This window comes from Scyliorhinus torazame, chromosome 7, assembly GCF_047496885.1.
Source record: "Scyliorhinus torazame isolate Kashiwa2021f chromosome 7, sScyTor2.1, whole genome shotgun sequence".
Classification (NCBI taxonomy): domain Eukaryota; kingdom Metazoa; phylum Chordata; class Chondrichthyes; order Carcharhiniformes; family Scyliorhinidae; genus Scyliorhinus; species Scyliorhinus torazame.
The window spans coordinates 231,807,619-232,384,334 of record NC_092713.1 but is presented as its reverse complement, the minus strand read 5'-3'; the positions used below and the strand labels follow the sequence as shown (position 1 = coordinate 232,384,334).

The 576,716-nt window shown below is 49.6% G+C and overlaps 1 protein-coding gene across 2 annotated transcripts; it reads left to right on the top strand.

The window, feature by feature from the left end:
* Nucleotides 1-117,699: 117,699 nt before the first annotated feature.
* htr4 (5-hydroxytryptamine receptor 4) lies at nt 117,700-477,270 on the top strand. Of its 2 annotated transcripts, XM_072512138.1 has the most exons (9): nt 117,700-118,685; nt 193,519-193,636; nt 195,605-195,686; nt 231,468-231,614; nt 240,245-240,445; nt 245,928-246,081; nt 255,323-255,876; nt 344,072-344,146; nt 476,266-477,270. In XM_072512138.1, exons 3-8 carry the CDS (start codon nt 195,661-195,663, stop codon nt 344,130-344,132), a joined length of 1,143 nt encoding a protein of 380 aa, XP_072368239.1. In that variant the 5' UTR covers nt 117,700-118,685; nt 193,519-193,636; nt 195,605-195,660; the 3' UTR covers nt 344,133-344,146; nt 476,266-477,270. The 2 variants fall into 2 exon arrangements, with proteins under 2 accessions (XP_072368239.1, XP_072368240.1); XM_072512139.1 differs by lacking the exon at nt 344,072-344,146.
* Nucleotides 477,271-576,716: the final 99,446 nt, after the last annotated feature.

Below are 576,716 nucleotides of genomic sequence, written 5' to 3'. Positions count from 1 at the left end.
GTGTGTGTGTGGATAGGGGATAAACCATCTTAACACCATGCACCTAAATACCCATAATTCCATGCGCTTTAACTTTACATAGTAATCTGCTATGTGAGATCTTGTCGAAAGCTTTCTGAAAGTCTAAATAAACCACATCCACCGATTCTCCTTGGTCAACTCTGCTAGCATCGCCGTTGCGAAACACGGAACCATGCCACAGGACATGTGAAAAATCCTGCAGTGTTTTGAATTTAGCAAGCATGGGCTGGTGGGGTAAGGTCTGTACTTTGCGTATTCTGAACAGCCAAAGGGGACGAGCTGTTTGACGCTTTCCGACAGTCGTTGGGACATACAGCCTACGTACCTGAGATCACAGTAACACTGACATTTATATGCCACATTATTCATTTGTATGATAGGCAGAAGGCCTTTATGACTTAATGGAATAATCTTATTAATGGAGAATACTACTCGTGTTGCTACTGCATCGTCACAATATGAAACTCGTGTTCACATTTTTGAGATGCCTCGCCCTTCCAGGATAATCTAAGGTAGACTGGGCACTTTTCAGAAGCAAAAGTGGTGGCTTAGGACCATTAGTGAGTTTGCTTGATACATAATCGGCAATGATTAGAACAGGGTAGCATCATGTCTCTTTGTTCAGCAATAACTAGAGGAGGTTAGATTGTGTATATACAATCCTCTTAGGAAAAGAGGCTTGTTAATTTCAATATGTTAAGAGCACATTAAGAGCAAGGTTAACATGGGTTTTGCAGGATGTATAGGGTGTTCCGAGGCTTCCTGGAACCCACTGATAAAAATAAAGTGAAAACACAGTGATAATTGAGGGAGTTGAAGAAATGATTGGGAAACATTCCCATAAGGAAATCACCACTGTTTTAGAGCCACAGCGAGGGATTTTCTGACCATTCACATTGGTGGGATCTTATGACCCTGACGATGGCGCACCCACACTGAGGGGATCGCTATGGCGAGCGGTGCGTTGACAATGGCGGCACCAGGAGACTGGTGAGCCGCCTCCACTACTACAGAACACGCCGCAAAAGGGTGGGGAAATCCCACCCAGAGAGTCATAGAGTTTTACAGCTCAGTGCCTGGTCTAACTCTCTGTTCTGAGAGTTTTTGTTTCACTACTTTATTTTCACTATGTTGGAAGTTACATTCAATACTTTGGAGATTCACGTGTCTGATATTTATTCTGCAGCTGTGATATAATAGATCAGCATGAGTGCAGCTTGTGCTACATTAGTCTGGATCTCAGATGAGGATCAAGAAAACTAACAGCACGATGAACAGCAGAAGCAACAAGAAAGCCACCAGCAGAATCCGCAAAGCCTTCTGCTGACAAACCTGCCACTTCAGTTGGCAGAGGATTTGAGCAGAGGGGAGCAGATCACAAGAGACAATGCCCACAACATGCAGGGGGTACAAGGCAGAGGATCAGCTTCCCGAACATGTCAGAACATCAGGGTCTCAGGACCAGGCTCCTCCACTCAGGTGGTGGGAAACATTTGCAGCCTTGCTGGAAGGAAACATTGTTCCCAAGTGCGCCTGGTGATCACACTTTATCAGTAGCTGTCAGTTCCTCCACTGCCCTCAACTTCCTTGACTCTGACTCCTTTCGGGGATCTGTGACAGATGCATTTACAGGATCTTTCCATCAACTGCCCACAAATACATTATACAAGTGATTGATGCCATCTTTGCCAGGGCAGGCAATTGTGTAAACTTTGCCACTGATGATTCCAGTCAGAATGAGCAGATGCTCAGGCTTGCGGCTCTGGCTGGCATCCCAGAGGTACAGCATCACTGACTATAGACACATGGCAATGAATGGCAAACAAAACAGAAGTGACATGAGGAAAACCTTTTTTTATGTAGTGAATGGTTAGGATCTGGGATGCACTGCCCGGCAGTGTGGTGGAGGCAGATTTAATAGTGGCTTTTGAAGGGGAATCGGATAATTATCCAACGAGAAAAGATTTTCAGGGCTATGGAGAAAAAGCAGAAAAATGGGACCAGCTGAGTTGCTCTTGCAGAGAGTCAGCACAGACACGATGGGCTGAATGGCTTCCTTTTGAAACAAATCCATTTGATGGTTTGATGATTAAGAGAGCCTGAGATCACCCAAAAACATTCATTACCGCAAGGCTGTTAAGAACTGGGGAAAATTAAGATTAAAAAATGAAATTGTGGTGAAATGAAATAAAACACTGAATTGATAAGAGCAGCTGATGGGGGGATATTGATATTGTCATGTGAGAGTACCTTTAAGGAATGGGTGTTTATAAATGGATGGGTATATAAATATCTGTAGTGAGAGTACCTTTAAAAAATGGGTGTTTACTACAGCAGTGATGGCAGAGAGTGGGTGGAGCTGGGCTGTCAGTCAGCTTTTTACTTTTGTTTTAGGCTGTTTGCTGCAGGGTGTGTTTTAGTTTTGTTTTCAGTGTTGGAGCTGAAGCCAGACAGAGCGGGTGTACTGTTGATCTCTCTGCCATGAAAAGACTATCTCTTGATCATTTGGTGAATTCAGAATTATAAATGTTCTCAGTAGCGAATGTAAACATAATGTGCTCCTGTTAAAAGGGATTTCTTAAGTCTTCTGGATGTTAAAAGGACAGCTTATGGATTACTTAGTGTTGTATTCTATGGGGGTTGTATTTGAATTAATGGTTGCTAAGTTGTTCACTGTATGTTTTAAAAAAGGTTAACTTGAGTTAATAGAATAAATGTTGCTTTGCTTTAAAAAATACTTTTCCATTTCTGCTGTACCACGCCTGTAGAAAGGGCCTTGTGCTCCCCATACCACAATCTATGAAACGTTGTGGGTCAGGTGAACTCCATGATACACTTTGGGGTTCTCTAAACCCTGGCCCATAACAAATTGGGGGCTCGAGGGGGATAAAAGTCTATCCATTGGATTGGCTTAGTGAACTTAAAGACAGTGAGGGGTGAGCATATTGTAGTTGCTTTTCAGGTGTGGTATTTCAGTTTAAGTAGGGAGTGTGTTGTGGACAATGACTCTTTCAGAGGCTCAGAAGATTTTCCGGGTGGAGACGGTCACACGCAGTACCTTACGGACAGAGACTAAAAGCAGACTGGTAGATTTGACAAAAACATTGCAGTTAACATTACCTGACAAAATGCGAAAAGGTGAGGAAATTATGGCGGCGGCTAAGCATTTAAAGTTGCCTGATACAGTTTGACTCATTGGAAATGGCAAAAATTCAGTTACAAATTAAACAAATGTAGCATGAGAAAGAATTAAAGCAGCTTGAATACAAGAAAGAGGAAAGAGAAAGGGAGAGAGAAAGAGATAGAGAGGAAAAAGAAAGAGAGAGAGGGGAAAAAGAAAGAGAGAGAGAGGAAAAGGAAAAGGAGAGAGAAGAAAGGAGAAAAGAAAGAATAGCCCTGCAGAACAAAAAGAAAGAGAAAGGGAGATACAGATCAGGAAAAAAGATAAAGAGAGAGAGTTTGAACTTCAGAAAATGGCCATGAAACATGGCAGTCTGTTAAAATTGGCAGGCGTAAAGGGAAACCTACAGTTGGATGATAGTGATGAGGATAGTGAGAAAGAGCATCATAGTCGAAGGCTTGGTGGGGATCTATTTAAATATGTCCAAGCATTGCCAAGGTTTGACGAGAAGGAAGTGGAAGCCTTTTTCATTTCATTTGAGAAGGTGGCTAAACAAATGAAATGGCCACAGGACATGTGGGTATTACTGATTCGAACAAACTGATAGGTCGGGCGAGTGAAGTGTTTGCATCACTACCGGAGGAGGTAGCTGGGACGTATGAGGAGGTGAAAAAATCCATCTTAGCTGCATGTTAACTAGTGCCTGAAGCCTACAGATAAAGGTTTAGAAATTTAAGGAAAGAACCTGGTCAAACATACATAGAGTTTGAAAGGATCAAACAGAGTAATTTTGATAGGTGGATAAGGGCTTTGAAAATAGACCAAACGTATGAAGCTCTCAGAGAAATAATACTTTTGGAGGAGTTTAATAATTCAATTCCTGATGCCGTGAGAACACATGTGGAAGAGCAGAGGGTCAAAACTGCGAGATGAGCAGCAGAAATGGCAGATGATTATGAATTAGTTCATAAATCAAAGCTTGGTTTCCGACATCAGTTTCAGCCTGTGAGGGATAGAAACTGGGGACATGAGAAATACTCAAGTGGTAGAGGCAAAAGTGATCTGATGGGAGATAATATGGAGGGTGTACCTCAGATTCAACAAAAAATCCAGGAGGGTGGAAAAGAAATGAAAAGTTTCAAATGTTTTCACTGTAATAAACTAGGCCATGTAAAGTCACACAGTGTTGGTGGTTGAAGAAAAGCACTGGGAAGGCTGATGTGGTAAAACAGAATAAGACAGTGGGGTTTGTTAAAGTGGTAAAGGAAAGCCCAAGTGAAGTGAAGGAGGTGCAAAAGATTGTACAGCCTGATCAAGAGGTGATTGATAAAAGGTGCCAGATCTCTTTAAAGAATTTACTTGTGTGGGGAAAGTTTACTCATGTGTATCAGGAGGAGCAGGTAAAGAAGTCACAATTTTAAAAGATACAGGAGCTAGTCAATCTTTAATGGTAAGAAATGAGGAGTTATGTAGTTTGGGGGGAATGTTGCCAGAAAAGGTGATAATGTGTGGAATTCAGGGTCAGAGGAGTAGTGTTCAATTGTACAAGGTAATGTTGGAAAGTCCAGTGAAGAGTGGTGAAGTGGTAGTAGGAGTAGTAGAGAAACAATCTTGTCCAGGAATATAGTTTATCTTGGGTAATGATATAGCTGGATCGCAGGTGGGAGTGATGCCTATGGTGGTTGATAAGCCAGTGGCGAATCAGACAACTGAAGTGTTGAAGGATGAATATCCTGGGATTTGTCTGGATTGTGTGGTAACAAGGTCGCAAAGTCACAGGTTAAGACAAGAGGAGAAATCAAAGAGTGAAGATGAAGTTGAAGTGCAATTATCAGAAACGATTTTTGATCAGATGGTTGAAAAAGAAGAATAGGTGGAGGATGAGGCGGATATTTTTAGTTCAGGAAAATTGGCGGAGTTACAACAGAAAGATGTAGAAATAAAACGGATGTATCAGAAAGAGGATCTGAGTGTGTACCAGTGTGTTATTACCGTAAAAGTGATGTCTTGATGAGAAAATGGAGACCTTTTCATATGCAGACGGATGAAAAGTGGGCAGAAGTTCATCAAGTAGTATTGCCGGTAGGGTATAGAAAGGAGGTGTTGCGAGTTGCACATGTGGTACCAGTGGGAGGTCATTTGGGAATAAGGAAAACTCAAGCTAAAATCCAGAAACATTTTTATTGGCCTGGACTACATAAAGATGTAGTTAAATATTGTCAATCATGTCACACATGTCAAGTGATAGGGAAACCTCAAGCAGTGTTAAAACCAGCACCCTTAATACCCATTCCAGCATTTGAGGAACCTTTTACAAAGGCCCTAATTGATTGTGTAGGACCGCTTCCTCAAACGAAAAGTGGGAATCAATGTCTTTTGACTTTAATGGATGTGTTTATTAGGTTTCCAGAGGCCATTTCAGTACTTAATATTACAGCTACAAAGATTGTGGAGGAGTTACTTAAATTCTTTACGAGATATGGACTACCTACAGAAATACAATCGGATCAAGGATCAAATTTTACCTCAACGTTATTCAAAGAAGTTATGGATAGCTTAGGAATAAAACAATTTAAATCAACAGCATACCATCCAGAATCGCAGGGAGCGTTAGAAAGGTGGCATCAGACATTAAAGACAATGTTGAGGGCTTATTGTCACGATTATCCAGAGGATTGGGATAAAGGAATTCCATTCGTACTGTTTGCAATTAGGGATGCACCTAATGAGTCAACCAAATCGAGTCCTTTTGAACTAATTTTTGGTCATGAGGTAAGAGGACCACTTAAATTGATAAAGGAAAAATTGGTGAGTGTGAAATGGGAAATTACATTATTGGATTATGTGTCAAATTTTAGGGAATGATTAAATAGAGCAGGTGAATTGGTTAGACAACATTTGAAAGTTACACAAATGTGATGAAACGGGTCGCGGACAAGAAATCCAAAGTTCGTAGTTTTGCCAGTGGAGATAAAGTTTTAGTGTTGTTACCAGTGGAAGGTGAGACTTTAAAAGCTAGGTTTTGTGGGCCTTATCAGATTGAAAGGAAATTAAGTGAGGTGAATTATGTGGTAAAAACACCAGATAGAAGGAAGACTCACCGAGTGTGTCATGTGACTATGCTTGAAAGGGAAGGAGAGAAAAAGGAGGAGGTTTTAATGATTCTAACTCAAAGTGACGAACCAAATCCAGATGATGGTGAATTTGACATACCTCAAATTCAATTGGAAAACGAGAATGTTCTTAAAAATTGGGACAAATTGTTGAGTTACCTTCCAGAGGAAAAACGGACTGACCTGAAAGAGTTATTGATATCACATGGGCATATTTGTGGAGATAAATTGGGAAGTACTAAAATGGCTATACATGATGTAGATGTGGGAAATGCTATTACAATCAAACAACATCCATACAGACTTAACCCTTTAAAATTGGCACAGGTTAACAAAGAGATTGAGAGTATGCTTAAAAATGGCATAATTGAAGTGGGTTGCAGCCAAAAGAGCTCACCCATAGTGATGGTACCTAAACCAGACGGTACCCAACAGTTGTGTGTGGACTATAGAAATGTTAATGCAGTTACAAGAACGGACTCTTGTCCTATCCCACGTTTGGAGAATTGCATTGAGAAAGTGGGAAAATCAGCTTTTATTTCTAAACTGGATTTACTTAAAGGCTACTGGCAGGTACATTTATCCGAAAGGGGGAAGGAGATTTCAGCTTTTGTGACTCCAGATCGTGTATTCCAATTCAAAGTTATGCCATTTGGCATGAAAAACGCTCCAGCCACATTTCAACGGTGAATTAACAAAGTTGTTTCAGGATTACCTACTTGTGCGATATACATCGACGATCTGGTAATTTTCCACCAGACATGGAAAGAACATTTAAAACATCTGATGGAGTTATTCGATCGACTTCAGGAGGTAGGTTTGGTGATAAACCTAGCCAAAAGTGAATTTGGAAAAGCCCAAGTCACTTTCTTTGGCCATACAATCGGACAGGGTCAAATGGTCACACGGGACGTGAAACCAACAGTTATTGAGGAGTTTCCGATACTCTCAAGACGAAGGGCAATAATACGATTTCTTGGCATGAGTGGATTTAATCGAACATTTGTGCAAACGTTTTGTAGCGTGATTGTTCCACTGATGGACTTGCTGAAGAAACGTCAAAATTTTCAGTGGACAGCGGACTTTCAACGGGTATTTGATGGCCTGAAAGCTGTGATAACCAATGCTCCTGTGTTGGAGAATTACAAGGGACTCTGTGATCAGATTGATCTAAAGTATCTGACTTTAAAGAGAAATGTCGAGGCTTAGAGAAATGGACGGATCATGCAGAGACCTTCTTGTTCAAAGAGACTGTTAAACAGGAAGGATTTCAGTTAGAATCATAGAATCATAGAATTTAGAGTGCAGAAGGAGGCCATTCGGCCCATCGAGTCTGCACTGGATCCGGGAAAGAGCACCCGACTTAAGGCCACACCTCCACCCTATACCCGTAAACCAGTAACCCCACCTAACCTAAGGGCAATTTAGCATGGACAATCCACCTAACCTGCACATCTTTGGGCTGTGGGAGGAAACCGGACGACCTGGAGGAAACCCACGCAGACACAGGGAGCAGGTGCAGACTTCGCACAGTTGGATGATGAAGAACAAAAATGGACAATATTATTGTACCTGTTTGCGTGTGTTGGTTTTTTTAAAACAAAAAAGTATATTTACTGTGTGCATTTCTTAAAGGATAGTGAAAAGGTGAAAAGTGAAACCATCTTGAAGTTGATGGTTTATTTTTTTTCTTGGGGGGAGGTACCTTGTGAGAGTACCTTTAAGAAATGGGTGTTTATAAATGGGTGTGTATAGAAATATCTGTAGTGAGAGTACATTTAAGAAATGGGTGTTTACTACTGCAGTGATGTCAGAGAGTGGGTGTAGCTGGGCTGTCTGTCAGCTTTTTACTTTCGTTTTAGGCTGTTTGCTGCAGGGTGTGTTTTAGTTTCGTTTTTAGAGTTGGAGCTGAAGCCAGACCAAGCAGCTGTACTGCTGTTCTCCCTGCCATCAAAAGACTATCTCTTGATCATTTGGTGAATTCAGAATTATAAATGTTCTCAGTCGTGAATGTAAACCTAATGTGCTTCTGTTAAAAGGTGTTTCTTTTGTCTGGATGTTGTTTGGGAAGTTATTATGGATGACTTAGTGTTGTATTCTTTGGGGGTTGTATTTGAATTGATGGTTGCTAAGATGTTCACTGTATGTTTTAAAATGGTGAACTTGAGTTCACAGAATAAACATTGTTTTGCTTTAAAAATTACTTTTCCATTTCTGCTCTACCACACCTGTAGAGTGGGCCGTGTGCACCCCCCTTGCCACAATCTATTAAAAGTTGTGGGTCAGGTGACCTCCATGATACACTTTGTGGTTCTCTAAACCCTGTCCCATAATACCTACCCTGCACATATTTTTGGGTTTGGGGGTGAGACCCAAGCAAACACGAGGAGAATGTGAAAACTCCACAAGGACAGTGACCCGGGGCCAGGATCAAACTTGGGTCCTCAGCACCGTGAGGCAGCAGTGCTAACCACTGCACCACCATACTGCCTTCGGCGTGCCATGCCTGAAAGGGGGTCGGACATGTCAGGAAGAACTGACCCGCCATTGAAGACATCTGGATGGCCGCAGTGGGCACTGCCACACCTCCCCCACCACCACACCATATCCTCCCCTGCAAGGGAGAGTGAAGCCGACAGCAAATGAGCACCCAGAGGAAACCCACGCAGACCCAGGTGTTGTGATAAAAGATCAGCCAAGGTCTCATTGAATGGTGCAGCAGACATGAAAGGCCAATTGGCCTAGTCCTGCTTCTGTGTCTTATTTTCTTGATTATAACTTGAGGACTTTTGTAAGTTCTAAGTATTATTTGAACAGCAGGGATGGCTCCTTGCGAGAAAGGGTACCCACTCAGGAGGTGGCTGATGATGCCAATGCGGAGGCCACAAACAATCGCTGAGACTCGCTACAATGAGGCTCATGCGTCAATGCGTGTACTGAACTGCTCAAGGTGCAGTTCCATTGCTTGGCCAGGCCTGGGGAAGCCCACCAATACAGCCCCCAGAGGGTGTCAAGCGTCATAGTGATCTACTGCGCTCTGCATAACCTGGTACTACAGTGAGGTGAGCAGCTGGATCAGGAGGAGATGAAGGAGCAACACATCTTCTTGGATCAGGAGAACCTTGAGGATGGCAGTGAGTGGCAAACCGTGGAGGAGGTAGAGGAAAGACCCCGGGCAATGGCCAGGGCCCGCCTGGGGCGCAGCCCTCATAGCCTTTCGGTTTTGGGACGATCAGGCCTAGTGTGTGAAGATCCCTGCAACCATGGGACCTGATGTCCGCTGTAGTGCCCGCGGGAGGTCATTGTGATGGTAGCTACATTTACGGATGGATACTAAAGCAATTGGCTATATGCTGCAGGAGAATGATGATGACTTACAGTGAGGACAGATCAATGCTCTTCTCATCCTCTGCAAAATCTTTGACTCCTGCCTGACAGGGAGCTGAACTAGACTTGCTACTGAAGGTGGTGATCTAGGAGCCCAGAGAGGTTGAATGGCACGTCCCAGCTGCTACCACCTCCTCCGAGGTCAGGGGACCCGGTGCTTTTCTGCACCGGCTGATAAGCTGGACAGACTCTCACACATTTACAGCCCTTGACATCCTCATCACTTCCTCATAACTAAAGGATACTGTGAGACATGACACACCTGAGCATTGGTGTGGCTGGAGGTTAGGGGGGGGCGGTGGGCGGGGAAGAACCTTCCAAGGATGGGGGAGTTGGGAGGGATGGGAATGGGGGCCCATGCCAGGAGTGGCATGGTTTTATTGTGTCATCAGTGAGGGAGGGATATCACTGCCATTCTCTCATAGAATCATAGAATCTATGGCACAGAGACAAGCCCTTTGGCCCAATCTGGTCCAGGCCAACCAAAAAGCCCATCTAAGCTTACACTATTTACCTACATTTGGCTCATATCCCTCTAAACGTTTCCGATCCATGTATCTGTCCAAGTGCCTTTTAAATGCTGTCAATGTAGGGCGGCACGGTAGCACATTGGTTAGCACTGTTGCTTCACAGCGCCAGGGTCCCAGGTTTGATTCCCGGCACTGTCTGTGCAAAGTCAGCACCTACTTCATTTGTCTGCGTGGGTTTCCTGCGGGTGCTCCGGTTTCCTCCCACAAGTCCCAAAAGGCCTCCTCCTGCTCATATCTTCTATGTATCTGTGTTTCTATGTCTTGAAAGACGTGCTGTTAGGCAATTTGGACATTCTGAAATCTTCCTCTGTGTACCCGAACAGGCGCCGGGATGGGGCGACTAGGGGCTTTTCACAGTAACTTTATAGCAGTGTTAATGCACGCCTACTTGTGACAATAAAGATTATTAATATTATATCCCTGCCTCAATCAATTCCCCCGGCAGCTCATTTAACATACGTACCACCTTCTGTGTAAAAAAGTTGCTCCGCAGGTTTCCATGAATTCTTTCCCCTCTTAACTTAAACCTATGCCTTCTAGTTCTCGATTCCCCAACCCTGGGAAAAAGATTGAGTGCATTCACCCTATTCATGCCTCTCATGATCTTATACACCTCTATAAGATCATCCCTCAGTCTCCCACGCTCTAAAAGAAAAATGTCCTAGCCCATCCAATCTGTCTCTATAACTCAGTCCCTTGAGTCCTGGCAACATCCTTGTAAATGTCTTCTGCACCGTCTCCAGTTTAATAACATCTTTCTTACAGTAAGGTGACCAAAACTGAACACAAAACTCCAGGTGCAGCCTCACCAATGTCCTGTACAACTGCAACGTAACTTCTCAACTTCTATACTCCCATGATCTTCCATGCACAAAGCCGAGCTGACTACTCCTAATCAAACCCTGTCTTTCCAAATGCCTGTATACCTTATCCCTCAGGATCCTCTCCAGTAATTTATCCACCACCGATGTTAGGCTTGCCAGTCTATAATTCCCAGGTTTTTCTTTGCAGCCCTTCTTAAGTAAGGGCACAGCATTTGCGACCCTCCAGTCTTCTGGTAACTTACCCGTGGCTAGCCATGATGCAAATATCTCAGCCAGGGCTCCCGCAATTTCTTCTCTCGCTTCACTCAGTATTCTTGGATATACCTGGCCAGCGCCAGGAGATTTATGTGGCTTCATACATTTTAATACGTCCATCACCTTCTCTACTGTAACGTGAACTGTCCCCAATATATCGCCACTAATCTTCCCAGGTTCCCAAGTCTTCATGTCTTTCTCCACGGTAAACACAGAGGACAAATATTCATTGAGAACCTCGCCCATCTCCCGCGGTTCCACACACATGTGTCCACTTTGGTCCTTGAGGGGCCTTATTCTCTCTCCGGTTACTCTTTTTCCTAAAAAAATCGCTTTGGATTCACCTTAATCTTCTCAGCCAAAGCTACCTCATGCCCCCTTTTTGCCCTCCTGATTTCCTTCTTGAGTATACTCCTGTATCACCTGTACGCCTCCAGGGAATCCCTTGATTCCAGCTACCTGCACCTAAGCTATGCCTCCTTCTTTTCCTGGCCAAAACCTCAATATGTTTTGTCATCCAAGGTTCCCTACTCCTGCCAGCCTTACCCTTCACCCTAACAGGAACATTTAGACCCTGAACTCTAGCTATTTCACTTTTAAAGGCCTCGCACTTGCCGGAGGTCCCTTAGTCCTCAAACAAGATACTCCAATCAACTTTGCAAGCTCCTGTCTAATCCCATCAAAGTTCGCCTTGCCCCAAATTAGAATTTGCACATGTGGACCAGTTTTTTCCCTTTCGCATAACTATTTTAAAATTAATAGAACTATGGTCACTGGTCCCAAAGTGGTTCCCCACCATCACCTCAGTCACCATGCCCTATTTCCCAAGAGTGGGTAAACGTTTTGCCCTTTCCTGAGTCGGACCCTCCACATACTGCATGAGGTCTATGTTAGGAAAATTGAAATCCCCTACTGTGACAACCCGATTACTCCTGCAAGTCGCTCCAATCTCTCTGCATATTTGATCTTCTAATTCCCGTTAACTATTTGGGGCCTATCGTACACGCCCAATAAAGTCACCACCCCCTTCTTATTTCTTAGTTCCACCCACAAAGCCTCGCTGGATGATCCCTCAATTATTTCATCTCTGGCTACTGCCGTCATGCTCTCCTTACTCAAAATGGCAACTCCCCCTCCTCTTTTTCCTCCACCTCTGTCCCACCTAAAGCATCTATACCCTGGAGCATTAAGCTGCCAGTCCTGTCCCTCCCTTAGCCATATTTCAGTTATGGCTCTAATATCTCAGTCCCAAGTAGCCATCCATGCCCTGAGTTCATCAGCCTTACCTGTCAGCCCTCATGGATTGAAATGGATGCAATTTAATCCAACAGGGATAGAACATCAAGTTTTCTTGGTGGTTTGTGGAGCATGGTGCCATGACATGACATTGTGAAGGATTCATATTAGTGAAGAGAGTGATTTTTATTACAAATGTGCTTTTGCAATGGTGACTTCTTTCCAATAGTGGCCAGATTCATCTGTGTCCACTAGGCACCTATTGTGTCTTACTCTTCCTCATCGTCCCGTTATATCTAAATGTCTCCCCAGCGGTGGTTGAGGTTCCTGCTGACTTCTACACCCTGAAATGACCGTGGTGGGTGTCCCCTGGGGGGGCTGGAACTTGAGGATCCGTGCCTCCTTTCGGGCTGCACCGTGTTGCAGTGCTGTGTGCGAGACTGTACATGTGTCGCTCACAGGGAGGGGGGGGTGTCAGATGAATTGGACACCTCCAGAGTCTCCAGTGTGGAGGCTCCCTGGCATGCTCCTGCTGATCCACTTCCCTTTGGTGGCTGGGGCCCCTGGGCTCCTCCATGGGATAGATTATCATAGATTATCATAGAATTTACAGTGCAGAAGGAGGCCATTCGGCCCATCGAGTCTGCACTGGCTCGTGGAAAGAGCACCCTACCCAAGGTCAACACCTCCACCCTATCCCCATAACCCAGTAACCCCACCTAATCCCCATAACCCAGTAACCCCACCCAACACTAAGGGCAATTTTTGGACACTATGAGCAATTTTGCATGGCCAATCCACCTAACCCACACATCTTTGGACTGTGGGAGGAAACCGGAGCACCCGGAGGAAACCCACGCACTCACGGGGAGAATGTGCAGACTCCGCACAGACAGTGACTCAAGCCGGGAATCGAACCTGGGACCCTGGAGCTGTGAAGCAATTGTGCTATCCACAATGCTACCGTGCTGCCCTAGAGGGGCAGCTCTAGTGAGATCCAGAAGACCCACCATCTTCTGGCATTGACACTCGTAGATTTCCACTAGTGTCTGCATTATGAGCTTGAAGCCCTGCACCATGGAACTCATGCCCTCAGCCATGGCGTTTATAAGCTGAACCATGACGCGGACATCCTCCCCTTCTCCCACCCCCCGCACCACAGATTGTACGTCTTGCTTCAAGGTCTCCACTGTGGACACCACCTTCACAGTATTGGCATCATTACATAAGAGTGATGGCACCATCCTCCAGTTGGCCTTGCACCCAAGGAGGCATGCTGTCATCCCTTCCTGATGCTCGTGACTCTGCCTTTGTAGATCCAGCAGCCCTGCGATGACCATACCCAGGGGCAAGTCATCGGACTGGGGCTCAGCAGAACCCTGGGTTCTGGCATCCCTCCGAGTGGCAGATCCCTGGGACATTCTTGCCTCTGCCTGCCGTGGATCTTCAGATGTGAGGTGCTCACTGTTAAGTGACCCAGAAGCCTGCCCGCTTGTTATTCCCATCGAGGTGTTAGTATCTGCGCTTGTGGAGGGTGCGGGTGACAGCTCTGATGCCTCCTCGATGCTAGTCTCCTTGGTTTTGGGGTCTGTGGTTTGCAAAGGGCATGAACATGGCCCGGGCTGGTCAACTGATTGACCTGTAAACATTTTATTGAGGTATTTTTGGTGTAGAAACAACAACAAAATAGACAAGATACATGAAACCATAAACATAGTACAAAAACCTTTTACCTTTCGTACAGGTCCCACCCTTATTATCTCCCTACTCTAACCTAAACTACTCCCCCCCGCCCCGCCATCCCCCCCGCGTCTGCTGACAATTAATTTTCCGCAAACGGTTGCCACCTCCGGGTGAACCCTAACAGTGAACCTCTCAAGGCAAACTTAATTTTCTCCATACAGAGAAAGCTAGCCATGTCCGATAGCCAGGTCTCCGACTTCGGAGGCTTTGGATCCCTCCATGCCAATAGTATCTGTCTCCGGGCTACCAGGAAAGAAAAGGCCAGAGCATCTGCCACTTTCTCCTCCTGGATTCCCGGATCTTCCGACACCCCGGAAATCGCCACCTCTGGACTCAGCGCCACCCTTGTTTTTAAAACCTTGGACATGACATCCGCAAACCCCTGCCAAAATCCCCGAAGCTTTGGACATGTCCAAAACATGTGGACATGGTTCGCTGGTCCTCCTGCGCATTTTATGCACCTGTCCTCCACCCCAAAGAACCTGCTCATCCGGGCCACTGTCATGTGAGCCCGGTGCACAACCTTAAATTGTATCAGGCTGAGGCTGGCACATGTTGCAGACGTGTTGACTCTACTCAATGCATCTGCCCATAAACCATCCTCTATCTCACCTCCCAGCTCCTCCTCCCACTTACGCTTCAGCTCCTCGGTCTGCATCTCCTCCGACCCCATAAGCTCCTTATAGATGTCCGAAACACTCCCCTCCCCTACCCACCCTCTGGAAATTACCCTGTCCTGAATCCCCCTTCGCGGTAGGAGCGGGAAGGTTGCCACCTGTTTACGAAGGAAGTCGCGCACCTGCAAGTATCTGAATTTGTTTCCCCTCGCCAGCCCAAACTTTTCCTCCAGCACCCTCATACTCGGAAAGCTCCCCTCTATGAACACATCCCCCATCCTCGCAATCCCCGCTCTCCGCCATACCCGGAACCCCCCATCCATACACCCCGGGGCAAACCGGTGGTTCTCACAAATTGGGGCCCAGACCGATGCTCCCACATGCCGCCTCCACTGGCCCCAAACTCTCAGGGCCGCCACCACCTGGTGGCTGGTGGAGTACCGCGCCGGCGGGAGCGGCAGAGGCGCAATTACCAACGCCCCCAGACTGGTGCCCTTACAAGACTGGTGTCCTCCACACGCACCTATGCCGAACCCCCCCCCCCCCCCCCCCCCCCCCCCCCCCGCCACCCACTTCCTGATCATGGCTATATTCGCCGCCCAGTAATAATGACTAAAATTTGGCAGCACCAACCCGCCCTCTCCCCGGCTCCGCTCAAGCATTACCTTCCTTACCGTAAGGTCTTGCCCACCCAGAAGAAAGCCCATGATTACCCTGTTGACCCGCTTAAAAAAGGACAGCGGAATAAAAATGGGGCGACATTGAAATACAAATAGGAACCTCGGGAGGACCGTCATTTTCACCGTTTGTACCCTCCTGGCCAGCGACAACGGGAGCGTGTCCCATCTCCGGAAACCATCCTTCATTTGGTCCACGAGCCGGGCCAGATTCAATTTATGCAGCCGGTCCCATTCCAGCGCCTTTGGATGCCCAGGTACCGAAAACTACCCCTTACTGGCCTAAACGGCAGCTCCCCCAGTAGCCCCAGTTGTTTCACAGCTCCAGGGTCCCGGGTTCGATTCCGGCTTGGGTCACTGTCTGTGCGGAGTCTGCACATCCTCCCCGTGTGTGCGTGGGTTTCCTCCGGGTGCTCCGGTTTCCTCCCACAGTCCAAAGATGTGCAGGTTAGGTGGATTGGCCATGATAAATTGCCCTTAGTGTCCAAAATTTCCCTGAGTGTTGGGTGGGGTTACTGGTTATGGGGATCGGGTGGAGGTGTTGACCTTGGGTAGGGTGCTCTTTCCAAGAGCCGGTGCAGACTCGATGGGCCGAATGGCCTCCTTCTGCACTGTAAATTCTATGAATTCTATGATAGCCCTGTCCCCTCGCCTGAACCACAAATATCTCACTCTTATCCATCTTTAGCTGATACCCCGAAAACCAGCCGAATTCCCCTAAAATCTTCATGATTTCCCCCATCCCTTCTACTGGGTCCGAAATGTACAGAAACAGATCTTCCGCATAGAGCAAAACCCTGTGCTCCATTCCCCCCCGGACCAGTCCCCTTCAGCCCCTTGAAGATCTCAGAGCGATTGCCAACGGCTCTATAGCCAGCGCAAACATCAGTTGGGAGAGGGGGCATCCCTGTCTCGTCCCCCGGTGCAGTCTAAAGTAGTCCGAAGTTGTCCTGTTCGTCCACACACTTGCCACCGGAGCCTGATACAGTAATCTGACCCAGTCAATAAAGCCCCGCGCAAATCCGAACTGTCCCAGTACCTCCCACAGATAGTCCCATTCTACCCGATCAAAAGCCTTTTCAGCATCCATTGCGATCACTACCTCAACCTGCCTACCTTCCGGGGGCATCATGATCACATTTAACAGCCTTCTTACATTGGCCACTTTTGTAAGGGCCACGAAGAATCCAGCACGAGTTTTAAGGATACAAAGTAATAACATTTATTTACAATAACATATATATATATAACAGCAGCACCAACTTCCCTTGCTGCACACTCCTTCCTGCTGCTTCCAAACTGGCCAGCTTTATTTATACATGGAGTTTACTAATGGTTTCTCCGCCCCCCTCATTGGGGAAGCTCATACTCCCACAGGATTGTGGGATTGTCATTAGTCCCCAGCCAATGGTAAGCAGGCAGGTTATAACATCCCTCCCCCCCCCAAAGTCCAAGGAATCCACCGAAGACCCTGGCGAAGGAGGGCGTCGGACTCGTTTTGCAGCAGGCCGGACACCATTTGCACGCGGCGCTGGGTCAGGCGGCGTGTAATGAGACGGAGACCGGCGCTTCCGTGATTAACGGCGCAACGGTTGTACATCCACGGCCCGTGGACCCGAGGATTCCCCCTCTGATGCGTCCTGTGTCTCCATCTCAGAGTCAGAGTCTGCTGCCTCCATCATGTCAGCGTCTCTATCTCCATTTGGTTCTGTAACGACCTGCGTAGACTTCGAGTGAGGCACCAGTGGAAGATTATGAGGACTACCTTCCCTTGTCTCTGGTCTCTGCGGCTGTAGAAATGAGCTCCGGGGGCGGGGAATCTTTTGAGGGGATAGTCTTCTGGACCGAACGTGGTCTACATGTTTGCGCTGGAGACGACCCTGGGCTTGCACCTGGTAAGATATAGGGCCCGTTTGGCGAAAGATTACACCAGGAACCCACTGGGCACCACCAGCAAAATTCCGAACGAACACTGGGTCACCGGGCGCAAACTGCCGAATCGGCCGATGCCGAGAAAATCCCTGTCCCTGCCGTTCTAGTGTGCGGCGTACCTTTGCGCCAATGTCCGGGAAAACCATACTAAGGCCGGTGCGAAGCCTCCGACCCAGTAGGAGTTCTGCGGGAGCTACCCCAGTCACCGCATGGGGGGTGGTCCTATACGTAAACAAAAAGCGAGCCAGTCTCGTGTCCATTGATCCGGAAGACTGCTTCTTTAGGCCTCTTTTGAATGTCTGCACTGCGCGCTCTGCCAACCCATTTGAAGCCGGGTGGTAAGGGGCAGTGCGGATATGGCGTATGCCGTTCACCTTCGTGAACCTCGCAAACTCCTCACTCGTGAATGGAGTGCCGTTATCCGTGACCAGCACCTCGGGGAGGCCATGCGTACTAAAGGACAAACGCACCTTTTCAATTGTTGCGCAGGACGTTGTCCCCTGCATCTTATGCACCTCTAGCCATTTAGACTGGGCGTCAATTAATAGAAGGAACATGGATCCTTGAAAAGGGCCTGCGAAATCTGCATGCATGCGTGCCCAAGGCCATCCTGGCCATTCCCAGTGATGTAGAGGCGCGGCCGGTGGAAGCTTCTGATGCTCCCGGCAAATGGAGCAGTTTTGGGCCACCTTCTCAATGTCGGTGTCGAGGCCTGGCCACCAGACATAACTCCGGGCCAACATTTTCATTTTGGTCACAGCTGGATACCCATTGTGCAAGTCTGTTAGTATCAGCTCCTGGCCTTTTTCCGGGACAATCACACGCATCCCTCACAAGAGGATGCTGTCTTCCACGCTGAATTCTGACAGCTTGGAGGAAAATGCCCGCAACTCGCCTGGGAGCTGTCTATGCTGCCCATCATACAGGACTATGTGCCGAACCTTTGACAGGATTGGCTCCGTCTGGGTCCACTCACGGATCTGTGATGCCGTGACAGGAAAGGTGTCCATAAAATTTAGGGTTGCAACCACCTCACCGGTCGTGGGGGTCGACATGGGGCTGGTCGATAAAGGCAATCGGCTCAGTGCGTCGGCATTTGCAATCTGCGTTCCTGGTTTGTGCTCCAGAAAATACTCGCATGCAGCAAGCAACAAAGCCCAGCGCTGGATCCATGCGGAAGCAATGGGCGGCATTGGCTTATCCTCTCTGAAAAGTCCCAGCAGAGGCGGCCATAAATGTACTGGTGGAAGCATTTCACCGCAAAAACCACTGCCAGGCCCTCCTTCTCGATCTGCGCGTACTTTTTCTCCGCTGCAGTCAATGTGCGGGAGGCGAAAGCTATCGGTCGCTCGGCCCCGTTCTCCATCTTGTGGGACAGGACGGCCCCAATACCATACGGGGATGCATCACATGTGACGAGCAAAGGCTTTCCAGGATCATAGTGAGTTAGTAACCCAGACGACGACAATTGTTGCTTTACCCGCCGGAAAGCGGTTTCTTGCGGCTGACCCCAAACCCAGATGTGATTTTTCTTTAGCAGAAGTTGCAACGGGGCCAGCGTAGTTGCCAGATTGGGGAGGAACTTCCCATAATAGTTTACGAGACCGAGAAAAGAACAAAGATGCGAAGTGTCAGTCGGGGCGGGGGCCTGTTGAATCGCACGCACCTTCTCTGCGACGAGGTGCAAACCTTCGCGGTCCACCCGATAACCTAGGTAGACTATTTCCTTAGCCTGAAATACGCACTTTGTGCGACGTAAACGGACTCCAGCCTCCGAAAAGCGCCTAAGGACAGCCTCCAGATTTTCCAAATGGTCCTGCTCCGACGTCCCTGTAATCAAAACGTCATCTAAGTAGACAGCGACACGCGGTAAACCTCTCAAAATGCCCTCCATAACACGTTGAAAAATTGCGCAGGCAGAGGATACTCCAAAGGGCAACCGTGTATATTCATACAGGCCCCAGTGTGTATTAATCATTACATATGGTCGGGAGGTAGGGTCCAGCTCCAACTGCAGGTAGGCGTGACTCATATCTAATTTTGTGAACGAGAGTCAACCTGCAAGCTTCGCGTAGAGATCCTTTTGTGAGGCATTGGATATTGGTCGAGTCGGGAAGCCGTATTCACTGTAAGTTTATAGTCGCCACACAAGCGAACTGTGGCATCTGGCTTCATTACAGGTACAATTGGTGCTGCCCAGTCAGCAAAACGGACGGGCCTGATAATACCCAAACTCTCCAAACGAGTGAGCTCCCCTTCTACCTTCTCGAGCAAGGCGTAAGGCACCGGGCGCGCCCGGAAATAGCACGGCGTGGCTCCTGGTTCAACTTGGATACGGGCTACGGCCCCTTTTATTTTCCCCAAACCAGGCTGGAATATATCTGGGTATCGTCCTAGCACCTCAGTCAACCCTCCAGAAACTGTTTGGAGGATGTGCTGCCATTGCAACCGCAAATGGCGCAACCAGTCCCGACCCAACAGGCTGGGCCCATGGCAGCGCACCACGATAAGTGGGAAACACCCCTCCTGGCGTCCATAAACAACAGGGGTCATTGTAGTTCCTGCAATGTCCAGTGGTTCCCCCGTGTAGGTGGCCAACCTGGCCTGTGAGTCTGTTAATGTAAGGGTCTGTATACCCTGCTTGATGCGGTCGAATGTCCTCTGGGCGATCACGGAGACCGCTGCGCCGGTGTCCAACTCCATCGCAAGCGGGTGACCATTGACCCGTACTGTCACCTTAATCGGGGCCACACAGGGAGCTGCTACACAATGCAGCTGCAGGCAGTCGTCCTCCGTCTCCACGTCCTCAGGAGTAGTCGCCGCAGGTTCATCCACATGGAAGGTACGACCCCTGGGCTGGTCCCAGTTACGGCCCCTGGGCTGGTCCCAGTTTCTGTCGGAGCGACGGCGCCTCTGGCGCCCCCAGGACCGGCGTCCGCGACGGGGTCGGCGCCTACAAGTCTGACACGGACATGGCTCCTCATCCATTGGTTCTGGAGAAGGCTCCCTTCGGGGAGGAATGTCCGACCGCCACTGGCGTCAGTCCGGACATCGCCTCGCCCAAGGTACCGCAGGAGTGCGGGCGGACATTTTCGGATGGAAGGGGTTGCGCCCCAAGGCATGCGCTTCCATTCCCTGTAGCTCCTGCACTCCTCGTTCTGCACTCTCTTAGGACAATACTATTTGAATGGCCTGTTGAAAGTCAATGTTGGCTCAGCTAACAACTTTCTCTGGGTGGCCGCATTGTTAATACCGCAAACCAAACGGTCGCGTAACATTTCTGACAAGGTCTCACCATAGTCACAGTACTCCGCAATCCTGTGTAGCCTGGATAGAAAATCGGCAAGGGATTCTCCAGAGGTCCTCTCAGCGGTATTAAACCGGTAACGCTGGACTATTGTGGACGGGGTTGGGTTAAAATGTTGCCCCACTATATTCACAAGTTCATCAAACGTTTTGGTGTCCGGCGCAGCTGGGTACGTAAGACTCCTAATCACCCCAAACGTATGCGGGCCGCAGGCAGTGAGCAATATGACCACCTGGCGCTCGTTTTCGGTGATATTGTTTGCCCGGAAATAGTAACGCATCCGTTGTGCGTACTGGTTCCAGCTTTCCAGCGCAGCATCAAAAACATCCAAACGTCTGTACAGAGGCATGGTATAATTGAAAACAACTTCCAACCTGTATCCAACAAAAATCCAGGGAGGTGGCTTCAGCAGTGTAGACAGCTAGTCACTTTAACCCTCGTCGCCAGTTTTGTAAGGGCCACGAAGAATCCAGCACGAGTTTTAAGGTTACAAAGTAATAACATTTATTTACAATAACATATATATATAACAGCAGCAACAACTTCCCTTGCTGCACACTCCTTCCTGCTGCTTCCAAACTGGCCAGCTTTATTTATACATGGAGTTTACTAATGGTTGCTCCGCCCCCCTCATTGGGGAAGCTCATTGTGGGGTTGTGGGATTGTCATTAGTCCCCAGCCAATGGTAAGCAGGCAGGTTATAACAGCCACCAACTGCCTACCCTTAACAAACCCCGTCTGATCCTCCCCAATAACGTCCGGAACACAGTCCTCAATCCTGGAGGACAAGATTTTGGCCAGCAACTTGGCATCCACATTCAGCAGGGAGATCGGCCTGTAGGAGCCACACAGCTCCGGGTTCTTGTCCCACTTCAGAATCGGCGAAATCATTGCCTGTGACATCGTCGGGGGCAGCACCCCTCTTTCCCTTGCCTCATTGAACATCCTCATCAACACCGGCCCCAGTAACCCTGAGAACTCTTTATAGAACTCCACTGGGTACCCGTCCGGACGCGGGGCCTTACCCGCCTGCATGGCCTTCAAGCCCTCCACTATCTCTTCCAGCCCAATTGGGGCCCCCATCCCTTCTACCCACTCTCCATCCACCGTTGGGAAATTCAGCCCTCCAAGAAGCGCCTCATCCCCTCCAGCCCCATAGGGGGTTCCGACTGTACAGCCTGCTGTAAAAATTCTCTAAACGCCTTATTCACCCCTACCGAATCACCAGCCAGGTTCCCCTCACCGTCCTTTACTTTCCCTATCTCCCTAGCTGCCTCCCTCTTCCTGAGCTGCTGTGCAAGCATTCTGCTGGCCTTCTCCCCATTTTCACATATCGCCCCCCTCGCCTTTCTCAGCTGCTCCACCGCCCACCCTGTGGTCAGCAAGCTAAACTCCGCCTGCAGCCTCCGCCTGCAGTATCCGCCATTCCCTCAGGAGCCCTGTCTCTGGGGTCTCCACATACCTCCTATCGACCTGCAATATCTCTTTATCAGTCTGTCCATCTCTACCCTGTCAACCTTCTCCCTATGAGCCCGGATCGAGATCAGCTCCCCCCTTACCACTGCCTTCAGTGCTTCCCAAACCACCGCTGCCGAAGTGTCCCCCGTGTCATTAACACGCAGTTAGTTCTGAATGCATTTCCTCAGCCGCTCACACACCCCTTCATCCCGCCAAAAGTCCCACATCTAACGTCCAGTGCGGGCACTGATTATTGTCTTTACTAACCTGCAGGTCAACATTTCTGCATGTGTTGAGGGTTCTCTCTTTTGTCTCTTGTCTCTAGCCCCCCCCACACACACACACAACTTTCACTCTGCAGAAGAGTGGTCCTGTTCCTCGCTGGGTAGCTCAAGGGCTCTTTCTTCAAAGAGTGTTGTGGTTCTCAGCTCGGGTATGACTCCAGCAGGCTGTGCCCGCTCACGCCGGTTGTGCCTGCATTTGTCCTACAATAAAACAGATAGGGAGAGTATAGGGAGGAGAGTTCAGCCGTGTCAGATGGTGATGAAAAGACTTGCATGGGAGGTGAGCGGGACCAGGGATGTGAGAAGCAGAATAGCTTCTGGGGAGATCATGGGGAGGTGGGGGGAGGGTGGTATGACAATTGTCGAGACCCTGTGAGGTGGCGGGGAGTGAGATCACCATGGAGGTATGATGGGTGTGTTAAGGGGCGCAGCAGGAGACATGAGCAGGCAGACTTACCCTGGCTGCATGAAGAAGGTCATTCATCTTCTCTCAGCACTGTAGCCCCATCCTCTTATGGACTGAGCTGCCACTCACAATCGTGGCCACAGCCTCCCAGGTGGGGTTGATGATCTTGATTGCTGGCCAATCACAGGATGTCACGCCTCTGCTTTACACCATCTAGACGTTTGGTGAGGGCTCCCTTCATGAATCATGGTGCTGTCTTCGTGGCAGCTATTCCCCCAGCTGGACAGCGGGTGACATGGTGGCACAGTGGTTAGCACTGCTGCCTAAAGCACCAGGGACCCAGGCTCAATTCCGGCCTTGGATGACTGCCTGTGTGGAGTTTGCACATCTCCCCCGTGTCTGCATGAATAGGACATGATAAATTACCGCTTAGTGTTCAAAGATGTGCAGGTCAGGTGGGGTTACAGGGATAGGGCGGGGAAGTGGCCATAGGTAGAGTGCACTTTCAGTGGGTCGGTGCAGACTGGATGGCAGAATAGCCTCCTTCTGCACTGTAGGGATTCTATGACTTGGAACAAGTGCTAGGGAGGTGCTTAAAAGGAGCACCCCACTGATTCCAGTGTTTTTCCCCGGGTGAGCATATCAGAGACAAGTCGCCATGAGCGTGGCGTGAGTCTCGTGGAAAAAAATTAATTCTGCCCGCCGTTTTGGTTTTGTATGCTTGGGTTGGGGATTAGGAGTTTTATCCTGAAGCCGGCGTTGTGCAGATGCTGGAGTGTGCCAGGATGAAGGGGCATTGAGATATCAAAATATGCCAGTTGGCAGAGGATTCAAGCCTGCATCCTGGCTTTAACTGACTGCAGATTGGTTTTGCAAGCTCACTGATATTCACCAGGGTCAACACTGATGGGCTTGTCAGGCTTGTCAGCCTGAAAAGTCTCGAAATGCTTGAAGCAGGACAGCTGTTTCTTTTTCTAGCGAAAGGTGTTTGCTGGGTTCTCCTGGGAGTATACTTTCATTGCAACATCAACAGCAGGAGAAGTATTTGCCTTCTCAGTGACCTCCAGGACAGAGGCGATGGACACAGAGCTCCAGCACAAAGGAGGGAATATTCTCGATGTTGAATATACAAGCCGAAGGTCAGCTTCCTTGACATGCCTCAGGTTATTGACATTTAGAAAGGCACTTGAAATGCCATAGAATACAAAGTGACGGGGCTACGGACCAAGAGCTGGAAAATAGGATTAGAATAGGTAAGTGCCTGATTGTCGTCACAGACACGACGGGCAGAAGGAGCTCTTTCTGTGCTGTAAAACTCTGACTCTATGACATTCGCAGCCTTTGAAATTCAGAGGATGTTTGTGGAGGGTGACTGCGAGGTATGGATGCGAGATGGCAAGATGGTGATGGTGGGTGACAGTTGTGGCAATTCACATGGGGATGAGAGGAAGTACCTGGTGAGGGTGGAATGACTGGGACGTCAGTGGTCTGAGGAATGCTGTGCAGATGAATCCTGGGGAAGTCAGAGTGTAGGGTTGCCACTTGAATGTGGGATGCCACTCACCTTTTACACACAGATGAGGTTATTGAACTTCTTGGTACATGAATGAGGTACCACATTTCTGCTGCTGTCGTCCTCAGCCACTTCCACTCACACCGACTTACCCTCAGAGGCTGCCCTCTTCCTCTCCGGGAACCAGAGGCCACCTTTGCATGTTGAGACCCCATCAGTAAAGATCTGGGGCACGATTCTCCGACCACCCACCGGGTCGGAGAATCGCCGGGGGCTGGCGTGAATCCCGCCCCCGCTGTGTCCCGAATTCACCGCCACCGGAGATTCGGCAGGGGCGGGAATCGCGCCGCGCAGGTTGGCGGGCCCACCACCGATGATTCTCCGGCCCGCGATGGGCCGAAGTCCCGCCGCTGTCTACCCACGCCAGCCGCCGTGGATTGAACCACCTACCGTACTAGCAGGAGCAGACGGCGCGGGCGGGCTTCGGGGTCCTGGGGGGGGTGGGCGCGGAGGTGCCCCCACGGTGGCCTGGCCCGCGATTGGGGCCCACCGATCCGCGGACGGGCCTGTGCCATGGGGGCACTCTTTTTCTTCCGCCTTCGCCATGGTCTCCACTATGGCGGAGGCGGAAGAGACCCCATCCACTGCGCATGCGCGGGGATGCCGTGAGCGGCCGCTGTCACTCCTGCGCATTCGTCACCCGGCGACGTCCTTTCGGCACCGGCTGGGGCGGCCCGATGCGGGATTCTCCGCAAACGGCGCGATGTCCGCTACCCGGCGCCAAAAACGGCACGGATCAGTCCGCCGTCGGGCTACCCCAAAAGGTGCGGAAATTCCGCACCTTTAGGCGCCAAGCCCTTACCTTAAGGGGCTAGGCCCGCGCCGGAGTGATTTCCGCCCCACCGGCTGGCGGGAAAGGCCTTTGGCGCCACGCCAGCCGGCGCCGAAAGGACTTCGCCGTACGACGCATGCGCGGGAGTGTCAGTGGACGCTCACGGCATCCCCGCGCATGTGCAGTGGAGGGGGGGTCTCTTCCGCCTCCGCCATAGTGGAGACCATGGCGAAGGTGGAAGAAAAAGAGTGCCCCCACGGCACAGGCCCGCCCGCGGATTGGTGGGCCCTGATCGCGGGCCAGGCCACCGTGGGGGCACCCCCCGGGGCCAGATCGCCCCACGCCCCCCCCCAGGACCCTGGAGCCTGCCCGCGCCACCTGCTCCCGCCGGTACGGTAGGTGGTTCAATCCACGCCGAATGGCGAGGGTTGACAGCGGCAGGACTTCGGCCCATCGCGGGCCGGAGAATTGCCAGGGGGAACCCGCCGACCGGCGCGGCGCGATTCCCGCCCCCACCGATTCTCTGGTGGCGGAGAATTCGGGACACGGCGGGGGCGGGATTCACCGACCCGGCGGGGGTGGTCAGAGAATCACGCCCCTGATTCTTCTCATGGCAATTTCAGAATGCCTTCATTTTGACCCCTGTTGCAATCTTTCTAAATATTGATGCTTTAACAGTTAGGTATGGTTGTGGCCACTCTGATTGATCAGGAAACCCTGAAGTGCGATGTAAACACAACAACCTGAAGTGAAAAGGCACAGCAATGCCACTGCACTGAATTTCGGATTCTCAACCCACTGATGCCTCCCCCACTGTGAGGTATTTAAAGGTTAAAATTCTGCTGATCATTCCAGAGACCAATTTATTATGCTGCAGTGGCCATGCTAATGTGCACCTGAAACCATTTCACATTAATGGGAACGTGACACCATAACTGGACTAATTGTCCTACATTTATACGGTTAGTAACCAAGCAACAAGCCCGACCACGCATTCTGTAGTACTGTAATCCAGCTTATTAGATGCTGCAGGCATTCATTTACCTTTTAGCCTCATTGTGCCTTTACTTAATTATTATTTTTAGACACTCAGTCAATTGTATTTTATAAGTCATCATGAACGGTGGCAAAGATTTCATTGTGGGGTTTAGAAATTCTGAATGTGAAATATTGGTCTTTAGTGCTGCTGGAGAAGGCATCACAGAAGCTGGTGGGCCCCTGAATAATGTTCACTGCACCTCCAGTCACTATTGCTCTATGTGGCTCCCATCCTTGGATGTTCAGTTGCATGGGTGACCCCTGCATGCATCAGCTGACGCTGTCATGATGTTGCTCGACACTCAATTTGCAATCTTGGATCAGACAGGTCCGCTCAATGTATTCACTTGTCACTCACCGGGAACTAGTGCCACTTAAAGGACCAAGACAGCAACTTGCAGCTGACACGCTTCTCGACTTACATCTGCTTAGGCTGAATTTGTGGATGTGGCTTTTGACAGCTGCTGCTTTAAATCAGGAAGGACATTGGAAATTGCTCCTCCTCTTCCTTTGTGCTCGGTATGTCTCCAACCAGTGGAGAGTTTTCCCCCTAATTCATATTGACATCAATTTGGCTGGGGGTCCTGGATGCCACATTCAGTCAAATGCTGCCTCAATGTCACGGATAATCACTCTCACCACCCCTCTTGAGTTCAGTTCTTTTGTCCAGTTCTTCAGTTCTTTGGACCACAGCTGTAATGAGGCCGGGATCTGAGTGGTCCCAGCAGAACCCAAACCGAATATCGGTGAGCCAGTTATCGGTTATCGGCTCAGGCATGATGGGAATGGTAGGGTCTGGAATATGCCGGGCCATGAGGTTGGGGCTTGTTGTGATATATAATTCTGTGGCTGTTGATGACATATGCTGTCTCAAGCTGCCCAACCTTGAGCCTCTAGATCTGTTCAGAATCTATCACATTTAGCACAGTGGCGGTAACAAGCAACACAAAGGAGGAAACACCCCTACCCAATGCTCCCCCTGTGACTGCATGGCTGGTGGAAGACTCTTGATTTTCTTTTATTCACTGTTTGGAGTTGGGGGAAGGTTGGTGTGGATTGCAGTTGGCCTTGTAAGATGCCCTCAGGGAAACACTGGGCAATGTGGACCTGATATTGGACTGAACCATCTTGGCAAACGTGTCAGCTGTCTGGGCTTGCTGGTGACAGGCAAAGTAAGGGCACTGGTTGACTGGGGCTGTCATCCTGAGAAATGACAGCAGGTTCATGCAATACTGCCACTCCTACTTGCCTAGGGTGGCATCTCTGCAATCCAAGTCATAAGTTGGAGGACATATTTCTGGACTACTGTCAGAGCCTGCAAGCCCTTTGAATATTGCAATCTGCAGCTGAAACAGCAGCCACGAGATTCTCCATCACAGTTGTGTCTTGCTGGTGCTGTCATAGGGTTGGCCAGCAGTTCCATGGCTCCAAGGTCTGCACCATGCCCTCTGCCAATCTGGCATTGGACTCCTCTGTGCTACGTGACAGAGACAGATGGCTGTCTGCCAATGCACCAAGCAACTCAGTGTCCACGTTCCCTTGGCCCACACAGGACCTCATCTGATTCCCCTGTGGCAGAACCAACTGTGACCTCTCCCTTTGGTGAGCTAACACATGAACTATCCTTGCTCCTGGCCTAGCTACAGCCCAGTCATGTCCAGTGACTCACCGTGTGCTAATGCCAGCTCTATCGTATGCTCTAAAAAAAGTTGCAGTGCCAGTATCTGAGCTTGTGGCTGCATTGTCAGGTTAAGTGACAGTGCTACATCAGCACTAGTGTGGGGGATCTCTCCCACTTCCTCTTGGGTATGTTGTGGCTGGGCAGGCAGCAGTTCTTGGGAGCCGGGAAGCTTAAAAATATAAGGAGAGGGTTGGGAATGAGGGGGGCAGTTGGGGAGGAAAGAAGGAGGTCCATGGCCACACTACCTTCATCTTTCAAGTCACATCAAATCAGGATGACTAGGGAGTCAAGATTATGGGGGGCAGATAGGAAAGCCGAGTTCAGGCCAGATGAGATCAAGCTTGGTCTTATTGAATGGCAGAGCAGGAAGGCAGTGAGAAGGGAGTTGAGAAGAGGCAAAGGAGAATAATTTAGCATCATCCTCAATGGTATTGGAAATACTGGATGTCACTGATTCCACTATAGTCAAGCCTTATGATACGATTATAAGATCATAAGAAATAAGAAGAGTAAGCCACTCAATCCCAGGAATCAACCTCATGAATCTTCTCTGAGCTGCTTCGAATGCAAGTACTTCCCTCCTTAAATAGGGTGAGCGGAACTGTACGCAATACTCTAGTTGTCATCTCACCAGTGCTGTATACAGTTGTAACAGGACTTCCTTCATTTGTAATAAAGGCCAACATTCCAGTTGCCTTCCTAATTACTTGCTGCACCCGTATGCTAACATTTTGTGATTCATGTACAAGAACACCAAAATCTCTCTGTACCACAGCATTCTGCAGTCTTTCACCATTTAAATAACATTCTGTTTTTCTATTCTTCCTACCAAAGTGAACAATCTCACATATTCCTGCATATACTCCATCTACTAAATGTTTGTCCATTCACATAACCTATCAGTATCCCTTTGCAGACTCTTTGATTCTCCGTTTCGTTTTGCCAGCTGGTCAGTGGGGTTTCCTATTGTGAGGCAACCCCATGCCGTCAGGAAACCCCGGGCTGCTGGCAAAACGGAGAATCCCAGGGGCGGCATGTGGCGCAGTGGTTAGCACTGGGACTGCGGCGCTGAGGACCCGGGTTCAAATCCCGGCCCTGGGTCACTATCCGTGTGCAGTTTGCACATTCTCCCTATGTCTGCGTGGGTTTCACCCTCACAACCCAAAGATGTGCAGGTTAGGTGGATTGGCCAAGCTAAATTACCCCATAAATTGGAAAAAAAAAAAAATAATTGGGTACTTTAAATTTATTTTTAAAAACGGACAATCCTGACGGCAGAGAATTCAGCCCTTTGTGTCTTCCTCACTGTATAAATAGCACGTCTGGCTAAAATCCAGTTAGTTCTTCATCCAAGTCATTAACCTAGATTGTATTGAGTCAAGGCCCCAGAATTGATCCCTGAGGCACTCCACTAGTTATAGTTTTCCAATCTGAAAGTGATCCATTTATCCGGATTCTTTGTCCCATGTTTGTAAACTAATCATCTATCCATGCTAATGTATCACCCCAAACACCATGGTCTCTTATCATATGTAGTAACCTTCTATATGGCACCAAACTGAATGCCTTTTGGAAATCAAAATATACTGCATCTACTACTACCACTTTATCCATCCTGCTTGTTACACCTCAAAGAACTCTAATAAATTTGAATATTGCTACAAAGAGAGACAAGTTGCCAAAGGTTTTCCTCTTGTGCTCTTCATGACAAATGTAAGAATGTCAAATTTCAAACAACCACAAAAATTCATACTGCATGAGAAATGGGTGCGGATTGGTTGGCAAGTCTACTCTGATTGGCCAACGCTTTGCCATACAGAATACAAAGGAGAATAATAGATTCTCCAATCTCAATGATAATTTAGAAAAAGCACAAGGTTTGAGCAATGTTGTGCATGCATTTCAGTCCCAGTATGATGCCATATGTCTCGGCAATACAGACCAGCAATTGGCTGATTGAATCAAAAAGCATGTTCCTTAGGTGTTAATAATAGGCAAAAAACAGACTGTACTCAATGAGCCTGTGCTTGTGAGACCCATAACAAATGTTTACTGGGAGATGAGATTTCACAATTGGGCGGCATTTTCTGGACATGAATGCACGACTAGCTACACTAACAACCAATTTAAGATAATCAGTCAAGTTTGTAATGTGGCTCATTTACTCTTGCTGGAAGTGACATATACTCATACACAGGGACACATTCTCTGCAAACAAAAGGAATATATACAGGCCTTGTGCCTTTTTTCAATTACCAATATTCTATAAACATTTGGGAAACACAATTTCCCCTGTTGAGTTTGCCTAATTGTAATGTGGGGCGGTATTCTCCGACCCCCCGCCGGGTCGGAGAATCGCCGGGGGCTGGCGTGAATCCCGCCCCCGCGGCTGCCGAATTCTCCGGCACCGGATATTCGGCGGGGGTGGGAATCGCGACGTGCCGGTTGGTGATTCGTCGGCCCACGATGGGCTGAAGTCCCGCTGCTGGAATGCCTGTCCCGCCGGCGAGAATCAAGCCACCTCTCTTACTGGTGGGACATGGCGGCGCCGGCGGGCTCCGGGGTCCTGGGGGGGGCGCGGGGCGATCTGGCCCCGGGGTTGCCCCCACGGTGGCCTGGCCCGTGATTGGGGCCCATCGATCCGCAGGCGGGCCTGTGCACTGGGGGCACTCTTTTCCTTCCGCCTCCACCATGGTCTCCACTATGGCGGAGGCGGAAGAGACCCCCACCACTGCGCATGCGCGGGAATGCCGTGAGCGGCCGCTGACGCTCCCGCGCATGCGCCGCACGGCAAAGTCATTTCCCCGCCAGCTGGCGGGGCACCAAAGGCCTTTCCCGCCAGCTGGCGGGGTGGAAATCTGTCCGGCGCGAGCCTAGCCCCTCAAGGTGAGGGCTCGGCCCCTCAAGATGCGGAGAATTCCGCACCTTTGGGGCGGCGCGATGCCGGACTGATTAGCGCCGGTCGGCGGACATTGCGCCGATTGCGGATAATCCCGCCCAAGGTGAGGGCTCGGCCCCTCAAGATGTGGAGACTTCCGCACCTTTGGGGCGGCGCCATGCCGGACTGATTCGCGCCGTTTTTGGTGCCGGTCGGTGGACATCGTGCCGATATCGGAGAATCCCGCTGATGATTTTCGAAATATCTTGCTGCTGGCACCTTTGGATTTTAGCATTTAGAAGTTAGACTAACTGTTTCCTGATTGGTGATGTTATATTTGCAGTGCTCCTATCCACTATGGTCTTTCCAAAATCTGGGAAATTTGGAATATTATTACCAAAGTGTCCACTGTCTCTGCAGCCACTTAATTTAATTCTTCGGTATCGGCGCAATGTCCGCCGACTGGCGCCCAAAACGGCGCAAATCAGTCGGGCATCGTGCCGCCCCAAAGGTGCGGAATGCTCCGCATCTTGGGGGTCCGAACCCCAACCTTAAGGGGCTAGGCCTGCGCCGGATGAATTTCCGCCCCGCCAGCTGGCAGATAAGGCCTTTGGTGCCCTGCCAGCTGGCGCGGAAATGACATCTCTGGGTGGCGCATGCGCGGGAGCGTTAGCGGCTGCTGACGGCATTCCCGCACATGTGCAGTGGAGAGAGTCTCTTCTGCCTCCGCCATGGATCGGTGGGCCCCGATCGTGGGCCAGGCCACTGTGGGGGCACCCCCTGGGGCCAGATCGCCCCGCGCCCCCCCCAGGACCCCGGAGCCCGCCCGCGCCACCTTGTCCCGCCGGTAAGGTAGGTGGTTTAATCTACGCCGGCGAGACAGGTATTTTAGCAGCGGGACTTCTGCCCATCCGGGCCGCAGAATCGCGGGGGGGGGCCCCGCCAACCGGCGTGGCGCGATTCCCGCCCCCACCGAATATCCGGTGCCGGAGAATTCGGCAACCGGCGGGGGCGGGATTCACGCCAGCCCACGGCGATTCTCCGACCCGGCGGGGGGTCGGAGAATGTCGCCCCAGGTCTGTGGGACTTCTTAAACTTTAGTTCCATTTGTTTTAGTTGTACTTATTCTCCAGTGATCATGATCATTACAAGTTCCTCCCTCCCCTTTGTCCCCTTCTTTTCTACTACTGTTGGGATGCCGCAAGGGGAATCGGTGATGTACTGGTATTGTCACAGAACTAGTAATCCAGAGAACCAGGGAAATAATCTGGGGACCTGGGTTCAGATCCCATCATGGCAGATGGTGGAATTTGAAATCAATTTTTCAAAACCTAGAATTACAAATCTAATGATGATCTGAAACCATTGTCAATTGTCATTAAAAACCCATCTGGTTCACTAATGCCCTTCAGGGAAGGAGATCTGCAGTCCTTCCCGAATCTGGCCTACACGTGACTCCAGACCTACAGCAATGTGGTTGACTCTTAAATGCCCTCTGAAATAGTCAAGCAAGTCACTCCGTTGTGTCAAACTGTTGCGAAGTCTAAAAAAGGGAATGGAATCGGGCAGACCACCTGGCATCAACCTCGGCACCAGAAATGACAATGGCAAACCCAGCCTTGTTGACCCTGCAAAGTCCTCCTTACTAATATCTGGGGGCTTGTGCCAAAATTGGGAGAGCTGTCTCACAGACTAGTCAAGCAACGTTACAGATAATGTCCCAGATTCCACCATTAACATCCTTGGGTTTGCCCTGTCCCATCCGGACTTGGAAATATATCACCATTTCTTCACTGTCGCTGAGTCAAGATTCTGGAACTCCACCTGTTTGTTTTTTTAAATTGAATGTACCCAATTAATTTATTCCAATTAAGGGGCAATTTAGCGTGGCCAATCCACCTACCCTGCGATCTTTGTGTTGTGGGGGCGAAATCCACACAAACACGGGGAGAATGTGCAAACTCCACACGGACAGTGACCCAGAGCCGGGATCGAACCTGGGTCCTTGACGGCGTGAGGCAGCAGTGCTAACCACTGCACCATCGTGCTGCCTGGAACTCCATCTCTAACAGCACTGTGGTGTACCTACAGCACAGGGGCTGCAGCGGTTCAAGAACAAAGCCCACCACTGCCTTCTCAAGAGCAATTAGAGATGGACAATGAATGCTGGACTAGCCAGCGAAGCCTGCATCCCTTGAACTAATAAAAATATATTTTTCTTTATTCCAGGATCACTCATCTCCTCATCTTATTATAGCCTTGATTTAAACATGGACAAAATAGATGATTTCCAGAGGTGAGGCGAGAATGACTGCCCTTGACACTAAGGCAGCATTTAACCAAATATGGCATCAAGGAGCCCTAGCAAAACTGGAGTCAATGAGAATCGGGGAAATCTCTTCGCTGGTTGGAGCGATGACTGGCACAGAGGTAGATGGTTGTGGTGGTAGGGGGTCGAAACTCTCAGTTCCAGGGCAATACTGCAGGAGTTCCTCAGGGTAGTGTCCTGGGACCAACCATCTTCAGCTGCTTCATCAATGATCTTCCTTCCATCAAACGTACAGATGTGGAGATGTTCACTGATGATCGCACCATGTTCAGCACCATTCGTGACTCCTCAGATACTGAAGTAGCCCATGTCAAAATGCAGCAAGATCTGGACAATATCCAGGCTTGGGCTGACAATTGATATGTAATATTCATGCTGCCAAGTGCTGGGCACTGACCAATGCCAAGAAGAAAGAATCTAACCTTCGCTCCTTAACATGCAATGGCATTACCAACGCTGAATTCCACACAATCAACATCCTGGGGGTTACCATTGACCAGAATCTGAACTGGACTAGCCATATAAATAATGTGGCTACAAAAGCAGGTCAGAGGCTAGGAATTCTGCAGTGTGCAATGCACCTCCTGACTCCCCAAAGCCTGTCCACCATCTTCAAGGCACAAGTCAGAAGTGTGATGGAATATTCTCCACTTGCTTGGGTGAGTACAGCTCTATCAACACACAAATGGCTTGACACCAGCCCACTTGATTGGCACATGTTCCACAAACACCCACTCCTTCTACCACCAATGCACAGTGGCAGCAGTTGGTACCATCTACAAGATGCACTGCAGGAACTCACCAATGTTCTTTACGCAGCACCTTCCAAACCCATGACCACTAGCATCTAGAAGGGTAAGGGCAGCAGAGACCTGGGAATCCCATCGCATGGACGTTCCGCCCCAAGTCACTCACCACCCTGACTTGGAAATATATTGCCATTCATTCACTGGCGCTCAGTCAAAAGCCTGGAACTCCCTCCCTAAACAGCACTTTGGGTTTACCTACACCTCAGACTGCAGTGGTTCAAGAAAGCAGCTCACCAACACGTTCTCAAGAATAATGGTGCTGTGGTCAGTCTGCTCATCCTTCCTTCAATCCCTGCTCTCACCACACCAGCTGCAAGAGCATTGAACCTAGTGGACAATTGCAAGGCCTGAGCTTCCTTTATTGCTGCCTTCTGTATCCCATACCTCACACACTTGTAGTCAGACCCTTCTGCCCCTGACAATGGACCAAATGTGAAGTACTTAGCTAAGGAGTGTGACTGCCTCGCGAGCAAAATGTCCCAGAAAATTTCCCTCACCCTGATGTACCTCAGTATTCGAAACTTGGACTTCAGCTCATCAAATCTGGACCAAAGTTCATTGAGCTGCAGACATTTATTGTAGGTGTGGTTGCCGTGCATCACGCTGATATCCACCATCTCCCACATGCTCCAGGTGGAACACAACACTTATCCCATCAACTTTTACTTGTATTTTGTTTAATTAACAAGGTTTGAAGTTTAGAAATATCATTCAACAGTTATCCTTAGTTATATTATGGAGTTAAACCTGATTCACTGTACGTTTTCCTCTGTTGGGCTCAGTGGATGGGGTTTTGCCAACTCACCGCTGTTGCTCGTCCTCTTATGGGTAACCTTTTTCTGCTGGAAAGAATGCAGATTGTCAGTGTTGCCTTGTGTTTGCATGATGTGCCTGCTATTGCTAAAAGTTAAAGATGTGCAGAGGTAGCAAGAGATCGGTATGAGACTGCCATCATTGGAAAGTATGTGTGTGTGTGGATGGGATTATCTATATATAGTGAGTCCTGCTGGAAGAGCAATGGTGTGGTGCACTGAGCAGCCTGATGGGTTTGGTGAATATGAAATGTGATGTAATGATGCATTCACTGACCTTGACCATACACGTGAAGTAATTAAACTTTTTTGGCAACGCTGCAAGGCCTTTGTAGTCCAGACTCCAGGCAGCCCTTACAACCTGTTCCAATTTCCTTCAGAATGTCTGCCTTGAGGATCTCCTGGCTCCCTTCAGAAAATGGCATCTATTCTTCCCTCCTCCTGGGTAATTAATGCACTCAGCACCTGGGAGCCGTCTCCCTGGCCTTGTTCCCCATTGATTAGAACCTAGTTCAATCTGCAACAGCCTTCCGTTATCCAATGCAGGTTCCCTTTAAGAAGGATAGATTGCCTTTAAGAGCTGACATCCAGCTTGAATATATTGTAGCTTTGCACGCCCTTGGGTGTCCTGATAAGCTTGCAGTTGGGCATCAGTCAAGGTTGAGCCAGGATGGACACTCCGATCACGTGAGCGAAATTTGTGTGCTGCCAAACTAACTGCATCAGGTGTGGACAGATCAAGATTTGTGACCCTGACTCCCAATAAATAGTGTGGAACAATTTCTATTCCCAGGTGTGACCTCCATGAGCATTTGCTGTTGGAACTTTCTGACTCATTCTGTGCTCCTACAGAATATTACACACTGTAAAGTTCCAGTCTATTAATATCCAATGTTAGCCTCAGCATAATTGCTGCAAGTTTGATTTTCTGCATTAAATTAAACCCTGTCAATGTGGATCAGCTTATGATGAATAATAAAAGACCAAATGATGCAATTACCAAATGCAGGGGGGGAGGTGGGAGCTTTTTAATATTAAATCAGCTGAAATTGACCACAATTTTTATGTGTTAAGCATGAACACTTACAACTTATATTTGAAATGGGGTTTAATATGTCCCATTATAAAAACATGCAAAATATAACAAAATTGAAATCACATTTATTGATGCTGGCCATCTTTATATTTTCTTGAGTTATAATTTTGTAAACAGATCATTCTGTTACAGTGGTTCACGTTGCACATTTTATGACTATCTCAGCTGCAATGCAAGTCTCGATATCAAGCAATTATCGTTTACTTGATCAATAGAATATTTCAGCACCTGAAATTACTTTCAGATTATGTTGTAATTTTAAATTACCTTTATTAGAAGGTAATTGTTTTGTTACCTGTGTGGTAGGTAACATGTGCTACTCAAACCTTGGTTAGTGATGAGGTCTTCTGAATCTCGATGAAGACTCAAACTCGTCCAGTAGTAACAAAAGGTTTATTGAGTAACTATAACAATAATTGCATGAGTTCTTTACTTTAACTTTGATACTAGTGATAAGGTTAACAAGATCTAACTACGGTAACTATACGTAACTCCACTAGCCATCTGAACTAGTCTGCCATTGCCCTGGTCACAGTGCACCCAAGAGAGCGCGAGAGACCCAATGTGGTTGCCTTTTATACCCCTGTTGGTCTGGCCCTCTAGTGATCATGTGGTGCTACTGGTTACACATGCACATATAGAGATCCCTACAGTAATGATTGAGAAATTCAGTTGAGGTGCAGCTATCTTACAGACCTGTTTTGCAAGGATCGAAAGGTGCCTGTGCATGCACATTACAAAACTTTTGTATGCCCTGCCTGTTATACCGGATCAGACTTCTCTTTAGGCAGCTAGGACAAAAAAAATCTTGTTTTATTTAAATAAGGGTCTGATGCTCGTTGTAGGAACCTGGGACCCATTTGTGAAATTGAGCCTCCAAGTGTCTAACTCACCACATCATAAATATACTCAACCAAAGAGTCAATAGCAGGCAGAAAGGATCCTATACCTCTAGAGGCCCCTAGGTTGCAGTGAGGGGAGGGCCATGCCACACAGAGAGGGTGTAAGGTGTGGTCTGACAGACCTGCTGGCAGGGTGAAGGGGCACGGGGGGGGTGGAGGGGGAAATGGGGTGGTGGTGTGGGGAGAACCTCCTGTTTGGACACCATGTGCCCAATAGAGGACCTTACCAGTGGCACATGGAGTAGCCATCGCTGGGACCAGCCTGACTGGCCCCAAAGGGCTGCCCCACTTACCTGGGTTCCAGGCTCCCCATGATCACTTCTTGTCCTCAGCTTCCTGCAGTCCCGGTGCTCTTGGTTCAGTTGCTGGTATTGAAGGGCTGTCAGCAACTCTGGTACTGAAAAGCTGCTGGTTTTCTGATTGAAAGGCAGCTCTTGGAGGTGGGCTCCTCATCCTAACAGCCCTGGGAACCCCAGCAGCAGGCAGTAAGTGTCTAAGTGAACACATTGCAGCTCCCAGAAATGACTGCAGCGAAGTTTGTCAATAGCCTTTTACCTGGTGGACAGGGCCATCTCAGTGATCATAAAATTTAGCCTGCTGTGTGTGCCCTTACATTTTCTAACCCAAAAAGAAAGATGTTTGATTTTCCTGGAGGTCCTCTTCATTGTTCCAACTAGCTGACAATCTGCTTCAATGGAAAAGCAGCTTCAGGCAGGCACCTCACCTGCCTGCAGTACCCTGCAGATTAACGTCAGAGATGGATGTAAAGGGTCAGATCCTGAATGAGTAAATAACTGAGTGGGAGGCGTTAAAAACAACCCCAGGAATCTAGTATTGATAATAATAACAGTATTGATCTAATTACTAGTGTGTGATCATCTCTTGCAGATAAATAGTGAAGTTATGGCTGGATAAAAGATTTCCTCCTTTAATTATTGAAACCCAGGATTCCAACTTTATAAATGCTGTCCTGATATATCATACTGAGCACCACAGTGGTTTCACAGACAGACAACTAAATCATCACATTTTGTTTGTGACCATATTAGATATTTTAGAATTAAAAATGCATCAAATGTGAGCAGTAGAAGCCTTCATTTTGTAAATTATCTTTACATTTCCAGTGCTAGATTTAGATTTTAATTGCTGTTGCCTGAATTTTGTTTTCTTTTCCAGCCAATATAAAATCCAGAACTTAATTATAAAACAGTTGCTTGGCATTTATTTACTTTCACGCAGGAACAAAGTAATCAATAGCCAGGATGTTGCAATAAAAAAGGAGAAAGTATTCATGACATAGTAATTGATATTTCATTCTCATCTATTCACATGTTATAGAGGATCCAATAATATAAAATTTACCAACAGTGTTGCCGGACGTACAGCACCTCAGATCCCAAGGCTACCATTCCATTGTGAATAATGAAATCTGGTAATTCAGGGTTGAGAACTGGGAAACTGCAAGTGATCAGGGAGTGCAACTTTTGCACAGAGTATGAAGTTAAGAGTTTGGTGAGTGATCTCTTTCCAAAATTTGCTCTTTTTTGCACTGAACTAAAATGTATTGTTCCAGTCTTAAGCAGGGGTAAACAAGTTCTCGACTAGAGAGCAGCTGTAATTAGATACCTTGCTTAATCTAACTTCTGTAGCTGTAGTGGAGCTGATTTATGTTTGAGCTTCAGATTGGCTAAATGCAGGAGCCTGGAGCACAGCTTGGTGCGGGGTGTGGCTTGGGCACAGAGAGTGAATTTTCGACTTTGGTGAGTGAGGGCCTTCAATAAAGAGGAGAAAGATGAGCTCTGTACCATTTTAAAATTTTCAGCCTCCAGTAGGTGGTGATTTTTCTTCCTTTGTCTCGAAGCTAGGAAAGTGCAACTCAACTCGTAAGTCAATTTATCAATGAGCATCCACTGTAAGGGATTGTGGGTAAATAGCTGCATTATAGAAAAAAATAAATTGTTTAAGTAACCAGGAAGTACAGGAAGTATCACCAGCAGCAGAAATTTGAGCTCTGGGTTTTGGAACTCAAGAGGTGGCTGGAGTCACTGTGCTGCACTCACAAGGCTGAGGACCATGTGGATACCCTGGGCACGATTCCCGCTCCCGCGCCGGTTGGGAGAATCGGCTGGCACGCCATTTTTCCCCACGACACCGATCCGACGCCCTCCCGCGATTCACCCAACCGGCGAGAACGGCCCTGTCGAGTTCTGCGCGGCGCAGGCCGGAGAATCGCCCGGGACACCCAAAATGGCGATTCTCCGCTACACCCACTATTCTCCAGCCCGGATGTGCCGAGTGGCCTGCCCAAAACAACGGTTTCCCACCGGCGCCATCCACACCTGGTCACTGCCGGCGGGAACAGTGTGGGAATGCTGGGGGGGCGGCCTGTGGGGGGGGCGAGGGGGGTTCTTTCACTGGGGTAGGACACAAAAAGGGGTCTGGCCCGCGATCGGCGCCCACCAATCGGCGGGCCGGCTTCTCTGAAAGGAGGACCTCCTTTCCTCTGCGCTCCGCAAGATCCATCCGACATCTTCTTGCGGGGCGGCCTCAGGGAGGACGGCAACCACGCATGCGCGGGTGACGCCAGTTACGCGGCGGAGGACGCGGCGCCATTTTTATGCGGCTCCAATGCCTGGCGTGCGCTGATGATGCTACTTTCACGACACGCCCCCCAAGTTTCTCGCGGCCCTGATCCTCGCCCATTTTTGGGCCCTGAATCGGTCGAGAACGGGGCCGTTTCACGCCGTCGTGAACCTCGACGCCGTTCACGACGGCGTGGGCACTTAGTCGCGGGAGCGGAGAATTGCGCCCCATGTTTAGGGAGTTGGTCACACTGCAGGATAGGAATATGCAGACAGAGAGGGAATGGGTGACAACTAGAAAGTGTAGGGAGGACCACGCAGGCAGTGCAGGAGTGGCATGGTGGCACAATGGTTAGTGCTGCTCCTCATAGCTCCGGGGACCCGGGTTCAATTCCAGCCTCGGGGACTGAGTTTGCACTTTCTCTCCGTGTCTGCATGGGTTTCCTTCGGGTGCTCTGGTTTCCTCCCACAGTCCAAAGATGTGCAGGTTAGGTGGATTGGCCATGCTAAATTGCCGCTTAGTGTCCAAAGGGTTAGGTGGGATTACTTGGTTACGGGGATAGAGTGGAGACATGGAGGGTGCTCTTTCCAAGGGCTGGCGCAGACATAGAATCATAGAAGTTTACAGCATGGAAACAGGCCCTTCGGCCCAACCAGTCCATGCCGCCCAGTTTTTACCATTAAGCTAGTCCCAGTTGCCCGCACTTGGCCCATAACCCTCTATACCCATCTTACCCATGTAACTATCTAAATGTTTTTTAAAAGACACAATTGTACCCGCCTCTACTACTACCTCTGGCAGCCCATTCCAGACACTCACTACCCTCTGAGTGAAGAAATTGCCCCTCTGGGCCCTTCTGAATCTCTCCCCTCTCACCTTAAACCTATGCCCTCTAGTTTTAGACTCCCCTACCTTTGGGAAAAGATGTTGACTATCTACCTTATCTATGCCCCTCATTATTTTATAGACCTCTATAAGATCACCCCTAAGCCTCCTACGCTCCAAGGAAAAAAGTCCCAGTCTATCCAGCCTCTCCTTATAACTCAAACCATCAAGTCCCGGCAACATCCTAGTAAATCTTTTCTGCACTCTTTCCAGTTTAATAATATCCTTCCTATAATAGGGTGACCAGAACTGCACACAGTATTCCAAGTGTGGCCGTACCAGTGTCTTGTACAACTTCAACAAGACGTCCCAACTCCTGTATTCAATGTTCTGACCAATGAAACCAAGCATGCCGAATGCCTTCTTCACCACCCTGTCCACCTGCGACTCCACCTTCAAGGAGCTATGAACCTGTACTCCTAGATCTTTGTTCTATAACTCTCCCCAACACCATACCATTAACTGAGTAGGTCCTGGCCTGATTCGATCTGCCAAAATGCATCACCTCACATTTATCTAAATTAAACTCCATCTGCCATTCGTCGGCCCACTGGCCTAATTGATCAAGATTCCGTTGCAATCCTAGATAACCTTCTTCACTATCCACTGTGCCACCAATCTTGGTGTCATCTGCAAACTTACTAACCATGCCTCCTAAATTCTCATCCAAATCATTAATATAAATCACAAATAACAGTGGACCCAGCACCGATCCCTGAGGCACACCACTGGTCACAGGCCTCCAGTTTGAAAAACAACCCTCTACAACCACCCTCTGCCTTCTGTCGTCCAGCCAATTTTGAATCCAATTGGCAACCTCACCCTGGATCCCGTGAGCTTTAACCTTCTGCAACAACCTACCATGCGGTACCTTGTCAAAGGCTTTGCTAAAGTCCATGTAGACAACGTCTACTGCACTGCCCTCATCTACCTTCTTGGTCACCCCCTCGAAAAACTCAATCAAATTTGAGAGACATGATTTTCCACGCACAAAGCCATGCTGACTGCCCCGAATCAGTCCTTGCCTCTCTAAATGCTTGTAGATCCTGTCTCTCAGAATACCTTCTAGCAACTTACCTACTACAGACGTTAGGCTCACCGGTCTGTAGTTCCCAGGCTTTTCCCTGCTGCCCTTCTTAAACAAGGGCACAACATTCGCCACTCTCCAATCTTCAGGCACCTCACCTGTGGCTGCCGATGATTCAAATATCTCTGTTAGGGGACCCGCAATTTCCTCCCTAGCCTCCCACAACACCCTGGGATACATTTCATCAGGTCCCGGGGATTTATCTACCTTGATGCGCTTTAAGACTTCCAGCACCTCCTCCTCTGTAATATGCACACTTCAAGACATCACTATTTATTTCCCCTAGTTTCCTAACATCCATGCCTTTCTCCACCGTGAATACCGATAAGAAATATTCATTCAGGATCTCACCCAACTCTTGTGGCTCTGCACATAGATGCCCTTGTTGATCCTTAAGAGGCCCTACTCTGTCCCTAGTTACTCTTTTCCCCTTTATGTATTTGTAGAATCTCTTTGGATTCTCCCTTGCATTATTTGCCAAAGCAATTTCATGTCCCCTTTTTGCCCTCCTGATTTCCCTCTTAACTCTATTTCGACAATCTCTATACTCTTCAAGGGATCCACTTGATCCCAGTTGCTTATGTACGTCATATGCCTCCTTCTTCTTTTTGACCAGAGTCTCAATATCTCGAGTCATCCAGGGTTCCCTACTTCTACCCGCCTTACCCTTCACTCTAAAGGGAATGTGCTTACCCTGCACCCTGGTTAACACATTTTTAAAAGCTTCCCATTTACCAGCCGTCCCTTTGCCTGCCAACAGTCTCCCCCAATCTACCTCTGCAAGTTCCTGTCTGATATCATCAAAATTGGCCTTGCCCCAATTAAGAATTTTAACTCTTGGGCCAGACCTATCATTCTCCATAGCTATCTTAAAACTAATGGAGTTATGGTCACTTGTCCCAAAGTGATCTCTCACTAGCACTTCTGTCACTTGCCCTTCCTTATTTCCCAAGACGAGGTCAAGTTTTGCCCCCTCTCTAGTCGGTCCATCCACATACTGAATGAGAAATTCCTCCTGAATACACTCAACAAATTTCCCTCCATCGAAGCCCCTAATGCTCTGGCTGTCCCAGTCAATGTTGGGAAAGTTAAAGTCCCCTACTACTACCACCATATTATTCTTGCAGCTATCTGTAATCTCCTTACATATTTGCTCCTCAATTTCCCGCTGACTATTTGGGGGCCTGTAGTAGTCCTACCAAGGTGATCTCTCCCTTCTTATTTTTCAGTTCCACCCATATAGACTCAGTGGGCGAACCCTCGGATATATCCCCTCTAAGTACTGCCGTGATGTTCTCCCTAATCAAAAACGCCACTCCCCCTCCTCTCTTACCTCCTGTTCTATCCTTTCTATAGCATCTGTACCCCGGAACATTGAGCTGCCAGTCCTGCCCCTCCCTTAGCCATGTTTCAGTCATAGCTATAATATCCCAGTCCCATGTGCCCGTCCATGCCCTGAGTTCATCCGCTTTGCCCGTCAGGCCCCTTGCATTGAAATAAATGCAGTTTAATGTAGACCTTCCTTGCTCTCTGCCCTGCTTTCTCAGGTCATGCTTTACACACTCTCCCTTCCTGCCTTTTGTTTCTGTCCCCACTGACTTCCTACATTGGTTCCCATCCCCCTGCCACATTAGTTTAAACCCTCCCCAACTGCACTAGCAAACACACCCCCGAGAACATTGGTTCCGGTCCCACCCAGATGCAGACCGTCCGATTTGTACAGGTCCCACCTCCCCCAGAACCGGTCCCAATGTCCCAGGAATTTGAAACCCTCCCTCTTGCACCATCTCTCAAGCCACGTATTCATCCTAGCTATCCTGTCATTCCTACTCTGACTATCACGTGGCACTGGTAGCAATCCTGAGATTACTACCTTTGAGGTCCTACTTTTTAGTTTAACTCCTAACTCCCTAAATTCAGCTTGTAGGACCTCATCCCGTTTTTTACCTATATCGTTGGTGCCTATATGCACCACGACAGCTGGCTGTTCACCCTCCCCCTCCAGAATGCCCTGCAGCCGCTCCGAGACATCCTTGACCCTTGCACCAGGGAGGCAACATACCAACCTGGATTCTCGTTTGCGTCCACAGAAACGCCTGTCTATTCCCCTTACAATTGAATCCCCTATCACTATAGCTCTACCACTCTTTTTCCCGCCCTTCTGTGCAGCAGAGCCAGCCACGGTGCCATGAACCTGGTTGCTGCCACCTTCCCCTCGTGAGCCATCTCCCCCAACAGTTTCCAAAACGGTAAATCTGTTTTGGAGGGAGATGACCGCAGGGGATCCCTGCACTGCCTTCCTACTCTTCCTCTGTCTGTTGGTCACCCATTCCCTATCTGCCTCAGTAATTTTAATCTGCGGTGTGACCAACTCACTGAATGTGCTATCCACAACTTCCTTAGCATCGCGGATGCTCCAAAGTGAGTCCATCCGCAGCTCCAAAGCCGTCAAGCGGTCTAACAGGAGCTGCAGTTGGACACACTTCTTGCAGATGAAGGAGTCAGGGACACCAGAAGGGTCCCTGACTTGCCACATCTCACGAGAGGAGCATGACACGGGTCTGAGCTCTCCTACCATGACTTAAACCTGAAGTTAAATTTGAACTACACTACACAGCTAAGAGAAAGTCAAAGAGAGAGAAATCACTTACCAGTTACAAGCCAATCACTCACCTGCTGGCTGTGATGTAATTGCTCCCGAGGCTCCCTCACAGGTCTGCTTCTCTGCACCTCCTTAAGATGAGCACCAAATTCACTTAACTAGTTAATTAATTTACTTAATTAATTGGATTTTTTGGGGGGGCGGGGGGGGGGGGGGGGGGGGGGGGAACTCAACCCCAAACACCAAACTCCAAAAAGACAAACACAGCCCTCACTCACCTCTTACCCGAACTCAGCCTTACCCAAACTTAGATACACTCTGTTTGCCTCCAGCACTCCTTTTCTATTGGCACTTCAGCCACACCTTTTGTATTCTTCCTGATTTACAGTCAGCCAATAGGCCTGCTCCCAAAACTGATCTCCCGAAACTAACAGCTGACCTGCAAGGTAAGGAAGTTGTTAATCAGTACTTACCTCACCCAGGCAGCGACCTTTTATTCTGTCCCCTCTGCCTCGCAGCTCCCGCGCTTTTTCAAACTCCCGCGCTGTTTCCAAGGTCCCGGCTCCCTCTCTCTCCCGAACAGCTGACCTGCAAGGTAAGGAAGTGGTTAACTCTGCTTTCCTCTCCATATGGGCCGAATGATGGGCCGAATGGTCTCCTTCTGCACTGTAAATTGTATGATTCACCTTGCTCATTAACCGGTTTTCCAGTTTAGATTCTGGTGTCAGCAATGGTTCCTCAGAGGTGTGTAGCAAGAGCTAAGTTCAGGGTATCACAAATACTCCTGCGCACAGGCAGGAACAAAGACGAGTGGAAGAGAAATAGAGGTGGGGGTTTGATAGGTAGGGGATGGAATAGGTGTTTCTGAGGCTGTTTTTAAAAAATTAGTTCATGAGACGTGGGAATCGCGGGTAGTGTCAGCGTTTATTGCCCATCTCTAATTGTCCTTGAGGGGCCAGTTAAGAGTCAACCACATTGTAAGTCTGGAGTCACATATAGGCCAGACCAGGTAAGAACTGCAGATTTCCTTCCCGAAAGGACATTAGTGAACCAGATGGGTTTTTATGACAATCGACAATGGTTTCATTTTAATTCCAGATATTTTATTGAGTTAAATTCCATCACCTGCCATGGTGGGATTCGAACCCAGGTCCCCAGATCATTATCCTGGGTATCTGAATTACTACTCCAGTGACAATATCATTGTGCCACCGCCTCCCCATGGTGGAATGTTGCCTCCCGAGTTCCAGGGTCACAGAACAGCTTCAGGACATTCTTAAGGGAGAGAGTGATCAGCTAGAGCTCGTGGTTCACATTAATACCAATGACATAAATAGAAGAAGGGATGAAATCCTAGAAGTAGTGTTTAGGGAACTGGAATAAAGGCAAAACATTGCAGATGCTGGATACAGCACGCCTGACAGCATCTATGGAGAGGAAAGCAGAGTTAACGCTTTGAGTCCATATGACTCTTTTTCAGAGCTGAAGATGGGTAGACATGTGATGGATTATATAGTTGGAGGGGGGTGGAAAAAGTGGAGCAGAATAGAAGCTCAGGAAAAATTGCACCTCAATAGGCCAGGACCAATGTCCTTGTCAGGAGGTCTGCTAGTGCTGTTGGGAAGGATTTAAACTGGTTTCACAGAAGAATGGGAACCTGAGAGTGGACTCAGATGGGGCAAAATCTGAACTGGAAATGGAAGGCAGAACATTAGTGATTGAGTCTGGGAGGCAGAGGAAACAAAGGATAGAAAATAATAAAAGAATTGGCAGTGCTCAAGAGTATCTATTTCAATGCAAGGAGTAGAGCAAATAAAGCAGACACGCTGTAAACATGGCACTATGATATCATAGTCATTACAGAAACATGGCTTTAAAAGGGGCAGGAATGACAGCTCAACATTCCTGGTTACAGTGTTTTCAGATGAGGTAGAGAGAGGGCTAAAAAGGGAGAGGGGTGGCAATTTTGGTTAGGGAAGCAATTACAACTGTGATGAGGTATGATATGTTGGATGAATCATAAATTGAGCTTTGGAAGAAAAACAAGGTGCAGTCACGCTATTGAGAGTGTACTGTGGACCCCCAAACAGGAAGAGGGAGATTGAAGAACAAATACGTAGGACCTATTTTATCTTAGCAGAAAGGTCAGTGATGAGGGGGCATAGATTTAAAGTGATGTGTAGAAGAATTAGAGGGAAGATGAGGAAAAGATTTTCAGCCAAAGGATGTTAAGGGTCCAGAATTCACTGCCTGAAAGGATGGTGGAGGCAGAAAACTTTATGCCATTTAAAAGTTACTTGGATGCATACCTGAAGTCCCATAACCTCCAGGCCTACAGACCAAATGCTGGAAAGTGGGATGAGGTTGGGTGATTTATTTTGTTTCCAGCCAAACACAGACACGATGGATCAAATGGCCTGCCCTGTGCTGTACACCTTCTATAATTCTACAATCACTGTCAACCTACAAGTGTCTGTTCTTTTCAGTTTCAATTTGATTTGGAGGTCCCATCGATATTATAGCGAGTGAGAAGATAATTATAATAACAAAATAAAAAGTATGTTTTGGGAAATAAAAAGTTTTAAGTAACTCAGTATTTTAATGGTGCTCTCTGTTGTTGCCACAAATTAAAGATTCCAATGCTAACCATCATGATCTTTTTCAAAAATTATATTTTACTACTCAGAAGCACTGACAGAGCCATAGGCAGACAGTGTTACTAATGATGTCTCATTACATTTGGAAATTGGTTTAATGATTAGTTTTTTACTTCAATATTATAATTAATAGCAGCAACAGCCTAATTTGGCTCCTTCCACAGTCAACTGCTACATATATTTCTGTTTATAATTCACAGTTCAGTAATAAACAATCCCTTTCAAGCATCTCCTTTTCTAATTAAGATTATATATGACACCTTCTGTCATCTCATAAAAAGTGGAAGTTTGCAATTCTTTGTGACTGAATGTGTTATGATCCTTATGGGGAACCATAAACCGAAATAACTAAATTTACTGAATGACCCCCAATTGAAGAAATTACCAACAAGATTCCACTTTTTATAGCTTTTACTTTAACGCAACTCGGAACCAATACAAATTAAACATAATTTTTTAGGGAAATTATATTTCAAATAAAAAGGTAAACTTCACTTTGAACAGTCGATACAACAAAGATACATTTTCCACAACCACACGCATTCCCCTTCAGCATTTATGACATTACATAGCTAGACAATATGCTGTTATTTATTCATGCAGGGAAGGTCAGGCGTCCTGTTTGTCATCTGCTTTAACTTTTTGAGTTTTATAGGTATGGGGCGAAATTCTCCGGTATCGGCGCGATGCCCGCCAACTGGCGCCCAAAACGGCGCAAATCAGTCGGGCATCGCGCCACCCCAAAGGTGCTGAATGCTCCGCATCTTTGGGGGCCGAGCCCCAACCTTAAGGGGCTAGGTCGGCGCTGGATGAATTTCCGCCCCGCCAGCTGGCGGAAAAGGCCTTTGGTGCCCCGCCAGCTGGCGCGGAAATGACATCTCCCGGCGGCGCATGCGCGGGAGCGTCAACGGCCGCTGACGGCATTCCCGCGCATGCGCAGTGGAGGGAGTCTCTTCCGCCTCCACCATGGTGGAGACCGTGGCGAAGGCGGAAGTGAAAGAGTGCCCCCCGTGGGGGCACCCCCCGGGGCCAGATCGCCCCGCGCCCCCCCCAGGACCCCGGAGCCCGCCCGCGCCGCCTTGTCCCGCCGGTAAGAGAGGTGGTTTAATTTACGCCGGCGGGACAGGCATTTTAGCAGCGGGACTTCGGCCCATCCGGGCTGGAGAATCGCGGGGAGGGGCCCGCCAACCGGCACGGCGCTATTCCCGCCCCAGCCGAATATCCGGTGGTGGAGAATTCGGCAACCGGCGGTGGCGGGATTCACGCCAGCCCCCGGCGATTCTCCAACCAGGCGGGGGGTCGGAGAATCTCGCCCATGATTCCCATCAGCAAGGCACACTTCTATGAACTCTCTCTTTGGGTCATAACAGTCCTGATGCTGTAGCTTTTCAGCATTCCTTTTTGATTACTAACCAATAACATTCCGGTTCACAATTTGGTTACCTCTGCAAATTTTAAGTGTCTCTGGGTTATTCACACAGCTTTCCACGGTTTAGGTGTCCCCCCTCTCTGTAACGGTCTGCTTGTGTCTGGGTCTTCACTCTGGCCATAGAGCATCCATATCTTAACGTCATTCTTATTGGCACTGCTTCCAGGTCGAAGATCGCGAGGTCACGTGTGCCAGTATTACTTAATATCTGAAAAAAGTACAACTGATCCCATTACAATTGATGCAAACACTTCTTTGTTTTAAATATCTTTTTATTCTCCTCATTTTCAACGTTTTCATCAAATAAACAACCAAAGAGAAAATGTACAAAAACAAATACAATAACAAACCCCCACACACAAACCGCCCTGGCTATATGTACAGACCAAAACATACACCTGTACATTCCAGGTAAAAAACAAAGATGAACAGTCAATGAGTAAACAGTGTAATCAAAGACCAACAATAACTCCGACCCCCCCTTTCCCCCCCTAATGTTCAATGGCAACCAATTCTCGAAAGTGCTTAATAAACAGTCCCCATGAATTGTAAAACCCTTCCTTCATCCCCCTCAGTGGAAACGTCACCTTTTCGAGAGTCAAAAAAATCAGGTAGTTCCCCCCGCCAAGCCGAGGCGAAGGATTAAATCTCCACCCTCGCTTCTGCCGGCAGCCCGAGCCGGGCCTAGACCCTGAATATGATTTGTAGGGACCCTGGTTCCAAGTTCACGTGCACTACCCCCGAACTGACACTGAAAACCTCCCTCCAACAAACCCCTCACATTCCATGTAACTATCCTGACCGGGGGACTCTCATCCGCCCCTCCTATCTGCCATCATCACAACTCCTGGCCCTACCCACTGAGCCTGGCCTGCCCTCTCCCATTGTTACCATCAAACTCCTCCCCCTTCCCAGATAACCCCCACCCAGTTCCTCTCGAAAACACCTCACCCAGGATCAGTCCCATCCCCCACATTTCACACCTCCTAAGACCATCAAAACCTCTTCTACCAGGCCTCAATGACCACAGCCCCACCTGCCACCACACTCCTGGTCACTAGCCAGCTTGAGCTATCAGTGTGGAGGCCACTGCCCAGGCCCCACTTTCCCCCACCCGGTCTCAGGAAAACAAAGAAATCACCTTCAAACACACAAACCTCAAAAAACCATCATTGCACAAAATCCCAACTCCTACCTTGTCCAAATAGGCAACTTCACCTCATTTAACGTATATCATAACATGAAATAAAAAATAGAACTATACACAATCTTCCACCTCCCCTACCCTCAGTCCAAGACCAATTCTCAGCCCCGTTTCTCACTTCTGCCCCAGTCCTTCTGCCTTCACAACGCCTATGCCGCTTCTACCATTTCGAAATAAAAAGCTTTGGAGTTGTAACCCTCTACTTAACTGGGTACACTACAGCACACCACTGTTATACAATGCCGTCTTCACTCAGCTGAAGGCCGTCAGCCTCGTCGCTAACACCACAGTTAAGTCCTGGTATATACGTAAACAAGGTCCAGCCCACTGCACTTCCCGCTTCTGCTTCACCCAACTCAAGACCTTCTCCTTCACACGGTATTTATGTAAACAAATAATTACCGCCCCTGGCGGCTCATTCGCCTTTAGTTTGGGCCTTCACGTCATATGAGCCCTATCCAGTTTATATTGGGAGGGATCTTCCCCCTCGCCCAACAGCTCCGCCAGCATCTTGGCAAAGTACTCCATCGGCCTCGGGCCCTATAGCCCTTCGGGCAGGCCCACGATCCTCAGATTTTGCCACCTCGATCTGTTTTCCAAGTCCTCCACTTTGGCTCACAGACCCATGTTGGCCTCCACCACCCTCTGTAGCTCCTCAACCATTGAGGTGAGCTGATCGCTGTGTTGCGACAAGGCCTCTTCCACTCCCTTCAGCTTCTCACCCTGCTCCCACAACTCGACCGATGTCTTCGACACCGTCGCCTTCACCAGGGCAATTGCCTCCTACACTAGCACCTTTAATACCGCCATCATCTCCTTCTTCAATACCTGCATGTGCTTTGCAAACTGATTTTCAAATTCCAAAGCCATCACCTCAGTCATCTTTTCTGCCGTGAACAGTGCGGCCCCACCCAGTTGCCGAGCAGACCCTTCCACACAATGGTGAACCTTCACTCGCCCCCTTCTTTACGGCGGCTTTCTTTTGTTTTTTGGACATCCTCCTTCCTTATGACTTCCTGCACTTATTTAATGAAAAACTGCCCCTGGGATCGGGCATTAAATTCTAAAAAAGTCAAGCCTCGAGCAGGAGCCACCCAACTTGCGACTTCCTCCTACATGCCGCCACCGGAAGACGCCAATGTTAACTCTTTTCAAACATTCTGAAACACAATTACAGATTCCACAGGCATTCTTTAAAAATTACATTTTATTTCATACAGTATTTCTTTTGCATCAAACGTCATCACAAATGTTAATGTATAAACCTAAACTAAAGTAATTGACACATCTGCTAAAAAGAAAACAAATCAATATAGTCACAAAACCCAGAATAAGGGTTTTAAAACTTACATTTTTAAAAATATATAAATCACTGGACATGAAATCTAGCTAGTTTAAATAATTGCTGACTGATCTACATTGTCAGCTTTATGCCTGGATGGACAGTTGACAATCTGTGCATCTGTTTTTGAAGCAGCATGTGTCACATTTATTGTTGCAGGGGGCATGGAGACACAACGGAAGAAAATTATTTTCTGGATTAATAGGTCCAATGCTTTCCTTATTGTCAGAATATCAGTAAAAACAGAGACATGTAGATAAGCTGCAAATTGTATTAAATTCATCATCCAGCTTCTTTAATGTGGATAAGCAAAAGATAATACATATAAGTATGATTATTTTTGATTAAATGACAAAGGATTTACCTTGATGAATGGTTTCTAAATGCTTTGGTCTTTGTAGCATTCTTTGCACGGCTAGCCATACTGGCTTCTGTATTGTGAATTTTTCCCTTGGTTATGTCATCCAAGAATCTCTGACTAAATGGATGAGTATAACATTTTGAAGTTGTACAGCACCAAAGAAAAAGCACAAATGAGTGGCATAATAATGAATTGACTTCACTGTGGAACATAATTGTGAAGACTCATCAGGTGAAAATTAACACCGTCCCCAGTTGAGAGTTTGATGGCATGGGGAATTTAACCAGGCAGAAGTGTGGCGGTTGGGGTTCCCACTGCCTTCAGCCTGAACCCTAATTAAATCTATTGCGGGAAGGTTCATAGATGTCATTCTTGCCCAGACAATTCTCCGGTATCGGCGCGATGTCCGCCGACTGGCGCCCCAAACGGCGCAATTCAGTCGGGCATCGCGCCGCCCCAAAGGTGCGGAATGTTCTGCATCTTGGGGGGCCGAGCCCCAACCTTAAGGGGCTAGGCCCGTGCCGGACGAATTTCTGCCCCGCCAGCTGGCGGAAAAGACCTTTGGTGCCCCGCCAACTGGCGCGGAAATGACATCTCCGGGCGGCGCATGCGCGGGAGCGTTAGCGGCCGCTGACGGCATTCCCGCGCATGCGCAGTGGAGGGAATCTCTTCCGCCTCTGCCATGGTGGAAACCGTGGCGAAGGCGGAAGGGAAAGAGTGCCCCCATGGCACAGGCCCGCCCGCAGATCAGTGGGCCCCGATCGCGGGCCAGGCCACCGTGGGGGCACCCCCCGGGGCCAGATCACCCCGCACCCGCCCGCGCCGCCTTGTCCCGCCGGTAAGGTAGGTGGTTTAATCTACACCGGCGGGACAGGCATTTTAGCGGCGGGACTTCGGCCCAGCCGGGCCGGAGAATCGCGAGGGGGGGGCCCGCCAACCGGCGCGGCGCGATTCCCGCCCCCGCCGAATATCCGGTGCCGGAGAATTCGGCAACCGGCGGGGGCAGGATTCACGCCAGCCCCCGCCGATTCTCCGACCCGGCGGGGGGTTGGAGAATCCCGCCCCAATTGAGGCCCTTGAGTGGACAACTAGCAAGGAAAGCACGACAAGCAAACCTTGTTCGAAGCTAGTCAGTGTCTGATTGAAGGACTCAGCATTGGGAAGGGGTCTGACTGAGGACCACATGTCTGTCCTTGCTCTTGACCTCACTCCCTCCTCTTCCACTGTGAACCCCATCCTGTGACTGCCCCCCCAACCCCCATCCCAGCTCCTAACATCACGCACCTGTATCTTGGCATCCAACGATAATTTTAGGCTTCAGTGGATGTAGTGTTGGCAGCAGCCACTGCATCCCCACTGGGGCCGCCATTCAATAGAACTGCCCCGAGGGTCATTGATCCTGGAGAATGCCAGTCACTGTCCAGTTAAGTGTCTCAGTGCCACTTCTTTTTGTGGGCCTGCTCTGAAACAGGTGTCACAGGGTTCGCACCAGCAGGCAAGACCCCCCCCCCCCTCCCACCCACCCCCATCCCCTTCATGAAACCCAGCCCATTATTTTACAATTTCCTGAAAAAATATCCTAAAAAGAATCCCATGGGGTCACAGATAAATGGAATGACAAATTACTTAGAACTTTTGTATGTAATGAAAGAGAAAACATAGAAACAAGAGGCAACAGACTGAGGATGGAAACCATGCTTTATGATTGTCAATTATAATCAGTTGCAATGAGCTAGTAAGTGGGAGAAGTGGCATACAGAAACATGAGCTCGCATGCAGGGGTGGAAGAAAATGAAAGGAAGCCCAGGGAAAATTGTTATGGATTTTGCCTTTATATTAATATTTAATATTCCAGTAGAGCAACACATTTAGTTTATGTATTTAATGAAGACTGCCACGGGAAAAAAAAAACCATAAACCAGCATTTAAATAGTTTAAAATTAAATCAATGGTAGATTTAATTGTTTGATCCATGCTATTGTGATTCATCTTAGGCAGAATTTAATTGATGTGAAAACAAAGAGGAAAGAGAAGCAGTAAAAATATTTGTAAGACTGACAGAGTGGTCATTACTAGGAGAATGCTTGCGAACACAGTAATTCTGCAAGTATGCTGAGTTCACCGGCTTAAAAAAAAATTACCCCCTTGCATTGCCTGACTTCTGCCCATTGAGACTTAATAACGGTTAACTTTGGAAGCTGAGTTGTTTTTGTGAGAGTGAAAACAGGCTCATCTTCTGTCTGATTATATCTCTGCATGAAAACGTTGGCGGAAAGTAGTGGAAAAATGAATGCTGAGTCAGTAGTATAGCTGACTCACTCTTAACCTTATCTATCCTTCTTGCCTTTCACTGCAACATGAAAAATTACGTTACTGCTGGTGATACTCTTGTTTGCCAGAGCCCAAGAGAAAGATCGGAAAGGGTAGAGCTGCAAGCTGTGTTGACCTGAGGAGTGATGTGCGGGTGAATGTTGGGGAAACCAGAATGTGAGGTGTGTACTTGAACGTGGGATGCTACACACTTTTCCTGCCCTGATGAAGTCCTTGAGCCTCTTTTTGCGCAGAATCCATGAGCGAGGCCCGACAATTCTGACCTCCTCAGCCTGCTTTGTTTCAATATTTTTACTCCTGTCACCTGGGGACACTTTCTCTCCCACTCCTCACAGCAGGCAGCGTACCCTCCACAATGCCTCAGCGAACCAAAAGGGCAACCTTCCCAACTTCACCCTCCATCTCTATGTTCTTCTCTGTTTCCTCACAGTTTTGACATGGATCCATTCCAATTCCTGCCAGGGTCCCTTTAAATGTAGAGTCTTCAGTTTTCTTGCCCAGCCATTCCGATGTCCATCCACTCCAATGTCCAGCCACTCCGACGTCCAGCCACTTTGATGCCCATCCACTCCAATGTCCAGCCACGCCGATGCCCAGCCAATCCGAAGTCCAGCCACTCCAATATCCAGCCACTCCAATATCCAGCCACTCCGATGTCCAGCCACTCCAATGTCCAGCCACTCTGATGCCCATCTTCTCCAATGTCCAGCCACTCTGATGCCGATCCACTCCAATGCCCAGCCACTCCCATGCCCTGCCACTCCGAAGTCCAGCCACTCCAATGCCCAGCCACTCCGATGCCCAGCCACTCCAATATCCAGCCACTCCGATGCCCAGCCACTCCAATATCCAGCCACTCCGATGTCCAGCCACTCTGATGCCCATCCACTCCAATGTCCAGCCACTCATTTGCCCATCCACTCCAATGTCCAGCCACTCCGATGCCCAGCCACTCCGATGCCCATCCACTCCAATGTCCAGCCACTCTGATGCCCATCCACTCCAATGTCCAGCCACTCCAATGCCCAGCCACTCCAATGCCCAGCCACTCCGATGTCCAGCCACTCCGATGCCCAGCCACTCTGATGCCCATCCACTCCAATGTCCAGCCACTCCGATGCCCAGCCACTCCAATGCCCAGCCACTCCGATGCTCAGCCACTCCGATGCCCAGCCACTCCGATGTCCAGCCACTCTGATGTCCAGCCAATCCGATGTCCAGCCACTCTGATGTCCAGCCAATCCAATGTCCAGCCACTCTGATGTCCAGCCAATCCAATGTCCAGCCACACCGATGTCCAGCCAATCCGATGTACAGCCACACTGATGTCCAGGCATTCTGATGTCCAGCCACTCTGATGACAAGCCACTCCGATGTCCAGCCAATCCGATGTCCAGCCACTCTGATGTCCAGTCACTCCGATGTCCAACCACTCCGATGTCCAGCCACTCCGATGCCGAGCCACACTTTGTCCAGCCACTCTGATGTCCAGTCACTCTGATGTCCAGCCACTCTGATGTCCAGTCACTCCGATGTCCAACCACTCCGATGTCCAGCCACTCCGATGCTGAGCCACACTTTGTCCAGCCACTCCAATGTCCAGCCACTCTGATGTCCAGTCACTCCGATGTCCAGCCACCCCACTGTCCAGCCAATCCGATGTCCAGCCACTCCGATGTCCAGCCACTCCAATATCCAGCCACTCTGATGCCGAGCCACACTTTGTCCAGCCACTCCAATGTCCAGCCACTCTGATGTCCAGTCACTCCGATGTCCAGCCACTCCACTGTCCAGCCAATCCGATGTCCAGCCACTCCGATGTCCAGCCACTCCAATATCCAGCCACTCTGATGCCGAGCGACACTTTGTCCAGCCACTCCAATGCCCAGCCATTCTGATGTCCAGCCAATGCAATGTCCAGCCACTCTGATGTCCAGCCACTAAGATGTCCAGCCACTCCGATGCTCAGCCACTCCAATGCCCAGCCACTCCGATGCCCAGCCACTCCGATGCCCAGCCACTCCGATGCTCAGCCACTCCAATGCCCAGCCACTCCGATTTGCTGGGAAACTCAGAGTATCGAATTAAAATATCCTGGTATAATCTGCTCCAGCAACATTTGGTTTCCTGACAAAGAATTATAGAATCATAGAATTTACAAAGCAGAAGGAGGCCATTCGGCCCATCGAGTCTGTATCGGCCCTTGGAAAGAGCATCCTACTTAAGCCCACATCTCCACCCGATCCCTGTAACCCAGTTACCCCATCTAACCATTTTGGACACTAAGGGCAATTTAGCATGGCCAATCCACCTAACCTGCACATCTTTGGACTGTGGCAGGAAACCGGAACACCCGGAGGAAACCCACACAGACACGGGGAGAACATGCAGACTCCGCACAGACAGTGACCCAAGCTGGAATCGAACCTGGGACCCTGGAGCTGTGAAGCTACCGTGCTACCCACTGTGCTACCGTGCTGCCCCCTGTGTGCTGCCCCCTGTGCTACCGTGCTGCCCTGTGCTACCGTGCTGCCCTATGCTACCATGCTGCCCCCTGTGGTACTGTGCTGCCCCTGCTGCTGGCCTCCTCCACTGTGTGTGGGTTTTAATGTGAAAGTTCTGCCCTTTATGTTTATACTAATCTTCGAAGGAGCAGCAATCACCGTTGGATTGCCAATCGCTCTGGCTTTTCTGTGCCACGCTGGAACTCCACATTGCTGGCCAGGTCTTCCATTCCCAGCTTCTCCAAGAATGCAGAGCATACCTAAAATTAAACTGCTTCTTCATATTGCTAGATGGTCAGAAGAAGACACAGCCCTTTTTTACAGCACAAGCTGCTGGATTATCGTAAGTGTGCACGAATGCAATGAAAAACTGGGACCTTTAAACAGCTTTTCAGTGTGTTAGTATATGAGCGAACGGGTGAATCTGTGAGGGATGCCCAGACACTCGGATGCCCAGCCACTCAGATGCCCAGCCCATTGTGGATAGGGGACAGGGTGGATAAGGTGTGTAAGGGGGTTAGTTTGGGTGATGTAAGGGGTAAGGGGTTAGGGTGATAGGTGGGTAGAGTGGCAGGTGGGTAAGGTGATGAGATCAGGTCGAGTCAAGTTAGGAATGAGGTTGGGTCAGGGAGAACCAGGGGGTTGAGGGGTGAGTCAGGTGATGAGGTTGGGTTGTGGGCTAGTGATGGTTAAGGGTAGAGTGGTGGGAGCAGGGTTATGGGTGGTGTGGTGGTGGGGGGGGTGGGGGGGGGGGGGTAGCTGTATAGGTATCCAGGAATTAGCGTAGGAATGTTTTTGTCTAACATTTCCTCGGTAACTATCCAGGTAAGTAATTGAGAACCATGCAAAATCTCTGACTCTAACTCAGCAGTGGAGACTTTGTGAAGGGTCCCAGGGAGCAGGGGAATTTCCCATTGAACGTTCAAACTTCCCAGACAATTCCGATGGGGTCAATGTGTCGGGGCTACGGAGGGTTACATTGCACATCTTGGGGAGTATGTCTGGTCTCTGATAATGGGGAGACAGGAAGATCGGCGCCAAGATATTTTTGAGTTAACTTTAATATTGTTTATTAACCCTTTCTGGTAACCTCTCTTTACCTCCTGTATTACCTTACTCACTACCCTCTTGCACTGCCCATAATCTTTCTGGTTATCCATTCCTTCCATTTGGCATAAGCCTCAACTTTATTTTGACTTTTACCTTTGTCAGCGTGTATTAGCTTTGGAAATGCTACCTTTCCCTTTAAAAGAATATGCCTAGTTAATCAATCTTTATTGATAGTGTCACAAGTAAGCTTACATTAACACTGCAATGAAGTCACTGTGAAAATTCCCTAGTCGCCATAGTACTGCGCCTGCTCGGGTACACTGAGGGAGAATTCACAATGTCTGTAGTACCCTCAATAACGACATGAGAGTGTGGAATGGTAAATGAAGGCTTTAATAAGCAGAGAACTAGCCTGCTGCCGAGACGTGTGCTTACTGGATGCCGCCTACAGGATGTCACCTTAGATACGGCTCCCTGGTGGGTGGAGCCGGAGGCGGAGTCCCCCAAGGTTCCAAATCGGGTCTTAAAGGGGCATCACCTACATGATGTTAAGGGTACAGTAACCATTCATCACAATGTCCAAATCACCTAACAGCACATCTTTCGGGACTTGTGGGAGGAAACCTGAGCACCCGGAGGAAACCCACGCAGAGAGTGTGCAGACCCTGCACAGACAGTAACACAAGCCAGGAATTGAACCTGGGAACCTGGTGCTGTAAAACAACAGTGCTAACCACTTGAGCTACCTGATGCACAATCAATACTCTTGAGACCACGAGGAGTCATATCGATTCAGCTTTAATCAGATAGAACTGTACCCAGCAGCGAAGTTACAGAAGTGAAGGCTGCTGGGACGGCACCGGCTCTTATACCCCGCCTCTCAGGGCGGGGTTATGTACATTACCCAATGGTAGACCCCGCGGTCTAGCCAATGGTCATTCCTCTCTTAGGTACTGCAATACCTGGTATTACCACACTACCGTGCCACCCTCCTGTGATGTCTCCTGCATGAATTCCCTGTATTGTTCCATTACTGCTTTATCCTGTAAATTCCTTTGCTGATCTGTATATGTTCAGTCCTTTCTTAAATTATTTAAATTAGCCATTTGCCAGTTGAACAATTTTTATCCGCAATATTTTCTGCTCAATTGTCCTAATTACTTTCAGCCAAATTATTTCCGGGTCATTGTTAGCTCGATCATTATTGAAATTCATTTCTACGTGATGTGGGCTTTGCTGATCAGGCCAGCATTTGTTGCCCATCCCTAATTGTCCAACTCTCCATAACAACCTCCTCCTGCCCTACTTCATTTCCCACAATAAGATCCAACACTGTTTCTTTCCTTAATCATAACTGAAAATATTGAAATTACTCATTAGCTGGCACAGCATCTGTGGGGAGAGAAATCGAGTTAATGATTAAGGTTGGTGGCCATTCAACATATTTGTTTCCTATCTTGAAGGTTAAGTTCTCCTGTTCACACATTTGTAATTCTTCTCCTTCCTTACCCTTAGCTCTTCCCAGTTTATATAGGGCATTAATGTCTCCTGATATCGCTACTCTATTTTTGCTACCAGAATTGCTGATCTATTTGCTTCCCACTGTTGGCAGCTCTACAAAAGAGCTCCCAACAGCAGCTCCCCCTCTGTTCCTCAACTTTAAAGTCAAATAGATTCAGTCCTAGAATCAGTGCGTATAACCTTTCTATTTCAAACAGCAATATCATCGTCAATCACTTTTTAGACCCTTTCTTTTCCCTTTTCTATCATTCCTTAATACTTGGCAACCAGGAATATTAATAACATATGCCTGGCCTTGTTTGAGTCATGTCTCTATTAATGGAATCAAATCCAGCCTGCAGCCGACCAAACATTTAGTTACACTGCGACTTTGACAAACATACAAATTTAATGGTTCCTTCTCACTTATTTTCCTCAATCTGTTCCCTGTAATTTTTGGGATATTTTGAATTTTCCTGCTGTTTATATCACCCAGTTCTCAGCTTTTGTTGTTATTTTTGGTCCCACTCCCTAACAGTACTATTTAACCTCTCAGAACAAAATGCATGAGTTGCTATCAAGCAATAGGTATGTAATTTCATAGAACATAGAACATTACAGCGCAGTACAGGTCCTTCGGCCCTCGATGTTGCGCCGACCTGTGAAACCACTCTAAAGCCCATCTACACTATTCCCTTATCTTCCATATGTCTATCCAATGACCATTTGAATGCCCTTAGTGTTGGCGAGTCCACTACTGTTGCAGGCAGGGCATTCCATGCCCTTACTACTCTCTGAGTAAAGAACCTACCTCTGACATCTGTCTTATATCTATCTCCCCTCAATTTAAAGGTATGTCCCCTCGTGCTAGACATCACCATCCGAGGAAAAAGGGCTCTCACTGTCCACCCTATCCAATCCTCTGATCATCTTGTATGCCTCAGTTAAGTCACCTCTTAACCTTCTTCTCTCTAGCGAAAGCAGCCTCAAGTCCCTCAGCCTTTCCTCATAAGATCTTCCCTCCATACCAGGCAACATTCTGGTAAATCTCCTCTGCACCCTTTCCAATGCTTCCACATCCTTCCTATAATGCAGCGACCAGAATTGCATGCAATACTCCAAATGCGGCCGCACCAGAGTTTTGTACAGCTGCAACATGTCCTCATGGCTCCGAAACTCAATCCCTCTACCAATGAAAGCTAACACACCGTATGCCTTCTTAACAACCCTCTCAACCTGGGTGGCAACTTTCAGGGATCTATGTACATGGACACCGAGATCTCTCTGCTCATCCACACTGCCAAGAATCTTACCATTAGCCCAGTACTCTGTCTTCCTGTTAATCCTTCCAAAATGAATCACCTCACATTTTTCTGCATGAAACTCCATTTGCCACCTCTCAGCCCAGCGCTGCAGCTTATCTATGTCCCTCTGTAACTTGTAACATCCTTCCGCACTGTCCACAACTCCACCGACTTTAGTGTCATCTGCAAATGTACTCACCCATCTTTCCAAGCCCTCCTCCAGGTCATTTATAAAAATGACAAACAGCAGTGGCCCCAAAACAGTGGTACACCACTAGTAACTGGATTCCAGTCTGAACATTTCCCATCAACCACCACCCTTTGTCTTCTTCCAGCTAGCCAATTTCTGATCCAAACTGCTAAATCACCCTGAATCCCATGCCTCCATATTTTCTGCAGTAGCCTACCGTGGGGAACCTTATCAAACGCTTTACTGAAATCCATATACACCACATCAACTGCTTTACCCTCATCCACCTGTTTGGTCACCTTCTCAAAGAACTCAATAAGGTTTGTGAGGCACGACCTACCCTTCACAAAACCGTGCTGACTATGTCGAATTAAATTATTCCTTTCCAGATGATTATACATCCTATCTCTTATAAACCTTTCCAACAGAAGTAAGGCTCACTGGTCTATAGTTACCGGGGTTGTCTCTACTCCCCTTCTTGAACAAGGGGACAGCATTTGCTATCCTCTAGTCTTCTGGCACTATTGCTGTAGACAATGATGACTTAAAGATCAAAGCCAAAGGCTCAGCAATCTCCTCCCTAGCTTCCCAGAGAATCCTAGGATAAATCCCATCCGTCCCAGGGGACTTATCTATTTTCACACTTTCCGGAATTGTTAACACCTCCTCCTTATGAACCTCAAGCCCTTCTAGTCTAGTAGCCTGAATCTCAGTATTCTCCTCGACATCATTGTCTTTTTCCTGTGTGAAAACTGATGAAAAATATTCATTTAGTACCTCTCCTATCTCCTCGGACTCCAAGCACAACTTCCCGCTACTGTCCTTGACTGGCCCTACTCTTACCCTAGTCATTTGTTTATTCCTGACATATCTATAGAAAGCTTTCGGGTTATCCTTGATCGTACCTGCCAAAGACTTCTCATGTCCCCTCCTGGCTCTTCTTAGCTCTCTCTTTAGGTCCTTCCTAGCTAACTTGTAACTCTCGAGCACCCTAACTGAACCTTCATGTCACATCTTTACATAAGCTTCCTTCTTCCTCTTGACAAGTGTTTCGACTGCTTTAGTAAACCACGGTTCCCTTGCTCGACCACTTCCTCCCTGCCAGACAGGCACATATTTATTAAGGACACGCAGTAGCTGTTCCTTGAACAAGCTCCACATTTCCATTGTGCCCATCCCCTGCAGTTTTCCTCTCCATTGGATGCATCCTAAGTCTTGCCTCATCGCATCATAATTGCCTTTCCCCCAGACATAACTCTTGCCCTGCGGTATATACCTATCCCTTTCCATCACTAAAGTAAACGCAATGGAATTGTGGTCACTATCACCAAAGTGCTCACCTACCTACAAATCTAACACCTGTCCTGGTTCATTACCCAGTACCAAATCCAATATGGCCACGCCTCTTGTTTGCCTATCTACATACTGTGTCAGGAAACCCTCCTGCACACATTGGACAAAAACAGACCCATCTTAAGTACTCGAACTATAGCGTTTCCAGTCAATATTTGGAAAGTTAAAGTCCCCCATAACAACTACCCTGTTGCTTTCGCTCCTATCCAGAATCATCTTTGCAATCCTTTCCTCTACACCTCTGGAACTTTTTGGAGGCCTACAGAAAACCCCTAACAGGGTGACCTCTCCTTTCCTGTTTCTAACCTCAGCCCATACTACCTCAGTAGACGAGTCCTCATCAAACGTCCTTTCTGCCACCGTAATACTGTCCTTGACTAACAATGCCACCCCTCCCCTTCTTTTACCACCTTCCCTGAGCTTACTGAAATATCTAAACCCCGGCACCTGCAACAACCATTCCTGCCCCTGCTCTATCCATGTCTCCGAAATGGCCACAACATCGAAGTCCCAGGTACCAACGCATGCCGCAAGTTCACCCACCTTATTCCGGATGCTCCTGGCATTGAAGAAGACACACTTTAAACCACCTTCCTGCCTGCCGGTACACTCCTGTAACTTTGAAACCTTACTCATGACCTCACTTACTCTCAATCTCCTGTATACTGGAGCTGCAATTCAGGTTCCCAAGCCCCTGCTGAACTAGTTTAAACCCTCCCGAAGAGCATTAGCAAATTTCCCCCCCCCCAGGATATTGGTACCCGCTGGTCCAGGTGTAGACCATCCCATTTGTAGAGGTCCCACCGACCCCAGAATGAGCCCCAATTATCCAGAAACCCTCCCTCCTGCACCACCCCTGTAGCCACAAGTTCAACTCCTCTCTCTCCCTATTCCTCGTCTCGCTATCACGTGACACGGGTAACAACCCAGAGATAATAACTCTGTTTGTCCTAGTAGTTTCCACCCTAACTCCCTGAATTCCTGCCTTACATTCCTATCCCTTTTCCTACCTATGTCATTGGTATCTATGTGGACCACGGCTTGGGGCTGCTCCCCCTCCCCCTTATGGATCCCGAAAACACGATCCGAGACATCACGCACCCTGGCACCTGGAAGGGAACACACCAACCGCGAGTCTCTCTCGTTCCCACAGAACCTCCTATCTATCCCCCTAACTATGGAGTCTCCAATGACTAATGCTCTACTCCTCTCCCCCCTTCCCTTCTGAGCAACAGGAACAGACTCCGTGCCAGAGACCTTTACCCCATGGCTTACCCCTGGTAAGTTTCCCCCCCCCCCCACCAAACAGTATCAAAAGCGGTATACTTGTTACTAAGGGGAACGACCTGTACTGACTGCTTCCTCCCAGCCCCTCTCATCGTCACCCATCTATCTTTATTATTCGGAGTAACTACATCCCTGAAGCTTCTATCTATGACCATCTCTGCCTCCTGAATGATCCGAAGTTCATCCAGCTCCAGCTCCAGTTCCCTAACGCGGTTTCTGAGGAGCTGGAGACGGGTGCACTTCCCACAGATTAAATCAGCAGGGACACTGACGGCGTCCCTCACCTCAAACATTCTGCAGGAGGAACATTGCACTACCTTCCCTACCATCCCCTTTAGATAAAAAAAGAAAGAAAGAGCTTACCTGTTATTCACTCCCCTTCTCAGCAAGCACTCACTCAGCAACCTCTGCGCCCCGCACGATAATACCAACCAATGAACTTATTGTTTTGCTGTGATGTCACTCCTGAAGTGTTTTTAAATTTCAGCCTGCTGTCCAGAGGTGTCCCTCCCAGCTCCCGCTCTTTTTAAATCTCCGCAACTCTCAGCTCCCGCTCTTTTCAAATCTCCGCTCCGACTCGCAGCTCCTGCGCTTTTTAAATCTGTGCTTCGACTCGCAGCTCCCACGCTTTTTAAATCTCTGCTCCGACTCGCAGCTCCTGCTCTTTTTAAATCTCTGCTCCGACTCGCAGCTCCTGCGCTTTTTAAATCTCCGCTCCGACTCTCAGCTCCCGCTCTTTTCAAATCTCCGCTCCGACTCGCAGCTCCCGCGCTTTTTAAATCTCCGCTCCGACTCGCAGCTCCCGCTCTGTTCAAATCTCCGCTTCGACTCGAAGCTCCTGCTCTTTTTAAATCCCCACTCCGACTCGCAGCTCCCGCTCTTTTCAAAGTGTAGGTTCTGACTTTATTGTTGATGCGCAATCAATTACACTCAAGACGAAGTGATTCATAACTGAAGGCTTTAATCTGCTAGAACTCTTCCCCAGCAGCTTCGATACAGAAAGTGAAGGCTGCTTGGATGGCACCGGTTCTTATACTCCGCCTCTCAGGGCGGAGCTATGTACAACAGCTAATGGTAGACTCCTGGGTCTAACCAATGGTCATCCACCTCTTAGGTACCGCAATACCTGGTACTACTACATTCACCCCCTGTTAAAAAAAGAGCCCGGCGGGGTTGGTGGCCAGCGTTAATAGTCGCCTTTCGCATGGTATGACCAGGTATGGAGGTACCATGATGTCGAGGGTATTTACAAAGTGTTCATAGTGCAGCAATCAGTCGATCGGGTGGCCTGGTCGTCCTTCTGGAGTGTCTGGGCCTCGCCGGTGATTCTAATGGGGGTCCCGGCGGTTGCGACTCCGGGAGCGTGATGTCGTCCTCCCTGGCAGCTTCGTCATCCCTAGGCGGCGCTGTTGGGGCAAAAGGTGGACAGGGGGGGAAAGCACCTGCAGGGGGCGTCGGTGTGTGGTCGGGCCTAGGCAGGAGCGGCGGGAGTACTGACCCTCCAGTTAGGTGCTGTGGGGAGAGTGGGGGTGGGGGCAATGGTTCGGGTGCGCGTGGGGCTCCAGCGGGCGCCAGGTCCTGAAGGGAGACTGTGTCCTGCCGGCCGTCAGGGAACACTACGTAGGCGTACTGGGGGTTGGCATGCAGCAGGTGGACCCTCTCAACCAACGGGTCTGACTTGTGCGCCCTCACATCTTTCCGAAGCAGGATGGGTCCGGGTGTCGCTAGCCAGGTTGGGAGCGAGGTCCCGGAGGAGGACTTCCTGGGGAAAACAAGGAGGCGTTCGTGAGGTGTCTGATTTGTGGTTGTACAGAGCAGTGACCGGATGGCGTGGACGGCCACCAGGAGGACTTCCTGCCAGCGGGAGACTGGAGATTCCTGGACCATAGGGCCAGCAGGACGGTCTTCCAGACCATTCCGTTCTCCCTCTCCACCTGTCCGTTTCCCCGGGTGTTGTAACTTGTCGTCCTGCTCGAGGCGATGCCCTTGCTGAGCAGGAGTTGACGCAGTTCGTCGCTCATAAAGGAGGACCCCCTATCGCTGTGTATATATGCGGGGAAACCGAACAGTGTAAAGATACCCTGGAGGGCCTTGATGACGGTGGTGGTGGTCATGTCTGGGTAGGGGATGGCGAATGGGAACCGGGAGTATTCGTCAATCACGTTAAGGAAGTACGTGTTGCGGTCGGTGGAGGGGAGGGGGCCTTTGAAGTCCATGCTGAGGCGTTCAAAGGGACGGGAAGCCTTTATCAGGTGCGCCCTCGCTGGCCGGTAGAAGTGCGGTTGGCACTCCGCGCTAATTTGGCAGTCCCTGGTGACTGTCCTGACCTCCTCGATGGAGTAGGGCAGGTTGCGGGCCTTGTTAAAATGGAAAAAGCGAGTGACCCCCAGGTGGCAGAGGTCCTCGTGGAGGGACCGGAGGTGGTCCACTTGTGCGGTGGCACATGTGCCGCGAGACAGGGCATCAGGAGGCTCGTTTAGCTTCCCCGGACAGTACAAGATCTCGTAATTGAAGGTGGAGAGTTCTATCCTCCACCGCAAGATCTTGTCGTTCTTAATCTTGCCCCGCTGTGCATTATCGAACATGAAAGCAACCGACCGTTGGTCCGTGAGGAGAGTGAATCTCCTGACGGCCTAATGCCTCCAGTGTCGCACAGCTTCTACTATGGCCTGGGCCTCCTTTTCGACCAAGTAATGGCGAATTTCGGACGCATGTCGGGTACGGGAGAAGAAAGCCACAGGCCTGCCCGCTTGACTTAGGGTGGCCGCCAGAGCTACGTCGGACGCATCGCTCCCGACCTGGAAGGGGAGGGACTCGTCGATGGCGCGCATCGTGGCCTTAGCAATGTCTGCCTTGATGCGGCTGAAGGCCTGGCGGGCCTCCGTCGACGGGGGGAAGGTTGTGGACTGGATCGGGGTCGGGCTTTGTCTGCGTAATTGGGGACCCACTGTGCATAATAGCTGAAGAACCCTAGGCAGCGCTCAGGGCCTTGGGGCAGTGAGGGAAGGGGAACCTATGACTTCACTTCACACTACGTTGCCTAGAATGGCTAGACAGTCAGTGCTAAACACGCATTTATCCTTATTGTAGGTCAGATTAAGGATTTCCGCGGTCTGGAGGAATTTGCGGCTTGCTTTTCTTCGGTGTTTTTAGCTGTGGGTTTACTCTGAACAGATTGCTCCCAAATGCGGGACAATCTTTTAACTACCCACTTCTCGTTATGGGCCTCTTCTGAGGGATCATAACTAGTACAGGCATTCTGTCCTGCATCTGTGGCATGGGAGATAAGGGTGCGGGTCCATTTGGCCATGTTGGCTGGGGACAAATGGGCACGGTTTACATCTCCAAAAACGGCTGCGAAGTGAATCCACAGGCATCCAGGGAACGCTGTGGGGTGCTCAGATCTCTTCTGCCTACATTTATTTAGGCCATCTACGGGGTCACCCCGGTTATACCCGATCGCATCCAGGATCGCGGTATGCATTTCTGCAAGGGTGCCTCCTCCTACGTTCTGTGGGTCCGGAAGGGCGGCTGCTACCGATGGATCTAAACTTAGAACCATGAGCTTTACATGCTCTCTCTCATCCAGGCCGTACATGTTCGCCTGATGTTTAACTGTGGCAAAGAAATGGTGGGAGTCTGCGGCGGGGAGGATCAGTGTGATCTTTGCACACGTGTCCCATAATTGGGTCACTGTTAAGGGGGTGGAATATAGGTATTCCGCATCGTCCAATGTGGCTGTGCAGTGGGTGGTTACAGGGTTCATTGGAGCCTGAACTACCTGCTGTGTGGGGCGTTGGGGTGCTTTTCTCCTTTGGGGCTTTCCCTGCGCACATGTTCCCTGAACATATCTCTGCGCTGTTTCTTGTAACACTTCCCAATCAGGGCCGTCTTCCTGGTCTAACTTTTCCCCAAAGGTTTCCTGAAATCCTTTTTGAACAGAAAGCAGTGATTGCAGCTCTGCAATCTGCTTCCGGCACTTTGCATGATCAATGGTGCTCTGTCTTTGTTCTGTGGTGGCAGTGTGGAGTGCTCTCAAGGCTGCCTTGAGATCACTGCATTGTTTCTGTAGTGTCTCACCTGCTTTTCTGTCTCTTTCCTTACCAGGACTGCACGTTGCGTGTCCTGATAGGCCTTTTCATACTGTGATTGGAAACTGCTTAAATGCGCCAGACAAGACTGGTGACCCCATTTGGCGTCAGCCACCTCTTCATCCTTTGCTGCCAATTTCCTCCTTAACTCTAAATTCTCTTTCTGAACCTCGCTTACATCGACTTTACTGTAGGCCCTCAACTTCTTTGCGGAGCGTCTTGACGACCTCCTCTGTGCCTCGCAATTGTGCCAAACAGGACACGATTGCCATCGGCTTGCGAGCTTTCGCTCAGCTCTTTTTATGTATCTCACTCATGTTCTCCCACCAAGTATGCCCTATACTTCCGGGACCTGATTCGTCATTATCGCAGAAATCATTCCACAGGGGCCATCCTTTGCCATTGAGATATTTCCGGATTTCCTCTTCCCAAACGGGACACTGTCCCACTCTACTGCTGCTGGTCGCTGCGACCGCAAATTCCTCAGGGTTCATGAGGCGCTGCATTGCCTGCATGGCCATCTTTCCTATCCGCTTGCTTTGTTTAAATTTGGATCGGGGGCTAAGGCGGTGTCGTAGATGCGGGTACGGCTTGCGCTAATTTCCGAAAATACAGACTTCCGACAGTTTTGACGCAACAAAAATCTATCAGTTTTACCTTATAGCTCTGTTAGTTGCGCATGCATACACACACTTCTGAATTATGACTATTAATCAGAACCGCTTGAACACTTGTGGTTTTCTGTTTCCAATTGGATTCGAATTCAAAATTTCTTGGGTTCTCCCGGAGTGGTTTTCCACTTCTAGATCAGGTCCCGTCAGGATGTCGCCAAAATGTTGCTCGTTTTAGCCTTAGTTTATTTGCTCTAATTCTGTCACCTTTGCTCTTGAGTCGCCAGGTATCTTCCTGATACCGCCACGTGGTCCAAGTCCGAGTAATGATTAATAATCCAACACACCGCTTAGTAAGAGTTAAATCAACGCTCATTTATTATATACAGCAATTAATATTTATACAATAATTCTACTTCTAAACTACTACCTACCACTAACAGGCCAATACTTAACTTTGGAAATGGCCCATCAGGTCAGGGAAATGAATGGCCTTTTGAATGGGTTCTGAGCCTGCGGGATTCAAAAGCTGGTACAGGTCGATAGTCAGGAGTGTCTATCTGGTAGCGATCGTTGGAGTAAAACTTACGGTCTCTTTCAGAAAGGGTCTCGAAGGGTGCGGAGCGGAGAAGAAGGGTCGAGTTGAACTTGGCCCCTATTCTTATAGTCCCCAGGGGCTTCCCACCTCTCGGGGCGGACCTTGTACCTGGTTCCAAGTGATTGGACTCGGTCCCAATCACTTGGTTCGATATTCTCCAATACTGGAGCAATTCCTTGATCGAGGGGTGGTCGTTTACCTTTCTTTGTGTCAGCTCCTGCTGGCGCCGAAAGGTCTGGGTCGGCTTTGTGTTACTAATTTGTAGCATATTATTCCTGGGATTGCTACTTAATATGCAGATGGCTGGGGTGTTGTCATGTTGATGGCTGCAGGTATCGGTTTGGTCTGGCTTCTCCAGTGGCGAATACACTGTTTTACCTGCAGCTGTCTGTTTGAGTCCTGTTGGCTGATTTTCCCATCAGCCTCTTCCGTTCGCCATTTTAAATCAGGGTTTGGCCATTCTAATCGGGAGTCAGCCATTTTACATGCCTACAATATGTCTGCACATACCTTCATAAAGATGATTATTGAAGATCTCTGTTGCATTGCATGTACCAACGTCACTTCAACAACAACCAGTATGAGCAACAGACACACCCAAATATGTCCTAAATTGCTGATGTCCAAAGAACATAATTGATTAACATGTAACCGATTGTGCAACTATTTTCAAATCTATGATGCACCTAGAATAGAATAGAATCTCTACAGTGCAAAAGGAGGTCTTTCGGCCCATCAAGTCCGAATCAGCCTACTGAAAGAGCACCCTGACGTAGGCCCAATCCCCCACCTGTAAGCCCCTTTGAGGGACAATTTAGCAGATTGAATCTGCCTAACTTGGACATCTTTGGACAGCGGGAGGAAATTCACGCAGGCACAGGAAGAATGTGCAAGCTCCATACAGACAGTAACCCGAGGTCGGAATCGAACCCGGGTCCCTGGCACTGTGAGGCAAATAGCCCCAAATAGGAAAAGTTAAATACAAAACGTTTATGATCCCATCAATATGGAAATTCAATGTATGGTATATTTCCTGAACGAGTAAATGGCACTTTCATTCAATAACATAGCTCTTCTTAAAAAATATTTTTATTCTCTTCCTTTTTCACATTTTGCCCCAAATTTACACCCAACAATAAACAATAATCAGTATTGAATGTAATGTCAATCCCCATATCAATGACAACAATCCCATCCTCCCACCAAACCCCCAAACATTAACCTGCATGTTAACATAAACAAATAACAAAAAGGAATCATGAATCACCCATAGTCACCATTAAAACATACAGTACCCCTCCCCCCAATTCTCCCAACACCCCCCTCCCTCCCAATGTTCTGTAGCCATCTGGGATGGCCACTTACAACAAGAAACATGGACGTTCACAAAGCCTAAAGGGAAATGTAGACAATAGTCTGAATGTATATTTGTGAGCACAGAATCCAGACAGCATCGAAACCCCCAACTGATTAGCATTTTAATGGCCCATCTCCGTAAGACAAAGGATTGATACTCAGGTAACCGATACAAGCCCAGACATTTTGGCGCCACTCACTGTACTCAGGAAGCATCAACAACAGGGTCAATGACCGCTTAGGACATGCCCAGCCATCAAGGCACCTGCCCTTTTATTGGCTCAGATCGAAGGCAGTGATCGAGAACTGCCCAAATAGTGGGGTCCAAACCTAAGGACCGCCCAAAAGAGCGCGAAACTGCCCAAGGATAAAGAGAGACACTGCCATGTGTTCGATCTCTTTTGGACCTGGTGCTCCGGCAACGTCCACCTCCAATTGCAGCAGCACCAGAAGCAAGTTCAAGTTCAACGCTCACTACCAGACGGATGAGCCCAGCTGAGCAGCAGTTACTTCTCCAGACCCAGTAGATCCAGATTCGAACAAAGGCCACTGTTCCTCTGACCTAAGCCGGGTGCCTGAAGTTAAGTACAGGTTGTCATAGTTGTTAAGTGTAGTTTAACTAGTAGTGTTTATGTTGCATGTGTCAGTTAATCTTGTGTGTAAATAAAGTACCATTGATCTTGAACTAACTAACTGGTTGTTTGGCTCTTTGATCGATACCCAGTTGAAGCTTGTAGCGGTATCATTTGATACCTGACGACTCTGAGAGCAAATCATATTCATATTCATATAAAAAAAGGGCAACCTTATTGACGGCCATATTTATAGCAAGCAAAAAAGGCAACAGTTATTGGCGACTCCGCTGGGACTCGACCCAGAAGTGACTGTGTCACTCCGAGAGAACCCAAAAAACGTTTGAATTGGAAATCCAAATTGGAAAAGTAAAAGAAACCACAAGCGTAAGACCAGTGTCGAACAAACCTCCACGATTCGGAAGTGTGTAATTTGCATGCGTACTAACAAGGGATATAAGGTAAACTTGATAGGTTTTGTAGTGTGAAACTTTCGGGAGTTGTGTAAACCGGAAAATAGCTTAAGCCATACCCGCTGTTTGCACCAACTCTTTATTCCCCCTGTCCCAAATTGACGGTAGAGATACAGAAATTACGGTGGTAGAGATGGCAATGAAGGCAATGGAATGCCTTATGCACCCACAAGAACCCGAGGTCGCAGCGACCAACAGAGCAGAACAGTGTCCCATATGGGAAGAGGAAATTAGGAAGTACCTAAAGGGGAAAGGATGGCCCCTATGGTCTGAGTTTTGTGCGAATGAGGAAGCAGGTTCTGGTAGTATAGGACAAACTTGGTGGGATAACCTGACCGCGATCCATAAGAAGAATTTAAGTAGAGTTCGTAAGCCGATGGCAATCGTGTCCTGCTTGGCACAATTGCGAGGCACAGAGGAGGTCGTGAGGACGCTCCGCAGACAGCTTGAAGAGAAAGAGAGGAGTAGTGAGGGAAATGTTAGCAAGTGTGAGAAAGTAAATGAGCAACTCCGAGAGCAGCTAGCAGTGAAGGACAAGGCGATGGCTGATGTCAAACGGGCACACCAATCTTGTCTCGCTCAGCTAAGTAGCTTTCAGATCCAATATAAGGCCGACCAAGACACGCAATGTGCGGTTTTGGTAAGAGAGGAAACAGAACACCAAGTATAACAATTGAAAAAGCAATGTGAGGACTTAAAGGCAGCCCTACGAGCACTCCACAGTTCCACCACGGAACAGAGGCAGAGTTCGGTAGACCATGCCAAGTGCCGGCAGCAAATTGCAAGATTGCAATCACTGCTCTCAGTTCAGAATGGGTTCAGAGATACCTTTGGACCAAATTTAGATCAGGAAGATGGCCCCGATTGGCAAGAACTTAATGAAACGGCCCACCGATATGTGAACGAAACGGAAGTTCAGAATAGAGCCTCCCAGGCCCCGAAAAGGAAAGCACCTGCACCACCGACTGCACAGGCAGCATCCAACCCTATGAATCCAGTCACCATGCAGCGTAGAGTCACAACAGAAGACCAACCCGATTTTGTGTACACCACCCCACTAACCATCACCCAGTTAAGGGATGCCCGCGATAAAATAGAAACCTTTCACCCCACATCAGACCCACACCATTTCTTTAAGCGAGTTAGACAACAGACCGTCATGTACGGTCTGGACGAGCAGGAAGAAGTAAAACTCATAGTAATGAGCCTTGACCCGTCTGTTAGTTCAGCCCTTCCTGACCCACAAAATGTAGGAGGAGGTAGCCTCCAGGATATGAAAACAGCCATTCTAGATGCCATTGTCTACAATAGAGGAGATCCAGTAGAAGGACTCAACCGATGTAGGCAGAAAAAAGGAGCGCAACCAACAGCATTTTCTGGACGCCTCTGGATACACTTCACCGCAGTATTCGGTGATGTAACACGCGCCCATTTATCTGCAGACAATATGGCCAAATGGACCCGTACTTTAGTCTCCCACGCCACGGAGGCAGGACACAAGGCATCTGCGAATTACGACCCCTCAGACCTGGCACACAATGAAGTGTGGGTACTAAAGAGACTATCTAGAGCTTGGGAACAATCCCTACATGAAAAGACAGAGCAGGAGAAAGTAGACGCCAACATGAATCCAGTAAGGACACAACAAGACCCCGCATGGGTAAATGAAGGTAGAAATAACACGCAACACCCTAAAGCGCAGGAATGCTACAATTGTGGACAGAAGGGACATTACAGCCAAGAATGCCAAGCCCCCAAAAAACAGTGGAACAAAGCAATGGAATCAGCCCACAAATGCCCCACCTAGGAACAATGCCAGACCTATCCACAGCATTAGCGCCCGTACAGACAACTTGGCCATAAATGGCACCGATTGACGGTGTTCGGACTCCCCAACTTGGGTCTGCGACACACTTTGGGACGAGTCCGGAAGACCGGTAGTTGCAGGCACAGTCCGGGGACACCCCGTTGAGTTCCTTTTGGACACAGGAGGGTCCCGAATCACGTTAAACTCCTCCACGATGTACCAGCGAGATATATGGCCCACTACAGACACTATGACTCTTAGTGGCTTTACAAGACAGCTCCAGCAGGGACACATTACAGCCCCTGTGGATATCCAGATCAGTAACATTAAAACCAAGCACTCAGTCGTTTTGGTAGATTTACCCCAGACAACAGAGCACATCTTGGGGATAGATTTTATGAGCTCACACAATCTTTCTTTCGACCGCGTAAATAAATGTGTGTGGAAAATGGCTAGAGCAGTACGAGCCCCCGCCACGCTCACAGTAGGAGACTACGCACACAGGATTTGCTCAGTGGGAGAATAATGGTTTGATCCACAAGCCGTTACCATGGACAAAACAGTTAGAGAAGTCTTGAAGAGACACAAAGCATCTTTTGCCCAGCACCAACACGACTGCGGTAAAATTCCAGGAATGGTCACCATTACAGGTCCCGATCTAAGCCCCAGAAACAATACGGTTTTCCACAGCAAGCCGAGGGAGAAATAGCTAAAGTAATTCAGAGTTTATTGGATCAAGGTTTAATTCGGCCTGTAGCCTCGACGAACAATGCCCCGATTTGGCCCGTAAGAAAACCAGATGGTTCATGGCGACTGACCATCGATTATAGTGAACTAAACAAAGTAACTCCGTTAGCAGCCCCCACCGTTGCCACGAGTCCCGAGACCATGTTAAAGCAGGGACTTCAGTCAAAATGGTTCATGGTTCTGGACATTAGCAATGGCTTTTGGTCCATTCCATTGGATAAAAAGTGCCAGTACAAATTTGCGTTCACCTTCCAGGGACAGCAGTACACATGGACATGCCTTCCACAAGGCTTCCACAACTCCCCCTCCATTTTTCACAGACAATTGACGAACGGATTAGCAAAATTATCCCGACCCGAATATGTGGACGACTTGCTCCTACAGACTGACACAAGGAAGAGCACATTTCCCTTATTTCTGAACTATTAGGTCTCCTGAAAGAAATTGGATGTAAAATCAACCCCAAAAAAGCCCAAATTCTCCAAGAAAAGGTCACTTATTTAGGTACATTCAGAGTGCATGTTAAGCGTGAGATAGAACAGAAAAGGATCGATTCAATTGTAAAATTGCCCTTGCCTCAAAATGTTTCAGCACTCTGGTCATTTTTAGGACTGGTTGGTTACTGCAGGAACCATATAGATGGTTTTGCCACAAAAGCATCCCCCCTTTCCGAGCTCCTTAAGAAACAGGCCCCGTGGAAATGGCTTCCACAGCACATGGATGCCGTAGATGCATTGGAACGCGCCCTAAGTACAGCCCCTGCTTTGCAGGCACCAGACCCATACTGCCCATACGCGATAGAGGTAGCGACCACCGACCAAACCCTTTCGGCCATACTTCTCCAGGAAAGGCACGATCGTTTAGGACCGTAGCCTATTCCTCACGATTTTTAGATCCAGTAGAGCAAGGATTCTCTGCCTGCAAAAAGCACTTGCTCGCAGTTTTTTGGGCTGTTCAATACTTCTCGTACATAACAGGACTCAACCCCGTAACCATTTTGACCGAGCACACCCCGACACAGCTACTGTTAGACGGTGGGCTAAAAGACGGCACAGTATGCTAAATTCGAGCAACGCGCTGGACCCTACTTCTACAAGGATGTGACATTACAGTAAAGAGGACAAAGACGCACACATTTCTGGCCGATACTCTGACCCAGCAGATTTTAACTAGATGGGGACTCCCCCGGAGTATTGAGTCAGACCAAGGTTCGCACTTCACAGGAAGAGTAATGAAAAACGTCCTGACAATTTTCGGAATTAAACAGAAGTTTCACATTGCCTATCACCTACAGTCCAGCGGCATTGTGGAACCCATGAATCGAACCCTAAAGGCAACACTTAAGAAAATGGTGCAGCAGCATAATACGACATGGGACACAGTTCTCCCATTCGCACTGATGTTTATTAGAAACATGGTGTCGAGTTCGACAGGATACACCCCCCACACCCTCATGACCGGACGACCCATGAAGGGTACCGAGTATTTATTTGGACTTGATTAGGCCAGCCCTACATTCACCGCCCTTACCCACGAAAATGCGGTTCAAAACAATGAAGAATATTAAAGCAGCACAGCTCGCTGCAGCTGTTTGACTAGGCGCTAGGAAAAAGCAGAGTAAGGCCTGCTTTGATAAAACAATACATCCTGTAGAATATACAGTCGGACAGTAAGTCATGATCTCCCTGTACAATCCTAGTTCATTCCTATCCCCCAAATTTGCAGGACCCTACTCAATTTCCGATAAAGTAAGCCCTTCAGTTTGCAAGATTACATATCCTAATGGAAAGTCAGGATGGTTCCACATAAACCAGCTTAAGGTTTATGGAACGCAGTGCAGCCACTCACACCACATTTCATTGGCAATGGCAGACAACGAAGACCCGCCCACTGGCAACCCATCCAGCCCTCCTCCAGCCAGGACAGCACGTCCACAGACATGACTTTGACTGTGCCCCCAGAGACGAATTTCACCCTCACACTTGATTTGACCGCTAGTGATAGTGATAGCGACAGTGAAAGCACCACGGACGTACTTGATATTCCCGATCAATGGAAAAACAGACCAGGCCCCAGTCACTACAGCCCCAGTGACACCGACCACGATATGTTCGACCCCTCAGGGACCATTTATTTTCCACTACCAGAACTTGACCCACCGCCCGACGATAGCGATCCCCCCCTTGCCCCTACTGTCCTACAGGATAAGAAACAATGGCACCGCGACAATTCTTATCGACTGATAAGAAACGACAAGATGGATCCCACATCAGCCCACGCCGCCTTGTCACAGAAACTCCTGTCACGAGTTTGGCAACAGGGAGATGGTGATTACTCAGAGTCTGAATCCCACCATGCTAACCCCTTTGAGACCCTTTTTGGAATGGAACCCTGAGGTGTCCAGATGATGAGGGAAAGGAACCGATTAAGATTTACGGTGTCCTATTCCCTGATGGCGCCTGCCCGGCTTTCTTTCTTTAGTATGTTTTTTAATGTTGAATGTTTCTCTCTTGTACGACTTTGTGTGTCGATCTCATGCAAAATTTCTTGATACAGTTATGACTACTCTTTTGACGTGACATGGTAGTTAAAGGCACAAGTTTGTCGGAAGTCCTTAGCAATTCAAATTCTTATCGTTCTTGTAAGGTCACTCAGGTAGTGGAGTAACGGCACTGATCCCCGCCCTGCCTGAGGACCCCCTATGTATTTGGTCAGCCAAGCCCGGGTAATGGTGCAACGGCACTGATCACCGCCCTACCCGGGGATTCCACCCATTCTTGCCCTGCCGCGGCACATACGCACCCCATTCGGAAAATTCTTTTCGAAACTCTGTTACTGTTCTTTTAAATATGTGGTTTAAAGAATGCACTTTGCCAAAATTTTTGTTTGCTTTCCGGCGACCCTTCGGTTGCTAACCCCCGTCTGCTATTTAAATGTTAAAACACTTGGTTGAAACAAATTTGGTGCCAGAAAACAAAGCTACCTCACCACTGGACGGAAAAATTGTCCGCCCATTTAGCCCATCGAACACAGGCTGCGAGAGTGCTCGCACTGTGACAGAATTTATTTTTCGGATGTCTTGTCTCCCAAATGGTTGGTTTAAAAAAAAAAATGAGGGAGTCACATATGGTGACGATTCTAAACGGGAAATTGATGTTAAGGAGAAACAGACAGACAAACGAGATATTAAACGACAAGATATTAACATATATTATGCTTGTAGCCCCAGGAAGATATGAATATACCAGGAGACAAAGGAAGACAAAGACAAAATGAAGACGGACCTGGTGATCTGCATCATGATCGTCGTTGGATCACTACAGTTGCGCGCGTTATCAGCCCCTATACCTCTCACCACACAGGCCCTAAACATGACCACCCAACACGATACCCCTAGTCCGGACACTACACCACACATAGACACAGCCACTGATACCCCCACATGGTGCGATAATATCATAAAGTGGTATTCCCTTTCGGACATGGTCGAACCACTATTGATTATAGCAATACTTTGCAGTGTCATCCAGACACTCAGACTTAGGAAATGGTGAAGGAGAGCCTCCCACCCTCCAGTATACACACTCAGAGCCACTTTTCTCAGACTTCAACAGACCCCACACTCTTTTTGAACCTTTCCTCCCTAATAAATTCCGCGGTTTTTAATAAAATTACTTCTCTGTAAATTGACATAAGTGTTAGGTAGAAATGTGATGCTGCTATTGTTTATTTTGTACTGTTTTATAAGTTCCTTTCGTGATTAGAAAGTAGCATAGGTGTAGTTTAGGTAAGGACAATTAGAGATTCCCCTTTTGTGTAAAGAAACTGAAGTGTATGATTGAATGTTACAGTGCCCCCTTAGAATTTTTATAGATGTGTGTTGTATTAAGAAAAACTTAGGTAAATGTTCTGACCCATTGGACAGAGTAGGATAGAACCTGTCCTTGATTGAGGGTGCTCGGCATACCAGAGAACAGGAGAAGATTCAGTAGTGTGATCCATCATGCTTCGAGTTTAGGATCAAGAGGACGGACTGTAGCCATCTGGGATGGCCACTTACAACAAGAAACATGGACGTTCGCAAAGCCCAATGGGAAATATGAACAATGTAAGATTCAGGCAGGCACAGAGCCTGAATGTATATTTGTGAGCAAAGAATCCAGACAGCATCGAAACTCCCAACCGATTAGCATTTTAATGACCCATCTCCGTAAGGCAAAGGATTGATACTCAGGTAACCGATACAAGCCCAGACATTTTGGCGCCACTCCCTGTACTCAGGAAGCATCAACAACAGGGTCAATGACCGCTTAAGACACGCCCAGCTATCAAGGCACCCGCCCCTTTATTGGCTCAGATCGAAGGCAGTGATAGAGAACTGCCCAATTAGTGGGGTCCAAACCTAAGGACCGCCCAAAAGAGCTCGAAACTCCCCAAGGATAAAGAGAGACACTGCCATGTGTTCGATTTCTTTTGGACCTGGTGCTCCGGCAACGTCCACCTCCAATTGCAGCACCACGACCAGAAGCAAGTTCAAGTTCAACGCTCGCTACCAGGCGGATGAGCCCAGCTGATCAGCAGTTACTTCTACAGATCCAGTAGATCCAAATTCGAACAAAGGCCACGGTTCCTCTGACCTAAGCCGGGTGCCTGAAGTTAAGTAGAGGTTGTCATAGTTGTTAGGTGTAGTAAAACTAGTAGTGTTTATGTTGCATGTGTAAGTTAATCTTGTGTATAAATAAAGTACCATTGATCTTGAACTAACTAACTGGTTGTTTGGCTCTTTGATCGATACCCAGTTGAACCTTATGGTGGTATCATTTGATACCTGACGACTCTGAGAGCAAATCGTATTCATATTCAAATAAAAGATGGGCACCCTTATTGATGGCCATATTTATAGCAAGCAAAAAAGGCAGCAGTTCGATGTAATCCAATTCTCGAAAGTGCATAATGAATAATGCCCACGAATTGTAAAACCCTTCCATCCTTCCCCTCAGTTCAAATTTGACATTCTCAAGAGTTAAGAATTCCAGCAGGTCCCCCGCCACACCAGGGCACAGGGTGTAGAGGTTGATCTCCACCCCAACAGGATCCGCCTTCGGGCGATCAACGAGGTGAAGGCTACAATATCAGCCTCCGCATCCGTTTCCAAACCCAGCTGGTCCGACACCCCGCATATGGCCTCCCGAGGGCTCGGGTCCAGTTTCACGTGCACCACTTTAGAAATTACCCTAAAATCCTCCTTCCAGTAATCCTCCAGCTTTGGACAGGACCAAAACATATGAACGTGGTTTGCGGGCCCCCCTCCGCAATGTTCACACACATCTTCTACCCCCTCAAGGAGCCGGCTTATCCTCGCCCTTGTGAGGTGTGCTCTATATACCACCTTCAGCTGTTTTAACCCCAACCTCGCGCATGAGGTGGAGGCGTTCACCCTCCAGTGCACCTCACACCAGAACCCCTCCTCCATACCCTCTTCCTCCCACTTGGTCTTGATCCCTTTCAGCAGTGCCTTCTCCTCTTCCAAAATAGCCCCGTAAACCGCCGACTCTACCCCCTTCTCCAATCCCCCTGTCGTCAGCACCTCCTCCAGCAATGTGGAAGCCGGCTCTATCGGGAAGCTCTGTATCTCCTTCCTGGCAAAGTCTCGAACCTGCATGTATCTAAATATTTCTCCCTGCTCCAGCCCATATTTCGCGCCCAGCTCCTTCAATCCTGCAAACTGACCCCCAGGAAACAAATCTATTAGTGTCCTAATTTCTTTCTTCTCCTATCTCTGGACTCGCTGAGTATTTCCCCGGGGCCGCCGGGAGCGGCGCTGTTGTTAGCACCTTCAATCCCAACACCCTACACAAACTCTCCTCCATTCTGACCCACTGGGAGTCAACCCCTCTGACCCAGCTCCGTACCTTCTCCATATTTGCCGCTCAGTAATAATACATCAGGTTCAGAAGACCCAAACCCCCTGCCTGCCTTCCTCTCTGTAGTAGCACCATTCTAATTATAGCCACCTACCCTTCCCATATGAAGGAGGTAATCATCCCTTCAATCTCTCAAAAAAATGTCTTTGGCAGGAAAATCGGCAGGCATTGGAAAATAAACAGAAATCACGGCAAAATATTAATTTTAACCGCCTGTACCCAAGCCGCCAGTGATAGAGGGAGACCATCCACCTTGCCAGATCAGCTTTCACTCTCCCCACCAAACTAGAAATGTTGTACCTACGGAGCCCCCCCCCTCAATTCTGAGAAACCTGCACCCCAGGTATCAAAAGTGAGTCTCTGCCCTACGGAATGGCAGCCCCCCCCCAGCCCTGCCCCCGGCCGAGACACCACAAAATATTAATTCTTGTCTAGATTTAATTTGTACCCCGAGAAAGACCCAAATACCTGAAGCAGCTCCAGTATTCCCCCTTTTGACACACTCGGTTCCAACACGTATAATAAGTCATCGGCATAAAAAGACACCCTATGCTCTATCCCCCCCCCCTGCCCCCCCCTCCCCCCCCCTCCCCCCCCCCCCCCCCCCGCACAATCCCTTCCGTACCCCCGAATGTCTTAACAATGGCTCAATCGCAAGTGCAACCAGCGGGGGGGGGGGGGGGCTGTACGACCCATACTCCGACGGATCCTTATCTCTTTCAAGCAACAGGGAAATCAATGCCTACCCCAAAGTTTGTGGTAACACCCCCTTCCCTATCGCCTCCTCAAACATCCTCACCATCAGCGGTCTCAGCTTATCTTTGAATTTCTTATAATATTCCACCGGAAACCCATCAGACCCTGCCACCTTCCCCGACTGCATCCTCCCAATCGCATCTTTTATCTCCTGCTCCACTATCGCCCCTTCTAATGTAGCCCTGTCCCTTTCCCCTAACCTTGGGTACTCCAGCCCATCCAGATATTCTTGCATCCCCCGGCCTCCCCCAGGTGGCTTTGACCTGTACAACCTCTCATAGAATTCCTTAAAGACTTTGTTAATCAGATCTGGAGCTACCACCAACATCCCTGTCCTGTCCCGCACCTGGACAATTTCCCTTGCCGCAGCCTCCCTCCTGAGCTGACCCGCCAACATGGAGCCTTCTCTTCATGCTCGTAAACTATATTCCTTGCTCGCCTCAATTGGTGTACCTCCTAAAGCTCACCTGGAGTTCCTTCCTCTTTTCCAACTTCGCTGGGTCTCCATCTTCTGCATACCTCCTATCTATCCAGAATGTCATCTATTACCCTCTGATTCTCTAACCTCTCCTCTTTGTCTATCCTAGCCTTGAACGAGATCACCTCACCCCTCATCACCCTCTTTAGAGCCTCCCAGACAATTGCCTTTGACACCTCACCTGTGCAGTTAAAACCTACATATTCCTTGATTACTTTTTCAATTTTGTCACAGAACACTCAGTCCTCCAACAGTCCCACATCTAACTTCCACCCTGGTCTCTTTACAACCCCCTTCTACAGTACCATATCCACCCAATGCGGAGCATAATCTGATATTGCAATTGCCGAGTACTCCAACCCCTTAACGCCAGCCAGCAGCGCCTTCCCCACCATGAAAAAGCCAATCTGCGAGTACACCTTATGGATCACTGAGAAAAACGAGTACTCGGGTGCAGTAACCTCCAAGGGTCCACCCCTCCCATTTCCACCATTAGCCTAGCCAACGCCTCCCCCCCCCACCCCCGACGGGGCCAGCGAGCACGGCTATGACCTGTCCAACCTTGGCTCCTGCACCATTCCTGTCCCCCCACTATCAGTTTGTGTGTGTCCAAGTCAGGGATGGCCCCACACACCTTCTTCGCGAATCCCACATCGTCCCAATTGGGACCATATACCTTTACCAGCCCCACTATAACATAGCTGTTTGGGGCAGCACGGTGGCGCTATGGTAGCACTGCAATCTCACGGCGCCGAGGTCCCATGTTCGATCCCGGCTCTGAGTCACTGTCCGTGTGGAGTTTGCACATTTGTCCCGTGTTTGCGTGGGTTTCGCCCCCACAACCCAAAGATGTGCAAAGTAGGTGGATTGAACATGCTAAATTGCCCCTTAATTGGAAAAAATGAATTGGGTACTCTAAATTTATTTTTAAAAAATAAAAAAGTAACATAGCTCTTTAAAGGAAAGACAGGCTGGGCTACTGACTCCCTCAAGATATGAGCTACAACCTATAGCCATAACTGACGAATATATCCTCACATGAAAGCTCTTCCCCAGCAGGAGGAGTAATGATGATAGGTGAATAAAGTTTCCCATTGTGCATACCTTGGGAGTGCTAAACAAATGGTTTGGATGCTTGAACTACTCCAATGCTTCCCAAAGATACCATTAAAATGATTGTAGTGTCCTGCAAGCTGCACATTGTTGCCCTGAGCAATCTCCTCACTGTAAACTTAACTGAAGAACAGCTGCAAAAGCCTGGAAGATCCTAGAATAGAGTTAAATGTGGGAGCTAACAGCAGTGACAGCATCAGGAGTGTGAAGATTCCATGACATTGTTTTCCAGGGAGCTCAGTAATTAGTTGCCAGAGTAGATTTTCAATTATGGAGCTGCTTTACTTTTTTTTAATAGAGAATTGCTTCATCAGACTGAATTGTCTGATTGTTACTCGGAGTTTAAGCTCCGAGTAACTGTCCTCAACCTATTTCTTAGGACCAGGAAGAAATGGGTTGAGGACAGTTTCTGGGAGCTTAAACAATGTAGAAAATTCAGTCTGTGAAGCTGTTGAGCATTTCAATAATATTTTGAAGGAATGCAGAAAGCTCAACACAAAGGCTAAAAACAGAAAGGGCAGTAAGTACTATGAAGTAACTGAACACCACAGACAAGAACACAGTTAACTATAGAAACTCAAGGAATACAGAAACTGAAGCAATTGATAATACTGTCTTCTCCGTTAAATTGGATTTTTTAAATGATGAAATCCATATTGAAAGCAAAGAAAGAGATGGTTCCTATAAATGCTGGTTGTTTTCTCTACAAACCTATAAGTGTGGCAGTTCATGGAGGCCTGTCTCCTCACCTTACCCCATGTTTGTGGAGTGGTGGCCCTCATCTGTATATAACCGATTGTCTATCTCTAATGGAGAAAGGTTCCCCTGGTCCTTTGTGACCATTGCCTTACTGAGAGGACTGCATGTTCTTTGTTATGGTTGCTTTTGCATAACTGACACTTCCAATGGCACATTGATGGTTATAATGAGACTGAAAGGATACTGCAGCACATAGTGGTTAGACACAGACTAATGATCCTGAGACATGAGTTCAAATCCCACCGCATTAGTAGAGTGTTTGAATTCAGTTAATTAAATAAACATGCAATTTTAAAAATGGTATTGGTAATAGTGACAATGAAGGTACTGGATTGTTGTAAAACCCCAGCCGATTCACATGTCAATTAAGGAAGGAATTCTTCCATCCTTGCCCAAGCTATGTTTTTGTGGTTGACTCTTGGCTGTACTCTGAAATAGCTGCTGTGAAGACATCTAATATGAATACAATTGGACTGGCCTCCCAGCATTGACCTCGGCAACGGACATCACAGTGGCACATCCAACCCAGCCGTCTCTGCAAACGCCTACTCACTAACATACTGGGGACTTGTGTCAAGATTGGAAGAATTGTCTCACAGACTAGTTAAGCATCAGCCTGACATGGTCACACTCACGGAATCCAATCTTTCAACCAACATCCTAAATTCATCCATCCCACTGCTGGGATATCCTGTCCCACAGGCACGATAGACCGACCAGATGTTGTGGCACAGTCGGGAGGGAGAGGCCTTGGGATTACCCAACATTGACTTCAAATTTCATGAAGTCTTGTTGCATCATGTAAAATATGGAAACCTTCTGCTGATTACCCCCTACCACCATGAACGCTCAATGTTGAACACCACTTTGAAGAAGCAATGAGGGGAGTGAGGACACAGAATCCACTCTGGTTGGAGGACTTCAATGTCTATCTACAAGGCTAGCTCGGTAGCACTACTATTAACCAAGCGAACTGCAAAACTGGGTCTCTGGCAAGTGATAAGAAAACATGAGGGGAAAGCCTACTTGACATCATCCTCACCAACCTATCTGTTGTATGTGCATCTATCTATGATCGCATAGGTAGGGTTGACACAGCAACATCCTTTTTGAGACAATGTTTCATTTTCACACTGAGGATACCCTCCATCTTGTCGTATGGCACTACCATCATGTTAAATGCGATAGATTCAGAACAGATCTATCAGTCCAAAAATGGGCATCCATCCATTAGGCACTGTGGACGATCAATAACAAGAAAATTGTACTCTGCTCCAGTCTAGTACCCCATGGCCTGTCATATCCCTCTCTCTACCATTATCATCAAGCCATTGAACCCTGGTTCAATTGGGAGTGTAAAAGATTTTCCAGACGCAACATCAAGCCAAGGTGTGACACAGGATTATGACCATGCTAACTGTCAGAAGCTGCACGTCATTGTCAGAGCAAAGTAATCCTGCAACCAATGGATCAGATCAACGTTCTCCTATTTCCAATCATGAATAGTGGTGGACAATTTAAATAACCAACTCGAGGAGGAGACTCAATGAACAACCCCATGGTGCATCCCAGCACATGGTTGCTAAAGACAAGGCTAAAGGCTTTGCCAGCATCTTCTGTCAGAAGAGCGGAGTGGATCATCCATGTGATATCCATAATAATAGATGCCAGATTTCAGTTAGTTTGATTAATTCCACGTGATATCAAGAAACAGATGAGTGCAATGGATACAACAAAGGCTATAGGCCCCAGCAGCATCCTGGTTGTAGTGCTGAAAACAACGCTCAAACCAAGATGCTTCAGAACAGCGATAGCAATCTAACAAAGTGAAAAATTGTCTGGGTATGTCCTGTCCACAAAATGCAGGACAAATCCAATCCATATTGTAGCATTGATTTCTCAATTATGTGCAAGGTAATGGAAACAGTCAACAACAGGGCTATCAAGAGTCATATGTTTACCAATAACTTAGAACTTCATAGAATCCTTACTGTGCAGAAGGAAGCCATTCGGCCCATCGAGTTTGCACCGACCCTTCAAAGGAGCCCTCTACCCATTTACACTCCCCTGTCCACCCTGCCCTATTCCCGAAACCCAGACCTTAACCTGCACATCCCTTGACATTAAGGGGCAATTTAGCATGGTCAATCCACAAGTGTAAGAAAGAGAAGCCCTTTTGACACGATTTTCAACCATCACATTTCAGGAGGCTGGAAATAGTGCTGATAGGAATGGTGCTCACTTTACAATTAAAACCTGCAGGTTTACAGGCCGTTCTTTCAAGAAGAAACAAAGAAATTGGCCTGTAATTTCTGTGGACTGGCAATCAGAGTTGGATTTTCAATCCACTCTGACTTACTTACCTGAAGGTGAAGCCATTCGTTCTTCACCCGACATTCTGGATCAGGCTGAATGAGAACAGTGCAGTGTAACAGGTTCCTGAGGCCTTGTTTCGGAGGCAGCTGAGTTTGAAGTAAGGAACCAATGCCCTGTAACAGCCATAAAGCAGATATCCAGTTACTTTAAGAAGGTAGGTGTGTAAGGTAAGTGTGTAGGATTAGGGATGGGGGGGGGGGTGCAGGTGAAGGTGGGGTGTGGGTGGGTGCCACATGGTCATTGGGAGGGATCAGGTGCTGGGGACCAAGATGGTCAGTTGAGGCAGAGGGAAAGGGCTAGGTATAGTCAGTCAGCTGGTGAAGATGGTGGTCAGTGGGGGAGCAGTGGACAGTGGAGGAGTTGGGTGAGCACTAGGGTGCTCAGTTGGGGGTGACATGGTCAGTGAAGGGTGGTCAGTGTGAGTGGTCAGGTGGCAGGGAGGTAGTCAATTGGGGGTGGTTAGTAGAAGGGGTGGGTGGACAGTGCACCAGCTAGTCAGGTGTTAGTTGGGGGACATGTGGTCAGTGGGGTCATCAGGTGGTCAGGATGGTCAGTGGGGGCAATGGTCACTGTGGTAAACAGGTGGTCAGGTGAGGTGGTCCTTGGAGGTTGGTCAGTGGGAGGATCAATTGGTCACTGAGGGTTAGTCAACAGGTGGTCAGGTGTTTGGAGGGTCAGACAGTCAGTGGAAGGGTGTGGGTGGGGGGGGGGGGGTGACAGGGAGTGAAGGAGGTTTCCCCAGCACACCTTTGAGGTATCTCTCATTACGATGCGCCAGAACTTAGAGCTTCTGGGCCAATGTCAAACTAAAGCAGATGTCTGTGTAAACAAACTGGAATTATGCATTGAGGAGATTACACAGAACACAAGGAGCCTCTTCAATAAAAACGCAATATCAGAAATTTTGCCAGCTAGATGGTTGAGATTGGCATGAGCTGGACACTGTATTGTTTTTTTTTTGTAAATTTAGAGTACCCAATTTTTTTTTTCCAATTCAGGGCAATTTGGCATGGCCAATCCACCTAATCTTTGGGTTCTGGGGGTGAAACCCACGCAGATATGGGGAGAATGTGCAAACACCACACGGACAGTGACCCAGGGCCAGGATTCGACAATAGAGTGTCCTTCTTCATCTACGTGAAAATACAGTGTCCATCTTAAACGACCTGACAACATAAAGTATTTCTTAATACACCTGACAATACGGTGTCCTTCAAAACGTACCTGACAATACAGTGTCCTTCTTAATCTACCTGACAATACAGTGTCCTTCAAAATGTACCTGACAATACAGTGTCCTTAATCTATCTGACAATGCAGTGTCCTTCTTAAACTATATGACAATACAGTGTCCTTCTTAATCTACCTGACAATACACTGCCCTTCTTAATATAGTAAGAAGTCTTACAACACCAGAATGATTCACCTGAGGAAGGAGCAGCGCTCCGAAAGTTAGTGTTTGAAACAAACCTGTTGCACTTTAACCTGGTGTTGTAAGACTTCTTACAATGCTCACCCCAGTCCAACGCCGGCATCTCCACATCATGGCTTCTTAATATACCTCACATACAGCGTCCTTATTAATCTACCTGGTGCTACAGTGTCCTTCTTAATCTATCTGGCAATACAGTGCCCTCCTTATTCAACCTGACAATACAGTATCCTTCTTAAACTACTTGACAATATTGTCCTTCTTAATCTACCTCACAATCTATCGAACAAAACAATGCCCTTCTTAAACTACCTTACGATAAAATGTTCTCCTTAATCTACTTGGCAATACAATGTCCTTCTTAATTTACTTTACAATAAAGTGTTCTTCTTAATGTACCTGACAACACAGTGCCCTTCATAATCTACATTGTAATAGTGACCTTCTTATTCTAATTTACAATACAGTGCCCTTCTTAATCTACCTGACAATAGAGTGTCCTCCTTATTCTACATGCCAATGCAGTGTCCTTGTTAATCTACCTGACAATACATTGTTCTTCTTCATCTCCCTGATAATACAGTGTCCTGCATAATCTCCGAGATAACAATGTCCTCCTTAATGGACCTGACAATACAGTATCCTTCTGACTTCCGGTGATGACGATGTGCTTAGCAATCGTATGGCAAATTGCTCTCCTCCCGAGGACCTGCAAATTAGCCACATTTCATTGAAAACACGCCACTAAAACCAACAACTCATTTCCCCAACCTCAGTAAAACAGGGAAAAGAGAGAAGAGGAAAATTGCCCGGATAAGTCAGTGCAGGGACAGAGCAGAGACCAGGAGTGGAAGGAGCCTGGAGCAGAAACAATCGGACGAGCCGATCCGCGGCGGTGGAGCGAGAAGGGCAGACCAGCCACACACAAAGCTCTCCCTCACCAGGGGGAACTGGATGACGTTCTTCTCGGAGGCACTGAAGGAACACAGGCAGGAGATGAAAATACGGATATCCAGGCAGCGGTGAAGGGCGCAGTGGCTGAAGCTGTGGCACACATGCAGCTCGTCCTGGACAAAATGGAAAAGGGACTGGAGGCCCAAGCCACGATGATCATAGACCTGAAAAAGGCCGCAACAGACCAGAGTGACCGGATCGTTTCCCTGGAGAAAGAGGTGGCGAGGTTGGTCAAGACACAGGACAGTTTAAAAGGAAACGTTGAGGACAAAGAAAACCGATTGTGGTGGCAAAACCTGCGGGCCTTGGGCCTACCGGAGGGGATCAAAAACTATGTGGTCCAGATGCTGGGCAATTTGATGGGCAGGGAGACCTTGCCCAACTCACCAGAAATAGACAGAGCACACTGGTGGCTGCGACCAAAGCCCAAAGCCAGGGACCAACCAAGGGCAGTAATAGCCAAACTGCATCAGTACCAGGACCGGGAGAGAATCTTGTGCTGGGCTTGGCAGTCCAAGAACTGCAGCAGGGAAGGACACAAAATTAGAATCTACCAGGACATTGGAGCTGACCTGGCCAAAAATGTAACAGAGCAAAGGCCGCGCTATACAAAAGTGGCAAACGTTTTGGTATGCTGTACCCAGCGAAGCTCTGGGTCCATACCAGAACAAGGAACATTTCTTTACAGCCCTGGCCAAGGCGGCAAGTTCGTCACGGAGTTTGGGCTGGAACAGCAGCAACAAGGAAGGCGATGAGGGGCCCGCGAGAAGAAACAGCAACGCGGCAATGGGCTGACATGGGGGGGAGAGAAAAACCTCTCTCCCCCCCGCTACCACAACATGCATGGCCAAAAGCACACCACCATGCAAGAGACCACATTACACAGGAGAACGTGGCCTTGCTCGAGACAACAAGGGTAGCAACAGAGGGAAGGCGGAGTGGCAATCAGGAAGAGTACAGGGTAAGATGGGTGATATAGCAGGCCGGAACTCCAGACAGCGGGCGAGGAAAAGTGGGACAGTAACTCCCAGGAGTGGGGTCACTACACCAACGGGATAGCTAGCACCGGCAACAGACAGAGGCTGTGGCATGCCGCTAGCAGGGGGGGGACAGTGCCTGGCAGCGGGGGGAACAAACAGCAAGGATGGGGGGTACGTGGGGAGAGGACCAGGGGGGAAGGGGGATGGGGGTGGGCTACGGGAAGGGGGGAAGGGGACAGGAGGGAGGCACGCGGAAATAGAAACAGATAATGGCAGAAGGAGAACAGCGATATGGCTACAAAGAGCCACAACCGGGGGCCCGGAACAAAATAGCACTGTAAGCAACCACTTAGAACGGTCCCTGGGGGAAGGGAGGCACCAGAGCACAGGGGCATATCCAGGTGGCGGACGCACAGTTGGCGGCCATGTTGGATATCCCCTGGACAAAGGAAAACCCCAGAGTGCAGGGGCCCGACCACATGGGGAGAACAGTGACTGCGGTCATCTTGGACGGCCCCCGAACAAAGGGAAACTCCGGAGTGCAGGGATGCAACCACCAGGTAAGTATGGTTAATCCTACAGGAGCGGGGGACAAAATCCCCCCACCAGGATAGTCACCTGGAATGCCAGGGGACTTCATGGCCTAGTGAAAAGATCCAGACTCTTCACTCACCTGAGCAACATGAAAGCCAACATAGTCTTCCTCCAAGAGACATACCTGAGAGAGCAGGGTCGACTGTGGGTAAGAAAGGACTGGGTCGGACAAACCTACCATTCCTGTTACGGGACGAAGGCCAGAGGGGTAGCCATACTAATTAAAAGAGGATGATGTTTACAGCATCAAGGACAGTTACGGACCCAGAGGGACAGTACGTCATGGTCAGCGGGGCCCTAGGCGGTAGTATTCATTAACGTGCACACTCCCAACTGGGACGACACGGAATTCATTTAAAAGATCACGGCGGAAGTCCCTGACATAGATATGCACCGACTGATCATGGAGGAGGGGCTTTAACTTTGTACAGGACCCGCGGGCCAGCAGGTCGAACCCCAAAACAGGAAAGACCTCCAACATGGCAAAAGAACCCGGTCTCTTTATGGAGCAGATGGGACGGTTGATCCATGGTGATTCACCCACCTAGGGGAAAAGAAGTTCTCCTTCTTCTCCCCAGTACACAATGTATATTCATAATCTACCTGACAGTGCAGTGACCTTCTTTCTCCACTTGACAATACAATGTCCATCATAATCTACCTGGCAATACAGTGTCCTTCCTAATGTCCCAGGCAATATAGTCTCCTCCTTAGTCTACCTGGCAATACAGTGACCTTCTTAATGTACCTGGCATTAGTATCCTCCTTAGTCTACCTGAAAATACACTGTCATTCTTAAACTACCTGACAATACAGTATCCTTCCTAAACTACCTGACAACTGTGGCCTTCTTAATATACCTGACAATAGTGTGTTTCTTTTTCTACTGAAAATACAGAGGCCTTATTAATCCACTTGACAATACAATGTCCTTCTTAATCTACCTGACAACACAGTGTCCTTCATAAGATACCTGGCAATGCAGTGGCCTTCTTAATCTACCTGATTATATCGTGGCTTTATCAATCTACCTGACAATACAGTGTTCTCCTTAGTCTACCTGACAACTCAGTGTCATTCTTAATCTACCTGACAACACAGTGTCCTTCTTAATTTACCTGGTAGTGCAATGTCCTTCTTAATCTACCTGACAACACAGTGTACTTCTTAATTTACCTGGCAGTACAATGTCCTTCTTAATCTACCTGATTATACAGCGTCCTTCTTAATCTACCTGACAACACAGTGTCCTTCTTAATTTACCTGGCAGTACGATGTCCTTCTTAATTTACCTGGCAATACAATGTCCTTCTTAATCTACTTGACAACACAGTGTCCTTCTTAATTTACCTAGCAAGACAACATCCTTCTTAATCTACCTGGAAATGCAGTGTTCTCCTTAGTCTACCTGACCAGAAGACCTTAAGACCAAAAAAAATAGGAGCGGAAGTAAGGCCATTAGGCCCATCGAGTCCACTCCACCATTCAATCATGGCTGATTTCAACTCCATTTACCCGCTCTCTCTCCATAGCCCTTAATTCCTCGAGAAATCAAGAATTTATCAACTTCTGCCTTAAAGACACTCAACGTCCTGGCCTCCACCGCCCTCTGTGGCAATGAATTCCACAGACCCACCACTCTCTGGCTGAAGAAATTTCTCCTCATCTCTGTTCTAAAGTGACTCCCTTTTATTCTAAGGCTGTGCCCCCGGGTCCTAGTCTCCCCTGCTAATGGAAACAACTTCCCTACGTCCACCCTATCTAAGCCATTCATTATCTTGTAAGTTTCTATTAGATCTCCCCTCAACCTCCTAAACTCCAATGAAACTAATCCCAGGATCCTCAGACGTTCATCGTATGTTAGGCCTACCATTCCTGGGATCATCCGTGTGAATCTCCGCTGGACCCGCTCCAGTGCCAGTATGTCCTTCCTGAGGTGTGGGGCCCAAAATTGCTCACAGTATTCTAAATGGGGCCTAACTAATGCTTTATAAAGCTTCAGAAGTACATCCCTGCTTTTATATTCCAAGCCTCTTGCGATAAATGACAACATTGCATTTGCTTTCTTAATTACGGTCTCAACCTGCAAGTTTACCTTTAGAGAATCCTGGACTAGGACTCCCAAGTCCCTTTGCACTTCAGCATTATGAATTTTGTCACCGTTTAGAAAATGGTCCATGCCTCTATTCTTTTTTCCAAAGTGCAAGAACTCGCACTTGTCCACGTTGAATTTCATCAGCTATTTCTTGGACCACTCTCCTCAACTGCCTAAATCTTTCCGAAAAAGAACCTTTTATCCCAACTCTCTGCCTTCTGCCTGACAGCCAATCGTCAATCCATGTTAGTACCTTGCCTCGAATACCATGGGCCCTTATTTTACTCAGCAGTCTCCCGTGAGGCACCTTATCAAAGGCCTTTTGGAAGTCCAGATAGATAACATCCATTGGCTCGCCTTGGTCTAACCTATTTGTTATCTCTTCAAAGAACTCTAACAGGTTTGTCAGGCACGACCTCCCCTTACGAAATCCATGCTGACTTGTCCTAATCCGACCCTGCACTTCCAAGAATTTAGAAATCTCATCCTTAACAATGGATTCTAGAATCTTGCCAACAACCGAGGTTAGGCTAATTGGCCTATAATTTTCCATCTTTTTCCTTGTTCCCTTCTTGAACAGGGGGGTTACAACAGCGATTTTCCAATCCTCTGGGACTTTCCCTGACTCCAGTGACTTTTGAAAGATCATAACTAACGCCTCCACTATTTCTTCAGCTACCTCCTTTAGAACTCTAGGATGTAGCCCATCTGGGCCCGGAGATTTATCAATTTTTAGACCTCTTAGTTTCTCTAGCACTTTCTCCTTTGTGATGGCTACCATATTCAACTCTGCCCCCTGACTCACCTGAATTGTTGGGATATTACTCATGTCTTCTACTGTGAAGACTGACGCAAAGTACTTATTTAGTTCCTCAGCTATTTCCTTGTCTCCCATCACTAGATTACCAGCGTCATTTTGGAGCGGCCCAATGTCTACTTTTGCCTCCCGTTTGTTTTTAATGTATTTAAAGAAACTTTTACTATCATTCCTAATGTTATTGGCTAGCCTACCTTCATAATTGATCCTCTCTTTCCTTATTTCTCTCTTTGTTATCCTCTGTTTGTTTTTGTAGCCTTCCCAATCTTCAGACTTCTCACTACTCTTTGCCACATTATAGGCTTTCTCTTTTGCTTTCATGCATTCCCTAACTTCCTTTGTCAGCCATGGCTGCCTAATCCCCCCTCTGATAACCTTTCTTTTCTTTGGGATGAACCTCTGTACTGTGTCCTCAATTCCTCCCAGAAACTCCTGCCATTGCTGTTCTACTGTCTTTCCCACTCGGCTCTGCTCCCAGTCGATTTTCGTCAGTTCCTCCCTCGTGGCCCTGTAGTTACCTTTATTTAACTGTAACACCTTTACATCTGATTCTACCTTCTTTCTTTCAAATTGAAGATTGAATTCTACCATATTATGATCACTGCCTCCTAAGTGTTCCCTTACTTTAAGATCTTTAATCAAGTCTGGCTCATTACATAACACTAAGTCCAGAATGGCCTGTCCCCTCGTGGGCTCCATCACAAGCTGTTCCAAAAAGCCCTCCTGTAAACATTCAATGAATTCCCTTTCCTTGGGTCCACTGGCAGCATTATTTGCCCAGTCCACCTGCATATTGAAGTCCCCCATGATCACTGTGACCTTGCCTTTCTGACATGCACTTTCTATTTCGTGGTACATTTTGTGCCCCTGGTCCTGACCACTGTTAGGAGGCCTGTACATAACTCCCATTATGTTTTTTTTGCCTTTGTGGTTCCTCAACTCTACCCACACAGACTCCACATCATCTGACCCTATGTCGTTTAGTGCTATTGATTTAATTTCATTCCTAATTAACAAGGCAACCCCGCCCCCTCTACCCACCTTTCTGTCTTTTCGATAGGTTGTGAATCCCTGGATGTTTAAATGCCAGTCCTGAACCCCCTGCAACCACGTCTCTGTGATGCCTACCACATCATACCTGCCAGTCATAATCTGGGCCACAAGCTCATCTACCTTGTTCCGTACCTGCGCGCATTTAAATATAGCACCTTTAATTCTCTATTAACCGTCCCTTTTTGTTTTCTTAGTGTGGTGGACCTTGGTTTACTGAGCCTTTCCATACACTGTATCATATTTTGTGGGATGGGGACTATCGTAACCTCTCCTGAGTTCTGTCTTTTCGTGCTTTTTTGTATTCCTAAGCAGCTACGCTTCCCACTAATTACTTCACCTCTTGGTTCCCTGACTTTCCCTTCCCCCCCAATCTCTAGTTTAAAGTCCTATTGACCACCCTATTTACTCTTTTCACCAGAACACTGGTCCCAGCTCGGTTCAGGTGGAGACCATCCCAACGGTATAGGTCCCCCCGTCCCAAAACTGATGCCAGTGTCCCATGAAAAGGAACCTCTCTTTCCCACACCACTCTTTCAGCCACGTGTTAACTTCCCTTATTCTTGCCTCCCTATGCCAATGTGCACGTGGCTCGGGCAGTAATCCGGAGATTATGACCCTTCGGGACCTGTTTTTTAATTTGAACCGTAGCTCTTTATAATCTCTAAACAGGTCCTCTTTTCTGACAACTCAGTGTTATTCTTGATCGACTTGACAACACAGTGTCCTTCTTAATTTACCTGGCAGTACAATGTCCTTCTTAATCGACCTGGAAATGCAGTGTTCTCCTTAGTCTACCTGTCAGTACAATGCCCTTCTTAATCTACCTGGCAATACAGTGTCCTTCTTAATCTACCTGGCAATACATTGTCCTTCTTAATCTCCCTGGCAATACAGTGTCCTTCTTAATCTCCCTGGCAATACAATGTCCTTCTTAATCTACTTTACATTACAGTGTCCTTCTTATTCTGCCTGCCAACACAGTGTGTTTCTTAATCTGCCTGACCTTCTAATCCACTTGACAATACAATCTCTATCATTTAAAAAAATATATTTTTTATTCTCCTCCTTTTTCACATTTTCTCCCAAATTTACACCCACCAAAAAAACCAATCATCAGTAACAAATATGTCAATCCCATATCAATAACAACGATACCATCCTCCCACCAAACCCCAAACATTAGCCCGCATGTTCACAGTGTAGCCACCTGGGATGGCCACTTCCAACTAGGTGCAGAGCAACTCGCAAAGACTGATGGGTAAAATGGACAAGCCAAGAATCAGGCAGGCTCAGAGCCTGAAATACAGATTTGTCAGCAAAGTCCAGACAGCATCGAAACTCCGTCCCATTAGCATGTTAATCGAAGGACCGCCCAAAAGAGCGCGAAAACCCCCGAGTATAAAAGAAGAGTTCGCCATATGTTCACTCTCTTGTGGCCTTGGTACCCGGTCACTGCCATCACCAACTGCAGCAACACCAGAAGCAAGTTTGAGTTCAACGGTCACTACCAGACGGATGAGCCCAGCTGAGCAGCAGTTACCACTTTGAACCCAAAGATCCAGAATTGAACAGCGGCCACTGTTTCCTGACCTAAGCCGGGTGTCCGAAGTTAAGTACAGGTTGCCTTAGTAATAGGTGTTGTTGACTAGTAGTGTTTATGTTGCATGACTGATTGTATCTAAATAAAGTACCCTTGACCTTGAACTAACTAACTGGTGTTTGGCTCTTTGGTCGATAGCCGGTTGAAACTTGTGGTGGTATCATTCAATCCCTGGCGACTCTAAGCATTTGGACATAGACAATATAGAAAGAAGGCAAATTCACTGATTGCCCTAATTGGAACAGAGCCACAGAAAAGACCAAGTAGTAGACATAAATCGACAACAGTTATTGGCGACATCTGACGGGTCTCGACCCAGAAGTGACTGTGTCACTCCGAGAGAACCCACAAAAGCATTTGAATTAGAATCCAAATTGGCAAAGTAAAAGAAACCACAAGCGAAACCAGTATCGATCAAACACCCAGAATTCGGAAGTGTGTAATTTGCATGCGTACTAACAAAGGGATATAAGGGAAACTCGATAGATTTTGGGGGTTGCGTAAACCTGAAAATAGCTTAAGCCGTACCCGTGTTTGCACCACCGCTTTATTCCCCCTTGTCCCAAATTTCCGATAAGAGACAGAAGTACTTGTAGGGATGGCCATGTAGGCAATGGAACGCCTTATTTATCCACAAGAGCCCGAGGTCGCAGCGACCAATAGATCAGAACAGTGTCCCGTATGGGAAGAAGAGATCAGGAAGTACCTAAAGGGGAAAGGATGGCCCCTATGGTCTGTGTTTTGCGCGAATGAAGAGACAGGTCCTGGCACCATAGGATAGACTTGGTGGGACAGCCTGACCAAGAGCCATAAAAAAAGTTTGACTAAAGTTCGTAAGCCGATGGCAATCGTATCCTGTCTGGCACAATTGCGAGGCACAGAGGAGGTCGTGAAGATGCTCCGCAAGCAGCTAGAGGAGAAGGAGAAAAGTAGAGAGGAAGATTTAAGTGAATGCGAGAGATTAAATGTACAGCTCCGGGAGCAGTTAGTAGTGAAGGACAAGGAAATGGATGATGTCAAGAGGGCACATCAATCCTTTCTCGCCCACCTTAGCAGCTTCCAAATCCAATACGATAAGGCCTACCAGGACACACAGAATGCTGTAATGGTGAGAGAAGAGACAGAGAATCAGGTACAGCAGCTAAAGAAACAATGTGAGGACCTAAAAGCAGCCCTCTGAGCACTCCACAGTTCCACCACGGAACAGAGGCAGAGTTCAGTGGACCATGCCAAATGCAGGCAGCAAATTGCAGGGTTGCAATCCCTGCTATTAGTTCAAAATGGGTTTAGAGACACCTTTGGCCCACAGCTAGACCAGGAAGACGGCCCCGATAGGCAGGAACTCAGTGAAACGGCCCAACGGTACGTAAGCGAGACCGAGAATCAAAATAGAGCCCCCCCAGGCCCCAAAGAGAAAAGCACCCGCACCACTGACTGTACAAGCAGCACCCAACCCAATGAACCCCATCAGCACACAGCGCAGGGTTACCACGGAAGACCAACCCAATTTTGTGTACACCACCCCATTAACTATCACCCAGTTACGAGATGCCCGAGAAAAGATAGATACTTTCCACCCCAAATCAGACCCACATCACTTTAGTAAAACAACAAACCTTGATGTATGGTTTAGACGAGCCGGAGCAGGTTAAGCTCATAGTTATGTGTTTAGACCCTTCAGTTAGTTCAGCCCTTCCCGACCCATGGCCATTTTAGACACCATAGGGTATAACAGAGGAGATCTGGTAGACGGACTCAACCGGTGCGGGCAGAAAAAGGGAGAACATTCAACAGCGTTTGCTGGACGCCTTTGGATCCATTTTACTGCGGTATTTGGTGAGTTAGCCCACGCCCATTTATCAGCAGACCATATGGCCAAATGGACCCATACGTTAGTGTCCCATGCCACAGAGGCAGGACAGAAGACTTGCGCCAGTTATGACCCCTCAGACCCAGCACGCAATGAAGTGTGGGTTCTGAAACGATTGTCCAGAGCTTGGGAACAGTCGATACAAAAAAGACAGAACATGAGAGAGTAGATGCCACCATGAACCCAGTAAAGGCTCACCAAAACCCCGCATGGGTAAATGAAGGCAGAGGTACAGCGCAGCACCCCAAGACACAGGAATTGCGGGCACGAAGGACATTATGCTCGAGAATACAATGCCCCCTGAAGCAGCAAAGGAATCAGCACCCAAACGCCCCCCCAGAAACAATACCCGACCCATTCACAGCGTTAGCTCCCGACCAGATAATTAGGCCATGAGTGGCACTGATTGACGGTGTTCGGGCTCCCCAATTTGGGTCTGCGATACCCTTTGGGATAAGTCCGGAAGAACGGTAGTCGCAGGCACAGTCCGTGGACACCCCGTCGAGTTCCTTTGGGACACAAGAGGGTTCCGAATCACGTTAAACTCCTCCATCATGTTCCAGGAAGAGATTTGGCCCACTACGGATACCATTACCCTTAGTGGCTTTACAGGTCACCTCCAGCAGGGACACATCACAGCCCCTGTGGACGTACAGCTCAGTAATATTAGGACAAAACATTTGGTTATTTTAGTAGACTTGCCCCAGGCAGCAGAACATATTCTAGGTATCGATTTCATGAGTAAACACAACCTCTCATTCGACCCAGTTAACTGATGCATCTGGAAAATGGCTAGAGCAGCACGAGTGACCGCCACGCTCACAGTAGGAGAATATGCCCATAGAATCAGCTCAGTAGGAGAGTACTTGTTTGATCAACAAACCATTACCACAGACAAAGCAGTTAGGAAGGTCTTGAAAAGACATAAGACAGCATTTGCCCAGCACAAGCACAACTGCGGCAAAATCCCAGGTTAGTAAACATTACAGGTCCTGATCCCAAGCCCCAGAAATAGTATGGCTTCCCCCATCAAGCCGAGGGAGAGATAGCCAAGGTAATTCAAAGCGTATTGAAGCAAGGCGTGATTCGACCCATTGCATCGACAAATAATGCCCCGATGTGGCCAGTAAGAACACCCGATGGATCATGGCGACTGACCATTGACTACAGACAAATGAACAAAGTGACTCCCCTAGCAGCCCCCACCATTGCCACAAGTCCCGAGACCATGTTGAGACAGGGACTCCAGCGAAAAAAATTTCGGTATTAGGCATCAGTAATGGCTTTTGGTCCATTCCACTGGACAAAGCATGCCAGTATAAATTTGCATTCACCTTCCAGGGACAGCAGTAAACGTGGACGTGCCTTCCACAAGGCTTCCACAACTCCCCCTCCATTTTCCACAGACAATTGGCAAACGGATTATCTAAATTTTCCCGCCCTGAATGCCTTGTTCAATATGTGAATGACTTGCTCCTACAGATTGACACCAAGGAAGAGCACATCTCACTTCTTTCTGAATTATTGGAATTCCTTACAACGATTGGATGCAAAATTAACCCCAAGAAAGCCCAAATTCTTCAGGAAAAGGTCACTTATTTAGGTACAGTCATCATGCATGGGAAGCGTGAAATAGAACTCAAACGGATTGATTCCATTGTATATTTGCCCTTGCCCCAAAACATTACAGCCCTCCGGTCATTTTGAGGACTGGTTGGTTATTGTCGGAACCATATCGACGGATTAGCCACAAAGGCAGCCCCACTCTCTGATTTACTAAAGAAACAAGCACCATGGAAATGGCGTCCACAGCACACGGATGCCGTGGATGCATTGAAACGTGCTCCGAGCACAGCCCCCGCTTTGCAAGCCCCCGATCCCCACTCCCCGTACGCAATAGAGGTAGCGACCACAGATCGCACCCTTTCGGCCGTACTCCTGCAGGAAAGGCACAATCAGCTGGGACCCGTAGCCTATGCCTCACAAGTCTTAGATCCGATTGAACAAGGATGTTCAGCCTGCGAGGGGCACCTATTAGGTACAGTACTTCTCGTACATAACCGGACTCAGCCCAGTAACCATTTTGACCGAGCACACCCCGACACAGCTTTTATTGGATGGCAGACTAAAAGATGGCACAGTAAGCCAAATTCGAGCAGCGCGATGGACCCTACTCCTACAGGGACGCAACATCACTGTAAAACGGATCAAAACGCACACGTTTCTGGCCGATAACTTGCATTATTCAGGGACCCCACATGAGTGCGAGATCATAGCCCCAAAACACACCACAGGACCCTTTGTTCCAAAGTCGGTACCAAGAAAGACAGGTATTGGACCCCAGCCCACCGACAAAGCCCTGAGAATTTATGTAGATGGATCCTCCACAGTCCTTGAGGGAAAAAGGATAACAGGCTGTGGCATTTATGTAGAGGACGCGCAAGGACGCGCTTTAGAAGAGATAGCTTTAAAGTTGCCTGGACACTTAGGTTCGCAGGCAGCCGAGTTAGCGGCCATTGCTTACATTGTCCAGCATCCCGATTCATTCCCAACCCCTGCAGACATATATTCGGACAGTTTGTACGTCTGCAACAGCCTTACGGAATTCCTACCCCTGTGGGAATCGAGAGGATTTATTTCCGCGGACGGAAAACCTCTACCCTCAGCCCCACTGCTCAAACATATCCTTCAGACAGCTAAAGGCAGAGAATACGGCATCGTCAAAGTAAGAAGTCACCATCACTCCTCCCCACCCGGTAATGTGAAAGCTGACGCCCTAGCAAAGGCAGAATCACGACATGGCCACGTTTGGCAACCCCCCGAGAGTGCCCCAGTACACGCAGTTCAGGTCTCACAGACCAACATCCAAGACCTAGCCCAGGCACAAAAAGAAGACAAAGCATTAAAGGAGATTTTGAAAGGAACCTTCCCAGCCCCCTCTGAAAAATTTGGAAATTGTTTGACGGTCCATGAGGGAATCGTTCTCAAAGATGGAGTTTATGTAGTCCCCACCCAGGACAGAAACGAGATAATTTGCAAGTTCCATGACGGACATGGACATCAAGGGATTGAATCCACCCATGCCCACCTCCGACCCCTCTGCTGGTGGCCCGAGATGAAAACCGACATGTCGCACTACGTTGAAAACTGTTTAATTTGTGCTCAAAGCAACCCCGATAGGTATGCGAGAAAAGCCCAGCTCCGACACACCCGCCCTGTAAATGGCCCGTGGACAAACCTTCAATTAGATTACATTGGCCCCCTCACCCCTGCAGAAATGGTTACAAGTATGTGTTAGTGGTGATAGACACGTTTATGAAATGGGTCGAAGCATTCCCATTGAGAACAAACACAGCCAAGGCCACCGCAAAGATCTTAACAGAACAGATTTTTACAAGATGGGGACTCCCCCGTAGTATTGAATCGGACCAAGGTTCCCCCTTTACGGGAAGGGTCATGAAAAATGTAATGACGATATTTGGAATTAAACAAAAGTCCCACATTGCCTATTACCCGCAGTCCAGCGGCATTGTGGAACGCATGAATCGGACGCTAAAGGCCACCCTTAGGAAAATGGTACAGCAGCACAATAGGACATGGGACACAGTGCTCCCATTCGCACTGATTATATTAGAAACACGGCGTCGAGCTCTGCAGGATATACCCCCCATACCCTCATGATCGGACGATCCATGAAGGGTACCGAATACTTATTCAGACTTGATTTGGCCAGCCCCGCAGTCACCGCCCTGACCCATGAGAAAGCAGTCCAGCACATGGTAGAGAATATTAAAGCAGCACAGCTCGCTGCAGCTGTTCGACTAGGCACTAAACAAAAGCAGAGTAAGGCCTGCTTTGACAAAACAGTACACCCGACAGAGTATACAGTTGGACAGCAAGTAATGATCACCTTATACAACCCTAGTTCGTTCCTCTCCCCTAAATTTGCAAGACGCTATTCAATTTCAGCTAAAGTAAGCCCCTCAGTTTATAAAATCACGTTTCCAAACGGAAAATCAGGATGGTTCCATGTAAATCAGCTTAAAGTTTATGGAACACAGTGCAGCCACTCGCACCACCTCTCATTGGCGATGGCAGACAATGAGGACCCACTGACAACCTGAGTTCCCCCTCCCCCAGCAGCATCAGCACGTCCACAGACAAGACCTTGACCACGCCCCCAGAATCAAATTTCACTCTGACACTTGATTCGGCTGCCAGCGACAGCGACAGCACAACTGAAGCCCCTGAGAGACCCGAACAAAGATCCCTCGAACCAGGCCCCAGTCACTACAGGCCCAAAGATGACGATACTCTCAGCCGCTATGAAAAGATTTATCTGCCCGATCCGGAACCTGACCCGCCACCCGACGATAGCGACACCACCTGACAACCTCCCTAAGGACCATGAAGCACTGGCACCGTGACAATTCCTGTCACTTGACGAGAAATGACAAAATGGACACCACATTGGCACACACCGCGTTAGCACGCAAACTCCATGAAGGAGTTTGGCACCCGGGAGATGGCGACAGCAACGAGTCTGATTCCCACCATGGTAATCTTTTTGAAATGGAATCTTGAGGTGTCCAGATGATGAGAGTCAGGAACCAATGGAGATTTATGGTGTCCTGTACCCTGATGGAGCCTGTCTGCTTTTCTTTCTTTAATTTGTTATTTTTTAAAATGTTGAATGTTTCTTCTTTGTGCAACTATTTGTGTCGACCTCACAGAATTTCTTGATACAGTTTATTCTTTTGGCCTTACACCAAAGTTCTTGATGCAGCCATACTTGTCTGACGCCACATGGCAGTTAGTGAAGTAAGTTTGTCTGGAATCCATATCGTTACAAATTTGTACCGCTCTTGGAAGGTCACTCAGGCAGTGCAGGAACGGCACTGATCCCCACCCTGCCTGAGGACCACCTATACATTTGGTCAGCCAAGCTCGGGTAGTGGAGCAACGGCACTGATCACCGCCCTACCCGGGGATCCCACCCATTTTTGCCCTGCCGTGGATCATACGCACCACCTCATTCGGATGCTTGTTTTTGAAACTCTTTTTCTGTTTCTTTCGAGTCCTGTGGTTTAAAGAATGCTCTTTGCCACTACTTTTGCCCTTCCCGGCAAACCTTCGGTTGCTATCCCCCCACATACTATTTACATGTAAGAAACAATTGGTTGGAAAAACAAGTTTGCAGAGGACGGAGAAATTGTCCGCCCACTCAGCTCATCGACCACAGGCTGCAAGGCTGCTCGTGCTGTGACACAGAATTTTGGGGGGGAAGTCTTGTTTCCGCAAATGGTTGTTTAAAAAAAAGAAAAAATGAGGGAGTCACATATGGTGACGATTATAATAGGAAAATTGACGTTAAGGAGACACAGACGGACATACGAGATGTTAAACACAATGATAACAGACACTATGCTTGTTCCCTTTGAGAGATACGAAGACACTCGATGGTGAAGGAAAACCAAAACAAGATGAAGATGACCCTGATGATCGGCATCATGATCGTCGCTGGAACTGCCCAGCTACGCGGGTTACCCACTTCTACCCCCCTCACCACATAGGCCCCGAACATGACCACCCAATACAACACCCCCAGCCCGGGACACTACACCGCACGCACACCCGCCACCGATACCCTCACATGGTGTGAGAACTCATCAAGTGGTATTCACTGTCCTACACAGTGGAAGCCTTACTAGTAATAACCATATTGTACAGTGTCATTCAGACAATTAGATTGCGGAAATGGAGACAGAGAGCCTCCCGCCCCCCAGTATACACATTTAGAGCCCCTTTCCTCGGACTCCTGCAAACCCCACACTCCTTCTGGACTTTTTTCTTTAATAAATTCCGCGTTTGTTGTTTTGTTAATAAAGTTTATTTTCTGTGTACGAATGTCAGTGATAGGCAGAAATGTGTTGCTGCTATCGGATATTTTTTGTACTGTAAGATAAGTTCTTTGATTGTTAAATAGCAGCATGAGTGTAGTCTAGTTTTACTGAATGTTAAATGGCCCCTTAGAGATTCATAGACATCTGTTGTTTAGGGAAATTAGGTCAATGGTTTTGGACCCATAGGACAGAGTAGAGTAGAACCTGTCCTTCGTTAAGGGTACCCGGCATCCCAAGAGAACAAAGAAGACCCAGTATTGTGATCCTTCATGCTTCGCGTTGTGGATCAAGAGGACAGAGTGTAGCCATCTGGGATGGCCACTTACAACTAGGTGCAGAGGAGCTCGCAAAGACTGGCGGGTAAAATGGACAATCCAAGAATAAGGCAGGCTCAGAGCCTGAAATACATATTTGTCAGCAAAGTCCAGACGGCATCGAAACTCCGTCCCATTAGCATGTTAATCAGGTCGATTAGCAGGTGATGGCCCATCTTCCCCAAAACAAAGGACTGGTACTCAAGCAACCGGGACAGTCCCAGACATTTCGACGCCACTCCCTGTCCAAGGGAAACGCAAACAACGGGGTCAATGACCGCTTGGGACGCGCCCAGCCATCCAGATCCCCGCCCACTTATTGGCTAAGGAATCGAACAGAGTGATCAGGGATTACCCAATTAGTAAGGCCCAAATCGAAGGACTGCCCAAAAGAGCGCGAAAACCCCCGAGTATAAAGGAAGAGTTTGCCATATGTTCACTCTCTTTTAGCCTTGGTACCCCGGTCACGGCCATTGCCAACTGCAGCAATACCAGAAGTATGTTCGAGTTCAATGCCCACTACCAGACGGATGAGCCCAGCTGAGCAGCAGTTACCACTTCGAACCCAAGAGATCCAGAATTGAACAGCGGCCACTGTTTCCTGACCTCAGCCGGGTGTCCGAAGTTAAGTACAGGTTGCCTTAGTAATAGGTGTAGTTGACTAGTAGTGTTTATGTTGCATGACTGATTGTATCTAAATAAAGTACCCTTGACCTTGAACTAACTAACTGGTGTTTGTCTCTTTGATCGATAGTCGGTTGAAACTTGTGGTGGTATCATTCAATACCTGGCGACTCTAAGCATTTGGACATAGACAATATAGAAAGAAGGCAAATTCACTGATTGCCCTAATTGGAACAGAGCCACAGAAAAGATCAAGTAGTAGAGAAAACGCACAACAACATAAACAAATGACATAAAGGAATCAGGAATCACCCATAGTCACCATCAACACACACCACACTCCTCCCCCCCAACCCTCCCACCCCCCCTCCCCAAATAATGTTCGATGTTATCCAGTTCTTGAAAGTGCATGATGAATAATGCCCATGAATTTTAGAACCCCTCCATCCTTCCCCTCTGTTCAAACTTAACCTTCACAAGAGTCAAGAATTCCAACATGTCCCCCCACCGTGCCAGGGCACAGGGTGTAGAGGCTACTCTCCATCCCATCAGGATCCGCCTTCGGGCGATCAACGAGGCAAAGGCTACAACATCGGCCTCCGCACTCGTTTCCAACCCTGGCTGGTCCGACACCCCGAATCTGGCCACTCAGGGGCCCGGCTCCAGTTTCATGTGCACCACTTTAGAAATTACCCTAAAAACCTCCTTCCAGTAATCCTCTAGCTTTGGACAGGACCAAAACATACCAACGTTATTAGCGGGACCCCCCCCCCCCCGCAACGTTCACACACATCCTCTACTCCTTCAAAGAATCGTCTCATCCTCGCCCTCGTGAGGTGTGTTCTGTATACCACCTTCAGCTGTATCAGCCCCAACCTCGCGCACGAGGTGGAGGCATTCACTCTCCGGAACACCTCATACCAGAACCCCTCCTCCGTATCCTCACCCAATTCTTCCTCCCACTTTGCAGCAGTGGATCCCTTCCAGTGGTGCCTTCTCTTCTTCCAAAATAGCTCCGTAAACCGCTGACACTACCCCCTTCTCCAGTCCCCCTGTCGTCAGCACCTCCTCCAGCAATGTGGAGGCCGGCTCCACCGGGAAGCTCTGTATCTCCTTTCAGGCAAAATCTCGAACCTGCATGTATCTAAACATTTCCCCCGGCTCCAGCCCATACTTCGCTTTCAGCTCCTTCAGCCCTGCAAACCGACCACTAAGAAACAAATCTTTTCATGTCTTAATCCCCTTCTCTTCCCATTTCCAAAAATTTCCATCCCACCTCCCTGGCTCAAATCTGTGATTCCCCCGAATCGGCATTTCCCTTGACCCTGCCCCCAACCCAAAGTGTTGGCGAAACTGCCTCCAAATTCTCAATGAAGCTATTATTACCGGACTCCCTGAGTACTTCCCGGGCGCTATCGGGAACGGCGCTGTTGCTAGCGCTTTCAATCCCAACCTCCCAGCACAAACTCTCCTCCAGTTTGAACCACTGGGAATCAACCCCTCTGACCCAGCTCTGCACCTTCTCCACATTCGCCGCCCAGTAGTAATGTTTGAAAAGAGCTGCCTCCCTCTCACTAACCCCGTCTGATCTTCATCTATCACCTTCGGGAGGCACTCCTCCAGCCTACCCGCCAATACCTTCGCCAATACTTTTGCGTCCACATACAGAAGCGATATGGGCCTATACGACCCACACTCCGTCGGATCCTTATCTTTTTTTAGCAACAGGGAAATTGATGCCTGCCCCAAAGTTTGCGGCAACACCCCCTTCCCTATCGCCTCTTCAAACATCCCCACCATCAGTGGCGTCAGCTTATCCTTGAATTTTTTATAATGTTCCACCGGAAACCCATCCCGTCCCGCCACCTTCCCCGACTGCATCCTCTCAATCGCATCCTTTATCTCCTGCTCCACTATCGCTCCTTCTAATGTAGCCCTGTCCCTCTCCCCTAACCTCGGGTACTCCAACCCGTCTAGAAATTCCTGCATCTCACGGTCTCCCCCAGGTGGCTCTGACTTGTTCAATCTCTCATAAATTTCCTCAAAAACCTTATTAATCAGATCCGGAGCCACCACCAACTTCCCTGCCCTATCCTTCACCTGAACAATTTCCCTTGCCGCTGCCTCCCTCCGGAGCTGACCTGCTAACATACCTTAATGACCTGCCTTATCTCCATGTTCGTAAACTGCACCCCTTGCTCGCCTCAGTTGGGGCACCGCCTTCCTGGTAGATAGCCGGTCAAAGCTCGCCTGTAGTTGCTTCCTCTTTTCCAGCTTCGCTGGATCCCCATCTTCTGCATAACTCCTATCTACCTCCAACATCTCATCTATTACCCTCTGCCACTCCAACCTCTCCTCTTTGTCCACCCTGGCCTTAAACAAAATCACCTCAACCCTCACCACCGAATCCCACATTGTCCCAATTGGGACCGTATACGCTGAACAGCGCCACTAATCTCCCCTCCAGCATCCCTGTCACAATCACATATCTACCCCCCTGATCTGCCACCACCTTCTCCATCTGGAAGCGTACTCTTTTGCTGACCATTATCGCTACCCCTTCCGTCAAATCCAGAGTGAAACACCTGACTAACCCAGCCCTTTTTAAGTCTCACCTGGTCCTTCACCCTCAAGTGAGTCTCCTGCAGCATTGCTACATCGGCTTTCAAACTTTTAAGCTGCGCAAGCACCCTTGCCCTCTTGACCGGACCTCCTAACCCCCTCACGTTCCAAGTGACTATCCTAACTGGGGGTCTCTCACCCCCCCCCACCCTTCTTATCCACCATCATCATATCACCGGGCCCTGCCCCATGAGCCTGACCCGCCCCTATCCATTATTCACATCGAACCCCTTCCCCCTCCCAACCCCGCAACCCTCCCCCCTCCCCTCGCCTCTTAGGCCCATCAAAACCTGCTAAACAGGCTCCAATGTCCGCAGCCCTCCTCTCACCTCACCTTCGTTCACTGGCCGACTTTAGTTAGCTAGCGCGGGTGGCTCCCCCCGCCAAGTTATACCGTCTCCTCCCACCCAGTCCCAGAGAAAGAAAAAACAAAAACAACTATCCAACCCATACAATTCACTAAAATAAGATATAACCGTCGCAACACAGAATGCCAATCAACCCAACCAATAACTTGAACTCTGTAACAATGTGAAGAGAAGTAAATTACAATACACGTCAGTAAAAAGAAAGTTATAGCATTTATACATTTTCCAGCTCCCCAATCACAGTCCACAGTCTCTCTTCCAGCTCCGCTCCTCACATCTGTTCCAAGCCTTCTGCCCTCACGAACGCCTCAGTCGCCTCCGCTGTCTCAAAGTAAAAGACTTTGGCATCATACGTCACCATCAGCTTCACCGGGTAAACCATACCTAATCGCACCCACTTTTTGTACAGTGCCACCTTCACTCACCCGAACGTCGCTCGTCTTTTCGGCAACTCCACCGTCAGGTCCCGGTAGATCTGAACTCCAGCACCATCCCACTGCACCTCGCGCTTCTGCTTCAGCCAGCTTAACACCTTCTCCTTCATGCAGTACTTAAGGAAGCAGATAATTACTGCTCTTGGCGGCTCATTCACTTTGGGCTTCGGCCTTAATGACTGATGAGCACGGTCCAGTTCGTACCGGAAGGGGTTCTGACCCTCCCCCATCAGCTCCGCCAACTTCTTAGCGAAGTACTCTGTTGGCCTTGGACCCTCTGCCCCTTCGGGCAAGTCCACAATTCTCAAAGTGTGCCGCCTCGAGCTGTTCTCCAAGTCCTCCATCTTTGCTCGGAGCACTCTGTTGACCTACACCACCCTCCGCAGCTCGTCCCCCATCGGGGTGAACTGGTCGCTGTGCTGCGACACGGCCTCCTCCACTTCCTTCATCTTCTCGCCCAGCTCTCTCAATTCGGCCGATGGCTTTGCCACAGCTACCCTCACTGGGGCGTATGCCTCCTCCACCAATGATTTCAATGCGACCGCCGTCTCCTTCCTCAAAGCCTCCATGTGCCTCACGAACGGCTTTTCCAGCTCCACTGCAATCACCTTCTCCACCGTAAGCAGTGCAGCCCCACCATGCGGTCTGGCATCCGCCATCTTGTCAGCACTTTTGCTCGTTCTCTCATTCAACGGCGAACCCGCGTTTCCTCCCTTCTTCAACGCTGCTTTTCGCATCCTTTAACGGCTTATTATTTTTCCTCTTTTTTTCCACCCCTCTTTACTTCTTCAATCTTTTAATTTTTTTAATTTTTTATTTAATAGAAAAAACAAAAAAAATGTTTTTCCCTTCCTTCAAAAAAAAGGGGGGAAAAAAAACTTTCACCAAATTTCTTCAAAACTTCTTTCTCTTCTTTTTTGTATTCCTCCAGAATTTCCCTGCGACCGGACTTCAATCTTCTCACCACATTCTAGGCGGGAGCCATCTGATGTGGGACATCTCACCTACATCACGCCCTGGCTTCGGGCCTGCCGCCTCGGCCTCTGTTTAGCACCGCCCCTGCTGCTCTGACCTCCGCGTGCGCTGGCCCAACGCCTCAGCACCAGCCGCCCGACACCCGTGCAGGGTTCCTCGCCGGTTTTCAAACCGGACCCGCTTGCTACCCAAGACAGCCCCAAAGGCCGCCAATAATCAGGGGGGAAAGCGAAGAATCAGGGAGACCCCCAAATGCGCCGCAAATAGTGGCCACCAGCGGGAGCTCTTCTTGCAAACGCCACCGGAAGTCACAATCTCTATCATAATCATTGTCAGAGACCCCTCACAACCAGTCTTTGCCCTCTTCCAGACCTTTCCATCAGGCAGAAGATACAAAGGTCTGAAGACCCGCCCATCCAGACGTCGGAACAGCTTCTTCCCCACAGCCATTAGACTCCACATCGACACCTCCTCGGACTGATCTGTTCCCTGTAGAAACACTATTCACGATGCCCTGTGCTGCTCTTGTTTACGTATTGCTTTGTTTGGTTCTTTGTTGATGTACCACTTGTCAATGTACTCTGTCGATTATTCTTTTGTCTACTATGTACGTACTGTGTACGGTTCCTTGGCCGCAGAAAAATACTTTTCACTGTACTTTGGTACAAATGACAATAAATATAAAACAATCAATCAATAATCTACCTGACACAACAGTGTCCTTCTTAATCTACCTGACAATATAGTGGCCATATCAATCTACTTGACAATACAGAATTCTCCTTAGTCAACCTGACAACACAGTGTCCTTCCTAATCTACCTGACAATACAGTGTCCTTTTTATTCTACCTCACAATACAGTGTCCTTCTTATTCTACCTAACTATACAGTGACCTTCTTCATTGACTTGACAGTACAATGTCCATCATAACCTACCTGACAATGCAGTGTCCTTCTTCATCTTTGTGATAATATAGTGACCCTCATAATCCACCTGGAACGACAGTGTTCTTCTTAATCTACCTGTGTCCTTCCTAATCTCCCAGGCAATACTGTGAACTCCTTAATAGACCTGACAATACAGTGTACTCCTTAGTCTACCTTACAATTGTTATGGGCCAGGGTTTAGAGAACCCCAAAATGTATCATGGAGTTCACCTGACCCACAACTTTTAATAGATTGTGTTATGGGGAGCACACGGCCCACTCTACAGGTGTGGTAGAGCAGAAATGGAAAAGTAATTTTGAAAGCAAAACAATGTTTATTCTATGAACTCAAGTTAAACTTTTTGAAATATACAGTGAACATCTTAGCAACCATCAATTCAAATACCCCCAAAGAATACAACACTAAGTAATCCTTAATAACTTCCCAAACAACATCCACAAGACAGAAGAAACACCTTTTAACAGACGCACATCAGGTTTACATTCACTACTGAAAACATTTATATTTCTGAATTCACCAAATGATCAAGAGATAGTATTTTCATGGCAGAGAGATCAACAGTACACCTGCCCTGCCTGGCTTCAGCTCCAACACTGAAAATGAAACGAAAACACACCCTGCAGCAAACATCCTAAAACGAAAGTAAAAAGCTGACAGACAGCCCAGCTCTACCCACACTCTGACATCACTGATAAACATCCATTTCTTAAAGGTACATTGCTTAAACACTCATTTCTTAAAGATACTCTCACATGACACCTCCCCCAAGGAAAAAAAAACCCCATTAATTTCAAGATGGTTTAATTTTTCACTTTTTCACCATTCTTGAAGAAATGCACACAGTAAATATACTTTTTCATCTCAAAAAACAACACACGCAAATAGATAGAAAAATAGACTCCATTTTTGTTCCTCTTCCTCCAACTGAAATCCTTCTCGATTGACAGTCTCTTTGAACAAGAAGGTCTCTGCACGATCCATCCATTTCTCTACGCCTCCGCATGTCTCTTTAAAGTCAGATACTTTAGTTCAATCTGATCACAGAATCCCTTGTAATTCTCCAACACAGGAGCATTGGTTATCACAGCTTTCAGGCCGTCAAATGCCCGTTGAAACTCCGCTGTCCACTGAAATTTTTGACGTTTCTTCAGCAAGTCCATCAGTGGAACAATCACGCTACGAACCTTTTGCACAAATGTTCGATCAAGTTCACTCAAGCCAAGAAATCGCATTACTTCCCTTTGTCTTGAGGGTATTGGAACTCCTCAACAACTGTTGGTTTCACATCCCGAGTGACCATTCGACCCTGTCCGATGGTATGGCCAAGGAAAGTGACTTGGGCTTTTCCAAATACACTGTTGGCTAGCTTTATCACCAAACACGCCTCCTGAAGTTGATCGAGTAACTCCATCAGATGTTTTAAATGTTCTTTCCATGTCTGGCTGAAAATTACCAGATCGTCGATGTATACCGCACAATTGGGTAATCCTGAAACGACTTTGTTAATTCACCGTTGAAATGTGGCTGGAGCGTTTTTCATGCCAAATGGCATAACTTTGAATTGGTATATACCATCTGGAGTCACAAAAGCTGAAATCTCCTTCACCCTTTCGGATAAAGGTATCTGCCAGTAACCTTTAAGTAAATCCAGTTTGGAAATAAAAGCTGATTGTCCCACTTTCTCAATGCAATCCTCCAAACGTGGGATAGGATAAGAGCCCATTCTTGTAACTGCATTAACCTTTCTATAGTCCACACACATCTGTTGGGTACCGTCTGGTTTTGGTACCATCACTATGGGTGAGCTCCATTGGCTGCAACCCACTTCAATTATGCCATTTTTAAGCATACTCTCAATCTCTTTGTTAACCTGTGCCAATTTTAAAGGGTTAAGTCTGTATAGATGTTGTTATATTGGAACAGCATTTCCCACATCTACATCACGTATAGCCATTTTAGTACTTCCCAATTTATCTCCACAAATATGCTCATGTGATATCAATAATTCTTTCAAGTCAGTCCGTTTTTCCTCTGGAAGGTAACTCAACACTTTATCCCAATTTTTAAGAATATCCTCGTTTTCCAATTTAATTTGAGGTATGCCAAATTCACAGTCATCTGGATTCTTTTCGTCACTTTGAGTTAGAATCATTAAGACCTCCTTTTTCTCTCCTTCCCAAAGTACCTTTTAAGCATATTCACATGCCACACTCGGTGAGTTTTCCTTCTATCCGTCGATTTTACCACATAATTCACCTCACTTAATTTCCTTTCAATCTGATAAGGTCCACAAAACCTAGCTTTTAAAGGTTCACCTACCACTGGTAACAATACTAAAACTTTATCTCCACTGGCAAAACTACGAACTTTGGATTTCTTGTCCGTGACCCGTTTCATCACATTTTGTGCAACTTTCAAACGTTGCCTAGCCAATTCACCTGCTCTATTTAATCATTCCCTAAGATTTGACACGTAGTTATGTAATTTCTGATTTCTCACTCACCAATTTTTCCTTAATCAATTTAAGTGGTCCTCTTACCTCATGACCAAAAATTAGTTCAAAAGGACTAAATTTGGTTGACTCATTAGGTGCATCCCTAATTGTAAACAGTATGAATGGAATCCAATTATCCCAATCCTTTGGATAATCGTGACAATAAGTCCTCAACATTGTCATTAATGTCTGATGCCACCTTTCTAATGCTCCCTGCGATTCTGGATGGTACGCAGTTGACTTAAATTGTTTTATTCCTAAGCTATCCATAACTTCTTTGAATAACCTTGAGGTAAAATTTGATCCTTGATCCGATTGTATTTCTGTGGGTAGTCCATATCTGGTAAAGAATTTAAGTAACTCCTCCACAATCTTTTTAGCTGTATTATTACATACTGGAATGGCCTCTGGAAATCCAATAAACACATCCATTATCGTCAAAAGATATTGATTCCCACTTTTTTTTTAGGAAGCGGTCCTACGCAATCAATTAGGACCCTTGTTAAAGGTTCCTCAAATGCTGGAATGGGTATTAAGGGTGCTGGTTTTACCACTGCTTGAGATTTCCCTATCACTTGACATGTGTGACATGATTGACAAAATTTAACTACATCTTTATGTAGTCCAGGCCAATAAAAATGTTTTTGTATTTTAGCTTGAGTTTTCTTTATTCCCAAATGACCTCCCACTGGTACCTCATGTGCAACTCGCAACACCTCCTTTCTATACCCTACTGGCAATACTACTTGATGAACTTCTGCCCACTTTTCATCCGCCTGCATATGTAAAGGTCTCCATTTTCTCATCAAGACGTTACCTACTCTCGTATCTACTCAGATTCCTCTTCCGTTTATGCTTTCTGATACATCCGTTTTATTTCTACATCTTTCTGTTGTAGCTCTGCCAATTTTCCTGAACTAAAAATATCTGCCTCATCCTCCACCTATTCTTTTCCAACCATCTGATCAAAAATCAAAAATTGAATGATCAATTCTGATAATTGCACTTCACCTTTATCTTCACTCTCTGATTTCTGCTCTTGTCTTAACCTATGACTTTGCGACCTTGTAACTACACAATCCGGAAAAATCCCAGGATATTCGACCTTACCTTATATAATGGAAGAATACTACTCTCACCTTGAATTCCACATATTACCACCTTTTCTGGCAACATTTTCCCCAGACTACATAACTCCTCATCTCTGACCATTAAAGATTGACTATCTCCCGTATCTCTTAAAATTGTGACATCTTTACCTGCTCCTCCTGATACACATGAGTAAACTTTACCCACACAAGTAAATTATTTAAAGAGGTCTGGCACCTTCTTATCAATCACCTCTTGATCAGGTTGTACAATATTTTGCACCTCCTTCGCTTCACTTGGGCTTTCCTTTACCACTTTAACAAACCTACTGTCTTTTCCTGTTTTACCACATCAGCCTTCCCAGTGCTTTTCTTCAACCACCACACTGTGACTTTACATGGCCTAGTTTATCACAGTGAAAACATTAGAAATTTTTCATTTCTCTTCCACCCTCCTGGATTTCTCTTTTAATCTGAGGTACACTCTCCTTATTATCTCCCATCAGATCACCTTTACTTTTACCACTTGAGTATTTGTCGTGTCCTCAGTTTCTATCCCTCACAGGCTGAAACTGATGTCGGAAACCAAGCTTTGATTTATGAACTAATTCATAATCATCTGCCATTTCCACTGCTAACCTCGCAGTTTTAACCCTCTGCTCTTCCACATGAGTTCTCACTACATCAGGAATTGAACTTTTAAACTCCTCCAAAAGTATAATTTCTCTGAGAGCTTCATACGTTTGGTCTATTTTCAAAGCCCTTATCCACCTATCAAAATTACTCTGTTTGATCCTTTCAAACTACATGTATGTTTGACCAAATTATTTCCTTAAATTTCTAAACCTTTGTCTGTAGGCTTCAGGCACTAGTTCATATGCACCTAAGATGGATTTTTTCACATTCTCATACGTCCCAGATACCTCCTCCGTTAGTGATGCAAACACTTCACTAGCCCTACCTATCAGCTTTTGTTTGAATCAGTAATACCCACATGTCCTGTGGCCATTTCATTTGTTTGGCTACCTTCTCAAATGAAATTAAAAAGGTTTCTACCTCCTTCTCATCAAACCTTGGCAATGCTTGGACATATTTAAATAGATTCCCACAAAGCCTTCGACTATGACACTCTTTCTCACTATCCTCATCACTATCATCCAACTGTACATTTCCCTTTCCGTCTGCTAATTTTAACTGACTGTCATGTTTCATGGCCATTTTCTGAAGTTCAAACTCTCTCTCTTTATCTTTTTCCCTGATCTGTATCTCCCTTTCTCTTTATTTTTCCTCTCTATTCAAGCTGCTTTAATTCTTTCTCATGTTCCATTTGTTTAAGTTGTCACTGAATTTTTGCCATTTCTAATGAGTCAAACTGTATCAGGCAACTTTAAACGCTTAGCCACCGCCGTAATTACCTCATCTTTTTGCATTTTGTCCGGTAATGTTAACTGCAACGTTTTTGCCAAATCTAACAGTTTGCTTTTAGTCTCTGTCCGTAAGGTACTGCGTGTGACCGTCTCCTCCCCCCAAAACTTCAGAGGCTCTGAAAGAGCCATTGTCCACAACACACTCCCCACTTAAACTAGAATACCACACCTGAAAAGCAACCACAATATGCTCACCCGTCACTGTCTTTAAGTTCACTAAGCCAATCTAATAGATAGACTGTTATCCCGGACGAGCCCCCAATTTGTTATGGGCCAGGGTTTAGAGAACCCCAAAGTGTATCATGGAGTTCACCTGACCCACAACTTTTAATAGATTGTGGGATGGGGAGCACACAGCCCACTCTACAGGTGTGGTAAAGCAGAAATGGAAAAGTAATTTTTAAAGATGTTTATTCTATGAACTCAAGTTAACCTTTTTGAAACAAACAGTGGACATCTTAGCAACCATCAGTTCAAATACAATCCCCAAAGAATACAACACTAAGTAATCCTTCATCACGTCCCAAACAACATCCAGAAGACAAAAGAAACACCTTTTAACAGAAGCACATTCACTACTAAAAACATTTATAATTCTGAATTCACCAAATGATGAAGAGATAGTCTTTTCATGGCAGAGAGATCAACAGTACACCTGCTCTGTCTGGCTTCAGCTCCGATACTGAAAATGAAATTAAAACACACCCTGCAGCAAACAGCCTAAAACGAAAGTTAAAAGCTGACAGACAGCCCAGCTCCACCCACACTCTGACATCACTGATAAACACTCATTTCTTAAAGGTACATTTCTTAAACACCCATTTCTTAAAGGTACTCTCACATGACACAATACAGTGACCTTCTTATTCAACCTGACAATACAGTGTCCTTCTTACATTATACCTGACAATACCGTGTCCTTCTTAACCTACCTGACATTACTGCCCTTCTTATTCTACCTGACAATATGGTGACCTTATTAATCTATCTGACAGTGCAGTGACCTTCTTAAGTCACTTGACAATACAATGTCCATCATAATCTACCTGACAATACAGTGTAATTCCTAATGTCCCAGACAATATAGTGTTCTGCTTAATTTACCTCCGAATACTGTGTCCTTAGTATTCCTGACAATACAGTGACCTTCTTAATGTACCTGGCATTCGTGTCCTCCTTAATCTACCTGACAATACAGTGGCATCCTTAAACTCCTGACAATACAGTGTCCTTATTAAACTACCTGACAATTGTGGCCTTCTTAATATACCTGACAATACAGTATGTTTCTTATTCTACCTGACAATGCACTGGCCTTATTAATCCACTTGACATTACAATGCCCTTCTAAATCTACCTGAGACTATAGTATCCTTCTTATTCTACCTGACAAAATATTGTCCTACCTAATCTCCCAGACAATACAGTGTCCTTCTTAATCTACCTGACAATACAGTGTCCCCCTTAGTCTACAGACAATACAGTATCCTCCTTAATGTACCTGACAATACAGTGTCCTCTTTAGTCTACCTGACAATACAGTGTCCTCCTTAATGTACCTGACAATATAGTGTCCTCCTTAGTCTACCTGACAATACAGTGACCTTTGTGTCCTTTTTAGTCTACCTGACAATACAGTGTCCTTCTTAGTCTATCTGATAATACAGTGTCCTTCTTAATTTGCCTGACAATGCAGTGTCCTCCTTAATCTACCCAACAATACAGTGTCCTCCTTAATCTACCCGACAATTTGGTGTTCTCCTTTATCTACCTGACAACACAGTGTGCTCCTTAATCTACCTGACAACAGTGTTCTCCTTAATCTACCTGAGAACACAGTGTGCTCCTTAACCTACCTGACAACACAGTGCACTCCTTAATCTACCTGAGAACACAGTGTGCTCCTTAATCTACCTGACAATAAAGTGTCCTTCATAATCTACCTGACAATACAAGTGCCCTTCCGAGTCTACTCTTTTTTAAAATATAAATTTAGAGTACCCAATTCATTTTTTCCAATTAAGGGGTAATTTAGCTTGGCCAATCTGCCTAGCCTGCCCATCTTTGGGTTGTGGGGATGAAACTCACGCAAACACGGGGAGAATGTGTAAACTCCACATGGACAGTGACCCAGAGCCAGGATCGAACCTGGGTCCTCGGCGCCGTGAGACAGCAGGGCTAACCCACTGCACCACCGTGCTGCCCGATTCCGAGCCTACTCTTGACAATCAAAATGTTCTAGCAATATAACGCACAAATATGTTCAGAACATGATAACCTTATAATCAGTACCTATTGTTGCAGCCGTCTCCTTCCACTGATTGGTCAGTTTTCCATCTTGTTGCCTGCAGCCCTTCTTCCACCGCCTTGACTGAAGCAACAAGGTTACCTTCAAAGTTTCTTTTATATATTTTCCTTTCAATGGTGGGCAGGATGTTACATCGCCAAGGGCTCCATGACCTATTAATGATAGACTTAGATCATAGAATCATAGAATCATAGAATTATAAAATCATAGAATCATAGAATCCCTACAGTGCAAAATGAGGCCATTCGGTCCATCGAGTCTACACCGACACTACGAAAAAGCCCTCTATCTAGGCCAAAAGCTTGCACTATCCCCATAACTCCTCCTAGGCCAAATACGCATAGCCAATCCACCTAACCTGCACATCATTGGATTGTGGGTGGAAAGCAGAGCACCTGGAGGAAACACACTCAGGTATGAGGAGAAAGTGCAAACTCCACACAGACTGTCACCTGAGGTCAGAATCTAACCCTGATCACTGGCGCTGTGAAGCAATAGTGCTAACCACCGCACCATCGTGCCACCCATCATGATAATGCAAAATATATCACACTTATGTTTAAAATGTAAATGGTGCATGACACTGCCTATCTTACTTAGACTCCCTTTCAGTAAATGTTATCATTTGTAGAACACAGTACATTGATTGGCTTGATAGCTCATGCCAATCTCAACCATCTCACTGGTAAACTGATAATGATCATTTATTGAAGAGGCCCATTGTGTTCAGTGTAATTTCATCAAGGCATACTTCCTCATTGTTTACACAGATGTCTCCTTTAGCTACATCTTGTTTGTTCGTGATAGCACCATCTGCTTTTGTTTAGCAGGCATTAATTGTAAAATAAGCACTATTCCCAGCTTTACAAAGCATGCTGGTTGAATATCCAGCTGGAAAATTGTGCCAAAACGGGATTTCCTCCCAGTACCAGGCAATAACTATTTCCAACAAGAGAGAGTCCAACCACTTCCATTTGACATTGCTGAATGCCTTGCCATCAACAGCCTGGCAGCTGTCATTGACCAGCATTGGACCAGCCATATAAATACATTAGCTACAAAACCAGGTCAGAGACCAGGAATTCTGGGGCAAGTAACACACTTCCTGACTCCCCAAAACGGGTTCGACGTCTAAAAGGCACAAGTCAGGTGTGTAATGGTACACTCTCCACTTTCTAGGATGAGTCAACTCCAATAACGCAGAAGAACCTCAACAGCATACTTGATTATCACTTAAACTACCACCTTACATATTCACCATCCCCACCACTGGCACACACTGGCTTCAGTGTTTACCATCGACAAGTTAGACTGTAGCAACTCACCAAGCTTCCTTTAAAAGCACCCAGCAAACCCGTGGCTTCCGCCACCTAGAAGAACAAGTGCAAATAGACACGGGAACAACATCACCTGCAAGTGCCCTTCCAAGTCACTCACCATCACAGTGTGGACATATATTTATGTTTCTTCATTGCTGTTGGTTCCAATCCTGGAGCTCCCTTTCTAACTGCACTGTGGGTGTACCTGCACCAAAATCTATCCGGTGTTACGAAGGAAGAAAAGCTTTTGTTAAAAGGAGAGATGAAATGAACAGGGACTCCTATTTAAAACGGGGACGGTTACAATTAGATCCAACAGAGGGGTTCAGAATGGTGAGGAGTTTTTAAAATATAGTACATTAGGAAAGAAAGCTATTTCTATTGGTCGCTCATTCAGGAAATAAATTTCAGTTCACCATCAAAAGAAGAAAGATAAAAGCAAATTGCTGCAGATGCTGGAATCTGAAACAAAGACAGAAAATACTGGGCAATCTCAGCAGGTCTGTCAGCATCTGTGGAGAGAAGAGAGCTAATATTTCGAGTCTGGATGACTCTTTGTCAAAGGAAAATTATCCTTTTTCATGCAGTGGTTTATCAGAATACCAAATGCACTCCCGGTATTGGTGTGGGAAGTTGAATCTACAATATTTTTCAAGAGGGAAGTGTCTGTTGAGGCAAGTTTTTTACACAGAGAGTAGTGGGTGCCTGGAACTCGCTATCGGAGGAGGTGGTGGAAGCAGGGACGATAATGACATTTAAGGGGCATCTTGACAAATACATGAATAGGATGGGAATAGAGGGATATGGATCCAGGAAGTGTAGAAGATTGTAGTTTAGTCGGGCAGCATGGTCGGCACGGGCTTGGAGGGCCGAAGGGCCTGTTCCTGTGCTGTACATTTCTTTGTTCTTTGTTCTAAATATTTGAAGAAACTTCCAGAAGGTAGAGGGAATGTGACTCAATGGATTGCAGGTGGTCAAAATGACCTTCTTCTGGACTGAAATCTGTGGAGTTTTATTTTAGCATATTTTAAGTGGAGGTCAAAAGTGAATAATGATTTAACTCCAATTAGTTTCAGACGAAAAGCTATCATATATCAGATACCCCAATCCATATCTAAGGTTCAGTATCATCTCTATTCCATTATGTTCAGCACGACGTTGCTCATTTCGTCAGTTATGGGTTAGGTTAAATACACAACCTAATGCAAGTAATTGATACCGAGTGAACTCCAACACTTGTGAACGTTGAAAAATATCTGGCTTCATAAAGCGGGCGGAACCTTCTCAATAATGGAGAGCTGCGTCCAACTGCACAAAGGGAATATTCTTCATTGAACTGGGGAGCAAGTGGCGAGGGTGGAGGGCACTGGTTAGAGAGAGAGAGAGAAAAATCTTCACAGCTCAAATAGCCTGTTTGTCTTGTAACATTCCATGCGAGAGAGTAATGATTTTATGATAAGTCCTGATTATGTAATGTTAGGGTTTGTGTTTAATGTTTGCTGTTTTTTGTTTATTGTGGGAAGCTGGGTGTAAATCGTGACTTGTGCTGTCTTAGCCCCTCCAAAGTCGACATTCAACACAAACACATCTCTGCTTCCTGTCACTGCAAAGATTGCACCCCTCCCTCCTCTCACTGTCAGCATTGACCCCAATGGCATCATTGGCAGGAACTAAAGGAGCGGGAATGGTCAAATGGTTTTCTTTATCGCATTTCTGAAGGAGGACGGTAGCAACGAGAGTGTCACCGCGGAAGCTGCTGGTGTTGGGAGTTTGCTCAGTGAATGATTCTCCGACTTGAGCCGGCTGTCAGGAGGTGTCTTCCGGGATAAGTGAGTGGACGGCTGCAGCGCTGGAGCTGAGGATTTCTCCTCAGGAATCACACTCTGGCGCAAAGAAGACGTTTCTGCTTCCCGCAGCCAAGCTGAGGGACAAACACTCGCTTCATTGGCACTGGCATGTTGTGGCAGATGTTGCCATTCCGGCAACAAGCACCGGCTCCGCGTCGGCGGTGATCACCTTTCAACAACAAACATGCACACTTGTTAATTCAAAAGGCTTGATGGATAGAAAGTGCCCTTGGTGTGGCCAGCAGAGCGAGATGTGACCCACACGACCCACAACGTGCACGTCACCGCACTCCTCTTTTCAAATCCGATGCTTCGCAAAGCTGAAGACTCCATAAGTGAGGGGTTTGCGATTGTAAACAACAACAAAAAAAAGCTTCACTCTCATCCCGCCAATTCTCCCGGCCACAGCTGCCGAGATGCAGACAGCGAGCGCTCTCCAAGCAGACGTAACATGTCACTTGGAGGGACTTTCCTGGGATTGAGCTGGTAAGGGAGCTGCTTCTCCGCGATTGTATATGTGTGTGTGTGTGTGTGTGTGTGTGGCTAAGTTGTACCTACTCTGCCAGGGGAATGTTGTGCCCTTTGCATTGGGAGTGGATCAAGAGAACGGGGGAAGAATATTCATTCTGTCGATTCTCACTTTGAACTAATGGAGCTGTTATGTTGCAGAGAGAATTGCAGAGACACCAAAGGAATGGCATTTGAAGTAGCTGCCGACTAATCTTTTACCTTTTTGCCAGTAGAGTAAAGCCGATGCTTATAATCAAAACTGAGTGGTTCTATTTGGGACTTTCCAAGTAGTTTGCTTGAGGATGTGTGTTGGGGTGGTGGTGGTGGGGGGAATCAATGGTTGGACATTGTTGCAGCACTACAGGCCACTTGCTCACAGCTACCGATAAACAGATTCGGTCTGTTTTGTGTCATCTTTAGGACGCCACTAGATTCAATATCATTGCATCGGTGGGGGAACAGAAACGAGAGCGGCCACTTAACACTGAAACGTTGGTAAACATCAGCTGTAGTGTATGTATGGATAAAGCGGACACGCGTTCCAGCCAGCACACGCTGTGACATTATCAAACCTGGTGGAAATCGAGAGGCGGAATGTGTGCGCACAATCTGCTTCGTGAACCCTCCAATGTCGTACACTTCACTGTCAAACAAACAGCCAGAAAACGGTCTTTTAAATGGGGAAAAAAGGTGAAAAGATCTATTTATGTGAATCTGAGGACGAATACTAGGCGTTGAGACGTGTGTTTATATATATATTTTTTAAAGCATGCACAGGAAAGGGATGTGCCCTTGATGGGCGCTGTCCTCCCGTATAACTTTCCAATTCTTCATTCAATGATTTCAGACTGTCAAAATCAATCAGTGAGTATTCAGCATAGGTTAAAGTTGATCTCCAACCAGACCATTCGTCAGGTAAGATTACAGAATGGTTTAACCTGAAGAGGAAGCTTGATCTCATCTTCCACAATGTATAAGTACTGTTACCCCGTCACAGCAATCTTAAAGTCGTGTCCTCAACCACTTCCTGGTAGCTTGCTCCCAGCTATAGACTGTCCTCTGTGTTTTCCCGACCCTTCAGTGTCTTGATTTAGATCAAAGCGCTTACCTTACTTCACTGTATATTGCCTACAGAAAGTGGTTGCAAAGCTGAAACATAAAAACCCGACCGATTACTTTTTACAGCTTAAATAGCTTTATAGAAAATCCATGATGTGGAGATGCCGGCGTTGGACTGGGGTGAGCACAGTAAGAAGTCTTACAACACCAGGTGAAAGTCCAATAGGTTTGTTTCGAATCACTAGCTTTCGGAGCACTGCTCCTTCCTCAGGTGAATGAAGAGGTAGGTTCCAGAAACATATATAGCACAAAGTCAAAGATGCAGGACGATACTTTGTGAATCCAGTAACACAGATATTCCAAATGAAGTGCAACGTGGACATAAATCATTAACTCCTTAGGTGTTGATGATGCGGGGCTGCGGGCCTTGGACAGGTTAAAGTCCAACAGTTCATTTGAAATCACAAGCTTTCCGAGTGCTGCTCCTTCATCAGGTGAAGTGTAGGCAGGTTGACAATCACAGCATCGCGTTGGCATTCGAGAGATCCTCAAAATGCATCAGAACACACAAAGGAACACAACCGCTATGCAAACCTGGGCCATTACACTAAAAAAAAAACGGACATAAATTGTGCACGGTTCCAATCTCCATGCAGGGTAGTTCGAGCAGGTCTCAAAGCTCATTACAACCCTGACTAAACTTCCAAAATAATTCATTCTTCCGCACTTTCCCTCTCCCTTTCTGAATAACCCGCCAGATCTCTGATAAATGCATGTTCACTGAGAGATGCTAATGAATTGGACTTGCGCTAGCGGAATCAAAGCAGCCTTGAACGTGTCACCAACTATCACATCATTGATCCTTGAGCGCAGGAGGAAGCCAATGCGGCATTTTCAAGAGCGGGGGAGCTGATAATGCCGGGAGTACAAGGGGAACCACCTGCCTGCACCCGGTTATTAAGGCTTGACGTCCACGTGTACAGCACAACTTTCAAATAATCATTGTCCAATTAAGCACATAATGAGTAAGAACGAGTGGTTTTAGGAGTTCTTCAGTTGCCTGGAACATTGTAACTCTGAGGTTTGCATTGGTTGAGTACGATATTTGAGATGAGTGAAGGGGTCGGTGACTGTTGCAATCTGCAACATTAAAGGCGCCCAGGAGATGGCACTCCGATATGTATAAGATTCCAATGGGTAGACTTGGAAGGGAGTGAGGAAGTGCCATGATTGTTGAAGTGGGCGATACAAAACAGTGGAATGTCTCTCTCTATCTCTTTCCCTATACGTGTGTGTCTTCATTTAAACTGTTAAAACATGTAACCCGGAACAGTAAAAATGCAAATATGTGGCTCATGTAACAGAATGTCACGTGAGAGTACCTTTAAGAAATGGGTGTTTAAGAAATGTACCTTTAAGAAATGGGTGTTTATCAGTGATGTCAGAGTGTGGGTGGAGCTGGGTTGTCTGTCAGCTTTCTTACTTTCGTTTTAGGCTGTTTGCTGCAGGGTGTGTTTTAGTTTAGGTTTTCAGAGCTGGATAGCTGCAGTCACAGCCAGAAGGGGTATTAGTCTCTCTCTGTAATCTAAAAACTGTAAATCGATCCTTTGGTGATTTAAAACTAATAACTGCTCTCAGTAGTGACTTTAACCTGATGTGCTTCTGTTAAAGGTTATGTTTTTACGTCTTATGGATGTTAAAAGGAAAGCTTAAAGGATTACTTAGTGTTGTAGTCTTTGGGGGTTGTATTTGAATTAATGGTTGCAAAGATGTTCACTGTATGCTTTAAAAAGGTTAACTTGAGTTCATAGAATAAACATTGTTTTGCTTTAAAATATACTTTTCCATTTCTGCTGTACCACACCTGTAGAGTGGGCCGTGCGCTCCCCATACCACAACCTATTAAAAGCTGTGGGTCAGGTGAACTCCATGATACACTTTGGGGTTCTCCAAACCCTGGCCCACAACAAGAGCTCCATTGATTTTTTATATAAATTCTAACCTGCTATGCGAACAGGCTGAGGACGGGCGAGCAATATACCAGGCAATTAGTGAACTCGGATTATTTTAGAGTTTGGAATGACCAAACACGTTGGAATGTATGAATTATGAATTGTTTAATTTCAGCCTGCGTCCACAGTGAAAATCAAAATTATACGGTGCTTGTTGTAAATGTTGATGCATTTGTATGCAAATTTTATCTGCAGAGATTATTGTGCGAAGATCAAACACAGTGGCAAGTTTTGAGATTTCTGCTGGGACTAGTTAAGTGGAAAAATATTTTTCGGGTTGTCCTTCCCAGGCTCAACCACCCCCACATTGTAAAAACCAAAATACTTTATAACTCTTATGAATTAGATCACGATCGTTTTGTTACATTTCCTTGGCGTCTGCAAAGCTCCCGATTTCCAATTTTGATTGCTGTCATAGATATAATTCTGTTCTCCTTGTGACCATTGCTGGCTATTTAGAAAGTAGTTTAAATCATCCTTATCTGTTTGAAATGATGTTGCGGTAATAACTGGCCCAGGAAACAAGCTGCCATGATAACCTCTGACTACTCTTTCCTCGCACTGTATTCTGAGCTTTGATCTCTTTTTGAATTCCAACTACATTGAACGTTTAATGATTCCCTTTTATGGAACACCAACATAGACTAATACAATAGGAGAAGGGCTTACTGAAGTCTTTATTCATAAAACAGTTGGAACAATAATTTTGTCACTAGGAAATTATTTGTATTGAGAACAGTTTAGGGAACTCCAGTCTTAAGAATGAATTTTTGAGATATTGTCCTCAAACACAAAATTTTCACTTAAATGTGACACAGGGTTGTGATTGCACACGCACACATATACATTATGCCTATTTCTCTCAATATGGATGTGAAAGGATGAATTTACCTCCTCAAGATTTTAGGATGGAGTTCAGACTTAGACTCCCTACTCTGACAGACATTGAGAAATGGAGCAAGCACCTTTACTGACACAACTGATACCATCTAAATCGTGGTAGTAAATATTCCTCCAAGGTTCTAATGGGAGGACGTTGGTTTTGGAATGATAGCTCTTAAATAAGTCTTCATCATTTTCTGTAGGTTAACTGTAAATCTTTATTAACATAGGACTATTTACACATGGACAGTAAAGGGTACAGGTTAGGAGCTATCTCCATGCTTAGGTCTTTACCAGTTGCTGCTCAACACCGTACGGACTCCTGAGTTTGGGTCATATGCCTGCTTACACCACTGTGTGGGTGGTACTGTACTAGGTCCTGCATTTACCCCGTATGTGCCAGACCCTTATACTATACTGTCCCCAAGTCTTTATCTGCTGTGTATGAAGTAGACACCAGTCTACTTAATGCCATACAATTGTTAAGTCTCATAATTTACATTGTTGTAACCACATTATTGCTAAAACTGGGTTTGCATTATTATAACATTCCCACTGCCCCATCTCCCCCTCAAGTCCTGGAATTTACAGATTCACGTAATCTGGAGGTTTTATAACCCTTGCATATCTCATGCACCATTCTGTCGGAAGAGTGGTAAGCTCTGTTGTTTCTGGTTCTCCCTTTTGGCTTGCAGGTTGGAATAGGATTTGAGTGCCTTCCTCAATACTTCTCCACTGTGCAATGGAGCAGCTGGTGTCAGGATAGGGTGGAGACTCTTCTGGTTTCTTCTGATCATCTCGTCTGCCATGCTAGCATTGGTCCTCATTCAAATGTCTGTGATCCAGACATTGTCACCCTTCTGCAGCAGTGGAAAATGTCGGGCACAGAAGCGGAAGCTTGCTTTTCTGCCTGTATGATCTGCTCTTTTGTTTGAATGTTCAGGTTGCCAACCTTGGCAGAAGTTGTGTGTGAAGTTTCCTGTCCATCTGGAGCTTGGAGAGGAACAGGCCACACTAAGGGGTTGGACCTGTAAGTGAGCAGTGTAATGGGAAAGTCCGCACTCTTTTTCAGGAGGGTTTTCATCATGCGGGGATGTGCAGGGATAAGGGGTTGCGTTTGGTCCTGGCAGGACAATGCACAAACCTAGTAATTCGCACTGGTCTTCTATCATCTATGAGATGACTGGCCCACAGGCATCAGTGGATTGGTTTTGTGCCCTGCAGTTAGTGATGCTTACATGATGGTGAACTATTTCTTTAAGTTGTGGCTGGGATGACCAGCAGTTCAGGTGGTCATTTATAACTGGAAAGTGGTTTTGCAACTTCAACATTTTTTTTTGTTGCAGCACCTCCTTTGGGTCTCTGACAAGGCCAATTCTTGTTGGCAGTATCTGTGAATGTGTCCACACTCTTCATTTGCTTGAGGGAACCCCCACGCAATTCTCTAACAGGCCTTGGGAGAGGCTGGTGTAGACCTGTTTGTCTACAACAGCAAATCCTTCCTGATAGTGGAGGACCATCTCATCCTGATGAAAGTATGACAACTTTGTACGACTACCACGAGATGGTCATCAAAACATGACAAATTATGTTTGCGAGCCATGGCATCCCAGATCAAATATGTCCAATAATGGTCTACAATTCTCTAATGAATACTTCACACACTTAATGCCCACAGCCAGCTACTGCCACTGCATCATCTCCCTAAGATAACCACAGACAAATGGAGAAGTGGAACAAAGGGTCCGCATGGTGAAAGATATAACATTCTAACAGGACTGGACAGGCTAGATGCAGGGAGGATGTTTTCCCTGGTTGGGAAACCTCGAACCAGGGAGCACAGTCTCAAGATACTGGGTAGACCATTTAGGACTGAGATGAGCAAACATTTCTTCGCTCAAAGGGTATTGAACCTGTGGAATTCATTACCACACAAGGTTGTGGAGGCCAAGTCACTAAATGTATTCAAGAAAAAGATAGATTTTTTTTTAGATTTTAATGGCATAAAGGGGTATGGGGAGAAAGCAGGAATATGGCATTGAGATTGAGGATCAGCCATGATCATATTGAATGGCAGAGCAAGCTTGAAGGGCTGAATGCATGGCTTACTCCTGCTCCTAGTTTCTATGTTTCCTCATGCATTTGCTTCTGACAGATTTGTGGAGCCTGGTTGTGATGGCAGGCAGGGGTCTGCTTGTTGTTTGGGAGCAGGCCACCAGTTCTGAAACGAAGTTCACATCCTGTTTTGCAGGGCCCACTGTGGCTCTTGAAAGTATACCTTCCATTATCTTACTTTGTCCTTGGACATAGACTTCCTCACAAGCAAATAACACAAGACACTGGCTAAAACTCTGGATCATGGGAGGCATCTTTACAAGCTCCATCTCATTCAGTAAGGAGACTAGTCATTTATGGTCCCTCTTGATTGTAACTTTGAGGCTGGTGATGTAGTCAGAAAACTCTTTGCATGTTCATGTCACCACAAGGGCTTAGTTTTCTATGACAATGTACCTTGTCTCGTTAACCGACAGCTCTGTGGAAGCGTAATTCAATGGTTGGCAACATCCATCCAGTTGAATCTGAAAGAGGACCGTCCTGAGGCCTGTGGACGCAGCATCTGCTGCTATGATAGTGGGCAGGACTTGGGCATGAAAGGCTAGAATGTCAGTGAAGAGCTTCAATGCCTTGATGCGTGTGACTGCTTTATTTTGCTGTCGGCCCGGTACTATGTTGGTCTTTCTTGAACAGGTGTCACAAGGGTTCCGTGACCTGTGTCAGATTATGTATGAACATTGCCAACCAATTCACCATCCCCAAGAGATCAGAGACTGAGGAAGGGGTGGGGAACTCGATAATCGCCTTGGCTTTCTGTGGGTCAGCTGTGATGCCGTTGCTGCTGACGTTCTGGTCCAGGAACCAAATGGAAGATATGGAAAATTTTCATTTCTCATTCAGCGTCAACCCTGCTTCCTGCAGCCACTCGCAGACTGCTGTGAGCTTTTTGCTGTGCTCCTCCACTGTCACCCTGTGAAACAAGACATCATCCATCTGGTAAATGACCCTCTGAAGGCTGTGTAAAATGTCCAAGATTGTGTATTGGAATATCTCTGGGGCAGACATAATTCCAAATGGCAAGCAGTTGAAGAAGAATCTGGCGAGGGGGTAATAAATGCTGTTAGGGGCCCGGAGTTCCCATCAAGAGGAAGCTGCCAGAATCTGCTATTTATGTCTGATTTCAAAATACGGTTCTCTTTGAGAGTTTAATTAGGCTCTCACGCACTGAGGACATGGTGTTAAGAATCCTGCTGATGTTATCTGTGAGAGTGCCTCAAAATCCCAAAAGATAACTTGAAACACTGGTTCTTAATGGTGTATCTTTGTTTGGAATAATGTAAGGAATTGTGTATAATCCATTGAGTAGCCAGTCCAGTTGTTGTGTCAATAATTAACAAAGAATATTTATTAAAGTAAAAGAAAAGAAGACAAACACACAACAAAAGACTAATATACATTGTGACACTTAAGTATATGAATAACTAAATACACCATTTTATTGGAAGTTACCTCAAAATTATTTTTTCCAAAAATATACCCAGGTGCCCTGAACCATAGAGAAACCCCCTTTTCCAAGCAACATCCAATTTTAGTAACTCTATAAGTCAAATCCAGTGAATAGTTACCATACAATACCGCTTAGGTGACCAAGTCTGGGAAAATGCCTCTTCCTACTTCAGCGAAGGCACGATACTGCATCTTTTAGAGGAGAATATTTGCAATCTGCCGTGGCTCTAAATGTTAGCTGCAACAGGCCTCCACGGCTCAGATCATAGATGGAAATGGTCTGTTTGACTGTTGAGTGGAGAACTAGCCTCCTTCCCCAATGAATATTAGCAGTTATATTGTTCCGTCTCTTCGATTTTCCCCTCTGTGGATTCTGCTATCAACCTCTCTCAAATTCCCTGCCTTTAGAAGTTACCACTTGTATAGCCCCACTGATCTCTGGTAAACAATGCTTCTGATATGGCCATTCGCAACTCAATGCTTCTATACTCCTGCTAATCTTGTTACTGGGTAAATCGCATCTCCTTATTCCTCGAGATGCCTGCTAGGCTTGTAATTTGTTGTTATTTTATTTTCATCTCAACTTCACTGTTAATCTTGTTAATTTCCCACATTCCTAACAATGGGATGAACCTCTCTGACCACATACAGCCTTGCTAAGCTATGTGAGGTCGACATGGATGCAGGGGGACTGATTCAGGTTTAGGACTGGGACCATTCTGGAATACCATGTGGCAGGTTGTGTGACTGGGAGATAACTTCCATGTTCACCACCTCCACTAGTTGCTGCTGTACTTTCCTTTTGAGGTGGTGGGTGATTTTATTTGGAATAAAAAGGCACATTGGTTTAGCATCATCCCTCAGCATAGTCCTACCCACTTTTTTCAGATGGCCCAGACCTTTAAAGAGCTTTGGGAACCACTCTTTATTTGGAGCCAGGCTCTTGTTTGTTGACCTCATCAAATTTTTGTAGGAGGTTCAGTTCATCACAGACATTGCAGTTTAATAGAGAGTAGTCCTGGTTGCAGGCGATGAGCAGGATCACTTGAATTGTTTTGCCCTAATATCTCAGTGTCGGCTGCAGGGTGCCCTTGACTGAAAATCTGAATCATCCTGCCGTGTACAGGGGCATCGTAGGCCAGCCGTTGAGTCACCAGCCATGGTTCTTCATCCAACGGGACGGTTACGCTTGCACCAGAATCTAATTTAAAATTTGTTGGATGGCCCTTGACAAAGACGTGTGTATTCTAGAATGAGAAAACACAATCATTGACCTCATCCATGAAGCATGGCTGAGTGTCTTCTGGTTTCGGTCTCGACCTCGTGGATTATTTTTTGGGAGCCTTCTTTGTGTTTCTGGGGTTTTAACTTGCACAGTTTGCCATAGTATGTCAACCTGTTACAATGGAAGCATTGGGCTACACTTACAGGACACTGATCTCTCCTCTGAGGGCATTTCGCATCATAATGCTTGCAAGGTTGCTCTGCTGGGTGGTTTGGGAATTGCAGTCTCTGACTTGGATTGACCCGGTGTCTTTGCATCCTAATAGGGTTGTCTGAGAGCTGCCTTCTAATCCATGCTTTATTCTCTCCCCTTAAGGATGTCCTGTGCTACTTGCAGAATTCAGGCAGTCAAATCATCCAGATCACCTTGTCCAGGGTTAGATCTTCTTTAGCTTGTCGGAGGTTCGAAAGTACATCATCTTTTACACCCACCACTATTCTGTCTCTGATGAGTTCAGACTTTAAATCTCCATATTCACACCCCACTGCCATCCAGTGAAGATCATTTATGAAGGAATCGATGGCAGTTGGACTCTGTTTTTGAATTTAGCCCTTTCCAATATTTAATGTTGAAATGTTTTTAAATCTCCACAAATTTGGCAGATGACTCATTAATACCCTATCTTACAATGATGTCAACTGCAATTGGGTCTATAGAGTAAAGTAACATGTTCACCTCCACTTCTTCTGACTTTTTATTTGAATCAAGATTGGTGCTATATGTTTAAAATCTTTTCCTCCAATTTTGTGACTGGTCTGGGCCTTGGGTTAGTCCAAATTGAGTTGGAAATGTTGAATTGTGATCCATGTTAAAAAAGTAATAATTTTCTGTGCAACTTTAAGAGCTTACAGGTTTTTAAGATGGCATTGCCGTGGGCAGCACTTGGTGTGGTGTTAGCATTGCTGCCTACGGCGCTGAGGATCCGGGTTCAAATCCCAGCCCTGGGTCACTGTCTGTGTGGAGTGTGCACATTCCCCTCGTGTCTGCATGGGTTTCACCCTCACAACCCAAAGATATGCCGGTTAGGTGGATTGGCCATGCTAAATTGCCCCTTAATTGGGAAAAAAGTTTGAAAAAAAAGAAAGAAAGATGGCATTGCCGTTGACTTTGAGGCAAAGGAGTTTCCCTAGCTTGCTAGTTTTGGCAGACTCTGCAAAATGATAATTGTGTGCTTCTTGAAGAAGTCTTTGAGCAATGCTTCAGAAACAGAAAATGTTGGAAAAACTCAGCAGGTCTGGCAGCATGTGGAGAGACAAAATAGAGTAAACATTTAGATTTTGCTTCAGTGCTGACCACTGTGCTACCGTGCCGCCCTCAAGAGCATGAGGGCAAGATGTTGAGTTGAAATTGCAAGCAACAGGAAGTTTAGGGACACGCTTGTGGGCTGAGAGAAGCTGTTCCATGAAGCGGTCACCCAGTCCTTATGGTGTATTCATTGACCTTTTCACCTCTGACGCTGAACGCACTGTACTCAGAAAAGCAGTCAGATTCATCCCCTTATCTCCTCACCTCAATAAATTTTGGGCTTGGCATGATGCTGAATTCGTCTCCCATCACCTTCGTCTCCCTGATAATTTCTTTGGGCAGGGAACCTCCCCCTGTTCAATGGATCATTTTGCTCACCTCCAGTATTCTCCCTCTACCTTGACCCCACCCTCTGGCTGTCTACGTGATCTTGATCTTTTCACTGAGAACTATTGGTGCGACATCAACGTCCCAATTCCTCTGCCCTCCTCATCTACTCCAACCTGTCTCCCTCTGAACTTCCTGCACTCCATTCTGACATTGTGATCAAACCTGCTGACAAGGGTGGTGTTGATGTTGTCTGGTGTACGGTCATGTGAGAGTACCTTTAAGAAATGGGTGTTTATCAGTGATGTCAGAGTGTGGGTGGAGCTGGGCTGTCTGTCTGCTTTTACTTTTGCTTTGGGCTGTCTGCTACAGAATGTGTTTTAGTTTCATTTGGAGAGCTGGATAGCTGTAGGCAAAGCAAGGAGCTGTATAATGATCTCTCTCTGCAACTAAAGACTGTCTCCAGATCAATTGGGTGATTTCAAAGTGCTGACTGCTCTAAGTAGAGAATTTAAACCTGATCTCTGTGTTAAAAAGGGTCTTTTGGTCTTATGGATGTTGCAAGGAAAGATTAAAGGTTACTTATAAGATATTGTATTTGTGGCGATGATTGGTGCTGATAGTTGTTAAGATGTTTATTGTGGGTTACTGTGTTAAAGTGTTAACTGGTTTCATAAATAAACATTGTTTTTTTAATTTAAAAGTACTTTAACTCTCTGTGGCACTACACCTGTAAGGTAGGCCCGTGTGCTCCCCATAACCATAATCTATTAAAAGTTGTGGGTCAGGTGAACTCCATGATACACTTTGGGGTTCTCTAAACCCTGGCCCATAACAGTACTAACCTCTATCTTGCAGAGGCTGAAGGCCAACTAGCAGATACCTCCTCCTAGTTCCCCGTGGACCATGACCCCACCATTGAACATCAAGCCATTGTTTTCAGGACTGTCACTGACCTCATCGCCTCTGGAGATTTTCCCTCTACAGCTTCCAATCTCAGTCTCCCAACCCCACACAGCCCACTTCTACCTTGTTCCCCAAATCCACAGACAGGGCTGTCCTGTTAAACCAATCACATCAGCCTGTTCTTCCCCCATGGAACTAATTTCTTCCTATCTTGACTCCATCCTCTTACTCCTTGTCCAGCCTTTTCCCATCTACATTCGTGAGTCCTCTGATGCCCTAAGTCATATCAACAATTTCCAATTCCCTGGCCCTAACTGCCTCTTTATTATGGATGTTCAATCTTTCTACACCTCCATACCCCAACAAGATGGTCTAAAGGCTCTGCTTATCCCTTGTGAAGAGGCATGAAAAATTCCGGTTCACCACCACTCCCATCCACCTGGCTGAACTTGTCACTAAATAATTTCTCCTTTAACTTGTCTCACATTTTGTAAATAAAGGTGTTGCTATGGATACCCACATGGGCCCCAATTATGACTCCTTTTGTGGGTTATGTGGAACACTCCTTGTTCCAGTCTGACTCAGATCCTCTCCCACAACTCTGTTTCTTTACATCGATAGCTGTACCTTGTTCTTGTCTGGACCTGGAAAAAGTTATTGATTTTGTTTCCAATTTTCACCCTTCTCTCACCCTCGCATGGGCCATCTCCGTCACTTCCCTCCTTGACCTCCCTGTCTCCATCTTCAGTGGTAGACTGACTACCAGTATCCATTATAAATCCAGCAACTTTGTCTACCTTGCAAGCTATCTTGCCTACAGCTCCTCACACTTTGCTTCCTGTCAGGACTCCATCCCATCCTTCCAGTTTCTCTGCCTCCACTGCATCTGATGATGAAAAAGGTGCCTCTGACATGTCTGCCTTTTTCCTTAATCGATGTCCCCCCACTCCAATGGTTGACAGGACACTTCACTGGGTTCAACCCATTTCCCACACCTCTGTCCTCACCCCTTCCCCTCCCGCCCAAACCATGATGCGGTCCTTCTTGTCCTCATTTTCCCCCCAATCAGCCTCTGCATTCAAAGGATTATTATCTGCCATTACTGCCAGCTCCAGCATGTTGCCACCACGGAACACCTCTGCTCCTCACTGCCCCCTGTCAGCATTCCACAGGGACTGCTCCCTCTGTGACATCCTGGTTCGTTCCTCCATCCCCCCAACTCCTCATCCTCTTCTCATGGCACCTTCCCTTGCAATTACAGAAAGAGCAACACCTGCCCCTTTACCTCCATTCAAGGCTCCAAACACTCCTTTCTGGTGAAGCGACATTTTACTTGCACTTCCTTCAATTTGGTCTACTGTAGGTAGGGCAGTGGATGTTGTCTATATGGACTTCAGTAAGGCCTTTGACAAGGTCCCTCATGGTAGACTCGTACAAAAGGTGAAGTCACACGGGATCAGGGGTGAGCTGTCAGCGTGGATACAGAACTGGCTAGGCCATAGAAGGCAGAGAGAAGCAATGGGAGGGTGCTTTTCTAATTGGAGGGCTGTGACCAGTGGTGTTCCGCAGGGATCAGTACTGGGACCTTTGCTGTTTGTAGTATATATAAATGATTTGGAGGAAAATGTAACTGGTCTGATTAGTAAGTTTGCAGACGACACAAAGGTTGGTGGAATTGCGGATAGCGATGAGGACTGTCAGAGGATACAGCAGGATTTAGATTGTTTGGAGACTTGGACGGAGAGATGGCAGATGGAGTTTAATCCGGACAAATGTAAGGTAATGCATTTTGGAAGGTCTAATGCAGGTAGGGAATATACAGTGAATGGTAGAACCCTCAAGAGTATTGAAAGTCAGAGAGATCTAGGAGTACAGGTCCACAGGTCACTGAAAGGGGCAACACAGGTGGAGAAGGTAGTCAAGAAGGCATACGGCATGCTTGCCTTCATTGGCTGGGGCATTGAGTATAAGAATTGGCAAGTCATGTTGCAGCTGTATAGAACCTTAGTTAGGCCACACTTGAAGTATAGTGTTCAATTCTGGTCGCCACACTACCAGAAGGTTGTGGTGGCTTTAGAGAGGGTGCAGAAGAGATTTACCAGAATGTTGCCTGGTATGGAGGGCATTAGCTATGAGGAGCGGTTGAATAAACTCGGTTTGTTCTCACTGGAACGACGGAGGTTGAGGGGCGACCTGATAGAGGTCTACAAAATTATGAGGGGCATAGATAGAGTGGATAGTCAGAGGCTTTTCCCCAGGGTAGAGGGGTCAATTACTAGGGGGCATAGGTTTAAGGTGAGAGGGGCAAGGTTTAGAGTAGATGTACGAGGCAAGTTTTTTACACAGAGGGTAGTGGGTGCCTGGAACTCGCTACCGGAGGAGGTGGTGGAAGCAGGGACGATAGTGACATTTAAGGGGCATCTTGACAAATACATGAATAGGATGGGAATAGAAGGAAGGATACGGACCCAGGAAGTGTAGAAGATTGTAGTTTAGTCAGGCAGCATGGTCGGCACGGGCTTGGAGGGCCAAAGGGCCTGTTCCTGTGCTGTACATTTCTTTGTTCTTTGTTCTTTGTTGTATTCGCTGCTCCTAATGAGGTCTCCTGTACATTGGGGAGATCAAACGCAGACAAGGTGAAAGCTTCGCAGAACGCCTTAGCTCAGCCTGCAAGCACAAACCCAATCTTCCTGTCGCTCGCCATTTCAACTCAACATCTTGCTCTCATGCTCACATTTCCATCGTTGGTCTGTTGCAATGCTTCAGTGAAGCCCAACGCAAACTTGAGGAGCAGTACCTCATCTTCCGATACAGCCCTCAGGATCCAACATTTAGTTCAATACCTTTAGATAGTGACATTTGCCCTCCATCCTAACCTGTTTTTATGTATCCAAAGTATTTTTGTCCGAAGCAAATCACATCCCCTCTTCCTCCCCCACTGGGCCATCTGTCACTTGTTCTTTCACTGAGCACTGATCTTTGTTCTCCCATTAACACATTATGCAACTACTAGCACATTTCCTGTTTTTGTTTCAGATTTTAGGAGCCAGTGTTTTGCTTTTATGGAACCATAAAATTCCTTCAGTGCAGAAGGATTCACCCCATTGAGGTTGCACCGACGCTCTGAAAGAGCACCCCACCCAGGCACACTTCCCCGCCCTATCCCCGTAACTCCACCTAACCTGCATATCCTTTGAACACTAAGGGGCAATTTAGCATGGCCAATCCACCAAACCTGCACATTTTTGGACCGTGGGAGGAAACCAGAACACCCGGACAGATGCTGGGAGAAAGTGCAAACTCCACACAGATAGTCACCCAAGGCCGGAAGTGGACCCTGGTCCATGGCACTGTGAGGCAGCACTGCTAACCCCTGTGCCACCCTGCCACCTCTTCGCAATGACTGCTTGGATCATCTGTGTGCTGACTTCTTTCATTCCATGATTTGCTATGCTGAGTAGCGAGAGGTTCAAATTTAAAATTATGCTTGCCATTTTGCGAGCTGGACAGTCATGAGATTTGTGAGAAATATAAATAATTAATTCATTTTCTGATCTTACGAGTCCGAAGGCAATGTGTTGGGGCTCTGGAGGGGGAATTGGGTTTTAGCCACAGGCTTTCCTTCAATGGCACCTTTGAAACTGAATTATGGAAAGGGCTTCAGGGCAGGCAGTAGCCTGGAACTTTAAAGGATTGGCTTACCGTTGCAGACTCTGTGTTCTCAAGATGGACTTCCACTTTCAGCATCCAAAACATTTTCTGGCAAAACTTCTCTAAATCTTCAGTTTTTGTTGGGAGCTTCCCCCAGGTCAGAATTTTCATTGAAGTTCTTTTCATAGTCTAAGGATCTCGGCTTGTTTTACCTTTTCAGCAAGTTTGAGGGTTTTGATCCCGGCTGCCACCATGTTTGGAGGGTGTTGGTTACAGAACGGTGTCTCTTAAAGAAGCCTTCATAGTCTTCAGTAAGTTAACTGTAAATCTTTATTAACAAGTAAAACTATTTACACATGTACAGTAAAGGGTACAGGCTAAGAGTTAACTTCATGCTTAGGTCTTTACCAGTCTCTAATCAACAAGAGGGTTGGGATAAATGGGTCTTCCTCTGATTGGTGAACTTTAACTATCGGAGTGCCACAAGGGTCAGTCCTCGGACCTCAACTGTTTACAATCTACATAAATGATCTGCAAGCAGGGACAGAGTGTAACATAGCAAAATTTGCTGATGATACTAAAATAGGTGGGAAAGCAGGTAGTGAAGAGGAGATAGAGATTTTACAGGCGGATATAGATAGGCTAGGAGATTGGGCCAAAATTTGGCAGATGGAGTTGAATGTGGATAAGTGTGAGGCGATCCATTTTGGCTGAAAAAATAGAAAGGCAAATTTTTATCGAAATGGAAAGCAGAATCAAAATGCGTCTGGGCAGCGGGTTCTGGGTGCCTTTATTCATGAATCGCAGAAAGTCGGTATGCAGGTACAGCATGCAATTAGAAAGGCAAATGGAATGTTAGCGTTTATTGCAAACAGACGAGAGTAAAAAGTGGAGAAGTGTTGTTGCAATTGTCTCGGGTGTTGGACCCACATCTGGAGTGTCCAGTTTTGGTCTCCTAATTTGAGGAAGGATATGGTGGCATTGGAGGCAGTTCAGAGGAGGTTCTCCAGATTGATTCCGGGGACGAAGGGGTGACGTATGAGAAGAGATTAAACAGTTTGGGTTTATACTCACTGGAGTTTAGAAGGATGAGAGGGGATCTGATCGAGGTGTATAAAATACTAAAAGGGATAGATAAAGTAAACGTAGACCAAATGTTCCCCCTTGTGGGGAAACCTAGAACAAGAAGTCACGGATATAGGTTAAGAAGCGGTAGATTTAGAACTGAGATGAGGAGGAACTGCTTCTCGCAGAGGGTTGTGAATTTGTGGAACTCGCTACTCCACAGTGCGGTGGAATCTGAGTCATTAAATGGTTTCAAGAAGGAGATAGATATATTTCTGATTTTAAAAAGGGTTAAAGGAATATGGGAAACAGGTAGGGAGGTGGATTTGAGAACAGGAAGAGATCTGCCATAATCTGATTGAATGGCGGAGTAGGCTCGATGGGCTGAATGACCTACTTGTGCTCCTAATTCCTATGTTCTTATATTCCTAATACCATACTGACCGCTGGGTCTGGCTCATGTTGCCTCTTACATCACTGTACTTTGCCCCACATTAATCCTCTATGTGCCAGACCCTCATACTACATGTTTACCACTGAGTTTGAGTTAATACTAGCATCTGTGCAACAGAGCCTAAGTTTACATATATAGATATTACTTCATACAGCACTGACAATTAGATGGTCACTAACATAGGAATTCTTTGACTCGTGATATATAGAATGCTCGATCCCCCTAAAATCAACTAAATGGATATTTCAAGGGAGAAAGCTGCCGTTCCTATTTGATATGCCAACCAACAAATAACTTGACCTAAGCCTTTACAGAAAAACCTCTGCAGTTGTACACAAAATCACCCAATAACCAAGTAAAAAATATATCAACACCCTCCTTCACAGGAAGGCATACTGTTGAGCAGCTAAGAATCAGTCCAAGATTACCAATGAGAGTCTAATTGCTCTCCGTTACTAGTAAGTCTGTGTTTATGATTTACATTGATTCATTGCTTCATTGGAATATAAGGCTACATAAACAATACGTTTGCACTGATCTGATTAGAGCAAGCACTTTCCCAAAAAGTGGAATAGTATTGGAGCTTTGAATTACCGTGGAGAGAACAGATTCCCTGTTCAGACTTTTATTGTGAAAATTATATGAATCAGGTAACGCACATAAAACAATCTAATCACAATTCACACAGACAAGGAATTCTGTTGCTGGAATAAAGACATTCTGCTCAAATGTAGTGAAACCAATTATTCACAAATGTCATTTGTTTCAAATTCGATGGAGCTCAGTTTGAAAACATGAACATGACACAAGGATCACCCACCATCACATAAATCAAATCAGATGTAGGGCAATCTGTACTTCAGAAGTATCCGTATATGGCTATGGAGATGTTTATAAGTAAATGTCATTCTCCAGCATCATTGAGCTGGATGGCATTTGTTCGGTAAACAATAGAATTGCATGTTTCTTCTATGGATACTTTGCAGTATGAGAGTTTAATGGAGGATATGAAATGGACAGACTTTAAATAGTCTGGCATTTTAAACAGAGCTCTTCTGTTAAACATGAAGCAATAAAATTTACAGAAACCAGACGGCAAACTGTGAAGTATCAAGTCAAATGAATGCATGTGCAAAATCTGCTCAGTTTATCCTGGCTCTGGCTCATGTGTTCTTTAACATCTCAGTGGGAAATATCAGGATTTAATATGAAAGATGAGTTTATCTGTCGGTTAATCAAATTATAGTCAAAATGGGCATAGATCTATACAAGTTACAAGAAAATTTATTAACTCAAGAGAACTTTTCATCGTGAATTCCAATCTCTTCCATGGCAATTGCAACTTACATAGTTGTGAGCAAAATATTTTGAGCATGAAGAGGCAAATGTGAAGAAAAATAATCCATATATGTTTGAAATGGATTCTACGAATGATGTCATGGAAATTCATAAAAATAAACCACATAGACATTGAATTCAGTGAACTGTGACGGTAACATTACAATTTTAAAACTGGTGAATATCAAAATACATTTCATTCTTTCAAAGTGATTAGTTAAGGATTGACACAGTAATATTGCATTTTGGGATGTAGGTTTTCATTTTTTCACCCTTGCGTGAATTTTCAACCTCAAACATCTATTTATGGGGAAGTAACATTGGGAAGTCAAATTGGAAAAAAACTGTGGGAAGGCGATTATATTCTGGGTTTGGTGTTAAGCTAGAGTCATGCAGCTTTACAGCACAAAAAGAGGCCCTTTGGCCCATCATGTCTGCTCAAGTATCTATTGTGACGAATGGAGGATATTTAGGAATATTGGATTCTAAATATTAGGGCAATTTCAGGGTTAAAGGCCTGGAGCTCCAGTGTATTTGACTGCAGTGGTCATGCTTCAAAAATAATCTTGTTTTGTAAGAGCTTTAAGAAGCCAGAAGGTGAAATTGACCAGAGGAATCTGTTGTTTAGCCTGGGCTAATGTACTGTGGTTTGACTGGGGAAAGTCCCTGGGGAGTTACTGTACTTTCAGCCTGGAAAGGCAATTTGTTTTCCAGTTTGTGGAGATGATGTCGGTGTTGGGTAGAGCTAAGGGATTCAGAGAGACATTATGAGAAAGCTTTGGAGAGGAAGTGAAGTCTAATCTGTCTGACCCTGAGTCCACAATTCTCTCCCTGTTATATGATAGTTATAAAAGAGTAATAATATTTAAAGCAGAGCAGTCTTGTCTGAGCACAAGGAAGACGCTGAAAAACGCTAGGTGAACCAGCTTTTTGAAGATATTCAGCCAGAGACTGATGGGGTTCTAACAGGAGTCAAATCTGTTCTGTAAAGCAAATATCATGCTATACCATGCTGATTTTAAGGTAGTTTGAGAACTAGATGTTCTTTTCTTGTTTAATGGGGAACTGTTCAAGGGGTAATTGTAAGCTGTTCTTATTGGGTGTGTAGTTAAAGAGTTTAATATTGTATTCATAATAAAGTTTTGTTTTAAAAATACCAAACACCTATTTCTTCATGCAGTCACTCCTGAAGTGAATCATTCTTTCTGAACAGTCTTACAAAATAAACTAAAATATTGGAGTTTTGATCCAGTACCTAGCCATTGTTGGGGTCTGGTCTGGGATCGTAATACTATCTACTCTAATCTCATTTTTCAGCACTTGGCCTGTGGCCCTGTTTGCTATGGTGTTGCAAGTGTTCATCTAAATGCTTCTTAAATGTTGTGAGGGTTCCCACTTCTACCACCCATTCAGGCAGCGAGTTCCAGATTCCCACCACCCTCCGGGTAAAAAGGATTTTCCTCAAATCCCCTCTAAATCTCCTGACACTTACCTTAACATGGTGGGAGATTTCCTCAATGCGCTAGTACAACAACATCTATAATTTGTTTTACAATCCTGCTATACCTAACCTGTTGAGAAAATCTTGCTTATTGCTGACTTGAAGTGGACAGAATTTTACTTTGCACCTGATCATGCAGTAGCTAATCACTAAATACTTATGCTGTCACTGAAACTCAATTGAAAAAAACATCCCATTCCCCAATATTAACACACCTCATCTTGAAGCGTGCAGGAAAATTATACAAGTGCTTAAACTAATTTTTAGTGATATAAATGTTAAGATTTTTTTCTGATAAATGTTAAGTTTTTTTCTGCTGTGTATAAACTGTCAACTGATTTTGTTTTATATTATGGAAAATTGGATGTTCTCTGCTTGTTCTGAAATAATGTAATAGTTTTTAGGTTACTGTCTGAATTGGCGGGGATTCGGTGGGGAGGGCTGTTTAATCTGCTGCTAGGTTAATTGCTTTGCCGTGGGTCTGAAACACGTACAGAAAAATAAGTTTGTCACTTTGTAGAAAAGAGGGATTTCTATTTCTTTTGATGAAGTTCTTTCTTTCTTTTCTTTTGATGAAGTGCTTCTGAAAAGGTTGGTGGTTACCGACTGTTGATATACAAGAAAAGTAACCTCTGTCATTCCTCATGTCCTTTTACGTCATTTAATAATGAAATGGGCTTCGCTGGGGAAGGAAATAAAATTGTTTATTTTTCTTAATAAGAAGTAGAGTTGGTAATTTAAAAAAAAATCCAATTAAGGGGTAATTTAGCGTGGGCAATCCACTTACTCTGCACATCTTTAGGTTGCGTGGGTGAGACCCACGTAGACATGGGGAGAATGTGCAAACTCCACACGGACAGTGACCAGGAGCCAGGATTGAACCCGACTCCTCAGTACCGTGAGGCAGCAGAGATGGTAAAATTAAGAGATTAGGGAGAATGGAGCGTTGGGAGATTGGAGAGGACCTGTACAATGCAAGGAGGTGAGACAGAAAATATACAAGTTTGCAGCAATAGTGAATTAAAGCTTGTAGAACTGAAGAGCAGACTATTTAAGTCTTAGGAAAACCATGACAGGATTCCAACTAACAATTTATAAATCATATATTGGAACATCTGTGATGCAAGCAGTCTGACTGAGTCAGAGAAAATTGTTACTTAACTGACTCAATGTGATAGATGATTCTTATAAGAAGTTCACCATTATAATCTGTGAAACTGAAAAAAATAGAGATTGGTTGGATGTGGTCCAAGTGCTGTTCTATCCAGCAAGATTTTCCTTATTAAATTTAGAGACAAGGATTCAGAATGCATCACACAAAAGTGTTAAGTATCTTTGTTGACAGAGCAAGCAATTATCTATTCTCCCAGCACCAACAAAGAGTTTTTTGGTGAGGGTAACAACCATCTTTCCCAAGTTTGGTTGGATGCAATAGTTGTTCAGAGGTGAATTCAATATGGATATGGATTTGATTCATGGCAAATCATCCTTCCTTTAGAATAAAAAATATTATTCCAATTAACAATATCCAAGGAGATTCTCCCAGTTGAACCTGTATCTTGGCTATATCAATTCATTATTTATTGTGAATAAGCTGAAGTTTGAATCAAAAATAATTCTATTTCATGAGGATGTTCTATGAAATTAAGGGCTACCTTCTCCTCTGTATTTCCAGGATGATAATAGAAAACCATTAATTCCCTCCCCCTACCTCACAAGGACTACTGATGGCTACACTTTGCCCATTTGCTGTATATAGATTACAGTGGGGAATAGTGTACATTTTACCAGCAGAACTTCTTGGCATATATCCTACTAATGTCATTTCCTGGATCCATCACTTGGAAAGTGGTTGTAATGGTGAAAGGAGATGGTGTTTTACACTCGCCCACTTTCACTTTGTTCTTCCCCAAGAGCATACCTGTTGAAAGCCTTGGTCTCAGCCACTTGATGGGCCAAATGGCCTACTTCTGCTCCTACATCTGAGGTCTTATGGTCGGGTTGGAAACGTCTTCCAATCTCCAGGGCACTTTTGCTATTTTGGAACACTTCTGTCCCATCTGTTTTCTTTTTAGCGTATCTTCACACACACTTTTTTCCCTTGGGGCTTGGTGGGGAAGTGGTGGCAGGAAGGGTTCCCGAGCTGATCATCAGTCGTACTACAGCAGTAATGTCACAGCTGCATTGGCAGAGTTTTCTTCTTCAGCAATAGTGGATTCACTTTCAGTGGGGGTGAACTGACTGCGACACCATCCTCTATACCAAATAACCCTTAACGTAGCACAAAGCAAGATTGCGGTGGGATCATTGGGGGAGTTTTGTCGAACAATTCGTGCCTGAGTTTTAGGTTGCTGCTTAATTACATTTCTTGTTCTGTAATGAACACAAGTAAGACCAGGGGCGAAATTCTCCGGTATCGGCGCGATGTCCACCGACTGGCGCCCAAAATGGCACGAATCAGTCGGGCTCCGCATCTTTGGGGGCCGAGCCCCAACCTTAAGGGGCTAGGTCGGCGCCGGACTAATTTCCGCCCCGCCAGCTGGCGGAAAAGGCATTTGGTGCCCCGCCAGCTGCGCGGAAATGACATCTCCGGACGGCGCATGCGCAGGAGCGTCAGCGGCTGCTGACGGCATTCCCGCGCATGCGCAGTGGAGGGAGTCTCTTCCGCCTCTGCCATGGTGGAGACCGTGGCGAAGGCAGAAGGGAAAAAGTACCCCCACGGCACAGGCCCGCCCGCGGATCGGTGGGCCCCGATCGCGGGCCAGGCCACCGTGGGGGCACCCCCCAGGACCCCGGAGCCCGCCCGCGCCGCCTTGTCCTGCTGGTAAGGTAGGTGGTTTAATCTACGCCGGCGGGACAGGCATTTTAGCGGCGGGACTTCGGCCCATCCGGGCCGGAGAATCGCGAGGGGGCCCGCCAACCGGCGCGGCACGATTCCCGCCCCTGCCGAATATCCGGTGGTGGAGAATTCGGCAACCGGCGGGGGCGGGATTCAAGCCAGCCCCCGGCGATTCTCCGATGTTTCCTCACTTAAAATAAAATCCTTCAAGTGTCTTTGGCAGACAGATTAGAGAGCCAGGATAGAGGGAGATGGGACCATTGGTGGACAGATAAGATTTGGATTCTCCTTGCCTCATTGCATTGGGTGGATGTAATGTAAGGGGGTGTAATGTTTGAACTGGATGAACCCTGAATCAGAAGTGGCATCTTCTGACCCGTGCTATATACTCGGGAGCAATTGTACTGGAAGGAGAAGGCCAAACTTGCTCAAATTTCATCCTTGACTTTAGAAAAGAAAAGAAAGACTTGCACTTACATCTCGTTTTGCATGAACTCAGGTCATCCCAAAGTGCTTTACAGCCAATTAACGCCTTTTGAAGTGTCCCCACTGTTATAATGTAGGAAACACAGCAGCAATTTTCATTCAGCAAGCACACACAAGCAGCAATGTGATAATGACTAAATAACCTGTTCTTGTGATATTGATTGAGAAATAAATATTGGCCGGGGCACCGTGGCTACCTCCTTTGCTCTCTTTTGAAAAGATGTCATGGAATCCTTTACATCCACCTCAGAGGTCAGACTGATTTCCAGTCTCATCCAAAAGTTTTGTTGTATTGAATAAAGCTAGCGAACATTTCTTAAAATCAGCCTATACCTCTTAAAGGGGAGATACATTCTGACTGCAACAGATGTTGGATGTGGCTGAAAAAGACTTTCCAAGCAGGAAGATATCAGAGCAATGCAGCCCCATGTCATGGAAAGGGCTCCTAGATTCTCAGATGCAATGCTGGAGACTTTAGTGCAGGAGGTGAAAAGGAGAAGAAATGTCTTTTATCTGTAGGGAGCCAGGAGATCCTGCAGGCAGACATTGCGAAGACAGTGGGAGCAGATAGCCACAGATGTTAATGCCAGGATTCTGACCCTGAGCAGCTGCGCACAGTTCTAGAAGAACTTCAATGGCATCACCTGAACAGCCAAGGTCTATGGATGCAACTTGACATTCCATCTTCCATCAACCCCATCAGCAACCTCACACACTGCTCAATGCACCAACAATCACCTATCAGCAATTTGTATGCTGCATCTCACCCCCATACACTCACTGCTTCAAGTCTCATACATGAAATAACAGCAAAGACTTGTTGGGGGACAGTTGTGACTGCATGTCCCCACTCTCTTGGAGGAGACAGTGTGCAGCACTACTGAGGCAGCCATACCAAAGCTGTGGCAACAGGGGTCAGCAAAGCCACCTATGATATGTTCTTATGTACCTTTTCAAATCGCACTTCACCCTCATCCAATAATCTGATATGATGTACAAGAGATATGTTACATCACTTGCTTTCGGCTAATGCACCCCTTCCCTCAGACCAAACCTCTCCTTCACATTTATGTTTTTTGATGCCCAGGACCAGCCACCTTGCTAACTAGTGGTGACTGAAGATGAAGGACCAGTACAAGAGTGCATATCTGAGGAAGAAGCACTTTTGCTAGCACAGCCAAGCTCCTGTTCCGATATTGGAAATGTGCATAACTTAGAGGGTAGTACTGAGACAAGATTTGCACATGGTGAATCACTGGGCATGAGTGGTTGCAACCAGGCCAGGAAGAAAGGACAGTGCAGCTGTCAGCTCACTTAGGCAGATGGTTTGGCCATAGGGGACTCAAATGAGGACGTAGATGTGGCTGCATACAGGATGGGCATGCACAATGACACGCTTGGTGTATTGGCAGGCATGTCAGTGAATCTGCTGTCATTTCCAAGCAGCATGAAGAGGTCTGGCTCTAACTTGGCACAGAGCTTGGATTCTACCCTTTGCAGTATGGAAGAGGTGGCCAACTGCATAGTATCACTTGTGGACCCGACCATCATGGAACATCTGATGGTCAATATCTCAAATTCTGTTGCAGCACAAACAAATATCTCTGGTTAGCACAGCGAGAGCGCAGTCTGAGATTCATAGATCTCAGCTTGTCGTCATGTTAGCTCAGAGTGCTGCCATCATAGCTCATTGCTCAAAAGGCACTTGCAGAGTGTCACAGCAGCCCAATCACCTGTCCTCTGTCGAAAATGTTGACATCCGAGTCAGACTTTTAGACTGAAAATGTAACAGAAAATGAGGTAAACCACTGTTGCACCTATATTAGGTGATGTATGGTAGGACCTGTACTACAGGTACGGTGGTAGTCCCTGTCCAGTAGGCGGAGTATAAATATGTGTGTCCTCCGTGCCATTTCGCCAGCTGCTGTGGGAGGCCACACATCTTAGAGTAATAAAGCCTCAGTTGTATTCAACTCTCGTTTTTGTGCAATTGATCGTGCGTCAATTTATTGCTCTAAGATTTTCAGAAGATGGACCTCCGCATCAAGCCGGATCGCCTGCAGCTGCATCCGCAATCAAGCAACGCCAAAAAGGACTTTCAACACTGGTTAGCTTGTTTCGAGACGTACATCAGGTCTGCACCTATCCCTGTTCCGGAGGCTCAGAAAATACAGATACTGTACTCGAGGTAGAGCTCCAAAGTCTTTCCGCTGATCTAGGTCAAGCTGAACTACGACGAAGCCATGGCGCTATTTGAAGAAAATTACGCCCAGCAGACGAACACGCTCTTCGCCAGACACGTACTTGCCACTCGCTCTCAGCTCCCTGGTGAGTCCATAGAAGACTTCTGGCGGGCCCTAATCCCAGTAGTCCAGGACTGTGACTGTCAGGCCATTACGGCCACTGAACATTCTAACCTCCTTATGCGGGATGCTTTTGTTACGGGGTTTGGGTCGGACCTCATACGCCAGCGACTTTTAGAAGGGGCCACGCTCGATCGCGCAGAGACAAAGAAGCTAGCGCTCTCTATGACGGTCGCCTCGCGCAATGTTCACGCTTACACCCCCAGCCGCGCAGCCCATCCCTCCTACGCATCGTGGACCCTACATACGGCCGCCCCAGCGGGGGCCTTACCCAGCCAATACGCCTGCACCACGTGCCAGCCAGCGAACCCCGGGGGTCCCCGATGCTACTTTTGCGGCCAGCAGAAACACCCCAGGCAACGCTGCCTGGCCTGCGCTGCACTTTGTAAGGCTTGCGGTGAGAAGGGGCACTTCGCCGTGGTGTGTCAGACCCGCGCAGTCGCCGCTATCGCCCCCAACCCCCTCGTTTACGGACATTGGGCGGCGCCATCATCACCTTCCCGGACCACGTGCGGCCAGTGGGCGCCGCCATCTTCTCCCCCTCAGACCACGCGCGGCCAGTTGGCGCCGCCATCTTCTCCCCCTCAGACCAAGCGCAGCCAGTGGGCGTCGCCATCTTCCCCTCCACGCAACACGTGCGGCCCATGGGCATTTTGTCTCCCCAAGATCTTCGGGCGCCGCCATCTTGTCTCCCCCATGGCACATGCGCACCACCAGCATTCCAGACCAGTGCCCCCCTGGCACCCCATCATCTGACACCAGCGACGACCAACCATGACTCACCTCAGTGACCATCGACCAGTCTCGACTGCACAACCTGGCCACCGCATCGACCAGCGTTAAAATCGACGGACACGTGACCTCTTGCCTGCTGGACTCCGGGAGCACCGAAAGCTTCATCCACCCGGAAAGGGTAAGGCGCTGCTTCCTCACGGAACACCCCGCCAATCAAAGAATCTCTCTGGCCTCCGAATCCCATTCCATGGCGATCCGGGGGTACTGGACGGTCACACTCACGGTCCAGGGTGTAGAATTCAGCGGCTTCCGCCTTTACGTCCTCCCTAACCTCTGTGCTGCCCTACTACTCGGCCTGGACTTCCAGTGTAACCGCCAGAGCCTAACCCTGAAATTCAGCAGGCCCCTACCACCCCTTTCTGTGTGCGGCCTCGCGACCCTAAAGGTCGATCCACTTTCCTTCTTCGCAAATCTAACCCCAGATTGCAAACCCGTCGCCACCAGGAGCAGACTGTACAGCACCCAGGACAGCACCTTCATCAGGTCCGAGGTCCAGCGGCTGCTTCGGGAAGGCATCATCGAGGCCAGCAACAGCCCCTGGAGAGCCCAAGTGGTAGTAGTTAAAAGTGGGGAGAAACACAGAATGGTCGTGGACTACAGCCAGACCATCAATCGGTACACGCAGCTCGACGCATACCCCCTCCCACGCATATCTCAAATGGTCAATCAGATTGCACAGTACCGGGTCTTCTCAACGGTAGACCTCAAATCCGCCTACCAGCTCCCCATCCGTAAAGCGGACCATTCATACACTGCCTTCGAGGCAGACAGTTGCCTCTATCACTTCCTCAGGGTTCCCTTCGGCGTCATCAACAGGGTCTCGGTCTTCCAAAGGGAGATGGACCGAATGGTCGACCGGTACAGTTTGCGGGCCACCTTTCCGTACCTAGACAACGTCACCATCTGCGGCCATGATCAGCAGGACCACGATGCCAACCTTGCCAAATTTCTCCACACCGCCACTCTCCTAAACCTCACTTACAACAAGGAGAAGCGCGTGTTCAGCACGAACCGCTTAGCCATCCTCGCTATGTGATCCAGAACGGAGTTCTGGGGCCTGATCCCGACCGCATGCGTCCCCTCATGGAGCTCCCCCTCCCCCACTGCCCCAAGGCCATCAAACGCCGCCTGGGGTTCTTTTCATACTGTGCCCAGTGGGTCCCAAACTATGTGGACAAGGCCCGCCCACTCATACAGTCCACCCATTTTCCCCTGTCGGCCGAGGCCCAACAGGCCTTCGCCCGTATCAGAGCCGATATCGCTAATGCACGCAGTAGACGAGACGCTGCCCTTTCAAATGGAGAGCGACGCATCAGACGTCATCCTAGCCGCCACGCTCAATCAGGCAGGCAGACCCGTTGCATTCTTTTCCCGTATCCTTCATGCCTCAGATATTCGGCACTCCTCAGTCGAAAAAGAGGCCCAAGCTATCGTTGAAGCTGTGCGGCATTGGAGGCATTACATGGCTGGCAGGAGATTCACTCTCCTCACTGACCAACGGTCGGTAGCCTTCATGTTCAATAACACACAGCAGAGCAAGATCAAGAATAATAAGATCTTGAGGTGGAGGATCGAGCTCTCCACCTACAATTACGAGATTTTGTATCGCCCCGGCAAGCTGAACGAGCCACCAGACGCCCTATCCCGAGGTACATGTGCCAGCGCACAAGTAGACTGACTCCGGGCCCTGCACGACAGCCTTTGTCACCCGGGAGTCATACGGTTGTACCATTTTATAAAGGCCCACAATCTGCCCTACTCCGTCGAGGAAGTACGGACAATCACCAGGGACAGCCAGGTCTGTGTGGAGTGCAAACCGCACTTCTACGAGCCGGACCGTGCGTGCCTGGTGAAGGCCTCCCGCCCCTTTGAGTGCCTCGGTGTGGATTTCAAAGGGCCCCTCCCCTCCACCGACCGTAACACGTATTTTCTCAGTGTGGTCGATGAGTACTCTAGATTCCCCTTCGCCATCCCATGCCCCGACATGACGTCTGCCACCGTCATCAAAGCCCTCAACACAATCTTCGCTCTGTTCGGTTTCCCCGCCTACATCCACAGAGACAGGGGATACTCATTCATGAGTGATGAGCTGCGTCAGTTCCTGCTCAGCAGGGGTATCGCCTCCAGCAGGACGACAAGCTATAACACCCGGGGAAACGGTCCAGGAACCTTCTGGTCTCCCGCTGGCAGGAGGTCCTCCCTGATGCACTACACTCCATTCGGTCACTACTGTGTACCGCCACTAACAACACACCCCATGAACGTCTCTTTGCCTTCCCCAGGAAGTCCACATCCGGGGTGTCGCTCCCGACTTGGCTTGTAGCTCCAGGACCCGTCCTTCTCCGTAGCCACTTCTGACTCCACAAGGCGGACCCGATGGTGGAGAGGGTGCAGTTGCTCCATGCGAACCCCCAGTATGCCTACGTGGCGTACCCCGACGGCCGCCAGGATACTGTCTCCCTCAGGGACCTGGCACCAGCAGGTTCCCCCTTACACACCCCTCCGGCGCAGCGCCACCCTCCCCTCCCCCGGCGCTTCCAGCAGCAACCCCCCCAGGACCATCCGTCCTCCCCCTGCCCACACCCGAGGATGAAGAGGATGTCGGCCGCTCCCGGAGTCACCGAAGACCAGACCAGCATCGGTATCGCCGCCACCACTGCGTCGTGTTAAATCTCTGACTGGTCCACTGGACTTCAAAAGACATTTTGGTTTTTTTAACAAATATTGTATATGTAAAACCCAGTTGTTGTATATAGTTCTCCACCACCCTCGCCGGACTCAATTTTAACAGGGGGTGAATGTGGCAAACCACTGTTGCACCTATATTAGATGATGTATGGTAGGACCTGTACTACAGGTACGGCGGTAGTCCCTACCTGCTGGCTCCGCACAGTCGGCAGAGTATAAATATGTGTGTCCTCCGTGCAGCAGCCATTTTGCCAGCTGCTGTGGGTGGCCACACATCTTAGAGCAATAACGCCTCAATTGTATTCAACTCTCGTCTTTGTGCAATTGATCGTGCATCAGATAACAGCACAATTAAGTTTACTTGGACAAGGAGAGTGACCACGACAATCAAAGGTTGCAGCCAGGCACACTCTGCCACACAAAGGGAAGTACAGATCTTGAAACACAAAAAAAACGCATCCCCACAGGTAGTGACATCGATAATTTCTGAGCCTTTCTGTTGGCTTAGACTAAGACAAAGGTATCATTTTGATGCAAAGGAGAGGTGATCAGATGTCATCAATGCATTCTGCGATATGGTTCTCACACTGGGGGTCGACGGAATGGCGGGAGAGGCTGGGGTCAGCAAGAGTCAGCTGACTTACGGGAGTGCCATGGGGGGAGCAATACAGCTAGGGGGGGGGACCTAGCTGGATGGGGGGGAGCGGGGGGGGAAGGGGGGGGGAACTGGGTTGCTGCTGCATTTGCCAAAGGGGAGCTGGAGTTCAGAGAAGGAGTCGGGGAGGCGGTCCGCCGCCTGGGGGAATGGAGGGTGCGGGAGGTGCGGGCATGAGGCTGGTCTAGAAAGGGAGATGGCTAGTTGGCAGGGGGGGGGGAGGGGGGGCTGATAACTTGGAATGTGAGAGGCCTGAATGGGCCGGTCAAGAGGGCCCGTGTGTTCGCGCACCTGAAGGGACTGAAGGCAGATGTGGTTATGCTCCAGGAGACGCATTTGAAGGTGGCAGATCAGGTTAGGCTGAGAAAGGGGTGGGTAGGGCAGGTTTTCCACTCGGGGTTGGACGCAAAGAATCGAGGGGTGGCGATCTTAGTGGGGAAGCGGATGTCGTTTGAGGTGCTGAACATCGTGGCAGATAATGGTGGTCGGTACGTGATGGTGAGTGGTAAGCTGCAGGGGGTGCGGGTGGTACTAGTGAATGTATACGCCCCGAATTCGGACGATGCCGGATTCAGGAGGCGCATGTTGGGTCGGATTCCGGACATGGAGACAGGGAGCTTGATAATGGGGGGGGACTTCAACACGGTGTTGGACCCAGCATTGGACTGCTCCAGGTCCAGGACAGGTAAAAGGTCGGCGGCGGCCAAGGTGCTCAGGGGGTTTATGGACCAGATGGGGGGAGTGGACCTATGGAGGTTTGCCAGGCTGGGGGCCAGGGAATTTTCCTTTTTTTCCCACGTCCATAAAGCCCACTCCAGGATAGATTTCTTCATTATGAGTAGGGCATTAATCCCGAGAGTGGAGGGCATTGAATATTCAGCCATAGCTATCTCAGATCATGCCCCGCATTGGGTGGAGCTGGAGTTTCGGAAGGAGAGGCACCAGCGCCCGCTGTGGCGCCTCGATGTGGGACTGTTGGCAGATGAGGAGGTGAGCGGGCGGATCCGGGGGTGCATTGAAAGATATTTAGAGGCTAACGACAATGGGGAGGTGCAGGTGGGGGTGGTCTGGGAGGCGCTGAAGGCGGTGGTCAGGGGAGAGCTAATCTCCACTGGGGCCCATAAGGAGAGGAAGGAGAGGAGAGAGAAAGAGAGATTGGTGGGGGAGATATTAAGGATGGATAGGAGGTATGCAGCGGTCCCCGAGGAGGGTTTACTCAAGGAGCGACGAAGCCTCCAGGCTGAATTCGACCTGTTGGCTACCAGGAAGGCAGAGGTGCAGTGGAGGAAAGCGCAAGGGGCGGTGTACGATTGTGGGGAGAAGGCGAGCCGGATGTTGGCACATCAGCTTCGGAAGCGGGAGGCAGCGAGAGAGATTGGGGGAGTTAGGGATAGAGGGGGGAACACGGTGCGGAGTGCGGTAGGAATAAATGGGGTATTCAGGGACTTTTATGAGGAGCTGTATAGGTCTGTGCCCCGACGGGGAGGGGGGGATGCACCGATTTTTGGATTGGCTGAGGCTCCCGAGGGTGGAGGAGGAGCAGGTGGTTGGGCTAGGGTCACCGATTGGGCTGGAGGCGCTGGTTCACGGGTTGGGGAGCATGCAGGCAGGGAAGGCCCCGGAGCCGGATGTGTTTTCAGTGGAATTCTACCGGAAGTACATGGACCTGTTGGGCCCACTACTAGTGAGGACATTCAATGAGGCGAGGGAGTGGGGGGGCGGGGGGGGGGGGGGGGGGGGGGTGCCCTGCCCCCGACGATGTCCAGGGCGCTGTTCTCGCTGATTCTGAAGCGGGACAAGGACCCATTACAGTGTGGGTCGTACAGGCCGATCTCGCTCCTCAACATCGACGCGAAATTTTGGCGAATGTACCAGAATTGAGGACTGTGTCCTGGGGGTGATTCAGGAGGACCAGACAGGATTTGTGAAGGGTAGGCAGTTGAACACCAATGTGCGGAGGCTCCTCAATGTAATTATGATGCCTGCAGTGGAGGGGGCAGCGGAGGTAGTGGCGGCTATGGACGCGGAGAAGGCCTTCGGTAGGGTGGAGTGGGTGTATCTTTGGGAAGTGCTGAGGAGGTTTGGGTTCAGGCAGGGGTTCATCAGTTGGGTTAGGCTACTTTATGAAGCCCCGGTGGTGAGTGTGGCCACGAACCGGTGGAGGTTGGAATACCTTTGGCTGTACCGGGGGACGAGGCAGGGGTGTCCCCTAACCCCCTAGTTGTTCGCATTGGCAATTGAGCCTTTGGCCATGGCACTGACGGAGTCCAGGAACTGGAGGGGACTGGTTCGGGGGGGAGAGGAACACTGGGTGTCGCTGTATGCCGATGACCTGTTATTGTATTTGACGGACCCAGCAGAGGGGATGCCGGAGGTAATGCGGATCCTCAGGGAGTTCGGGGACTTTTCCGGATATAAGCTTAACGTAGGGAAGAGTGAGCTCTTTGTGATACACCCAGGGGACCAGGGAAGGGAGATAGACGAGCTTCTGCTGAAGAGGGTGGAAAGGAGCTTTCGGTACCTGGGGATCCAGGTGGCTAAGAGTTGGGGGGCCCTGCACAAGCTCAATTTGACGCGGCTGGTGGAGCAGATGGAGGAGGAGTTCAAAAGGTGGGATATGTTGCCACTGTCGTTGGCGGGTAGGGTGCAGTCAGTGAAAATGACGGTCCTTCTGAGGTTCCTCTTTGTGTTCCAGTGCCTCCCCAACCTGATCCCTAAGGCCTTTTTTAAATGGGTCAGCAGGAGCATCATGGGATTCTTGTGGGCAAATAAGGCCCCGAGGGTAAAAAGAGTGTTTCTGGAGAGTAGCAGGGACAGAGGAGGGCTAGCGTTGCCCAATCTATGTGGGTACTACTGGGCTGCCAATGTGGCGATGATCCGTAAGTGGATAACGGAGGGGGAGGGGGTGGAGTGGAAGAGGCTGGAGATGGCGTCCTCTGTGGGCACGAGCCTGAGAGCGCAGGTGATGGCACAGCTGCCGCTCCCGCCGACAAGGTACACCACGGGTCCGGTGGTGGCGGCAACTCTGAAAATTTGGGGGCAGTGGAGGCGCCACAGGGTGAGGTAGAGGCCTCGGTTTGGTCCCCGATCCGAGAGAACCATCGGTTCGTCCCGGGGAGAATGAATGGGGGGTCTCTGAGCTGGCATCGGGCAGGAATTAAAAGAATAGGGGACCTGTTTATAGATGGGACTTTTGTGAGCCTTGGGGCGATGGAGGAGAAATTTGGGCTGCACCCCGGAAACGCCTTCAGGTACATGCAGGTGAGGGCGTTCATGAGACGGCAGGTGAGGGAATTTCCACTGCTTCCAGCACGTAAGATTCAAGATAAGGTGCTCTGTGGGGTGTGGGTTGGAGAAGGCAAGGTCTCGGCGGTCTATCAGGAGATGCAGGAAGAGGAGGAGACCTCGGTGGAGGATCTAAAGGGTAAATGGGAGGAGAAGCTTGGGGAGGAGAAAGATGAGGGTCTGTGGGCTGATGCCTTGGGTAGGGTTAATTCTTCCTCCGCTTGCGCCAGGCTTAGCCTGATACAATTTAAAGTTCTTCACAGAGCGCATATGACAGGGGCGAGGTTGAGTAGGGTTTTTGGGGTAGAGGACAGGTGTGTGAGGTGCTCGAGGAGCCCAGCAAACCACGCCCATGGTTTGGGCGTGTCCGGCGCTGGATGGGTTTTGGAGGGGCTTTGTGAGGACTGTCTAAGGTGGTGAACACCAGGGTCAAGCCGAGCTGGGGGTTAGCATTATTTGGGGTATCGGACGAACCGGGAGTGCAGGAGGCGAAAGAGGCCGGTATTCTGGCCTTTGCATCCCTGGTAGCCCGGCGGAGGATTCTGTACAGTGGAAGGATGCGAAGCCCCCAAGCGTAGAAGCCTGGATCAGCGACATGGCACGGTTCATTAAATTGGAGAGGGTAAAGTTTGCCTTGTGAGGGTCTGTGCAAGGGTTCTTCAGGCGGTGGCAACCGTTCCTAGACTTTCTAGCGGAGCGTTAGGAGGTGGTCAGCAGCAGCAGCAGCCCGGGGGGTGGGGGGGTTTGGGTAGGTGTTTGTTATTGTTTCATGGGGGGGTTTGTACATTGGGGGGAATTCGCGATATAAGTGTACGATGTTGATCTGTGTGTTTTATGCTTTTCTTTTTTCTGTAAGGGGGGGGGGTTTGCTAAAATTGAATAAAAATATATATTTTTAAAATGCATTCTGCGGTAATTCTACAGAGATAGGTATATTAGCAATATAAAAGCCGAGGTGGTCGATTGACGTCATCGCGCTCGGTGATACTGCTATTGTTATGGCCGAGACATTTTCAGAACCCCAAAATGTATCATGGAGTTCAACCAACCTCTCCCTTTAATGTATTTGTTCCTTTTCCTAGCACACGGCTTGTTCCCTCGGTGTGGAATTACAATTATGGACATGTGGGTTTTTAAACACAAAACAATGTTTATTCCATGAACTCAACTTAACATCTTAAATAAACATTGGATCTCTTAACACCCCTTACTTCAAAGATAACTCAGAAAATATTGCAACAGTAAATAATTCCTCAAAATGTTCCTTAAAACTTCCAAGAGTCTTAACACCTTTAAACAGAATCACATCAGGTTAAAGGCTTTACTATTATGAGTTTAAATCACCCTAATGATCCAGAGATAGTCTTTCATGGCAGAGATCCAGCTCACTGCAAACACAGACACTCCCCAAGCTCTTTTCCTCCAAACTGCAGCTTACTGGAAACAAACAGACACACACAAGCTGCTTTTCAAACTGCAAAACTAAACTGCAAAATGGCTGACCTAACCTCAGCGCCACCCACTCTCTGACATCACTGTTTTCTTAAAGGTACATTGCTTAAACATCCATGTCTTAAAGGTACTCTCACATGACACTATAGACAAAAGGTGTGTGTGTCACAATACAAAGGGGAGGGTGACCACGTCAGGAAACCAATTCACTTCCAGACAGTGTAATCAACTTACAAGTGGCCACTTGTCTGCTGACTGAATTAATGAGTTAGCTGCAGCAATTTCTATGGGACACTTTAAATCTTTATTTCAGGTATCCCACCATGCTCTAGTTGGCCATTTTAAGTTTCCACATTCTCTCCTTTTGTCAAATATTGATGACAACACTATTCTGGTATTCTTTTCAGTTCAGTCAGGTACTGGTCTTCTGGGGTTATTTCAACAGCCATTATGGTGGGCCATTATGGTGGGCAGGGGATCTATGCTCTTGGTTGCCATGTGGCAGCAACCTTTTATGGCGATTCCAAGGAAACAGATGCAAACGCATAGTCCATTATTAGGATAACGCCTTGCAATATGGGCTTGCTCAGGCCTCCTAACAAATCTTTCAGCCAATTGTCCCAACATCCCTGTGGAGACCCATCATAGATTTTGGCTGTCTCTTTTCTGATGTGGCACCTAGATTTGTAATATTTTCTGAGGCATCTGGTATATAGGTGCAGCATTCTAACTCCATTAGGGTGCAAGTTCCTCCTTTTTCTGCCAGCAGGAAATCTAAGGCCATCCTAGTTTGTAGGCCTTTCGTTCGTGTGGCAACCATTTCAGCCGTGATTTTGTCCAATGCCCCTGCAGTGTTATTTGTTACCACCTCTAAAGCTGCTGCCAAGTTTATTGATTCCCAGGCTAGTTTTCCTGCTCCATATGGTGGGTACAAAATGGCAAAGAAACGCTTTGTTTCTGTGATGGCTCTCCTGCCTCGAGAATGCGCAAGCTTTCTTGGAAGTGAGGATGAATGATAGATATAGGGCACCTCGAATTCTAGATAACATGATCTTGGCCAGTCGATAGGCAACCAGGGATAGGTCTTGTACCTGCAGATAAAGTATGTCCCATTATATGACGCATCGTGAATTATCCCTTCTATTTGTAGGCTAACAGCAAAGTTACCTTTCCCTGTCATGTTCTTAAGTCCTCTAAAATGTGAGGAGTAGTAGCTCTGGGAGTCATTGAAAGAGCGTGTGCAGGAGCTATTATCTACTTCTTCCTCACCAGTCAGACTCCTGTATAGGCATATGCAGCCCTTGGGGGCCCTTTGCCCAGTGATATTAGTGAGGAGGAGGACGGGTGGCCTATGGGATGTGTTGTACTTGGGCTGATACCAGCCTGAAAAGGCTGCCATTGAGTACCCTGCAGACCTCCAGGTCACCAAGTCCCCTTCACTGTCAGAACTGTAGCTATCCCCATTTGTGGAGGCCCCTTCCCTTGGCCCCTTTCTACGGGAGCCGTTTTGGAATAGGTACCACTCCTTAGGTGTTTAAAGGGATAGGTCTTAATGGTATTCCCCCTTTACTGTGTATGGGCACATGGGTACAGAACTAACAGTTAGATAGGTTGACTCCTCTTGCGCATAGACTTTACAGTGCAGAAGGAGGGCATTCGGCCCATCGGGTCTGCACCAGCTCTTGGAAAGAGCATCCTACCCAAGGTCAACACCTCCACCCTATCCCCATAACCCAGTAACCCAACCCAACACTAAGGGCAATTTTGGACACTAAGGGCAATTTATCATGGCCAATCCACTTAACCTGCACATCTTTGGACATACATATGACATGTAAAGGAAAGTGTTCATATGTGGTCCAGTAATTGTCCCAGTTAGTCCCATTAGGCAGAAAATCGCCAGTATTGTCAATCCTGTCCCCCAGTTTCCGGCGAGGGCTCTTTTGCAGTGTGATGCGTATATCCATTTCGATCGCTCCTTAAACTTCACTACGGTGTTGGTCATCAGTAGAATCTGGAAAGGACCCTCAAACCTTGGGTGTAGGTTGGTCTTCCTCTTGAAAGCCTTTATGTATACGAAGTCCCCTGGTTCAAAGCTATGGCACTTTCCCTTTGCTGGGTCCACCTGAGCTTCCTTAGCCTGCAAATGAAATCTAGAAATGCTTTTTGTTAGGGCAATACAGTAGTTCAGCATACTTCGTCCATCTTGTGAATGTCCATTTGCTTTGCCGTGCACGGTGCTGAGAAAGGTAGTGTCTGATGTCGCCCCATAACAATCTCATGGGGCGATAGTCCTGTTGCCCTGTTGGTTGCTGATCTTATCACCATTAGTGCCAAAGATTCAACCCATTTTAGTCCAGTTTCATTGCACAGTTTTGCTAGCTTATTTTTTTAAACTCCATTGTATCGTTCCACCAGTCCGGCTGACTGTGGATGGTAGCTGCAGTGAAAGTGCTGGTTAATTTTTAGAGCTTTACACATCTCTCGTATAATAGTTCCTGTAAAATGTGACCCATTGTCGCTTGATAGCTGTACAGGGATGCCAAATCGCTGAACAATTTCTTTTAACAGAAGCTTAGCAACCATAGTTGCATCATTGTGTTTACATGGAAAAGCTTTGATCCACCGAGAGAATACATCTATAATTACTAAAACATATTTAAAACCCATACATGGTGGTAGTTCAATAAAATCCATTTGTAAATTTACAAAAGGTCCTGTTGGATTTGGGTGGGAGGCAGACCGTACTTTTTTCGTTTTTCCCGGATTTATGGTTTGGCAAGTGGCACATTGTTCACTAATTTGTTTTGCAATTGCCAAAATACCTGGTGCATACCATCTTATCGCATATAGTCTGCCAGTCTGAATGTATGAACACATTGGGCAATCCATGGGAGTAAAGATTTGGGTGCCACCGTACTGCCATCATGGTGAACCCATATTCCTTCAGGGGTCTTTGTATATTGATTTTGTACCCAGGTTGTAACCTCGGCAGGATTTGGAAGTGACTGGAAGGTCAATACATCATCAATTGTAGGTGGGGAATCAACAGGCTTGGTATCTCTTGAAACAAAAGCAGTTCCTTGCGCACAAGTATCTGATAGTGCTGCCTGTTTTGCAGCTTCATCTGCCCTCCCATTGCCTATTGAAATGTTCTCATTATATCCCGTGTGGGCCTGGCAATTTAAAATTGCCAATTGCTTTGGGGTCTGAATGGCCCATAAAAGATTGTCTACTAATTCTGCATTTTTAATAGTTGAGCCTGACGATGTTAGGAATCCCCTGAATTTCCAAATCTGTCCATAATCATGGGCCACTCCAAAAGAATACCATGGATCTGTATAAATATTGTCAGTGGCTAATATACAGGCTCGTATAAGGGCAAATAATTCAGCTTGTGCTGAAAAATTATCTGGAAGGGTGGTTGCCTCTATGGCTTCATGGGGTGACACAATATCATAGCCAGCGCAGCATTTTCCTTTCTGATTTCTAAGCGCTGATCCATCTGTAAAATATGTTAAATCTAGGTTGGTCAGTGGTACCTCACCGAGGTCTGCGCGTGGCTTAGTTACTAGGGTGGGTAACCGTCTCACAACAGTGAGGTGTGCCGACTTCAGTGTTAAGGAGTAGGGTAGCAGGGTTGAGGGTTTTACATCATTTAATAGTTGTGGTACCCACAATAATGACGCTTAGAGTGTAAACGGTAAAGAAGGCTTTAACAGACTAAGAACTATGCTAGAGCCGAGACATGTGCTAACTGCTGCACAGCCCACAAGGCAGCCCCTTATATATGGCTCACAGATGGGCGGAGCCAGAGGCGGAGTCCCCAGGGTTCCAAGCCCGGTCTTAAAGGGGACGTCACCTTACATGATGACAAGGCAGTAACCGTTCATCACAATAGTTAAATTAGAGTTTGTCAAAAGTTCTACTTCGTATCTAATTGTCCTTGCCGGAGTCAGGCGCTGAGTTGTGCATTTAGTGAGGAGAATTTCGACTGAGTGGGGCACATGTAGAGTGGTGTGGTGATTCAGGGTGATCGTCTGGGCTTGTTGTGCGGCAGCCCTCATGGTCTGTCTATGTCCCATGCGGTCCCCTGTAACCTCAGAATTCTCTCCTAGACCCCCTTTGGTTAAATCCCCCTCGACCCCTCTGTGGTTCGTGGTGTGGGTCTGTCCTGGAAATTTGTGTCCTTTTTTGTGCTTATTCGGGGTTACCTTATGGCTAGCTTCTACACTCTTTTCTCTGCATCTTTCTGCCTCTCTCTTCCAATCCCCAAAGGCTGACCAATTTACCTTTTTGTTTCCTTTACGCCCTGGGTCTCCACCCATCAAGCATTCTTCTGGCATGAAATTATTTCTAAGTTAAATGACCCGTTGGGTGGGAATGGCCTACTCCCCCCTTTGGTCCATTTTACCCAATCTTTTAAATGGCCTACAGATGACTGACCACAATTCTGATGCATAAAATAGGCTGGTGTGCCCTTTGGTGGTGCTTTACATGCTCTGGTTCCCATTCTTTCAAGCTTGGGTGATAAGTAGTGTTAAACTCTGGTATCACTATCCCTTAGTCCAGGTTGTTTCAATTTATAGGAATTACAACAGTTCTTATGCATACATACAACTTACAAATACTTATGCTTTAACTAAGTATACGAAGGGGTGAGTGTTGGCGGAAGAAATTGCTATAAGTGTCAGGATTGGTATAATAAAGGTGTCTCAAAGTATTGTACTAGCACAGGTCAAGGGCAAACCAGCAGGCAAGGGGTTAAACATATACCAAAGGAAAACCAGCAAGCAAGGGGTTAAAGTCACCCACATTGGAAATGATTTAATCATCTCACAGAACATTTGAATATGAAAAGAGAAACAGGAGGTTCCAGTAGGTCTAAGGGATCCATTGTCCAACACATTCGCACCTCTTCTAGAAGTTAAATATGGTAAGCACAAACCCATGAGATTGTAAGGAAACATTGTATTCTTTAATTGTTGTCCCCCTACGGGGACCAGAAAATATGCATACTGATCACTTTGTATTGCTCCGAATGATTCAGTGATGTCAATACCTGCTTCTGACTCCAAAGAACTTGAAATATATATGCGTGTAATTCTGACTATGATCAGAGCTGACTTTTGCAAGCTACAGGATGGTCGCGGGGTCTGTCTCTCCTGTGTGCACAGTTTTTCCGAATTAAACAAAGTTTTACCAAAACCACGCGGTCGAGAACAGACTTTGAGGTTTTTCTTCCCTCCAACATACGATCAATTCTTGATCTACGTTGTTCGCCACTATAGATTGAGTCCTTACTTATACAATTCTAACTTATCTAAACTGCCCGAATCCTTCTTGGGTGTTCCATACAACCCTCAGTACAAATACCGCCAACTTTTGACTGTGTTCCCATCACATGTTGCAGTATGCAAGGTTGTCCGCGACAGATCCTTTTACCTTTTAACTTTTGCTCTCTTTCACATTTGCGGCATGTAGGCTGTCTGCTACAGAGTCTTTTATCTTTTATCTCTTCAACGTCCGTGACGTGTAGGCTGTCCGCGACAGAGCCTTTTACCTTTTAACCTCTCTAGGGTGTGCCTCGACAGCCATTTACCTTTTTAACTGTGGAGTTACTTTCAGAACCTGTGTTTTTATGTCAGGTTTGCCACCACGCTCCAGTTGGCCATTTTAGATTTCCACACCTGCCACAGAGTGCTACAATTACAACATTTAAGCTGCCAACATTGTTCCTAACTTTGGCTGTCGTCCCAAGCTGCTGCCACCTGTGTTGAGGTGCTGCAATCTGAAGTCAGGCCTTCTAGGCACAGCTACTTAAATTCACCCTGCAATGCCATCTGCAATCTCCTTCACTGAATGTCAACAGCCTTCCACCAGGCAACCTGCAGTCACTGGGGTAATGCTACATCAGAGCACTAGACCAGGGAAAGGCACCCACGAAACTAAGAGAATGTATATGGGTGAATAGTTGTGTATTGTGTGTATATGGAAGCATTGTTGGATAAAGTTGATATGGAATGTTTGCTTTGTTATCTCTTTTATTTCAAGGATTTTGCCGAAGAGAATTTATGATTTGTTCTAAAGATATTGAAAGCTGGGGAAGTGTGGAGCAACTGCAATTTGAGATATTTTCTGGGGAACCGGAGTTTGATCAGATGCTCATGGCCAGCCTGTATGGAATAATGATGTGCTGGATACCTCCTCCCAGCCTCTACCCTCCCTTTTCTTCGTCTTCTTTCTCCACCGGTGGTTAGTGAAGCCCTGTTCGCAAGGATGGGCCCATCAAGATGACCACATAGAGCTGGGGAATGCAGTAGATCACCATGAATTATGAGGCACAATCCAGATCTCCCCAGGTTGTCTAAGCAGCACAAGCATTGTTTCAGAGTGCTGATAGCCTGCAGCAGGATATTCAAAATTCCACCCTGGCTATCATTATCCAGTGCTGTTACACGTGGTTAGTAGCAGAGGGGAGTCATCATCCATGTGACAATGGATGGACATTGTTATTGAGCAGCTTGGGGCCTCAAAGATAGCTAGAATGTCCTACTGGTACTGGGTGAAGGTAGATACTATGTTGGAAATTGTCAGGCTGGCCACCACCGCCACCCTCCTCTCCCACCCATTCTACTATCATTTATGTCATCACCTGGTTCCTGTTATGCTGAGGCAAGTAGTAATACAGGACAATTTTGCAGCATGATTGTTTTGCAGTCCCTATCTGGAAATCCACACAGATGATAACTGTATATATTTTATTTTATTTCTGTTGCAGTAATGTTATTAAAAACCCTGGTTAAAATACATACAGGCAGTGTCTCTACTAAAGTTGCAATTAAGAAGTCATAAAAGGTGAGGTCATTAGTGTGTTTGACCACTTACTTGGTTCAGATAAAAGGCTAATGGAATAGTGTTTATATTTCTGGAAATTCCCTGCAGTGTAGATAATTGATAAGGGATTGTTTTTAGTCTTAGTTAAGTAGGTTGTGGAACTTAGTGGTATCCATATGGTGTAATTAATGGAAGGAACCAGGCCTGACGGCAGTTTTGTAGTCTGTTATAGGATTTTGGAATTGAACAGCAGTTTTGCCAAATGCTATTAGATTGAGCAGAAGTGTACTGAATCTGCTCTTGAAAGGAATTCTCACCAAAGGTCTGCACAGCTAAGCAAGTAATCTGTTTTGTGAACTTTATTTATAAGTGGCATTTGAACTGTATTGGAATTCTTAATTGGAATTAGTGGCAGGTATGGATAGCAAGTTCAAGTTTTTCCTTTTATTTAAGAACTGTATTACTGTTAATTGTAAACGCTGTTTCTTATATTTTAATGTGATTAATTCTGTGCTTAAATTAAAGTTTGTTTTGACATAAAAAATATTTATTGGTCAGAGTCATCATTCGTGAGGTGAAGAGTCCATTCCTCACAGTTTTACAAATTGAAACATTGTTTGGGGTTCTGGGATGGTATCCGAAAAAATGTTTGGGTCTGGTCCGGTATCCTAACAAAAGTCAAGTGCTTCTTGGTAACAGTCCAAACTTGCCTTTTATCAGTTCACGCCCATAAACAAAAAAAAGGAAGTGTTTGAGTAGTCTCCAGCAGCCTCTTTAATGCTTCTACATCCAAAGCTCTGACTAGTCCAAACAAATTTAGGAATTTGGCACTGAAATGGGTACAGAAGCCTTCTTTCAATTTTGTTATTAAGCGTGGGTTCATTTGAGGTCACTGCTTAATAATAGACCTTGTCCAGTTTAAAGATAGCATGTATGCCTCTGTATATCTTGCAGAAGGCTCCACCTTGTTAATTTGGTTATAGTTGTGCCTGATTTATATCTGTAAGACAACAACATGTCCGACTGATGCAAAAATTGAATCTTTTCCGATCCAAAATATCAATAGAAAATAAAGCGGATAAGACTAGCCTGGGCAATGTTATAGTTCAGAGTCTGTATGTGGCTACTGGGTTCAGGATGAAGAAGTGTTTTCGGCAATTTTGTTTTTATCTACTTGATAATATGTCACAACTTTGAATTCCTGAAAAATGAGGCAACCAGCAGCAAATGGGCAGAGATAAAAGTGTTGTATGCCGGATAAAGCTGAGTAAGTTGCACCCACTAAAAGAACAGATTGGATGGCTAGCAGCAAGCTTGTTCCCTAGCCCCAACCACCAACCCGATCAAGGAAAGTTACTCACAGCTAAATATTACTCCCGCCCCCCATTTCTAACTCATTTGATTCTTTCTCAATTGAATTATTTAAATACACACATTGTTTGACCAGAAGACCACAGAGAAGTCTTGGGGCGGGATTCTCTTTCGGCCAACGCTGAAATCGGGAAATGCGATTGGGTAGAGAATAGCCTCCAATGCCAAAATCGCGGTAGGTGCAGTTTGACGCCAAATCGCGATTTTCTGGCACCCCATCCCACGCCGTTTAAACGCCATCTGTATATCATTAGCGGGCCTGACCCTGTATTCACCGGGGCCTCCGCGATTCTCCACCTCTGATGGGCGGGCCGAGTTCCCGAAGGCGCGGTTCACTTGTGGTTTCAAAAATCGTGAATCTGGCATCGTGGCTGCTGAGAAAGACAACCTGCAATCACTGGGGTAATGCTACATCAGAGCACTAGACCAGGGAAAGGCACCCACAAAACTAAGAGAATGTATACGGGTGAATAGTTGTGTATTGTGTGTATATGGAAGCATTGTTGGATAAAGTTGATATGGAATGTTTGCTTTGTTATTTCTTTTATTTCAAGGATTTTGCCGAAGAGAATTTATGATTTGTTCTAAAGATATTGAAAGCTGGGGAAGTGTGGAGCAACTGCAATTTGAGATATTTTCTGGGGAACCGGAGTTTGATCAGATGCTCATGGCCAGCCTGTATGGATAATGATGTGCTGGATACCTCCTCCCAGCCTCTACCCTCCCTTTTCTTCGTCTTCTTTCTCCACCGGTGGTTAGTGAAGCCCTGTTCGCAAGGATGGGCTCCTCAAGATGACCACATAGAGCTGGGGAATGCAGTAGATCACCATGAATTATGAGGCACAATCCAGATCTCCCCAGGTTGTCTAAGCAGCACAAGCATTGTTTCAGAGTGCTGATAGCCTGCAGCAGGATATTCAAAATTCCACCCTGGCTATCATTATCCAGTGCTGTTACACGTGGTTAGTAGCAGAGGGGAGTCATCATCCATGTGACAATGGATGGACATTGTTATTGAGCAGCTTGGGGCCTCAAAGATAGCTAGAATGTCCTACTGGTACTGGGTGAAGGTAGATACTATGTTGGAAATTGTCAGGCTGGCCACCACCACCACCCTCCTCTCCCACCCATTCTACTATCATTTATGTCATCACCTGGTTCCTGTTATGCTGAGGCAAGTAGTAATACAGGACAATTTTGCAGCATGATTGTTTTGCAGTCCCTATCTGGAAATCCACACAGATGATAACTGTATATATTTTATTTTATTTCTGTTGCAGTAATGTTATTAAAAACCCTGGTTAAAATACATACAGGCAGTGTCTCTACTAAAGTTGCAATTAAGAAGTCATAAAAGGTGAGGTCATTAGTGTTTTTGACCACTTACTTGGTTCAGATAAAAGGCTAATGGAATAGTGTTTATATTTCTGGAAATTCCCTGCAGTGTAGATAATTGATAAGGGATTGTTTTTAGTCTTAGTTAAGTAGGTTGTGGAACTTAGTGGTATCCATATGGTGTAATTAATGGAAGGAACCAGGCCTGACGGCAGTTTTGTAGTCTGTTATAGGATTTTGGAATTGAACAGCAGTTTTGCCAAATGCTATTAGATTGAGCAGAAGTGTACTGAATCTGCTCTTGAAAGGAATTCTCACCAAAGGTCTGCACAGCTAAGCAAGTAATCTGTTTTGCGAACTTTATTTATAAGTGGCATTTGAACTGTATTGGAATTCTTAATTGGAATTAGTGGCAGGTATGGATAGCAAGTTCAAGTTTTTCCTTTTATTTAAGAACTGTATTACTGTTAATTGTAAAGCTGTTTCTTATATTTTCATGTGATTAATTCTGTGCTTAAATTAAAGTTTGTTTTGACATAAAAAATATTTATTGGTCAGAGTCATCATTCGTGAGGTGAAGAGTCCATTCCTCACAGTTTTACAAATTGAAACATTGTTTGGGGTTCTGGGATGGTATCCGAAAAAATGTTTGGGTCTGGTCCGGTATCCTAACAAAAGTCAAGTGCTTCTTGGTAACAGTCCAAACTTGCCTTTTATCAGTTCACGCCCATAAACAAAAAAAAGGAAGTGTTTGAGTAGTCTCCAGCAGCCTCTTTAATGCTTCTACATCCAAAGCTCTGACTAGTCCAAACAAATTTAGGAATTTGGCACTGAAATGGGTACAGAAGCCTTCTTTCAATTTTGTTATTAAGCGTGGGTTCATTTGAGGTCACTGCTTAATAATAGACCTTGTCCAGTTTAAAGATAGCATGTATGCCTCTGTATATCTTGCAGAAGGCTCCACCTTGTTAATTTGGTTATAGTTGTGCCTGATTTATATCTGTAAGACAGATACAGCAACATGTCCGACTGATGCAAAAATTGAATCTTTTCCGATCCAAAATATCAAGAGAAAATAAAGCGGATAAGACTAGCCTGGGCAATGTTATAGTTCAGAGTCTGTATGTGGCTACTGGGTTCAGGATGAAGAAGTGTTTTCGGCAATTTTGTTTTTATCTACTTGATAATATGTCACAACTTTGAATTCCTGAAAAATGAGGCAACCAGCAGCAAATGGGCAGAGATAAAAGTGTTGTATGCCGGATAAAGCTGAGTAAGTTGCACCCACTAAAAGAACAGATTGGATGGCTAGCAGCAAGCTTGTTCCCTAGCCCCAACCACCAACCCGATCAAGGAAAGTTACTCACAGCTAAATATTACTCCCGCCCCCCCATTTCTAACTCATTTGATTCTTTCTCAATTGAATTATTTAAATACACACATTGGTTGACCAGAAGACCACAGAGAAGTCTTGGGGTGGGATTCTCTTTCGGCCAACGCCGAAATCGGGAAATGCGATTGGGTAGAGAATAGCCTCCAATGCCAAAATCGCGGTAGGTGCAGTTTGACGCCAAATCGCGATTTTCTGGCACCCCATCCCACGCCGTTTAAACGCCATCTGTATATCATTAGCGGGCCTGACCCTGTATTCTCCGGGGCCTCCGCGATTCTCCACCTCTGATGGGCGGGCCGAGTTCCCGAAGGCGCGGTTCACTTGTGGTTTCAAAAATCGTGAATCTGGCATCGTGGCTGCTGAGAAAGAGGGAGAGAGATAGGACACGGAGAGGGGCAACTGCGGGCTGCTGGCCCAGACACTGGACCTGCTGGCTGGGATGGGGGCCTGCTGCCAGGGCCGGGTGAGGGGGGAGCAGGACGAGCGGCTGGGGTGATCCCCCCCCCCCCCCCCCCCCCCCAAGGAACTGGGACGGTGCCCAGGCACTGACTGCCATTACTGCGGCCACCTGGTTGCGCACTCACTGACGACCCACTCTGGCTGTATGGGTGCGCCCACCCCCAAACTTCAACCTCCGCATCACGCCCCCCACCCCAAACACCATACCCAATAGGCCGCCACGCAGCAGCGGTCCACCCAGGACCACACCCATGGCAGCCCCCAGTGAAGGCAGTGCCAGCCAACGGTACCCCTGGTATCAGGCACGGGCACTAGGACCAGAGGCCCCCAGGGTGCTGGCCACCAACGGGGCAGGAGTGAGGGTGTGGGAGGGGGGTAAATGCAGGAGCGCAGCCCGCACTGCCATCCTGGGCCACTGTATAGCCCATGGAACCTGATTGGGCATGGGAGTATGAAGCATGCTAACAAGTTGGCCTTTCACCCCCTGCAGACAACAGCGTTTGGAGTTCGAGCAGCAATGCTGGCCGCCCTGGTGATGGTCGTAGCTCTGCGTCATGCCCTGCAGCCATATGAACAGGAGCTGCTCATAGAGGAGGGGGAAGTTGCAACAGCGGGGTGGGCAGCAGCAGAGTGTGCAGCAGCTGAGTGGCTAAAGCAGAGCAGGCTGCAGAGGGGCAGATGGCAGCCGCACAAGCTGGAGAGCCAGCTGCCCAACATGCCGAGGAGTGGGAGGTGCCAAGGAGGTGCCGCAAGGAGGGGGCAGCACGGTAGCATTGTGGATAGCACAATTGCTTCACAGCTCCAGGGTCCCAGGTTCAATTCCGGCTTGGGTCTCTGTCTGTGCGGAGTCTGTACATCCTCTCCGTGTGTGCGTGGGTTTCCTCCAGGTGCTCCGGTTTCCTCCCACAGTCCAAAGATGTGCAGGTTAGGTGGATCGGCCATGCTAAATTGCCCTTAGTGTCCAAAATTGCCCTTAGTGTTGTGTGGGGTTACTGGATTATGGGGATAGGGTGGAGGTGTTGACCTTGGGTAGGGTGCTCTTTCCAAGAGCCGGTGCAGACTCGATGGGCCAAATGGCCTCCTTCTGCACTGTAAATTCTATTTATAAAAAAAAAAATTAGTTCTTGTGTGTACCGGCACCGCCCGTCATTTGAGGAGCTGCCGGACCGGACATGACGTTGGAAACTCCAGCTGAGCAGAGAGACAGTGCAACATATCTGCCGAATGATGGCACACCTGGCACCGCGGGGGTATGGTGGAGGACACCCACTCCCGAGGTACAGACGATCCAGGGGATGGCATGGTGGACCCACAGGCACTTAGGGACCCACCATCCCCCCCCCCCCCCAGCCCAGGGGCAGCCCACCCCTCCACCAATGGTGGCTCACCCTCCCATTTACGGAAGCCATCCTCCACGGGGGCTCCGGCACCACCCCCCACCTGCCCAATCACTGGGGCAGCAACCCCAGTGCGCCCAGGCTCATTGCCAGGGAACAAAGATGGCTGCTCAACTCCTCAGATCCCTACAGTAGCCGTTCCGCCAGCTTCACATTTTTAAGATGCTAATTGGCGCCCTCGTGACCACTTGCTGGAGAGGCAGTTAGACCAGGAGAGGCCGTTAGATTGGGGTCATTCCCTTTAATTGAATGGCGATTGGCTTTAAATGGTGCTTAGTGGTTTCTTTCCACGCCGTGGCTGGATCATTATTTCGCCAAGGGAGCAGGCCAGTTAGATCACAAACCGATTGGCACCCGGCGCTGTTCCCAATTTTGGCCTCTCTCATGATCTAATGCTGTGTTGCGCTCTCACTCAAGCGCGACGCAGCTGTAAAATTGCGCCCAGGATCTCTTCACTTCTGGGGCGAAATTCTCCATTATCGGCGGAAAGTCCGCCGATCGGTGCAAAAAACGGCGCAAATCCCACTTGCGTCACGTCATAAAAATGGGCCGATAGTCTGCGGCCCGAAATGGGCTAGCAGCGACGTAACGGGATCCGCGCTTGCGCAGTGGTTCACGCCGTGCAGCGTCATACGCGCTGCACGGCGTGACGGCTCATAAGGCCGCGCAGCTCCCCCCCACCCGACCGGAACAGCCGACCGCAACACCCGGCTTGATGGCTGGCCGTCGCTCAGCCCCGAGGTTCGAGTCACGCGATGTGGAGGCGCTCCTGGACGCGGTGGAGCAGAGGAGGGACGCCCTGTATCCCGGGCATGGCCGCAGAGTTGCCCCACGCCACAGCCGGCGTCTGTGGAGGGAGGTGGCAGAGGCCGTCACCGCTGTGGCCCTAACACCACGGACAGGCACCCAGTGCCACAAGAAGGTGAACGACCTCGTCAGAGCAGGCAGGGTGAGCCTCCCCCATATCCCCCCTCCCCCATATCCCCCCTCCCCCATATCCCCCCCTCCCCCATATCCCCCCCCATATCCCCCATATCCCCCCTCCCCCATATCCCCCCTCCCCCATATCCCCCATATCCCCCCTCCCCCATATCCCCCTCCCCCATATCCCCCCTCCCCCATATTCCCCATATCCCCCCTCCCCCATATCCCCCCTCCCCATATTCCCCCCTCCCCCATATCCCCCCTCCCCCATATCCCCCATATCCCCCCTCCCCCATATCCCCCCTCCCCCATATCCCCAAGTGAATCCAGCCCTAACCTTAACCTCTGCAATGCACGCGCAACCGATGGCGTGCATTCATATACCTGCCTAACACTGTTGCCTTTTACCCCTGCCACCACCACCCCCCCCCCCCCCAGGAGAAGCGCGCACACAACAATAGGGAGCATGTGAGGACTGGAGGAGGGCCCGCTGATGAGAGGCCACTGACCGTACACGAGGAAAGGGCCCTGGAACTGGCTGGCGGACCTGAGGACCGGGAGGTTGCTGATGCAGATGTCGGGGCCCCACGAGCAAGTGAGCCACCAACAGCCCGTCCCCATATCCCCCCTCCCCTATATCCCCCTCCCCCGTATCACCTGATCACTGCCTGATGTCTAACCATGCATGCTTCATTGTGTATCGCAGGACCAAACGTCCAGGCACCCATCCCCGCAGATGCAGACCGCCCGCAGGATGCCCCTCGGAGACCACAGGAGACGGAGAGACCCGCACCCTCCAGCATGTGACGCCCGCAGGATGCCCCTCGGAGACCACGGGAGACGGAGAGACCCGCACCCTCCAGCATGCGACGCCCGCAGGATGCCCCTCGGAGACCACGGGAGACGGAGAGACCCGGACCCTCCAGCATGCGACACCCGCAGGATGCCCCTCGCACACCACGGGAGACGGAGAGACCTGGAGCAACAGGGAGACGACACCCCCGTCACGTGCGGGAGCGACCACCCAGCGATGAGGGGGGCAGCCACAGGCCCCCGTCACATCCGAGCCAGGACACCACTACCCAGGACACCACTATCCAGGACACCCCTACCCGGGACACCACTACCCAGGACACCCCTACCCGGGACACCACTACCCGGGACAGCACTACCCAGGACACCCCTACCCGGGACACCACTACCCGGGACAGCACTACCCGGGACAGCACTACCCGGGACAGCACTACCCGGGACAGCACTACCCAGGACACCCCTACCCGGGAAGACGAAATACCGGACAGTGACTCAGAGTGGATGGGTGGAGACGAACCCCCACCCCAAAGTGCCATGGACTCAGAGTGGGACGAAGAGCACGACACAACGCCACTGCTGTCACCAACACCCTCCACCATCGCAGAAACACTCACCACGGTTGGGCACTTTAGTGATGAGGCGTCTGGTACACTCACTGGTGCGCACAACACAGCCGTCCCGGTACAGCAGGTGGAGGTAGGAGCAGCAGAGGGACCGGGCGGTCGGAGGGCAGCCCAGGCCAAGCGAACATCTGCCGCCCAGATGGATCCCGGGTTCCTGCAGTTACCACACCCACACATAGATCCGATGCAACCACCGACACGGAGACGAGCGAATAGGGTGACGGGTGGCTTGCGGCGGCTGCAGTCGCAGGTGGAGGAGTCCACCCGCGTCCAGGAGCTGGGAGTGGTCCCGGTCATGCGTGCCACCCAGGCTGACACCGCACGGGTGGCGTCCGCGGTGGAGGCAATGGGTGCGACGGTGTCAGACATGGGGAACGGTTTGCGAGGCCTGGGGCCTTCCGTGCAGGCGGCGTCTGTGGCCCAGGAAATGGCTGCCCTCTCACAGGAGGCCATGAGCCAGTGCCAGCGCCAGATGCGCTCAACGCCATAGCCCAGTCTCAGCAGGCCATGGCCCAGTCTCAGCAGGCCGTGGCCCAGTCTCAGCAGGCCATAGCCCAGTCTCTGCAGGCCATGGCCAGTCTCAGCAGGCCATAGCCCAGTCTCTGCAGGCCATGGCCCAGTCTCTGCAGGCCATGGCCCAGTCTCAGCAGGCCATCGCTGAGGGCATCGGCGCCAGTGGCCATGTGCGAGCTGGCGTCGCACTGTCGCAGACAGGGTTCGACAACCCCCTGGGCTCCATGGCTGCAAACCTGCAGACCCCTGTCGATACCAGCACGGGCCTCCAGGACTGGCAGCGCCAGATGTCGGGGGCGCGTCGGATGGCCAGTCCGTTCGCATCCCCCACCCATGTAGAGGCCTGGGGGCCATCGGGCACCCCGAGGGAGGAGGAGGTGGTGTGGTCCATCCCGGCTCCCTCTGTAGGGGAGGTCCCGGTACACCGCGACACCTCGGACTCCCCCCCTTCCGTCCCAGGTGCATCGGGTGGGCAACGGGCAGGACAGGCTGGCAGCTCGCCATCCCAGTCGCCCGGGCCGCAGCCTGGCCCATCTAGGCCAGGACGCCCCAGGAAACAGCCGCCAAAGGGATCCAGTGTCAGAGGGCAGGAATCACAGGAGTCCACCTCCAGTTCTGCCGTACCGTCTGGGGAACCACGTAGACGTAGTCAAAGGGCCCGTAAGGCCAAACAATTAGACACTGAGTAAGTTGGCACGGGTGCAGGGCACAGATGAGTTTTAGGGGCTAGGGCACGTGCATGAACTCCTTTGGTTATTAAAGTCAATGTTACACCTACCGAAGCTGCCTTTGTGCTCTGTCCAAAGTGTGCGGGGGTGTCATGTACGTTGAGCACAAGTGTGTGTGTGAGGGGTGGTCTTACCTCAGCCCCAGGTGAGTCTGCCCCCTTCCCCCTGGGCCGCCATCAACATCCCCCGGGCAGAGGACGGGACCGTGCGCTGCAGTGTCACAGCCGCATGCAGGGATGGTCCGGGTGGATGGTGGTACTGTGGCCATGGGTCAGACATAGTCCAACGATGTAGAGCCAGGAGCTCATCGGAGGCGGGTTGTCATCATTCTCCATGGCCTGCGATAGACACGCGTCCACCCGCAACTGGGTGAGCCCGGCCCGTTGTGCCGCCGGTGGATCGGCAATTGGGGGTGGGGGGGTGGTGTGCATGCGGGTGGGGTGTGTGGGGTTGGGGAGGGGGGTGAGGGTGCTGGGTGGGTGGATGGGTGGGGGGTGTGGGTGGTCGGCTGTTGTCATGGTGTGCGGTCTGTGGCCATACTACCCGATTCCCACGCCCATCTAGTCAGTGAAGCGGGCATCTATCAGTCTGTCCCGTGCCCGCTGGGCCAGCCGGTAACGGTGGACAGCCACCCGCCTGTGTCTACCCCGTCTGCCCTGACCATTGCCCCCATCCCCCTCATCTGGGGAGGACTGGGCCTCTTCCTGCTGCTCCTCCACTCCGCCCTCCTCTGCCTGCGGCACATCGCCCCTCTGCTGGGCTATGTTGTGCAGGACGCAGCACACCACAATGATGCGGCCGACCCTATCTGACCGATACTGGAGGGCGCCCCCAGAGAGGTCCAGGCACCTGAAACGCATCTTCAGCACGCCAAAGCACCTCTCGATCACTCCCCTTGTCGCTACATGGGCATCATTGTAGCGGCTCTCCGCCTCATTGCGTGGCCTCCGTATAGGCGTCATCAGCCACGATCGCAATGGGTAGCCCCTGTCGCCCAGCAACCAGCCCCTCAGCCGGGGATGGCGTCCCTCGTACATGCCGGGGATGGATGACCGCGACAATACGAATGAGTCGTGTACACTGCCTGGGTGACGGGCGCAGACGTGCAGGATCATCATGCGGTGGTCGCAGACCACCTGTACGTTCATTGAATAGGTCCCCTTCCTATTAGTGAACACGGCCCTGTTCTCTGCAGGTGGCCGCACGGCGACGTGCATCCCATCGATCGCGCCCTGGACCATGGGGAACCCGGCAACGGCAGAGAAGCCCACGGCCCGGGCATCTTGGCTGGCCCGGTCCACGGGGAAGCAGATGTAGCGGTGCGCCATGGCATAAAGGGCATCTGTCACTGCCCGGATGCACCGATGCACCGATGTCTGCGATATGCCGGACAGGTCCCCACTCGGTGCCTGGAATGACCCCGTTGCATAAAAGTTCAGGGCCACCGTAACCTTGACGGACACGGGGAGAGGGTGTCCCCCGCCAGTGCCACGCGGTGACAGGTGTGCCAGCAGGTGGCAGATGTGTGCCACGGTTTCCCGGCTCATCCGGAGTCTCCTCCTGCATTCCCGGTCCGTGAGGTCCTGGTATGACTGCCGGGGCCGGTACACACGGGGCGCCCTCGGGTGCCTCCGTTGCCGTGGGGCCGCGACGTCCTCCTCCCCCTCCTCGTCCTGTCGGTCAGGTGTCCCTCCAGCCTGGGCGGCTTCCGCCTGCCCCTCTGCGGCAGCATGCGCCGCCTCTCTGGCACGCTCCTCCTCCTCCTCCTCCTCATCCAGGGCAACATAGACATGAGCGGCTGCCACCACGGCGGCCAATATCGCTGGATGGTCTGAAAACATGACGGCCTGATGGGGGGAGGGGAACGACGACATGTCATCATTACCCATATCCCCTCCTCCCCCCAGCCAGGTGGCATGGACCGCATGGGTCCAACTGTTGGAGGCTGACACCTGGCCAGGTGGACCAACTCATTTGCCCTCCCATCACCCACCCCGGCACGGACCCCCCCCCAACCCCCAACCTCCACCCCGGCACGGACCCCGTCCCCAACCTCCACCCCGGCACGGACCCCCTCCCCAACCTCCACCCCGGCACGGACCCCCTCCCCAACCCCCAACCTCCACCCCGGCACGGACCCCAACCCCCAACCTCCACCCCGGCACGGACCCCCCCCCCAACCTCCACCCCGGCACGGACCCCCCCCCCAACCTCCACCCCGGCACGGACCCCCTCCCCAACCTCCACCCCGTCACGGACCTCCTCCCCAACCTCCACCCCAGCACGGACCCCCTCCCCAACCCCCAACCTCCACCCCGGCACGGACCCCAACCCCCAACCTCCACCCCGGGACGGACCCCCCCCCCAACCTCCACCCTGGCACGGACCCCCTCCCGGCACTCCCCCGGAGCCCAGCCTACTCTAACCACCCCCCCCCCCCCCACCCCCCCGCCGCACACACACACACACAAGCCGAGACACACCTCTCCTCACGCAATCAGTCTGCGGCCACGCCATTTCCTGCCCAAAGCCAACCCCCCAGGCCGTCACTCACCTCCTCGCTGGTCGGCGTGAGCCTGTAGCACCGGGTCACGCAGATGAAAAGGAGGTTTGATTGACGTCGACGTGAACGGTCATCACGTCGACGGGACTTCGGCCCATCTAGAAGGGAGAATATCGGCAGGCCGAAAATCGGCTGCGTTTCGCAGACCCGTGACATTCTCCGCGGCAGCGGCGCCATTAACGCCCCGCCGACTTTTCTCCCTTCGGAGACTTCGGCGGGGGCGGGGGCGGGATTCACGGCGGCCAACGGCCATTCTCCGACCCGGCGGGGGGTCGGAGAATGACGCCCCTGGTTCCTTTCTGTGGACCCTGATGGTATCTCACAAATGGCTGCACACCACTGCATCTTACTGATCACTGAGCTGGACAATACAGTCATTCTTCATTTCACAACAGATGTAGCCTCACGGGGCTGTGCGTTTTGCGGCAATCACTGGATTCCCCAGGTGTAAAGCATCATCAATGTAGCGATGAAACCATCCAGTGACATTCATAAACAGGAAAGGCTTCCTCTCTCTTAAAGTTGAACTGGTCTGCAACCACAACAAGAGTTCCCTCCCTGAATGTGTTCACTTTCCTGGCTGATGCCATAGGGTGAATTCTCCACCGGCGGGATTCTCTGTTCTGACACCAGCGCACCCCCGCCCGTGGGTTTCCCAGCGGCGTTGGCTGGCTACAATGGGAAATCCCATTGTCCAGCGGCAGGAACAGAGAATACCACTGCCATCGAAGGCACGCCGCCAAGGAACACGGGGCTGAGGAGTTGGAGAATTCACCCCCGTGACTCTTTAATCCTCCAGCAGTCCAGACTTTCACTCCATATTTGAAAGTCCATGGATGGATTTGAGGGAACAAGGGATATGTCTTGATGAGGTGGCTACTCAACTCTCTATGGAATCTCCATAGAAAGGATCACTGAATCACAGAAAATACAGTGCCGAAGAGGCCCTTCGGCCCATCAAGTCTGCACCAACACATGTAAATTACCTGACCTGCCTACCTTATCCAATTTGCCAGCACTTGGCCCATAGCCTTGAATATAATGACATGCGAAGTGTTCATCCACATAAATTTTAAAGGATGTGAGGCAACCCGCCTCTATCACCCTCCGAAGCAGTGCACTCCAGGCCATCACCACCCTCTGGGTAAAAAAGTTTTCCTCACATCCTCCCTAAACCTCCTGCTCCTCACCTTGAACTTATGTCCCCTCATGACTGACCCTTCAGCTAAGGGGAACAGCTCCTTCCTATCTTCCACCCTGTCTATGCCCCTCATAATTTTGTACACCTCGAGCAGGTCGCCCCTCAGTCTTCCCAAATCCAATGAAAACAACCTATGCCAATCTAATCTCTCTTCATAACTTAAATGTTCCATCCTAGGTATTATCCTGGTGAATCTCCTCTGCACACCCTCTAGTACAATCACATCCTTCCTATAATGTGGCAACCAAAATTTCACCTGGTACTTCAGCTGTGGCCTCACCAAAGTTCTTTCCAACTCCAACATGGCCTCCCTGATTTTGTAATTGTTGCCTCGATTGATAAAGGCAAGCGTCCCATATGCCTTTTTCACCATCCTATTAACTTGCCCGTCTTCCTTCAGATATCTATGGACAAACACCCCAAGGTCCCTTTGTTCCTCGGAACTTCCCAGTGTCATGTCGTACATTGAACACTCCCTTGTCAAATTTCTCCTTCCAAACTGTATCACCTCACAGATTTCAGGGTTTACTTCCATCTATCTTATCTATCCATTTGACCATCTTAACTATATCTTCCCATAACCCAAGACACTCAACCTCACTGTTAACCACCCAGCCAATCTTTGTGTCATCCACAAACTTACTGATCCTATATATGTAGTCATGTAGGTCATTTGTACAAATGACAAATTCATAGAATTCATAGAATTTACAATGTAGAAGGCAGCCATTCAGCCCATCGAGTCTGCACCGGCCCTTGGAAAGAGCACCCTACTTAAGCCCATCCCTGTAACCCAGTTACCCCACCTATCCCTGATAGATGACCCAGTACAGATTCCTGTGGTATGCCATTGGACACTGGCTTCCTGTCACTAAAGCAGCCATCTGTCATCACCCTCTGTCTCCAGCAACTAAGCTCATTTTGTTTCCACCTTATCAAATTACCCTGTATCCCATGTGCTTTTGCCTTCTTTATTAGTCTTCCCTGTGGAACCTTTGCAAAGGCTTTGCTGAAATCCATACAAACTACATCAACTGTACTACCCTCATGTACACACCTGGTCACCTACTCAAAAAATTCAAACAAATTTTTTGGGCATGACCTCCCTCTGACAAAGCCATGCTGACTATTCCTAATCAAGCCTGGCCTCTCCAAGTGGAGATAGATTCTCTCCTTCAGAATTTACTCCAATAGTTTCCTTACCACTGATGTCTCTGAAACTCTTCTCAAATATTGGAACCACATTCACTGTTCTCCAGTCCTCTGACACCTCCCCCGTGGCCAGAGAGGAATTAAACATTTGGGTCAGAGCCCCTGCAGTCTCCTCACTCGCCTCCCACAACAATCTGGGGCACAATTCATTTGGATATCCAAATACACTACATTTACTGGTTCCCCTTTATCCACAGTGCTTGTTACAACCTGCAAGAACTCTAATGAATTTGTAAAACTTGATTTCCCTTTCACAAAACCATGCTGACTCTTCTTGATTCTATTGTGATTTTCTAAATGCCCTGCTACTTCCTCCTTAAAACTGGATTCTAGTATTTTCACAATGACAGATGTTAGACAACCTGGCCTATAGTTTCCCACTTCCTGCTGTCTCCCTCCTTTCTTGAAAGGTGATGGTACATTTGCGGTTTTCCAAGCCGAAGAGAACCTTCCAGCATCGAGGGAAATTTGGAATGCTACAATCACTGCATCCAATGTCTCTGTGGCCACTTTCTTGAAGATTCTAATATGCAGGCCATCAGGAGTATGGGATTTGTCCCATTAGTTTTCCAAGCGTTTTTTCTTTCGGGTGGCAAAGTGGTTAGCATTGGTGCCTCACAGCGTCAGGCACCCGGGTTCGATTCCGGCTTTTTGTGATTGTGTGGAGTTTGCACATTCTCCCTGTGTCTGCGTGGGTTTCCTCCGGATGCTCCAGTCTCCTTCCACAATCCAAAGATGTGCAGGTTAGGTGAATTGACCATGATATATTTCCAGTTCGCATCCAAAGCGTTAGGTGGGGTTGCAGGGATAGTGTGGGCATGCGTCTTGGTCAGGTGCTCTTTCGGAGGGTCGGTGCAGACTCGATAGGCCAAATGGCCTCCTTCTACACTGTAGGGATTGTATGTGATTGTGATTGTTTTACATTCCTCCCTTCCTTCTGCCTCTTGACTTCCTACTATTCTTCGGATGCTTTCTGTGCCTTCAGCTTGGAAAATATAGAAAATACTGTTCACAGTCTCTGCCATTTCCTTGTTTCCTATTATTAATTCTCCAGTCCCACCCTTTAAGGGAATGACACTTACTTTAATTGCTCTCGTCCTTTCTATATTCTTTATATTCTTGTATAAACTTTACCTGTCTTTTTGTAAGTCTTTCTGATTTTCTCTAATACTCTAATTTCTCTCTCTTTCTTTATTTTAAGTCATTTTCTGCTGGTTTCTAAAATGTTTCTAATCTTCTGCTCTGCAACTAAACATCACAACATTGTACATCTTTTCTTTCATTTTGATACCATCCTTAGTTCCATAGTTAGCTATGGATGTGGATCCATCTCATAGAGTTTCCTTTTCATCTTATCTTTGCTGGGAGTTATGAAATATCTCCTTAAATGCATGCCACTGCATCTGTGCCATCTCACCTTTTAATCCATCTTCTCAGCCCACTGTAGTCTACTTTGCCTCCGCCAGATTACAAGCCCCCATTGTTTCTTTATTTATTCTCTGTCCTACAGCATACACGTCAGGGGTCCTATAAACTACTCCCATCAGTGACATCTTTGCTATTTCCTATCTCTACCCAAACTAATTCTACATTTTGATTTTCCGAACCAGGATAATCTTTCACGACTGTACTGAATCATATTTTATTAACCTCCTCCTATTCCTTTCTTCCTGTTCTCTAAAATGTTGAATGCCTTTAATATTTGTGGTCACTTTGCAACCATGTCATATACTCATTTACTTCTATTTGTGCTGTCAATTAATTTATCTTCTTATGAACGCTGTGTGCAATCAGGTTAAGAGCCATTAGTTATCATTTTCCCTACTTTGATCTGACTTGCTGGTACACTCTTATGTTTGGATACTCTGTCATGTGGGAGCACATCTGTTGTTATGGGTCAAGGTACAGTCTCCTTTCTTGTGCCATTGGAGGCCTTGCATCTATGCCCAACTGAGCATGGCTGTGTCTGTCCTCCATCCTCTCATGTGGAACTACCCATGGCCATGGCTGTCTCTGCTACTCGTGCCCTTCTCCTCACCCAGTACTCAGTATCTAAACATGTGGCTTGACCCACTGAGGTGAGAGTGCCTGCGCTGTTGAACAGTGCATCTGTCAGGTGCAGTGATAATTCCTCAGTTTTGTGAGGTTCTTTTAGGGCTACAGTGGGAGAAGAAGAGGGTGTTCTTGAGCAGATGCCTGCATCTGCAGGAGACACCAAAAGAGGTCATGAGAACTAACCTAGAAAAGCAGAAAACAGTGCAATGCGAGGGCTTCCCAATGCAACTCCGTTCCTTGCCACACTATCGGGTAGGATGGCCTTTACTATACTCTACTACTGAGCACTTCACATTTTGGAATTGCCATTTGCACCATGGGTTCCCACGAGATCCTACCATTGTGATGCATGAAATGCTTAGTGGATTTGACAGGATAGCTGCTGAGAGGCTGTTTCCCTGGTGGTGAATATAGAACTTGGGAGCATTGTGTCAGATTAAGGAGTTGATCATGTTGGAGTGAAATGGGGAGACATTTAATGAGAAGTGTTACGACCCCCTCGGAGGTCACGGGTTATGCACCATCCGGTTCCCCGTGACCAACATGGAGTATGAACACCCCTGATAAAATGAGGCGGGGCTTCCCCTTAACAAATTGGTACCTCATTGTATTTAAACCCCAATCTGGTTGCAGAGCGGTGAGAGTGACCTTTCGGGGCAAGGAGAGTTCGCTGCGTATATCAGATAGACCTGTGTTCATTTTACATCCTACCGTGCATACCTGTGTGTCTCTTCATTGGATTCTACAAGAAGGTTGTAAATTTTTGGCATCCACTTACCCAGAGAGCTGTGGCTACTGCCTTTGAGTATCTTCAAGACTGAGATCAATCGATGTCTGGGCACTAGGACATCAAGAGTAGAAATTGATAGTGGTGTTCGCATACAAGTTCAGCCAAGATCAAACTGAATGATGGAGCAGACTCAAGGGGCAGGCTCAACCTACTCCTGTTCCTATTTTTTAAGTTTGAAGGTGAAGTAGGACAAATCTATTTATAAAAGGGGGCCTCTGAATCAGAACAGTTTGGAAAACTAGGGATAACAGGATAAAATAGCTGTAGTTTACAAAGTAATGTTAAAGAAAGCAAAGTTGACATTAAAATCCTACAACTGTTCAGAAATATCATTCCCAGTGTTTGAAACTGAGATCCCGGTGTGTAAAAAGCTTCAAAGGCCAAGAGACTAGTTGTCAAATCTGAGACTGGACTGAACGAACAATTTTGTTTTTGGCGATGCTACCTAACATAGCCAGAGGTTCCACAGTGTCCTCAATGATTAGGGCTCAGGATTGTTTTTTTTATTTCCCTTTATTTATCCTGGAGATCCTTGGGCCAGTTGCAGTATGCTTGCTGACATCACAGTTAAGATCCATTCACTCAGTACCACTGGGACTCTTTTGTTTGGCATTTTCTTTTGCCACACCAGGTGGTGTATTTACCCATTGAATCGCTAGGAGCACACCTCACCCTATATATATATATATAGAATACCTTGTTCCATTTTATCTGACGTGTAGGCAGAAGAATTTCTTCAACAGACTGAGAGATGAAAACTTGCAAATATATTGACATAATGCAAATATTCAGAAAACATTCAAACTTTATAAAGTGAGATTTGCAACAAATCCTACAATATTGATAAAATATTGACTCATGCAAGTTGAGGGTAAATCATAGCTTGAAATGTTGAATTCTACCAAACAGTAACATTTATATTGCTGTCCAGATATGTCACATCAATTGCCAGAATGGTGACTAATCTTCTCTCTGTTCTTCGGGCACAGTGCAATGAGAGTCAATCATTCTAACAGCTACATTAAGGAAGCTACATTTTCTTCCAGAACTGCATTTGGAAGATGAAAGTAGCACTTAAGAGATGTGTAAAAGTTTTACTCTTCCAATTATATTGAAAAATCACTTCTTTATTCCAGTACTTGTGAAAGCTTACTGTGAAGTTAAGTTCTATTGATGTACCAAAGGTAGTTGACAATATCATGGGAAAGAAAAAATAATTAGAAACAAACATGACAGTTTTTAGAAAAGATGCTTAACAATCTTGATAAGTTTATTAAGGTAATGACAGACAATAGGTATGGGCATTATGCAGTGAAGGTGGTGTATTTCGATTTAGCAAAAATCTTCAGTAAGGTACATTGCAGAAGATCAAGTGGTACTTTTAGGAGAAGAACAAAGAGAGTAGATAGTTTTGTTTATTCAGGGGAGGTTTGGCTCATCCATAGGATCTCTCCAATGCAGAATGAGGCCATTCGGCCCATCAAATCTCTACTTACACTCCAAAAGAGCACCCTATCCAGGTTCACACCCTCCACCCCATCCCTGTAACTCCACCTAACCTGCACATCCTTAGACTCTAAGGGGCAATTTAACATGGCCAATTCACCTAACTTGTTCTTTGGACTGTGGGAGAAAACCGGAGCACTCGGATGGAGACCCACACAGGCAGGGGAGAATGTGCAACCTCCACACAGCCATCAAGGCTGGAATCGAACCCGGGTCCCTGGTGCTGTGAGGCATCAGTGTTAACCACTGTGCCTCAGTGCTGGTATACAGGTTAAGCAAGGCAATAAGCCACAAAGACCCAAAGACATCTCCTTCTTTAGAAACAAGTAGTTACATAGCCTGAGGTGAGCACTTAGCATCAACCTTGGGCAAAGCAGTTATCTAACAAATACCACAGCCTGTATGGGGATTTAAACACCCACCATGAGCATCATTCTGCACTGCACTCTGGACTCTGGACTGGACTGTACAAGCCACCTCGCCAACTGAGCTCCAGGTTAGGTTGCACTTCAAGTAGATACAGCCTTGGAGCACATTAATGGAATATTGGGTTGATGGTAAGTATAGAATGTAAAAGGTAAGAAGCCAGAAATTCATTTTGCATTATATAGGTGTTATTAGATCGACCACTCATTACAAGCAGTGCCTGATGTTCAACTCCATTGCAATCAATGGGATTACATTTGAAAGGGTGTACAATGGGTGGCTGCTGCACCCATTTTGCACCTCAATCCAGGACTAATCTGCACACCAAGATATAAAAGTGTATTTGCATAAAAAGCTTAGAAACAAAATTGGCGTAGTGTGTAGTTTTGGTATCAATACTGTAGGAAGGATCATGAGGCAACGCAGAAGGTTCAGCACAGGTTGTTACCTGATATGAGGAAATGAGAATATACAAAAAGCCATGGGGAATTGGGGCTATTTTGGTTACAACAGTGGGAATTTGATTGAGGTATTAAAATTATGAAGTGATGCTACAGAGTAAATAAGAACAGAGGGGCCTAAATTCAATTGCAGCCAGAAATGAAACAGTCGTCACACTGATTTCATGTGCTAGAATGAAAGCCACAAGCACCTTCCTGTGGTCTCATTGGAATCGATGGGGAGAGCTGTCAGCATTCCCATACAGCTCAATGGCTCCTTCACATTTCAGCTGCACTGACACAGAGCCAGCTTGAAGGTAAGCTCAGAAAAGGGAGGAGATGGCAAATGGGAGGTGAGGGTGAATGCATAGTTGTTGCAGCCTGCAATATTTATAGTATTAACGTGAAAGCTGCGGGTCTCTCCAAATCTTTTTGGTTCCACATTAAAGTTATTTTTTCTTGAAATACAAACTGCCTATTTCTTAAGACCATAAGACATAGGAGCGGAAGTAAGGCCATTCGGCCCATCGAGTCCACTCCACCATTCAATCATGGCTGATTTTAACTCCATTTACCCGCTCTCTCTCCGTAGCCCTTAATTCCTCGAGAAATCAAGGATTTATCAACTTCTGTCTTAAAGACACTCAACGTCCCGTCCTCCACCGCCCTCTGTGGCAATGAATTCCACAGACCCACCACACTCTGGCTGAAGAAATTTCTCCTCATCTCTGTTCTAAAGTGACTCCCTTTTATTCTAAGGCTGTGCCCCAGGGTCCTAGTCACCCCTGCTAATGGAAACAACTTCCCTACGTCCACCCTATCTAAGCCATTCATTATCTTGTAAGTTTCTATTAGATCTCCCCTCAACCTCCTAAACTCCAATGAATATAATCTCAGGATCCTCAGACGTTCCAGGGGCACAGATAGGCGCTTCTGTGGACGTGAAAGAGACTCCAGGATGGTATGTTGCCTCCCTGGTGCCAGGGTCCAGGATGTCTCCGAACGGGTAGAGGGCATCCTGAAGGGGGAGGGCAAACAGGCAGAGGTCGTTGTACATATTGGTACTAACGACATAGGCAGGAAGGGGCATGAGGTCCTGCAGCAGGAGTTCAGGGAGCTAGGCAGAAAGTTAAAAGACAGGACCTCGAGGGTTGTAATCTCGGGATTACTCCCTGTGCCACGTGCCAGTGAGGCTAGAAATAGGAAGATAGAGCAGCTAAACAAGTGGCTAAACAGCTGGTGTAGGAGGGAGGGTTTCCATTATCTGGACCACTGGGAGCTCTTCCGGGGCAGGTGTGACCTGTATAAGAAGGACGGGTTGCATCTAAACCGGAGAGGCATAAATATCCTGGCCGCGAGGTTTGCTAGTGTCACACGGGAGGGTTTAAACTAGTATGGCAGGGGGGTGGGCACAGGAGCAATAGGTCAGAAGGTGAGAGCATTGAGGGAGAACTAGGGAATAGGGACAGTGTGGCTCTGAGGCAGAGCAGACAGGGAGAAGTTGCTGAACACAGCGGGTCTGGTGGCCTAAAGTGCATATGTTTTAATGCAAGGAGCATTACGGGTAAGGCAGATGAACTTAGAGCTTGGATTAGTACTTGGAACTATGATGTTGTTGCCATTACAGAGACCTGGTTGAGGGAAGGGCAGGATTGGCAGCTAAACGTTCCAGGATTTAGATGTTTCAGGCGGGATAGAGGGGGATGTAAAAGGGGAGGTGGAGTTGCGCTACTTGTTCGTGAGAATATCACAGCTGTACTGCGAGAGGACACCTCAGAGGGCAGTAAGGCTATATGGGTAGAGATCAGGAATAAGAAGGGTGCAGTCACAATGTTGGGGGTATACTACAGGCCTCCCAACAGCCAGCGGGAGATAGAGGAGCAGATAGGTAGACAGATTTTGGAAAAGAGTAAAAACAACAGGGTTGTGGTGATGGGAGACTTCAACTTCCCCAATATTGATTGGGACTCACTTAGTGCCAGGGGCTTAGACGGGGCGGAGTTTGTAAGGAGCATCCAGGAGGGCTTCTTAAAACAATATGTAGACAGTCCAACTAGGGAAGGGGCGGTACTGGACCTGGTATTGGGGAATGAGCCCGGCTAGGTGGTAGATGTTTCAGTAGGGGAGCATTTTGGTAACAGTGACCACAATTCAGTAAGTTTTAAAGTACTGGTGGACAAGGATAAGAGTGGTCCGAGGATGAATGTGCTAAATTGGGGGAAGGCAAATTATAAACAATATTAGGTGGGAACTGAAGAACATAGATTGGGGGCGGATGTTTGAGGGCAAATCAACATCTGACATGTGGGAGGCTTTCAAGTGGCAGTTGAAAGGAATACAGGACCGGCATGTTCCTGTGAGGAAGAAAGATAAATACGGCAATTTTCGGGAACCTTGGATGACGAGTGATATTGTAGGCCCCGTCAAAAAGAAAAAGGAGGCATTTGTCAGGGCTAAAAGGCTGGGAACAGACGAAGCCTGCGTGGAATATAAGGAAAGTAGGAAGGAACTTAAGCAAGGAGTCAGGAGGGCTAGAAGGGGTCACGAAAAGTCATTGGCAAATAGGGTTAAGGAAAATCCCAAGGCTTTTTACACGTACATAAAAAGCAAGAGGGTAGCCAGGGAAAGGGTTGGCCCACTGAAGTATAGGCAAGGGAATCTATGTGTGGAGCCAGAGGAAATGGGCGAGGTACTAAATGAATACTTTGCATCAGTATTCACCAAAGAGAAGGAATTGGTAGATGTTGAGTCTGGAGAAGGGGGTGTAGATAGCCTGGGTCACATTGTGATCCAAAAAGACGAGGTGTTGGGTGTCTTAAAAAATATCAAGGTAGATAAGTCCCCAGGGCCTGATGGGATCTACCCCAGAATACTGAAGGAGCCAGGAGAGGAAATTACTGAGGCCTTGACAGAAATCTTTGGATCCTCGCTGTCTTCAGGGGATGTCCCTGAGGACTGGAGAATAGCCAATGTTGTTCCTCTGTTTAAGAAGGGTAGCAAGGATAATCCCGGGAACTACAGGCCGGTGAGCCTTACTTCAGTGGTAGGGAAATTACTGGAGAGAATTCTTCGAGACAGGATCTACTCCCATTTGGAAGCAAATGGACGTATTAGTGAGAGGCAGCACGGTTTTGTGAAGGGGAGGCCGTGTCTCACTAACCTGATAGAGTTTTTCGAGGAGGTCACTAAGATGATTGATGCAGGTAGGGCAGTAGATGTTGTCTATATGGACTTCAGTAAGGCCTATGACAAGGTCCCTCATGGTAGACTAGTACAAAAGATGAAGTCACACGGGATCAGGGGTGAGCTGGCAAGGTGGATACAGAACTGGCTAGGCCATAGAAGGCAGAGAGTAGCAATGGAGGGATGCTTTTCTAATTGGAGGGCTGTGACCAGTGGTGTTCCACAGGGATCAGTGCTGGGACCTTTGCTCTTTGTAGTATATATAAATGATTTGGAGGAAAATGTAACTGGTCTGATTAGTAAGTTTGCAGACGACACAAAGGTTGGTGGAATTGCGGATAGCGATGAGGACTGTCGGAGGATACAGCAGGATTTAGATTGTCTGGAGACTTGGGCGGAGAGATGGCAGATGGAGTTTAATCCGGACAAATGTGAGGTAATGCATTTTGGAAGGTCTAATGCAGGTAGGGAATATACAGTGAATGGTAGAACCCTCAAGAGTATTGAAAGTCAAAGAGATCTAAGAGTACAGGTCCACAGGTCATTGAAAGGGGCAACACAGGTGGAGAAGGTAGTCAAGAAGGCATACGGCATGCTTGCCTTCATTGGCCGGGGCATTGAGTATAAGAATTGGCAAGTCATGTTGCAGCTGTATAGAACCTTAGTTAGGCCACACTTGGAGTATAGTGTTCAATTCTGGTCGCCACACTACCAGAAGGATGTGGAGGCTTTAGAGAGGGTGCAGAAGAGATTTACTAGAATGTTGCCTGGTATGGAGGGCATTAGCTATGAGGAGCGGTTGAATAAACTTGGTTTGTTCTCACTGGAACGAAGGAGGTTGAGGGGAGACCTGATAGAGGTATACAAAATTATGAGGGGCATAGACAGAGTGGATAGTCAGAGGCTTTTCCCCAGGGTAGAGGGGTCAATTACTAGGGGGCATAGGTTTAAGGTGAGAGGGGCAAGGTTTAGAGTAGATGTATGAGGCAAGTTTTTTACGCAGAGAGTAGTGGGTGCCTGGAACTCGCTACCGGAGGAGGTAGTGGAAGCAGGGACGATAGGGACATTTAAGGGGCACCTTGACAAATATATGAATAGGATGGGAATAGAAGGATACGGACCCAGGAAGTGTAGAAGATTGTAGTTTACTCGGGCAGCATGGTCGGCACGGGCTTGGAGGGCCGAAGGGCCTGTTCCTGTGCTGTACATTTCTTTGTTCTTTGTTTGTTGTTCTTTGTTCATCGTATGTTAGGCCTACCATTCCTGGGATCATCCGTGTGAATCTCCGCTGGATCCGCTCCAGTGCTAGTATGTCCTTCCTGAGGTGTGGGGTCCAAAATTGCTCACAGTATTCTAAATGGGGCCTAACTAGTGTTTTATAAAGCTTCAGAAGTACATCTCTGCTTTTATATTCCAAGCCTCTTGAGATAAATGACAACATTGCATTTGCTTACTTAATTACGGACTCAACCTGCAAGTTTACCTTTAGAGAATCCTGCGCAAGGACTCCCAAGTCCATTTGCACTTCAGCATTATGAATTTTGTCACCGTTGAGAAAATAGTCCATGCCTCTATTCTTTTTTCCAAAGTGCAAGACCTCGCACTTCAACCCACGTTGAATTTCATGAGCCATTTCTTGGACCACTCTCCTAAACTGTCTAAATTTTCTGCAGCCTCTCCACCTCCTCAATACTACCTGCCCCTCCACCTATCTTTGTATCATCGGCAAACTTAGCCAGAATGCCCCCAGTCCCGTCATCTAGATCGTTAATATAGAAAGAGAACAGCTGTGGCCACAACACTGAACCCTACGGGAGACCACTCGTCACCGGCACCCAACTCTCTGCCTTCTGCCTGACAGCCAATCGTCAATCCATGTTAGTACCTTGCCTCGAATACCATGGGCCCTTATTTTACTCAGCAGTCTCCCGTGAGGCACCTTATCAAAGGCCTTTTAGAGGTCAAGATAGATAACATCCATTGGCTCTCCTTGGTCTAACCTATTTGTTATCTCTTCAAAGCACTCTAACAGGTTTGTCATGCATGACCTCCCCTTAGTAAATCCATGCTGACTTGTCCTAATCCGACCCTGCACTTCCAAGAATTTAGAAATCTCATTGTTAACAATGGATTCTAGAATCTTGCCAACAACCGAGGTTAGGCTAATTGGCCTATAATTTTCCTTCTTTTTTCTTGTTCCCTTCTTGAACAGGGGGGTTATAACAGCGATTTTCCAATCCTCTGGGACTTTCCCTGACTCCAGTGACTTTTGAAAGATCATAACTAACGCCTCCACTATTTCTTCAGCTACCTCCTTTAGAACTCTAGGATGTAGCCCATCTGGGCCCGGAGATTTATCAATTTTTAGACCTCTTAGTTTCTCTTGCACTTTCTCCTTTGTGGTGGCTACCATATTCAACTCTGCCCCCTGACTCTCCTGAATTGTTGAGATATTACTCATGGCTTCTACTGTGAAGACTGACGCAAAGTACTTATTTAGTTCCTCAGCTATTTCCTTGTCTCCCATCACTAGATTACCAGCGTCATTTTGGAGTGGCCCAATGTCTACTTTTGCCTCCTGTTTGTTTTTAATGTATTTAAATAAACTTTTACTATCATTCCTAATGTTTGGGATATGGTGTAAGGGCCGGAGAGTGGAGCTGAGTCCACAAAGATCAGCCATGATCTCATTAAATGGCGGAGCAGGCTCGAGGGGCCAGATGGCCTACTCCTGTTCCTAGTTCTTATGTACTGGCTAGCCTACCTTCATATTTGATCCTCTCCTTCCTTATTTCTCTCTTTGTTATTCTCTGTTTGTTTTTGTAGCCTTCCCAATCTTCTGACTTCCCACTACTCTTTGCCACATTATAGGCTTTCTATTTTGCTTTGATGCATTCCCTAACTTCCTTTGTCAGCCATGGCTGCCTAATCCCCCCTCTGATAACCTTCCTTTTCTTTGGGATGAACCTCTGTACGGTGTCCTCAATTACTCCCAGAAACTCCTGCCATTGCTGTTCTATTGTCTTTCCCACTAGGCTCTGCTCCCAGTCGATTTTCGTCAGTTCCTCCCTCATGCCCCTGTAGTTACCTTTATTTAACTGTAACACCTTTACATCTGATTCTACCTTCTTTCTTTCAAATTGCAGACTGAATTCTACCATATTATGATCACTGCCTCCTAAGTGTTCCCTTACTTTAAGATCTTTTATCAAGTCTGGCTCATTACATAACACTAAGTCCAGAATGGCCTGTTCCCTCATGGGCTCCATCACAAACTGTTCCAAAAAGCCCTCCTGTAAACATTCAATGTATTTCTTTTCTTTGGGTCCAATGACAACATTATTTACCCAGTCCACCTGCCTATTGAAGTCCCCCATGATCACTGTGACCTTGCCTTTCTGACATGCCCTTTCTATTTATTTCGTGGTGCATTTTGTGCCCCTGGTCCTGACCACTGTTAGGAGGCCTGTACATAACTCCCATTATGTTTTTTTTGCCTTTGTGGTTCCTCAACTCTACCCACACAGACTCCACATCATCTGATCCTATGTCGTTTAGTGCTATTGATTTAATTTCATTCCTAATTAACAAGGCAACCCCGCCCCCTCTGCCCACCTCTCAGTCTTTTCGGTAGGTTGTGAATCCCTGGATGTTTAAATGCCAGTCCTGAACCCCCTGCAACCATGTCTCTGTGATGCCTACCACATCATACCTGCCAGTCACAATCTGGGCCACAAGCTCATCTACCTTGTTCCGTACACTGCGCGCATTTAAATATAGCACCTTTAATTCTCTATTGACCGTCCCTTTTTGTTTTCTTAGTGTGGTGGACCTTGGTTTACTGAGCCTTTCCATACACTGTGTCATATTTTGTGAGATGGGGACTATCGTAACCTCTCCTGAGTTCTGTCTTTTCGTGCTTTTTTGTATTCCTAAGCAGCTACGCTTCCCACTGATTACTTCACCTCTTGGTTCTCTGACTTTCCCTTCCCCCCCAATCTCTAGTTTAAAGTCCTATTGACCACCCTATTTACTCTTTTCGCGAGAACACTGGTCCCAGCTCGGTTCAGGTGGAGACCATCCCAACGGTTTAGGTCCCCCCTGTCCCAAAACTGATGCCAGTGTCCCATGAAAAGGAACCCCTCTTTCCCACACCACTCTTTCAGCCACGTGTTAACTTCCCTTATTCTTGCCTCCCTATGCCAATTTACACGTGGCTCGGGCAGTAATCTGGAGATTACGACCCTTGAGGACCTGTTTTTAAATTTGAATCCTAGCTCTTTATAATCTCTAAACAGTTCGTCTTTCCTAGACTTGCCTATGTTGTTGGTACCGACATGGACCACAACAACTGGATCCTCCCCCTCCCTCTCCAGTATCCTTTCAAGCCGGTCAGAGATGTCCCGCTCCCTAGCGCCGGGCAGGCAACATACCATGCGGGACTCTTTATCCGGCTCACAAAGGATACTGTCTATCCCCCTGATAATAGAATTCCCTACAACTACAACTTGCCTATTTACTCCCTCCCCTTGAATGGCCTGCTGAACCATGGTCAGCTGACTCATCCATGATTAGTCCTCTGTGGACTTGACAGGCCTCTGTGGACTTGACAAATTGTGCTACACAACCTCTGATTAATGTAAACAAATTTAGCAAAAGGTTCTGAAATATTTGCAGGGCTGTCATTCAAATATAATTTCTGGTGGGCCTTAAGACAATGCCAACAATGGCCCAAAATTGCACAACTCTTTAGAGGCAGGCCCTGCTGACATGCTAGCTCCATTATAATGAGGCCTGGGCTCTAATATAAGGGGAATATTGGGCGTCATCCTTCAGAAGCAGGGAATTTACTTGTGTGACCACCCCCAGAAATGAAAAAGCTTTGAATTTCCGGACACTAAATATGTGAGAAAGACTGATAACTCGCTGTTGGAGGGCAATTAATTCTTCTATATTTTGCTAACCAAAAATCACAGTTTGACATACTATTGCAGCTTCTACGGCTAATATCCTGAATCACCCAGAATTAGAACAAAGAACAAAGAAAAGTACAGCACAGGAACAGGCCCTTCGGCCCTCCAAGCCCGTGCCGACCATGCTGCCCGACTAAACTACAATCTTCTACACTTCCTGGGTCCGTATCCCTCTATTCCCATCCTATTCATGTATTTGTCAAGATGCCCCTTAAATGTCACTATCGTCCCTGCTTCCACCACCTCCTCCGGCAGCGAGTTCCAGGCACCCACTACCCTCTGTGTAAAAAACTTGCCTCGTACATCAACTCTAAACCTTGCCCCTCGCACCTTAAACCTATGCCCCCTAGTAATTGACCCCTCTACCCTGGGGAAAAGCCTCTGACTATCCACTCTGTCTATGCCCCTCATAATTTTGTAGACCTCTATCAGGTCACCCCTCAACCTCCGTCGTTCCAGTGAGAACAAACTGAGTTTATTCAACCGCTCTTCATAGCTAATGCCCTCCATACCAGGCAACATTCTGGTAAATCTCTTCTGCATCCTCTCTAAAGCCTCCACATCCTTCTGGAAGTGTGGCGACCAGAATTGAATACTATACTCCAAGTGTGACCTCACATTTGTCCAGATTAAACTCCATCTGCCATCTCTCCGCCCAAGTCTCCAAACAATCTAAATCCTGCTGTATCCTCATCGCTATTCGCAATTCCACCAACCTTTGTGGTGTCTGCAAACTTACTAATCAGACCAGTTACATTTTCCACCAAATCATTTATATATACTACAAATAGCAAAGGTCCAAGCATTGATCCCTGTGGAACACCACTAGTCACAGCCCTCCAATTAGAAAAGCATCCTTCCATTGGTACTCTCTGCCTTCTATGACCTAACCAGTTCTGTATCCACCTTGCCAGCTCATCCCTGATCCTGTGTGACTTCATCTTTTGTACTAGTCTACCATGAGGGACCTTGTCAAAGGCCTTACTGAAGTCCATATAGACAACATCCACTGCCCTACCTGCATCAATCACCTTTGTGACCTCTTCGAAAAACTCTATCAAGTTCGTGAGACACGACCTCCCCTTCACAAAACCATACTGCCTCTCATTAATACGTCCATTTGCTTCCAAATGTGAGTAGATCCTGTCTCGAAGAATTCTCTCCAGTAATTTCACTGATGTAAGGCTCACCGGCCTGTAGTTCCCTGGATTATCCTTGCTACCCTTCTTAAACAGAGGAACAACATTGGCTATTCTCCAGTCCTCTGGGACATCACCTGAAGACAGTGAGGATCCAAAGATCTCTGTCAAGGCCTCAGCAATTTCCTCTCTTGCCTCCTTCAGTATTCTGCGGTAGATCCCATCAGGCCCAGGGGACTTATCTACCTTAATATTTTTCAAGACGCCCAACACCTCGTCTTTTTGGATCTCAATGTGACCCAGGCTATCTACGCACCCTTCTCCAGACTCAACATCCATCAATTCCTTCTCTTTGGTGAATACTGATGCAAATTAACCGATAACAGCTAGTTACTTTCCACAGTAAAATTGTCCATGTTATAGATATGTGTTGGATGAATGAATTTGTGCATTAATATTTCTGCTTGACACCATGGATTACCGTGCCCCACGTTCTCCCCATTTAATCTTCAAACCTTATCTAAATCGATTCAGTTAAAGGGAAGTATTTCTGGTTTAATCTAATGTCCGAAGACCATGTGCGGAATTCTCCATTTGGGAGACTATGGGCTGGATTCTCTGCTTTTGAGGCTATGTCCAGAGGAAGTGTCTGGTTTTACGAAGAAAAATATCAGCAAGGTCCCACCGGTCCTCCGACCAGTGAGGGGCTAGCAGCCACACCATGTAAAGTGCTCGGCCTTCCCGATATAAACGCCTGGAGAATTGCTGGGTCCATGGCCGTGCATGCGCTCGGCAACGGCCTGCAGCGGTCTTGCCGTACAATTTGGCGTCGACCGCGCGTGGACATGACCTGCAGATCGACACCCCCTCGCCACCCCGGGGCACACCACACCAGCCCACCGGCCCTCGCTGAAGGTCCCCCGGCCAGCAGCATGGCTTCCCACCGACTGGTGGCACTGGACATAGTCCGCAGCTGCCACGCCGGGTTCACGAAAACTGAGAGCACAGGTATCCCGCGCCATCGGGAACTCGGCCCATCGGGGGCGGAGAATTGGTGGAGGGTCTTCAGGTAATGTCCTGAGGCCATCCCAATGGCGAGTGGCGTACTCCTCAATGACGCCGTTTTGGAAGGGGCGGCGCATCTGAAAACAGGCGCCGCCCCCGATTCCGTTGGAAACAGGGATTCTCCTCCCGATCGCCGATTACAATATTGGCGTCAGGTAGCGGAGAATCCCAGCCCCTGCCGAACACCCCCAGTCAGTGGAACGGCTCCCCCGCGCCCCCGACTGTGGTGGCGCAGGACACAGACCGTAGCCTCCACGTGAGGACCCTGAAAACTGAGAGGACAAGCGACCAACGCCGTCGTGAAATCGGCCCATCGGGGGTGGAGCATTAGGGGAGGGCCTCAGCTGACGTCCTGATCCGTCCCAACAGCGTGCGACGCATTCAGCGATTGCGCCATATTTCAGGGGTCGGAGCGTCTGAAAAACAGCGCCGTCCCCAATTTCAGCATAAAAGCTGATTCTCCAGCTAATCGCCGAATGCGATTCTAGCATCAGCAATCGAAGAATTCCGTCAGAAGTGTTGATGCCACCGCAGAATCCGTGGACTTTTCCGACAGAAAAAATGGCACCGCACCTGGACCAATTCTGCTGCTGTTGATGGGCTATCGCCGGTGCTGCAGGGAACACAATCGATTCCAATGCAAAAGGGTGCAGGAGTCACCGGGTCCGTGATTTGCATTCGGGAGGCTGACAGGCTGCAGCTGCACATACACATGACAATCCCCACACACACTCAACCCAGCCAACAAGATGCCACTGGTTCCGCTGGAGCATGCCCATACGGCTGATGGTCAGCTGGGACCAGAGGGCACCCAGGGGTGTGCTGGTGGGACACTTATACAACCCGTGGCACTAATTTCAAAGTGGGCTGTTAGCAGTGTGCACAGCTGCATGGCTGCCTTGTCGGCAGCGGCAATGGTGTTCCCTGCCTGTCCACCCCAACCCCACAGCCCACCTCCTGGTTACCCCCCCACTACTCCCCACGGCCCTGGCAGAAGCCCCTTGGCCAGTGGCACAACTGTCAGCAAACTATGGCGATGTTGGACACCTTCCGTACGCCTTCTCTATTCCTCAGCAGCCGCCAAGCAGGTTTCACGATTTTTCAAAGCACAAGTGAACTTCACTGTCGGGAACTCGGCCCATCGGATGTGGCAAATCGTGGAGGCCCCGGAGAATACAGGGTTGGGCCCGCTAATGATCTGCAAACGGTGTCTACTGTATATGCGTTCCAGAACACATTGACGTCGCTGTCGAAGTGCTGGATTTGGCATCAAATCAGCATCTGCCGTGATTCTGGCATCAGAACCGATTCTCCGAGCAATCGTATTTCCCGATTTCGGTGTCGGTTAACGGAGAATCCCGCCCTACATTCTCCCGCCAAATATGAATCAGCTCTGATTTGCACTCAGACAAATCAAAGGTGATTCACTATACCTTACCATGCAAATTTATGTATGGCGGGGTTTGCAAAGGATTCCCTCATGAATGCCACTATCGGGCCACCATTTTGAGTGGGCAGTCCGCTAGTGAGGTCCGGCAGCTGGGCCACTCCCCCCTGCAATGCAATTCCACTCCCCCCCGCCCCCCCCCCACCATCTGGGATTTTCTGGGTCACCCCCCTCCGATAGTATGTGGATGAACTGACACCCCTCACCCACCCCCACCAGAGACCCCATTATAGAGACTCCCAACAGAGACCCCCCAGAAGACAGCTACCTACCAGAAACCCTCCCCCCAATACAGAGATCATCACCAGAAACCCCCCCCCATAAGAGGCATCCTTACCAGAAACCCTTGTAAGAGAGATCCGGCGGGGGTCGGAGAATCTCGCCCATGGTTCTCAAACCTAGTTAAAATTCTGATGCACTTATACTATTATTGCCTGGTAGTTTTTACAGCAGATGGCTGGAAGGTTGAAGAGTACTGGATACGGCTGGCTGGGTAGCTCCCTCTGTTCATAGATTTCTTTCTCCAATAGTCAAATTTGTACCTTACACATGGTATGTTTTTCGGTAGACTTATTAAAAAGATGTGAGTTATGTCTCACAAAAATCTTAAACACATTTGCAAAGAAGAGTTTTATAATTTCATTCCGCATATAATAGTTTAAATCCTCCTCCAATGTGATCGCGCTCGCTTTATAATGGAAATTTAAACAATGAATTAACCATATTATTGTCTTCAATTTGCACTCTGTTAAGGTAATAAATTAAGTGCAACAACCTGCTCGATTGTTGCATTTGTTCATTAACTGAGGGGATAGTATTTTACTAATAGTTACTTAACAGCTTTTGGTGATAAATAGAAGCAAAACACTGAAGCATTCTTCTTGGCCCAAAAGGTTGATGAGACCAGTCAGAAGAATGTTGCATTTTTCAAGCTTTCGTTAATAGCGGCAATAGTTTCATTGTGGGTTGTAGCAATGATCCATAAAAGACCTTAACTGCTCAACAAGAAAAGGACAGCAATACTTTGTATCAGTAAGGTTAATGGGTGACATAACATTTGCAAATTCCTAGGTAAAGTCATTTTTATATATCATGTGTGATTTTAAGGGAATATGAGGAAAATGCATTGGAATAATTCTTGTCATCTCTACGATTAGAATATCATGCTGTATCATAAACATTGTACTGTGGATACTGGAAATCTTAAATACAAGCAGAAAATGGTGGATATACTCACAATTTTGATCGTATCTCTGGGGAGAGAAGCATGCTTCAGTCAATGACCTGTCATCAGAATTAAACGGAGGGCCGGATTTTCCCCCCTCCTCCCCCCACTGTGACTTGTTTTCGGGTGGCGGGAGCAACTCATCATTGGCCGCTGGCAGGATCTTCAGGTCCTGCCGATATCTACGGCATTTTGCATGTCTTTCCCACCCGCCGCCGAAGAACTTGCCACTGGAGGGGTGGGAGGGTTGGTGGGGGCGGGGGTGGCGCCGTTGGCGAAAGTGAAAGATCCTGCCAGCGAAATAGGCCGGAAATTCCCTGTCCACGGTGCTTCTCTCTCCATTGATGTTGAATGTTTTACCTGCTGAATATTTCCAGCATTGTCTGTTTTTATTTGTTACATCATGGCTGCTCCATATGCACCACTGTAACTATCAAACAGAAAGGGGGTGCATTCTTATGCCATTGTTGTCCTGTTTGCACTTAAACCAAGGCGGTAGCACGGTTAGAATTCTGTTTTGGGTAATGATGCTGGAATTCACATTTCCAGCATTGAAAATTGAGACTGGTAGAAGGGCGACTTAATGCTGCATTAGACCAGACTTTCTATTAGAAGGTGGTAGAAACCTAGAAATCTCTTCCCCCAAAACACCGTAGACACTGTGCAGAATTGAAAAACTGAAATTAATACAATTTTGTTAAGCAAGGATATTAGGGGTTACAGAACCAATTCTGTAAGTATCTTACAGAACTTAAGATACAGAATCACTATTATCTAATTGAAAGGCGGCACGATGGCACAGTGGCTGGCACTGCTGCCTCACGACGCTGAGGACCCGGGTTCAATCCCGGCTCTGGGTCACTGTCCATGTGGAGTTTGCACATTCTCCCTGTCTCTGCGTGGGTCTCACCCCACAACCCAAAATGATGTGCAAGGTAGATGAATTGGCCACGCTAAATTGCCCCTCAATTGGAAAAAAAAGAATTGGGTACTCTGAATTTTTTTAAAAAACTATTATCTAATTGAGCTGCAGGACAATTTTGTCATTCTATGACATTAAATGAGCACTTGAAATGTGCAGTATTATGGGGAATAGGCAGGGGAATGGCACTAAGACACAATGCTTGTTTGGGGGAGCCGGTGCTGACACGATGGGCCAAATGGCCTCTTTCTGCACTATAGTGATTCTATCGCAGGCTTGAGGAGCTGAATGTCTTACTCCTGTTCCTGTATTCCTTCCTATAATGTCATAAACAAATGCAAGTTGGAATTAAATGACAATGTTATGACTTCATTTATCTCTCAGCTCTCCCTAACTATTATTCGTTCCTCTTCCCACCAGCAACCATGGGCGCTGCAAATGTGGAGGTAGCTATTTCCGGTGAGAATTGAAGATATCTTCAGCAACCATCCGAGAAAGATGAATGGAGGCCTTGGAGACAGTTTTCTGACAGTTACTTGTAGGTTTTCAGCCATAAATACTTCTGAATTGAATGTACTTGCTGCAGTTGCCAGCTACACCAACATGATTCTGCTTTTCAGTCCCAGTACTATTTCCACACCTCTGCAGACAAACCCTTCACAATTGGCCTTGCGCCTAAATTCCTACATCTAGACTGTTAAGTTTCCTATTGGGGAGTGTGTTTCACACTTGCACTCTGCTTATCACATTCTAACTAGTACCCAGACACAACATTGAGTTGTTCCCATGCTGATTCCCTCAGGTAGTCATCACCCACCTTAAAAATTCTCAAAATGAAAATCACCCTAATCGGTTAATATTCTCCCAGTTCACACAGTCACATTATCATGAAGCCGTTTTCATTTTAATTTCCAGAGGCTTACTTTCTGTGAGATGAGATTTACACATCCCCAGCAGGTATGTTTTCCATGGGGTGGCATATAAAATAGGATGAACGCCTACCCTACACCCTTCCCCCAACTCACTCCATAAGTTTGGGGAGGGGAGGGTGGGGGGTGTGAGAGGGCACCGAATTCTGATAGCCTGCCTGCTATATTTAATAATAACAAAGCAAAGGTCAAATAGGCTTGTTATTAATGCTGAGAATATACTGCCCACACCATAAAACATTCAGTGTGGGAAGCCCAATTTTCTTTCACTCAGATTCTTAAAGGGCAGGAAGGAAAGGGTAGGTTTGCTCTTTGGGGGTGTTCTTTGCCGACCATGGAGTGGCCTCCTTGTGGTAGTATGTATTGGGGGTCATGTGGGACTGGAAGCCCTAATGTCATTGGCTGACAGATCCCGGGTCCTGGTTGGCCGTTGACCTCTAGCTCCGCCCTGAAGGCAGAGTATAAGAAGCCGGAGTCTTCCCCCGCAGGCCAGTTTACTATCGAGCTGCAGCCCTGGCAGTGGCCACCAATGCCTTGGTGGTACTATTGGCACTGATAGAGTTGCTGGCCAATCCAATTGGCTGGCAGCTTCAGAGGGCAGGTCTTCCTCCTCAATGAGGGGTACATGTCCCAGCCGGCCCCAGTTAATTCATCCTGCAGTGCTCTGTGGCTGCATGGTGGGTTGGCATGGAGTATTTTGGCTCCACACCAACATTGCTTCCAGAGGGGGGGGGCTTGCCGTCTGCACCCCCTTCCCTCATCAACCCACCTTAATATTCAGCCCTATGTTTGTCTTTGTCATTCTGAGATTGTTGCTTGTTCTGCACACTGCGATCTGGCGCTGCAGACAACGTGAATTTTCCAGTGACTTCTTAACTTGTGCTTCATGTCTAATTTCCTATTCTACCTCAAACTTTCAGGACATAAGTCTGTTGAACTCACTGCAAGGTGCAAGGGATATGTCTGGAAAAAACTGATTGAAGTTGGCTCCAATGATCCTTCAACTGAAGCACAATACAAATTTTTACTCAGGGTTTTCATTACAGCCAATTTCCAAACGTCTACCCATGGTGTTGATTGGAAAATTACCCCCCCCCCCCCTAATATTGAGTACTATATCAAAACTGGCATATATCCCTATTTGCATATTTAAGCAGCCACCTCCCAATTGTTTCAGGTAGGTGTGCTGTGTGGCCAATGAAAACCACACCTTCAGCATTCAACATGGAGTCTACGTCCCCCACCCTCCACTACCCTAGATCTGCTAAGCAGTCCATTGATGGGAATGTTTTACATTTATATGATCTTAAATAGGTTCCATTATATCCCAGATGACTTCAGTAATTGATTCTAAAAGATAAAAAGTCAGTGGGAAAAATACACATTAATGTAAACTACCGACTTAACAGGTCATTACACTTCAAACTGCATGTGAAGCACTTTGAGGTGTCTCTAACATATGATGAGGCATGATTTGACTGAATTAAAATTTAATTTTAATACAGATGGAAAGAGTAACAACAAAAATGATGGCTTTAAAATCACTCAATTAATTTCTGTATTTTTATTGTTTGTAGGGCAAGTTATTCTGTGTGGACGCTAAGATCAGATCTTTACATGCTGACTCCCTGTGATGGATGAAGCTGTTTTAAATGAGAGGTATGCCATGGAGAAACTTCAACAAATCTTCTGAAATTTATTATGGCATTAAACATTAGAGTAGCGGAATGATTGCAAATATATGTATGCAGTTCTTGGATAGCAAATTAATTATAGCAAAAAATCAATATTGGCATAGTGCTATATATTACATTGATAACCAGTGATTGTTTTTTGTATATTTTCGGCATCACATCGTTTAACTTACATGAATGATATAATTTAATAAGTTGGTGTTTACTAAAATATTTAAACCAGTAAACAAGACTCTGATATATTTGCCTAGCCTACATGCTCTGTATCCCACTTTGAAAAATGTAATATATATATAGGGAAAGGCAGCAGATAGAGGACAAGTATGCAGTTCGAATGGCTTTGTGAGGTTTACTCCCATCCATTCTACTGTCCTCACACCACTTCTGGGGCGTCATTCTCCGCCGGCAGGAGTCTCCGTTTTGCCGGCGCCCGGGGGTTTCCCGACAGCGTGGGGCTGCCCCACAATGGGAAACCCCATTGACCGGCCGGTGTTACGGAGACTCCCGCCGGCCGGTCGGAGCAGAAATGTGGCGGGGCGGGTAGGAGAATTTCGCCCCTGATCTTAACCTGTTCCCTTGAGTAGGCGTGAGAGACACCAAAATGCAATTGTGACTGAAGATTTGAATGAAGAAGCCATTGTGGCTTCTTAGCAACTTAACAGGGAGAGGAGCAAGGGCCAGAAGAGGCCCAACAAGGTAAGTGGATTTTCTTTATTTAAGTCCCTAGGATGAACAGAATTGCTTCTGCGTCCCAGAGAGTTTCGTAACCCGTAACCCTGGGTTCCCATCTCCCTGGATGGGGAGGCTCTACCAATCCTCCTCTCCAACCACTAAAGTGCTGGAGACCTATCTTTCAGACCCCCCGCTGTGCCTCTTGCTAGGTTCACGTGGGAAACTGATGAAGCCTCAGCAGATAGTGCCCGGGAACCAAAATGTCCTAGAATGCTGCAGCATGTAACTTGTTGGATTGACTGCACAACTCCCAGCTTGAGTTATAACTGGAGCTAACTTTAGGGACTATTTTGTTAAAAATTATAAAAATGGAAACCTGATACTGTAACATAAAAAAGCTGAAGTAGTTGAACTCTGAAAAGACAGTTACAAAGTAAACCAAGTTTTATATCAATTTTATATATATGTATTTATATATATATTTAAATATATTATATATATATTTATGTTTATCCAGTCTTTCATATCCAAGTTCAAGATATCATCTACCAAGGAATACCTGTACATCATATACAATCTGTTTACATTTGACAAAGAAGTGGATAATGTTGCATTCAGCACAAGTTTAATACTGTTATTGACTTTGAGAGTGTTTTAAGTGTGCAATAAATGACTTCATGCTGATATGTGCAGTTAAAATACTGCATAATTATGCTGTCTGGCAGCTCGTTATTAAAGTACGTTAGCTTTCAAAATTTCAAGGCGATCCAGTGAATTTATGTCAGGTTGTTTTGGACAGCACATTACGGACTAAAAATCTCACTCCATCACATATTATTGTCAACAATTTACACGGTGCAAACACGCATCTGATAAGAAAGCAGCTTCATTTTTTGACAGTTTTATGTACTCAAGTGTTTGATTGAGCATATCAGTCATTATAGGGATGGTTACTTACTAAAATAATGAATTGACAAGCAGCCGCAACAATGCATTAACCGTACTGATTCCAGGTATTTTGATGGCTTAGCTGCAGTTTCCATGGTTACCTGTTGCTCTGATTGGTTGTCTCCAGGGAAACAGTGGTCACTCAATCAGAAAGATACACCAGTAACAAACTTTCACTGTCTCTTGATTCCTCTCTATACTAGTAATTTTCCAGACATAACCTCAATATTAAGTGAGGGGAGTGTTGAGAAAGATGTCTAAAATCCCTTGGGAAACCTGGATGTAAGTTCAGCGTGTCTCGCTCAACATTTAAGACATCTAGTTCATCATCATTTTATTTCTTAGTTTGGTGTCAGTTACACGGCACTGGCCATGTAATACATAATATACAATAATATATGAAACTGAACCAATAATTCATATAAAAATTCCTGAAGTCTTTGGTCCTTGGCTGCCCAATAATTAGTCACCAGGTTTGTAAGTAGAAATACAATTATCGTTTATTTACAACAAGAATGATGATGAAATATGCAGTAAACACAATTGGATATCAGCAAGCTTACCTACAACCCCCATTAACTGTCCCATCCTCAATCCACACACACAAAACAGACAAACACAGAGGGGGGAAGGGGTAGGTCAAGAGATAAGAGTCATTGCTTCAAATGGTGGTTCTTCAACACATTTTCCTCAGAGAAAGGTGGTTGATCAGAGTCTCTGGTTAACAGCTGATAATGATCTTCCTTGTTGAGTCATTCATTCAATACAGCACTTACAGGCAGCAGGCTTTCCGTAGAGATGCTATGGGTGCAATCTAACCAAAAAAAAGAGTCCATTCTCGGTGGGAATCGAGGGACTGTTCCTGGCGCTACAAGCGGCGGGAACGACGCCGTTATCTAACAGCACCCTGTTTCTTGTTGGTGGCCCAGCAGGCAATGCATCATTGCCCCCGTCCCCCCTCCCGAGACTGATCGCAGTTGCATTTCCTGCACTGAGGAGCTCTGTTCGCCGGAATTTCTCAGTGCAGGAGATGCCATTTTAAATGGCGCTCCGATCACTCGACCCCCTCCCCCCACCTAACGTAACCCTTGGACTCGCAATACCCCAAATCACATGTACGGAAGTCCTTGGGCCCCCCAGACACCCACCTCACACGGGGTGGGCACCCCTGGGCCCAATTCCAGGTGTGGGCAAAATGCCAGCCTGGCACCTTGGCAGTACTGCCAGGGTGCCCAGGTGGCACGGCCAGGGTGCCAGGATGGCAGTGCCAATGTGCCCATGTGGCATTTTGCCCATGCTGGGGATCTGATCCGGGGATGCCCTACCCTTATGAGGTGGGATGTGGGGGGCTCCAGGACCCCCTTATAGGTGAATTGGGGCATGAGGGGGTGGCTCAAAGGCTGTGCTGGGGCCCTCGATATCGGGGTCCTGAAATGATGCAGAGTCCCATTGGATAGAGTGGTCTTTCCCGGCGCTGCGAGCACCTGGCTAAACGCGCTCGACACAGGGTTCTGTTTTATTTCCAATAAATCATGCCTAGTAATACAAATGCAAATCTTTCTTATGAAATAGAGCAGTTCCATCATAATTTATCAGTGCACAGACAATTTTTTTTTACATGATGTATAGGTCGTGTTGTAAATCAAAATTAATATCTAGCATCTCTGCCTTACTTCAATGAGCTATTATCAAGCTCACTATTTTAATTTCAAGCAGCTCGATAGCCTCCCCCCATCCACTCCAGGAGGCTATCACCCACCTCACAATAGCAGCCTCACACCAAGCCCCACCCCCCCCCCACCTCCCCACCCCCCCCCCATCAGCCTCGCTCACTGCCACCATTCACCTTCCCAGTGCTCGTTGCTGCTCCAATCTCAGCCTGTTTCTCTCCCGTGTTTGTTGCTGATAGCTCAATAGTGAACCAATCAGCAGCTAGAATTGGAGAGAAACAGCCTGTTATTGGGGGAGCAGCTTGGCCTAAATTCTGTCACTTGCGCAGAAAAGATCCACAAAAATGGTTCCAGGGATGAGGAACGTCAGTTATGAAGATAGATGGCAGAAGTTAGCACCGTTTTCCTTGTGCAAAAGATGGCTCTGAGGAGATTTGATAGAGCTACTCTAAATCATGAGGGTTCTGAACAGAGTAGATTGTGAGAAACTGGGCAGGATTCTCCCGCAACTGGCCAGATGGCCCGATGCCGGTGCCAAGAGCGGCGCAAACCACTCCGGTGTCGGGCCGACCGGAAGATGCGGAATCTTCCGCATTACCGGGGGCTAGGCCGGCGCCGGAGGGGTTGGTGCTGCGCTGAAGGCCGGTGTGAGTTGCCGCATGTGCAGAACCACCGGCATGGTTCCGTGCATGCGCAGACCAGCCAGCATGTTTCCTGCGCATGCGCAGGGGGGTTCTTCTCCACGCCGGCCATGGTGGAGCCCTACAGAAGCCGGCGCGGAAGGAAAGAGTGCCCCCACGGCTCAGGCCCGCCCGCAGATCGGTGGGCCCTGATCGCGGGCCAGGCCACCGTGGGGGACCCCCCGGGCTGGATCTCCCTCGCCAGCCCCCCCCCCCCCACCTAGCCGGCCTACAAGCCAGGTCCTGCCGTGATGGATCATGTCCATTTCACGCCGGCGGGACTGGCTAGGAAATGATGGCCGCTCAGCCCATCGGGGCATGGAGAATTGCCGGGGGGGGGGGGGCGCTGCCAACGGCCCCCAACCAGCACGGCGTAAACCCCGCCCCCGCCCGAAAACCAGCACTGGAGACTACGGCAGCCGGCGTCGGAGCGGCGGGGCGGGATTCGCGCTGCCCCCCGGAGATTCTCCGACCTGGCGAGGTGTTGTAGAATCCTGCCCACTGTCCTGAGTTGTGAAAGAAATCTCCGATTTAAAGAAATTAGCAAACGAAGCAAAGTGACATGAGGAAAATCTATTTAACGCAGTGAGCGGTTAAGGTCTGAAGTTCACTGCCTGAAATGCGGTGGAGGCAGATTCAATCAAAACATTCAAAAGGCAATCAGACCGCTATCTGAAAAGTGAGAATGTGAAAAGTTACAGGGAGAAGGTGGAAGGATGGCACTCATTGCTCATTCTGAGAGATGCTGCAGAAATGATGGGCCAAATAGCCTCCTTCTGGGCTGCAACAAGTCTGTGGTTCTATTTATGAGGGAAACATTTCTCTGATTGGTCACCCCCATGATTTAATTTTCCAGGGCATGTTTAAGGCTTTCGAGGGCACCGTGGCCCTTGTCTTTTAAACCTACTTTCGAAGCACATTGACCATGATTATAGAATCATAGAATTTACAGTGCTGAAGGAGGCCATTTGGCCCATCGAATCTGCACCGGCCCTTGGAAAGAGCACCCTACCTAAGCCCACTCCTCCACCCTATCCCCGTTACCCAGTAACCCCACCCAACCCAACCTTTTTGGACACTAAGGGCAATTTAGCATGGCCAATCCGCCAATCCACCTAACCTGCACATCTTTGGACTATGGGAGGAAACCGAAGGAAACCCACGCAGACACGGGGAGAACATGCAAACTCCGCACAGACAGTGACCCAAGCCGGGAATCCAACCTGGGACCCTGGAGCTGTGAAGCAACTGTGTTAACCACTGTGCTATCGTGCCTCCCAAAATTTATTTTGATTACAGGGTCCAGAAGAGTTAGCCACAAGGCAGCCAGTGCTGCCTGGGATGAGGCGGCGGCAGCTGTGAGCTTGGGGAATGTGATCAGGAGGACTGGCCTCCGGTGCCATAAGGTCAATGACCTACACCGGACAGCACGAGTGAGTAGACACCAACGTCCCCACCCCTCCCAACTCTCCACGCGACTCCCTATCATCCCTCCACCCTCTTCCCATTCAAACCCCCTAACCCTTCCTTCACACACCTCTCCCACCACTGTAAAACACGGGTGCAGTCAACGATGCCCCCACTGCTTCTCCCCAGGAAAAGCTCTCCGATAATCTTCAGGAGAGGACCAAACTGGCGGATGAGTGCCGGACCTAAGAATCCTCACCTCCTTCGAGGAGCGTGCCCTGGAGGTGACGGGGTTGGCCGAGGACAGATCGGTCACCCACATGGAGGTTGGTGGACACCGCAGAGGTGAGGAACCACGGATCCATCCAGAGGATCTGTCAAATTTGAGTTATTATTGCTTTACTGACTGACTCATCCATCCCTCCCACTGACCACATGTCCATTCTCCCACAGGTCCTTCAGCTGGCCCATCCCAGCCGGCCCCCTCTCCTGACTTCGAGCAGAACACCTCGTAGGAGAGCTCAGAGGATGCACTGTAGTCAAGGCACAGCTGTCATTCCCCACCCTCCAACTGCGCAGATACACTCACTTTGGTGGGAAATGTTAGTGGACAGGCTTCTGGGGCACAATCTGCTGAGCACCACACTAGTGCTGATGTAATCAGTTGGAGACAGGAACCTCCATGAAAGACAGCAGTTGGATGGGCTGCTGGATCCCAGGACCCAGCTGGGTCCCAGTCAGATGCTGAGCCTGTGGTACAGAGTCACCCGGAGCTGATTGAGACAAAAGGGAGCAGATGGGACATTCAGGGGGAAATGTCAGTGTCACTCCAGCAGAATTATAGCCAATTAGAGGTGCCCCAGAGGCTACGGGTGCAGGAGATGGCACCGGTAATGAGTGGCACTGAGGCCAACACTGTTAGGGTGGCGACCGCAGTGCACTGGAGACTGGTGCACGATGTCAGCACTATTAGTCAAGGTGTCCAAGTTGGCGCAGTTGGTGACGGCCATGGCTGAGGGTCTTGGCAGAATGTCCGACTTGCTGGGGGATGTTACCCAGCACTAGACTGACCTTGATGAGGTTCTGCGGGACATGTCCTACTCTCAGATGGGCTTGGCCGAGATGCTGTGGAGCTTGTCCCAGTCACTGAGGACTATTGGCGAGGGCATCAACACTATGGTGCAGATCATAGGGAACCACCAGAGTTGGCAGAGCAAGATGATGTAGGGGCAGCCGGGGTTCGAATTAGCTGCCCCACCATCCCAAGGTGAACCTCAGGGCCCTATGGGCACCAACCAGGTAGAGGGGGTGCTAGGTGCCTTCTGAATTCGAATGGTGGGTTCTTGCCTGCTGCCACTGGCCCAATCAGAGGGCCCACAGCTGTGGATGATGGAAACCCCACACGGAGAGGTGGGCACCGCTCAGGCAGAAACGGGAGTGCGAGGGTATCTCAAGATGGATGCATCCTAGAAAGCATCAACACAATTGCAAAAATATGGAAACATGAAGCTGATAAGGCCATCAGCTTGGAACAATAACCCTGCTGGAGGATACATTTTGGCTGTGGCTGTGGCTTTTCCTCAATGCAGCCTGTCACTGGGGCAAGGAGTCTCTAGTTCTGATGATCCCCAGCCTGCCACTGGGATGCCGCCTTCATGGAACTAGCAGATCCCAAGCTTAGCAAGTGGTCGCTCTGACACTGTGAAGATCCTGGTGGATCTTATTATTGCCAACACACCACGGCTAGGTGGGTAGCTGCTACTGACCCAATTCTCTTATCTTCTATCTTACTCCTGGTCCGTCCTTTAAATCTGCCAGTGCGGGAGTGGGAACAGTTCATTGTGAACAGCTGCTGCTGCATTGTACTCATGTTTTTCCTCCTCTTCTTCCTTCTCCACTCCTCACAATGTAGACAACCTGCCTCGTTTGTCCTGTGGTTCCAAACTTCAATATTGTGCAGCACACGATGATTAGTCTGAACACTGGGTTTTGTGGATTGATGGATACCATTAGATCTGTGTGGGCACCTGAAACATATCATCAACATGCTGATGGCTTGTTTCTTCACACATCTCATGGTACAACATTCATTATAGTGCTATTAGGCTTCAGTAGCTGGGTTACTGACAATTGTTAACAGCCATTTTTGAAGGACATGTTCCTTTGTCTCCAAACAACAACCCTTTAAGTGCACTTGAGGGTCCAAAGTGTTGGGTGTTGCAAGACAAAAAACACCGTCGCAGCCTCAGGAATCTGGCACACTTACCGTCTGTGACTGCACAGTAGCTGCACATTTATGGAGTGAAAGCCCTTGTGGGTCTCAAATGTTGCTGGATAATTTGGTGCTTGGGTGGTGTATTGATTTGTGTCTGCAGTCAATTACACTTGTATCTGTTTGAAGCCAGCCAGAGATGCAAATCTTACCACCCATTCATTCTAACTGGCATCATTGGAGGCAAATTGTACACACTATTGCTGACCTTGATGAGCAATCATCAGTCAGCAGTCAAAGAACAAAGAACAATACAGCACAGGAACAAGACCTTCGGCCCTCCAAAGCCTGTACCGGTCATGATACCACCGTCGGCCAAAACCCTCAGCACTTCCTAATGTCATATCCCTCGATCCACAACCTGCCCTGGCAACGCGTTCCAGGCACTCACCACCCTCTACGTAAAAAACCTACCTCGCACATCTCCTCTAAACTTTGCCCCATGGACCTTAAACATATGTCCCCTGGTGATTGACCCCCAAGTCCTATACATTTTTGGTCACTGACTGGGAGTCGGATATATCTCCAGCAGAGCCCTGGAAAAATCCAGTGGTACAAAAGTTGAGGGCGGTAGTTTTCTTACAGAAAATGTTAAAGCACAACTACCAGCTCCTGTTGCGAAGAATCAGCAGGTATGTGCCTAAATTGATAACCTGAGCCCAGGAAACACTGGGGTTCAGAAATGTCAAGGAAACTCTGGGCAGAATTCTCTGATCCTGAGGCTAAGTGTTGACGCCATCGTAAACGCCGTCGCGTTTTTCGACGGCGTCAACATGGCCTCAGGATCAGCAATTCTGACCCCTACAGGGGGCCAGCACGGCACTGGAGCGACCCACGCCACTCCAGCTGCCAATCCCGGTGCCAGATGGGCGCCGTGGGTCCGTGGATGTGCAGTGGGACTGGCGCAATTCTGCGTGTGCGCGATGTCTCCCTTCTCCGTGCCGGCCCCGACGCGACATATGGCGTAGGGCTACAGGGGCCGGTGCGGAACAAAGGAGGCCCCCAGCCCGAGAGGCTGGCCCACCAATCAGTGGGCCCCGATCGCAGGACAGGCCACAGCGGAGGCCCACCCCCGGGATTGGAACCCCACAGGCCGCCCTCGGCTCCTTCCACGCTGAGGTCCCGCCGGGTAAGGCCAGAAGCGGGATTCCCCCCTACCCGGCGGGGCAGGGGGTTCCAGCGTAATCTAGTGGCGGGAACCACTCCGGTGTCGGGCCGCCCCAATCTCCACACCTTTAGGGGCCAAGCCCTCACCTTGAGGGGCTAGGCCCGTGCCGGAGTGGTTTGCGCTCCACCGGCTGGCGGGAAAGCCCTTTGGTGCCACGCCAGATGGGGCCGAAAGGTGTTCGCCAGGTGACGCGGGTCGGTGCATGCGTGGGAGCGTCAGCGGCTGCTGACGTCGTCTCTGCGCATGCGCAGGGGAGGGGGTCTCTTCCGCCTCTGCCATAGTGAAGACCATGGCGAAGGCGGAAGAAAAAGAGTGCCCCCACGGCACAGGCCCGCCCGCGGATCGGTGGGCCCCGATTGCGGGCCAGGCCACTGTGGGCGCCCCCCCCGGGGCTAGATCGCCCCACGCCCCCCCAGGACCCCGGAGCCTGCACGCACCGCCTTGTCCCGCCGTTCAAAAGGTGGTTTAATCCACGCCAGCGGGACAGGCATTCCAGCAGCAGGACTTCGGCCCATCGCAGGCCAGAGAATTGGCAGGGGTGGGCCCGCCGACCGGCGCGGTGCGATTCTCGACCCCGCCGACCGGCGTGGCGCGATTCCCGCCCCTGCCGAATCTCTGGTAGCGGAGAATTTGGGACACGGCAGGGGCGGAATTCACACCAGCCCCCGGCGATTCTCCGACTCAGCGGGGTGTCGGAGAATCCTGCCCCAGGTTAGAACGGCACCGGCGGGACTCGAGTTTTTTGATTCGGCCGGGGGAGAATCGCCGGGGGTGCCCCGTGGAGCGGCCCCCGACTGGCGCCATGACAACTGCACTGGCGCCATTGGCGCCGATTTTCCGCTCTCCGGAGAATCGCGTCCCAGTGTCAGGGCGGCATGGCGCGATTTGCGCCGGTCACGGCGATTCTCCGGCCCGGCACATGGGTGAGAGACTCCCGCCTTCTGTTTCTGTCTGTCGATCCTGTGTCATGGTTAAGGCCTCCTGTGAGCGGCACCTCTCTGCTGTCCCCTCTCTGCTGCCTCCCTCTCTTCTGTCCCCTCTCTGCTGCCTCCCTCTCTGCTGCCCCCTCTCTTCTGCCCCTTCTCTGCTGCCTCCCTCTCTGCCTCCCTCTCTGCTGCCCCCTCTCTGCTGCCCCCTCTCTGCTGCCTCCCACTCTGCTGCCCTCCACTCTGCTGGCCCCTCTCTGCTGCCCCCTCTCTGCTACCTCCCACTCTGCTGGCCCCCTCTCTGCTGCCCCCTCTCTGCTACCTCCCACTCTGCTGGCCCCCTCTCTGCTGCCCCCTCTCTGCTGCCCCCTCTCTGCTACCTCCCACTCTGCTGGCCCCCTCTCTGCTGCTCCCTCTCTGCTGCCCCGTCTCTGCTGCCCCGTCTCTGCTGCCCCCTCTCTGCTGCCTCCCTCTCTTCTATCCCCTCTCTGCTGCCTCCCTCTCTGTTGCCCCCTCTCTGCTGCCCCCTCTCTGCTGCCCTCTACTCTGCTGGCCCATCTCTGCTGCCCCGTCTCTGCTGCCCCGTCTCTGCTGCCCCCTCTCTGCTGCCCCTTTTCTGCTGCCCCCTCCCTGCTGTTCCCTACTCTGCTGCCCCCTCTCTGCTACCCCCCAGTCTGCTGCCTCCCACTATGCTGGCCCCCTCTCTGCTGCCCCCCATTCTGCTGCCCTCCTCTCTGCTGGCCCCCTCTCTGCTGTCCCCCTCTCTGTGGGCCCCCTCTCTGCTTCCCCCCTCTCTGCTGCCCCCTCTTTGCTGCCCCTTCCCTGCTGTTCCCCCCTCTGCTACCCCCCAGTCTGCTGCCTCCCACTCTGCTGCCCCCTCTCTGCTGCGCCCCACTCTGTTGGCCCCCCATTCTGCTTCCCTCCTTTCTGTGGGCCCCCTCTCTGCTGCCCCCCTCTCTGCTGCCCCCCTCTCTGCTGGCCCCCCATTCTGCTGCCCTCCTCTCTGTGGGCCCCCTCTCTGCTGCTCCCCTCTCTGCTGCCCCCCATTCTGCTGCCCTCCTCTCTGTGGGCCCCCTCTCTGCTGCCCCCCATTCTGCTGCCCTCCTCTCTGCTGGCCCCCTCTTGACTGAACCCCCCATTCTGTTGCCCCCCCCCCCCCGCATTCTGCTTCCCCCTCACTGCTGCCCCCTCTCTGCTGGCCCCGTCTCTGCTGCCCCCTCTCTGCTGGCCCCGTCTCTGCTGCCCCCTCTCTGTGGGCCCCCCTCTCTGTTGCTCTCCTCTCTACTGCCCCCTCCCTGCTGCCCCCAATCTGCTGCCCCCTCTCTGCTGCCCCCTCTTTGCTGTTCCCCCCCCCATTCTGCTTCCCCCAATATGCTGGCCCCCTCTCTGCTGCCTTCCCCGCTGCTGCCTTCCTCTCTGCTGCCTCCCTCTCTGCAGCCCCCTCCCTGCTGTTCCTCCATCGCTGCTGCCTCCCTCGCTGCTGCTTTCCTCGCTGCTGCCCCCTCTCTGCTGCCTCTCCCACTGCTTCTCCCCTCTCTACTGCCCCCTCTTTTCTGCTCCCGTTTCTGTTCCTCTCCTCTCTGCTGTTCCCTTTCTCTGCCGACCATCTGCTGGGATCTTAGCAGCAAGCTGCTGCTGCCAGTGATTATCATATTGTTTCTCGCCCAAGAACAAATTTCAGACACCCAGGATGTCATCCATTCTGAAGGGATTCAGAAAAAACCCCAGGTGTAGAAAAGAAATACGGAAAAGTACTGTAAACAAATCCTTTCCCACTAGCAGGTGAGAATTCACCTGTGAGTACCAAGTATTTAATGCATTATCTTATACAAGACACTAGTTAGACCTCAGCAGAAATATTGTGTACAGTTCTGGGCACCACACTATAGGAAGGATGTGAGCGAATTGGAGAGATGCCGAAGAGGTTGACAAGAATGGTATCGGGGTGAGAAACTTCAGTTATGAGGACAGGTTGGAGAGGTTGAGACTATCCTCCTTGGAGAGAAGAAGGCTGATAGGAGATGAGGGGGCTGGACAGAGTAGATAGGGAGACTCTGTCCCTGCTTGGGAAAGGATCAAGAACGAGAGGGCACAGATTTAAAGTAATTTTCAAAAGAAGCAAATGTGTTGCTGGGAAAAACGTTTTCACTCAACGAGTGGTTTGGGTGGTGGAATGCACTGTCTGGAAGTGTGGTGGAGACAGGTTCAATTGAGAGGGCATTAGATGATTACTTGAATAGAAACAATGTGCAGGGGTACGGGGAAAAGGTAGGGGAGTGGCACTATTCATAATGTGCATTTGGAGAGCCGGCAGAGGCGGATGAGCCAAATGGCCTGCTTCTGCACCGTAACAACACTGATTCTGTGATATTTTCATGAGATTTATTCAGTCCCCTCAATTTGCAATGCCTAGTCTGTTTTCTTTCAATGGCGAGTTTCAGGGAGCCCAGGAAACCCATGGATGTGGACCGGGGTTCTCCGAGCCCGTGCCTGGCCGGAGAATCGCCGGGGAGGGGGGGGGGTTGCGCGAATCCCGCCACGCCGCTCCGACGCCGGGCCACCGATTCTCCGGCGACTGGAGAATCGGCACCAATCGCGCCGGTGCGGTCGCCGCAGCACCGGTCAGGGACCATTGAATGCGGCCCCCGCTGCGATTCTGCGCGCTCGACGGGCCGAGTGCCTGCCGAGTCCCGCCGACATTGTTTGCGGATGGTCCTACCTGGCGGGATCTCGGCGTTCTGGCTGCGGGGGCCATCCTGGTGGGGGGGCAGGGGGAGCCGACTCCAGGGGTGGGGGCTCCACGGAGGCCAGGCCTGCGTGGCCTATGTTCCTCCTCGCTGGGCCCCTGAAGGGCTCCGCCATGTTGCGCATGGGCCGGCGCGGAGATGGCCGTGGCGGGCATGCGCAGACTTTCGGCGCCGGAGCAGTGCGCAGCACTCCGGCACCATTCTAGCCTCCGAGGACGGGGAAAATGGCTGGGCCTGGAAGGCCCATAGACACCGGCGCCGCTCGCATCAGTTTTGACGCCGGCGTCAACACTTGGCCGAGATTTCGGAGAGTCCCGGCCCCGAGGTTAAACTCAAAACTGTCTTGGATGTATTTCTCCAATTGAGCAATGACTGCCTGTTAATAGGCAGGCTGCTGCCCACGGGGAGTTTCTGCACAACCAGCCTAACATGCCTGATTTAAATGTGGAAGTTGACAAGCTGGACTCCATACTCTCATATTCATGTCAGTTTTAAATCCCCTTCACCCATATGCAAATCCACATGTTCCTTCACGTTAAATTTCCATGCAGTAAATTAGTCCAGCTTTTCCCAAACTGGATTCTGCAGAATCCTGAATTTTGAAAAAGACATCCAGAGGTTTTGCTGTAGGTCTGGCTATTTTTTAAATTAAAAAAAAGCTTGATCATCAGAGGGTGGTTTTCACACTATGTTGGCTACTGATGGGCACACTAGTCCGCCGATCAGCAGCCAATGCACTGAGAAGCCAGTCTCTAATTGAATGAGTTGGAAATAGCAGCAAAGTCTGTGTGGTAGTCACCCCTGTTGTATTATATTGTATATACTGCACTGCATATGAGGGTATTACGGTAAGGCCCCTGCACACAGGCACGGGGGTAGATCCCTGCCTGCAGGCTCCGCCCAGTAGGCGGAGTATAAATGTGTATGCTCTCCGAACTGCAGCCATTTCGGCAGCAGCTGTGGGAGGCCACATATCTCTGTGTAATAAAGCCTTGATTATTCTCTACTCTCGTCTCGTCGTAATTGATAGTGCATCAGTTTGGCCTCAGAGGGGTGAGAGGGGAAGAGGGCTTGGCGCAAGGGGGAGAGAGAGGTGAGAGTGGAAGTGTGTGTTGCAGAGATAGCTGAAAGTGCGAAAGTGTATTTGTGCATGAGAGGGAGAGAGGTGGGAGTGTGTATGTGAGGGAGGGAGAGAGGTGGGTGTGTGTAAGTGAGGGAGGGAGAGAGGTGAGAGTGTGTATGTGAGAGAGGCAGAGAGGTGGGTGTGTGTAAGTGAGGGAGGGAGAGACGTGGGAGTGTGTATGTGAGAGAGGCAGAGAGGTGGGAGTGTGTATGTGAGGGAGGGAGAGAGGTGGGAGTGTGTATGTGAGGGAGGGAGAGAGGTGGGAGTGTGTATGTGAGGGAGGGAGAGAGGTGGGAGTGTGTATGCGAGGGAGGGAGAGAGGTGGGAGTGTGTATGTGAGGGAGGGAGAGAGGTGGGAGTATGTATGTGAGAGAGGGCGAGAGGTGGGAGTGTGTATGTGAGGGAGGGAGAGAGGTGGGTGTGTGTATGTGAGGAAGGGAGAGAGGTGGGAGTGTGTATGTGAGAGAGGGAGAGAGGTGGGAGTGTGTATGCGAGGGAGGGAGAGAGGTGGGAGTGTGTATGTGAGAGAGGGAGAGAGGTGGGAGTGTGTATGTGAGGGAGGGAGAGAGGTGGGAGTGTGTATGCGAGGGAGGGAGAGAGGTGGGAGTGTGTATGTGAGGGAGGGAGAGAGGTGGGAGTATGTATGTGAGAGAGGGAGAGAGGTGGGAGTGTGTATGTGAGGGAGGGAGAGAGGTGGCTGTGTGTATGTGAGAGAGGGAGAGAGGTGGGAGTGTGTATGTGAGGGAGGGAGAGAGGTGGGAGTGTGTATGTGAGAGAGGGAGAGAGGTGGGAGTGTGTAAGTGAGGGAGGGAGAGAGGTGGGAGTGTGTATGTGAGGGAGGGAGAGAGGTGGGAGTGTGTATGTGAGAGAGGGAGAGAGGTGGGAGTGTGTATGTGAGGGAGGGAGAGAGGTGGGAGTGTGTATGTGAGAGAGGTGGGAGTGTATATGCGAGAGAGGGACAGAGGTGAGAGTGTGTATGTGAGAGAGGGAGAGAGGTGGGAGTGTGTATGTGAGGGAGGGAGAGAGGTGTGAGTGTGTATGTGAGAGAGGTGGGAGTGTGTGTGAGACAGGGAGAGTGGTGGGAGTGTGTATGTGAGGGAGGGAGAGAGGTGTGAGTGTGTATGTGAGAGAGATGGAAGAGTGTATGTGAGGGAGGGAAAGAGGTGGGAGTGTGTATGTGAGGGAGGGAGAGAGGTGGGAGTATGTATGTGAGAGAGGGAGAGAGGTGGGAGTGTGTATGTGAGGGAGGGAGAGAGGTGGGAGTGTGTATGTGAGGGAGGGAGAGAGGTGGGAGTGTGTATGTGAGGGAGGGAGAGAGGTGGGAGTGTGTATGTGAGAGGAGGGAGAGAGGTGGGAGTGTGTATGTGAGAGAGGGAGAGAGGTGGGAGTGTGTATGTGAGGGAGGGAGAGAGGTGGGTGTGTGTATGTGAGGAAGGGAGAGAGGTGGGAGTGTGTATGTGAGAGAGGCAGAGAGGTGGGAGTGTGTATGTGAGGGAGGGAGAGAGGTGGGAGTGTGTATGTGAGAGAGGGAGAGAGGTGGGAGTGTGTAAGTGAGGGAGGGAGAGAGGTGGGAGTGTGTATGTGAGGGAGGGAGAGAGGTGGGAGTGTGTATGTGAGAGAGGGAGAGAGGTGGGAGTGTGTATGTGAGGGAGGGAGAGAGGTGGGAGTGTGTATGTGAGAGAGGTGGGAGTGTATATGCGAGAGAGGGACAGAGGTGAGAGTGTGTATGTGAGAGAGGGAGAGAGGTGGGAGTGTGTATGTGAGGGAGGGAGAGAGGTGTGAGTGTGTATGTGAGAGAGATGGAAGAGTGTATGTGAGGGAGGGAGGGAGGTGGGAGTGTGTATGTGAGGGAGGGAGAGAGGTGGGAGTATGTATGTGAGAGAGGGAGAGAGGTGGGAGTGTGTATGTGAGGGAGGGAGAGAGGTGGGTGTGTGTATGTGAGGAAGGGAGAGAGGTGGGAGTGTGTATGTGAGAGAGGCAGAGAGGTGGGAGTGTGTATGTGAGGGAGGGAGAGAGGAGGGAGTGTGTATGTGAGAGAGGTGGGAGTGTGTGTGAGACAGGGAGAGTGGTGGGAGTGTGTATGTGAGGAAGGGAGAGAGGTGTGAGTATGTATGTGAGAGAGATGGGAGAGTGTATGTGAGGGAGGGAGAGAGGTGGGAGTGTGTATGTGAGGGAGGGAGAGAGGTGGCTGTGTGTATGTGAGAGAGGGAGAGAGGTGGGAGTGTGTATGTGAGGGAGGGAGAGAGGTGGGAGTGTGTATGTGAGAGAGGGAGAGAGGTGGGAGTGTGTAAGTGAGGGAGGGAGAGAGGTGGGAGTGTGTATGTGAGGGAGGGAGAGAGGTGGGAGTGTGTATGTGAGAGAGGGAGAGAGGTGGGAGTGTGTATGTGAGGGAGGGAGAGAGGTGGGAGTGTGTATGTGAGAGAGGTGGGAGTGTATATGCGAGAGAGGGACAGAGGTGAGAGTGTGTATGTGAGAGAGGGAGAGAGGTGGGAGTGTGTATGTGAGGGAGGGAGAGAGGTGTGAGTGTGTATGTGAGAGAGGTGGGAGTGTGTGTGAGACAGGGAGAGTGGTGGGAGTGTGTATGTGAGGGAGGGAGAGAGGTGTGAGTGTGTATGTGAGAGAGATGGAAGAGTGTATGTGAAGGAGGGAAAGAGGTGGGAGTGCGTATGTGAGGGAGGGAGAGAGGTGGGAGTATGTATGTGAGAGAGGGAGAGAGGTGGGAGTGTGTATGTGAGGGAGGGAGAGAGGTGGGAGTGTGTATGTGAGGGAGGGAGAGAGGTGGGAGTGTGTATGTGAGGGAGGGAGAGAGGTGGGAGTGTGTATGTGAGAGGAGGGAGAGAGGTGGGAGTGTGTATGTGAGAGAGGGAGAGAGGTGGGAGTGTGTATGTGAGGGAGGGAGAGAGGTGGGTGTGTGTATGTGAGGAAGAGAGAGAGGTGGGAGTGTGTATGTGAGAGAGGCAGAGAGGTGGGAGTGTGTATGTGAGGGAGGGAGAGAGGTGGGAGTGTGTATGTGAGAGAGGGAGAGAGGTGGGAGTGTGTAAGTGAGGGAGGGAGAGAGGTGGGAGTGTGTATGTGAGGGAGGGAGAGAGGTGGGAGTGTGTATGTGAGAGAGGGAGAGAGGTGGGAGTGTGTATGTGAGGGAGGGAGAGAGGTGGGAGTGTGTATGTGAGAGAGGTGGGAGTGTATATGCGAGAGAGGGACAGAGGTGAGAGTGTGTATGTGAGAGAGGGAGAGAGGTGGGAGTGTGTATGTGAGGGAGGGAGAGAGGTGTGAGTGTGTATGTGAGAGAGATGGAAGAGTGTATGTGAGGGAGGGAGAGAGGTGGGAGTGTGTATGTGAGGGAGGGAGAGAGGTGGGAGTATGTATGTGAGAGAGGGAGAGAGGTGGGAGTGTGTATGTGAGGGAGGGAGAGAGGTGGGTGTGTGTATGTGAGGAAGGGAGAGAGGTGGGAGTGTGTATGTGAGAGAGGCAGAGAGGTGGGAGTGTGTATGTGAGGGAGGGAGAGAGGAGGGAGTGTGTATGTGAGAGAGGTGGGAGTGTGTGTGAGACAGGGAGAGTGGTGGGAGTGTGTATGTGAGGAAGGGAGAGAGGTGTGAGTATGTATGTGAGAGAGATGGGAGAGTGTATGTGAGGGAGGGAGAGAGGTGGGAGTATGTATGTGAGAGAGGGAGAGAGGTGGGAGTGTGTATGTGAGGGAGGGAGAGAGGTGGGTGTGTGTATGTGAGGAAGGGAGAGAGGTGGGAGTGTGTATGTGAGAGAGGCAGAGAGGTGGGAGTGTGTATGTGAGGGGGGGGAGAGGTGGGAGTGTGTAAGTGAGGGAGGGAGAGAGGTGGGAGTGTGTATGTGAGGGAGGGAGAGAGGTGGGAGTGTGTATGTGAGAGAGGGAGAGAGGTGGGAGTGTGTATGTGAGGGAGGGAGAGAGGTGGGAGTGTGTATGTGAGAGAGGTGGGAGTGTATATGCGAGAGAGGGACAGAGGTGAGAGTGTGTATGTGAGAGAGGTGGGAGTGTGTATGTGAGGGAGGGAGAGAGGTGTGAGTGTGTATGTGAGAGAGGTGGGAGTGTGTGTGAGACAGGGAGAGTGGTGGGAGTGTGTATGTGAGGGAGGGAGAGAGGTGTGAGTGTGTATGTGAGAGAGATGGGAGAGTGTATGTGAGGGAGGGAGAGAGGTGGGAGTGTGTATGTGAGGGAGGGAGAGAGGTGTGAGTGTGTATGTGAGGGAGGGAGAGAGGTGTGAGTGTGTATGTGAGAGAGATGGGAGAGTGTATGTGAGGGAGGGAGAGAGGTGGGAGTGTGTATGTGAGGGAGGGAGAGAGGTGTGAGTGTGTATGTGAGAGAGGTGGGAGTGTGTGTGAGAGAGGGAGAGTGGTGGGAGTGTGTATGTGAGGGAGGGAGAGAGGTGTGAGTGTGTGTGAGAGGGATAGAGATGAGAGTGTGTATGTGAGAGAGGTGGGAGTGTATATGCGAGAGAGGGACAGAGGTGAGAGTGTGTATGTGAGAGAGGGAGAGAGGTGGGAGTGTGTATGTGAGGGAGGGAGAGAGGTGTGAGTGTGTATGTGAGAGAGGTGGGAGTGTGTGTGAGACAGGGAGAGTGGTGTGAGTGTGTATGTGAGGGAGGGAGAGAGGTGTGAGTGTGTATGTGAGAGAGATGGAAGAGTGTATGTGAGGGAGGGAAAGAGGTGGGAGTGTGTATGTGAGGGAGGGAGAGAGGTGGGAGTATGTATGTGAGAGAGGGAGAGAGGTGGGAGTGTGTATGTGAGGGAGGGAGAGAGGTGGGAGTGTGTATGTGAGGGAGGGAGAGAGGTGGGAGTGTGTATGTGAGGGAGGGAGAGAGGTGGGAGTGTGTATGTGAGGGAGGGAGAGAGGTGGGAGTGTGTATGTGAGAGAGGGAGAGAGGTGGGAGTGTGTATGTGAGGGAGGGAGAGAGGTGGGTGTGTGTATGTGAGGAAGGGAGAGAGGTGGGAGTGTGTATGTGAGAGAGGCAGAGAGGTGGGAGTGTGTATGTGAGGGAGGGAGAGAGGTGGTAGTGTGTATGTGAGAGAGGGAGAGAGGTGGGAGTGTGTAAGTGAGGGAGGGAGAGAGGTGGGAGTGTGTATGTGAGGGAGGGAGAGAGGTGGGAGTGTGTATGTGAGAGAGGGAGAGAGGTGGGAGTGTGTATGTGAGGGAGGGAGAGAGGTGGGAGTGTGTATGTGAGAGAGGTGGGAGTGTATATGCGAGAGAGGGACAGAGGTGAGAGTGTGTATGTGAGAGAGGGAGAGAGGTGGGAGTGTGTATGTGAGGGAGGGAGAGAGGTGTGAGTGTGTATGTGAGAGAGGTGGGAGTGTGTGTGAGACAGGGAGAGTGGTGGGAGTGTGTATGTGAGGGAGGGAGAGAGGTGTGAGTGTGTATGTGAGAGAGATGGAAGAGTGTATGTGAGGGAGGGAGAGAGGTGGGAGTGTGTATGTGAGGGAGGGAGAGAGGTGGGAGTATGTATGTGAGAGAGGGAGAGATGTGGGAGTGTGTATGTGAGGGAGGGAGAGAGGTGGGTGTGTGTATGTGAGGAAGGGAGAGAGGTGGGAGTGTGTATGTGAGAGAGGCAGAGAGGTGGGAGTGTGTATGTGAGGGAGGGAGAGAGGTGGGAGTGTGTATGTGAGAGAGGTGGGAGTGTGTGTGAGACAGGGAGAGTGGTGAGAGTGTGTATGTGAGGAAGGGAGAGAGGTGTGAGTGTGTATGTGAGAGAGATGGGAGAGTGTATGTGAGGGAGGGAGAGAGGTGGGAGTATGTATGTGAGAGAGGGAGAGAGGTGGGAGTGTGTATGTGAGGGAGGGAGAGAGGTGGGTGTGTGTATGTGAGGAATGGAGAGAGGTGGGAGTGTGTATGTGAGAGAGGCAGAGAGGTGGGAGTGTGTATGTGAGGGGGGGAGAGGTGGGAGTGTGTAAGTGAGGGAGGGAGAGAGGTGGGAGTGTGTATGTGAGGGAGGGAGAGAGGTGGGAGTGTGTATGTGAGAGAGGGAGAGAGGTGGGAGTGTGTATGTGAGGGAGGGAGAGAGGTGGGAGTGTGTATGTGAGAGAGGTGGGAGTGTATATGCGAGAGAGGGACAGAGGTGAGAGTGTGTATGTGAGAGAGGGAGAGAGGTGGGAGTGTGTATGTGAGGGAGGGAGAGAGGTGGGAGTGTGTATGTGAGAGAGGTGGGAGTGTATATGCGAGAGAGGGACAGAGGTGAGAGTGTGTATGTGAGAGAGGTGGGAGTGTGTATGTGAGGGAGGGAGAGAGGTGTGAGTGTGTATGTGAGAGAGGTGGGAGTGTGTGTGAGACAGGGAGAGTGGTGGGAGTGTGTATGTGAGGGAGGGAGAGAGGTGTGATTGTGTATGTGAGAGAGATGGGAGAGTGTATGTGAGGGAGGGAGAGAGGTGGGAGTGTGTATGTGAGGGAGGGAGAGAGGTGTGAGTGTGTATGTGAGGGAGGGAGAGAGGTGTGAGTGTGTATGTGAGAGAGATGGGAGAGTGTATGTGAGGGAGGGAGAGAGGTGGGAGTGTGTATGTGAGGGAGGGAGAGAGGTGTGAGTGTGTATGTGAGAGAGGTGGGAGTGTGTGTGAGAGAGGGAGAGTAGTGGGAGTGTGTATGTGAGGGAGGGAGAGAGGTGTGAGTGTGTGTGAGAGGGATAGAGATGAGAGTGTGTATGTGAGAGAGGGAGAGAGTGTGTGTGAGAGAGAGAGAGTGGTGGGAGTATATATGTGAGAGAGGGAGAGTGGTGGGAGTGTATATGTAAGAGAGGTAGGAGTGTGCATGTGAGGGAGGGAGAGAGGTGGGAGTGTGCATTTGAGGAAGGGAGGTGGGAGTGTGTGTGAGAGAGGGAGAGAAGTGCGAGTGTGTGTGAGAGAGGGAGAGTGGTGGGAGTGTGTATGTGAGAGAGGGAGAGAGGTGCGAGTGTGTGTGAGAGAGGGAGAGAGGTGCGAGTGTGTGTGAGAGAGGGAGAGTGGTGTGAGTGTGTGTGAGAGGGGGAGAGTGGTGAGAGTGTGTATGTGAGAGAGAGACGTGAGAGTGTGTGAGTGCGGGAGAGAGTTTGGAGTGTGTGAGTGCGGGAGAGAGTTTGGAGTGTGTGAGTGTGGGAGAGAGTTTGGAGTGTGTGAGTGTGGGAGAGAGTTTGGAGTGTGTGAGTGTGGGAGAGAGTTTGGAGTGTGTGTGAGAGCGTGAGAGAGTTTGGAGTGTGTGAGTGTGGGAGAGAGTTTGGAGTGTGCGTGAGAGCGAGAGAGAGTTTGGAGTGTGTGAGTGCGGGAGAGAGTTTGGAGTGTGTGAGATCGGGAGAGAGTTTGGAGTGTGTGAGTGCGGGAGGGAGTTTGGAGTGTGTGGTGGTATGTATTAGGGGTCATGTGGCACTGTGAAGCCGAGATGCTATTGGCTGACAGATCCCGGGCCTGGTTGGCTGCCGACTCCTTGCTCCGCCCTGAAGGCGGAGTATAAGAACCCGAGCCTCTCCCCGCAGCTTCATCTGTTGCTGAGCTGCTGGGGACAAGCATCGCTTAATAAAGCCTGGATCGACTTCATCACTTCTCGTCTCTCGTAAGTCATTGTGCGCTACAATTTATTAAGCGAGCTAAAAGACTATGGAGCTCCGGATCGCCCCGGAATGCCTGCGGATCAGCCCCCACGCAGCGAACTCGGCAGCTGTATTTAAACACTGGCAAGCATGCTTTGAAGGCTACCTCCGAACGGCCCCCAGCCGGATCACAGAAGACCAGAAAATGCAGGTCTTGCATTCGAGGGTAAACCCGGAAATTTACCCTCTCATAGAAGACGCACATGATTTCCCGACGGCGCTCGCATTGCTGAAGGGCATTTACGTTCGGCCCGTTAACCAGGTCTACGCGCGCCACCAACTCGCAAAGACCCGGAGAATCGCTAGAGGAATTCTACGTCGCGCTGCTAATTTTGGGACGGGGCTGCAGCTGCCCGCCGGTGAACGCGATCGAACACACGGACCTGCTAATTCGCGATGCATTTGTGGCAGGTATGAACTCTCCCCAAATCCGCCAAAGACTTTTAGAAAGAGAGTCGCTAGGACTCTCAGAGGCATGGGCCCTTGCAGCTTTCCTAGATGTGGCCTCGCAAAACGTCCGCGCCTACGGCCCTGACCGCGCGGCAGCCCCTTGGGCTCCGTGGACCCCCGTCGCGACAAACTCCCCCCCCCTCGCAAGGTTGCGCGGTTAAAGCGCCAGACCATCCCGGGGGGACCGCTGCTATTTCTGCGGGCAAGTGAAACACCCCCGGCAGCACTACCCAGCCCGCGCAGCTATTTGTAAAAGCTGCGGCAAGAAGGGCCATTACGCGGCACTGTGCCGGTCCCGGGAGGTCGCCGCAATCCCCGGAGAAGAACGAGCCCAGCACATCCCAAACGCTCCCCAACCCCCCCCCCCCCCAGCGCCCCATGTGCGACCCGTGGGCGCCGCCATTTTGGGTCCCGGGCACCACGAAGGGAGGATGGGCGCCGCCATCTTGTGCCCCCCAGAGCCACGTGCGATTCATGGGGGCGGCCATTTTGTCCACCCCCGACCACGTGCGATCCATGGGGGCGGCCATTTTGTCCACCCCCGGCCGCGTGCGATTCATGGACACCACCATCTTGGTTGACAACAAAGGACCCCAGCATCGACGGCTCCACGGGGTCCGAAGAAGACGCCGCGACACTACTACCACAACTGGCTTCGGTGACACTGGATCAATCGCGGCTCCAGACGACGACAACAACGGTGCTGGTCAATGGATATGAGACGCCATGCCTGATCGACTCCGGGAGCACTGAAAGTTTTATTCACCCAGACACGGTAAGACGCTGTTTTCTGACCATCCATCCAAGCACGCAAAAGATTTCCCTAGCTGCAGGATCCCATTCCGTAGAGATCAAAGGGTTCTGCATCGCGAACCTAACGGTGCAAGGGAGGGAGTTTAAGAACTACAGGCTCTACGTCCTTCCCAAACTCTGCGCTCCCACATTACTGGGATTAGATTTCCAGTGTAACCTGCAGAGCCTAACATTCCAATTCGGCGGCCCAATACCCCCACTCACTACCTGCGGCCTCGCAACTCTCAAGGTTGAACCGCCGTCCTTGTTTGCAAACCTCACCCCGGATTGCAAACCCGTCGCCACTAGGAGCAGACGGTACAGCGCCCAGGTCCGGATATTTATTCGGTCTGAAGTCCAGCGGTTGCTGAAGGAAGGCATAATCCAGGCCAGCAATAGTCCCTGGAGAGCCCAGGTGGTAGTAGTAAAGACCGGGGAGAAGCAAAGGATGGTCATAGACTATAGTCAGACCATCAACAGGTACACGCAGCTAGATGCGTACCCTCTCCCCCGCATATCCGACATGGTCAATCGGATTGCCCAGAATAAGGTCTTCTCCACCGTGGACCTCAAGTCCGCCTACCACCAGCTCCCCATCCGCCCAGGTGACCGCAAGTACACCGCCTTCAAGGCAGACGGGCGTCTATACCACTTCCTAAGGATCCCATTTGGCGTCACAAACGGGGTCTCGGTCTTCCAACGGGAGATGGACCGAATGGTTGACCAGCACGGGTTGCAGGCCACGTTCCCGTATCTCGACAACGTAACCATCTGCGGCCACGATCAGCAGGACCACGACACCAACCTCCAAAAGTTCCTCCAGACCGCTAACGCCCTGAACCTCACATATAACGTGGAAAAGTGCGTTTTTAGCACAAACCGTTTGGCCATCCTGGGATACGTAGTGCGCAATGGAATAATAGGCCCCGACCCCGAACGCATGCGCCCCCTTATGGAATTCCCCCTCCCCCACTGCTCCAAAGCCCTGAAACGTTGCCTGGGTTTCTTTTCATATTACACCCAGTGGGTCCCCCAGTACGCAGACAAGGCCCACCCGCTAATACAGTCCACTACCTTCCCCCTGTCGACAGAGGCTCGCCAGGCCTTCAGCCGCATCAAAGCGGATATCGCAAAGGCCACGATGCGCGCCATCGATGAGTCCCTCCCCTTCCAGGTCGAGAGCGACGCATCCGACGTAGCTCTGGCGGCCACACTTAACCAAGCGGGCAGACCCGTGGCCTTTTTCTCCCGGACCCTCCGCGCCTCAGAAATCCGCCACTCCTCAGTGGAAAAGGAAGCCCAAGCCATAGTGGAAGCTGTGCGACATTGGAGGCATTACCTGGCCGGCAGGAGATTCACTCTCCTCACGGACCAACGGTCGGTAGCCTTCATGTTCGATAATGCACAGCGGGGCAAAATTAAGAATGACAAGATCTTAAGGTGGAGAATTGAGCGCTCCAACTATGAGATCTTGTATCGTCCCGGAAAGCTGAACGAGCCATCCGATGCCCTATCCCGTGGCACATGTGCCAACGCACAAATAGACCGCCTCCAAGCCCTCCACGAGGACCTCTGCCACCCGGGGGTCACTCGATTTTACCATTTCGTAAAGTCCCGCAACCTCCCCTACTCTGTGGAGGAGGTCCGTACAGTCACCAGGAACTGCCACATCTGCGCAGAGTGCAAACCGCACTTTTTCAGGCCGGGTAGAGCGCACCTGATCAAGGCTTCCCGCCCCTTTGAACGCTTCAGTTTGGATTTCAAAGGGCCCCTCCCCTCCACCGACCGCAACGCATACTTCCTGAACGTGGTGGACGAGTACTCTCGTTTCCCCTTCGCCATCCCCTGCCCCGACATGACAGCGGCCACAGTCATTAAAGCCCTTGGCACCATATTCACACTGTTCGGTTGCCCCGCGTATATCCATAGCGACAGGGGGTCCTCCTTCATGAGTGACGAGCTGCGCCAGTTCCTGCTCAGCAAGGGCATAGCCTCGAGCAGGACGACCAGCTACAACCCCCGGGGGAACGGGCAAGTAGAGAGGGAGAACGGCGCGGTCTGGAAAGCCATCCTACTGGCCCTACGGTCAAGGGATCTCCCAGTTTCCCGGTGGCAGGAGGTCCTCCCGGACGCTCTACACTCCATCCGGTCGCTGCTGTGTACCACCACTAACCAAACGCCCCATGAGCACCTCCTTGTCTTCCCCAGGAAGTCCTCCTCCGGAACGTCGCTGCCGACCTGGCTGGCGGCCCCAGGACCCAGCTTGCTCCGGAAACATGTGCGGGCGCACAAATCGGACTGGTTGGTCGAGAGGGTTCACCTTCTCCACGCGAACCTGCAGTACGCCTACGTGACGTACCCCGACGGCCGACAGGACAGGGTCTCCCTGCGGGACCTGGCGCCCACCGGCAACACGCACACACCCCCGACACCGATCTTCCCCTCCCTGCCACCGGCGCACCCCGCGACCGCCCCCTTCCCGGGGGGGATTGGCCCTCCTCCCGTGCCCGCCCAGGAGTAAAACAGGAACAAACACCGAAACGCTCCCGGAGACGACAACGCCTGAGCAAGCACCTGCACCACAACCGGGGCTGAGGCGATCGACGAGGAAGACCAGACCGCCCGCTCGACTCGTGGAATCCGCGTGACACAAAGAATGTTGTTGTAACAAAAAAAAAATGTTTTTGCTAATATTGTAAATAGTTCTCACAAACTTGTACATAGCCCAGTGTAGGGCTAAAGCTGTAGTAACACTGTCTGAAATTTTGTTCCAGGGCCAGCCTTGTAAACCCCTACCACCATGCGAACCACCACCTCGCCGGGTTCCTTTTTAACAAGGGGTGAATGTGGTGGTATGTATTAGGGGTCATGTGGGACTGTGAAGCCGAGATGCTATTGGCTGACAGATCCCGGGTCCTGGTTGGCTGCCGACTCCTGGCTCCACCCTGAAGGTGGAGTATAAGAACCCGAGCCTCTCCCCGCAGCTTCATTCTGTTGCTGAGCTGCTGGGGACAAGCATCGCTGAATAAAGCCTGGATCGACTTCATCACTTCTCGTCTTTCATAAGTCATTGTGCGCTACAGAGTGTGTGAGTGCGGGAGAGAGTTTGGAGTGTGTGAGAGCGGGAGAGAGTTTGGAGTGTGTGAGTGCGGGAGAGAGTTTGGAGTGTGTGAGTGTGGGAGAGAGTTTGGAGTGTGTGTGAGAGCGGGAGAGAGTTTGGAGTGTGTGAGTGCGGGAGAGAGTTTGGAGTGTGTGAGTGCGGGAGAGAGTTTGGAGTGTGTGAATGCGGGAGAGAGTTTGGAGTGTGTTTGAGAGCGGGAGAGAGTTTGGAGTGTGTGTGAGAGCGGGAGAGAGTTTGGAGTGTGTGTGATAGTGGGAGAGAGTTTGGAGTGTGTGAGTGGGGGAGAGAGGTGAGAGTGTGCATGTGAGAGCGGGAGAGAGGTGAGAGTGTGCATGTGAGGGCGGGAGAGAGTTTTGAGTTTGTGAGTGCGGGAGAGAGTTTTGAGTGTGTGAGTGCGGGAGAAAGTTTGGAGTGTGTGTGAGAGCGGGAGAGAGTTTGGAGTGTGTGAGAGTGGGAGAGAGTTTGGAGTGTGTGTGAGAGCGGTAGAGAATTTGGAGAGTGTGTGTGAGAGAGGTGGGAGTGAGTATGTGTGTGAGAGCGGGAGAGAGGTGGGAGTGTGTGTGAGAGTGGTAGAGAGTTTGGTGTGTGTGTGTGAGAGAGGTGGGAGTAAGTATGTGTGAGAGTGGGAGAGAGGTGGGAGTGAGTATGTGTGTGAGAGCAGGAGAGAGGTGGGAGTGTGTGTGTGAGAGAGGTGGGAGTGGGTATGTGTGTGAGAGCAGGGGAGAGGTGGGAGTGTCTGTGTGAGAGCGGGAGAGAGTTTGGAGTGTGTGTGAGAACGGTAGAGATTTTGGAGTGTGTGTGTGAGAGAGGTGGGAGTAAGTATGTGTGGGAGCGGGAGATAGGTCCGAGTGAGTATGCGTGTGAGACCGGGAGAGAGGTGGGAGTGAGTGTGTGAGAGCGGGAGAGAGTTTGGAGTGTGTGTGTGAGAGAGGTGGGAGTGAGTATGTGTGTGAGAGCGGGAGAGAGTTTGGAGTGTGTGTGTGAGAGAGGTGGGAGTGAGTGTGTGTGTGAGAGCGGGAGAGAGTTTGGAGTGTGTGTGAAAGAGGTGGGAGTAAGTGTGTGTGTGAAGGGGAATGTGTGTGTAGCACTCCTAGTATTAAACAAATCTGTGAGCAAAAGAATCCTTCCATTAAAAATGACAACAATAAGGTAAGACTTAAGTATTTATTGAATAAAACAACTTTTTAATTACAATGAATGTGTACATATAAGAATATAATTTTTAAAAATAAATTTGTTTTTGTATGTTTGTACCTATTGCGTAAAAGAAATCAATATTTTGCGGCTTAACTCTTCAACACAATAAGACTAAGAGGGTCTGTGTAGATTTAATGGGCCAAATGGCCTCCTTCTGTTCTGTGGGGGTTCTATGGTTCGAAGAATGTTTCTCATGAGTTCCGTTAGTATTCCATGGCCGGAATGTTTGGGAAACCCTGGGTGGGATTCTCCGACCTCAGGCTGGATTGGAGAATCGCCGGGGGGGGGGGGCCAATCAACGCGACGCCGCTCCAGCGCTGCTCCGACTCCGGTCGGCGTGGCGCCGGCCGGAGGCCGCTCTACGCAGCCCCTCCGGCGATTCTCCATGCGCGATTGGCGGAGTTGCCGCCGAGATAGGCCGAGTCCCGCCGGCGCCATTCACGTTGTCATGATATACACTCATGCACATAATGAGATACAGACAGGCAGTGACAGACACCCAGTACAGCCAATCAACACACAGGACAGAACACAACCAATCACCAGGCAGAACACTAAAAGGTGGTCTGGCACTATAAAACACACGAGGCATCAACACTCTGCCTCTGTCCACTGGTGACAACTGTAGTGACAGTCAGGGTGTATATATCAGTTAGCACCTTCTACATGTGGCTCAGAGCTAGTCTGGTCTAGTTAGTTATAGTAAGCACGCTTAGATTAGTAGAATGTCAAACCCACAGCGAACTGTGTGCACTGCTTAACAAGTTCAATAAAGCGTATTGAACCAACATCACAGTTTGGTGTCTACTTTCAAGTACAACTGTATCCAGTTGCAGTCCGTGTTACCCCAGGGTGATTAACACAACATGGTACCAGTAGTCTACTTTCTCTAAGTGATTTACCTCGAGTGATTCCGTGACGACCAGCAAGTGCCTTCCAGCGGCATGGAGACGATCCAGGCCCCTCTACAGCTATGGATCTCCGGCAATCTCGGCGCCAACTGCTGGGTCTTCAAGCAAAGGTTCCTTCTCTACATTGAGGCCTCAGACCTCGAGAGTGCGTCCGATTCCAGAAAAATCGCGCTGCTCCTATCAACTGCGGGGGACCAAGCTGTCCAGATTTTCAACTCGCTTAATTTTACCAACGGCCAGGACAAGGCCAAATTCAAGACCGTTTTGGAGAAGTTCGGCAGTCACTGTGAAGTCGAAACAAACGAGAGCTTTGAGCACTATATATTCCAGAAACGCCTTCAGGGTAAGGATGAACCTTTCCAATCCTTTCTAACTCATCTCCGTATATTAGCGCAGTCCTGCAATTATGGTGCAACCGCTGATTCCATGATCAGGGATCAGATCGTGTTTGGGCTGCACTCCGATTCCTTGCGGGAGCAACTCCTCAAAATTAAGCACATGACCCTGCCAGTCGCAATCGAGACATGTATAGTGCATGTATCCTCAATGTGGATTCCGCGGACGAATGGCGTGCTGTCATACAAGTAAATCAATGCAGCATCCAGTTCAAGCTGGACACTGGTGCTTCTGCCAATCTCATCTCTCAAGCTGATTTTGACCGCATTAAAAAGCAACCCAAAATTCTTCCACCAGCCTGCCAGCTCCTCGATTATAATGGCAATGCCATAACTGCACTCGGATCTTGTCATTTATTCGTCTCCAACAAGACCATCAATGTCACACTGCGATTCAAAATCGTCAAGCCTGATAAGGCATCCCTGCTCGGTGCCCATCCATGCAAGCCACTCAACCTCGTAGAGCCAGCCCATGCCATGTCTTCCTCCAATGTGGATCTTCAGGCTGACATTGATGACATCCTTGCTCAATATCCGGATGTGTGATGGAATGGGCACTCTGCCATACTGCTACAAGATCCTACTCAGGCCTGATGCCACGCCAGTAATCCATGCACCACGCCGGGTGCCGGCTCCTCTGAAGGAACGTTTAAAGGCACAGCTACAGGAGCTCCAAGACCAGGGCATCATCTCCAAAGTGACAAAACCGACTGACTGGGTCAGCTCGATGGTCTGTGTGAAGAAGCCCTCAGGAGTGTTGCGGATATGCATAGATCCCAAAGATCATAACCAGAACATAATGCGGGAACACTACCCGATCCCGAAGCGGGAGGAACTGACCAATGAGATGGCACACGCCAAATTCTTCACGATGCTAGATGCATCGCATGGTTTCTTAACAATTTCAATAAAGCGTATTGAACTAACATCAAAGTTTGGAGTCTACTTTCAAGGACAACTGTATCCAGTTGCAGTCCGTGTTACCCCAGGGTGATTTACACGACACACATGTGGTCCTACCCTGCGGGACCTCGCCGTCCATCCTGCGGGGGGTGGCCTGGTGGGGGGGGGGAGGTGGGATCCGGCCCCGGGGGGGGGCCTCCAAGGTGGCCTGGCCCACGATCAAGGCCTACCGATCGGCAGGCCGGCTTGTCCTGGTGGGGGCCTATGTTCCTCTGCGCCAGGCCCCTGTAGCTCTCCGCCATGTTGCGTCGGGGCCGGCGCGGAGAAGGAGACCTATGCACATGCGCAAATTTGTGGCGGCCGTAGCGCCCGTGCGCGAACTTGCACCGCCCATAGCGCGCATGTGCGAACACCTGCCACCCATAGCGCACATGTGCGAACTCACGCCGGCCATAGCGTATATGTGCGAACTCGCGCCTCCCGTAGCGCGCATGCACCAAATCTTGCCGGCCGCAGCACAAATGCGCGGAACTCGCGCTGGCCGTAGTGCGCATGCGCAGACCCACGGCGCCCGTTTGATGCCGGTATCGGCAACTGGAGCTGCGTGAGTCGCTCCAGTGCCATGCTGGCCCCCTGTGGGGCGCAGGAACGATGCTCCTAGGGGCCTGTTGATGCTGTCATAAAATGCGACGGCGTTTACAACGGCATCAAAACCCTGAGATAGTCCATTCAAAAGAAGATTAGTTATAACGAAAATGATAAGATTATGGGATATTATTAGATGGTGTAGGAGCTTTTTTTATTCTTTGAAGGGATGTGACTGTCGCTGGCTAGGTCAGTATTTATTGCCCATCCCTAATTGCCCTTGAGAAGGTGGTGATGAGCCATTGCCTTAAACCACTACAGTCCATGTGCTGTCAGTGCACCCACGGTACTATTTGAAGGGAGTTCCAGGATTTTGACCCAGAACAAGTGAAGAAATGGTAATACAGTTCCAAGTCAGGATGGTGTGTGGCTTAGAGGGGAACTTGCAAGTGGCAGCGTTCCCATGCTTCTGCTGCCGTTGTCCTTTAGATGATAGAGGTTGCGGGTTTAGAAGCTTTTGTCAAAGAAACCTTGGTGAATTGCTACAGTACATCTTGCAGTTGGTACACTGCTGCCATTATGCGTAGGTGGGGGGGGGGGGGGGGGGGGGGGGAGTGAGTGTTGAAGGTGGGATGCCAATCAAGTGGACTGCTTTGTCCTGAATGGTGTCAAATCTCTTGAGTGTGGTTGGAGCTACATTCATCCAAGCAAGTGGAGTGTATTCTATCACATTCCTGACTTATGCATTGTGGATTGTGGACAGGCTTTGGGGAGTCAGGAGGTGAGTTGTTCACCATAGAATTCCTGGCCAATGACTTTGTAGCTACAGTATTTATATGGCTGGTCCAATTCAGTTTGCTCCTCTAGGATGTTGATAGTGGGGTTCAATGATAATAATGCCAATGAAGGTCAAGGGGCGATGTTAGATTCTCTCTTTTTGGAGGTGATTATTGCCTGGCACTTGTGTGGCATAAATGTTACATGCCACTTATCAACTCAAACCTGAGTGTTGTCCAGGTCTTGCTGCATGTGGGCATGGGCTGCTTCAGTATGTCACAATAGAAACATAGAAAATAGGAACAGGAGTAGGCCATTTGGCTCTTTGTGCCTGCTTGCCATTCATTATGATCATGGCTGATGTTCCAACTCAGTAACCTGTTCCTGCTTTCCCCCCAAATCCTTTGATTCCGTTAGCCCCAAAATATATATATAACTGCTTCTTGAAACCTACAATGTTTTGGCTTCAACTGCTTTCTGTGGTAACGAATTCCACAGGCTTGCCATTCTCTGGGTGAAGAAACTGTTCCTCATCTCAGTCCTAATTGGTTTATCCTGTATCCTTATACTGTGACCCCTGGTTCTGGACTCACCGCCATCAGGAACATCCTTCCTGCACCCCTAATCTGTTTAGTTCTATTAGAATTTATAGGTGTCTGTGAGATTCCCCCCTCGTTCTTCTAAACTCCAGCAAATACAATCCTAACCAACTCAATCTCTCCTCATACGGTGCTTAACATTGCGCAATCATCAGCAAGTATCCCCACTGCTGCCCTTATGCTGGAGGGAAGATCATTGATGAAGTAGCTGAAGATGGAGGGACCTAGAACAATACGCTCAGGAACTCCTACAGTGATGACCTGAGACTGAGATCATTGACCTCCAACAACCTCAACCATCTTCCTTTGTGCCAGATTTGCTTCAAACAGTGGTGGATTTTCCCTTTATTCTCATTGGCTCCAGTTTTGCGAGCGCTCATTGATGCCACACTGGGTCAAATGCTGCCTTGATGTCAAGGGCAGTCGCTCTCACCTCATCCGAAATAGATCTCAACAATTGAACATTTATCGGAGGTCACAAAGCAGAATTATAGAGAAAGCTCTTCAAGGGTTTTGGGCGGGATTCCCTCAGCCCGGGGGCCGGGCCGGAGAATCCCCGCGACCGGCGTGAATCACGCCAATCCGCCCGCACGCGATTCTCCGCAGAGCAGAGAATCGCCGCCATTGGCGCCAGCGTGGCTGGCGCGGCACTGGTCGGGGGCTGCTCTGCGCAGCCAGCCTGCCGTTTCTCGGCCCGGGATGGGCCGAGCGGCCGTCGTAAAATAGCCGAGTCCCGCCGGCGCCGTCCACACCTGCTCTCAGCTGGCGGGAACTCGCAGTGGAAGGGTCAGGGGACGGCCAGTGGGGGGGGGGGGGGTCCAATGTGGCCTGGCCCCCTGTGGCGGCCAGAATTACTGAACCTGAGGCTGTGTTGATGCCGTCGAGAAACGCGAGGGCATTTCCGACGGCATCAACACTTAGCCTCAAGATCACAGAATCCCGCTCTTTATGTTTTATTTGATTGAGTCCTTACTGCTTCGATAGTAATGAGAATAGTTGTGTGGAGGAACAGAAAGAGAAATATCAGTGAAATTGGGATCATGCAATATATTATCAACAGGCAGGCATTATTACGGAAAAAATAATGAAATTTGTCTGCTTTGAAAGGTGAGAGTTCAGGCACATCTATTGAATAATCGAGACAAAATTGGAAATGTGTTTCCATTAGTTGCTGAGCACAAGCTGAATTCAGAAGCAGTTGCTTTTGATGACTCCATAACAGAAAAGAGTAATGAACATTTTGTCAAAAACATATCCTCTTAATTCTACCACAGGCATAAAACAGGAGCTGAGGAGCCGGTTATGTGTGCTATCCACCATGTTGAACGGAGCTTCACCGAGGCTCTGTGGTGTTTTAGGAGTATTATATGGAAGTATGAAAAGTGCTCAGTATAATATTTCAATTGTTAGGGTGGCACGGTGGCGCAGTGATTAGTACTGCTGCCTCATGGCGCTGAGGGCCTGGGTTCGATCCCAGCCCCGGGTTACTACCCGTGTGGATTTTGCACATTCTCCCCGTGTCTGCTTGGGTCTCACCCCCACAACCCAAAGATGTGCAGGGTAGGTGAATTGGCCACTCTGAATTGCCCCTTAATTGGAATTTTAAAAAATATATATTTCAATTATGTAAGGGCCCTTCCTGATGTTTCCAGTGGTGGGTGTGTCCAGGACCAGGGGTCACAGTCTGAGGATTCGGGATAGACCATTTAGGACAGAGATAAGGAGACATTTCTTCACCCAAAGAGTGGTGAACCTGTGGAATTCATTACCACAGGAAATAGTTGAGGCTAAGACACTGAATACATTTAAGAGGCGGCTAGATACGGCACTTGAGGTGAATGGGTTCAAGGGTTATGGGGAGAGAGCAGGATCAGGCTATTGAGTTGGATGATCAGCCATGTTCGTGACGAATGGCAAAGCAGGCACGAAGGGCCGAATGGCCTCCTCCTGCTCCTATCTTCTATGTTTCTCTGTTTATTGCCTGTCTATTTCCTTGTTTCCCCTTTCCTTTTATTGTTGCTGTTACATTTGATTCATGGATGATTTATGGACATATGTCTTTCAGGCAACCTGCCATTTTAATTAAAGCAGAAGAAAAGAGTGGCCTGTGGCTTTAATTCAAATGGAAGGATCCAGAAGGCTGCGCTGATTTAAAGTGTGGGCCAGCACCAATGACAGATATTGGCTGGCACTCTCTTTGGTTCATTTTGCTGGTCGTCAATGAATTGGCCCAAAAGGCTTGGTAGCAAGTGGTAACTGGATATTATCATGATGGAATATTTTTCAGAGCCACAAGGTTCCATTTTAGTTTCACTTTAGAGATCTGGCAGTAATGGAGAAGATCCAGCTACATCCTCTCCAGAAAACTGCTGTTAAACTTCTTCAAAAAGGACCCACTAAACTCTCTCTCTCCAATAAGCCTGTGGGTATTGGGTTCCTGAAAAAGGGGCCTGAAAGCAGGCCATGAACTGAGAGCAAAGTCTGATGAAACAGGGACTAAAATTGTGAGTACAGGCTGCCAAACAAGGATGGTGATTTACAAACGTACTGTGGAGAACGCCTGCAAGGAATAATCATCTGAAGCAAAGACTCTTTTCTCTTTCATTTACAATCCCTCCCCCTTTTCCACCTTTCCGTGTTTGTCAGTCTTGTATGTGTGTGTAGAGGGTGGGGAGGCAAGTTACAGTAGGAGTTAGGTTCTTTTCAATATTTAACCAGGTGTATCTGCTGCGTATTTTACCATTAACTTTGTTAGAAATAAACAGTATTTGCATTTCAATTTACAAACCTGATGACTGTAATCATTGGGCAGCCAAGGGCAAAAGATTTCAGGAATTTTTATTACTTCACTTGGGTTTTGACTCTGGGTCACGGGCTGAAATTGACCACGTACTTGCCCAGGATGGTGTAACAATTGGACTTCCCAGCACCTGATTCACCAACTGATAACTCAATTAACAAATCACAGACAAAAGGTTGCTTAAATAGCTCATTCATTCCAAACAGATTCGTTGCTGCTTTGACCTTTTAGGATGCTGGTTAAATTCTGGGTGTTTTCTGGCCAATAATCTGCTTTCTGCAATTGAATTCTGATTATTACTTACTGGTGCTGAATGGCTTTTGGGGGTCTTCAAAGCTGAAGGATGAGGCAAAGCAATCAAGAAGACAGAAGAGGAAAGGCGCAGCAAAGGATCGAGGAAAGAGGAGGATGTTAAAGTCAGGACATCACAGAGGCTCCCCATATCAAGAAATACACCTACATCACCTTTCTATTGAACAGAATAAAGCAGGACTGGATAGCATGAATCTCTGTCATCAATGCACAGTTTCCCAGGGTTCAAAGTGCCATAAACCTCATCACATCTCCTTGTGTCCTCTCCATCACCATCATGACATCTTTCTGAATAGAAAGGGCCTTCCAATTTCTGAATTAATTTTTTTTGCAACTGCAGGTAGTGTGCCCCATGTAGGCCTGTGCACAATCACCTGGCAGCACTCATAATTCATTCATCCTGTACCCCTATGTTATCTTTATTCTTTCTTTTAATAAATTTAGAGTCTCCAATTATTTTCGTTTACAATTAAGGGGCAATTTAGCATGGCCAATCCATCTAGCCTGCACATCTTTTGGGTTGTGGGGGTGAGACCCACACAGACAAGGGGAGAATATGCAAACTCCACACAGACAGTGACCTGGGACCGGGATCGAACCTGGGACCCTGGTGCCGTGAGGCAGCAGTGTTCGCCATTGTGCCACCGTGCCACCTGTTATCTTTATTCAAACCAGGCGATCAGATGAAGGGTTGGCTCCAGGGTGACAAAGAGCACAGGGCTTCATCGCTGGCTTTGAAAGCAGTCCAAGGCAGGCCAGCAGCACGGTTCAATTCCTGTACCAGCGTCCCCGAACTGGCGCTGGAATGTGGCGACTAGGGGCTTTTCACAGTAACTTCATTTGAAGCCTACTTGTGACAATAAGCGATTTTCATTTTCATTTCAAGAGTATCCCCTCCAGACATGGCTCGTGACTATTAGGAAAACGGGGGCTGTGTTCACCATGGCGGATGGGCTGCTTGCACATTGATACAACAGGTGTCAACCATGTTGACATTAGTGATGGACATGCCTCTCCGAACTTGGATAGCTCTCTCTGGCGCCTGAAAACCTCAGATAAGTTGACCTGAATTGTCTGACGTGCATAAATTACAACAAAGCAGCAGCTTTTAAATATGAACTGCTTGTCCCAATCCAAGGGATAGCAATTCTCCCTTGCTGCTGCTCAATGGACAGGATTTCTGATGTCTTCAAAATGAGTAGCTGCAGCTTATTTGCCTTCCTAATTTGTTTCTGAAACTGATGGTTTCTTCCAGTGCAAGTAGTTGGCTCTTAAATTTGAGAAATAGCTTCTTTAGAGCAGCTGATCCTGCCCACGCAAAGTGGTAGACTCCACACATCTGGACCACTCTTCACAGGGAACACGGAAAGGAACTGATCTTGCTGCATCCTGCAAAGCCATCCTATGGAAACTGGGATCCTTGTGCATGCTGCAAGCAAATTTCGAGCGAAATATCTGCTCAAATATTTTGAGTCAGCTTATCTATCTGTTTTATAAAATTGGTAATTGTGTTCCAGGTGAATCGTAATCCTATTGATCGAATAACAAACCTCTTGTCAGCCCATTTACCTTCCAGCCCTGCTATTATATTAATTGATACCCAACTGGGGTATTCTCAGAAATATTGTAATGTGTATCTCTCTGTATGTTTCATGATATATCTGATCAAAGGTTTATAATTGACGGTAATTCCATCTATTATCTGTTTTGCTTTTAGTACAAGTGATGGTGAGCCTCATGAAGTTCCTGCTTTCTCTATGGTTCAGAAGACCGTTCTCATCACATTTCTGTCGGCTATTATGATAATGACTATTTTGGGAAATCTACTGGTAATGGTAGCTGTATGCAAGGACAGACAGCTACGGTGAGTGGCTATGTACCATAATAATGTGAGTCTAAACTGAAATCTGACGAGGGAGGCCATTTTGGTGTTTGTTGCACTTTTCTGAGTAACTGAATGATTATATCACCGACTGGTTGTCAAAATACTGCAGTAATTATTGTTGTGTCAATGTGTGTGGAAGAAGCAGCAGGCTGCACATGAAAATTACATGCACCAGCTATGCTTCAGGAGGGGGAGGTGTCCCTGTAGACTGTGCAAAATATCCATATGGAAAAAAACATCAAATCAGCAATTTTTTCCTAATGGGTGGTTTCAGCCATTCAAAAAAATAATTTCTGCCAGAAATTGGGTTGGAAATTGTTGGGGCCTGTGGTGTTGGGTGCTCTGGTGCACAGATGAGCCAACACAGTTGTATGTGGTACAACTCTATTTTATTTTAACTCTTGTATACAGTTTGTTCTGGATACTCTGCACGTGCTGTCTCCCTGAGTGTGTCGTGTAGCAGGTCTGTCCTTGTCCTTGTCTCCAGCCAATACTGACCACACGGTGTCGTGTTTGTGCTTTTATATCTTTCTGTGATTGGTTGTGGTGTTGTGTGTTCTGATTTGTCTGTTGGTGTGTCTATCATGATGTGTGTGTTTGAATATCATGACAGGGCCTTGCTCAAAATTGCAGTAAAATGGAACCTCCGCCCGCCAGCCAGCCCTTCCAAAGGTTGAAGACACCAAATTCAGTAAACAGAGACTTTTGTACGACTGGAGCTCACAAAGGTTCATCAGTTGTGGTTAACCTGCCCCAAGTCAATCTGCCCACCTATGGTAAAGGAAGCATTGTCCTCGGGAGGAACAAATGGGCCAAATTAACATTTTTTTTCAAATTCTTATATTGTAGCCACTCAAAGTAGAAAATGTTTCAGGCATTTGCAAGTCTTCGCTGGTGCTTAGGCTGGATCTTAACTGGCATGAGTTTGGCTGATAATTTTGAATTGCATAAAATCTGAAGTTCCCTTGAAAGATTGGGAACTCCCACAATAGACCCTTTGATATGGAACAACAGACAGATGTGCTCCTGGACGCTGAGTGAAATTTCCAGTTGAAATATTGCGGAATACTAGTGGAATCAAGGTCCAAACCACATTCCAACCTATGCCCTCGCAACAAACCCTCAGTCTCTTACATCTTCTCCAGTTTTGAAATGTTAGGTGTTTTACAGAGATATAGGACAAACTATAATCTAATTGATTGGGATGGGGTCTCACCTGCTGGCCCATGAACCTCTTTTCGGGGAAGTGCGCTGAATTAAGTGCAAATCAGGTATTTAACTGGACAGCGTTAGGCCTTCCTCAGGATCAAGAACCCTGGGATTGGGAGTCCCGCCCACTGAGATCTCCAAGATGCTGCTGTCAGCTCTTCATTGCTAGACAGCGCCACTGGTGAGGCAGTGGCTGATACCGATAATGCATGCACTTGAGGCCCAGGAGAACCGCAGGACCAAGATCACAGGTGAGTGATGGCAGGATGGGGATCGAGGATGGGGATCATGGAAGACACAGTCTCAATTGATGGCAGGGCAGAAAGTATCTACCCTCCCCTCTCTTGCCTAATTAAATGTCGCCACTACAAAACCCGCTATGGGGGAAGGCATTAGGTTCCTTCCATCGAATCATACTGGCATCTGAAGAGGCCTCTCAGCCCATTCAGCCCCTGCTAGTTCTCTGTGGAGCAATCCAATCAGTACCATTCGCCCTTTCTATCCTCATGCCCATACACATTTATTTCACTCAAGTACTCATCCATTTTTGTTTTTAAATCAATGATCATCACCACCCTGCTAGACTATAAGTTCCAGGCAATTACCATTTACTGTGTAATATAAATTCTTCCTCGCATCCTCCATGCATTTCTTGCCCAAAGCCTTAAATCTGTGTTCCTCTTCTTTGTACCATCAGCTAATGGGAACAGCTTTTCATGTATATCTTGTTTAAACCCGTTATTATTTTGTTCAACTCCAGCAATCTTCCTTCAATCCCCTTTGCTTCAAGGAGAACAGCCCCAGCTTCTCCCACCTAACCTTGCAGTCAATGTCATTCTGTGAAAGCTCTTTTTGCACCTCTCAAGGACCTTTGCATTCTTCCTAAGCATAGTGACCAGAACTGGATGCAATACTCAAGCTGGATCCTAACCAGAGATTTTTAAGGTCCAGTATAAATTCCTTGATTCTGCATTAAATATTTCTAATTGTGAAGCCATGACTTGCTAATTACTCCCTCAATATGTCCTGGCACCTTTAAAGATCTCTGCACATGAGCCGTCATGTCACTTTGACACTGCACACTCTTTAGAACTGTATCATAATGTCTATATCACCTTTCTCTATCTCTTTTGCTAAACTTCATCACCCCACACTTCTCTATATTAAATTCCACCCTGTCTGCCCATTCTTTTAGACTTTCTATGTCCTGTTGCAGTCGATTGACATCATCCTCACTGTTTGCTGTACCTTCAAGTTTGGTCTCATGAGCAACTTTTGAAATGTTATTCTGCATTCCAAAATCCAACTCATTTACATGTGTCTAAAACGCAGTGGTGCCAGCACTGACCACTGGGGTACACCACTTAAGACCTTCCACCAGTCAGAAAAACAATCATTTATTCAAATGTTTCCAAGCTGCCATTGGTCCACTTATTGGATGGGCCGCATGCGAACCATCCTTTAGTGTGGTATTTCACCAAAGGCTTTCTTAAAAGCTCCACAGACAATGGGCTTGACACAAGCAAAACATTTTTAAAGAGGCGATTCTCTGACCGCGTTGCTCTTGAGCGAGAGTATAAGGCAGCTGGAGAATTCCAGGTGAAATCTCCATGGGCCTCCCGGCAGCCTCCGCGCCATGCGGGATTCACCCAAGTGCCACAAGGCGTTGGATTTGGAACTCAGCTCAAAAGGGGCAGGATCGAACAACGCTTGTTTCCAGAAACAGGGGTTTCTTTTCTGCTGGGGGTTCTGTGAGGGGTGTGTCCCTTTTGTCAAGGGAGACCCCGTCGGCGCTCCCTTTAGCAAGGAGATCGCTGTGGGGGGTGTGGTTCATTTAGTTAGGGGATCTCTGTGGGTTTCCTTCAGTTAGGGGGTCCTTTTGCAGGGTTCCTTCAGTTAGGGGGTCTTGGTGGGGGGGGTCTCCCTATTCATGGGGTCCCTGGGGGATCTCCCTATTCATGGGATCCCTGGGGGATCTCCCTATTCAGGGGGTCCCTGGGGGAGGGTCTCCTTAGTTAGAAGGTCCCGGGGGGGGGGGGGGGGGCAGGGTCGGTTATCTTCATACTTTAGGCAAGAAGGGGCACCCAAGCAATCCCGGGGTGGGGGGAGGGGGGGTGCGGGGGGGTGCGGGGGGGGGGGGGGGGCTGCTTTGTGGTGCAGCGGGATTGGACGGCTGCGGGTCTTCGCTATCGGACTGCCCGCTTGGAATGACAGCCCAATAGTGGGATTTCCTCAGGAATCCCGCATATTCCACGCCATGCAAAAATGTGCATGGCAATGTATACGGAATGGCTTCCTGATTTGCGCTCTTCGCCGGGCAGCATACGTGGATTTCCTTGACAGCAAAATTTGTGCAGCACTTGGACCGATTCAACAACTATTAAGAGGCTAGCACTGGCGCTACATGGAACACAATCGATTCCAATGAGAAACGATGCCGGATTCGCCAGATACGCGATTGACACTCAGGGGGCTGACACGCAGCAGCCACATATACATACTCCACACACACTCATCCCAGCCAACAAGATGGCACTGGAGAGTGCCCATCCCGCTGATGGGTTAGCTGGGGCCAGAGGGTACCTGGGGAGGAGGGGCGGTTGTTGGGATGATACCGATATGACCCATGGCCATAAGTTCACAGCGTGCTGTCAGCTGTAGCGCAGCTGCATGGCAACTTTGCGGGCCGCGGCAATGGTGCTCCATGCCCATCCACCCCAACCCCACAGTCCATCTGCAGGCCACCTCATGCTCCCCCTCCAGCAGAAGACCTCCGGCCAGCTGCACAACTGTCAGCTAATTATGGTGATGTTGGACACTTTTCATACCCCCCTCGCTCTCCCTCAGCAGCCACAGCGCTGGTTTCCCGAATTTTAAAAGCATAAGTGAACCTCACCATCAGGAATTCGGCCCATTAGAGGTGGAGAATCGCCGCTGTCGAGGCGACAGAGAATTGCAATTTGGCATGAAACCGACACCGACCACGATTTTGGCGTCGATTCTCCGCCCAATTGCGTTTCCCGATTACAGCGTTGGTCAGAGGAAAATCCCACCCATAGTCTCCCAAATGGAGAATCTCGCCCATTATCTTTAAAGTTTCAACTTTCTCCTGCATGTGACTCACTCTCTCAGAGCAGTCCGATTTACCTTCTGTTCCATTCCCAGAGTTTCTATCCTTTTTAAGGTCTTTAAGTTCTAATAATTTCCAAACATTCATGCATATGTCACCCAAATGCCTGTCAGACACTTCACTGTTCCCAGGTTTCTGTTCCAGGCACGACTTCCCATCTCGTTACTCTTAAAGTTGACAGTGAACTATGCATACTCCCTGTCTATAGACTGAGCACAGAATGAAAATTAAGTGGTTACAAGTAGAAACATTAGCACTAAATGTACAACACTAGCCATGAATTACACAAATGCCTGCTCATAAAACTTTCTATGAGTTTTACTCTTGATTGTGCTGTGATTAGAAAACCATCAATGCAGGGGTTTTAAGGTGTGTGTGAAAAGGACAAGCCATTATGTGTCCCCGTACCCAATCAGATTGAAGAATCATTATTTAGCCGTATGGTTGCGGTTATTCATGAAGGCCCTGCCTTCTCAATCTTGCCCCTCACCTGAGGTGTGGTGATCCTCAAGTTAAATTACCACCGGTCACCTCTTCTTCTTAAAAGGGGAAAGAAGCCTATGGTCATCTGGGACTATGGCAACTTTACTAAGCAGTGAGAAGCCTGAGCCAGGAAGTGCATGCTAGATGCAAAATCAAGTGTAGACTGCCAAACAAAGAAAAGATGGGGTTAACAGACTGAGAGGCAAGAGACTGAAAGAAAAAATAAGAATTAAATTTTAGCAATAATTAATATCTGAAGCAATGGGATTTCACACATGAAAATGTTAATTTTCAATGCCAGAGAGGGTGTTTGTCAGCAAAAAAAGATTTACTTGTTGCAAATTAACATATACTGAAATGGACAATCCCTAAATTTTATTGGTGAGTTTAATAGGCATTTATTGCATAAGTTTTGCAACTTTACGTCAAAACAGGTAATTCAATGCTGAGTCTCTCAGTAAGTAATTGTTCTGTGTTTCTTAAGGGAAATGCCATGAATAGCAGTAACATAATAATGCTTTATTACCAGAATATATTCTCTTGCAAATTCTTTATGCTCCAATTTTGTAAGAGAAAATGTGTATCGTAGAATTTACAGTGCAGAAGGAGGCAATTCGGCCCATCGAGTCAACACCGACCCTTGGAAAGAGCACCCTACATAAGCCCACGCCTCTACCCCATCCCAGAAACCCCATCTAACCTTTTTGGACACTAAGGACAATTTATCATGGTCAATCCACCTAATCTGCACGTCTTTGGACTGTGGGAGGAAACCGGAGCACCCGGCGGAAACCCACGCAGAATTGGTGAGAATGTGGGGACTCCGACAGACAGTATATATTTCATTAAAACTTTGAGAGACAAAAGTATCTAATACCATATTAATGTTCCATATGTGCAATAAGACATCTTCAAGTTACTTTTCATTGCATATTAGCAGCAGTCCATATCTGAACTGTTACACTTGGAACCCTTTACAATTCCGTGGTTCATACATAATTACCCAAATCCTTGCATTCATTTTGAAATCCAGAGGTTTACCATATGGAACACAGGGCTCTGTTTGAAAAGCAAAGATGAGGGAAGTATCAATTTAACAGTTTTTCTTTATAAATTAAAAATCTGTTAACAAGGAAAGATTTTATCATTTTGAAAATGAGAATGAACTTTGCAAGCAATAATAACATAAAACAGTGTATTATGACACTTGCAACTATGTTGCTTCAACATTTCTCAAATAGCTAATGAGACATTTAATTAAAATGAGCGGTGTCACATGCATAATTTGTGCAGCAAAGTAACATTTTTAAAAATGAGAATGTCTGACAAATATATAGCTAGCCCCCATAACAAAAACGTGTGCAGATTCTTAATGGGGGGAATGGGCCCCAAGTATGTAAAAGAGACAATACGTATGGCAACATGTAAATGAATGTCAATAGGTTTCTGGCAGCAGAAATTGCACAATTTGAAGAAAAGTACAAACGTAAAACTTGAATATAACTGTAGAATAACAGCAAAGGACACAAATTGACCAAAAGGAAATAGTAGGTGTTAGAAATTTATGTACAAATCACCATTCAAATGCATGGAAATGTTAGGATAAGAAAAATCTAGTGGGTAGAATTTGCGATGCTGTTAAAGAGATGCAGGGTCATGCAAATCAAATTGCACTTACCACAATGGGGGAGAAAATGTGCTGCAAAAAGAATTTCATTGGGCAAAATCAGCTGATTGAAAAACAAAACATCATTGCATGTTAAACAGGTGAGTCTCGTAGTAATGCTAAACATGGGTGAATATTCAATGTAGCAAACATTACACATTTTATTTGCATCTATTTTTTCATTTGTACCGTTGTACAGAAGAAAGCATATGTGCAGTTTAGTATTTAGTCTGCAGACATTCTGAAAGCATGTTTAAACTTTATTTAAAATGTTTTTGTGCTCATAAAACAGTATTATTCAGTGACAAATGCTACTGTCAGAAAACTATTGAACTTGAGTCTCACACATCATTAATATGGCTTTGGCGATAATTTATAAATAAATTGATATATGTACTGTGCACCTCCAACCCCCATTATGAATGTGATGTGATAGTCTTCAACTGTTTCCCTTATGTTATAAAGAAATGCATGCCATCTGTAAGCTGCTGAGAAGCCTCATGAGTCATCTGATGGAGAAATCACATTTTTTCTTCCTTCAAAACATTCTTTCCCGAACACTGTCAGCCGCACAGATAAGAAGTTGCCCTTTTGGTTAATGAAAGGGTGATCAAGTCCATTAATAGATATTGCAGAACTTATCTTCATGATTGGGATGCTTTGGCTCCTGATTATTCCCAGAAGAAGAGGAATGAAAGGGATAGAAATGGGAAAATTTGGAAGATTATGAGGAGGAAGCAGCCTGAGGACAGATATTTGAGCAATCTAATGAAGCTCCCCGGGAACAGGAAGCAAGGAGGGCGGGTCACTTGATTGTGTGGAAGGTAAAATGTCAGCTTCCAGCAGTGGGATGAAAGTTGGGAAGTGAGCTGGTGATGGATTAAAGGTGGATTTTGGTTCTTGATGGCAAACAATGGGAACGTATTTTTAATGCGTACTTATTAAACACTTGGTCACCAGATTAAATTGTGCTATCAGGATTAAGTCGGCAACAAACAAGAAACATTTGTCTTCAGATTGACAATTGGTTAAGAATGGCACACAGCAGGCAAGGTAGTCTTCGTGGTAGGCAAGGTAGTCTTTGTGGTGGATTAGGAGAGAGTAGGAGCTGCCTTTCTTGAGTGGGAAACTTTGTTGGAACAGGGAAGAGGAGGCTGACCTGTTGTATTGAGCTTGTTTGGCTGCTGTCTAGGGAGGTCGGGGTCTGGCATTCTGAGGGAAGGAGATTGTGTTGTGGTGGCACTGTGAAGGGTTAGGAGGACACAAAGAGGGAGCTAGATGACAGAAGGAACGTCAATCTCTGCCGAGGCAACTCGAGCGTGACATAGGGGAGGTCAAAGGTGGTCAGTGTTAAGGCGAGCAGAGCTGGGGATGACGGGGGCAGGCCGGTGGTGATGAGGGGCTTCGCGATGGTGGCTGGGGGCAGCTCTAGATCAACAGACAATTGATCAAGGGTAATGATTAGTGACTCAAGGGTCATAGTAGGTGGGGTTAGGGTGATGGAGGGAGTATCGAGGGTGATGGAGAGAAGGTCAAAATGACAGACAGAGTGTATGGTGATAGCTTGCCATTCGGGGATCCAAGTGTGGTAGGTGGGGAGGGAGTAACAGCAGATCAAGTTCAAAATCATCCTCTCAGACAGACAGAATGATGCTGCTGGCTTACAAGGAGTGGATACCAGTCCGGTTACTTTTGTATGTACATTTACATATGGTGTCTGGACCATCGACCACCGTGAAGTAATGATGGGGTCAGCAACGTCCTGCCTGCGCCATACAATTGGCTGTGCCCCTCGATTGTGCATTGATTGGTCACCTCATGATTACATGTGGCTAGCCGTCTTGCCCCCAAGCGGAAATCCCACTCATTCCCAGTACTGCCATTGGGACACCTGGTCTAAGACTGCCCTGTGATAGCGTGTCAATCCACTGTAAATACATAATGGGGTAGATTTGATATTATTATATATTGAGAGATTGTAATAAGTGTATAGATCTGTACCACTGCAACATTCAGTTTTATGTGAAAATTTTAAAAAAACAGTTTCACTTGGGACCTATTTTTACAATTTTCTCCGTGTTTTTTTTAATGCGTTTTTCTAAATATTCTGATTTATTATAGGAAAATCAAGACCAATTACTTTATTGTCTCTTTGGCATTTGCTGACTTACTTGTTTCAGTCATGGTAATGCCTTTTGGAGCTATTGAATTAATACAGCAAAACTGGATATATGGGGATAGATTTTGTCTCGTCCGAACTTCGTTAGATGTCCTGCTTACTACAGCATCTATTCTTCATCTGTGCTGCATTTCTTTAGATAGGTAGGTAAAATGATGTACTTTTCTCTGCTGTATCCGATTTAAAATGACACATGGCGACATGATAAGTATATATACAGCACAGTCTTTTTGATAAAACTAAATTCTACCAGAGGGCTAACCTTGTTACTGTGAAGCCTTGGAGCATAAAATGGTGTTTCTTACATTTGGTGACTATGGTCTACTATATTTTATATAAAAGATGATAATTTTCAAGCTTGGTAAATCAAAGTTGTTCTTATATGTCATTAATTTCAGGGATGTATTGATAAGAAATATCTTTGTCTCTCAAAATGCAAAGAAATAATAATTTAAAAAATACATTACCCTCAATTTAAATAATTCCTTTCTTTTTAAGTTCAATGAGATGTCCAATTGCTATTATGATGTGGAATGGACTGACTCAAAAAGGAGTGGAGCTGAATTCTGAGAATTGCCATTAATAATTTTTCAGGCAATTGTTCTCATTTTTGTTCTCAGGATGTGGACATGTGGGACAACGCCCATTCCTTGTAGTCTTGAGAAGATGGTAATAGGTTTTTTTCTCCCTGAAAAACTGCAACCATTGTACAGACTGTACTTTACGAGGGTTTTAAGTAGGGATTTCCAGGATTTTAACCCTGATTATGAGGAGATGCAAATATATTTTTCAAGTAAGGGTAGAGTGTGACTTGAAGGGGAACCTGGAATTGATACTGTTCTCTCAGTCTCTTATCATGTTGCTTTTGCCCTTTGTGGTGGTAGAGGTCACAAGCAGGGCCGAGGAGCGAAATCATGGGCCCTGGTACTTCTCTTGTTTCTGGGCCCTTTATCCCACCTGACCCACCCTCCCATTACCCTTTTTCCACACAGAATTGGGAACCATATTCAGTGGGGACAAATTGTTTCATATATGTTCAGCTAAACTTCACGGTTGTACTTTATTCCTCTGTTTAATAAAGCCCATCGAAAATTAAGGTCTCAGTTTGATATACTTTACAACCACAGATTTTTCAGACAATTCCACATGACTTGATTGTTCATATCATGAAACTAGCTCTGCTTCTTTGAAGCTTGTGCCACACAATATCAGGAGAGCAACATCCAGTGGACCTGAACCTTGAGCACTGCAAACAACAATCCTATGTACAAACGGGAATATCTTGAACGAACCCTGACATATTCTAATGGCACATGACCTGTGGTTTCACTTCCAAGTTAAAAAATCACATGCAATAATGTGCTATTTCTATCTACACAAGTGGTCTTTGTTAACAAAAAAAATACACTGTGCATTGAGTAATTAGTTTCTAATAATAAGGCTGGGATTTTCCAGTCCTGCCATGATGGGACCTGCTGCGAGGGTGACAGCTGGCCAGCCAAACGTCCATTCACTTTTGATGGGATTGGATCGGTTATGGGCGGGGCCCAGAAATTCCCAACCATAGTCAACGCTTCAGCTCCACAATCTGCACTAATTCTGAGAAAGGGTCACTGACTGTTGTATCTCTCTGAACAGATGCTGCTAGATGTGTTGAGCATTTCCAACACTCCCCATTTCTATTGGAGCAAATATAACTCCTTTTTTTAGGCCTCCAAAAAACCATCAAACTTCTTGTGAAACTGTTGTTCCCCTTCAGAAGAAACCCAGAAGCAGCTGCCCGAGACCCGGTTTGACACAGCGCTAAACGTGATTTTTAAAAAAAAGTTAAGGTATGAAAAGAACATAAACAACTTGCTGAGCATAAAAAATCAACGCAGTAACTTGATTTTTCAAAAATTAATAATTAATAAAAATGATATAAAAAAGTGTCAAGTCTCAGTCTCTCACCAAATGTCCATTCACTTTTGACGGGATTGGAAGGTCTCGGCTGTGAGCAGAGCTGGAAAGTCCCAACCACAGTCTCAGTCTCTCATGCCTACTCCATGATTTTGTGCCCACGTTCATCGAGAGCACAAACAGCAAACCAGGTGCAAAATCTCGTGAGACTCAAAAAAAAACCAGAATCACACCGGCGAGATCTCAGCTTTGCCGCACTCGACAATGGTCGTGAAGAGGCTGGTGAATCTCGCGAGAGGCGTCTCGTGACACTTGCCTGCCTCGTCATGCCTCGCAAGATCTAACAAGATCTCGCAAGGTTTTGCGAAATGGATCTCGCACATTGAGGACGGGACCCAGATTTGCATATTCAGGTGAGCACTTAATCTCACTTAATCTGTCGGATCTACCCAGCACTCGGGACGTAATGGCCTCGGGTACCTTTCAGCATTGGTTTCCACAAATGTAGACCAAGCATACTGCCACTTTGGGGGGTGGGGGGGGGGGAGGCAGGCATTCGGGGCTCTTGGTGGTGCTGCTCTGGGCAGAGTAGTACCCTGGCAGTACCATCCAGGTACCATCTTGGCAGCACCACCAGGCTGCCAGGCTGGGACTGCCCAGTTAGCATCATGCCCTTTCAAGGGATCAGGCTGAGGGATGCCCAGCCCTTATGAGGTGGGATGCGGGGAGCTCAATAACCCATTATTAGTGGGTTGGGGGAATCCAGAGGCCGCGGTGAGGAATCTAGAGATTGGGACGCCATTTAAAAATGGTGCACCGATCTCTTCCTGAAGGTCGCTCATGTATGAAACAGGACCATGTGTGACCTCGGTGGAGCATTCCTAACCGAGGCCCAGAAATGAAGCAGTGTCCCATTTAACAGTGGGATCATTCTCAACACTACCAGTGCCGGGAAACACCCGTTTAAACACAGCTCAACACAGCTCTCTGTTTCATTTCAGTTAAAATCGTGCCCCACATTTTCCAATTTTCCCTGCCACTCACCAATAACAGAATGAGATTCCCTCCCAGAAAGACCAGGACCCTCATTTCAATAAATGTTAACATAATTAGCGGACTTTGACCACATCACCCCCCACATTTGGAATTCCCACCTTGCCAACGTGATATTACATCAGCAAGGTTTAAAACTGCTTTTCAAAAATGGGAACCAGGCGCCGGGAAGCAGCCAGAGTGCCTGTGCCAGCAAAATGATAGAAGGGGTTATCAACAGTGCTATCAAATGGCACTTACGTAGCAACAGCCTATGCATTGTTGCTCAGTTTGGGTTCCGCCAGGGTAACTCAGCTCTTGACCTCATTACATCCTTGGTTCAAACCATCGATGCATCCCCACTATCAACATCCTGGCAGTTACCATTGACCAGAAACTGAACTGGACTAGTCATATTAATACTGTGGCTATCAGCGCATGGCAAAGTCTAGGCACCCTCAGCAATTAACTCACCTTCTGACTCTCCAAAGCCTGTCCACCATCTACAGGTCAGGAGTGTAATGGAATACTCTCCACTTGCCTGCATGAGTGCAGCTCCAACTACACTCCAGAAGCGCAACACCATCCAAGGCAAAGCAGCCTGCTTGATAGGCATCCCATCCACAAACATTCAATCCCTCCATCACTGATGAAAATTTGCAGTCGTATGTACTATCTACAAGATGCAGTGAAGGAAGTCACCAAGGCTCCTTAGGCAGCACCTTCTAAACCCACAACCACTACCATGTAGAGAAAAAAGACAGGGGATACCTGGAAAAACCACCACCTGGACATTCCCCTCCAAATTACTCACCATCCTGACTTGGAAATATATCGCCGCTCCTGGGTCAACATCCTGGCATTCCATCCCTAACAGCATAGTGGGTGTACCAACAGCTCAGGGACTCTAGCAGTTCAAGAGGCAACTCACCACCACCTTCTGAAGGGTAACTAGGGATCAGCAATAAATGTTGCCTGAGCCAACAAATCCTATATCCCATAAATGAATTTTTAAAATGGGTGGACTACATCACCCAGAATGTGTCCTGGCTGTCAGAAAATGGCCACCTGGCCTGAAGCTCTCGATCCATTAACCCTTTACATTACAGAACTTTGTCCTGGAGCAGAGCGCTCACCGTGAGTTATCTGCAAAATCTGGACATTTGAGAGACAGGATGGTGCTGCATGACCCCGTGCCTCCTGAAAGCATGAACTCTTGTGATTAGCACCATGTGCCATCTGCCTCTCCCAGGCCTGGTCAGGGCTTGGAGGGGAGATCAAAGTAAGCTTAGTGAGCTGCTGCCATGCATGTTGTGGATAATATATACAGCAGTCACAGATGGATGCAAGAGATTGCCCTTCGTGTTGGATCGGGTTACTGGGTTATGGGGATAGGGTGGAGGTGTGGGCTTGGGTAGGGTGCTCTTTCAAAGAGCCGGTGCAGACTCGATGGGCCGAATGACCTCCTTCTGCACTGTTAATTCTATAATGGGTTTTGTGTCTGGTGGCAGAGGCATTAATTTTTTTTAAATATTATTCTAGATGACATAGATGTTTCCCAAATCCATTTTTATGGTAAACTGAGTCATTAATATTTGGCTGACCTGCTGGTTTTAATGCACAAATGTAGACATTTGCAATTGTATTGACTCAAAGTGGAATATATAGGAAGGCCAGAACATTGCAAATTGTGTTCTTAACATCTAGATTTCAATTTCCACCGTTGAAAAGAGAATAAAAAAGTTCTGAGAGATTTTGTGATAACTACAAACATCCTATCTGATCAAGTCATTGCTCAACATAACTGTATTTCTTGTTCTTAACTGTAAAGAAAATAAAATTGACAGTTGAGTGTTTACACCCAGGCCATCCTCCAATTGAACCTATGCTGCCATTCAATGAGCACTACATAATTCCATATATCCACTTCTGCCCCTGTCTCTTAATACCTTAATGCCTTGGGCAGCACAGTGGTGCAGTGGTTAGCACAGCAGCCTCATGGCGCCGAGGTCCCAGGTTCGATCCTGGCTCTGGGTCACTGTCCGTGTGGAGTTTGCACATTCTCCCCGTGTTTGCATGGGTTTCACCCCCACAACCCAAAGATGTGCAGGGTAGGTGGATTGGCCATGCTAAATTGCCCCTTAATTGTAAAAAATGAATTGGGTACTCTAAATTTCAAAAACATATATATCTTTAATGCCTTAATAGTATCAATCTCAGTGGAAATAGTTTCTACCGACCGAAATGTTTTACTGAATATCATGAAAAATTTGAACAAAACATACCTTAACTTTATAAACTCCAGGGAATGCAATCTACCCTTGTAATTTGATCCTTGGAGGCCGGGTCTTATTCTGATAAATTTACACTGGCAGCAAAGCCAATTTATCCTTCCGAAGGTGTGATGCCCAGAACCTCTGACAGAACTCTAGGTGAGGGCTAACCAAGGTCTTGTGTTACTAAAGCATAATGTCTGCCTCCTCCTTTTCTAATTCTCTAGATATCAAGGCCAACATATTCCCCATCAGCCTTTTTGATTATTTTCTGTACCCATCTATGACGTTTTAATGATTTATATAGGCATTGCTGAAGAAGGAAGTTAAGGGATCTAAAGCAAGGACCATGGGGGGAGTGATTAATGTTTGAAGAATGGAAATTAATTATTTGAAAAACAGTATTTTTATGTTTTGCCAGGTACTATGCCATTTGTTGTCAACCTCTGGTTTATAGGAACAAAATGACACCCTTGTGCGTTACTTTAATGCTCGGGGGTTGTTGGATTATCCCATCATTCATTTCATTCCTACCTATCATGCAAGGCTGGAACATCATTGGAATACAGGAATTGGTAAGTGCTTTTCAATCTAATAAAATTAAAACATGATATGGAGATATGTTACATACCAATGTGTCACACATGGAAATGAGTAAATGCTATGAATATTTCTGTGCAATTGTTCCAAAGTCCTTGAATGTATTGTCATCTCCCAAATCTTTTTTTTGAATAAATTTAGAGTACCCAATTCCTTTTTTCCAATTAGGGGGCATTTAGCGTGGCCAATCCACCTACCGTGCACATCTTTGGGTTGTGGGGGTGAAACCCACGCAGACACGGGGAGAATGTGCAAACTCCACATGGACAGTGACCCAGGGCCGGGATTCAAACCCGGGTCCTCAGCGCCGCAGTCCCAGTGCTAACCACTGCACCACATGCCGCCCATCATCTCCCAAATCTTGACACACTTTTCCATTTTGAATTCTTCCAACTGGATTTCTGGGGCGTCATTCTCCGCCGGCGGGAGTCTCCGTTTTGCCGGCGCCCGGGGGTTTCCCGATGGCATGGGGCTGCCCCACAATGGGAAACCCCATTGACCGGCCGGTGTAACGGAGCATCCCGCCGGCGGGTCGGGGCAGAAATGTGGCGGGGCGGGATGGAGAATTTTGCTCCTGTTCTTGCAACAGTACTGACGTGGGACGCGATTGAACCACCGCATTGCACCCGGCGCAGATCAGGGCACGCCGGGTAAATAGAGAAAAGGCCAAAATCGAGATTCGCACCAGTATGCTATCTAATCGGCCCGATCCTGATGGCGAGTTCAGGTTCACGCCCAAATATGGCGAATATATTATTAACCCTCATTTGCATTTATTTCTATCTCATTAGCTCGATTGAAGTCAAATGTAGTGGCTTCCCAGGAATTAACTGGCGGGAAATCATGCGGGCGTCTTTTAGCACTCCTTTTTAAAACAGGAAGCTGGTGCAATGGTTGCTGAGGGCAACTGAGGAGCCGCTTCCATTTTCCAGCATGCAGCTCAAAGGCATTCAAGGGAATCCCTCAAGTAGGTTGGGATTGGTCGGGGGAAGGTTGGGGGGGGGGGGGCTTTCCTTCTGTAAGGTGTTCAAACAACTTTTAAATTTTCCGGATACCCATAACAGGTGCAACTGCAGCTTCTGTCTGCCTGTCCCACCAAACACGTCTAGGACAGTGCCCTGTTCCTGGTTCTATACAGAACGTCAATTTAACTCCCTTTTACTGTGAGCAGTCTCTAGCTTCACAGCTGAAGGTTGTTGCTAATGTGGAATTAGTCTTGTTAGTTGTGAGAGCCGCTTACTCTGCTGGTGGCTGCAGAAACCTGGAGGCTGTTGTTGCTGTTTCCTTCCTTTTCTGTATCTGGAAAGAAGGATAATGTTTTCTACGATACCTGGATCCTGGAACACTGGGTTTAGGGGGATGTATTAGTCCAGAAGGCAATCCAGTTTGAAGCAAGAAAACGCTGCGGGACCTGAAGCACAATATTGTCCCAAATGAGCCACCTGCTAACGCCGTTGCTGGTTGTCCATCTCTCTCCTTCTCCAATTCCTTACATATATAACAATATGGCTGGTTATGCCCGTCCTGCATAGGCTGTCCTCGTGGGGCTAGTAGCAGACCAGGCAGCCAGGTCTCAGGCCAAGGAGAAACCCAGAGGGGGATGCCAGTGACGGCACAAGGCATACAGGCGTCAGTCTTTCAAGGAGATGACTGACAGCATGTGCTGTAGACTCCACCTCAACAAAGAGACAGTGCAGCACTTGGGCCACGTCATCATGGACTTGGCACCTTGTGGAGGAGGTGAACACCCGCTCCCAGTGGCCGTGAAGGTTGCTACCTCTGTGGTGTTAAAAATTCTAATTAAGTTGGCAAATCATACTCTGATGTCAGCATCAAAGTAAAAAGCATCCCTAATTTTGTTGCAAAAGAGATTTCAGGTGAAACTTTCAGCTTCAGTGGAGGTATGAAATCCCTTTTATTGGAAAGGCAGCCCACATAAAGATTAACATTAGTGAAAAGGAAAATCAGACAGGGGCACGGAGTTTCCACTTTGGGCACAATCCTGGCTTAAGATGGTGCAAGTTTTCAGAAGGTCACTGCAGCTCTGCACGTTTATGCAATTACATCATTCCAGGGCTCGAGTGAGGTCACGGATGCCCTATATGCCCGGCCATCAGATTTGAACTGGACCAGGCCCAGCATGACGCCCAGGCTGAAGGATTCTCCACCATCGCTGGAATGCCCAGCTCCAAGGGGCAATTAATGGCATGCGTGTTGACTTGTGCGCACCATGGCATCAGGGAGTTACCTTCATTAACAGGAAGGGGTTTCACTCCTTAAATGTTCAACTCGTGTGCAACCACCACCTCCAGATCACGCACGTGTGTGCATGTTTCCCAGGGAGGTGCATGACAGCTACAGCTTGGGACATTCAGAGATCCCCAGCGCCTTTGAGGATCACCCCACAATGACGGATTGGCTCTTGGGAGATAAGGGGTACACGCTGAGGTCCTGGATGATGACGCCACTGCGGAGGACTGAGAGCGAGGTGGAGACCCGATATAACAATGCCCATGCTGCCACTCATGCTGTCATTGAGTGATGCATCAGACTGCTAAAAATGGGGTACTGATGCCTGGACTGCTCTGGTGGTGCCCTGCAGTACAGTCTCCAGAGGGTCTCCCGCTTTGTGGTGGTCTGTTGTGCCCTTCACAACCTGGCAGCGGGGCGACATACTGGAGGAGGAGGAGGAGGGATATGCGTCCTCATCTGAGGATGAGGCGGAGAGGAAGGGATGGAGGACAAGCCAGAGGACACACAGGAGGAGCCGGAGGATGGGGGACAGGCAGCAGCAATGGTCCGACATGCCCAGAGAACCAGAGAGGACCTTATCCGATTCTCATAGGATGAGGCTTTGTCTGTCAGCTCACTTCCTCCCTCTCAATCGCTCCTTCCACCCAATATCTCCTTCCCCCAATTCCTCCACTCCCCCAATCCCATCTTTCCCTCCAACTCCTCTCCCCCCACCCACCCCATTCCCCGTCTTCCCACCCATTTCCCTCCTTCCTCCCCATTCATTCCCTTCCCTCACCCCCCTACACCCTCCCCAACTACCTTATTCCACCTTCCAAGGGTCTGTGTAACATCACCCCAGCCAGGTTGATGGGCCCATATTGGCACGGTCAGTGGGTCAATATACAAGGCAGGAGAGTGATGCTAACTCACTGTGAGGTCAGCTCTGGTGTTCCTCAGTTTCTGCTAAAGTCTGACTCCTGTCATTCTGCTGACAGCTCGCTCACACCCATCCTCTGAACGGGGTCTGCATCGGAAGCATTTGATCTTAAACCACTGTGCCCGGGTGGGGGTGGGGGGGTTGATGGGGGGAGCCGAGGGCAACAGAGGGCGGGGATGCAGGCAGGTCTGCTGTAAAGATTGACATGACAGAGACTTCACATTATCAGGTGTAAGATGTTTTAATTGTGCACATTTGACATTTCTACTTCCGCTAGTTGCAGAGAGTGCCCCCCCTCCATGCCCACTCAGTGATCCTCTCTCTTCTTGAACTTCCATAGTCTACTGCTGTGCTGAGGTGTGTCCCCAGGACTCACATCAGAGGTGGACATGATGTGAAGATGCCGGCGTTGGACCGGGGTGAGCACAGTAAGAAGCCTTACAACACCAGGTCAAAATCCAACAGGTTTGTTTTGAAGCACTAGCTTTCGGAGCACTGCTCCTTCCTCAGGTGAATGAAGAGGTAGGTTCCAGGAACAGAAGCGTTTTCCAAGGCGGCCCTCAGGACATGTGACAACGCAGAATTGCCAAGCAGAAACTTATAGCCAAGTTCCACACACGAGTACGGCCTCAACCGGGACCTTGGATTCATGGTGCATTACATTCACCCCCCATCATCTGGCCTGGGCTTGCAAAATCCTACCAACTGTCCTGGCTTGAGACAATTCACACCTCTTTAACCTCTGATTATCCCTCTCTCCAGTTGCTCCGCCTGGACCTGTAAAAACCTAATTACCTGCAAAGACATTCATTCAAAGTATCATCTTGCATCTTTGACTTTGTCTATATATATGTTTCTGGAACCTACCTCTTCATTCACCTGAGGAAGGAGCAGCGCTCCGAAAGCTAGTGATTCGAAACAAACCTGCTGGACTTTAACCTGGTGTTGTAAGACTTCTTACTGTGATCAGGGGTGGAGGCAGCCTGTTGCTTTCTGCGCCATATGGCTTTTCAGGCCCTTGGCAGACATTCTCTCTTGTAAGTGATGCACCATTTTGACTTGGAAATGTATCGCTATTCCTTCATTGTTGCTGGGTCAAACTCATGCAACTCCTGACCTAATAACACTGTAGGTCTAAGAAGGCAGATCAGTATTGCATTCTCAAGGGCAGTTAGGGCTGGGTAATAAATGTTGCCCGTGCGCGCAATCCCAAACAAAAGTATAAATAAAAAATCCATGGTTTGAACAGGTCAAAGTTGACCTTACAAATAGCTGCACCTGCCAGGTCTCTGATCTTCTGTTGCAGAGGCTATGCCGGTGGAGGTTTGGAGGTGATTCTGAACAAGCTCCAGAAATGCAAACAGAGCTATAATGGGAGGAAGGCCACCTGAGTTCCATTATTGTTTTACAGAATACAAACAGCTAACTGCCTCCTAAAATACTAATCCGTAGGTTCTACTTCGAAGCACTAGAGAAGGTGAAAGAAAAGCATGTTTATTCACATAGGGAATTATCTGAGAATAGTTTTGTTTCTCTTCATGTCAGACTTTGTGATAATAAAATACAAAGTGCACTTATTTATCATAGAATTTACAGTGCAGAAGGAGGCCATTTGGCCCATCGAGTCTGCACCGGCTCTTGGAAAGAGCACCCTACCCAAGGTCAACACCTCCCCCCTATCCCCATAACCCAGTAACCCCACCCAATACTAAGGGCAATTTTGGGTACTAAGGGCAATTTATCATGGCCAATCCACCTAACCTGCACATCTTTGGACTGTGGGAGGAAACCGGAGCACCCGGAGGAAACCCACGCACACACGGGGAGGACGTGCAGACTCCGCACAGACAGTGACCCAAGCCGGAATCGAACCTGGGACCCTGGAGCTGTGAAGCAATTGTGTAACCACAATGCTACCGTGCTGCCCTTATTTATGTCTTGTTATTCAGAGAGATCAGGGACATAAAGGAAAGGGTGCACTTATTTGATGGTGACTCATTCACTAAGGCAATGACTATCGCCATGATTATTTAGGGAAAAAGGTGTCATCATGTTCCAGGATAAGGGGCGAAATTCTCCGGTAACGGCGCGATGTCCGCTGACTGGTGCCCAAAACGGCGCAAATCAGTCGGGCATCGTGCCGCCCCAAAGGTGCGGAATGCTCCGCATCTTTGGGGGCCGAGCCCCAACCTTAAGGGGCTAGGTCGGCGCCGGATGAATTTCCGCCCCGCCAGCTGGCGGAAAAGGCCTTTGGTGCCCCGCCAGCTGGCGCGGAAATGACATCTCCGGGCGGCGCATGCGCGGGAGCGTCAGCGGCCGCTGACGGCATTCCTGCGCATGCGCAGTGGAGGGAGTCTCTTCCGCTTCTGCCATGGGGGAGACCGTGGCGGAGGCGGAAGGGAAAGAGTGCCCCCACAGCACAGGCCCACCCGCGGATCGGTGGGCCCCAATCGTGGGCCAGGCCACCGTGGAGCACCCCCCGGGGCCAGATCGCCCCGCGCCCCCCCCAGGACCCCGGAGCCCGTCCGCGCCGCCTTGTCCCGCTGGTAAGGTAGGTGGTTTAATCTACGCCAGCTAGACAGGCATTTTAGCGGCGGGACTTCGGCCCATTCGGGGCCGAATTCGGGACCCCCCAGCGGGGGGTCGGAGAATCTCGCCCGAGGTCTGGATTGAAGTATTGTCCTTTATTTGAAAGTGGGGGAGAAGGAGGTAAGGCATAGTTAGCAAAGAAGTGTTAAATGAAGGAGAAGCCTTCAGTGAAGATGTGCTCTGCTATACCTTCTGTGGGTCCTTTGGTTGCAGATCATCACAATGCTCTCCTCCATGTGCTACTGCACCGCCCCCAACTCCCAAAACTCTTGTTCCTCTTACGCAAGTCTCTCGTGCTTCCCTCTCACTTTGCCCTACAATTCTTGGTCATACTTTCAGCTGTGTAAGCCTTAAACACACTCTTCATTTGCCTCGCCACTCCTCTTATCTTTTAAGACCCTCCTTAAAATTCACCTCAGCAACCAAGCTTTTAATCACCCTTCCTAATATCTCTTTGTTTAACTTGGTATTCAGTTTTTCCCTTGCCACCATTTTTTAAATTGTGTTTATTCATCTGGATGTCGAGCCAAGTTCTCTGAGCTTTGAGACTCTATTCACTTTGTCAGTGACATATTCCCATTGCTCGTCATTTTCTTTGCATGGATGGAAGCAGACCTTTGCTACAATGCTATGTTTGTATTTTTCACTAACACTGGCACATCTGCGGTCTGGTCCAAGAAACGGGCTGTCTGTTGCCATCAGTCAAATATTTATGACTTCAGTTACACATTCCCATGCTGGATTTTTGGAATTTTTTTTTACATTTCCAGAAGTCAAGTGCTTATGAAGTGTGAGGATTTGCAGATTTAGTATGATAAGCCGTTGCTTTGCAATTGCTGCTAAGAAAATTGTGTCTCTCAGAATTTTCATGGAATAATGTCTCACGTGCTTCCACAATTTAATTAGTTTTTCTTAAAAATGGCAATCGGCATGCTTTCCTCCTATTTATTGACACCAGATAAATTTCCGTATCCAAAGCAATTGGGTCCAAAACACAAGCAGCTTAACTCTGGTTAATGCAGCTTCTAGGATGAGCTGACATTAACAAATTATATTTATTTTCTTCTCTCCCATAATATTCTGAAGGACTTATCTTCGTTCTGGGCAGGCTTTCATTTGTGCTGGGCATCTTCATTGACCCAAGTGATTACAAACATAGAAGATAGGAACAGAAGTAGGCCATTCATAGGAACATAGGAATTAGGAGCAGATGTAGGCAATTCAGTCCGTCGAGCCTACTCCGCCATTCAATCAGATCATGGATGATCTCATCCTGGTATCAAATTCACCTCCCTACCAGTTCCCCATATCCCTTTAATCCGTGTTTTATTAGAAATTCGGACTCTGGAGCACGCATTGCCATTCAATATGATCATGACTGATCCTCTTTCTCAACGTCATACTCCTGCTCTCCTCCATACCCCTTGACATCTTTCGGGCGCGATTCTTCCAAGATGCTTCTAAGTGTGGTAGCGAGCGGGATTAGTATTTGACCTGGCGAGATCATCACCACAATACAACGTTAATTGGTCCACTTAAGGAGGCCCCATGGGCTTCATGTCACAAATGAAGGCTCGCCAGCGGATTCGCCGGGACTGCGCTCGCCAACCCCACCCCCCCTCCCCCACCCCTCCTCCGCTAATAAGGTAGAGTAGCCCATAAACTGCTCTTGCACAGTCAATCCCACTCAGCTTGCAGTCATGGCGTCGAGACGACCGGCCAAATGATTCGGGAATGCAGACCTGGGGAGGCTCCTAGAGGTGGTCGAGGCCAAGAAGGATGTCCTGTTCCAACGGGGGATCCTGGAAAGCAAGCTACGGGGCAGCCAGTGCCACCTGGAAAGAAGTGGCAGTGGTCGCCAGCTCGGGCAGCGTCACTAGGAGGACCGGCACCCAGTGATGCAAGAAGAGCACCGACCTACACTGGGCCGCGCTGGTGAGTTGGCAGGGACAGCCCCCACATGAGACTGCACCTGGCACAGCCCCCACCCTGGATCGTGCCATGCCATGGCCCATTCATGCCACCCATGCCGGCCTCCTCCCCAAATCCTTCTCATAAACCTTCCCCTCCACCCACCCCAAGCACCCTCCCCAACCACTCCCCACCTCAGGATCTTCCACCTCCCCCACGCTGAACCACGCGTGCGGCTATTAATGTTCTCTCTGTGTCTTTGTTGGAAATGTTATTGTGTGGCGCAAATGTAACTTGCCACTTGTCAACCCAAGCTTGGATATTGTCCAGGTCTTGTTGTATTTGGACATGGACTACTTCAGTATCTGGGGAGTGACGAATGGTGCTGAACACTGTACGACCATCAGCAAATCTCCCCACTTTTAACCTTATATAGGAAGGAAGGTCATTGATAAATCAGTGAAGATGTTTGGGCCTAGAACACTACCCTGAGGAACTCCTGGGGGATGTCCTGGATTGAAGTTCTCTAATCCATCATGGACAAGACACCCCTAATATCCTTGTAGTTTTCTTTGTTTAGATTTAGAATTCTAGTTTTGGATTGGACTATTTCACTTTCATGAAGAATTCCATCATGTTATGGTCACTCTTCCATATGGACCCTGCACATCAAGATTTTTAATTAACTCTTGCTCATTGGACAATACCGAATCTAGGAGCAGCAGGAGGCCATTTGGCCCTTGGAGCCTGCTCCGCCATTCATTATGATCATGGCTGATCATCCACTTCAATAGCCTAATCCCGCTTCCCCCATATCCTTTGATCCCCTTCGCCCTCAGTGATATTTTTAACTGCTTCTTGAAAACATACAGGGTGGGATTCTCTATTTGCCGATGCCAAAATCGGAAAAGGCAATTGGGTGGAGAATTGGTTCCGATGGCAAAAATGCGGCAGGTGCTGATTTGACGACAAATCGTAATGCTCCAGCACCTCAGCAGCAGTGTCAATGCATTCTGGAACGCACGTACAGTAGACAACTTTTGAATTTCATTTGTGGGCCCAACCAGTACACTCCATGATTCTCCATTCTCCATCTCCGGTGAGCTGAGTTCCTGACGGCGAGGTTCACTTGTGCTTTTAAAAATCGTGGAACCGGCATAGCCGCTGCAGAGGGAGAGACTGCTCTACGCGGCCCCCGACCGGCGCCGCGCCGACCATACCGCCGCCGGTGAGCGGAGAATTGGCGGACAGGCGTCGGGGCAGCGTCGCGCGATTCCCGCCCGGCCGGGCGATTCTCCGACCCAGCGTGGGCTGAGAGAATCAGCCCCATATATTTGTAATGTTTTTTTATAGTTGTTGGAAGTATGTTCTAAAATTGCCGATTCTACCATTAATAATGTAGGTGTAAATCTGCAATTTCTTGAAAATTATTTTGTCAAATGAGTGTTCAAATTTTCCCCAGAGAAATGTATTGATTTTGATAGATTCAATTTTAGAAACATTGAATGATCTGGTAAGACCTTGCTTTCTTCATCACCTTGCAGGTAGACGAAAGAAAGTTCAGCAATGACACAAGTACAAAATGTATTTTCATGGTGAACAAGCCTTATGCCATAACGTGCTCAGTTGTAGCATTTTACATACCTCTTATTTTAATGGTACTGGCATACCAAAGGATATATGTGACAGCCAGAGAGCATGCACGACAGATCGAAACATTGAAACGTGCGGGAACCTCGACGGAACAACAAGCTGACCATCCAGGCAACCATAGAATGAAGACTGAAACCAAAGCAGCCAAAACATTGTGCATTATTATGGGATGCTTTTGTCTCTGCTGGGCACCATTTTTCATCACAAATATTGTGGACCCATTTATAAACTACTCTGTTCCGGACCAGCTATGGACAGCCTGCCTATGGCTTGGATACATTAATTCGGGGTTGAATCCATTTCTCTACGCTTATTTGAACAGGTCCTTCAGGCATGCCTTCCTGAGAATTCTGTGCTGCGGTGAACGATACAGACGATCCTCTTTACTGGGGCAGACAATACCGTGCTCCACTACAACAATCAATGGCTCAGCACATGTATTGAGGTAAGTGTTACACTTTACATTTACTCTTATGTTAGTCCTAATGTAGGTGATCAATAATAAGGCCCCAGATTTACGATCTTGGTAAGTCTAAACTTTTAGTTTGTATTGGAATTCATTACTGAAAGCTGTTACTTTGATAACATGAATTCTGTGAGTTCTTTATGCATGCTTTGTGTGGTTTCTGAGCAGGCAAGTGAGGGAAATGCAATTAGGGAATTTGTTCTGTTGTTTGGTGGGTGTATTCAAATGAAATGATAATGATGGAAATGCATGAACTGGCATATGTTCCATCATTTACTCCTTGGCAACACTGGTTAGCAGGGGAACCATTCCCTTCTTGGCATCACGGCTGCTGAAGCAGTGGATGAGGATTTCAAACTTAAATGGCAACAAATCAATTGCATTAAAACAATTAGCCATTGAAAAAATTGACTCAATTTTTAATTTTTTTTCTTTGAACCAGCATTTTTCACTCATGATTTCCCTCCATCCAAGATAATGGTGAGATTGATAATACTGTGAGGAACCCACCACAATTATTATCAATAACCCACCTCAGGAGACCTGTTAGAATGAGGGTGTACTGATTGGACAGGGCCACTGAACTATCAGAGATTCCACAAGACCAGGAAATCCAGGACAGCAAGAGATTGATAGGTGGAATAATATGGCTAAATATTTAGTGGATTAGAGGAATAGGAATATTTGCATTGATTTCCAGGCGGTGTTTGAATGCAGATATTTACAAAAGTTTTGTGGAAGGTGGATGTACAACTTTGTCATGAGTAGATGTAAATGCATTTTGTTCTTGCAATCCTCAGTTATTCATAATTCATAACAATTTAAAAGTCCAAAGATGTGCAGATTAGGTGGATTGGCCATGCAAAATTGCCCCTTAGTATCCAGGGATAAGCAGGTTAGGCTAAGGGGTTACAGTAATTGGATGGATGAGTGGATCTAGGGAGAGTGCTCTTTCAGCGGGCCAGTGCAGGCTTGATGGGCTGTATGGCCTCCTTCTGCACAGTAGGGGTTCTATGATTTTATGAGTTCTGAATACGAGTGTGGAACATTTTGGGCTGAGAGGAGTATGCATTTTTAGACAGATTACCCATTGGGAATGTGAACTCAAGGGTAGAACCCTGTCCTCTGCAACTTGGTCAGGATTTTATGCACCCACTCTTAGGACCAGCAGGAAGGTTGAGGGGGAGGATGTATAAAATCAGGTGGGATGGTGACGGGTGCTGTACCTATTGCGTTCTCGCTCACCGCCACTTGGACTTTACCAGAGGCGGGATAGGTGGCGGGCAGCCTGCCTGCCTTAAGCCAGTTGAGATCCAGTGCCAGTCTTCCAAGTGGCTATATCGCAATTGTGAGTGTTGATATTAAGTGTCAGCAGCAGTGACGATAGTAGCGTACAGAGTGTCCCCTCCTGGATTTTGTACTGAGTTAGTGATCAGTATGAAATCTGGCTGTTTTAATTTTCCACTACTTAAACCAAACCTAGCACTATTTAAGTCAATTGTAATATGTTTGCTCAACTGAAGTCAACACGCTCAGGATAGAATAAGGATTGAATTTGGGATCTACTCTGTCTCATTGGGTCATTACCAATACCAGGCGGTGCCTTTTTTGACTAAGCCACTAGAATCTTCAAGTCTACAATTCCAACAATGAAACCAAATAATCCACTGAAAAAATTAGAATAGATGGGTTGGAAATTCATTACGACCCATTTTCAGGATGGGCACACCCAAAATGTGTCTGATCCTGGGGGTCCAAGACTTGGCCATGAGCCTCATCGAAGTAATTGGTAAAACAGCTGGCCAAAGGCAGCTCACCCATTTCAGTCTATCCTATTTGGGCCACCTGTCTCACCACAAAGGTATCTCTTGGTGAGGCGAAGAAGAAAGGCTTGAAGGAAAATAGTATTTTGATGACCTATGAATAACAGCAGCCCTTGAGGTGTGAAGCTCAAAAGAGAAGTCCTGCTACTCCTGGGTCCATGTAAAAGTATCTTTTAAAATGCTTTCCTTTAGTTGGTGGCTGTTTATTGCGAGGCCTCATCAATGGCAGGGGATGAGTGGAGCAAGCCCAGTACCTCAGATACCTTTCTTGTTTTTGGGAAGGTATCTTAAAACAAGTGTTAGACCCACTAATACCTTTCTTATGTGGCAGCCAGGTAAACCTGAGAAAAACCTCTGATCTCAACTTGGGTCATAGGATCGGACATAGAGCAAACTTCTCCCAACTCGTCCGCAGTGGGTTTGGTGGCGGGCAGATGGGCACGGAGAACCTGACGGGACCCATAAAGTTGGATACTCGCCACCATAAAATTCTCCCATTGACAGGTTAATGGTGGGTTGATCGTCCTGCTGGCAGGTGGCACAAACATCATTTGCATCTCATGAATGCGCATTAAAACAGCTGCCTGTCGGTGTCTATCAGGCCTTCCAATCTTCCATCGCGCCAACAGGAATTCACATCGGCGTCAAGCCCGATTCTTAAAGAATGCCGCGCACAAGATGGCCTTCAGTTTATAAGATGCTTCAAGGTGAGTGTAACAAAGCCTTTCTGGCATAGTGCTGCGCAGCTCCTTATGTGCTCATCACCAACCTGCCAGGGCAGACCGGTTCTTGCCCTCCATCTCCATACTGAGCTGTTCTTCATGGAGAGAAATGTGCTGCTGGACCCATGGACCATCCTGTGTCACCATCTCAGAGCAGTACTGCACCTGGGGTTGGGGAGTACAGGAGTCTCCCCAGTGCCACACACTAGTGTCTATCTGGACAGCACTGTGCTGCAGGATACAAGCAGTCACCGCAACAAAGGTCCAAAGGTATGAGGTTTGACTGGGGAATGAGTGCGAGGTGAGTCTGAATGGGGGGGGGGGGAGCACAGTGAGGATGGCGGCCTGATGAAGACAAAGGGGCAATTTGGAAGGAGGGCTGTGCAAGAAGGGAGAGAAGGATGAGTGTTCACGACTCTGCAGGCAGAGGGGCAAGGAGGTGGATGGATAGATGAGCAATGGAAGGCCGAGGGGAGGGAAGCTGGGCCCCGACAAGGCGGAATCAAAACTGACAAACAAGGGGGTTAAAGTGATACCGCATCATTTACCGGAAGTGGATGCACAAAGATTCCAGATGTAGTGGGTAGAGGTCCAAGTGGGGCATGGGCGCCTCTCTGGTGATGGGCTCAGGGAGAGGGTGGCTGAATCGAGGAACAGACTTCTTGAGGGTTCCCTCTGGGTTGCTGGCATCCTGCATGATCTAGAGGGAGCGATGTGGGTTTGCTGGACTGGTATTTAAATATGATGCCAGTACCTTCAATCCGTCAGCTGAGGGCAGGCAGATAAATCGACTGCCAGCCCGCCATGAGAGTCCGATGGGAACTCGCCTACACAGAATTAATGAGCATGGGGCCTGTCATTCTGGTTGACGGGGTAGGGACTGCTGAAGCTGCACACCATCGCACTTAGGGCAGGATTCACTGAGAGGCCAGCACACTCACATCTTTCCCTCCATTTGGACCTCTACCCACTACACCTGGAATCTTTGTGCATACCCTTCCCGTAAATGATGCTTTGACCCCCTTTGTCAGTTTTCAGCTACCGCAGCGAGCGAGGATGGAGAATTTAGTGGTCAGACAAATCTTCCATTCACTGCAGCAGGACCACAGAATCCCACTGCCATGAACGGACAGAGAATCCAGCCCTTGCTCTCAAAATGGGGGAATTCTGCCCAAAGTCCATTCTGTAGACTAAGTACTGCCACCGGTGGAGAATTGCTGTAACTGTATGCTGCCGCGAGGAGCTCCTGCAAGGAGACATTCATGTCATGTAAATGGGCCAGCGTGCAGCTCGCCCCACAGGTGTCTGATTCGCTGCGGTCGGAATTCACATTACATTCAGAGCCTGACAAGCTGGAATAACTTTTAAACGCTCCACTCAGCACAGACTGTCATTGCAGCCAAGAAGGTGGCTGCTAAAAGATCAGCACCAAGACTCCTGGTAACTGACATTGAATACATGCTGGACACAATTGTGGAGAGGAGGTACACCCTCTTCCTCAGTTGGGGCTGAGACTCAAGCACGTTATACTGAATGAGGCCTGGGATGAGGTGGCTGAGGCTGTGAGTGCTGCCAGCCTCACCAAGGGGACCGGCATGGAATGTCGTAAGGAGATGAATGACCTCCTTCAAGCAGCTTGGGTGAGTAACCACCTCTGTGCCCCTGCATCACTCCCATCCCTCACTCCTCACATTTGCCCCCCCCCATCCCTCGAGACCAACAACACCCCACCTGCCTGCATCTCCTTTACAACCCACTCTCCACAAACCCCAGAACATATATTGTCCTCTTTGGCCAGGAACCTTGCACACAGCTCATTTCACGGCAAGTCGTCATCATCCGCCATCCCGTGGATTGGCAGCAATCCAGGGCCAACACCCTGTTGTGATGCTGAGATGATCCTCTGAGGGGGAGGGAGAAGTGTGGTTGTGGGAAGGAGTGGAAGGCTAGCGAGAGGGAAGGCTGGAGAGCCTGAGGGAAAGGTGGATTTTGGGTGAGGGGAGGTGGGTGTTCAAGTGGGAGGTGGTGCACCTCCATTTGGCACAGTTGGCACACAGTTTCCCTGATGAGCTGTAGCTGTCGGTGGCACACGCAGTCCGGCAACTCCTCGAAGGACAGGTGCCAACGGTATAAACGTGGCCTGACGTGGGGCCACCTACATACCTCCTTCTTGACCTGGTGGATGGCCGGCACTTGAGCCGCACCAGCTGGCTCCTGGGTTCAGGGCCAGGCTCCTACCATGCTGGGTGTTCCCTGGGCTGAACCTGGTGCTCTCGCCACCATCGATCCGCGCCGGCAACAGTGGCCAGGTAGATAGCTAACATTGCTGGCTGTAGTCCGAAATCCATCTCTGCTGGAGGGGGGAGAGTCAGAGAATACTAGCAGATGAGGATTCCCTTGATGATCCGATGCCAACAGGTTACATGGTCACCCTGAGTTGTACTCCTGCGCCACCCTCAATATATCCCCCCTCTGACCCCTTTCAGGTGATGTAGTCCATGGTGCATCCCTGTCCCCATCAGTGCCTAGCTTGTGATGTGTGGAGCCTCTAACCTCACCTCCCATCCCTGCCAACCGCAGTACCGATAGCTGCTGCAACCAGAGTCAGTGATCGGCACTGTGGCCTCTGTCCTGTTTATCCCAATGCGGTCGGTCTACTGTGTGTCTCTTCACTGGGTGTGCCTTGTGCTATCCTCCCACGAGGGGGCGACTTGTGTGGTGCAGACGTTCATACTGTTCTAAGCTAAGGAGGCTGGTGTGCGACCAGGTTCTACGGATAGGGGTGAGTGAGGGATGTGTGCATTTGCTGAGGCCTTAGCTGCAGTGTTATGTGGAGCCTGTTTAACATACAGGTTGTGACAGGGAGCTGATCACGTTTCCTGGCCAGGGACGGGATGGGGGGGGATCAGGAGCGCGGTCGACAGAGAGGGCTTGCAGACATCTTGTGATCCTCAGGGGTGGGCTATTTGATAGTGTCATTGGGGAGGTCTTTACTCGTAGAGGGGCGATGTGCCAGGGAGGGTTCCAGCAGCACCAGTGCTGTGTTAAATAATGGGTTCCGAGACATTCCAATTAGTTGTCTCATTTATGTTAAGTATTCAATAATTGACACTGATATGTAAAGGGGCTTCAGGTGGCCTTTGTGTCAGGTGATGTGATGTTAGAGTTTTGTGCAGAGTCTGTTGAAGTAAATTAAAGGTGTTTGTGGAAAAGGAGCAGAACCTTCGACTCTTTATACAACAGCAGCTAAACATCTAACATGCTGTGTCCTTTGTTTGGGGTGAGCTCTGCTAATGCCCTGCTGCCTCTGCTGTGGGGAAACACTTCTCAGGAGTGCACTGAATGCTAAAACCTGATGGGCCTACGACTGAACATGGCCACGTCAATCCCCTTGATGACACTGCTGGGATATCAGACTGCACAGATGGGCGGGCTGGGTGGGTTGCCACACAACCAATTGCCCTCCGAGCATTTGCAGGGTTCTGTGAGCACTCTCAGTAGCCAGGAGCCTGTACGTCGCAGCTCAGGAGTGGGTTTAAATTAATTTATGCTGCACTGGGGGGTCTCAGCCAGGGCACCTCGATCTAGAGGCGGACACCTTGGGTCCACACACTTGCCACCAAGCCGTTCCCGGCCACTCCCTGAGGTCCAGGCTCACCCCTTCCAGCAATCCCGAAGCGTTTCAAGGGTTTGCTTACCTCCTTGCTCCTCATCAACTATCATGGCACCTGGGCCTCGCTTTAAAATACTTGCACCAAATCACGACCACGTGATTGGGGGTCGGGGGGTATTGTGGGAGTGAAGGAGAATCGGGCTTCCAGGCTGTTAATCCGATTTAAATGCACACAAATCACGTTTTTCCATGGTGCCACCAGCCGGGGCAGTTAGCTCGCTGTTTTTGTTGCCTCCTCTCCTCTTTCCCCCCCTTTTTGTCCCTTCCTCCTTTTCCACCATCTAGTTTGTCCCCCCCCACTTAGTTGCAGGTCACAAACAGGTCCTTGAAGAGGTTGGTGAATTGCCTCCAGGGATTGTGGAAGCCCCCATCCCCAAATATTCGGGTACTGGGCCGCCTTTATCGAAGCCATGTTCAGGGTTGTGGGAGTGAGGATGGAACTATGTCTGTTAGTTGTTGTCTTCGGGGTGTCGGAACAGCCCAAACTCTTTATGGGGAGTGGGGCAGACCCCCTGATCGCACACTGAAGACTCCTGCTCAGCTGGAGATCAGCAGCGTCACCCAAGGCTGTCCGACTTAGCGGAATTCTTGAAATTGGAGAAAAGTACAAATAAATCTTAGCATTAAGCTGCAAGCCAGATACCTATCCAGAAAAAATGTTCCTGAACAATGCTACATTCTCACCAGATGCACAAAGGTACTGGACTGACAGTTCTAGCTTTATTGTGAGCTCGCCATAAAATCCATGTGTGCTGCCTCCTATATATTTTTTTAAACGACAGTTATTTTTTTTAAGAATTGGAAATACTTTTGAGGAGCAGTTTCATACATAAAATAACAAAGCTGCTTTCCTGCCAGTTCTTGAGTTTGATAATTAATTTCTGTGGAAAAGAAAATAGTGATATTGATCTCCCAGTGTGCAGCCACATTCAGAGTATATAGGTTGGAGATTGGGATATCATGTTGTCGCTACGATTCTCCAAATCATGCTCTTTTTGAATGCTAATTTAACCTTTTATTCATTAGTTTTGAAATTGTAATGCTTTGCATCGCATTGTTGATTGACATATGATTGTTGCGATACTTTTATTTGATGCAATGTGACATTTGAGTTAAGAGTGATAATTGAGATGAGAGGCGTTGTGATAACTGAGGTAATCATAAGACGTTAATAGCAAATGTAACCTTCTGCTTTCTTGAAGATGGAATGACCATTTCAGTTTTCAGTTAAATAGCGATTATCACCAAAAGACCATAAGCTAATTGACTATCATTTCCAAAGAGTGCAAAAGGCAGCCATAAGCCAGACATGTGAAAAATCAATCATCCTGAGTGGCAGTCATAAATTGGCTTTGTTTCTCGCTTTTGCAGTCATTTTATTCAAACCCAGAGCAGTATTAATATGGGGACCAGACCTGAACTCTGATTTAATCTTATCACCGTGCAGTGATATGTGCAACTTGACCTACCTAGCTGGATCTCTATCAGGAAATGTATAATCCCTGCAGAACAGTCAAGAGCAGCATGACAGATGGTCAACAAGGCACCATTATTTGGAACACTGAATTATCATTCAGGAAGGCACAAAGCACTTCTAAATTTGTCATCGATGCCCTTGAATTGTTGGCACTTAGCAAACTCTTGATCCAAACCAATTTGCAGCACAGACCTCCAGAATCCACAGCCTCTTTTTCATTGACTAATATATTCATGTCTTGAAATTTCAAATTGACTGTGATAGCGTCAGAGTCTAATATCAATGGAACCAAAAGAAATTTAGGTGTGCGATAGATGGAAAATTTACTCCTTTCATCGAAGTGCAGGTTGCTACCTAACACACACAACTGCTTACTGATTCTTTTCAAACTCTGTTGTACTTTCAATATTTTCTTTTCACATTTGTACAATTATTTGTAGGGTACTGTACATGTTGTCTATACTGTGCTTGTCAAGGAGTAATGTAATACAATTCAGCCAATTTGAGTCTGTCATGGAAAAACCTGGAAGCCTGAATGGTGACTGAACTAAAAGAAACAAATTGAAAAGCTGAAGAGTGTGAATCATGCACCTTCCTGCTTTTTGCCCTTGGCAAAGCTTATTATCCAGTGCAAAAGATAGGAAAAGCAGATGGACATCTGTCAGGCTTGATGTCTGTGATTTCTAGGTCTTCTGGGGGGGGGGGGGGGGGGTGAGTCTCTGGAACTCTTCCCTGAGAACAATGGAGGCAGGGTTATTGAATATATTTTAAGACAGAGTAGAGAGGTTATGGACTAAAAGGATGGTCAAAGAGTATAGGGAGGAGGCAGGGAAATGGTGTTGAGGCCACATCAGATCAGCCATAACCTTGTTGAATGACGGAGCAGGTTTGAGGTGATGAAGGCTTACTCCTGCTCCTAATTCATATATTCATTTGTACATATGTTTGTATCTCCATTGCCTGAAGGCAGCAAGGTGTAGGACCACCCCAGCAGGCTAACATTGGGTTTGCAATAGTATGAAGGGGGCTTGATAGTAACTTTTCTGATATTTACCTTTCTGTTGTCACTTGGATTTGCCCCCTCAGTTCTTCTGACCTGAGAGAAATGTGTGCAAGTAGTCGGGCCCACTTTTTCTGGTACCTTATTATTTGAACTTTCATTCAGCAGAAAAATGAGATGGAAGCTGTGGTTGCATTACCCATTCAGCTCCCTGAGGAGACTTTTCAAAACAGAAAGTAAGTGTACAAGAAACTCAGTTTCAATGGTTTTCAACCCTTTCCCCCCTTAATAGAACCCAGATAATAAGCAGAGTACAAACCAACCATTTTAACATATTCATTGTGTTGCCAGAACAGGCAGGGTGTCACTTTGGTCCATTTGGAGTTGCCATATACATCTGTGGGCATGACATTTTCCAACATAATTCTAACATTTCCATCCTGGGCTATGTTGGACTTTTTAAAAATGCCTGACTGTCACTGGTATCCAATGTTGCTACGGTGATTGAGGCATTCACATTTTAAAAGGCTATGGGCTTGCGTTGTTACTCCTATCGACCAATGCAGAAAATGACTTCTCAAAACCCAATCAACTATTTACTTTGCGGGCAGCACGGTGGGGCAGTGGGTTAGCCCTGCTGCCTCACGCGCCGAGGTCCCAGGTTTGATCCCGGCTCTGGGTCACTGTCCGTGTGGAGTTTGCACATTCTCCCCGTGTTTGCGTGGGTTTTGCCCCCACAACCTAAAGATGTGCAAGCTAGGTGGATTGGCTACGCTAAATTGCCCCTTAATTGGAAAAAATGAACTGAGTACTGTAAATTTACTCTATTTACTTTGAATATACCTGGCCAATCCTGCATTGAGTTTCCTCTGGCAGATGCCCCCGTTGTGCTTTTATTGGCATGACCATTAGCCCTATTCATGCAAATACATCTGAAAATGATGGTCAAGTGTTCAACTAGTAACAATCAGCTGTTCCTGCTCAGTCCTGTCCATTAAAGGCCTCCCAAGGAAACTCAGCCATGTCGTGCCTAGTGCACATCATTTTTAACATCACATCACCTCTGTCACATTTCAGTAAGGGATGTACATGAAAATATTTTGCAGTTAATTGGTTCAAAATGTGTATGCGGAAATCAACAATAAATCAGTAACTGAATACATATGGAAATCACAAATTGAAATGGGAAGCAGGTGTGAATGTAAAATGCACATGCAAGAAAATAGCTAATGTTACTTGTCTTTCCTGAGTTTAAAATGGTTTCACAATGGATTTTGTCAGATGTCTGTGTTTCTTTGAGAGCCCTTGGGCTCGAGCGCAGCAGCATGTTAGAGCCAACAGTGACAGCTGAAGAGACTCAGTCAATATAATTGCCAGCTAGCACCAAAGCCTTCAATTGCCAGCATCCTGCATTCTTCAAGTACTGAGAAGACTCCCTTCATGAATCAGCATGTCATTCTCTGCAAGTGATTTACCCCAAACCCAGAAACTGGGGTACAACATAATGGAGTCTTTTGCTTTAACTAAAGATTTAAAAATAACGTAAAACGTGAAGTTGGAAATTTTATTTTTGAGCAAAGTTTGGGCTGACGAGCTCTTTGCTATGTTTTATTAATTGGGAAGAGAGAAACAGAGACAGATAATAGGAGAAAGAAATTGAAAGTGAGGCATGGAGAGAAATAGTGAAGGACACACCTACATAGAAGAAAGAGAGAAGCAGAAAATTAGGATAAACAAGACACACTCAAAGAGGGGGAAGAGATTGACAGAAAAGCACATGTTTTTTCTAGTTTTTTGCCTTGAACAATGCAACTGGTGATCAACTATAATTAGGGCAAGTGACTTGGTGCAGGGAAAATCGTCAAGCAGCTACAGGAAAATGGTTCAAACCTGACAAGAGTTGAGGGAGGTCCTTTTCTCACAAACCCAGTCATTTTCTCTCCTCATCACAAATTCAATCTTTATGACCATGCATTTAAAATGCCTATGTTTCATGATTATCCTTCTGACATTTAAGGACATTCCTAGTTGGTTACAGTAATAGTAGTCAACGAGAAATCAACTGGCTCCATGTAAATTGCGGATCAAATTACTGGTTGTTGAAACACTCACAAATGGTATCATCAGTCAATGGAATGGGATACTTCCTTGAATTTGTTGAGAAAGCAGGAACATAGGCAGTTAAAACCTACTACTGGTTAAAGGACCACTGTGAGTAGAGCGAATAACAAAATGCATTGTATGTACTAAAGCATATTTCTATGATTGCAAAGCTATATTGTGATTAACTTTACTGTCAAAGTGTAACTTCTGCCTTATTATAAGTGAGAACACAAGAGTTCAACTAATATCTACCAACTTATAATCTATAATATTAGTACAGTTTTTCGTATGCTCACTTTGAGGCTACAAGAAATTCTCAGCATGCTGTTTCTATCAGATTTGGGTATTGTATGATGCGTACAATTCCATCATATCCAATACTCATCTTTGAACTGGAAGGTACACTTACCATTGAACTTAACTTTCAGTACTCTTGGCTCTAGGTGGCACTACTGCTCCTCCAAGGTCTATTTCCCATGTCCATTCTTCTATGTGACCCTGTAAGTAAGTGTTAGTTAAACTTTAATACTCAAAAGGTCCATCACAATATTAGTGACTATACAGTGGAGGAATGGAGAAAACCAGGTGGGACCTGAAACTCTATGTCGTCAGGAGCAGGATTCAGCAGTGCCAGCTGCACAGTGTTTCTGCCAACAGAGTGGGCCAGCTTATTGTAAGGGTGCATGGACATTGTTCCCTTCTGTTGGTTATCATAGTTCCTATATAATAGTTCCTTGTGTCATATCTTGTTTCGAGTGTCAGGTATGGCTCAGCGGTAAAATCCAAGCCATCACCTTTCTTTTATTTTATTAAGCACAATGAAAGTGCATGCTTAGTAAAGCTTTTGAAAATTGACCTTTTGTTTTTAAAAATTAGTTAAAGAAAAGCTACTGAGTTCAAAAGTGCTGGTGAATCAGCCTGTGTAGTCCACATCCCGCTCGCAGTGTCACAACTCTGAGCAAAAATATCACATCCCAAATGTCTTCAAATAAAAGCTTGAATGTAGGCATTAAGAGACACAAAAGGAGATTCAATGAACAAATATAATCTTGGCCTTGTGAAAATCTAAAAATATATATTTTGTTTAGGTCCTTGTTTTCTTCATTAGAAATTTCAGTTACCGAGAGAATGAAAAATCAGAAACATTTTAGAACCACTAGTGGGAACCCAGTAGCAGATTGTGCAATCATAGAGTTGGCACCTTATCACAGGATACAGACTTCACTGGCAAGGCCAGCATTTATTGCCCAACCCTAACTACCCTTGAGAGCTGGTGACCCGTCGCCTTTAACCATATTGTAATCCGTATGGTGCTGTTAGGAAGGAATGTCTAATATTTGACCCAGTGATGTTGAAGGCATGGCAGCAAGTTTCCAAGTGTGTGATTTGGAGAGGAACATGTAGGCGATAGTGTTCAAATCTGCCTACTGTCCTTGTTCTTCTAGGAAGTAAAAGTCGTAGGTTTGAAATGTGCTGGCAAAGAAGCCTTGGTGAGTTTCCAGTGATGGAGAAGTGAAGGTTTCATAGAGTAAATGGGGCATTGAGCAAATGCATACTGCATAGTATCAAGCTTCATGAGTGTTTTTAAAAAGTGAGACTTCTTGTGCCTCCAGAAATAATAAAGTACCTCATGTATTTTTACAGAATTGTTACAAAAGGTTTTCCATGAAACATATGACCGGGATTCTCCCTTCTGGGGACTAGGTCCCCATGCCGGCGGGAAAACCGGTGCCAACCATTCTGGCGTCAACAGCGGAATTCTCGGCATTTTCGGGGGTTAGGTGGACTTCGGAGGGGTTGGTGCCGCTCCAGCTGGCGCCCAAGGGCCAGCGCGAGTTTGCGCATGTGCGGAACACCCGGCGTGATTCCGCGCATACGCGAGGCGTTCACTTCTCCGCGTCGGCCCCCGGGCAATATGGCGGAGCACTACAGGGGAAAGTGCGGAAGAAAGAAGTGCCCCACGGAACAAGCCCGCCCGCAGATTGGTGGGCCCCGATTGCGGGCCAGGCCACCATGCCCCCCCCCCCCCCCCCCGGGACGGATCCCCTCGTGCTCCCCCCCTCCGAGGACCACCCCCGCATACTCACCTGCCAGGTCCCACCGGTGCGTGAGTTGAGTGATTCACACCGGCGGGATTGGCCAAAACTGGACGGCTGCTCGGCCCATCGGGGCCCGGAGAATTGCTGGGGGGAGTGGGGGGGGGGAGCTGCTAACGGCCCCCGACTGGCATGGCGGGAATTCCATTGCCTGAAAACCGATGCTGGAGAATACGGCAGCCGGCGTCAGGGCGGGATTCGCACCTTCCCCTGGGGATTCACCAACCCGGTGGGAGGGTCGGAGAATCCCGCCCATGGTTCTATCTTGTATAGATGGGTGACATGGGCCTCAGGTGGATGTGGGCATCACAGGCTTTTTCAGCATCTATTGCCCATCCCTAATTGTCCTTGAGGGGGTAGTTAAGAGTCAACCACATTGCTGTGGGTCTGGAGTCACATGTAGGCCAGACCAGGTAAGGATGTCAGGTTTCCTTCCCTACAGGACATCAGTGAACCAGATTTTTTTTCCGACAATCGACAATGGTTTCATGATCATCGTTAGACATTTTTAATTCCAGATTTTTATTGAATTCAGATTTCACCATCTTCAGTGGCTGGATTTGAACCTGTGACCCTCTGGGTCTCTGGTTTACTAGTCCAGTGACAATACCGCTACGCCACCGCCTCCCCATAGTGGGTGATGTTCAGGCTTTGAAAAGGGTGAGAGGAGTGCCAGTCAACAAATTCACAGCTTAAAACATATTAGCTACCAAGTTAGGTAGGCCAAGAGAGCTGGGACAATACATTTTAGAGTACTACAAACATAAGGCTGATCTGATCAAGGTTTATACTTTGCTAAAGGGAATAGATTGTGCACCAGTTGACAGACTGTTCCAATGAATAGACTTGGGAGGAGGCCACTGTTTTTAAGTTACAAAAGCCTAGGTCCAGTTTAGATTTCAGGAAGCAGTTATTTTCCGAGAAAAATAGTGAAACAGACTGTCTGTTGGGCAGTGCACAGCACTTCTTTGAGCAAAAGCTAGGCCTCTTTCTGGCTCAGGCAGAGATCAGCGCCAATTATAAATGGCCAGGGATTCGGGCCCAGAGTCTAGATTTGATTGCCCAGTGAGGGATGAAGAAGGAATTTCTGAGATTTTTTTCCCCCCACGTTGACATGAGTTTTTATTTCCCCCCCCCCCCCCCCACTTCCAGATGATTACATGGTTTGAGTAGGGCACAGAGTACCTTGTGATGCACAAGTTCTGTCTTTGTTCATATGCTCTTAGGTTTTCACCACTCTCACCACCTCTTCCTTTCAATGTTTTCACTTCCCCATTGAAAGGTCATTACACATCCAGGGTGTGGTTTATTTAGCATCTCATCTGTGTGGTAACTCTTCAAGCTTGTGCCAGACCAGTGAGTACGATAGGCTGTTTGACCCATGCCAAGCTTGATTCTACTTCACCTTCTATTCAAGTTCTTGGACTTTTCCAGGAGTAATCTCTGAATAATGATCACAAGTGAGAATCGACTTTGATGATGTGTATAGCCGAGTGCCGTATCAGTTAAATAATCTTGTTAAATCTTCAAAAATCCCAAAATCCACACTGCAGATTCTAGTTGTGTTAAGTACTTAACACGGGCAGCACGGTAGCATACGTGGATAGCACTGTGGCTTCACAGAGCCAGGGTCCCAGGTTCGATTCGCCGCTGGGTCACTGTCTGTGCGGAGTCTGCACGTTCTCCCCATGTCTGCGTGGGGTTCCTCCGGGGGCTCCGGTTTCCTCCCACAGTCCAAAGACGTGCAGGTTAGATGAATTGGCGATGATAAATTACTCTTAGTGACCAAAAAATGGTAGGAGGGAATAGGTTCTGGGTTACAGGGATAGGATGGAAGTGAGGGCTTAAGTGGGTCGGTGCAGACTTGATGGGCCAAATGGCCTCCTCCTGCACTGTTATGTTCTATGTATCTATGTAACTGCACACATGTTCTGAGACACAATATCAATTCTGCCTAATTAGAGAATGGCATCCTTAAATACCGTTGCAAATTTTCTCTGAATATCGTATTCATTAAAATATTCAATCGATCTAATTTTTCCTTCAAAGCTTTTTATGATTGACCAACTACCAAGGTAATCCTATCTACAGCAAATGCATTGCAAACACGACATCAACCAAAATCCAAGTGACAATGCTTACACTTTGTTCCTTCTTGTAACAGTCATTTCATAAGTGAACAATGTGGCAGAATGCAAAATCAGTTTACAAAATTCATTTTGTGAGCCAACAGATAGGGAAACCTCAAAGCTCAGAATCATCCAAACCTTGTAAAGAAATGACTGGGTCAGTGGCAATTTGTTGGTACATTTAGTTCAGTTAAAAAGACACGTTGAATTTGTTTAGTTGTAAATGAATGATGATCTATTTTATGTTAACAATTATGCTTACACAATGGCATTAAAGTAAATGCTAGCCTGATTTATTGAATAAGAAATAAATCCATGAGAGTTATGCACATTCATTTATTCAACATGTCAATTTTATTTTGATATATATGTATGTCTATGCTCATGTTAAATTTATATTATAGTTAAGTAGCAATTACAACATGTGCCAACTCTGATAAGCCTCCTAACAACTGCTTCATCAGTAGAGACTTACTTTTTCAAGTGGAGTATGGTACATCATACAACAAGAAATTTATGACAAAGAACAATAAAAATGTTGTAGAAAGATGTAAATTATTTTTTCTTTTAAATTGGGATTTCATCAAAATTCACCATTTGTGGCGAATAGATTCAGCAGATCAGCTGTGAAGACCATTCATCGAATAACTGGATTTATGAAGTGTTATAGTTGCTCTCTTGTCACTTGGGATATCAAGACCATGTCCAGGCCATATCAAGACCATGTCCAGTCCCAAGGTGGCAGTGGGACAACTGGAGCAATCAGGTGGAGGAGGATCAAGAGAGGAGTTGGGAAGAAACAGATGAGAGGGAAGTGGTACAGAAAGAAGAGAAGAGTAAGAGACTGGCAATGAGGTAAAGAAGGGGGTAGATTTTGCACTTTGTTCCATACTCAGACATTATAATCTGAATTTTCCTCCAAAATGCTGCCCATTTTGAAGTGGATGTTGGGTGATCGACTAAGTATGTTACGGACGCGAGAGAAGCAGACTGAAAACCCTAATTCTTATATCCATCCGTGTACATAATCAATGTGGTTTAATTTGGACAAGGCTGCGATAAGTTCCCAAACCCCCATCGTGTATTGTCAGTTTTCATAAAGTCACTAGCAGTAGACTTCCAGGGACTTTTAAAACAGGAGCATTAATTATTCACACACACTTTACCCGAAAAGATTTATTGCTAATTCGCACACATCACATACACACAAGAAAGATAAGGTAAAAGAGAGGAGTTTCACTTCTATGAGTATTAAAACCAAACAGAAAGGTTAACAGTTCATATGATTGTAAGAGTCCAGTGAGAGGACCTTTTACACTTAGGAGCTGAAGTTCAGACAAGCCCTGATAGCTGGAGACAGGATTTCATGGGGTTTCTTCAAATAGGACATGCATAGTAGGTGACGGAAGCAGCTTTGGGAATTCTTGTTCCCATTTCCAGGCAAACATGGGGGCCAGTATTCTCCAGTCATTGGGATTCTCTTTTCCCACCGGCAGCACACTCCCACCTGCGGGTTTCACGGCGATTTGGTGTGCCTTCAATGGGAAAACCCATTGACAAACTGTGGGAAGAGGGAATCGCTCCATCAAGGAACAGCCAAAGAAACATCTGGCTGGGGGACCAGAGAATCCAGCCCAGGATCTTTCAGAAACAGGCATTCTTTCTTGGCTTGACAAAAGGCTAAGTGATTTCAGGAGTGATGTTCATTTTAATGTTTTTGCTGCATTCTGCAATATGCTATTTGCTGCAAAAAGAAGTAAAACTTATAACCAAAGCCTTCCAGAAACATTAGCAGTTCAGACATTTGAATGCTGCCCACTGAAGTATTTCTTTAATTCATTTATATATGTGTTTTGCTGGATAGGCCAGCATTTATTATTGCACACCTGTAGTTGCCCTTGAGAAGGTGATGGTGAGCTGCCTTCTTGAATTGCAGCAGTCCTTGTGGTGTAGATACATCCACAGTGCTGTTAGGGAGGGAATTCCTGGCAGTGACAGTGAAGGAGCGGCAATATATTTCCAAGTCAGGATGGTAAGTTACTTGAAGGGGAACCTCCAGGTGGTGGTATTCCCAGGTACCTGTTGCCCTTGGCCTTCTAGATGGTCACAGTCTTAGGAAGGTTCTGCCTAAGGAGCCTTGGTGAGTTTCTGCACTGCATCTTGTAGATGGTACACACTGCTGCCACTGTTCGTGGTGGTGGAGGGTGTCAACATTTTTGGAAGGGGTACCAATCAAGAGGGTTGCTTTGTCCTGGATGATGTTGAGATTCCTGAGTGTTATTGGAGCAACATTTATTCGTGCAAATGGAGAGTATTCCATTACACCCCTGACTTGTGCCTTATAGATGGTGGACAGGCTTTGGGGAGTCAGGAGGTGAGTTACTCACCACAGGATTCCTAGCCTCTGAACCTGCCCTATAGCCACAGTATTTATATGGCTAGTCCATTGAGTTTCCGGTCAGTGGTAACCCCTGGACTGTTGATTGTGGGGGATTCAGTGATGGTAATGCGATTGAGTGTCAAGGGACAGTGGTTAGATTCTCTCTTATTGGAGATGTCCATTGCCTGTCACTTGTGTGGTGCGAATGTTGCTTGCCACTTGTCAGCCCAAGCTCTCAGGTTAACAAACGTTTCCACCTCCATGGTCAAAAAACATTGATATTCAGTAGAGGCAGATGTGGTCCTTAGAACTTTCCGTGTGTTACCAGCTTCGTTAATTCTCTTTTGTTACCTAGTAATCTTGAAGACAGAAAGTCTGAGGCCTTATGTAAGTCCTGACAAAGGAAGGTGCAACATTCCACATGGATGTGGTCTAGACATGTTTCATACTCCACCTTTTAGAAGCTTCTAGAAGATTGGCCAACTTGCAGTTTCAAAAGTCAGGTCATCTGCCGTAGCCATCTTAATGATTAACAGTGTTCCTTTTTTAAAAAAAATATTATAATATTATGAATTTAAAAAAATATTATAATATTATGACAAGTAAAATGGAATGTTAGAGACTATCTCCTCAGATCTGCTACAAAAAAATATCTGTACTTGAATTATCCATACAAAGTATCAGTCACATTTAAGACCCATCGGTATCCCTATCCTTGTCAGTTAAATGGAATCAAGGCTGTCAATATGTCCAAACATCCACACATACTTGCTCCAACTAATCACCAGTAGTGTACACTGGTGTACAGCTCACGGCTGTATGTGTGCATGCCTGACAGGTCTGTAAAGATGGCACCAGCACCTGCCTTTCTGTCAGGTGATGCTGGGATCGGTGCCTTGCTGTCCACCATTGCTACATGATTGGACGGGCCCTGTGTCTCCAACATGTTAATTGGCCATCCTCTGCATGATCATGGCCGGTGGGCAAAATACTTTTCAATTGGCGACAGCACCCATTTCCAGGTCCACAGCTGAGACCCACTCGGTCGTAATTAAATTCAACTCTCTGTTTCTTGTTTCTTCCTGTTTGATGTGTACCCAGCTATTGGGGAAGCTGGTCTTCTGACCAGTGATTTATCATTGGGTCTGCTGATAAAAACTGACCAGACCTACTCCTTTCCTGGAGTACAGATTTTAAGAAGATGATCTCCTGCTATTGTCAAAAAGAATAACGAATATCCTGGCTTACTGGTCCTAGGATGAGTCAATGTGTCTCATTCTATCTGTATTCTATGAGCTATCACATCAAACAAATTTATTCATCTAGTTTTAATGCACATTGCCAATGTCTGTATCTTGTCAGTTTAAAAAACTGTAAATGTAGGTTATTTTAAAACATAACAGTTAAGCATTGCTCCTTTCTAAAACCTGCTCAATGAAGAAGAAAAAACATCCAAAAAATCGGAAAATGCCGCAAACATTAAATAATTGCTTTTACAGGGGCTTTGGTTGTTCTTCTTGATGCCTTTGCACCACAATAATCCATTCTTGAATTCTCTATCCCTATCTTTTATCAGTGGTTTGTTCATTTCAACAACAAGGAAAGACACGGCACCCATCTTTTCAAAAAATATACCTTTTGGCAGCAATGTGCCTTGATAAAATCTCAAATAAGAGCTTCCTACTGCACAAAGTGTGAATGTTTCCAATTTTCCACAACAACTAGTCACCTTTGTGCAATTGCCAATTTTAGAGCAGATTTTCTGAGTTCTTGCATATGGCAAGGTAACTCCCATATCGTAGGCAGAATTTGATGCTCTCTTCTGTGACAAGTTTGGTGACAAGGGCCTATTAATCAAGCGGGAGGGTGGCAGGTGGGGAGCCTGCTTTCTTTCCGCCATGGTGGGTAAGCCCATAATCCCACTATGTCATCAACTGAAGTCCTTACATGGACAATAACCCCCATTTAAGGGCTCATTCCCTTGCTACTGGTATTCACACAGTGGCGGTGGCACAGGGGACTCAGCAATTGGGATGCTTGAAAAGCAAACCCTGGCATGTTTTCTTGCGGACTTCCGTAGGGTGGGAAGCCCTGGTGTCAGGTACACGGTGGCTGATCTAGGGACAGCATCAGCAAGGTTGAGTGGGGGGTACTGCTGAAAACCACTCCCTGTCCTTACTGTTGACACCCCTACCTCGCAACCCCAATCCTGCCATCACTGGCCTGTGCCTGGTCCATGGTGATCCTAGGCCTTGGGTGGGTATAGTACTTGCAGCAGCTCCCTTGGTGACACTACCAAATAATGAAAAGTAGCCAGCCTCTGATTGGCCGGCAGCTTTCAGCATGATGGTACATCTGTCCCCAGGATCCTTGATCCTGGGGAAGGCCTGCCACTGCCCAGTTAACAGAAATGTGCTTTTAACAGAATAAATGGACACCATTGTGGAATACAATCTCTAAAATACCAATTTTGTTTTCAAATCCGAGGATTCCTTGCAATTCATCTGACCCCTTACCGAAAAGGCAATACGGGGCACTTGCTGGCTCACCAGCCAACAGGTGAGACCATTGTCCCCCCTCAATTTAAATAACACCTCATGAATGTGGTTTACTGATATGCACAGACAAGCATTCGAACAAGCTCCCCTTCATAACAACCTAGACTGAATTGTGAACAATCTTACGCCAATGTTGCAAGATAGAACGTGATCGTAACTGTCCAAACTATTCTCAAACAAGATCCTCACAGTAAACATAAACATCTACAATCCTTCACTGTTGTTAGCTCATAATCCTGGGACCCCCTTCCTAATAGCACAGTGGGTGTATCTACATCACATGGACTGCAGCAGTTAAAGAAGTCAACTCACCACCTCAAGGGCAATTAGGAATGGCAACAAATGCTGGCAAAGCTGGTGACACCCAGCAGCCTATCAATTCATTTTTGATTTACATTCTCAGCTGAAGCCAAATCTATGGCGTAGAGGTTCCAGCCTCTGGATCAGATGTGACCCTCAAGATGCATGTCAGGACCCTGCGGACATCTCGATGGATTGACTCATGGTGAACGGCCGGGAAGTTTGAACTTTCATTGGGGTTACGGGGATAGGTTGGAAGTGTGGTGATAGGGTGGAAGTGCGGGCTTAGGTAGGTTGGTCTTTCCAAGGGCCAGTGCAGACTCGATGGGCCGAATGGCCTCCTTCTGCACTGTAAATTCTGTGTGTGATTCTGTGATAGGGAAATTCCCCTGTTCCCTTGAGTTAAAGTTGGAAACTTTGGAAAGATCTGACTTACGTCCCTGAATCATTACGCAAGAAATGTTAGACAGACATATCCTAGCCCAACTCCTGGGTCACGATACAACTGACCCCCAATCTCTCACAATGGCCCCCCAAATCCACCCTCAACCCTGACTACCCTCCTACAGCCAGCTATCCCCCCCCCCCGATCCTCCTAACTACCCCCCTCCCCAACCTGATCAGCTCCCACCACCTGCCCACCTCTCTAAACCAAACCTGACTACCCATGACACACCTGCCACTTTACCCACCTAAACTCTACCATCTAACACATCTGCCATTCTACCACCTGCCAGCCTACTCATTTACCTACTTAACCTCACCCACCCTACCCAATTACGCACTCACTCATTCACGAACACATTGAAGCTTTGGACCTTATCAGAATACGGCAAACTGCAGCAAAAAAAGGGGGTGTGATTTCTGGGTTGATTCTATTCACTCTCTCTTCATGGATTCCTGCACTGAGCAGCATTCTTCTGTATCATGGAGCAGAGGTTTGGCCAGAAGATTTGTGTCTAAAGTGTCTGATCGGTGTCGGACAAAGTGATTCTGATTGGGAAATTACGGCCTATATCTATGGTAAAATGATGAGAGTGTTGTTGCACTGCTCTACCCTATTTCATCCCACTTTATGAGGCAATCTGCTCCTGATAGGTTGTCAGTGTCTGACCGTTCATACAAAATTTTAATTGTAACACTAACAGATTTGTAACAGCCTCCCCGAACAGGTGCTGTAATGTGGCAACTCGGGGCTTTTCACAATAACTTAATTTGAAGCTTACTTGTGACAATAAGCGATTTTCATTTCATTTCATTTCATATACCTGCATGAGACTGACTGAGAAAGAAATGTCAAATTTGCACATTAAACATTTTTACATTAGTATCAGGGCCTTTGGGCGCAATTCTCTGGGAAGATTTCCAAGTGTGGTAGCAAGAGGGAACTGCCGTGAGCTTCCTGAAGCTTGGCCAGGAATGCTATTCAATGTTAACATCGTCCACTTAACGAGGCCCCTGCGGGCTTCTCACTGAAAATGAAGGCTTGCCAGTGTCCCCCACCCCGCCGCTAGCAAGGTCGAGCTGCACTTAAACAGCAATTGCACAGTCAGCCCCAGTCAGCTCGCAGCCGTAACGCAGAGATGAATGGCCCCACGATTTGGGGATGCAGACCTGGGGAGGGTCCTGGTTGCGGTGGAGGCCTGGAGGCATGCCCTGATCCCCAAAGGGTCGCGGAGCGTGAGTCACAGGGCAGCCAGTGCTGCCTTGGACGAAGTGGCAGCGGCCATAAGCTCAGGCAGCATGATCAGGAGGACTGGCCATCAATGACCTGCACTGGATAGCGTGGGTAAGTTGACATTGCCCCTGGTGCAGGGGTGCCGAACATAGGAATCCTCACGACATTTGAGGAATGGGCCCTCGAGGTGATGGGGGTGGCCGAGGGCAGAGCAGTAGGTCAGCGCACACCGGAGAGGTGTGGATCCATCGGGCCCCACCCGGACGGACTGTCACATGGGAGTTGTTAATGCCATACAGACTGATCCGTCGCTCCCACTGACCACATGTTCATTCTCCCACAGGATCTCCAGCAGAAGGCACCAGCCCATTCGGGGTGGCCCCCTCCCCTGCCTTCCATAAGACCACCTCGGAGAAGAGTTCCGATGATGCCACAGTTGATGCATCTCAGCTGTCATCCCTACCCTCCACCAGCGCAAATACACGCAACTCGGTGGGAAATGCTGGTGGTTAGGCTTCTGGAGCATAATCTGGTGAGCACCACACAGTTGCTGATGCACATCAGGTGGAGGAAAGAACCCCCAGGCAAGTCAGCAGTCGGAGGGCTGCTGGATCCCAGGACCCAGCTGGGTCCCAGTCAGTTGCTGTGCCTCTGGAACAGGTTTGTCCGGAGCAGATGGAGACATTAGGAAGTGGCCGGGACATTCCGAGGGAGATGTCAGCGACAGTCCATTAGGTTCGTAGCCGATTGAAGGAGTTCTAGAGGCTATGGGCACAGGAGTTGTCACTGGCAATGCGTGGCACTAAGGTCAACGCTGCTAGGGTGGCAACCGCAGTGGAGAGTCTGGTGCACGACGCGGCAGCATGAGTGAAGGTGTCCAAGGCGAGGTGCAGTCGGTGACGGTGACGGCTGAGGGCCTCGGCAGAATGTCCAACTCTGGGGAACGTGGTCCACTATCAGGCTGACCTTGATGAGGCGCTGGGGGAAATATTCCGCTCTCAGATGGGAATGGCCTAGGTACCGCGGCGATTTTCTAGGTCGCAGGTGGGCGTTGCCAAGTCACTGCAGAGCATGGGCCAATCACTGAGGAGCACCACCGAAGGCGTCAACACCATGGTGCAGGCAATGGGAAGTGGCCAAGGATGGCAAGGCCAGATGACACAGGGGCAGCCGGGGTTCAATCCAGCTGCCCTTCCGTCCAAGGTTAATCCCAGGGCCTTTTGGCCACCAGCTGGGAGGAGGGGGCGTATGGTGGCAACCCAGACTCATCTTATGGACTGGCGATGGCGGTCACCAGATCCCCCAAGTTACACATCTCTGACGATGCCGCATCACGCAGGCAGCACACAGGACAGGGCGGCATGTGCTGCCGGAAAGTGCCCCGGGGCCCTCCAGCCCCAGAGGATGCCTGCCAGGGACATTGAAGGCCATGGGACGCGGGAAGCAGCTGGCTGCCTCCACCTCTGATGTGCATCCTGGGGACACACTTAGACATAGCGGTAGAGCTAAGAAGGCAAAGCACATGAAGGATCACTGAAGGCTCGGGTGGGGGGGGGGGGGGGGGAGGTGTTGGCGAGGGCAAGGAGTGGAGTGTGCATTGGGGGGAGGGAGCTTTGTGGGTGATTTGGGGGCAAGGGAGGGAGGGTGGATACTGTGGGGCACTGGTGTGCACTTGGACGAGGATCATTAAAACACCGTCAATACAACCAGTATGATGCCTCTGGCTCTTTGTTCTGAGATGTGGGCCGACCACCAATCCCATGCCCCATCCCACCAGACATGTCCCCACCCTCGACCCGCCCTGCACCCGACATGACCTGCCCACGCACACCCAGCCGCGGAAATGTGCCCGGGTCTGGAGCCCAGTCTGCGGAGGTTGCCTGTTGTGTCTGTGGTGTTGCCTCCCGTACTGTTCAAGCGCAGTGTCCATGCATCAAGGTGTGATTGGAATGCTAGGCAATGAGCTGTACATGAGCTCCTAGGAGCAAGAGCCGCGGTCAATAGGATTGTGAGTGGTCAGTGGGAAAGTCAGGCAGGGGCTAGGGTTGAACCCCGGTATGGAACACAAGATACAGGGTTTGGCATAGGGTCCCCGCCCAGCCCCCCCATGGTGGCCCACCCCAAACCGGGGCTGCAGCCCCAGTTTTCCCCCTCCCACCCATCCCCCGAGCACACGGGCAGCATGCCCAGTGCCTCCAGGCTCGTTGCCTGTGAGTAAAGATGACTGCTCACCTCCTCGGCTCCCAACAGCAGCTCTTTCACCAGGTTCACGTTTTTCAAAAGGAGTACTAATCAGCGCCAGCGTGACCACTTACTGGGGGGCCGCTGAATCATGGAGTCCATTGGATATGGAGTGGCTCCTGTTTATTGTATGGAAATAGGGCTTAAATGCGAATAATTGGTTTCTCGCCCATGTAGCAAGATTCCAATTTCGCTTGTGGGAGCAGGCCGGTTGCATTGCAAATGATTCGGCACCCGCCGTGTTTCTCATTTTCCGCCTCTCCTGCTATTCACCGGCTTCGTCTCACGAATGAGAGCGCGGCGAGGCCGGAGAATCACGCCCTTTGAGTTTAACTGGCTTAACTTGACTGGGAAAGTTTAAAATTACAATTAATTAGGTTTTCACATCCTTCAGAAATCCCAAAGCACTTAACAGTAAATGAATTACTTTTTCGCTGAAGTTACTTTTATTTTGGAGCAAACATGGCAGCCAGCTTACACATAGTAATTGTAATAAATGTCCGGGTAATTATTTTCCTGGTTTTGGCTGAAGGATGACTGTTGGGCAGGATTCGAAGAGACATCTCTGCACTTTTTTGAAGTGTACCATGGAATCTTTTGATGTGCACTTTAACAAATAGACGTTTTGGTTTAACCTTATCAAAAAACATTGAAGTGATTTGTTTTCTATTCAATTCATATATTCTTCTCAAATATTTCTCATGGGTTGGAGTTTACGGAGCTGTAAGTCCATCCAACTTCACCAGATGAGAAAGTAACTGGCGATTCAAATAGTTAAACAGGTAATTATCTGAAAGTTTATGTTGCTCATTCCATTTTACAGTGTGGTAGTGAGAGGTCAGGGGCCCTGGAGTCAAAGAGGATCTTTGATTCAGATTTGGGTTCATTGTCACATGGAGGTACAGTGAAAAGTATTGCTCTGCGTACAATAGTCAGTTCGTTCCATACATGAAAACATAGAATGTATATTAACTACATGAGGATACAGAATGAAAATGCATAAACATAGACAGCGGGTGAAGTCTACAGTACAGCTGTAGAGAAAATGCGTAGAAAGTTCAGTCCATAAGATCAGTTCAGACCCTAAGAGGGCCATTCGGGAGTCTGGTAAAAGCAGGGAAGAAGCCGTTTCTAACTCTATTGGTGCGTGTTCTCAAACCTTTGTATCTCCTGTCCGATGGAAGAAGTTAGAAGAGAGAATAACCCGGGTGGGAGGGGTCTTTGATTATGCTGCCCGCTTTCCCAGGGCAGCGGGAGGTGTAGACAGAGTCAATGGGTGGAAGGTGGGTTCACGTGATACATTGGGCTGTGTTCACGACTCTGTTGTTTCTTACGGTTTTGGGCCACGCAGTTGCCATACAAGGCTGTGATGCAGCCAGATAGGATGCTTTCTATGGCACATCTGTAAAAATTGGTAAGATTTTTTTTTTTTTTAAATGTGTTTTATTGAAATTTTTTTCCCAAACAACAATTTTTCCCCTCTTACAAAGCAAACACAACAATAACAATACAGAAATTTTTAACAATACACAAGTAACAAAACCCCTTTATCTTTGACCTAAACTAAACTAAATTCCCCCCTCCCCACCCCCCCCCCTTCCCCCTGGGTTGCTGCTGCTGGTCATCTGTCTTCCCTCTAACGTTCCCCTAGGTAGTCGAGAAATGGCTGCCACCGCCTGGTGAACCCTTGAGCCGATCCTCTCAGGGCAAACTTTATCTGCTCCAGTTTAATGAACCCCGCCATATAATTTACCCAGGCCTCCAGTCCGGGGGTTTTTTGCCTCCTTCCACATGAGTAGGATCCTGCGCCGGGCTACTAGGGACGCAAAGGCCACAACGTCGGCCTCTTTCGCCTCCTGCACTCCCGGCTCTTCCGCAACTCCAAATAGAGCTAGCCCCCAGCCTGGGTTGACCCGGCCCTTCACCACCCGTGAAATCACTCCCGTCACTCCCTTCCAATACCCTTCCAGTGCCGGACACGCCCAAAACATATGTGCGTGGTTTGCCGGGCTCCCGCCACACCTCCCACATTTGTCCTCCACTCCAAAGAACCTGCTCAATCTTGCTCCCGTTATGTGTGCTCTATGTAGCACCTTAAATTGAATCAGGCTAAGCCTGGCGCATGAGGAAGAGGAATTTACCCTGCTTAGGGCATCAGCCCGCATACCCTCCTCTATCTCCTCCCCTAGTTCTTCTTCCCACTTTCCTTTTAGTTCGCCCACCGACTCCTCCCCCTCTTCCCTCATCTCTCGGTAAATCTCTGACACCTTGCCCTCTCCGACCCACACCCCTGAAAGCACCCTGTCCTGTATCCCCTGTGTCGGGAGCAACGGAAATTCCCTCACCTGTTGTCTAGTAAACGCCCTCACCTGCATATATCTCAAGAAATTTCCCCGGGGCAACTTATACTTTTCCTCCAATGCTCCCAAGCTCGCAAAAGTCCCATCTATAAATAAATCTCCCACCCTCCTAATTCCCAACTGGTACCAGCTCTGAAATCCTCCATCCATTCTTCCTGGGGCGAATCTATGGTTGTTCCTGATTGGGGACCCCACCAGGGCTCCCCGCACCCCTCTCTGTCGCCTCCACTGTTCCCAGATATTCAATGTTGCCGCCACCACCGGGTTCGTGGTAAACTTTTTAGGTGAGATCGGTAGCGGCGCCGTCACCAGCGCCTCTAAACTCGTCCCTTTACAGGACTTTCTCTCCAGTCTTTTCCACGCCGCTCCCTCACCCTCCATCATCCATTTACGTATCATTGCCACATTGGCGGCCCAATAGTAATCGCCCAAGTTTGGTAGTGCCAATCCTCCTCTGTCCCTACTACGCTGAAGGAACCCCCTCCTTACTCTCGGAACTTTCCCTGCCCACACGAAGCTCGTGATGCTCCTGTCTATTTTATTAAAAAAGGTCTTGGTGATTAGTATAGGGAGACATTGAAATACAAATAAGAACCCCGGGAGGACCATCATCTTAATTGCTTGCACCCTGCCCGCCAGCGATAGAGGCTGCATGTCCCACCTCTTGAAGTCCTCCTCCATTTGTTCTACCAACCGTGTCAGATTAAGTCTGTGCAAGTTCCCCAGCTCCTAGCGATCTGAATCCCCAGGTATCGGAAGTTTCTTTCCACTTTCCTTAGAGGCAAGCCTTCTATCTCTCTACTCTGGTCCCCTGGATGTATCACAAATAATTCACTCTTCCCCATGTTTAGCCTATACCCCGAGAAATCCCGAACCCCCTCAAAATTTGCATAACCTCTATCATCCCCCCCGCTGGGTCCGACACGTATAACAATAGGTCATCCGCGTATAACGAGACTCGGTGTTCTTCTCCCCCTCTAATCACCCCTCTCCATTTCCTGGAGTCTCTCAACGCCATGGCCAGAGGTTCAATTGCCAACGCGAACAACAATGGAGACAGCGGGCATCCCTGTCTTGTTCCCCTATATAGTCGGAAATACTCCGATCTATGTCGACCTGTAACTACGCTTGCCGTTGGAGCCCCATAAAGAAGTCTAACCCAGCTAATAAACCCGTTTCCAAACCCAAACCTCCTCAACACATCCCATAAATACTCCCACTCCACCCTATCAAATGCCTTCTCTGCGTCCATTGCCGCCACTATCTCTGCCTCCCCCTCCACTGGGGGCATCATTATCACCCCTAATAGTCGTTGCACGTTAACATTCAATTGTCTCCCTTTTACGAACCCTGTCTGGTCTTCGTGCACCACCCCCGGGACACAGTCCTCTATCCTCGATACAGTACCTTTGCCAACAATTTGGCGTCCACGTTCAATAATGAAATGGGTCTATAGGACCCGCACTGCAACGGATCTTTATCCCTCTTCAAAATTAACGATATCGTCGCCTCCGACATCGTCGGGGGTAGAGTCCCCCCTTTCCTGGCCTCATTGAACGTCCTCACCATCAACAGGGCCAACAAGTCCACATATTTTCTGTAATACTCCACCGGGAACCCGTCTGGTCCTGGGGCCTTCCCTGCTTGCATGTTTCCCAGTCCCTTAATAACCTCGTCCACCCCAATCGGTGCCCCCAGGCCTACCACCCCCCGCTTCTCCACTTTCGGGAACCTCAATTGGTCCAGGAACTGCCGCATCCCCTCCTCTCCCTCTGGGGGTTGAGACCTATACAGTTCCTCATAGAAGGTCTTGAACACCTCATTTATCTTTCCTGCCCTTCGCACCGTGTTTCCCCTTTCGTCTGTAATTCCTCCTATCTCCCTCGCTGCTGCCCTCTTTCGCAATTGATGAGCCAACAGGCGACTAGCCTTTTCCCCATATTCATACCTCCTCCCCTGTGCCTTTCTCCACAGTACCTCCGCCTTTCTGGTGGTCAGAAGGTCAAATTCCGTCTGGAGTCGTCTCCTCTCCCTGTACAATTCCTCCTCCGGGGTCTCTGCAAATTCCCTATCCACCCTTAAAATCTCCCCCAGTAATCTTTCCCTTTCCTTGGCCTCTGTTTTCCTTTTGTGGGCCCCAATGGAGATCAGCTCTCCTCTGACCACCGCTTTTAGTGCTTCCCATACCACTCCCACAGGGACCTCGCCGTCGTCATTGACCTCCAGGTATCTCTCAATACACCCCCGCACTCTTGCACACACTCCCTCACCCGCCATCAGTCCCACATCTAATCGCCAGAGTGTTCTCTGCTCCCTTTCCTCTCCTAATTCCAGGTCCACCCAATGTGGGGCATGATCCGAAACCGCTATGGCTGAGTACTCAGCTTCTTCCACCCTAGAGATCAACGACCTTCCCAAAACAAAAAAATCTATCCGGGAGTACACTTTATGGACATGGGAGAAGAAGAAAAACTCCCTAGCCCTAGGTCTAAGAAATCGCCATGGATCCACTCCCCCCATTTGGTCCATAAACCCCTTAAGTACCTTGGCCGCTGCCGGCCTTCTTCCGGTCCTTGAGCTGGATCTATCTAGCCCCGGGTCCAGCACCGTATTAAAGTCCCCTCCTAAAATCAAGTTTCCTACCTCCAGGTCCGGTATACGCCCCAGCATCCGTCTCATAAATCCCGCATCGTCCCAGTTTGGGGCATACACATTAACCAACATGACCTCCATTCCCTCCAGCATGCCACTCACCATTACATATCTACCTCCGCTATCTGCTACGATGTTCTTTGCTTCAAATGCTACCCGTTTCCCCACCAAAATGGCCACCCCTCTATTCTTTGCGTCCAGTCCTGAGTGGAACACCTGTCCCACCCATCCTTTCCTTAGCCTAACTTGGTCCGCCACCTTTAGGTGCGTCTCTTGGAGCATAACCACGTCTGCCCTTAGTCCTTTCAAATGCGCGAGCACTCGGGCCCTTTTTATCGGTCCGTTCAGGCCTCTCACGTTCCACGTGATCAGCCTCACTAGGGGGCTACCTGCCCCCCTCCCGTGTCGACTAGCCATTACCTTCTCTAGGCCAGTCCCATATCCCGCCTCCGCGCTCCCGCTCGCTCCCCCAGCGTCGCACACCATCCCCGCCCACCCACTCTTTAGCCATTTCCTTTTGGATTTCCGCAGCAGCAACCCAGTTGTCCCCCCCCCCCCCTCACCCTCCCTCCCCCCCTCCCCGCTAGATCTCTTTCTAGCATGATTGCTCCCCCATATTACTTCCGTCAGTCAGCTGACTTCAACTGACCCCGGCTACTCCTGCTCACTCCTCGACCCCCCTGTCTGGGGAACTCCCATCCGCCTTGCGCCTGTCTTCCCGCCTTATTCTTTCTGGCGCGGGAACATCCCTTTACCTGACCCGCCTCTTATGGCGCAGCTCCCTTTCCCCTCCCCCTCCCCTTCTCCATTCTCCAACTATGTCCCGTCTTTCCCCCCTCACCGGCGCCCACATTTCCCCAATGTCTCCCCCCTTCCCAATTTACTTCTCAATTAACTTCAACCATAACATTAACAATAACATTTCCTGCAGCATCAGTCCCTCAGTTCCGATCCAATTTCTCTTCTTTGATGAAGGTCCATGCTTCCTCCACCGTCTCAAAATAATGGTGCCTCTCCTGATACGTGACCCATAGTCTTGCCGGCTGCAGCATCCCGAACTTCACCTTCCTTTTATGCAACACCTCTTTGGCTCGGTTGAAGCTCGCCCTCCTTCTCGCCACCTCCGCACTCCAATCCTGGTATACCCGTACCACTGCATTCTCCCATCTGCTACTCCTCACCTTTTTAGCCCATCTCAGGACCTCTTCTCTATCCTTAAGGTGGTAAAATCGCACGATTATCGCCCTGGGTGGTTCTCCCGCTTTTGGTCTTCTCGCCGGAATCCGATTTGCCCACTCCACCTCCAAGGGGCCCGTAGGGGCCTCAGCACCCATCAGTGAGCTCAGCATCGTACTTGCGTACACTCCACAGTCCACTCCTTCCACACCCTCAGGGAGACCCAGTATCCGAAGGTTCTTCCTTCGCACTCCATTTTCTAGGGCTTCGATCCTTTCAGTACACTTTTTATGAAGTGCCTCGTGCGTCTGTGTCTTAACCGCCAGGCCCAGGATCTCGTCCTCAATATCTGTCACCTTCTGCTCCACCACGCGGAGCTCTTTCTCCTGGGTCTTTAATGTCTCCTTGAGCCCCTCAATTGCCTGTAGCAATGGGGTCAGCACCTCCCTCTTCAGCAGCTCCACGCACCGTCTCACAATTTCATCCTGCTCAGGCCCCCATGTCGCCTGCGCTTTCTCCGCCGCCATCTTGTACTTCTCTCTTTCTGACCCTTTGGTCGGCGATTCCTCGCGCTGCAGCCGCCATCGCCGGTTTTTTCCTCCTTCGTTTGGGGGGGACTCCCTTCTCACACACCCCACACCGGGTTGCGTCGTCGAAAAATTCCCCGTTGGGGCTCTTAAAAGAGCCCGAAGGTCCGTCGGAGCTGGAGCCGCCGAAGCGTGCGGCTAGCTAGGTATCACCGCAACCGGAAGTCCCTTCAGTGGCCCTTGATGAGGTCTTTTCACAGTTGTTCCCTCTGCTGCTAGAATTCACCTTTGATACAGGCCCTCAGGTCAGCTTGCAGCTTTAAGCTTGCCCTTCCCCGCCTGTATGCTGGAAGAGGCCCTGTTTATCCTGCAGTTGCAGCCAAATCTTTTACTGTTTCTGCCGTGTCTGGCAACCCAGAGACATATCCTTCCTGGGGGACACTGTCGGGGGAATATTGCAGCCTTCTTCCCACACCGGGAAATGTCAAACAAATGCCTTGGGGGCCCTGTAAAAGAGCCCAAAAGTCCGTTCCAAACAGGAGCTGCCGAATATGCGACCTAGCTCTGCATAGCCGCACCCGGAATTCAAATTGGTAAGATTTGTTGTGGACATGCCAAATTTCCTTAGTTTCCTGAGAAAGTATAGGTGCTGTTCTGCTTTCTTGGTCGTAGCGTCGACGTGGGTGGACAGATTGTTGATGATGTGCACACCTAGGAATTTGAAGCTGCCTACCATCTCCACCTCGGCATCATTGAATGCAGACTGGGGTGTGTACGACACTTTGCTTCCTGAAGTCGATGACCAGCTCTTTAGTTTTGCTGTCATTGAGGGATAGATTGTTGTCATTGCACCATGCCATTAGGTTCTCTATCTCCCTCCTGTATTCTGACTCGTTGTTGTTTGAGATCCGAACCACTACAGTCGTATCATCAGTAAATTTGTAGATTGAGTTGGAGCTGAATTTTGCCACACAGTCATGTGTGTATAGGGAGTATAGTAGGGGGCTAAGTACGCAGCTTTTCAGAGTCCCGGTATTGAGGACTATTGTGGAGGAGGTGTTGTTGTTTATCCTTACTGATTGTGGTCTATGGGCCAGGAAGGCGAGGATCCAGTTGCAGAGGGAGGAGCCGAGTCCGAGGTTTTGGAGTTCGGCTATGAGCTTGGCAGAGATTATAATGTTGAAGGCGGAACTACAGTCGATGGATTGGAAGGTTCCAACTGAGAAATCAGAGATTACTGTCCACATGGGAATTGTGCACTCTATAGGGAGCTCCTCCAGTGAGGAGAACAGGAGAAGAAGGAAGAGGAGGTCAGATGGTCAGGGACAGGTGTACCCTGCTGACGAGGCACTTGAGAGATCTGGTGCTGCTCAAACGGCAGGACACAAAGACCAATGTAACCAAGCCCTTCCAAGGAGAAGAACTTACCTTGTGTATGGAGTTTACAGCCATGTGTCAGAGTGCCATTGGTTTTGAAGATTGCATCTCTCCTTGAAGACAGTGACTCGATTCAGCGGACTCAAGTTAAAGTGCATTTAGCAGGGTGTTGCTTGAAGGTTGCAGTGCTGAGAAACACCCCGCTATCCATCGACGCTTCACTGTTTTTTTTTCTTTGTGCAGTTTCTCCTCGCCGAGGCCGCACTTCGAAGGATTTCCTGCTGACGAGCTGCAGCTTATCAGCAAGAAAGGCTCCTCGCAGATAGGGGTGCCATTTTGACCAGATGCTACAGTCTTTCCCACCTCCCCCCTTTCAGGCCCCCATGCTCTTTTGACCCCCCCCCCCCCACCACCCTCCTCTCATCCTCCCCAAAACCTTGGGGAGGCACTGCCAGGGTGCCCCCCCCCCCCCCCTCCACCCCGCTCTGTTCCCGACCACCCTGGTCCCGACAGCTGGTGAGTCCTAGGTATTGGGTGAAGACGTAAGACTCTTTTAAGTATCTGGATCTCGCTCAGTATGCTTGATTTGTGGCTCGCGTGCAATTCACCCATTGCGCCCGGATCCACACCAGGCACAACACGGTCACTGAATCGCGTCCAGTAGCATCCCTTTGTAAGATGCTGGCAGTGGAGATTAGTACAAGATAGAATACCTCATCACCATCTCTCCTTGACACTGCCTGCTTGAGATCAGGAATTCAGGTCATAACACCTACCCAGGAGCTCCTGATTGAACCATGGAACTATTGTGTTTGGCGCTCCATGAGAGTCGTCAAACTGATCATTAGCCAAGGACTCAACACCTAGCTACCCTCCACTATTCTTCAAAGTGACAGAGGCCTGGACTATTTCAACCTCCAAACGCTAGTCACAAGATTGTCATGGCCTCAGACCAGCTTGTTGTTCCCATTCAGCTAAAACTCAAATTCACTGAGCTGTGAGTGTCTAGGCTGGCACTAGTTATGGATTGGATTGGATGGTGCACCATCCGAGGTCCCATCCTCGTCCTCAGATTTCATAGAATTTACAGTGCAGAAGGAGGCCATTCGGCCCATTGAGTCTGCACCGGCTCTTGGAAAGAGCGCCCTACCCAAGGTCAACACCTCCACCCTATCCCCATAACCCAGTAACCCCCACCCAACACTAAGGGCAATTTTGGACACTAAGGGCAATTTTACCATGGCCAATCCACCTAACCTGCACATGTTTGGACTGTGGGAGGAAACCGGAGCACCCGGAGGAAACCCACACACACACGGGGAGGATGTGCAGACTCCGCATAGACAGAGACCCAAGCCGGAATCGAACCTGGGACCCTGGCGCTGTGAAGCAATTGTGCTATCCACAATTCTACCGTGCTGCCCTGGTCCTTTGGGGATGTTCATTGCAGTTTCGATGACTAACAGGTAAATTATCAATGTTCCCTTCTTCATTTGAGGTAGAGTAAGAGATCGTAGCATCTCAAACACACACCCTGGCCATGTAAATCTGACACTGGGAGATACTCTCCCATCCTTTAGAAGAAACACACACATTGTTTCCTCCACCACTACTACAATCAAACCATCCCCTCCTCACACTGCACCCCCCTCCCTATACCAGACAAACAAGAGGCTGTCTGGATTTGACCTCATCAGTGCTCCCAGCGAGCTGCTGCTATTGGAGTGGATTATACCGATCTTATCTGGAGAGGCCCTGGATCAGCAGATGATATTTCCTCCTTTTTTATCCAAGTCAGGCAAGAGGCACGGCTGGCAAAAGAGTCACCAGGTTGGCAACAGATGCTCTGCCCTACAGCTTCTCTCTGTACACAGAGCTGTTATGATTTCTTTGGGGGAAATGTAAACCAAAATAACCACATTTACTAAATTACCCCCAAATGAAGCAATGATCAACAATATTCCATTTCTGTAGCTTTTTAAACACAAATTAGAACCAAAGCAAATGACACATTAGTTATTAAGCAAATGATACTTCAAATAAAAAGATAAATTTCACTTTCAATATTCGACACAACAGAGATATGACTTATGGAACCAGCAGCACTTCCACCACTTCCCACACAGTGTGGCACGACATATATGCACAGTTCTACAATATGCTGTTCTTTACTCACACTAGGTCAGCACTCCTATACAACAACGGATTTCATCTTCGAGTTTCATGGCTACGCTTATCATCAGCAGGGCATACTTCCATGAACCCTCACTCCCTCAAGTCACGGCAGTTCGCACATGTCGCTTTCCAGAGATCTACATCAATTGACCAATTAATAATATCCTGGTTAATGATTTGGTAACCTGTGGGAAAACACCTAACTCTTTGCATCTCTGGGCTATTCAGCCAGTTTTCCCAGATTTGGACTTTTTTTAGACAGCTCACAATGTACCTCTAAGAGCTCCTGTCTCCTTTTCTGGAAAACTCTTCCCAACGTGATTTACTTCTCCTCCACGCAAAAATTCTCTATGTTACACATTCCATAGACATTTTAAAGAAGTAACAAATTTTTTTCACTACTGTTTCCAGATCAAGGTAATCACAGCTGCCTTACCACAACAATGACAGTCTAAAAATTAAAAATTGCTGCCTTTAAGCATATCCTCCTCAGTGTCCGTGGCCCTTCAAATCAAGAGCTGGAATCAAACTCAAGCTTGTGGATTGACCCCACTACTACAAGCGTAGGCCTTGCTATCGAGGCACTAATAGGGTAGTCCCAGCAGCGACCATTAAATGGTTAACTGGTGTTTAATTGCACAGGATACATCTGTGATTTCACTTCCACCTCCCAGAAATGTCAAATCATCTTTCGTGTAACTTTGTCCCTGTTCTGCTTTTCAGTGTTTGTAGATTCCTACCTCTTCCTACCATAGCTTGAATTTATTTTAGATCTGAGATATACTCAAGAATTGTTTATATGTCTAGACATTATGAGGTAGTCGCCTGATTTAGTATGAATCTTATCCTAACTTCTTTACTTGTACTTGTTAGTTTATAAAAGATACAAAACTTTCCCAAGTTATTTTCACTAATTAAGAGATGGAACAACAAATACAACTGAAGCCCATTGACTGGCACTTTTAATTAACAGTGACCAAATATAGTCAGTATTTGTACAGGCCTGCTCGTTACTGTGCGTACTGTAAGGGGATTTTCACAGTAACTTCATTGCAGTGTTAATGTAAGCCTACTTGTGACAATAATAAAGATTATTATTGTAAACTTCTCAGGTTTTTAAACAGTTTCTCAATTTTAATACTCCTGTCATTTAAAACTAATATTTAAATTTATGCCATTTAAAGCAAATATTTAAATATGTGTTATTTAAAACAAATATTTAAATGTATATGAGCCTTAGATAAATATTTATTACAGCTAATTGATCTCCTATGCTACAACACAGTGTGCGGAATTCAGGTCAAGTGGAATTAGAAGCCACGTGAAATTAGAATTGGACCTAAAAGTGGGATAAGGAAGAAGGCAGATGGAAAACGTAAGAAGCAGCACAGTAGCACAAGTGGTTAGCACTGTGGCTTCACAACGCGAGGGTCCCAGGTTTGATTCCCTGCTGGGTCACTGTCTGTGTGGGGTCTGCACGTTCTCCCCGTGTCTGTGTGGGTTTCCTCCGGGTGCTCCGGTTTCCTCCCACAGCCCAAAAACGTGCAGATTAGGTGGATTGGCCATGATAAATTGCCCTTAGTGACTAAAAAAGGTTAGGAGGGGTTATTGGGTTACAGGGATAGGGTGGGAGTGAGGGCTTAAATGGGTCGGTGCAGACTCGATGGGCTGAATGGCCTCCCTTTGCACTCTATGTTCTATGTAAGACCATGAAGAGGGAATGGGAAGTGGGGAGATGAAGGCCCTGGACTTTTGTCTATGATCAAGCCCAAGATCACTTGTAATGCCTTTTCTTGTCAACTTGGATCTTGTGGGCAGGGTTCTCCATTTGGGAGTTCTCCCACCAGAGGTGAATTGCAAATGGTTTACGACGCCCATGGGAGTGCAAACCAGCAAGCAATTCTGTATTTCTTGCCATACAAATTTATGCATGACGTGGAATCCAAGGGAATCCTGATATTGGGTTGACATTTTGTGCGGGTGGACTGGTAGTGAGGTACTGCAGCCGACCAACCCCAACCCCCACCCCCTCCCCCCCCCCTCCCCCCCCACCCCCCCTCCGCACCCTGCGCAAAGCAGCTCTGAATCTCCCCCCCCCCCCGCCCCCCCCCCCAAATGCGCAGCAGCCCCCCTCCACACCTGGATTACCTGGGTGCCGCCCCTCCACCCCCAGCTACGGGAATGACCCAACTCACCACCCTGCACCCCCCCCCCCGGACCTCTGTAATAGGGAGACCCCCCCAGGGACCCCTATAATAGGGGACCCCCCCCTCACAGGGACCACTGTAACAGGAAGACCCCTCAGGGACACCTTGTAATAGGGAGGCCCTCAAGGACCCCTGTACTAAGGAGACACCCCAGGGACCCCTGTAATAAGGAGATCCCTGTATTAGGGAGACCTCCCACAGGGACCCCTGTAATAGGAAAACCCTCCCACCAGCACCCCAGTAATAAAGAGACCGCCCCCCGGATCCCTGTAATGGGTAGACCCCCTGTGGGTCCCCTGTAAACTAGCGGGAAACATAAAAACTGACTGTAAAAGTTTCTATAGGTATGTGAAGAGAAAAAGATAATAAAAACGAATGTCGGCCCCTGACACTCAGAAACGTGGGAATTCATAACAGGGAACAAAGAATGGCTGAGGAACTAAATTCATCTTTTGCATCTGCCTTCACAAAGGAAGGCATGAATAATGTGCCAGAAGTTCAGAGAAGCACAAGTTTTAGTGAGGAACTGAAGGGAATTAGTATTAGTAAAGAAATAGTTTTGGGGTAACTAATGGGATTGAAGACAGACACATTTCCAGGGCCTAATAATCTTCATCCCAGAGTATTTAAGGAAGTGGCACTAGAGATAGTAGACCCATTGATGGTCATTTTCCAAAATTCGTTGGACTCTGGAATGGTTCCTACAGATTGGGGGGTAGTGAATATAACCCCTCTATTCAAAAAGAGAGATAGAGAGAAAATTGGGAACTATAGACCAGCGAGCCCAACGTCAGTAGTAGGGAAGTTCCTGGAGTCCATTATCAAGGATTTCATACCACAGCATTTGGAAAGCAGTGGTGTAATCAGACAAAGTCAGCATGGATTTACAAAAGGAAAATCATGCTTGACATATCTACTAGAATTCTTTGAAGATGTAACCAGTAGAGTTGATCAGGGAGAACCAGTGGATGTGGTTTATTTAGATTTTCAGAAGGCTTTCGATAAGGTCTCACATAGCAGATTTATATGTAAAGTTAAAGCGCATGGATTACGGGTAGTGTCTTGAGAAGGATAAAAAGCTGGTTAGCAGACAGGAAGCAAAAAGTTGGAATAAATGGGTCTTTTTCTGATTGGCAGGCAGTGACTAGTGGAGTACCGCAGGGATTTGTACTAAGACCCCAACTGTTCACATTGTATATTAATGATTTGGATGAGGGAACTAAATGCATTATCTCCAAATTTGCAGATGATACAAATAGGGGTGGGAGAGTGAGCTGTGAGGAGGATGCAGAGATGCTTCAACGGGATTTGGACAGGCTGAGTGAGTGGGCACATGCATAGCCGATGCAGCATAATGTGGATAAATGTGAGACTATCTGCTTCAGTAGCAAAAATAGAAAGGCTGATTATTATTTGAATGGGTGTAAATTGAGAGAGATGGAGATTCAGCAAGACCTTGGTGTCCTCGTGCATCAGTCACTGAAAGTAAGCGTGTCGATACAGCAGGCAGTAAAGGAGGCAAATGGTATTTTACCCTTCATAGTGAGGGGATTTGAGGATAGAAATAGAGATGTTTTACTGCAATTGTACAGGGCATTGCTGAGGCCACACCTGGAGTATTGTATGCCATTTTGGTGTCCTTATCTGAGGAAGGATATTCTTGCTATGGAGGGAATACAACAGAAGTTTACCAGGCTGATTCCTGGGATGGGGGACTGTCATATGAGGAGAGACTAAATCGGTTAGGATTATATTTATTGGAGTTGAGAAGAGTGAGAGGGGATCCCATAGAAACTTAGAAAATTCGAACAGGGTAGATTCAGAAAGAATGTTCCTGATGGTGGGGGAGTCCAGAAATAGGGGTCATAGTTTTAGGATAAGGGTAAACCTTTTAGGACTGAGGTGAGGAAAAATTTCTTCACCCAGAGTGGTGAATCTGTGGAATTCGCTGCCACAGTAAATAGTTGAGGTCAAAGCTCTTCAAGGCTTAAGGGATCAAGGGATATGGGGGGAAGGCAGGGTCAGAGTATTGAACTTGATGATCAGCCATGATCATAATGAACGATGGAGCAGGTACAAAGGGCAGAATGACCTTCTCCTGCTTCTATTTTCTATGTTTCTATGTAATAAGGAGAACCCCCTAGGGACCCCTGTAATAGAGAGACCCCCCAGGGACCCCTGTAAAAGCAGAAGGCCCAGGGTCTCCTGTAACAGGGGGACCCCCCTCAGGGACCCCCTACCTACAAGGACCTGTGCCTAAAGGACCCCCCACGCACATCCCCCCCCCAAACCCCCGACCCAGAAAAGAGACCCCGGTCGGGAAGCTAGAGAGCAGTCTAGTCCGGGCAATGAGAGGAATTACAGCTGTAACACTTATCTTGAAGTTCCCGGTGCCCATTCCTGGAAGGAGAGCAGCTGTGATCTATCTGCCTTTGGTTCCCACAGGTCCATTAGTTCAAAGCTATTCATAACTTTAAAGTCGGTCTGTGATTGACTGCTTCTACAAATCAACTGCAGCTATGATTCATTCATCTCCCTTCATGGTTCAGTGGCCTAAGTGGTGAAACCTCAATGTTTACAAACATTGACCACATCAAAGAGAGTTAGTGAATTCCAAGCACTAAGTACATTCCAATCACTCAAGCACTTTTTATTTTCTGTGGGGGGAAATCTGTGTGAATGTGTGTGTGTGGGGGGTTCTTTAGGCAGGGGTCACTGTGTGGGGGGGGGGGGCTATTACAGGGATCCCTGTGGGAGGACCCTTTGCTCAGGGGGTCCGGGGGGGGGTCTCCATGTTACAGGGGTCCCTTTAGGGGTCCCTCTGTTACAGGGGTCCCTGGGAGCAGTCTCCTTATAGGGGTCCTTGGGAGGAGGTCTTTCTATTACAGGGTCTCGGGAAGGGGCGGAGGGGCGGCGTAGAGTGTCAGCATGGTCCTAGCATGGCGGACCTCACTGTGGGCCATGCTGGTAAAGACCACAAGTGATTCACGCCCACATGATTCCCGCCATGGTGATCGGAGAATCGAGGAGGGGCGGAGCATAGGATGTCGACGCCCAGCATCAATCCCGATTTTGCCCCGACGCCCGATTCTCCATCCCATCGGCGAACGTAATCCGGCCGTCCCAGGATGGAGAACCCAGCCCTTATATCTTTTGTGGGAACCATGAATTGGATACAATCTGAATTTGAATTGGTTTTTGGAGCAAGTAATGAGATGAATTATGCGCCTGCCCTGTCCATTCTGTGCAATGGCTTGTAACTTTAAGAAGGGAATAATCTTTTTTCAAAATAGGATGAGGAGATGCACTAGAAAAGAGGGAGGGGAAGGAGGATGTTTGGCGACAGAGAGTGGGAGCGGGAGAAGGAAAGGAGGGGGGGGGGAGACAGGCAAGAGGTTGAGAGTCTAGGGGTAAGGGCTTTAAGAGTCTGAGAGTAAGGAGAGAGGGAGGGGAAGAATAATAATGGAGAGAAAATTTGGAGCATTAGGAAAATGAGGAGAAGGGTGGACAAAAAAGGACAGATGGATTGCATCTAAGCAGCAAGGTAATGCTTAATGTGATGATCAGAGGATCAATGCAAATCTGCTGTGCTAACTTGCTTTTGTGTTCAATAATAATAATCTTTATTGTCACAAGTAGGCTTACATTAACACTGCAATGAAGTTACTGTGAAAAACCCCGAGTTGCCACATTCAGGCGTCACATTTGGGTACACCGAGGGAGAATTCAGAATGTCCAATTCACCTAACATCACATCTTCCAGGACTTGTGGGAGGAAACCGGAGCACCCGGAAGAAACCCACGCAGACACAGGGAGAACGTGCAGACTCCGCACAGACAGTGATCAAAGCCGGGAATCGAACCTGGGACCCTGGCGTTGTGAAGCAACGGTGCTAACCACTGTGCTACCGTGCCACCCTTGCATGTGCTGTATGGGGGTGGGGAAGTGGAGCTGAGATTCTGGCATTTTTGTTCACTGCCGAGTTCAAATAATGCCCATTTTGGTTGTAGCAAGGGCCTGAAACCACAGCGTGGGAATTACAATATTTGGAGCCGTCCTGAAGGGCAGAAATGATCTTTACAACTGTCAAACTATAAATCTATTTTAATCACCAGCCCTTTAAAAATTAAAAAAACCTGCCTGTGCCAGCAAAATAAATCTGGTCTCGCAATAATAGCTGTTTGTTGACATTAACCCAATCATAGATCATAGAATTTACAGTGCAGAAGGGTCATTATTAATCATCATGCCATTATTAATGCTTGATTGCATTCCAAAATCTATTAGACCATAAGACATAGGAGCAGACTGCCATTCAGCCCATTGAATCTGCTCCGCCATTCAATCATGACTGATATGTTTCTCATCCCCATTCTCCTGCCTTCTCCCCATAACCCCTGATCCCCTTATTAATCAAGAACCTATCTATTTCAGTCTTAAATACACTCAGTGCTTTGACCTCCATGGCCTTCTGCGGCAAAGAGTTCCACAGATTTACCACCCTCTGGCTGAAGAAATTCCTCCTCATCTCAGTTTTAAAGGATTGTCCCTTCAGTCGGAGGCTTTTGCCTCGGTTTCTGGTTTTCCTACTGATGGAAAAATCCCCTGAACATCCACTCTATCCTGGCCTCTCAGTATCCTGTAAGTTTCAATAAGATCCCCCCTCATCCTTCTAAACTCCAATGAGTATAGACCCAGAGTCCTCAACCGCTCCTCATATGACAAGCTCTTCATTCCAGGGATCATTCTTGTGAATCTCCTCTGGACCCTCTCCAAGGCCAGCACATCCTTCCTTGGATACGGGGCCCAAAACTGCTCACAATACTCCAAATGGGGTCAGACCACAGCTTTATACAGCCTCAGAAGTATACCCCTGCTCTTGTATTCAAGCCCTCTCAACGTGAATGCTAACATTGCATTTGCCTTCCTATCTGCCGACTGAACCTGCACGTTAATCATAAGAGAATATTGGACAAGGACTCCCACGTCCCTTTGTGCTTCTGATTTCCTAAGCATTTTCCATGTAGACAATAATCTATGTCTCCATTCTTCCTGCGAAAGTGCAAAACCTCACACTTGTTCACGTTATATTCCACCTGCCACTTCTTTGCCGACACTCGTAGCCTATCCAAGTCCTTCTGCAAAACCCTGCTTGCTCTGCACTACCTGTCCCTCTGCATATCTTTGCATCATCTGCAAACTTAGCAACAGTGCCCTCAGTTCCTTCTTCCAGATCATTAATGTATATTGTGAAAAGTTATGGTCCCAACACCGACCCATGAGGCATATCACTCGTCACTGGCTGCCATCCTGAGAAAGACTCCTTTAACCCCACTCTTTACCTTCTGACAGTCAGCCAATTCTCTATCCATGCCAGTATCTTACACTTAACACCATTAGCTCTTAACAGCCTCCTATACAACACCTTGTCAAAAGCCTTCTGTAAATGTAAATAGATCATGTGCACTGGGTCTCCTTTGTCTAACTTCCCTGTTACCTCCTCAAAGAACTCTTACAGATTTTTCAGACATGATCTTCCCTTGACAAAGCTGTGCTGACTCAGCCCTATTTTATCATGCACTTCCAAATACTCCACAATCTCATCTTTAACAATGGCCTTTAAAACCTTACCAATGGCCGAAGTCAGGCTAACTAGCCTATAATTTCCAATTTTCTGCCTCCCTCCCTTCTTAAACAGGGGTGTTACAGTCACCATTTTCCAGTCCTCTGGGACCCTCCAGTGATTCCTGAAAGATCACCACCAATGTCTCCATAATCTCCTCAGCTATCTCTTTTAGAACCCTAGAGCGTAGTCCATCCGGTCCAGATGATTTATCCAAGTTCAGACTTTTCAGTTTCCCTCAAATCTTTTCCTTAGTGATGGCCATTACACCCACCTCTGCCCTTGATTCTCCTGAAGTCCTGGCATCCCACTAGTGTTTTCCAATGTGAAGACTGATGCAAAATAACTAGTCAGTTTCTCTGTCATTTCTTTGTTTCCTATTACTACTTGTCCAGCCTCATTTTCCAGTGGTCCAATATCTATTTTTGCCTCTCCCTTACCCTTTATATATTGATAAAAACTCTTGCTACCTTATTATATATTACTAGCTAGCTTGCACTCATGTTTCATCTTCTCCCCCCTACTACTTTTTTAATTGTCCTATGCTCGCTTTTAAAGGCTTTCCAATCCTCTGCTTTCCACTAAATCTCACCACTTTGTATGCTTTTTCTTTTTCTTTCATGTTGTCCTTGACTTCCCTCATCGGACATGGATGCTTCGTCCTCCCCTTAGCATCCTTCCTCCTCCTTGGGATGAATTTCTATTGTGCCTCCCGGATAACTCCCCCAAACTCCTGCCATTGCTGTTCCACTGTCTTCCCTGATCGGCTCCTCTTCCAATCAATTCTGGCCAGCTCCTCCCTCATGTATTTGTAATTACCTTTATTTAATTGTAATACCGTTACATCTGATTCTAGCTCCTCCTTTCAAACTGCAGGGTAAATTCTTTCATATTGTGGTCACTGCCTCCTAAGTGTTCCTTCACCTCAAGTTCCCTAATCAAGTCTGCCTCATTACACATCACAACATTGTTTGTTCCCTAGTGGGCTCTACCACAAGATGCTCCAAAAAACTATCTTGTAGACATTCCACAAATTCCTTTTCTTGGGATGCGCTACCAAAGCTACCAGTCCGCCTGCATATTGAGGTCTCCCATGATTATGATTATTGTAATATTGCCTTTTATATGCCTTTTCTATTTCAATTTATTTCCTGCCCCACATCCTGACTACTGCTAGAGGGCATGTACATAACTCCCATCAGGGTCCTTTTCCTTGGCAATTCCTCAACTCTACTTGGACAGGTTACAAGCCTTCCAATCCTATACCGCTTCTTGCTATCGATTTAATTTCATTCATTACTAACAATGCAACCCAACCCATCTGCTCAACTGCCTGGCCTTTCGATAGGACACATATCCTTGGATATTTAGATCCCAGCCCCGGTCCTCTTGCAGCCACGTCTTTGTGATGCCCACAACATCGTTCCGGCCAATTTCAATGTGCGCAACAATCTCATTTGCCTTGTTTTGTATACTGCACGTGGTCCCAGCATAATTCAAATGAAGATCATCCTATTGGAACAGGACCCCTGTTCCCCAGTACTAGTGCCAATGTCATAGAATCATAGAATTTACAGTGCAGAAGGAGGCCATTCAGCCCATCGAGTCTGCACTGGCCCTTGGAAAGAGCACCTTACCTAAGTCCCACACCTCCACCCTATCCCCTTTATCCCCGTAACCCTACCTAATCGTTTTGGACACTAAGGGCAATTTAGAATGGCCAATCCACCTAACCTGCACATCTTTGGACTGTGGGAGGAAACCGGAGCACCCGGAGGAAATCCACGCACACACGGGGAGAACATACAGACTCCACCCAGACAGTGACCCAAGCCGGGAATCGAACATGGGAACCTGGAGCTGTGAAGCAACTGTGCTAACTACTATGCTACCGAGCTGCCAATGAATTCAAGTCCATTTCTGTCGCACCAATCTTTGAGTCACGCATTTACCTGCTTAATCTTATTGACCTTATGTCAATTAGCTCGTGGCTCAGGTAGAACCTTTTTGGTTCTACATTTTAATTTAGCTCTTAGTTGTTCATACACGGTTAGCATCACATCGGTCCTTGTTTTACCACAACAACTGAATCTTTACCCTCCCACTCCAAGTTCCTCTGCAACCCAGATGAGATTTCCCAAGCACCCAGGCAGGCAACACAATACCATGGGCGGCACGGTAGCACAGTGGTTAGCACTGTTGCTTCACAGTGCCAGGGTCTCAGATTCGATTCCCAGCTTGGGTCACTGTCTGTGCGGAGTCTGCATGTTCTCCCCCTGTCTGCGTGGGTTTTCTCCAGGTGCTCCGGTTTCCTCCCACGTGACCTGAAAGACGTGCTGTTAGGTGAATTAGACATTCTCAATTCTCCCTCAGTGTACCTGAAAAGGCACCGGGATGTGGCAACTAGGTTATCTTTCACAATAACCTCATTGCAGTGTTAATGTAAGCCTACTTGAGACAATAATAAAGATTATTATTTTTATTACCTTCAGGATCCTTGATCCTGGTCACAGAGAACAGTGTCAATGCCCCTAACTATACTAACCCCAATCACGACTACATTTATTTTCTCTCCCCCCACTTGAATGGCTCGCTATACTACGGTGCTGTGGTCAGTTTGCTCATCCACCCTGCAGCCCCCATTCCCTCCACACAGGGAGGAAGAATCTCAAACCTGTTGGACAAGGACAAGGGCTGAGACTCCTGCAACCCTACCTCCTGTACCTCTATCTGCCTCACTCGCAGCCACACCCTTCTGTCCCTGACCACAGGCCAAATTTAAGTTAATTATTCGAAGGGATGTGACTGCTTCCTAGAACATGGTGTCCAGGTACCTCTCTCCCTCCCTGGTGTGTCGCAGCATCCGAAGCTCAGAATCCAGCTTATCAACTCTAAGCCAGATTTTCTCAAACAACCAACACTTACTCGAGACGTGGTCACTGGGAACCACAATGGGGTCTGTAGCTCCCACATCTTGCAGGAACAACACATCCCTTGAGTTCTATTTTATTGAATTAGTTTTTAATTTGGTGTTTACATTTTATTTTTTTTAGAACTCTTATTACCTCAGTCTGAAAGCAATTAATAACCAATAGCCCTTCAAGATTATAAACCACAAAACATATTTTCAAACTATAAGTGATAAAAGTTGTGAAGACTCACCAACCTTACCCACTGTTTACCAATCAGCTTGTAGCTTCAGTTGCAGCAGGGCAAGACTCCTCTCTGAAGATTTAAAAGTTACACAGCAAGGAGAAAAAGCAAAGAGCACCTCCTCCCACCCTGCACCAAATTCCCAATCTGCTTCAAATTCTCAAGTTTAAAGCTCCCTCTGTCTGCGCCTCCCCCTGAATGTGGCCTGTCCCACCGTGAGTGCGCTTTGAAGCTCTTTCTTAAATAGGACTGAGATGGTCTGAGATGATGCAGATGACTCACAGACCAGTTAAGCTTCAAAAGCAAGTAATCAACATCTCTTGACTCCTAATCATGCTTCAGGTGATGGACAGATAACTGCCCCTCAGCTATCTGGGTGGGGCAGCTCCTTATTAAACTTTTAACTGGCCAGCTTAACTTATTAAACAGGAAAGAGGGAAAAACTCACCAATTCAATTCCATTCTGCTTCAAATTCTCAAGTTTAAAGCTCCCTCTGTCTGTGCCTCCTCCAGATATGGCCTCTCCTTGATGCGGAAACCTATCATTATCTCAGTTGGGTTTGTAAGTTCACAGTTTGATTGATAGTTTAAAAGAGTTAGTAAATGATTAGTTGTCTTTGATGTGAGGTTATGAATACAAGTCTGTATTTTAAAAGATTAAGGGCGAGATTCTTCGGTCCCCCAGTCACGTGTTTCTCGGCGGCGTGCCATTCGCTGGTGGCGTGATTCTATCTTCCCGCTGTTTGTCAATGGGATTCCCCCTTTGTAACCATCCCAGGCTGTCACGACACCCACTGGTGGGGATGCACTGCCAGCAGGAAAACTGAGCCGCAATGACTGGAGAATGCCGGCCTAAGTACTTGAGAGGATTTAAATGTTTTAATGCGTTTTCATGAATGGGAATGTTTTCCATACAATAGTGAAGGATGTAAAAGAAATTTAGGTCTTTACTTTGGTTCATCTCAACATGGCTCCTTGGGTCGGCACATGGTGTATAGTGGGTGAGTTGGGATAGAGCGTGTAAGGCAATACATGGTGGGTGAATTGGGCATGAGTTGGCATGGAGGGTATGGAGAGCCATTGGGGTGGGTAGGGGTATCAGTTGGCATGAATGTGTAATGGAAAGGGGATAAGGGGTTGTGAATGGTGAGGGCTAGAGGACTTGATATTCAATAAATCAACTGGGACAAAATCCCAGAAAACCAAGGCAGGCTTTAAAATACTCCATTATTTTAAATTTGTCACAACTCAGTTTGCTGGCATTTGGGATCCTAAGGCCCACTGTTTTAGTAGCTAATAAAAGAGGTGCAATGTTCCACTTAGAGTGTTAAGGAAAAATGTTTAATCTCATAACATATGAATTGCCATTTATATTCTTTGCTGCATTTAATTGGTCCACTTAGCTGTGTGGCTATTCACTGCCACCCTAATTCCCCAACCCCCACCATGAATAGCTTCCACATGGCGCCTTTTCAGAGGAGCCAAGTTAATCAAGGCATCTGGTTACCATGCTTAAAATATAATTTTAAACATTTAGAGTATCCAATTATTTTTCTTTCCAATTAAGGAGCAATTTAGTGTGACCAATCCACCTACCCTGCACATCTTTTGGGTTGTGGGGGTGAGACCCACGCAGACACGGGGTGAATGTGCAAACTCCACACGTACAGGATCAAACTCGGGTCCTCAACGCCATGAGGCAGCAGTGCTAACCACTGTGCCACCCTATGCTTAAACATATCAAGTGTTATTTTTTAATCCAATCTTTTAAAAATGTTCCAATGGATGATTTTACATTTGTGATTAAACAAATGAGTTAGAGCAGAAAATTGAACTGTAAAATCAATTCGGAAAACCAGCGCAAATTTGGGTGCAATTTGAAATTGCATTTCCAGTTGTCCAAAAAGTGGTACCCTATCCCTCCCATGTTATTTGAATAGTAATAGTGTTTTGTAGGTTTAAGAAAGCATGCCTGATTTAGCCATTTTCCTTGGTTTTCAGGTTTGGTAGTTGATAGGGTCACTCCATTATATAAAGGGCAGATAGGACTGCTCGAAGATAAATTACTTAATCTACAGCTCCAACAGCTCAATCAGGCCCAGATAAGATAAACTTATCTACTGTGGAGTAAAGGTTAAGTGTGAATCAAGACAAATGAATAGTGACTTAGCTGATGTAAGTTGTATGAATATAAATGGAGAATTCCCTTTTTCATTTAACAGTACCCTTAATTTTCAATACTAGATTGCACCCCATTTCAGATGATCAAAGTTTAAAAAAGCAATTGGAGTTATTAGTTTCGAAACTCACAATCGCCCAGATCTTCATGTCAATAGAATGTCGAGGTTAATGTTGCTTGCTGTCATTCATACACAAATGGGACAGCAACTTGAGTCAATGGGCAGATGACTGAGTAAACTCAAAATTCCAAAGATTGCTGTATATGCTGCACCATTCAATGCTGAACGTTGCAAAGGTAGAATCTTGTAGTCTTGCTCACCACTAAAACTGCATCAAGTGGCATGAAGTTGCTCTATTTGCATGGCAGATGCTATTCTCCCCCCCCCAACGCCGGGTGGGAGAATCGCCGGGGTGTCGCGCGAATCGCGCCACGCCGCCCCGACCCCCGCACGCGATTCTCCCACCCCCCGGAAACCAACGGCGTGCGATTCGCACCGGGCCACTCGGAGAACCGGCGAGCGGCGATTCTCCGGCCGGGTGGGCCGAGCGGACGCTACGATATGACAGGTTCCCGCCGGTGCCATCCACCCCTGGTCGCTGCCGGCAGGAACTCTGCGGGAACGCTGGGGGGGGGGGGGGGGGGGGCCTGTGAGGGAGGGAAGGGGCTCCTTCACCGGGATGGCCTCCGATGGGGTATGGCCCGCGATCGGGGCCCACCGATCGGCGGGCCGGCCTCTCCCCCCCCGGGCCTACCTCCTTCCGCCTTTCATTTGGTGTTTGCCTTTCATTGTCACAACTGACATTGAATTCACCATTCTAACTTAAGCTTCCTTCTCAGTTCTTGTTTATTTCACGATCCTTCAATCAAATTGGTTAAGGAGTTTCACAGCTGTTTATCCTCATCATCCAGCTCCAGATACCTGCTGCCTTTACTGTGATTTTGTCAGGTCTGACTTGCAGCAACTTGACAAGCAGAAATTTGCGGAACCTAAATGTACTTGGGGCAGGTCTAACGAAAAGTAGATGGTGCAGGATGCCGTGCGACTGTAAAACACGGTCCAATGTTTTAGTTTTGATTGAAAAGTTTAATATTTGCACAATGAAATACAATAAATTTGTGAAATGCTGGGCTGGATTCTCCAGTCCCCCAGCCACTTGTTTCCTGGTGGCACGCGTTCGCTGGCAAGGCGATTCTCTGTTCCCGCCGCTTGTCAATGGTATTTCCCATTGGAGCCATCCCAGGCCGCCGGGAATGCTAGTGGTGGGGGTATGCTGCCGGTGAGAACAGAGAATCCCAACGGCGGAGAATTTTGGCCAATATGTTTCGAGAACTTCAAAATGTACCCTGAATAGAAAATCACCAATTAGCACTATTATAAAGTAAGATAATTGTGACTAACAGATATGACTAATTATCAATTCACCACTTTCTGCAGTGAAGGATCAAAAGAAAACCATTATTGTGAATAGCATTATCAGTTCTATTAAAAATGGTACCTTGTCAATACCACTCTCAAGTCCTTTGTCAGGAATATTTCATATTGTATTTTACACTCTATTTTTGTCTATAATTTTAACCTATGTTTAATAATTGATATTGTGGAAAAAAATGACACTATTATTGGAGTGAAAAGCTACTGAAATGCCAGCAGCAGCTGCAGCTGCAGATCTAATCGAAATTGATGTTTTATTTTAGATGTACTGCTGAATAAACCTTTATATTTAATTTTGTTGGGCTAGAAATATCCAGGTCCTTGAAATGTTGCTGCTCTTCAAGATATTGCATAACTAAGTCCTTGAACAAAATAATCGCCCTTTTATAATTTCATATCAGTGATATAAAAATTGGACTTAAAATATTTGGAGACTATAACCAGAAATTAACTATTGTTTGCCAAGACTTAAATTTTGAAGCAGAGCTCCATTGTCAAATACACAATGGCCAAGCTTTTCATGGAGTTGCGGAGATTCCACAGACCTTTAAAAATGGCAGACAGGACCCAGGTTCAGAAATCCTGCTCCATTTCTGATAGATTCAATTTTCAACAATGAGAGGAAAGGGGATGGGGAATGACTCAAACATGAGGTCAAACCAAACTGAGCAGCACCATTTTAATTCAGTACTGATTAACAACTCAAGAAGGTTATTAAATCATTAGCTGTCTTTGCTGTGCGGTTATTAATATAAGTCCGTTAGTTTGCATGGGCTTCTGTAGCCACCTGAGTTGGCCACTTCCCGACTTAAAATGGAGAACCGCAAAGGCTGAAGGGAAATTCAGCCAACACAGGCAAAGACTAGCAAATACAGAAATCATGGGCGAAATTCTCCCCCAACGGCGGGATGTCCGCCGACTGGCGCCAAAGCCGGCGCCAATCAGACGGGCATCGCGCCGGCCCAAAGGTGCGGAAGGCTCCGCATCTTTGGCGGCCTAGCCCCAACATTGAGGGGCTAGGCCGACGCCGGAGGGATTTCCGCCCCGCCAGCTGGCGGAAATGGCGTTTGTTGCCCCGCCAGCTGGCGCGGAAATGCGGCGCATGCGCGGGAGCGTCAGCGGCCGCTGTCAGTTTCCCAGCGCATGCGCGGGAGCGTCAGCGGCCGCTGTCAGTTTCCCGTGCATGCGCAGTGGGGAGAGTCTCTTCCGCCTCCGCCATGGTGGAGGCCGTAGCGGAGGCGGAAGGGAAAGAGTGCCCCCACGGCACAGGCCCGCCCGTGGATCTGTGGGCCCCGATCGCGGGCCAGGCCACCGTGGGGGCACCCTCCGGGGTCAGATCGCCCCGCGCCCCCCCCAGGACCCCGGAGCCCGCCCACGCCGCCTGGTCCCGCCGGTAAATACCAGGTTTGATTTACGTCGGCGGGACAGGCAATTCCTGGGCGGGACTTCGGCCCATCCGGGCCGGAGAATCCAGCGGGGGGTCCCGCCAACCAGCGCGGCCCGATTCCCGCCCCCGCCCAATCTCCGGTACCGGAGACTTCGGCGGGGGCGGGATTCACGGCGGCCAACGGCCATTCTCCGACCCGGCGGGGGGTCGGAGAATGACGCCCCAGGTATATTGGAACCTGCAAAACAACCGGACAGCACCGAAACCAGCAACTATCTGCATAGTAATGTAGCAGCCATCTACATAGTAATGTGTGATTCCCATGCACAATGGCAACAGTTAAGGTAAAGAAAGCCAAGCCAGACCCCTCGGCGCCAGCAGGAGCCAAGACAAAGGAAGGCCAACGGACACTTAGGGACCGCCCAGCGATCAGGGAACCGCTCCAGCATTGGAGAAATCGATCCAAGTGATCAGAAAGTAGTCCAATCACTTGGAACCAGGTATGGGGTCCGCCCCGAAGGGCAGGAAGCCCCTGGGGTCTATAAAGTAAAGCCCCCAAGTTCAAATCGTTCTTCTTTGGCAGGGTCACTCAGCAACTTGAACCAACCTTTGACAGTGACCTGTCTTGTTGCCTCCAAGCAAGTAAGTTTCAAGTCAACGCACGCTACAAGAGATGTGCTCCTAGTTACCAGTCCATACCAGCTTTTGAATCCCGTAGACTCTGGACCTGAACGAAAGGCCATTTGTTCCCCTGACCTGGTGGGCCAATTCCGAAGCTAAGTATAGGCCTTTTAGTTATAGGAATAGCCTAGAAAGTAGAGTTTATGCATGAGTAATGATTTACTGTGTATAATAAATATGTTTTGATTTGAATCTTACGTTGACTTTGAATCTTACTAATTGGTGTGTTGAGTTATTGATCATTACTTGAACTTGAACCTTGTAGCAGTATCATAAAGATACCTGGCGACTCTCGAGCAAAGGTTATAAAACAGAGCAAATTGAACCAACCAAAAGTTAGCAACATATTACTGGCGACATCCTGACGGGACCCGATCTAGTAGTGGATTAACCACTCCGGGAGAACCCAAAATTTGAATTAGAAATCCAATTGGGAACAAGAAAAACCACAAGTGTTCAAGCAGTTCTGATCAATCCTCATAATTCGGAAGTGTGTTAATGCATGCGTAACTAACAGAGCGATAAGGTAATACTGATAGATCTTTGGTGCGACAAAACTGTCGGGAGTTTGTATTCCGGAAAATAGCGAAAGCCATACCCGTAATTACAGCACCGCCTTAGTACCCCTTGTTCCAAATTTCAAGAGAAGTATTTAGAGAGTAATGATGCAATGCAGGCAATGCAACACCTCATGAACCCCAAAGAATTTGTGGTCGCAGCGACCAGCAGTAGAGTAGGACAGTGTCCCGTTTGGGAAGAGGAAATGAGAAAGTACCTCAAAGGGAAAGGATGGCCCCTTTGGAGCAACTTCTGTGAAAATGAGGAAACAGGTCCCGGGAGTATAGGACATACTTGGTGGGAGAACCTGAGCGAAATCGATAAGAAAATCTTGGGAAAAGCTCGCAAGCTGATGGCAATTGTGTCCTGTTTGACACAATTGCGAGGCACAGAGGAGGTCGTTCGGACGCTCCATAAAGAGATAGAGGAGACACATCGAATGAGCAAGGTCGATGTGAGCGAGATAGAGAAAGCGAACCTAGAATTAAGAAGGAAGTTAGCAGCAAAGGACGGAGAGGTGGATGATGCCAAGTGGGCACACCAGTCTTGTCTGGCGCACCTAAGCAGCTTCCAGATACAGTACGAAAAGGCCTATCAGGACACGCAACGTGCAGTCCTGGTAAGAGTGGAAAGAGAGAAACAGGTAGAGGCATTGCAAAGGCAATGTAGCGACCTGAAAGCAGCATTAAGAGCACTCCATACTGCCACCACGGAGCACAGCCAAAACTCACTAGATCACGAAAAGTGCCGGAAGCAGAATGCAGAACTGTAGTCTTTGCTTTCAGTTCAGAATGGATTCCAGAGCACCTTTGGATCCCAGTTAGATGAGGAAGACGGCCCGGATTGGGAAGAATTAAATGAGACCACGCATAGATATGTTCAGGGAACATGTGCGCAAGGAAAGCCCCAGAAGAGAAAAGCGCCCCAACCCCCCACAGAGCAGATAGTTCAGGCACCCAGTAACCACCCACCGCACAGTCACATCGGATGGAGATACAGAATTTCTTTATACCACCCCCTTAACCGTGACCCAATTACGGGACGCGTGCGAGAAAATCACACCGTTCCTCCCCACCTCAGACCCCCACCACTTCTTTGCCAGAGCAAAGCAGCAGGCGACTATGTACGGCCTGGACGAGCGTGAGCACGTGAAGCTCACAGTTTTGAGTTTAGACCCTTCGCTCGTAGCAGCCCTTCCCGACCCACAGAATGTAGGTGGAGGCACCCTTGAGGAAATGCACGCAACGATCCTAGATTCGATCGGCTACAACAGAGGTGACCCCGTAGAAGGCCTGAATTAGTGCAGGCAGAAAAAGACAGAAGACCCCACAGCGTTTGCTGGATGCCTGTGGGTTCATTTCGCAGCGGTTTTTGGAAATTTGGAACGCGCCCATTTGTCCCAAGATGGTATGGCCAAATGGACCTGCACCCTTATCTCCCATGCCACAGAGGCAGGACAAAAAGCCTGAACAAATTATGACCCCTCAGAGGGAGCCCACAATGAGAAATGGGTTTTAAAAAGATTGTCCCGCACCTGGGAGCAGTCTGTACAAAACAAACCCGCAGTTAGGAAACCCGAGGAACAGCAGGCAGAAGCAGACATCCAAATGGTGAAAATGCACCAGAATCCCGCATGGGTGAACGAAGGCAGGAACAGCCCCCCACAAAAGCCACAGGAGTGTTACCACTGTGGACAGTTAGGACAATTTGCCAGAGAATGCAATGCCCCACAAAAGCCACAGAGAGCCCAGCAGGCAGACACTTTGAATAAGAATGGGACAGAGCCCATACATAGTGTGAGCACCTGTTCAGACCATACGGACCTGAACGGAACGGACTGATGGTGTTCGGGCTCCCCCAGTTGGGTCTGCGACACCCTTTGGGATGGGTCCGGCCGACCAGTAGTTGCAGCAAAGATTCGGGGACAGCCCATCGAATTTCTCTGGGACACAGGAGGGTCCTGCACCACAATCAATTCCTCCACCATATTCCAGAAAATCACGTGGCCCACTACAGCCACCATCACCCTCAGCGGTTTCACAGGCCACTTACAACAGGGACACATCACCGCCCCTGTACCCATTCAAATCGGCAACATCACCACCAAGCACCCCATAGTTTTAGTCGACCTGCCCCACACAGCAGAACACATTTTGGGCATCGATTTTATGAATTCCCACAACCTATCCTTTGATCCAGTCAACCAATGTGTTTGGAGAATGGCAAAATCTGCAAGAGCCCCCACAATGCTCACCATAGGAGAATATGCAAACAAGATTAGCGCAGTCGGCGAATTTTGGTTTGACCCGACCACGATTAGCAGACAAGCATGTTAGGGCAGTTCTGCAGAAACACTGGACAGCATTCGCGACCCACAAACGCGACTGTGGCCTGATGACTGGTTCCGTTCAAATCACAGGACCTGACCCTAGACCCCAAAAGCAATACGGATTTCCCCAAGAGGCAGAGAGAGAAATCGCAAAAGTGATGGACAGCTTATTAGAGCAGGGCGTACTCAGATCAGGGGAAAAATTCTCCGGAAACGGCGCGATGTCCGCCAACTGGCGCCCAAAATTACGCAAATCAGACGGGCATCGCGCCGCCCCAAAGGTGCGGAATGCTCCGCATCTTTGGGGGCCGAGCCCCAACCTTAAGGGGCGAGATCGGCGCCAGACAAATTTCCGCCCCGCTAGCTGGCGGAAAAGGCCTTTGGTGCCCCGCCAGCTGGCGCGGAAATGACATCTCTGGACGGCGCATGCGCGGGAGCGTCAGCGGAGGGAGTCTCTTCTGCCTCCGCCATGGTGGAGACCGTGGCGGAGGCGGAAGGGAAAGAATGCCCCCACGGCACAGGCCCGCCCGTGGATCGGTGGGCGCTGATCGCGGGCCAGGCCACCGTGGGGGCACCCCCCGGGGCCAGATCACCCCATGTGTCCCCCAGAACCCCGGAGCCCGCCCGCGCCGCCTTGTCCCGCCGGTAAGGTAGGTGGTTTAATCTACGCTGGTGGGACAGGCATTTTAGCGGCGGGACTTAGGCCCATCCGGGCCGGAGAATCGTGCGGGGGGGCCCGCCAACCGGCGCTTCGCGATTCCCACCCCCGGCGAATCTCCGGTGCCGGAGACTTCGGTAACTGGCGGGGGCGGGATTCACGCCAGCCCCCTGGGATTCTCTGACCCGGCGGGGGGTCGGAGAATCTCGCCCCAGTAGCCTCCACTAATAATGCCCCGATTTGGCCAGTGAGAAAGCCCGATGGATCATGGCGACTGACCATCGATTACCGGGAACTCAACAAAGTCACCCCCGCAGCAGCCACCATGGTAGCCACAAGTCCCGAGACCATGCTCAAACAGGGACTCAACGCACAATACTTCACGGTTTTGGACATCAGTAATGGATTCTGGTCCATTCCATTGGCAAAAGCGTGCCAGTACAAATTTGCCTTCACTTTTAAAAATCAGCAGTACACGTGGACATGCCTTCCACAAGGATTATACAACTCCCCCTCCATTTTCCACCGACAGCTGGAAAATGGTTTGTCAAAATCTTCTCGCCCCGAATGTCTGGTCCAGTTTGTGGACGACCTATTACTGCAGACAGACACCAAGGCAGAGCACATCAAGCTTCTGTCCGAACTACTGGAACTCCTACAGAAAATTGGTTGCAAAGTAAACCCCAAAAAGGCCCAGATTTTGGAAAACAAGGTGATATATTTGGGTCCGATTATCACGCATGGTAAACGCGAGATCGAGCACAAAAGAATTGACTCGATTGCCAAATTGCCCCTTCCCCAGAATGTTTCAGCCCTCCGGTCGTTTCTAGGATTGGTTGGCTACTGCCGAAACCACATTGACGGTTTTGCCAGCAAGGCAGCACCCCTCTCAGACCTCCTAACGAAAGGAGCCCCTTGGGAATGGCTTCCACAGCAGACGGATGCTGTGGATGCGTTGAAAAGAGCCCTAATTGCAGCCCCCGCACTACAGGGTCCAGACCCACTTTTCCCCTACTCTATAGAGATAGCTAGCACTGACCGCACCCTTTCGGCCGTGCTCCTCCAGCAACGGCACGAACAGCTAAGACCCATGGCTCACGCCTCCAAACTTTTAGATCCTGTGGAGCAGGGATTTTCGGCCTGTGAAAGGCACCTGCTCGCAGTTTTCTCGGCAGTTCAATATTTTTCTTACATAACCGGACTAAACCCCATCACAATCCTCACAGAACACCCCCCCACCCAACTTTTACTGGACGGACAACTTAAGGACGGTACAGTTAGTCAGATTAGAGCAGCTAGATGGACCCTTCTTTTGCAGGCTCGGGACATCACTGTTAAAAGGACCACGGCCCACATTTTCTTAGCCGATAACCTTCAGTACCCAGGCACCCCCCATAAATGTGAAATCATCTCACCACACCACAACACAGGCCCCTTTATCGCAAAAACACCCCCCAGAAAGATAGGTAGTTCACCCCAGAGCCCCCAGCACACAGACACGTGCGCACCTTTGCGAATATATGTGGATGGTTCTTCCACGATATTAGAAGGGAAGTGCATTACAGGATGCGGCATTTATGTCTAGGACGCGCAGGGATGCACCCTAGAAGAAATATCACTAAAGCTACCAGGCCACTTAGGCGCACAGGCGGCAGAACTAGCAGCCGTGGCGTACATTGTGTATCACCCAGATTCCAGCCCCAGCCCAGCAGACATATACTCGGATAGCCTCTATGCCTGCAACAGCCTTACAGAATTCCTACCCCTGTGGAAAGCAAGAGGTTTTGTTTCCTCAGACGGAAACCCCTCCCTTCAGCCCCATTGCTGTGCCACATTTTAGGAAAAGCACAGAACAGGACATTTGGAATTGTCCAAGTTCACAGTCACCACCGTTCCTCCCCCCCCTGGAAATGTAAAAGCTGACGTACTGGCCAAAGCAGGTTCCAGGCATGGATATTTTTGGACACCCCAGAAAGCGCACCAGTGAATGCAGTTCATGTCTCGCAGACTAATATCGAGGATTTAGTGCAGGCCCAGAAGCAGGATAGCAATCTCAGGGAGATTTTAAAAAGAAAATTTACGGCACCTTACGATAGATTTAAAAATGCACTGACCACACATGACGGTGTGGTGTTAAAAGACACCCTTTATGTGGTTCCTGAACAGGACAGGAATCAACTTATTTGTTTATTCCATGACAGTCATGGACATCAGGGAATTGATCCCACTACAGCCCACTTCAGGCAGCTCTGTTGGTGGCCAAGTTTAAAAGAAGACGTAACGCACTACGTTGAGAATTGCCTTATCTGTGCCGAAAACAATCCGGACAGATACGCAAAGAAAGCTCAACTTAGCCACACCCGTCCCGTTAACGGCCCCTGGACTAACCTCCAGATTGATTTTATAGGACCAGTGCCCCCTTGCAGGAATGGTTACAAATACGTACTAGTTGTCATAGACACTTTTACGAAATGGGTAGAGGCATTCCCATCCCGAACGAACACGGCAAAGACCACAGCCAAGATCCTAACCCACCACATCTTTACGAGATGGGGACTTCCCCGCAGCATTGAATCCGACCAAGGTTCCCATTTTACGGGACGTGTCATGAAGAACGTCCTCACGATATGTGGCATTACCCAAAAATTCCACATCGCATACCATCCCCAGTCAAGTGGTATCGTGGAGCACATGAATCAGACCCTAAATCCACCCTCAGAAAAATGGTCCGCAACAGAACAACACCACTTGGGATTCAGTCCTCCCTTTTGCGCTGATGTTTTTGAGAAATACTGTCTCAACTTCCACAGGTTACACCCCACACAGTCTCATGACTGGACGCCCATGAAAGGCACAGAATTTTTATTAGGATTGGACTTGACCAGCCCAGAAGTGACGGCCCTCACACACGAGAACGCAGTCAAACAGTTAGTGGAGAATGTAAAAACGGCTCAGCTAGCAGCCGCAGTAAGGTTAGGCACATGGAAGAAACAGAGCAGGGCCTGTTTTGACAAGACAGTGCATGCGGCTGAGTTTGAGGTAGGACAGCAGGTCATGCTCTCAATTTACAACCCCAGCACATTCCTGTCACCGAAGTATTCGGGTCCGTACTCCATTGCGGACAAAGTAAGCCCTCCGTCTACAAAATTAAGTACCCCAACGGAAAGACTGCGTGGTTCCATACCAACCAGCTTAAGGCATATGGCCCACAGTCCAACCACGCACATCACGTCATGCTCGACGCAGCAGACCACACCCCGCCCACAGCCAATGTATCCCTACCCTCCACCAACACGCCCACCACATCCACGGACTCGCCCTCGACTCCACCCCCAAACTCTAGACTCCGCCCTGGAACGCCCACAGATAGCAGTAGAGACAGCGACTGTGACTCAGACAACAGCCACAGCACGTCTCCCGACTATCCCCATGCAACAGGACCCACACCCAGCGAATCTGACCACGATTCGAGTGATCCCTTCCTCATCACATTCCTCAATAAGCCCCACCAAAGACCACCGCCCTACGATTACAACCCCGATTCCATCCCCACAGAACTAGACACCACCTTTTGGCACCGCGACAACTCATTCAGGCTCGTCCGGAATGACGAAATGGACCCCAAATCGCACCATGCAGCCCTATCAGCCCTGATACATTCGAGAGTATGGCATCCAGGAGAAGATGACGACTTTGAGTCTGACTCCCAAAGCGAGAACCCCTTTGCGATCCTGTTCACAACCGATAACTGATGTGTCAGATGATGTTTAAAAATGAACCGCTTGGGAGAAACGGTGTCCTTTCTGATGGAACCTGCAGCATGTTTAATGTTGTTTGTAGTGGTATTGTTAAATGTTGTTTGTAAGATCGGACATTTTTTCCACGGCCCCACGCCTTATTTTTCGGCCGAAACCTCTGAGAACTTGCACGCACGCTCATCGGCAGAAACCGCTGAGAGCTTGCCAAACCCCCCGTTCGTAACTGCCCTTCTGGTTCGAAGGTAGAACCACTATGGCAACCCCCCACAATGACTACATTTCTTGCCCATTCTTGTCGGTTGCTTAGGCAGTGGAGAAACGGCATTGGTGTCCGCCCTGCCTGAGGCTACGCTCGGGTAGAGCACACACGGCATTGGTCGCCGTCCTACCCGGGGATTCCATCTACAAGATAGGCGCTCCTAGTTACCAGTTCATACCAGCTTTTGAATCCCATAGACTCAGGACCTGAACGAAAGGCCATTTGTTTCCCTGACCTGGTGGGCCAGTCCGAAGCTAAGTATAGGCCTTTTAGTTATAAGAATAGCCTAGAAAGTAGAGTTTATGCATGAGTAGCGATTTACTGTGCATAATAAATGTGTTTTGATTTGAATCTTACTAATTGGTGTGTTGAGTTATTGATCAATACTTGAACTTGAACCTCATGGCGGTATCATAAAGATACCTGGCGACTCTAGAGCAAAGGTTATAAAACAGAGCCAATTGAACCAACCAAAAGTTAGCAACATATTACTTCCTGACTTAAAATGGAGAACCGCAAAGGCTGAAGGGAAATTCAGCCAATACAGGTGGCTACACTTTGAATGGGCTTTTCTGAATGGGAGCTTTTTTCACTATCATAAAGGCTGTAATTGATGTTTAGACCTCTTATTTTATCTCAACATGGCTCTTGATGTCAACCTATGGTAGATATTGGGGGAGATGATAAGGGAAAAGGGTGGTAGGTTGGTTGGCATGAGTTGACATTAAATTATCATGACAGCTGTAGAGGACAGTGCGGTGGTGGTGGAGCGTGGCAGCGGCATGCGTTGGTTTGGAGTATATGGGGGAATTAGGGGTGGATTGGAGGCTTGGGTTGGCATGAAGATGGAATGGGGCTGGGAGACAGGTGAGGGAGTGAAAGGGTGAGGGGTAGAGGGCCTATTTAATATTTAACAGAACAATTTGGGATGAAGTACTCGCGAACTGGAGTGGGCCTTTTCAACAACTTGCGTCAGCACATGGCAGCCCCTGTATTGCCGCCAATCTGCTTCCATATCGGATCATCTATTTTCATTCTGCACGTGCCCCCCAAGAGTGAAGATCCTGCCATTCAGGTGAGCTTCCCTAGAGGCAGGTGTGGTGAGCTGGGGGAATTTCCTAACTCCCGCTATCTGACTCAGGAGTGAAAATCTGGGCCAAAAATGTCAAAACAGTGAAAAAACAGTTCGATAAAAATACATTTTATTGCCATTAGTCATGTTTCTTTGGTGCTGTTAATCTGAGGCTGCTTCACCTGACTGTTATTCCCTCACTTACAGGGAATATACATCGAAAACCATAACCACATTGGAGATACTTTACTTACATCTATCTTTTTCCCAATTTGTTTAACAGACCTTTAAGATAAATTTCCTACATGTGGTCTTTAATCCTATTACATTTTAAATCATTTTTAACCGAGAAATTTTATCAAAAATGTGCCATACTCAACATATTAAAATGATGGAAAGATAAAGACCAGTTGGACCATTGAATCTGACCCACACAGATATATTTTAAGCAGAATAATTCAGAAAGCCCTATAGCCACCAGCAGCCAGATAATATCCAGGGAGAGAAGAATAAATGCACTTTAAAAATCTGAAGGTCAATTTACGGGGGAAAATAATTTTAAAAATTCCTCTCTGAACCCCCCTAGGTGGTCAAAGCCAGTTTAGAAGTCCACTTTGACTGTTTTTTATATTACTTAGTATTCTACTGACATTTGGTATGGTGTGATCTCCACTCCAGCTCCCTTGTGAACCTTTGCAGGGAATTAACATTTCAATGCACAAACTGCCAATTTTTTCCAGAGGTCAACCAACCTCTAGTAAAAGACAAACCACCGAACATGTAGCCTCGTACTTCCTTTGCATAATGTATACCTATAGCCACGGGCGCACCCGAATCTATCTACCTGAAATAGCGAGGATGCAAGGCAAGGCTGGGGATGTTGAGGCCCAGACGATCTTAAATAATCTGCTGCACTACTCCATGCAACAGCCAGATGTGTTGACAACTTTACTGACATGAGTCTGGATTTTGGGTGGAGGATTCACCTGGGAACCTGTGGGAACAGTACCTGGAAGTTAGCGTGAGTTCTGGCTATGATCGGGAAGTCTTGGCACAACTGGGGATTTATGCAGCAATGAGGGGTGATCTTGGGGTGATTGTGGGGAGGGTGGTCTGATTGCGATTGGGAAGAGGTGCCAAGGAGGTTCTAGCCTTCTCAGTTGTGAGGCCCTGAGTTTGGATCCACAAGGAAAATTGGAATGTAAACTTAAAAGTTACCATCTTCTTTTATTCATTCATGGGGTTGGGTATCGTTGGCTTGGCCAGCATTTCTTGCCCATCCTCATTGTCCTTGAGAAGGCAAGTTGCCCTCTTCAACTGCCTCTTCCACCCAGGGTCCAGCTCCTGGCTGGTTTTACCAGACAGGGATGCACCAATAGCTCTCCTCCCCCACTCAAGTCTCAAGCTGAAATTACACATCAGGGGCGAGATTCTCCGACCCCCCGCCGGGTACAGGAGATTCGGCGGGGGCGGGAATCGTGCCGCGCCGGTTGGCGGGCCCCCCCCGCGCGATTCTCCGGCCCGGATGGGCCGAAGTCCCGCTGCTAGGATGCCTGTCCCACCGCCGTGGATTAAACCACCTACCTTACCGGCGGGACAAGGTGGTGCAGGCCGGCTCTGGGGTCCTGGGGGGGGGCGCGGGGCGATCTGGCCCCGGGGGGTGCTCCCATGGTGGCCTGGCCCGCGATCAGGGCCCACCGATCCACGGGCGGGCCTGTGCTGTGGGGGCACTCTTTTCCTTCCGCCTTCACCACGGTCTCCACCATGGCGGAGGCGGAAGAGACTCCCTCCACAGCGCATGCGCAGGGATGCCGTGAGCGGCCGCTAACGCTCCCACGCATGCGCCGCCCGGAGATGTAATTTCCTCGCCAGCTGGCGGGGCACCAAAGGCCTTTTCCACCAGCTGGTGGGGCGGAAATTAGTCCGGCGCGGGCCTAGCCCCTCAAGGTTGGGGCTCGGCCCCCCAAGATGCGGAGGATTCCGCACCTTTGGGGCGGTGCGATGCCCGACTGATTTGCGCCGTTTTTGGCGCCTGTCGGCGGACATCGCGCCTATACCGGAGAATTTCGCCCCAGGTTATGATGGTATCAGATTAATATTTGAACACAAAAACAGAAAAGGAGATTGGATGGGGTGGCTGTTTTGTGTTATTTTATCCCCCCACCCCCACCTCCGCCACCTGCCCAGCTGCCCCCCAGCTCCACCAGGATTCAGGGGGAGGACAGATATCAAAGTTAAGGTCAGTCTTTCAGTACGAGCACAGTCTAGTCCTTTCATTATTCAGAACCACTTTATTGAATCACCAACAGTTATATATTGCTAGACTGTGAAGTTCATACTGGGACACCTAATACAAAGTTAAACATTGAAACACTGATCTATCTATCATAAATAAGTTTAGATATGGAGTGGAACTATTGAAAAAGTCCCCCTGGAATGGAACAATAAGGTTGAGATTGATAGAAATGCAATTTGTCAGTTAATTCAGAACAATAGCTGGGGTAACATATGGATGTCTGCAAGGCTATCTGTTTTTTAATGCCTTTATAAATCATATGGCTAGGGACTTGATAGAAATTGAGTTCCATTCAACAAATAGCTAGTTCATTGGTGAGTGTAACTTTTTATACAGGTCATAGTATTTTGGCGTTACAAACATCAACTGAGCTGCAGGTCCTTGAATAGATCTGTTGTTCTTGACTACTGTCCAAAATAATGGACTTTATACCACTAAACCTGATAAATGATGTAAAATTCCGAGACCAAAGTTAGACTTGCACCAGATGTAAGTGACCATTCAGCACTGCTGACGAATGTGATATAAAATAGTTACTTTAGAGATATTAGTTACTGTAATGTAGAGATAGGCCAGTCTCATCCTGGTGAGTTCACAGACAAAGGATTTCAGACCGCATGGCAAAGCAAGGAAGAGGTGTGTCCAGCTACGGAGGGGAAAAGGATGCTGGGTAATAGGGGCCAGAGGAAGGGTTTGGAAGTGAGCCAATTAGAGTGTATGGCTAGGTCAGGAGGGGTATCAGATGACCTATGGGAATCGTGTATGTGGAACTTGATGCCATTTGTGTTATTAGTAGAGATCCCTTTGTCATATAGACTCACTTGATTCCAGAGGTGTACGAAGCAAGATGTGCTTTGTACTTGCTGTGAATTGAGAAAGACTTGCAAGTCAAATAAAATAACTAATGCTGTACCTGCAAATCCATCTCGACTTTTATTGAGGCCAAACTGACGGGTAAAGAAATTTGGAATTTGTCACTGCAAGGCTTTGAAAGATTTGACCCCCATGCCTTGACTGTTTTACTAGCCCTTTGGACATGGATCGGGCAGCCCGATGCAGCTCACCCGTTTGGAGATCATGCCAATAGCAGCCCCAAGTAGGTCCTGGACAGGCTGGTAGTGTTGGGGGCGGGGGGGGGGGGGGGGATGGAAATTGTCAGGGTGGTGGTGCTTGTAATGAGAGAAGGGAAGTTGGGAACACAGCAGTCTGTGTGGAGCTGTGGAACCAGAAAAATACCTTCTTCAATGACATCCGCTTTAAGTACCTTTAACTAAACTGCTACAGACCTAAAAAGATTGAGCAAAACATAAATGAAACATGCTTATTGGAATCGTAAAATAACAATTATTAGAATCGAGAGGCCTCATCACTGCTTTAGGCAGGCATTCTGGGTGCTTAATGATTGGGGTGGGGCAGGAAGCTGGTGTTGGTTGCTGCCTAAGGTTGGTTTCCCCAGTGCTGATTCTGTATCCTGAAACTGGATGCAATGCATAACCAACTGGAAACCTTTGATTTTTGAAAATAAAAGATAAAGATAATAAACAATTTGCTGTTAGTGGGAGCATTAGTAAACTGTAAGACTTAAAAGCTTGTTATCTGTGGCAGGAACCTTCTAATTTTAGAAGAAAGCATGAGAAAAGTTTTAGGGCCAAGGCTCTGTGACTTCATTAAGTCTAAAATAACAGTCCTAACTCCTTAGTTGATGGAACTGTATGATATGCAGAGACCATGAAACTTGGAAAAAAATCAAAATGTCGTTGTCAGAAGAATTCTAGTTTAACTGCCCATTCATTGCCCCGGGTCACTCCATTTTAAGATTCTTCTCATTTTTGAATAGTCCCTCCATGTCCTCTCTCTCCCTGTGATCTCTTAATCATAGAATTTACAGTGCAGAAGGAGGCCATTCGGCCCATCGAGTCTGCACCGGCTCTTGGAAAGAGCACCCTACCCAAGGTCAACACCTCCACCCTATCCCCATAACCCAGTAAACCCACCCAACACTAAGGGCAATTTTGGACACTAAGGGCAATTTATCATGGCCAATCCACCTAACCTGCACATCTTTGGACTGTGGGAGGAAACCGGAGCACCCGGAGGAAACCCACGCACACACGGGGAGGATGTGCAGACTCCGCACAGACAGTGACCCAAGCCGGAATCGAACCTGGGACCCTGGAGCTGTGAAGCAATTGTGCTATCCACAATGCTACCGTGCTGCCCGTAACTTTCTAAACCACTCACCATCCTGACTGGGGAATACACTGCCATTCCTTTGCTGTCGCTGGGTCAAAATCCTGGAACTCCATAACAGCACTGTGGGTGTACCTACATCACATGGACTGCAGCGCTTCAAGAAGGCAGCTCACTGCCGCCTTCTCAAGGGCAATCAGGGACGAGTGATAAATGTTGGCCTGGTCAGCGATGCCAACATCCCTTGAATGAATAAAGAAATGTTCTCCGCACTCCTTGAATTTTGACCTTTTGTACATCCCCAACTTTCATTGTTCTGCCAGCGGTGCCTATTTCTTCAACTGTCTACGCTCTAAACTCTGGAATTCTCTCCAAACGCCTCACTGCCTCTCTACCTCTCCCTCCATCTTTGAGGCACTGCTTAAAATGTCATGTGTTCTAATATCTTCTTCTAGACCTCGCTTAAACCTTAAGGTCCTGTAAATGTCCATGTTGGAGAGAAGAAATGAATGATACTCAAGATTCGAAAAGATAAATATAAAAGAAGACAACAAGTTTAGTTATTGGATGAGAATACTATCAATGATAGAAAATTGGCTTAATTGTAAAATTATTTGGGACTTTATGCAAAGCTTGAAGAACACATTGACTGCAAAATATGGCTCTGTAGTGCCAAGGGAGTGGTACCAAACTGGAACAAGTGTGTCAGAGGAGTCGGGAGACCTGTCAGCAGAAAGCCTATTTTCAGTAATGGTTCTAATTGCAGTAATTCTTGGGCTGCGATGATTTAACTGTGCCACCCCCTGCAGCCCAACCTGTTACTGTTCAGCAAAGCAAGGACATTGCTGCCAGTACCCTGTTGCTCTAAATTTCTATGCCAGCGAATCCTTCCAGGTAGGAGCAGATGACATGGGCAACATTTCACTGTTCACTACCCAGCGGGGTGACACCTCGGCAATCCCAGCATTCTGTATGGCCCTTTGAAAACTGGTATCCACAGACATGATGGCAGCAGTTTAAGCCTGCATGGAACCAAGCTGGGTTGGCATGGCAACGTGCATGGATCTCATCACCTCAGATTGAGTTCCACTGGTGCACTCAGGTGTTGGGTGGCTTCTTCCTGTACTGCAATGAATGCTGAGGCATCAAGTCTGAGTCCACAACTGCTGCCAGAGACGACCACATCAGAAAGGATAGGCTCTAAACTCTGTGCCAAATTGAAGCCAGACTCTTCTAGGCCCTTTTACAGTGACACCAGGCTCTAAAGCAGATCTGCCAATTCACCAAGCATTTCTGTACACATGGCAATTGACATTCTCCTCAATGCTGTCTTGTCTTCAGCAGCAGAACTTGTCCTTCGGTGAAATGCCCTTTCTTCTTGGTCTGGCTGTTGTCCATTTGTTCCTATTGACTGAACACATGCAGATCCTGACTATATTACCCTATAAGGTACATATAGTGCAAATACAGGGACTTGGAAAATGTAAGTCTCCAAAGATTTATAGTTTGTTCTAAATCTAAACATAAGAACTGAAGATGTTGGACAGATATTTACATTTCCTTTGCAGGAAATTGGGCAGGGAATTGGGCAAGAAATTGGGGGTTAGTGGTGGTGGGGTAATTGAATGAGCATTGCCACTTGTTGCATCAAAGAGACACAATGATTTTTACATGCATAGGAAACCCTGGGCATTCCTCAGTCTTCCACTACCTTCATCAGCCTGACGGTGTTAGACTGTTAACATTGCTGACAGTACTCTTCAGTGTAAAATGTTCAGTTTGACCCACTGCTGATCGGTCTTTCTAAGACCATTGCCAGTTATGGTGACTGATTGGTAGGAACTATTTTTATTTAGAAGTTTACAGAGTTGAAATATATCACAGGACCACAGTAATGGTTGAAACATCTATTTAGCTACGAAGGAGAGTTGCACACTGTACATGGTGATCACTGTTTTCTCTTTCTGTGCTCGTCAATCTCTAGGCTCCCAACCATGATAATGATTGGACAGAAAATTGTGTAGCATTATCTGCAACAGGTCGTGACCCTAAGCTTTCTTGTAGAAACCGTTTAAGATTTTTTTTAAAGTAGGAAGCTATTCCCTGGTGCTTTGCCAATGCTTTTACCCAGCAGTGATTGAAGAAGAATTCAACACAACACGTAAATTTATCTCAGCGGCTTATATGTTTTATTATCTGCTGCCAACAAGGAAAAAAGTCAGGACCTGGAACAGACCCTGATTTACTGCTTTATGAATTAATAGTATAAACATTATTGCCATCCCGAGTGAATTCTTCTCTGAAAGTTGAAATGGAACATTTACTTTGTGACATCAAGGCAAATTGTAGATTTATTTCTCCAACTTTATATCCCCTGTTGTGGTTATTTAAAACTTTTCTTTTTGTTATCCTTGTCTTTTCGTGTTGAGAATAGTAAAAACAAAACGAATGACTAAGTGTCCTTTATTACTGACAAGCAAAAGGCAAGAAACTGTCTTAGTTTTTTTTAAGAGTAAACCTCCAGTTATATTATCATCAAACCTAAATATTTTCCAATATTTTTTCCAATAAAATATAATGGGCGTCATTCTCCGACCCCCCGCCGGGTCGGAGAATGGCCGTTGGCCGCCGTGAATCCCGCCCCCGCCCCCGCCGAAGTCTCCGAAGGGAGAAAAGTCGGCGGGGCGTTAATGGCGCCGCTGCCGCGGAGAATGTCACGGGCCTGCGCAAGGCAGCCGATTTTCGGCCTGCCGATATTCTCCCTTCCGGATGGGCCGAAGTCCCGTCGACGTGATGACCGTTCACGTCGACGTCAATCAAACCTCCTTTTCATCGGCGTGACCCGGTGCTCCAGGCTCACGCCGACCAGCGAGGAGGTGAGTGACGGCCTGGGGGGTTGGCTCTGGGCAGGAAATGGCGTGGCCGCAGACTGATTGCCTGAGAAGAGGTGTGTCTCGGCTTGTGTGTGTGTGCGGCGGGGGGGGGGGGGGGTGGTTAGAGTAGGCTGGGCTCCGGGGGAGTGCCGGGAGGGGGTCCGTGCCGGGGTGGAGGTTGTGGAGGGGGTCCGTGCCGGGGTGGAGGTTGGGGGTTGTGGAGGGGGTCCGTGCCGGGGTGGAGGTTGGGGGGGGGGGGTCCGTGCTGGGGTGGAGGTTGGGGGTTGTGGAGGGGGTCCGTGCCGGGGTGGAGGTTGGGGGGGGGGGGTCCGTGCCGGGGTGGAGGTTGGGGGTTGTGGAGGGGGTCCGTGCCGGGGTGGAGGTTGGGGGGGGGGGGTCCGTGCTGGGGTGGAGGTTGGGGGTTGTGGAGGGGGTCCGTGCCGGGGTGGAGGTTGTGGAGGGGGTCCGTGCCGGGGTGGAGGTTGGGGGTTGTGGAGGGGGTCCGTGCCGGGGTGGAGGTTGGGGGTTGTGGAGGGGGTCCGTGCCGGGGTGGAGGTTGGGGGGGGGGGGTCCGTGCTGGGGTGGAGGTTGGGGGTTGTGGAGGGGGTCCGTGCCGGGGTGGAGGTTGTGGAGGGGGTCCGTGCCGGGGTGGAGGTTGGGGGTTGTGGAGGGGGTCCGTGCCGGGGTGGAGGTTGGGGGGGGGGGTCCGTGCCGGGGTGGAGGTTGGGGGTTGTGGAGGGGGTCCGTGCCGGGGTGGAGGTTGGGGGGGGGGGGTCCGTGCCGGGGTGGAGGTTGGGGGTTGTGGAGGGGGTCCGTGCCGGGGTGGAGGTTGGGGGGGGGGGGTCCGTGCTGGGGTGGAGGTTGGGGCGGGGGGGGGTCCGTGCCGGGGTGGGTGATGGGAGGGCAAATGAGTTGGTCCACCTGGCCAGGTGCCAGCCTCCAACAGTTGGACCCATGCGGTCCATGCCACCTGGCTGGGGGGAGGAGGGGATATGGGCAATGATGACATGTCGTCGTTCCCCTCCCCCCCACCAGGTCGTCATGTTTTCAGATCATCCAGCGATGTTGGCCGCCGTGGTGGCAGCCGCTCATGTCTATGTTGCCCTGGATGAGGAGGAGGAGGAGGAGGAGGAGGAGGAGGAGCGTGCCAGAGAGGCGGCGCAGGCTGCCGCAGAGGGGCAGGCGGCAGCCGCCCAGGCTGGAGGGACACCTGACCGACAGGACGAGGAGGGGGAGGAGGACGTCGCGGCCCCACGGCAACGGAGGCACCCGAGGGCGCCCCGTGTGTACCGGCCCCGGCAGTCATACCAGGACCTCACGGACCGGGAATGCAGGAGGAGACTCCGGATGAGCCGGGAAACCGTGGCACACATCTGCCACCTGCTGGCACACCTGTCACCGCGTGGCACTGGCGGGGGACACCCTCTCCCCGTGTCCGTCAAGGTTACGGTGGCCCTGAACTTTTATGCAACGGGGTCATTCCAGGCACCGAGTGGGGACCTGTCCGGCATATCGCAGACATCGGTGCATCGGTGCATCCGGGCAGTGACAGATGCCCTTTATGCCATGGCGCACCGCTACATCCGCTTCCCCGTGGACCGGGCCAGCCAAGATGCCCGGGCCGTGGGCTTCTCTGCCATTGCCGGGTTCCCCATGGTCCAGGGCGCGATCGATGGGATGCACGTCGCCGTGCGGCCACCTGCAGATAACAGGGCCGTGTTCACTAATAGGAAGGGGACCTATTCGATGAACGTACAGGTGGTCTGCGACCACCGCATGATGATCCTGCACGTCTGCGCCCGTTACCCAGGCAGTGTACACGACTCATTCGTGTTGTCGCGGTCATCCATCCCCGGCATGTACGAGGGACGCCATCCCCGGCTGAGGGGCTGGTTGCTGGGCGACAGGGGCTACCCATTGCGATCGTGGCTGATGACGCCTATACGGAGGCCACGCAATGAGGCGGAGAACCGCTACAATGATGCCCATGTAGCGACAAGGGGAGTGATCGAGAGGTGCTTTGGCGTGCTGAAGATGCGTTTCAGGTGCCTGGACCTCTCTGGGGGCGCCCTCCAGTATCGGTCAGATAGGGTCGGCCGCATCATTGTGGTGTGCTGCGTCCTGCACAACATAGCCCAGCAGAGGGGCGATGTGCCGCAGGCAGAGGAGGGCGGAGTGGAGGAGCAGCAGGAAGAGGCCCAGTCCTCCCCAGATGAGGGGGATGGGGGCAATGGTCAGGGCAGACGGGGTAGACACAGACGGGTGGCTGTCCACCGTTACCGGCTGGCCCAGCGGGCACGGGACAGACTGATAGACGCCCGCTTCACTGACTAGATGGGCGTGGGAATCGGGTAGTATGGCCACAGACCGCACACCATGACAACAGCCGACCACCCACACCCCCCACCCATCCATCCACCCAGCACCATCACCCCCCTCCCCAACCCCACACACCCCACCCGCATGCACACCACCCCCCCACTCCCAATTGCCGATCCACCGGCGGCACAACGGGCCGGGCTCACCCAGTTGCGGGTGGACGCGTGTCTATCGCAGGCCATGGAGAATGATGACAGCCCGCCTCCGATGAGCTCCTGGCTCTACATCGTTGGACTATGTCTGACCCATGGCCACAGTACCACCATCCACCCGGACCATCCCTGCATGCGGCTGTGATACTGCAGCGCACGGTCCCGTCCTCTGCCCGGGGGATGTTGATGGCGGCCCAGGGGGAAGGGGGCAGACTCACCTGGGGCTGAGGTAAGACCACCCCTCACACACACACTTGCGCTCAACGTACATGACACCCCCGCACACTTTGGACAGAGCATAAAGGCAGCTTCGGTAGGTGTAACATTGACTTTAATAACCAAAGGAGTTCATGCACGTGCCCTAGCGCCTAAAACTCATCTGTGCCCTGCACCCGTGCCAACTTACTCAGTGTCTAATTGTTTGGCCTTACGGGCCCTTTGACTACGTCTACGTGGTTCCCCAGACGGTACAGCAGAACTGGAGGTGGACTCCTGTGATTCCTGCCCTCTGACACTGGATCCCTTTGGCGGCCGTTTCCTGGGGCGTCCTGGCCTAGATGGGCCAGGCTGCGGCCCGGGCGACTGGGATGGCGAGCTGCCAGCCTGTCCTGCCCGTTGCCCACCCGATGCACCTGGGACGGAAGGGGGGGAGTCCGAGGTGTCGCGGTGTACCGGGACCTCCCCTACAGAGGGAGCCGGGATGGACCACACCACCTCCTCCTCCCTCGGGGTGCCCGATGGCCCCCAGGCCTCTACATGGGTGGGGGATGCGAACGGACTGGCCATCCGACGCGCCCCCGACATCTGGCGCTGCCAGTCCTGGAGGCCCGTGCTGGTATCGACAGGGGTCTGCAGGTTTGCAGCCATGGAGCCCAGGGGGTTGTCGAACCCTGTCTGCGACAGTGCGACGCCAGCTCGCACATGGCCACTGGCGCCGATGCCCTCAGCGATGGCCTGCTGAGACTGGGCCATGGCCTGCAGAGACTGGGCCATGGCCTGCAGAGACTGGGCTATGGCCTGCTGAGACTGGGCCATGGCCTGCTGAGACTGGGCTATGGCGTTGAGCGCCTCTGCCATCTGGCGCTGGCACTGGCTCATGGCCTCCTGTGAGAGGGCAGCCATTTCCTGGGCCACAGACGCCGCCTGCACGGAAGGCCCCAGGCCTCGCAAACCGTTCCCCATGTCTGACACCGTCGCACCCATTGCCTCCACCGCGGACGCCACCCGTGCGGTGTCAGCCTGGGTGGCACGCATGACCGGGACCACTCCCAGCTCCTGGACGCGGGTGGACTCCTCCACCTGCGACCGCAGCCGCCGCAAGCCACCCGTCACCCTATTCGCTCGTCTCCGTGTCGGTGGTTGCATCGGATCTATGTGTGGGTGTGGTAACTGCAGGAACCCGGGATCCATCTGGGCGGCAGATGTTCGCTTGGCCTGGGCTGCCCTCCGACCGCCCGGTCCCTCTGCTGCTCCTACCTCCACCTGCTGTACCGGGACGGCTGTGTTGTGCGCACCAGTGAGTGTACCAGACGCCTCATCACTAAAGTGCCCAACCGTGGTGAGTGTTTCTGCGATGGTGGAGGGTGTTGGTGACAGCAGTGGCGTTGTGTCGTGCTCTTCGTCCCACTCTGAGTCCATGGCACTTTGGGGTGGGGGTTCGTCTCCACCCATCCACTCTGAGTCACTGTCCGGTATTTCGTCTTCCCGGGTAGGGGTGTCCTGGGTAGTGCTGTCCCGGGTAGTGCTGTCCCGGGTAGGGGTGTCCTGGGTAGTGGTGTCCCGGGTAGGGGTGTCCTGGATAGTGGTGTCCTGGGTAGTGGTGTCCTGGCTCGGATGTGACGGGGGCCTGTGGCTGCCCCCCTCATCGCTGGGTGGTCGCTCCCGCACGTGACGGGGGTGTCGTCTCCCTGTTGCTCCAGGTCTCTCCGTCTCCCGTGGTCTCCGAGGGGCATCCTGCGGGCGTCGCATGCTGGAGGGTTCGGGTCTCTCCGTCTCCCGTGGTCTCCGAGGGGCATCCTGCGGGCGGTCTGCATCTGCGGGGATGGGTGCCTGGACGTTTGGTCCTGCGATACACAATGAAGCATGCATGGTTAGACATCAGGCAGTGATCAGGTGATACGGGAGAGGGGGATATAGGGGAGGGGGGATATGGGGACGGGCTGTTGGTGGCTCACTTGCTCGTGGGGCCCCGACCTCTGCATCAGCAACCTCCCGGTCGTCAGGTCCGCCAGCCAGTTCCAGGGCCCTTTCCTCGTGTACGGTCAGTGGCCTCTCATCAGCGGGCCCTCCTCCAGTCCTCACATGCTCCCTATTGTTGTGTGCGCGCTTCTCCTGGGGGGGGGGGGGGGGGGGGTGGTGGCAGGGGTAAAAGGCAACAGTGTTAGGCAGGTATATGAATGCACGCCATCGGTTGCGCGTGCATTGCAGAGGTTAAGGTTAGGGCTGGATTCACTTGGGGATATGGGGGATATGGGGGAGGGGGGGATATGGGGGAGGGGGGATATGGGGGATATGGGGGAGGGGGGATATGGGGGAGGGGGGATATGGGGGAGGGGGGAATATGGGGGATATGGGGGAGGGGGGATATGGGGGAGGGGGGGATATGGGGGATATGGGGGAGGGGGGATATGGGGGAGGGTGGATATGTGGGAGGGGGGGATATGGGGGAGGGGGGATATGGGGGAGGGGGGATATGGGGATATGGGGGAGGGGGGAATATGGGGGATATGGGGGAGGGGGGGATATGGGGGAGGGGGGAATATGGGGGATATGGGGGAGGGGGGATATGGGGGATATGGGGGAGGGGGGGATTTGGGGGAGAGGGGATATGGGGGATATGGGGGACGCTCACCCTGCCTGCTCTGACGAGGTCGTTCACCTTCTTGTGGCACTGGGTGCCTGTCCGTGGTGTCAGGGCCACAGCGGTGACGGCCTCTGCCACCTCCCTCCACAGACGCCGGCTGTGGCGTGGGGCAACTCTGCGGCCGTGCCCGGGATACAGGGCGTCCCTCCTCTGCTCCACCGCATCCAGGAGCGCCTCCACATCGCGTGACTCGAACCTCGGGGCTGAGCGACGGCCAGCCATCAAGTCGGGTGTTGCGGTCGGCTGTTCCGGTCGGGTGGGGGGGGAGCTGCGCGGCCTTATGAGCCGTCACGCCGTGCAGCGCGTATGACGCTGCACGGCGTGAACCACTGCGCAAGCGCGGATCCCGTTACGTCGCTGCTAGCCCATTTCGGGCCGCAGACTATCGGCCCATTTTTATGACGTGACGCAAGTGGGATTTGCGCCGTTTTTTGCGCCGATCGGCGGAGTTTCCGCCGACAACGGAGAATTTCGCCCAATATATTACAATTCTTCAAGTTTTGGATTATTTACAAGCAGTTTGTTACAACTGGCACTTTGAATTCAGTGGGTATTGAGGTCAAAGAAGCAACTGTTGTCTTACTTTATCCAGAGAAGGTGCCATTACTCAGGATTTTGTGGTGGCAATAGCGTCAAAACAGTAACATCCACCACTCTTACTCCTTTGAAACTGACAGCAACTTCTGGAGTCCACATATGTGCAATGAAACATGGAGATTCAGAGGTTGCTACCCACAATTCTGCACTTCTCCATCGAGACATTTTTGAAGCTACCCCAGATAGAAATCAAATAAAAATCACTGAACTGATGAGAATTTGCCCTTTTCATGCAATTAGTCTTGCTGTAAAAACCCTTGACAAATTTGCAACTTTTTTCACTCGCCGCAAATTTATAAGTGAAGTATTTTAAATAATACAGATTTTCCCAGGTCACTGATGGCGAAGTGCTTTGCTAAACATTTGGACAATGGAAGGAATTGCATCATTTCTCTCCCTGGCATGTAACTTTATCTGGGCACCTATTGCCATTCTATCGTGTCATTTTACTCCTCCAAACTTACCAAGCACCCATCCCTTATTTTCCCACTGACAAACCATCCCCAAGGAAATCACCTTTCACATCTTCTCAGGCACACTCATTGACTGCACCCATCCCACCACCACCATTTCCACTCATTGAAATCTTCAGGCCAATATGTCTTTGCACATTCTCTCACACCTTACTCCCAGGTAGGAGCAGATAGGTAGACAGATTTTGGAAAAGAGTAAAAACAACAGGGTTGTGGTGATGGGAGACTTCAACTTTCCCAATATTGACTGGGACTCACTTAGTGCCAGGGGCTTAGACGGGGCAGAGGTTGTAAGGAGCATCCAGGAGGGCTTCTAAAAACAATATGTAGACAGTCCAACGAGGGAAGGGGCGGTACTGGACCTGGTATTGGGGAATGAGCCCGGCCAGGTGGTAGAAGTTTCAGTAGGGGAGCATGTCGGGAACAGTGACCACAATTCAGTAAGTTTTAAAGTGCTGGTGGACAAGGATAAGAGTGGTCCTAAGGTGAATGTGCTAAATTGGGGGAAGGCTAATTATAACAATATTAGGCGGGAACTGAAGAACCTAGATTGGGGGCGGATGTTTGAGGGCAAATCAACATCTGACATGTGGGAGGCTTTCAAGTGTCAGTTGAAAGGAATTCAGGACCGCGGTGCATGTTCCTGTGAGGAAGAAGGATAAATACGGCAATTTTCGCGAACCTTGGATAACGAGAGATATTGTAGGCCACTTCAAAAAGAAAAAGGAGGCATTTGTCAGGGCTAAAAGGCTGGGAACAGACAAAGCCTGTGTTCAATGTAAGGAAAGTAGGAAGGAACTTCAGCAAGGAGTCAGGAGGGCTAGAAGGGGTCACAAAAAGTCATTGGCAAATAGGGTTAAGGAAAATCCCAAGGCTTTTTACACGTACATAAAAAGCAAGAGGGTAGCCAGGGAAAGGGTTGGCCCACTGAAGGATAAGCAAGGGAATTTATGTGTGGAGCCAGAGGAAATGGGCGAGGTACTAAATGAATACTTTGCTTCAGTATTCACCAAAGAGAAGGAATTGGTAGATGTTGAGTCTGGAGAAGGGTGTGTAGATAGCCTGGGTCACATTGAGATCCAAAAAGACGAGGTGTTAGGCGTCTTAAAAAATATTAAGTTAGATAAGTCCCCAGGGCCTGATGGGATCTACCCCAGAATACTGAAGGAGGCTGGAGAGGAAATTGCTGAGGCCTTGACAGAAATCTTTGGATCCTCACTGGCTTCAGGTGATGTCCCGGACGACTGGAGAATAGCCAATGTTGTTCTTCTGTTTAAGAAGGGTAACAAGGATGATCCAGGGAACTACAGGCCGGTGAGCCTTACTTCAATGGTAGAGAAATTACTGGAGAGAATTCTTCGAGACAGGATCTACTCCCATTTGGAAGCAAATGGACGTATTAGTGAGAGACAGCATGGTTTTGTGAAGGGGAGGTCGTGTCTCACTAACTTGATAGAGTTTTTCGAGGAGTTCCCAAAGATGATTGATGCAGGTAGGGCAGTGGATGTTGTCTATATGGACTTCAGTAAGGCCTTTGACAAGGTCCCTCATGGTAGACTAGTACAAAAGGTGAAGTCACACGGGATCAGGGGTGAGCTGGCAAGGTGGATACAGAACTGGCTAGGTCATAGAAGGCAGAGAGTAGCAATGGAAGGATGCTTTTCGAATTGGAGGGTTGTGACCAGTGGTGTTCTGCAGGGATCAGTGCTGGGACCTTTGCTGTTTGTAGTATATGTAAATGATTTGGAGGAAACTGTAACTGGTCTGATTAGTAAATTTGCAGACGACACAAAGGTTGGTGGAATTGCGGATAGCGATGAGGACTGTCAGAGGATACAGCAGGATTTAGATTGTTTGGAGACTTGGGCAGAGAGATGGCAGATGGAGTTTAATCCGGACAAATGTGAGGTAATGCATTTTGGAAGGTCTAATGCAGGTAGGGAATATACAGTGAATGGTAGAACCCTCAAGAGTATTGACAGTCAGAGAGATCTAGGTGTACAGGTCCACAGGTCACTGAAAGGGGCAACACAGGTGGAGAAGGTAGGCAAGAAGGCATACGGCATGCTTGCCTTCATTGGCCGGGGCATTGAGTATAAGAATTGGCAAGTCATGTTGCAGCTGTATAGAACCTTAGTTAGGCCACACTTGGAGTATAGTGTTCAATTCTGGTCGTCACACTACCAGAAGGATGTGGAGGCTTTAGAGAGGGTGCAGAAGAGATTTACCAGATTGTTGCCTGGTATGGAGGGCATTAGCTACGAGGAGCGGTTGAATAAACTCGGTTTGTTCTCACTGGAACGACAGAGGTTGAAGGGCGACCTGATAGAGGTCTACAAAATTATGAGGGGCATAGACAGAGTGGATAGTCAGAGGTTTTTCCCCAGGGTAGAGGGGTCAATTACTAGGGGGCATAGGTTTAAGGTGAGAGGGGCAAGGTTTAGAGTAGATGTATGAGGCAAGTTTTTTACACAGAGGGTAGTGGGTGCTTGGAACTCGCTGCCGAAGGAGGTGGTGGAAGCAGGGCGATAGTGACATTTAAGGGGCATCTTGACAAATACATGAATAGGATGGGAATAGAGGGATACGGACCCAGGAAGTGGAGAAGATTGTAGTTTAGTCGGGCAGCATGGTCGGCACGGGCTTGGAGGGCCGAAGGGCCTGTTCCTGTGCTGTACATTTCTTTGTTCTTTGTTCTTAGTAACCCAGTGCTGTACCACCACAAGCTTATCCATCCAGCTTTGCAATATTTGGCACTCAGCCCAAACTGTTCCATGCAACTAACTCCCATTTCTCCCACAGAATACCCCTTCCCAGTGATGCCATAGGATATCATCCTCTCTGGCTCTGGCACCTAACAGGGTTCAGTAGCCCCTTTCCAATACTCACTAAGCTATAACTGAGCCTCCCAAATTCCACAATGCTCCTAGTTCTTCCAGATTTTTGCATCCCCAATTCTCCTGTACCCCAAAATACTAGGCGGGATTCTCCAGCCCACGCCGGGCCAGAGAATCGCCGGGCCGGGCACGAATCGCGCGACGCCGCCCCGACGCCGGTCCGCCGATTCTCCGGAGAGCGGAGAATCAGCACCATTGGCACACGCCCGGTCGGCGCGGCGCCGGTCAGGGGGCGCTTTATGCGTCTCCCCCGGCGATTCTCTGCTCGGGATGGGCCAAGCGGCCGCAAAGAAAATCCGAATTCCGCCGGCGCCATCCACGTGTGGTCTTACCTGGCGCGACCTTGGTGTGCATCTGTCCGGGGGCTGCCTGGTGGGGGAGGGAGGGGGAGTTGGACTCCGGGTGGGGGGGGGGCCTCCGCTGTGGCCTGGCCCGCGAACGGGGCATACCGATCGGTGGGCTGGCCTCTCGAGCTGGGGGCCTATTTTACTCCGCGCCGGCTCCTGTAGCCCTATGCCATGTTGCGTCGGGGCCGGCGCGGAGAAGGGAGCCACAGCACTGTGCATGCGTGCATTGGCGCTGGTCGCAGCACGCATGTGCAGCCCCGCGGCGCCCATTTGACGCCGGTATCGACAGCTGGAGCGGTGTGAGTCGCTCCAATGCCGTGCTGACCTACTGAGGGGCTCGGAATCGCTGCTCCTGAGGGCATGTTGACGCCGTCATGAAACGCGACGCCGTTTACGACGGTGTCAACGCTTAGCCTCAGGATCAGAGAACCCCGCCCACTGTCTCTCAATATGCCCAAACTGAGGCCCAGCAGCCTTTCACTGCCCTGAAGTGATATGCACAGTTGCATCAAAAGTAAACGTCATACATATGTGCATTGAAATCCATTATCCATTGGGTACACAGGTGACTGCTAAGGCTGACCTGAGTCCGGAGTCTCATCCTCTAAGTTCTTCTGCAAATGGGACAGGATACCATAGCAAACAACTGAGTTTTGGATGAATTAATGGCTTTGGATTTCCTCAACTTACATTTTCAATTTGCCCTGGTATGCATTATTTTTCAAACTGAGGATATGTCGTTGGCAAAGACTGAAGAGGTTGGGTCTTGTTACTTCAGCAAAGAGAAGACTTAGAGGAAACTTGATGAAATCTTTAAATTTCTGAATGGTTAGACAGTGTAGATGTGCAGAGAATCTTTCCACTTGTGGGAGAATCAAAACTTAGAAGCCATAAGTAACGATAGTTACCAATAATCTCAATAGGAAAATAATGAGAAATTTATTTACCCCCAAAAATAGTTAAAATGTAGAACTCTACCACAGGACTTGGTTGAGACGAATAGTTTATATGCGCAATTCAACTAAAAGGGAACAAAGTCTCTTGCGAGTGCTTGTTGTGTGTTTCCCGGCACTCGTAGAGCCGAGAAATACATGGCTGTGCAACGCCACTCACGTTAAATAAGGGGCCTCAGCGGAGAATGTGCGGCCACAGACCCGTTTTCTACAGAGGAGCTCAGCTCGGCAGAACTCCTCAGGAGAGCGAGATGACATCCCGATCTCCGAGGCCCCCGATGCAATCACCAATCCCCCCCCCCCCTCACCCTCCAACACCCGAACAGGGCACCCCCTGCCCAATCGTCAGCCCACAAAAAATGCCACCTTGGTAGTGCCAACCTGGCACCCTGGCAGTGTCCCTATAAGCTGGCAATGCCACCTGAGTACCTTGCAGTGCCAGGCTGGCACTACCAGGGTGTCAGGCTGACAATGCCAGGGTAATACCCTGCCCAAAGGGAATCCTGATGGTCACCTCCAATGAGACTAGCTGTCTCGTTCTAATGTGCAGATTTGCTAGAAAGTGGTCTCGCCCACAATGTACGGGATTTAAATTGCAACATCTCGTTAGAGATTGCCGTTGCAAGCCGGGTAGATCCCGGGAGCGGGGCTTCCCAGCTTCTAACGGCCACACTGCACCGCGGCAATCTGCTTTTCGGGGCAGTGTGGATGTTAGATTGCGCCCTATATGTATTCAAAAGGTTTTTGGTCAGCTCAGTTGGCTGGATGCCTGATTTGTGATGCGGAGCGACACCAACAGTGTGGGATCAATTCCTGTCCCGGCTGAGGTTAACCATGAAGGCCCCGGCTTCTCAACCTTGCCTCTTACCTGAGGTATGGTGACTCTCAGATTAAATCTCCACCAGTCAGCACTCTCTCAAAAGGGGAGAGTAGCCGATGCCCTTGGGGAATATGTCGACTTTCAATTTCTTTCTTTCATGTATTCAAAAATAAACTAGACTGGTACAGGAGAAAAAATGGAACAGGAAGATATACTGAAATGAGATGAGGTCAATGGAATATGGGAGTAGATTTGTATGGAATATAAGCACTAATACAGATGATTGGTCTATTTCTGTGCCATATATTCTATGCAATTCTATGAAATAAAACATGTTTTTATTTATTCAGAAAGCACAGTTCAGAAGAGTTAAAGCTAATAGAATTGATGGAAAATTATTGACCTGGTTAAGAGATCAGTTCTGCCGTAGAAGAGAGAGTGGGCAGGATTTACCACACAACCCACTGCAAAACACGCCCACCATTGGCCTGTGGCGGGATGTTCTCGTCCCACCATTGTCAATGAGGTTTCCCGTTGAATGTACCCTCGCTGCTGTGAAACCCATGGCGGGGATGCGCAGTTGGGAGATTTCACCGGCATGAATGGCTGGAAAGCTTCAGCCATTATGTCTAGCATGAAAAAAATTAATCTGTATTTGGGATCTCAACTATTCACTGTATTAATTAATCACTTAGACAACTTGGGCGAAATTCTCCGTAATCGGCACGATGTCTGCCGACCGGCGCCAAAAACGGCGCAAATCAGTCCGGCATCACGCCGCCACAAAGGTGCGGAATCCTCCGCATATTGAGCAGCCGAGCCCTAACCTTGAGGGGCTAGGCCCGCGCCGGACTGATTTCCGCCCCGCCAGCTGGCGGGAAAGGCCTTTGATGCCCCGCCAGCTGGCGCGGAAATGACATTGCCGGGCGGCGCATGCGCGGCAGCTTCAGCGGCAGCTCACGGCATCCCCGCGCATGCGCAGTGGAGGGGTTCTCTTCCGCCTCCACCATGGTGGACACCATGGCGAAGGCGGAAGGAAAAGAGTGCCCCCACTGCACAGGCCCGCCCGCGGATCGGGGGGTCCAGATCGCGGGTCAGGCCACTGTGGGGGCACTCCCCATGGCCAGATCGCCCCATGCCACCCCCAGGACCCCGGAGCGCCGCCTTGTCTCGCCGGTAAGAGAGGTGGTTTAATCCACGCCGGCGGGACAGGCATTCCAGCAGCGGGACTTTGGCCCATCGCGGGCCGGAGAATCGCCGGGGGGGGACCCGCCAACCGGCGCGGCGCGATTCCCGCCCCCACCGAATCTCCGGTGCCGGTGAGTTCGGCAACCGGCGGGGGCGGTATTCACGCCAGCCCCCGGCGATTCTCCGACCAGGCGGGGGGTCGGAGAATCCCGCCCTAGGTTTCTAAAATCGACAAACAAGCACCTTGGCTGCTGAGGGATGGAGATGAGGTGGGACATGTTCCCAGAGGCGTGACCCTGAGCTGCTGCCAGTACTGCTGCTTGCAGGGCTGGCTGGGGGGGTGCCTCTGCCAGGGCCGGGAGGGGGGGGGGGGGTAGCAGGGAGGCGACCAGGGGATGGGCCGTGGCTTTGGGGTGACTCACGTGACCGGGGTGGTGTCCAGACATAAACCACCAATGCCGCGGCCTACAAGGCAGCCATCTAGCTGTGCACCCCACTGACTGCCAACTGTGGCCTTTGGTTGCGCAGAGTGACAGCGGCTATATGGATGTACCCACCCCAAGCCTCTACCCCACCAACCCCCACCCCACTCACAACTGGATGCCACCCGCCAGTGGGCATCATGCAGCCCATCCAAGTAGAATGCACACGATAGCCCCTACTGAAGGGTACCGGACGGGGGCCATAGAGCTTATCACTAGCATGAGTAGCACCAGCCACTGCTACCCCTGCCGGCAGGGTTGGGTGCTGGGATTAGAGGCCCTCGCAGTGCCAGGCACCGACGGGGCCAGGGGTGTGGTGAGGAGGAACAGTAGCCAGCCGGTGAGGATAGAGGGCCAACAGGCTGAGGAGGTGGGAAGAAGGCATCGCATCAGGCCTCATGTGTACTGGCGGCGTCTGTCATTCGAGGACTGCCAGACTGGCTGTGTCGTTGAAGAATTCTGCTGAGCAAGGGACCATAGAGCATATCTGCCAGATCATGGCGCACCTGGAATCGCGGGAGCATGGGGAGGACACTCCTGTGGCCATCAAAGTGACGGTCGACCTGAGCTTTTAAGGCAAGAGGTACCTCTAGGCGCCGAGTGGGGACCGATCCAGAATCTCACAGACCTCGGTGCACAGGTGCATCCATGCCATCATGGAGGCCTTATATGCCCGCATGGCACAATATATATTAGCTTCAATGTGGACTGGGCCCACCATGATGCACGAGCAGCAGGATTCACTGCCATTTCCGAGATGCCCCAGGTCCAGGGGGTGATCGACGGGATGCCCGTCCCCCTCAGAGCACTGGCGCATAATGGGCTGGCCTTCACAAACCACAAGGGATTCCACTCAATGAATATGGAGCTGGTGTGCAACCAAGAGATGCACATCATGCACGTCTGTGCTCGATACCCAGGAAGAATGCACAAAGCCTTCAACCTGGCACACTCGATGGTTCCCGACACCTTCAAAACAAACCCCAAGTGAGGGGTTGAATCCTGGGCGACAGGGGTATCCACTGTGTTCATGGATGATGACGCCTCCCCGAGGCCACAGACCAACATGGAGACTCACTCCAATGACGTCCAAGCCGCGACTAGGGCCATGATAAGCGATGCATCGGTGTCCTGAAGATGTGGTTCAGGTGCCTGGACCACTCTTGGGGGGTCCTCCAATATAGTGCTGGGAGAGTCTCCCACGTTGTGGTGGCCTGCTACGTCCTCCACAACATTGCACAGCAGTTGGGCGACATGCTGGAGGAGGATGAACGCCACTTCTCGCCCAATGAGATGAATGCGGGGAGGGGGAGGATGGGTAGGACATGGGGCCCGGGCAGGCATGGGAGGTCACAGAACATGTGCGTTCTAATTGCTTCCAAGTTCACTAACTAGGGGCCCTAGTTTGCGGCACAAACATCCCATCCCACCCCCACAACCCCATCTACCCCCAGCTGACCACCCCCTCCCGTGCAGCCAACGCAATCGATCTCTCACACCCTCTGACAGAGCACTGAGGTAGATTGAAATGTTTGTGCACAAGTGTTTATTGTGAAAAGGTAAACACTTTTGTACAAGTCTGTACCCTATCCTTAACGCTATCCTATGCGCTGCACCTGTGCCAACTTAACTGGTGTCTAACTTTCTGACACAGGCCCTAACGCTACATCTATGTGGATCCCCAGGCGGTACAGCAGGGGTAGAGGCAGCCTGCCGCAATGCCCACCCTGTGAACTGGGTCCCCTTTGGCGGCCGTCCCCTGGCACAAATGGATTTCAACGGTCCTGACAGTCTCTCGGGTGTCCCAGGTGGCATGGTGCCACCCTGCTCTGGCCACCACCCATTGGATGTGTCAGGGACAGGGGCAGGGGAGTGCAAGGCATTATGGTGTTCCAGCACACCTTGCTGTGGAGCTCATCGGCATGGCCCCTATCACCTCCTCCTCCCTCGGGGTGCCCACTGGCCCCCAGGCAACTCCTTGGATTGGGGATGTGGTTGGACCGAGCTCCAAGGGCTTCTCCACCACCTGGCGCTGTCAGTCCTGGAGGCCCGCTCTTGTCTCAGCCAGGGTCTCCATGCTCGCCGCCATGGAGCATAACGACTGGGTCACCACCCTCTGGGACCATGCCAGGTCTCTCTGGGACTGGCTGAGGTCCGCCAGCACCCGGGCAATGCCGTCGATGTCCGCAGCCATGATCTGTTGTGACTGGGCCAAACTCTGGAGTGCCACTGCAATGTCCAAGTGGCCCTGTTACATAGCTGCCAGGCCAGCCACGTCCTGTGCCACTGTCATCGCCTGCACAGAGTGCCCTAAGCTTTGGATATCCTGCCCCATGGCCGATATCTTCGACCCACGCCTCCTGTGTGATGTTGACCTGGGTAGCTTGCATGGCCGACACTACCTCCTACCACTGCACGTGGTTGGACTCCACTAACTGCACCTGCAGCCGCTGGTTGATTGCTGACAACACCTCATGTAGTCCTGGGCTCTGTGTCTGCATCTCCCGCATAGGTGGGACCGCCCTTTTCAGAAGTCCGAGACCCATTTGGTCAGCAGCTAGGGGGTCAGACCCCTCTCCAAACATCCGCCCCCTTGGCAGTTCCTCCCTCCACCTGATGTACCACTGCACTTGTATGGTGCTCACCAGATAGTCCCCCAGGAACCTCTTCACAAATGTGCCCAAGCAAGTTGAGTCTCTCTACGATGGTGGAGGGAGTTGGAGACAGGTGTGATGGAAGTCAGTGTCTTCCCTGGACTGGTGCTCTGGAATGTCTCGGGCTGGCATCAAGGGGCTGGCGTTGCTGTCCGCTGCTGCCTCATCACTGGTATTGTCTTATGGTTGTGGCTGGGGACGGGAGATTCCAGAAGGGCCTCGTCACCAGGTGATCCTGCAAAATACAAGACATGACACACGGTTAGATTGCGGCCTGGGGTGGGGAGGGGGTGGTGGGGTGGTGTAGGGGTACTGGGGTGGTTTGGGGATGGTTGGGTAGTAGGGTGGTTTGGGGGTGGTGTGGTGGTGTGCGAGTGGTGTGAGTGGTGTGAGGGTAGTGGGGTGGTGTGGGGGAAGTGGGGTGGTGTTGGGTAGTGGGGTGGTGTGGGGGAAGTGGGGTGGTGTTGGGTATTGGTGTGGTGTGGGTGGGCTTTGGTACGATGGTGGGGTGGTGTGTAGGTGGTGGAGTGGTGGGGGTTGTGCCACGCGTGCCAGAGGGTCACTTAAACTCAGCGGGGGCTCACTTGCTTGCCCGCATCACCCCACCACCCCCACACCAACTCAGCATGCTTGCCCGATAGCAACCTCCGCCTCAGCGACTGCCTCTCTCCGGGCCCACCAATCAGGTTCTGTGCCCGGCGCTCCGCGACGGTGAGGGGCTACAGGTCTGGCAGTCCCCCTCTGGTCTCTCTCTCCCTGCAATTGTGCGCTGCATTCCCCTGGGGGCGGGGGAGATAGTGTAAGGTATTAGGCAGTTGGGCACATGTGGCACAGGAGGTGGGCAGCTGGTGGCCTTTGTGGCCAGGGCATCCGGCTACAGCGGATGATTGGTGCTGGCATGTGGTGCAGGGTGGGGTGAGGTTTGCACCCGTCCACGTGGCAGAGAGGTGGGGTTGTGTGGGACGGGTATTGGTGCCAGGGGCATGGTGCTGGCTGCTCATCCGAGCTGCCCTGAGGTGGTCGTGCAGCTTCTTCCGTCACTGCTGGCCAGGCCTGGTGCTGAAGCCCACGGCGCTCATGACCTCCGTGTACGGCGGCGGGTGGCAGCCTCCTTCTCACCCCAGGGAACAGGGTAGCCGGCCTCTCATCCATGGTATCCAGCAGGGTCTCCAGCTCCGCATCCGAGAACCAGGGTGCTGACACTTCTTCGTGCTGACATTTTGTTGGCTGGCATGAGTGTGTGTCGGGAGTGGAGTGCTAATATGTGGGTGCTGCTTGTCAGCCTCTCAAGTGTCCATCCCGATCCCAGCGAATCGGTCACGTTTGTCATCGGAATCACTTGAATTCCACATGGCACCGGTGCTAGTCCATTAACGGAATGTACCCAGATTTTCAATGGACACTGAGTGTGTTGGATTAGTAGAGATGGGAGCATAAAATTATAGGGGGACACTGATAGATTAAGTGAATGGGCAAAACTGTGGCAAATAGGCTTCAATCCAAATAAGTATAACATCATCCACTTTGGACCAAGAAAGTATCTTTGCATATCAAGTGCAGTGGAAGCCCCAAAAAGTCCTAAAATGTAGGGGTGATTCTCACAAATGTAAAAAATGCTGATGAATGTTAGCCTTTATAACTAGAGAGCTTTACTATAGGGGAATACAGGTGGTATAGAGAGCTTCAATATAGGGAGATGCAGGTGGTGAGGTGGTGATGGGGTGGGGGTGTTGGGGTGGATGTTTTGTTACAGCTGCAGCCTTGGTTAGATCATGTCTGGAGTAAGTTGCACATTTTTGGCCACCAGACCTTGGAAAGCATAGATTGTTTTCGAAGGAGTGCAGAGCAGGCTCACCAGAATGTTACCAGAGCTCCAAGGATTAAAGTATAGGGAGAGATTACATCATCTAGATTTGTATGCCCTGGAGTGTGGACGGTAAAAGGGGAATATTATTGACGGTTGAGAATTTTGAAAGGAATGAATACGTTAAAAAGAGAAACATTTTTCTGCTGGTAGATGTCGAACCTTAGGCATCTCATTAAGGAAAGAAGTCAGGAAACAACTTTCATATGAAGACTGTAGAAGTGTAGAATTCTCTCTCAGAAAAAGTCAATCATTTTAAATATGATATAATATAATAATCTTTATTGTCACAAGTAGGCTTACATTAACACTGCAATGAAGTTACTATGAAAAGCCCCTAATCACCACACTCCGGTGCCTATTTGGGTACACAGGGAGAATTCAGAATGTCCAATTCACTGAGCAGCACCTCTTTCGGGACTTGTGGGAGGAAACCGGAGCACCCGGAAGAAACCCACACAGACATGGGGAGAATGTGCAGACTTCACCCAGACAGTGACGCAAGCTGGGAATCGAACCTGGGACCCTGGAGCTGTGAAGCAACAGTGCTACCCGCTGTGCTACTGATGGAGATATTTGTGCTAATCAAGGGTATTAAGAGATTATAGAGCCAAGGATGGTGAATGGAGCTTGGACACATATGAACAGATCAGAAATTTTACGTCACCGTAGTCCCCAAGGACCATAGGCTGCTTTCCTTTTTTGAGAGAGAGCTGACTGCTGGTGATTTAACCTGAGGGTCGCCACAGGCAAGGAGCAAGATTGAGAAGATGGGGTTATGCAAATTATGTTGTGCTTATGATAATGAGAGAGAAAATGTGCAACATCGAATAATTTTATGGGCTAAATTACCATGTCTTTATTCACACTGCTATTATGTTTAATGGAAACATTTGCATATAAATGGAGGTAATAGCATTGAAAAAGTGGTGGATACCTCTGTATGTAGAACAGATCATTCGTTATGTTAAATAATGGTAGATCTATTTTAAATTAGTTCATTAACACTCTGCAATACAACAGTTTTAACTGATATACTTTCTTGCTAGAACTATCCTACAGAGGAAAGAAATAACAACAGAATTTTTTTCATTGAAACCTCATTATTCTTCCTTTGTTTCCTGTGATGACCCTCACGAGGACCACGAGGGATTACTCATTGATTTCCTCGTGGGGCTCATGGAGTACGAGTTCCCATGGTAACGGGCGGAGGCCCGTCCAGCTGGGACTCATTATCGAGCCCCTTAAATACCATCCCAGACCCAGTGCGGCTTTACGTTTGAGTTAAAATAAATTTGATTTCATCTTTATCATCATGTCTCCTGGATTGCTGCACTGGCAACGAGGAGCAAGAATGGGATTCTAGGCAGCCCTGCTTAAGGAAAAAGAAATGCCTCCGTAAAGAAGTGGACAAAGAGAACCCAGATATGCTGTTATTCAGGAAACTTGAGCCATAGGATGCGGGCTTGGAGAATTGGTCCCAGTACGCCCAAAGAATGTGCTATTTCTTTTGTGAGAATGGCATAGATGATGACCGCCAACAGAATGCAATCCTTTGGACCGCTTGTGGAGCCCAAATGTTCAACATCATTAAGAGCCTGACCTACCCGGACTCTAAAATGTTTACTCAGCTGGTAGACTTAATAGCAAACAACTGCGATTGGTTATTCTCCAGTGCTACAGGTTTAATACAGCTGGAAGAATCCCTGGAGAACCTGTAATGGAGTTTCTGACCAAGCTCAGGCAACTGGCTGAGTCCTATGACTATGGGCCATTCCTGCTGGAGATGCTACTGGACCGGCTGGTATGCAGGATAAACAATATCGCAACACAGAGAAAACTGCTTTCAGAACCCACCCTTGGTCTTAAAAGAGTCTTAGAACTGGCGCTTGTGGTATTATCAAAACTATCAGCATTACAAGGGTTTATGTAGTACTATGAATAGCCACTAGAGGGAGCTGCAGATACTACTATATAAAGCAGTGATGCTGGACCTTAGGGGAGGAGTGGATGCAGGAGACAGCTAGTGAAGGTCATAAAAGCAGTTAGTGTGAGTAGGTTACATTATAGTTTATACCAGTTAGTGAGATTAGCAGTAGGTGAATGTAGTTAGATGTTATTGATCAATTCTGTTTTCTAAAAGGACTAAGTCGAAAGCCAGTTTAGTAGTGTAAATAAAATCATAGGCCTGTTTAAGTAAAAGCTACACTGTAGTCTTTGTGGAACACTACACCAAACATCTAAAATAAGCAACACTAAGAACACCGCAGCGCTGTCCCTGGAAAATGTGAAAAAAAGGGGACAAGGAACTCCGAGGTTCAATGGACTGCAGCATGCTCAGTGTCAGATGTTCCGCATATCGGAAAACCAGGCTCCCCCTGTTCGCTACTCAGCCACGGCACACAAGACATGGGCTGATGGCTGCGAAATTCCAGGAATGTTTCCTAACTTAATCGGAAAGTGGAATCAAACCAGGAGGCTCAGAAAAACAATTCTGACACCCTACAATCCAAAACCCAGTCCAGGATTTCCTGTTAGTCCCCGGCTGAGATACTAGTGTTGTACGTCATGGGTGCAGCTTTACATTTGAGTTTAAATCAATTTGGATTCACCTCTATCTTATGTCTCAAGGATTACTACATGTTCTCCACTGTGACTCAGAGAGTTCATTCAGCAAGTTTTCCACTGGGGCAGCATGGTGGCCCAGTGGTTAGAACTGCTGCCTCATGGCGCCGAGGACCCGGGTTCGATCCCGACTCCAGGTCACTGCCCGTGTGGAGTTTGCACATTCTCACCGTTGTCTGTGTGGGTTTCACCCCACATCCCAAAAAGATGTGCACGATAGGTGGATTGACCATGCTAAATTACCCCTTAATTGGAAATAAATGAATTGAGTACTCTAAATTTATATTTTATTAAAAAAAACAAGCTATATGGACCGGGAAGATTCTAGATTCAATTCTCGTCTGTTCTAAATTAACTGGTCTGCATTAGAAAGTGGGCTTCATGAGAGGACAGGAATTGGCTGGGTCATGACGTACACAGAGGTGGAGCGGCTTGCTGGCACTCACTGTCAGGATTCACATGAATGAGGTACCAGAGACCATCCTGTGTACTTAGAATTATCAGTGTCCTTCAGTAATACAGGAGGGAAAAGAAAAATTGAATCTCGCAATTCTGGAAAACAAACTCAGCTTGTCGGTCTGTGCGCTTTCCAGTAACAACTTAGTACTATATCAAGCGAATAAGACTTTTTCTGTGCTGTGTTTCTTCATTTTATTCATTGAAGTTACTTGTTTTAAACCTTGATATTATTCTCTATTTATTAACTATCTTCTCTCTTTTTATCTCTTTTCCTGTGTTCAACCTTCTGCAACCTTTCCCACTTCAACTTGAAAGTGGCTGTTCTGCTATCTCCAAACTGCTGCTGCAGTTCTGTAATAACCCTGAACCTGTGTAGCTCTAAAAACAAACGTAAGTGATGCTGCCTTTTTCTGTCTCTTGTCTACTGACTGTTTAATCCAGTATTAACACCTTGAAAGGCAATATTCTCTTGCAAGTCTGTTATTTTGTATCTATCTTGCACTGAAGCTTATTTTAGCATGGAGGCAAAAATATAAATGAGAAGAACATGATCTACTCGGCATCTAGATTTTATCTTTTAAGCCATTTCATCAAAAATAAGTTGTATACAAAATGTTTGTGCGAAGCAAAGGTTTAGTTTAGCTTTTAGTATGGGCACAGATTTCACCTCACTGGCACAGTAGAAGCTTACCACCCTTTTGCTGTTGCTGCTGTGCCACCAGACACTGCTGGCTTGGCCCTGTTGCGAAAGGTGCCCCCACAGGAATCCCCAGCATTCATTAGTAACCTTATCAGGAGTGCTATCCTGATGTCACACTGCCCTACCAGATGATATGATGCCAGAATGTTTAATTTGGACCACAAGGGTCCAAACAACAAATGTGCACATCACCCTACAAAGAGCAAGTGCTGAGTTTCAAGTTGAACCCTGCATTGGTCTTCCTCAAAGGGCCAGCTCCCAACTTCCAGGCAAGCGATTTTACAGAATTTCTGCAATTGTAAAATTTCTGGAAGTAGTCTGGAATGTTTTTGGAAGTGGTGTGGTGATTTCCTAGGTTTGCCAGAAAGTACTGCTGTATCCTCAAAGGAATGGCAAAAGAATAAGTGACCAGTCCATACAGAGTGACTCCAAGTCAGCAGCATGACAGAGAAATGGCACTGAGGCAGCAGAGAGGGTAACCTCTGTGTGATGCCCTCTGCCAACCTAGAGCCAGACTCCCCTATATTCCTTGACAGTCAGTGGTGTCTGCCTGGAAGACTGGTCAAAAATAAGTTGAGTACGGAAGGTTTGTGTTTAAGCAAAGGTTTACCTCAGCTATCAGTTTGGGCAAACATATCGGGCTGGATTCTCAATTTCTGCGACAAAGTGTTGACACCAACGGAGGATCCGTGGACTTTCACGACATGAAAATGGGCGCCGCCACTGCACCGATTCCAGTACTGGTGAAGGGCTAGCACCGGTGCCGCGTGGAACACCATCAGTTCCCATGGAAAATGGTGCAGGATTCGCCGGGTCCGTGATCGACAATCACAGGGCTGACAAGCTGCAGCCGCGCATAAACATACACTCCCACATATCACACATATCAAAGCCAAAAAGATTGGACAGATTGAGCTGGAGCGTGCCCATACAGCTGATGGGTCGGCTGGGCCAGAGGGCATCCGGGGCGGGGTTGCCCCAGGGGGAGAGGGGGGGTCAGCTATACGACTCAGGCCACATGTTTAGAGCAGGCTGTCAGCGGCATGCGCAGCCGTTTGGCTGCCTTGCCGGCTGCAATAATGGTGTTGTGTACCCATCCACCCCGACCCCACAGCCCCCATCCTGGCTACCCGCACTACTCCCCCTGGCCCTGGCAGAAGCCCCCCCCCCGGCCAGCGGCACGACTGTCAGCAAAGTATGGCAGTGTTGGGACGCTGTCCGTACGCCCTCTTTCTCTCTCAGCAGCCACCACACCAGGTTCACAATTTTTTACAGCACACGTGGACTGCGCCATTGGGAACTCGGCCCATTGGAGGCGGAGAATCACAGGTGGGCCCACGAATGATATGCAAATGGTGTTTAAAGTACGGAGTGCGTGCATCGCACGTTTCCGAGGTGACGGAGCATTGCGATTTGGTGTCAAACTGGCGCAAGCTCCGATTTTGGCGTCGGCTAACAGAGAATCCCGCCCCACACCTCTCAATCACAGTTGAAGCCTAACACCCTTGCTGCTGTGCCACTTACAGTGACACAAGACAGCTAGTGCATCACAGTGTGCATACCCAACAGTGCCCTCCTGTACCTCACCAAATACTGATCTGAATCCTCGACAGCAGAACCTAATCTGAGACCTTGCTGCCTGGGTGAGCTAGCAAATGAACCATCCTTTGATGTGATCTGGCCACAATACACTCATCAATAGATGCTGATTCCAATTCTGTAGTAGCCTTCAAACCACATGCAGTGCCAGTGTCTGAGCTGGTGGCTAAGAGTGTCTGATCAAGTAACTAGGCCTTTTCATCAGTGCTTTGCTGTTGCTTTCGCTATCCCTCCCAGTGCTGCCATGGCTGGGCAGGTGGCATTCCTTGGGTGAATAAAATTAGGAAGTCAGATAGGGAAGAAGGAGTGAGATGGGGAGGTAGAAGCTGATGGTCATGCCATCAGATTGATGCTCATCCTGGCAATAGCAGGATAAGTGAGAGTTAAGAAGAGCTATTGCAAAGAACATGCCATCATTCGTAATGCTCTCAAAGACATTGGGTTCAGCTACAGCTGGCCCCATGGTGCTGAGACCCATCTCCTCAAAATGGGACTGAGGAAATGCCGGTGTCCTTGACCCTGAACGCTTCTACTGTGGTCACTTCTGTTGCATGCTGCCTTGTCCTGTAAAAAAAGAGGGCCAAATATCAGTGTTTGTGCCACACTACTTTGTGGGACATGCCTGCAATAGCTGAATAGCTGGAGAGATGGGCAACGCAGAGAATGTTGAGAATGTTGAACTCACGACTACAGGAAATAGTTGAGGCAATGAGCATAGATGCACTTAAAGAGAAGCAAGATAAAGACTTGAGGGTAAAAAGAGTAGAAGATAGGCTGATGGGTTTCAATGAAGAAGGGAGTAGTAGGCTTATATGGAGTAAAAACAATGGAATGGAACTGTTGCACCAAATGGCCTGTTTCTGTAAGGGAAATTGTGTATAATACTATATCATATATATGGACAAGATGGGTATGGAAAGACAATCAGGCTCAGCCAGTCTCCATCTAATCATTGGTGCAATTTTGCGCATATCTGGCTAGCTGAGCCCCTGTGAGAGGAAAAAAAAAGGCTTCTTGGCAGTGCAAAACTTGAATTTTGTCGAAAAGGGAGTCATATGGCAGAAGCTTTTCACCTTACACTCATCAGGACAAAGCCAAGGAAGCCAAATTTCAAACAATCACAATTTATACTACAGACAAAAAGGGTGCCGATTGTTTGAATAGTCAACTCTGATTGGCCGAGGCTTTACCATGGAGGGACCAATGGGGAACTATAGGCTCCCCAAGGTTACAGGTAATTCAAAAAAAATGCAAGGTTTGAACATATTATTTTCAGAGGACAGGGGTGGGATTCTCCGATCCTCCGCGTCAGGCGCGGGGGGCGGCGAATAGCCGTTAATGCCAGAAATCCGGCAAGACGGCATTTCCGTGATTCTCTGTGGACCCGCCAGTCGCGCGTACGTGGTCGATGCGGCGCCAGTCGGGGGCCGTTGAAAGCGGCTCCCGCTGTGATTCTTCGCACTTGACAGGCTGAGTACCCGCCGAGTTCCGCTGAGTCCCGCCGGCGTGGTTCACATATGGTCCCACCTCTGGCTGCAGGGGCCGTCCTGGAGGGACGGGGGGCGGGGGGATCCGACTCCATGGGGGGCCTCCATGGTGGCCAGGCCCGCGATCGGGGGCTACCTATCAGCAGGCACGTTCATTCCGGGGGGGGGGCTATATTCCTCTGAGTTGGGCCCCTGTAGGGCTCTGCCATGTTGCGCGGGGGCCGGCGCGGAGATGGCCGTCGCGCGCATGCGTGGACCCGCGCCAGCTGTGGCGTGCATGGACGGACCCGTGCCAGCCGTGCAGGGCTGCCTTTCGGCGCCGGAGCTGCGCGTGGCTCTCCGGCGCCGTGCTAGCTCCCTGAACAGTGGTGAATTGCTGGGCCAGGAAGCCCGTTGATGCTAGCGTACCCCACTCCGGTGTTTACGCCGGCATCAACACTTGGCCGGGATTTTGGAGAATCCCGGCCCAGGCCTTTGCATAAGAATGTATTTCACTTCTAGCAAATGAAAATGAGCCTGTTAGAAGCTCGACTGATTATCTTAAATTGGTTGTTAGTATAGCTATTAGCACAGTCAGGGTTATTCAGAAAGTGTGGAGAGCAATCAGAATTTCATTATGTAGAGGATTTCTGGTGGTCCCAATGCTTTGAACAGAGGATAAAATAGGATTATGAGGAAAAACCAGAGTCTAATAGCCTGATTTTCTGCTGGAGATATTAGCATTCTATGATTATATTACTGTTGCCAAGTCTTGCTGTAACAATGGAGATTATGGTAGAATTTTATGGACCCCCCCCCCCCACACAGTCAGAAATGGGTTGGCAGGTGGGAGGGGCATAAAATTAGGTGGCATGGCAGCAGCATCGTGCCCATCCTAGACCTATCTCTGCTGGTATTCTACCAGCGGTGGGGGCTGGTATCAGGTGGCCTGCCTATACATATACCACTTAGGACCCTTAGGTGTCCAATTATTGGCCATTTAATTGTCTCTTTCCTCCACCACTGGTAATATGCCACGACGTGTGAAAGAGAGCTGCCTTCTTGCAGGCTGATAAGGGGCCTGTTCCTGTTTGGGTACGCTGTGTCCATTGGAGGTGGTGCTTCCTGCATGTTCCCACTCCTGCCTGGCTGAAGGTGGCCCCACTCCCCTCACTGGCAGAGCAGGGCTGAATGGCCTCCTCCCACTTTTATTTTGTATGTTACTAAGTGTTGCTAGGCTCCTTTTGGGCTGATTCTTTTTGGGGAAGCAATCTTGTGCAGATTCACCTGCTGCACATTATTTTCTGAAAATAGTCACGTGTTTCTTGAGTATTATATTCTCTGTCAATTAAGTTGGAAAAGAACTTACTGCTTCTGCTGTAGTTTCCAAGCAGGAACTGTTAAAATGAAACCAAGGGGCCACTACCTTCTTTCCCAAACTATTTTGGTCGACTGCTGCTTTAAATTGAGCCGGGCGGAGGGTGTCCTTTAAATATGCAGACTTTGCTCAGATTATTTAGTCAAGGACCGATTAACCTGAGGAGGCTATGGTGGTTTCCCCTCCCCCCGCCCCCTGCCCTCACTATGGCCACCTCCCCATCCCAAACCTCCCAGCCCAACCTATTAGGTACAAACACCAGTGCCTGAAGAGGCAAGTGACATATAGCTTTTTTTTAAAGTTTCCAACTTGAAAGGGCGGCACGTGGCACAATGGTTAGCATTGCTGCCTCACGGCGCTGAGGACCTGGGTTTGAATCCCGGCCTTGGGTCACTGTCTGTGTGGAGTTTGCACATTCTCCCCGTGTTTGCGTGGGTTTCACCCCCACAGCCCAAAAGATGTGGATTGGCCATGCTAAATTGCCCCTTAATTTGAAAATAAATAAATAAATGGGTACTCTAAATTTAAAAAAAAGTTTCCAACTTGTATTTTCAGCTTTTGCGTGGAACTTTAATGGCTACCATCTATGTTTGAATTTGATTGGTTCCTGCCAAGCCAAACCGGTAGCCGGTCAGAGATCAACTGCAGAGGTTACAAAGTTCCTGATTTTTAATTATTTAATTTTCCAACAGTTTTCATCTCACTAAAACCATGTTGATTAAAAAGGAAAGGTTGTTCTATGGAGCAAGCAGGACTAAACGTTGTGAGCAACAGCGTGCTTATCGTAACATTGTCACATAAATCTGTTCAAACATTCCTCCAACCAGCTGCGAAATGTGAACTTTTTATATTTCAGAGAAGCAGTAAAACTTTGCATTGCATAACATGTTAACAATGTCTGTATTTGAGTTCCAGGACTGCAAAACTATTGCTAAACTTGCAGAATTGACAGTATAATGTCAAAAGTCAAAAACATTTGAAACATTCAAGGCCAGCCATGCAACCCCAAAGGAACAATCTGCCATATTTAACACAGAATTTTGTGACATTTCTTCTATTATGAACTGAGGCCAATTTAAATCAAATTGCCCAACATATGCTACGCGTGTTTGAATGTAAGAGTCTGGATATCCGTAACGTGTACAATTTATGGCCAGATGTTGAGAAAAAAGCGCTTTGAACATCAGCTTTCATCTTCAGCCCCCACCAAAAACTCATGATGTATAAATTGGCTATGTATAGAGACAGTGTTACATTTTGCATCTGCATAGCCAGACCTGCATTTGCAAATTTGATGACTTTGATCCTAGTTGGTTCCCTCGGGAAAACAAAACATAAGCTTGATGTAATTTTCAGAAAGAAAAGTAGGCCCTTCACTTGTTTGGTCAGTGAATTGATCACAACTGGATGGAAAGGGAGAGAAATTACAAACCAAATTCAAATCTGACAAATGATTTTTTTCCAGGTTATGGTTTATGCTTTGGCACCTCACTGGGTGGTCATCTTAGATCTATGATGATGATGGGAAGCGGTATTTTTTTGACCTGTTATTCACAAGCATCTCCACTGCAATGGGCAACTGTTAGCATCAGCAGAATGATGGGGCTGATTCTGGGCCTAGCTGTCCACATGTCCAGATCAGGTGGAGGAGAGAGCAGAAGGACTGCGCTTAGATCTGCTTTGTGTCCTATTCCTGTTCTGTCCAGCTAAAACCTGTGTACAGATTTCAGGCCCGGAGCTCATTTAAGCTTCAAACAATATTGAAATAAATACCAGTCACAACTTCCCGAATTTGTTCTCTGATTGTGCTTTTGCCTTCAAAGCTCATTTTAGAAAGAATATAAGGGAATCTGTCTGAATTGAAAGGCAGGGGTGGGGGGGTACTTGTTAAGCTGGGATAGGGTATCTCTTTGCTTGCGACGTACATTGCCTTTACAGCTGTATTGGTGAGTAACCTATATTTGGGCTTACTGATTATTTGAAGATATAGGTGAGTTTATCGATGGACCGGTATAGCAACATCAACTACACTGGAACTCGAATGTTCATATAGAAAGAAAACCGTGCATTTTTACAATGCCTTTTATAACCTCAGTACATTTCAAATTGCTTTGCAGTTAATTAAGTACATTTGAAGTGTCACTGTGATAATGTAGGAAATGTCACAACCAATTTGTGATAATGACCAGAAAATCTGTTCTTAGCGAGGGATAAATGTTAGACAGCTTATAAAGAATTATAGAAAGGTTACACCACTTGGACAGGCTCTTTGGCCCATTATGTCCATGCTGGCTCTCTGCAAGAACAGCGCCCCCCTCCCCCCCCAGTCATTCCCTGCAATTCCTTTCCCTTTAGGTCCTTTTCTTTTTTAAAAAAAAAATTTAGAGCACCCAATTTTTTCCAATTAAGGGGCAATTTAGCATGTTCAATCCACCTACCTTGCACATCTTTGGGTTGTGGGGGTGAAACCCACGCAAACACAGGGAGAATGTGCAAACTCCACACGGAGATTGACCCAGAGCCGGGATCGAAACCTGGGACCTCGATGCCGTGAGGCAACAGGGCTAACCCACTGCTCCACCGTGCTGCCCTAGGTCCTTTTCTAATTCCATTTTGAAAGACTGAATCTGGCACTCTCAGGCAATCCAGATTTCAATGACTTGCTACATAAAGAAACTTTTCCTCATCTTGTCAATGTTTTTGTGCCAACTGCCTTAAATTCTTGTCCTCTGGTTATCAAATTTTCCACCAACAGGAGTGGTTTCTCCCTGTCTACTTTGTCGAGCACGCTCATGATTTTGATCATCTCTATCAAATCTCCACTCAATTTTCTCTTCTTTTCGAAGAACACCCATATACTTCATCAATCTGCCGACATAACTTGTTACAATCCCAGGTGATGTTAGAACTGTACAGGAAGATCTCAGAATGGATTCCTGGCTCAAAAGTCCGTAACATTTTAAAAATAAAACGTGGGGGAACACAGTCACAGGGAACAAGAAAAAGAAATTGTTAAACCCGAAAAGTTGGATTATTATGTGATATTCCTCTATTCCCTCCTTAGTTTAAAACTTGCATTGGGATTTTCAGATTAACACGGATTACAAAGTACATCATAACCTACAATGGTCTCATTAACACACAAAGTCCCTTTTAAACACCCAAGATGACTGTGGTAAAACACATTCCTCCCAGATAATTTTCGCATGAGAGTTTCCAAACTCTACTCCCAAAGCATGCTTTAAACCTTTCTCTCATAATAATGCTTTCCCTTGGCGGTTTGCACGAACATCCCAACTGACCCCCCACCTCCTCCCCACCAGCCGATCACCTCCCTTCCATGACCACATGTTCTGCAGTACCCCCCACACCCTGCAACCCCCTCTGTGATCCCTACCTGCGGATGCGGCCCCTGTGTTGGCAGTAACAGTGAATCTGGTCCATGGGATGGAGGACGATGACAACCCGCACTGGGATGAGCTCTGGTGATCCACATCGTTTGACAATGTCTGACTCCTGCCCACGGTAGTGTTTTCCACTGTTCACCTGGGTGATCCCTGCATGCAGGCTGACCATTCTATCGCACGGTTCCACGGAACCGTTGAGGTAGCGTAGGTGGAGACGGGAGGTGGGAGAGGGGTTGAGCGAGAGGGACTGGGAGGAGCAGGGTACCAGGGCAGTGTGTGGGGTTGGAACTGGGTGCTCCAGCCCGTGGCCACCTCCACGGTCCATCGATCTTCCCCCCACCCTTCCCCAGTACTCCCTCTGCAGCCAGCTCAGCCTAGCCATCCCTCACACCCTGCTGATAGGGCAACGAGGCAGGTTGGAACATTTGTGCACAAGTGTTTTTTATGCAAATAGTATGTGAACACCATGACAAGATTTGTGCCCTGCAACTAATGCTATCCTATGTGCTGCACCCGTGCCAACTTAACTAGAGTTTATCTTTTTGGCCTTATGGGCTCTCACGCGATGTCTTGGTGGATCCCCGGGGGTACACCAGGGGTGGAGGTCGCCTGCTGCGAATCCCACCCTGTGAAATGGATCCCATTTGGCAGCCAGCCTCTGGAGCGATCGAGCCTAGATTGGCCCAGCAGTTGCTTGGGTGTCCCAGGTGGTGTGGTGCCATAAACCATAAGACCATAAGACTTAGGAACAGAATTAGGCCACTCTGCCCATCGACTCTGCTCCGCCATTCAATCATGGCTGATATTTTACTCATCCCCATTCTTCTGCCATCTCCCCATAACCCTTGATCCCCTTATTGATCAAGAACCTATCTATCTCTGTCTTAAAGACACTCAGTGATTTGGCCTCCACAGTCTTCTGCGGTAAAAGGTTCCACAGGTTCACCACCCTCTGGCTGAAGAAATTCCTCCTCATCTCTCTTTTAAATGATGGTCCGTTTAGTCTGAGATTGTGTCCTCTGGTTCTAGTTTTTCCTACAAGTGGAAACATCCTCTCCATGCCCACTCTATCCAGGCCTCGCAGTATCCTGCAAGTTTCAAGAAGATCCCCCCACTCATCCTCTAAACTCCAACGAGTACAGACCCAGAGTCCTCAACTGTTCCTCATACTACAAGCTCTTCATTCCAGGGATCATTCTTGTGAATCTCCTCTGGACCCTTTCCAAAGTTAGCAGATCCTTCCTTAGATATGGGACCCAAAACTGCTTACAATACTCCAAATGGGATCTGCCTCCGAAGTACATCCCTGGTATTTTGTATTTTAGCCCTCTCGACATGAATGCTAACATTGCATTTGCCTTCCTAACTGCTGACTGAACCTGCACGTTAATCTTAAGAGAATCGAGAACAAGGACTCCCAAGTCCCTTTGTGCTTCTGATTTCCTAAGCATTTCCCCATTCCCCTGTTCGACCTGCTGCCCATTGGATGTGCCAGGGACAGGAGGGGGGCAATGCCAAGGTGTTGTGGTGTTCCAGCACCTGCCCTACGGAGTCCCGGTACAAACCCCATCACCTCCTCCTCCCTTGGGTTGCCCGATGGCACCCGGGCTACTCCATGGGATAGGGGTGCGACCAACGCAAATTCCAGGGGCTGCCTGTCACCTGGCGCTGCCAGTCTTGGAGGCCTGCTCTCACCTCAACCAGGGTTGAGGCTATGGAGCACAGGGACTGGGACTCCTCCCTCTGGGACTGTGCCACATCACTCAGTGACTGTGCCACCTCCTTCCAGATTGACTCAGGTTAGCCAGCGCCCGGCCAATGCCGACAATGCCCTCAGCCATAACCAGTTGTGAGTGGGGCAATCTCTGGAACGCCGCTTTAAAGTCCAGGTGGCCCTGGTACATAGCTGCCTGTGACAGGGCAGCCCCGTCCTCTGTCTCGACCACTGCCCGCACAGAGTGCCCCAGGGCTTGGACATCCTGACCCATGGCCGATACCTTTGCACCCAAGGCCTCCACTGCAAACGCCACCCGTGCAGTGTTGGCCTGGGTGGCATACATTGTTGGCACCCCCTCTTGCATCTGCAGATGCTGGATGGTTCTGACAACCCCTCATGTAGTCCCCGGCTCTGGGTCTGCATCTGCAACATCGATGGGACCGTCCTTTCCAGACGCCCAAGACCATCTGGATGGCAGCTAGTCCGTGGGGCTGAGGGGGTGTTGAGAGGGGGTGGGGTGGGGGGGTTGTGCCACGCATGCCATAGGAAACTGCAACTCAACTGGGGCTCACTTAGTTGCCTTCTGGCGACCTCTGGCTTGGCGGCTGCCCTCTCTCCGGGTCTACTGACCAGCTCCAGTGTCTGCCGGTCTGCGGCGGTGAGGGGCCGTAGGTCCGGTAGTCCCCCTCTCGTCTTTTCTCTCTCTCTCTCTCTCTCTCTGGTTATATGCCGCCTTCACCATCACATAATCTCTTTGATTTCCATACACATCACCTGGACCTCTGCAAATGTACTATCTTCCTTTTGGGTGCTTAAAGAAGGTGTTTGCCACCATCAGGTAATCGTCTTGACAAAATTGTATCAGGCTCTCTCCTCTTTCACTTCTAATCCAAGACCCTATTGACCGACATGGGTTCCTTCACTGAATGCAGCAACATAATTAGGGGTGGTGATAAGGGCAATCAGTGTCCCACAACTCTCCACCTCTCACTTATGATTCCAAATAGCTGGGTGTACACACCAGCGGCCATACCCTCGGATCTCGACTTGGCAGTCATGCAAAGCTAAGTGATGGGTCCTTAGTTCAGCTGGTGTGGATATGGGGATGTCAGCGTATTCTAATATACATGAAAACTGGAAATGGCGGAAGAGGCAGAGATTAGTAGGATAATGGCTCAGAAGGTGGGGACCAGCAAAATGTGCGACACACCCAGAACTACACTCGTGAGGCTCGGTCAGGCAATGTGGCCAGTTCACAGATCGGGGTGCCATTTTGATCGGCTGCCCAGACCTTCCCACCCCGTTTCAGGCCCCCCACCCCTGCTTTCTGGACCCCCGACCCCAAACTGTGTCAAGGCCTCTGGGAAACCCTCATCACCCGCCGTCCAATTGGCAAGGCCCCCCCTTCCGGGCCCAACCGCTGGCAGTGCCAACCTGGCATCTGGGCACCCTGCTAATGGGCCCGGGTGCTAGGCTACCACTCTGCCCTGTCCCTGGCCACATGGGGGTCTCTAATGCTCTATGAGACCCCCCCCCCCCCCTTCTGAGGTGCCATTACACCTGGTCCGCATTTGTGTGGACAAGTATTAAAAGGTGGCATGCAACGGGGTGTCGCGGGCGCAGCTGTTGATTCCCGGGCACTGGGTGAATCCAGCATTCTGGCTCATTAAAGTATGCTGATGTAGATCTCACCCAATGAGGACAATGACCAGATCACAACAGGCAGAGCAAGTCTAACACTGCGCACTTTCTGTCACCATCCTCCTCGGAGAAGGCAAAGTGATGGTGAAACAGCATTGTAAAAACAGTATGAAGAACATACATATCCCAGTGCAGATATAAATTCAAACCCTTGCCTGCTTGTGGCAAAAATAAAGACAAAATTGAAAATATCAAGACAGAAGAAAGATGTGTGACCATTTAGGCCTTGACATGTTGATGAATGGCTCTAGAAGTAAAAAAACAAGTATGAATGTCTCTGGACTGAGGAAACAGATCAAATCGAGGTCTCAGAACCAGAAATTGAAAGCAAATGAAAAAACATGAAAGAGAGTGCTGCAAAGGAAATATTAGCACAACAGAAAAGAGACAGAGACAAGGGGCGGGATTCTCCATCCGTTCACGGCATCGAGATCCTCCGATCCTGTTGCGGTGAATGGGAGATTCCTCGTCCTTGCTAGCAGCGGTAGCGGGGCGGACTCGCAATGGAGAATCCTGGCCGAGGAGTGAATGTCACGTGAAATACCAGCAATGATGATAGAAAGGAGAAGGAAAAGAAACACAGCTTGTGATGAACGGTTACTGCCTTATCATCATATAAGGTGATGACCCTTTAAGATCGGGCTTGGAACTCTGGGGACTCCGCCTCTGGCTCCGCCCGTCTGTGAGCCATAGATAAAGGGCTGCCACATGGGCTGTGTAGCAGTCAGCACTTGTCTCAGCTCGAACATAGTTCTTAGTCTAATAAAGCCTTCTTTACAGTTTAATCTCTAAGCTTCGTTATTGAGGGTACCTCAATTTATTAGACTAAACTAGATTCAGGATGGACGCAGGCCTAAAACCAGAGAAGCTCAACCTGGAAGCACGAACACCGGATGCGAAGGACATTTTTAGGGCTGCGGTGCTTCGAGGCCTACCTGGACTCCGCAGAGACTCCCATCCTGGGGCCACGCAAGCTGCGTCTACTCCACGCCCGGGTGAGTCACAGAATCTCCGCTCGAAAAGGCGACGACTTATGATGAGGCGGTCGAGTTGGTCCGCAAGCGGTTTGTCAAACCCATCAATGAGGTGCACGCCCGGCATCTGCTCTCTACCTGCCGGCAGCGCTCGGGGGAATCGCTAGATGAGTTTGTTGAGAAACTCACCACGGTTGCCAGGGACTGTGACCATCAGGATGTGACAGGGGAAGTCCATATGAACCTGCACATCAGAGACGCTTTCGTGTCTGGCATCCGCTCGACCTACATCCGGCAGCGGCTGCTCGAAAACGGGGCAAATGACCTCCAGGACACGCCAACGCTCGCCTCCTCGCTGGAGGTGGCCCGACATAACTTGGGTATGTACCCCGCGGACTCTGCGAGCACCCCCCGGAATTCCTCCGACTCAGCCGTATCACAGGCCTGCGCCACGCGGTGACCCGCTCACCATGGGGGCACACTGTGCTACTTCTGCGGACAGGGCCAGCACCCACGCCCACGCTGCCCAGCCTGCTCCGCAATCTGCAGCGACTGCGGGAAGAAAGGGCATTTTGCGAGGGTCTGCCTGGCCAGACCCAGGGGCCAGAAAAGCAAAGAACAGCCGGCCTGAAAATCAGGCTCTCAGGCCCGCAGGCCTCGCAATGCTGCTGCGCACCGACCCAACACAACCCCTTCTGACGCGTCATCAGCCTCGTGCGAATCATGGGAGCGGCCATTTTGTCAGTGGCCATCTTCTCGACATGACACGTGCGACCGACGGCGGCGGCCATTTTACGAGTCCGACTCGGCTGAGGACTCCGACTACCCGCGAGTGGGTGCGATCACACTCAACCAAACTCGGCCAAAACACCTGCAGAACTCCATGATGCAGGTCCAGGTCAACGGGCGCGACACTGCATGCCTCTTCGACTCCGGGAGCACGGAGAGCTTTATCCACCCTGAAACGGTAAGGCGCTGCTCCCTACGCACCCGTCCCGCATCCCAAACCATAGCCCTCGCATCTGGGTCCCACTCGGTGCAAATCAAGGGGTACTGTATTGCGGATCTCTCGATCCAGGGCGCCAAATACACCCGTTTCAAATTTTATTTCCTCCCTCACCTCTGTGCCCCCCCTGCTGCTCGGACTGGATTTCCAGTACAGCCACCGAAGCCTGACACTGAAGTTCAGCGGACCCTTGCCCCACCTCACGGTGTGCTGCCTTGCGACACTGAAAGTCGCACCCCCCTCGCTATTCGCGAACCTCACTCCCGACTGTAAGCCAGTTGCCACCAGGAGCCGGCGCTACAGTGCCCGAGATATGGCTTTTATCAAGTCAGAGGTCCAGCGTTTACTGGGAGAGGGGGTCATCGAGGCTAGCAACAGCCCTTGGAGAGCGTAAGTGGTGGTAGTCCGGTCCGGGGAGAAAAAACGGTTGGTCGTGGATTATAGCCAGACCATAAACCGATTCACGCAGCTTGATGCGTACCCCCTTCCTCGCATCGCGGAAAGGGTAAATCAGATCGCCCAATACCGAGTCTTTTCCACGGTCGACCTCAAATCCGCTTACCACCAGCTCCCCATCCGACCAAAAGACCGCCCCTATATTGCCTTCGAAGCAGCCGGCCGGCTCTTCCACTTCCTCAGTGTCCCCATCGGTGTCACAAATGGGGTCTCCGTCTTTCAAAGGGCGATGGACCAAATGGTGGACCAGTACGGTTTGCGGGCTACATACCTGTACTTGGAAAATGTCACCATCTGCGGCCATGACCAGCAGGACCATGATGCTAACCTCAAAAAGTTCCTCCAGACCGCCCGAGCCCTTAACCTGACCTATAACGAGGCCAAATGCGTTTTCCACACCACCTGGCTGGCCATCCTCGGCTATGTCGTGGAAGACGGGGTCCTCGGTCCCGACCCCGACCACATGCGCCCCCTTAAGGAACTCCCTCTCCCCCGCAGACTCAAGGCCCTCAAACGGTGCTTGGGGCTTTTCTCCTATTACGCCCAGTGGGTCCCCAAGTATGCGGACAAAGCCCGCCCACTCCTAAAGACCACCATTTTTCCCCTCTTGGCTGAGGCTCAATTGGCCTTCAACCGCATCAAGGCCGACATCATCAAGGCCGCTATGCACGCGGTGGACGAAACCATCCCTTTCCAGGTAGAGAGCGATGCATCAGACATTGCCCTGGCTGCTACCCTCAATCAGGAAGACAGACCAGTAGCGTTCTTCTCCTGAACCCTCACCGCCTCTGAGGTTCGACACTCTGCAATCGAAAAGGAGGCACAAGCCATTGTGGAGGCTGAGCGGCGCTGGAGACACTACCTCGCCGGTAGGAGGTTTACCCTCGTCACCGACCAACGTTCAGTCGCCTATATGTTCGATAACACGCAACGGGGCAAAATAAAAAACGATAAAATTTTGAGGTGGAGGATCAAACTCTCCACCTACTCGTACGATATCAAGTATCGTCCAGGGAGCTCAACGAGCCCCCAGATGCCCTGTCCCGCGGCACATGCGCCAACACGCAGGAGGACCACCTGCAAGCCATCCACAATGACCTCTGTCACCCGGGGGTTACCCGGCTCGTCCATTTTATCAAGTCCCGCAACCTACCTGACTCAACCAAGAAGGTCAAGGCCATGGTCAGGGCCTGCCAAGTCTGTGTGGAGTGCAAACCACACTTCTAACGGCCAGACAAGGTTCAGCTCGTGAAGGTCTCGGGCCCCTTTGAGCGACTGAGCGTGGACTTCAAGGGGCCCCTCCCGTCCACCAATCGTTACGCCTATTTTCTCATCATGATCGATGAGTTCTCCCGTTTTCCATTCGCCACTCCCTGCCCCGACATGACCTCAGCCACTGTGATTGAGGGACTGCACGGCATCTTAACCCTGTTCGGTTTCCCCGCTTATATCCACAGCGACTGGGGTACATCGTTCATGAGCGATGAACTGCGACAGTATCCGCTCAGCAAAGGCATCGCCTCAAGCAGAACGACCAGTTATAACCCGCGGGGAAACGGGCAGGTGGAGAGGGAGAACGCGACAGTGTGGAAGGCTGTCCTTCTGGCCCTGCGGTCCAGAAATCTCCCAACCACCTGCTGGCAGGAGGTCCTACCCGATGCCCTACACTCCATTAGCTCACTCCTCTGCACGGCCACGAATGAGACCCCTCATAACCGATTGTTTGTCTTCCCCAGGAAGTCCACCTCCGGGGTCTCGCTTCCACCTTGGCTGATGGCTCCGGGACCTGTTCTCCTCAGGAGGCACGCGAGGAGCCATAAAACGGACCCCCTGGTCGAAAGGGTCCGGCTGCTGTACGCCAACCCCAGTTACGCCTACGTTGAGTACCCAGACGGCAGGCAAGATACGGTTTCCCTCCGGGATCTGGCACCCGCTGGATCCCCCACCACAGACGCCCCTTCCCGCGCCGCTCCCCTGCAGGACCCGGCGCCCCCTACAACACACCCCCTTCCGGCCCTACCCCCCGTTGGTGAGCACCTACCGCACGCCCTTCCTTGCGCCCCCCCTTTACACACCCCGCCGGCACCAGCACCGCTACCCCTGGCCCTGCCTAGTCCCCATGCCCCGACCCGGACCGAAGCTCCGACCGCTGTGCTCCCGGATGTGACCTCAACCGGGACGTCCGTGCCCGCCGCACTATCGCCCGAACTGAAGCGGTCGTTGAGGACGATCCGGCCACCGAGACGGATGGACCTATGATGGCACTTCACCCCCGCCGGACTCTTTTTAAACAGGGGGTGAATGTTCCTGAATGGTTACTGCCTTATCATCATGTAAGGTGATGTCCCCTTTAAGAACGGGCTTGGAACCCTGGGAACTCCGCCTCTGGCTCCACCCATCTGTGAGCCATATATAAAGGGCTGCCTCATGGGCTGTGTAGCAGTCAGCACGTGTCTCAGCTCTAACATAGTTCTTAGTCTAATAAAGCCTTCTTTACAGTTTAATCTCTAAGCTTCGTTATTGAGGGTACCTCACAGCCCAATCTGATGAAATTGAAGAGAAATTAAAGAACGCATGTAACAGGCTAAAGAGAAATGGTAAAATGAGATGTCTGATGAAGTATTAGAGTTGGCAAAGAAATCACAAAATGAGAGTCATGCACCAGAAATTGAAATCTTCAACAGATAGAAAGAAAGGGATAACAGTAGATAGTGAATGCAAAAGAGACAAAGATGGTAAAATATTGTTTGAAAGGGGTGAAACAGCAAAGAGATGGACTGAATATATTAGTGAATTGTATGATGATCCAAATCAAGGCAGTCTTCAAGATTTGGAAGATAATGATGGACCAAACATAATATCAGAACTAAAGAATGTGAGTATTGCTGAAAAAGGATATTTTGTTGAAGCTTTCCATCTTAAACTCATCAGGACAATCGCAAGAATACCAATGTTGGGGAAGAGAGTGCTGATTGGTTGGAAAGTGTACTCTGATTGGTAGAGACGTTTCATGGAGAATGCACTAGATAATGATGACTGACAATTAATTGCCAAGCATTGTTTGAATTATTTTTAAAAGTATTCTTATTGACGTTTTTCATTTTAACATTACCAGAATGCAACAAAACCAAGGAAATGGTACAGCTCCACAAAAATGTTTTGACATGGATAGATACAGAAAGGGACAGGAGAACAGCAATGGATGGCCCAGCACAATCATTAGACACATCCTGGTGTCCTGATGTGCACTACCAGAGAACCAGGGAGAGAAGGATAAGGCCATGAAAATATGGCAAAATGGTGCACCCCTTCCCATGCGGTGATTGCTCACAATAACCACAAGAATTCAGGATAAGATCTCTGCACCATGTTGGAGTGCGCACCAGAACATACCTCCCTCAACTCCAGCAACGCCTTGCGGCCGAGGTCCCAGGTTCGATCCCGACTCTGGGTCACTGTCTGTGCGGAGTTTGCACATTCTCCCCTTGTTTGCGTGGGTTTCGGCTCCACAACCCAAAAATATGCAGGGTAAGTGGATTGGCCACGCTAGATTGTCCCTTAATTGGAAAAAATGAATTGGGTACTCTAAATTTATTATAAAACACTCCAGCAATGCCAGAGGCACCAATAACACATTGTAACATCCTCCCCTCGGATATCAGACCCGTCTGTATCCTTGCAGGAGCCAATCATGGAGTCTTTAACTCCACCGTGACAAAAATTTAAAATTGCAAAAGAAAATTCACGAGAACCCCAGTTTTAAAAGGATATTTTAGATATACCACAAGATGCAACAAAACCCCAATCTCAGGCACGGTGCAAAATGACCAACATTCCAGATATTTATATAGAGTGGACCAGCAAATATTCATACAATAGATTTGGATAATAGTCATTGTGGCCAGCGCCTCCCATCAAACTAAACAAGACAGGAAAAAGCAAAGGAAAGCCAACAGGAGCAGAGGATCTCAGGATAAAAAGGACCAGGATACAGCCCATGTTCCTCAGACGCACACCTGCCACCATATAAGGAAGAGAGAAAGCTGCTCATTCAGACAAAGTAACATCTCAACCATAAGGTGTACCCACATACACTTTGGAACACATCAAGAGTCAGCCCTCTCAGGATGGCCTTAATATGTGCCGGCGGAGAAGGGGGAAGGAGTCAGTATCCCCAGCATTCCTCACACACACCAAAACTTACCACTCAGCCAGTCCCGCTCCTCATAAGCTATACCTGGGGCAGCACACCAGCTCCACCCACATCAGGAAAATCAAATTCACCTCACCCAAGGAAAACCCACCACTGAAGAGAAGAAAAACCATCAGGACATCCATTAATTGGATGTCTACCCCCCCCCCCCCACCTGCTGATATGATAAGAGAACCCCCCCACCCCCCCCCCCCCACCCCCCCCCCCCCCCCCCCCCCCCCCACCCAACCCAACAGACCAAAACGGGACCGTAATGTCACTCTGCTCACTCAGGTAAAAAGGTGCCTGGTATGAGCTCACCTTTCCTATAATATAGTGACCAGAACTGTATGCTGTACTCGAGCTGTGGCATAACCAGTGTTTTATAGGATTCTAGCTCTTATACTGTATGCCTTGCTGAATGTTATAACCTGCCTACTTACCATTGGCTGGGGACTAATGACAATCCCACAATCCTGTGGGAGTATGAGCTTCCCCAATGAATGGGGCGGAGAAACCATTAGTAAACTCCTAGTATAAATAAAGCTGGCCAGTTCAGGAACCAGCAGGAAGGAGTGTGCAGCAAGGGAGGTTGCTGCTGCTGTTATATATATATGTTATTGTAAATAAATGTTATTACTTTGCATCCTTAAAACTCGTGCTGGATTCTTCGTGGCCCTCACAAAACTGCCGACGAAGGTTAAAGTGAATAGCTGTCTACACTGCTGAAGCCACCTCCTTGGATTTTTGTTGGATACAGGTTGGAAGTTGTTTTCTATTATACCATGCCTCTGTACGGACGTTTGGATGTTTTTGATGCTGCGCTGGAAAGCTGGAACCAGTACACACAACGGATGCGTTACTATTTCCGGGCAAACAATATCACCGAAAATGAGCGTCAGGTGGTCATATTGCTCACCGCCTGCGGCCCGCATACGTTTGGGGTGATTAGGAGCCTTACGTACCCAGCTGGGCCAGACACCAAAACGTTTGATGAACTTGTGAATAAAGTGGGGCAACATTTTAACCCAACCTAGTCCACGATAGACCAACGTTACCGGTTTAATACCGCTGAGAGGACCCCTGGAGAATCCCTTGCCGATTTTCTATCCAGGCTACGCAGGATTGCGGAGTACTGTGACTATGGTGAGACCTTGTCAGAAATGTTACGCGACCATTTGGTTTGCGGTATTAACAATGCGGCCACCCAGAGAAAGTTGTTAGCTGAGCCAACATTGACTTTTCAACAGGCCATTCAAATAGTATTGTCCCGAGAGAGCGCAGAACGAGGAGTGCAGGAGCTACAGGGAATGGAAGTGCATGCCTTGGGGCGCAACCCCTTCCGTCCGAAAACGTCCCCCCGCACTCCTGCGGTACCTTGGGCGAGGCAACGTCTGGACTGACGCCAGTGGCCGTTGGACATTCCTCCCCGAAGGGAGCCTTTTCCAGAACCAATGAATAAGGAGCCATGTCCGTGTCAGACTTGTAGGCGGACAGCAGTCCTGGGGGCGCCAGAGACGCCGTTGTTCCGACCGAAACTGGGCCCAGCCCAGGGGCCGTAACTGGGACCAGCCAGGGGCCGTACCTTCCATGTGGATGAACCTGCGGCGACTACTGCTGAGGACGTGGAGACGGAGGACGACTGCCTGCAGCTGCATTGTGTGGCAGCTCCCCGTGTTGCCCCCTAAGGTGACAGTATGGGTCAATGGCCACCCGCTTGAGATGGAGTTGGATACTGGCGCAGCGGTCTCCTTGATCGCCCAGAGGACATTCGACCACATCAAGCAGGGTATACAGACCCTTACATTAACCGACTCACAGGCCAGGTTGGCCACCTACACGGGGGAACCACTGGACATTGCAGGAACTACAATGACCCCTGTTGTTTATGGACGCCAGGAGGGGCGTTTCCCACTTATCGTGGTGCGCTGCCATGGGCCCAACCTGTTGGGTCGGGACTGGCTGCGCCATTTGCGGTTGCAATGGCAGCACATCCTCCAAACAGTTTCTGAAGGGTTGACTGAGGTACTAGGATGATACCCAGATGTATTCCAGCCTGGTTTGGGGAAAATAAAAGGGACCGTAGCCCGTATCCAAGTCGAACCAGGAGCCACGCCGTGCTATTTCCGGGCGCGCCTGGTGCCTTACGCCTTGCTCGAGAAGGTAGAAGGGGAGCTCACTCATTTGGAGAGTTTGGGTATTATCAGGCCCGTCCGTTTTGCTGACTGGGCAGCACCAATTGTACCTGTAATGAAGCCAGATGCCACAGATCGCTTGTGTGGCGACTATAAACTTACAGTGAATACGGCTTCCCGACTCGACCGATATCCAATGCCTCGCATAGAGGATCTCTACGCGAAGCTTGCAGGTGGACTCTCGTTCACAAAATTAGATATGAGTGACGCCTACCTGCAGTTGGAGCTGGACCCTGCCTCCCGACCATATGTAACGATTAATACACACCGGGGCCTGTATGAATATACACGGTTGCCCTTTGGAGTATCCTCTGCCTGCGCAATTTTTCAACGTGTTATGGAGGGCATTTTGAGAGGTTTACCACGTGTTTCTGTCTACTTAGATGACGTTTTGATTACAGGGACGTCGGAGCAGGAATATTTGGAAAATCTGGAGGCTGCCCTTAGATGCCTTTCGGAGGCTGGAGTCCATTTACGTCGCACAAAGCGCGTATTTCAGGCAAAGGAAGTAGTCTACCTAGGTTATCGGGTGGACCGCAAAGGTTTGCACCCCGTCGCAGAGAAGGTGCGTGCTATTCAACATGCCCCCGCCCCGACTGACACTTCGCATCTTTGTTCTTTTCTCGGTCTCGTAAAATATTACGGGAAGTTCCTCCCCAATCTGGCAACTACGCTGGCCCCTTTGCACCTTCTGCTAAAGAAAAATCACACCTGGGTTTGGGGTCAGCCGCAAGAAACCGCTTTCCGGCGGGTAAAGCAACAATTGTCGTCGTCTGGGTTACTAACCCACTATGATCCTCGAAAGCCTTTGCTCGTTACAGTGAATACGGCTTCCCGACTCGACCGATATCCAATGCCTCGCTTTGCTCGATTCTTTGTGGCCCTCACAAAACTGAATAAAATAAATATCCTTTGTGCCTTTTTAAGCAACTTATCTATCTGTCTTGCTACCTCAGGGGTCTGTGGACATGCCTTTGAAGTTTGCTCTGTTCCTCTACACGCCTCAGCATCCGACCATTTATTGTGCATTCCTTTGCCTTGTTGCCCTCCCCAAATACATTACCCCACTCTTCTCCTAATCAAGTTCAACTTGCCAATTTTCTTTCCACTGGGCAAGTCGATTGATATCTTTCTGTAGTTCACAGCTTTCTTGATCACTGTCAACCACATGACCAACATTTCTGTACTCTGCACGTTTCTTAAATTATCTTCCACATTTAAGTCTAAATCATTGATCTATACCATTAAAAGCCCTGTGGAACCTTGCGAGGAACAGCATTCAAGTCACAACAAATGCCTGTTGACCATGCCTCTTTCTGCTCAACCTTGCTACTAATTACTGGCTCGGTAAAGGTACGCTCCTGGTCACAGAGAGTGACAGCGTGTTTACAGAAAAGGTTCAAGATACTAAAACCAAGGAAAAATATCTAGAGTAAAAGATTTGCTGGCCTATAATTTTCTTTGGCAAGCTCAATATTGTGTAGGTGGTTTAGAAGTGGCAAACTAATGGAAATGAGGCCTACACAAGTTGTTCCACTTCACTAGCACTCCATAAGCTTCCCTTCGGCAGTTTTCTCCCATAAATACACCAGGAACTTCAACCATGCACCGCATGTAAATGGCAGGTGCGTATATTTTAGTGAACCCTGCCAGTTCCCTCTTTTCCGCCCTAGGAAACAACACGATTATAAACAGCATAGTTGAGTGTGTGAGTAATCATCCATGTATGCTCAGCTGCATCAGATCATCCATATATCTACAAGTATTTTGAATTTATCTCATACCATTAATGTTAGCAGGATTGGTTATTTTTTAGTTCAGTATATAACTGCAGTGATCCATTTAATTTCAGGGACATTGCTGTCTTTAATTTTCTCCTGATCTTCTTCTGAGGCGAAATATACAATTGACGTAGTCATAATAAGCTTTTGGAAATTGCCCTTTTCAAACAGGATCAATTATTTGCATTCAGTTATTTACAAAATCACTGTGGCATATTGCGTCGTACTCCCACTTGTCACTTGCTAAACATAGCTTTATACGAACTACGAGAAGATTGCTCCAGCTTTCTACAAATATCATTTGTTTATGTGTTTACTAAATAAGTTGTTCAAAAGTTGCAAAGGTTCTCAATCTATTTTGCCTCCAGTAACTGCCTCACCTAATCACCAGGCACATTCAACACCTAATGCATCAGATGTCTAATAGGTTCTTATAAAATGATCAGTTAAACATCTCAGCAGGTAATAAATCAAACATCTGCTTCTGTGAAAATAGATCATCTTGAATTATAAGGAAGTGCATTTGAGGTCACCGTAAAGTTTTCTAACATAGCTATCAGAATCAGGCCATGGGAAGGCCACGTACCTACATAGGTTTCCCTCAAGTTGCTTTAAGCAGTTTGAACGAGCACAGCAAGCGAAAATGGAGTGCAGATTTTCCATAAGGTTTCATAAAAATCATTCACTCAACATCCTTAGTGTCATCGTCAAACATAAAGGTCGTTAAATGTGGAACCATGGCGCGACTGGTGGCAACATTACCCGAGGCAGCAGAGGGCATAGCCGGCAGTGGATCATCTCCGAACACCAATGCTATAGCTTGTGCCAATTGCCATGTTTGGAAGGGCGATAGCCTAGGCGTCCTGTGAATGCGCTGGAAGTATGCAGACTAGTAGAACGTGGTGACAGTCCGCTTGTAATGCCGATTTGGCCTGATGCTCGACTTGCCATTTTAGATCTCGCTGGTCCTATTACGGTCCTTTATTAAACTTATACAACTGATCATGCGTCCAAAAAGAAAAATGGTCTAGTGCAATTTCAAGCGATCACCATTCAACTTAAAGGTGAGGTAACTTTTGACTTTCTTTTGCTGTTCAGACTTAGTAGAAGCACAGTGTATTGTGTTTTTTTGGAAGTGTTGACTGACGTTCCTTCAATCAGAAGGAAATGGTGTTGCATCATTGCGAGGAGTGGTGTGGTCGTGAGCGACCTCTGAGTGCAGCACTTTGCACCCAATTACTCTAGTTCCAGTTTCTCATGGGCTGCAGCTTAACAGGGATGTGGAGCTGAGGCAACAAGAGAGAAGAAACTATAACGGAGGGAGGAGGCGGAGGAATCTCAGAAGGAGCTGGGTCTACAGAGAGCACTTCTCCTACCTCCACCTCAGCTCTATCTCAGCCAGGAGCAGTGTCTGCTTCACTGAGGAAATGGTCACAGAATTGTGCCCTGTCCTCGAACCAGGCTTGCAGGTGCAGAGCAGGGCAAGGATAATGCTGCCAGTAGCTGTCAGAGTCACAGAAGCCCTCAATCATTAAACCAGTGGATCCTTCAAGGATGGATCAGGCAGTATTTCTCAGTTCACCACGCATCACTGCATCAAGGAAGCCAGCGAGACCCTGAATGCAAAAAGAGAGGACTCCATTGTCTTTCTGAGCAGAAGAAGTAGGCACTTGCCTTTTCCAGGATAGCAGGCTTCCCCATGTTTCAGGGAACCATTATCTGGAGGCACATGACTCTGAAGAGGGCACAACTCAGTAGGGACCTGCAAAATAGCCTGAACATGCATTTGCTGGATGACCATGCTCACAGCATCAGGTTGGTGAATTCCCACCACCCTTGGCAGCAGTCCCTGGGATTTCTGCAACTCCCTCATGGCCAATAACTCACCACGTGCAAATGCAGCCTCCAAATTACCCTCCAAGGTACACACGATCCCAATATCTGAGCTGGTGACATGCAAGTATCAGATCAACTCACATTATATCTTCTTGATCACTGTCTTCTTCAGTTTAGGCTTCAGCCTCTTACATCACTGCATGGCTGGGCACCACTTCTGGAGTATTTGAAAGGAGAAAGGCTGAAGGGTTGGGCTAGGATGATAGAAGAAGGGAAAGCAAGAGGTGCGTGGTAACACCTTCTGTAGCTTGCACATCAGAAGAGATTTTGGGATGAGGGGGAAATGGGAGGAGAGAAGGTGGTTTAAGTTGCAGCATGCAGTCAGCCTCTATGTTTGAAGCCACACTGCTGGCCACAACCTCAGTGGTGGGTAGACCAATTATTTCTGTCACTGTTTCCTCCTAGGATGAAAGACATGTAAATGTGTCTATCCCCCACTGATTTGTTGCAGCTAACTCTTATTGTGTGCCTGTTTGTCCTGCAAGCGAGAGAGACAGCATGTGTCAGTAATCATGGTGCAATGTGTGTGGCTATTATGCTCTGAGATATGAATGTGCAGCTTGCAGAGGTGCCAAGTGTATAAGGGTAGGATTAGGCTATGAAGGTGAGGTATGTCTTGTGGTTGATAGAGATTGCAGGTGAGTGAAGAGGATGTAATGATGGAGTATGTGAGGGTGGTAGTGCAGTTGGTAAATATATGTGAAAATGTATTCATTGACCTTGACCTTGTAAGGTCATTAAACCTGTTGTAACATTGTAACTAGGTCCATAAGGTCACACTCTTGGTATTGATATCCATGCATACCTCATCCCACTGCCTTTCCACTGTGTGCCTGGAGGGTCTCCTAGCCCTATGAGGTCAACAAACCACTCTCCTCTTGCACATCTTCTGCACCAAGGCATCCAGCACTGCAGCAGAGAATCCTCTCTTGACCATTGCACCATTTCACAAGCTTTTCCCTGGTTGCCAACACTTAAACTGCCACATCTACCCTACAGAGCTCATTGATGTGTTGGGCAGGTTGGTTCGATGTGGACTGCACTCGATGCAGGGAAGTTAGAAACAGACGTCTAACACAGGAGAAGATCCAACACTGTTTTCTTCAACTAGATGAACTGCTGTACATATTCAGCTGTGGGTCGACACTATACTGAACTGACTGGAGACCTTGTAGTAGCCTGACCAGACTTACTAGCTACCGCATGTTGTTTGCACTTGCTAGCTCGTGGACTCTGACTGTCTCAGTAGCTGGGTCCCGAGAGAGCGGGAAACCTAGTGCCCTCTGGCTTTATAGTGGTAGTGTCCTGTCTGGTGATTGGCTGTGCTGTGTTGTATGCTTACTGGTCATCCTATGTGTCAATCACTGCCTGTCTGCATCTCATTATATACATGAGTGGATATTACGACACTCATCACTCAATTCACCTGCAGATTTCAGAAGGACAGAGAGGGATCTAGGTGTCCGGAAGATGAACCCGCAAAAGGTTAGTACGCAGGTATAGCTAATGATTAGGAAGGCAAATGGAATGTTGCTGTTTATTGCAAGGGACTGGAATATAAAAGCAGGGAAGTTTTGCTGCAGTTGTACCTGATGCTGGTGAAACCACATCTGGAGCACTGTGTAAAGATTTGGTCTCCTTACTTAAGAAAATATATAATTGCATTAGGAGCAGCGCAGAGAACATTCATTTGATTGATTCCTCGAATGAAGGATCTATTTTTACAGGAGAGGCTGGACAGGTGGGCCTATATCCATTGGAGGTGAGAAGAATGAGAGGTGATCTTATTGAAATATAAAAGATCGTGAGAGGACTTGACAAGGTGGATGCTGGAAGGATATTTCTCCTTATGGGGAAGCTGAGAACCAGAGGACATCATTTAAAAATAATGGCCGTGATTTTCTCGTCCCGTTTTCGGGATGCAGGAAAGGCGAAGTGGACGAAGAATCGAGTGGGAGTACCAAAAAGGGCTTTTACAGCAGTGGGGTTTTCCCATTCAATTGTCTCCGCCCCCGCGACAATAACATTATGGGAACGTCGACTTTAAAAGTTGGGATCCCCATTTACTTCAATATATGTCTCATTATCAGGCCTTTACGTGACTTTACCGTTACCTTACACCTGATGGACCCCGAAGTTACGTTATCCATTCATGTTGGCGTGAGGGCATGCTGACGTGAATCATGACAAGCCCCCCACGACGTGCAGCTGGCAAACAGAAACTGCCAGGTCAGGGCGGAGAGGGTCATGTATTGCCCCCTGGCACAGACTGGGCACTGAACCCTGGCACTGAACCCTGGCACTTCCAGGCACTGAACCCTGGCACTGTCCAGGCACTTAACCCTGGCTCTGTCCAGGAACTGTCCCAGCAGTCCGGGGTGTTGTTTCGTGTTGGGCGTGGTGCGGCATTGAGCAGGGGGGGATATAGTTCCGTGTGCTTGGGGGGGGGGAGGTGCTCCATGGTGGTGGTGGTGGGGTGGGGCGCGGAGCGGTGAGGTCTGTGGGTGGGGAATATTTGATTGGGTGTTGGTTTATTTATTCCAGGAAAGGGCGGCACGGTAGCACAGTGGTTATCACTGCTGCTTCACAGCTCCAGTGTCCCAGGTTCAATTCCCAGCTTGGGTCACTGTCTGCACGTTCTCCTCGTGTCTGCATGGGTTTCCTCCAGGTGCTCTGGTTTCCTCCCTGTGGCGCGGGTCAGTCGTGGGGCCGCGAGCGCTGGGACCGTGCGGAGCTCCCTCGCCGGGGACAGCGGTGGTCGGGGCCTAGGTCGGCGGCGCCGGCGGGTCAGTCGTGGGGCCGCGAGCGCTGGGACCGTGCGGAGCTCCCTCGCCGGGGACAGCGGTGGTCGGGGTCCAGGTAGGTTGCGCCGGCGGGTCAGGCGTGGGGCGCGGGACGGGGGTGAGGGTGGCGTTCGGGACGCCAAAAACCCCTTCCTCTCCGTGGAGAGTGTTGGCCGGCACCCAAATCGGGAGCGCCGGCGGCGGGTCGTACATGGACTGCGGGGAGGGGGGTTCGGGAGCGTAGGCGGCGTGCAGGGCTCCCAGTTCTCCCGGGGCCGCGGTGGTCGGGACCCAAAATGGCGGCGTCTGCGGGTCGCACATGGCGTGCTGGGGGGGTTGGAGGCATAGACTGCTTGTAGGGCTCCCTGTGGCCCCGGGACGGCGGCGACCTCGCGGGACCGGCACACCACCGCATAGTGGCCCTTTTTCCCGCAGCTTTTGCAGAAGGCTGCGCGGGCCGGACAGCGCTGCCGGGGGTGTTTCGCCTGGCCGCAGAAATAACAGCGGGCGCCCCCGGTGCGACTCGGCGTTTGGACTGCGCAAGCCTGTGGGGTGTCCGGGGGGGGGGGGGTAGGGGGTTTGCCGCAACGGGTACGTACGGGGCCCAATGGCCTGCCGCGCGGTCGGGGCCGTAGGCGCGGGTATTACGCGCAGCGACGTCTAGGGAGGCTGCTAGGGCCTGTGCCTCTGAGAGTCCTAGCGACTCTTTTTCTAGAAGTCTTTGGCGGATTTGGAAGGATTGCATACCTGCCACAAAAGCATCGCGCATTAACATGTCCGTATGTTTGTTTGCATTCACCGACGGGCAGCTGCAGGCTCGTTCCAAAATCAGCAGCGCGGCGTAGAACTCGTCCATCGATTCTCCGGGAGCTTGCCGTCTTGGCGCGAGCTGGTAGCGAGCGTAGATTTGGTTAACTGGGCGAACGTAGAGACTTCTCAGTGCTGTGTACGCCGTCTGGAAATCGTCGGTGTCTTCAATGAGGGTGAAAATCTCCGTGCTCACCCTCGAGTGCAGGACCTGCAGTTTTTGTTCGTCTGAGACTCGGCCTGTGGTCGATCTGACGTAGGCCTCGAAGCAAGTCTGCCAGTGTTTGAAGGCTGCTGCCGCATTCACTGCGTGGGGGCTGATCCTCAGGCATTCTGGAATGATCCTGAGCTCCATAGTCCTTTTTAGGCACGCTTAATAAATTGTGGCGCACAAAGACTCCGTGAGACGAATAGAGTGAAGTCGATGAGGCTTTATTAAGCGTGTCTGTTCCCCAGCAGCCCGAAAGTAAACTGGCCTGCGGGGGAAGGCACCGGCTTCTTATACTTCGCCTTCAGGGCGGAGCATGAGGTCAACGGCCAACCAGGACCCGGGATCTGTCAGCCAATGACATTAGGGCTTCCAGTCCCACATAACCCCCAATACATACTACCACACTCCCACAGTCCAAAGATGTGCACCTTAGATGGATTGGCCACACCAAATTGCCCTCAGTGTCCAAAAAGGTTGGGTGGGGTTACTGGGTTACGGGGATGGTGTGGAGGTGTGGGCTCAAGTAGGGTGCGCTTTCCAGGGGCAGGTGCAGACTCGATGGGCCTCCTTCTGCACTGTAAATTCTAGGATTCAATGATTTAATCAGAGAACCCTTTAAAAAGGGCGCCCAGACCTTTCGGAAACCTAAGTTTCTGGTGGGCAAAATAAAATTTGAGATTAATCAATAGTCTGTGGAATCCTCTTCCCAGAGAACAGTGGAGGCAGGGTCACTGAATATTTTCAAGGCTGAGTTGATGGAAAAGGTCGAGGGATTAGACAGGAAAGCAGTGTCGAGACCACAATCAGATCAGCCATGATTTTGTCAAATAGTGGGGCAGACCCGAGGGGCTGAATGGCCTGTTCCTGCTCCTGATATGTATGTTCATATCCACCTTTTGCTGCAGCAAGACTGTGCATCTCCCCTGTAAAAGGTGCAAGCTGACTTTAAGAAGCTCAGGCTAGTTTTAGATAAACTTAGTCCCATGCTGAGCGTGCAGCCAGTCAGCAGCTGGGCTGCATGCCACAATCAGGGAGATTAGCAGGCAGCACAAAGTTTACATGTTCCATGCGTAACTCCCATCAGGCGTGGACAAATCGCACATCACAATGCTGGCATGCCCATTTTCAAGAGATAGCAAATTCATGGCTAAAAAGGAATAATTGTAACTGATTTCCATGAATCTCAGTGCTTACATTGGGAGTAATACTCAGTTTTGCATTGCCTAAGTATTTTACATGATTGAATTAATTGGCAGACACTTCTGATCAATGCCGCTAAAATGATGTGACTTTAGCATATCTTTGGCAGCAGATGTATCCCTGTGACGCAGAGCACCAATCAGTTTGATGAAATGGTTTGGATCCTGCCTGTCACATATTTATGTGGAACATCTTACTCCTCCTTCTGCTTTCTTTTCGAATGCGTAAGGACTTCAAATAATAACAACTGATGTAGAGAAGACAAAAATACATTTGCTGCTTTTGTTTAAACGTAATGGGTGAAGCTTGGTACATATATATATCAATAAAACTCTTAAAATACATATTAGAAGGATTAGAAATCAACTGTATGTGTATACAATTTTCATTTTCGTTCAATGTTTTCCATAGCAGAATATAAGCACAGTGCTGAATTCTTCGTTTCTGAGGCTGAGTGTTGATGCCAGCGGAGGAAGGGTGGCATTTTACGACAGAAAAAACAGCTCAATAGCTGCACCGACTCAGCCACTTTAAATGGGCTAGAACCGTCACAACGTGGAATGCAATCAATTGTAAAACGGTGCCGGATTCACAGGTCTGTGATTGGCATTCATTAGACTCACACGCCGCAGCCGCTCTTAAACGGTCCTTCCCCCCACACACACACATTCCCAGTCAACAAGGTGGCTGGAAGGAGAGCAGCGCCGTGGTCCAGAGACGCCGTGGAGGAGAGAAGGATGGCCCTGTACCCCGGCCCGGGAGGAAGGCTGGCAGGCACCGCATACGGCCATGCTTGGTCACGGTGGGAGAGGCGGTCAGCACCGTGGGCAGCGTCATCCGGACTGGCCAGCAGTGCTGGAAGAAACTGCATGACCTTCTCAAGGCGGCCAGGGTGAGTTGGCCGCTCCATGTTCCTGGCACTAACCCCGCCTCTCACACACCCGTAACCTGGCCCCTCCCCCCCGGGCGACGGCCGAACCTCCACCTTCGCCACTGAGGCCACCATCAACCAACCCTGGGCTGCATGCGTCGGAGTGTCTAACGGTTTCACAGATTGTGTCACCCCCCCAAAGAGAAGGCCACGCACAACCACCGGGAGCGGGAGAAGACAGGAGGGGAACCAGCAGAACTGCGGCCCCTCACCATGCCCGAGCAGAGGGGCCTGAACGTTGCCGGTGACCCAGAGGAAAGGGACGTCATCGAGGTGGAGTGCGGTCACGGGCGACGAAGTGAGACCCCAATGTGTAGCAGTTGCCCATGACACATGCGGGCACCCCCCCACCTCACCACCCCAACCCTTCATCTCCCGCACACCCCCACCCCCTCACTCCCCAACCCCCTCACCCCCTCACACCCCTATCATCCCCCTCACCCCCTCTCTCCACAGACCCTCACCCCCCACCCACCCCCAATTCCCCCCCCCCCCCCCCGGCCTGCCAGAGATGGTGTTGGTCCATCCGTAGTCCCCCGCCCCCAGCCAGCCGAGCACTGATGGGGAGAGCAGCCCGGAAACCAGCGCTTCGAACTCGGGTCGGACGATGACACCGACTTTTCGTCACAGCTACACCCTCCACCATCCCAGAGACCAGCACCTCCGTTGGTCACATTAGTGAAGAGGCTGCTGGGACACTGTCTGGTGCGCACCACACATCGCATCCTGTACAGTAGGTGGAGGTAGGAGCAGCCGAGGGGCCGGACGGTCGGAGGGCAGACGGGACCCGGGCTCCTGGAACATCCAGTCCCAGCCACAGTGCAGATGCAGTCAGAGAGCCAGGGACTACAGGAGGGGATGACGGCGAGCATCCAGCAGCTACAGGTGCAGGTGGAGGAGTCCATCCGTGTGCAGGTGCAGGATGTGGTGCCGACCATGCATGCCACCCAGGCCGACATCACACGGGTGGCGTCTGTGGTGGAGGCATTGGTGGCGACGGTTTCAGCTATGGATCAGCATGCCCAAGGCCTGGAGCATTCTGTGCAGGTGGTGGCCAAGGCACAGGAGAGGGCTGCCCTCTCACAGGCAACCATGTGCCAGAGCCACCTGGGCATTGCAGCGGCGCTCCTCAGAATGGCCCAGTCACAGCAGGCCATGGCTGGGAGCATTGCCTGGGTGCTGGCCAGTGTTGCGCAGACATAGAGGGAGGTGGCCCAGTCCCAGAGGGAGATGGTCTATTCACTGGCTAATGCGGCATAGAACCACAGGGTGGTGGCACAGTCGCAATGTGATGTGGCGCATTTCCAGACGGAGATGGTCCACTCCCTGTGCTCCATGGCCACGAGCATGCAGACCCTGGTTGAGACCAGAGCGGGCCTCCAGGACTTGCAGTGCCAGGTGGCGGGGAGGCCTCAGGGGATGGCTCCGCTCGCACGCCCATTCTATAGAGTAGCCCGGGGACCATCGGGAGGAGGAGGTGATGGGGACCGTGCCGGTGACTCCCACATGTCCCTGATGCATCTGGTGGGCAGCGGGCAGAAAAAGGCAGCACCACGCCACCCGGAACACCTGAGCAGCGGCCGGGCCCATCCAGGACGGGTCGCCCCAGGAGACCGGCACAATGGGGACCCTTGTCGCAGGGCAGTAGTCACAGCAGGCTGTCTCCAGTCCTGATGTACCATCTGGGGAACCACCGAGGGGCCCGTAAGACCAGAACGTTAGACGCCAGTTAGCTTGGCACGGGTGCAGGACACAGCTTAGTTATAGAGGCTAGGGCACAGACTGTATATATTTCTTCACAATAAACATCTGTTACCGTTACATCCTGCCTCTGTGCTCTGTCTGATGGCTGTGGGGGTGGGCTGGTCCGGGCTGGCCGGGAGTAGGGGGACCAGTGCACGCACTGTGGGAGTACTGTGCACCCGCCCCCCCTCCCTGCATCCTGACTGTCCCCAGCACCCCCACTCCAGGGATTCAACGGGACTGTGTGCCGGACTGGCCAGCTCGCATGCAGGGATCACCCAGGAGGAAGGTGCTACTGTGGGCATGAGTCAGACATTGTCTAACGATGTGGAGCAGAGCTGATCGCAGAGCGGGCTGTCATCATCCTCAATCCCATGGACCAAACCCACTGTTACTGGCAACCCAGAGCCCTCAGCTCGTAGTGCCGCAAGTATGTATAACGGAGGGGTGTGCAAGCAGGCGGTCTGGCTGTGTAGGAAGTGAGGGGGTGTGGGGCTGGGATGTGGTGTCCATGCCCCCCCTCCTTCCTAGTCGGTGAACTTGGTGGCGATTAGAGCGTCCCGTGCGTGCTGGCCCTGTTGATAACTGATGCTCGATCAATAACTCCAGAAGCGAGATTGGAGACAATTGAAGGCTGTATTACACTAGATGTTTCCCTCAGCAGCGCAGGTACAGAAGGCAGATGCTGGGGTGACATGGGCTCTTATACCCCGCCTTGCTGGGCGGAGCAATGAGAACAGAGTACCTTCTACACCAATGGTCTTCCGGCATCACAGAGTACCGTAATACCTCTAATACTGACTACCACATTCACCCCCTGTTAAAAAACAGTCCGGCGGGGGGGGGGGGGGGGGGGGGCGGGGGGGGGGGGGGGTGGCCTCACATTACAGAGTGGTAGAAGTTAAGGTTATGAAGGTACCTGGTATACCTCTGTACAGCGTTTCGCCTCGTTACATCACAACTATTTACAAAATGTATTTACATTTCAGAATGAAGCAATTAGTCGATCGGGGGCCCTGGTTGTCCTTTGCAATCGTCGTACCTTTGGTGGTGATTCAGGCGGCGGCTTGGGTGACTGTGGCTCCGGGAGCGTGGCTTTGGCTTCTTCGGCAGCTGCTCCATCACCCCTCGACGGGACCGGTGGGAGAACCGATCCACCTGGGAAGGGGGCGGCTGTGGGGTGCGTCGGTGGGAGGGAGGGTGGGACTGGTGGTGGGGGTGTGTAGGGAGACCGTATCCTGTCAGCCGTCGGGGTACGCCACGTAGGCGTACTGAGGATTAGCGTGGAGGAGATGGACCCTCTCGACCAATAGGTCCGATTTGTGCGCCCGCACGTTTTTGCAGAGCAAGATGGGTCCAGTAGTTGCCAGCCAGGTCGGGAGCGAGGTCCCAGAGGAGGACTTTCTAGGGAAGATAAGGAGATGTTCGTGAGGTGTTTGGTTGGTGGTGGTACACAGCAGTGACCGATGGAGTGGAGGGCATCCGGGAGGACCTCCTGCCAGCGGGAGACTGGGAGATTCCTGGACCGTAGGGCCAGTAGGACGGTCTTCCAGACCGTTCCGTTCTCCCTCTCTACCTGTCCGTTTCCCCGGGGGTTGTAATTGGTCATCCTGCTCGAGGCAATGCCCTTGCTGAGCGGGAATTGATGCAGTTCATCGCTCATAAAGGAGGATCCCCTATCGCTGTGTATGTAGGCGGGGAAACCGAACAGCGTAAAGATACTGTGGAGGGCTTTTATGACGGTGGATGCGGTCATGTCGGGGCAGGGGATGGCGAATGGGAACCGGGAGTACTCGTCAATCACGTTCAGGAAGTACGTGTTGCGGTCGGTGGAGGGGAGGGGGCTTTTGAAGTCCATACTGAGGTGTTCAAAGGGACGGGAAGCCTTTATCAGGTGCGCTTTCTCTGGCCTGTAAAAGTGCAGTTTGCACTCCGCGCAGATTTGGCAGTTCCTGGTGGCTGTCCTGACCTCCTCGATGGAGTAGGGCAGGTTGCGGGTCTTGATAAAATGGAAGAATAGAGTGACATCCGGGTGGCAGAGGTCCTCGTGGAGGGCTCGGAGGCGGTCCACTTCTGCGTTGGCACATGTACCGCGGGATAGGGAGTCAGGAGGCTCGTTTAGCTTCCCGGACGATACAAGATCTCATAGTTGTCGGTGGAGAGTTCGATCCTCCACCGTAAGATCTTGTCGTTTTTCTCTTGCCCCGCTGTGCATTATCAAACAAGAAAGCAACCGACCGTTGGTCAGTGAGGAGAGTGAATCTCCTGCTGGCCAGTTAATGCCTCCAATGCCGCACAGCTTCTACTATGGCCTGGGCCTCCTTTACAACTGAGGAATGGCGGATTTCTGATGCGTGAAGCGTGTGTGAGAAAAAGGCCACGGATCTGCCTGCTTGGTTGAGGGTGGCCACCAGAGCTACGTCGGACACGTCGCTCTCAACCTGGAAGGGGAGGGACTCATCGATGGCGTGCATCGTGGCCTTTGCAATGTCTCCTTTGATGTGGCTGAAGGCCTGGCGGGCCTCTGTCGACAGGGGGCAAACCGTGGATTGGATCAGCGGGCGGGCCTTGTCCGCATAGTTGGGGACCCACTGGGCATAATAAGAGAAAAACCCTAGGCAGCGTTTCAGGGCCTTGGAGCAATGAGGGAGGAGGAACTCCAAAAGGGGTCGCATGCGTTCAGGGTCTGGGCCTACAACTCCATTATGCACTACGTAGCCGATGATGGCTGGCGGTCGGTGCTGAACACGCATTTATCCTTGTTATATGTGAGGTTAAGGATTTTTGCGGTATGGAGGAATTTTCGGAGGTTGGTGTCGTGGTCCTGCTGGTCGTGGCCGCAGATCGTGACATTATCAAGGTATGGAAATGTGGCTCGCAAACTGTACCGGTCAACCATTCTCTCGTTGGAAGACCGAGACTCCATTAGTGGCACTGAAGGGAACCCTTCGGAAGTGGTAGAGCCGCCCATCTGCTTCGAAAGCAGTGTATTTGCGGTCGCCAGGGAGGATGGGGTGCTGGTGGTAGGCGGACTTTAGATCCACCATGGAAAAGACCTTGTATTGCGCGATCCTGTTGACCAGGTCGTATATGCGGGGGAGAGGGTACGTGTCAAGCTGCGTATATTTGTTGATGGTCTGGCTGTTGTCTATGACCATCCTATGCTTCTCCCCCGTCTTTACAACCACTACTTGAGTTCTCCAGGGGCTGTTGCTAGCCTCAATGACACCTTCCCTCAGTAATCGCTGGACCTCCGACCTGATAAATGTCCGGTCCTGGGCACTGTACCGTCTGCTCCTGGTGGCAACGAGTTTGCAATCCGGGGTGAAGTTCGCAAACAGGGAAGGCGGATCGACCTTGAGGGTCGTGAGGCCGCAGAAGGTCAGTGGGGGTATAGGGCCGCCGAATTTGAAAGTTAGGCGTTGGAGGCTGCACTGAAAATCTAACGCGAGGAGTGTGGCAGCGCAGAGGTGGGGAAGGACGTAGAGCCGGTAGTTTTTAAACTCCCCTGGACCGTGAGATTCGCCACGCAAAACCCCTTGATTTCTACTGAATGAGACCCGAAGGCCATGGAGATTTTTTGGTTAACGTGGTGAACAGGGAGAGAACACCGCCTTACCGTGTTGGGGTGTATGAAGCTCTCCGTGCTCCCAGAGTCGATCAGACAGGATGTCTCATGCCCATTGATGAGCGCCGTCGCCGTTGCAGTCGAGAGTGTTCGGGGCCGCGACTGGTCCAGGGTCACCGAGGCTACTCGTGGCAGCAGTTGGATGTTTTCATCGGGCGGTGTGTGGTCATCTGAATTGGGATCCTGGAGGCCCAGCCAAGATGGCGGCACCCACTGGTCGCACATGGCTGGGGTTGTACAAGATGGCGGCGCCCATCCATCGCACGTGGTGTCCGAGAGACAAGATGGCGGCGCCTGGATGCCGCACGTGGCCCTGGAGGAGGAAGATGGCGGCGCCCGCTGGCCACACGGGGCCCGTGGAGGGGGTTGTGGTGGCGGTCCGTATTCGCCTCCTGGGACCGCAGCGACCGCCCGAGCCTGGCATACCGCCACAAAGTGGCGCTTTTTGCCGCATCCTTTGCAGAAGGATGAGCAGGCCGGACAGCGCTGCCTGGGGTGTTTGGCTTACCCGCAAAAATAGCAGCGGGCCCCCCCGTGGTTGCCAGGCCGTCTCGCAGCACAAGCTTGTGGGGGGATGGGAGATGCATCGGGGTCAGCTGCGGGGGCGTTCCACGCTGCCCAGGGGGCTGCCTTGCGGTCGGAGACGTAAGCATGGGCATTTCGGGAGGCCACATCCAGGGAGCTGGCAAGGGCCCGTGTGTCCTTGAGGCCTAGTGTCTCTTTCTCCAGCAATCGCTGGCGGATTTGGGAGGACAGCCTACCTGCAACGAAAGCATCCCGGATCAAAAGTTCTGTGTGGTCGCTCGCCGAAACTTGAGGGAAGCTGCAGTTTCTCCCCAACACCAGGAGCGCACGGTAGAATTCCTCCAGCGATTCCCCGGTGATTTGGTGCCTCGTCGCTAGTAGATGTCGGGCGTAGACCTGGTTTACAGGGCGAATATAATGTCCTTTCAGCAGATCCATTGAGGCCTGAAAGTCATCCGCATCCTCGATGAGGGAGTAGATCTCTGGGCTCATCCTCGAGTGCAGAATTTGTAGTTTCTGGTCTTCCGTGGGTATGTTTTCGGCCGTCCGGAGATATCCGTTGAAGCACGCCAGCCAGTGCTTGAAGGTTGCCGCTGAGTTTGCCGTGTGGGGGCTGAGTTGCAGACACTCCGGCTTGATTCGGAGCTCCATTCTTTAAAATCTAGTGTAATAAATTGATGCTCGATCAATAACTCCAGAAGCGAGATTGGAGACAATTGAAGGCTTTATTACACTAGATGTTTCCCCCAGCAGCGCAGGTACAGAAGGCAGCTGCTGGGGAAACACGGGCTCTTACACCCCGCCTTGCTGAGCGGAGCCAGCAGACAGGCTTAACCAATGAGAACAGAGTACCTTCTACATCAATGGTCTTCCGGCATCACAGAGTACCGTAATACTTCTAATACTGACTACCACAATAACATTATGCAGTTTCCCTGCCTGCCCGGGCCCCATGTCCTGCACATCACCCCCATCCCCTGCATCCTCCCCGTCGAACGAGGCCTGCCCTTCCTCCTCATCCTCCTCTCCAGCACATTGCCCCTCTGCTGTGCGATGTTGTGGAGGATTGCAACAGGCCGCCACGATGCAGGTGACCCTCTCAGCATCATGCTGGAGGGCCCCTTCAGAGCATTCCAAGCACCTGAAGCACATCTTCAGGAGACCGCAGTGCCACTCAATCACGCATTCTGGTCGCTGTATGGGCGTCATTGTAGCGGGTCTCCCCCTCGGTCCGTGGCCTCCGGATAGGTTTCAACAACCACGGCTGTTATGGTAACCCCTGTCACCTAGGAGCCAACCCCTCAGCCGGCGGTGCCCTAGAACATGTCAGGCACCAGCGAGTGTGCCAGGATGAAAGAATCGTGCACACTGTCCGGGTATCGGACGCAGAGGTGCACAATGTGCAGCAGATGATCGCAGACCAGCTGGACATTCATTGAGTGATACCCACTTCGGTTTGTGTACAGCGGCCTGTTATCCTCAGGTGCCCAAAGGGTGACATGCATCACATCTGTTTCCCCCTGGACCCGGGGCATCCCGGCAATGGCGGCGATCCCTGCTGCCCGGGCATCCTGGTGGATTCGGCCCCCATGGAAATATATGCCTGGGCATATAGGGCCTCCGTGACGTCATGGAGGCACCTGTGCGCTGTGGTCTGTGAGATCCCGGACAGGTCCCCACTCGGCGACCAGAAGGACCCTGTCGCGTAGAGATTCAGGGTAACCATCACCTTGACGGTCACTGGGAGCGGGTGTCCGTGGTGCCAGGTGTGCCATCATATGGCAGATGTATCGCACTGTCTCTCTGCTCATCCGGAGTCTCCGACGGCATGCCCGGTCCAGCCAGTCCTCGAATGGCAGGTGGCGCTGGCACACACGAGGCCTCATGCAGCGCCTCCTTGGCACCTCCTCCTCCTTGGCCTGTTGGGTGGCCGGCCCTCCAGCCTGTGAGGCCACCACCTGCCACTCTGCAGCCCGCTCCTCTGCAGCCCGTTCCTCTGCAGCCCAGTCCTCTGCTGCCCATTCTGCTGCTGCCCACTCCGCTGCTGCAGTTCCCCCTCTTCTTGAGCGGCTCCCCCTCACATGGCCGCTGAGCTGCTACCAACACCAAGGCGGCCACCATTACTGGTTGAACGCTAAATGCCATTGTCTTCAGGGGGTGTGAAAGGCCAACATGTTAGCATGGTGCATACCCCCGTGCCCAACTGGGTCTGATGGTATACGCGGTGGCCCCGGTTGGCAGTGCGGACTCCCCCAACCCTGCACCACTGCCCCGTCGGTGTCTGGCACCATCAGTGCCCCTGGTCCTTGTGCCCGTCCGGATCCCAGGGGCACCATTGGCTGGCACTGCCCTCACTGAATGCTGCCATGGGTGTGGCCCTGGGTGGACCGCCGGTGAGTGGCGGCTGGTTGGGGGGGTGTTTGGAGCTGGGGAGGGGCACTGTGGCGGGGGGGGGGGGTGGTAGGGTGCAGGTGTGGGTGCATCCATACGGCCGGTGTCACTATGTAGAACCAGGGGCCAAGGTGGGTGGTCAGTGGAAGCGCAGCAAGATGGCCACCGTAATGGCAATCGGTGCCTGGGCACCACCAGCCCAGTCCTGTAGGGCTGTCCTGGCTGCTGGACCTGTTTCCACCCTCCCCTGGACCAGCAGGTGCCTCCCACTGTCCGGGCTGGCAGCCCACAGTCACTCCACTCCTTTTCTGTCCTCCTCTCCCTCTCGCTCAGCAGCCACGATGCCAGGCTCATGATTTTTGAGACCACAAGTGAACCACGCCGTTGGGAACTCGGCCCATCGGAGGCGGAGAATCTCGGAGACCTTGGAGAATAGGGTGTCAGGCCTGCTAATGAAATGTATACTGTACTTTAACCCCGCGTGGTGAGCGACGCAGTTACGCCATTTTCGGTGTGTCGGAGCATCCTGATTTGGCGTCAAACCGGCGCCTACCCCGATTTTGGTGTCAGAAACTATTCTCCGCCCAATCGCGTTTCGCAATTTCGGTGACGGCAAGCGGAGAATCTTGCCCACAGTGTCTCACATCTGGCTATCCGAAAACTGGAGTTGTCCAAAAATTGGACATTTTCACAAGCTGCCATGCATCAGTTTTAATTGTTATTAAATGAGTAAAATAATTTACTGGGACAATTCAGCTAATGCAGCAATGGTGTGGTGGATTTGTTTAGGAATTGGATTTGTTTATTGTCACGTGTACCGAGGTACAGTGAAAAGTATTTTACTGTGAGTAGCTCAAACAGATCATGTGGTATGTGAAAAGAAAAGAAAAAGAAAATACATGATAGGGCAACACAAGGCCGACAATGTAAATACAGAGACACCGGTATCGGGTGAAGCACACAGGAGTGTATTAATCGGGTCAGTCAATAAGAGGGTCATTTAGGTGTCTGGTAACAGCGGGGAAGAAGCTGTTTTTGAATCTGTTTGTGCGTGTTCTCAGATTTTTGTATCTCCTGCCCAATGGAAGAAGTTGGAAGAGTGAGTAAGGCGGGTGGGAGGGGTCTTTGATTATGCTGCCCGCTTTCCCCAGGCAGCAGGGCGTGTAGATAGAGTCAATGGATGGGAGACTGGTTTGTGTGATGCTCGGGCTTGGGCCGAGCAGTTGCCATACCAGGCTGTGATGCAGCCAGATAGGATGCTTTCTATAGTGCATGTGTAAAAGTTGGTAAGAGTCAGTGTGGTGCATCAGACTAGCTATTGGCTTCGCACGACAGACTTTTCCCATGTTCCGGGCGATCCAAGCGATCTTTGACCCACTCAACAGGGCCCTTATCTTAGTACTTAAATTTTTTTTGAAGTTATTTCTTCACTATTGTTATAAACTTAATTATTCGATTTCATGTGCCTTCTATTAATCAAATTGAGGTTTTTGTTTCCTGAAAAGCTGCAAGATCTGAAATTCAGCAAGGACTCCGTCCCCGGGTTGCCGATTTTGAAGCACTGTATCTGTCATTTTCTTTAGTATAATCACTCAATGATTTACGTTTTACAACCATCCAGTCAATGAAGACGCAAATCTGCTTCCATATGACAGATTGTAAAACACAATTTTAAAAAGGCAAAATTCAACCATTTCCTACCAAATAATTAAATATACATTAAAAAATCAGCAAAATAAAAACCAGCAGAATACATTGCATCAAACAGTTTGACACTTGTTATTCAGTGTGTCTGGTAGATGACTTGGAAAAATGAATGATTGTTGCTCATGCAGTATCTCACATTTGTTTTTGTTGATGCGCATCGTCAGTAATTTCACATGTGGTTGGATTTACTGTCAGAGTCAGGCTCAGGTTTCAATCTTAATTTAATTTATTTGTTTTTTCTTGTTGCTCTTTTTTAGAGATGAACCTAATTTTCCCTATGTTTCTTATCTGGATTTTGTTTGTTAATTTTCACTAAATATGTTGTTCTCTTTCACAATGTTCAGTGTTCAGTTATCTCCCAATTTGCTCAGAACGCTCTTATAACAGTGATCTGTTTCCTATGTCCTTAATGACCAAATCCTAACCATTATCTTTCTTTTTACAAACCCTTTAATTCCAGGGTGGCACAGTGGTGCAGAGGTTAGCACTGCTGTCTCACGACGCTGAGGACCCGGGTTCAATCCTGGCCCCGGGTCACTGTCCGTGTGGAGTTTGCACATTCTCCCCGTGTCTGTGTGGGTCTCACCCCCACAACCCAAAGATGTGCAAGATAGGTAGATTGGCCATGCTAAATTGCCCCTTAATTGGAAAAAATAATTTCTAAAATTAAAAACAAATTCTTGCATTCCTTTTGTGACGGTAACGGGTTTATTCCTCTGCGTGCTTCATCACTGACTGTACGCTATTCAAATACCAGCTAAAATGTTCTAAGTGCAGGTTTCAAACTTGAAAAGGAAGCAGGAAAGTTCTAATTCCTTTCAGTGCAAAACGTCACTAAATGTACTACGGCTGAAAATAAGGTAATTTTACACAACAGAATTGAACATTTTGGAAGAGCAATTTACAAATTTATTTTCCATCACTTATTTGGTATTGGTATGTTAGAATTGCGTCTGTATCTCAGAAAGAAAATAATCTCTTCCAAGATTAAAGAGTAAACAATTCCTCTCATTGCAGAATTAACCACTGATGTAAACACCATTTTGTTCTGCCCTTAAGTCATTATGAAGCATTCGCTCAAGAAGTCAGTCCGTTAAAAATGATTGTTTTATCAATTCATTTCAGATAAACTGTGGCAATACTCTTCGTATGTATCGCTTTGATATGCTCTATGTTTAGGGGCTTATGTCAATTTAACAAATCTTATAGAATCTCAAATCACTCGTACTGAGACCTCTTACATCAAATGAAATGGGAGGGAATTTTAACTCCTTCAACCTGGTGAAAACCAGACAATACAGGACATCAAATCAAAGCAGTAGACGCATTGTTGGTTTTCTGCCCCATTGCGATCTTCCTGGCACTGGTTTAATAGGCTGCTGAGGCATCTACCTTACTCAGGCAGAAACTGTCACTGCAATCAATGTTTTTTTTATGTCATTAGGATGCTGAAGCTATTGCAATGGCCTACTGGGCAAAGTAGCAGCATTTTGTTCAGTAGAAGGTATCGGACAAGAGATGGATGCAATCAAAGATGGCTGTTTTTGTATGGTCAATAGGGACAGAGGAGCATCAGTCAAGATCTTTCATAATAAGACAATGAATCTCCCACGGAGTTGCACAGCTTGCACATAACAACTACAGCTTCTGTGATGCGTGTATTGATTTCAGCATCAAGTGACAGGTAGCTGTTGATTGTGGAACCCAGATTGATAGCAAGAATGGACGGGCTGTCTTCCAAGGAAAGGTTGGTGAGGTTAGATTTGTAACCACGAGAGTTTATAAGAGTAAGGGTTGGCTTGATCAAAACCTTCAAGATCCTGAGGGGTACTGACAGGGTGGATGTGGAGAGGATGTTTCCTCTTGTCGGAGAATCTAGAACTAGAGGTCACTGTTTAAAAATAAAGAGTCACTCATTTAATACAGATACGAGGAGAATTTATTTCTCTCTTAGGGTCGTGAGTCTCTGGCACTCTCTTCCACAAGAGACAGTAGAAGATGAGTCTTTGAATATTTTTAGGGCAGATCTAGATAGATTCTTGATTTTAAAAGGGATAAAAGGTTATTGTGATAGGCAGGAATGTGGGGTTACGGTTACCATCACATCAGCCATGACCTTATTTGTTGTTGAAAACTCACCACTATTCTTAGAAGTCCCCCATACCAAAAAGGGCCGATATTCTAAATGGTGAACAGGGATTCTCACTCCCCGACTCCTATGCAGGCTTCAGTAGGTGCTACTCAGGTCAAACTATGTTTTCACGTTATCCCCCGGTATAACCCATACCTTTACAGAAGATTTCATCTATTTACCACTTAGTAGCATCGATCCTGGGTCGCGCATTGTTAAGTAAGTAAAGTAGACTTTGGAATAACCACTGTTTCAGGTTAAAACTTTTAAGTTATTTTATTATTATATTTTTTCTTTTAAAAGCTGCAATCACTGTTTTTACAGAAAAGTAAAAAGATCTTGCTTCTGGATCCTTCTGGTTGGTTGAAGGGACCTTCAGGCCCAACTTGACAATTAATCTTCTTCTTAAAATCTGGTCTTCTTTAAATGAATTCACTGTTCTGCTCGGTTGCTATGTCCTATCTTTCCCATGTACCGAGCTATGAGAACTGACTCTGCTGGTTATCTCTGAGCTGACTCTGCCTCCTCTTTAAATACTGGTCATCCTTTGATGTATCAGCTGTTTTAGCTCGGCTACTTGGCTCTGACCCTTTCCCATGATCAAACTGACTGTAAGCTGACTCTGCTTGCTTCGCTTGTTCCTTCTCTGCTTCTCTGCCTCTCTGCTTCTAGACTTCCTAATCTCCTGTCCCCTTTCTCAGGGTTTATATATTTTTCTAACAGTTATTAAGTTTTTATGACTTTATTGTAAAGTAACTTTTATTTCACTTGAATTCTAAAAAGTATCTTTGATCTAAACATTCTAATACAACTAAGTATTCATTTTGACATGACTTCATCTCATAGATCTGATTACATTGTGTCCTTTGTGATGTTCTAAATGCTTTGATTTCAAGAGGGGTATGAATTTTATTTTCCAATTGTATCCCCAGCTCATAATTTTGACTTTGATTTTGGCTTTAAATTATGTTTCTCGTAGACTAATAGTCTCCAATTTTTTTTAATTTACCTGGTGTTAGCAGAATTTCACACCTATATATTTGTCTCCCTAGTCATTCTTTTCTATCTGCTGATTTTACTTCAATGAAGGTGTGAATCATTACTTTTAGCGTAATGCTAAAAATCCACTTGGTTATAACTTGCAAGTTTTACATTTATCACCTATCAAAACTGAAACTCTCATCCATGCTTTTCCAGATGCTTACTAAGATAGTTAATTTCAATGAAGGTGTGAGCCATTGTTTTTAGCTTCATACAAAAATCCTGTTTGTTTGTTTGGGAGAAGGAATCTGCATTTTATAATGCTGCTCTTTGCAGCTGCTGTTAGCCCTTCGTGGGATCTTTCCCTGTATCCTCTCATGTTTCTCTCAGACCTGATATTGCCAAACTTCCATGTTTCAAAAGACACATCTTTCCATATTATCAATTACATATTGAATGGCGAAGCAAGCTTGAGGGACCGAATGGCCTACTCCTGCTCCTAATATGCATGTTTGTAGATAGATGAAACTATCAACAACCTTGAACGTCACATTGTTAATATCGATAGATGGTGGTATGGCAACATTTCTCTTCCTGATGCTGATGGTGAAACCAACAGATGTGAGAGAGTCTGTCCATTGCCAGTACAGTTCTTCCTCGGTATGGAATCTTAATACAGCATAATCAGCTTAGAGCAACTCTCTGATGAGGTCTTGGCCCACCTTTGTCTTGGATCTTCGGAAGCAAGGCTAAGCATCTTTCCATCATTTCTGGTATGTAAGGAGGCACCCTCTGCAGATGACCCAAAGATATATGACAGCAGCAAAGAGAAGAATATGTCAAAGAATGTTGGTGCCAGAACACAACCCTGTTTGACCCAACTGCAGATTTCCAAGGATTCAGATAGTGTCCTGTCATTTCTGACCTGAACCATCATAATGTTATGAAAAGGGGAGAACCCACTGAGCAGCTTAAGCAGGCAGCCGATTTTTTTCCAGCAGCTTAAATATACCAGCCCCGCTCACATGATCGAATGCCTTGCTGAGTTGGTGAAGGCAATATATAGTCCTTTGTTCATGGAGTTTCTCTTGCAACTGCTGAATGGAGAAGATCACGTCAATTGGAGATCTTCCTTTCCTGAAACCACACTGGGATTCAGGGTAGATTCATTCAGCCAGGATCTGCAGCCCATCAAGGGAAACACAGGGATAATGCTCCACAGGGAGAGGCCCTGCAGTTGTTTTAATCCATGCATTGTCCCTTGTCAGTGTGGAGGGTAACAATCTTTGCATCATGCATATCTTGGGGCTCCCTCCAGCTGAGACAGAGAGGTTTGTACAGGTGATGTAGAAGTGCCGATTTCAGGCGGTAAAGCATCAGAACCTGGAGCTTTGCCCATGGTAAGCGGCTCAAAAGCTTTGCTGAACTCCTCCACTGTGGGTTCGATATCCAGCTCTGCCATGAAAGGCAGTCTTTCAATGGGGTGTAATTCAGCCACTGCGTTGTGCCTGGCGCAAGGCCTGGAGCAAGGCCTCAACTGGGCGTCAATTAGCACTGCTCACCAAAAGCGGAGAGTAATCGTGATGGCCACTCGGGGGTCTTGGAGAACATTGGAATCCCCAAGTGGTTCAGAACAGGGCAAGGCAGTACCCTGGAAGTCCCCCGGCAACCAGGCACCCTGGTATTGCCAGGGCGCCCAGGTGCCAGGTGGCACCTCCTAAGATTCTGGGCCTGAGGGATTCAAGCCCATGAATGGGGGTAAGGGGTGTATTAAGGGTTAGGGGATGAAGGGGGTATGAAGGAGCCTCGTAAAGGTTGGGGGGGACGAAGGGGGGGCCTGAAAGGAGGGCCTGAAAGTGTGCACCTTCAGCGACCCCATAGCGGGGCGTCCTCATTTGGGGGGTAATGTTCATGTCTGCGGTGGGGTGGCATTGCCCTTAGGTGATGGGTGTGGGGGACCCTCAATCTCACTTAAAGATCGGGGCATTCTTTCAAAATGGCACCCTGATCTCTGAGGAGCCGGTCTCGCTGACGAGTTCTACTCCCCACTGCTGTAAACATTTCTAAGTGTGGCTGGACCGGTGAGAAACTCCCCAAGGCCCCCCCAAAAATTAAGTGTGGACGAATCCAGGTAAGGATCGCACCCAAAAAGATGGTGGGAAACACCCCACCAAATCCAACCAAAACGATGCTTGGGAATATTTTCATTGAATCGTGCCCATGGAGCAGGATTCTCAGTTTCAGGGACTATGTCCCCATGCCGTCGTAAAAACTGTGGCCTTTCACGCCAATAAAACTGGCGTCAAAAGGCCTCATATTCATAGCCCTGCGCGGGGCTAGCAGGGACCCGTCATGAATCTAGCAGCTTTAGCTGCAGATACGGGCCCCCGCACATCCGGGTCAGAGGCCATGCATGCGCACGGTGGCCTCCAGCTCCGTGGTGGACTCAGACAGCGGAACTGGACCTCCTAAATAGTGCCCCATTAGTTCCATGCCATCGGGACTTCGGGCGGTCGGGTGCAGAGAATAGCGGGCGGGCCTCCAGTAATGGCCGCAGGTAGTGGGTGCGCGACAGGGGGTCCAGAGAATCGGGGAACCGGCGCCAGTCCCGATTCCATGCACGAAAGTGGATTCTCTGCCCCGGCGCCGGACGCGATTTCGGCGTCAGGGTGCAGAGAATCCAGCCCAAGATGTCTGGAACTTTATTGGTGACAGTGTTCTCCCTGGCGTACAACTTCAGGGAGTATTCCATCCATCTCTTTAACTGCTTACTACAGTCAGTGATGACTTCCCTGTCTTTGTTTTCAATCGAGCCGTTTTCTTTGCTGATGTGTTTTTCTTTAACGGTTTAAACATGCCCCAAACATTCCCTATGCTGAAGGACATCCGGATATTCTGACAGTCGTCATTTGTGTACCCTGAAGACCTCCGTTTGGCTTTACTTTGCGTAACTCTTAAAGCATTCAAAGTTTTCTCACTCAGATCTCTCTTGCAATTAAAGAGAATGGAATGTTAGGCTTCAATGTTAGGCGCAGAGTGCGGTATTGTGAGATGGTGTTTTGTAGTATATTCCATTTTGCTTTTAAATTCTGTGTGGGACTGCAGTGGAACACCTGAGGAACTGTTGCTTTTTACCTGAGTAGACAGTATGACAAATACGAGGACAGCATTTCTGCTTTGAATGAGAAAGCTTCAAGCGTTGCATCCTCATCTGAGTTCACACTAAGGCTTGGATTTTTCGGTCCTGTGCACATGGGGCGTGAATGGCGACTGGAGCGCAAAATAACGCAAGAGGCCCAAATCACATTTTACACTGGCAGGAAGTCCCGTTGCAATTGTCCCTGCCCCTCCCATCAGTGACATAACAGTGTCCCCACCATGCTACATTGGGAACCTAGTTTTAATACATTTGCATCCATTATCAGGCCTCATTGCAGCAATCACCCGCCCCTGCCCCCCCCCCCCCCCCCCCCACACTCAAAAGTCCACCCCCCCCCCCCCCCCCCCCCCCGCACACACACTCAAAAGTCCACCCACAGTGGCATAACATCACAAAGGCACCATCTACGACAACGCTTTAAACACGAGAGCCTGGCAAGCTCGCTTCCAAGGGGAGGTTGAGCCAGAAAGGCAGTGAGGGTGACCTGGCAGAGCGGGACGACAGTCAGGGGGGTGGGGTTAACAGGCAGAGGGGAGGTAACAGACATAAGCACCAGTGCCAGAAGGCGCCAATACATCAGGCCCAAATGCTAAGGGCTCAGGGGCTGAAGATACAGGGGCTACAGGGGCAATGGAGTCATGGAATGTTCATTACTGTGAGTTCATTACTGATAATGTCAGCTCCAATGGAGAGGCATGTCAGCAATGAATAGTCCTTTGCAACTGAGATTGTTCAACTACAAGTCAACCAACATTCCTTCAGTCTGACAGCTAAGCTAATTATGCCCACTAACTCACCACTGCTGTGCATGAACGCCACTGATTGCCACTCAGCAGTTAACCCTTACCATACACTACCACACACTTTACAGTGCAGAAGGCGGCCATTCGGCCCATCGAGTCTGCACCGACCCTTGGAAAGAGCACCCTACCTGAGCCCACACCCCCACCCTATCCTCGTATCCCAGGAACCCCACCCAACCCAACCCTTTTGGACACTAAATGCAATTTTAACATGGCCAATCCACCTAAGCTGCACATTTTTGGACTGTGGGAGGAAACCGGAGCACCTGGAGGAAACCCACGAAGCCTTCGCCTGGAGGTCCTGTGGGAGAATGGACATGTGGTCAGTGGGAGGGATGGGTCAGTCCGAATGTCATTTGCAGCTCATGTTTGATAGGCCCTCCTGGTGGGGCCCGATGGATCCTCACCCCTGCAGGGTCCGCCGACCTCCGTGTTAGTGACCGCAATGTCCTCGGCCACCCCTGTCACCTCCAGGGCCTGTTCCTCGAACGTCACGAGGATTGTTATGTCCAGCACCCCCCGCCAGTCTGGGCCCTCTCCCGTTGATTGTGGAACAGCTTCTCCTGCAGAGACACAGAGGGGGCATTGTTAGCTGCACGTGTTGTGCACAGCGGAGGGGGGGTGTGAAGGAAGGGTTGGGGAGTGAAGGGACCTAATGGGAGGTTGGGGGTGGGAGCTGGCCACGTGGGGGGTGGGAAGGTTTTGAATGGGGGGTGTCAACTCACGCATGAGGCCAGGTGTTGGTCGTTGACCTTCTTGTGGCACTGGTGGCCAGTCCTCCTGGTCACGCTGCCTGAGCTGACGGCCGCTGTCACTTCATCCCAGGTGGCACTGGCTGCCCTGTGGCTCATCCTCCGGGACCCTCGAGGGAACAGCACATCCCTCCACTACATTCATGACCCTCCCCAGGTCCATGTCTCCAAATCTTGGGGCCGGTCGTCTTGCCACCACGGCTGCGATCTGAGTTGGGTTGGCTGTGCAAGTGCTGTTTAAGTGCTGCTCGACCTTGTTAGCGGGAGCTGGCGAGCTCGGTTCTGGCGAATTGGCTGGTGTGCCTTTATTTGCGCATTGAAGCCCATGAGGCATCGTTAAGTGGACAAATTAACATTGTATTCCCTTGCTGGCCTCACCCTGCCAAGCGGCGGGAAGCTCGAAATCCTTCCCGAAAATCACACCAGGTGTCATTTTTTGGGAGAATTGCACCCAGTGAGTTTCTAACACCTTGCTCATGTGGTTACTCTGATTTCTTCCCCAGTCTGGTGAACTTGTGATATTTTTCTTGAATGATTCGCTCTGGGTCTCTCTACAGGGAAGGTCTGTCGATGTTAAGCCTATCAAGTTCCATGTTGATCATAGCTGGCTTGCACGCATTATAAAGCAGACACAAGCCATCTGTCAGGTGCAAGCTGTCCATCCCATGCACATGGTCCTGATGTTCCAAGTGGCTGGTGGAAAAGTTGTCATTTTCTTTCTTTTCATTTGTTAGCCTGGTGCAATGGATTTCATCTATTTGTTGAGCAGAGACTCTAAGCTGCAAGCACCCATTGAAGCAGATGGACTTGTGAGGCATGATGATCCTCTCATCGGTGGAAACAGCCCATAACTTCTGTTCTCAATGACAATCAAAGTGAACTTACTACTCATAACTGCTGTCTTTCAGGTTGTGCTGACACAAGCTTGGGCAGATTTTATGGAGACCCTGGCTGGGCTACTCAAACATCAGGGTCCCTCTTTCTAGTTGAGTCGAAAGGTGTGGTGATCTCTGTAGGTGCATGCACACAAGGGGTTAATGGGTAGATAGCGGCACCACAAGATCACCAGAGGGCTGGACCAACAGGGGTATAAAGGGCAGCCACACGGGGTCTCTGTCTCTCTCTCTCTCTCGGGTGTGCTGTGAACAGGGAAACATCAGAATCGCATAGATAGTTAGTGGAGTTACATTTAGTTACAATTGTTAAATCTTTATCCAATTCCTAGTTTCCATGTTAAGGTAAAGAACTTGCGCATTAATAGTTATAGTTCCTCAATAAACCTTTGTTGTTACTGGACGAGTTTGAGTCTTCTTCAACAAGATTCAGAGAACCTCACCATCAGCCAAGGATTGAGTAACACGTGTTATCAACCACGCAGGTAACACTACAAAAGGAATGCAAAGCACTATGTTTGACACCAATTTGACTGCAGGAGCTGCTAGAAAGATAACCAGCAGGATTCCCCGTGCTGAAACTAAGACGTCAAGACAGGATTCATAGACTTCCACGACAGCAAAAGTGGCGCTGCACCTGGACCGATTCAACAACCGTTGAAGGACTAGCATCGACGCCACGTGGAACACAATCGATTGCAATGGGAAACGGTGCGGGATTCGGCGGGTCTGTGATTGACACTCGGGAGGCTGACAAGCTGTAGCCACACATGCACACTTCACTCCCCACACACTCATCCCAGCCAACAAGATGGCACTGGTTGCGCTGGAGCACGTCCATCACACTGATGGGTCTGCTGGGGCCAGAGGGCACTTAGGAGACACCCATACGACCTGTGGCCCTCAGTTCACAATAGGCATTCAACGGCGTGTGCAGCTGCATGACTGCCTTGCAGGCCGCAGTAATGATGTTCCGTGTCTGTCCACTCCAACTCCACAGCCCACCTCTTGGCCACCCCCGCTACTCCTCCCAGCCTTGACAAAAGACCCCCCCCCAGTCAGTGGCACAACTGTCAGCAAACTATGACGATGTTGGACACTTTCCGTATCCCCTCTCTCTTCTAGCAGCCACAGCACCTGTTTCACAATTTTTAAAAGCACCAGTGAACCTTGTCATCGGGGTTCATCCCAGTGGAGACGGAGAATTGCTGAGATCCTAGAGAATACCGGGTCAGGCCCGCTAATGATATGCCAACGCCGTTTACTGTATGTGCATTCTGGAATGCACTGACACCGCTGTCAAGGCACCAGAGAATTGCGATTTGGCGTGTAACCAGCACTGGCTACGATTTTGGTGTCAAAAACAATTCTCCGCCCAATCCCCTTTCGCGATTCTGGCCAACAGAGAATCCCACCCAACATATGTATACATCAGTCCACCTTTCGCTTCGCTCCAGACTTTTTGGTCAAGGTTGGCCCGTTTAGCCTTTAACTCTCCTGAAATATCTGGAAATCCGTGGAGCTATTCACCCATAGCTGGGAATCCCGGGGTGTGTCCACGGGCCAGTTGGCCTGTACACTGCATGCCTGAGGGCGATGAGACGAGTGGAAGCAGTGTCCTCGAAAATTCTTAAGGCTAACTTAGATTATTGATGGACAAGGGAGTCCAAAGGGGTAGATAGAAAAGTAGAGTGAAAGATTCAGTTTCCATGTGTCGCCATGAGGAAACACAACTGATGACTGGTCAAGGGCGAGGCTGTGTGCTGACAGGGAGAGACTTACACATTTAGTTTTCTTTTCACATTGCTGCCAGTCAGCCATGTGAGATGCAAATGAGAAGCAAACTATCACACAAAAACGGAGAGCATGCTAATTCTCTTTACCCACACACTGGACACATAATTGTGTCGAACAGACATGAGACTGCATGGCAATGTATGGGGACAGAATGGATGGTTGTGAAAGGGACCATTGCTGACAGCAAAAAAGGAGATTTTCAGCACTGGAAGAGAGAGAGAACATGACTGAAACTTTCGGACAACAAAAGGAAGAAGCAATGGGTGACAATTTGAGGAGGATGATTAGAAATTCAAGACGTATTACTTCATGGTGCACTGGGCAGCAGAATGCTGGCACTAGGAGAGAGAATGACAAAAAATACGGAGGGTTGGGTGTCATTGTGAACTCTTGAGTCATAGACATAACTGGCAAAAATACAAACTAACTTCATCAGCTAGTGATGCTCTTTTTAACCTTAGTCTATTTGTTATGATTACGTCACCTTTGCTCACGAGTCGCCAGGTATCTTTATGTTACAGCCACGTGGTTCAAGTTCAGGTTATGATTAATAATACAGCACACCGCTTAGTAAGGATTAAAACAACGGTCATTTATTATATACAACAAGCAATGTTAATACCCTAATACTACTTTCTGTATAAACCTATCAGTACTGGCCAATACTTAACTTAGGAAGAGCCCACCAGGTCAGGGAAACGAATGGCTTGTCCAATCAGATCTGGCCCGCGGGATTCAAAAGGCTGCTACAGGTCGGTGGCTAGGTGTCTCTACCGGATAGCGATCGCTGGATTCAAACTTACTGTTGCCGGTTGCTGTTCTTGCGAAGGTCTTGAGCAGGCAAAGAGGAGAGAGAGAGAGATCTGAACTTTGCCCCTCACTTTTATAGGGCCCAAGGGCTTCCTGCCTCCCGGGGCGGCCCTTGACCCTGAGTCCCAGGTGATTGGATTTGTTCCCAATCCTTGGGGTCGATGTGTCCAATGGTGAGGCAATTCCTCGATCGGGGGGGTGGTCGTTCACCTGTCTTTGTTTCGGCCACTGCAGGCGCCGACAGGTCTGGCCCGGTATTCAATTGCTAATATGTTGCAATTGTTCCCGGGGATAGCCGATTTAACTGCAGATGTCTGGATAGATGGGCTGCAAACAGTCCTGAATGTAACTGCAAATACCTGGGTTGATGGGCTGTTGATAGCCCTGAGTATCGATCTGGGCTAACTTCCCCAGAGCCGAATATGCAATACTGTCTGCAGCTGCCTGCTTGTGTCTTGGTAGCTGCTTTTCCCAGCAGTCTTTCGGGTTAGCCATTTCAAACTGGGTTTTGGCAGCCATTTTACGTGGCTACATTAGCAAATGGTGTTATGGGCAGCACGGTGGCACAGTGAGTTAGCCCTGCTGCCTCACTGCGCTGAGGTCCCATGTTCGATCCCGGCTCTGGGTGACTGTGCGGAGTTTGCACATTCTCCCCGTGTTTGCGTGGGTTTTGCCCCCACAATGAAAAGATGTGCAGGCTAGGTGGATTGGCCATGCTAAATTGCCCCTTAATTGGAAAAAATGAATTGGGTACTCAAAATCAATTTTTTAAAAAGAAAATGGTGTTGTGCTGTATGACAGAGAGGTAGCAGAATATTTACAATAGTCATGCATTACCAAATGAATAAATAACTAACGACATTGTACTCCTTGTACAATGTAATCATTCCTTTTTTGTGAAGAGCTATTGAGAAGAGAATAAATTGTTCTTTGGCAGCGAAACATTGAAAAGCTACCTCCAGCATTCCTGCTGTGTGGCTCAATGGATATGAAACTGCAGGGCAGTATTAAATGGCTTCATCTAATGTAAATGCAGAAAAATTAGCAGCTGTTGGAGATGTAACAGCACTTATGAGTTTAGGATTCAGGTAATTTGGTGTATTTCAAACATGAAAGAGATCTGCACTACATTAGATAGAGACCAATACACAAAAGACATTTAGAACAAAGTTGAGTTGCCAAGAACATTTTCCATAATATTTTGGAGCAGAACTCAAGTATGAATAAAACGAAGATCCCATCTTCATTTCAGAATGGCTTCAATCTCTCGTCACTGCAGATTGGAAGTAGTCCAACTTCACACAAAAATGGTTACATTGAAATATAATAATTGAGCTACAGGATAGGAGAGTCAGAGTCACACAGTGCATTGGAGCAAAAGTGCAGTGTGTTACAACTAGCTTAAAACCACAGATTCCCATATTGTGAGCATTGGATCGCAGCTGTGGCGACAGAACATATAAATCAGATGCTTCCCTACTGTAAATAACAACCTATTTTCCCACATTTTCTCTGAGAATAGAAATTGCTGTTGATTTGGGCGTTAGCTCAGATTTTTCAGTGAATTCCCATTTACACGTTAACCCCAGACACCATGGACTCTGGATGGAAATATAAGTGGAACAATTTCACACCCACACAGCAGGCTGCCCAATGTAGCCTTGAAGAATATTAGCCTGCCGAGCAGCAAGTTATCGACTTAATCAGACATTTAAAGCTTTCTTTTTTTAGCATGCGGGGAGAGCATTCCAGTTGTTTTCTCGACCGTGCTGTTGTGAAATGGTCGCAGGGAGTACAGTACAAGAACATTCACTGATCAAGCACGGGGATGTGTCAGGAAGTTGGGGAAATGTTTGCTTTTGACTTCTGATGGGAGAAAAGTTGAAAGGGTTTAGGTCAGACTGTTATCGGGTCTACAAATCTTCCCGATCTGCTGCCAAACATTTATTTTGTGAGAGGTGGGGTGGGTGCAGGGAGGCGGAAAATGGCCAGAATGTCTTCCTGCAATTAATCAAGATGTTTAGGAGATGTGTAAGAATTGACAAAGTGGTGTAGAAGCAGCTCAGGAGCATTGGATAAGTGCTGCAGTTGTGAATGGTTAATACAGGTTCACAGTGTCTCAAAACCAGCAACCTTGGGATTGAGGCTGTGCTGGATTTCAGATCTTGCCGAGCTTTGGATCACGCAGTTCGCGCAGTTGGTTTGGGTCAAGCTAAGTTGGGAGGGGTAAGGGTCGTTCGGTGTGTGGGAGTAGACTGGTGCGCAAGCAGCAAAGCGGATAACTGGCCAGGCACCACACAATGCCAGTGCCGTACCTAGCCGAACTGCCCAGATAAGTTTTGATGCTTGGCACATTCAAAAATTGGCCGTTTTTCAGACAGTCTTATTTGAGCCACTGTTCTTTAGTTTGGAAAGAGTTGTGGAATTTGTTGAGTTAAATGGAGTGAGATAGTCAGGCGTAAGAGCAGTGTTAGTGGACTACAGCTGTTGGGGAAGAAGGAGAGTCTGGCACAGGAAAAGTAGCATTTGCAACTATAGCAAATCATAAGAAATAGATTCTGGGTTGGGAAGGATATTGCAGAGGCCAAGAAAGAGAGAGGCTGCTGAAAAATGGATTAGATGGACCTTTTTCAAACAATGGAAATTATAATTAACAGCAATTTCCCTTCTTTCTTGATTTGAACTACAAAGAAATACAATTACAACTACATCGGGTGGAATTTTCCGGTATTTTTTCAGTGTCAGGCTCTGACTGAAACCTGTTGTGTCGCTCTCCAGCTGCAGAGCCAAGTTTTTAGTCCAGATTTAAGTGCACCCTGAAAAAAGACCGGGTGTGTGGTTCACACAACCACTGTGGTGGGGCCTGATAGAGAAGGCAAGGCTGGCATCACCGGGATTGGGATGCCATCTTTAAAGGGCACCCCACCCAGCGTAAAAGATAAATGCTCCCCCAGCCCTTCATCCCCATGGATACTGAGGATCCCCCAAGAGCATGACGGCTCCCTCCGCGCCCCCCCCCCCTTCCCACCACATCACAGCATTGGGGATCTGTAGCCCCTATTCCCGCCCCCATGACAGCACAAGCATGGGGGTTCCTTCACAACAAGCGTAACAAGAACCCCCCAATGGGGCTCACCAGAGGGACTGTTCTTGGCACTGTCCAGGCATGTCCCTCTCCCCCCGGGGGCCTATACATACCCTTGACATTCCCAGGGGATCCCCTCCACTAATTCCTGCTTTTCAGAATCTGTTGTAGGCGAGGTTTGAATATTCAGTGAGGGGGGTTCATGTGTTTGGGGGCTCAATAAGTAGATTATAATATAATGAAACGTATTCAAATGATATTTCCTCCCTTTCTGGCCATATCACTGGCAAAGGGCGTGGAAAATTAGGAAACGTGATCTCGCTGGCAAGAATCTCATTTTCCAATTCTCGTGGGATTTTGGGCCCGCATTTCAGTTCTCGCTGACAACAGGTGGGGTCTCAAAATTCTGCCCATTGTATATTTTCAAGATAAAAGATGAAACAACAATAATCTATGTCACAAGTGTTATATTTTAACTGTAATTAAATAAGATGTGAACTGAAATAGATACACTAAAGTATATTGCAGCTCCAATTGTCCCATAAGCTTGGCAATAAAACGTAGTGGTAAATAGGAGAACAAGGCTTCAAAACACTTTGGAATACCCTGATGCCATGACAGGCTCTATGTATATGTAAGTCTTTCCTTTTATTATCTTTGACATCTTACAACTCAATACTGCATGATTCACTGCATGCCTAATAAGCCGAAGAGCTTTCCTTTGGAGCTCACAACAGAAACTTCAACCAAAAAGGGAAATTACAGTGAAGTACCTTTGAAGTCTTGGTCCGAATTTTAACTGCCACATGTTCAAGTTTGTGTCTATCGCCGAGAAGAAGCCTACCCAGCAACAGGCATGTCATCGCTGTGCAGAAAGGGGTTATTCACAGGCTGATTGCTGCAGCAAGGATAGCCAATACAAACATTGTGGCACAACTGGCCACAAAGCAAGAGCTCGCTGGAGTAAAATCTCTCCTCTAGAGAAGAACGCTCAAAGGAAGACATAGAACTCATTCAAAGGAAGAAGCAAAACAAACTCAACTAAGAAAATTCACGATATGGAAGAAAAGAACAATAACCACACTGAAGCAATGGCACTTCATTCTGATGAAGAATTGAAGCTGAACGTACTCTCAGTCCAAGGTGGTTCACACTGTTTTTGGGTAGTGCCAAAACTGAATGGACAACCTATCAAAATGGAGATTAACATGGGGGCTGCTGTCTCCCTAATTCCTGAGACCATCTATGAATTGAAACTTAATCACGTGCTCTTAGTCTACAACCGACCATTGTGCTGCAAAGACCTATCTAATAAACCTCTGCTAATCTTGTATTAAACCCACATGAATCAGCAATCTATTTATTTTGTTAGTCCAAAGATACAATGAAGGAAGGACAACATTGGTGGAATGTGACTGTGAAAAATGGGTGGGAGTTAACACAAAGATGAGGGTGAATGTTGTCTGTTTAGATGGGGTTGTGAGGAGGTGCCAAGACAGCAACAGAGAGTGCAATGAGGTGGAGCTGGGAGGTGGGGTTATCGGAGGAGCATTGTGTGGGACAATGCTGGGAAAGAGTGTGAGGCTTTACAACTGAAAACGTTTTCCTAACCTTCCCTACCCTCATGAAGTTCTGGATTCTCTTTGGGCACCCCTTCCAGGTTTAAAGGATGGACATTTGTTGCTAACTTCCTCAGCCACCAATTTAGCATGTTAGCTTGTTTTGAGAGACTTGCCTCCTCATCTTATTGCAGTCCCTCACATCTCGCAGCAGAGTCTCCAGGTAGGAAGCTGAAGCCTGCAGGCAGCCCTCCCAGGTCTCTTCCCAATTCCTGTGGTTGCTGTAGCCTCAGTAGTCCAAGTGCAGTTCAGCCATTCTGACCAATGACATGCCCCCTTTTATTATGAACTTTTTCTTTGATATAATCAGCATAACATCCCACTTACCTTCTCTGGTAAATCAAGAAATCGGAAAATGGGCTGCTAATACTGTGTCTTAGTTAAAGAGCCTGAGTTCTTTGATAGGCAAAGCGACAAGTTCTTGTCCCACTAGGAACTTCTCCACTACGCTTGGATCAGCTGAAGTGAAACACTGCCTACAGTCACTGTTGTAATTTAGGGAAGTAAATAAGCAAAATACTGTGGATGCTGGAATCTGAAACAAGATCTGGAAATACTGAAAAACTCAGCAGGTCTAGTAGGAGAAAACAGAGTTAACGTTTCGGCTCCGTTTGACTGTTCATCAGAACTAAAGAGAGAGAAAATGTGTTGGGTATTATAATGTAGCTGGGAGACATTGCAACACAATGTAGCTTCTGAAACTGAGGGAGAGAAGTGTTTGCTGAGTTAATGGGGGGGAAAGTCGAATGTTAAAAATGATTGGCTTTTTTAATAGTTGGATCTCAAGATAACTTTTCAGAGATATAAAAGCCTATTTAACATTAGCGGGCATCCGCAACAAGGCACAATTTTAACTCCGACGTTACCAATCCGGCATGACATCAAATAGCCACAAGCAAAACCAGGCAGGAAGTACCAGTGTGCCCTTAAGAGGACAAGGTAAGTTTTTATTATCATTTTAATGAAAATTCCTTGTGATTTCCAAAGCCTGGAATTTTCCTACTTTTTGGCAGGCTACTGCAATGCATTTTTGATATGGTACACACTGCTGCCATTGTGTACCAGTGGTGGAGGGAGTGGATGCTTAAGGTGGTGAATGGGATGCCGATCAAACAAGCTGCTTTATTCTGGATGGGGTCAAGTTTCCTGAGTGTTGCTGTGCTCATCCTGGCAAGCAGAGGGTGTTTCCTTTTCTAGTCTTTGTACTTTGGAAGATTGGTGACTGATTCCTCAGGATTCAATGGAAATGAAATTTGGGCAGCTTGGTCATTTTGTTAAATTCAACAGATAGATCCAATACCATTGAGCCTAATTTACTTTTGGTCCATTAAAAGTTGTAAGGTCCAAAATCCAAACTTTGTAAGAAATACCGAGTGGCTGCTCTCTTTTTACGAAGTTGGCAATAAGGAAACAATTTAGATGGGTTGCGGAGGATGAAACTTTAAAATGATTTATTTACCAGCACAACATCATCGAGTAAACATATAAGCACAATTTCATCTGTGGAATTTCGATCAGAAACTTTGTTAACATAATTATTCTTAATGATTTCATACTGTTACTACCATAATGCAACTGTGTTAGTATTTATTTTCCCCAAAGCCCTTAACAATTAGCCTTTAAGTGGCGTGAATAATAAATTATTTAACTTAGACTCCACTAATAGTTAGAACTAAAATTTATGATTCACGTATCATCACTAAAATTGTTTTATCTTTCCTGTGATGCGTGAATAATAAAGACATTTTCAAATGTCTCAATGTTTAAATTTTCATTTCTGGTATATCATAAAAATTGCTAATTATAGGAGAAGAAAGCAGCATTAACGTAACACAATTTCATTAGTGTTACATAAAGTTGGTATGGTACCACTTGGCATTTTATGCAATCAGTTGCTTTGATTAACATTTTGCTTTAATAGCCGATTGCAAACCAATGGCTCATATTTTACAAACATTAATGGAACTTTTAAAAATAACTTTAGAGGAAGTGATCCAGTATGCTATTTTATTAAAGATGTTTTTTTACCTGCAATGCGTTTAAAATTGCTATTTATTTCATTACAATAATAGCAAACTGTTAATTAATCTGCAATGCGCAGCAATTCAGGAAGAGAATAGCTGAATTGGAGGTTCAACAAAATTTACTCAATTACAGTGAAAAATATTACAAGTGTCAATATATATATTTAATTTTTCCAATTGAGGGGCAATTTAGAGTGGCCAGTCTACCTACCCAGCACATGTTTGTCTTGTGGGGATGAGACCCATGCAGACATGGGGAGAAGATGCAAACTCCACATAGACAGTGACTCGAGTCCTCGGTGCCGTGAGGCAGCAGTGCTAACCACTGTGCCACCATGCCGCCAAAGTGTCAAATATATTAATACAAAACTGAAAGAGGAGATACTGCCAGTATAGGCACAGAGGACATATTTTGGAAATGCTTTAAGTTTGAAATTAAATACTAATACATGCAAACAAATATTAGCTGTGCTCTGTGGAAAATATGTCTATCTAATGAATTGACACAACTTTTATGTTTTCGGTTTATGATATACACAACGGGGGAAGGAAATAAATAAGTGAAGGGTTGTAGCACAGCAGATGTTAATATATGAACATAGAATGGTGTATTTCATAGGCACAGGGGTGCAGGTCCTCAGAAATTTGTGGATGCTAATTAAACACTTGGTGGAAGGAGAAAGGGTATTAATAAGACAAGCTTGTTTGAAAGTCTGCTTTAAGCCTGCAATTTTGGAGCTAATTGATCATTTCATGATTTAAACCTATCTGGAGGTGCTAAAACGATCACCTGCAGTTTTCGCATTTAAGCACTGGACCTCCAGTGCATGTAACCTCCAGGCACCCATTTTCACTGACAGTGTGGCATGCTGACCCACAGCAAAATATTTCAGCATAGCTAAGGGAATGAGGGAGAGGGCCCATAGACAATCAGATGTTCTTTGTGGTGGAGGATGTCCAGGTGATGAGGAAAGTCCTGTACGTGCTGGGGGAGGTTTGTGTGGAGGGAGCAAGAACTTATCTACCATTCCTCTCATGTTCAGCAGCTGTTCCTGCTCTGCTTGGTGTTCTCTCCTCCTCTCGTTCCACCTGCAGGCCAAGAGTCACCTTTTGCAAGATCGCCATGAAAAACTAGTCTCTTTCTTCTTATAACTCCAATTATATCACCAATAAAGTACAGTAGAACAACACTCATTCTCTTTAGATGAAGTCCTCAGAGAATTTCCAAGCAAAATATCACGAGTGTGCTCGTGAAGTCTTGACAAAGTGTCCCAAAAGACCTGACAATGTGTGTCAAAAGCCCTCTTGAAACGCTGTCTCTTTCCAGCAGCAACTGAACAGTGAAAGCCATGCATGCCTTTAAATAGTGTTCAATGACTTCTTTACTCCTATTCAGGTGCGGACTGGTTGGAGAAAGAGGATTCATTGGCTTGCAGCTTCTTTAATGAGCACTAGCAAACAATTTAATTAGTGATCAGAGCCTTAATGATTTCATGACAGCCATTCCCAGCATGTGCTTCAAGTTCTTTACCAAAATGGCATCCTGTATGGTATAGATGGACTAAACTGGCATCGCAGATCAAGGCTGTACATTGGTCACCTCAGAAACCCTAAACTACCCAAGAAAATGACCCACATGGTGTGTGCCATGTTAAGCATACGTTCCAAGCTGTGTACCAGATGTTACATTACCCGCTCATATAATTTGCTGATGTACTAGTATTTCATAGATCATTTACAAAAAAAATAAATAAAAGCCAAATGGTTGAGTATGCACAGACTGTGGCAGATACATCACAGTAAACCTCACGTTCAAATAACAGTTTAGCTGAATCCCAGTAAGCCCCAAGATAAAATAATGGCCTCTCTGAAACACTGACAGATCAACACCCAATGTTACTCCCTTGATTAGAGGAATAGTGTATGTGAGGAAGCAATACGTAAAAGGTCATTAATCTCAAGCAACACTTAAAATATCTCAGAAAACTCATTAAACTTACATCTCACATATACTGTAACACTGCATGTAATTGAATGTCATATGAACTTAAGCATCACAATCAAACATTAACTAAACAAATTAAATCACTTGGGATAAATATTATAGCCTGCCATTCTTTCTTTGAACCCTTAGTGGTTGTTATGAAAAAACATAACAGGAAAAGCAACCAGCAGTTCCACACTATAAATATGACCAATAGATAGGAAGAATTCAGAACAAAAGGAGGCTATTCAGCTCATTTGTGCTTGTGCTGCCTCTCTGGAAAGGCTATCCAATTAGTCCCACTCCGTTGCTCTCTCCCTATAACCCCGCAAAGATTTCACTTCAACTATTTATCCAATTCGCTTTTGAAAGTTAGCATTATATTTGCTTTCACCATAATTTTGGGCAGTTCACCCCAGCTCATAAAGGTGTGCTGTGTAATTTTCTTTCCTCTCATTATCTCTAGCTCTTTTGCCAATTATCTTAAATCTATGTAATCTGTTTGCTGACTCTTTTGCAACACTTTCTCTTTATTCACGCAATCAAGACTCTTTAGACTTTGAACACCTCTATCAAATCACTCTTTAACCTCTCTGTTCTAAGGAGAATAACACCAGATTCTTCAGTAACTCCACTGAAGTCTTTTATCCTGCGTACCATTCTAATAAATCTCCTGTGCAGCTGTTGTTTGCAGCAAACTACCCAGCCGTCAGGTGAACAGCGACCACGACATCAGACAGCCCTGCCATGGCAATCTCTGCAAGGCATGCCAGATCATTGACATGGGTACCACCATTACACGTGAGAACATCACCCACCAGGTATGCGGTACAACTCGGCCAATGTTGTCTACCCCATACGCTGCAGGAAAGGATGTCCTAAGGCATGGAACATTGGCGAGACTATGCAGACGCTGCGACAACGGATGAACAGACACCACGTGACAATCGCCAGGCAGGAATGTTCCCTTCCAGTCGGGGAACACTTCAGCAGGCAAGGGCATTCAGCCTCTGAACTTTGGGTAAACGTTCTCCAAGGCGGCCTTCAGGACATGCGACAACGCAGAATCGCCGAACAGAAAAAGATAGCCAAGTTCTGCACACATGAGTACGGCCTCAACTGGGACCTTGGATTCATGTTGCATTACATTCACCCCCCACCATCTGGCCTGGGCTTGCAAAATCCTATGAACTGTCCTGGCTCGGGACAATTCACACCTCTTTAACCTGTGATTATCCCTCTCTCAAGTCACTCCGTCTGGATCTGTAAAGACTTAATTACCTGCAAAGGTTTGCATTCAAAGTATCGTCTTGCATCATTGACTTTGTCTATATATGTGTTTCTGGAACCCACCTCTTCATTCACCTGAGGAAGAGGCTGCGCTCCGAAAGCTAGTGATTCGAAACCAACCTGTTGGATTTTAACCTTCTGTTGGAAGACTCCTTACTGTGCCCAGCCCAGTCCAACGCCGGCATCTCCGCATCATAGCTGTCGGAAAAGGTAGTTTTAAGGATCTATATTTGTATTGTTAAATATAGAAATAAGGTGTAGATTTAAATGGGGTTAATTTAGTGTTTCCATATAAGGAAGGGTAAACCTATATTTAGATTCATATTAGACAAAGGTATCTGCATAGGTGGAGGTTTGGTTTCAGATAAGACTGAGCTTCTATTGTGCTTAGAGATGGTTACAGTGTGAAAAGTAAGCTAGCTGGGAGAAGAGTAAAATTGTTGCTTAGTAACCAGGGGCACCATGAGGTTAGGAATGCTTTTTGAGTGTCGTTTTAGTTGAATTCATTGGCTGGAATTTGTCGTCCGTGCACTGGTGGTGGGATTCGCTGGTCCCACCGGCAGCGCACCCCCACCCACAGGTTTCCCAGTGGTGTGGGTTGGCTTCAATGAGAATTCTCATTGACAGCAGTAGGAGCAGAAAATCATGTCGCCAGAGAACGGCACGCCACCTCCTATCGCCAAGAAACAAACAGCTGGGAGGCCGAAAAATCTAGCTCAATAGCATTGGTTATAGAAGGCGAGAGAGGGAACATGTCCCTCAGCTTTTCTAGAAGAAAAGCCATACAACTGAGTAATGATTAAGAAAACAAGTGCAAAAAATTTAGGAAACTAACACAAGGAAGAAAGTTTTCCAAGAAGTCTGGAGTTAAAGGAACTAAGAGAAACTGCCTTTGGGAACAAAATTCTGTTGATGGAAGTTAAAGTCAGACCTGGGAAGAAATGAGCTGATGAGGCTCACTACAGATAATGCACATATCTGAACGAATCGTAAGGTATGATGTACTATTTCTAGTTTTTGAAACTGTTATGAGACTTAGTAGCTGCAGTAAGCACTATCTATTAATATATGTCTGTCGTCACTAGAGGTGATGTCACAGATCGCCAGCGTGGGAAACATCCAGAGTGAAGAAGCAGCCTGTCGTGAACACATCTTGTAAATAAAGCTCTGTTAGTTTTTGGCCCTCCGTACTTCCTAGAATCAGTTCTCTGCAATGCATAGCACAAGCAATAGTATTCTCTTGGTGACTGAGTACCTGAGTTTTTGTAAAAGTATGCACGATAGCACAGTGGGTAGCACTGTTGCTTCACAGGTCCAGGGTCCCAGGTTCGATTTGCAGCTTGGGTCATGTCTGTATGGAGTCTGCACGTTCTCCCCGTGTCTGCATGGGTTTCCTCCGGGTGCTCCGGTTTCCTCCCACAAGTCCCGAAAGAGGTGCTATTAGGTAATTTGGACGTTCTGAATTCTCTCTCCGTGTACCCGAACAGGCGCCAGAATGTGGTAACTAGGGGCTTTTCACAATAACTTTATTGCAGTGTTAATGTAAGCCTACTTGTGACAATAATGATTATTATTTTTTAAATCTGAAAGGAGAGATGGAAAACCTGGTGCTGGTATCCATGTTAAAAGTGGAGTGGAAGATTTGTTTGAAAGGATAGTTTGGAAAACCTGGGGAGGATTCTTAATGCAAATCGCTGATGGAAAGCATTATTTGAAAGGGTTTTTAAATCTTTTTTTGAGTGGAGTCTGGGAAACCCTCATGTGACAATCATCTGGGGGGATTGTGAGAGAAGTCCGCAGGAAGTCAGTTGAGTGGTTTCAGAGTCAGGTATTATCTTTGAAAATTAGTCAAATGAAGGGAGGGGGTAAAGGAATATTGTATGTCATACTTAACCAATGCTTTTTTTTGTTGTCAAAACTAATTAGTGGTCCTGTGAGTATGTTCCTCTATGTTTTCTAAAAGAAAAGTAAATGTACAATCTTTTGAGCCAGGGTTGCATTCGGGAATCTTCCCAATCAGTAGTAATGCCAACTGAGATTGTAACATAGTCCCTCCAAGGCTTTGAAACCTACTTTAAGTATGATGCACAGAATTGGACATATTGCTCCAATTGAATTCTAACCAGTGTTCTATGAAGTTTAGAATGACTTGTTGTCTTTGTACTCTACACTTTTACCCACAATATCAAGGATTACATCTGCCTTTTTATTCAACTTCTCACCTTTTTATTCAACTCCTCAACTTTTTATTCAACTTCACAACTTGCCCGACCATCTTTAATAACTGTTTATGTTCTGTCATGTGAGAGTACCTTTAAGAAATGGGTGTTTAAGAAATGTACCTTTAAGAAATGGGTGTTTATCAGTGATGTCAGAGTGTGGGTGGAGCTGGGCTGTCTGTCAGCTTTTTACTTTTGTTTTAGGTTGTTTGCTGCAGCATGTGTTTTAGTTTCGTTTTCAGTGTTGGAGCTGAAGCCAGACCAAGCTGTTCTCTCTGCCATCAAAAGACTATTTCTTGATCATTTGGTGAATTCAGAATTATAAATGTTTTCAGTAGTGTCTTAAACCTGATGTGCTTCTGTTAAAGTTATTTTTTTAAGTCGTATGGATGTTAAAAGGAAAGCTTAAAGGATTATTTAGTGTTGTATTCTTTGGGGGTTGTATTTGAATTAATGGTTGCTAAGATGTTCACTGTATGTTTTAAAAAGGTTAACTTGAGTTCATAGCATAAACATTGTTTTGCTTTAAAAATTACTTTTCCATTTCTGCTGTACCACGCCTGTAGAGTGGGTCGTGTGCTCCCCATACCACCATCTATTAAATGTTGTGGGTCAGGTGAACTCCATGATACACTTTGGGGGGTTTCTAAACCCTGGCCCATCACAGTTCGGAAAACAAATGTAGTTCAAGGGGTTTATATTTGTATTGGCAAAGATTAGAAATAATGTATAATTTTAAGTGTGCTTTGTTTAATGTTTCTGTGGAAGGAAGAATAAAACCTATTGTTGGATTCATGTTGGACAAAGGTGTTTGTATGTGTGGGGGTTGGTTAAGTTCCAACTGTGATTCAATTGGGTTTGCCGAGGATTGCAGCGTGAAGAGTAAATAAAAGCCCAGAGAAGGATAAGTCATTGCTTAGCAATTGCGGCTTTATAAGGTAGAGAAGCTTTTAAGTTTTAGTTTAGCTAATTTGATTGTAGTTGGAGAAAAGTAGCGAGAGAAAAGGCAGCTCCCCCAGCTCTGATAGGAGCAGAAAGCTAGAAAGGGAACATCTCTCTCAGGCTTGCCAGAAGAAAAGCCATACTATGGAAAATGGTTAAGAAAACAGATGTCGGAAATTGAAAGTCCAGCTAGTTAAGGAAACTAGAGAAATGAAGAGAAGTGTCCAAGAAGTCTGGCGTTAAGTGAACAGAGACCAAGGTATTGTTCAGAAGAATTCAAGTAGGAGAAAGCAAAGTTCTGAGTTAAAGAGACAATTGCAGTAACCAGATTTAAAGTGAAACAGCAGCTTTCAAAGGTAAAACAAATGTCTGATGCCATTTTAATACAGTTGAGAATTGAGAGTTAAAGCAATTGTGAACAGTTTGTAAACCAGTGAAGACAAAAAAGCCCTAAAGGGGTTGATGTGAAATCCCAGACTGGATTCCCTGTTAAAAATGGAGCAGAAGCTTTGTTTAAAAGTGCCATTTTGAAAATCTGGGGTGCGATTCTCCGACCCCCCCACCGGGTCAGAGAAATGCCGGGGACCGGCGTGAATCCCGTCCCCGCCGTGTCGCGAATTCTCTGTCACCGGTGATTCATCGGGGGCGGAAATCGCGCCGCGCCAGTCAGCGGGAATCCCCCGCCGATACTCCGGTCCGCGATGGGCCGAAGTCCCGCCGCTGTCAACCCACGCCAGCCAGCATGGATTGAACCACTTTTGGGACGGCGGGCTTCGGGGTCCTGGGGGGGGGGGGGGGCGATCTGGCCCCGGGGGGTGCCCCCACGGTGGCCTGTCCTGCGATCGGGGCCCACCGATCCGCGGGCGAGCCTGTGCCGTGGGGGCACTCTTTTCCTTCCGCCTTCGCCATGGTCTCCACTATGGCGGAGGCGGAAGAAAGCCCCTCCACTTCGCATGCGCGGGGATGCCGTGAGCGGCCGCTGACACTCCCGCGCATGCGCCACCCGGCAAAGTCATTTCCGCGCCGGCTGGCGGGGCACCAAAGGCCTTTCCCGCCAGCTGGTGGGGCGGAAATCAGTCCAGCGCGGGCCTAGTGCCTCAAGGTAAAGGCTCGGCCCCTCAACAAGATGTGGAGAATTCCGCACCTTTGGGGCGGCGCAATGCCGTACTGATTCGCGCCGTTTTTGGCACCGGTCGGCGGACATCGCGCCGATTACGGAGAATCCTGCCCCTGGTCTAGATTTTGGAATGCAAACCCATTAAGGGAAAGCATTATTATGAGAGAAGATTTTAAAGCATGTTTTTGGGAATGGAGTTTGAATACTCTCATGTGATCATCATTGGCATGGCGGCACAGTGGTTAGCACTGCTGCCTCACAGCTCCAGGGATCTAGGTTCAATTCCAGCCTTGGGTGACCAAACATGATGACTACGTTGGAGGTCACCGAGGATATTATAGTCCCGAGTGATTGGGGACATGGCAGGGCAGTGCCCTCGGGAACTGTGGCACTGCAGCACCATGGAAGGGGTGGGGCTTGAATGGAGTGGGGCCTGGAAGAGGGCCTGAATGGAGGTCCATTGGGAGGGCACCGATACCCCGATGCCAGCGATCCTGGAGAGGATGGGGGGGGGGTGAGGGAGAGGGCCTTCATGCCTGCCAGGATGATGATGGAGGGGCACAGAAGACCCAATGTCAGCGAGGGTGTTGGTGGGGGAGGCCTCTACTGCCACTTTGGGGTCTATGAAACCAGGCTTGCAGGCGTGTTTAGGCCGAACCCCTCTCAGTGCTGGTGCCAAATCTGCCCCCCCCCCCACTCCCCCCAAAAAACATTTCTAAGTGTTGGCGGATTGTGATCTGGCTCCCGCCGACTCCTTGTAGGAATCATGCCACGTTTTCCACCAGAGACCACACTTAGAAATGTTTTGGATTGGAGGATTCCACCCATATTGTATCATATTCCAATTTTTTCAAGTTTAACAAATGTTTTTTTCTTGCTGTTAAAATTAATTAGCAGTCCTGAAAATCTGTTCCTCCACATTTTATTAAAACAAAGTAAAATTTATAGGTTTTGAGCCAGTGTTCCATTCTGGGATTTGTCCGTCCAGTTATAACATCAACTGGGATTGTAACACCGAAAATTCCTGTTTCTCTTCCTGCATTCCCTTTAAAACTATGTCAATTAGAGCATATTATCTCTTTTCATCTTCCAAGCAAAATTAATTGTTTCACATATCTTTGGGTTAAATTTAATCTGTCATGTATCTGCCCAGTTCGCCATTCTATTTTGTGTCTGCTGAAGTCTGTTACTTTCTTCCTCACTGTCTACTAAACTGAGCTTTGTGTCATCTGCAAATTTTGAAATTCTGTCCTCATAAACCCAATTTCATATCTTTGATGTATGGTAAAATAAGGAGTGGTCCAACATCAACCCCTGAGAGACGCCACTGTATACTTGCCTCCAGAATGAAAAACGATGCTTACTATTTGCCTTTGCTTTCTGTCCCTTAACCAATTTTATTTCCATGGTGCTACTGCCCCTTCAACCTTACGGTTAATGAGCCTTTAATACAGCATTTTATCAAACACCTTTCGAAAGTCTATTTACACAATATCATGGGCATGTTACTTATCAACCTTCCTCATCAAAGAGCTCAATCAATACAATTTGCCTTCAACAAATCAGTGTTAGCTATAATTTATGAACCAATATTTCTCAAAGTGCCAATTAATATTACCCTGGATTAATATCTCTAGACTAATATCTCTACCCCTGTTGCCTCGTTCATCTCTCTCAACGTTTTTGAACTGTGATGGAATATTTGTAAACTGGGATTCAAACGAACTGGGAGTCTTCTTGCATGAATCACAAAAGGCTAGTATACATCAACAGCAATTAATTAGGAAAGCTAGTAGAATGTTATTGTTTATTGTGAGGGGAATTGAATACAAATGTAGATAGGTTGTGCCTCAGTTATACAGGGCACTAGTCAAACCATGGGCAGGATTCTCCAGCATGGAACACCCGGAATGTTTTCCCCAATGCGATGGAGAATCGGGCTTCGGGGGAAAATCAGGGGAGAAATTCTCCGTTATCGGCGGAAAGTCCGCCGATTGGCGCAAAAAATGGCGCAAATCCGACTTGCGTCACGTCGGAAAAATGGGTCGATAGTCTCCGGCCCGAAATGGGCTAGCAGCGACGTAACGGGATCCGCGCTTGCGCAGTGGTTCACGCCGTGCAGCGTCATACGCGCTGCACGGCGTGACGGCTCATAAGGCCGCGCTGCTCCCCCCCACCCGACCGGAACACCCGACCGCAACACCCGACTGGATGGCTGGCCATCGTCCAGCCCCGAGGTTCGAGTCACGCGGCTCCTGGACGCGGTGGAGCAGAGGAGGGACGCCCTGTATCCTGGGCACGGCCGCAGAGTTGCCCCACGCCACAGCCGGCGTCTGTGGAGGGAAGTGGCAGAGGCCGTCACCGCTGTGGCCCTGACACCACGGACAGGCACCCAGTGCCACAAGAAGGTGAACGACCTCGTCAGAGCAGGCAGGGTGAGCCTCCCCCATATCCCCCCCTCCCCATATCCCCCCCTCCCCCATATCCCCCCTCCCCCATATCCCCCCCTCCCCATATCCCCCCTCCCCCATATCCCCCTCTCCCCATATCCCCCATATCCCCCCTCCCCCATATCCCCCATATCCCCCCTCCCCCATATCCCCCCTCCCCCATATCCCCCCTCCCCCATGTCCCCCATATCCCCCCTCCCCCATATCCCCCCCTCCCCCATATCCCACATATCCCCCCTCACCCATATCCCCCCTCCCCCATATCTCCCATATCCCCCATATCCCCCCTCCCCCATATCCCCCCTCCCCCATATCCCCCCTCCCCCATAACCCATATATCCCAAAGTGAATCCAGCCCTAACCTTAACCTCTGCAATGCACGCGCAACCGATGGCGTGCATTCATATACCTGCCTAACACTGTTGCCTTTTACCCCTGCCCCCCCCCCCCCCACAGGAGAAGCGCGCACACAACAATATGGAGCATGTGAGGACTGGAGGAGGGCCCGCTGATGAGAGGCCACTGACCGTACACGAGGAAAGGGCCCTGGAACTGGCTGGCGGACCTGAGGACCGGGAGGTTGCTGATGCAGAGGTCGGGGGCATACTAGCGAGTGAGCCACCGACAGCCCGTCCCCATATCCCCCCTCCCCTATATCCCCCTCCCCCGTATCACCTGATAACTGCCTGATGTCTAACCATGCATGCTTCATTGTGTATCGCAGGACCAAACGTCCAGGCACCCATCCCCGCAGATGCAGACCGCCCGCAGGATGCCCCTCGGAGACCACAGTAGACGGAGAGACCCGCACCCTCCAGCATGCGACGCCCGCAGGATGCCCCTCGGAGACCACAGGAGACGGAGAGACCCGCACCTTCCAGCATGCGACGCCCGCAGGATGCCCCTTGGATACCACGGGAGACGGAGAGACCCGGACCCTCCAGCATGCGATGCCCGCAGGATGCCCCTCGGAGACCACGGGAGACGGAGAGACCCGGACCCTCCAGCATGCGACGCCCGTAGGATGCCCCTCGGAGACCACGGGAGACGGAGAGACAAGGACCCTCCAGCATGCGACGCCCGCAGGATGCCCCTCGCACACCACGGGAGACGGAGAGACCTGGAGCAACAGGGAGACGACACCTCCGTCACGTGCGGGAGCGACCACCCAGCGACGAGGGGGGCAGCCACAGGCCCCCGTCACATCCGAGCCAGCACACCACTACCCAGGACACCACTACCCAGGACACCACTACCCAGGACACCATTACCCAGGACACCCCTACCCGGGACAGCACTACCCAGGAAGACGAAATACCGGACAGTGACTCAGAGTGGATGGGTGGAGACGAACCCCCACCCCAAAGTGCCATGGACTCAGAGTGGGACGAAGAGCACGACACAACGCCACTGCTGTCACCAACACCCTCCACCATCGCAGAAACACTCATCATGGTTGGGCACTTTAGTGATGAGGCGTCTGGTACACTCACTGGTGCGCACAACACAGCCGTCCCGGTACAGCAGGTGGAGGTAGGAGCAGCAGAGGGACCGGGCGGTCGGAGGGCAGCCCAGCCCAAGCGAACATCTGCCGCCCAGATGGATCCCGGGTTCCTGCAGTGACCACACCCACACATAGATCCGATGCAACCACCGACCCGGAGACGAGCAAAGAGGGTGACGGGCGGCTTGCGGCGGCTGCGGTCGCAGGTGGAGGAGTCCACCCGCGTCCAGGAGCTGGGAGTGGTGCCGGTCATGCGTGCCACCCAGGCCGACACCGCACGGGTGGCGTCCGCGGTGGAGGCAATGGGTACGACGGTGTCAGACATGGGGAACGGTTTGCGAGGCCTGGGGCCTTCCGTGCAGGCGGCGTCTGTGGCCCAGGAAATGGCTGCCCTCTCACAGGAGGCCATGAGCCAGTGCCAGCGCCAGATGGCAGAGGTGCTCAACGCCACAGCCCAGTCTCTGCAGGCCATGGCCCAGTCTCAGCAGGCCATGGCACAGTCTCTGCAGGCCATTGCTGAGGGCATCGGCGCCAGTGGCCATGTGCGAGCCGGCGTCGCACTGTCACAGACAGGGTTTGCCAACCCCCTGGGCTCCATGGCTGCAAACCTGCAGACCCCTGTCGATACCAGCACGGGCCTCCAGGACTGGCAGCGCCAGATGTCGGGGGGGGCGTCGGATGGCCAGTCCGTTCGCATCCCCCACCCATGTAGAGGCCTGGGGGCCATCGGGCACCCCGAGGGAGGTGGAGGTGGTGTGGTCCGTCCCGGCTCCCTCTGTAGGGGAGGTCCCGGTACACCGCGACACCTCGGACTCCCCCCCCTTCCGTCCCAGGTGCATCGGGTGGGCAACGGGCAGGACAGGCTGGCAGCTCGCCATCCCAGTCGCCCGGGCCGCAGCCTGGCCCATCTAGGCCAGGACGCCCCAGGAAACGGCCGCCAAAGGGATCCAGTGTCAGAGGGCAGGAATCACAGGAGTCCACCTCCAGTTCTGCTGTACCGTCTGGGGAACCACGTAGACGTAGTCAAAGGGCCCGTAAGGCCAAACAATTAGACACTGAGTAAGTTGGCACGGGTGCAGGGCACAGATGAGTTTTAGGGGCTAGGGCACGTGCATGAACTCCTTTGGTTATTAAAGTCAATGTTACACCTACCGAAGCTGCCTTTGTGCTCTGTCCAAAGTGTGCGGGGGTGTCATGTACGTTGAGCGCAAGTGTGTGTGTGACGGGTGGTCTTACCTCAGCCCCAGGTGAGTCTGCCCCCTTCCCCCTGGGCCGCCATCAACATCCCCCGGGCAGAGGACGGGACCGTGCGCTGCAGTGTCACAGCCGCATGCAGGGATGGTCCGGGTGGATGGTGGTACTGTGGCCATGGGTCAGACATAGTCCAACAATGTAGAGCCAGGAGCTCATAGCAGGGCGGGTTGTCATCATCCTCCATGGCCTGCGATAGACACGCGTCCACCCGCAACTGTGTGAGCCCGGCCCGTTGTGCCGCAGGTGGATCGGCAAAGGGGGGGTGGGGGGTGGTGTGCATGCGGGTGGGGTGGGTGGGGTTGGGGAGGGGGGTGAGGGTTCTGGGTGGGTGGATGGGTGGGGGTTCTGGGTGGTCGGCTGTTGCCATGGTGTGCGGTCTGTGGCCATACTACCCGATTCCCACGTCCATCTAGTCAGTGAAGCGGGCGTCTATCAGTCTGTCCCGTGCCCGCTGGGCCAGCCGGTAACGGTGGACAGCCACCCGCCTGTGTCTACCCCGTCTGCCCTGACCATTGCCCCCATCCCCCTCATCTGGGGAGGACTGGGCCTCTTCCTTCTGCTCCTCCACTCCGCCCTCCTCTGCCTGCGGCACATCGCCCCTCTGCTGGGCTATGTTGTGCAGGACGCAGCACACCACAATGATGCGGCCGACCTATCTGACCGATACTGGAGTGGTCCAGGCACCTGAAACGCATCTTCAGCACGCCAAAGCACCTCTCGATCACTCCCCTTGTCGCTACATGGGCATCATTGTAGCGGTTCTCCACCTCATTGCGTGGCCTCCGTATAGGTGTCATCAGCCACGATCGCAATGGGTAGCCCCTGTCGCCCAGCAACCAGCCCCTCAGCCGGGGATGGCGTCCCTCGTACATGCCGGGGATGGATGACCGCGACAACACGAATGAGTCGTGTACACTGCCTGGGTGACGGGCGCAGATGTGCAGGATCATCATGCGGTGGTCGCAGACCACCTGTACGTTCATCGAATAGGTCCCCTTCCTATTAGTGAACACGGCCCTGTTATCTGCAGGTGGCCGCACGGCGACGTGCATCCCATCGATCGCGCCCTGGACCATGGGGAACCCGGTCCATGGGGAAGCGGATGTAGCGGTGCGCCATGGCATATAGGGCATCTGTCACTGCCCGGATGCACCGGTGCACCGATGTCTGCGATATGCCGGACAGGCCCCCACTCGGTGCCTGGAATGACCCCGTTGCATTAAAGTTCAGGGCCACCGTAACCTTGACGGACACGGGGAGAGGGTGTCCCCCGCCAGTGCCACGCGGTGACAGGTGTGCCAGCAGGTGGCAGATGTGTGCCACGGTTTCCCGGCTCATCCGGAGTCTCCTCCTGCATTCCCGGTCCGTGAGGTCCTGGTATGACTGCCAGGGCCGGTACACACGGGGCGCCCTCGGGTGCCTCCGTTGCCGTGGGGCCGCGACGTCCTCCTCCCCCTCCTCGTCCTGTCGGTCAGGTGTCCCTCCAGCCTGGGCGGCTGCCGCCTGCCCCTCTGCGGCAGCCTGCGCCGCCTCTCTGGCACGCTCCTCCTCCTCCTCCTCATCCAGGGCAACATAGACATGAGCGGCTGCCACCACGGCGGCCAACATCGCTGGATGATCTGAAAACATAACGGCCTGGTGGGGGGGAGGGGAACGACGACATGTCATCATTGCCCATATCCCCTCCTCCCCCCAGCCAGGTGGCATGGACCGCATGGGTCCAACTGTTGGAGGCTGGCACCTGGCCAGGTGGACCAACTCACTTGCCCTCCCATCCCCCTCCTCGGCACGGACCCCCCCACCCCAACCTCCACCCCAGCACGGACCCCCCCCCCCAACCTCCACCCTGGCACGGACCCCCCCCCCCCCCACCTCCACCCCAGCATGGACCCCCCCCCCCAACCTCCACCCCGGCACAGACCCCCCCCCCAACCTCCACCCCGGCACGGACCCCCTCCCAGCACTCCCCCAGAGCCAAGCCTACTCTAACCACCCCCCCCCCCGTCGCACACACACACATACAACCCGAGACACACCTCTCCTCACGCATTCAGACTGCGGCCACGCCATTGCCTGCCCAGAGCCAACCCCCCAGGCCGTCACTCACCTCCACGCTGGTCGGCGTGAGCCTGGAGCACCGGGTCACACCGATGAAAAGGAGGTTTAATTTACGTCGACGTGAACGGTCATCACGTCGACGGGACTTCGGCCCATCCGGAAGGGAGAATATCGACAGGCCGAAAATCGGCTGCCTTGCGCAGACCCGTGACATTCTCCGCGGCAGCGGCGCCATTAACGCCCCGCCGACTTTTCTCCCTTCGGAGACTTCGGCAACTGGCGGGGGCGGGATTCACGGCGGCCAACGGCCATTCTCCGACCCTCTGGGGGGTCGGAGAATCCCGCCCCAGGATCGGTGCTCGGGAATTGCCCCCAAGCCCATCTGAGGACCACCCCCCTAACAATGCATTGCCTGCCCATGCTTCCTCTAGCAGACCCTGCCACCCCCCCCCCCCCCCACAGGGATCCCCCAAAAAGGGAGACCTCCCAGGATCCCTAAACAGGGAGACCCCCCCCCGGGATCCCTGGAATAGGGTGACACCCCCAGGCACCCCTGCAATAAGGGGATCCTGAGCAGTGCTTACAGGGGCCCCTGAGGGGGTGGGGGGGGGGTGGTGGTCGGGTCAACCCCGTACTTGGGGGTAGGGGGTAACCCAGGCAATCCCGAGGTGGGGGGCTGCTGTGCGATGGGGGGAGGCGGGGGCGGGGATGATTTACGGTACCAGGGGGGTGTGACTGGCCGCGGGACCTCACTATCGCAGCTGAGCATGACTGACGTGCTGCAGAGCATAGCCTTGTCACTCAGGAGCATCGCTGAGGGCGGAGACACCATGGTCCGGACCATAAGGAACCGCCAGGCCTGGCAGAGCCAGACGATGCAAAGGCAGCCGAGGCTCAAACCAGCAGCCCCTCCATCCCAAAGTGATCCCCAGGGCCCTATGGGCACCGATTGCGAGGAGGAGGCACTGAGTGCCAACCCAGACCCGGCCCATGGAGTGGCAACGGTGTCCACCAGCTCCCTTGAGTTCTACCTCTCTGATGAGGCCACAGGCAGCACACGGGACAGGGTGGCACGGCTGTGCATGTGCCGCTGGCAAGTGAGCCAGGACTCTCCGGTCCCAGAGTTCCCAGAAGACACCCGCCAGGGGCATCAAGGGCCACAGGATGAGGCAGCTGGCTGCCCCCACCTCAGATGTGAATCCTGGGGAAACACCAAGGTGTAGTGGTAGAGTTAGGAGGGCCAGGCACATTGGGGATAACTGAGGGTACAGGGGTAGGGGGTGGGGACGGGGGGCTGCGGGTTGGGGGGGGGACGGCACTCTTGGGAATGGAGTATTTCACAGCACATTAAACAACTTCTTGCTCAACCATTATGATGCCTCAGTCACTTTCTTCCGCAAACCCCCGTGGCGCTGACCCAGCCTCTGGCTGTGGGCATGTCCCCGGAGCTGTGTCCCATCCCCTGCGTGTTTCAGACATTGGCTGTTGCGTGTTTGGTGTTGCCTCCTGCAGTGTTCAGGCAGTGTCCATGCATCATGGTGCGATTAGAATGCTAGGCAATGACTCCCGCATGCCACAAGGCCCACCCACCCACAGGAATCCACTTGGCGTGTGTCAAATGCTCACTTCGCTACGATTGCCAATTCCCTATTAGCAATAGCCTACAGCTGCTCAGCCAGAGTCCTCAGCAGTTGGTGGGGGTTATGGGCAATCAGTGGGGCAGATGGGCAGGGACAAGGATTACCCCTGGAATGGGGTTGGGATCTAGGGGTTGGCATGGTGGTGCTGCGAGCGATTGCCCCCATGGTTGCCCCACCCCCACTGTCACCCCCCCACCCTCCCATGGCAGTCCACCCCTGCTGAGTGTCCCCATCCCCGCCAAGCACTGGGGTGGCAAGCTCAGTGCCCCCAGGCTCTTTGTCTATGAGCAAAGATGGCTCTTTACCTCCTCGGCTGCCCACAGAACCGTTCCGCCAGGTTCACGTTTTTCAAAAGGAGTACTAATCGGCGCCAGTGTGACCACTTGCTGGGGAGGCCGCTGAATGACAGGAGGCCACTGGATATATGGTCACTCTCGTTGATTGTATGTAAATGGGGCTTAAGTGGTGATAATTGGTTTCTCGCCACGCTATGGCGCGATCCCAATTTTGCCTACTGGAGTTGTCCGGCGCGGATGTCATTTTTGGCCTCTACCGCTATTCAACGGCCTGGTTATGTTTGACCGAGAGCGTAACAAGACAGGAGAATCGCGCCCCTAAGATCCTACAAGGTGAAATGAAATGAAAATCGCTTATTGTCACAAGTAGGCTTCAAATGAAGTTACTGTGAAAGGCCCCTAGTCGCCACATTCTGGAGCCTGTTCGGGGAGGCTGGTACGGGAATTGAACCGTGCTGCTGGCCTGCCTTGGTCTGCTTTCAAAGCCAGCGATTTAGCCTATACCTAAACCAGCCCAAGGTCTTGACAGGATGGGTCTGGAGAGGATTTTCCCTCTTGTGGGAGAATTTGGAACAAGGGGTCGCCATTTAAAAATAATGGGTCATGCTTTTAATACAGAGATGAGGAGATTTATCTGAGGGTCGTGACAAGAGGGTGAAAGGTTATCGGGAGTGGGCAGGAATGTGGGGTTGTGGTTACAATCAGATGAACTATGACCTTATTGAATGGGCAGCAGGCTCAAGGGGCCGAGTGGCCTACTTCTGCTCCTCATTCATATGTTTGTATGTTCACATATTATCCTCCAGCACTCTGGTACCACTCCCCTATCTGAGGAAGATTGGAAGTTTGCGGACAGAGCCTCTGCAACTTTCACTCTTTCTTTCCTTATCGATTTAGGATGCATCTTGTCCAGACTGGGTGATGTTTCCAGTTTGAGTGCTGCCAACGTTTTTGATGCCTGCTCTTTATCTATTTTTATCCTATCAATTTCTCTACCACCTACTCCTTTACTGTGATATTAATGGTTTTTTTTATTGCAGTGTACACTGGAAACTGCATGTGGGTGTACTGACTGTTTTGTAGGTGAATTCAAGCTGTGATATTGAAAGCTCTGCTGTACAATTCACATCTTGCCTGTCCATCATATTGCAAAGTTACTAGCCATAACGGAAATATATATAGCAAAACTTTCTTTATTGGCTTGAATTAAATCATTTGAAAGATTTGTTGCAGATTGGATTTTGGCATGCCAATCATTCATATTTCACACTGACAGCGTTTCCAGAGCTCTGTCAGCATCTTACCGCCAGCTTTACAAAATCAGCATTTTTACAACTGGAGGTACTTCCCTTTTTTTAAAACGTTGACTTGCAATATTCTGAATTTTTCTTGCATCTATCCACGACTTCACAGAATTCTACACCCAAAGTTTTACAAGTGTGCACAAGGGACCAAACTTTCGCATCAGAGACTGGGAACAGGAAACGGGTCCGATTCCGAATTTGCAAACCTGTCAGAATTGGTCGCAGCATTGTTTTCAGCAAGTCGGCTCTTTACCTGCAGGAGTGACGGTTCTTAGGAGGCAGGTTGACCGACCCTGCAGCAGGCAGGAGAAAAAGCTCACCTCGAACACCAGTGTTGTGCCTGAATCATCCTGTTCATTTTAAATAGCTGGCAAGCACCCTTTGGATGAGAGAGAATATTGTTCTGAAGTCTTTCTCTGCTGTCCCCCATTGTCTGAACCTTTGCAAACTGGCCTAGTAGAAAGAGCTCAAAATCAGTTGCTGAAAAACTTGCAGGATCATTGCTTTGCGCCTTCACTCTTCTTGCTCGCAGCAACCTTTATGAATACAATTAATAATCGAACGTCTCTCCTGCCTGTATGTGCAGACTGTAATGTGCAACAACTGGAGGTGCCAGCCAAGTGGTACAATGGAGCTTTATTTATTATACTAACAATTTTATTGTTATACTGTCAAATGAATAGAGTGACAATTAGAGTGAGTGAATTTGAAGCTAAATCAGATACAAGAAATAGGAATTTTAATCGAAATCACTGGGCAGATTTAAATCAGATCGGGGGGGGGGGGGGGGGTGCGTGGATAACGTTTGAAAAATCTCTTTCCAACTTTAACAACTGCCAGACTTGGGAAACCTGGCAGCTTCCCTGAGGTGAGGACTTGGTGGATTTTGGAGCTAAGTGTTGTGATGTTGCTTTAGTACTGACTAACATACTACTGAATATGTAAGTAGTTTGGTTTACATCATTCAGAGGAGGTGATTCAAGCAGTTAGAGTGACACGTATATAAAGGAGCTCTCCCTACTTTTGTTATTCTTCAATAAAGAACCCTTCATTTAGTTTACCAATAATCATTAGTAATTGGTATGTTTGTGTAAGAATCAAACACACAATAGTATGGCAGCAGTGGATAACATACATGGTGGCAACGATGTTAGCAGTGGTGTTCGATATAATGACAGCAAGTGTGCCTTCATGGACAACAGGGGAAGCCAAAAAAGCCTGGACAACATTGAAGACAGCTGGGAGAAGCAGCGGTAGTGAGATTTAAGGCCAGATTCGAAACCACCCTCACAACTAGGTACTCCAAGAGAGTGAGTAGTTGAAAGTGGAATTTTATCAGAACGGTGGTGGACCAAAAATCAGCGTTCTGGCAGAATCAGATTTTAAAATGCTGATCAGAATCAGAGCTGCAAGACTGCAACACCATGTGGGGTTGTGAGTTTTCCTGGCAAAAAGAGATCTATAGATGGAGTCTGCCAGTGCTGCAGCTACAGAGCTCAAGGGGTTGCAGAGGTCCTGCATTACATTCCTCAAAGAAATGTTGCTGAAGCAAAAATAGTTTAAAGAGAAATCCCTGGGAGAGCAACATTTTGGAAGCAAGAAATATTGTTGCCATGACAACAAAGTATCAAGCTATGAAGGGGAAAGTTAAGGATGTCCTTAATGAATCCAAGCTATTTAAACAGCGTATGGAGGTTTGTTTTTTATACCTTGCACTTACAGAACCTAACGAGCAAGCAATAAAAATAAAGAGAGCAGTTGGTGATTAAGGTCTCTATCACATCAAAATTCTGAACTGTCAGAAGCACAGCAGAAAGGCCTATAAGACCATAAGACATAGGAGCAGAATTAGGCCACTTGGCCCATCGAGTCTGCTCCGCCATTCAATCATGGCTGATATTTTCTCATCCCCATTCTCCTGCCTTCTCCCCATAACCCCTGATCCCCTTATTAATCAAGAACCTATCTATCTCTGTCTTAAAGACACTCAGTGAATTGGCATCCACAGCCTTCTGCGGCAAAGTGTTCCACAGATTTATCACCCTCTGGCTGAAAAAAATCCTCCTCATCTCTGTTTTAAATGATCGCCCCTTTAATCTGAGATGATGTCCTCTGGTTCTAGTTTTTCCTACAAGTGGAAACAACCTCTCCACGCCCACTCTATCCAGGCCTCGCAGTATCTTGTACGTTTCAATAAGATCATCTCTCATCCTTCTAAATTCCAAAGTGTACAGACCCAGAGTCCTCAAACGTTCCTCATACGACAAGTTCTTAATTCTAGGGATCATTCTTGTGAACCTCCTCTGAACCCTTTCCAAGGCCAGCACATCCTTCCTTAGATATGGGGCCCAAAACTGCTCACCATACTCCAAATGCGGTCTGACCAGAGCCTTATACAGCCTCAGAAGTACATCCTTGATCTTGTATTCTAACTCTCTTGACATGAATGCTAACATTGCATTTGCCTTCTTAACTGCCGACTGAACCTGCACATTAACCTTAGGAGAATTGTGAACAAGGACTCCCAAGTCACTTTGTGCTTCTGCTTTCCGAAGCATTTCCCCATTTAGAAAATAGTCTATGCCTAGATTCCTCTTTGTAAAGTGCATAACCTCACACTTTTCCACATTGTATTTCATTTGCCACTTCATTGCCCACTCTCCTAGCTTGTCCAAGTTCTTCTGCAGCCCCCTAGCTTCCTCAATACTACCTATCCCTCTACAGGACCGGGATTCTCCGACCCCCCCGCCGGGTCGGAGAATCGGCGGGGGCTGGCGTGAATCCCGACCGGCCGGTTGCCGAATTCTCCGGCACCGGATATTCAGCGGGGGTGGGAATCGCGCCGCGCCGGTCGGCGAGCCCCCCCCCCCAGCGATTCTCCGGCCCGGGATGGGCCGAAGTCCCGCTGCTGGAATGCCTGTCCCGCCGGCGATGATCAAACCACCTCTCTTCCCGGCGGGACTAGACGGCGCGGGAGGGGTCCGGGGGGGGGGGGGGGGCGCGCGGGGCGATCTGGCCCCGGGGGGTGCCCCCACGGTGGCCTGGCCCGCGATCGGGGCCCAACCATCCACGGGCGGGCCTGTGCCGTGGGGGCACTCTTTTACTACGCGTCGGCCGTGTAGGTCTCCGCGATGGCCGACGCGTAGGTGACCCCCCCTGCGCATGCACAAGGATGACGTCAGCAGCCGCTGATGCTCCCGCGCATGCGCGGACTTCCGCCACCCGGTGAAGTCCTTTCGGCCCCAACTGGCGTGGCGCCAAAGGCCTTTCCCGCCGGTCGGTGGCGCGCAAACCACTCCGGCGCAGGGCTAGCCCCTCAAGGTGAGGGCTTGGCCCCTAAAGGTGCGGAGAAATCCACACCTTTGGGGCGGCCCGATGCCGGAGTGGTTAACGCCACTCCATCCCGCCGGGACCCCCCGAACTTTGTATCATCTGCAAACTTAGCAACAGTGCCTTCAGTACCTTCTTCCAGATCATTAATGTATATTGTAAAAAGTTGTGGTCCCAGCACAGACCCCTGAGGCACACCACTAGTCACCGGCTGCCATCCTGAAAAAGACCCCTTTATCCCCACTCTTTGCCTTCTGCCAGTCAGCCAATCCTCTCTCCATGCCAGAATCTTACCCTTAACACCATGGGCTTTTAACTTATTTAACAGTCTCCTATGCGGCACCTTGTCAAAGGCCTTCTGGAAATCTAAATAAATCACGTCCACTGATTCTCCTTTGTCTAGCTTGCTTGTTACCTCCTCAAAGAACTCTAACAGATTTGTCAGACACGACCTCCCTTTGACAAAGCCATGCTGACTCAGTCCTATTTTACCATGCACTTCCAAGTGCTTCGCGATTTCATGTTTAATAACAGACTCTAAAATCTTACCAATGACCGAAGTCAGGCTAACCGGCCTATAATTACCCGTCTTCTGCCTCTCTCCCTTCTTAAACAGGGGTGTTACATTAGCCACCTTCCAGTCCTCTGGGACCCTTCCTGCCTCCAGTGATTCCTGAAAGATCATCACCAATGCCTCCACAATTTTCTCAGCTATCTCTTTTAGGACCCTGGGGTGTAGTTCATCCAGTCCAGGTGACTTATCCACCTTCAGACCTTTCAGTTTCCCCAGAACCTTCTCCTTAGTCATGGTCAGTGCACTCACCTCTGCCCCCTGGTTCTCCTGGAGCTCTGGCATCCCACTGGTGTCTTCCACCGTGAAGACTGATGCAAAGTAACTATTCAGTTCATCTGCCATTTCTTTGTTTCCTATTATTACTTCTCCAGCCGCATTTTCTAGTGGTCCAATATCTATTTTTGCCTCTCTCTTACCTTTTATATATTGAAAAAATCTCTTCCTATCTTCCTTTATATAATAATAATAATAATTGCTTATTGTCACGCGTAGGCTTCAATGAAGTTACTGTGAAAAGCCCCTAGTCGCCACATTCCGGCGCCTGTTCGGGGAGGCCGGTGCGGGAATTGAACCCGCGCTGCTGGCATTGTTCTGCTTTACAAGCCAGCTGTTAGCCCACTGTGATAAACCAGCCATATTACTAGCTAGCTTGCACTCGTACTCCATCTTCTCCCCCCTTATTGCTTTTTAGTTGTCCTCTGCTCGCTTTTAAAGGCTTCCCAATCCTCTGGTTTCCCACCAATCTTCACCACTTTGTATGCTTTTTCCTTAGCCTTTATGCTGTCCTTGACATCCCTCGTCAGCCATGGATGCCTTGTCCTCCCCTTAGCATGTTTCCTCCTCCTTGGGATGAATTTCTCTTGTGCCTCCCTAATAACCCCCCAAAACTCCAGCCATTGCTGTTCCACTGTCTTCACTGCTAGGCTCCTTCTCCAATCAACTCTGGCCATCTCCTCCCTCATGTCTTTATAGTCACCCTTATTTAATTGTAATACCGTTACATCTGATTGCAGCTTCTCCCTCTCAAACTGCAGGGTAAATTCTATCATATTGTGGTCACTGCTCCCTAAGGGTTCCTTCACCTTAAGTTCCCTAATCAGGTCTGCCTCATTACACATCACCAAATCCAGAATTGCCTGTTCCTTCGTAGGCTTTGTCACAAGCTGCTCCAAAAAACCCATCTCTTAGACATTCCACAAATTCCATTTCTTGGGATCCACTACCAACCTGATTTTCCCAGTCCATCTGCATATTGAAGTCCCCCATGATTATTGTAATATTGGCTTTTTTGCATGCCTCTTCTCTCTCCTGATTTATTTTCTGCCCCACATCGTGACTACTGCTCGGCACCTGTACATAACTCCCATCAGGGTCTTTTGACCTTTGTGATTCCTCAACTCTACCCACAGAGATTCTATGCCTTCTGATCCTATGTCGCTCCTTGCTATCGATTTAACTTCATTCCTTACTAACAATGCAACCCCGCCCCCTTTGCCCATCTGCCTGTCCTTTCGATAGGACATAAATCCTTGGCTATTTAGATCCCAGCCCTGATCCCCTTGCAGCCACGTCTATGTGATGCCCACAACATCGTACTGGCCAATTTCAATGTGCGCAACAAGCTCATTTATCTTGTTCCGTATACTGCGCGCATTTAGATACAACACCCTCAATCCTGCAGTGGCCACCCTCCTTTTCACACTCTCCTCAGTCACTGTACCCTGTACTGTGGCCCTTTCTGATTTTTGACTATGGCTTCTCTGCTTACTCTTTCCCCTTAACTGCTTTTTGTTTCTGACCCCGTCTTACCTCCCTCCGACTTCCTACATTGGATCCCATCCTGAACTTTGGACAAGAATGGAAGATCAGCGGAGAGTCAAGGTCAATTTTAGAATCCATTGACTCGAATGGCCTTTAGACAACAGCCCAAAAAAATGATTGATCAATTTGTCACTAAATGTCGAGAGGAAGAAACAGGTAGTGAGGACACCTGGTCAGGGCAAGGCATGCAGCAAGTGAGGTCTTATGCACCAGCCATGCAACTACCCTGCATTCAGAAACAACTGCAAAACATGTGGTCTAAAGCAGTGTTTTTTTCAAAGTGGGGGTCGCGACCGGCGTGTGGGTTGTGGGTGTTGAAAAATGGGTCAGCAAAAATGATCCCCAAAGATCACCTGATTTTTGTTTTTCCGTTTTCGCTCTGGGAGAGCTTTTGCTATCCTAAACTGATTCTGTTCAAAGAAAAACGGGCGCATTCATCAACTTAAATGTAATACCTAGCCAATACACAAATACAGCGTTTCATAATGAAATAATTTAGAATGGCTATGGTATCAACACTGGTGTAACATTACATACAGGTTTGGTTCTGTTCTGTTTATAGCGCCTATTTTGTGGAAGGCGGTATTACAATGAGGTGATGGTGTAGACAGCATAAGGCCTTCTGATGTGGAGTAAAAGCTTAGATCTGCATCATACAATTCAAGTTCTGTGCACTGTATGAAAGGAAAAGGTAGTAATTGGGAGGGAGGTGTGTTAAATGTACAGTGAATTCCATTTAGATTGTGATCGTAGCAGCCATACCGCAGCTTCCCTGATCAGTTGACTCTGCCTGTGTCTCGAATTTCCCGCCATGAAGGCAGTTTGATGACTATCATCATTGTCTCACAATCCAACTCATGGGCGGGATCCTCCCTTCTGGGGAACTAAGTCCCCACGCCGGCGCATCGGGCCCCGGAGAATCGCCGGGGGGTGCGCTGTCAACGGCCTCAACCAGCATGGAGGCAATCCCGCCCCCGCCCGAAAAACAGCGCCGGATAATACGGCAGCCGGTGGCGGAGGGTCGGAGAACCCCGCCCATTATTTGTGCCCGTGGGCATTGAAGTATTATGCCGTAGAATCAATTTAAAATGAGATGAGGCCTGAAAAACGTGGATGGCTGATGCACAGTAATTGTGAGTATTGTCTGACTTTGGACATTCATTTTGAATTCATATGTTGAGGAGAGGAAGAAGATTCATCGTATTTCTTGAAAGCTGAATTCATGTATCTTTGTTGATACAGGACTCTTAGATCAGCGAATGTGTTTAGGTTGGTGGGATGGTACATGGGATGTCAGTTCTTCAGATCGATTAAGCAGCCTTTTGGTACTTTGGAGCCCAGAGTTAAACCTCGGGTTCGAGATGGAAACGTCCGATTGGACAAAACCAGCCATTTCAGTGTCCGAGATGTGAAACTGTTTGTTGGTAAAGGAAATTTAAAATATACAAGGTGGAATAATTTTGTTGCCATGCAACATCTTGTCTTTAAGTATGCAGAACTGAATGCAATTTACTGTTATACATGAGGAAGATTAATTATATTAATTTTAAATGCATAAAGTGAGGACAGGCTCACCTACGTAGTCAGTGAACTTGATGTGGGTCGCGAGGGACAGCCATTTGGTAAAAGCGGTTCGCTGGAAAAAAAAGTTTGAAAAACATTGGTCTAAAGGAATACTAGGCAAGATTGTTTGGAAGATCTGGCAGAGAAGAAGCAGTCAAAAGCGACAGCAAGCCATAGCTCCAGAGAAAACAGACACTGTCTAGTTGCAAAAGTAAAACAGAATTCACCAAGTAGAGGGGTCAATTACTAGGGGGCATAGGTTTAAGGTGAGAGGGGCAAGGTTTAGAGTAGATGTACGAGGCAAGTTTTTTACGCAGAGGGTAGTGGGTGCCTGGAACTCACTACCGGAGGAGGTAGTGGAAGCAGGGACGATAGGGACATTTAAGGGGCATCTTGACAAATATATGAATAGGATGGGAATAGAAGGATACGGACCCAGGAAGTGTAGAAGATTGTAGTTTAGTCGGGAAGTATGGTCGGCATGGGCTTGGAGGGCCGAAGGGCCTGTTCCTGTGCTGTACATTTCTTTGTTCTTTGTTCTTTGTACACTTTAAAGCATATCCACAAGGTAGGCAGAGACCTGGGGTGAAATTCTCCGGTATCGGATCGATGTCCGCCGACTGGGCAGCACGGTAGCATTGTGGACAGTACAATTGCTTCACAGCTCCAGGGTCCCAGGTGCAATTCCGGCTTGGGTCACTGTCTGTGTGGAGTCTGCACATCCTCCCCGTGTGTGCGTGGGTTTCCTCCGGGTGCTCCGGTTTCCTCCCACAGTCCAAAGATGTGCAAGTTAGGTGGATTGGCCATGATAAATTGCCCTTAGTGTCCAAAATTGCCCTTAGTGTTGGGTGGGGTTACTGGGTTATGGGGATAGGGTGGAGGTGTTGACCTTAGGTAGGGTGCTCTTTCCAAGAGCCGGTGCAGACTCGATGGGCCGAATGGTCTCCTTCTGCACTGTAAATTCTATGCAATTCTATGATAATCTATGACTGGCGCTCAAAACGGCGCAAATCAGTCGGGCATCGCGCCGCCCCAAAGGTGCGGAATACACCGCATCTTGGGGGGCCGAGCCCCAACCTTAAGGGGCTAGGCCCGCATCGGACTAATTTCCGCCCCGCCAGCTGGCGGAAAAAGCCTTTGGTGCCCCGCCAGCTGGCGCGGAAATTACATCTCCGGGCGGCGCATGCGCGGGAGCGTTAGCGGCCGCTGACGGCATTCCCGCGCATGCGCAGTGGAGGGAGTCTCTTCCGCCTCCACATGGTGGAGACCGTGGCGAAGGCGGAAGGGAAAGAGTGCCCCCAGGGCACAGGCCCGCCCGTGGTTTGGTGGGCCCCGATCGCGGGCCAGGCCACCGTGGGGACACCCCCCGGGGCCAGATCGCCCCGCGCACCCCCCCAGGACCCCGGAGCCCGCGCCGCCTTGTCCCGCCGGTAAGGTAGGTGGTTTAATCTACGCCGGCGGGACAGGCATTTTAGCGGCGGGACTTCAGCCCATCGGGGCTGGAGAATCGCAGGGGGGGGGGCCCGCCAACCGGCGCGGCGCGATTCCTGCCCCCGCTGAATATCCGGCGCCGGAGAATTCGGCAACCGGCGGGGGCGGAATTCACGCCAGCCCCCGGCGATTCTCCGACCCGGCGGGGGGTCGGAGAATCTCGCCCCTGGATAGCAAAGAAAGCACTGAAAGAGACAAACTGCCGTGAAAAAGTGATCAAGCTTTCTGCTCCATGACAACGCTCAGCATACTCAACCTAAGCTTTCAACATAATCAGAATCATGGGCGGGATTCTACGACCCCCCCCGCCGGGTCGGAGAATCGCCGGGGGCTGGCGTGAATCCCGCCCCCGCCTGTTGCCGAATTCTCCGGCACCAGATATTCGGCAGGGGTGGGAATCGCGCTGCGCCGGTTGGCGGGCACCCCCCCGGCAATTCTCCGGCCCGCGATGGGCCGAAGTCCCGCTGCTGGAATACCTGTCCCGACGGCGAGAATCAAACCACCTCTCTTACCGGCGGGACAAGGCGACACGGGTGGGCTCCGGGGTCCTGGGGGGGGCGCGGGGCGATCTGGCCCCGGGCGGTGCCCCCACGGTGGCCTGGCCCGCGATCGGGGCCCACCGATCCGCGGGCGGGCCTGTGCCGTGGGGGCACTCTTTTTCTTCCGCCTTCGCCATGGTCTCCACTATGGCGGAGGCAGAAGAGACCCCCTCAACTGCGCATGCGTGGGGGTGCCGTGAGCGGCCACTGACGCTCCCGCGCATGCGCCGCACGGCAAAGTCATTTCCGCGCCAGCTAGCGGGGCGGAAATCAGTCCGGCGTGGGCCTAGCCCCTCAAGGTGAGGGCTCAGCCCGTCAAGATGCGGAGAATTCCACACCTTTGGGGCGGCGCGATGCCGGACTGATTCGCGCCGTTTATGGTGCCGGTCAACGGACATTGTGCCGATTGCGGAGAATCCCGCCCACATATATCTAAACAAAAGTGGCAAGCACAATCTAGAACTGAAGGTAGATACTGGGGCAAGCACTGATATTCTATCACGAGTGAAGTGGGGGTCTATGTTATCATAGAATTTACAATGCAGAAGGAGGCCATTCAGCCCATCGAGTCTGCACCAGCCCTTGGAAAGAGCAGCCCACTTAAGCCCCACGTCTCCATCCTATCCCCTTTATCCCCATAACCCAGTAACCCCACCTAACCTTTTTGGACACTAAAGGGCAATTTAGAATGGCCAATCCAGCTAACCTGCACATCTTTGGACTGTGGGAGGAAACCGGAGCACCCGGAGGAAACCCACGCACACACGGGGAGAACGTGCAGACTCCGCACAGACAGTGACCCAAGCCGGGAATCGAACCTCGGACCCTGGAGCTGTGAAGCAACTGTGCTGCCCACCCATGTTACCGTGCTGCCCACCTATGCTACCATGCTGCCCACCTATGCTACCGTGTTGCCCACGGTTACAACCAACAAGAGCTAGACTCATTTCATATAATAGTTCACCAGTCTATTGCATGGGAGTATTACCTTTAAAGTGGAGATATGAAAGTTCTGCATGTTCAGCACTAGTTTCCTATGCAGTTGACAGCAGTGGGCCAGCAGTAGCAGGACTACCAGCAATGCAGCAAACTCAGCTGAGTAACGTTTCACAAGATTAGCGACATAACAAGGCTAGACAACCTAGGCAAGTGTGACCCTATCAAGTTTCTTAAAATCTGCAACAGAATTAGCCAGATAGATTTGACACCATGGATGGTTTTATAGATGTCATTTTTCGCCTGAAAGATGAGGCAGATCCTTCCATAGGTCCACCATGGAAGTTTTGTGTCTTTCTAAAGGACAATTAAAGGCCAAACTTGACTGAATAAAAAACGGAATTATTCACTGTGTTCAGCAACACAGATCAGTGAGCCCTATAAACACTGTAAATAAGAAAGATGTACCATTGCCGTATGCTTAAGTTCCAGAAGATTAAATTGCATTGCAGATGACATAGCAATGATGGGAAGTACCAAGGAACAGCATGACATGAAATGAAGACAGCTAGAAGAGAAAGTCTTGTCTTCATTAGCAAACAACTCTCCAAGTGATCCCCAGCCCTCCCTCCCCCTTCCCCCCAACCCCGCCTTCACACCCCCTCTCCCACCACTGAACCACGTGTGTGGCTAACGATGCTCTGTCCGTGCCTCCTCAGGAAAAGCTCTCCCACAATCAATGCGAGAGGGCCCAGACTGATGGTCGGATGCCAAACTTCTGACTCCTCACCTTCCTCGAGGAACGGGGGCGCGACTGAAGTGGGGAGCCTGGTGCACTACGTCGGCACCAAGAGTGAAGGTGTCCAAGACGTTGCGCAGTCGGTGACTGCCATGGCTGAGAGTCTCGGCAGAATGACCCCCCACCCCCGCTGGGGGATGTCAGCCAGTACCAGGCTGACCTTGACGAGGTTCTGTGGGACAGTCAAGTTGTCCCACCCTCAGATGGGAATGGCCGTGGCGCTGCGGACCTTGTCCCAGTCGCAGGTGGGCATTGCCAACGACTCCCACATGGTACTTGGCCCGCCCACCCACAGGAATCCAGTTGGCATGTGTCAAGTGAGTGCTCACTTACCCATGATTGCCAAATCCCTTCAGCCGCACAGCCAGAGTCCTCAGCAGTCGGTGGGGGTTATGGATGATCGGTGGGGCAGATGAGCAGGGACAAGTGTTGCCCCAGAATGGGTTTGGGACCCAGGGGTTGGCATGGTGGTGCCGTGTGCGATTGCCCCCCCCCCCACCGTCCCATGGCGGCCCACCCCTGCGGAAGTTCCCCCATGCCCCGCGGAGCACTGGGGTGGCAAGCCCAGCACTTGCTGTGGAGGCCGTTGAATGCCGGGAGGCTGTTGGACATGTAGCTCTCGTTAATTGTATGGAAATAGTGCTTAAGTGGTGATAATTGGTTTCCCTCCACACTACGGCAAGGTCCCGATTTCACCTATGGGAGCGGGCCGGTTGCATCGCAAACAGTTTGGCACCCGGCACAGATCTCATTTTGGCCTCTCCTGCTATTCACCGGCTTTGTTACGCTTCAGTACGAGTGTAACAAGGCTGGTGATCGCATCTCAATGTGCACGAGAGAGCCTTTTAAAATGTAAGTTCAAAATGCCGAGTTATCCCTCCCACCAACACCCTCAGGCCTCCTATGTTAGGCTCCACTCTTCCACCAACCCATTCATGCCGTTCATGCCCCCAGTGTCAAGCTTTGCCCTTGCAACCCCTACCCCCCATCCCCCCCCCCCCAACCCCCACCCCCATTCAAGCCCTCTATGCCCAGCTCCGCCACTTCTGTGCCCATTCACTGTGCACATTTTAGAACCAATGAACACACTAAGTCCTTTAGGGAAGGAAAACTACCATCCTTACCTCATCTGGGCTACATGTGACTCCAGAGCCACAGCAATGCGATTGACTCTTAAATGCCTCTGAAATGGCTCAGCAAGCAACTTGGTTGTATTCAACCGCGACAAAAACACAAAAAAGAAATGAAACTGGACGGATCACCAGGCATCAAATCAGGAAACGGCAACGGCAGACCCAGCCCTGTCAACTCTGCAAAGACAGCCTTACTAACATCTAGGGGCTTGTGCCAAAGTTGGGAAAGCTGTCTCACAGACTAATTAAGCAACTGTCTGAAATAGTCATATTCACAGAATCATACCTTTCAGACAATACCCAGGATTACCATTGCTGGGTAGGTCCTGTCTCACCGGAAGGACAGACCAAGCAGAGGCGATGGCACAGTGGTATACAGTCAGGAGGGAATTGTCCTGGGAGTCCTCAACATCGACTCTGGACCCCGTGAAGTCTCATGGCTTCAGGTCAAACAGTGGTTAGCAATGTTGGTTCACAGCGCCAGGGTCCCAGGTTTGATTCCTGGCTTGTGTCTCTGTGCGGAATCTGCACGTTCTCCCCGTGTCTGCGTGGGTTTCCTCCGGGTGCTCTGATTTCCTCCCACAAGTCTCGAAAGCTGTTAGGTAATTTGGACATTCTGAATTTTCCCTCCATGTACCCGAACAGGCGCCGGAATGTGACGACTAGGGATTTTTCACGGTACCTTTATTGCGGTGTTAATGTAAGCCTACTTGTGACAATAAAAATTATTATTAAACCTCCTGCTGATTACCACATCCCAGCCACCATCAGCTGATGAATCAGTTCTCCTCTATGTTGAACACCACTTGGAGAAAGCACTGAGGGTGGCAAGAGTACAGAATATCCTCTGGTAGGGGACTTCAATATCTGTCACAAAGAGTGGCTCGATAGTAACACCACAGACCGAGCTGGCCGGGTCCTAAAGGACATAGCTGCGAGACCGCGACTGCAGCAGGTGGTGAGGGAACCTACAAGAGGGAAAGATATACTTGACCTCATCCTCACCAATCTGCCTGCTGCAGTTGCATCTGTCCATGACAGTATCGGTAGAAGTGACCACTGCACAGTCCTTGTGGAGACAAAGTCCTGTCTTCACACTGAGGATACCCTCCATCGTGTTGTGTGGCACTACCACCGTGCTAAATGGGATAGACTTCGAACAGATCTAGCAACTCAAGATTGGGCATCCATGAGGCATTGTGGGCCATCAGCAGCAGCAGAATTGTATTCAACCACAATCTGCAACCTCATGGCCCGGCATATCCCCCACTCTATGATTACCTCCAAGCCAGGGGATCAACGCTGATTCAATGAAGAGTGCAGAAGAGCATGCCTGGAGCAACGCCAGGCATACCGAAAAATGAGGCATCAACCTGGTGAAGCTACAATGCAGGACTACTTGTGTGCTAAACAGCATAAGCAGCAAGTAATAGACAGAGCAAAGTGATTCCACAACCAATGCATCAGATCTAAGCTCTGCAGTCCAGCCACATCCAGCCGTGAATGGTGGTGGACAATTAAACAGGGGCTGGTTTAGCACACTGGGCTAAATCGCTGGCTTTTAAAGCAGACCAAGCAGGCCAGCAGCACGGTTCAATTCCCGTACCAGCCTCCCCGAACAGGCGCCGGAATGTGGCGACGAGGGGCTTTTCACAGTAACTTCATTGAAGCCTACTCGTGACAATAAGCGATTTTCGTTTCATTTTTTCAAACAACTCACTGGAGGAGGAGGCTCCACAAATATCTCCATCCTCAACGATGGAGGATCCCAGCACCTATGTGCAAAAGACAAGGCTGAGGCATTCACAACAATCTTCAGCCAGAAGTGCCGAGTGGATGATCCAACCAGGTCTCCTCCAGAAGTCCCCAGCATCACAGATGTCAGTTTCAGCCAATACGATTCACTCCACATAATATCAAGAAACAGCTGGAGGCACTGGATACCGCAAAGGCTATGGTCCCGATAATATTCTGGCTATAGACTTGTGCTCCAGAACCTGCTGCAACCCTAGCCAAGCTGTTTGCGCACAGCTGCAACACTGGCATCCATCCGGCAATGTGGAAAATTTCCCAGGTGTGTCCTGTACACAAGAAACAGGACAAATCAAAGCCAGCCAATTTCCGCCCTATCAGTCTACTCTCCATCATCAGCAAAGTGATGGAAGGAGTCATCAACAGTGCTATCAAACGGCACTTACTCAGCAATAACCTGCTCACGGACATTCAGATTGGGTTCCGCCAGGGTCACTCAGCTCCCGACCTTATTACAGCCTTGATTCAAACATGGACAAAAGAGCTGAATGCCAGAGGTGAGGTGAGAGTAACTGCCCTTGATATCAAGGCAGCATTGACCGAGTATGGCATCAAGGAGCCCTAGCAAAACTGGATTCAATGGGAATCAGGGGGAAACTCTCCATTGGTTGGAGTCATACCTGGCACAAAGGAAGATGGTTGTTGTGGTTGGAGGTCAATCATCTCAGCTCCAGGATATCATTGCAGGAGTTCCTCAGGGTAGTGTCCGAAGCCAACCATCTTCAGCTGCTTTATCAATGACCTGCCTTCCATCATAAGGTCAGAAGTGAATGGCTGCACAATGTTCAGCACCATTCGCCACTCCTTAGACAATGAAGAAGTCTGTGTCCAAATGCACCAAGACCTGGATAATATCCAGGCTTGGGCTGACAAGTGGTAAGTTACATTCGTGCCACAAAAGTGCCAGGCAATGACCATCTCCTACAAGAGAGGATCTAACCATCGCCCCTTGACATTCAACGGCATTACCATCACTGTATCCCCCATATCAACATCCTAGTGGTTACCATTGATCAGAAACTGAACTGGACTAGCCATATTAATATTGTGGCTACCAGGGCAGGTCAAAGGTTAGGAATCCTATGGCAAGTAACTCACTTCCTGACCCCCCAAAGCCTGCCAACCATCTGCAAGGCACAAGTCAGGAGTGTAATGGAATTCTCTCCACTTACCTGGAGGAGGGCAGCTCCAACAACACTCAAGAAGCTTGACACCGTCTAGGACAAAGCAGCCTGCTTGACTGCTCCTCCTTCCACAAACATTCAAATCCTCCACCACAGACAAACAGTGGAAGCCTTGTATATCATCTGAAAGGTGCACTGCAGTAACTCATCAAGCTTCCTTAGACAGCACCTTCCAAACCCACAACCACTTCCATCTAGAAGGACAAGAGCAGCATATTACTTACCCCCATGCTTGAAAGGGCATTTTTTATGTGCTATAACTGGTGAGGAAGCCCATGTGACTTTAGGACTTAATGTTGGCATGTGGATTGAGAATTGTTGCTCATCACCTTGCTCATCACCAGCAACAAGTTGCACATTGAGTAATCAAAGCAAAAGTAATCAATATGCATGTTTAATTGTATAACGATTTTTATACAGGAAAAAAATACATTAGTTTTAAGGGGCCTGGGATATTTTTATAACATGGGAGGCATAATCAGAGCAGAACCATTTAGAAGCACTATTTCAAGGGCCTCAGTTATTTAAAATTGTAAAGTCTCAGGCAAGTGACCACTCAGAAGTTTCAATTTATTCTCCTTACTATTTACACCTCCTATTCCCCAAAGGGTCTCTCATGTGTAGTGATCTCTATGGGTGCATGTACACTAGGGGTTAATGTGTAATCAGTAGCACCACATGATCCGTCGGACCAACAAGGGTATAAAAGGCAGCCACAGTGGGTCTCTCTTTCGCTCTTGGATGCACTGTAATCAAAGCAACAGCAGACTAGTTTAGATGGCCGGTGGAGTTATGTATAGTTACCATAATTAGATCTTGTTAACCTTATCACTAGTATCAAAGTTAAAGTAAAGAACTCATGTAAATATTGTTGTAGTTACTCAATAAACCTTTTGTTACTACTGGAAGAGTTCGAATCTTCTTCATCGGGATTCAGAATACCTCATCACTAACCAAGGATTGAGTAGCACATGTTACCTACCACACAGGTAACAGAACACCATGACCGGCTCACAACCGGGCCAGGGTATTTATGTCCCAGCAATCCGAGGAAAAAAAGGGAGGGTAGCAGCTCTGTGCCCCTCATCTGGGTAAATCGTACTCAGGTGAGGCCACAGGGTCTCTGAGGTTGCAGATCCCTGGCCTCCTGTACTGTTATAAGAAGGACAGAAGGTTAGTAGAAAGCCAAGAACATGAAGGGAAGCAAAGAAGCAAAAGAGAGAGTAGATAATGAATGCAATAATTATACAATATACAGATAATATATATGAAAGAAATGAAATTAAAATGAAAGAAGAAAGTATAGACCAAAATTTTACGTATAAAGTTCGGATAAGGGCCCAAACTGGAAGCGTGTAAAATTGTGCAAGAAGAGTCGAGCGTGGATCTAGATTGCCTCGCACCCTCGCACAATATTTCGTTTGGCAGGGGTGCAAGCAATTTGGAACTGCATCCACTGACGATCAAAAAGCCAACTTAAATCAATTAAAATGCAGTTGACTGGGATTTTGCATTGCATTTAATGTTTCATCCAGGGCGAGATGAAAGGTCAGGGCTCAAATAAAATTAACAAGTGTGTCTGGGGACATAGGTTTGTGAATGGCTGCGCTGCCTAGATGCGTGCGGCACAGTTTAACATTGATATTTATTTTTCACGGGCCAGCAGCTCCCCTGAGACAACTTTTCAGTGGCTGTCCCCCTGATGGAGCTGCCCACCCACTTCCCGCCCTTCCCAGCAACGTTCAGCCTTTTGCAGAGTGCGTTTCACACTTGGCCAGCCAGCAGGAAATAGCATTCCAGGGTCAACCACAGCCAGGAATGCATTGCACGCCTGCTTCTGGGCCCGTCGAGTCCACACACACAATGGCTGAAATTTTCAGGCCACAAATTTATATTATGAGAACAAATTAATATCAATATCAAGGCGATTTTGTTGCTTTGTGATGTATGGACCATCTGGAATATTCAGCAGTTCCAGTTGCTTAACATATATTTTTTAATTGTCCTTGAGGAGCCACAGAGATGAATGAACGTACATGATTTCAGGCATCAACAATTACATTTTCTTTGCAAAGGAGGATCTTTCAAAATTAATAAATTGAAATTGACAAGAGTACCAAGTGAGGCTATAGGTTATGCACAATTTTCACCCAAGCTGTTCAATAAAATGCTACAAAAGGTTATTAAAATAAACCATATCAATGGATAATGGAAACAATTTCTGGAGGGAATATAGATTCTGAATAGTGCAAGGGCTCAGGAAAAGATACAGGCATCTTTTACATCTACCAATACATTGAAGACCTGGGTCATGATGCCCCTTAATCTTCTTTTCGACAGAAGCAATAAATTTCTTCTCACAATTTGTACCACCAGTCCCAAAATTTATTTTCTTTAAACTTTCTCCAACACATTGACATCAATTTGGTTGTACGTTATCCAAGGTTGCACGCAGAATTCCAAATATCTTTGTCATTATTGCCGCACATAATCCACAGACGGTGATCTTGACTTATTTTTACTGTTTCAGGAAGCTACATTTTTTTAGCAGGCCAAAAGCCAATTAATATCTAGCTGAGTTTTAATTCCTGTTAAATGTTTGAGATGAATATATCGATTGTTTAAATAGTCATCGTGTTTTTCATTTAGAAGCTTCTGAACGGCAGGATTTCCTGGCTGATTCAGAGGTATTGTTTATTGTTTGAGTTCCTGCAAAATGGCACCCAGTCTGCAAGTGCTGTAATCTGTTCATATGCTTTGTTCCAATACATTTTTGAATGACTTTGAAATGGATGAGTCATATTACCTTCCATCAGAGGATCAAGCAAGCTGAGATGGAGCAGCATGGGCAAAGTGATTTTGGCGTCTTTGTATGTTTGGTGTAGATGGATGGCAAGAAAGCTGAGGCAATTTTACCAGCGGCAGCCATTGGATGTGCTGGGGCCAGGCAACTAGGCTCTAGCAATTATAGAGGATCCCCAGCATGGAAAAATGCCAGGGTGTTGGGATGACAGTGCCAGGGTGCCCTGCTGGTACTTCCAGATGGCACAGACCCTCCCAAGGTGTCAGTTTGGCATTTGTCGGCGCCGGGGATCGGGTCTGAGGGTGTTCTCACTTTTTTGTTCTCACTGGAACGACGGAGGTTGAGGGGCGACCTGATAGAGGTCTACAAAATTATGAGGGGCATAGACAGAGTGGATAGTCAGAGGCTTTTCCCCAGGGTAGAGGGGTCAATTACTAGGGGGCATAGGTTTAAGGTGAGAGGGGCAAGGTTTAGAGTAGATGTACGAAGCAAGTTTTTTACACAGAGGGTAGTGGGTGAGTGGAACTCGCTACCGGAGGAGATGGTGGAAGCAGGGACGATAGTGACATTTAAGGGGCATCTTGACAAATACATGAATCGGGTGGGAATAGAGGGATATGGACCCAGGAAGTGTAGAAGATTGTAGTTTAGTCGGGCAGCATGGTCGACACGGGCTTGGAGGGCCGTAGGGCCTGTTCCTGTGCTGTACATTTCTTTGTTCTTTGTTTCCTGCATGTGTGAGATGGGCTGTGGGGGACACCCATCTGGGGGACTCTGATACCCTGGTAGATCTCTCCACAATGCCCCCCCCCCCCCCAAAGTGCCATTCAGTCTGATCCCTGTTTGTGGAGACCAGTGTCATAATATACATCTATGTATATAATGAAGTGCAGACAGGCAGTGATTGACACACAGGATGACCAGTAAGCACACAGAACAGAGCAGCCAATCACCAGACAGGACACGACCACGATAAAGCCAGAGGGCACCAGTTTTCCCGCTCTCTCAGGACCCAGCCTCTGAGACAGTCTTAGAACATGGAACATAGAACATTACAGCACAGTACAGGCCCTTTGGCCCTCGATGTTGCGCCAACCTGTGAAACCACTCTAAAGCCCATCTACACTATTCCCTTATCGTCCATATGTCTATCCAATGACCATTTGAATGCCCTTAGTGTTGGCGAGTCCACTACTGTTGCAGGCAGGGCATTCCACGCGCTTACTACTCTCTGAGTAAAGAACCTACCTCTGACAGCTGTCTTATGTCTATCTCCCCTCAATTTAAAGCTATGTCCCCTCATGCTAGACATCACCATCCGAGGAAAAAGGCTCTCACTGTCCACCCTATCCAATCCTCTGATCATCTTGTATGCCTCAATTAAGTCACCTCTTAACCTTCTTCTCTCTAACGAAAACAACCTCAAGTCCCTCAGCCATTCCTCATAAGATCTTTCCCCCATACCAGGCAACATTCTGGTAAATCTCCTCTGCACCAATGCTTCCATATCCTTCCCATAATGCGGCGACCAGAATTGCACGCAAGACTCCAAATGCGGTTGCACCAGTTTTGTACAGCTGCAACATGACCTCATGGCTCCAAAACTCTATCCCTCTACCAATAAAAGCTAACACACCGTATGCCTTCTTAACAACTCTCTCAACCTGGGTGGCAACTTTCAGGGGTCTATGTACATGGACACCGAGATCTCTCTGCTCATCCACACTGCCAAGAATCTTACCATTAGCACAGTACTCTGTCTTCCTGCTATTCCTTCCAAAAGGAATCACCTCACACTTTTCTGCATTAAACTCCATTTGCCACCTCTCAGCCCAGCGCTGCAGCTTATCTATGTCCCTCTGTAACTTGTAACATCCTTCCGCACTGTCCACAACTCCACCGACTTTAGTGTCATCTGCAAATTTACTCACCCATCCTTCTGCGCCCTCCTCCAGGTCATTTATAAAAATGACAAATATCAGTGGCCCCAAAACAGATCCTTGTGGTACACCACTAGTGACTGGACTCCAGTTTGAACATTTCCCATCAACCACCACCCTTTGTCTTCTTCCAGCTAGCCAATTTCTGATCCAAACTGCTAAATCACCCTGAATCCCATGCCTCCATATTTCCTGCAGTAGCCTACCATGGGGAACCTTATCAAACGCTTTACTGAAATCCATATACACCACATCAACTGCTTTACCCTCATCCACCTGTTTTGTCACCTTCTCAAAGAACTCAATAAGGTTTGTGAGGCACGACCAACCCTTCACAAAACCGTGTTGACTATCTCTAATCAAATTATTCCTTCCAGATGATTATACATCCTATCTCTTCTCAACCTTTCCAAGATTTTTCCCACAACAGAAGTAAGGCTCACTGGTCTATAGTTACCGGGGTTGTCTCTACTCCCCTTCTTGAACAAGGGGACAACATTTGCTATCCTCCAGTCTTCTGGCACTATTCCTGTCGACAAAGATGACTTGAAGATCAAAGCCAAAGGCTCAGCAATCTCCTCCCTAGCTTCCCAGAGAATCCTAGGATAAATCCCATCCGGCCCAGGAGAATTATCTATTTTCACACTTTCCAGAATTGCTAATACCTCCTCCTTATGAACCTCAAGCCCTTCTAGTCTAGTAGCCTGAATTTCAGTAGTCTCCTCGACAACATTGTCTTTTTCCTGTGTGAATACTGATGAAAAATATTCATTTAGCACCTCTCCTAACTCCTTTGACTCCAAGCACAACTTCCCACTACTGTCCTTGACTGGCCCTACTCTTACCCTAGTCATTCGTTTATTCCTGACATATCTATAGAAAGCTTTAAGGTTGTCCTTGATCCTACCTGCCAAAGACTTCTCATGTCCCCTCCTGGCTCTTCTTAGCTCTCTCTTTAGGTCCTTCCTAGCTAACTTGTAACTCTCGAGCGCCCTAACTGAACCTTCATGTCTCATCTTTACAGAAGCCTCCTTCTTCCTCTTGACAAGTGTTTCAACTGCGTTAGTAAACCACGGTTCCCTTGCTCAACCACTTCCTCCCTGCCTGACAGGTACATACTTATCAAGGACACGCAGTAGCTGTTCCTTGAACAAGCTCCACATTTCCATTGTGCCCATCCCCTGCAATTTTCCTCTCCATCTGATGCATCCTAAGTCATGCCTCATCACATCATAATTGCCATTCCCCCAGATATAACTCTTGCCCTGCGGTATATACCTATCCCTTTCCATCACTAACGTAAACGTAATCGAATTGTGGTCACTGTCACCAAAGTGCTCACCTACCTCCAAATCTAACCCCTGTCCTGGTTCATTACCCAGTACCAAATGCAATATGGCCTTGCCTCTCGTTGGCCTATCTACATACTGTGTCAGGAAACCCTCCTGCACACATTGGACAAAAATGGACCCATCTAAACTACTCGAACTATAGCGTTTCCAGTCAATATTTGGAAAGTCAAAGTCCCCCATAACAACTACTCTGTTGCTTTCGCTCCTATCCAGAATGATCTTTGCAATCCTTTCCTCTACATCTCTGGAACCTTTTGGAGGCCTATAGAAAACCCCTAACAGGATGACCTCACCTTTCCTGTTTCTTACCTCAGCCCATACTACCTCAGTAGACGAGTCCTCATCAAACGTCCTTTCTGCCACCGTAATACTGTCCTTGACTAACAATGCCACCCCTCCCCCTCTTTTACCACCTTCCCTGAGCTTACTGAAATATCTAAACCCCGGCACCTGCAACAACCATTCCTGTCCATGCTCTATCCATGTCTCCAAAATGGCCACAACATCGAAATCCCAGGTACCAACCCATGCCGCAAGTTCACCCACCTTGTTCCGGATGCTCCTGGCATTGAAGACGACACACTTTAAACCACCTTCCTGCCTGCCGGTACACTCCTGCAACATTGAAACCTTACTCATGACCTCACTACTCTCAACCTCCTGTATACTGGAGCTGCAATTCAGGTTCCCAAGCCCCTGCTGAACTAGTTTAAAGCCTCCCGAAGAGCATTAACAAATTTCCCCCCAAGGATATTGGTACCCCTCTGGTCCAGGTGTAGACCATCCCGTTTGTAGAGGTCCCACCGACCCCAGAATGAGCCCCAATTATCCAGAAATCTGAAACCCTCCCTCCTGCACCATCCCTTAGCCACGTGTTCAACTTCTCTCTCTCCCTATTCCTCGTCTCGTTATCACGTGGCACGGGTAACAACCCAGAGATAATAACTCTGTTTGTCCTAGATCTAAGTTTCCACCCTAGCTCTCTGAATTCCTGCCTTACATCCCTATCCCTTTACCTACCTATGTCATTGGTACCTATGTGGACCATGACTTGGGGCTGCTCCCCCTCCCCCTTAAGGATCCCGAAAGTCAGAGTTAGTGAGCTGGCCAGTGCAAACATCATGTGGTAGCTAGTAAGTCTGGTTAGGCTAGTATCAGGTCTCCAGTCAAGTCAGCATAGTGTCAACCCACAGTTGAACATGTATAATAGTTTAGATGTTAAATAAAATCGTGTTGCATCTTATCAAGTGTTGGAGGTCTGTCTCTCGCTACACTGCATCAAGTGCAGTCCACATCGACCCAGCCTACCCAACACATCAACCAGCACTGATCTTCGCTCGCCTGAGGTCTCCGGGGTGAAAGGGTGAGATCACCGGGGCCTCGGTAGATAGGGTGATTGCATACTAGAGTGAGACTAGCTGTCTCACTCTAATATGTAGGTTAACAAAATACTGATCCAGTAAAGGTGCTAATCTGTTATATCTTCGAACATAAAAATGGGCGGGATTCAGATCGCATTAGATCTTGTGAGGCGTAGCGAGCCGGGTAGATCCCGAAAGAGTGATCTCCCAGTATTTACATGGGCGCATCGCTGCCAATAGTTCCCACTCTTTATGTGAAGAGGTAATTATATTATTTCTTATGTCGGAATAAAGCTCGTAGTTGAAGTAAATACTTTATTGAGTAAGTTCGTTCTCTCTCCAGAGCTTATATTAGATGTTACATCTGAGCTGTCTGTCTATGTCTGGTCACTAGCTGCCGTTCCTGTGAAGAGTGAGATCCTGGATCCCGTCCGTCTATTTTATACCTCTCTAGTGCTCCCTCTAGTGATTACTTAGTTGTAGTGTATTTACTCCTTGTATACATGCAGATGTGCAGATCACTACAGTAATAATGGTGTTTAATATTTTTGTATTTCAACCTTTGTAGGAGGAAGCGTTTTCATTGTTGGCAATTTTATGTTCCAATACATAATAGATTAGCATCTTTACTGGATCCAATACAGCCTTACGCTAAACAGATCTTGAGCCAACATGTTGAAAACGCCTTAAATGGAAATTTAAAATAAATTGTTTATTGTTTGAGGTACAGATATTAGTTTATGACTAGGTATAAAGTTTCTGAAAATATATAATTCCTTGACTGAGCAATACTTAAAGATGCATAAATACTCTTTGAATATGAATTAAATGTAGCAATGTTCCTTGAATGTGTTTTAAGTATTGATCGTGTATGTCACCATTTATAGTAAAGATATTTTATGAATGATATAAACATCTAAATTGGTTTATTACTAATATACAGTACTTACCGTACGGATTATATGAATATTTTCTATTTCAAAAGTAGTTTTCCATCAACTAGGAGTTCTATGACGATCAATTTAAAATCACAGGGATCTTACAGCCTTTTGCTTACTTTAATAACCAAAATGAACAGATTTGAGGTCAAAACAACTTTCCTGACTCGAGAGAACTAAAGCATTGTATGCACTTTTTATGATGCAGCTGAGAAGAAAGGATAAATACTTTGAATAAGTATATTTTATCTTTGCCGATAAATAAAGTGCTTGAAGATTAAGCATTCAATATTCTATTCTCACTAATCTAAGGCTTATTCAAAATATAATACATTAAAGTTAGAACCCTTTAATCCATAATTCATTACTATCTATACCTGAGATGGACAGCAGATTGCATTATGCAACCAAATTTTAAATTAATTCTGAATATACGCTGTCTTTCATTCTAACAAATGCAATTAGCTTTGCCTTCATTTTTATTGTGATAGGACAATAGAAAAATTGGAATTTAAAAAATTAGAATCAACAAAACCTCTGGGTTCAAAAATTAAATTGAATCATAAAAGCTCAAAATGCATTCCCATACACTTCAAAAAGCATGGGCGAAATTCTCCGTTATCGGCGGAAAGTCCGCCGATCGGCGCAAAAAACGGCGCAAATCCGACTTGCGTCACGTCGGAAAAATGGGTCGATAGTCTCCGGCCCGAAATGGGCTAGCAGCGACGTAACGGGATCCGCACTTGCGCAGTGGTTCACACCGTGCAGCGTCATACGCGCTGCACGGCGTGACGGCTTATAAGGCCGCGCTGCTCCCCCCCACCCGACCGGAACACCCGACCGCAACACCCGACTGGATGGCTGGCCGTCGCTCAGCCCCGAGGTTCGAGTCACGCGATGTGGAGGCGCTCCTGGACGCGGTGGAGCAGAGGAGGGATGCCCTGTATCCCGGGCACGGCCGCAGAGTTGCCCCACGCCACAGCCGGCGTCTGTGGAGGGAAGTGGCAGAGGCCGTCACCGCTGTGGCCCTGACACCACGGACAGGCACCCAGTGCCACAAGAAGGTGAACGACCTCGTCAGAGCAGGCAGGGTGAGCCTCCCCATATCCCCCATATCCTCCCTCCCCCATATCCCCCCTCCCCCATATCCCCCATATCCCCCCTCCCCCATATCCCCCATATCCCCCCTCCCCCATATCCCCCCTCCCCCATATCTCCCATATCCCCCATATCCCCCCTCCCCCATATCCCCCCTCCCCCATATCCCCCCCTCCCCCATATCCCCCCTCCCCCATATCCCCCCCTCCTCCATATCCCCCATATCCCCAAGTGAATCCAGCCCTAACCTTAACCTCTGCAATGCACGCGCAACCGATAGCGTGCATTCATATACCTGCCTAACACTGTTGCCTTTTACCCCTGCCCCCCCCCCCCCCCCACAGGAGAAGCGCGCACACAACAATAGGGAGCATGTGAGGACTGGAGGAGGGCCTGCTGATGAGAGGCCACTGACCGTACACGAGGAAAGGGCCCTGGAACTGGCTGGCGGACCTGAGGACCGGGAGGTTGCTGATGCAGAGGTCGGGGGCGTACTAGCGAGTGAGCCACCGACAGCCCGTCCCCATATCCCCCCTCCCCTATATCCCCCTCCCCCGTATCACCTGATCACTGCCTGATGTCTAACCATGCATGCTTCATTGTGTATCGCAGGACCAAACGTCCAGGCACCCATCCCCGCAGATGCAGACCGCCCGCAGGATGCCCCTCGGAGACCACAGGAGACGGAGAGACCCGCACCCTCCAGCATGCGACGCCCGCAGGATGCCCCTCGGAGACCACAGGAGACGGAGAGACCCGCACCCTCCAGCATGCGACGCCCGCAGGATGCCCCTTGGAGACCACAGGAGACGGAGAGACCCGCACCCTCCAGCATGCGACGCCCGCAGGATGCCCCTTGGAGACCACAGGAGACGGAGAGACCCGCACCCTCCAGCATGCGACGCCCGCAGGATGCCCCTCGGAGACCACGGGAGACGGAGAGACCCGGACCCTCCAGCATGCGACGCCCGCAGGATGCCCCTCGGAGACCATGGGAGACGGAGAGACCCAGGCCCTCCAGCATGCGACGCCCGCAGGATGCTCCTCGCACACCACGGGAGACGGAGAGACAGGGAGCAACAGGGAGACGACACCCCCGTCACGTGCGGGAGCGACCACCCAGCGACGAGGGGGGCAGCCACAGGCCCCCGTCACATCCGAGCCAGGACACCACTACCCAGGACACCACTACCCAGGACACCACCACCCAGGACACCACTACCCAGGACACCCCTACCCGGGACAGCACTACCGAGGAAGACGAAATACCGGACAGTGACTCAGATTGGATAGGTGGAGACGAACCCCCACCCCAAAGTGCCATGGACTCAGATTGGGATGAAGAGCATGACACAACGCCACTGCTGTCACCAACACCCTCCACCATCGCAGAAACACTCACCACGGTTGGGCACTTTAGTGATGAGGCGTCTGGTACACTCACTGGTGCGCACAACACAGCCGTCCCGGTACAGCAGGTGGAGGTAGGAGCAGCAGAGGGACCGGGCGGTCGGAGGGCAGCCCAGCCCAAGCGAACATCTGCCGCCCAGATGGATCCCGGGTTCCTGCAGTTACCACACCCACACATAGATCCGATGCAACCACCGACCCGGAGACGAGCGAAGAGGGTGACGGGCGGCTTGCGGCGGCTGCGGTCGCAGGTGGAGGAGTCCATCCGCGTCCAGGAGCTGGGAGTGGTGCCGGTCATGCGTGCCACCCAGGCTGACACCGCACGGGTGGCGTCCGCGGTGGAGGCAATGGGTGCGACGGTGTCAGACATGGGGAACGGTTTGCGAGGCCTGGGGCCTTCCGTGCAGGCGGCGTCTGTGGCCCAGGACATGGCTGCCCTCTCACAGGAGGCCATGAGCCAGTGCCAGCGCCAGATGGCAGAGGCGCTCAACACCATAGCCCAGTCTCTGCAGGCCATGGCCCAGTCTCAGCAGGCCATGGCCCAGTCTCTGCAGGCCATCGCTGAGGGCATCGGCGCCAGTGGCCAATAGCGAGCCGGCGTCGCACTGTCACAGACAGGGTTTGCCAACCCCCTGGGCTCCATGGCTGCAAACCTGCAGACCCCTGTCAATACCAGCACGGGCCTCCAGGACTGGCAGCGCCAGATGTCGGGGGGGCATCGGATGGCCAGTCCGTTCGCATCCCCCACCCATGTACAGGCCTGGGGGCCATCGGGCACCCCGAGGGAGGAGGAGGTGGTGTGGTCCGTCCCGGCTCCCTCTGTAGGGGAGGTCCCGGTATACCGCGACACCTCGGACTCCCCCCCTTCCGTCCCAGGTGCATCGGGTGGGCAACGGGCAGGACAGGCTGGCAGCTCACCATCCCAGTCGCCCGGGCCGCAGCCTGGCCCATCTAGGCCAGGACGCCCCAGGAAACGGCCGCCAAAGGGATCCAGTGTCAGAGGGCAGGAATCACAGGAGTCCACCTCCAGTTCTGCTGTACCGTCTGGGGAACCACGTAGACGTAGTCAAAGGGCCCGTAAGGCCAAACAATTAGACACTGAGTAAGTTGGCACGGGTGCAGGGCACAGATGAGTTTTAGGGGCTAGGGCACGTGCATGAACTCCTTTGGTTATTAAAGTCAATGTTACACCTACCGAAGCTGCCTTTGTGCTCTGTCCAAAGTGTGTGGGGGTGTCATGTACGTTGAGCGCAAGTGTGTGTGTGAGGGGTGGTCTTACCTCAGCCCCAGGTGAGTCTGCCCCCTTCCCCCTGGGCCGCCATCAACATCCCCCGGGCAGAGGACGGGACCGTGCGCTGCAGTGTCACAGCCGCATGTAGGGATGGTCCGGGTGGATGGTGGTACTGTGGCCATGGGTCAGACATAGTCCAACGATGTAGAGCCAGGAGCTCATCGCAGGGCGGGTTGTCATCATCCTCCATGGCCTGCGATAGACACGCGTCCACCCGCAACTGTGTGAGCCCGGCCCGTTGTGCCGCAGGTGGATCGGCAATGGGGGGGGGGGGGGTGGTGTGCATGCGGGTGGGGTGGGTGGGGTTGGGGAGGGGGGTGAGGGTGCTGGGTGGGTGGATGGGTGGGGGGTGTGGGTGGTCGGCTGTTGCCATGGTGTGCGGTCTGTGGCCATACTACCCGATTCCCACGCCCATCTAGTCAGTGAAGCGGGCGTCTATCAGTCTGTCCCGTGCCCGCTGGGCCAGCCGGTAACGGTGGACAGCCACCCGCCTGTGTCTACCCCGTCTGCCCTGACCATTGCCCCCATCCCCCTCATCTGGGGAGGACTGGGCCTCTTCCTGCTGCTCCTCCACTCCGCCCTCCTCTGCCTGCGGCACATCGCCCCTCTGCTGGGCTATGTTGTGCAGGACGCAGCACACCACAATGATGCGGCCGACCCTATCTGACCGATACTGGAGGGCGCCCCCAGAGAGGTCCAGGCACCTGAAACGCATCTTCAGCACACCAAAGCACCTCTCGATCACTCCCCTTGTCGCTACATGGGCATCATTGTAGCGGTTCTCCGCCTCATTGCGTGGCCTCCGTATAGGCGTCATCAGCCACGATCGCAATGGGTAGCCCCTGTCGCCCAGCAACCAGCCCCTCAGCCGGGGATGGCGTCCCTCGTACATGCCGGGGATGGATGACCGCGACAACACGAATGAGTCGTGTACACTGCCTGGGTGACGGGCGCAGACGTGCAGGATCATCATGCGGTTGTCGCAGACCACCTGTACGTTCATCGAATAGGTTCCCTTCCTATTAGTGAACACGGCCCTGTTATCTGCAGGTGGCCGCACGGCGACGTGCATCCCATCAATCGCGCCCTGGACCATGGGGAACCCGGCAACGGCAGAGAAGCCCACGGCCCGGGCATCTTGGCTGGCCCGGTCCACGGGGAAGCGGATGTAGCGGTGCGCCATGGCATATAGGGCATCTGTCACTGCCCGGATGCACCGGTGCACCGATGTCTGCGATATGCCGGACAGGTCCCCACTCGGTGCCTGGAATGACCCCGTTGCATAAACGTTCAGGGCCACCGTAACCTTGACGGACACGGGGAGAGGGTGTCCCCCGCCAGTGCCACGCGGTGACAGGTGTGCCAGCAGGTGGCAGATGTGTGCCACGGTTTCCCGGCTCATCCGGAGTCTCCTCCTGCATTCCCGGTCCGTGAGGTCCTGGTATGACTGCCGGGGCCGGTACACACGGGGCGCCCTCGGGTGCCTCCGTTGCCGTGGGGCCGCAACGTCCTCCTCCCCCTCCTCGTCCTGTCGGTCAGGTGTCCCTCCAGCCTGGGCGGCTGCCACCTGCCCCTCTGCGGCAGCCTGCGCCGCCTCTCTGGCACGCTCCTCCTCCTCCTCCTCATCCAGGGCAACATAGACATGAGCGGCTGCCACCACGGCGGCCAACATCGCTGGATGATCTGAAAACATAACGGCCTGGTGGGGGGGAGGGGAACGACGACATGTCATCATTGCCCATATCCCCTCCTCCCCCCAGCCAGGTGGCATGGACCGCATGGGTCCAACTGTTGGAGGCTGGCACCTGGCCAGGTGGACCAACTCACTTGCCCTCCCATCCCCCTCCTCGGCACGGAACCCCCCCCCCAACCTCCACCCCAGCACGGACCACCCCCAACCCCCAACCTCCACCCCGGCACGGACCCCCCCCCAACCTCCACCTCAGCACAGACCCCCCCCCAACCTCCACCCAGGCACGGACCCCCCTCCCCAACCTCCATCCCAGCACGGACCCCCCCCCCAACCCCCAACCTCCACCCCGGCACGGCATGGACCCCCCCCCAACCTCCACCCCGGCACGGCACTGAACCCCCCCCAACCCCCAACCTCAACCCCGGCATGGCATGGACCCCCCCCAACCTCCACCCCAGCACGGACCCCCCCTCAACCTCCACCCCAGCACGGACCCCCCCCCCAACCCCCAACCTCCACCCCGGCACGGACCCCCCCCCAACCTCCACCCCAGCATGGACCCACCCCCAACCCCCAACCTCCACCCCGGCACGGCACGCACCCCCCCCCCAACCTCCACCACAGCACGGACCCCCCCCCAACCCCCAACCTCCACCCCAGCACGGATCCCCCCCCCAACCTCCACCCCAGCACGGACCCCCCCCCCCAACCTCCACCCCGGCACGGACCCCCTCCCGGCACTCCCCCGGAGCCCAGCCTACTTTAACCACACCCCCCCCCCCCCCCGCCGCACACACACACACACAACCCGAGACACACCTCTCCTCACGCAATCAGACTGCAGCCACGCCATTGCCTGCCCAGAGCCAACCCCCCAGGCCGTCACTCACCTCCACGCTGGTCGGCGTGGGCCTGGAGCACCGGGTCACGCCGATGAAAAGGAGGTTTGATTCACGTCGACGTGAACGGTCACCACGTCGACGGGACTTCAGCCCATCCGGAAGGGAGAATATCGGCAGGCCGAAAATCGGCTGCCTTGCGCAGACCCGTGACATTCTCCGCGGCAGCGGCGCCATTAACACCCCGCCGACTTTTCTCCCTTCGGAGACTTCGGCGACCGGCGGGGGCGGGATTCACGGAGGCCAACGGCCATTCTCCGACCCGGCGGAGTCTTTGGTTGTGAAGCACATCTTGAGCAAATATATAAGTGCAAATCTTTCTTTTTTATTCATTAGTTACCAACTGGAACCATTGTTTTTGTTTCCGTGCTTTACTTTGATACTTTTTCCTCAGAATGTGTGCTATTTCATTTACCCAAAACTACCCCACACCCGCTCCACACGTGTAGCCCTGTAAATGTTGGGGCCATTGGTTTTCCATCGATTTTGCAACTCAATATGAACGACAGCTAACACCTGCCTGCATACAATCAATGCTATTAAAGCCACTTATGTGTGCTGAATCATTGCTCTGAAAGAATACGGTACTGAAGTCATTTCATTCTAATATTTACCAGTGAAGTGCGAAGAGAAATCCCAAAAATATTTAATTGAACTGACCATAGCAGACATTTCTGTGTCACCACAATAACATAATAAAAGTTAATTGCGTTCTACTTGAATACAAAGCAATGCACGTTCCTAAGTAACTAAATGTCTGGTTGCTTTGTGCAATATTGATAATGAATTGATGTTCCGTTTGTGCAATGATTTTTTAATTACATTACGGAAATATTTTTCCAATGCATGCACATTTAACCTGAGCTGAATAGTCTATTATTCATTACTTTCTCTTTAAAAAATCAAATCAAGTTGGATTAACCACTTTTATTTAAATGGAACAGGAGGCACTTTTTGCTGTTTCAATTCAAATTAATAAATAAATTGAATGAGATAAGTTCAAATTAAGAGGAATTTACTGTGCACTCCCATTAGCTCATAGGATAGAAGTAATATTCTCGTCACACTGTAATTCATTTATTTTCATTATATTTGTAGCTCATAAATGTTTGAAATGCACAGGGTCTAAATGTTCAAAAGTTACTCAACCAAACACTGATTACAGTGGTGCAACAAGAATTCTTGGATGTAAACTTAAAACTTGTTGACCTGTTGTTAAACTGGGATTGACATTAATGTGAAAAAATGAAGGTTTCGCTTACGCCTGGGCGGCAGATTGGAAATTTACCCAAGTGGGTACCAAGCCACTCTCGGTGATAGACATTGAAGTTCCCCACCCAGAGTACATTTTGTGCCATTGCCACCCTCAGTGCTTCCTCCAAATGGTGTTCAATATGGAGCAGTACTGATTCCTCAGCTGATGGTGGACAATACATGGTAACCAGCAGGAGATTTCCTTGCCCATATTGGACCTGAAGCCATGAGATTTCATGGGGCCTGGACTTGATGTTGAGGACTCCCAGTGCAACTCACTCCCGGTTGTGTACCACTGTGCCGCCACCTCTGCTGGGTCTGTCCTGCCCAGGGATGGTGATAGTGGTGTCTCGGATGTTATCTGTGAGGTATGATTCCATGAGTACGACTATGTTAAGTTATTGCTTGACTAGTCTGTGAGATAGCTCTACCAATTTTGGCGCAAGCTCCCAGGTGTTAGTCAGGACTTCTTTGTCTTCAATCACTAGCAGCAACGGTCAACATGCCATTTGCTTTCATTTTTTAAAAAATATATATATTTTATTGAAAATTCTTTTCTAAACAACATTTGTCCCTCTTACAAAACAAACGGAACGATAACAAAATAGAAATTTTTAACAATACACAAGTAACAAAACCCCATTATCTATTGACCTATACTAAACTAACCCCCCCCCCCCTCCCCCCTCCCCCCCCCTTCCCCCTGGGTTGCTGCTGCTGGTCATCTGTCTTCCCTCTAATGTTCCCTTAGGTAGTCGAGAAATGGCTGCCACCGCCTGGTGAACCCTTGAGCCTATCCTCTCAGGGCAAACTTTATCTGCTCCAGTTTAATAAACCCCGCCATATCATTTACCCAGGCCTCCAGTCCGGGGGGTTTCGCCTCCTTCCACATGAGTAGGATCCTGCGCCGGGCTACTAGGGACGCAAAGGCCACGACATCGGCCTCTTTCGCCTCCTGCACTCCCGGCTCTTCCGCAACTCCAAATAGAGCTAACCCCCAGCTTGGTTTGACCCGGGCATTCACCACCTGCGAGATCACTCCCGTCACTCCCTTCCAATATCCTTCCAGTGCCGGGCACGCCCAAAACATATGTGCGTGGTTTGCCGGGCTCCCGCCACACCTCCCACATCTGTTCTCCACTCCAAAGAACCTGCTCAATCTTGCCCCCGTTATGTGTGCTCTATATAGCACCTTAAATTGAATCAGGCTAAGCCTGGCGCATGAGGAAGAGGAGTTTACCCTGCTTAGGGCATCAGCCCACATACCCTCTTCTATCTCCTCCCCTAATTCTTCTTCCCACTTTCCCTTTAGTTCTCCCACCGACTCCTCCCCCTCTTCCCTCATCTCCCTGTAAATCTCTGACACCTTGCCCTCTCCGACCCACACCCCTGAAAGCACCCTGTCCTGTATCCCCTGTGTCGGGAGCAACGGAAATTCCCTCACCTGTTGTCTAGCAAACGCCCTCACCTGCATATATCTCAAGAAATTTCCCCGGGGTAACTTATACTTTTCCTCCAATGCTCCCAAGCTCGCAAAAGTCCCGTCTATGAATAAATCTCCCACCTTCTTAATTCCCAACTGGTACCAGCTCTGAAATCCTCCATCCATTCTTCCTGGGGCGAACCTATGGTTGTTCCTGATAGGGGACCCCACCAGGGCTCCCCGCACCCCTCTCTGTCGCCTCCACTGTCCCCATATGTTCAGTGTTGCCACCACCACCGGGTTCGTGGTATACTTTTTAGGTGAGAGCGGTAGCGGTGCCGTCACCAGCGCCTCTAAACTCGTCCCTTTACTGGACTTTCTCTCCAGTCTTTTCCACGCCGCTCCCTCACCCTCCATCACCCATCTACGTATCATTGCCACATTGGCGGCCCAATAATAATTTCCCAAGTTCGGTAGTGCCAGTCCTCCTCTATCCCTACTACGCTGAAGGAACCCCCTCCTTACTCTCGGAACTTTCCCTGCCCACACAAAGCTCGTGATGCTCCTATCTATTTTATTAAAAAAGGTCCTGGTGATTAATATAGGGAGACATTGAAATACAAATAAGAACCTCGGGAGGACCATCATCTTAATTGCTTGCACCCTGCCCGCCAGCGATAGAGGCTGCATGTCCCACCTCTTGAAGTCCTCCTCCATTTGTTCTACCAGCCGTGTCAAATTAAGCCTGTGCAAGGTTCCCCAGCTCCTAGCGATCTGAATCCTCAGGTATCGGAAGTTTCTTTTCACTTTCCTTAGCGGTAAGCCTTCTATCTCTCTACTCTGGTCCCCTGGATGTATCACAAATAATTCACTCTTCCCCATGTTTAGCCTATACCCCGAGAATTCCCCGAACCTCCTCAAAATTTGCATAACCTCTATCATCGCCCCCGCTGGGTCCGACACGTATAACAATAGGTCATCCGCGTATAACGAGACTCGATGTTCTTCTCCCCCTCTAATCACCCCTCTCCATTTCCTGGAGTCTCTCAACGCCATGGCCAGAGGTTCAATTGCCAACGCAAACAACAATGGAGACAGCGGGCATCCCTGTCTTGTTCCCCTATATAATCGGAAATACTCCGATCTATGTCGACCTGTAACTACGCTTGCCGTTGGTGCCCCATAAAGAAGTCTAACCCAGCGAATAAACCCATTCCCAAACCCAAACCTCCTTAACACTTCCCATAAATACTCCCACTCCACCCTATCAAATGCCTTCTCTGCGTCCATTGCCGCCACTATCTCTGCCTCCCCCTCCACTGGGGGCATCATTATCACCCCCGTTGCACGTTAACATTCAGTTGTCTCCCTTTTACGAACCCTGTCTGGTCTTCGTGCACCACCCCCGGGACACAGTCCTCTATCCTCGATGCCTTTGCCAGCAACTTGGCGTCCACGTTCAATAGTGAAATAGGTCTCTAGGACCCGCACTGCAACGGATCTTTGTCTCTCTTCAAAATTAGCGATATCGTCGCCTCCGACATCGTCGGGGGTAGCGTCCCCCCTTCCCTGGCCTCATTGAACGTCCTCGCCATCAACGGGGCCAACAAGTCCACATATTTTCTGTAGTATTCCACCGGGAACCCGTCCGGCCCCGGAGCCTTCCCTGCTTGCATGCTTCCCAGTCCCTTAATAACCTCGTCCACCTCAATCGGCGCCCCCAGGCCTGCCACCTCCCGCTCCTCCACTTTCGGGAACCTCAATTGGTCCAGGAACTGCCGCATCCCCTCCTCTCCCTCTGGGGGTTGAGACCTATACAGTTCCTCATAAAAGGTCTTAAACACCTCATTTATCTTTCCTGGCCTTCGCTCAGTGTCACCCCTTTCATCCCTAATTCCTCCTATCTCCCTCGCTGCTGCCCTCTTTCGCAGTTGGTGCGCCAACAGGCGACTAGCCTTTTCCCCATATTCGTACCTCCTCCCCTGTGCCTTCCTCCACAGCACCTCCGCCTTTCTGGTGGTCAGAAGGTCAAACTCGGTCTGGAGTCGTCTCCTCTCCCTGAACAGCTCCTCCTCCGGGGTCTCTGCAAATTTCCTGTCCACCCTTAAAATTTCCACCAGTAATCTATCCCTTTCCTTGGCCTCTGTTTTCCTTTTGTGGGCCCCAATAGAGATCAGCTCTCCTCTGACCACCGCTTTTAGTGCTTCCCAGACCACTCCCACAGGGACCTCGCCGTCGTCATTGACCTCCAGGTATCTCTCAATACACCCCCTCACTCTTGCACACACTCCCTCATCCGCCATCAGTCCCACATCTAATCGCCAGAGTGTTCTCTGCTCCCTGTCCTCTCCTACTTCCAGGTCCACCCAATGTGGGGCATGATCCGAAACCGCTATGGCTGAGTATTCAGCTTCTTCCACCCTAGAGATCAACGACCTTCCTAAAACAAAAAACTCTATCCGGGAGTACACTTTATGGACATGGGAGAAGAAGGAATACTCCCTAGCCCTAGGTCTAAGAAATTGCCATGGATCCACTCCCCCCATTTGGTCCATAAACCCCTTAAGTACCTTGGCCGCTGCCGGCCTTCTTCCGGTCCTTGAGCTGGATCTATCTAGCCCCGGGTCCAGCACCGTATTGAAGTCCCCTCCTAAAATCAAATTTCCTGCCTCCAGGTCCGGTATACACCCCAGCATCCGTCTCATGAATCCCACATCGTCCCAATTTGGGGCATACACATTAACCAACACGACCTCCATTCCCTCCAGCCTACCACTCACCATTACATATCTACCTCCGCTATCTGCTACGATGTTCTTTGCTTCAAATGCTACCCGTTTCCCCACCAAAATGGCCACCCCTCTGTTCTTTGCGTCCAGTCCTGAGTGGAACACCTGTCCCACTCATCCTTTCCTTAGCCTAACTTGGTCGCCACCTTTAGGTGCGTCTCTTGGAGTATAGCCACGTCTGCCCTTAGTCCTTTCAAATGCGCGAGCGCTCGGGCCCTTTTTATCGGTCCATTCAGGCCTCTCACGTTCCACGTGATCAGCCTCACTAGGGGGCTACCTGCCCCCCTCCCGTGTCGACTAGCTATTACCTTCTCTAGGCCAGTCCCATATCCCGCCTCCGCGCTCCCGCTCGCTCCCCCAGCGTCGCACACCGTCCCCGACCACCCACTCTTTAGCCATTCCCTTTTGGATTTCCGCAGCAGCAACCCAGTTGTCGTTGTCCCCGCCCCCCCTCCGCTAGATCCCTATCTAGCTTGATTGCTCCCCCCATATCACTTCCGTAAGTCAGCTGACTTCAACTGACCCCGGCTACTCCTGCTCACTCCTCGACCCCCCCGGTGTGAGGGAACTCCCATCCGCCTTGCGCCTGTTTTCCCGCCTTATTCTTTCTGGCGCGGGAACATCCCTTTACCTGACCCGCCTCTTCTGGCGCAGCTCCCTTTCCCCTCCCCCTCCCCTTCCCCATTCTCCGACTATGTCCCGTCTTTCCCCCCTCACCGGCGCACACATTTCCCCAGTGTCTCCCCCCTTCCCTGTTTACTTCTCGATTAACTTTCACCATAACATTAACAAAAACAATAACAATAACAATTCCCTGCAGCATCAGTCCCTCAGTTCCAGTCCAGTTTCTCTTCTTTAATAAAGATCCGTGCTTCCTCCGCCGTCTCGAAGTAATAGTGCCTCTCCTGATACGTGACCCATAGTCTTGCCGGCTGCAGCATCCCAAACTTCACCTTTTTGTGCAAAACCTCTTTGGCTCGGTTGAAGCTCGCCCTCCTTCTCGCCACCTCCGCACTCCAATCCTGGTATATCCGTACCACCGCATTCTCCCATCTGCTACTCCGCACCTTTTTAGCCCATCTCAGGACCTCTTCTCTGTCCTTAAGGCGGTAGAATCGCACGATTATCGCCCTCGGTGGTTCTCCCGCTTTTGGTCTTCTCGCCGGGATCCGACCTGCCCACTCCACCTCCATGGGGCCCGCAGGGGCCTCAGCACCCATCAGTGAGCTCAGCATCTTACTTGCGTACGCTCCACAGTCCACTCCTTCCACACCCTCAGGGAGACCTAGTATCCTAAGGTTCTTCCTTCGTGCTCCGTTTTCAAGGGCCTCGATCCTTTCAGCACACTTTTTATGAAGTGCCTCGTGCGTCTGAGTCTGAACCGCCAGGCCCAGGACCTCGTCCTCAATATCTGACACCTTCTGCTCCACCACGCGGAGCTCAGTCTCCTGGGTCTTTAAAGTCTCCTTCAGCCCCTCAATTGCCTGTAGCATCGGGGTCAGTACCTCTTTCTTCAACAGGTCCACGCACCGTCTCACGACCTCGTCCTGCTCAGGCCCCCATGCCGCCTGCGATTTCTCCGCCGCCATTTTGTTCTCCTCTCCCTCTGACCTTATAGTTGAAGATTCTTCGGGCTGCAGCCGCCGCCGCCGGTTTTTTCCTCCGTCGTTTGGGGGGGACTCCCTTCCCACACACCCCACACCGGGTTGCTCGGCCGAAAAAATTCCCGTTGGGGCTCTTAAAGGAGCCCGAAGGTCCGTCGGAGCTGGAGCCGCCGAAACGTGCGGCTAGCTCATCCTCACCGCAACCGGAAGCCGCCATTTGCTTTCATAATTGCTTGCTATACTTGCATGCTAACTTTCTCTGTACCTTGTATAAGCACACCAAAATCCCTTTGAACATCAACAATTTTAAATTTCTCACGTTTTAAAAAACTATTCTGCTTTTCTATTCCCACGACCAAATCAAATAACTTCACACTATCCCACATTATTCTCCATCAGTCATCTTGTTGCCTGTATCTTAATCTGCCTATATCTCTTTGTAGCCTTTCTGTGTCCTTACTTTTCCACCTAGCTTTGTATAATCAGCAAAGTAAAATACATTGCTCTCTGTTTCTTCATCTAATTCATTAATATAGATTGTAAATAGCTGAGGTCCCAGCACTGATCCTTGCGGTAATCCACTATTCACTGCCTGCAAACTTGAAAATGCTCCCTTTTGTCTACTTCTGCTTCCTGCCTGTTAGCCAATCTTCTGTCCATGGAGGAGACATGTTCAATGTGGCCATCATTCTCCGATGCTGCTCCCCTCTGGAGCCTCAGGTTGCTCAGAGTGCAGCATATCACCACGACACTTGAGACTCTTGATAGGGTGTATTGCAGGGCTCCATCAGTTATGTCCAGGCATCCTTTTCAATACTGACCCATATAGTCACATGACAGCTGTTGTAGGTGCCCTCTGCCTCTGTGTTGCAGTTCCGCATAGGCATAGGCAACCATGTCTTCAGCGGATACCCTTGTTACTCAATATCCATCCATGAATGTGTCTAGGTGGCCTGAAGGGATGAGGTACCTGGGACTGTCTAAAGATGCGGAAGTCATGGTAGCTTCCTGGGAACATTACACACATCTGCAGGACCCTTTTGCAGTGCCTGCAGAGTAATTGGACATTCAGACAGTGGAACGCTTCCTGGTCACGAGGTTACGGTCTGCTCTATTGTGTTCTCCATTTCTTCTGAATCCCCCCTCCGGTGCATCTCAAGGGCAGCAGGCAGAACAGGGTAGCACGGCAATGCCAGTGACACCGGTAAGTCAGCTGCCCCCTCTCCCCATCTCCAGACCCAACGGGGAACGTCCGCCAAGGACATCAAAGGCCACAGGGCACAGAAAGCAGCAGGTTGCCTCCACCTCTGATGTGCATCCTGGGGACCCACCTAAACATAGCATTAAACCACTGAAGATCAAGAAGAGAGAGGAGCACTGAATGTGTATGCAGGAGTTCACTATCTGTAGTTAGGGGAAATGGAAATCTGTTGCAATGAAATGTTAACTATTAAAACATTTCACACCTCATCCATGTAAAACCTCTGTCACGTTAATATCCAAAGCTTGCCTAACCACACCCCCGCCCCCTGTTGCCCTCCGCTCCCCCACCACCCGCCCTGGGCCCAGTGGTCCAAGATCAGCAGCCCAATGCAGACCCCATTCAGAGGATGGGTGTGAACGAGCTGACAGCAGAAAGACAGGAGTCAGACTTTGCCATTAACTGAGGAACACCAGAGCTTTCCTCACAGCGAGTTAGCATCACTCTTTCGCCTTGTTTGGGGTGACCCACTGACAATGCCAACACAGGCCCATCACTTGGAGTGATGCGACACAGCCCTTGGGGAGGGGAGGGGGGGGGGGGGAATAGGGTGATCGGGGAAAGAGCGGTCTGATGGGTGGTGCGGGGGCAAATGGGGGGAAGGGAGGAAATGTGTGGAGGGAGGGAAATAAGTTGGAGGGGGTTGGGGATGATGAGGGAAATGGATGGAGGGAGGAAAATGGGGATGGGGCTGACTGACAGACCCAGCCTCAACCCTGGCCAACCTTGGGATGATAAGGGCCTCTCTGGTCCTCCTGGCATGTTGGACTCTTGCCACCGCCTGTCCTCTATCCTCTGGCTCCTCCTGGGGCTCATCCTCCAGCTTCTCCTGGACCACGTTATCCTCCTCCGGGGCGGCTGCATGTCCCTCCTTCTCCTCTTGTTCCTCCTCTTCCTCCATCTCGTCGCCTCACTGCTAGACAGATTTGGGAGGGCACAGCAGACTACCACAAAGTGGGCGACCCTCTTGGGGATTTACTGCAATAATAATAATAATCACTTATTGTCACAAGTAGGCTTCAATGAAGTTACTGTGAAAAGCACCTAGTCGCCACATTCCGACGCCTGTTCGGGGAGGCCGGTACGGGAATTGAACCCGCGCTGCTGGCATTTCTCTGCAGTGCAAGCCAGCTATTTAGCCCACTGTGCTAAACCAGCAAGGCACCATCAGAGCCTGCTGAAAATGTGGTTCTGACGCCTTGACCGCTCTGTTGTGCCTTGCACAGGTGGCAGCGTGGGTCTTACTTTAACAGGTCTCCGCCTTGGTCTCAGGCCTCCGCACCAGTGTCATCAGCCATGGCCTCAGCGGGTATCCCTTCTCCTCCACGAGCCAACCTGTGGGTGGTCCTTGAAGACACCGGAGTTCTCTCAGTGCCCCAGGATGTAGCTGTCATGCACGCTCCCAGGGTAATGGGCACACATCTGCAAGATCCTGAGGTAGTGGTCACGCAGAATTTGGACATTCAGGGAGTGGAACCCCTTGCTGTTAATAGAGGGCACTCCCTGATGCCCTGGTGCATGCAGGGCGACATGTGTACCATCGATTGCCCCCTTGAACTTTGGTACCCTGGATATGGCAGCAAAACCTGCAGTCCAAACATCTTGTTGGGCCTGGTCCAGGTCAAAGGTGATATAGTAAGATTCCCAGGCATACAGAGGATCCATCACCTCCTGGATGCACCTGTGGGTGGAAGATTGGGAAATTCCACACAGGTCCCCAGTTGAACCCTGGAATGACCCAGTGGCGTAAAGGGGCTACAATGACCTTCACGGCCATCAGGAGCATGTATCCACCTCCTCCACTGAGTGCCATGTACCGTAAGGACGGGGCACAAGGGCTGCACTGTCTCTCTGCTGAGACATGGGATGAGTTTCTCCATCCCGCCACACCGGATTTCTGCTGCAGCGCCATCGGGATTCTCCCTTTCGCCGGCTGGTCAATGGGGTTTCCCACGCCGTCGGGAAACCCCCGGGCTGCCGATAAAATGGAGAATCCCGACTGCAGGAGAATTCAGCCCACAGTCTTTTGTGGCACATGCAGTCAGTCAGCTCATTGAATGACCAACGTTGTTTGTACTCCTTGGACCATCACTGGCCTCCCGTTTTGGGTCCCTCCTCGGCCTGATGGGCAGCCAGGTGTGCGGCGGCTCTGACACCTGGGGCGCCGGCTCCGGCCTGTGTTGTCCTTGCTGCCTTCTGCAGTGTCTGCCCGCCTTGGCTGCCACAAGCACAGCAAGATCTACACCAGCAAAAATTGTTTTGTCTGGAAGGAATTGGAGAAGGTGAGAGACCGATAATCACTTAGGGCTTCCATCCCAGGACCTTCAAATCCCCTAAGCTTTCCCCACCCATACCATGACTGCACACCCACTCTGGCCGTGTCAGGAGCCCCTAGACCCAAGACCTCTGCTGAGAACATTAGGAAGGCCATGCCCAGCTGCCCTCCGCTCAGCGACATATTTATCCTTTGGCTGCGAGAGGCTCCTCAGTGGTGAAGCACTGCTCTTTCGTGTTTGACTGTTGGCAGCTGCCTCCAGAGCGCTGGCACTCCTAGAGTGCAAGCACACTGTTCAGATATCAAAGTTTGCTGGACATGCAGGGCGAAATTCTCCGTTATCGGCGGAAACTCCGCCGATCGGCGCAAAAAACGGCGCAAATCCCACTTGCGTCACGTCATAAAAATGGGCCGATAGTCTGCGGCCCGAAATGGGCTAGCAGCGACGTAACGGGATCCGCGCTTGCGCAGTGGTTCACGCCGTGCAGCGTCATACGCGCTGCACGGCGTGACGGCTCATAAGGCCGCGCAGCTCCCCCCCCACCCGACCGGAACAGCCGACCGCAACACCCGACTTGATGGCTGGCCGTCGCTCAGCCCCGAGGTTCGAGTCACGCGATGTGGAGGCGCTCCTGGATGCGTTGGAGCAGAGGAGGGACGCCCTGTATCCCGGGCACGGCCGCAGAGTTGCCCCACGCCACAGCCGGCGTCTGTGGAGGGAGGTGGCAGAGGCCGTCACCGCTGTGGCCCTGACACCACGGACAGGCACCCAGTGCCACAAGAAGGTGAACGACCTCGTCAGAGCAGGCAGGGTGAGCGTCCCCCATATCCCCCATATCCCCTCTCCCCCAAATCCCCCCCTCCCCCATATCCCCCATATCCCCCCTCCCCCATATCCCCCATATTCCCCCCTCCCCCATATCCCCCCCTCCCCCATATCCCCCATATTCCCCCCTCCCCCATATCCCCATATCCCCCCTCCCCCATATCCCCCCTCCCCCATATCCCCCCCTCCCACATATCCACCCTCCCCCATATCCCCCCTCCCCCATATCCCCCATATCCCCCCTCCCCCATATCCCCCCCTCCCCCATATCCCCCCTCCCCCATATCCCCCATATTCCCCCCTCCCCCATATCCCCCCTCCCCCATATCCCCCCTCCCCCATATCCCCCATATCCCCCCTCCCCCATATCCCCCCTCCCACATATCCCCCATATCCCCCCTCCCCCATATCCCCCATATCCCCCCTCCCCCATATCCCCCCTCCCCCATATCCCCCCTCCCACATATCCCCCATATTCCCCCCTCCCCCATATCCCCCCTCCCCCATATCCCCCATATCCCCCCTCCCCCATATCCCCCATATCCCCCCTCCCCCATATCCCCCATATCCCCCCTCCCCCATATCCCCCCTCCCCCATATCCCCCATATCCCCCCTCCCCCATATCCCCCATATCCCCCCTCCCCCATATCCCCCATATCCCCCCTCCCCCATATCCCCCCTCCCCCATATCCCCCATATCCCCCCTCCCCCATATCCCCCCTCCCCCATATCCCCCATATCCCCAAGTGAATCCAGCCCTAACCTTAACCTCTGCAATGCACGCGCAACCGATGGCGTGCATTCATATACCTGCCTAACACTGTTGCCTTTTACCCCTGCCACCACCCCCCCCCCCCCCCCCCCAGGAGAAGCGCGCACACAACAATAGGGAGCATGTGAGGACTGGAGGAGGGCCCGCTGATGAGAGGCCACTGACCGTACACGAGGAAAGGGCCCTGGAACTGGCTGGCGGACCTGACGACCGGGAGGTTGCTGATGCAGAGGTCGGGGCCCCACGAGCAAGTGAGCCACCAACAGCCCGTCCCCATATCCCCCCTCCCCTATATCCCCCTCTCCCGTATCACCTGATCACTGCCTGATGTCTAACCATGCATGCTTCATTGTGTATCGCAGGACCAAACGTCCAGGCACCCATCCCCGCAGATGCAGACCGCCCGCAGGATGCCCCTCGGAGACCACGGGAGACGGAGAGACCCGAACCCTCCAGCATGCGACGCCCGCAGGATGCCCCTCGGAGACCACGGGAGACGGAGAGACCCGAACCCTCCAGCATGCGACGCCCGCAGGATGCCCCTCGGAGACCACGGGAGACGGAGAGACCCGCACCCTCCAGCATGCGACGCCCGCAGGATGCCCCTCGGAGACCACGGGAGACGGAGAGACCTGGAGCAACAGGGAGACGACACCCCCGTCACGTGCGGGAGCGACCACCCAGCGATGAGGGGGGCAGCCACAGGCCCCCGTCACATCCGAGCCAGGACACCACTACCCAGGACACCACTATCCAGGACACCCCTACCCGGGACACCACTACCCAGGACACCCCTACCCGGGACAGCACTACCCGGGACAGCACTACCCAGGACACCCCTACCCGGGAAGACGAAATACCGGACAGTGACTCAGAGTGGATGGGTGGAGACGAACCCCCACCCCAAAGTGCCATGGACTCAGAGTGGGACGAAGAGCACGACACAACGCCACTGCTGTCACCAACACCCTCCACCATCGCAGAAACACTCACCACGGTTGGGCACTTTAGTGATGAGGCGTCTGGTACACTCACTGGTGCGCACAACACAGCCGTCCCGGTACAGCAGGTGGAGGTAGGAGCAGCAGAGGGACCGGGCGGTCGGAGGGCAGCCCAGGCCAAGCGAACATCTGCCGCCCAGATGGATCCCGGGTTCCTGCAGTTACCACACCCACACATAGATCCGATGCAACCACCGACACGGAGACGAGCGAATAGGGTGACGGGTGGCTTGCGGCGGCTGCGGTCGCAGGTGGAGGAGTCCACCCGCGTCCAGGAGCTGGGAGTGGTCCCGGTCATGCGTGCCACCCAGGCTGACACCGCACGGGTGGCGTCCGCGGTGGAGGCAATGGGTGCGACGGTGTCAGACATGGGGAACGGTTTGCGAGGCCTGGGGCCTTCCGTGCAGGCGGCGTCTGTGGCCCAGGAAATGGCTGCCCTCTCACAGGAGGCCATGAGCCAGTGCCAGCGCCAGATGGCAGAGGCGCTCAACGCCATAGCCCAGTCTCAGCAGGCCATGGCCCAGTCTCAGCAGGCCATAGCCCAGTCTCTGCAGGCCATGGCCCAGTCTCTGCAGGCCATGGCCCAGTCTCAGCAGGCCATCGCTGAGGGCATCGGCGCCAGTGGCCATGTGCGAGCTGGCGTCGCACTGTCGCAGACAGGGTTCGACAACCCCCTGGGCTCCATGGCTGCAAACCTGCAGACCCCTGTCGATACCAGCACGGGCCTCCAGGACTGGCAGCGCCAGATGTCGGGGGCGCGTCGGATGGCCAGTCCGTTCGCATCCCCCACCCATGTAGAGGCCTGGGGGCCATCGGGCACCCCGAGGGAGGAGGAGGTGGTGTGGTCCATCCCGGCTCCCTCTGTAGGGGAGGTCCCGGTACACCGCGACACCTCGGACTCCCCCCCTTCCGTCCCAGGTGCATCGGGTGGGCAACGGGCAGGACAGGCTGGCAGCTCGCCATCCCAGTCGCCCGGGCCGCAGCCTGGCCCATCTAGGCCAGGACGCCCCAGGAAACGGCCGCCAAAGGGATCCAGTGTCAGAGGGCAGGAATCACAGGAGTCCACCTCCAGTTCTGCTGTACCGTCTGGGGAACCACGTAGACGTAGTCAAAGGGCCCGTAAGGCCAAACAATTAGACACTGAGTAAGTTGGCACGGGTGCAGGGCACAGATGAGTTTTAGGCGCTAGGGCACGTGCATGAACTCCTTTGGTTATTAAAGTCAATGTTACACCTACCGAAGCTGCCTTTATGCTCTGTCCAAAGTGTGCGGGGGTGTCATGTACGTTGAGCGCAAGTGTGTGTGTGAGGGGTGGTCTTACCTCAGCCCCAGGTGAGTCTGCCCCCTTCCCCCTGGGCCGCCATCAACATCCCCCGGGCAGAGGACGGGACCGTGCGCTGCAGTATCACAGCCGCATGCAGGGATGGTCCGGGTGGATGGTGGTACTGTGGCCATGGGTCAGACATAGTCCAACGATGTAGAGCCAGGAGCTCATCGGAGGCGGGCTGTCATCATTCTCCATGGCCTGCGATAGACACGCGTCCACCCGCAACTGGGTGAGCCCGGCCCGTTGTGCCGCCGGTGGATCGGCAATTGGGAGTGGGGGGGTGGTGTGCATGCGGGTGGGGTGTGTGGGGTTGGGGAGGGGGGTGATGGTGCTGGGTGGATGGATGGGTGGGGGGTGTGGGTGGTCGGCTGTTGTCATGGTGTGCGGTCTGTGGCCATACTACCCGATTCCCACGCCCATCTAGTCAGTGAAGCGGGCGTCTATCAGTCTGTCCCGTGCCCGCTGGGCCAGCCGGTAACGGTGGACAGCCACCCGTCTGTGTCTACCCCGTCTGCCCTGACCATTGCCCCCATCCCCCTCATCTGGGGAGGACTGGGCCTCTTCCTGCTGCTCCTCCACTCCGCCCTCCTCTGCCTGCGGCACATCGCCCCTCTGCTGGGCTATGTTGTGCAGGACGCAGCACACCACAATGATGCGGCCGACCCTATCTGACCGATACTGGAGGGCGCCCCCAGAGAGGTCCAGGCACCTGAAACGCATCTTCAGCACGCCAAAGCACCTCTCGATCACTCCCCTTGTCGCTACATGGGCATCATTGTAGCGGTTCTCCGCCTCATTGCGTGGCCTCCGTATAGGCGTCATCAGCCACGATCGCAATGGGTAGCCCCTGTCGCCCAGCAACCAGCCCCTCAGCCGGGGATGGCGTCCCTCGTACATGCCGGGGATGGATGACCGCGACAACACGAATGAGTCGTGTACACTGCCTGGGTAACGGGCGCAGACGTGCAGGATCATCATGCGGTGGTCGCAGACCACCTGTACGTTCATCGAATAGGTCCCCTTCCTATTAGTGAACACGGCCCTGTTATCTGCAGGTGGCCGCACGGCGACGTGCATCCCATCGATCGCGCCCTGGACCATGGGGAACCCGGCAATGGCAGAGAAGCCCACGGCCCGGGCATCTTGGCTGGCCCGGTCCACGGGGAAGCGGATGTAGCGGTGCGCCATGGCATAAAGGGCATCTGTCACTGCCCGGATGCACCGATGCACCGATGTCTGCGATATGCCGGACAGGTCCCCACTCGGTGCCTGGAATGACCCCGTTGCATAAAAGTTCAGGGCCACCGTAACCTTGACGGACACGGGGAGAGGGTGTCCCCCGCCAGTGCCACGCGGTGACAGGTGTGCCAGCAGGTGGCAGATGTGTGCCACGGTTTCCCGGCTCATCCGGAGTCTCCTCCTGCATTCCCGGTCCGTGAGGTCCTGGTATGACTGCCGGGGCCGGTACACACGGGGCGCCCTCGGGTGTCTCCGTTGCCGTGGGGCCGCGACGTCCTCCTCCCCCTCCTCGTCCTGTCGGTCAGGTGTCCCTCCAGCCTGGGCGGCTGCCGCCTGCCCCTCTGCGGCAGCCTGCGCCGCCTCTCTGGCACGCTCCTCCTCCTCCTCCTCCTCCTCCTCCTCCTCATCCAGGGCAACATAGACATGAGCGGCTGCCACCACGGCGGCCAACATCGCTGGATGATCTGAAAACATGACGACCTGGTGGGGGGGAGGGGAACGACGACATGTCATCATTGCCCATATCCCCTCCTCCCCCCAGCCAGGTGGCATGGACCGCATGGGTCCAACTGTTGGAGGCTGGCACCTGGCCAGGTGGACCAACTCATTTGCCCTCCCATCACCCACCCCGGCACGGACCCCCCCCCGCCCCAACCTCCACCCCAGCACGGACCCCCTCCACAACCTCCACCCCGGCACGGACCCCCTCCACAACCCCCAACCTCCACCCCGGCACGGACCCCCTCCACAACCCCCAACCTCCACCCCGGCACGGACCCCCTCCACAACCTCCACCCCGGCACGGACCCCCTCCACAACCCCCAACCTCCACCCCAGCACGGACCCCCCCCCCCCAACCTCCACCCCGGCACGGACCCCCTCCCCAACCCCCAACCTCCACCCCAGCACGGACCCCCCCCCCCCAACCTCCACCCCGGCACGGACCCCCTCCACAACCCCCAACCTCCACCCCGGCACGGACCCCCTCCACAACCTCCACCCCGGCACGGACCCCCTCCACAACCCCCAACCTCCACCCCAGCACGGACCCCCCCCCCCCAACCTCCACCCCAGCACGGACCCCCCCCCCCCAACCTCCACCCCGGCACGGACCCCCTCCACAACCCCCAACCTCCACCCCGGCACGGACCCCCTCCACAACCTCCACCCCGGCACGGACCCCCTCCCGGCACTCCCCCGGAGCCCAGCCTACTCTAACCACCCCCCCCCCCCCCCCGCCGCACACACACACACAAGCCGAGACACACCTCTTCTCAGGCAATCAGTCTGCGGCCACGCCATTTCCTGCCCAGAGCCAACCCCCCAGGCCGTCACTCACCTCCTCGCTGGTCGGCGTGAGCCTGGAGCACCGGGTCACGCCGATGAAAAGGAGGTTTGATTGACGTCGACGTGAACGGTCATCACGTCGACGGGACTTCGGCCCATCCGGAAGGGAGAATATCGGCAGGCCGAAAATCGGCTGCCTTGCGCAGGCCCGTGACATTCTCCGCGGCAGCGGCGCCATTAACGCCCCGCCGACTTTTCTCCCTTCGGAGACTTCGGCGGGGGCGGGGGCGGGATTCACGGCGGCCAACGGCCATTCTCCGACCCGGCGGGGGGTCGGAGAATGACGCCCGCAGTGTGCGAATCATACTCTAAGACATGGCTCCTGTGCCTTCGCGGAGGCGCTTGAAAGTTAAGGAGCATAAAGTGCTCTCACAATGAACAAGGCTTCGTTTGAAATAGCCTTCAGCTTTGAAGCTGGAGGCTGCTCACAGTCAAAGGGATTGAAATTGACTTTCAGGAGAGATGCCGCAGCAGGGCTCTGCCCTGGAAGACTTTGGTAGGACAGACAAGCTGAAGCTTTGCTTGTTCCTGTTATGGGTCTCCGCAATATTTAAAGAAGGCTTGAAGGCCTCACAGGCGCAAAGTCCCTCATCACCCGGCCTGGAATATTTCAGCCCCCCAATCAAGCCCAACCCTCCTGAAGGGTTCCCCACCTGCCCCCGAGCACTGGGACTGCAGCTCCGGTGGCCTTGAGCTGCAAACTGGAAAATGGAAATGGCTACTGACCTCCTCAGTTCCCCACAGCATCCATTGCGCCAGCTTTACGTTTTTGAAAAAGAGTACTAAACGACACCCAAGTGGCTTCCCACTGGGGAGTCGGGTAATTATCCAGAGGCCTCTGCATTCGACTCAATCTCGTTAATGAGATTGAAATGAATGCAAATGAGGGTTAAATAAAATCTCGCCATTTTTGTGGCGGAATCCTGAAATCGCCAACGAGAGTGGGTCAGGTGAATTGCAAAATGGTTTGTGCCCGTCGCAAATCTCGATTTTGCCCTCTCGTGTTATTCACCCGGCACGCCCCAATCTGTGCTGGGCACAATGCGGTTGTTGAATCCCCGTCCTTGGCCGCTCAGCGAATCAAGGGATATGGGAAGCCAGCATGAAAGTGAATCTGAAGTCCAAAATCAGATTTTGTTCTTACATGGAATGTGAGCATTGCTGGCCATCCCCAATTTCCCTTGAACTGAGTAGTTTACTCGACCATTTCAGAAAGCAGTTCGGAGTCGGGCACATTGCTGTGGATCTGGAGTCACATGAAGGCCAGGTAGGGTGAGGAGAGCAGATTTCCTTCCCTAATGGGCATTAGTGAAACAAATGGGTTTTTAACAACAATTCATGATGGTTTCATGGTCATCATTACTGAGACTAGCTTTCAATTCTAGATTTATTAATTGAATTTCAATCCCACCAGCTGCTATGGTGGGATTTGAACCCCTGTCCCCAGAGCATTAGCCTGGGCCTCTGGATTACTAGGCCATTGATGTTACCTTTAGGTAACCATCTGCCCAGCAGCTATGATCACATTGAATGGTGGAGTAGGCTCATATACCTACTTCTTGTATTTTTTGTGTTCATTGAAACACTTCCAGTCCTGCATCCATATATATGATTATCCTGTGGATACTGACTATGCCAGAAAATTCCAGTCGTGCCTACTTCATAAGGTTTGCTTGCCTTTTCTTTGTGTGCACTGGGAAGAGCACCACTCTCCACTCCCTTGCCTGCAGCAGCACTTCCAAAGAGGCGTCACTGGACTGTGGAGCCGCCCTTCATCTGACTCCAACCTTTCCTGCACAGACTCTCTTATTCGGCAACCTGTTCAATACCCTCCAGAGGAGCAGCCTGTATGAAGGCTCCTGAATGTCCTTTAAGTACAATTCCTTCCTTTGATCTGCCGGAGCTTCCTCCCACCCAATATTGGCCTGGTCCCTCTCCTGCTAGACGTTAATTGGCTGCAGAAAGGAAAATCCGCAAGGGTGTCCCAATACCCACACCCTTGGTTGCAGGCCCAAATTTGACCCCCAACGTCAGGACTTTGTCTCAATTGGAAAAATCATGGGCAGCACGGTGGCTCAGTGGTTAGCATTGCTGCCTCACGGCGCCGAGGACCTTGAGAGGTAGAGAGAGGCAGAGAGGTTTCCGGAAGCAAGTCCAGACTTTAGGGTCTTGAGAACTGTAGGCATGACCGCCAGTGGTGCAGCAATTAAAAGTGGGAATGCAAGAGAATAAGAGAAGCATAGATATCTCAAAGGGTTGTGTGGTAGTCACCACTGATGTATATATTAGGGGATTTGTGGTCAGGCCCTGTACTACAGGTACAGGGGTAGTTCCCTGCCTGCTGGCTCCACCCAGTAGGCAGAGTATAAATATGTGTGCTCCCAGTACAGCAGCCATTTCACCAGCTGCTGTAGGAGGCCACACATCTTAGTGTAATAAAGCCTCAGTTGCATTCAACTCTCGTCTTCGTGTAATTGATCGTGCATCAATTTATTACGCTAAAGTTTTCAGAAGATGGACCTCCGCATCAAGCCGGATCGCCTGCAGCTGGATTCGCAATCAGGCAACGCCAAAAAGGACTTTGAACATTGGCTAGCCTGTTTCGAAGCTTACATCAGGTCTGCACCAGACCCAATTCCGGAAGCACAGAAGATTCGGATCCTCTCCACGTTGCTGAGCTCCAATGTCTTTCCGCTTATCCAGGATGCGCCGAACTACGACGATGCCATGGCGCTACTGAAAGAAAACTACGCTCAGCGGATTAACACGCTTTACGCCAGACACACCCTCTCCACGCGCAGTCAACTCCCTGGTGAGTCAGTAGAAGACTTCTGGCATGCTCTAATTCCCCTAGTCAGAGACTGTGACTGTCAGGCCGTCATGGCCACGGAACACTCAAACTTGCTTATGAGGGATGCTTTTGTTTTGGGGATAGGGTCCGATTACATCCGCCAACGCCTTTTAGAAGGGGCCACGCTCGACCTCGCGGCAACCTAAAAGCTTGCGCTCTCGCTGACGGTCGCATCGCGCAACATCCAGGCCTACACCCCGGCCGCGCGGCCCACCCCGCCTACGCATCATGGACTCCGCAGACGGCCGCCCCATCGGGGACCCCACTCAGCCAACCCCACGCCTGTGCCGCGCGGCAGCCAAGCAACCCCGGGGGCCCCAAATGTTACTTCTGTGGGCAGCCAAAATACCCCCGACAACGCTGCCCGGCCCGGAGCGCCCTTTGCAAAGCCTGCGGCAAGAAGGGGCACTTTGCAGCGGTGTGCCAGGCCCGTTCAGCCACCGCTATTGTTCCGACCGCCCCCCCACCCCCCCCCACAGCCAGTGGGCGCCGCCATCTTCCCCTCCTCGGAACACGCACGGCCTGTGGGCACCGCCATCTTGTTCAACCCCAATCACGTGCGGCCCGTGGGCGCCGCCATCTTGTCCTCCCCAGGAACATCAAGCGGCGCCATCCTGTCTCCCCCACGGCACGTGCGGCCCGAGGGCGCTGCCATCTTATCATGCCCCCCAGGCACCCCATCGTCTGCCACCATCGACGATCAGCCGCGTCTCACGTCGGTCACGATTGACCAGTCTCGCCCATGCAACCTAGCAACAGCCTCTACAAATGTGAAAATCGATGGGCACGAGATCTCCTGCCTGCTGGACTCCGGGAGCACTGAGAGCTTTATTCATCCTGAGATGGTAAGGCGCTGCTCGCTCGCGGTACACCCCGCCAACCAGAGAATCTCCCTGGCCTCCGGGTCCCACTCTGTGGCAATCCGGAGGTACTGCATAGCCTCTCTCACTGTCCAAGGCTTGGAGTTTACCGGTTTCCCCCTCTACGTCCTCCCCAACGTCTGAGCTGCCCTGCTTCTCGGCCTGGACTCCCAGTGAAACCTCCAGAGCCTAACATTGAAATTTGGTGGGCCCCTACCACGCCTTACTGTCTGCGGCCTTGCGACCCTAAAGGTCGACCCACCTTCCCTATTTGCAAACTTAACCCCAGATTGCAAACCCGTTCCCAGCAGGAGCAGCGCCCAGGACAGGATCTTCATCAGGTCCGAAGTCCAGCGACTGCTTCAGGAAGGCATCATCGAGGCCAGCAACAGCCCCTAGAGAGCCCAAGTGGTAGTGGTAAAAACTGGGGAGAAACACAGAATGGTCGTGGACTACAGCCAGACCATCAATAGGTACACGCAGTTCGTCGCGTACCCCCTCCCACTCATATCTGATATGGTCAATCAGATTGCACAGTACCGGGCCTTCTCAACTGTGGACCTTAAATCCGCCTACCACCAGCTCCCCATCCGTAAGGCGGACCGCCCATACACTGCCTTCGAGGCAGGTGGCCGCCTTTACCACTTTCTCAGGGTTCCTTTCGGCGTCACCAACGGGTCTCGGTTTTCCAACGGGAAATGGACCGAATGGTCGACTGGTACGGGCTGCGGGCCACTTCCCCATACCTTGACAATGTCACCATCTGCGGCCACGATCAGCAGGACCATGACGCTAACCTTGCCACATTTCTCCGTACCGCCACTCTCCTCAACCTCACTTACAACAAGGAGAAGTGTGTGTTCAGCACGAACCACTTAGCCATCCTCGGCTATGTGGTCCAGAACGGAATTCTGGGGCCTGATCCCGACCACATGCGCCCGCTCATGGAACTTCCCCTCCCCCACTGCTCTAAGGCCCTCAAACGTTGCCTGGGGTTCTTTTCTTACTACTCCCAGTGGGTCCCAAATTATGTGGACAAGGCCCGCCCACTCATCCAATCCACTCTTTTTCCCCGAACGGCTGAGGCTCACCAGGCCTTCAACCGTATAAAGGCTGACATCGCCAAGGCCGCGATGCACGCAGTCGACGAGATGCTCCCCTTCCAAGTCGAGAGCGATGCATCAGACGTCGCTCTGGCTGCCACCCTCAACCAGGCAGGCAGGCCTGTGGCATTCTTTTCACGAACCCTTCATGCCTCCGAAATTCAGCACTCCTCCGTCGATAAAGAGGCCCAAGCCATTGTTGAAGCTGTGCGGCTTTGGAGGCATTACTTGGCCGGCAGGAGATTCACTATCATCACTGACCAACGGTCGGTAGCTTTCATGTTTAACAACACACAGCGGGGCAAGATCAAAAACGATAAAATCTTGAGGTGGAGGATCGATCTCTCCCCCTACAACTACGAGATTTTGTGTCGCCCCAGTAAGATCAATGAGCCCCCCCCTTGCCCTATCCCGAGGTACATGTGCCAGCGCACAGGTGGACCAGCTCCGGACTCTGCACGACAACCTTTGTCACCTGGGAGTCACACGTTTGTACCACTTCATCAAGGCCCGCAATCTGCCCTAACCATCGAGGAAGTCAGGGCAATCACCAGAGACTGCCAGGTCTGTGCGGAGTGCAAACTGCACTTCTACCAGCCACACCGTGCGCGCCTGGTGAAGGCCTCCCACCCCTTTAAACGCCTCAGCGTGGACTTCAAAGGGCCCCTCCCCTCCACCGACCGTAACACGTACTTCCTCAGTGTGGTCGATGAGTATTCCAGATTCCCCTTCACCATCCCATGCCCTGATATGACGTCTGCCACCATCATCAAAGCCCTCAACACCATCTTCGCTCTGTTTGGCTTCCCCACCTACGTCCATAGCGACAGGGGATCCTCATTCATGAGCGATGAACTGCATCAGTTCCTGCTCAACAAGGGTATCGCCTCGAGCAGGATGACCAGCTATAATCCCCGGGGAAACGGGCAGGTGGAGAGGGAGAATGGGACGGTCTGGAGGGCCGTCCAGCTGGCCCTACAGTCCAGAAATCTCCCGGCCTCCCGCTGGCAGGAGATCCTCCCCGATGCATTGCACTCCATTCGGTCGCTCCTATGCACTGCGACTAATGACACATCCCATGAACGTCTCTTTGCCTTCCCCAGGATGTCCACCTCCGTGGTGTCGCTCCTGACTTGGCTTGTAGCTCCAGGACCCGTACTCCTCCGTAAGCACGTATGACTCCACAAGGCGGACCCGTTGGTTGAAAGGGTACAGCTACTCCACGCCAACCCGCAGCACGCCTACGTAGCGTACCCCGATGGCCGCCAAGATACTGTCTCCCTCAGGGACCTGGCACCAGCTGGTTCCACACACACACCCCTCCAACCCAGCGCCACTCTCCCCTTCCCCGGCACACCTCACCGCAGCCCCCGCACAAGGACAATCCGTCCTCTCCCTGCCCATGCCCGAGGATAACGAGGATTTCGGCACGCTCCCGGAGTCACGGAGTACCAGACCGACACTGGAATCGCCGCCACCACTCCAGCGCTCCCAACGGCAGATCAAGGCTCCGGACCGACTGAACCTGTAACTTGATCGGGACTCCATTTTTTCTCTGTAGTTAAAACATGTATAGAGTTCTCCACCACCCCCGCTGGACTCAATTTTAACAGGGGGTGAATGTGGTAGTCACCACTGATGTGTATCTTAGGTGATTTGTGGTAAGGCCCTGTACTACAGGTACAGGGGTAGTTCCCTGCCTGCTGGCTCCACCCAGTAGGCGGAGTACAAATATGTGTGCTCCCCATACAGCAGCCATTTCACCAGCTACTGTAGGAGGCCACACATCTTAATGTAATAAAGCCTCAGTTGCATTCAACTCTCGTCTTTGTGTAATTGATCGTGCATCAGGTTGTAGATAGGAAGAGGCCCTGGAGAGATTTGGAAATTAAGATGAGAACTTTAAAATTGAGGTATTACTTATCCAGGAGCCAACCTCAGATGAGCGAGCACAAGAGTGATGGGATTCTAAAAACATCCCATGGATTGCAAGATAGCAAATGCAAAACTGTTTTTCAAGAAAGGATAGAGAGAGAAAACAGGGAATGGTAGGCCAGTTAGCCTGACATCATTCATAAGGAAAATAGAATGAAGAAGTCTCACTGCACTCACTGCAACAGGGCCTTGCTGAGACTATCCTTTTCAAGAAGGAATTAAAAATTAGTAAATTTGAAGGAATGAGGGACATAACCTGAGGAGAGAGACCATTTAAAAAAAAAAACATTTTATTACGGCATTTATGATTTTATTATAGTAATTACAAATGTAAACATAACTCAGTAAATAATCTCCCCCCCCCCCTCCCTGCAGCTAACAACCATACCCAGCCAACATGGCTTACAAACAAAGTTCCTCCTCCTCCACACGCTGGTCTCGCCCAACTAAACTTAACTAAACTATACTATGTCCCCTTTACCACCCTCATTCCCTAACCCGCCCCCCCCCCCCTTATTATATCTGCTAACAGTTTAATTTTCCCCAAAGAAGTTGCCAAGCAGCTGCTACCTCCGGATGAACCCTAACGTTGATCCTCTTAGGGCAAACTTGACTTTCTCAACCCAGGCCATGTCGCTAACCCATATCCCCGATTACGGGGGCTCTGAGTCCATCCACGCCAATAAGATCCATCTCTGGGCTACCAAGGAGGCAAAGGGCAGAACATCAGCCTCTCTCGCCCCCTGGACTCCCGAGTCTTCCGACATTCCAAAAATCGTCACCTCTGGACTCGGTGCCACCCTTGTCTTTAAAACCATGGACATGACATCAGCAAATCCCTGCCAAAAGCCCCTAAGATTCGGACATGCCCAAAACACGTGGACATGGTTTGTGGGGCCTCCCGCACACCGCCCACACCTGTCCTCCACCCCTTCAAAAAAATCTGCTCATGTGGGCCACCGTCATATGAGCCTGGTGGACCACCTTAAATTGTATCGATTGAGCCTGGCACATGATAGTTCTACTCAGAGCATCCTCCCACAGACCCGCCTCTAGCTCCTTACCCAGCTTATCTTCCCACTTACGCTTTACCTCCCCTATCTGGGTTCCCTCCCACTACATAAATTCTTTATAAATTTCCGAGACCTTCCCCTCCCCCATCCCCGTTTTTGAACCTACCTTAACCTGTATCCCCTGTGGCGGTAGAAGCAGAAAGGTCAAGACCTGTCTCCGTACAAAGTCCCACACCTGCAAAGAACAAAACCCATTCCCCCCCGCAATTCAAACCCCTCCTCCAAATCCTCCAAACAAAAAGATCTCCCATCAATGAACAGGTCCCCCAGCCTCTCAATCCCTGCTCTCTGCCACCTCCGAAACCCCCCATCCAACCTCCCCGGAACAAACCTGTGGTTCCCACAAATTGAAGCCCACACCAACGCTCCCTCCACTCCCATAGGCTTCCGCCACTGCCCCCAAACCCTCAGAGCTGCCACCACCACCGGGCTTGTGGCGTACTGAGCCAGCGGTACTTGTGCCCCTAAGCTTGTGTCCCTACATGATGCCACCTCCACCCACGCCCATACCGACCCCTCCGCCACTACCCACTTTCTGATGAGAGAGACCTTTTAATAATATCAGCTAACGTGGGAGTCAGGAGGTGAATTTGTGTGGTCACCAGCTGAGAAAAATCATCAAGGGCAAAAGAGGTGCATCTCATGTACATTTGAAGAGGTCATGCGAGTGGCGTTATTATAATGACATAATACCTTGGGCTTATTTATTGTACAAAACAAAGGACACCAATCGCTCTTACAGGGTTTCGTAAACATATTGTGAGTTCATTTATTGAGATTGGGCACATAAGAACAGTTATACATAGATATAAAGCTTGAAGACACCAGAACTGTGTGTGTGTGCTCTGCTCAGAGCAAAAGTGAAACTGAGACTGGGTCACATAACACATTTCCTTTCGAGTGATTTCATGTGGATATCCCTTCAAGGCATTTTACAGTGGATGGAGAGAAGTTCGAGAAATAATTTGAATAAACATTTTGCATATTGAAGAAGGTTATAAGATTATGTTATCAAAGCACCTAGCACAGAATAACCAGGTTATTTTACTGGTATTTTACTATTTGCTGAACCATCTTTATTTTTTGTTTTATAGGTACACGGTTTTACACAATGGTCATCTTCTGGAGCATGAGATCCAGTCATTAAAATAGTGCATCTGAACAGGACTGAGACACAGAACATATAACTTTATCCCATCACTGGAATTATTTTTTCTCTCTTGGTTTGAAATCTTGCTCCAACTACTAAATTGTGAATATGTTTATGGTACCATTATACCCAAAATAAAAGGTAACTTTGCATGGTTGGAACAGGATTTTGTAAATATTTATTATGTTGAATAAAATATACTCCGAATGGGAATTTTTATGAATGGCTTGTAAGATTAAGAGCTTATGTTGTCCTTTCCTCTTACTATGTGACAGCTGTTTCAAACAAAATGTGTAGAACGAAACTTTAGATGAAATGAAAAAAAAAACTGCTATTTACATATTATGAGTAGTAGATCAAATGCACATAGTCTTTTGGTGTTCTGAGTTTCGGCTTGATAAATGGGATGTCCTATTTGTATGCTTTAAAGCCAAGTTGCGTAAATGTGTCTTAAATGTCTTCAAAAGAAGAATGCTGTCAAGTGCATCGGAAATATTTTACTTTGTGAAAGGAGCTTTAGAGATAGTCTCTGAGAAAATTGCTACCCATATTGCTTTTATTGAAAGTGGGAGTTGAGAGATTAGTGACTCCGGCAACTGAGTCGTAAGCTTTTACTGTCATTCCCACACGTGGTCAGTTAGTAGAAAATGAAGTGTTTAATATATGCCTCAGTTGCCATTTACGTCTTGATATTATCTAAAGCAAGTCTGTGTCAATAGATTCATCATTTTTGTAGAATTATGTTTAACAGGATCAGTTGGTTAATTATGTTGATCAAATATCATTATGAAGTAAGACAAGTTTGAACAAAACAAACTCTTCTGTTAAATTTTGTTCCATCACAAGAAATTGAATTGTTTATTCATACCAGCTTTAACAATTTATGCTATCTTTTCAAATGCTGCTGACAGATGTTTTGAGAGGAAAATAAATATTTAAAATGATAAAATACACTTTGCCATGTAATTTTTTTAAGTATTCAAACTCTTATTGCTTTGACAACAGCTTATAATATTTTGAACTTTAGGTGCAAGGCATTGATCAGATTTTTCTAGAAATACACCCGTAATCACCCCCCAACCCTGTGCCCCGGCACCAAAATCCATCCCACACACCCATAATCACCCCCCCCCCCCCCCCCGCCCGCCCCCGGAGGGTAACCAAACCCTACCCTGCACTACATGCTGCACCCACACTGGCCGCCATGGTTGGGTGCCCTGGCCATGAAGCCCACCAACTGCCCACCCCTGGTGCTGGAGGTGGTGCCGACAATGCGTGCCACCCAGGCCAACACGGAACAGGTGGCGACCACAGTGGAGGCCGTGGGGGCGAAGGTATCAGCCATGGGTCAGGATTTCCAAGGCTTGGGTCACTTTGTGTGGGTGGTGGCTGGGATATAGGACAGGGCTGTCCTGTCACAGGCAGCTATGTACTAGAGCCACCTGGACATTGCAGCGGTGCTCCAGAGCTTGGCCCAGTCATAATGGGTTATGGCTGAGGGCGTCATCAGCCATGCCTGGGCACTGGCTGACCTGAGCCAGTCCCAGGGGGAGGTGGCCCAGTCCCTGTGCTCCATGGCCGCGAGTATGGAGACCCTGGTCGAGAAGAGAGCGGGCCTCCAGAACTAGTGCCACCAAGTGGTGGAGGGCCCCAGGGGTTTGTCCCAGTTGCACCCCCATCCCACAGAGTAGCCCGGGGACCATCAGGCACCCCGAGGCAGGAGGAGGTGATGGGGTCCGTGCCAGCGACTTCCGCAGGGGAGGTGCTGGAACACCCCAGCACCTCGGACTGCCCCCCCCCCCCCCCCTCCTGTCCAGGTGGGCAGAAGGCAGAAGAGGGTGGTACCACACTACTTGGGACAACTGAGCAACAGCTGGGTACATCCAGTTCAGAGGATGGCCGCCAAAGGGTCACAGTATGGATTTCCCAGCAGGCCGCCTACACCCCTAATGGACCACCTAGGTATCCACTTAAACAAAGTGTGAGGACCCGTAAAACCTGAAAGGTAGACGCCAGTTAAGATGGCACATTTGCAGCACACAGGATAGCGTTAGGGGCTGGGGCATAAACCGTCATCGAGATGTTCACATGTTCTTTGTAAAATAAACACCTGTCCACAAAAGTTCCAACTTACCTCGGTGCTCTTTCAGAAGGGTGTGAGGGATGGGCTGAGCTGGGCTGGGCTGGCGTTAGAGGGGGTGCTGCGGAGGTGGGGAGTTGGAGATGAGCGGACGGTGGTGTTGGTTGTGGGTCGGGGGCCCAAGGCCAGACCCCATACATCACCCCGGTACCCCGCTCCTCCACCTCCCTCTCACCCAATCACTTCCCCAACCACCTCCCCCCACCTCCGCCACCCTAAGGGTTCAGTGGGACAGTGTGATGGGAACGCCAGCTCGCATACAGGGATCACCCAGGTGGACGGTGGAAAGTGCTGCAGTGAGCAGGAGTTAGACACTGTCAAACATCACGGAGTACCAGAGCTCATCGATGAACGGGTCATCATCATGCTCAATCCCATGTCCGTGCCATCGGTCAGGCCCCCTATTCAGTGAACCTGGAGACGACTAGAGCATCCCGTGTGTGCCAGCCCAGGCGCACACATTGTGCGGCCTCCTGTGACTGCCCAGGCCCCATGCCCTGCACATCATGGCCCTCCTCTGCTTCCTCCTTGTTGGTCAAGGCCTGGTGTTCATTCCACTCCTCTAGCAAAGGGGTTTAATTCGATGAACATGCAGCTGGTGTGCACATCATGCATGGCTGCACCCGAAACTCACTCCTCTAGCAAGTCACCCTTCTGCTGCACGATGTTGTGAAGGATGCAGCAGGCCACCATGATGTGGGAGACTCACCTGGCGCTATACTGGAGGGCCCCTTCAGAGTGGTCCAGACACCTGAACCGCATCTTCAGGGTTCCAAAGCTCCGCTCAATCATTCCCCTGGGCGCTGCATGAGCATCGTTGTAGCAAGTTTCAGCGTTGGTCTGTGGACTCTGGATAGGTGTCATCAGACATGACCTCAGCGGATACTTCCTGTTGCCCAGGAGCCAACCCCTCACCCAGGAGAACACCTCAAAGTTGTCAGGAACCATCGAGTGTGCCATCGAGTGTCTGCTCGAGGCGTCCATGGCAGACACCCTGCCTATAGATTTCTGCCAGCAGCAGGACTGCCAGTCCACAGTCGCACTCCTGGGACCATGTCCTACTGCCTCTCTCTCCCTCAGCAGCCACGGCATCTGTTTCCCAATGTTTTAAACCACAAGTGAAACTCACCATCGGCAATTCCTCCCAACACAGGTGGAGCATCACGCGAGAATACCAGATTGGGCCTTTTAATGATATGGCAAAGGCGTTTACCATACACGTATTGATGCCGTTGTCGAAGCACCGGACATTCCGTTGGGCGCCCGCCGCCGGCCACGATTTTCGGCTCACAAGCCATTCTCCGCCAATCGCATTTCCCAATTCCGGCGTCGCTGGACAGAGGATCCTGCCCACGATGTTTACCACCTAGAAGGACAAGGACAGCAGATGCATGGGAACAGCACCATTCCGAGTCACACACCACCCTGACTTATCACCATTCCTTCACTGTCATTCAGTCTATGTTCTGGAACTCTCTCCAGCACATTGGATGCACTTACACCATACTACACGCAGTGGTTCAAGAAAGAAGCTCACCACCACCTTCTCAAGGGCAATTAGGGATGGGAAATAAATGCTGGCCTAGCCAGCAATGTTCACACCCTGTGAAATAATATTTATAAATGTCCAGATACCTGCAATTGCTGTTAGTTTCACAGAGTAATGACTGTGAATGCTAGATATTTCAATGTCATTAGAAATGCAAACTCTGAGTTATTGAAGAACACTGAAACAGAGATGGGAGGGATGTTGGAGGGTGAACTTCTCAAAGGAGAGCTAATTGGGCGGCACAGTAGCACAGTGGGATAGCACTGTTGCTTCACAGCACCAGGGAACCGGGTTCGATTCCCAGCTTGGGTCACTGTCTGTGCGGAGTGTGGTAGTATGTATTGGGGGTCATGTGGGACTGGAAGCCCTAATGTCATTGGCTGACAGATCCCTGGTCCTGGTTGGCCGTTGACCTCATGCTCCGCCCTGAAGGCGAAGTATAAGAAGCCGGTGCCTTCCCCCGCAGGCCAGTTTACTATCGGGCTGCTGGGGAACAGACACGCTTAATAAAGCCTCATCGACTTCACTCTATTCGTCTCACGGAGTCTTTGTGCGCTACACGGAGTCTGCACGTTCTCCCCGTGTCTGCGTGGGTTTCCTCCGGGTGCTCTGGTTTCCTCCCATAAGTCCCAAAAGACATGCTTGTTAGGTGAATTGGACATCTGAATTCCCGTCTGTGTACCCGAACAGGAGCCGTAGTGTGACGACGAGAGGATTTTCACAGTAACTTCATTGCAAGTGTTAATATAATCCTACTTGTGACACTAATAAAGATTATTGTTATTATTTAAGTGCCAAAGTATAAGGGGAGAGGATGTGGTGATACCTGACAATCCTACTTTCTACAGTAGAAGCTGCGGTGGAATCAGGCTATCTGAGTGACCTCAGTAAGGGAAAAGGAATACTAACTGAGAGCAGTTATGTTGAGATGCAAGTGGGTCACTTTGGAGATATTGGCTTATTTGATTTTAATCTTCATTCTCAGGCTGTGTTAATCACATTGAGGGGTGTCACTGGGCTTCATTACAAAGTAGCCATCACAGCAGTATTAATATCTGAGGCGGGAGTCTCTGACTCCCCGCCGGGTGGGAGAATCTCCGGAGGTCGGTGTGAATCCGCCCCCGCCGTCCTCCCAATTCTCCCGCTCCCCAAAAACCGGCCCGTCGCACCGCCCGCCTCGGAGAATGGCGGGGTCCAGTGTGACTCAATGGGCGCTGGGGCTGCCCAAAATCTGCGGCCCACGATGGGCCAAAGTCCCGCCCGTCAGTTGCCAGTCCCGCCAGCGTAAATTAGAGTAGGTCCCTTACCAGCGGGACCTGGCCGCATGGGCGGGCTCCGGGGTTCTTGGGGGGGAACGGAGGGATCTGGCCCCGGGAGGCGCCCTCACAGTGGTTTGGCCCGCGATCGGAGCCCACCGATCCGCGGCGTGCCTGTGCCGTGGGGGCACACTGTTCCGCACCAGAGGCTGTGGTGCTCCGTCATTCCCGGTGCGGAAGCGAAGCCCTCTGCGCATGCACGGGGATGACGCCAGCACGCCTTGGCGCTCCCGCTCATGCACCGACCCGCGCCAGCCGGCGAAGGCCCTTCGCCGCCGGTTGGCATGGCGCCAAGCCCCTTCCCCGCCGGTCGGCGGGACGCCAACCACTCTGGGGCGAGCCTAGCCCCTGAAGGTGCGAAGGATTATTTGGGGCAGCCCGACGCCGGAGTGGTTCACGCCACTCCGTCTCGCCGGGACCCCCCCCCCCCCGCCCCGCCGGGTAGGGGTGAATCCCGCCCATGATCAATGAACATGAATGTACAAGTCTAGTACAAGGTGGGTAATTAGGTAATAGGTCAACATTTCCTTTGATATCATTAGATAATTTCATCAAAGATTATTCTCCAGCTTTGACAAAGAGTCATCCGACTCGAAATGTTAGCTCCCTTCTCTCTCCACAGATGCTCTCAGACCTGCGGAGTTTTTCCAGTATTTTCTGTTTTTGATCCAAAGATTTAAATCATTTTCAGCAGTAATATACAAATACTATCTTCACAATCAACATAGTCAAGTTTCATTTCAATATGTATGCCAATCTGCAATGAAGACTGTCAATGAGTACAAAAAATGTACAATATTTTAATTATTAAAACATTTAAATAGAATAATTGAGAGGAAAAGTGCATAACCTGAAAATGTCAAATTATTTCAGACATCCTTAATTAAAGTAATATCTAGTGATGTTCTGCAATTAGTCAGTCTGATATTCATAACTGTCTGAATGTGATTAGCATACATAGTGGAAAATATATTTTTGTTAGCTAGCAAAATACCATTACCAGTTTTTACACGGGCATCCAGCAATTTATGATATGTGTCTGGCAGAATGTGTCTGAGTTATTCATGTGATATATGGGCTGCAATTCTCCGACTGTGTCGGAGAATCCCCGGGTGGAGGTACGAATCCCGCCCCGCCGACCCGCCGCCAGTTTCCCTATTCTCCGGCGCCGTTTTTCGGGTGCTAGCGGGATTCCCTCCATGGCAGTCGGGGGCCGTTGACAGCGCCCCCCCCCCCCCCCCCCCGGCGATTCTCCGGGCCCCAAATGGCCGAGTTTTGCCCAGTCCCGCCGGCGTGGATTATTCACCTCACGGCGGGACCTGGCACGTAAGTGTGCGGAGGACATCCTGGGAGGGTTGTGGGGGGAGTGGGAGGATCCGACCCCGGGGGTGCCCCCATGGTGGCTTGGCCCGCGGTCGGGACCTACCGATCGGTGGGTGGGCTGGTTCAGTGGGGCCATTCTTTCCTCCGCGCCGGGACCCTGTAGGGCTCTGCCATATTGGCCAGGGGCTGGCGCGGAAAAGGGAACCCCCGCGCATGCATGGAAATATGCCGGCCGGTCTGTGCATGCACGGAAATACGCTGCCCGTTCCGCGCCTTCGGCACCGGCTGGAGCTGCGGGAACCACTCAGGCATCAACCTGGCCTCCTAGAAAGTGGATAATTCCTCACTTTCGTGGGGCCGTTGACGCCGGAGTGGTTTGCGCCAGTTATCGCGCCGGCATGGGGACATAGCCCCATTATTGGAGAATCCCGCCCATGATTTGTGCAATATATTTATTCATCATTCAGTCTTTCATGGGGTGTGAGCATTGCTGCCAAAGTTAGCATTTGTTGTCAATCCTCATTGTGCCTGTGAAGGTGGCTGTGAACTGCTTTCTCGATTTAATGAAGCTACTCTTACAGAACTGTAGGGAGGGAGTTCCAGGACTTTGAAACAACAACAATGAAGGCATTGAGGGGAACTTGCTGGTGGTTGTGTTTCTGTGTGCCTACTGCTCTTGCCTGCCACTTAGGCAGAGGTCGTAGGTTTGGAAGAAGTCTTCAGAGTAAGTAGCCTTGGCAAGTTGCTACAATACATCTTGTATGTGGTACAAGCTACAGCTATGGTATGCCAGCAATGAGGGAATGAATGCATACAGTGGTGAATGGGGGGCAAATTGAGCAGTTGCTTTGTCCTGCATGGCGCTGAGTTTCTTGAGTGTTTTTGGAGAGTATTGCATCACAACCCTGACTCGTAGATGGTGGAAAGTCTTCATCAAGAAAGGAGGTAGGTTACTTGAATTCCAAGTCTTTGACCTGCTCTTGTAGCCAAAGTATTTACATTGCTGTTCCAGTTCATTTTCTGGTCAAAGGTGTTGATGGTGGGAGATTCAAAGATGGTCATCCCATTATTCTCAAAAGGAGATGGTTAAACTCAATTTTTGGGACTTGTAGTTCGGACTTTCTTCACCAATTAAACCCAAGCCTGAATATTGTGCAGAATTGCTTTGTTATGTGAGGAGATGTGATTGGGATGGGAGACAACAGAACCATTCACTAACATTGCTGCTTTTGACCTAATGAGAGAGGAAAATAATTGATGAAACAGCTGAAAGATGTTTTCTTTTAAATTTAGAGTACCCAATTCATTTTTCCAGTTAAGGGCAATTTAGCGTGGCACATGAGGCTCTCTGCAGTGGGGTGCAGGGCTCACTCGTGCCTGACACTGTGTCGCCCCTCACACCATCTGGGGGACCCCTGGAATTTGGCACATCATAATTGAAGGTTCTTTTGTTTTTCTGCCTCCGTAGATAGTTCAGGTAGTGTCCTATTGGGGCCCCTCCACCAACACCCCGACTCCCTTCTTCCCCACCACCCCCTTCCTTTCCCTTCTGTTGGTACCGAGGTGAGGGTATCTAGTCTTTCCAGCGCAAAGTTTAGTGCTTGTACCGTTTGTACAACTATGTTGTGAACTGTTTTAATAATCAGAGTGTCCAATCCCCCTCCCCGTCCGTTGACTGAGGGGAGGGTACCCTGTTTCTCCAACACAAAATTAGTGTTTGTAACATTTGGCCTTGTATGTATTTTTTACTGTTTTAATAAAAGGATATGGCCAATCCACCTACGCTGCAGATCTTTGGGTTGTGGGGGCAAAGCCCACGCAAACACGGGGAGAATGTACAAACTCCACAAGGACAGTGACCTAGAGCCGGGATCAAACCGAGGACCTCGGCGCCGTGAAGCAGCAGTACTAAGCACTGTGCCAACATGCTGCCAGCTGAAAGATGGTTGAGCCTGAAAAAATTAACCTGAAGAAAACCTGCAATGCTGTCCTGGGGCTGAGATAGTTGGTTTCAAACAACCACAACCATCTTCCCTTGTGCTAAATATGAATCCAACAAGGGGAGGGTTTTTTCCCTCATTCCCATTGACTTATATTTTACCAGGTCTCTTTGATGCCTCACTCAGTCAACGGCAGCCACTTTCAACTCACCTCAAGTTCTTTTAAGCATTTGTGGACAAAGATGGTAATGAGATCTGAAGCTGAGTGGTCCTGGAAGAACGTACACTGAGCATCAATAAGCTGGTCATTGCTGAGTAAGTACTGCTTGATTGCACAGTTCACAATGCCTTCTACTTCATCCTGATGATTGAAAGTAGGCTTATAGGGTGCAAGTTGACCGGATTAGATTGACTCTACTTTTGTGGACAACACATACCTGGGCAAATGTCTATTTTGTCAGGTGTATGTCACCATTGCAGCTGTTCTGAAACACCTTGGTGAAAGGTGTGGCTGGAGAGCTGTGGAATATCAAGTTGGGTATGTAATGATATATATATAGGCAGGCGAGTGAAGAGTCAATTATTACATCTCTGTGTAATTCAAACACTAGAGGGCATCACCATTTCTCTGTATATAAATCAGACATCAGGGAATGCTGGGTAGTTAGTGAAGTAGAAAACCTGCAAACAGCACTAGGAGAGAATTAGATTAGAGAGAGTTAACACAAGGATATTATTAGTGACTATTAGAGTATTGATTACTGCTAGGCAGATTCAATATTACTTTATTATTAGCTATAGCTCAGTAGCATGTGCAAACTTCATTTAATTAATTGTTGTACAATAAATTTGCTTTATTTCAATCTAATGATTGGTGGATTATTTGTCATCAACTTGACTGACCATTCTGGAACAAAAGACAAAGAACACGACATATTACCACCAAGGGTAATATTACATGGTACCAGGTGACTGCGAAAGCGAATAAGATAGTTTAGTAAGGATTTAGTTAGAAAAAGAAATACACAATTCGAATTTCGAAACACCGACCTGTTACTGCGGAGCATCAAAGAATCCAGGACTGATGGAGAATGCTCAAGCTCCACGACAACTCCAGATTACCGGTAAACTTGATGTTAACTGGAAAGTGTTCAAGCAGCAGTTTCAATTGTATTTGGATGCTTCAGATTTAAATAATGTGAGTAATGCACATAAAATAGCTCTGTTTCTAACAATGGCTGGCCCACAAGCCATAGAAACATATAATTCTTTTCAATTTGCTGCGGATCAAGATAAGGCCAAATTTGAAATAGTTATTGAAAAGTTTGATCTTTATTGCAAAGTTCAGACAAATTAAACTTTTGAGCATTTTATTTTCAAAGAAAGAATGCAAAACAAAGGTGAATCAATTGATTGCTTTGTAACTGATTTGAAACTGTTAGCTCAATCTTGTAACTTCTCTGTATTGCATGATTCAATGACCAGGATCAAATTGTCTTCAGTATAATTGATGGAAAGCCCGGAGAACGCTTGCTGAGACAAAAAGATCTCAAACTTGAAAACGCGATTGAAATTAATTATCCAAAGTCAGCTTAATGAAATTTTTCTCTGAGAAAAGAGTGCAAAAACTAACCTCGAGGTAAAATGTGTTAAGGCAGTGTCGCAGATGAAAAAAATGCGTGTTTCGGATGGCAGACATCTTGCACGTGCGCATTCTAAACCTACACATGCGCACTTCGCTAAAAGATGCGAGACGGACGAAGACCGATCTGTGCATGCACGAAAAAGTTTTGTGCATGATGACGTGTATGTAATGACATGTGGAAGGTGTGGAAATGCCCACCCTCAAACAAAGTGTGGATACAGAGGAAGAAGGTTTTCAAGAAAATGTTTCCAACAATTTAGATGCTTATTCTTTGGAAGACACGTGCTTCGTTGGCATCATAGAGAAGTATGATGGAACCACAAAAGTCTCACGATAGTTCACTCTGTCAACACAGATACGGAACGGAACACAGTACGTCAAGTTAATAATTCTCCAATCAATTTTAAGCTTGATACTGGTGCTTCTGCAAATTTGCTCAATAGGCTTGACTTCTCAAAGCTGAAGTAAACTCCAAAAATCAATAAATCGACTTGTCAACTGTGCGATGACAATGGCAATGTCATCACCTCAATGCGATCTTGCTACTTGTTAGTTACCAATAATGACACAGTAATTTCTCTAAGATTTGAGATTGTTGATTCAAACAAATCTTCACTCTTAGGTGCACAAGCCTGCAAGGATCGACACCTAATTCAGGGGATTTATAGTGCGAGTTCATCCTAACCACCGATTTACGACGACATTCAAAGGATTCTGGATCATTTTCCGGACGTCTTCAAAGGCATGGGTACTCTTCCCTACCGATACAAAATTCAGTTACAACCAGGTGCCAAACCTGTGGTACACCCGTTGAGAAGGGTTCCTGCACCACTTTGAGAGAGATTGAAACTTGAACTTGCAAGATTACAAAGTCAAAGCATTATATCAAGAATCACAGAACCGACTGACTGGGTCAGTTCCATGGTTTGTGTAAAGAAACCTTCCAGTGACCTGAGGATATGCATCGATCCTACAGATTTTAATAAGCATATTAAGAGAGAGCACTATATTATACCCAAGAGAGAAGAAATCACTCGAGAAATAGCTAATGCTAACATTTTTTCCAAACTGGATGCCTCCAGAGGATTTTGGCAAATGCAGCTTGATGAATCCAATCGAAAGTTATGCACTTTCAACATGCCTTTTGGTAGGTACTGTTTTAACAGGATGCCATTTGGGATTATCTCAGCATCAAAGATTTTTCATTGTGTGATGGAACAGATGACGGAAGGTATTGAAGGTGTACGTGTATATGTGGATGATATAATCGTGTGGTCATCTACAAGAAAAGAACACAATGCAAGATTATTACAAGTATTCCAAAGAGTACATAAATTTGGTTTGAACTTCAATAGAACCAAATGTAGTTTTGGTATTTCGACTCTGTAGTTCCTTGGAGACCAGGGGCGGGATTCTCCGAAAACCGGCGCGATGTCCGGGACCCGGCGGCAAAAACGGCGCGGATCACTCCGGCGTCGGGCCCCCCCAAACAACGGAAATTCTCCGGCCCCGAATGGGCTAACAGCGGCGTGACGCCATTCGCAATGGCGCCACCCGATGTGCACGGTTACACCATGTGGCATCATTGACGCCACCCCCACCCCGGAAGACTCGACAGGATGGCCGCCCGCCGCTCAGCCACGAGGTTCCAGGACCGCGACATCGAGGCGCTCCTGGACGCAGTGGAGGAGAGGAGGGAGTCCCTGTACCCCGGACACGGCCGCAGAGTCAGCCGGCATCTGTGGAGGGAGGTGGCAGAGGCCGTCAGCGCTGTGGCTCTGACACCACGGACAGGAACCCAGTGCCACAAGAAGGTGAACGACCTCGTCAGGGCAGCCAGGGTGAGTCCCTCCTCCCTCCCTGCCCGATGTGCGGCACACCCCCAGGTGAAACCAACCCTAACCCTAACCTCAGCACTATACGCGCAACCGATGGTGTGCATTCATATACCTGTCTAACACTGTTGCCCTTTACCCCTGCAACCCATTCGCCCCCCACAGGAGAAGCGCGCACACAACAATAGGGAGCATGAGAGGACTGGAGGGGGCCCAGCTGATGAGAGGCCACGCACCGTACATGAGGAAAGGGCCCTGGAACTGGCTGGCTAACCTGAGGACCGGGAGGTTGCCGATGCAGAGGTCGGGGGCCCACCAGCAAGTGAGTCACCGACAGCCCGTCCCCATATCCCCCCTCCCCTATATCCCCCGTCCCCCATATCCCCCCTCCCCTATATCCCCCGTCCCCCATATCCTCCCTCCCCATATCCCCCTCCCCCATATCCCCCCGCCCCCATATCAAGTTCCTAGGGGACCACATCTCCCAGTTGGGTGTGTGGCAGGACGCGGACAAGGTGGCTGCCAACACAGCCATGTAAAATCCAGAGGACAAGAAGGCGGTCCTCCGATTTCTGGGCATGGTCAACTTCCTAGGGAAGTTCATACCTAACCTAGCCTCTCACACCACAGCTCTCAGGAACCTGGTCAGGAAGATGACAGACTTCCAATGGCTTCCTACCCACGAGTGCGAATGGAGAGAACTTAAAACCAAACTTACCACGGCCCTGGTATTGGCCTTTTTTGATCCAGCAAAAGAGACAATAACTTTGACCGATGCCAGCCAATCTGGCATTGGGGCAGTTCTCCTGCAACGCGATGAGGCTCATCATGGGCCCCCGTTGCATATGCGTCACGCGCCATGACCCCCAGGGACCAGCGCTATGCGCAGATAGAAAATGAGTGCTTGGGCCTGTTGACCGGTGTCGTCAAATTTCATGATTATGTGTACGGCCTTCCCCAATTCATCGTCGAGACTGACCATCGCCTGCTGGTCAATATAATGCAAAAAGACTTGAACGACATGACGCCTCGCCTCCAGCGCATTCTGCTCAAACTCCGGCGATACGACTTTCAGCTCGTATACACCCCGGGCAAAGACCTGATCATAGCTGATGCTCTGTCCAGGGCAGTCAACACCCCGTGTGACCCAGCGGGATTCGGCTGCCAGGTTGACGTCCATGTGGCCTTCGTGGCCTCCAATCTACCGGCCATGGATGAACGCCTCGTCCAAATTCGCCGCAAGACTGCGGCTGTCCCCCTGCTACAGCGTGTCATGCGCCACCTAACAGACGGGTGGCTCAAGGGCCAATGCCCGCAGTTCTACAACATCAGAGATGATCTGGCGGTAGTCGATGGTGTCCTCCTGAAGCTGGACCGCATTGTTATCCCGCACAGCATGCGCCAGCTCGTCTTGGAACAGCTACACGAGGGCCATCTTGGCGTGGAGAAGTACCGCCGACGGGCCCGAGAGGCAGTGTACTGGCCCGGCATCAATGACGACATCGCCAACACAGTGCTCAACTGCCCCACCTGTCAGCAGTTCCAGTCGGCCCAACCACGTGACACCCTACAGCCCCATGAGTTAGTCAGGTCCCCTTGGTCCAAGGTCAGCATCAACCTGTTCCACGCACTGGGCAGGGACTATGTCTTGATTGTAGACTACATTTCAAACTACCCGGAGGTGGTACGTTTGCACGACATCACATCATCTGCAGTCATCTGTGCCTGTAAGGACACCTTTGCTCGTCACGGCATCCCACTCACTGTGATGTCGGACAATGGCCCCTGCTTCGCAAGCCAGGAATGGTCCAACTTTGCCAGGAGGTACAACTTTGTGCATGTGACATCCAGTCCCCTGTACCCCCAATCCAATGGCAAAGCAGAGAAGGACGTCCACATAGTCAAACGGCTCCTCTGCAAGGATGCCGATGCGGGATCCGACTTCTACCTCGCCCTGCTGGCCTATCGCTCGCCCCCACTGTCCATTGGCCTGTCGCCAGCCCAGCTGCTCATGGGTCGCACCCTGAGGACGACGGTGCCGTCCATTCACGTCCCAGACCTCGACCACGTTCCGGTCCTTCAACGAATGCAACTGTCTCGTGCACAGCACACGGCGGCTCATGACGCCCGTGCAGCTGATCTCCCTGCTCTGACTCCAGATGACAACATCCGCATCCATCTTCCAGGTGGTGGCTGGTCTGCAACTGCTGTGGTTCTTTGGCAGGTGGCTCCCCACTCGTTCCTGGTTCGTCTACCGGATTGTTCCATTCTGCGTCGTATTCGGCGTGCCCTTTGTCTCTTTCCGCGCTCGCTACGTGATCCTCTGCCAGTGCCACGCCCTCCTGTTGTCCCTGATCTGGACTATGCAGAGATTCCAGTTACTCTGCATCCTCCTCACTCTGACGCAGTCCAGCCCGCTCCTCAGCTGGTGGCTCCTGACCCACCCTTGAGGCGGTCAACCAGAATTTGTCGCCCACCTCAGAGAATTGATTTGTGAACTTTGCACTAATGGACTCTCTGGTCTGTTCTGTTCTTCCATTTAATCGTTCAAGTGGTTTGTATATAGTGTTCATCTCGTTATTTGTGTGACACACTTTTTTTCTGCACCAGGCATCCTCCCATGCAAATAGCTTAGTTTTATGTACATAGTCCTGTAAATATTTCGCACACACGTAGTCAGGAACATTCACCACACACTATTTATTGTTACGCAGGCACATTTTTTTATATAAAAGGGGGGATGTCAAAATATACACCAGTATATCATGGTGCAGACACACACTGATGGACACACAGTGGGACCAATCAACATACACAACACAGCAGCCAATCACCAGTGAGAGTACATGCACTATAAAGACAGGGGACATCAGAGTTCCCACTCATTCAAGTAGCAGCTAGCGAGGAGCACAGAGCTCACAACCTGCAACACAGACATTCACCATGTGCTGAGTGCATCAACTGGTTAGGACAAGGCAAAGGTCTTTAGTTAAAGCTGGTATCGTATTTACCCACAGTTCAAGTATGTTTAAATAGTTAACCTCTTAATAAAATAGTGTTGCACTGCTTCAAGTGCTGGTGACCTGTATGTGATCCAGAACACCCAACTCATCAACCCCCGCGGCACAATTATAATGTCTCCCACCCCAAAACTAACAACCAGCATGGCAGTATTGCTGGCATTCCCTCCTCACTGCCAGGCACCCCCCCCCCCCCATTAACGCAGCTCCCTCTCGGTGGGGGGGGGGGGGGGGCGGCTGTTCATTCGACAATTAAAATCATTAAATACAAAGAATAATTAATATGTGACAATGCTCTGAATACGTATACGTTTTTGTTGCATTCTGGTAAATCTATTGAAGCTCTAAGAATATGAAATACCTTTCACCAACCTCCACTCACCCCCATCCCCCCAGCAAGCAAAGAGTGAGGGATCTTTGCAGGTAGAAGATTCAAGTCAAGTTGCTTCTCATCACAAAACACTACATCAGTGAGGGAAAATGCAGCTGTGCAATGTTTTAGGTTAAAAGTGTGCTGCTGAAAATTGGTTCATTTAATGTTGTTGCTGCACATTTGCTAAAATCTCATCTACATTTTTGTCTATTGGCGTTCTTTCTTCACTGGTGTGTGAGCAGGAATACCGAAGAGATGACTGCGGCAATATGTTATGATAAATGTTGACCTTTATTTCAGTGAAAAATGCTCCATCAAAATTTAACACTATAATAACAAACATACCTTAGTATGTAGTGGAATGTTGCTGTCTACACATCTCTAAATTAAAACAATACATTGTCTGCTTTCTATCCTGTGGCATCTGCCATGTCCTTCCTCATGAAATGATAAAGATGGCCTTAGAAGTAATTTAATGAATTGCCGCAACCATGAGGGCAGCACGGTTGCACAGTGGTCAGCACTGCTGCCTCACAGCTCCAGGGACCAGGGTTCAATTCCGGCCTCGGGTGACTGTGTGGAGTTTTGTTGCTCATTTTAGCCTTAATTTAATTGCTTTTGTTCAATCACTTTTGCTCTTGAGTCGCCAGGTATCTTTCTGATACCGCCACGTGGTTCAAGTCTGAGTAATGATCAATAATCCAACACACCGCTTAGTAAGAGTTCAATCAACGCACATTTATTATATACAGCAATCAATACTTATACATTAATTCTACTTCTAAGCTACTTCCTACGACTAACAGGCAAATACTTAACTTTGGAAATGGCCCACCAGGTCAGGGAAACAAATGGCCTTTCGTATGGGATCTGAGCCTGCGGGATTCAAAGCTGGTACAGGTCGATAGTCAGGAGCGCCTATCTCGTAGTGAGCATTGGAGTAAGACTTAGCATTTCTCGCGGCTGTTGCAGAGGGTCAGCAGAAGGGTCTCGAAGGGTGCAGAGAGGAGAAGAAGGGCCGATTTGAACTTGGCCCTTATTCTTATAGTCCCCAGGGGCTTCCCGCCTCTCGGGGCGGACCTTGTACCTCGTTCCAAGTGATTGGACTTGGTCCCAATCACTTGGTTCGATATTCTCCAATGCTTGAGCGATTCCTTGATCGAGGGGTGGTCATTCACCTCTCTTTGTGTAAGCTCCTGCTGGCGCCGAAAAGTCTGGGTTGGCTTTGTGTTTCTAATTTGTAGCATATTGTTCCCGGGATTGCCACTTACTATGCAGATGGCTGGCGTGTTGTTGTGTTGATGGCTGCAGGTATCGATTCTGTCTGGCTTCACCAGAGGCGAATACACTGTTTTACCTGCAGCTGTCTGTTTGAGTCGTGTTGGCTGATTTTACCATCAGCCTCTTCTGTTCGCCATTTTAAATCGGGGTTTGGCCATTCTAATCGGGAGTTAGCCATTTTACATGGCTACATGCCCTCCTTGTGATCCTAACGCGAAGCGTGAAGGATCACATCATGATTGTTACTTTCCATTCCCTCACCGGGGGACACACCTCCTACATGGCCTCTGCACTGACCATAGCTATGCACAAAAATGTTTTACTAACAATTCTAAGGGCGCTATGTCAGACAGGGACATGCATTACAAAACAACAAACTTGGAACCTCTAACTTATCCTTAGTATGCTACCCTCGCTAAACATTCCATTATCCTACCTTCCTCAATTATACAACAAAATCACAGCATTTCATACAGTCTTTCCTGGCTTGGCAGTCAAGCTCAGGATCATACAATTTTTGCTCATGAAAAAGCTTTTTACATCTCTTTATTTACAACAACAATAAACGCAAGTGAATGCACTTTATTATTTTATGATAGATCGCGGGGGTCGGGGGTCGGGGGTCTGGTCGTAACCAAACATAGGGGATCTGATCCTATATACCGGGGTTCGAGCGTGGTAGGCTCTCCTTCTCCATTTACGTAGGCGCATAATCTGCACTACACAGCAGAGTATCGCCAACGCTAACAGTGTTTCGATCACATAGGACAGGGAGTAACCAGGTTATGAACCTGGCACACCAGGATGATGCAGTGTCGCTGGTGACTGGGTTCTGGGTACTGCGGGGCAGTGAAACATTAATGGCTGGGGGGTTTGAAGTCATGGGGTTCGCGGTCACGCGCAACCAAATGTCCATAAACAGTATGTTGATCACGATGAAGGAAGTCCTCATGGCTGTTCGCTTTCCTTCTCTTTCTTTATTTCTCCTTATTTTCTCCGGTCCTGGAGCTTCTGGAGTTCTGTAGAAACAAGCATAGTGTCTGTAACTATCTTTGTTTAATATCTGGTATGCTAGTGTGTCTGTCCTTTGGTGCCAATTATTCCCTTTATAATTGGTCACTATGTGTGACTCCATCATTTTTTTTTCAAAAACAATTTTTAGGACACGGCCCACTTCCCAATAATGAACCAGTGCTGGTTTACCATCCAAATGTTCTAGGATGTAAATAGCAGATGACCGGTTACCTAAACAAACAAAACTTTTTGAAATGAAAAATGCCAAATGAGGTGTGTATGGGCCGCGACGGGTAAGAGGTGGATGGAGTCCCCGGCTAGGACGGCTATCAATGCCGTATCTCCCCTACCCGAGTGTAGTTGACCAACGGGGGGGGTTCCCAGGCAGGGCGGGTCTCAAGCCATTTCTCCACTGCCTGAGCAACCGACAAGAACGGGCAAAAATGTAGTCATCGTGGTGGGGCTGCCGTAGTGGTTCTATCCTTCGAACCAGAAGGGCAGTTACGATCGGGTGTCTGATTCCCGAACAAGTATCAGCTGAAAAGCTAGTTCCTCTGAACAAGCGTGTGGCAACGGTGGGTCTCTTGACCAGTCTCTGCAGACAAGCTAGTTCCGCTGAACAAGCGTGTGGCAACGGTGGTCTCTGAGGGCAAGTGCTCAGAGGTTTCAGGTGAAGGGGCGTGTGGCAGTGAGAAAAATTCTCCTGTCGGACATACAACATGTAACAAACAACATAAAACATTCTGCAGGTTCCATCAGAAAGGACAACACTTTTCCCAAGCGGTTCCTTTTAAAACATCATCTGGACACCTCAGATCTCGGTTGCGAACAGGGTCGCAAAGGGATTGGCGGTCTGGGAATCAGACTCAAGGTCGTCATCTTCTCCCGGGTGCCAAACTCTGGAGTGGATTAGGGCTGAAAGGGCTGCATGGTGTGAGTTGGGGTTGCTCTTGTCGTTGCGGACGAGTCGGTATGAGTTGTCACGGTGCCAATAATTGGTGTCTAGTTGGGTGGGGATGAAATCGGGGTCGTCAATGTGGTTTGGCCAGTCTAATCGGGAGTTAGCCATTTTACATGGCTACAGTTTGCACTTTCTACGTGGATCTGTGTGGGTTTCCTCCGGGTGCTCAGATTTCCTCCCACAGTCATAAGACGTGCAGGTTAGGTGGATTGGCCACGCTAAATTGCCCCTTCGTGTCCAAAAGATTAGGTGCTGTTACTGGGTTACGGGGATAGGGTGGAGGCATGGGTTTAAGTAGGGTGCTCTTTCCAAGGGCTGGTGCAGACCCGATGGGTCGAGTGGCTTCCTTCTGCACTGCAAATTCTTTGATTTTATGAGGAAACTGGGGGAAAAAATCTTCTTCATTTATCTTCAAGCAGGCAATAAAAGACAGGAATTAGCTGCTCCCCCAGACTGAAATAGGTAGAAAAAACATTTCTCATAAGAATGGTGCCTTTCAATGTTAATATTGTTTTGTCAAACTGAGCAGAAATTGTATCAGCTGTGTTTCGAAACTAAATTCATAGATTCCCTCTTACCACAAACTACAATTATAAATGAGACTTGAATTAGTTTATGACTCAAAAAGGCATTTATAGCTCCGCTCAAAGACATTTCCATTCCTGCACTCAATTCTATAGTTTGCACACTGAGAGAAATTGTATGCAGAGTAGTGAATAAGCACTCAGCCTGTTGAATGTTCAAACAGAATTAACCATTCTTGCATGAAATTTACTGTTATTTATCTGTCATATGGAAATGAAGTATGTGCAATGCCATTTGATAGTGTGGCGCATGTCTTATAAACTAGATTAAGAAGGGTTATTTAATTGATATAATTTTATTTCTATTATTCTGTCATCCTTGTGCTGTTACCCAGAACATTCCATTCTACATCAAAAAGGTAGAAAAAGGTATAAAGGCATCAGCTTAGCCACGATCATTCAGATTAATGGCAAAAATTAGGTGGTGTGTGGGGGGGGGGGGTTGCAGTCATTCTGGCAGGGCGGGGCCTGATAGAGCCAGCAAGGCAGTCTCCACAGAGATGAGGGCACCATCTTTAAATACCGCCCTGATCAAAACTGACATCAACTCCACCTCCCCCCCCCAACATCATCAGGATCTCAGTGTGATGCACGATCAATGACCACTAAAGCGGAGGTTGTAGTCCAACTGAAGGCTTTAATAAGCTAGATGTTTCCCCCAGCAGCTCAGGTACAGAATGAAGGCTGCTGGGGCGGCACGGGTTCTTATACCCCGCCTAGCAGGGTGGAGCTACCATACATCCTAACCAATAGAAAGCATACAGTTTCCACCAATGGTGCTTCAGCCTATCAGGTACCGTAATACCTATAATACCACACAGTGCCAATGGCAATGCAGGGAGAAGAGCATATCCCTCTCCCCTGTGGGCTACACTTACCTTTGTGCCCCTTCCAGACTTTTAAAAAATCTGTTTGACTATTCTGCGCCCTGCACAACAAAGCCCAGCAGGAGTCAGACAACATCTGACTCATGGCCACATCAAGACCTCCACCTGGGTGGACCCAGCACGCGGCCCAGACACTGCATCCCATGGCCCTGTCGTATGGTTGGGGGCGGGTTGGCATGGGAGAACCGTGGGGAGAGGGGGTGGTGCGTGGGGCCATACGCACTGGAGCAAAACTTCTACCGCAGGACCCCTCACACACACTGGCACACAGTCCCCGCCCCACCCCCGCACACATCGGACAGAGTACAGAGGCAGCTCACATAGGTGTGGAATGTGTTTAATAACAGACGTCCTGTACATGTGCCCTAGCCCATCCAACTATTCTATGCCCTGCACCGTGCCAATTTACTCATCAGTGTCTACCTTTCTGGCCTTATGGGCCCTATGACTACATCTCGGTGTTCCCCCAGACGCTACAGCAGAACTGGAGGTGGACTCCTGTGATTCCTGCCCTGTGACCAGGGTCCCCTTTGGCGGCCGTTTCCTGGGGAGGCCCGGCCTGGATGGGCCAGGCTGCACCTCGGGCAATTGAGATGGTGTGGTGCCACCCTGTTCTGCCCGCTGCCCACCAGATGCACCAGGGATGTTAGTGGGGAGAGTCCGAGGTGGCGCGGGGTTCCGGCACTCCCCTGCAGGGGGAGCCAGACGGGCCCCAGCACCTCCTCCTCTCTCGGGGTGCCCGGTGGCCCCCGGGGCTCTGCATGGGATGGGGGTGCGAGCGGATCCAGCACCCAGAGCATCACCATCACCTGGCGCTGCCAGTCCTGGAGGCCCGCGCTGGTATCGACCGGGGTCTGGACGTTCGCAGCCATGGAGCTCAGGGAGTTCGCGGGGCTGCCCTCCGATCGTCCGGCCGCTCCTACCTCCCCCTGCTGTACCGGAGCGGCTGTGTGGTGCGCACCAGTTAGTGTCCCAGGTGCCATATCCTGTATGTCCATCCTCTCCGTGGTGGTGTCATGTTGTGTCCTTTCATGTCTGTCTGTGCCCTGTGTGCTAGTGTCCTGTGTCATCATGTCGTGCCTGTCTGTTCCTTATGTGCTTGTGTCCTGTGTCGTCATGTCGTGCCTTTCTGTGCCCTGTGTGCTAGTGTCCTGTGTCATCATGTCGTGCCTGTCTGTTCCTTATGTGCTTGTGTCCTGTGTCGTCGTGTCGTGCCTTTCTGTGCCCTGTGTGCTAGTGTCCTGTGTCATCATGTCGTGCCTGTCTGTTCCCTATGTGCTTGTGTCCTGTGTCGTCGTGTCGTGACTGTCTGTCCCCTGTGTGCTTGTGTCCTGTGTCATCATGTCGTGCCTGTCTGTTCCCTGTGTGCTTGTGTCCTGTGTCATCATGTCGTGCCTGTCTGTTCCCTATGTGCTTGTGTCCTGTGTCATCATGTCGTGCCTGTCTGTTCCCTATGTGCTTGTGTAGTGTGTCATCATGTCGTGCCTGTCTGTTCCCTGTGTGCTTGTGTCCTGTGTCATCATGTCGTGCCTGTCTGTCCCCTATGTGCTTGTGTCCTGTGTCATCATGTCGTGCCTGTCTGTCCCCTGTGTGCTTGTGTCCTGTGTCGGGGTGTCGTGCCTGTCTGTCCTCTGTGTGCTGGTGTCCTGGGTCCTCACTGGACTAGGCCAGAGGGCTGTTGTTGGAGCTGCCCTCCCCATCGCTGCTAGAGTCCCTGTGGGCTGGCCGCCCAGGCACTGGCCGGGGGCGGTGTAGGCCAGATGCGCCCGGTTGATCTGCGTCAGCTGGCTGTTCAGGCGCCGGATGCGGGCGGTGTCTGCCAGGTGCTCCGGGTCGGTCACCGCGTGGCACTGCGACACTCAATACACCATCGTGGATTGGCAGGTGGCGGGGGGGGGTGTCGCGGTACGGGATGATGTGTTATATGAGTTGGTTTAACACTGACTGCAACTGGATGCAGTAAGACCAGAAACAGGCTTCCGACACAGGAGATGGTCCATCACTGTTTTATTGAACCTGCTGGTTGCTGCACATAATCTGCTGTGGGGTGACACTCTATTAATCTAAACTGATAACCTCTGACTGGCTTGACCAGACTGGCTCTCTGTCACGTGGAGACGGTGCTGACTGCACTGTGCACCCTGACTATCTCTGTAGCTGTATCCAGTGAGAAGAGGCAGAGTCTTGATGCCTCGTGTGTTTTATCGTGCTGGTGTCCCCTGCAGTGTCCTGTCTGGTGATTGGTTGTTCTGTGTTCTGTGTGTTTATTGGTTATTCTGTGTGTCAGTCACTGCCTGTCTGTATCTCATTATATACATGAGTGGATATTATGACAGACGGGGTGCTGAGGGGAAAGTGCTGAGGGGAGAGTGCTGAGTGGAAGGGGCTGAGGGGAGAGTGCTGAGGGGAAGGGGCTGAGGGGAGAGTGCTGAGGGGAGAGTGCTGAGGGGAGAGTGCTGAGGTGAAAGCGCTGAGGGGAGAGTGCTGAGGGGAAGGGGCTGAGGGGAGAGTGCTGAGGGGAAGGGGCTGAGGGGAGAGTGCTGAGGGGAGAGCGCTGAGGGGAAGGGGCTGAGGGGAGAGTGCTGAGGGGAAAGGGCTGAGGGGAAACGGCTGAGGGGAGAGTGCTGAGGTGAAAGCGCTGAGGGGAGAGTGCTGAGGGGAAACGGCTGAGGGGAGAGTGCTGAGGGGAGAGCGCTGAGGGGAGAGTGCTGAGGTGAAAGCGCTGAGGGGAAAGGGCTGAGGGGAAAGGGCTGAGGGGAAACGGCTGAGGGGAGAGTGCTGAGGGGAAAGGGCTGAGGGGAAACGGCTGAAGGGAGAGTGCTGAGGGGAGAGTGCTGTGGGGAGAGTGCTGAGGGGAGAGTGCTGAGGGGAAGGGGCTGAGGGGAGAGCGCTGAGGGGAAACGGCTGAGGGAAGAGTGCTGAGGCGAAAGGGCTGAGGGGAGAGCGCTGAGGGGAAAGGGCTGAGGGGAGAGCGCTGAGGGGAAAGGGTCGAGGGGAGAGTGCTGAGGGGAGAGTGCTGAGGGGAAAGGGCTGAGGGGAGAGCGCTGAGGGGAGAGTGCTGAGGGAAGAGTGCTGAGGGGAAAGGGCTGAGGGGAGAGTGCTGAGGGGAAATGGCTGAGGGGAGAGTGCTGAGGGGAAAGGGCTGAGGGGAGAGTGCTGAGGGGAAAGGGCTGAGGGGAGAGTGCTGAGGGGAAAAGGCTGAGGGAAGAGTGCTGAGGCGAAAGGGCTGAGGGGAGAGTGCTGAGGGGAAAGGGCTGAGGGAAGAATGCTGAGGGGAGAGTGCTGAGGGGAAATGGCTGAGGGGAGAGTGCTGAGGGGAAGGGGCTGAGGGGAGAGTGCTGAGGGGAAAGGGGCCAGGCAAGGGGGGGATCTCACTAGGTGGCGCGCCCTGATCTCGGCAAGGGTAATCTCCCGGTCCTCGGGTGCACCAGCTATGTCCAGTGCCCTCTGCTCGTGCACAGTGAGGGGCCGCAAGTCAGGTTCACCCCCTCCGGTTCAGGCACGCTCTCGCTGGTTATGGGCGCTCTTCTCCTGGGAGGGGGGGGGGGGGGGGGGAATGACAGCATTGTTAGGCGATCCGATGTATGCGGTTGGATCTATGTTGGCATGGGTGCATAGGGCACACGGCCAACGCGGCTTGCATGGGTGGCTGCAGCCATGTGGGTCACGGCTGTGGTTGTACCATCCCCCTGGGGAAGGGCTGGGTGTCACACATGTGGGGGGTAGGGGGGTTGGTGCCATGGGCACATTGCTGGGTACTCACCCTGGCTGCTCTCAGTAGGTGGTTGAGCTTTTTGCGACATTGCTCGCTAGTCCTGGGTGTCAACGCGATGGCACTGACGGCGATGCCCACCTCCCTCCACAGACGCCGGGCCACGTTGGGTGGGACCCTCTGGCCGGGTCCAGGGTACAGACGCCTTATGTGCGACGCGATGCTGCGTCGATTGAGTGGCGTTGCGTCTCCGACGCTGCTCTGAGGTCACACCCCAGCGCATCCCGCTGCGCCCCTGCCAGCCTCCTTGTATGGCGCAGAATGGGGTCCCGGAACGGGCGCCGACCGCGGAGTGAAACACTCCCGTTTTGACGCCGGCGATGACATTCTGCCGTCGGAGCAGAGAATCGCGCCCAGTATATTTTTCTGAGTGGGCAGGGAGAGGTAGGGGAAGAAATGTCTCTTTGAGAACTCGTTGGGAATAATTAAAAGGAAAAAGTGAAGAGGGAGATTTTTCATTCTGAAAAAATGGTTAGAAGTTCATGCCACCTTCTGGCTAAACTAAATTAGGTGCCAGGAAACTGAGATAAATGGACAGAAAGCTGACACTATCAAGTAACAGGTAAAACATGCTCATAACAGAATACTGACCTTTCAAGTATTTCTAGTCTAGAACCTCTGTGGGCGGGATTCTCCATTGGCTGAAATCGGGAAACGCGATTGGGCGGCGAATAGGTTCCAACGGCAAAATCGCAGCAGCTGCTGATTTGACGGCAAATCGCAATTTGTCACCTCGAAAGCGGCGTCAATGTGTTCCCGAACGCACATAAAGTAAACACTGTTTGTATATTAATAGTGCGCCCGACCCAGTAGTTCCGGGGCCTCCGCGATTCTCCTCCTCCGATGGGCCGTGTTCCCGGCGGCGTGGTTCACTGGTGCTTTTAAAAATCAGGAAATCAGCGTTGTGGCTGATGAGGAAGAGAGAGAGGAGGCAGGACAGGGAGGACTGTGGGCTGCCGGGCCGGGCTCTAGCCAGGCTGGCTGGGGGGCAGGGGGAGGGGGGCAGCCAGGGCCTGGGGTTTGGGGGGTGTGACGGGGGAACAGGCCGACTGGCCGGGCGACCCCCCACCAAAGGACTGGGGCGGTGTCCAGTCCTGGACTGCCATTACCTTGGCCTGCAAGGCAGCCATCTTTCTGCGCACCCACTGACACCCACCTTGACCCCTGGTTCTGCAGAATGACCAGCCATATGGGTGCCCCCCCACTCTCCTCCACCAACCCAGCCGCCACCCGCCGGCGGCCCACCCACGACATCGCCCACAGTAGGCCCCAGGCAGGCGCAGGGCGGAGGCAGCTGAGCTCCCCCTGGCAAGGGCAGTGTCACCCAATGGTAGCCATGGCATCAGGGACAGGCACCAAGGTCAGAGGACAGGGTCAGGGGTGCGGGATGGGGGGGAGGGGGCTGCGGGGCAGAGCCAGCAGTGCCAACTGGGGCCACATGTAGCCCAGTTGATCTGGTTTGGCATGGGGGTATGCACTATGCTAACATGGCCTTTCACCCCCTGCAGACAATGGATATTGGAATTTAACCAGAAATGATGGCCTTCCTCCTAGTTGCCACAGCCCTGGGGGATACCCTGCGGCTGTACGAACTGGAGCTGCTCGAGGCGGAGGAGGAAGCTGCAGCTGCGGAGCAGGCCCCAGAGGATCAGGAAGCAGCCACCCAGGATGGAGAGCCATCCGCCCAAAGGCCGAGGAGTAGGTGCCAAGGAGGCGCCACATGAGACCTTGTGTGTACTGGCAGCGCCTGTCATTCAAGGACCTGCCGTGCCTGACATGCCATTGAACACTCCAGCTGAGTAGAGAGACAGTGCAACATATCTGCCAGATGATGCCACAGCTGGCACCGCAAACGGGGGAGGACACCAGCTCCCGGTGGCCATCAAGGTGACGGTCGCCCCCTGAAGGTTTATGCAAAGGGGTCCTTCGAGTGGGGGCCTGTCGGGGATCTCACAGACCTCGGTGCACAGGTGCATCTGTGCTGTCACAGAGGCCCTATATGCCCAGGCAGTTCAATACAACAATTTTGATATGGGCCGAGCCCACCAGATGCCCGGGCAGCGGGTTTCGCGGCCATCAATGGGATGCTCTCGGTCAAGGGGGTGATTGACGGGATGCATGTCCGCCTAAGAGCACCTACAGATGACAGGCTGCTCTACACAAACCGAAAGGGCTATCACTCAATAAACGTGTAGCTCATATGTGACCATCAGATGCGCATCATTCACCTCTGCACCGATGCCCAGGCAGCATGCACGATGCCTTCATCCTGGCACACCTGACGATTCCTGACATGTTTGAGGACTCCCGCCCGGCTGGGGTATGGCTCCTGGGTGACAGGGGCTCTCCACTTCGGTCCTGACTGATGGCACCTATCCGGAGGCCACAGAACGATGCGGAGACCCACTACAACGACGCCCATGTAGCAACCAGGAGCGTGATGATGTGATTCAGGTTCCTGGACCGCTTTGGAGGGGCCTCCAGTGTGATGCAGAGAGGGTCACCCGCATTGTGACGGCCTGCTGCGTCTTCCACAACATCGCGCAGCCGACAAGGAGGGCGAAAATGGGCAGGGCATGCGGTCCAGGCAGGCACAGGAGGCCGCACGACATGTGTGCCAGGGTCAAAACGCCTCCAGGTTCACTGACGTGTGGGAAAGACTGACCAGGTGCACGGGCATTGCATCCCACCCCCACACATCCTCACTCCCGTCCCCCCGGCCATCCCCTGCCTGCAACTCCCTCCGCGATACATAAATGAGGTGTGAGCCCGGGTTGGCAGTAACAGTAGGCCTGGTCCATGGGATGGAGTATGAGGACAACCTGCTCTGTGGTCATAGAATTCATAGAATTTACAGTGCAGAAGGAAGCCATTCGGCCCATCGAGTCTGCACCGGCTCTTTGAAAGAGCACCCTACCCAAGCCCACACCTCCACCTTATCCCCATAACCCAGTAACCCCACCCAACACCAAGGGCAATTTTGGACACTAAGGGCAATTTAGCATGGCCAATCCACCTAACCTGCACATCTTTGGGCTGTGGGAGGAAACCGGAGCACCCGGAGGAAACCCACGCACACATGGGGAGAACGTGCAGACTCCGCACAGACAGTGACCCAGCTGTGAATCGAACCTGGGACTCTGGAGCTGTGAAGCAATTGTGCTAACCACTATGCTACCGAGCTCTGGTCTCCACATGTATGCGAACGTCTGACTCCTGCCCATGGTAACATTTTTCATCGTCCATTGGGAGATCCCTGCACGTGTCCTGGACATTCCATGGAGCCTGAGCCACCAACAACGTTCGCCCTCTCACCCCCCCCACTCCTCTGGCCAGCCCAGATCAGCCCACTCCTCACACCCATCTGTCAGAACACCAAGACAGGTTCTAACAGTAGTAACAGGTGTTTAATGTGAACGAATATTTACACATGTGTGCCCTAACCCTATATGTAAGCTGCGCCCTGCACCCGTGCCAACTTAACTGGTGTCTAACTTTCTGGCCTTGTGGGCCCCAACTCTATGTCTACGTGGCTCCCCAGATGGTACAGCAGGGATAGAGGTGGCCTGCTGTGATTCCCGCCCTGCGACCTGAGTCCCTGCTGGCGGATGTCATCTGGGGCATCCGGGCCTGGATGGGCCCGTCTGTTGCTCGGGTGCCCCAGGTGGCTTGGTGCTGCCCTGTTCTGCCCGCTGCCCACCATAAACGCCAGGACAGGGGGGTGAGGGTGATCTCGCAGTTCCCCTATGGGAGTCACCGGCATGGACTCCATCATTACCTCCTCCCTCGGAATGCCCGATGGGGCTCCCGGGCTACTCCATGGGACAGGGATGCGAGCAGAGCTATCCCCTGAGGCTCCCCCGTCAGCGGGCGCTGCCAGTCCTGGAGGCCCACTCTGCTCTCGACCAGGGTCCCCGCGCTCGCAGCCATGGAGCACAGGAAGTGCCACCACTTTCTGGGTCTGTGTCACATCAGCCAATGACTGCGCCACCTCCCTCTGGGACTGGGCCACTTCCCTCTGTGTCTATGTTGTTTATATCATGGAAGGCCCTCACTGGTCTCAAGAAGCGGCGCCGCTGATGTTTTTACCTAAAGCGCCACAGATCTTCCACACCTAGCCTCAGGAAAGGAGAATCCAACCCAAAGTCTCAGAAATGGAGACTCCCGCCCTGTGACTTGCTACTTATTTGGCTGTTCCTTTACAACTGCTGAAGCACAGAGAGACAAAAAAAGCTGACAAGCTTTAGCTGGAATAAGAAAAATGCTCATGGAAGATTGCATTGGTTCCATTGCTCTAATCTTCTTTGATCATCAAGGGGCCGCATGGTGGCGCAGTGGTTATCACTGCTGCCTCATGGCTCCGAGGATCCCGGGTTCGAGCCCAGCCTCGAGTTACTGTCCGTGTGGAGATTGCACATTCTTCCCGTATCTGCACATAGATGTGCAGGGTAGGTGAATGGGTGGTGCTAAATTGTCCTTAATTGGAAAAAAAGAATATGGTATTCTAAATTTATTTTAAAAATATTTTTGATCAACAAGCCACATTGTAGTGCGGTTACATTGTACATAATGCATCCAGAGAAAATGCGAATGTAAAACAGATAAGTGTTCATATAGCTGAGTGTCTCACTGAGAAAAAGAAAAATCATTGTTGCTGAACGATTTCAAGCTCAGGAGGATTGTGGAGCACCGCAAGGCTTGTGAAATAACAAGTAACTCATCTCAAATGCTCTGTGCTTACTGTGCAGCAAATGAATTACCCGCTATTAAAAGCTCTCTTGTCACAGAGCAAAAATAATAATAATAATAATCGCTTATTGTCACAAGTAGGCTTCAATGAAGTTACTGTGAAAAGCCCCTAGTCGCCACATTCCGGCGCCTGTTCGGGGAGGCCGGTACGGGAAGGAGGCCCTTTGGCCCATCGTGTCTACACCAGCTCTTCAAATGAGAGTTATGACTTTGTGCTATTCCCCTGCCTTTTCCTCGTACCCCTGCACATTGTTTCTATTCAAGTAATCATCTGATGGCCTTTTGAATTCCTCGATCGAACCCCCCTCCACCGCACTTCCAGGTAGTGCGTTCCAGGCCTGAACCACGTGTCGTGTGAAAAAGTTGTTCTCACAGCATATTTGGTTCTTTTGAAATCACTTTTAATCTGCTCCCCCTTGTTCTTGATTCTTCTACAAACGATGTGGAGATGCCGGCGTTGGACTGGGGTAGGCACAGTAAGAAGTCTTACAACACCAGGTTAAAGTCCATCAGGTTTTTTTCGTATCACTAGCTTTCAGAGCACTGCTCCTTCCTCAGGTGAATGAAGAGGTGGGTTGCACGAACACATATATATGGACAAAGTCAATAATGCAAGATGCTATTTTGAATGCAAGTCTTTGCACGTAATTAAGTTTTTACAGGTCAAGACGGTGCGACTGGAGAAAGGGATAATCACAGATTAAAGAGATGTGAATTGTCTCAAGCCAGGACAGTTGGTAGGATTTTGCAAGCCCAGGCCAGATGGTGGGGGGGTGAATGTAATGAGACATAAACCGAAGGTCCCGGTTGAGGCCGTACTCATGCGTGCAGAACTTGGCTATAAGTTTCTGCTCTGTGATTCTGCGTTGTCGCACGTTCTGAAGCCGCCTTGGAGAACGCTTACCCGAAGATCAGAGACTGAATGTCCTTGACTGCTGAAGTGGTCCCCGACTGGAAGGGAACATTCCTGCCTGGCGATTGCCGCACGATATCCGTTCATCCGTTGTCGCAGCATCTGCTTGGTCTTGTCAATGTACCACGCTTCGGGACATCCTTTTCTGCAGCCTATGAGGTACATAACATTGGTTGAGTCACACGAGTATGTACCGCGTACCTGGAGGGTGGTGTTCTCACGTGTAATGGTAGTTCCCATGTCGATGATCTGGCACGTATTGCAGAGGTTGCCGTGGCAGGGTTGTGTGGTGTTGTGGTCGCTGTTCTCCTGAAGGCTGGGTAGTTTGCTGCAAACAATGGTCTGTTTGAGGTTGCGCGGTTGTTTGAAGGCAAGTAGTGGGGTTATGGGGATGGCCTTAGCAAGATGTTCGTCTTCATCGATGATGTGTTGAAGGCTGTGAAGAAGATATCGTAGTTCCTCCGCTCCGGGGAAGTACTGGACGACGAAGGGTACTCTGTCGGTTCTGTCCCATGTTTGACTTCTGAGGAGGTCAGTGCGCTTTTTTGCAGTGGCGCATTGGCACTGTCGATCGATGAGATCGTTCTTACGAGCACGTCTTTTGGGATTTATGGGAGGAAACCGGAGCACCCAGAGGAAATCTGCGCAGACACGGGGAGAACATACCGAGTCCGCACAGATAGTGACCCAAGCCGGGAATTGAATCTGGGTCTCTGGTGCTGTGAAGCAACAGTGCTAACCATTGTGCCACCGTGCCACCCAATATGTTACTATCAATACCCATAGGGACCTTCATGAATATACAATGCTGCCCTTCAGAGTATCATCGACTTGTGCAATTTTCTAGAGGATCATGGAGAATATATTGAGAGGATTGCCACGTGTGGCAGTTTATCTCAACGACATCTTGGTCACTGGGACGTCAGAACAAGAACACTTGAGCAATTTGGACGAGGTTCTCCACCGCTTCTCTGAGATGGGTGCTCACTAAAAAGGGAAAAATGTGTGTTCCACATGAAAGAGATAGTTTTTCTAGACTACCATGTCGACCGCGAAGGACAGTACGCCATCGCAGAGAAAGTGAGGGTTATCCAACAAGCTCCTCCAACAGAGAACACATCTGAACTGTGTTCTTTCCTAGGTTTAGTGAACTACTATGGGAAGTTCATCCCCGGTCTCACAATTATTTGTCCCCGCTACACCTCTGACTGAAAAAAAAACAGGAGTGGATGTGGAGAGCACAACAGGAAGAATTGCTTGCTACAGTCAAAGAACAGTTGACCTCATCAGGCTTGCTCATGCATTACAACCCGCCAAACCACTCATAGTCACATGTAATGCCTTGCTGTAAGGTATTAACACCGTTTTGTCCCACCACATGGATGATGTTGGAGTAACGCCGGTCGCATTTGACCCAGGATGTTGGCTACGGCACAGCACAACTATGTGCAGATTGAGAAAGAGGAGTTAGCCGCTGTGTTTGCCATAAAGAAATTTCACCAGTGTGTGTATGGTCGTCGGTTCACAATCTTACTGACCACAAGCCGCTACTGGGACTTTTCAAAGAGGACAAAGCAATCCTGCCCATTGCCTCTGCCAGGATACAGAGATGGGCCCTTTTACTGGCAGCATGTTTGTTCGGGCATCAATCAGGTACCCAAATCGTGAGCGCGGATGCATTAAGTAGACTGCCATTGCTGACACACCCTCAGCCTCCTCCTAGGTCCGAATAAGTAGTCATGCTCACTTTTATGGACATGCTGCCGGTTACAGCATCCCAGTTACAAGGGTGAACATAGAATATAGAACATACAGTGCAGAAGGAGGCCATTCGGCCCATCGAGTGTGCACTGACCCACCTAAGCCCTCACCCGGAGGAAACCCATGCAGACACGGGGAGAACGTGCAAACTCCGCACAGACAGTGACCCAGCAGGGAATCGAACCTGGGGCTCTGCCGCTGTGAAGCCATAGTGCTATTCACTTGTGCTACCGTGCTGCCCTCGTGCAGGCAGGCGGATCCTATACTGTCCAAAGTTCACCACATCGTCCTGTACAGTGGCCAAAATCGGAAGCTTCCCGATGAATTACGGGCATTTTCGACCAAAATATCTGAACTCAATATTGAAGACGGCACCCTTTTATGGGGGATGTGCATCATCATCCCAAGACAAGGGCCAGGACTCCATCTTGCAGGACCTGCATAATGGACATCCAGGGTGCCGAAAATGAAGATGTTCACCCTGAACTCAGAAATAGAAAGGGTGGCCCAACAGTGCAGGGTTTTTCAGAAGCAGCAGAAGCTTCCACCCGCCACACTGCTTCACCCTTGGGAGAGGCCGAGGTGGCCTTGGGTGTGGCTACATGCCGGTCCTTTCCTAGGATCTATGTTCTTGATTATAGTAGACGCCACATGAAATGGCTTGAAGTTGACAGTATGTTGTCGAGAACCTTGAGGGCAATCATTGAAAAATTGTGGCTCATTCAGCACGCACACTATCCCAGAGGTGCTGGTCACCAACAACGGGATGCCCTTTACCAGTGAAGAATTCACTGGGTTTACAATGGCAAACAGGGTACAGCCCCGTATTACCCGACTTCGAATGGGCTGACCGGAAGGGCGGTGCAAACATTTAAGTGGGGGCTGAAGATGCAAACTTTGGAATCAACGGACACTCAGCTGGTCAGATTCCTGTTCTGTTACTGAACCACGCCACATGCCGTGACAGGGGTAGCACTGACAGAATTATTAATGTGCAGGCGACTCCAGGCCTATCTCAGTCTCACGTTGCCAGATATTGACAGGAAGGTATGCCACAGCCCACAGGATACCTATGGATTTGGAGCAATTAGTCTTCCCATGAGTCTCGTTGAGTACGGGCTCCACCGCTGAGGGACGGGGAGCCCCGGGCACACTAGTAAGCTGTGTTATAAAAGTCTGGTAGACTTGGAACCGACACCTCAGACCCGGCTGGGATCTGAAAGGTATTGTATATATTATTACTTTGCAATAAAACTGGTTCCTCTTTATCCACTCGCCTCGGACTCATCTGTGGTCACTAAAGAAGGGCAGCTCAGCTGTGTGGAATGTGCATCCTGTGGCATGTGGGGAGTCATAGACACTTCATGTGGACTAGACTAACACATGTGCACAAAATGTCACCAGCTACAGAAACTTGAGCTCTGGAACTCAAACGACAGCTGGAGTCACTGTGGTGCATCTGCAAAGCTGACAACTGCATGGATAGCACAATTAAGGAGGTAGTCACAGCCCAAGTTAGGAGCATGCAGGCAGAGAGGGAATGGGTGACCGCCAGACAGTCTTGGACTACCAGGCAGGTAGTGCGGGAAGCCCCTGCATGATTCTCACTCACTAGCCCATTTTCCATTTTGGATGCTGGTGAGGACAGAATGCAGCGAGAGGCAAGTTTGTGGCTCAGCTGCACAGGTGGGGAGGAAAAAGATTGGAAGAGAAAAAAAGATGGTACGGGATTTGGTAGTTAGGGGTACAGACAGGCATTTTTTTGCTTTTGGGTGTGACCCCAAGATGGTATGTTGCCTCTCTGATGACAAAGTCAAGGATGTCACTGAATGGCTGTGGCCATTCTTCCGGGGGAGGGCGAATATCCAGACATCATGGTTCACATTGGTACCAACAACAAAGATAGAAAAAAAGATGAGGTCCTGAAAATAGCTTCTAGCGACCTAGGAAACAGATTGAAAAGCAGTTACTCTGAGGCAGTAATCTTGCAATTGCTGCAGTACTACATTCTGGTGACTATAGAAATTGGAATGAACACATGGCTGGAGAAATGGAATAGGAGGGAGGGCTTTAGATTTCTGGGTCACTGGTGCAGTGCTGAGGGAGGTGGGACCTGTAAAACGAGGCTGGGAACGCCGTCGCGAGAACAGGACAAATATCCTCATGGCAGGCATTTGCTAGTGTTGTTGGGGAAGGTTTAAATTAACTTGTCAGGGGGGTGGGAGCCTGAGAGGGAATTCAGGTAGAGAAAAACAAAGCTGGTAATGGGAAGTAGAAAAGTAGTAAACCGAAGTGGAGGCAGCAGAAACAGCGCCAAATGGAGTCAAAATATGAAATAATGTTAAAAGGGTTGAATTAAAGGCAGTCTATCTAAAATGCAGGTGCAACAAGTAATCAAGAAGGCAAATGATACATTGGCCTTTATCACAAGAGGAGTTGAATACATGAATAAAAATGCCTTACTTCAATTGTGTAGAACCTTGGTTAGACCGCACCTGGAGTACTGTGTATAGTTTTGGTCTCCCTCCCCACACTGAAGCTCAAGCATATGGCTTGAACAGAATAACGAGCGAGACAGGTTTCTTCGGATAATTCACAATAAATTTATTAAATCACCTGCCACCCCACTGGAAAAGACACGAACATTTGAAATGAAATGAAATGAAATGAAAATCGCTTATTGTCACAAGTAGGCTTCAAATGAAGTTACTGAGAAAATCCCCTAGTCGCCACATTTCAAAGCCAGCGATTTAGCCCTGTGCTAAACAGCCCCATTTAAAACATACCCTTTCCAGTATCCGACTCCGAGGCACCATGACTTAGTTTAAAGTTACGCAAATGTTAACCCAATACAAAATTACCACCAGCTTACAAAAACTACAGGCAGAACAACATGCCTTGTCCCAAAACCTTGAAAAAATCTCTCAGACCAATACCATTACAACGTAGCTGAAATAAATAACAAGTTACTGGCTAAAAACACCTACCATCCCCAACATGGCTTTGTGACCAGTATTGATTGTAAGTCCTGAGTCAAGGTGACCAGCTCAGACCCTCCTCCAACTGCAGCACAGAAACTCTGATGTGCTCTTATTTTTTAATTCAACTAAGACATGCCAAAATATATTTCCTGTTGTTCCTGCTGTACTAATGCCCAGTTGGTTGATTCCATGTGAAGTCCAGACAAATGTAGTCAGTTTCGGCTGGTTGAAACACTGCAGGGTTTTCCATGAAAGATGTACCCAGACGAATAACATCAGTTCTCAGTGTGTGTGCAACTCTGCTGCTTTTGAGGTGACACAGTAAATGTCGTCACAGTCCCAGAGGACCACAGATTGTTCTTTGAGAGAGAGAGAGAGAGAGCTGACTGGTGATGCTTAAACCTGAATGTCACCACACCACAGGTGAGAGGCAAGTTTGAGCAGGCGGGGCATTTATGAATAACCTCAGTCAGTTCAGGAATTGAACCCACGTTGTTGGCATCACTCCACAACACAAACCAACCATTCGGCCAACTGAGTCAGCTGACCGCCAAATTAGGCAGTGACCGCACAGTAGCACCACCTGGCTCCAAGGCTAATGAGCATTTGAATTACCATATTCCAGTACTATTATCTATAGCACAGACCTTAGTTGCATAGTTCCTTGAGTCTATTCCATTGATGACGGCCACAATTTTCTGGGCCCATTCGCGAATTCCGTTATGGCCGTAAACTCTCACGAGAGGACCATAATGCAATTTACAGTGGTGAGGTCTCAGTTTGAGATCTTCCCCAACTCCGCCTGTGACGTAATCAGGTTCATGCCAAGGGGTTGTGAACCTGATTACCATGAATTTAAATGCATTTTAATATTCATAAACAGCTCAAAGCCATTGCCTCCAGGGGTGTCAGATGTTCTCCCTGCCATCGTGACCTATTGCCGGTGGGAATCACGACAGGTTTCCAAAATGAAAACCAGTTGTGATGACGACGCCGAGGGTTCGGAGGTGAGCATTGCCCCCAAGTGGTGAGGGGCATTGCCCTGGCACTACCTTTTGACACTTTGGCAGTGCTAACTCTCTCGTCACCCCTCAGACTCTCTAACCAGCCCCACACTCTCTCCCTCCTCACATTCTCACCTCCTCTTCACACTCTACAGTCTCTCACCCATTCACACTCTCCTGCTCCTGCTGCCTCGTGCCCCAATCCGACCAACCTGAGCCCACTCTGGATGCTTCAGTCCTGTTCAGTACCTCCTGGTGCCCGTTCGGGAAGCTTAAGCTCTGCTCTGGATGCCTCAACCTTGTCCTCAATACCTGAGCCACACTCCAGATGCCTGAACCCTGCTCTGGATGCCTAGGCCCTGCTCTGGTTACCTGAGCCTCGCTCTGTTTACCTGAGCCTCCTCTGGATACCTGAGTCCCGCTTAGGATGTCTGGCTCCTGCTCTAGATATCTGAGCCTGGCACTGGATGCCGAGGCCCCACTCTGCATACCTGAGCCTCGCTCCGGATACCTGAGCCCTACTCTTGATGCCTAGGCCCCGCTCTGGATACCTGAGCCTTGCTCTGGATACCTGAACCTCACTCTAGATATTTGAGCCTCGCTCTGGATACCTGAATCCTGCTCTCTATGCCTGGTTTCTGGTCTGGATACCTGAGCCTCACACTGGTTACCTGAGCCTTGCTCTGGATACCTGAGCCCTGCGCTCAGTGCCTGGGTCCTGACCTCCAACAACTTTGCTCCCGCTGGCACCTCCACTCGCTGGGCCCCGCTCCTCAGCACCGCTGCTCCCTGGGCTTGCTGTCGACCCACAGCTGCCCAGGCCCCCAACTCACTGCCATGGTGTGCATTGTGCTTCCACTCACAGATTGTTTCTCTCTCACATTTCCTGCTGATAGGCTCACTAGTCAGTCTATCAGCATCAAACACGGAAAAGAAACAGCCTGTGAAGCTCCGTGAAAAAGTCTCAATCTAATCTTACCTTTTCAATTGGCATTTTGAGTGCTGACTCCAGGGTTGCCCATAGGGGCCATACATTGGATGAGCTAGGTCTAGTTGAATGGCAGAGCAGGTCTGAGGGGTTAAATGGCCTACTCCTGCTCCCATGGTTTTTGAAGTATCTCCCCAGTAACCTTTTCATGTCTGTAGAGGCCTCATCAGAATGTGGCCTTTTTCTGGTCCAGCTATAGCTGTCATTACCAAAGAATAATTATTCCACTGGCTTGTTTCTAGGGAAACGAACACTGAAGCACTAACCTATTATTTTTTCTTTTTCAGGTTGAGTACTAAATATATGTCGATATTCAGGATATTTCTATTTTCTAACAACTTGTTAGGTAATTAGGACATTCTGAATTTTCCCTCTTTGTACCCGAACAGGCGCCGGAATGTGGCGACTAGGGGCTTTTCACAGTAACTTCATTGCAGTGTTAATGTAAACCTACTTGTGACAATAAAGATTACTTTACTTTACTTTACTTTACGTCTGCAACTGGTACAGGGAAAAGTGCCCACAGAGCTCAAATGTAAAAAGATTTAAAAGATCTCAAACTGAATTTCAGGTTGGGAATTTATTTTAATAAATTATGTTTAACTTAATTCATTGCCATTAGAAGGTTATTGGCCTGAGAACAACATCCATACGAAAGGCGAATTTAATTATTCACAAAATTATGTTTGACGGAACCCATGATTTCAAGAAAGAATGAGCAAAATGCAAATAACCCCCGACTGGACACGGATCCACAAGTGGAACCGGACGAGCCTGGTGGAGGAAGTCAAAAAGGACCTGCAGAGGTGGGGTGCACTCCCACTCTCCCTCGCAGGGAGAATACAATCGATCAAAATGAACGTACTGCTCAGGTTCCTCTACCTGTTTAGATGCCTCCGATCCACATCCCTAAGTCCTTTAGCAACATGGCAGACAAACTAATCATGGTTGTTGTGTGGGGTTGGAAGAACCCGAGGATTCAAGAGAAGGTCATGCAAAGGAAAGGGAACGTGGGAGGCCTGGACCTCACGAATCTACAGTCTTCCACTGGGCAGCCACCGCAGAAAGAGTACAGGGGATGGGTGAAGGAACCGGAAGCAGAGTGGATGAAGATGGAGGAGAGCTCCTGCATAGGGAAGTCCCTCCGAGTCCTAGCCACAGCTGCTCTCCCATTCCCCCCGGCCAAATACTCGAGGAGCCCAGTAGTAGTAGCCACGCTCTAGATGTGGTACCAAATCAGACAACACTTTGACCTAACTGAAATGTCCATCATGGCCTCCATCTGCAAAATCCATAGATTCACTCCCGCAATAATGGATGCCACCTTCAAAAGGTGGAGACAGATCGAGTGGACGCTGACGGTTAGGGACATATACAAGGACGGTAGAGTAGCGACTCTGGGGGAACTCATGGAGAGGTTCCAGTACGAAGAGGTAATGATCTGAGGTTCAGGTCAAAAAATTCCTCAGAAAGGAAACAACGACGTACCCTCAGGTACCAAGATACCCATTTGTAGAAGAACTGCTTAATGCGGGTGACCTAGGGAAGGGAAACTGTGGACTTGAACGAGTGACTGTTAGGGGAAGTACGCACCCCTCCAGACGAGACAAGGAAAAGATGGGAGGAGGAACTAGGCCTAGAGATAAGGGGAGGACTCTGGATCAAAGCACTACACAGGGCGAACTTCACCCCCTCGTGCACAGGGCTGAGCTTAACACAACTAAAGGTGGTGCACAGAGCGCAACTAACCAGAACCCGAATGAGTGGGTTCTTTACTGAGGTGGAAGATGAATGTGAACAATACCAGGAAAGCCCGGTCAACCATATCGACATGTTCTGGGCCTGCCCCAGACTTATCGGTTATTGGACAACCTTCTTTGAGGCAATGTCCAAGGTTGTGGGTGTGAGGGTGGAGCCATACCCAAAAGTGGCAGTCTTCGGGTTTTCAGATCAGGCAGAATTCTTCATGGGGTGGGGGACTGATGCCCTAGATTTTGCCTCCCTGGTTGCCCACTGGAGAACTCTGCTTTACTGGTGATCAGCAGCACCACCCAAGGCTGCAGACTAGCTGTCCGACCTGGTGGAATTTCTCAGGCTGGAGAAAAAAAGATTTGCCATCCGGAGGTCAGAAGAGGACTTTGACAGGATGTGGAAGCCGTTGACCAACTTGTTCCCAGATCTGTTCATAGCCAGCAACCAATAGAATGTGGGGGGGGAGTGGGGGTTCAAGGGGAGAGGGGGACTCACGAACGAGCCAAAGGACAAAAAGGAAAAGGAAAGGGGGGAGAGGGACGGGGAGAAGGCACGCAATGGGAATGAGAGGGACAAGGGACAAAGCCGCAGGAGACTGATCCGAAGGCAAGCTGAAGTCCAAACCAAACTGTAGACACCTGTAAATAGGTGCTCCGTTCATCTTGGGGATTGTAACATATGTATGCCAGCTAAAGGAGGGGGTGTCACAGCCACAACGGAAGGGAAGACAATTGCCTGTAAATATATGTGTTGATTTCTGTTTTTCATTTTTCTTTTTCATCTTCCTTTTTTGCCCCAGTTTTGCAATGTGTAATTTATGAATTGTTAAATATAAGATGTGAAAATCCAATAAAAAACATTTTTTTTAAATTAGCAAAATGATCAGCCCCCCCTGTGGAGGGTAGAGTAAAGTTCACAGCAATCATTTAAAACTTAGGGCTGCATTTTATGTGCCCCCTACGGGAGTGTTTTCAGCAGGGGGGCATTGAAATAATGTGGGTATGCACACCACCACCTACCTGACTATGGGTGAGGTGGGCGGGTGCTAAATTGGCAGCTCATCCACCATATTTATATGAATCATCCAGCATCAATTGGACTTCTTGACAAGCCAATTTCCCTGATAATATGTTGCCCATGCCATAAAACATTTGACATGGATAATCAGGCGGGAGTGGGCAGACCACATTTTAAAAAACTTTTTTGAAAGCCAGGAGGAAGGGGGTATATTATCTTTGCTGCAATGTGCCAGGGAGGCCCAACGCAAACTGGAGGAATAGCACCTCTTCTTCCATGAAGCACGTTAGAGTCTTCCGGGCTTAACATTGAGTTCAACAACTTCAGATTGTGAACTCTCTCCTCTACCTTCACCCCATTTTTATTTTTATCAATTTATTTTCATTTCTTCCATCTGTGGCGATACGCATGTGCACATCAATATATATAGTTATCTATCAATGTACATAGTTATCGGTACGACCTCCGACCAGCAGATGGCGATAGAGATCCACCATGTGACTCGAGGGATTCAGCAGTTGGGAGTAAGTCGTACTAGAGGACAGATGCACTAGAAGTAGCTCCAGGGGAATTCATTGAATTCAATTATTTGCTACCGTTTGTATTATAGTTCGTTAGTTATCTTTCCATGTGTTCATCTGTTAAGAAATTATGTTACTAGTCAAAGAACTCGATCCTTGTGTCGATCATTACCATGACCATCACACAGAACATAACACCATCAATTTGTTTTTTCCTCACCATTGCCTCCCCTCCCACAACTTCACCCCTCGAGGGCCATCTGTTCCCTGTTCCAAGTTGTCCCATGACACACTGCCTACTCCTGTTCTGCCATTAATACATTGTGACATCTTAAAGTGCCACTATCAGCATCCTCCTTAGTCATTATCACCAACATTTACATTCCCTTTGCCTTTTTGGTCGTCACACCTTTGTCTATCTCCACCTATCGCTGGCCCTCTATCCAGCCACACTGCTCCATGCCATCCACAGTCCCCCCCGCACCCCCACCCCTTGCCAGCAGTTTAAATCTGATCCTATTTCCAGTCCTCTTCAGCTTTCATCACTGGTTATCCAGACTTGAAACATTAGCTTTGTTGTCTCTCCACAGATGCTGTCAGACGTACTGAGATTGTCCAGCATTTTCTCTTTTTGTTTCAGGATCCAACATCCGCAGTAATTTGCTTTTACTATCTTTGGGGTCTGCCCTTTGCAGATCATGGCGTGGCCCTCCTAAGATAGAACCCCCCTTTCTTCCTACCTTCCTGCAGCATTAAACACACCATCTGAAAGCCCCTCCCGTACTGTCCAAACCCTCCACGCCCAAGTCCCAGACTTACCTGTGTCCAAGACCCATGGGCCTTTTCTTCTCCTCCTAGCAGCCTCGGCAACACCCATTAAAGTGCTCTTGGTGTTGCCAGCCAATCAGATTAGCTGGAAGGTCCCGAGGGTGAGCATTCTCACCTGTGAGGAGTAGAAGTCCCATGCCTCCTTTACTTAGCCCACCTGCAGCCCACCTACAGGGCGGGCTGGCGTGGAACAGGCCAGCTCCACCCCTACCTTACTTCTTGTGGGGTAGGGGGTGGGGGGGGCGCGAGACATACGTACCCCCCCCACCCCGCAATATTCTGCGCATAGTCGAACTGTGAAATGTGTGGTAGTCACCACTGTTGTATTATATTGTATATACTACACTGCTGACGAGGGTATTACAGTAAGGTCCCTGTACTACAGGTACGGGGGTAGATCCCTGCCTGCTGGCTCCGCCCAGTAGGCGGAGTATAAATGTGTGTACTCTCCGAACTGCAGCCATTTTGGCAGCAGCTGTAGGAGGCCACACATCTCTGTGTAATAAAGCCGCGATTACTCTCTAATCTCGTCTCGTCATAATTGATCGTGCACCAAAATGTATGGGAAAAAAATCAATTTTATTTGCATGTTTTAAGGTACCATGTTGTTGGGACGCAACGACAGGGTGGAGCTTGGTACCAATCATTCAGAATGGCACCAACTCGTCCATCAAGCTGAGTCATGCTTTGAAGTCTCAGTGCCTTAGTGATGAAGTAGAGCAATGGGGGAGAAGGCAAGAAAAGTAAGAAAATCTGACATTATCCGGGGGAAGATCCTGCCCCATATGCCCATGTGCCCAAAGACCTACGGCTTGCGATAGACCTGCTCAGTCACATGAAGACGCATGGCAGAGACGTACAATCCTGAGTAGATGCCACCCTCAAATTGAGAGGCAACTGAGGGTGTACCACACACACCATAAATAAGTGCCAAATTTATATCGAAAGGTACTTTTCCAAAGGAAGAGAGGGGGAAAACAATGGTCGGACCTTTTGGAGGTTCCTTTGCACCTTTTATTATTTAAACGGTAAGATGTTAAAACATGCTGCTGTGCAGAGGGACCTGGGTGTGCTGGTGCATGAGTCACAAAAAGTTGGTGTGCAGGTGCAACAGGTGATTAAGAAGGCTAATCGAGTTTTGTCTTTCGTTGCTAGAGGGATGGAGTTCAAGACCAGGGAGGTTATGCTGCAATTGTATAGGGTGTTGGTGAGGCCGCATCTGGAGTATTGTGTTCAGTTTTGGTCTCCTTACCTGAGAAAGGACATATTGGCACTGGAGGGAGTGCAGAGGAGATTCACTAGGTTGATCCCAGAGTTGAGGGGATTAGATTATGACGAGAGGTTGAGTAGACTGGGATTGTACTCATTGGAGTTTAGAAGGATGTGGGGGGGGATCTTATTGAAACATATAAAATTATGAAGGGAATAGATAGGATAGATGCGGGCAGGTTGTTTCCACTCGTCGGGGAAAGCAGAACTAGGAGGCATAGCCTCAAAATAAGGGGAAGTAGATTTAGGACGGAGTGTAGGAGGAACTTCTTCACCCAAAGGGTTGTGAATCTCTGGAATTCCTTGCCCAGTGAAGCAGTTGAGGCTCCTTCTTTAAACGTTTTTAAGAAAAAGATAGATACCTTTCTAAAGAATAAAGGATTCGGGGATATGGTGTACGGGCCGGAGAGTGGAGCTGAGTCCACAAAGATCAGCCATGATCTCATTAAATGGCGGAGCAGGCTCGAGGGGCCAGATGGCCTACTCCTGCTCCTAGTTCTTATGTTCTTATGTTCTTATGTTTTCATCACAATTACCTTTGTGTGATCATCTGTGTAAATTTACCAATCAAAGCTCTCACCCAAAGTAATTTTGTGCCAAATGAACTGAGCACACCCTAGGCACAAGGATTAGAAAAACAGATCGCTTGCCCTATATTTGTCCCCGAAATGCTGGCACAGGATCCCCAAGATGTTCTTATGGGAGCAAAACCTGGCCTGTACTTGCAGATGGCACTGACAAGATGGAACCATGAGAGCTCCTTGTCCCTTTCCACCTCTAGCAGTGCAAATGCTTGCAAGCACAGGGATCACTCAGAAATACAAAAACTGGCATTGCGCTCTTCCTCTGAAATCCTGCTCACCAAAAGGTCCATGCGTGTTACAATGACAAGCCAATGTCTAGCAGCATCCTTAAATCCGTGATTTCCAAGACCAGTGAGGGAGAGGTGTAGATGCCTTTTGACTTATCTGCCCCATACTGCTACGGCAAGCTGTTACAATCCACTACAGGGAGAGAGCTGTACAGCATCCGCTTACCCTCATACAAATATTTTAAGTTTATTGACAACTCAATAATACAAAAGAATGAGCAACATGCTAAAAACAGTCACGAAAATCAGTTAATATGCTGATATGTTAGAGAGAGAGAGAGAGAGTAAAGAGGGGACACAGTTCAACTCAAAACAGGTCCTTTAAACAAACCATCGGCTACAAAGCTAGCATACGGCCACCTCACCCCCCACCTTTCCCCAGTGGTAGCCCCACATTGGTGGAAAGGTGCCCAAACAAGCAGCACAGCCCACTTGAAAAGGACACACCAATGTCCTGCCCTAATGGTAGCCCCACATCGATGGAAAGATGTCCACTGAGCAGCGCAGACCACTGGAAAAGGACACACTGATACGGGGCATGGCGGAAGATAGAGAGATAACTTCCTTTACAAAAAAAAAAGGTCAAAATATACAGCATACACAAGAAACCCAACAAACAATTAAGTACGAAACAAAGCCGCCAGCACTCAAGCCAGTGCACGCTTCCCCACCCTCCCCCAGCCCCAGTAACAGCCCCACGTCAGTGGTGAGGCGCTCATAAGCAGCACAGTCTACCGGAAAAGGACCGGTTGAGGAGAGTGAGAAAAAACACCTCTCCCCCTCACTAGCACCAGGAGGGACCCCTCAATCCCGAGTGCACAGAAGCAGGAGGGCCGCAACTGATGAGCAGCCAACTGCTAGGCACAAAAAAAAAAGAACAAAAATACAATAATAACCATTCAATCTCCTGACAATAAAACAAAACCAAGATCAGTACAAGCAGTGCACATAGTCACTTGGGCCACCGCCCTGCTGCTCTCACAGTTCCGGCATCCGGTCTCCAGGCTCCATCCAGTCCAAAACTGCAAAAGTGGGTCCATTCTCCTCCACTTGGTTAGCAGCGGACCAACGAAAATCCACCCCGTGCTCCACTCGCAGCCGATAAGCAGAAAGGCAGCCAGTAACAAGTACGAGTCCCAGGTGTGGCAGCTGCAAGCTCTCTTCTCTTTCTCCCCTGAAAGCAACTTGCAGCAGCAACAGGCTCCTCTTGCCCTCCATCCAACCGGTCGTAGCACCGTTCTCCTTTACCGTAGTCCAGGTTTCAAAGTCTGGAATAGGCAGCCAGAATACAGAATAACCCAGGACCGGAAGCAGGATTATAGGCAGAAGCAGCAGGAGCTCAGAAAAACACGCCTGCACATTCCTCAGAGTATGAGCTACTCAGGTGACTAGGGGGTGGAGCTCCTTCCTAATTGGAGGAGCTCCCCACAGAATATACACTCCGACCAGGAAGCATTTCGGGGAAGGAGACCCTGCAGGGAGTGGAGTGTGGAGAGGAGTGATTATTGTGACTAGTGTGGAATATACGCATCGCAGACACTGGCGGAGTCCACAGGGGAATACTCGCTGCACCCTGTGGGTTCAGAGCCACCCTGGCTGAATCGCTGCAGGACTGCTTGATTTGCGGACGTTGGAACCAGGAGACTCAGCGGAAGCTGTTAATGGAGAACCCCCTGACCCTTGACAAGGCCGTCGACATAGCGCTCACTCAGGGAAGCGCCGACCGCGGGCTCCAGGAACTCTTGGGTCTCACGGTCCTGAACATTGGGCGTCGCCTGTCATAATATCCACTCATGTATATAATGAGATGCAGACAGCAGTGATTGACACACAGGATGACCAGTAAGCACACAATACAGTGCAGCCAATCACCAGACAGGACACTACCACTATAAAGCCAGAGGGCACTAGGTGTCCCACTCTCTCGGGACCCAGCCACTGAGACAGTCAGAGTCCATGAGCTAGCACAGTGCAAACACCATGCGGTAGCTAGTAAGTCTGGTCAGGCTACTACAAGGTCTCCAGTCAGCTCAGTATAGTGTCGATCCACAGCTGAATCTGTCTATCAGTTCTATCATTGAATAAAACATTTTGGATCTTCTCCAGTATTATACGTCTGTTTCTAGCTTCCCTGCATCGAGTGCAGTCCACATCGAACCTACCTGCCTAACACATCATCGCCGAGACCATCTGCCGACGGCTACTGAAAGCAAGGTTACGGGAACTTCCCAGGTCGGACACCACAGCAAGTCTCGCAACCGCTGCTGCAACTCGCCCTGTGGCGACCATGCAGCGTTTCTGGATGATAGACGCCAGTATCGAGCGGAAAACCAAGGTCAGGAGTGAGGTTCCGGACAATCACATGAGGACACTGTCCCCCGCAATGAACAAGTCACCATTTCCCCCCAAGAGACCGCACGCATTTCCTGGAGGATTTGGACACTGAGGGGCCAGCCCTACTGCTGCTCTGTGTGACTGGCCCCAGAATGGCCTTATCTGGGTGACACTGCTGTTAAAACAGGCACCCTGCTGAGATGGAACTGGACACAGGAGTGGCTGTTTCGGTCGTAGGCCTACGCACGTTTGCCGCCATCCGAACAGGTCTTCAGCCATTAGAGTTTCGCGGCACAGGGGCCTGACGGCCACGTATATCGGGGAGCCCTTAGAAATTGAGGGCACCGTCCATATGCCCGTGGCATACGGAGACGAGTCCGCGTGCCTACTATTGGTGGTAGTCCGAGGCAACGGGCTCATCCCATTGAGGCATGATTGGCTACGTCACCACCATTTGGATTGGCAACGCTTGTGCCAGATGTGCCCCTGTGGACTGGATGGAGTGCTGTTCAAGTTCCTTTTGGTATTCGCCAAAGGCCTCGGGCACATTAAAGGAGATATGGCCATGATCAATGTGGAAGAAAACGCCCAGCCCTGGTATTTCTGCGCCCGCCTTGTGCCGTATGCACTTCATGCCAAGGTAGACCAGGAACTGGACCGTTTGGAGCAGCTTGGGATTATTCACCCCATCCACTGTGCCGATTGGGCTGCGCCCGTCGTCCCAGTGTTGAAGCTGGATGGGTTGTCACAGCTCTGTGGGCACTATAAAACGGAGAGGTATAAGTATGTGGCTCTTTCTAGCCTTCGTTTTTTATGCTTAATGGTATGTGAGTGTTAGCTAGAACGGGAGGCAACACAGGGAGCAAGAAAGAAGAATCAAGCACTATATCTGTTTGCTGATCAAAAGAATCAATCACCCATCCCAGAGAGTCTGTGTGAGGAGAGGATGTCATTCAATATGATATCCGAGGAGGTTCTGAAGAAGAGCCATACATATTGAAAGCGTTCACTCACAGATGCTGCCACACCTGCTGAGATTTTACAGCATTTTCTGTTTTCATTTCAGACTTCCAGCATCTGCAGTTTCTTGCTTTCATTACAGTCAGAGTAGCAGTGTGTTAGCCGAGTCCGCTTTAGTAAGAAGTAACTGGCTGCCTCTCTGCAGGAAGACCTGAAGCAAGCTCCAGGGATATTGCATTATCAATGACATTGAAGGTAAATCCTGCACTAAGATTTTATATGCGTGCACAGTTGTTAGTATTGCTGCCTCACAGCTCCAGGGACCCGGGTTCAATTCCAGCCTCAGGTGGCTATCTGTGTAGAGTTTGCACTTTCTCTCTGTTCCTGCGTAGGTTTCCTCCGGGTGCTCCGGTTTCCTCCCACAATCAAAAGATGTGCAGGTTAGGTGGATTGGCCATGCTAAATTGCCCTTAGTGTCCAAAAGGTTAGGCCTGGTTACGGGGATAGGGTGGAAGCATGTGCTTAAGTAGGATGCACTTTCCAGGGCAAGTGCACAGTGCAGACTCGATGGGCCGAACAGCCTCCTTCTGTACTGTAAATCTATGATTTCAGTTAGGCACTGGTGTAATGTGCGTCATCTCCCAGAGCACTGCGAGAGCCTGCATTCACCAAGCCTCTGAGCCTATCTTCCATAAGTTCATTGAATTTGAAATGTCCTCAGCAAAGGTGAGGGAGTGGTCTATTCCATTTCACAGGATTGTTAGGGCACAAAAGTACTTGGAGCTATTGACAGAACGCATAATCCATTGAAGGCAGCAAACAATAAGCCTGTTCCATAGATCAATATGAAGGGGTTCCACCCTTTGAATGTAATGATTGTTTGCGGGGTGGGGGGGGGGAAACTCACATTTGCGGCAGACCATAAGTGTGTTACCTCAAGATCAGGATGGTTACTAAACGATGAGAATTACCTGCTGAAAAGGTGACTACAGGGCCAGCAGTGCAGTGCAGGAAATATACAGCCATGTAGAGGTGTCAACATGACAGGCAGTGGAGCAGACAGTTGGGGGCGCTGAACTCACATTTCTGATGCTTGAATATGTCAGAGAGCACTTTTCAGGACTCTCCTGCTAAAGTTCCAAAGATTGTGGTGGCCTGTTGTGCACTGCACAACTTTGCCCTTCAGGAAGGGCTGAACCTTTATCCCAAGGATGAGATACTGCTGGAAATGGATGAGGAGGAAGAGAGCAAAACAATGTCATGATGACATGTCTCATGGAGCATTTTTGGAAGCCCTGGCTAGACTATTCAGGGCAGTTAAAGAGCAGCCTTTTCCTTTCCACCACAAATCGGACCAAAAAAGTATTTTATCATCAAAAGCCCATTTTAAAAAATGAATAGATAATGCAAACCTTCTGCAACAAAATTGTTCATTCACTAAAATATTTTGTAACTCTTCCATGTTCATAACATTATTTTGTAGTTTACTGCAACTACAGCTAATGTTTAGCAGGAACACAAGGTTGAACGGAACTCAAACAATAACATTCAAAATGAAGTTTAACTATCAATAAATGACACAAAACAAAGAAAAACACTGCCTTCTGTGGGCGGTTGCCACAAAAATACTTTGGGGTGGGGGGGGGGGGGGCAGGGGGGTAAGGAGGGTAGGAGATGGGGGCCCTAATTTCTTCTGCATCTTTTCCATACTCTAACCTGATTGCTCCTGCATCATAGGTGTGTGCAACTTTGCCCTTCATCCCAACTGCAGATAATTCAATGCTGGGCTGCTGCTGCCCTCAGGCTGACTGGTGGACCACTCTTGTATCTATTACTGCGACATCAGACACATGCACTGATGTCTGGTGAGGATGAATTGCAACATCTTGATTCAAGAGGGTCTGCATTGTGTCATTGAGATCCTCATGAAGGATTTGAGTTGATAGGGCCAGCTGCTGGCAAAGACCCATGATAAAATCCCTCATATTTTGCTTCAAGATATTCGACTCCTGTTGGTTCAAATTCAAAATCCCGAAATGCTTGTCACATTCCTTGCACAAGGCATCATTCATTTCTTTGAAGAACGTCTGCTCCTCTAAATTCTCAGCAAGAATCTGGGGCGTCATTCTCCGCCGGCGGGAGTCTCCGTTTTGCCGGCGCCCGGGGGTTTCCCGACGGCGTGGGGCTGCCCCACAATGGGAAACCCCATTGACCGGCCGGTGTTACGGAGACTCCCGCCGGCCGGTTGGGGCAGAAATGTGGCGGGGCGAGTAGGAGAATTTCACCCCAGATGTGGACCATGTGTTAGTTGTTATGATCCCCACAGAGACCAATAACTTGAACTAAAGAGATGAATTTTCTAAACGACCAGTGGAAGTAATCAAAGGACAAGATTTAATGTTTTAAGACATTTACTGTAACCAACTAAAATCAAACAGGCAACTAATACATTACGGAAAAAGTTCTTTCACACATTTCGCTGTGCTTTGCACTTCTGGCAGGAATATGCTATCATAAGAATAGATTTCAAATTATTCCCAGCTTTCTCCTACACCAGGGTTGCAACACCTAGTGTCCTTCAAAGATTGGCCTACTCAGCCTGAGCCTCCGACTTCCACCAGAATGGTCCACCTCATTGAATCCTCGTTCCAGAAATCTCCAAAGGTCCCGTCTATTCGGGCGGCATGGTGGTTAGCACTGCTGCCTCACAGCTCCAGGGACCGGGGTTCAATTCCAGCCTCGGTTGACTGTGTGGAGTTTACACTTTCTCCCCGTGTCTGCGTGGGCTTCCTCCGGGTGTTCCGGTTTCCTCCCACAGTCAAAAGATGTGCAGTTTAGGTGGATTGGCCATTCTAAATTGCCCCTTAGTGTCTGAAAAAGGTTAGGTGGGGTTACTGGGTTAGGGTGGAGGCGTGGGCTTAAGTAGGGTGCTCTTTCCAAGGGCCAGTGCAGATTTGATGAGCCAAATGGCCTCCTTCTGCACCGTGATTTTCTATGACCACTCTGCGCCCTTTGTTCGTAACATTAAAATGACTTTTCAGTAACATTTGCTTCCCAATCTGAGGAGTCGAATCTCTTTTGGCCCACATCTCACAAAAGCAACTGTCCCTTTACTTAGTCAAGGTGTGAAAACATCATCTGATTTTCAATAGGTTTTAGATCACTTGGGTCTATCTCCAGACAGAGGTTTAGTATGGCTACTATCAATCCCCCCCCCCCACCCCCGCTCATTCCCCCCAACCATCCAAAACATTGAGCGGGATTCTCCATCCAGCAACGCCAGAATTGAGAAACACGATTAGGCGGAGAATCACATTGATGCATGATCAATAACTCCAGAAGCGAGGTTGGAGACAATTGAAGGCTTTAATACGCTAGATGTTTCCCCCAACAGTGCAGGTACAGAAGAAAGCTGCTGGGGCGGCACGGGCTCTTATACCCCGCCTTGCAGGGCGGAGCTAACATACAGGCTTAACCAATGGGAACAAGTAAATTCTCCACCAATGGTAGTCCGGCATTACCAGGTACTGTAATCCTTCTAACACAGACTACTACATTCACCCCCTGTTAAAAAAGAGTCCGGTGGGGGTGGTGGCTTTGTATTACAACGTGGTAAAGTGTTAGAAGTAACAGTTATGAAGGTACCGTAATACCTCCGTACAGCGTTTTGCCTTATTACATCTTAACTATTTACAACCGTAATGTACATTTCAAAATGAAGCAATTAGTCGATCATGGGCCCTGGCCGTCCTCTGCGATCGTCATAGCTTTGGTGCTGATGCCGGTGGAGATTCAGGCGTCTGTGACTCCGGGAGCGTGGTTTCGGCTTCTGTGGCCGCTTCATCACCCCTAGACGGGGCCAGTGGAAGGACCGACTGACCTGGGAAGGGGGCGACTGTGGGGTGCGCCGGTGGGCGGGACGGCCTAGACGGGGCCGGTGGAAGAACCGATCCACCTGGGGTGCGCCGGTGGGAGGGAGGGTGGGACTGGTGGCGGGGGTGTGTGTGGGGATCCAGCGGGCGGCAGGTCCCGTAGGGAGACCGTATCCTGTTGGCCGTCGGGGTGCCCCACGTAGGCGTTCTGAGGGTTAGCGTAGAGGAGATGGGCCCTCTCGACCAATGGGTCCGATTGGTGCGCTCGCACGGGTTTTCGGAGCAGGATGGGTCAGGGAGCTGCCAGCCAGGTCGGGAGCGAGGTCCCAGAGGAGGACTTCCTGGGGATGACAAGGAGACGTTTGTGAGATGTTTGGTTGGTCGTGGTACACAGCAGTGACCGGCTGGAGTGGAGGGCATCCGGAGGACTTCCTGCCAGCGGGAGACTAGCAGATTCCTGGACCGCGGGGCCAGTAGGACGGTCTTCCAGACCGTTCCGTTCTCCCTCTCTACCTGTCCGTTTCCCCAGGGGTTGTAACTGGTCGTCCTGCTCGAGGCAATGCCCTTGCTGAGCAGGAATTGACGCAGTTCGTCGCTCATAATGGAGGACCCCTATCACTGTGTATGTAGGTGGGGAAACCGAACAGCATAAAGATACTGTGGAGGGCTTTTATGATGGTGGTTGCGGTCATGTCGGGGCAGGGGATGGCGAATGGGAACCGGGAGTACTCGTCAATCATGTTCAGGAAGTACGTGTTGCGGTCGGTGGAGGGGAGGGGGCCTTTGAAATCCATACTAAGACGTTCAAAGGGACGGGAAGCCTTTATCAGGTGCGCTTTCTCTGGCCTGTAGAAGTGCGGCTTGCACTCCGCGCAGATTTGGCAATTCCTGGTGGCTGTCCTGACCTCCTCGATGGAGTAGGGCAGATTGCGGGTCTTGATGAAATGGAAAAATCGTGTGACCCCGGGTGGCAGAGGTCCTCGTGGAGGGCTCGGAGGCGGTCTACTTGTGCGTTGGCACATGTGCTGCGGGGATCTTAAGTCCGCCGCATGAGGAGGCTCGTTTAGCTTCCCGGGACGATACAAGATCTCATAGTTGTAGGTGGAGAGTTCGAACCTCCACCGTAAGATCTTGTTGTTTTTTTATCTTGCCCCTCTGTGCATTATCGAACATGAAAGCAACCGACCGTTGGTCAGTGAGGAGAGTGAATCTCCTGCCGGCCAGGTAATGCGTCCAATGTTGCACAGCTTCTACTATGGCCTGGGCCTCCTTTTCGACTGAGGAATGGCGGATTTCGGAAGCGTGGAGGGTATGTGAGAAGAAGGCCACGGGTCTGCCCGCTTGGTTGAGGGTGGCTGCCAGAGCTACGTCAGACGCGTCGCTCTCGACCTGGAAGGACAGGGACTCGTCAATGGCGTGCATCGTGGCCTTTGCAATGTCTGCTTTGATGCAGCTGAGGGCCTGGCGGGCCTCTATCGACAGGGGAAAAACTGTGGATTGGATCAGTGGACGGGCCTTGTCCGCATAGTTGGGGACCCGCTGGGCATAGTAGGAAAAAAAACCTAGGCAGCGCTTCAGGGTCTTGGAGAAGTGCGGGAGAGGGAACTCCATAAGGGGGCGCATGCATTCAGGGTCGAGGCCTATAACTCCATTACGCACTACGTCGGCGAGGATGGCTCGGCGGTCAGTGCTGAACTGGCATTTATCCTTGTTATACGTGAGGTTAAGGATTTTTTCGGTCTGGAGGAATTTTCGGAGGTTGGTGTCATGGTCCTGCTGGTCGTGGCCGAAGATGGTGACATTATCGAGGTATGGGAATGTGGCCCGTAAATCGTACCGGTCAACCATTTGGTCCATCTCTCATTGGAAGACAGAGACCCCATTAGTGAAACCGAAGGGAACCCTTAAGAAGTGGTAGAGCCTCCCATCTGCTTCGAAAGCAGTGTATTTGCAGCCACTAGTGTGGATGGGGAGCTGGTGGTAGGCGGACTTAAGATCCACCGTGGAAAAGACCTTGTATTGCGCGATCCTGTTGACCAGGTCGGATATGCGGGGGAGAGGGTACGCGTCAAGCTGCGTAAACCTGTTGATGGTCTGACTGTAGTCGATGACCATCCTATGCTTCTCCCCGGTCTTTACAACCACTACATGAGCTCTTCAGGGGCTGTTGCTAGCCTCAATGACACCTTCCCTCAGTAACCGTTGGACCTCTGACCTAATAAAAATCCGGTCCTAGGCACTGTACTGTCTGCTCCTTATGGCGACTGGTTTGCAATCTGGGGTGAGGTTCGCAAACAGGGAAGGCGGATCGACCTTGAGGGTCGCGAGGCTGCAGACAGTGAGGGGGGTATAGGGCCACTGAATTAAAAAGTTAGACTTTGGAGGTTGCACTGAAAGTCCAACCCTAGGAGTGTGGCTGCACAGAGGTGGGGAAGGACGTAGAGTCGGTAGTTTTTGAACTCCCTTCCCTGGACCATGAGGTTAGCTGCACAAAACCCCTTGAACTCTACTGAGTGAGATCCGGAGGCCAGAGAGATTTTTTGATTCACGGGGTGGACGAGGAGAGAACAGCACCTTACCGTGTCGGGGTGTATGAAGCTCTCCGTGCTCCCAGAGTCGATTAGGCAGGACGTTTCATGACCATTGATAAGCACCGTCGTCGTAGCAGTCGAGAGTGTTCGGGGCCGAGACTGGTCCAGGTTCACCGAGTCTAATCGTGGCAGCAGTTGGATGTTCTCTTCGGGCGGTGTGTGGTCAGCCGAACTGGGGTCTTGGGAGTCCATCCAAGATGGCGGCGCCCACTGGTCGCATTTGGCTGGGGGTGCACAAAATGGCGGCGCCCATCCATTGCACGTGGCATCCGCGGGGCAAGAAGCTGGCGCCCGGAGATCAGACATGGCCCTGGAGGAGGAAGATGGCAGCGCCCGCTGGCCGCACGGGGTCCATGGAGAGGGTTGTGGTGGAGGTCCGTATTCGCCTCCAGAGACCGCAGCGACCGCCCGGGCCTGGCATACCGCCACGAAGTGACCCTTTTTGCCGCATCCCTTGCAGATGGATGAACGGGCTGGACAGCGCTGTCGGGGGTGCTTGGCTTGCCCTCAAAAATAGCAGCGGGGCCCCCCAGGTTTGTCAGGCCGTCTCGCAGCACAAGCTTGTGGGGGGATGGGAGATGCCTCGGGGTCGGCCGCGGGGGGGGGGGGTTCCACGTTGCCCAGGGGGCTGCCACGCTGTCGGGGACGCAAGCGCGGGCGTTTCGAGAGGCCAATTCCAGGGAGCCAGCAAGGGCCCGTGCCTCCTTGAGGCCTAGTGTCTCTTTCTCCAGCAATCGCTGGCAGATTTGGGAGGACAGCATACCTGCAACGAAAGCATCCCGGGTCAAACGTTCTGTGTGGTCGTTTGCTGAAACTTGCGGGCAGCTGCAGTTGCTCCCCAACAATACGAGCGCACGGTAGAATTCTTCCCCAGGGATTTGACACCTCGTCACTAGTAGATGTCGGGCGTACACCTGGTTTGCAGGGTGAATATAATGTCCTTTCAGCAGCTCCATTGCGGCATCAAAATCATCCGCGTCCTCGATGAGGGTGTAGATTTCTGGGCTCACCCTCGAGTGCAGAATTTGTAGTTTCTGTTCTCCCGTGGGTGTGTTTTCGGCCATCCCGAGATATCCGTTGAAGCACGCCAGCCAGTGCTTGAAGTTTGCCGCTGAGTTTGCCGCATGGGGGCTGACACTCCGGCTTGATTCAGAGCTCCATTTATTAAAAACTAGCGTATTAAATTGATGCACGATCAATAACTCAAGTGGTGTGGGAAAGAGGGGTTCCTTTTCATGGGATACTGGCATCAGTTTTGGGACAGGGGGGACCTACACCGTTGGGATGGTCTCCACCTGAACCAAGCTGGGACCAGTGTTCTGGCGAAAAGAGTAAATAGGGTGGTCAATAGGACTTTAAACTAGAGATTGGGGGGGGAGGGAAAGTCAGGGAACCAAGAGGTGAAGTAATCAGCGGGGAGCGTAGCTGCTTAGGAATACAAAAAAGCACGAAAAGACAGAACTCAGGAGAGGTTACGATAGCCCCCATCTCACAAAATATGACACAGTATGGAAAGGCTCAGGAAACCAAGGTCCACCACACTAAGAAAACAAAAAAGGACGGTCATAGAGAATTAAAGGTGCTATATTTAAATGCGCGCAGTGTACGGAACAAGGTAGATGAGTTTGTGGCCCAGATTGTGACTGGCAGGTATGATGTGGTAGGCATCACAGAGACATGGTTGCAGGGGGTTTAGGACTGGCATTTAAACATCCAGGGATTCATAACCTATCGAAAAGACAGAGAGGACGGCAGAGGGGGCGGGGTTGCCTTGTTAATTAGGAATGAAATTAAATCAATAGCACTAAACGACATAGGGTCAGATGACATAATGGGAGTTATGTACAGGCTTCCTAACAGTGGTCAGGACCAGGGGCACAAAATGCACCACGAAATAGAAAGGGCATGTCAGAAAGGCAAGGTCACAGTGATCATGGGGGACATCAATATGCAGGTGGACTGGGTAAATAATGTTGCCAGTGGACCCAAAGAAAGGGAATTCATTGAATGTTTACAGGAGGGCTTTTTGGAAGAGCTTGTGATGGAGCCCACGAGGGAGCAGGCCATTCTGGACTTAGTGTTATGTAATGAGCCAGACTTGATAAAAGATTTTAAAGTAAGGGAACACTTAGGAGGCAGTGATCATAATATGGTAGAATTCAGTCTGCAAATTGAAAGAAAGAAGGTAGAATCAGATGTAAAGGTGTTACAGTTAAATAAAGGTAACTACAGGGGCATGAGGGAGGAACTGACAAAAATCAACTGGGAGCAGAGCCTAGTGGGAAAGACAGTAGAACAGCAATGGCAAGAGTTTCTGGGAGTAATTGATGACACAGTACAGAGGTCCATCCCAAAGAAAAGAAAGGTTATCAGAGGGGGGATTAGGCAGCCATGGCTGACAAAGGAAGTCAGGGAATGCATCAAAGCAAAAGAGAAAGTCTATAATGTGGCAAAGAGTAGTGGGAAGTCAGAAGATTGGGAAGGCTACAAAAACAAACAGAGAATAACAAAGAGAGAAATAAGGAAAGAGAGGATCAAATATGGAAGTAGGCTAGCCAGTAACATTAGGAATGATAGTAAAAGTTTCTTTAAATACATTAAAAACAAATGGGAGGCAAAAGTAGACATTGGGCCGCTCCAAAATGACGCTGGTAATCTAGTGACGGGAGACAAGGAAATAGCTGAGGAACTAAATAAATACTTTGCGTCAGTCTTCACAGTAGAAGACATGAGTAATATCCCAACAATTCAGGAGAGTCAGGGGGCAGAGTTGAATATGGTAGCCATCACAAAGGAGAAAGTGCTAGAGAAACTAAGAGGTCTAAAAATGTATAAATCTCCGGGACCAGATGGGCTACATCCTAGAGTTCTAAAGGAGATAGCTGAAGAAATAGTGGAGGCATTAGTTATGATCTTTCAAAAGTCACTGGAGTCAGGGAAAGTCCCAGAGGATTGGAAAATCGCTGTTGTAACCCCCCTGTTCAAGAAGGGAATAAGAAAAAAGATGGAAAATTATAGGCCAATTAGCGTAACCTCGGTTGTTGGCAAGATTCTAGAATCCATCGTTAAGGATGAGATTTCTAAATTCTTGGAAGTGCAGAGTCAGATTAGGACAAGTCAGCATGGATTTAGTAAGGGGAGGTCGTGCCTGACAAACCTGTTAGAGTTCTTTGAAGAGACAACAAATAGGTTAGATCATAGAATTTTACAGTGCAGAAGGAGGCCATTTGGCCCATTGAGTCTGCACCGGCTCTTGGAACGAGCACCCTACCCAAGGTCCACACCTCCACCCTATCCCCATAACCCAGTAACCCCACCCAACACTAAGGGCAATTTTGGACACTAAGGGCAATTGATCATGGCCAATCCACCTAACCTGTACATCTTTGGACTGTGGGAGGAAACCGGAGCACCCGGAGGAAACCCACGCACACACGGGGAGGATGTGCAGACTCCACACAGACAGTGACCCAAGCCGGAATCGAACCTGGGACCCTGGAGCTGTGAAGCAATTGTGCCATCCACAACGCTACCGTGCTGCCCGTATCAAGGAGAGCCAATGGATGTTATCTATCTTGACTTCCAAAAGGCCTTTGATAAGGTGCCTCACGGGAGACTGCTGTGTAAAATAAGGGCCCATGGTATTCGAGGCAAGGTACTGACATGGATTGACGATTGGCTGTCAGGCAGAAGGCAGAGAGTTGGGATAAAAGGTTGTTTTTCGGAATGGCAACGAGTGGTGTCCTGCAGGGTTCAGTGTTGGGGCCTCAGCTGTTCTCTTTATATATTAACGTTCTAGATGACGGGACTGAGGGCATTCTGGCTAAGTTTGACGATAATACAAAGATAGGTGGAGGGGCAGGTAGTATTGATGAGGTGGGGAGGCTGCAGAAAGATTTAAACAGTTTAGGAGAGTGGTCCAAGAAATGGCTGATGAAATTCAACGTGGGCAAGTGCGAAGTCTTGCACTTTGGAAAAATGAATAGAGGCATGGACTATTTTCTAAACGGTGACAAAATTCATACTGCTGAAGTGCAAAGGGACTTGGGAGTCCTAGTCCAGGATTCTCTAAAGGTAAACTTGCAGGTTGAGTCCGTAATTAAGAAAGCAAATGCAATGTTGTCAGTTATCTCAAGAGGCTTGGAATATAAAAGCAGGGATGTACTTCTGAAGCTTTATAAAGCATTAGTTAGGCCCCATTTAGAATACTGTGAGCAATTTTTGGCCCCACAACTCAGGAAGGATATACTGGCAATGGAGCGGGTCCAGTGGAGATTCACACGGATGATCCCAGGAACGTCTGAGGATCTTGGGATTATATTCATTGGAGTTTAGGAGGTTGAGGGGAGATCTAATAGAAACTTACAAGATAATGAATGGCTTAGATAGGGTGGACGTAGGGAAGTTGTTTCCATTAGCAGGGGAGACTAGGACCCGGGGGCACAGCCTTAGAATAAAAGGGAGTCACTTTGGAACAGAGATGAGGAGAAATTTCTTCAGCCAGAGAGTGGCGGGCTGTGGAATTCATTGCCACAGAGGGCGGTGGAGGCTGGGACGTTGAGTGTCTTTAAGACAGAAGTTGATAAATTCTTGATTTCTCGAGGAATTAAGGGCTATGGAGAGAGAGCGGATAAATGGAGCTGAAATCAGCCATGATTGAATGGTGGAGTGGACTCGATGGGCCGAATGGCCTTACTTCTGCTCCTATGTCTTAAGGTCTTATGGTCTAACTCCAGAAGGGAGGTTGGAGACAATTGAAGGCTTTATACGCTAGATGTTTCCCCCAGCAGCGCAGGTACAGAAGAAAGCTGCTGGGGCGGCACGGGCTCTTATACCCCGCCTTGCAGGGCGGAGCTAACATACAGGCTTAACCAATGGGAAAAAGTACATTCTCCACCAATGGTATTCCGTCATTACCAGGTACCGTAATTCTTCTAACACAGACTACCACACGCATGTCAGCCAAAGATCGAGGCCAGCGCCAGGCGCCAGGCGTCCAACGGAATACCAATGCTCCGGTGCCTCGATAATGGCCCGACCCAACAACTTTGAGGCTTCCCATGATGCTCCGCCTCCGTCAGGAGGAATTACGGACAGTGAGGTTCACTTGTTGTTTTACAAATCAGGATACAGGTGGTTAGCTGCTGAGGGAGAGAAAGGTGCTATGAAAAGTGTCCAACAACGCTATAGCATGCTGACAATTTTGCCGCTGGCCAGGGTGCTTCTGCCAAAGGCTGGAGGAGTAGTGGGGGGTGGTCAGGAGGTTGGCCTTGGGACTTGGGTGGACGGGCTTGGATCACCATTGCCGTAGTCTGCAAGGCAGCCATCCGGCTGTGCATGCTGCTGACTGCCCACTGTGAATACCCACGGGTCATATGGGTCTCTCCCCAGGTCACCCACTTAGCTTCACTCTGGCCCCAGCCGACCCGTCATCGGGATGGGCGTGCTCCAGTGCCATCTTATTGGCTGAGGTGAGGGAGTGTGGGCAGTGGAGTGCCTTTATTCAGCTCTTGCTTGTCAGGCTCTCCAGTGCCGATCCGGACGCTGGCAAATCACACGCCTGCATGCATTGGAATTGCACTTTCCCATCAGGATGTCCTGAATTGCTCCCAGACTGGCACCACTATTGTGAAAATAGAACAATCGTGCCGGGGTCAGCACTTAGTCTCTCAAACGGATAATCCACCCCATTGTGTTTCAGCTTAAGTTAAAGGAGACATTTTAAAACATAGGGTGTTTTTTTTACTGACCATTCCACTGTGTGCTTTTCGGTGGCGGGGGCGGCCCGCCAGTGGGACGTTCTGGTCCCGGCGTCGTCAATGGGATTTCCCATTGACTGCAGCCCTTGTCGCCAAGAAATCCGCATGCTGTCAGTGGGACAGGAATATCCTGCCGGCATGGACAGCCAGTAAATGCTGCCCATAATAGTCATGTTAAGGCCCGTATTCATAACATAGTGAAGACCGCAGAGCTTGTACTTGCAAAGTCATAGGTCCCTCACCACCCATTTTGGACTATCGAGACACACATTCTTCCACTAAATCCATGGTATTTGCTTCGAGTTAGCCTCGCTTCGAGCAAGAGGGGCCTGGAGATGCAGCGGTCATGATTTTGGGCAGCACGGTAGCATTGTGGATTGCACAATTGCTTCACAACTCCAGGGTCCCAGGTTTGATTCCGGCTTGGGTCACTGTCTGCGCGGAGTCTGCACATCCTCCCCGTGTGTGCGTGGGTTTCCTCCGGGTGCTCCGGTTTCCTCCCACAGTCCAAAGATGTGCAGGTTAGGTGGATTGGCCATGATAAATTGCCCTTAGTGTCCAAAATTGCCCTTAGTGTTGGGTGGGGTTACTGGGTTATGGGGATAGGGTGGAGGTGGTGATCTTGGTTAGGGTGCTCTTTCCAAGAGCCGGTGCAGACTCGATGGGCCAAATGGCCTCCTTCTGCACTGCAAATTCTATGATAATCTATGATGATCATAGAATTTACAGTGCAGAAGGAGGCTATTCACCCATCAAGTCTGAACCGGCCCTTCGAAAGAGCACCCTACCTAAGCCCAAACATCCACTCTATCCCCGTAACCCCAGCTAACCTTTTTTGGACACCAAGGGCAGTTTAGCAGTGCCAATCCACCTAATCTGCCCAATTTTTGGACTTTGGGAGTAAACCGGAGCACCCAGAGTAAACCCACGCAGACACGGAGAGAACGTGCAAACTCAGCACAGACAGTGACCCAAGCCGTGAATCGAACCTGGGACCCTGGAGCTGTGAAGCAACTGTGCTAACCACTGTGCTACCGTGCTGCCCGATCATCACAGTGTTCCACATTCTTCAGCAGCCTGAAGGTTTAGGGTCAAGATTGGAGACACAGCACCAATATGCCTGCCCTCACAAAACACCCTTTTGCTCCATTGGGTTACACTGCCCTCCCCACTCCAGCACAGTTTCCGTTTCACCGTCCTCTAAACCCTCAGCGCTGTTCCTTCAGCAGCTTTCATCTTGAAACCCTCAGCTGCTGCCTCCGACTCACCATCATCACCAGCTAATGTGACGAAGGCCATCTGTCCGAGGAAAGTATTTGCAATTAGTTGTCACATTAAGTAAAACGCCCTACAAAATGGTTTAAAGGTTCAGATAATGACATCGCCTTTGTGCATTCAAAAGTCAGAGTGACAACTGGTTACTGTGGGCTTAGTGATCCCCAACAGTTGACTGTCCAACTCATCCTGTTCAGTGAATCTTTTTAGGAATTCAATACCATCCCTGAACATTCCCGAGCATATGGGTCAGCTTTCCCTAAAGAGACAAATGCAAAGTAAAAATCTGAATGTTGGTTCCTTGCTGCCCTGCCTTGTGACAGACTTTTTATGACTACGTGGAACAGCTTCAATGATACTAAAAGCAAAATGAAAGATCCACTCTATGAGGGTGAACATTAGAGATAGCAGTTAATGACAACGTTTAAGACAATGAATTTGAGACCTTGTTAAATGATGAACCAACCACATCTCATAACAAAGAATATAATAATCTTTATTGTCACAAGTAGGCTTACATTAACATTGCAATGAAGTTACTGTGAAAATCCCCGAGAGGCCTGTTCGGGTACACTGAGGGAGAATTCAGAATGTCCAATTCATCTAACAAGCACATCTTTCAGGATTTGTGGGAGGAAACCGGAGCACCCAGAGGAAACCCACGCAGACATGGGGAGAACGTACAGACTCCATACAGGCAGTGACCCAAGCAGGAATCGAACCCGGGACCCTGGTGCTGTGAAGCAACAGTGTTAATCACTGTGCTACTGTACAAAGAACAAGGAAAAGTACAGCACAGGAACAGGTCCTTCGTCCCTCCAAGCCTGTGCTGATCATGATGCCCTAACTAAAAAAAAACCTTCTGCCCTCACTGTCCATATACCTCTATTCCCTCCCTATCCGTCTATCCAGATGACTCTTAAATGTTGCTAATGTGCCTGCTTCTACCACATCCTCTGACAGTGCATTCCAGGCACCCACCACTCTCTGCACTAAAGGCTTACCCCGCACATCTCCCTTAAATGTTCCCCCTGTCATGTGAGAGTACCTTTAAGAAATGGGTGTTTAAGAAATGTACCTTTAAGAAATGGGTGTTTTTCAGTGATGTTAGAGTGTGGGTGGAGCTTGGCTGTCTGTCAACTTTTTACTTTCGTTTTAGGCTGTTTGCTGCAGGGTGTGTTTTAGTTTCGTTTTCATAGCTGGATAGCTGCAGTCACAGCCAGAAGGTGTATGAGTCTCTTTCTGTAATCTAAAGAATGTAAATCGATCCTTTGGTGATTTTAAACTAATAACTGCTCTCAGTAGTGACTTTAGCCTGATGTAACAGCCCGTAATTCCCGTAACAGCCTCCCCGAACAGGCGCCGGAATGTGGCGACTAGGGGCTTTTCACAGTAACCTCATTGGAACCCTACTTGCGACAATAAGCGATTTTCATTTAATTTCATTTCATTTTTCATTTCATTTTCATTTCATTTCATGTGCTTCTGTGAAAGGTTTTGTTTTTAAGTCTTATGGCTGTTAAAAGGAAAGTTTAAAGGATTACTTAGTGTTGTAGTCTTTGGGGGTTGTATTTGAATTAATGGTGGCTAAGATGTTCACTGTATGTTTTAAAAAGGTTAACTGGAGTTCATAAAATAAACATTGTTTTGCTTTAAAAAATACTTTTCCATTTCTGCTGTACCACACCTGTAGAGTGAGCCATGTGCTCCCCATACCACAATCTATTAAAAGTTGTGGGTCAGGTGAACTCCATGATACACTTTGGGGTTCTCTAAACCCTGGCCCATAACACCCCTCTCACCTTGAATCTGTGCTCCCTTGTAATTGACACTTGCATTCTTGGAAAAACCCTCTGACTATCCACTCTGTCTATGCTGCTCATAATTTTGTAGAACTCTATCAGGTTTCCCCTCTGCCTCCGACTTTCTAGTGAAAACAATCCTATTAAATTCTCAACTCTTAAACTAAAATTAAAGTTTTTGAGAAACAAATCCGTGGATTCATATACATACCCTGGCAGAATGCCCAAAGTTGTTGAGCCATACCTGCATGCTGAGATTTGCATTTGCAGACATTGCCTGTCCTACTTCCTTCCAGGAGAAGGTGCTGACATTCCTGGGTGGTTTTGACTTTGTGTTACTGATGATGTAGTGACATCACGCTCCGACCTCAGTAAGTAGAATGTTAAAGTCTTCATCTGTGAAATTGTGACAACTTTTCTTCCCATTAACATTGCACAGATCCATCTTCAGCAACCAATTAAGTGTCCCCTTTTCATTTTGGCTACATATAAAATACTGGAAAATGCAATTTACCATTTATTTAATTGTAAGTGCTTATTAAATTCAATTTTAAAACTTTTCCATGTTTACATACATGAACGTAAACATTGTGAGAAATCATAAAAGCTGCTGAACCTTGCAGCTGGGACAAGAAAACCCTAAAGATCTAGCCTAAAAAAAGGACAGATTACTGCACAGTCAACCTGCATGTCTCTTGGCCTCACTGGTGAGCGGAAAGTATCAGATTAATAGATTATCATAGAATTTACAGTGCAGAAGGAGGCAATTCGGCCCATCGAGTCTGCACCTGCTCTTGGAAAGAGCACCCTACCCAAGGTCAACACCTCCACCCTATCCCCATAACCCAGTAACCCCACCCAACACTAAGGGCAATTTTGGACACTATGGGCAATTTATCATGGCCAATCAACCTAACCTGCACATCTTTGGACTGTAGGAGGAAACCGGAGCACCCGGAGGAAACCCACACACACACGGGGAGGATGTGCAGACTCTGCACAGACAGTGACCCAAGCCGGAATCGAACCTGGGACCCTGGAGCTGTGAAGCAATTGTGCTATCCACAATGCTACCGTGCTGCCCTGATAACTCCACTTAACCTAAGTGCAATTTAGCACAGCCAATCCACCTAACCTGCACATCTTTGGATTGTGGGAGGAAACCAGAGCACCCGGAGGAAACCCATGCAGACACGGGGAGAACGTGCAGACGTCGCACAGACAGTGACCCAGCAGGGAATCGAACCTGGGAACCTGGTGCTGAGAAGCAGCAGTGCTAACCACTGTGCTACCGTGCCGCCCTTGCACATTTTTGGGTTGTGGGGGCGAAACCCACGCAAACACGGGGAGAATGTGCGAACTCATCAAGGACAGTGACCCAGAGCCGGGATCGAACCTCGGACATCAGTGCCATGAGGCCGCATTGCTCACCCACTGCACCACCGTGCTGTCCTTGAATGCAATTCTTAATTCTAGGGTCATGGGGCGAAATTCTCCGTTATCGGCGGAAAGTCCGCCGATCGGCGCCAAAAACGGCGCAAATCCGACTTGCGTCACGTCGGAAAAATGGGTCGATAGTCTCCGGGCCGAAATGGGCTAGCAGCGACGTAACGGGATTCGCGCTTGCGCAGTGGTTTATGCCGTGCAGCGTCATAGCGCTGCACGGCGTGACGGCTCATAAGGCCGCGCTGCTCCCCCCCACCCGACCGGAACACCCGACCGCAACACCCGACTGGATGGCTGGCCGTCACTCAGCCCCGAGGTTCGAGTCACGCGATGTGGAGGCGCTCCTGGACGCGGTGGAGCAGAGGAGGGACGCCCTGTATCCCGGGCACGGCCGCAGAGTTGCCCCACGCCACAGCCGGCGTCTGTGGAGGGAAGTGGCAGAGGCCGTCACCGCTGTGGCCCTGACACCACGGACAGGCACCCAGTGCCACAAGAAGGTGAACGACCTCGTCAGAGCAGGCAGGGTGAGCCTCCCCCATATCCCCCATATCCCCCCCTCCCCCATATCCCCCCTCCCCCATATCCCCCCTCCCCCATATCCCCCCTCCCCCATATCCCCCCTCCCCCATATCCCCCATATCCCCCCTCCCCCATATCCCCCATATCCCCCCTCCTCCATATCCCCCATATCCCCCCTCCCCCATATCCCCCCTACCCCATATCCCCCTCCCCCATATCCCCCCTCCCCCATATCCCCCATATCCCCCCTCCCCCATATCCCCCGTATCCCCCCTCCCCCATATCCCCCATACCCCAAGTGAATCCAGCCCTAACCTTAACCTCTGCAATGCACGCGCAACCGATGGCGTGCATTCATATACCTGCCTAACACAGTTGTCTTTTACCCCTGCCCCCCCCACCCACAGGAGAAGCGCGCACACAACAATAGGGAGCATGTGAGGACTGGAGGAGGGCCCGCTGATGAGAGGCCACTGACCGTACACGAGGAAAGGGCCCTGGAACTGGCTGGCGGACCTGAGAACCGGGAGGTTGCTGATGCAGAGGTCGGGGGCGTACTAGCGAGTGAGCCACCGACAGCCCGTCCCCATATCCCCCCTCCCCTACATCCCCCTCCCCCGTATCACCTGATCACTGCCTGATGTCTAACCATGCATGCTTCATTGTGTATCGCAGGACCAAACGTCCAGGCACCCATCCCCGCAGATGCAGACCGCCCGCAGGATGCCCCTCGCACACCACGGGAGACGGAGAGACCCGGACCCTCCAGCATGTGACGCCCGCAGGATGCCCCTCGGAGACCATGGGAGACAGAGAGACCCGGACCCTCCAGCATGCGACGCCCGCAGGATGCCCCTAGGAGACCACGGGAGACGGAGAGACCCGGACCCTCCAGCATGCGACGCCCGCAGGATGCCCCTCGGAGACCACGGGAGACGGAGAGACCCGGACCCTCCAGCATGCGACACCCGCAGGATGCCCCTCGGAGACCACGGGAGACGGAGACACCTGGAGCAACAGGGAGACGACACCCCAGTCACGTGCGGGAGCGACCACCCAGCGACGAGGGGGGCAGCCACAGGCCCCCGTCACATCCGAGCCAGGACACCACTACCCAGGACACCACTACCCAGGACACCACTACCCAGGACACCCCTACCCGGGACACCCCTACCCGGGACAGCACGACCCAGGACACCCCTACCCGGGACAGCACTACCCAGGAAGACGAAATACCGGACAGTGACTCAGAGTGGATGGGTGGAGACGAACCCCCACCCCAAAGTGCCATGGACTCAGAGTGGGACGAAGAGCACGACACAACGCCACTGCTGTCACCAACACCCTCCACCTACGCAGAAACACTCACCACGGTTGGGCACTTTAGTGATGAGGCGTCTGGTACACTCACTGGTGCGCACAACACAGCCGTCCCGGTACAGCAGGTGGAGGTAGGAGCAGCAGAGGGACCGGGCGGTCGGAGGGCAGCCCAGCCCAAGCGAACATCTGCCGCCCAGGTGGATCCCGGGTTCCTGCGGTTACCACACCCACACATAGATCCGAAGCAACCACCGACCGGAGACGAGCGAAGAGGGTGACGGGCGGCTTGCGGCGGCTGCGGTCGCAGGTGGAGGAGTCCACCCGCGTCCAGGAGCTGGGAGTGGTGCCGATCATGCGTGCCACCCAGGCTGACACCGCACGGGTGGCGTCCGCGGTGGAGGCAATGGGTGCGACGGTGTCAGGCATGGGGAACGGTTTGCGAGGCCTGGGGCCTTCCGTGCAGGCGGCGTCTGTGGCCCAGGAAATGGCTGCCCTCTCACAGGAGGCCATGAGCCAGTGCCAGCGCCAGATGGCAGAGGCGCTCAACGCCATAGCCCAGTCACAGCAGGCCATGTCCCAGTCTCTGCAGGCCATGGCTCAGTCTCAGCAGGCCATGGCCCATCTCAGTAGGCCATGGCCCAGTCTCTGCAGGCCATCGCTGAGGGCATCGGCGCCAGTGGCCATGTGCGAGCCGGCGTCGCACTGTCACAGACAGGGTTTGCCAACCCCCTGGGCTCCATGGCTGCAAACCTGCAGACCCCTGTCGATACCAGCACGGGCCTCCAGGACTGGCAGCGCCAGATGTCGGGGTGGCGTCGGATGGCCAGTCCGTTCGCATTCCCCACCCATGTAGAGGCCTGGGGGCCATCGGGCACCCCGAGGGAGGAGGAGGTGGTGTGGTCCGTCCCGGCTCCCTCTGTAGGGGAGGTCCCGGTACACCGCGACACCTCGGACTCCCCCCCTTCCGCCCCAGGTGCATCGGATGGGCAACGGGCAGGACAGGCTGGCAGCTCGCCATCCCAGTCGCCCGGGCCGCAGCCTGGCCCATCTAGGCCAGGACGCCCCAGGAAACGGCCGCCAAAGGGATCCAGTGTCAGAGGGCAGGAATCACAGGAGTCCACCTCCAGGTCTGCTGTACCGTCTGGGGAACCACGTAGACGTAGTCAAAGGGCCCGTAAGGCCAAACAATTAGACACTGAGTAAGTTGGCACGGGTGCAGGGCACAGATGAGTTTTAGGGGCTAGGGCACGTGCATGAACTCCTTTGGTTATTAAAGTCAATGTTACACCTACCGAAGCTGCCTTTGTGCTCTGTCCAAAGTGTGCGGGGGTGTCATGTACATTGAGCGCAAGTGTGTGTGTGAGGGGTGGTCTTACCTCAGCCCCAGGTGAGTCTGCCCCCTTCCCCCTGGGCCGCCATCAACATCCCCTGGGCAGAGTGCGCTGCAGTGTCACAGCCGCATGCAGGGATGGTCCGGGTGGATGGTGGTACTGTGGCCATGGGTCAGACATAGTCCAACGATGTAGAGCCAGGAGCTTATCGCAGGGCGAGTTGTCATCATCCTCCATGGCCTGCGATAGACACGCGTCCACCCGCAACTGTGTGAGCCCGGCCCGTTGTGCCGCAGGTGGATCGGCAATGGGGGGGGGGTGTTGTGCATGCGGGTGGGGTGGGTGGGGTTGGGGAGGGGGGTGAGGGTGCTGGGTGGGTGGATGGGTGGGGGGTGTGGGTGGTCGGCTGTTGCCATGGTGTGCGGTCTGTGGCCATACTACCCGATTCCCACGCCCATCTAGTCAGTGAAGCGGGCGTCTATCAGTCTGTCCCGTGCCCGCTGGGCCAGCCGGTAACGGTGGACAGCCACCCGCCTGTGTCTACCCCGTCTGCCCTGACCATTGCCCCCATCCCCCTCATCTGGGGAGGACTGGGCCTCTTCCTGCTGCTCCTCCACTCCGCCCTCCTCTGCCTGCGGCACATCGCCCCTCTGCTGGGCTATGTTGTGCAGGACGCAGCACACCACTATGATGCGGCCGACCCTATCTGACCGATACTGGAGGGCGCCCCCAGAGAGGTCCAGGCACCTGAAACGCATCTTCAGCACGCCAAAGCACCTCTCGATCACTCCCCTTGTCGCTACATGGGCATCATTGTAGCGGTTCTCCGCCTCATTGCGTGGCCTCCGTATAGGCGTCATCAGCCACGATCGCAATGGGTAGCCCCTGGCGCCCAGCAACCAGCCCCTCAGCCGGGGATGGCGTCCCTCGTACATGCCGGGGATGGATGACCACGACAACACGAATGAGTCGTGTACACTGCCTGGGTGACGGGCGCAGACGTGCAGGATCATCATGCAGTGGTCGCAGACCACCTGTACGTTCATCGAATAGGTCCCCTTCCTATTAGTGAACACGGCCCTGTTATCTGCAGGTGGCCGCACGGCGACGTGCATCCCATCGATCGCGCCCTGGACCATGGGGAACCCGGCCACGGCAGAGAAGCCCACGGCCCGGGCATCTTGGCTGGCCCGGTCCACGGGGAAGCGGATGTAGCGGTGCGCCATGGCATATAGGGCATCTGTCACTGCTCGGATGCACCGGTGCACCGATGTCTGCGATATGCCGGACAGGTCCCAACTCGGTGCCTGGAATGACCCCGTTGCATAAAAGTTCAGGGCCACCGTAACCTTGACGGACACGGGGAGAGGGTGTCCCCCGCCAGTGCCACGCGGTGACAGGTGTGCCAGCAGGTGGCAGATGTGTGCCACGGTTTCCCGGCTCATCCGGAGTCTCCTCCTGCATTCCCGGTCCGTGAGGTCCTGGTATGACTGCCGGGGCCGGTACACACGGGGCGCCCTCGGGTGCCTCCGTTGCCGTGGGGCCGCGATGTCCTCCTCCCCCTCCTCGTCCTGTCGGTCAGGTGTCCCTCCAGCCTGGGCGGCTGCCGCCTGCCCCCCTGCGGCAGCCTGCGCCGCCTCTCTGGCACACTCCTCCTCCTCCTCCTCCTCCTCATCCAGGGCAACATAGACATGAGCGGCTGCCACCACGGCGGCCAACATCGCTGGATGATCTGAAAACATGACGGCCTGGTGGGGGGAGGGGAACGACGACATGTCATCATTGCCCATACCCCCTCCTCCCCCCAGCCAGGTGGCATGGACCGCATGGGTCCAACTGTTGGACGCTGGCACCTGGCCAGGTGGACCAACTCACTTGCCCTCCCATCCCCCTCCTCGGCACAGACCCCCGCCCCTAACCCCCAACCTCCACCCCGGCACGGCACGGACCCCCCCCAACCTCCACCCCAGCACGGACCCCCCCCCCAACCTCCACCCCGGCACGGACCCCCCCCCCCAACCTCCACCCCGGCACGGACCCCCCCCCCAACCTCCACCCCGGCACGGACCCCCCCAACCTCCACCCCAGCACGGACCCCCCCCAACCTCCACCCCGGCACGGCACGGACCCCCCCCAACCTCCACCCCAGCACGGACCCCCCCCAACCTCCACCCCGGCATGGACCCCCCCAACCTCCACCCCAGCACGGACCCCCCCCCAACCTCACCCCGGCACGGACCCCCCCCAACATCCACCCCAGCACGGACCCCCCCCCCCAACCTCCACCCCGGCACGACACGGACCCCCCCACCCAACCTCCACCCCAGCACGGACCCCCCCCCCAACCTCCACCCTGGCACGGACACCCCCCAACCTCCACCCCGGCACGGACCCCCCCCAACCTCCACCCCAGCACGGACCCCCCCCCCCAACCTCCACCCCGGCACGGCACGGACCCCCCCCAACCTCCTCCCTAGCACGGACCCCCCCCCCCCAACCTCCACCCCGGCACGGCACGGACCCCCCCCCCCAACCTCCACCCCAGCACGGACCCCCCCTCCAACCTCCACCCCGGCACGGACCCCCCCCCCAACCTCCACCCCAGCACGGACCCCCCCAACCTCCACCCCGGCACGGCACGGACCCCCCCCAACCTCCACCCCAGCACGGACCCCCCCCCAACCTCCACCCCAGCACGGACCCCCCCCAACCTCCACCCCGGCACGACATGGACCCCCCCCAACCTCCACCCCGGCACGGACCCCCTCCCGGCACTCCCCCGGAGCCCAGCCTACTCTAACCACCTCCCCCCCCCCCCGCCGCACACACACACACACAACCCGAGTCACACCTCTCCTCACGCATTCAGACTCCGCCAACGCCATCGCCTGCCCAGAGCCAACCCCCCAGGCCGTCACTCACCTCCACGCTGGTCGGCGTGAGCCTGGAGCATCGGGTCACGCCGATGAAAAGGAGGTTTGATTCACGTCGACGTGAACGGTCATCACGTCGACGGGACTTCGGCCCATCCGGAAGGGAGAATATCGGCAGGCCGAAAATCGGCTGCCTTGCGCAGACCCGTGACATTCTCCGCGGCAGCGGCGCCATTAACGCCCCGCCGACTTTTCTCCCTTCGGAGACTTCGGCAACCGGCGGGGGCGGGATTCACGGCGGCCAACGGCCATTCTCCGACCCTCTGGGGGGTCGGAGAATGACGCCCATGGTTTCGAGATCACATTTGGGTGATGATCTTTTTCTTAAAATGTTAGTCAAAATATTTTTTCTCGATTTTTAGCAGTGGTGAATCTCCATAGTTAAGATCATACTCTTCATTTCCAAAACTGACTTTCATCCAAACTAATTTGTTGCTGGGGAAAAAGAAACCTACTTTTGTCATTGCAAGAACCTGACTGTTAAAATGGTTGTTCTCTGCAATCTTTTCTATTGTCTGATTTTGTTGTAAAGGAGACAATTATAAGGCATCGGAAATGTTTACATCAGTGACAGAAAACAGCTGAATTTAAAAACATCTCTCATTTCAAACAGTCACAGACTGACACTGCATTTGCTCATGTGCAGAAAGTATTCCCCCTAGTGTTGCAGCACATATAAACTGAGCCTTTAACATTAGTAGCTCTTTAATTAACCTCTGAATGAAACAATGGTTAATTAACAGCAATTAGATTTTCTGGGGTTAAAGGGACATATACATATTTTGACGCAAGTACACTGTTGGGTATTGGATTGTGCAATATTCCTAACCTTTTAAAATGCCGTGTCAATCAGCTTACTGTGAGCAATGGGTCATTAATGTTTATTTGAATACCTTGGAGCACCTGATTTCCATCATATTTCAAAATGTCACATTGGAAAGCACAACACATAGCTAAGGTTTAGCTCCCACAGGCAACTCAAACCATTAAACAGCAACAAATCACAACTCACCTCCTAATGAACCAGGCAGCAGAAACAAATATCAAGAAGTGTTTGATGTGGCAAAAAAACAATAAGCACTCTGACTCTGTGAGCTTCAAGTAAGTAAAGAGTTTAATTTAAGCATATGCTGGGAGAGATACATCATTGTCTCCATGATACAAGGTCTGTGTAACAAATGTATAGCTTTTAGTTACACTGCTTAATGTAACTTACACTGTAACAGGGAAGGTAGCAAAACCATGACTCAGAAGGGAAATTAGAGATAGGATTAGATTCAAGGAAGAGGCATACAATTTGGCCAGAAAAAAACAGCAGAACAAAGAAATGGCTGATGAACTAAATAATAATAATTGTTATTAGTGTCACAAGAAGGCTTACATTAACACTGCAATGAAGTTACTGTGAAATTTTTTAGTTGCCACACTACGGCACATATTTGGGCACACTGAGGGAGAATTCAGAATGTCCAATTTACCTAACAAGCACGTCTTTCGGGACTTGTGGGAGGAAACTGGAACACCCGGAGGAAACCCACCCAGACAGAGGGAGAATGTGCAGACTCCGCACAGACAGTGACCCAAGCTAGGATTCGAACGGGGTTCCTGCTGCTGTGAAGCAACAGTGCTAACCACGTTCCTACTGTGCCGCCCATACATACTTTGGTTCTGTCTTCACAAAGGAGATCACAAATAACATACCAAAAATGTTGGAGAACACAGGGTTTAGTGAGGGGGAACTGAAAGAAATCAGTATTCGTAGGGAAATTGTGTTGAAGAAATTGATGGAATTGAAGGCTGATAAATCCCCAGGGCATGATAATCTACATCCCGGAGTACTTAAGGAAGTTGCCCTAGAAATAGTAGGTGCATTGGTGGTCATCTTCCAAGATTCTATAGAGTCTGGAACAGTTCCTACAGGTTGGAGGTTAGCTAAAATAACTATTGCACTATTAAAAAATGGAAGTAGAGAGAAAACAGGGAATTATAGGCCAGTCGCCTTGATGTCAGAAATGGGGAAAATGCTAGAGTCCATTATAAAAGATTTAATAGCAGAGCACTTGGGAAAACAGTGGCTGAATCAGACAGAGTCAACATGGATTTATGAAAGGGAAATCATCTTGACAAATCTACTGGAATTCTTTGATATGTAACTCGTCGAGTTGGCAAGGCAGAGCCAATGGATGTGGTTTATTTGGATTTTCAGAAGGCTTTCGACAAATCCCCACATAAGAGGTCAGTGTGTAAAGTTAAAGTGCATGGGATTGGGGTAGCATAATGAAATGGATAGACAGGAACAGAGTAGGGATAAATGGGTCTCTTTCCAAATGGCAGGCAGTGACTAGTGGGGTAACACAGGGATCAGTGCTGGGACCCCAGCTATTCACAATGTATATTAATGATTTAGATGAGGGAACTAAATTTATTATCTCCAAATTTGCAGACGGCACAAAGCTGGGTGGGAGGGTGACCTGTGAAGAGGATGCAGAGATACTTCAGTGTGATTTAGGCAACTTGAGTGAGTGGGCAAATGCATGGTAGATGCAGTATAATGTGAGGTTATCCACTTTGGTCGCAAGAACAGAAAATCAGATTATTATCTGAATGACTACAGTTTGAGAGAAGGGAATGTGCAATGAGAACTGGGTGTTCTCGTGCATGAATCGCTGAAGGTACACATGCAGGTGCAGCAGGTGGTATAGAAAGAAAATAGTGGATTGGTCTTCATAGCAAGAGGATTTGTGTACAGGAGCAGGGATGCCTTGGTGAGACAACACCTGCAACATTGCGTGCAGTTTTGGTCTTCTTATCTGAGGAAGGATGTTCTTGCTATGGAGGGAGTGCAGCAACGGTTTATCAGACTGATTCATGGGAAAACGGGGCTGACATATGAGGAGAGATTGTGTTGATTAGGATTGTATTCACTGAATGAAGGGGGATCTCATAGAAACCTAAGAAATTCTAACAGGACTAGACAGGGTAGATGCAGGAAAGATGTTCCCGATAGCAGGGTAGTCCAGAACCAGGGGTCACCATCTAAGGTATGGGACTGAGATGAGGAAAAATGTCTTCACGTGGAGAGTGGTGAGGCTGTGGAATTCACTGTCACAGCAAGTAGTTGAGGCCAAAACATTGTGGGCGTGATTCTCCGGAAAGATTTCTAAGTGTGGTAGTGAGCAGAACTGCCGGGACCTTCCCCGCGCTTGGTACGGTGAGGCCAGGAACGCTATTCAACGTTAATTGGTCCACTTAACAAGGCCCCCGGGCTTCTCACCGCAAATAAAGGCTCGCCAGCCAATTTGATGGGACCGTGCTTGCCAATTCAATGGGACCACACTTGCCAGTCCCCCACTACCAACGTCGAGGAGCACTTAAACAGCACTTGCACAACCACCACAGGCAGCTTGCAGCTATGGTGCCAAGAAGACCGGCCGCAAGATTAGGATATGTGAACCTGGGAAGGCCAGGACGGATGTCCTGTTCCCCCGAGGGTCCCAGAGGGTGAGCCGTAGGGCAGCCAGTACTGCGGCAGCCATGAGCACAAGAGGTGTGACCAGGACTAGCCTCCAGTATAGCAAGAAGGCCAACGACCTACACCGGGCCACATGGGTGAGTGGACATCACCGCCCCTCTCCCCGGGACCTTTCCACCCCCACGCGAGCATCCCCCCCAACCTTCCATGCGGCCCCAAACCTTCCTTCACCCCTTCAACACCCCACAACCTTTTCTTCACAACCCTCCCCCCCAACTGAACACCACGCGTGCAGCTAACGATGCCTCCTCTGTGCCTCCATGGTAGAAGCTCTCCCACAATCGCCAGGAGAGAGCCCAGACTGGCGGAGAGGTTTCAGACATAAGAATCCTCACCACCTTCGAGGAACAGGCCCTAGAGGTGACTGAGGTGGCCGAGGACAGAGTGGTCACCAATGAGGAGGTTGGCGCACGCCGCAGAGGTGAGGATCCACCGGGCCCCACCCGGAGGACCTGTGTGGTGAACCACTGTAATAGGAGATGTAAGGTAGGACCTGCTCTACAGGTTCGCCGGTAGCTCTTGCCAGCTGGCTCCGCCCACGGAGAACTGTATAAATATGCATGACCTCCAGTGCCCTGCCATTTCGCCAGCTGCAGCAGGAGGCCACGTATCTGACTGTAATAAAGCCACAGTTGTACCCAACTTTAGTCTTTGTGCAATTGATCGTGCATCAATCTGTCAAACATGACTTGTTATTGCTGTACTGACTGACCCATCCCTCCCACTGACCACATGTCCATTTTCCTGCAGGTCCTCCAGCCAATGGCACCTGCCCATCCGAGGTGGCCCCTCCCCTGCTCCCATGTGACCATCACAGAAGAGAGCTCCAAGGATGCCACGCTCAACGCGTCACAGCTGTCATCCCCACCTTCCACCAGCACAGATACATGCACCTCAGTGGGAAACGTTAATGGACATGCTTCTGGGGGACAATCTGGTGCGCACCACACAGTGGAGGCAGGAACCACATCAGGTGGAGGCAGGAACCCTCAGGCGAGACAGCAGTCGGAGGGCTGCTGGGTCCCAGCCAGAGGTTGAGCCTGTGAAAAGTGTTCCCAGGAGATGATGCAGACATTAGGGAGAGGCTAGGACATTCAGAGGGAGATGTCAGCGTCAGTCCAGCCAGTCTACAGCCAATTGGAGGCGTCCCAGAGACTATGGACACAGGAGATGTCGCTGGCAATTTGTGGCACTGAGGCAAACACTGCTAGGGTGGCGATCATAGTGGGGAGCCTGGTGCATGACATTGGCACTATTATTGAAGGTGTCCAAGGTGTGGCACAGTCAGTGACGGCCATGGCTGAGGGCATCGGCAGACTGTCCGACTCGCTGGGGGATGTGATTCAGTACCAGGCTGATCTTGATGAGGTGCTGCGGGACATGTTCCTCTCTCAGATGGGAACGGCCGAGGCACTTCAGAGCTTGCCCCAGTAGCTGGAGAGCATTGCCGAGGCACTGCATAGCCTGTACACCCTGGGCCATCAAGGGCCTCCCCCTCTGGTTCCCTTGCTGGCTTGATGGGCAGCCGGGTCCTCATGGTGTGGGGCGGGTCTCTGCACGTGGCCCGCCGTCTCGAGCACCTACAGACGATGCTGCTGCCGTCGTCTCCGGCGTCTGGCCACCCAGCCTACCAGGAGCACCACTAGGGCTTGTTCTGCGGAGTCCAAAGTACCGTCCATACCGTTCAATATCTGTAAGGAATTGGAAAAGGATGTTAGACTGACAAACAGCGATGTCTGCCACCCCGGGATCCTCCAATCCCCCATTGATCCCCCCACACATGGAACGCCCTGCCCATGCACACCCAAACTCCTCCACCAGATATACATCAGCAGCAATGCGGTGCTTACCAGATTGTGCCCCAGAAGCCTGACCACTAACATTTCCCACCGAGGTGTGTGTATCGACACTGACGGAGAGTGGGGATGACAGCTGTGCTGCGACGATAACAGTTGCATCCTTGGAGTTGTCCTCCGAGGTGTTCTCCTTGGAGTCAGGAGAGGGGGTTGCCCGGGATGGGCCGGTGCCATCGGCTGCTGGACCTGTGAGAGAATGGACATGTGGCCAGTGGGGGGGATGGGTCAGTCAGTACATCAATCACTACTCAGGTTTGACAGGTCCTCGGGTGGCGCGTCGTGGTCCATCACCTCTGTAACATCCGCCAGCCTCCCCGTTGGTGACCGCCCTGTCCTCAGCCACACCAATCACCTCCAGAGCCTGTTCCTTGAAGGAGGTAAGGATTCTCAAGTCCGGCACCCCACCGCCAGTCTGGGCCCTCTCCCGCCGATTATGGGAGAGCGTTTCCTGAGGGCATCGTTAGCCACAGACGTGGTTCACAGTTGAGGGGTCGGATGTGAAGGGAGGGTTGAGGTGAAGTGAGGGTTGAAAGGGTGGGTGGAAGGAGTGCTGAAGGGGGAGGGGAATGTAGGGAGGGTTGGGGGTTGCCTAGGCAGATGCTCCTTTGGGGGTTGGGGGTGGGGGGTTAATGTCTACTCACTCGTGCTGCCCGGTGTAGGTCATTGAACTCCTTCCGACACTGGAGGCATGTTCTTCTGGTCACATCGCCTGAGCTGTCTGCTGCCGCCACCTCGTCCCAGGCAGCAGTGGTTTCCTTGTGGCTCACCCTCCAGGGCCCTCGGGGGAACCGGACATCCCTCCCAGCCTCCCCGCGTCCAGGAGCCTCCCCAGGTCAGCTTTCTCAAATCTCGGGGCTGGTCTCCTCGGTGCCATCATTGCGAGCTGACTAGGGTTGGCCGAGCAAGTGCAGCTTCAGTGTTGCTTGACTTTGTTAGCGGGGACTGACGAGCCCAGCGAATCAGCTGGCGAGCCGGCATTCGGGGCGAGAAGCCCGTGAGACCTCGTTAAGTGGACCAATTAACGTTGAATAGTGTTGCCGCCCTCGCTGGGCCGAGCGCCGGGAAACTTGCAGCAATTCCCGCTCGCCACAGCACTTGGAAATGTTTCCAGAGAATCGTGCCCTAAATTTCAATTACTTTAATGTAAGCGTCACATACCTCATGAGCCAACTGGACAATTCATGCTCTGCAGATGCTTTTTTCATGTCAAGCCCTGGGGAGTCTGTTAGTTTCTCAGGACTAACTGCAACCCCCTGTTTGTTCTCTTATCCCGGTAACAGTTGTTCACTCAGCCTGTGAAGGTCATTAAATTTTACAACTTGTATTCTTAGCTAGTTTCCCACAGCACTGGCTACATATCCCATCATGCTTAGAAAGGGATAGCTGCATTGTCTGCTCTAAGGTATCAAATATTTTACTATCAGAAAAAGTGGAATCATTCCAGTTGTCCCACTTCATGTCAGGGTAACACAGCCAACAGATACATATTTTGAAAAAGTGAGAACAACCAATGACTGGCTCAAAATATTTTTTGGTCATGCCTTCTGCTGCTGCCTTAATTCATCAGCAATTCAGGATCATAGTATTAAAAATGAAGGCTTAAATGTCCTCCAGCCTCCATCCTCCCAAATAAAGACATCAGATTTTGAGTTTGATGGAATGGGTGAGCTCATATCTCTGGCTTGACCTTCCAATTGTGACGACCAATGTACTAAGTAATAAATGACTGTCAATCAGCAGATGTGGGCCATTTCTAGTGATTCAGATCCGGGTCATGGCTGGCTTCTTGCAAATCTATATTTTATGCAACCCATCGCAATGTTCAGCTCTGACCCCATCCCGAGAACATGTTTGCTTTCAATCTTAACCTTAACCCCAGGAATATCTTTACTCTCATTATCAGCCTCAGCCCTCGGAATAATGGTTGGGATTCTCCGGGACCGCCCACCAGCAGAGGGAATCCCAATGGGCCAGTGAATCAGGTGCCGGGCCTAAATCAGGCTTCACGCCAGTCGTGAAACCTGTTGCGATTCTCCCAGCCTGCCCTGACGAGCATCCCGGTGTCCCTGGTGACGTCGCCGCCAGGCCCAGTGGGAACATGCAAATAGCTCTTTAAAGCTGAATTGAATATAATTTACAGACAGAACTCCTGATTTACCTGCCTGCTGGGATGTACCAGCATCACTCTACTCCCCAAGCCGACTGTCCCACTGAGATGAATTGGTGCAAATCCTGAGAAACAGGGACCTGGTGCCTTGTAGTTGAGGATGGCATGCAGGTAAGTACCCCCCCTACAAATGTCCCCAGGATGCAGAAGGCAGTCCTTCATGGGAGGCGGGGGTTAGGGGGACTTGTGCTCGGCTGGAAGGATTCAGGTGAGGGGTCATTCCTGGGATGGGTGTCGTTTGGCTAGTCTTCCCATCTGCAGCCTTTAAACCTTTTAAACCATCTACCAATATCTCAGAAATTCAGTTCTGTGGCAATAAAGTAAAAGTGTTCCCATCTATATCCCTCAACCCTTTAAACAGTCTGTCAGTCTGCCAAGTTTAAAGATCTATGAGATGAAGTTTTATGTATTCTCTTTATTTCACTTTGAAGTGTTTTATTCACAGTCATTTACATTGCTCTAACTTCTTCTTGTCTGTTTGTATGGCTATAAGCCAAAAAACCTTGAAGTCATTGTTTATATTCAATTTTACGGACTATTGCCTTTTGCAATCTTTCTGATTGACAGGTTCAGGCAGTTTCAAAGGGAGGATAAAGAGTGTTTATTTATATAACTCTGCAGGGTTCCATTTACACAGAGGAGCAGCTGTTTTTCAAAACTTGTTTTGTTTTCAAGAGCTCCCAGGTGCTAAGAACAAAGAGACAGTCTCTTAAAAAAAACTGCAGTCAGAAAAAATGCTTTTCCTCCGAGTTAAGGACCTCTGCAGAGCCAAATAAATAAACAACGATAATCCTTCATTTGAAACTGCCTGGACCTGTCGATCAAAAGGCTTTTAAATAACAATGGTCTGTGAAATTGAATATGAACAATGCAGTTCAAAACTTGTAGGCTTCTAAGCTTGCAGACAAGCTTCAGTGAGTTAACTGGCTATGAAATGACTGAAAAACAACTTCAAAGGTTCCCACCGCATTAAAGTGTACTCTTACCTTCATCTCACAGGTCTTTGAAATTGGCATACTGACCTGTCAGACAGATTAGATCCCGTCCCTCTCAGATCCAGCAAGAACCCCCGCTGTGCCTTTGGATGACACTGAAAACCCAATCGAGGGTAATATTTTTTCTAAGTGCCATTGAATGTTGTGTCAGGGTTGCTCCTAGTACTAGCGGGAGTTACTCCAGTTTTCCCGCTGGCAGGAGCACTTAGTTTCCAATCGGGAGAATCAGGCCCACTGTTACATGGTTTTCTTTTGCAGTCCAGAGAATACTTCCACTCGTATTTTCTTCACGAAGAATATTTTTTGCTTCTGGCCTCAGCCACAGAAAGGTCTAATCTGCCCATCAGCTCTAGAATGCTTCCTTTCCCAGCTCCATTCCCAGAAACACTTCTGGCCCCACATTTCGCAGCTTCTAATTCTCACATTATGGTGAAATCAGACTTATTTGATAGCATATTCAACTCAAACCTAATGCCTTATTCCATTTGTACCTTGTCAAAGCGCTCCCTGGCCTTGCATTATGCTCAACAGCTCAATTCCCTTAAAATGATCGACTTGTGTAAGCAAATATGGCTGCCATTCTGTGCTAGCAACATCAAATGAGCAGCCTCACTGAATTTCCATTTTCTAGTCAGTATATTGGATTAATCATGAACAAAGTCACAGGAGACCTCATTAATCTTTTCTTAGAAATTTAAACAAAATATAATACAGATGAAAATATTTTGTGGGGCGGCACGATGGCCCAGTGGTTAGCACTGATGCCTACGCCGCTGAGGACCCGGGTTTGATCACGGCCCCGGGTCACTGTCCGTGTGGAGTTTGCACATTCTCCCTGTGTCTGCGCGGGTCTGGCCGTCACAACCCAAAGGTGTGCAGGTAAGGTGGATTGGCCACGCTAAATTGTTCCAAAATTGGAAAAAAATAATTAGGTACATTAAATTTATTAAAAATAATTTGTGAGCAGATAAATGGCACTAATTCAGTTAGTGTTAGGCCCTGATTGATTTTAATATTTTATCATTTACACAGAAAATGTCAAAGGTTCTTTCTAAACCTGAGTTGAGTTCTCTCTCTGTAAGAAAAGTACCAGTATGGTTCAATATAGGAAATTTCCATTATTGAATTAACAAAGTTTCTGGTGCTGATTTGAATTTAATGATCCTTTGGATCCAGAATCCCTCGCAGAATTTTAAACTTTGTGTTTGAGAAGAAGTCCCTTGTGAAGTTGCATTGGAATATGACATGTTTTGAATTCATTACCATTGCTCGGTAGCAACATAATTCTCTTAACATGCAAGATCAAACCTTTCACATGTTTAAAGCAAAGAAAACTGCACATCAAATTGAAGCTTTAAATTAAATAATGAAATTCATACATTATGGGCTGGATTCTCCAGTCCCCCTGCTGGCTGCGAATTTCTAAACAGCGCACCATTCGCTGCTGGCGGGATTCTATATTCCCGCCACTTGTTCATATGATTTCCTAATGAAGGCACCGTACGGCGCTGGGAAATAGGTCCTCAGAGAGAGCTGAGAACAAGGTCGGGGAGATCTGTGAAATCATCACAATGGTTATCTCTGTGAACCAGGAATTAAGGCAAAGACTGCAGGGGAAGATGGAGGATAATGTAAATAACGTATTTAATAGTCAGAGACTTGGGAAGATTTAGTGTAAAGGGTTAATATAGCTACATCATCAGTGATGGAAGATCACATGACAATAGCATATGCTGAGAGATAGGTCTATGTGAAGCCTCATGCTAAACCTTATCCTGTACATAGTTTGAAGAATGTTCAATAAAAATTAAAGTTTATCAGCAGCCTTGTCTTCAGCAACCTCCAATGATCCTAACCAGGAACAACCTCAGTTAAGATCCATAATGATGATAAGAGAGCTGGGACTGCAGGAAGGAAGATGAAGAATATCATGGTTCTCCCAGAAAGGTAAGTCCTGGGGTTATCTGTGAGCCCAGGGAGGGGAGATTGTCCAACAACATCAATGATGCAGTTAACGTCACCACCCAGAATGAACTTCCCGGATGTCCTCAAAAACAGTAGCAGCCACTGGAACACGGTTATGCGCTCACTCTCAACTGCAAGGGACACAGATGTTTCTTAATGGAACAAAACATTTATATACGTCATGCCTGCTATGAGGATGCAACTGGCTACAACTTGGTTGATGATGAAATTGCCTCCCTGCAACAGAATACCCAATCTAGGGGAATGACAATCATTCCCTCCTGGTCAGATCGATGGGCCATGGGAACAGTATCGTGACCATTGCCTATAGGGGCTGAGGTTCAGTGCTCCAAACTCATGCCACAACAGCAGGTCAGCTTTGACCATGGTAAGGTACTCCAAGCTTGAAACACATTGGTAAGTGGCTTTAATGCTGCACAATTTATTGGACGCAATATTTAAGCCCATTTGGGTGCATAATTTAGCAGGCCAATTATCGACGCTAGCCCCAATGCTTGGGTATCTTCCTGCTATCTGTAACATTTGGTAATTGTTGCAATGTCACAGGCTGGGATACCAGTCCCGTTGCATTGTCGCAAGGGTGAGATACCAGTCCACTTCATCCAGGAGCATATTTTTTTACCTGACTGAAATTGAAAGAAGGATGTGGAACCGGGAAGATTTGGCTGATCCCCAGATGGGGCTGCTTTTCCCTCTGCTCCTCATTAAGAACTTTGCTGCTCTCATGCTCCATGTGTTGGTGTGCACTGGGAGCACTGCTGCCTTCAGCCTCCCTGCATTGGTGTGCACTGGGAGCGCTGCTGCCTTCAGCCTCCCTGCGTTGGTGTGCACTGGGAGCGCTGCTGCTCTCAGGCTCCCTGCGTTGGTGTGCACTGGGAGCGCTGCTGCCTTCAGCCTCCCTGCGTTGGTGTGCACTGGGAGCGATGCTACCTTCAGCCTCCCTGCGTTGGTGTGCACTGGGAGCACTGCTGCTCTCAGCCTCCCTGCGTTGGTGTGCACTGGGAGCGCTGCTGCCTTCAGCCTCCCTGCGTTGGTGTGCACTGGGAGCGATGCTACCTTCAGCCTCCCTGCGTTGGTGTGCACTGGGAGCACTGCTGCTCTCAGGCTCCCTGCGTTGGTGTGCACTGGGAGCACTGCTGCTCTCAGCCTCCCTGCGTTGGTGTGCACTGGGAGCGCTGCTGCTCTCAGCCTCTGAGTTGCTGTTTACTGGGTGCTCTGCTGCTCTCAGCCTCTGAGTTGCTGTGTCCTGGGCACTTTGCTGCTCTCAGCCTCTGAGTTGCTGTGTTCTGGGCACTTTGCTGCTCTCAACCTCTGAGTTGCTGTGTCCTGGGCCCTCTGCTGCTCTCAGCCTCTGAGTTGCTGTTTATTGGGTACCCTGCTGCTCCGAGCCTCTGAGTTGCTCTTTACTGGGCACTCTGCTACTCTCAGCTTCTGAGTTGCTGTTTACTGGGCACTCTGCTGCTCTCAGCCTCTGAGTTGCTGTTTACTGGGCATTCTGCAGCTCCAAGCCTCTGAGTTGCTGTTTACTGGGTGTAACGCACAATGACTTACGAAAGAGACGAGTAGAGATGAAGTCGATGAGGCTTTATTAAGCGAGACTTGTCCACAGCAGTTCAGCAACAGACTGAAGCGGCGGGGAGAAGCTCGGGTTCTTATACTCCGCCTTCAGGGCGGAGCCAGGAGTCGACAGCCAACCAGGACCCGGGATCTGTCAACCAATAGCATCACGGCTTCACAGTCCCACATGACCCCTAATACATAACACCACATTCACCCCTTGTTAAAAAGGAACCCGGCGGGGTGCGCCGGTGGCAGGGAGGGGATGATCGGTGTCGGGGGGATGTGTGTGTTGCCGGCGGGCGCCAAGTCTCGCAGGGAGACCGTGTCCTGTCGGCCGTCGGGGTACGCCACGTAGGCGTACTGCGGGTTCGCGTGGAGGAGGTGAACCCTCTCGACCAACGGGTCCGACTTGTGCGCCCGCACATGTTTCTGGAGCAAGATGGGTCCTGGGGCCGCCAGCCAGGTCGGCAGCGACGTTCCGGAGGAGGACTTCCTGGGGAAGACAAGGAGGCGCTCATGGGGCGTTTGGTTAGTGGTGGTACACAGCAGCGACCGGATGGAGTGGAGAGCGTCCGGGAGGACCTCCTGCCACCAGGAAACTGGGAGATCCCTGGACCGTAGGGCCAGTAGGACGGTCTTCCAGACCGTGCCGTTCTCCCTCTCTACTTGCCCGTTCCCCCGGGGGTTGTAGCTGGTCGTCCTGCTCGAGGCTATGCCCTTGCTGAGCAGGAATTGGCGCAGCTCGTCACTCATGAAGGAGGACCCCCTGTCGCTATGGATATATGCGGGGCAACCGAAGAGTGTGAATATGGTGCCAAGGGCTTTAATGACTGTGGCCGCTGTCATGTCGGGGCAGGGGATGGCGAAGGGGAAACGGGAGTACTCGTCCACCACGTTCAGGAAGTATGTGTTGCGGTCGGTGAAGGGGAGGGGCCCTTTGAAATCCAGACTGAGGCGTTCAAAGGGGCGGGAAGCCTTGATCAGGTGCGCTCTATCCGGCCTGAAAAAGTGCGGTTTGCACTCCGCGCAGATGTGGTAGTTCCTGGTGACTGTACGGACTTCCTCCACAGAGTAGGGGAGGTTGCGGGACTTTATAAAATGGTAGAACCGAGTGACCCCCGGGTGGCAGAGGTCCTCGTGGAGGGCTTGGAGACGGTCTGTTTGTGCGTTGGCACATGTACCACGGGATAGGGCATCGGACGGCTCGTTCAGCTTTCCGGGACGGTACAAGATCTCGTAGTTGAAGGTGGAGAGCTCGATCCTCCACCTTAAGATCTTGTCATTTTTAATTTTGCCCCGCTGTGCATTATCGAACATGAAGACTACCTACCGTTGGTCGGTGAGGAGAGTGAATCTCCTGCCGGCCAGGTAATGCCTCCAATGTCGCACAGCTTCCACTATGGCTTGGGCTTCCTTTTCCACTGAGGAGTGGAGGATTTCTGAGGCGTGGAGTGTTCGGGAGAAAGAGGCCACGGGTCTGCCCGCTTGGTTAAGGGTGGCCGCCAGAGCTACGTCGGAGGCGTCGCTCTCGACCTGGAAGGGGAGGGACTCGTCGATGGCGCGCATCGTGGCCTTTGCGATATCTGCTTTGATGCGGCTGAAGGCCTGGCGAGCCCCTGTCGACAGGGGAAAGGTAGTGGACTGGATTAACGGGCGGGCCTTGTCTGCATACTGGGGGATCCACTGGGCGTAATATGGAAAGAACCCCAGGCAACGTTTCAGGGCTTTGGAGCAGTGGGGGAGGGGAAATTCCATAAGGGGGCGCATGCGTTCGGGGTCGGGGCCTATTATCCCATTGCGCACTACGTATCCCAGGATGGCCAACCGGTTTGTGCTAAAAACGCTCTTTTCCTCGTTGTATGTGAGGTTCAAGGTGTTAGTGGTCTGGAGGATTTTTTGGAGGTTGGCGTCGTGGTCCTGCTGATCGTGGTGTAAGGTTTTCGGGCAATTCGGCCTTTTTGGACTGCCCAAGGATAAAACCCAGAGACTGTAAACTGACTTTTCAGCCAAGAGAACGTAACCAGATTTCCCAGCAGGCTTGATCCGCTGAGCTGAGTAGGGGCATAGGTATTTACAAACCCCCCCCTAGGAGCTACAAGGAAGAAGGAGCCAGACAACGAGATAAGATTAAAACACAGACAAAGGGGCACGGGAATACACAGGGGGCCTGCCTGCAAGCAGGACAATGGGATGGTCATAGCCCCATGCAGATGTAAATGACTTGGCCTCCACCAGAGCAGAATCCAATTAACACCCCATCAACATAGCAAGGTGAGAATAGCAGCCATCTCCGGAGCAGCTGGAAGACTTTGAAAATCTTCACAAGAGAGCTTAACCTTGTTATCCCAAAAAGCAGACTGTCTGGGCTCAGTATATTGCGCTGGAAAAGCCCCTTGAAGATAAACGGTAGAAAAAACCAAGTTGGAGGCGGACCTGGGGGAGGTACTCCAATCCTGACAGAAGCCACCGGCAGGAACTCACTGGGTGGAGGGGGCGGAGTCGGCGCCAAATTCAAATCGCGGCAGGTCTGCCTGGCTGGAAGGAGCGGACCTGCGAGGAGAACCCGGAAGCGAACAGCTCTGACCGGCTCAAAGGGGGCGGGACCAGCGGGAACTTTAAACTTGGACCGATACAACGCAAAGGGGGAGGAAAACCCGGAAGTCGACAGCTCTGACCGGCTCAAAGGGGGCGGGACCAGCGGGAACTTTAAACCTTACCAATTCAATGCAAAAGGGGCTGGCCGAACACAGGAAAAGGCCAGGTAAAACGGATATAAAAGGGGCTGTGTTTCGATTGAGGGTCTCTTGGCTTGACCTCTCCACCTTTGACTTGACCTCCTGCAGCCTGTGACTGTAAGTACCCTGCAGCAGCTTGCGAAACTCCCTCGACCTTGATAGTGGTTGAGGCTTTGGGGAAGGGGACTTGATTTGTGTTCTGTGTCATTGCTAAAACTGTGTAACAATAAGATTTTTCGTTGTGTCCGTTATAGTACTTTCTGAATAGACTTAGTTTGTGTTAGAGTTTAAGATTTTATTATAATTTCTTCTGTTTGATGATTTTGACCTGGGTTTTGCAATAAACCTTGATTTGCTGATAATTGGAGTCGTTTAAATTCTTCAATCTCTCACCAGCGATCTCTGACCAAGTCATTGTTAAGATATTCCTCACCTTAATTCCGGGTTCAAGAATCTAGGGTCATCTTGAGCGATTCACTCAGGACAGGCTGCTGGTTAGGTAATAAACAGCAGTGTCCTATTCTCTCTCTTGGGAAAGCTACTCCAGCGAAGTAGGAACCGGGTGGGTGTTGCACCACCGGCAAGAGAGAGAATCACCTGGGCATTGGTAGGGGCCTGGATATCTGTGTGATATAAGCCTCAGGCTTCCGGTTAGGGATAAACGGCAGGCTTGATTCAGTGCTCTCTTCCGTGGAGGTGTCCCAGTGCGGCATCCCCTGGCCTCTGAAGTTTCAGTGCCAGCTGGAGAGAGACACACACAGATACTCAAACCCCAGATATCGGCCCAGTAGTGGAGTAGCAGAGATGGCACCCTCTACAGTGGCCGCAGATGGTTACGTTGTCGAGATACGGGAACGTGGCCTGCAACCCGTGCTGGTCAACCATTCGGTCCATCTCCCATTGGAAGACCGAGACCCCGTTCGTGACACCAAATGGGACCCTTAGGAAGTGGTATAGACGCCCGTCTGCCTCGAAGGCTGTGTACTTGCGGTCACCTGGGCGGATGGGGAGCTGGTGGTAGGCGGACTTGAGGTCCACGATAGAGAAAACCTTATACTGGGCAATCCGATTTACCATGTCGGATATGCGGGGGAGAGGGTACGCATCTAGCTGTGTGTACCTGTTGATGGTCTAGCTATAGTCTATGACCATCCTTTGCTTCTCCCCGATCTTTACTACTACCACCTGGGCCCTCCAGGGACTATTGCTGGCCTATTTATGCCTTCCTTCAGCAACCACTGGACTTCAGACCGAATAAATATCCGGTCCTGGGCGCTGTACCGTCTGCTCCTAGTGGCGACGGGTTTGCAATCCGGGGTGAGGTTTGCAAACAAGGACGGCGGTTCAACCTTGAGAGTTGAGAGGCCGCAGATAGTGAGTGGGGGTATTGGGCCGCCGAATTGAAATGTTAGGCTCTGCAGGTTACACTGGAAATCTAATCCCAGTAATGTGGGCGCGCAGAGTTGGGGAAGGACGGAGAGCCTGTAGTTTTTAAACTCCCTCCCTTCCACCGTTAGGTTCGCGATGCAGAACCCTTTGATCTCTATGGAGTGGGATCCTGCAGCTAGGGAAATCTTTTGCGTACTTGGATGGATGGTCAGAAAACAGCGCCTTACCGTGTCGGGGTGAATGAAACTTTCGGTGCTCCCGGAGTCGATCAGGCATGATGTCTCGTGTCCGTTGATCAGCACCATTGTTGTCGTCGTCTGGAGCGTCCGGGGCCGTGATTGATCCAGCGTCACCGAAGCCAGTCGTGGTCGTAGTGTCTCGGCGTCTTCTTCGGACCCCGTGGAGCCGTCGATGCTGGGGTCCTTTGTTGTCATCCAAGATGGCGGCGTCCATGAATCGCACGTGGCTGGGGGTGGACAAAATGGCCGCCCCCATGGATCGCACATGGTCGGGGGTGGACAAAATGGCTGCCCCCATGAATCGCACGTGGCTGGGGAGTCACAAGATGGCGGCGCCCATCCTCCCCTCGTGGTGCCCGGGACCCAAAATGGCGGCGCCCGCGGGTCGCACATGGGGCGCTGGGGGGGGTTGGGGAGCGTTTGGGATGCGCTGGGCTCGTTCTTCTCCGGGGATTGCGGCGACCCCCCGGGACCGGCACACAGCCGCGTAATGGCCCTTCTTGCCACAGCTTTTACAAATAGCTGCGCGGGCCGGGCAACGCTGCCGGGGATGTTTCGCTTGCCCGCAGAAATAGCAGCGGGCCCCCCCGGGATGATCTGGCGCTTTAACCGCGCAAGCCTGTGAGGGAGGGGGGGTGGGGCGTTTGTCGCGACGGGGGTCCACGGAGCCCAAGGGACTGCCGCGCGGTCGGGGCCGTAGGCGCGGGCGTTTTGCGAGGCCACATCTAGGGAAGCTGCAATGGCCCGTGCCTCTGAGAGTCCTAGCGACTCTCTTTCTAAAAGTCTTTGGCGGATTTGGGGAGAGTTCATACCTGCCACAAACGCATCGCGAATTAGCATGTCCGTGTGTTCAATCGCGTTCACCGGCGGGCAGCTGCAGCCCCGTCCCAAAATTAGCAGCGCGGCGTAGAATTCCTCTAACGATTCTCCGGGACTTTGCCGTCTCGTTGCGAGTTGGTAGCGTGCGTAGACCTGGTTCACGGGGCGAACGTAGATGCTCTTCAGTGCTGCGAGCGCCGTCGGGAAATCCTCTGCGTCTTCTATGAGAGGGTAAATTTCCGGGCTTACCCTCGAATGCAGGATCTGCATTTTCTGGTCTTCTGTGATCCGGCCGGGGGCCGTTCGGAGGTAGCCTTCAAAACAAGCTTGCCAGTGTTTAAACGCTGCTGCTGAGTTCGCTGCGTGGGGGCTGATCCGCAGGCATTCCGGGGCGATCCGGAGCTCCATAGTCCTTTAAGCTCGCTTAATAAATAGTAGCGCACAATGACTTACAAGAGAGACGAGTAGAGATGAAGTCGATGAGGCTTTATTAAGCGAGACTTGTCCACAGCAGTTCAGCAACAGACTGAAGCGGCGGGGAGAAGCTCGGGTTCTTATACACCGCCTTCAGGGCGGAGCCAGGAGTCAACAGCCAACCAGGACCCGGGATCTGTCAGCCAATAGCATCACGGCTTCACAGTCCCACATGACCCCTAATACATACCACCACACTGGGCACTCTGCTACTCTCAGCTTCTGAGTTGCTGTGTCCTGAGTGCTCTGCTGCTCTCAGCCTCTGAGTTGCTGCGTCCTGGGCACTCTGCTGCTCTCAGCCTCTGAGTTGCTGTGTCCTGAGTGCTCTGCTGCTCTCAGCCTCTGAGCTGCTGTTTACTGGGTGCTTTGCTGCTCTCAGCCTCTGAGTTGCTGTGTCCTGGGCACTCTGCTGCTCTCAGCCTCTGAGTTGCTGTTTACTGGGTGTGGTATTATCAGGTATTGCGGTACCTAAGAGGCTGATGAACATTGGTTAAACCTAGGAGTTTACCATTGGCTGTTGATACGTAGCTCCACCCTGACAGGCAGAGTATAAGAGCCGATGCCGTCCCAGCAGCCTTCTGTACCGAAGCTGCTGGGGACCAAGTTCTAGTCGATTAAAGCCTTAAGTTATGAAATCACATGGTCTTGAGTGTAATTGATCGTGCATCAATTTAATCGACTAGACTTAAGCTGGAAGGATGGATCTCCGAATCAAACCGGAGTGCCTACAACTCAGCCCCCATGCGGAGAACTCGGCTGCAATATTTAAACACTGGCTGGCGTGCTTTAAAGGCTACCTTGAGACGGCCGGGGCACCCCCTCAGAAGGACAGAAAATCCATCTCCTGCGCTCAAGGGTCAGCCCTGGGATGTACACCCTTATCGAGGAGGCGGAGGACTATGATGCCGCGATCGAACTGTTAAAAGGACATTCTATCCGCCTTGTAAATCAGATCTACGCACGTCACCTGCTTGCAACTACACGGCAAAGCCCCGGGGAATCGTTGGAGGATTTCTACCGGGCGCTACTGGTGCTAGGCCGAAACTGTGGCTGCCCGCAAGTTTCGGGGAGCGAGCATACGGAACTTTTAATCAGGGATGCCTTCGTAGCAGGTATGAGCTCCTCAGTGATCCGCTAAAGACTCCTAGAAAAGGACACCCTGGGACTTAGAGAGGCACGGGCCCTGTCAGGGTCCATGGACGTAGCCTCCCAAAACGCGAAGTCCTATGCAACCGACCGCACGGCAGCCCCTTGGGCTGCGTGGCACCCCGCAGCGGCAGCCCCACAGACCTTCCCCCTGACCCCGCAGGCCTGCGCTGCGAGACAGCCCGCTAACGCCGCCGGGCCCCGCTGTTTCTTCTGCGGGCAGGCGAATCATCCACGCCCGTGCTGCCCGGCCCGCACCGCCACCTGCAAAAGGTGCGGCAAGAAGGGCCACTTTGTGGGGGTCTGCCAGGCCCGCGCCGTGGCCGCGATCTCCAGCGACTCCGGACCGGTGCGGCAACCCCCCCTCCAGGCCCCGACCGGCCAGCGCTCACCGCCACCCCCCTAGCCTAGGGCCACGTGCGACCCACGGGCGTGGCCATCTTGCCCCCCGGACACCATGCTGGACGGGTGGGCGCCGCCATTTTGTCCATCCCCGCCGCCATCTTGTCCATCCCCGGCCACCATGTGTGACCCATGGGAGACGCCATCTTGGATGGGGCCCCAGGCCCCCAGCACAGACAACTACACGCTGCCCGATCAGAACTTGCAACTGCTTCATCTGGCCTCGGTGGCACTGGACCAAAGTCGACCTCGGACACTCGCAACAGCAACACCGACGGTCTTCATCAACGGCCACGAGACATCTTGTCTGATTGACTCTGGGAGCACGGAAAGCTTTGTTCACCCCAACATGGTCAGGCGCTGTTCACTTGTTACCCACCCTGTAAACCAAAGGATCTCCCTGGCCTCCGGGTCACACTCAGTGGAGATAAATGGGTTCTGCCTAGCGAACCTCACTGTCCAAGGCAGGAGATTCAACAATTTCCACCTTTATGTCCTGCCGCACCTCTGCACGGCTACACTCCTGGGGTTGGACTTCCAATGTAACTTGCAAAGCCTGACCGTTAAATTTGGCGGCCCTATACCCCCCCTTACTGTCTGCGGCCTCGCGACCCTTAAGGTCGACCCACCCTCCCTGTTTGCGAACCTCACCCCGGATTGCAAACCCGTCACCACCAGGAGCAGGCGGTACAGTGCCCAGGACCGGACCTTCATCAGGTCAGAGGTCCAAAGGCTGCTGAGGGAAGGGGTCATCGAAGCGAGCAACAGTCCCTGGAGAGCTCAAGTAGTGGTGGTAAAGACCGGGGAGAAACATAGGATGGTCATTGACTAGTCAGACCATCAACAGGTTTACGGAGCTGGACGCGTACCCTCTCCCCCGGATAGCCGACCTGGTAAACAGGATCGTGCAATACAAGGTCTTCTCCACGGTGGATCTCAAGTCCGCCTACCACCAGCTACCACTCCGTAATAGTGACCGCAAGTATACTGCCTTCAAAGCAGATGGGCGGCTCTATCAATTTTTAAGAGTTCCCTTTGGTGTCACTAATGGGGTCTCGGTCTTCCAGCGAGAGATGGACCGAATGGTTGACCGGTACGGCTTATGCGCAACGTTCCCGTATCTGGGTAACGTCACCATCTGCGGCCATGACCAGCAGGACCATGACACCAACCTCCGCAAATTTCTCCAGACCGCGAAAATCCTTAACTTAAAGAACAATAAGGATAAATGCGTATTTAGCACTGACCGTCTAGCCATTCTAGGCTACGAAGTGCGAAATGGAGTTATAGGCCCCGACCCTGAGCGCATGCGCCCCCTTATGGAGTTCCCCCTCCCTCACTGTCCCAAGGCCCTCAAGCGCTGCCTCAGGTTTTTCAGTTATTACGTACAGTGGGTCCCCAACTACGCAGACAAAGCCTGACCCCTAATCCAGTCCACAACCTTCCCCCTGTCGACGGAGGCCCGCCAGGCCTTCAGCCGCATCAAAGCAGACATTGCAAAGGCTACGATGCGCGCCTTCGACGAGTCCCTCCCCTTCCAGCTTGAGAGCAATGCGTCCGACTTGCTCTGGCGGCCACCCTCAACCAAGTGGGCAGGCCCATGGACTTCTTCTCCCGTACCGTCCATGCTTCCGAAATTCGCCATTCCTCGGTCGAAAAAGAGGAACAAGTCATAGTTGAAGCTGTGAGACATTGGAGGCATTACCTGGCCGGCAGGAGATTCACTCTCCTCACGGACCAACGGCCGGTTGCTTTCAGTTCGATAATGCACAGCGGGGCAAGATTAAAAACGACAAGATCTTGCGGTGGAGGTTAGAACTAACCACCTTCAACTACGAGATCTTGTACCGTTCGGGGAAGCTAAACGAGCCTCCTGATGCCCTGTCCCGCGGCACTTGTGCCACTGCACAAGTGGACCGCCTCCGAGCCCTCCACGAGGACCTCTGCCACCCGGGGGTCACACGTTTCTTCCACTTCATCAAGACCCGCAACCTGCCCTACTCCATCGAGGAGGTCAGGACAGTCACTAGGGACTGCCAAATCTACGCAGAGTGCAAACCGCACTTCTACCGGCCAGAGAGGGCGCACCTGATAAAGGCTTCCCGTCCCTTTGAACGCCTCAGCCTGTATTTCAAAGGCCCCCTTTCCTCCACCGACCGCAACACGTATTTCCTGAACGTGATTGACGAGTACTCCCGGTTCCCATTCGCACTCCCCTGCCCCGACATGACCGCAATCAGCGTCATCAAGGCCCTCCAGGGTATCTTTACACTGTTCGGGTTCCCCGCGTACATACACAGTGATAGGGGGTCCTCCTTTATGAGCGACGAACTGCGTCAATTCCCGCTCAGCAGGGGCATTGCCTGGAGTAGGACGACCAGTTACAACCCCCGGGGAAACGGACAGGTGGAGAGGGAGAACGGAACGGTCTGGAAGACCGTTCTACTGGCCCTACGGTCTAGGAATCTCCCAGTCTCCCGCTGGCAAGAAGTCCTCCCGGTGGCCCTCCACCCCATCCGGTCGCTGCTCTGTACAACTACCAATCAGACACCTCATGAACGTCTCCTTGTTTTCCCCAGGAAGTCCTCCTCCGGGACCTCGCTCCCAACCTGGCTAGCGACACCCGGACCCATCCTGCTTCGGAAGCACGTGCGGGCGCACAAGTCGGACCCGTTGGTCGAGAGGGTCCACCTGCTGCACGCTAACCCCCAGTACGCCTATGTGGCGTTCCCTGACGGCCGGCAAGATACGGTCTCCCTACGGGACCTGGCGCCCGCCGGAACCCCACGCGCACCCGAACCGATGTCGTCCCAGCAGACTTCTGTCCCAAAGCTGCTGGGGAACAAGTTCTAGTCGATTAAAGCCTTCAGTTATGAAATCACTTTGTCTTGAGTGTAATTGATCGTGCATCACTGGGTACCTGCTGCTCCGAGCCTCTGAGTTGCTGTTTACTGGGTGCTCTGCTGCTCTCAGTCTCTGCGTTGCTGTTTACTGGGTGCTCTGCTGTTCTCAGTCTCTGCGTTGCTGTTTACTGGGTGCTCTGCTGTTCTCAGTCTCTGCGTTGCTGTTTACTGGGTGCTCTGCTGTTCTCAGTCTCTGCGTTGCTATTTACTGGGTGCTCTGCTGCTCTCAGTCTCTGTGTTGCTGTTTACTGGGTGCTCTGCTGCTCTCAGTCTCTGCGTTGCTGTTTACTGGGTGCTCTGCTGCTCTCAGCCTCTGAGTTGCTGTTTACTGGGTGCTCTGCTGCTCTCAGTCTCTGTGTTGCTGTTTACTGGGTGCTCTGCTGCTCTCAGTCTCTGCGTTGCTGTTTACTGGGTGCTCTGCTGCTCTCAGCCTCTGAGTTGCTGTTTACTGGGTGCTCTGCTGCTCTCAGTCTCTGAGTTGTTGTTTACTGGGTGCTCTGCTGCTCTCAGTCTCTGCGTTGCTGTTTACTGGGTGCTCTGCTGCTCTCAGTCTCTGCGTTGCTGTTTACTGGGTGCTCTGCTGCTCTCAGCCTCTGAGTTGCTGTTTACTGGGTGCTCTGCTGCTCTCAGTCTCTGAGTTGTTGTTTACTGGGTGCTCTGCTGCTCTCAGTCTCTGTGTTGCTGTTTACTGGGTGCTCTGCTGCTCTCAGCCTCTGAGTTGCTGTTTACTGGGTGCTCTGCTGCTCTCAGTCTCTGAGTTGCTGTTTACTGGGTGCTCTGCTGCTCTCAGTCTCTGCGTTGCTGTTTACTGGGTGCTCTGCTGCTCTCAGTCTCTGAGTTGCTGTTTACTGGGTGCTCTGCTGCTCTCAGTCTCTGAGTTGCTGTTTACTGGATGCTCTGCTGCTCTCAGTCTCTGAGTTGCTGTTTACTGGGTTCTCTGCTGCTCTCAGCCTCTGAGTTGCTGTTTACTGGGTGCTCTGCTGCTCTCAGTCACTGCGTTGCTGTTTACTGGGTGCTCTGCTGCTCTCAGCCTCTGAGTTGCTGTTTACTGGGTGCTCTGCTGCTCTCAGTCTCTGCGTTGCTGTTTACTGTGGTGTTGGGTGCTCTGGTGCACAGATGAGCCAACACAGTTGTATGTGGTACAACTCTATTTTATTATAACTCTTATAATACAGTTCGTTCTGGATACTCTGCACGTGCTGTCTCCCTGAGTGTCTTTGGCAATAGCTGTGTCCTGGTTCTCCTCTGCAGCTCTTACTGACCACCAGGGGTCGTGTCTGTGCTTTTATATCTTTCTGTCATTGGTTGTGGTGTTGTGTGTTCTGATTTGTCTGTTGGTGTGTCTATCATGATGTGTGTGTTTGAATATCATGACATCCCCCCTTTTTACAAAGACAAGTGCCTACGTGGTTATAAATATAATTGTGTCGTGAGTGCATCTAAGAGTGTGCGTTTGTGTTGTGTACAGCGTGTGTTTATGACGTAACTATTTACATGGGGCGATGTCGGGTGCGTCACACTAACAAGGTTGTACCATAACAAAACTTGGATGCGAGAGAAAAAAAAAACTTGAACATTGGTCCGGTCAGACGATGTCTGGAACAATAAACAACAACAGGTTATAATACAGAAGTGTTTGACTTTTTGAACGTATTAACAGCGTTATAAGTCCAGTCTAATGGGTGACCGCCTCAAGAATGGGCTGGTCCTCAAGCCGGTTCAGCTGTGGAGATGTGGGGTCACACTGGTTCACCTTGGACTGTTGGAGGTGATGCTGTTGCCGAAGTCTCTACTTTACCATTTGTTGTACTTCATGCAGTGCTTGGTTTTTTTCATTCTTGCAAATATAACATTCAACATCTTTGTTAGTGGTGCCCTGGCTGTGGTTTGGTTCTGGTGGCGATGGAAGGGGCATGATCCGTGGCATCTCCACGAAGTCATCCTTGGGAACCAGTGGAGGATCCGGCGTGTGCGTACGGTGCAGTTGCGAGCGTGGAAGGCGGCACAAAGCCCGCTGATTGCGCCTACGCACCAATCCATCCGCCCTGCATGCCAGGAACAAGGTGGAGTCTGTTTTCTTTTTATGTTTGTGGTGGACGGCATCTTGTAGCCGATGGGTCGTTGCCATCGAAGTAGCACCATCACTAATATCATGCAAGGCGATGACTGTGCCAGATGTGGAAGTTGGCCAAGACCGTGTACGCTGGTTCCGGCCTTCTGCTGTGCCGGAAGGGCGACTCCGCAGAGAAACGTCGAAGCATGTCGCCTTGGAGAGAGAATTGTTGCTCGCATCAACGTCTGGCGATGGCGCGAATTGGTGTGTCCATCTTGGACCGCCGGTGCTGGTTGCCACTGCCGACCCAGTGGGACTGCCACGCGATCCATTCCCTGTCGCCGTGGCATCTGCCGTCACCCTGAGCGTGCCATCACCGAGGCCGCGACACCGCCCGTCCGGAGCAAGGTATGGCGTGCGCAGATCAGAGTCGGCGCTTGGCTGCTCCCCATCTGGAGTCCGGTCTGCCTTCCGTCGATGCCCCCCGTCCGGAGTCCCAACAGGTTCACTGGAGGCAGCCGAGATTCCCTGAAGCTGCACTTCTGGAGTCGGAACATGCAGGAATGCACCAACCAGTGGAGAGGCTCGAGCCATCGAGGGTGGAAGCGGTGCGCCGCCACCGCAGTCGTCAGTGGTCCCACCGTGATCGTTGAGTGCCTCGGTACGCACTAGGCGAGGTCTGTCACCTTGCACCTTTTGCATGGGAAGTGGGATGCTGTCGTCACTCGTCTCACATCCCGTGGATAGATCGTCATTAGCAGCTTGCTGTTCACTAGGGTTGGGTAAATTGTCAGAGTTTTCATCTGGTGGTGCACACCATGTCGGTGGACTGTCATTGTCTTGCCATTGTCCTTCATTTGGGCTTTTCTTCTTTGGAACTTTAAATCTTCCCCCAGACATTGCAGAACCTTGTTTATTACCCCCAAATTCTCCCATATGTATGGTCTCGAATATAGGATCCACTGTTTCTATCGACATTGTACCATTTTCCAAAGAACATTCCGTTTCACTTTTCTTCTCAGGTACCTCATATGTAACTTTGTTTGATGTACATGCCTTCATGGTCTCTGGGTCTGATTTTGCTGGGACTGGCATGGTCACAGTCTCTCTTTTACTGTTCTCAATTGCCCACATTATACTCCCCATACATAACTGCTTAATCACTGGGGTTAGTGTGGTACAATGGATAATCGGGTCGACCTTATCTGCATCTTCATCATTAGTGGAAAGCACACTTGGTTCACTTGAAACTGCTGTGGGTTTTAAATTCGTTATCTGGCTACTCGATGTCGGTGTCCTCAGGATTCTTGCTCCAATGTTCTGCTCAATAATCAGTGGAGTGTGTATAGGTTCAATGCAATTAATGTTCCCCTCCAGGTTTGAAGAGTCATTACTGACTAACTGCTGGTCTCTGAAGTTGGGATTTTGCGGCATTGTGTTGAAGGGAGACATTTGTCCCTGCTGTAGATATGATTCAGGTTGTGTTATTTCCATTACCTGAGGATCAATGTCTTGTCCATTTTTTCGATCCGTACTAAAACACTGGCAATTCTCAGTCTGCTCCTTGCAAGTTAAACATTCAATTAATTTCGTTAGCAAATCCTCAGCATCCTTCTGTGGCCGTGCTGCATTATTAATCTCTGTTCGGCTACAATGATCCTGAAGGTCAGCGCATAAACCTTTTTTCTTCGGGCTTGGACGAGGCGATTCCTTTGGCTTGTCTTCAGTTGGGCTTGAACAGTCTTCAGCGCTGCGCCCTTTATTGTAGCATGAGAGACCGTCATGGTCATGCTGCTGTGTAGTGGAGCATGGTAGGCTGTTATAGCCTTCTTGCTGTTCACGGGAGCATGGCAGACTTGCATCGTCTGCCGCTGGTTGGTCAGGAGAGGTTGCTAGACCCTCATGGTCTTGTTCCTGCAAGGACTGCGCTCTGGAGTCTTGCGTTCCTTCCATCGTGGAGTCCGTCCACGAGCTCTCTGTGGAGGCTTGTGACACTGGAGTCACTTCTTGTTCGTGCAAGGACTGCGCTCTGGAGTCTTGCGTTGCTTCTTTCATAGAGTCGGGAACGTTGAGCGGGACGTGGACCACGCTCTGTGTGGCAGCAGGGCACTCTCCGTGTGCTTGCACCGCTCCCTGTCTGGTAATGTCAGGCTGCAGCATCATCCGGTACTGATAAGTTGGAACGTCATATCTGCTGGGTTGAAGATCCTCAAATCCGAAAAATGAATCCGCATCTGCGTCGGATTCAATATGGGGGCCGCCAATGTGCAACACGAAAGGTTCGTCCGAGTCATAGTCATATAGGACCACGGAGCTATCATTGGGCTCGCGAGGTCCGGAAACACTGTAAAAATCGTCATCGAAGTATTCAAGGTCGGAATCATCGGCTTGTGCGTAGGTAACTGCTTGTCGGAGGGTTCTTCGGAGGTTAAATTCATCTCCTGGGTCAATTTGCGGCACTGTGCTTTCATTCCAGGTGAAGGAAGGTTGTTTTACAGCTTTAACAGATTTTTGTTTTTTTGATTTGGGACGTTTCCCTTTTAAATTGGATTTGGGACATTTCCTTTTTAAATTGATCCAGTCTTGGGCCTCTGACATCCTGACGCTCGGTATGTAGCACGTAGGAAGCGACTGCGCATGCTCAGATCGCTGTTCCTTTACCGATGGCCGTTTTCTTAACTGCGCATGCGCACCATATTGCGCATGCGCAAACGAAACTTCCGGTTCTGCGCACTTCTCGCGCAACTGTGCTAGCGTTATACCTTTAGCAAGATGGCCGCCGACCTCGACCCAGCCTTTTCTCAGGCCCGGGATTTCGGGCTCCGGGATCCCAGCCACGAGGTGAGTACTGCAGCTTTTCTTACCTTTAAGTCCCCATTGGATTGCGTATTCTTCACAGTACTTGGCGAATTTGCCCATGACTGCCTGGTAATCGTGCCTTTGCTGCCTCCTGAAGAACCTGAACCTTCTGAACATTGCTCTTGCCCTTGCACCGGCGACGATGAGGAGAAATTCAATTTTTTCCTTATCATCCAGGTCCTTGAGTTCAGCTGCCGCCAGGAACAACTCGAACATTTGCCGGAATCGCCGCCAGTTTTCGTGGAGGTCGCCGTCGCACTGGAGCGCCTGCGGAACCGGGAGCTCGTACATCATGCCTGGGCACTGCTGGTTGTCTGTGTACACTGAGGTATGCCGGCAGGTATTGATCCACTCCTGTACCATGTGGTGTTGGGTGCTCTGGTGCACAGATGAGCCAACACAGTTGTATGTGGTACAACTCTATTTTATTATAACTCTTATAATACAGTTCGTTCTGGATACTCTGCACGTGCTGTCTCCCTGAGTGTCTTTGGCAATAGCTGTGTCCTGGTTCTCCTCTGCAGCTCTTACTGACCACCAGGGGTCGTGTCTGTGCTTTTATATCTTTCTGTCATTGGTTGTGGTGTTGTGTGTTCTGATTTGTCTGTTGGTGTGTCTATCATGATGTGTGTGTTTGAATATCATGACATTTACTGGGTGCTCTGCTGCTCTCAGTCTCTGAGTTGCTGTTTACTGGGTGCTCTGCTGCTCTCAGTCTCTGCGTTGCTGTTTACTGGGTGCTCTGCTGCTCTCAGCCTCTGAGTTGCTGTTTACTGGGTGCTCTGCTGCTCTCAGTCTCTGAGTTGCTGTTTATTGGGTGCTCTGCTGCTCTCAGCCTCTGAGTTGCTGTTTACTGGGTGCTCTGCTGCTCTCAGTCTCTGCGTTGCTGTTTACTGGGTGCTCTGCTGCTCTCAGCCTCTGAGTTGCTGTTTACTGGGTGCTCTGCTGCTCTCAGTCTCTGAGTTGCTGTTTACTGGGTGCTCTGCTGCTCTCAGTCTCTGAGTTGCTGTTTACTGGGTGCTCTGCTGCTCTCAGCCTCTGAGTTGCTGTTTACTGGGTGCTCTGCTGCTCTCAGTCTCTGCGTTGCTGTTTACTGGGTGCTCTGCTGCTCTCAGCCTCTGAGTTGCTGTTTACTGGGTGCCCTGCTGCTCTCAGTCTCTGAGTTGCTGTTTACTGGGTGCTCTGCTGCTCTCAGTCTCTGCGTTGCTGTTTACTGGGTGCTCTGCTGCTCTCAGCCTCTGAGTTGCTGTTTACTGGGTGCTCTGCTGCTCTCAGTCTCTGAGTTGCTGTTTACTGGGTGCTCTGCTGCTCTCAGTCTCTGAGTTGCTGTTTACTGGGTGCTCTGCTGCTCTCAGCCTCTGAGTTGCTGTTTACTGGGTGCTCTGCTGCTCTCAGTCTCTGCGTTGCTGTTTACTGGGTGCTCTGCTGCTCTCAGCCTCTGAGTTGCTGTTTACTGGGTGCTCTGCTGCTCTCAGTCTCTGAGTTGCTGTTTACTGGGTGCTCTGCTGCTCTCAGTCTCTGCGTTGCTGTTTACTGGGTGCTCTGCTGCTCTCAGCCTCTGAGTTGCTGTTTACTGGGTGCTCTGCTGCTCTCAGTCTCTGAGTTGCTGTTTATTGGGTGCTCAGCTGCTCCAAGCCTCCTGAAACTAGAGGCTAGAGGCGCCATGAAACTAGAAACTAGAAACCCACTAAGATGGCATTGTTCACTACACTGCTCCTGAGCTGCACCTCAGGTGCACTGGGCACTTCATTGCTCTCAGACCCCTGGAGCTGCAGTGAAAAATGAAATGAAATGAAATGAAAATCGCTTTGTGTCACAAGTAGGCTCCGAATGAAATTACTGTGAAATGCCCCTAGTCGCCACATTCCGGCACCTGTTCGGGGAGGCTGGTATGGGAATTGAACCGTGCTGCTGGCCTGCCTTGGTCTGCTTTCAAAGCCAGCGATTTAGCCTAGTGCTAAACCAGCCCAAGGTCTTGACAGGATGGGTCTGGAGACGATGTTCCCTCTTGTGGGAGAATTTGGAACAAGGGGTCGCCATTTAAAAATAATGGGTCATGCTTTTAATACAGAGATGAGGAGAAATATTTTTCTCTGAGGGTCGTGACTCTTTGGAACTCTTTTCCTTAAAAGGCAGTGGAAGCAGGTGTCATTATATCCACATCAGCATATCATGGTGCAATCACACACACACTGATGGACAGGTAGATGGACCAACCAGCACACACATAATATCGCAGCCAATCACCAGTGAGAGCACACTCACTATAAAACAGGGAACACCACAGTTCCCGCTCATTCTACCAGGAGATAGCTCAGAGCACAGAGCTCACAGCGTGCCACTCAGACATAGACCATGTGCTGAGTGCCTCACTAAGATAGTGATAGGGTTGGGTCCACAGGTTAACTGGTGAAGCACGTACCCAAGCCAGCAGTTAGTAGTTGTCGTTGTTAAGACAATAAAACAGAGTTGTACCATCTACAGCCTGGTTGACGAACAGTTGGATCATTTGTGCATCGGAACACCCAACACAACATGATACCAGTAGTGGAAGCTAACCAGCGACTGTGAGACCTACCTGCACCCTTTCAGAAATCCGCCATCCTGCTCCATTGTAACCATCAGCCCGCCGCAGCCACTCCGAATCGCTGGAAATCTTGGCGTCAACTGGAAGCTGTTTAAACAGCGCTTCCAGCTCTTCCTAGAAGCCACAGACAGGGAGAATGCATCGGACACCAGGAAGATCGCCCTCCTCCTCTCCACGGCGGGGCAACACGCCATCCACATCTACAACTCCCTGGCATTCGCGGAAGGCGAGGACAAGACAAAATATAAGACGGTGCTTCTGACGTTCGAGGAACACTTCAGTGTGGAATTTAATGAGAGCTTCGAGAGGTACCAGCAGCGCCTGCAGGGTAAGGATGAGCCTTTCCAATCTTACTTGACACAACTCCGTACCCTCGCGTAGTCCTGCGGCTATGAGGCCACCTCCGACTCCATGATACGGGATCAGATAGCTTTTGGGTTCATCTCGGACACCCTACGCCAGCAGCTCCTTAAAATAAAGCGCCTCACCCTAGCGACTGCCATCGAGACCTCCATGAGAACGCGACCAGCCGGTACTCCCAAATCCAGGCGGCCGAAACAGCACGGCATGGGTCCTACGAGGCGGAGCGGGTCCAGTCGATTGAGTTCCTCCCGACGCGCGGCCCGGATGAGGGCGGCCATTTCACATGCTTTCTGAGGCCTCCCGCGCTTGTACGCGCCAAAAGAGGGGACGTTGACGCAGAGGGACGTGACGCGCAGGCGATCTCCTCTCAGGACCGCACCGCGCATGCGCGGTGGCACATCGAACGCACAAACGCCATGATGTCACGACGTGCGGCAACTGTGGCTCCGCCCACTTAAAGCAGCAATGTCCGGCCAAAGCGCGACAATGCGTCCGCTGTGGCAGGATGGGCCACTATGCTGCCTGCTGTCGAGCAGCTCAACCTGCCAACTCTCAACAATTCCGCCAGCCTCGCAGGGACGTGCGGGCGATTCAGCCCCCCTACACTGAGTCATATCCTGATAGTATGCAGACCAGCGATACCGACGACCGGGAACCCTTCCGCGTTGTGGTAATCCACAAAAAACAGATGTCCCCAAGTCGGAACCACCAGCCGCTGCCAGTGCACAGCATTGATCCGGGCGATGAGTGGTGTGCCATCCTAATGGTCAACCAATCACAGATCACATTTCGCTTGGACACTGGTGCCTCCGCCAATCTCCTCGCATGGTCAGCCTTCCAGGCATTGAAGGTTAAACCACTGATTCTGTCATCCCACTGTCAGCTGGTTGACTACAATGGAAACGTCATCCCGGCCACGGGGTCCTGCCAGCTCGATGTTACACACAACTCACACAAAGCCACATTATTGTTTGAAATCGTTGAATCCTCGAAGGACTCCCTGTTAGGCGCACAGGCGTGCATGATCCTCTGCCTCGTTCAACGGGACACACTCTGTCTCCAGAAGGCACGTCCGATTTCCCGGATGCAGACTTTAGGGCGCAGATCCACTCACTCCTCGCGCACAACCAGGAGGTTTTCGAGGGCATGGGCACACTGCCCTACACGTACAAAATACGGCACAAACCGGATGCCACCCCGGTCATTCACGCACATCGTAGGGTCCCAGCACCACTCAAGGACCGCCTCAAGCAGCAACTGCAAGACCTGCAGCTCCATGGTGTGCGTCAAGAAGCCCTCCGGCGAGCTCCGGATCTGTATCGACTCAAAAGATTTGAAACACAACATTATGAGGGAACACTACCCCATACCCAAACGAGAAGAAATCACGAGCGAAATGGCTCGGGCAAAAATATTCACCAAGCTTGATGCCTCAAAGAGCTTTTGGCAGATTCAATTGGATCAGTCCAGCAGGAAGCTGTGCACTTTCAACACTCCATTTGGCAGATATTGCTACAATAGGATGCCATTCGGCATCATCTCGGCCTCTGAGGTGTTCCATCGCATCAAGAACAAAGAACAAAGAACAAAGAAATGTACAGAACAGGAACAGGCCCTTCGGCCCTCCAAGCCCGTGCCGACCATGCTGCCCGACTAAACTACAATCTTCTACACTTCCTGGGTCCGTATCCTTCTATTCCCATCCTATTCATATATTTGTCAAGATGCCCCTTAAATGTCCCTATCGTCCCTGTTTCCACTACCTCCTCCGGTAGCGAGTTCCAGGCACCCACTACCCTCTGCGTAAAAAACTTGCCTCGTACATCTACTCTAAACCTTGCCCCTCTCACCTTAAACCTATGCCCCCTAGTAATTGACCCCTCTACCCTGGGGA

Bases quoted from the DNA above. Each gene is read 5' to 3' on its own strand.
- htr4 (XM_072512138.1), top strand. From the start codon at position 195,661: ATGGATGAAGCTGTTTTAAATGAGAG. The intron at 240,446-245,927 runs GTAGGTAAAATG...ATGTTTTGCCAG, and splicing joins TGCTGCATTTCTTTAGATAG to GTACTATGCCATTTGTTGTC. The intron at 246,082-255,322 runs GTAAGTGCTTTT...ATCACCTTGCAG, and splicing joins TCATTGGAATACAGGAATTG to GTAGACGAAAGAAAGTTCAG.